The 576,716-nt window shown below is 41.9% G+C and overlaps 2 protein-coding genes across 2 annotated transcripts in view; one reads left to right on the top strand and one right to left on the bottom strand.

Annotated features, from left to right (window-relative positions):
* Positions 1-9,506, top strand: part of Med30 (mediator complex subunit 30) — a 21,033-nt gene extending 11,527 nt beyond the window's left edge. Inside the window, exon 4 of the mRNA XM_006982396.4 lies at positions 9,123-9,506. Coding sequence (XP_006982458.1) covers positions 9,123-9,218 — 96 coding nt within the window. The 3' untranslated portion in view covers positions 9,219-9,506. The remainder of the gene's footprint in view (positions 1-9,122) is intronic.
* Positions 9,507-289,661: 280,155 nt separating this feature from the next.
* Positions 289,662-576,328, bottom strand: Ext1 (exostosin glycosyltransferase 1). Its single transcript, XM_006982394.4, has 11 exons — positions 575,021-576,328; positions 328,957-329,050; positions 327,464-327,571; positions 323,352-323,471; positions 313,590-313,722; positions 311,216-311,334; positions 309,278-309,373; positions 304,838-304,927; positions 297,229-297,389; positions 294,992-295,163; positions 289,662-290,200 (listed from the first exon to the last, which is right to left on the bottom strand). Exons 1-11 carry the CDS (start codon positions 575,980-575,982, stop codon positions 290,015-290,017), a joined length of 2,241 nt encoding a protein of 746 aa, XP_006982456.1. The 5' UTR covers positions 575,983-576,328; the 3' UTR covers positions 289,662-290,014.
* Between the last annotated feature and the right edge of the window lie 388 nt (positions 576,329-576,716).

Here is a 576,716-nt window from a genome sequence, read left to right as displayed (position 1 = left end):
TAGGCTCTGTCACTCCACTGAAGAAAACTGATGTTCCCTCTCGCAGCTATCATTACAAAGAGAATCTTGGCCGGGGATGGGGATTTATGCCCACTTCCCATCCCTTGTGTTGTTGTTTGTTTCTGCTCTTTTGAGGGGCCCCACTCAGCTCCCAAAGTAAATCACACACGGAGGCTTACTTTTAATTATAAATGCCCAGCCTTAGCTTGGCTTGTTTCCTGTTAGCTTTTCTTAACCTAAATTAGTCTGTCTACCTTTTGCTTCTGTTTTTTGGGGGGTTTTTTTTGGTTTGTTTGTTTTGTTGTTGTTTTGTTTGTTTTTTTTTTTTTGCCTTTTCTGTTTCTGTATATCTTTCTTTCTTTCTCCATTGCTGGTTGTATGGCTGGCTGGGTGCCTGGCCCCTTGCATCCTCCTCTTCTCTCTCCTTGATTTCCTCCTCTCCCAGATTTCTCCTTCTATTAATTCTTTCTGTCTGCCAGCCCCACCCATCCTTTCTTCTGCCTCACTATGGGCCGTTCAGCTCTTTATTAGACAGTCGGGTGTTCTAGACAGGCTCAGTAACACAGCTTCACAGAATTAAACAAATTACATAAACAGAAGTAATACATCTTAAAATAATGTCCCACAACACCTTTGTGTTGGGATTTGTCTGGCTTGAGCTTGTATAGGTCTTGTACATGCTGTTATAGTCTCTGTGAGTTCATATGTGCATCTACCCTGGTGTCTGGGAAAAGTTGTTTCCTTATAATCATGCACTATTTCTGGCTCTTAGAATCTTTCTGCCCCTTTTTGCATAGATCTCTGACCCTTGAGGGGAAGGATATAATAGGGACACGGTCTGTTTAGGGCTAAGTACTCCAAAGACTTTCACTCTCTACACATTGTCCAATTGTGAGTCTCAGTGTTGATCACCATCCACTATAAGAAGAAGCTTCTCCAATGAGTGTTGAGTGAAGCACTGATCTCTGCCTATAGCAATATATCATTGGGAGTTTGATTGCTGTGTTCAGTTAGCAGGATAATAAGAGTAGGTTTTCTTCTGGGTTCGTGGATTATCTAGTCTCAGATTCTTGGCCTCATTAACAATAAATAGCAGGTATAGATTCTGTCTTGTGGAGCGGACCCTAAACCCCATCAGAGGTGGTTGGGCACTCCTGGCATTCACACCATTATTGCAGCAGTGACCGTATCCTGTAGGCGGGTCATTATTATAGCTGACAGCTATTTTTTTTAAATTGAATGATGAGTTTAAAAAGAACATTTCCAACAAAAGTAGAAGTAATTCATCACCATTATGACAAAAAGAAAAAAAACACCTCACAGTTGGAAATTGGTTGGAGGGGCCTGAGGAATGGAATTTAGATTTGAAACTGTGTTCATACATTTAAGAATTGTCAGGCTAGAGATGTAGCTAGATGGGAGAGCACTTGCCTGCCAAACACACACATACAAAAAGGAAAGAAGGAAGAAAGGGAGGGAGAGAAGCAAGCTCTTATGTTTTCTGATTACTTTTCTCCATGTGCTTTAATAAGTTTTGTTGCTGTGGAGAAAAAAGAGAAGAAGAAGAAAAGAAAAGATAATCATGCATATGTTTCCAACAATATTTTCTTAGAATAAGTTTTTGTTTGTTTGTTTGTTTTTTTGTTTTTGTTTTTTTACAATTCAGCAAATAGGTAGATATACAGATTATAGATTCTGGAAAGTTTGGCTATTTTGAAATAAGAGGTAGTGTTTCCATGTTACTCTTCTGGTTCATACTGAGTGACTTAACTCAGATTCTAGGTGCTGTAATTACATTCATGAATTGTAGGTTCTTACAAAGAGGAAACAATCAATTTAAATATTTTAAACTCTGCTATTTAAAGCCAAACTCTTTATTGTGTGGAAGTTCATGCTTTCAAAGGAATGTGGGATAGGGAGGGAGTACATGTCTTCTCTTGACAGGCCAGAGACAGCACCCATCTGATGACCTCCAACTTCTCTATATTTCCTAGGAGTTGTTAGTCCTGCATTGTTTTCCTTTGTGTACATGGGCAGGCCCCTACCACGCCCCACTTTGTTTTCTGGAGGAAGGGTCCCCTGACCCTGGAGCTTGGTGTTTTGACTAGACAGTTCGTGGGACCTGGGGTTATAGATGTGCATGGATGCACCTGACTTCTCTGTGGGTGCTAGGGATCCAAACGAAGATCTTCATCCTTCCACAGCACACACCTGTAAAATCTCCCCAGCCCCTGTTATATATTTTGAGCACCAGAGTGTGGTGGTGACCAGAGGCCAAAGATAGAAGGGGGCTAAGATTTGCTTCACTTCAATTTCAAACCAGAATGATAAGGAGAAGAAAATTCACTGCTAAAAAAAGAGGAAGTAGATTGGAAGGATATCAGGGTCAGAGGACAACTTGAGGGGATGGGTTCTTTGTACCGTGTGAGTCAAGGATCAGTTCAGGTCCTTGGATTTGGCGGTGCCGTTCCCCCCTGAGCCACCTTGCCAGCTTTGAAAATGTTTACATACTAACTTCTCTTGGTCTGTTGATATATATACATACGTGTGTGTGTGTGTGTGTATTTATATTTATGTATATTTATTTATATTTATGTATATATTTATATGTGTACATATTGGCCTGAATAGTTAGTTGCCCTTAGATGATAAATGTATAAATCTAATCACATGGTTGCTCTAATGAAACAAACATTTCATTGGTTTCATTTGTAAAGGATTTATAAGTATGTATATAGATAAATGTAGCTGAACGTTTTCCTGTGTCCCACCAGGTCCTGCAGCTGCTCAAACCCAATTAAACACACAGAGGCTTTAATAATTTACAAACTGTGTGGTCCATGGTAGGCTTCTTGCTAGCTAGCTCTTATATCTTAAATTAACCCATTTCTATAAATCTATACTTTGCCACATGGCTGTGGCTTACCAATGCCTTTACATCTTGCTTCTCCTGGTGGCAGCTCGCAGCATCTGCCTTGCCTCTCCTTTCTCTTCCTGTCTATCTGTTTGGATTTCCTGCCTGCCTCTAGGCTACCTTACCATAGGCCAAACGGCTTTATTTATCAACCAATCAGAGCAGCACACATTCACAGCATACAAAAAGAAATCCACAGCAGATAAATGTGAACTATTTGTCTGCCCCATATCTGTTATGTTAAAGCACACATTCTTAACACATTCTTCTTAATGCACATACATATTTTCTCCTTTTCCCATCAGTTCATGGAGTTCTTAAGTAGTGGGGACTGTCCCTTCATGTGTCAATCAGCTTTCTGTTACTGTAGCAAATACCTGAGGCAAATAAGCTTAAACAGAGGGAAAGTTGTTTGGCTTTAGAATGTGGAGGTTTTAGTTCATTGCTAATTGACCCTGTTCTTCTGGGCCTGTTGTGGCCTAGCACATTATAGCAGGAAGGTGTTTCTGTGGTGATAATATGTTCCCCAATATATCGTACACCCTAATAAACTTATCTGGGGTCAGAGAACAGAACAGCCACTAGACAGACATAGAGGTCAGAAAATGATGGCACACACACCTTTAATCCTAGCATTTGGGGGGCAGAGATCCATTCAGATCTCTGTGAGTTTAAAGCCACACTGGAAATAGCCAGGCATGGTGACTCATGCCTTTAATCCCAGGAAGTGGAGCTGGGTGGTGGTGGCGCACGCCTTTAATCCCAGCACTCGGGAGGCAGAGCCAGGCCGATCTCTGTGAGTTCGAGGCCAGTCTGGGCTACCAAGAGAGTCCCAGGAAAGGTGCAAAGCTACACAGAGAAACCCTGTCTCGGAAAAAAAAAAAAAAAAAAATCCTAGGAAGAGATGGCAGGAAGTAGAAAGGTATATAAGGCATGAGAACCAGAAACTAGGCTGATTAAGATTTTAGGCTTTTGAGCAGCAGTTCAGCTGAGATCCATTTGGATGAGGACACAGAAGCTTCCAGTCTGAGGAAACAGGATCAGCTGAGGAATTGGCGAGGTGAGGTTAGCTGTGGCTTGTTCTGCTTCTCTGATATTCCAGCATTCACCCCAATACCTGGCTCCAGGTTTGTTTTTATTAACTAGACCTTTTAAGATTCATGCTACATGTTTCAAATTGTGCAAGTAAAATCAGTGTACCTGTTGTTTTATTATAGCAAACATGTGATTACATTTATACATTTATAGGCAGCTATTCAGGGCATTATATACACATAAATATACACATATAAATGTACACATATATATATATATATGGCAACAGACCCTGAGAACTCAGCATATGAATACTTTCAAGGTGGTGAGGTGGCTCAGAAGGTAAAAGCACCAGCTGCCAAATCCAAGGACCTGAATTCATATCTTGTCCAGTTACAAAAGAGGGAGAGCCTTATAATCCTTCAGCTGCTAGTGACCTAGAACTTGCCACCAGGCTCCATTTCCAGGAGCTTCCCCCACCCTACAAGAGCAGCAGCGCCTGGAACCTGGCCTCTAGCACACGAGGCTCTGGCAGGTGCTTACCTGAACCGTAGCAGCCGAACATACAAAATATGCCTTACCTACTGTGGTAGATAATAAGGAATACTTTAATATGGGTAGATAATATGAATGCTTTAAAATAATAGCCAGGTCTGGCTTCAGTGCTGAAAGGCAACATTAAACAGTAACAATAGTAAAACAGAAAGGACAGTTTTGAAATGGTTGTGAGGGATTTTTAGTTTTCCGTCTCTGAGGGCTTCGTAAGTTTTCTGTTGGACTTATTCTTAACTTTTCCTTTTAATATCCAAGTACCTGAGCACCTGCTGTATGCCGAGTGTTGCCGAGTGCTAAAAGTCCTGCCACGTGGTAGTCACCCAGTGTTTGGTCCGCCTCCTGTGCCTGGTGGCCAGGTGGATGGGGTTTTAAGACACTAAGAGTCTCAGGAAGCAGCAGCATTTCCCATGCCCCAGACACAGTTAGAGGACTGTTTACTGAAAGCAGACTATTGTGCTGTATTTTAATACATTGGCATTTATATTAAATAAAGTGCTTCATAGATCTGTATAATCAGTAACAAAATTTTCTTAAAAACATATCCACAACTTTATTATAACACATGGTCTCCATTCTGAATGAACGAAACAGTAGGCTTAAACTTCCGGTTTTGCTCTGGCTGGTTATTGTCAGATGTTACATCATGTAGCTGAGATTGCAGAGGCGCAGGCTGACTCTGGGGGCATCTGTTACCTGCCCCATGGTCATGCTAGAAAACCCTGAGCCGTGCACTTGGTCCTCAGTATTTGTTGGAAATCACTAGGGGAAATGGCCTGGTTGCCATAGTCAGACATTGCTTTATTTTAATACTTTACTGTGTGCATCTTGTTTTTGACTCCTTAAACTCTCTTTTCCAAGTAAAGGAGGAACCTGCTTTGGGAACCTCAGAATTGAGTTTTACTTTGCCGAACAGTGTTCTGTTGATGGGAAAGGAGATTGAAAGAGGTACTGGGTAGTATCAAAAGATTGACATGTAATCGAGTCCAGGCATTTGGAAATTAAAGCATTTTTCTCAAGTGTCACAGCCTTTATATGAATATTAAATTACATGGTATGACTTAGCATAAATGTCCTTTGTAAGGACCTACTCTATTTACATGCTCACCTGTTAATGGAACAAATTATGCACAGCTGATGGATTTTGAAAATAGCAGCTGTCATCCCCTGTTAAAATCAATCAGTGGCAAGATTGTATACATTAAATCTTATATCGTGTCATGAAAATGTATTTACAATTTAACCACTAATAAGCATGACTGTCAGCTTCACTGTTGACAGTTGCTCGGCGTGCTTTGCCTCCAGATAGTTTACCTGTGTGGTACTTTTTCCTTAAAACTTTGTCTTTTTTTGAGTAAAACTACCCAAATACTTTGTTTTACACTTAAAAAGAAAGTATTTTTCAGATTTTGATGTAAGCTTAGAAATACCCTCCATTCTTTGGTACACTTTAATTTTTAGGAGTTGCCTCCAGATAGTTTACCTGTGTGGTACTTTTTCCTTAAAACTTTGTCTTTTTTTGAGTAAAACTACCCAAATACTTTGTTTTACACTTAAAAAGAAAGTATTTTTCAGATTTTGATGTAAGCTTAGAAATACCCTCCATTCTTTGGTACACTTTAATTTTTAGGAGCTTATGAGACCAGCATATTAGAACTCCTGAAAGCAGTCTTCCTGGGAGGCTTCACATTTACCCAGTGATGGCGCCATCAAGGAGCCCTCTACAAATGCATTTGGATACTGTTTATAACATAGTCTGTTTGTAACTACCCAAGAACATGATTTTCTTTCTTCTAGCTGCCCCCAAGCTTTATAGACAGTGTGAAGACTGGACTAGTTCGTCAGGTCTACTTCGTTTTGGGTAGTTGTCAGCTGTCTCTAAAACTGAAGTCCCACTCCTGTCCCTTTGTCATCCCACATGCAGTTAGCCTTTGCATTCCATCTTAATTGTGTTTTGGCCCTCCAGGACTTTTAATGGTCTTCATTATCCATCATCTCAGCCAAGTCCTTTCACGTCTTCCTCACCACTAACTTGTTGAGATCCCAGGCCCGGATCCCAGGCAGGGTACTTTCATCAGCTGACCTTTTCTGTCCAAGGCAGGATCTGCCTTGTGAATCTCCGTATCCTCTACCATCCACCTTACAGGATATAGTCTGGCTGTGCCTTCCTCCTACTTGGTGCTGAGGTTCTAAAACGTCTCAAAGTAATTCTATTCAAGATATGTTAAAACTTATTTGTTCTAATTATTAATTTATTTTTTGAGAAAGGGTCCCAGAGTGTAGCTCTAGCTGGTGTTGAACTCATTGTGTAACTCAAGTTCAGCCCAGACTTACAGCAGTTATCCTGCTTCAGCAGCATCTCAGATGTTGGGAATGCAGGTGTGAACAACTGTGCCCCACTATTGAAATTTGATTTTTAAAAAAATATCAATTCCTATTCCTCTTCATCCTTTTATTCTTTCTTGATGGCTCCCTTTTATAGAGCTGGAATGAAAACGAAAACCATGGTAGCCGAAGTATTTCACAGCTAGAAGTGATGATTCATTGATGTGCCATAGACTTGCGCATCCATAAAGAGTGGCCACCTTGGAACCACAGTGAAGCCGTGCGTCCTTTCACTAACTCAGACTCAATCCTTTTTGGTCACAGGTCCGTGTGGCCGGTCATCACCTTCTGGGTGGGTGCACAGAAAGCATGGCTGACAGGACCTTAAGCTCTAGCCCATGTCTACGTGAGAAACTGAGGGGGGATTTAGTCTGAATCAAATAACAGGTTACAGAGGTGAAGGATGTGACTGAGACTGCCAGCCTACCAGTGTGATGCCACCACCGGTGTATGTCATGGTGAAGTGTCCCTGTCTTGGTCTCTGTGGTAAGAAAGTACATCCTCCTCTGCCCCTGAATTAGACAATGTGCACACCACTTTACTGACTGACTACCACGTAATCACGTGGGATGGGTCATCTGAAAACCTAACCAAAGAGACTCAATGTCAGTCCTCTTTGCCAAAGACCTTTTCAAGCCCTGAGAGAGTCAAGGCCTGTGTGCTGTGCAGTTGGACGGTTCATCTGCATCTTGTGCTATCCTATTTTCAAACATGAATTTAATTTAATCAGTATTATTAGTACCATTAAAGTATCTGTAATTGCCTCTATGCTTCCTAGTGAAAGTGTTTAATGTCCCTTTTAGTGACCTTTTTCCTGTTTGTGACTTCTGAGTTTAGATACAAGTAATAAAAGCAGTTTGCTTAATCTCAGCTTGCTTTTTAATGAAGTAATAATACTTTAGACCTCTTCCTAGTGTACATATAATAGTTTACCTGGAGGCAATTAAATGGAGTATTTTTAAAATAATCTAATTAAAATATTATATCTTTGAATTTAATGTTTTCCAAGTGTTAGTGAATAATAATTATTATTATAACTTGTAAGGATGTTAACCAGAATCTCGGTTTGTGTCACATGTTGTCTAAGCTGATATTTATCACATAGAACTTGAAGAAAGGATTCTAGTGGAGCCCAGGAGTAGAGATGCAGGGGCATGCGCAAGGCCTGCATAACCCTTACTGTGGGGAGTCTTCGTCGTCACCAGGCCATTTTCTTTTCATTTCTAGAATTAGAAGTAGGCTGTGCTTCATCTAAGGGCAGTAATTTCTGCTGCATTTCTGGAAGACTGATTTTGCCTGGGCCATTGTATTATAGTTTTTTGTATTGACAGCTTCCATTCTGTGCCTATCATCAAATGCCAATTGCTTACTTCTCTGTCATACAACTGCAATATTTTAAGCAAGTCAAACCATTTGATTCTCCCATGAACTCTTACGAGGTATAAAGTCAGTGATTGCCTTCATCCTTCTGGTGTGAGGTTAAACAATTTGGCCAGAGCTGAGCATTTGATCAACCATAACATCTGAATGGAAAGTGTAGTGTTATCCATTATATTCCACTGCCCTTACAGCATCTAAATACTAGATTTGTCACAATTAAATGTGTCACATAGTTTATGATAGGATGGGGACAGGGGCCAGAGGCCTCTGTGCACCTAAGTTAGAAATCAGAGCAACTGTCAGGGACTGTGAGATCTGAAAAGGGTAGAAACTGTGATGCTTTCAATGAGAATGGCCCCCATAGACTCATGTTTGAATATTTAGCCCCTGGTTGGTAAAAACTGTTTGAGGAGAACGGCCTTGTTGGAGGATGTGTCCACTAAGGATGGGCTTTGAGGTTTCACAAGACTCAAGTTATTCCTAGTCTCTCTCTCTCTCTCTCTCTTTCTACCTACCTACCTGGTAGTGGTTGTCTCAAGATGTGAACTGCCAACGACTGCTCCAGCTCCATGTCTACCTCCCTGCTACCATGCTCGTCATGGGTTCTGATAGTCATGGATTCTAACCCTCTGGAATGGTTAGCCCCAGGTAAACTCTTCTCTGAGTTGCCTTGGTCATGGAGTCTTATCACAGCAATAGGAAAGTAACTGAGACAGAGAGCTTTTGTTATGCAGGAATGTTCGGGTTAACTTCTGTGTGGATCACTAGGGGCCTAACTTACTACTACAGTTTTCAGTCTTTTTACATCATTGTGTATTTCACTTCACAGTATTGCTAAATCCTTTTGTTTTCACAGAAACTCAAACAGAAGAATCAACAGCTGAAGCAGATTATGGATCAATTACGGAATCTCATCTGGGACATAAATGCCATGTTGGCAATGAGGAACTAAACTGATACTTAAATCTCTTGCACTACTCATGTGATACAGTTGGATTTCCCCCTCAAGTATAATCCTTTGAGGAGGATTATTTATCACTTTACTGGCTAGCACTAAAGTTCCTGTTTCCACTTTAAAGTTTTCACTGGCTTTTTTGGTTTGTTTGTTTAATGCTCTTCGTTCTATAGAAGATTATTGTAATAGCCTTTGATAGGGTGTGAGTTTTGGTTAGTCTTCATGAATTGAATAATTGCTTTTTAAAGGCAAAGTGAAGTTTAATAAATAAATTTTTAAACATAACCAGTGTTGTTGCTTGTTTTAGTTACCCTTTCAAAGAGGTAAAGGATAAATATTTTAGCGTATTAAAATACCAACCGAAGTTTATCTGTGAAAGAAATTAATTAAAATTAAAAACATATTACCGCCTAAGCTCTTTTCTTAATTCAGTTTTTTTTTCCTTTATTTTCTTTTATTTAAAGACCATTTTTTTTTTTTTTTTTTTTTTTTTTTTTTTTTTTTTGGTTTTTCGAGACAGGGTTTCTCTGCGTAGCTTTGCGCCTTTCCTGGAGCTCACTTGGTAGCCCAGGCTGGCCTCGAACTCACGGAGATCCGCCTGGCTCTGCCTCCCGAGTGCTGGGATTAAAGGCGTGCGCCACCACCGCCCGGCAAGACCATTTATTTTACATATCATTTTTTTTTTTCAAACCAGTTAGAATAAGAAAATACTTTGTTGCTCAATCACTTTTATCAGGTTCTTGGGGTGTTTTTCTGAATTAGAATGAGAGAGGCGATTTGAAGAAGATACAATCTGGTCATGCTCTTAGCTGCGACCACCTTGGACCTAGTAGCAGGGACCTGCCTGCCTGTCAGTGACATTCTAGTCCCAAGTATGTTTCAATACATTGCACTTTAAAGAGTTCTAATCTAGACTATTGTTAGGATGGTGGTTCTCAACCTTCCTAATGCTGCAACCCTTCGATACAGTTCATGTTGTGGTGACCCTCAACCATAAAACTATTTTTGTTGCTATTTCATAACTGTAATTTTGCTACTGTTGTGAATCGTAATGTAAATATTTGATATGCAGATGGTCTTAGGTGACCCCTGTGAAAGGGTTGTTCAGCACCCCCACAGGGGGTCCTAACCCACAGGTTCAGAATAACTGCTTTAGGACAAGTACATTGTAGTCTACAGGTCTGGCTGAGACGGGTGTTCCAGCCTGAGTCACAAGCTCCTACCTGGCTTGACTTGACTATGGCAATTCTGCATTTGACTCTTGCTTGTGGGTTCAGTTTCTCCAAAGGGTTACATAAGAAACTAGTAACCAGCTTCCTCTGGGAAAGGGAATGGGTGGTTGGGATTCAGAGTTCAGAATGTGCTGACCATTCATTGTCTACACTTTTGCACCTTCTGAATGTTATAGCTTGTGCAATAATACAATAATAGTACTTGATCAAAACTGTACCTTCCATCCTGAGTCAGACAGATTGCCTCCAGTAGTGGGGGACAGGCTACAAGAAGAGTTAAGTTTACTTTTGCTGATGCCATTCTGGGCAAGCCCACTGTTGGTGAGAACCACGGGGGAAGCTCTGTATAGTTGCAGGGCAAAAGCAACTGTATGAAACTATGACACAGAGAAGAATGTAGACCCAAAGTCTCGCTTGGTGTGCTACTCCACCGTACCTAAGGATACCACGGTTTGTTTAGACACTCAAGATTTCTGTAGGTTTTCATATGCAGCATAGTCTGTATGCCATTACCATTGTGACATTGTGACGTTAGTATATTATTTACTGACAATACAATGAGGCATGTATGCACAGAGAATCATATTAACCTGAGCTCCACTTGGCTTAGACCTGTCTTTGAACAATACTTGGCAGTCTGAGAGCATACCTGTACATGTGGTGTATGCATGTCCCTCTGAATAATTTACCTAGCAAGCTGTTAGCAACATAGGATCCCTGCTTGCATCCAAGCTGCATGTACACCCTCTCTGAATAATGGAATAAGTTTCTCTTCCTTTTCATGACCATCAAACTTAGACTATGCAGTTACACCAAGAAGGTAGAAGGGGGCCAGATCTGGCTTAGACTAAGAAGGCTTAAACAGTCAAATTATCAGGGCCCTTGGGTGTCTTCACTCAGTGTATTCTGGCATAGTCTGTCACTTCTCTTTGAATAAACTGTCCTTGCTACTTTCCAGTCTGTGTGGAATTTTTATTTCATTCTTGAATAAGATGCTAAGAACCAGGAAATGCGTGGCCCATGCTGGCCACTGGTAATAATGACACTTGTTAATTTAGTGTTTCTTTCCTGATAACTGTTATGGTAGTAAAAGGTTTTGACCTAGTGTTTGGGTGCTTTGAATATCCTACTAAGCCACTTAGACCATTAACAGTGCCACAAACCTAGCTCTTGGAAGGAAGGTAGAAATTGCATGCTTTAGGCTTTGAATATATAGAGAATATCTCTGGTGGAGCAAAAATGAGTATGGTTACATTGCTGTAGATCTATAGCCCCAAGTTATGGGCAGCTGTGCATGCTCTCTCAGAACTGGGGCTACTCTACTCATTTACAAGTGACCATGTGATCATTTGTGAGTGTGGTGGGGACTATTAAATGCAGACCTTGCTAGCTCTCCAGTTCTGTCTTTTTCTAGAGAGAACACACCAATAGATTAAAGTGCAAAGAAAGGGACTTTATTGTAATATATGTCCCTAGGCAAGATTACTTGTTCTCTCACCTGTGAAATGATGTATGAGATTAGTTGATATTATGCTCTAGGTTAGAATTTTGCTTGGAAATCTTAGAAACTCAGTTCAAAACAGGTTAATCCTACAAAAGGGATTTACTAGTCCTTACAGCAGCAAAAAATGAAAAAATCTGCCATTACTAAAGTATCAAGAATTACAGCCCAGATCTGATGCCCACAACATTACTTGCTCCACCCTAATTCCTCTTTGTGTCTGCTCCATTTTCTTTCAGTAGAGACAGGGACCTCCAAATGGTGGGAACAATGCTCCTCTATGGTCTGGATATCTTTTCTCTATCCTGACATCATAAGTTGAGAGGCTTATTCACTCCTAAATTAAAAATCCTCACAATAGACTCAAAACCCTTGAGTAATAAAACCAACAAATGGATCTGTTGTGTACATGGGTACTGCAGTTGAACTAACCCATGTTATAAATCTGTCTGTAGCCAGGACTTGGGTATGGGTGTCATAGAAAAGCACACTCCCCAGGGAATAAGGATTACAGGAGAAAAGAAGACCAAACAGGAATATTTTGAAGAAAAAGAGACCTTGGTAACCACTGGTAGTAATGATCTTCATTCATTGTTCTACCATTTCAGACACAATAAAGGAAGCTGTGTAACCTTCACAACCCCCAAAACACTTACAGAAAGCCAAATGCATCGTTTATCGCCATGGAAAATGTCTTCTCATTTTTCTAAGTTTGTAGACTTCTGTATTAGAGTTTTCCTCTGCAGCTGTTTTCTTGCAGCTGTTTGGGTTCATTACAGTGTTAACTTGTCAGGTCTTCCTTAGATAGGACACTGAGAGTTCCAGCATACTGGTAAGGACATTATCTTTAAATGACTTGGCACCCCCCAGCCTTGATCATTCAGACATTACATCCCATGGCGCCGTTACAAGCCAAAATGTGTTAATTTGACATTTTGATGTAGTTCCAACTTGAGTGATTCATTTTCTTTCCCTAAATTCCCCTTGCAGCATATGCTAGACAGAGGGGATTTTTAGCCTTACACTAAAATGTGTGCTTATCCTGAAGCCTCAAGGTGTAAGTTACCCTAGGCATCCCTTAGTTGTTTTCACATACTGGATACTTCAAATTTTTCTCTAATCCTCTAAAACACAGAAGTGTCAAGGGTTATTTTTTTTAAAAAAAACATTCTCAATGGAAGAATTTCTTTTTTAACACAAGAATGGTGAATTCTTTTGTCACTTTTTAAAAACTAGTTATTAGGTTCATTGAGTACTTTGTTATCTATATTTTTATACAAATTGACACTGCTAAATGTTGTAAACGATTCATTCTCATTCTTTTCCCCCAAAGTCTTACTTCCACCAAAATGTATTATGCATCCAAATAATTACTAGAAAACTATCAAAGATCAAATAAGCGTATATTTTCTCTGTGGTCTAAAGTGTGTATTAATCGTATAACGATTGGAACACAAAACCATGGAGTAGTGTGCCCTTTAGGCCTACTTGTACCTGTTTTCATGTTCTCATTAGGTGTGTTTTTGAAGCAGCATCCAAGCACACACAAGAATCACTGGCGTTGGACTTTTTCATATGCGTATTTTTGGATTTGTCACAAATGCACTGAATCGCAAGCTGAAGGGGACTTCTAAAAATCTGCACCTTTGACAAGTTTTCCAGGTGATCTGCCACTGAGAGTGGACAACAGTCTAAGCAGTTGACTGAAAACTGATGCAAGGATTTTAAGAGGAGGTGCTGCAAAAATAGTTGTAGTGGCATAAAATAAAACATATGAGAGCATGTTTAGAGTCCTGGCTTTGAGGATTTAGTGTTCTCTCAGCACTTCTCAACCTCAACTGCACATTAGAACCCACTGGGGAAATGTTCAAAGTCCCTATGCCAAAGCCACGTCTCAGACCAATTAAATCAGAAATCTGGGTGGGATCCAGATTTCAATGGGCTTTCCAGTTCCTGTGGCGATCTCCAAAGGAATCCAGAGTTAAGAGCCATTGCCATATCTAGGTTTGTAGGCATGGAAAGAATCTTGAGGGCCAGCTAGTGTCTAGAGCAAAGAACTCTGAGAAGATAGAAATCTGAAACTCACCTATGCATACCAGTGTTTTGGGGCTGGAGGTTTGGTTTTTGTTTTTAATTATTTTTATTTTTATGTGTGGGAGTTTCACCTGCATGTATATCTATGCACCATGTGTGTGCCTGGTGTCCCACTGAGGCCAGAAGAGGGCATCGGATCCCCTGGGGCTGGAGTTTAAAAGCAGTTATTAGCTAGCATATGGGTTCCGGGGATCAAACCCGGGTACCCTAGAAGAGCAGCCAGTGCTCTTAACTACTGAACGTATGTCCAGCTGGACAGTTTGTTAATGATACTCTTTCTTTCCACCCACACTTCCACCACCAATAGAAACAAGAGATGACACCATTCAACAAGCAACATTTTTAGACAAAAGCATGATTGTTGCAGGGTCCTTCCCCTCTAAGCAGCTGCAGCACTTCAGAAACATTGTACAGGTCAAATGGAATCCAAGGAAAAACTACATTTCTCTTTGTTCCCAGTTCCAAGCTGAACATGGCCACAGCTTGTTTTACACTGAGAAGGTAATTAACCTGGATTCTTAATTTACTTTCTAACTACCATTCATCACAGACTCTAGGCAGCAGGCAAGAAATGTGTGTACCTAGATGAGAATTCCAAAATTCTGGATCGCAAGTTAGAAGAGAGTCACTCATTCATACTGTCTCTAGAACAGCCCTTGGATTTCACTTTCATAAGTTAGATATATGCTTCCCCCACACCACCCCCCAAAAAAACAGTTAGTGGACTGACTTTAGTCTCCTGAAATTTAAAATCTTCATGGTACTTATAACAAACTTCAAATTCAGGGTCTTCTGCTCATATTGTACAAAACTTCTCTATAATTAAAAAATTATGGCTGTATATGCCCAAACCTGTAACAATATAACCAGACAAAGACACAGGAAGATAATGCTATAAAGATGTTCATCTCTGGAAGATGAGGAAGTAGTGCAGCTTTAATTGTAATAAGGTAGGGGAATAGTTTTCCAAACAGCTTTATGAATCAGGGGGAAAGTCATTTGTGAAAGTGCGGTATCTAAAATCTGCAGATGGTACAGCTAACAAATAAATCAATTAAAGAATGCAAAGTGTGAACAGAAACATAAATGTGAATTAAAACCATACAAACTTCAAGTTATGTATGAAGTAAGTATTTTAACCACTGGCACTAAAATCTTAAATTGAATTCTCTGATGAAACAGAAAGCTGATATAATTGCCTACATAAAGGGTAGTTTGAGAATTACAGCTGGTGAGATGAAAAAAATAAATGTCTCTGTGTTTTGAATAGACAGTAAAGGCATGACAGATGAATAGAGCGCCTGCCAAGACACCAACAATAGTCCAGGTGAGGAATAACTAAACTAACGCATAATGCAGATTCCGTAGCAGACCGTGAATTAAGTAGCTGCAAGCTTGTTCTCTTGCAGTGCTTATGGTGAAGGATTCCTAAATGAGATTTGTCCTCACCCACCCATGTAAGGGTGGTCTGTGATCTGTTGACCTAGTTCAAAGAACTCAGGGTGTTTCCTGGAGCAACTGGCTTCTGATTTTATTGATTTTTCACTGGGCTGTCAAAATATTCCATATTGAGTACCTTGTTCAAGTATTGGGTTATTTTTGTTAATTAGTAGTAGTAGTATGTGGCATTATGGTGTGTGTGTGTGTGTGTGTGTGTGTGTGTGTGTGTGTGTGTGTGTGTGTGTGTGTGTGTGTAGAGATCAGAGGACAGCTTTTGGGAGTTGGTTCTTTCCTACCTTGGGATCTGGAAATCAGCCCAGGTGGTCAAGTTTGCACAGCAGAGTCCTTTACCTTCCAGAGCATCTTCTTTCTTTCCTTCTCACTAATACTTGCTGCATTAGGGACAGTAGCAGGTAGATGAGGAAAGGTCTTCTCCTTAAGCTCATGGACGCAATGCCACCTTAGTATAGAGGTCTCACCCTCTCCCATAGCAGAGCTCCGGAAGAGTCAGTGTGCGGCTCTTGGGGACCTGAATCCCCATTCCGCTTAGTACCTGGTCTCTGGAGAAAAAAATGTCAACCTGTCACTCTTCAATGTTTTTCTTCTGTAAAAATAGAATCTTCTCAATCAAGTTTTTCTTTCAAATTTCAGAAAACTTTTGTTTACAACAGCTCAATAAGCAAGGCCCTGCCACCGACTTAACCATCAACTCCGTCACTTGTTACTTGCAAGAGCACACTTTGATAAGGTGTGGTGGAACTCTTTCCCCAGATTTACATTTCCCCTCCCGAGAGCCCCTGTAGAGTTGGGGAGGAGTTGTTCTAGGCTCATGAGACAAGGAACTAGAAGGTACAGAAGCCTAGGAGATGTAGAATGCTCACCAGACACCTGCTCGAGGACTTATAGATAGTCAAGTGCTGTGGGACGGAAGACTCCGATGATGCAGCCACCTGCAGGCTATGCCGGAGGCGCTAGTGATGGACGTTTCATGAGTCCTCACCCACACTGAGATGGGCTCTTGGTGATGAGTTACTATTGTCATCCATTCTCGTGTAAATAACTCCAATAAATCCCTCAGTTCACCAAGCTGGACTTCTATAGAACTGATTATTTGGTCTGTTGTTGGCCTCAGTATCTGGAGGGAAGATACCCGCCAGGAAATGCCAAGCAACACAAGAGTTTGGCACCGTGTGCTCCACAGAGGGGAGAAACCAATACATGTCAAACATCATTGTCACTACCTGGATAAAGAACAACTAGTCTTTAAAATAAGTAGGTCCATTTTCATTTGGTTTCCTCTTATCACAATCCAGTCCCCGGTAGTTCCCTTCAGCAGGTAGCACCTGTGGCTTCACACTCACTGACATTTCCAGCGTTGGCTGGACCTTTCCCTTAGCCTGATGCCCCATCTCCTTCTCTTTCTGTCTAGAACAGTGGTTCTCATTCTTCCTAATGCTGCAACCCTTTAATACAGTTCCTCATGTTGTGGTGATCCCCCAACCATGAAGTTATTTTGTAGCTGCTTCCTAACTGTAATTTTGTTACTGCTATGAGCCATAATGTAAACATTTATGTTTTCCAATTGTCTTAAGTGGTCTCTGTGAAAGGGTCATTTAACCCCCAAAGGGGTCGGCAACCCACAGCTTGAGAAGCACTGATCTAATATCTAAAGGTATGAATCCATCTGCTTTCCTTGAGATCATTCCCTTATGATTTCCTCGATCTCTGAGCTCACTTGTGTGTGCCTTTTATCTCCAGATAGATAGGAAGCCCTGTCAAATCAGGCTTCATACCCCCTTTACTCACCTAGCATGATATTTTACTCACCTTCACCAATATTCAGTTAATAATGGCTTCCAGATCCCTGTTTAAAGAATCACTTTTTAATTTTGTTCATTGCCTCAAGCAGTTTCTTTTTTTAAAGTCACACTTGGTATAATATTTGGGGGGCCAAACAGATGGCTCAGAGGTTAAGGGCTCTGGCCATTTTCCCAAAGGCCTAGGTTCCATTACCATCACCCACATAATGGCTCTAAACCATCTGTAACTCCAGTCCCAGGGATCTGACTCCCTAGTCTGGTCTCCACAGGAATCAAGCATGCATGTGGTACACATGTCTGTATGTAGGCAACATACTTAAACACATAAAGTAAATGAATAATTTTGTAAAAATAAATATTGTGAAGTAAAAAATAATTTTTACATTAAGAAATTTAAACATTTTCTTGGTTTTATACATTTTAATTAAAATATAACGACATTATAATCCCCCTTCCCTTTCCTTCTTCTATAACAGAGATTATGAGGGGTCTAGCCCCTCGATAGTCCCCTCCCAGGGTCCAGGAAGAATTTAAAACCAGCTGATAATTTAATGCTTGATGATATGAAATGAATCTGCATACACGAAACTCTTTAGTCCATACACTTTATTATTCTGAGTCAGTTCTCTCTCTACACAGCTTCTATTCTGCTCTCATGCCCAGCTCCTTTCTTGCCTGATTTCTCTCCACATTTATCTGCTGTCCCCTCTCAGTTCTATCTTAATTCTCTCATCTTAGTTCTGCTCCATCTAGGTTCTCATCCATCTAGTTCCTTCCCATCTTAGCTCCTCTCCCATCTCCTTCTTTCTCATCTTGTTCTTCCCCATCTGACTCTTCCTCATCTTCCATCTTGTTCCTCTAGTACTCTCTTCTAAAGCCCTTCGATCTAGTTCTTCCCATCTAGTTCATTCCTCTCCAGTTCTTACCCATCTAGTTCTGTTCTCTTTTCTCTGTCTTGTCCTCAAGTTCTCTAGTCAAAATCCTCCTCTATGTCTCCTTACACTTCTCTGCTCCCTCATCTCTCAGGTATTCAGTTATAAACCCAAGCAATAGCAATCCTCTGGCTGAGCAAGGTCACCAGGCTTGAATTCTTACAGGGTCATAAAGGCAGACAAGTTTCCCTCAGGGAGTGACCATCAGGTTTTCTTTTACAACCCAAAAAGGGAGTGGTAAAGGAGGAGGTCAACTGAGAGCTAATGATTGGTTAGTATATCAAGAAAAAGGGGATTTATGTGCTCAGTCTACATTCCTAGAAGTGGTTAGGTAAGAAGTTAGGAGTCTATAATGTTAGTAAGGCTGTATAAGAAAGGAGGGTCTCAGCTTAAATTGCATTAGAAATAAAGCTATCACCCTGACCTAGAGACAGGCATTGTTTCCATAAGGGTGTTAACTTAGTTCAGGAGATTGTTTGGCCTTGGATGCTTGATAGGTATTTTAGATAAATACACTGTTAGGAGTTCTTGGGAGCACACATAGCATATAAGAAAATCATTGTAGAAACTAGCTAATATATACACAAAAGCTAAAGTATCACCAAGACTTCTTAAGCCATGACTTGACCTTCAGAAAAGTCCTTGACCTTTCCAAGTAGTAGCTTCTATGATAGTATCTGGATTCCATTACATTTTCCTGTGGCTTGCAGCATTTCTAGTCCCTCCCAAGTACTCTCTCTCCAACTCCTTTCATGTCCTTCCCTCACTCTCAAATCGATAACTTCTTCTTCCCCAATTATTAAGATATACATATGTGTGTGTATTTGTGTACATACATATATGTGTGTGTGTGTGTGTGTGTGCACAAATACATAAGTCGGCTGAATCCATTTTTGTTTGTGTGTGTACTTTTTCAGAACTGACCACTTTGTATTGGATAATCAATTAAAGAGCTCATCCCTGGGAGACTCCCCTTCTCTGCTGCCTGTAGTTATCAGCTGCCTGTAGTTCATTGTCCAAGGCTGTGGCCCCATAAGATGTCCCCTGTTCACTTCAGCACGTCTGCTGATCTCACCATTGTTCAGATCATGTTGATGCAGCCATTTCCGGGAGAGACTGTTTCTCAGCAGACTTCCTGATAGTCAGACTTTTACAGTCTTTCTGTCCCTTCTCCTCTAAGACCCATGATCTCACCAGCCCCAGGAAGCTGGCTAGGTTTCTAGTACTAGACACGGTCTCCTTTCTGTTGAGCAGGCCTGAGTCCAATTAAATGGCTGATTGTTATCATTAACATGAGTGCCACTTACTGCACTTTTATGGATATCCTGCCATGCTGGTCATTGTGGTGGTTTATGGGTGTCACAGCCAGGGTAGGACTGTGTCCCTTCCTCGGCAGCTAGTTTAGTATTTTCTGGCACCTAGACCACAGGAAAGAGGTTTTCAGGATAGGTCTAGCTCAAATAATCCATCCTGTGTCCTAAGTGTGTGGTGTCTTCATCAATGGGGGCTTACCATCAATGTCTGGGGCAGCCAAGGGCAACAGATGGTGTCTCTACTGTTTGGGGAATCGCTTGGACTACCTTGTATTGGTGAAATTATTAAGGCCATTCCACATAGTTAAAAGGATATTTATTTAATGGCGTAACTTACAAATTAAAGGATAGGTAGGTCGTGGGGTCTGGGGAAGGTGTATCACAATCCAGCAGTGTTCTTTAGAGCTCTGCTCAGTCCACCTCCACCGTTCAGGGTCCCAGAACAGAGAAAGCAGCTGGCCCATCCAGATCTCGGGTCTCCAGGCACCTCCTCCCTTGGCCCTGTCATGTAGGGGTGACAGTTGCCGAAGTCTTGATGGGGTTTGGAACTTCCAGATCAAAGCTGGAATGGCTACCCACTACAACCTTGGCCAACCATTCTACAGGAGATTTCTCCTGCTTGATACCAGGGGTTTTGTTAGTTTGTAGTTCCTGTGGGAAGCATCATCAGCCCTAGTGGCATAACTTCCTTTAAGATATGTGTGTGTGTGTGTGTGTGTGTGTGTGTGTGTGTGTGTGTGTATACATATATGTGTATGTATGTATGTATGTATGTATCTGTGACCCTCCCACTTGAACTTCACAAGTTGGGAATACAACTCCTAGCTCAATGCACCTTTCTTTTCAGCCCTTCTGTCAGTTATTTACTGAAGTATTTGGTCACTTGATGTCTATTAACTGGTCACAAGTAGAAAGGCCATTTACATGTCTATGAATTCATCTATCTATATACAGCAGTAACTAATTGCAAGTCTGAGACTAGATACTAATCAGATGGGAAGGAGCAAAGATGCATTCACATACATACATACACACACACACACACACATACACACACACACACACACACACACACACACACCTGCTTTGAGATCATTTTTCTGCATCATTCATCTCTGCTCTGAGTCAAGGCTTGCCAGGGACCTTCGGTTTCTACCTGTGGTCAACACTAAGAACTGCCCTGTTCCCACTTCAGATCTGAGGCTCTCCTTTCCTCTACTGCTGGACTGGTTCCCTCCAGTGTCCAGTGGGTCAACCTCTCCTTTCTACCCTACTCACCCCTCCTTTCCCATGAGGGATGATCTTCTCCACATTATTCCTGGCTGAACTCTCTTTGTACAACCTCTGTCTCAGAAGCTCCCTTCTGGGAAGCCTCAGCTAAAGCAGTGCCTGATTGCACTGGGTGGAGGAGGTACTGGAGGTGTTCACAGTGGGGTGTTGAGGCTTTTGATCCAAACTTAGGTCCTTGGGCTGACACAGCAGGCCCTTTGCCCGGTCTGCCATCTCCCCAGCCCTAAACTCCAGTCTTAGAATAAGTCTCTGTGCTGTGATATGAGAGAAATTCAAACTCAGACGAGATGCTATGACAGAGGGCAAACATTTCATCTGTACAGGTCCCTGTAACAGAACCACATCATTCTTCTCACTGTATGGAAATGGAAGCCCACAGAAGTTACACCACCTGTCCTAGGCTACTCAACGAGAAAGTAACCAAACAAGGATAACATCTTCAAAGCCCTGTCTTCAAAACCCCATTTTTAACCAGTACAGCAGTACACTAACTGTGGGATTAAAAACATGAATAAAGACATTACAAAATAGTTCAATGTATGTGGCTGAAAAAAAAATCTCAACAACTAAATTAAACTTTTCAGACCCTGAACCTTTCCAAGCATCCACTAAATATGTCCCCTACAACAATGCCTGAATCAAGTCAACATTGCATTTTATATAGTTAGCACAGGCCTGGCTCATGATAAATGTGTGGTGAGCGTACCTTCATCACATCACATCACATCACATCACATCACATCACATCACATCACATCACATCACATCACATCACATCACATCACATCACATCATCACATCATCACATCACCCTGTTTGCTTTCTGGAATTCTTGTCTTGCAACATTCTCCTTCTGAAACATTGGAAAGGCTTTGAGAGAGAGAGAAGGGAGAAGGGGGCAACTTTTATGGCATCAATTTATCATAGAGATGTGTTTTCATCTGAGAAATGTGTTTTCTCATCAGTTGGCTTAATGAACAAATATTACCTGAAATCATTTGGTAGAAGAGCTGACCTCCTTTTGAAAAGGACTTTTTTGACCAGATCCCAGAGAGTGGAGCATCATCAACTGAAAAGACAGCTAACATCATCTTCCTTCATATTTCCCACAGAGAGCCTTTGTGCTTTCTTCCTTTCTATCTATTTTTCTTTTTCTGTAACCACAGCTTTGCTCAAAATCCACCAGATTCCAGACTTTTCACCATGAGGACATTGAAATATAGCTACCAGATCAGAGCAGCCCTTGCAGAGTGGAACACTTTACCATGTGGGCCTTGATAGGTAGAAGTATGAGGCCAGCAGCATGGTTTGCAATGTTCTCACAAACCAAGTTCAGTGACTCTGGTAGCAGGGGTTGTTCTTGCTGAAAAAAGCAGTTGCCTTAGGAAGGGTTGCTCTTTCAGTGAACTCACTGTCATCACAGCTGTGTGGGTAGCTTGTGTTAGTGTGTAAGCTATGCATCTTCCAAGGTGTATGAAGCAGTATGAGGGTCAGCAAAACAGGAACATTTTCTACACATCACAGGCATTGAATAAGGATTTATTGAATTAATGAGTGACTCAGAGAAGGCTGCCTAGGATTTGCCAAATCACAGTGGGTCATATATAGACTTCTGTATCATGAATGTTTATATTATAGCCTTTACCTCACCTCATCCTTATAAGACATTTTTATGAAGTAAGTTGTATCAAAACTCTCATTTTATAAATGAGGAAACTGGGTCAAATAACCTACCCTTGGAACTTGTTAGTGGTAAGGGATAAAAGAGAGATTCAAATTCAGGCCACTATTACTGTAAAACTTTTGTTCACAAGTACTGTATACTCCACTCTTGAAGGAGTGCCCCTACTTGACAAGGTATATCACAGAATTATCTGGAAAGGAAACATGGAGTTTCTGCCTGCTAGAGTTAGCACTATACTCATGAAAACTAGTTTTCAAGCAATATTTTGTTTCTCAACTTAGTGACATGTCACAATCACAGGGCGTCATTCTCTGGAGACAATGTTTTTACTAAAGAAAGAGCTCTCAAATCCAAGTGTAATGTGCTGTAAGGAGAAAGTTGGTCAGAAGAATTCATAAGTTGTCAATTCCGTCCCCTTGAGAATTTCCCAAGAAGGAAGGGCCAGTTATGTATCTTTTGGAGAAGGAGGAAAGGAAGAAAGACAGGGGGTACTCTACCCAGCACTTCAGAGGCAGAGTCTCACCCGCTTTCTTCCCCTCCAGAATTGGAAGGGACTGGTGCCTTTTGAATTCTACTTGAAGACAGCGAGGAGGTTGCAAGGGCTATTGTTGCCTTGACAATGGAGGATGATTTTCATAGACAAGTTGATTGCTTTCGAAGCGGCAGAAAAATAAAGCCGATTTCAACAACTACCTGGGACTGAGAGTGGCCACTTCTGAAGGGACAAAGCTAAGGGAAATGAAGTGGTGGCAGCTTTACCAGTCAGCTGTTCCCCACCTGGCGGGGCGGGGGGGGGGGGGGGGATGAGGCTCATGATGTTTCCATATTAGATCATTGCACATCTTCCAAGGTTTTGGCAAAGTTTGTGCCTACTGAAGCTTATGAACGTTTGTAGACTATAGCCAGGAAAAAATGGGATAATGAAGCCCAAACCCATGTTTGTGCTCTCTATCAGCACTAAATGGATATAGTTAGTATATATCAGAAGCCTCTTTTCTGAGCCATTGAACTCTGCTCTGAAAAATCTGTCTCCCCAGATAAGAAGTCAGGAAAGTATGATAGGAACAAAGAGATATGAATGAAAGTACACATACTGGCACATACATGAAATGTGTCTGTAAAGTGATAATATACAGCAGTCTTAATGAAACCAGGCACCAAGCTATATATTCATCTCCTCTAATAGAGGGTTTACCAGACAGCTGTAGCAATCATCACATGACCCAGAAGCAGATTTGTGCATCTGTAACTGATGAACCAAAATGGTGGACAGCATCATACCCAGTGGCCTGTGTAGATCATATAGATCAAATCATTAACCACCCATCACTTTCCTGGGTGGTATTATCTTACTATTTAGATGATTCACAGAGATTTAGTGACTTGTGTGTTAATGAGATATAATAACAAGGGTACTCTATTAATCAGGGTTCTCTAGAGTCACAGAATTTATGGAATGAATATATATATATATATATATATATATATATACATATACATATATATATATGGAATTTATTGGAACCACTTACAGACTGCTGTCCAACTAATGGCCAGTTGTGAATGGAAAGTCCAAGAATCTAGTAGTTACTCAGTCCCATGAGGCTGCCTGGGTGTCTCAGCCAGTCTTCTGTATACGCTGGAATCCTGAAGAAGTAGGTTCCAATGCCAGTGAAGGAATGGATGTGCTGACAAGGTGAGGGCAAGCAGGTGAAAAAGAATGAACCCTTCCTTCTTCCATTGCACTGATAAAGGCTTGCAGCTGAAGGTGTGGCCCAGATTAAAGGTATACCTTTCTGCCTCCAGATCTAGATTAAAGGTGTGTCATCCCACCTCAAGATCCAGATCAAAAGCCTGTGTCTTCCAGCTTAAAGATCCAGATCAAAAGCCTGTCATCCCACCTCAAGATCCGAATCAAAAGCCTATATCTTCCAGCCTCAAGATCCAGATCACAAGTGTGCCCTCCATTTCTGGATTGTAGTTCATTCCAGAGATAATCAAGTTGACAACCAAGAATATCCATCACAGGTACCTAACAGTGGCTAAAACAGAATCACTTCTGTTACTTCCCTGATGAGGATTCTGGAAGTCTAGGTCCCAGCGTTAGGTCAGCAGCTAAGAAATAATATTTATTTTCAGTCCCATGCCCAATGCAACACAAAACATCTTTGACTTCATTCTTCTCTCTGGTTCCTTAGTTTCTCTTTGAGTGACCAAGATTTATTCTTACTTCATACCACACACACTTTCCTGTCTGTGTACTGTTTTAATGGATTCTATCAGTTATTTATAGAAAAATTATATCTCACAATTACTTGATAGTGTCAGAATTATTTGAAACATATTGATTTGTGGGTTTTGTTTTGTTTTTTTGTTTTTTTTTATTTTTTATTTTTTTGAGACAGGGTTTCTCCATGTAGCTTTGGTACCTGTCCTGGATCTCACTCTCTAGACCAGGCTGGCCTTGAACTCACAGAGATCCGCCTGGCTCTGCCTCCCAAGTGCTGGGATTAAAGGTGTGCCCCACCACCACCTGGCTGGAAACATATTAATTTGTATACTTACAATCTGGGTTTAAAACTTTTCTATTCTTCTATCCAATTATCAGTTCCCATTGCATACATACACAAATACACACATATGCACACACACACACACATACACACATGCACACGCTCACGCCCCTACCTACCTATCTACCCAGGCATCCAATAGTAAAATGAAGGAGAGAGGGGTCCAAACTTCTCAATTTATAGATAGAAAAAGCAAAAGAACTCAGACATTTTCATTCTCCAGTTTACCTGCACCTTGGCCTTGAGCACGTTATATCATCTCACTGAGACTTGGGGTTTTTTTGTTTGAGAATGAAAACAAGAAAACCCAGTGTGCACAGGACTTAGAAAACAAAAGTTGAGATATTTATCACAATCTTTAACCAAACACAAAAATACTTTTAAAAGCATGTACCTATGAGCAAGATGGTTCAGTGGCTTCAGGCCCCTACCAGCAAGTCTGACAACCTGCATTTGATCCCTAGACCCCCAAGGCAGAAAGGGATAACCATTTACAACACAAACTTTCCTCTTATCTTCATACTCATGGATACCCACCCACTCCATACCATCCCCACATACAAAACAAATAAATGTAAAAATTTGAATAATAAAAAAATCTTTTTATCCATGTGTGGAAAAACAGTAGCTCTTCCACTAGTCGGCACAGACCACAACTTTTTTTTTAATTGTTTTTCTTTCTTTTATTTATTAAGGAAATTTTTATTCATTTTACATACCAACCACAAATGCCCATCTCTTCCCTTCACATACGCCTCCAGCCTTTTCCTACCAACCCATTCCCTCATTCCCTCCTCCACCAAGGTGGGGCCTCCCATAGGGAATCATCAGAGCCTGGTCCATTCAGTACAGGCAGGTCCAAGCCCCTCCCCCTGCATTAAAGCTGTGCAAGGGGGCCCACCATAGGCACTGGACTCCAAAAAGCCAGCTCATGCGCCAGGGATAGATCCTGATCCCACTGCCGGGGGACCCTTTAGTGGATAAAACTACACAACTGTCTTGCTTATGCAGAGGGCTTACTTCAGTCCCATGGAGGCTCCACAGTTTTGCAGACCACAACTTTTAATATCAGTGCTATCTATCACTTTGTAAACAAGGGGAGATTTTTCATAATTACCAAGGTTGACTTTCATAATTCCCAGGAGCCAGACCTAACCTTTCAAGGATGTTTCCTAAGTCCTTACTTGGTACTTCTAAAACAGCAGCAGCATACAGAAGCCTTGATTTCTTTCAGTGGCTATCTCTGTTCCTCCAGCCGGTATAGCTTTTAGATATGATAGATTGATGATGTCCATGCTGGACAATTGACTTATGATGTGTATAATCATCTGTAAGAAAGCAGGTTTCACAGTGAGATTTTTATGAAAGTCTGGTCCACAGACCAACATCCTTAGCCCTGCAGGAAGCATGTTAGCAGCATTGACTCTCAGGCCATACCCTAGAGTGTGCTGAACTAGAAGGTCCATTTTAACAAGAATTCCGTCTGTAAAGTAACATTTAGATAAAACAGTTTTCTATCTAGTCCAACCTGACTATCTGGACCACTATCCTTAGATTTGGTATAAACTTGCAGTTGGTATATATTTAGTATTTAGTCCTTTATATAGAATCTCTTCATATACTGTGCTGTCATTGCCCCGTGTTTACATTTCCCTCTGGGCCTGCTTTGTGGGGGACTTCCCTGTGATGAGCTCCACCAGCTGGCACAGGCTCTCGGGAACCCATTCTTTATGGTCTTCCCATATCTGCTTTCACTGATTCTCTGTTAGCAGCATGCATTGGCCACTGTGGAAAAACTGACGACGACGCTGAGATAGGAAAAGGCTATAGATCAGAGTGTTGTGTTCCCAGAGAACTAGCTTATGCAGCAAACCTGGTTTTAAGTTAGGCATGCTGAGTCCTGGCATGGTAACTTCACAAAAGTACCCTAGTCTGCTGTCATTTCCAACATACTGATTCTTTATGCAATGGACTAAGCCTTGGTCTAATCGAGCAAATGATACCACCTGATAATCTCAATGGCATACTACAGCTCTACAATTAATACCACAGAGTACCTAAGCTATCCATTAAAATATTCATTTAGGGCTGGGCTTTACATCAGTGGTAAAGCATTTGTCTAGCCTGACTAAAGGCCTGGGTTCAATCTACACACACACACACACACACACACACACACACACACGTTCCCTTATAATTGGACACCTAGAATTTTTATTTAATAGGTTTACAATTGGACTTAGGATTTCTCATTTTAAAACTATTCCCTGATTATTATGCAGTTGGTTTTTAGAATATCATCAAAGAGAGATGCTGAAGTGTCTCAGCAGGTAAAGGTACACCCTGGAAACCTCATGACCTGAGTTCAATCCCTTAGACCCATGCAGTGGAAGAATACAATCTAATCAACCCCTGCAAGCTTCTCTCTCTCCCTCTCATGCACACACACACACACACAAACACACACACACACACACACACACACACACACACACACACACACACACACACGGGAGTGGGGGGACACGGGACATAAAACTCTATGCTCTGAGAACACAGTATCCCGGCCCTCATCTCACTTGGATAGGTTGAGTTGAGCAGTCTACCGTAGCCACCTATTCAAGCAGCAGAACATGGTTATGTGGCCTGATTTCTACACTCTTGGTTTCTCCATCAGATGCCACGCGACGGCTGCAGGTTGTCAGCTTCCCCAGGATAGCATCTCCAGCTGAAATCTGCAAGGTGCTCTCAGTGCCTGTGGCTCAGGTCTCCTAAGTACATCATTATTATTCAAATGGATTTGGGAAATTACATGTTTCCTATTAATAACACGCAAAAGCAACACTCAAATAGAAATGCAGAGAGAATTGACTTGTCAGGGGCCTTTTGGAGGAGATGGTGAATAAGTTAGCTCAGCTGTTCTTAACTGATGGGAGTAGATTCAGTCAGGTCAACTGGTCCTTGCTGAGGAAAACTATGGAATTTTCCATTCTAATGTGTATCCTGGGCTTATGAATAAAAGTGAGAAGTTCTAACATCACTGGGCCGACAATCTGTGGGGCACTACTTTGGAGCAGTGCAATGGCAAGTGTTTGTAAAAAGGCAGGAATTTCCACAATGCAATAATTCGGATCATTTCTACTTTGCGTTTCTAACTTGCCTTCTCTCTGTAGGTTCCAAGTTGAATCACTGCTAAGTTTCCTTTCCTTCCCTTCCTTCTGAAAGCCTTACATGATGGTGAATGTTAATTATAGCTTTTACAGAATTGCTAGGAGGCAGGACTCTGGGTGTGCCTATAGAGGACTGTCTTGCTCATGATGATTGAGGTGGGAAGACCTGTCCACAGTGGGTGGCACCATTTCCTGGCTGTGATCATGAACTGTAAAAAATGAAGACCAGGAAGCAAACAGCAACATGCTTTCATCTCTCTGTTCTTGATTGTGCCTGACATGTGACCTGTTGCTTACAGCTGCTGCTGCCTTGATTTCCCCACCATGCTAGACTGGACCTTGGAATTTAAGCTAAAATAAACTCTTTCTTCCTTAGGGCCTTGTGCCAAAGAACTCTATTGTTATCACATAAACAAGAAACTAATACATCTTATGAACTTCCTAGCATATAAAGACCCTAGAAATTCTTGTTTGCTGTTACAATCTGACACAAGCCAATTTCCCACTTTGTAACTATTATGATATCAAGACCAAGTCCATACCAGAACTCATCAAACTTTGACTTCTCCACGAATCTACTGAGATCCTGCACAAGCTATGTCAGTAGGTCCTGGGTGGCCTGGTTCTGTGTGCTAACACACCCCCAGCTAGTGCCCAGCTCTATGCCATGGGTAGCAAAGGTATAAATTTCTGTCCCCGAAATTCTGTACCTAGTGCCATGAGAAAGATATTTGTAAGCCATGCATAGTGTTCACAAAGGAACCAAGCAGGCATGAAACCTACTGTATGAAGTGTATGGAATCTAAGTGTTTGCCCTTTTCGTAATTGTGCCCACACCTCTGCATAAGCCCGAAGTGAGTGAAAGGAGGGGAGTCTGGAAGACTTGGGCAACCTTGGAGTTGGTTGCTAGACAAAACAAGTACCACTACAACAAGCATTGTAATCAAGTGTCGGGCACCACCGTAAAGACTTTGGACTTCTGGCTTTGCTGGATGGTATACTCTATGTAAGAGCAGGAGTGTCTCCATAATATTAAAAATAAGCATAGCTAATCTACATATTTATAATACTCATAGCTAATCTGCATATTTGGAATACCAGCAGTTTCACCAGCATAAGCCTGTTTATGAAAACATGCTAATATCTGAACCTCTGGTGTCACTGGAGATAAAGATAGCTGCGTGTTTGTAGTAACCATTGCTGTACTTTGTCCTTTGATTAAATGCCAGTGAACCACCCCTTAGAAAGTGTAAACAAATTAGGGCAACTAACAGCACTTATTTTTATCATAGTCTTTGGAGAGATATTTTAAACTGAATTACAGACCACATAACAGACTCTTAATAAAAACAGGAGGTTCAAATTGGACTCTGAGGCAGGAGAGATCAATTTAACATGTGAGAGCTGTCAGTGTGAAGTCAACAGGCGGAAATAGCCTCTTTCCCTGAGACAGAAATGTTCCACTAACATTTCCTAATCAAGACCTGAGGGTCACCCCTGAAACTTGGTGTCTGCGACATACATTTTTTTTCCAATGTATTTCTGCCTGGACACCTTTGTGGTCATGTCTTCAGCACAACACAGTCTCCTGTCACCCCATGAGAAACAGAACCAAATAATTAGAGTCAGAGTTGACAATCCTAGAGCTGGTCCAGCCTGCGCTTTCCAGGCTTCACTTTCAAACCTTTGTCCAGACCTCTTATCACCGAGAAGTGCGAGAACATGGTGCATGGAAGCAGCAGAAAAATCCTAGACGAAGCTCTTTTCCGCCCTCACTGAACCTTTGTCTTTGTCCTTGGGGGGAAGTTAACCTGATCCAGCCTTCTTCTGTCGTTCACTTCATCAACTAGGAAATCGAGCCTCAAGAGAGAAGCAATTTACTCAGGTTCACACAGATGGGGCAAAACTTGAACTCCTTCTGTCGTAGACACAGGCCCTGAGGCAGAGAGTTGGAGTTGTGCTCGCCTCCCCTGAGATGGCGGAAGCTCTGTAGAGTTCGGGGCATGACAGGAGCTGGATTCCTGCCTTGACTAGCCATCCCAACACCCACAGTGCGTTAGCTCAATCCTTCAGCTCCAGGAATAGTGGGCTTGCTTTTTCTTGTATCTGATAGAAATTTGTCTCTCCATGGTGCCTGTTTTTATCCCCAAATCCACAATTAGGATTTTCACTTTCCTCAGTGCCTTCTGGCACTTGAAAACAAGCTGTTAGCTAGACCCATGGGCAACTCCCAGCAAGGACAATATGGCTACTCCCCCACCTGAGAACGTTTTTCTTGGGCTTCTCAAGTGTGTGAGGCTCATAATAAAACTTGCTTTACATACAGCTCATTCACTGGCGTGTATCACATCGTCTCATTTCCGATTTTCCCTTTTCAGTCTTCACTTCTCAATCCATTCTTATACTTAGTCTTTTTGTGGCCTGAGAGATCCCAAATCAGACAAAGCAGGCTTCCGTGAAGCCCTCTTTGGCTCTTCAGTGTGACCAGTTAGAGCAGCGGCAATAGCCAAAGATGGACTCTCCCCATAACAACGTGGCAACGTGCTCGGAGAAGTGACCTGTTCGTGTTCCTTACACTGTGTGTGTTACCCTCGGATTCTCCATGGCTCTCCTTTGCCTTCTTCTCTTATCATCTTCCCTTCCCACTATGGTTTGCCTATGAAATGTCTATCAGAGGCTCATGTGTTAAGAGCATGGCCCACAACTGGTGCTGTAACTTGGGCAGGTTCTGGAAACATTAGAAGGTAGAACCTACTTGGACAGTCTAGATTACTGAGGATGGGCCCTTGAGGTTATCTCCCCATCCTGTCTTCCATGAGATAAAAGCCCATCATGCCACGTGCTCCCACTGTCATTGATGCTTTGTCCAATTCTCTAGGACCAGAAAACTAGGGACTAGGCCCTCTGAAATTATGAATCAAAATACACCCCCCTACACACACACACCATGCTTAAGTTGTTTGTCAATAACATGCAGTGGAAGAAAAATCCAACTAATACAACTTCCTTCCTGCTGTTCTCAGCACTCTCCTGCCTCTTTCTGGGTGTGTCTGCCTTCTAAGGGGTTGGCAGGAAGCGTTTGGCCCTATAGAGCTCAGCTTCATAATGTGCCCACCCTGATCTGACTGCATCCCATTCACCACCCAACTGTATAACCTCTCCAAATAGAGTAGGGCTTCAGCCTAATTCTGGAATCCAATGCTGCAACGATAACAATGGCACAATGATAAGAATGACAATGAGGAGAAGAAGCCACAAGAAGAAGTCAAGAGGAAGAGAAGGAACAGAGCAGAGACAGAAGAGAGGTACAATGTGTCCAGATAACTAACAGCAATGGCACTGATGAGGAACTCGACAGTGTGTGCCATTGCACGGGTGATTACACTAAGTCTTCCCAAGTAACCTAACACTCACCTTTATTTCATGAGTAAGGCTGGCTAGCTCCATCCAAGCCAACAAGCAAACAGATATCTGGGATTCATTGTCAAGGTCCCAGTATTAAATGGCCATTTCCAGATCCTGTGTCCTATAGATGAATGCCCAACACTGTGTGGGTTTCTACTTTGAGGCTGATGACAAGGAAAATACCTATGTATTGAGATTGAACTCTCAAGGGTCAGAGTCCGAAAGGGCCAAGGCTGTGGCTGTTGTTTTAGCCTGCTTCTGATTCTTAAGCTCTCAGCAAAAGAATCCAGATGTTCTGGGGGATGTGGATGCACGTCACGTGTCACTGCAACCACAGAACCAAGTTCAGAATTCCCTTTGCTCTCTGAGGCTCAGAACCTGGTAAGCAGATCCGCAAACATGGCTGCAGCCTTTCCCCATCTTTCCTCCTCACAGTCCCCCTTATCTCATGCTTGTGACCAGAAGGCTTTGCAGCCTGGGAGTCCTAGCTTCTGACTCTGGCTCTTACTGTGTTCCTCAGAAAGGATGTGCATCTGTCTCAGGAAATAACATTGATTGAGAAGTTTCCTTCATTGGGGATCACACAGCCTTCTCTACATCCTCACAGCTTCATGAGCAGGTGTTGTATTAATACAAGCAAACCGAGATCGAGAGAGAGTTTGGGAAACTGGCCTGCGAATCCATGCCAAAGCAGAAATTGGAACTGGTACCCTAGATGGTCAACAGCCTGATGTATGAGTGCATTATCGTGATAGGAAGATTATGTGAAACTACACAACTTCAAGGCTGTGCAGTGATGCTCTCTGGATCTCTAGTCTCCAAAACTTTGCCTTATTTGCTTGGGTGCCAAGGCTTAAAACTGACTACAGCCAGGCGGTGGTGGCACAGACCTTTAATCCCAGCACTCGGGAGGCAGAGCCACGTGGATCTCGGTTAGTTCGAGGCCAGCCTGGTCTACAGAGTGAGATCCAGGACAGGTTCCAAAACTACACAGAGAAACCCTGTCTCAGAAAAAAAAAAAATAAAAAAAAAAAAAACTGACTACAACTTAACAAAAGCGGGCCTTCTTTTTTGTTTGCTGTTTTTTATGTTGTTTTGTCCCAGGGTCTCATGAACCTCAGGTTGGCCTTGAACTTGCTATGTAGTTGAGACTGACTTTGTTTTGGTTTGGTTTTTTGAGACAGGGTTTCTCTATGTGGCCTTGGCTGTGTAGACCAGCCTGGCCTCCGACTGACAGAGATCCACCTGCCTCTGCCTCCTGTTTGCTAGGATTAAAGGCGTGCACCCCCACCCCCACCAGCCGGCTGGGGCTGACTTTGAACTCCTGATTCTCTTTTTTGTTTGTTTGTTTGTTTTTGTTTTTGAGACAGGGTTTCTCTGTGTAGCTTTGCACCTTTCCTGAAACTCACTCTTTAGCCCAGGCTGGCCTCAAACTCACAGAGATACATGAACATTGGAGTTTCCGGTGTGCACCACTGATTTTAGCTTTTTTGCTTGCTTGTTCTTGTTTTGTTTTGTTTTTCAGTCTTTTTCCCTCCTAGCATGACACGCAGTGGAATAATTGACAGAAGCATTCTTAGGGACCTCCTTCTAGCAGTTCCTCTGTTGACAAGTTGATATAACCTCTTGACCTCTCCATTTTCTCAACTGTAAAAGGAGGCCTCGACCCAAAGGCTCAAAAGTGCTCATGAATAAATCAATGCACGGCATTTATTCTCTCATACCCTATGATTCTTCAGTTGGTAACTAACCCATATAGGTTCAGTGCCTGGGGCCTCTCTGGACATACTTCATCGGCAGGCGCATGCGCATCGACCCTCTTTCTCCAGCACCAGCTGATAGCTCGTCAGAGCCTCACCTATGCTTTAAGCATGCAATAAGAAGCAATTCTGTCACCCAGCTGCCTCTTCGGAAAACCTCTAAATTTATCTCTTGCACCTTTGTTGCACTTTTAAATATTACCATGACTACAGCACAGAGTGATAACGGACACCCATTGTACCATAGTTCTTCTAATTATCTTACATTTAATTAACACTCATTTTACCGTTCATAACAATCTCATGACGTAGTTATTAATAGCTGTAGGAGGAGAGGGAAGCGGCCTCTCAAATCACCTGAGCGGCTGGGCTAGTCATCTGTCGGGGTCTCTATGGAAGGAGCCAGTGGAGGTAGGGGACCAGCCGAGTTCCCAAGGAGAGAGAGAGGCAGAGAAGCCTGTTCAGTCTCCTGCAAGAAGAGCCGGCCCAGCTGCTGCTCCTGGCTCATGTGTCATCTCAGCTCTGACAGGGCCAGCAGCTGGTTCTCGCCAGCCCTGCATAAATCTGCAAACTAGGGACTACTGCCGACCTCCATCCTGCTGTACCGGCATTTCTTCTCCCTAGTGACATGCCGCAGAGATGGAAGGGCCCTTGCGTTTTGAAATGTCAGCAAAAGGCTGCTGCTTGATTTCCTTCTCCTTTTCCCTAGGGTGCTAGGTGCCTTACCTTGGGGTGGAGGGAGCGCTAAGTACCCGATAGGAAAGGAAGCAGGTACTGAGAGCGGGAGGAGGTGACTTTCTAGAAACCAGCAAAAAATGGTAACCAGCTCTGTCATTTTATAATGGGGTTGGGGGACAAATTTCAGGCTTGAGAGGCTGTAAAGAGGCCACATGTCACCATCCATTCAAAAAAGTAAGGAGGTTTTTGTAGCCCTAAGTTTTGCCTCGTGAGACCTCGGGGTGACCTGCCCTTTATGTTTACTCTACCTGTGCATGCTGCTGCTTTCCCATCAATGAAGGCAGGTCACTGAGTAACAGTGCTTTTTCAACAGGAGTCAGAAAAATTTAAAAAGTACCATAAATTCCCCTTAACTCTATTCAGAGGATGTGATTTTTTCCCTTCCTTCCTTTACAAAGTGGCTTTGCCTTCTTTTCAAGTTTCTTAGTCTCAGAAGTTGCCAAGTCAGGCTGAGGGAGTTTTTGTTTTAACATGCCATTTAACAGTGGTAAATATGCATCCTGCTCAACACAGGAGTGCCCATGCTCCTCAGAGGCAGTGTGAATGTCAACATGGGTGGAGGCAGTCTCTTTCCCTTAACTCATGACAGCCCGATACCCAGACTGTGTTTGCTTATCTTCCTAGAAACCAAGGAACCGAAGTAGCTCCCAGCTCTTCAAATTTCAGTGTCTCTTTCCTCGATCTTTTCTTCACTCTTCACTGAAGTTGATAAAAGTAAAGATTTAAATGGTCCAAAGGAAGTATCCGAAGGAATCCTAGAGACAATCTCAGTGAAGTAAGAAGTTCTTACTGATGCCAGGAATCTCCTACAATGCATCTGCTTTCTTCATTTGTACTTACGTCAACAAATCTGAGGAGTTGACAGAGATACAGTCAAAGAACGTCAAGAACTTCCAGTGTGAAAAGAGCATTATAACATCTTTCTCCTGTGATGAAATCTTGACAGGCTCAAACTTATGGAAATAATTCCAGATGCAGTGAGTGAGTTCGAGAAGGCGATGGCAATGTCATATCCAGAAAACATCCATATCGCTCCATCCTCCGGTTCTTACATTCTTGCTGCTCCTCTTCCTCAGTGTTTGCTGAGCCTTGGAGGGAGTGATAGAGCTGTTCCAGTTGGGGCCAATCACTCCACCATGACATTTTGACCAGCTCTGGCTTTCTCTGTTAGCTCCAGTCCACAGCAGTGAGAAGTATTTCTCATGAAGGTTGGTTACAATGCTAATCTCAAATGATAAGCTGGAGCTGGTCTTGTTATTTTTAAATAAAATTTGACTTTTATCTAAACAATTTATGAACACCATCAAAAATCCAAACAGTAGTAAAAAAAAAAAAAGTATACTCTATAAAGTATCATTCATGCCTCAGAACCAATCTCTTTTGGTTTTCAATTGTTTTTCCTAGAGTACACACATAATTCTGTAGTATACGCTTTTATTTCTCCATGTGTCAATTTGAAAGTTTATATATTGCTGAATGAACTCAGCTCCCTTCTTCAAAAAAACACTGACACACACGCCTGTCCTTCAAATACATTTTTGTCCATATGTTTAGAGTAAATCATGTTTCACGTTTACATTTCATGACTATATGTAACATTTCATATAAAGCCTTTTTCTTGGAATTCACATTGTTTTGTTGTTTATCTGGTTAACTTTCTTGTGTCTGGTCACTGAGTCACCCCTTCAACTCTGACAGATCTACACTCTTCAGTTTGACCATTCCTGCTACCCACATAAGTAACTTAATTTTAACAATCAGCTCTAGCTCGTTCCTAGAGCAGTGGTTCTCAACCTGTGGGTCACCACTCCAGGGAAGTCAAGTGGCCCTTTCACAGGGGTCACATATCAGATATCTTGCATATCAGATATATATATCACACTTCATAACAGTAGCAAAATTACAGTTGTGAAGTAGCAATGAAATAATTTTATAGTTGGGGGTCACCACAACGTGAAGAACTGTATTAAAGGGTCGCAGCATTAGGAAGGTTGACAACCACTGTCCTGGGGCCTGAAGTCTGCCTAGCTGTGTTCTGGCTCAGCTCTCTCCATGTCCTGAGGCTTGCCTTCAATTCACCTTGGTGCTTCACAGCATAATTTCCATTTCTTGGAATTATGTCTTGGTCTCTTTTGTTTTATTACCTTTATTTATTTATTTATTTATTTATTTATTTATTTATTTATTTACTTGGTTTTTCGAGACAGGGTTTCTCTGTGTAGCTTTGGTGCCTTTCCTGGATCTCACGCTGTAGACCAGGCTGGCCTTGAACTCACAGAGATCTGCCTGGCTCTGCCTCCCAAGTGCTGGGATTAAAGGCGTGCGCCACCACCGCTGCTGCCACCGCCACCGCCACCGCCACCCAACTCGTTTTACTACTTTCTTAACAAGCCACTATCTTTTATTGCTTTACTAAGTAATAGGACCCAGAATGCATGCTTTTGGACTCCTTGAATCTCTGAAAATCAAGTTGGGCTGCGTTTGGAATTCATAGTTGACAATCTGTTTCTCATCATGGATGTGCTATCTTCTTCCCTTTATCCTTTTGGCTGGATAGAGTGTTTCTCTCGAGAAGCTGAATTTCATTCTTATTTTAGGATCTTCTTCTGTGCTGCCAGCCTGTGAAACTTCATCATGTCTTAGTGTGGGTTTTCCTTCCTCCATCCTGTGGAGTGCTCCAGGAGCCATTTTAATATGGGAATGAGTACAATTCCCTTGTTGGCAATTGTCTTGGACCATTTCTTTGATAATATGACCCCTCTCTTGATAGTTTTTTTCTTCAGTGGAAGATTGAGAAAAGACAGTTAATTTGGATTTCTGCTTTTCTTATGTTTTCCCCTTGAATTTTGGTATAATTTTCATTGTCTTTTTTCTTCCAGAATGTTCCCTCAAATTTACTTTCAAGACTCTGAATGGAATTTTAAGTTTGACCACATGTTCTCTTAATTCTAAAAATGTGTGTGTATTCCTGCTTCTATATTTTCATTTTTCTGATGCAAGAATACGATATGTATTTATAATGCTGCACGTGTGTGTGTGTGTGTGTGTGTGTGTGTGTGTGTGTGTGTGTGTGTGTCCCTGATGGCTAAGGAGAGCAGGAGAGGAGTTGAGATGATGGAAGGGGAGGGGAAGGGAGCGGAGAGGAGGGGAGGGGGAGGGGAGGGGAGGAAAGAATAGCTTCACATTTTTGCTTTTCTTCGTAGGTTCATCCCAGATCTTTTTTTCATGTTTATTATTTTAGGATCAGGCATTTGTGCAGAAAAATTTCTCCAAATGTCAGGAGATACTTGCATGAGAAATTAAGCATTTAATTTGTGTGTTGATGGGTCTTGTGGACTGGCAATTACTACCACGGGGCAATTGAGCTTTGTGTTAGTTTTTTTGTTGTGGGATTTCTGTATCACTATCTCTAGGTCTTTTTGATAAAGCCATTCAGTCCCTCCATTAATGAGCACTCATCCCTTATGCGTGTACACGTGGCTCTGGAGAAGAAGGGGACAGAAGGCACTGTGCTGGAGCTCTCCTGGCACCCTCCTCTTCAGCCAACTCTTGAGCCACTTCGGTCCACTTCTGCGGTTCAGTTTTGTAATATCTGATACTTCTGTGATTAAATTTCTATAAAGAATAGTCTCTCATGTGCATTAATGTGTGTGGTGTGTGAATATGTTTGTGGTATACATCTCTCTGTCTCTCTCTTTCTCTCTGACTCTCTGTCTCTCTGTCTCTCTGTCTCTCTGTCTCTCTGTCTCTCTCTCTCTCTCTCTCTCTCTCTCTCTCTCTCTCTCTCTCGTGTGTGTGTGTGTGTGTGTGTGTGTGTGTGTGTGTGTGTGTGTGTGACATAGGTGGGGAACAACACCAAAATCCTTATGAATGGGTGAATGGATTTAAAAAATATGGAAATATGGTACATATACACAGCAGAATACTATTCAGCCATAGAAAGGATTAGTTGCTGTTGTTGAATAACTTGGATGGAACTAGAAGTCATTTTGTTAAGTTAAGTGACCCAGGCACAAAAAGATAAATATCATATGACCTCATGTATGAAATTTAAAAGTATCGATCACATAGAAGTTAAGAGCATGATTGTGTTTACAAGAGAATGCCGTCAGCAGAAGTAAAAATGGGGAGAAGACTGACTAATAGGTAGTATACATTTACAGTTAGATAACAGATCTCCAGGCCTACTGTGCAGTAAGGTCACCGTAGGAAACAATTACATGTTGTGTCTTTCATAAAAGCCACAGAGGAAAGTATTTTGAATATTCCATCACAAAGAAGTACGTGTTTGAGGAGATACATGTTTAACCTGATTTGAAATTACGTGGTGTATACATGCAGTGAAACATCACAAATCAGTTCTTTCTTCTTAATGCATCAGTTAAGAAAAGAACTTTTAAAAACGTGACTGCCAGGATGAAGACGACGACCCGGGGATCTAAATGCACCAGACACACTTTCCACCCATCGCCCGTCTTTACCCCTGTCCCTCTCCTGCATCCCAGAGAGCTAGTGTCTGACCCGGGGCTCCTGAATCTCAGGCACTTATTTAACTCCCTCTGCTTGTTGATCACCTTGCAGACACCCATCTCTGTTGTTTGGGTGCTGCTGCCAGTCTGTGGCTTGTGTTGTCTCTTCTGTGGTGCTTGTAGGAGTTCCTCTACCCAAATTCTCTTCCTACACTCTAGTGGCATTTCAGGAGGGAAACACACACCTCTGCAATGGCCTGTGTTAATCTGAAGTCCTCTTGGCCTTCTTCATGCTCATTCAGAGTCCAGCAAACAGCCTTCATCCCAGGACACTTCGTTTTGTAAAAAGTTTTTTTTTAATTTATTTTATATACCAACCACAGTTCCCCCTCCCTCCTCTCCTCCCGTTTCCTCTCCCCACCTCCCCTCTACCTCCACCCCCATTTAATCCTCAGAAAGGGTAAGGCCTCCCATGGGAGTCAACAAAGCATGGCAAATCAAGTTGAGGCAGTACCAAGCTCCTCCCCTGCATCAAGGCTGAGTGAGGCATCCCACCACAGGGAATAGGTTCCAAAAAGCCAGCTCATGCATGCACCAGGGACAGATCCTGGTCCCACTGCTAGGGGCCGCACAAACAGACCAAGCTACAAAACTGCCACCCACATGCAGAAGGCCTAGGTCAGTCCATCAGCTGTCTCTGTATGTTTCCCCATCACGATCTTGACCCCCCACCCCCTTGCTCATCTAATCCCTCCTCCTTCTCTTCAACTGGACTCCCAGAGCTCAGCCCAGTGCTTGGCTGTGGATCTCTGCATCTGCTTCCATCAGTTACTGGATGAAGGCTCCATGATGACAATTAGGGTAGTCACCAATCTGATTACAGAAGGCCAGCTCAAGCATTCTCTCCATTATTGTTAGGAGTACTTGTGGATTCCTGGGAGTTTTCCTGGCACCAGGTTTCTCCCTAACCTCATAATGGCCCCCTCTATTAAGATATCTCTTTCGTTGTTCTCCCTCTCCATCCCTCCCCCAACTCAAACATCCTGATCCCTCATATTCCCATTCCCCATCCCCTCCTCTCTAGCCCCTGACCCACAGTTTAATCAGGAGATCTCATCTATTTCCCCTTCCCAGGGTAATCCAGGCATCCCTCTTAGTGTCCTCCTTGTTACCTAGCTTCTCAGGGCTGTGAATTGTAGCCTGGTTATCCTTTGTTTTATATCTAATATCCACTTATGAGTTAGTATATACCCTGTTTGTCTTTCTGAGTCTGGACTACCCTACTTAGGATGATTTTTTTTTTCTAATTCCATCCATTTGCTTGCAAATTTCATGCTGTCATTGTTTTTTGTTTTTGTTTTTCTAACACTGAGTAATACTCGGTTGTGTAAATGTACCACACTTTCTTTATCCATTCTTCAGTTGAGGGGCATCTAGGTTGTTTCCAGGTTCTAGCTATTATGAATAATGATGTTATGAACATAGTTGAGCAAGGGGACACTTCATTTTTAATGAAGAAATAAAATTACCATTTACCTCAAGAGCGGCTGTTTTCTTGCAATAAACTCCACTGTATTGTGCTTGATGAATTAGCAGCTAACCTTTATGGGATGGATAAACATCTCAACCACCCAACACACACACAACTTGGTCTCAACAAAAAGACAGGCCATCATATTAGGAGACTTTTTTAGGGAATCTGTAAGTGGTTAATACATCCAAATTTAATTTCCAGATATCATTGTGTAGTCCCAGTTGAGAGATACAGAAATCCACTGGAAGCTTGTTAAAGGCTCGCAATATGTGCACACATATATACCAACACATGGAATTCACATACCCTAGCAATCAGTGTCCCCAGGTAAACAAAGGAGATGTGTTTAGTCTCCATCTTCTCTGAGGAATCCTCTTTTAAGAGACAAGGCACTTATCTATCCCAGGACTGCAGGTTCTGTCTCCATGGCTTATAACTCTGCCTCCAGGCATCTTTCCTGATTGCTGTTCACCTGGAATGTGCCTTTGCCAAATGGAACTATGTTTACTTTCTATACTCGTCTTTCTCTGCCAAACAAGGATGCAGCTGCAATCCATAACACAGTGCCCGCAACTTCTGATGCAGCTCAGCCTTCCAGATGATAAGGGCCTTCAAATTCCAAGTCCCATAAAGAAAATTTAGAGCCCTTAGTCAAAGATAAAGCCCTTATGTTGCCCATATATCAGAAACTTCCCCACTCTTTCCAAATCCCTTTCTGGCTATGTTCCTGGAGTGCAAATATCCCTGGAGTGAAGGGCAACTGGGCGGCAGAGATAGAGAAAAGCATAGAGGAGCCCATGACCAGCAATATAGCTATAGGGTATTTAGAAAACTCACCATGAGTTCTGCTTAGGTGTACCACATCCCTCCTGTAATGAATCATGTCTGTTTCTTCTAGTGCATAAACTCTCTTCTTGTAAAAAGATATTGAAACAGGGGCTGGAGAGATGGCTCAGTGGTGAAGAGCCCTGGCTGCTCTTCCAGAGGTCCTGAGTTCCATTCCCACCAACCACATGGTGGCTCACAACCATCCATAATGGGATCTGATACCCTCTTCTCTCTGATGCCCTCTTCTGTCATGCAGGCATACATGCAGATAGAGTACTCGTATACATAAAATACATAAATAAATAAATAAATAAATAAATAAATAAATAAATAAATAAATAAACCTTTAAAAAAGTTGTTGGGGTAGTTCTCTTTACCTGTAGTTATCAAAGTAAGAGATGATATGTATGTCTCATTAACGGCATTGAGAGGTGAATTTTTTTTTGTAACTATCAAGGGGAACTAACTAAGTAGGGACATCTTTACCTACTAAAGCAGCCAAAACACAGTTGTATATTTAGAACACCTATTAGGCACAGCTTGCACTGTTAAGGATGCCTTTCGTGGATGCGGTTGTCTTGTGTGCACATATCTAATACCACTTCATAGTGAAAGGTATGTTTCTTTGCTACAGTTTCCATTGCAAACACCCTAAATGGAGATCGTACCTTATCCACCATCACATTAACTATTCTGCCTGAGTCAACAACAGCTTGATGAGGTGCCTGATTCTGCAGAAAGAACACACCACTCTGGACTCTCTGCTCCTTACACGAGCAGGGGAATGTGTTCTTTTGTGTATCAACATCAGGTCTCTCTGAGGTTTAGTAGCAAGGGCTCCATTTTAAACCATGTGTAGTAGCTCCCTAGATAGCCTAGGAATTAACTGGTCAATTAGACATCTAGCCTGGGTATATGTCTAATTGATAATGAATACATTTTGATACTATATCTGCTTAGGAGATTATCTACAAATTGCTTTATGCTTTGGATGGCTCCAAATTGTTATACGGACATCTGTTTTTGTTGGCCACAAATGTGCTATTTGCAATGACAATCTTGTCATTAACTGAAATTATGGCTTTACCTACCGTATTATTTTCTCTAACTTTCTTATAAATAACTGAAGTTTTTATTTTGCAGGAGCATATTTCTAAGATGAAGAATTTCTTAGGAAATGTCTCCTATTCAGTCATCCAAAAGACTTCTGCATATACGTTTACTTTCCCTAAGTGGCTCCCTGAATACTGGCCCTGGAGTAGCAAAGAGTTCCTTTCCTCATCTGTACATAGAAGGCAGGGCAGTGCAAAGCTTACACACAACATTTTTTGGTTAAACTTAACATGTACTTTTGCACGAGCCCAAGGACGCTTGTGTGTGTGTGTGTGTGTGTGTGTGTGTGTGTGTGTGTGTGTGTGTGTACATGAGTCCAGATGCTGGTGCCACCAGAGGTATTAAATCTCATTGGAGCTTGAGTTCCAGGTGTTTTTAACCTGCCTGCAATGGATGCTGGGAACTGAACCTGGGTCTTTTGAAAGGTCAGTATGAGCTCTTCACTGCCAAGTCATTTCTCCAGTCCCGTATGCATTTGCTTAGGAGTCAAAACAGATGCTTGAGAAAACCATCAGGCAAGCCTAGATCAACAGACATCTGATCAGTCCTCAAAACTATTAAGGAGGTCATTAAAACCAAGGAAAGTGGCCTGGTGGTGGTAGCGCACACCTTTAATCCCAGCACTCAGAAGGCAGAGGCATGTGGATCTCTATGAGTTTGAGCCCAGCCTGGTCTACAGAGCAAGTTCCAGGAAAGGCGCAAAGCTACACAGAGAAACCCTGTCTCCAAAAAAATAAAAATAAAAATAAAAATAAATAAATAAATAAATAAATAAATAAATAAATAAATAAATAAATAAATAAAGGAAACTGAAAAACTGTCACTGTCAAGAGAAGTCTTAAAAAAAATGGAATACCTCAATAAAAGGTGCTGTTCTAATTGGATCCTAGACACACAATGGCAAAAAGTGAAATAAATATAATTGGAGTTGGGGAGATAATTTAGTTGGTAAAAGGTTTGCTGTGTAAGCATAGGTACTTAGGCTACATCTCCAGATCCCACATTAAAAATAAAAGTTGGATATGGTGGCACCCACTTGTAAGTCCCTTTTTAGGGGAAAGGGACAGAGATATGAGGATTCCTGATGCTCAGTGGCCAGATAGCCTAGAGCACTCAGTTAGTCCCACATCCCAGTGAGAGACTCAAAACTCAAGTGTCTAAGACTATATCTGAGGAATGAAACCCAAGGTCAATCTTCCACAATCATGAACCATCCCACAAACACACAGACATCGACCACAACAACAAACACAAATTCATTGTGAAAATTTAGTGGAAAAAAGAATGTGGTAACTAATCCATCGGCTATGAAAAGTTGTCAAGCTAACATAAAAGGTTAAGAATCAATACAGGCACATATTTGTGACTTCTTTAAAGTGATAAATATTTGAGTGACTTGAAAATAACTTTAAAAAACAAACAGAGAAGGAGATTGCCTGGAAGGTATTTTAAAACTTGTTCTGCAAGGGACATTGAATTCTGGGTGAAAATTCTCAGTTGCTAATTTGGTTTTCAGGCTGTGTGGTCAATAGAAACCTGAGGGCTGGAGAGACGGCACAGCAATGGTTAAGAGCACTTGCTTCTCTTGAATAGGACACAGGCTTAGCAACACATGTGGGCTAGCAGCTGCCCCAGAGCTCCAGTTCTCAAGGTCTAACTCAGTCTCCTTACCTCCCCATGCACCAGCCATGCATATGGTACGCAGGCATACATGCCGACAGAGCATGGATACACATACACTTTTTCAACTAAACCTTTTTAAAAATGCGTAGCTGGTTTTAAATCATTTGGGTGAGTTATTTTCTGTGAATCTCTGCTTCCTTACCTGCAAAATGGGAGTAAGTTTGTCTTCTTTACAGCTACCTCCAAAGACTCCTCGGGATAAGGTTAAAAATGCTCCATAGTGTATGCTAATAGGGGGTGTTTGTATAAACAGTGGATGAGACAATTGAGAATAGCTCATCTCTCCCTGGAGCTCCAGGCAGGTGTTATGTAGTGTTAATTCACTCATAAAAATCAGTTAAAAAAAAAACCATTATTACTCACTCTAAAAAATTAGTATTACTCTTAGGGATGGGTTCTTTCGGCAATCATTCCTTCTAATCTGAATTTTCCCGTAAATAAATTTGCTAGGACAGAGACAGAACTCACTCCATAACTGACAGCTGTTCATCTCTCCCTTGCCAGCCTGACTGCCTGGAGCAACGGGCTGGTATTTAAGCCGAACCATCCTTGCACCAGTGATGGTTCTTCTGCATGCTCACGGAGATGTTGGGGAACCTCCAGAAAAAACGACTGCAGCCACTTGGTTTTCCTGTTGAGGGCGAAGAAGCTTTGGTCAGGACCATTCCCAACAATGGGCACCAGAGGTTTCGTGTAACTATTGTCACTCAGACCAGAGGTGGAGAAGTCCCCTTGGTGACCCGGCAGAGGGATTACTGTGTCTGCTAGAGGGACAGACCGTGCCATGACTCATAGCCTACAGTCCTTCTTGAAGGTCTGCTGTGAGGCTCAAACACTCTTTTCTGACAGTCCAATGAGGCTGTTGGACTCACATGGTGAGCCAGCTGGAGATGCCCTCAGGTGCTGCCCCCTCATTTTACAACATTAGGCTTGGCTAGGGCCACGGCGACATCCAGGCCTGGGCCGCTGCCAAGGACTATGTCCGTGGTCCTTCCATAGCCTGAGTATGTGTTGATGTCTGTGGCCCATGTTGCCACCAAGGGCCACATAGATGTCAGGGGTCTAGGCCACCACCTAGGGCCACGTTAGTGTCTGAGGGATGTGCCTCTGCTGGGTCCATACTTATCGGAGTGGCCTGCGCTGTCACCCAGAGCCATGGAGTCCTCTGGGCTTGGGCTGCTACCAAGGGCCATGTCTGGGTTCATGACCTTGATGCAGCACCATCTGTGTTGAAATCTGTGGCTTCTGTTACCACCAAAGGATGCGAGGATAGAACTGCACAGAGTAGGTCCCGCTCCTCACTGGCTGCAGCACTAGGGAGAACTCCCCCACCCCACCAATTTCAGCACTTAGGAGAGCGGGCCCTGCTGTAGTCAGATTTTTCTTTGGACTACCAGCTCACAAATAATGACACAGAGACTTATTATTAATTATGAAAGCTTGACCTCTAGCTTTGGTTTGTTCCCGACTAGCACTTATAACTCAAACCTGTTTCTACTAATCTATGTTTCGCCATGTAGCTTTTACCTTCTCTCCTTCTGTACATCCAACTTGTCCTGCATCTCGCTGGTGTCTCTCTCATGGGTAGATTCATCCTGAGTTCCTCTCTTTGACTGGAAGTCCCGCCTAGTCTCTCCTGCCTAGCTATGGGTCATTCAGCTCTCTCTCTCTCTCTTTTTTTTCCCTTCAGCTCTTTATTAAACTAATCAGAAGGCGCCTTGGCAAAGACACATCTTCACAGTGTACGCAAATGTCTCCTTATACCCTGCACCTCACCTCAGCAGCAAGCAGAGCGACCCCCATTGTTGGCATACTGGTGAGCTGGCCTGAAGGTGAGAGAGTGGGAGAGCTAGTCTCACTGTCTGTCAGGCAGCAGCATGGGTGTGAGAGAGATAGTACCCTCGCCCCCTACCACCTACTGTAGGCTGCAAAATCTGGGCCCGGGGTCATGAGACCGGGAGAGCTGATCCTGCCCCTCACAGACTGCAGCATCCAGGAGAGCCGGCCATGCACCTCACCCGGGTAGCACATTAGAACTGACCTTGTTGATGGGGACATGGTGATCTGGCCTATGGAAGCTCGTGTGTGTGTGTGTGTGTGTGTGTGTGTGTGTGTGTGTGTGTGTGTGTGTCAGAGAGAGAGAGAGAGAGAGAGAGAGAGAGAGAGAGAGAGAGAGAGAGAGAGAGAGAGATCTGGCCCTACCTCTCATCTGCTATACAGTAGAGTAGGATATTTCCCTCGCCCATGCCACCACATGGCAGGTGAGTGTAAGGATGTCAGCACTCCTGCGACCTCACACATTGCTCATAGCAATGACCACTGACAAGTAAACACGGATGAACTAAAGAGTGAGCCGTGTGACTCAATGGGCCACACTACAGCTTCCACACCAAGAATTTTGTTGTTGTTGTTTTGTTTGTTTGGTTGGTTTTCAGTTCAGGTTGTTCTTTTAAATTTTGTTTTGTTTGGAGGGGAGGCTGCAAGGGTAGAGGGCAGATGCGAGGGGACAATGGGAAAATGAGTGGGATTAAGATGCATAATGTGAAATCCACAAAGAATCAAGAAAAGGGTTTAAAAAAAAAACTCTCGCAGTTTCTGCCTTCTTTCTCGGCTTGCCGTTAGGGCAGGGTGACTTGGTAACGTGAGGAACGAAGAAGTGGTAGAGGAGACAGCCGTGCTTGTGGAGTGACCGGAAGGCCAAGCTACAGAAGCAGCGGAGCTAGGGAGCATTGGGTGCGGCTGAAAGCCACAGAAGTCTCAGAGCCAGCAGCTTAGCATCTTCGACGGAGCAGGAAGAGGCAGCAACATCGGTGGAGAGCAAAAGCAGCTGGAACAGAAGCCGTGGCGGCTGCCACCCCGGCGGCAGCAGCCTTGGCAGTGGCTGTTGCTACAAAAGCCAGCTGAGTAGTTCAAATGAGTGCACGAGACAGGAACAAGAGGAACGGTTCGAAATAAAAGAAAGCAAGAAAAGGCCGCGCGAGCCGAGAATAGAAGGCTCTAAAGAGGCAGAGAACAGGAGCGTCTGGCCTGCGTCAATGGAAACATGGCAGAGAGCTGCCAAATCTTCACTGCCAAAGGTCTCAGGCACCCGAGTCCCAGAAGTTATAACACGGCCATTCTCAAGGCCTAGGGTATGCTAACTTCCTAGGCTGGCCAAAGACTTCTGTCCCTGATGAAGTATAGAGCTAACAGTTCGCGTCACAGTTGTGACACTAGAGGGCTCCACCGGCTGCTGCTCATGGCTGTCTGCTGACACCACTCTCTGGTGTCACTCAAACAATGAAGGAAACAAATGCTGCCCAAGTCCAATGGTGGAAGAGACGCCTTTTCTACTGGGATTTGCATCATAGAGAGCAAAAGGCCCCCAGCTGATCTGTGATGTAGATGCGCCAAATAATAACAGAAGTGTGAATTCACCCGCTCGACAGCTTCTAGCATCCAGAGGAATATCTTAAAGAACTATGCTCAGTTTTCTTGTCAATGGAGTTGCTGGGTTTCAGGAGCTTGCATCAAGGATGCTCTGTATAAACAGGGATAGCCAGAGAAGGGAATGATGTTTGTGAACTCAGAAGTCTTTCCTAAATTGAAGGAGATCTATGGCTTAAAAGCCTAACATAGATTAGTCACAGATTATTACGTGACTTAAGTTCCCTGACACATTTCAGTGGCAGCTCAGGTGGTGGGCAGGAGGCAGAGAGAAGTGAATAAATAAAGCTGCCCTTGTAAAGCATATCCTTCCCTGAAGTGGTCTGTGCACCATGGCGTAGCCATCTACATACTTGTAGCTATGATGGGTCATTGATTTTCACATTCAGTTTGATGCTTGCCTTGTGGTTTGTGATCTTAAAATCTATTCTGCACAGAAGGATGCTACAAATGACCATCAGTGATAACAAATCTTGGACTCTAACTACCCAGAAAACAACAGCCTCTGAAATTGATGACCTGGTAGTCAAGGGCATTTTGTCTTCTGTTTCTAGAACTCTGAGAAACACCCACTCTGTTGAGGGAAAAGGAAACATACCTTCCACTTTCCTATCCAGATGATAAATCCAAGTCCTTCCCAAACCCTTTAGGCTGTTTCCTCTGGAAGTCTTTCGAAGGTCGAGCTTACTTTAATGTACCTGTTGTGAGGGCCATTTGGGCTAACATTTACATTGCACATCTGAACAGCCTGCTGTGTCAACAGCCATATGAAAATTAGTTGCTGGAAGCATTATTTCCAAGAGTAGGTCACCACCAATGGCTATCTAATAACCTTCTTCTCAAGTTCCCATTGCCAACTGGGAGACAGAGTATGTAATTGGCTACCTTAAAGATAATGTTGTCACCTGTATTTACAAAACCTAGTTGGGAACAGCATTACACTTATCATCTTAAGTTCAAGTTCATCATAGTTAAAACACCCAGGAATAGGCTAGGAAACAGTTGGTATGTTTTCTAGCTAAGGAAAATTATTTTTTAAAAATGTACACACACACACACACTGCAAAGCAATATTGGTTTATTTTTGGTTTTTTGGTAAATTAGAGGGCAGCCAATTCTCCATGAACACAAGCACAGTTGTAACAAAAGATGAGGTCAGTTTCCCTGTTCCGATGCACTAGAGAGCTCACAGGTAATGACCACTTTCAGGAAACACCTATCAGAACAAACCTGCCATCTCCTGGAAAAGAATCCCTAGTCTCAACCCTTGTCCCATTATTCTAAATCATCATCCGCTCAACAAAATTCCAACACAATAAAAGAGTATGTGTCCTTCACTGAGTGTGTTATCAAAAACTGAACAATGAAAAGAGAAACTAGTTTATACAATGGAGATTTTCAAACACATTTCAAAATCATAGCTATCGATTCAGTAAAATACATTTTGCTGCTTGGAAGGGATGATGATTTCTGTCCCTTGAACTCTCTATCTTTTATGATCCTTCTGCAAATAGTAATATAATAAATAATCTATTATCCCTCTGCTTGGAGAAAGAGGAAACAATCCCAAGTTTTGTCAGTTAGTGCCATTCCCATTTCCATAGAGCCTGAGCACTATGACCATATTTTCCAACTATCTTTATCTCGGCTCTTTCTCTTTAAAATAGGTATAGGGAACAATCTATAATCTCTGACCTGTAGGAAAGATTACAGGAGAGGATGCATGCAAAGCCTTTTGATGAGCACTTACTATCATTATTGCCCAAGCTGGAGAAGGTGCTTCACTTGGGACGTGCAGTTCTAGCCTCATCATGGGGATACAAAGAAAAAGCACTATTTGTAAGCAAGTTACAGAAGGTGAGGGGGCACTACCTTCTGAAATATCTGTTTTATTGGAGAGCAGAAAGAGACACCCCAGGTTTGGGTGTCCTGGAGTTATCGGGACCCAGCAACCAACACAACCATCTCCAGTGAAGTGGCACCTGAAGAAGGCAGAGACCTCACTTACCTTACATACTGTTGTGATTCCCTTCCATTTGTCTGAAGAATGGGAAGTTAACTTAGGGATTTCATTGGAAAGAAACACAGCTTTTCCACTAGGAGCGCTGAATGATGGCATAAAGAATTTGGATTCCAGATGGCCAGTCAGCTTGTTCCCATAAAAGGAGAGGGATCTGGGTGTAGATGTAACCAACCGTCTTATTAAATAAGAAACACAGAAACAATGTAAAAGAGAAAGCCGAGAAGTCAGAGCTCAGAGCTAAAATCTCACCCTTCCTCCTGCTGTCCCAGCTTCGCGAAAAGAGACCTACTTCCTGTCGGTTCGTTTTTTTAAAGTATGTTGTTCTGCCTTCTCATTGGTTGTAAACCCAAACACATGACTGCCTCGTCACTGTCTGAATGTACAGCCCCCTAGGTCTTAAAGGCATATGTCTCCAATGCTGGCTGTATCCCTGAACACACAGAGATCTTATGGGATTAAAGGCGTGTGCCACCACCGCCACACTCTTGCTATGGCTCTAATAGCTCTGACTCCCAGACAACTTTATTTATTAACATACAATCAAAATAATAATTCAGTACAATTAGATTATCACCACATCTGGGTACTGTTACATTGAAGTGACCAAAACAAGTACAAAATCAAAGGGAGGATTTTATTTTACCCTCAGGTTTCAATGGCTCAGCCCGTGTTAACTAGCTCCACTGCGATGCAGAATACCATGGTGATAGGGACATGTGGGAAAAGCAGGTCACTTCATGGCAGACCAGAATCGTATAGTGAGGAAGAGCCCGGGAACAAAGTACTAACCCTCCAAGGCATGCCTCTGCTTCCCTGCTTCCTCCAACAACGTCCCATGTCCTAAAATTTCCAGGACCTCCACAAATATTGTCATTCAGTGCAGGAGCTTATGTGGACACTCTTCATATCTAAATCATAAAAGAGGCTGCTCCAGGGTAAAAATAATGCAGAGACAAAGAAGTCCAGTGGAAGAAGATTGGGTGCTGAAGACTCCTTGGAGCCTGGATACAGTAGTGTCCTCAGAAAGCTCACACATTTTAGCTTGAGGTGACAGCAAGTCCTGTCTCTTTCCATGCTCTCCTTATTATAGTTCTTTTGAAGTCAATTTAAGTAAGGCTTCTGAAACTTGCAACGTCCCCACCAATCATCACGACTTAGTGTCCCTGTACTTGGAAATACTTAAACATGGATTACATTGCACTGAGAAGCCGAATAGAGAGCATGATATCAGGAGAATAGAGAACATAATCTCAGGAGAGATGTGATTGGAAGTACTTCGGAGCCTTGCTTTAGATAGAAGCATACTCCACTCCCTTTCTCTGTCCAGATAGGACCTCAAAAATGAAGGGAAACTTATTCCAACCGGGGTTCACCATGGTTCTTGTGACCATTTTTTCTCCAATCCGATACAACATTCAGAAAAATGAAACATATCCCTATAGGCGAGTTTGCCTAGGCAAAAAGTCTCCATACCACCCTATCTTCATTCCATGCACTACAAAGTTGGCACACTGGAAACAACTAAATATGTTTTAAAACTATTCCTTTTTGAAAGGTTTGTTTATGTTTATCCAGCATGTTAGACTGAGGTTCTCTGTGTGTATTACCTTAACCACTTCCCTGTTAACAGGAAAACAAAAAACAAACAAACAAACAACAACAACAACAACAAATATAAAACTCACCCCAGTTCCACTTGAAGGTAAGAGCGATATCTTACTTGCATTTTAATTCTTATTCTATTAGGCAGAAGACCAGGAAGTAAGCAAGTGCCTCCTGTAATCAATTCCTGCCAAAGCCAAGACAGACATATTTCATCTTCCAATTGGACCCTCAGGGCTGAATTTGCAAAGAGTGCATCCTAAGCCATTAAGCCAATAAATGAACCTATTTTCAAAAGACCCATTTAAGCAGTTAGCTCAGTTACTTAGAAGGGATTTAAAAGTATGACGCTTCAGGTTGAGGCCTGGAGGGGATGCAGCCTCAATCTTGTCTCCTATTCCTACTGAGTAGTCACAAGAGAAGCTGCCAGTGACTATAAATGCACAGTTGCCCCATCCGTTTACTTCTGACCTTGGCATCTGGATGCACAAAGAGATACCCACACACTACCCCCTCCAGTGCAACTTTTGATCCCATACCAGTGTTGAATGTCTATCCGCTGCCATCTAGTCAAATTGCAACCAAAAATGAGTGTTAAACATTGTTTGACAGAGAGGTAGGAATTAAAGGATTTAATTCTGTCTTGATCTTGTGAAAATGGTGCAAAAGCGTCTTTCTCTTTACTATGTTCTAATCTTCCATGTTTTATTATAATGAATTCTACAGTAACTGTGATTCAGTTAAAAACAGAACCTAATCACTGTCTTTTTTTCTCGGGGCTTATAAGCAAAGGCAAGATGTTTGCCAGCTTTCTCTTGGCTCACACTTCAGATCTGTCTCCTAAGGACTAAAGATGACTCTGGGGTTTTATTATTTATGCACTCGCCACACAAAGGTCACATCTAATGCTCATGGTTCTCAACAGGAATCATCCACATTCATCTCTGCTTCTCATCAGCTTTGCCACAAGTTCTGCTGAAAGCAGCTCTGACAAAGAGGCTCTCAAAAGACAATGGAGAGGCTCTCAGTTAAGTCAGTTTAGGAGCATTGCGTGCTATGTCCTCCCACCCAAGATTCATTATGTGTGACATCAGTTTAAAGGCTTATTAAGATTTGGATCTGGAATGTCACGCAAACATTCATGTGACTCCAATGGACTTGCTTCTCAGTTTGGTGGCACTGTTGGGTGGAAACTTTCATGAATGAGGCCTGCTTGGAGAAAGTAGGTCATGGAAGGCATGGTTTGAAAAGTGTATGTTGTCTCCAGACCCTTTTACTGCCTCCTTTTCCAGCTGCTTCAAGATAAGCAACTCTGCTCTCCATGACTCATTCCTTGCCATGATTTCCTGTTTTGCCTCAATGCATGGCTAAGAATAATAAAACCAGTGGATCATCAGCTTACATCTGTAAAACCATGAGCCGCAATAAACCTTTCTCTCTTTAAGTTGATTTTTATCAAGTATTTTAACACCCATAGAAAAGCGAGTAACACAAAGATCTTCAAAGTCCTGCAGGAAACTAAACCTACAGACTGTGTGTCATCAGTTCTTTGAGATGGCATCATTAGAAGGGGCTGGAGAGATGGTTCAGTGGTTAAGAGCTCTGGATGCTCTTCTAGAAGACCTAAGCTCAATTCTTAATACCAACATGGTGATCACAAGTGCTTATAACTCCAGTTTCAGGATATCCAACACCTTCTCCTGGCTTCTACTGGCCATATAGACACATGCTGAACAGACACACATGCAGGTGAAGTCCCTATTCATATAAAATAAAAATAAGTAAATCTATTTTTTAATATCATTAAAGTTACAAAGGCAGCTACCAAAAGGGTAGGTTATCCAATTCTTTCTTCTCTTCTGTCTTCAATTTTTATTTATTGAAAATTTTGCACATATATATATACTGTATTTTTGTCATATTCATCATCATTGCCTCCCTGCAATTCCTCTTGGACCCATCCCAATACATTTATCCCGCCCCCCCCCAACAATTTTATGTCCTCTTTTTTTTTAAGCCACTGAATCCAATAATGTTGCCCATATATGCATGGGTGGGCTCACTGAGTCTTGGGCAACTTGGAATTCCAAGAAAAGTGACTCTCTCTCCCTCAGAAACCACCAACTCCCCTGAGCTCCTCAGGTAGGTTGGACAACAGGATCCCCTCCCCTCTCCATGCTGGAGTTTCCAACAGGCTCACACTGCTCTGAGTTCATGTATGTAACAAGCACGTTATGTCCAAAGACAAGCCTTTCACATCCCTCCTTCCCATCCTCTGGCTCTTATATTCTTTCTGTTCTCTTTCCCGAAATGTCCCCAAAGCTTTGGAATGGAGGTGTTCATCTTGATGATGTCAGAGGACATCACCAGCATTAAGCAATGCAAGACTGTACTAAATTATGTCACAACTTTAAAATTGCAGCTGCACACCGGACTTAAACACTCACTCTTACCCACCAGTATGTGACGTATCATAAGATGTAAGATGTAAAAAGATCTCTTTTAACTATGTCCTCCTTTTCTTGTTCTCATTCTTTTTTATCAAACTGTGAAAGGATTGTATGTTTCTAAAAGAATTAACATCTTGAAAGTGTACTTAGATGACTAGGGGCCTTTTACATAACAACACAAACCACCATATGAAGCAGAGAAGATTCAGTCTTCATGCTGCTTGTCTACAAATGTCAAACAACCAAATACTTGTTGTGATTGATTTTTTTTAAATTGTGCTGAATGAGCAGATTGGCAGTTCTTATGTAACAAACATACTACTTAATCTTTCTCTTTCCTAAATGGAACTTTGTGTTCAGCATCAAACTGTGTTGTCGCTAATTATGACAATACCCACACTATGAATATTCCCCACTCTGAAATGTGCTACTTCCCTGTATTACAAGGCATCTGTGTTTATTAGATTTTTTTTCTTTTTTTTAGTGGGGAGACTGTACTGCAGAAAAGAAAAAACTCAGACATGGCCTCTGCCTTTAAAATGTTTGAAACAGAACAACCTTTATTTGTAGCTGTTGTGACGTCAGAAGTAAGGATGGAGCAAGAGGGCTTCATGGAGATGATATTTTTGACCTGAGCCTAGACTTAGAGGAAAGAAAGGCACCAGAAGGAAGGGGCACATGTAAGAACACCACAGAGTGTCAGCATCATGGTCTCATCTGCCTTGGTCAAGGTGTGGCGGCTGTGGCCAGCCCCTTGGTCTGGTCAATAAGGTTGGAGGCAACTTGCAGCAGCTGTGGGCATTTAGATTCAGTCCCTGAACCTCACTAAGTGTGTGTGCAGGTTTTCGATGTCTCACAGATATTCTGGGAAGCTGTAATAGAGTAGCTGGGAGCAGAAGCTCAAACCCCAGAGCTGCTGCTTGCTGGCACATTCTTTAACGCCTCTAAACTTCAGTTGCTTTGTCTATGTGTTCATGTCTGTGTGGTCCCTTAAATGTCCAAGGGCATTTTCTTTAGCAGAAGAAACTACCATGTGATGCAGAGGAAATTCAATTTGCTTATTGTTTTGTCTACAAATGTCAAGCAACCAAACACCTGGTTTGATTAATGCAGAATACAATAGCTCCTTTCTGCCAGGGCTGACGTGAGAATTAGGGGAGTTATTCATTCAAATACAAATATTTATCAAGCATGTTCTACTTCCTAGGCTTTCTCCTGAGTGCCAGCGACAGTTCTGACAGCAAAAGGATGAACTCCTGAGGAGGGCTACATTCTAATGGGGGAGACAGACAGGACATCAGATAAATGAGGCTTATAAATTATGACAAGTGCTGCAAAGAAAAGTAAATATGGAAGGGTAGTGTGAAACAAAGAGAAAATAAATATAGAAGGGTAGTGTGAAACAAAGGAAAAGTAAATATGAGGAGGCGAGTTAAACAACAGACTACAGATTGGCTAAGGAAGAACTCACTGAAAGTGACTTTCAAGTAAAGACTAGGAATGCATGTCAGTATATAAAAATGATAATCTCAGTCCTGAAAACACTCTGTGCAGATGAGAAACGTGCAGAAACTTGAGAAGAGGGGCCAAGGTCTTAAGTAGAGGGAGAAAAATCCAGTGCAGCTGGGCAACATGAAAGGTAGGTTCATACACATTATTCAAATCTTAGATGGTCTTTTAATAATAAAAAAAAAACTCAGAGCCAGATATCATGGTAAAAGCTGAAAAATCAGAGAAGCAGAACAGCCAGTCACTAGTTCTTACCTCTACAAAATCCTCAGCCTAAAGAGAGCGAGTTACTGTTTCCTGACAACTTACATATCTTTCTCTGCCTGTCATACAACTTCCTAGGATTAAAGGCATGTGTGCGTCCCAAGCAAAGGCATGGGATCTCAGGTGCTGGGATTAAAGCTGTGAGCCACCACTGCCTGGTTCTGTTTCTCTCCTCTACTGGATCAATCTCATGTAGCCCAGTGTGGCCTTGATCTCACAGAGATCCAGATGAATCTCTGCTTCCCGAGTGATAGGATTAAAGGTGTGTGCCACCACTGCCTGACCTCCATGTCTAATCTAGTGGCTGGCTCTGTCCTCTGAACCTCAGTCAAGTTTATTAGGGTACACAATATATCACCACACATGTAGGTCATAGTGGATTTGTGATAGGGAGTCTGTGACCAGTGAGGGCCATGTAGGACCCCTGAAGTTTATAACTAAGATTCATTATGTTAGAAGCTATTAAAGAATTTCAGAAGGATATGTTTAAAATAGTATAATTTGTGCTACAAAATCATAGATTTAGATGATGTAGATATAAGGGATGTAGACTGCACACACACACACACACACACACACACACACACACACACACACACACACACATATATGTATCCAAGACTAGATATGGTATGACCTCAAAAATATTAGCTATTATTATTTTCTTTGCTGTTAACACTACAAGGTCTAGGGAAAAGCAAAAGCTCTGGTACTAATCAGGATCCACAGGATAACAGAGAAGAAAGCTTTTTCCCAGAACTGTTTTCATAATATGGTGTCTGGGTGACTGTGACAATGGGCCCCTCAACTGGAAGACAGTATCAGACAGATGAGCAATCAGCTGTGCCTTCCTCGGTGATTGTGTCCCCTGACTTTGTTGGGGATCTGATTATCTGTGCAAATTTCAAGCTATTGTCAAGCTGTAGCATAGAGATCTAGTAAAAGTACATAGGCAAGAGTTGGCCCAAAAGCATGTTATGGAAGTTCTAGGGTGCCAACTGGGTCCTTATCAGGGTACTTGATGATATCCTGTCACTAAGACCCCCTCACTCAAAATTCCTCCTGGAAGATGGGTGGTAGTGGCTTCTAGTGTATGTCAGGAGTCTATTTTTCCTCCTCTGTTCTCAGAAACTAATGAACATATAACAACTTAAAAACAATACTAACTACAATACAGGAGAAGACATATTCCATTCACTCATCTTCTCACACAGTCTGTGTAAACATACATTATTAAACATTTCCTGAAGATAACTTGTGTAATAGTTATAAAAAAAAACAAACTCCACCCTTTTACCTAGTAGTTTCATCTTTCCATCTATTAACAGTATGCAATTGCGTATTTTATTTTATTTTTTTTATTTTACAACACCATTCAGTTCAACATAATAGCCACAGATTCCCCTGTTCTCCCCCTCTCGCCCCCCCTCCCCCTCCCCCCAGCCCACCCCCCATTCCTACCTCCTCCAGATTGCGTATTTTAAAAAGTAACTTGAAACATCTCCTTTGCTCTTCAACAACTTGAAACACAGGGGTATGGCTCTATGACTTTCAAGATTGCCTCAAAGATGTACTCATTATGGATACAACATCCATTAAGTATTGCTGTGGGATGTCTTTCTGTATGCTGTGAATATGTATTGCTCCCATTGGCTATAAATAAAAGCTGTTTTGGCCTATGGCAAGGCAACTTAGAGGCAGGTAGGAAATCCAAGACAGAGAGAGAAGAAAGGAGAGGCAAAGGAGATGCCAGCCCATCGCACAAGAAGCAAGATGCCAGCAGATTGGTAATGCCACAGCCATGTGGCAATACATAGATTAATAGAAATGGGTTAATTTAAGATGATAGAGCTAGCTAGCAAGATACTTAAGCCATTGGCCATGCAGTTTGTAATTAATAAAAGCCTCTGTGTGTTTACTTGGGACCAAGTTGCTGTCAGTCTCAGGAGGGAGACATTTGTCCTGACCATGGAGTCGGGCAGGACCTGAGAAACTTCCAGCTACAGAGTACAGTCAATTAGTGGGCAAGTGGTACCATGAGGAAACAAAAGTCACTCAAGAGTGAATGTTACCCAAAGTGACAAAAGATGGCAGGAAGAGTCTGAGCTGAACTTTGCAAAATAAATGCAAAGCTTTTGATTGTAGTTTTCCAGTCAAGCCCCACATCTCTCTTATCTCTTTCCACAATTACAGTTCCTGGGTCATAGTGGGAAAGCATGTTTCAGGCAATGGGATCCTTTTTTCCTATGCCAAGTTTTCCCCAAACATGTTTTGTACCCTGTTAATTGATATGAACAGGTATTACTGGAAAAAGTTTCACAGTTGATGACGTGGGGTGATGTGGTGGAATTTATCTAAGTATCTTAGGTGCAAAGTTTCTCAGAATGATGATTTCATAATTAATATATATTTTAGATTACATATAAAATTATATATCAGAAAACAGAGAAAATAAACATAGTCAGAAGAATGTCCCAGATTAATTACACTATAAAGATTGGGTGGGTATCTTTTTAACCTATTAAGTTTCTATAAACTAAGAATAATGAACATAACTCTGGAAATTTCTAGACTGGCAACACAGATTTCTAGATTGGGACTTGTCAAGACAGGAAAGTCCCCTTTCAGACCTGTCTTTTGCTAGAATTACTTCAGAAGGGTGACTTGAAATTGAGGTATTGGCCATTTAGATTAATTCATGGTAGGAGAAAGAACCAACAGCTATAAAGAGCTTTGCACTCAAAATCTTAAGTCCCTTCTAAAAACAACACATGTGCCAGTTGCTGGAAGATTTACATCTTTAGACAGCTAAACCGTGCAAGCTGTCATTCAAGAGAAGCCTGGAGAATTCTCAAGAGTGTTTTCAAACAATTGCCCAGGCAGATGTGTATCTGGAACATAACTCCACATTCCATTCTTACCCTAAACACTATCTTGAGAGAAAGGGCCCCATATTTGAGAGGACTGCAACATTCACCTTGTGTTGTCAATGGTAAATATGTCAATCACACCCAGAAAATGCCTGACAGCTTCTGATTCACATTTGCATTCAATCCAAAATAGCTGCCCACAGCTGCCTTTGGGTGGATGACAGGCTCGGGACTCAAAAGAGGAGCCTGTGCCAATGACATAGTCACTTGCTCTTCATTTGTCACCCTGAGGGTGGTATGTCTAGCATTTACTACATGGAGACCTTGAACCTCGGGGGTCTGTGATACTGCAACCTGGTGGAAGATACATCAGCTCAGCCCAAGACAGCAACAGAAGAGTTCTCCCTGGCTCTGCCAGTCCTATTGCCAACCCTTTGCAAGAGAAGCCACTCAGAGAGTTCTTACTAGATGATGCACCATTAGATGTCTGCAGAATTAAGTTCTGCACATAGCTAACAGAGAGGGTTTGAGTTTACAGCTAGAGTTGACAAGCTAATTTATATAAGAAACTGTATCACATGGAGGTAAGGTTGGTAGCATAGAAAGTGCTGGAGTTAGATTGCTCAGATTTGAACTTTTGCCACACCACCTGTGATCTCTCTCCTCCTTAGGTGTGTTTACTTAACCTATCAGAGTTTCAGATGCTTCTCCTGAAAGAAAAAAAATTCTATTATTTTATATTCAATTTGCTCTCCTTCGTGAAGCCTAGGTCAATATATTGTATATTTTGAACACGAATAAAGTCAGAGTATGGTGCTTCCTCTAAAGCTGGGAAATTCTATTTCTGAGCCAAGAGATAGATGGAAGATACTCCATTTTTCCTTTTGGATATTTTATCTAATTTTCTATTTCTCCTGCTTTTCTCAAGTACACTCTTCAACAAAATGCATGATTATCTAAGGAGAAAACTGCATTTACATATCCTTCTGTGTCTAAAATATATTTGCAAACCACACAGAATGGATAGGAAAGTATATTGTAGGCAAAGTACCAAACCATTGCTGTATTTGGTCTGCCTGGATCCTGTTATCTTTTTGCAGAGAGCTTTGTTAAGAGTTGATTGAGTATCACAACTAAGGTATGTGTTTTAGTTTAGAAGGTGTCCTGGGGATCCATTTCAAAAAACCTAATTCATTCCATCCTAAGGAACAATTCTATCCTACGAAAACAAATGGTTATAAAAAGAATCCATCCATGACCAGAGGTCCTGATTTATAGACCAGGATTAGCTGTGAAGCCAGGGATGGATCCCACCTACTCAAGGGTTGTGTAACACCTCCCACAGGAGTCCCTGCACCTATGCCTATCTAGTAGGATGACATAGAGACCAGGAGGGACTCTAAAACAAATGGATATACTTCTTGTTTAGTGTTCTTTGGATCTCACAAGAAAGTCAGCTAGTTAATCTCCACTGTAAGGAGAAAGTAAGGCCTGGTAGCGGTTAAGCCAAGAACCCAAACATGCCAAAGATGCCGGGAAAACTAGAATCAAGAGCTCTTGATGTTTTTTGTAAAGATCCAGTCTTCAAATGAGTACAAATCATAGCCCATTTCATAGACTTTGGGTCTGATAAAGGAAAAGGATCCCAGTGAATGCCCAGACTGAATATGATTCTAAAGTGCCTTTGGCATTCACATCTTCTCTGCTCCAGGGGAGTGACTTCCAGTAATAAGACACTTTACACAAGGACAATATGGTGCTAATAATAATGGTTACCATTTATTCAGAATCTCTAGGCATTGTTTCAAGCCCTTGAAATAAATGAATTCTGTTAACTCTCACAATTCTATGAAGTAGATTTCTATTATCTGGGAACCAAACCCATGTCCTTTAGAAGATAAGTATGAGCCTGAGACTTCAATGGCTGAGCTATATTTCCAGCTCAGATTCTTATCATCTTTACTGACCAAAAAAACAAAGCATAATGAGGCTATATACCTTAAGTCACAGAAGTAAAGGGCAGATTCCAGGCCTGGAACCCAAAGAGCCTGTTGACAGAGCCTATGGTTTTAGCCATTACGTGTGGCTGTATGTTAGATAAATACCATTGCAACCTTGTCCAGAATCTGAAAGCTCTCTTATTAAGTTATATTTATAACTAAACCTATAGATTACAACTTTTAAAATGTAGTACATTGATTGATTGACTGACAGATTTGTGTGTGTGTGTGTGTGTGTGTGTGTGTGTGTGTGTACATTTGCGGATGTATGCATGTATGTTTGTGTTTGCCACAATGTGTGTACATGTGGAGGTAAAAAGACAATGTGGAAGAGTTGGTTCTCTTCTGCCATGTAGGGACCAGGGATTGAACTCAGGTCATCAGGTTTGGCAGCAAGCATTTTCACATGCTAGGTCATCCTGCTATCACTAGATTAAAACTTTGGTCATTCATAGATTTGAGTGCCAGTCATGCCATGTGACAAAGACTTACCAAGCTTCCAAAGAGACCCTATGCTTCTAAAAAAAAAAAAGAGGCTCTTCATATACACATGTCTATATGTGCTATGGACTGACCAAATGCCTGGCATGGAACAATTGTCTGCTATCCATTTGGCAAATGGATGAAGCAGCTACAGCGAGGAACTAATGCACGCCATGAGCATCCACCCAAATAAGAAGACTCCAGTTTTCCACCCAGCCCGTGAATTGAATTAATGGTCTACAGTGTCTGTCTCTTTCAGTAGACCTACAGATTGTATGAGTACAGGGACTGCATATTTTTTGTGTGTTTGTTTGTTTCAGCCCAAGGAGAAAATCAAATACCTGGAACTTGGCCGAATGCAATAACTTTTTGGTAAGTAGGTGAATTAGGTTTTTAGAATCTCGTAACTCCCTGTGGAGAGAGCTGAATTTAATGCCAGGAGTTACCTGATGAGTGTTGCTTGGGTCATCAGGTTGTGGCTGTGATCTCATTCTAACTGTGGGGAGGGATTTGTTATGTTAAGTCAACCAGTGTTCACTGAAATGACAAAAGGTATGGTTTTCCTTAAGTACAAAACAACATTGTAGGTGGTAGAGGAGAGCTGACATCACCAAGTATTCTTCATTGAGAAATCTCTGCCTTGAGCAGAGGTGTGCAGCTCAGAATGCTGGCTGGGTGCTCTGAGAAGTGGTGAGAGGGAAAGTTGGGAAGAAGCAGTAGGATTCATCCATGGAAGCTCTTTAACCCAGGGAAAGAAGTAACTGGCCCCGAGTCTCTGTAAAATGGGAAGGATGAAGGAAAACAACAGAATTTCAGGAAGAACACACAGACCATTACTCATTACTAGCAGATGGGAGATTAAGGAGGGGACCTTTGTGTGGAATGTTCTGAAGTAAGGTGGGATTTTTTAACTAATGGCTCTCAAAGAGCTTGACCTCGTAAGACAAAGATAAGCTTGTTTGTTTTGTTTTGTTGGGGGTGTTGGTTTTAGTTTTGAGATGAGGGGTTTCATCTATCCCATGCTGACCTGGGACTGCTAGACTGATGAAACTGAATCCCTGATCCTCCTGCTTCATCCTCCCAAGTGCTGGAATTACAGGTGTATACCACCACACCTTGTTGGGAAGGTAACTTTTATCCAAAGACGGCCTCTTGGGGCCAGGAATCATACCTTTCCAGTAACAATGGCAACTCTAATAGACATCTGAGATCTGAGAATTAGATCTGACAGTTTTTCATAGAGACAGAGTGTGGTCTCAAATAGTCAGTGATTCTCGGTGTTCATTTCACAAGTCCCACAGCTGTGGTATAGGATACAGATTGTCTTAAATGTGCTCTGAGAGGCATTCACTGGCATTCTGAGAAAAGTGCCTGGGTAGTCCAACATATCTGGAAATCACAGCTGTAGAGGAGAGTTCTGGATCAGAAATCAGGATACTCAAGTTCACATCCCAGATTTGCCCCTTGGAGGTCATGTGGTCTTGATAAGTCATTGTATCTCTAAATTGTCAGAGTCTGGCATCTAAAATACATAAACACCAATTCCGAACCAAATGCAATAGCATGTGAATCCATTTGAAATGTATACAGAGTAAAGCCACATTAACAGTGTAATGAAGATTTGTCATAAACTTTATCCAATCATCGGGCCCCAACACATTTTGATTGTACCTTGCAAAAAGAAGCTTTTGATTAAGGTTAAATGAGGTATAAGAATGAAGCCCTAATCTAATAGAGTTGGTGACTTCATGAAAAGAGGGAAAGAGAGATCATTCCTTCTCTATCCACACTGAAGAAAAGCCATGCAAGACATAGCAATGAGGGAACTTCCAGGAACAAGGAACCTGGCCATGTGGTTCTTCAACTTTGGACTTCCTAGAACTATGAGAAAATAAATTTCTGTTGACTCAGATCTGTAGTGTATGGTATTTTGCTGTGGCAATCTGAGCAGACTAAGACATCTATATATGCTCATTCATTTTGCACTGTACTCCGCACAAACAGGGGTTGTGTTCTTTTTTAAACATATATTAATTATATCAGATAATAGGCTTCGTTGTGGCATTTTCATACATGCTTGTAATATACTATTTTCCCCGGTTCCTTTTGTATTTTTACAGATGATGTAAGGCATTCAGAAACAAACGCTGCCATACATACCAGAAGGAATCCACTCTTGTCTCTTGTCAGAAGTCTCTGTGGGAGCAAAACTGAATTTTTGAGACATGGAGAGGAAGATGAAATGTTTAGAACTAAAAAGCAGGAAAGGGGGGTAGGGAGGTGGCTCATCAGGGAAATGGCTTGCTGCACAAACACAGGAAACAGAATCTGGATCCCTAGAACCCACTTAGAAGCTTGGTGGATGTGGAAGCTTTCCAACAGTGCCAGTCCAAGGGAGGTGGAGATGAGGAATTGTTGGGACAACTGACTGGATGACTAACTGGAATAACCAAAACCACAAGCTCTGGGTTCAGAAAGAGATCTTACCACTTGAAGAGTGATTGAGAAAGACACTTCCTATCAACCCCCGCCTCCACATGCACTCAAATATATGTGCACACACATGGGTGCCCACACATATCAAAAGACAAACACACAAGCCTACCACATATACAAACATTTCAAACAGCAGAAAAGATCCTCAGTAACACAGTGAGACTTTTTTGTTTTGTTTTGTTTTGTTTTTTTTGAGACAGAGTTTCTCTGTGTAGCTTTGCGCCTTTCCAGGAACTCACTTGCTAGCATCTTTAAGACTTTATTTTATTTTTAATTGTGTGTGTGTGTGTGTGTGTGTGTGTGTGTGTGTGTGTGTGTGTGTGTGTTTTCATGCATGTGCTAGTGTCACAGAGGCCAGAATAAAGTGTCTGGTCACCTGGAGAGACTTACAGGCAGTTGTAAGCCACCAGACATAGGAACTGGAAACTGAGTGGGTCTTCTCGAAAAGCAACAAGCTCTCTTAACTGCACAGCCATCTTTGCAGCCTCCAGGTGAGGACTTCTAAATGGCAGTGTGAGGCTGGAAGAGGTCACAGGATATCAAGTAGTCATTTGAATGTGGGGTCTGCATTAATTCTTTGGTCTACTCATTGTACCAGATTATTGGTTCATTCCTTGTATGTTTTCAACAGATACTTATCATTTATAATAGAAACAGAGGTGTTCATAGAGCTTAAAATATTATGGAAAAGGCAAACTGTAAACAGTTAATTTCACAATTCTTTGTGTTTAAAGATAATTAACATAGTAGCTATGAAAAAGATAATAGTCTGACACTGTCACATAAAAGGTCCTTATCTAACCCAGCATAAGACAGGAAAGTCTTGCCTAAAAACTCATTTTGGCAGCTGAAAATCTGGAAAGGTGAAGAAAATATAAGGAAAAGGAGAACATTTATCCTCAGGAAGGGGTCCAGGTGTGGGACAGGACAGGAAGACCACATAGTGGGGTAGCAAGAGGGACACATGCAATCAGATATGAGGAGCAACAGGGAGTCTATTGCTGGAGAGAAAGGGGCAAGGGTCAGGTAACTGATGAGCTCATGAGCGCTTGTGAGACACGTGCTTTAAGAGTCAAGGGCCTGATCCAGTTGGTGATCTGGAGGAGGTGGGAATGGGAATGGGGCGTGGGCTGGGGGGAAGGGGAGGGGGACAGGAAGGGAGAGAACAAGGGAATCTGTGGCTATTATGTAGAACTGAATAGTATTGTAAAATAAATTTAAAAAAATATGATAAAAAAAGAAAAGAAAGCCGGGCGGTGGTGGCACACACCTTTAATCCCAGCACTTGGGAGGCAGAGCCAGGCGGATCTCTGTGAGTTCGAGGCCAGCCGCAAAGCTACACAGAGAAACCCTGTCTCGAAAAACCAAAAAAAAAAAAAAAAAAAAAAGAGTCAAGGGCAACTTCTACGGCCTCATCTAAGAGGCTGTAAGTTGGGAGCAGGAATACTTTCTCTGCTTCCTTTAGCATCCCTGCCCTGTCAGGGCTTCACTTTCCCAAGCAACTGAGTCCTGGTTGGAGGAGAACAGGAGGTTCTACCATCTACCTTGAGTGATGTCATGGGTTTGTCCAACCAATTTTAGTTGAGGAATTGTAGTTCTTTTTGGAACACAAGTATTTGAAGGCAGAACACTGAGCAGCTATGGACATGGGCCACAGATGAGCAATTAGTTAATGGCTACAAAGTGTTTTATGAATGGAAAGTAAGTGGGAACCAGAATTAAAGTGATCTGCATAAACAGTGGCAGTTGATGGAGGTTCTGGGCAAATTTTTCCTCTGTACTGTGTTGTGGAATAATCTTTTTGTACCCTATGACAATTTGGTTTAATAAAAAGCAAATAGCTAGGCAGGATTTTGGGGGCAGAGAGGAAGCTGGGAAGAAAAAGGGCAGAGACACAGAGAGTCACCAGCCAGATGGAGAGGAAGCAGCAGGGGCAGTACAGAGTAAAAACAATAAAGCCACAAGGCAGAAAGTAAATGAATAAAAATGGGTTCATTTAAGTTGTACAAGCCAGTTAGTAACAAGCCCAAGCTATTGGCCAAGCTTTCATAATTAATAAGAAGTCTCTGTGTGGTTATTTGGGAGCTAGCAGGTGGGACAGAAAAATTGGCCTACAGTCCTGGTCTCCCAAATCAGATTGACTGGTCTTGCTTTCATAGATAAGCACAGACCTTTCTGGGAGGAAAATCTTCACAGAACTTGTTTCCTGTGTTTCACTGTATTTTCATAAAAATGTTGTACAATGGAACTATCAGAGTGGACCTCCACTCCATTTGCACACAGTCATTAGAAATTATGTAACTTGCCTGTCTTCTCACTGTCTTTTCCTAAACAGTGGAAGGTAGCGAGTCGACACCACCATCAAACAACCACATGAACCGAGGTAACTGGCCTTTGGGCATTTCAGTTAATTGCTGTTAATTAATTAAGCCAAACTTTCAGTTGTTCAAAAGCTTATCCATTCAAAGGCTCATTAAATAAATAATTTGAAAGTCATTTACTGAATGGCACCCTAGACCTGGAGACATAACAGTAAACAGGATTGAGTTCTTGTCCTCAAGACAGAACTGCAAACCATAGGGTAAGAGCGATGTAGTTAATAGAAAGGGCTATAGGAATGCAGAATTAACCCTAGTGTATCTTCTGCTTTTAAATTTTCATTCTTGCCCAGTGTTGGTGGCGCATGCCTTTAATCCTAGCACTTGGGAGGCAGAGCCAGGCGGATCTCTGTGAGTTCGAGGCCAGCCTGGGCTACCAAGTGAGCTCCAGGAAAGGCACAAAGCTACACAGAGAAATCCTGTCTCGGGAAAAAAAATTTTCTTTCTTAAATAATTTCATATTCATGGGAAGTTTCAAAAATAATGCCAAAGCATCTAGTATCCTCCCTATCCCCCCTCAAAGAAATGTCTTATATAACAATGGTACAGTGTCATAGCCAGGACATTGATAATACAAACTACAGAACTTATTTATGCTATACCATTTTATATGCTTCTGTAGGTATTACTACAGTCAGCATTATTTTATTGCATATATAGGTTTGTATATCTAGCATCACTTGAAATATCTAATTATTTTTCTCTCTCTCTCTCTCTCTCTGTCGTGTGTGTGTGTGTGTGTGTGTGTGTAACAGACATTAAAGACACTTCAGTTGAGACTGAAGATGGTATTTGTCTTAGTTAGGGTTTCTTTTGCTGTGAAGAGACACCATGACTACAGCAACTCTTATAAAGGAAAAACATTTAGTTGGAGTGGCTTACTTAGAGTTCAGAGGTTTAGTCCATTATCATCAATCATGACAGGAAGCAAAGCAGCATGCAGGCAGACATGGCGCTGGAGCTGAGAGTCCTTACATTTTGACCCAAAGACAGTAGGAAGTGAACTGAAACATTGAATGTGGCTTGAGCATATATGAGACCTCAGAGCCTGCCTTCACAGTGACATATGTCCTCCAACAAGGTCACAACCACTTCAACGAAGCCACACCTAATAGTGCCACTCCTTTTGACAGCCATTTTCTTTCAAATCACCACATTCCACTGCCTGACCCCCAAAGACTTGTAGCCATATCATAATTTAAAAATGCATTCAGTCCAACTTCAAAAGTCGCCATAGTTTATCACAGTCTAGCACTGTTTAAAAGTCCAAAGTTCAAAGTCTCTTTTGAGATTCATGCAATCTCTTAACTGTAATCCCCTATAAAATCAAAATCAAAAACAGATCACATACTTTCAGCATATAATGGCACGGCATGTGCATTACAAAGCATAGGAAATGGAGCATACTGAGGAAACACTGGACCAAAGTAAGATGGAAAACCACCTGGACAAACTCTAAACTCGGCATCTCCATGTCTGATGTTAAAGCACTCTTCAGATCTTCAACTCCTTCAGCTTTTTTGACTGCAACATACTTCTTTCTCTGGGCTTGTTCCACTCCCTGTTAACAGCTTTGCTCGTCAGGTACCCCATGGCTCTGGACCTCCAATATTCTGGGGTCTCCAAGGCAACCCAGGCTTCAACTTCACAGCTTCACACAATGGCCTCTCTAGTCCTCCATTCAGGGACACCCCTGACACACACCTGGCCTCAGCAGCTTTCCTTAATAATGGCGGCAAATTCCACAGCCCCTTTCTTCTATCCTTAACTCTAAAGCCAGAACCACATGGCTGAAGCTGCCAAGTTCTGCTATTTGCTGGGACTGGAACATGGCTCCCTTGTTTAATTACCTCTCCAAACACTTTCTGTTTTCAATGGTTAACTTTATTGCCTAAGCTTTGCTATCCTGAAACTGTATCTGTAGTCCAGCTGACCTCAAACTCAGAGATCTTTCAGTCTCTGCCTCCCAAGTGATGGAATTAAAGATGTGTGCCACCACACCCTGATCTAAGCTTTTCTTTAATTCCTTTCACAAAACTTAGCTGGGTAGGATCTTGTCCTAAGGTCACCACTCCCTTTATTCCATTTCTTAATCTGTTTATCTCCTTGAACACAGGACTTAGCTCCACCACACTTTCTAGGGCTCCTTTCTTCCCTCACATATTTTCCCTTACTCAGTTTGCTCCTTTTCACTACAAATCTGTACAAAAGTGGCCAGTAATAACCACACAACAGAGTCAATACTAGGCTGTTTCAAGATTTCCTCTACCAATGGAATTAATCCAAATCTCTTCACATCAGCTGCAGGCAGACGCTTTGGACAGGACAAAAAGCAGCCACATTCTTCACCAAAATATCACAAGAATGATCTCTAGGCAACATACTAAAATTCTTCTCCCCGGAAACCTCTTGAGTGATCCCCCACAGTTCATAAAAATCACACTCAGCACGACTGTCTTCCTTGCTTCCACCAGTATGGCCCATAAAACAGTACTTAAAGCGTTCTACTGTTTTCCTAACCCAAAGTGCCAAAGTCCAAATTCCTCCAAACAAAAATATGGTCAGGCCTATCACAGGAATACCCTACTACCGGTGTCAACTTCTGTCTTAGTTAGGATTTCTCTTTCTGTGAAGAAACACCATGACCATGACAATTCTTACAGTTCAGAGGTTTATTCCATCATGGTCCATCATGGTGGGAAGCAAGGCAGCATGCAGGCAGACATTGTATGGGAGCTAAGAGTCCTTACATCCTGATCCAAATTCAACAGGAAGTGAACTGAGACACTGAGTGTGGCTTGAGCACATATGAGACCTCAAGGCCCACCTCCTAGTAGTGCCACTCCTTTTGGGGGTCATTTTTTTCAAACCACCACAATATTCTTGTCTCAGCTGAGCCATTCTAGAAAAGAGAAAGGAAGCTGGGCTTTTGAGACCCTGTTAGTAGTGTTACCTTACCAACTTGTGTTTATGCAACATGTCTTTAATTTCATGTATGCCACAAAGCCTGTTCCTGGGTGGTTGACTAGGCTCTGCCAGTTCTTAGTGTGGGGTGTTTTGTTTTCTAGATAATCAGGTTCTCAGTAAAGGTTATGGAAAACCAATGAGTGGGATTGGAGCATTCAACTCTGAGGAACGGAAGTTTGTTTTTTGTTGTTGTTTTGTCACTTTTAAGGAATACTTCAATGTGAGCTCCTTGCTGATAACCAATTATTCCATGGGTATACTTATATTTCCAGTAAACACTGTGCCTACATACTGCAAGATTCCCAATATACATTGACTGATGTCTCTGACCTTGTCAGTGATTCTTGACTAAAACAAGAGTCAGTTTTTCACACTAAGCTTAAGACAGAAGGCTAAATGAGATGAATAATGGGGTAATGACTTTTGCTGTGAATGAATTTTTAAAATCAAAGCAGAGGAGGGACCATCATATTACCATATTGAATTCTATACTGAGCCTTAAATATACATTATCATTCAGTTTTTCTCTCCCCACCGTATTTTGTGTTTGGGAAATGTATGAGGAGGTGTCTTTGCATGTGCATATGCATATGTGGAGTCCTGAGGTTGAGGTCAGGAATCATTCCCCTATCACTCTTCTCCATGACTGATTGAGGCAGGGTCTCCCAGGCAAACTCAGAGCTCACCAATATGATCAGTTTCCCTATCCAGTTTGCCTGTCTCTGCGTTCCCAGGCTGGAATTGCACGCATGCTACCCTGCCAACCTGGCATTTAAAGGGGTTCTGGGGAATCTACATTCTGGTCCTTATGTTTGCATGGCAAGATCTTAACCACTGAGCCATCTCCCCAGACCCCATTATTCCAGTGACAGCACTCACCCCCCTAATGTTGCACAGGGAGGAAATTCTAGGTGAAAGACACTTCTTTGCTAACATTAACCTGCAGGGCTTGGCACTCTGTTCCTTTTGCTTCCTTTCATGAAAAGGCACAATGAGATTTGATGCATTTTTTTTGCCTTTATCTGTCATTTACACCCCAGTTGGAAATAACGTAAACTCCATTCCTAAACACAGAAATCAGGTTGACAAAGTGGAAAATAACTGAATAATGGATGGAAAATGGATGAGCAGATGACTAAACTCTGCCTGTGTAAGACAAGAACCACTCTATGAAACTCTATAAATTGTTCTAGATTGTCAAAAAAACTAACTCTTCATGCGAAGGCTTGATCTTGACTAATTTCTCATAACTACCCATCAGTAAGTTAAAACCAGAGACATCTATGTAAAGTAGAATATGATGAAATTATTGCATAAACATCCGTAGTCCTTCACCCATACCAGAGCCTATGCCCTTTGCATGTATATTTTGTTTTTTTTTATTTTTTTGAGATAACTTCACTATATGACCCAAACATGCCTTGAACTCACTATCGTCTTCCTCTGCTCCCAATGTGCTGAAATTACAGGTATGCACCATTATGATTGGGTTACATGTGGTTTTGAAGCTTTTTCTATGTCCTTGAATCTGAATTGCCTAATGTTTTTCTTTGGCCAGGAAAGTGTGAGAAAAGTGAAAGTCTATCAGTTCTGCACTCTAGCCTCTATGAGTGAGTGCTTCCCCTTGCTCTCTTAGACCCTGTCTTCCCATGAGAATAATCCTGGATTAGTCTATCAGAAAATGAGAAGTCATGTAGAGCAAAGCCAAGACATCTGAGCCATGGCTACCATCAAAGCCAGCCCCCAGAAGACCTGCCAACTGACCACAAATACATTTTGAACCCAGCTAAAGAAACCACACCTGACCCAGATTACCAACATCACCTCACTCACCCATAGAAACATGAGCAAAATGAAACTCTTATTAATACATAGAGGTCTGTGGCTGCTTTTCTGTAACACTACAGTGACAGGAGATAGCCAACAGAGCAAGATTCTTAATCTCCTTCCTATCAGTATTTCATTTTCTCTGCCTAGATACAGTGACTCTGGAGCGTTATCTGAGTTAGGCTGGATTTCTGCCTGGTGAGAGTAAGCAAACCCCTTCTGGTAGAAAGACAGTGATGTGTTTTGCTCCTGTGTACAAAACAGCCCACAAATCTCTTGCAGGCTGCTCTGTGGCAAAGCTGGAGGCCAGATGCTGGCATCATCTTTCAACCTGAAAGAAGCTAAATTGAACACTAGCTCCCGGGCTCAGCCATTTCCCAACTAGTCCCTAGCAAGAGTAAGAGCTGAGTAGAGAACTTCAGCCTCTGAGTTTCTAGTTTCATAGGCCAGTACCACAATATTTCCACATGCAGATAGCTGCTACAAATATTTGTAGGTAAGGGGGAATCATCTCTCAGTGCAGCCTGAATTGTGATATTCTCTACCGTCAGTAGATGTCATGTAACTCCATAGTTTCTCTGACCCTGATGGATTTTTTTCTTAAAAATTGCTTCAAACAGAATATCGATCTTCCTGTATTTCTTTTCAAAGGCTGGAATTTTCTCCAATAGAATAGGAAAGAATGCATCATGAGGATCTATTAACAAGCATCTCACCAACTAATTCTCACTTGTACTTTACGGCTAGACCTAGCAAATCAGCTAGCCTTGGGTATTCTAGTTTGTGATTCAAAATGCAAAGTCATCAATAACTTTGACAACTGCTTATGTCCATTACCCATCCTCACTATAATGCAATACAAGGCTTTCATTTCTAAGCAAGCTACAAATACAACTCAATACTGCCATTGCTATGCATCAGCTGACTCAAGGCCACCTTTTACCAATCAATATAAACACTGAATTCTCTCCCTCCTATGAAAAGAGAGGCCAAGGACCCAGAATTAGATAACCAGTAAATCTGGAAAGGCTTATTTGTATAAAGAAACTAAAATGTGTTATGTTTAAGTCTATCTACTTGAAGGCTCATGTTTGTTGTTCTATGTAGACTACAGTTCACACACACACACACACACACACACACACACACACACACCACAGCATTTAACTTTACACTCAGCAATATATATTGGACCTACCCAGAAGCTTCTAGAAGTGGGTACCCTTCCACTCACAGCCTATATTTTAATTTTTCAGAAATAGTACTTGGAATGAGAAATAAGAATAAAAGAGCTAGTTGTTGCCAGCACTTGGGAGGAAGATACAGTGAGAGAGAGTTTAAAGCTACTCTGGGCTTTGTAGCAATGCCCTATTAAATCAAAATACGATGATGATGATGATGATGATGATGATGATAAGTGAAATTTTCAAAATTAATTTTTGTAGAGTCATATTCAATATAGCAATTAAAATATGGTTAGATTAGACACCAACTAAGAAGACAGTATATCTTTCATGTCCTTATTCAGTGTGGAGACTGTATTCACTGAATTGGTATTTATTGAGCGTGGGAGCTCACACCATTTAGTTATTAAGTCTTTTTTTCACTCTGAGTACACATCATCTGAGTGGTGACTGTTAATGCATCACATTGTAGCTCTGCTACAACAGTGTAGCAATTACTTTATCATTAGGCTTTAAGTCCCTTAAGGTCAAAGACCATATTTTTCTGTTTCATTGCTAATGACTTAGTGCCTGGAGAGACAGTATCCTCTACAGTGAACACACAACACCTATTTGTTGAAAGAACGCATATGCAGATGAAATAATTAATGCATCAACAATCTAGCAATTTCAGGATTATGGTCATAACAGTCACTCTGCTCAAATAAGGAGTTTAAAGCTCTCATATGTACAGGAGATTCCTTGGCCATTCATCTTGCAGAAACCTCTCTCTATATATAATAGGACTGTTGGCACCTTCCCCAGATCCCTTTACAAGGCCGATCACCCATCCTCCACCTTTTATGAGTGTTAAACTCTAAAGGCACATGGCTGTGCCATTTTTTTTCCTGGAAAACTGACCTCAACTGACAAGAGATGCTTTGCCTGTTGATGTCTAGAAGGCTGAATAGCCCTTTCCTAAGAATGTCAAGCTTCAATGTCAGGATAAATCAAGAACACACAAATCTGTTCCCCTGCCTTGAGATAGAGTGATTCTGTGGTGTTCTTTGGTTACTAGATCTCCTCTTGAGAAGAGGAGTAGACTGGGTTTTAGCTAGGCTCTAGTCTGGACTCAGCTTCATTCCCTGCCATACACTACATCCTTATTTCTGAATGGGTTTCCCTAAGAACACTAGCTTAGTAAATACTTTACACAAGAATCATGATTTCAAATTTTGCTATTAATTAAAACCTCCTTTGCAAAGATAGATGAGTTATTAAGAATAGGCACACATCTTTTTTCTAGGATGAACTGGCCTTGGTACAGGGAGAATGGTATCACCCTGCTTCTGTGTAATGGGATCTGTGCCTGGGATCTGAGAGGTCCTGAAAAGTGGTAATTCTCCAAAGCCTGCAGAATGGAACAGGTAGCTGCTTCTTGAGGAGAAAATATGTAGATTTAGGTAAAGTAATCCATAGTCTTTATGGTGTGACTATCTATGATCGTCTGAATGTAATTGGTCTCCATAATCTCATAGGGAGTGGCACTATTAGAAAGTGTGGCTTTGTTGGAGTAAGTCTGGCCTTGTTGGAGGAGGAATGTCACTGTGGATGTGGGATTTGAGATCTTATATATGCTCAAGCCATTCCCAGTATCTTAGACCACTTCCTGTTGCCTGCAAGCCAAGATGTAGGACACTTGGCTACTTCTCTAGCAACAACCATGTCTGCTTGCAACTCAGCACGTCAGACCATGATGCTAATGGACTAAACCTCTGAAAGTGTAAGCCACCTCAATTAAAGGTTTTTCCTTTACAAGAGTTGCCCTGGTCATGGTGTCTCTTCACTGCAATAGAAACCCTAACTAAGACACTGTCAAAACACTTATTTAAAGGAATTCAGAAAGAATTCCCTATTTGCGATAATTGGAGAGAATTGTTCTGAAGCCTGAGACCAGGACCTAATTTTATTTAATTTTTTTAATTAAGAAATTTTTATTCATTTTACATAATGAATACCCATCCCTTCCTTCTTCCCATCCAGCCTCATATTCCTCCCCAACCTACCCCTATTCCCTCCTCTGAAAAGGTAAGGCCTCCTATGGGGAGTCAGCAGAGCCTGGTACATTCAGTTGAGGCAGGTCTAAGCCTTTCCCCCTGCATCAAGGCTGTGTAAGGTGTCCCACGATAGGTAATAGCTCCAAAAAGCCAGCTCATGCACCAGGGATGGATCCTGATCCTACTGCCAGCGGGCTTCTTAAGCAGATCAAGCTACATAACTGTCTCACTATGCAGAGGGCCTAGTCCAGTCCCATAGACTTGGTCTAAAGTTCATGAGTTCCCACTAGCTTGGTTTGGTTGTCTCTGTAGGTTTCCCCATCATAATCTTGATGCCCATTTCTCATAGAATCCCTCTTCCCTCTCTTCAACTGGACTCCTGGAGCTCTGTCTGGTGCTTGGTTATGGATCTCTGCATCTGCTTCCATTGGTTACTGGATGAAGGCTCTATGGTGACAGTTAGGGCATTCACCAATCTGATTATTGGAATAGGTCAGTTCAGGCACCCTCTCCACTATTTCTAGTAATCTAAGCTGGGATCATCCTTGTGGATTCCTGGAATGTGGAACTTCTCTAGCACCAGGTTTCTCTCTATCCCCATGATGTCTCCCTCTATCAAGTTATCTCTTTCATTGCTCTCCCACTTCGTCCCTATTCCAGCTTGACCATCCCATTCACTTATGTTCTCATGCCACATCCCATACTCTCTATTGCCCCACCCACCTCCAGTTTACTCAGGGAGATGTCATCTATTTCCCCTTCCCAGGGCAATCCATGCATCTCTCTTAGGGTCCTCCTTGTTAGCTAGCTTCTCAGGAGCTGTGAGTTGTAGTCTGGTTATCCTTTGCTTTACATCTAGTATCTACTTATGAATGAGTACATATCATGTTTATCCTTCTGAGTCTGGGTTACCTCACTCAAGATGATATTTTCTAGTTCCATCCATTTGCCTGCAAATTTCATGATGCCATTGCTTTTTACTGGTAAGTAGTACTCCATTGTGTATATGTACCATATTTTCTTAATCCATTCTTTGGTTGAGGGGCATCTAGGCTGTTTTCAGGTTCTGGCTATTACAAATAATGCTGTTATAAACATAGTTGAGCAAGTGTACTTGTGGTATGATTGAGCATTCCTTGGGTATATGCCCAAGAGTTGTATAGATGGGTCTTGAGGTAGATTGATTACCAATTTTCTGAGAAACTACCATACTGATTTCCAAAGTGGCTGTACAAGTTTGCACTCCCACCAACAGTGGAGGAGTGTTCCCCTTGCTCCATATCCTCTCCAACATAAGCTGTTATCAGTGTTTTTGATCATAGCCATTCTGACAGGTGTAAGATGGTATCTCAGAGTAATTTTGATTTGCATTTTCCCGATGACTAAGGATGGTGAACAATTACTTAAATGTCTTTCAGCTATTTGAGATTCTTCTGCTGAGAATTCTCTGTTTACAGTTGTAGCCCATTTTTTAATTGGATTGTTTGGTATTTTTATGTCTAGTTTCTTGAGTTCTTCATATATTTGGAGATCAGCCCTCTGTCAGATATGGGGTTGGTGAAGATATTTTCCCATTCTGTAGGCTGTTGTTTTGTATTATTTTTCATGTCCTTTGCCTTGCAGAAGCTTCTCAGTTTCAGGAGGTCCATTTATTAATTGTTGCTCTCAGTGTTTATGCTACTAGTGTTGTATTTAGGAAGTGGTCTCCTGTGCCAATGATTTCAAAGCTACTTCCTATTTTGTCTTCTATCAGGTTCAGTGTAACTGGATTTGTGTTCTGGTCTTTGATCTACTTGGACTTTAGTTTTGTGCATGGTGATAGATATAAACCTATTTGCAATCTTCTACATGTTGACATTCAGTTATGCCAGCATCATTTTTTGAAGATGCTTTCTTTTTTCTATTGTATAGTTTTGGCTTCTTTGCCAAAAATCAGGTGTTCATAGGTGTATGGATTAATGTCAGGGTCTTCAATTTGATTCCATTGGCCAGGACCTAATTTTAAAAAAATAGAAAACTTTTCCCAGGGTTTCTAATTCTCAATTTGACAAGGCTTCTAGCCAAAACTCAGGTACTGATAGTGACTGAATTTGACCTTGATAGTGAGAACATCCTGGGAAAAGACCTTCAAGGTGCTGTCAACAAAGGTAAGCTATGAGGCCAGAAGAGGGATAATTTACTGATATGAAACACCTCCCGTGACACAAAAGTTAATATCCTGAGATGAGTCAAGGCACTACTCCTGCTGCACTCCTGGGATGCCTCTAGTAGATTGAAAAAAGTAATAGCTGCATTAAGTACAATAGAGATGTCAGAATTTTAGTTGCAGAGTAAAGAGGGAAAGATTAAAATCTCCAAGAAATGAAGATGCAAGAATGATTTCACCTATCTGGTCAGGAGCCCGGGATATGACACCATTACTTTGGAGGGCCAAGGGAGCTATTTGTTCTTCCAAGGTGTGGGTGATGGAGTGAGCAGCATTATGAGAAATCCATAGTAGACCCTTGGTGGATCTGGACTGACAGCAGGCAATATTGTTATAGAACTGGGCTCCCTGGTAGCCATGTGGAGAATTAAGAAAAAGCAGTACATGCCAGGTGGCAGCACCTAACCATCTAAAGGATAGAGGGTGCTGGAACCATTCTTAACCCCAGCTCCGTGGATCTGAGACCTCCGGCCTCATAGACACCTGTTTTCAAGTGTACATATGTACAATCAGACACATGCACAGGCATATGTAACTCAATACACCATAGCGTGTGTCTCTGTCTAAATGAAAAGGTCCTAAGAATGTCATTTAGTGCAGTATGGCTAGAAAGGAAGGAGAAACAGATCCCGGGGAACGCCAGCTCTCTTTCCTTCAGTGGGAAATTTCCATTTAAGTGCTGTGTTCTTTAGCACCCCCTGGGAGATTCAAATAGATCCTTATGGGAAGGGACTCCAAGAAAGCAGATCTCTGCTCTTCTGAGAGGAACACATTGTGAGCTCTTTGCCAGTGGCTATGCTAAATGACAAGCCTGCCACCTCTTTTTGAGACAAACATCTCAGCAGTTGGTATTCCTCATTAGCTCAGTCTGGAAAAGAGAACACTTATCTTTCAGCTCCTTAGGCACCAAAGCTTCTGCGGTACATCACGTTTTTGTGTGTGTGTCACTGATCATAATGGTTGTTAATGGGATGATGGGTAGATTTCATGACTGGCAATGTTGAAAAATGTGTCTGCAGTACTCCACAGCCACTTGCAATGCCGTTTATTATGAAATACTTTGCTACTGTTGGGGGAAAGCCCAATTTAACTAGACCATCCTCGGCTTTCCTCTACTTTGACTTACTTGCCCCTGTTACAATCACCCCTGCCTCCTGATGTTTGTGCCCTTTGCAAGCCCTCCTTCTCGAGTGTTGGCTCAGTGTTTGGACTTACTTGTGAAGAGTCTGGCAAGAATAACAGGATGTAACCCCAAGTGTACATTCTAAAAAGTGTTGTGACTGTCATTTTGGCTATCACATTCTAACATTAAGAAGAATCAGCTGCTTCATGGGGAGTTGAATTATGATGAAGCCTAGGTGGTCAATGGTGAGAACTCTAGGCAATGAAGTAAGGAGTTGAGGTCGTGAATAAGTTGGGTGTCTTAGGGTTTTCATTGCTGGGAAGAGACACCACGACCATAGCAACTCTTATAAAGGAAACATTTAATTGGGGTGGCTCGCTTACAGTTTCAGAGGTTCAGTCCATTATCACCATGGCGGGGAGCATGGCCACATGCAGGCAAACATAGTGCTGGAGGAATGACTGAGAGCCCTACATCTTGCAGGCAACCGGAGGTTGACTGTGTTACTGAGTGGTATCCTGAGCATAGGAAACCTCAAAGCCCATCTCTCACAGTGACACACTTCCCCAACAAGGCCACATTCACTCCAACAAAGCCACATCTCCTAAGACTGCCACTCCTTATGAGATTATGGGGGCCAATTACATTCAAACTACCACATCCCACTGCCTGGTCCTCATAAGCTTGTAATCATATCATAATGCAAAATGTATTTAGTTCAAATTCAAAAGTCCCCATAGTCTATCACAGTCTCAACAATGTTTAAAAGTCCAAAGTTCAAAGTCTCTTCTGAGATTCATGCAACCTCTTAACCGTAATCACCTGTAAAAATAAAAATAAAAAATAAAAACAGATCATATACTTCCAACATATAATGGCATACGATACACATTCTCATTCCAAAATACAGGGAAGGAAGCATAGCAAGGCAATACTAGATCAAAGCAAGACTGAAAACCAACTGGGCAAACTCCAAACTGCATCTCCATGTCCAATGTCAAAATGCTTTCCACATCTCCAACTCCATTCAGCTTTGTTGACTGCAACACACTTCTTTCTCTTGGGCTGGTTCCATTCCCTCTTAGCAGCTCTCATCAGCAGGTATCCCATGACTGTGGGTGGCATTTCTAACCCATATCTTGGCTTCTCTAAGACAATCCAGGTTTCCAGTTCACAGTGTCATGCAATGCCCTCCATTCAGGGACACCCCTGACACATGCCTGGCTTCAGTGGCCTTACTCTGTAACTCCTTTCTTCTATCCTTAACTCTAAAATCAGATCCACACAACCAAAGCTGCCAAGTTCTGTTGTTTGCTGGAGCTGAACATGACCCTCTCATTCAATTACATCTTCACTAGTTTTTTGTCTTTCACTGCCTAAACTTCGCTGTCCTGAAACTTGCTCTGTAAACCAGGCTGGTCTCAAACTCAGAGATCTTCCAGCCTCTGCCTCCTGAGTGCTAGAATTAAACGTATGCACCACACCACACCCTGCTCTAAACTTTTCTTTAATTCCTTTTCATGAGCTGGAAAAATAGCTGAGTGTCCTGAGGTCACCACTCCCTTTATTCTATTTCTTAATCTGTTTGTCTCCTTGAACACAGGAAAGATTGCCTTCCATTCCACTTTCTGGTGCATTTTTTTTTCTCTTCAAAATTTACTTTTTGTGGTTTACTCTTCTCAGCTTGCTCCTGTTCATTATAAATCTTCATTAGAGTTACCACTACTAACCATACGACAGAGTCTATACTGGGCTCTTTTGAGATTTCTTCTGCCAATGGAATAATCCAAAACTCTTCACTTTAGCCTCAGGCAGACTCTTTGGACAAGGGCAAAAAGCCGCCACTTACTTCACCAAAATATCACAAGAACCATCTCTAGGCAACATACTAGAATTCTTCTCCTCTGAAACCTCTTGAGTGATCCCCTGACCATTCAAATAACTCTTAGTACCTCTGTCTTCCATGTTCTTACTACTAGTATGGCCCATTAAGCAGTGCTTAAAGTATTCCACTGTTTTCCTAACCCCAAGTACCAAAGTCCATATTACTCCAAACCAGTGCATGGTCAAGCCTATCACAGTTATACCCCAGTCACTGGTACCAACTTCTGTCTCAGTTAGGGTTTTTATTGTTGTGAAGAGACACCATGACCACGGAAACTCTTACTGTGAGAGCCAAATTTACATTTCAAGTTTTAGTTACTATGCCTAAGAGATTCATGAAACAAAAATGTCTCTGATCTGCAAGTCTCTTGCCCAAGGACAGACAGTTCCTGAAATGCTGGAGGCTATTGTCTATGGCAGATAGCAAGTCACATGTTTTTTATTCCCCTAAACAAGTTTGTTTGACCAGTCTTCACCAAATGTACTTGATTACATTGTGGGCAGGAGGTTCACAGGCAGGAAATACATCACAATGGACACTTGCTCTGGATTGGATGTATGCAGGAGGTACATCAGGATGTATGCTTGCCCTGATTGGACCTGATGAGAAATAATTAAGCAGCTGCAAAACTTTATTTTGGGTCATCTTCTAGAAACCCAGAGATAGACCTGGCTAGAGCCCATTCATGTGGTCAGTATTTAATTAAAGCTTTAATTAAATTAATTGGGGTGGCTCGCTTACAGTTTCAGAGGTTCAGTCAATTATCATCATGGCGGGGAGCATGGCTGAATGCAGGCAGACATAGTGCTGGAGGAATGGCTGAGAGTCCTACATCTTGCAGGCAACAGGAAGTCAACTGTGTTCCTGGGCAGTATCCTGAGCATAGGAATGAGTCCATTGCCACAGTGGCAGTCTTCCTCCCACGAGACTGTACCCACTCCAACAAAGCCACACTTCCTGATACTGCCACTCCCTATGAGATTATGGAGACCAATTACACTCAAACTACCACATTGAGTCCTGTCAGGAATGAGATAAAAAGCAGATTTTGTTCCAGTGAAGACTTTAGAGGAGTCCAATCCAGAGCTTCCCAGCAAAGAGCTTGAGTGACCCTAAAAGAGAGGTACCATTGCTGTGCTTCTGATAGTAACTGGTTTTGTTCTGTTGTCTGCCTTTTTCCTAAAGTAATCTTAGAGTCATAGGAGACATAAAGCATAGGAAGTCTCAGGGTTGGTAGAGAGCCTCTTGTACATTTTCCCTAGTTTCTTTCTGACGATTATGTCTTATAAAACTACAATGCAATGTCAAAACCAAGAACAAAACCAGCTACCCTATGTGTATAGAGTTCTCTGTCATTTTAACTATCAGGTAAATTTCTCTTACATAAAAATTGTGGTCTTACTCAAGATACACAATTGTTCTACCACAAGCTCTTCACCATACTCCCCATTTGTGGTCCTCGCCATCCTTAACACCAGTTATCCTCCCTGGAAATTACTAGACATTTCTTCAGCTCTACTTTTATTAATTCAAGAACATTACTTGAACTGAATTATAACATGCATTATCTTTTAAAGTTACACAGAGCCTTTTGTATCCATCTGTCTTTTATTTGAAGGCACACACACAAAAAGAATTCCAGTGATGTGTTATGCAGCAACAGTTGACATATCATCACTCTTATGGGGAAAAGTACTTTCTGATTTGAGTATGAGATGGAAACAGCTTAACTACTCACATGGACTGAGCACCTTGGTTACATGTTCAAGAGATCATTAAACCACAGAAAAGAAATTGCCAGTAATGTCAAAATCATGGTCTTAGAACCCCTATACTCACAAAACAGATGAATTAAAGGGGGTCACAGTTGCATAAACATAAACCAGCATTTCCCAAAATTTCTATCAAGCAAGAGTTCAATGAGAGGTAGCTCTTTGAAGATGACAGGTCAAAGTGAATCAGTTCACTGGGCTATGTCTGGTGGATATTTGGCTCACAAATATACTTAAGAATTGCTTAGATCCTCAAGCTTCTCATCTAAACATTTGGATTCTATAGTTTGGAGTACACAGACAGGATTATTTCCCTTTGGACAAACTTTAGGGCGTGATTCTGGGGCATTTAACTCAGCATCATATCTGAAGAAATTCTGTTCTATAGCATTTCTCCTTTTCCTGGATGTGCCAGGCTTAAAATGCTTTCCTATTTCTTTCTAACCTTGATAGCACAACTCACTAAGTTAACACTAGTCATTGAATAGTATCTAGAAAATGGGCTTGAAAGTGACACCGGTATGAGATGTACTATTAACCCTCCTCCTGTCTGTCTCACGAACGTTGAGCTGCTTCTGCATGCTGAACCTGTCATGCTCATCTCATGGTTTGTGTACAGCTTTTCAAACATCTTTTGATTGATGCCGGAACATAGTAGGAGTGCCATGCACCCTAGCTAGTTTTTGTATCACCCTTCTCCTTCCTCAGACATTATTTGGAAGCCAGGATCTACATATAGCTCTCTAACCAACTTATCCCTTCCTTTCCTGCCATTGGTAGTCTCCTGCTCTGCTGCTGTGTCTGGGACACTGATAACCACAATGCAATCTGTTATTGCTTTCACTACTGCTGTTCAGGTGGAAGTTCTATGGCATGACATCCCTGCCCCCACACAAATAATTTTTGTGGGCCAACTGCCAATAAAAATAACCACAGGAAGGACCTAAAGGCTGATTGTGTTTTTTAGTACATTTTTTTCCCTTTGTAAAAGACACCATTATTAAAACATTCTTAACAATTTCTGGAACCAGTTACCTCTTTACAAGAGTCTCTGGTTGGTAATGAAAGAATGAACATTAAATGCTTTTACATAAGTGGCTGGGGGGGAAATAGGAATGGTTATGTTAAGAATAGTTATTTAATTATGAGCATTTTACGGTGCTGTTAAGGTATCAGAACCCCATGGCTTGCCTTTGCTAACACTACATTTCTAAATCTAGCTTATACTGGTTGCCTTCCATTTTCAACACTTTGTTTCCTGGGCAATTTGAAAACAGCAGGCCAGTTCAGGGATAAACATCGAAACACAAATACTTCAGCTCTACTGACTTTGCAAAGCAGCCACACAAAGCACTTGTGGTTTTACGAATATTTTTTTAAAAATGTACATTTCTTGGGGACTGCTGTGCCATAATATCTCACCTTCAATAGGTTGTTGATTCGTGGTGACACATTTAATGTCAGTACTTTATTACTTAGCATAAAATTTGGCAACAGGCCTGGTCCAGATTCGGAGGGAGAGAATGCTAAGAAATCTGTTTTATTAGTCTCTTTAGTGGAGAACCTGAATTTGTAAAAATATATTGACTGGACATGTCTAGGATTCCTTTTTATAATGCGCCATTGTAAATGAGGTTCTTATCATGATCATTAGGTTTGTTAATAGAATGATCACCAAGGGTACTAATAAGCATATCTCAAGTAATATTTGCCATTTACCAAGGTATGTTTCTCCCATGTACTGCTTCAACTGAAACAATAGCTCAGAGAGTGGCTGTTACTTCCACCCTACAGATGTGGAAGCTGAGGCTTAGGTGAGTGAAGCAATTTCTATGAGCCCTAATTGGGAAAAGTAGGAGTTGAATTCAGATGCCTGGGCATTTATAAATCTCAGCTTATCTTGTTTTGTATGCATGCTTTTTATCACCCTGACAAATGCCTGAAGAAAATAACTCTAGACAGGCAAGATTTATATTGGTTCATGGTCTTAGTCCTTGGTCTTCTAGCTCCTTTACTTCCAGGTCCATGCTTGGTGATGCAGAGTGTCATGGGAACGTGTAACGAAGCAAAGTGATAGAAGGGCAGAGAGAAGGAAGAGATTGGGAACATGGTATAGCTTTTTAGGACAATTATTCAGTGGCCTACTTACCTATCCAGGCCCCACTCACTTTCCACAACCTCCCTAACATGCCATCATAGCATACCATCAATCCATTAAGAAATTAACTGTTTAATTAGGTCAGAGTTCTCTAGTTCTAATCACTCCCCAAAAGCCCATCAGCTGATAATCAAGCCTTTAATGGAAGAGCCTTTGTGGAGGTATTTCCTATCCAAAGCATAAAATCTAATAATTTCTCCCAGATGCCGAAATTATGACATCTATCAGGTAAACAGTAGATCCATGTGGTAGAGATGAATCCAATGTCCAAGCTATTTAGGAGTGGCCTAATGGTTTGAAACATTCATATGTTTATTTCCCACATTCAATCCTATTCTGCCACACAGAACCCTCCACTTTCTTACCTTGTATAACAGTTATATAAAATATTTTCTGTATTTGCAATTATGCTAATCATTAGGGATTTATCAGGACACGTTCTTGGGCTTTAGGATATTGCTGTCAAATGAAGTGGGAAAGATAGTAAGCTCAAAATTGCAAAGGGAACTTCATAAAAAGAGCCTAGGTTTTTTTTTTCTTTAGGATATACAATGAGAACATGTGACCTAGATGGAGATGGAGTAAGGAGGACAGAGATGCCAACATGGCTCTTCCTGTCTAGATAATAGCTGGTAGCTTATGCATTCTCCGATTAGTCTATATCTTTTAGTGACAGAGAACACATTTCTCTTGTATTTCATTCATCTCTATGCTTAAGGTAGGAATTCGATGAGAGTCACAGTTGCTTTTTTGTACCCACAGCAAAGATGAGTCAACTCCTTTCTCAGCCACAGGAAAAGGGATAGACTATATGAAGTTTAGAGTTGATTATTCTGAGCTTGTTAAACAACATATAAGATGCAAAGAACTGTTTGCTGATACCTCTTCAGTCATGGTGCTATTTTCCTTGGTAATCCTGTGTTATAATGCATATAGTTATGCATGCCTTTAAAAGTATCAACCATGTCCATCCATCATTCCCCAATGTTAGCAAGACTCCATGTATTTAATATTAGCTATGATTTATTATATTATGTTAACAATATAACTTTTATAGAACACTTATTTTTGTCCTGTAGTGTTTTCTAGAGCCTTCATATTTTCTCAAGGAGAGGTGCTGTGGGATGTTCTGTATGTCCTGTAGGAGCCCGTTCTCGGGTTTCTTGTGGCTTTACCTAGCAGGTCTGCATAGAGGATGATTAGGACCACAAGCCTGAGTGCAGGTGTCTGAGATGGTCTGCACTTGGCTGTGCTGGGGGATGGTCTGTATGGAAAATGTGTTGCTCTGATTGGTCAATAAAGAAAACCTAATTGGCTGTGGCTAGGCAGGAAGTATAGGCGGGACTAACAGAGCAGAGAAATAAAAGAACAGGAAGGCAGGAGTCACGCAAGGCCTGCAGCAGCCACCAGGACAAGGAAGATGTAAAGTACCGGTAAGTCACGAGCTTCGTGGGAGGGTATAGATTTATGGAAATGGATTAATTTAAGCTATAAGAACAGTTAGCAAGAAGCCTGCCACGGCCATACAGTTTGTAAGCAAAATAAGTCTCTGTGTTTACTTAGTTGGGTCTGAGTGGCTGTGGGACTGGCGGGTGACAGAGATTTGTCCTGACTGTGGGCAAGGCAGGAAAACTCTAGCTACAGAGAGGAGTTAGTGTTTTACAGATGGGGAAACAGATGTAAAAGCTCAGGGGCACTGATTTTAGGACCAATTAAAGGGTGACCATACAATCTGAGCTAGTCGGTCTGCATTTGGAGCCTGCAATCTCGGGCACTGTACAAAGAGATGACTCTCCATATTTTAGCTCACATGGTATCCGCTTGGCCCAGTTTTCTTTCTTATGCTGCCAAATTTACTGTTTCATTTGAGAAATAATTGTTCTGTGGATGGTCCATGAATCAGTGCCTCCAAACAAGAAAACTTATAGTGATAGTCATTCACTAGGAGAAGATGGCACTTTTCCTGAACCTATAGATAAAGGGATGGGATTGTTTTATTTATCATTATCCCATCTGATGGACCTGACCCATTATGAGAAGGTTTGAACTGTTGTTTGTTTAATTAATAGACTTCACAGACAACGGAAAGGTTTCAATCAAAAAATTCAGAACTATTCCCAGATTAAATCTGCAGATCTTCAGCAATTTTGTTTAGTTTTGTTTTTGTTTTAAGAGACATGGTTTTACTGTGTAACAGCCTTACACAGTGTTCTGTTCTGGAACTAGCTCTGCAGACCAGGCTGGCCTTGAACTCACAAAAATTTGCTTGCCTCTGCTTCCTGAGTGCTACGATTAAAGGCATTTCAGCAAATCTTGATAAGCACAAACTACAATGACATTTCCATTTCTGTTCTGTAGGATCTTTTCCTTTTTCTTCTCACATTTGAAGAGCTCTTTCAAACAGACCAGAATATTTGGACCCAGCTTAAATATTCTCTGCACTGGTGCATGTGTCTTTAATGAATCCAAGCCATGGACCCTGGAAGATCAAACAGACTTCCACTGCCTCTCCTACCTCCTTCCTGTCCCCCTTCCTAGTTAGTGCTAGATTCTCCAGGAGAGGAAATACCAGGACAAAGAAATATTTGATTGACACATCCATTCATCTCCTAGAAGGGCCATCAACATCACTCCTTTTAATCCCATAGAAACATTCACAGTTCCTCCGCGTTTTCCCTTTTTGATACATGTAATCCACTCCATTTGCTGTCTTAGGGTAATCCTCTCTGTGTACAAATAGTTCCTGACCAGACTTTCTCCTCGTGGACTTCCCTTAGTTTTCTTCTTTTCTACTGCTTGGCCACCAGTCTCTTCAAATCCTCCTGCTTCTCCAGCTATGGATGCTGCCAAATAAATGCTTTGTAAGGCTTAAGGTGTACAGTCTAAACATTCTTCTCCTAAAGCCAGATGATTTATTTCTCTCCTAAGGTCATCTTCTTCATAGGTTAAATAATATGTGAATCGGTAGTTGGATCATGGCGTAGGACCTTACCGCTTCCTTTATTTCTGATTCTTGTAAAATTTTGATGTTATTTAGAGTATAATGGGTAGAGAGTGGACCCAGTGAGATGGCTTCCAAGGATAGAAAATTGTCCTTTGATCTGCACATGCATGCTGTGGCCTTTACATGCCTACACTCACAAACACGTACGATAATAGTGAGAAATCGTGATTAAGTGGTCAGGTGTTCGCTTGTGTGACTTGGTCTAACTTGCATTCACAAAGAGGAGAACAAATGGTCATTCTTGATTCATAGGCAGGCAGTACCTTGGAAAGCAAATCACCTTGTGATCCTGGATCCCATTAGTGACAGAGCACACAAGGGGCAAGGATAATCTGAAACTCGATTTTTGCCATGACCACACTTGACCCTGTTGGCATGCTTTATCCAAGTAACTGTGTCTTAGCCAAATGGCTATCTACCAAAACAGGCAGAGGGAAACTTATGTGTCTGTGGATTTGGGTGTTTCTCCCTGATATTAATCTCCCGTCAGTGGATTTGTCCCTGAGCCCAGAGCTGGCACCATGCATAGTAGGAAAAACTAAAAGAATTGCTTTCGGTTATTTGATATTTCTAAAACTTCATATTATCTCCCTGCACAGTTATACAACCCTGCAAATTTGGAAGCCACCCTCTGTATACCCCCCCAGAGACTGGCATGCTTCTCTGCTCCATCCATGTCTGGTTCTCCAAAAGACCCCTTCTGAAGTTCAGACAAGGGCTGTACATCACAAAGAGGCACTCATATCTCTGTTTCTTGCTGCAACCACAGGTGTCTATTGTAGTAGTTGGATCCCCCCTTTTTAAAATCATCCCACTAATGTGCACTAGGAAACAGCATTTGCCCTTGTAGTTGACAAATAAGTGGTTAGTGTATCTCTTTAATTAATATTCATGGCATGTCTTGAGTTTTATACTACTGAAGTTTTTAATTAAATATTGAAAACTTTTGTGGCCTGACATGACAGCCTGCTGCCAGATTACTTTCACTATCATGTTACATTATTTTTGCAAGCACTTTCCCTGGTATGCAGAATCTTTAAGACATGTCACCTACCAAAAACACTCAGGTTTTTCTAAAAACTAAAGTGTGTGTGTGTGTGTGTGTGTGTGTGTGTGTGTGTGTGTGTGTGTGTGTGATGATTGTAAGTTTGGTTAGCATTTCTCCTTCTACAAGACTCCAGGAAAAAAAGTCCTTCTTTTGCATACTTCTTAATATTGAACAGTTGAACTTCTTAATTTCTACTTTATATGAAAATATGTTGATGTATTAAATATGTTTCTTTGTAAGGAATCTGGAGTTTCAGATTGTATCTATACCATACCTCCTGCCCTAAGGCTCAGAGGACATTGCAGAAGAGGGGCCAGAAAAATTTTAAGAGCCAGCAGTTGGGAAAGACTGCTATGTAACAGTGTCTTCTGGATATGACAGGCTGTTATACTCATGAGCTCATAGAAACTCAAGGTTCTGTTGTGTCCAGAAGATCCTGTTTCACAGAAGGCATCCCCACTCACCCCTAGCAAAAGAGTTGAGATGTAGGCAGCTGATGGCTGCTGGGGGAGGGAGAGTCGGTTGCCTTTGAGGGTGTTGTCCTCTAGTAAGGTGCCTATGGTCTAGTGATGGCCATACATCCGTGTGCATGCAGACAGCACTAACTGGACTTGGGTTATTTTAAGAGAGAGAGAGAGAGAGAGAGAGAGAGAGAGAGAGAGAGAGAGAGAGAAGAGAGAGAGAGAGAGAGAGAGAGAGAGAGAGAGAGAGAGAGAGAGAGAGAGAGAACTTGAAGTAGAAAGAGAAGTGTAGTGTTGAGGGTAAGATGATTTGGAGATTGGGAGTGGGAGTAGACATGATCAAAACATATTGTATACATGAATAAATTTTTAAGTAATAAATTAAAGTGTTTTAATGTGGAGCATAATAATTCTTATTCCTCTTAAGGAGATAAGAAAACTGAGATCCAACTAGAAGTATAGTGTGTATAAATTCATAGGAGAATTGACTGATGAAGCTATGATTTCAATTACTTCAATTCAGAATATTTTCTCACATTCTGGCCCTAGGCATCTTTCTATTTAGCTTATTAGCACATTTTCCCCTGAGATTTGAGAGAATGATTGGTGATCTTACCAATTTCCTTCCAACCCTGTGATCTTGTGATATTAGCTAATTCATTTATTCCTTCTTCTACATTTCTGAGTATCTCTCAAGTTGCTACTTGTCAAACACACACCAAAAAAGGAAATGTAAGCCATAAGTCTCAGGACACATGTTTTCCCATCCTAAGACAGTCTCTGATACTCATCTGTGCAACCACATACTCCTTTCCTGAGCACTTGTTTATGGAGCATCTACTGTTGTAATAAGCCTTTGGGACTGGGCAAACCATTTCAAGCTACCTTCCCGAACTCATACATGCTTTGTGTGTCCACCTGGTTCCCTCTTCAGTTTCTCTTTTCTTTCTACATGCTATTTTATGGGGTACTTCATTAAGGTCATCAGTGCTGGCAACTGGAAAGTTTAGGGGCACATCTACAAGTTGAAGTTGATATTATGAGATGTTCCATCAACCACTTATTTCTCTGCTTTTCTTAGCCCTTTGTGGTACTGGATAATATTTTTATTTTATTTTTACTTGTCTCTACTTCATTTTTACTTAACCTTTTATGAGTATTGTTCACACCTCCCCCAACTTGTCTGTAAGCTCTTTGAGTCACTCCATGATGGCTCTACACAGAGACTTGGCTGTAAAGCATCCACTGAATAGATCCAAGTACATTTCTCTGTCTCCTGTTGCTGCTGTGTGTCTATAAACATGAGGTGGCAACTCTAAAGCCATGTAATAACAAGTTGCTGTAAATATGAATAACACATACACCCTAAGAAAATTAACCATCTTGGACAGCAGACACTGCCCATGAATGATACGACCAGTGACTACAACTCTTGATGAAGACAATAAATGCTCTCCTAAAAGCCATTCTCTCCTAAAAGTATGTTTTGGACTTTTTCCCCTTCTCAATAAAAAAATTAGAGCTAGGTAGGAGAAGAAAGGGCTGGAAGAACCAAAGTTGTCACATTGGTCTTCACCTAAACATTGTTGGCCTCATCTTGGATGTACTGAAGATAGAAGACACCCTACCTACACCTCTAAGGTATGAGAGTCTCTTTATAAATAATACAGTATTTTTAGTGTAAACAAAGTTTAAATGTGTATTTTACTTACTATAGGCAAATTTTTAATTCTTCACTTCCTATTTCCTGCTTTCATCATGCCAGTTTAGTGCCTCATTTCTTTAGGGATATACTTTCAGTTCTGACTACTTATAGCTGGATGTTAGTACTGGATAATGCTTCATTGTCAGCTGACTCTAGTCTACACTAATAGCATAAAAAGCAGTGGATTTTGTGAGTTCTCCAGGAAGCAAACTAAGGTAAAATTAAGAAAAATTGACACTGTTCCTCCTGCAGTATACAAAGGTCTGTGATCTACTTCTTTCTTCCAAGACTAACAAACCTTGTTGGAAGATCTCTCTTTGGAATGCTGTAGAACACTCGGTTATAAATGTTTGAAAAAAATTATCAGGAGGTGAGTGTCCTGGCTCAGCCCGGACCCCATCCCTGGGCACCAGCCACTCCAGGGAAGACCTGCCCAACTTGCCCCCAGGTTCTGGCCACCGGGCAGGTTCCCTTCTAGCCCCACTGGGAAGGATCCCCTTCTCCAAGATCCCCAGAAGACCCTGCAATCTCCATGCCCTGCCCCCATGCCCATCTGCCCGAGACCCCAGCCATTTCCTGATACTTAGAGACCAGCCCTGCTGTGGATATTGCTCTATATAAATAAAACACTGATGGCCAGTGACCAGGCAGGAAGTAGGTGGCCAGGCAGGAAGTAGGTGGGACAAGGAGAGAGGAGATTTCTGGGAAGCGGAAGGCTGAGGAGGGAGACACTGCAGCCACCGCCAGGACAAGCAGCATGTGAAGACGCCGGTAAGCCACCAGCCACGTGGCAAGGTATAGATTTATAGAAATGGGTTAATTTAAGATAAAAGAACAGTTAGCAAGAAGCCTGCCATGGCCATACAGTTTATAAGTGATATAAGTGTCTGAGTGATTATTTTATAAGTGGATTGTGGGACTGCGGGGCTTGGGGAACCTGGAGAGAAGCCCTCCAGCAACAAATGGTGCCCAACGGCTCGAGTTTCCACCTTAAACCTGACAATATTTAATAACCAATTCTAAACAGAGCCAAAAACAGGTTCCTGCTTTTTGTCTCATACCCTCATGCCCTCCAGCAACACAGCCCCCAGCTCCCATCCTGTCCCAGACTTCCCTTCAGGACCAGAGAGAGAGCTCCCATCCTGTCCTGGACTTCCCTTCTGGACAAGAGAGAGCACCCACCCTGCCCCGGACTTCCTGTCTGGACAAGAGCGCCCATCCTGCCCCGGACTTCCTGTCTGGACAAGAGCTTCCATTCTGCCCTGGAGTTCCCATTTGGACAAGAGAGCTCCCATCTGGACAAGAGAGAGAGATTTCCTGAATCTGTCAGCTCTGTCTGAACCAAGTGCGCTGATAAGACCAAGAACGAACCACAAGGAGATGGGCAGACGTCAAGGCAGAAGTACATACAACAAAATGAAGAGCAATACAGCATCACCAGAACCTAGCCCTCCTCCAACATCTAGACCTGAACATCAAAAATTGGAAGAAGCAGAAGAAAACAGACTTATGAATAACATCATGAAGAAGGTAGAGGCTTGTGTAGAGGAAAAGACAAAAAAAATGGGAAGAACGCTATAAACAACTAGAGGAAAGGGCAAACAAATTAGAAGAAAACAATAAAGTACTGAAAGAAAATCATGAAAAAGCAATGAAACAAATGAAGGAAACAGTCCAAGACCTGAAAAGGGAAGTAGAAAAAAATGAAGAAGACACAAACAGAGGGAATGCTGGAAATAGAAAATCTGAGTAAACAATCGGGAATTTCAGATGCAAGTATAACCAACAGAATGCAAGAGATGGAAGAGAGGATCTCTGGCATTGAAGATACAGTAGAAGAAATAGATTCATCAGTCAAAGAAAACACTAAAGCCAACAAAGTCAGGAACCAAAATGTCCAAGAAATTTGGGACACCATGAAAAGACCAAACCTATGAATAATAGGGATAGAGGAAGGAAAAGAATACCAACACAAAGGCACAGAAAATATATTCAACAAGAACATAGAAGAAAACTTTCCCAACTTAAAGAAGGAAATGCCTATGAAGATACAAGAAGCCTATAGAATACCAAACAGACTAGACCCCCCAAAAAAGCCCCCTCACCACATAATAATTAAACAACTAAACGTACAGAATAAAGAAAGAATATTAAGAGCAGCAAAGGAAAAAGGCCAAGTGACCTATAAAGGCAAACCCATCAGAATAACACCCGATTTCTCAATGGAGACTTTGAAAGCCAGAAGGACCTGAACAGCTGTAATGCAGACACTAAGAGACCATGGATGTCAGCCTAGACTAATATACCCAGCAAAACTTTCAATCATCATAGACGGAATGAACAAGACATTCCAAGACAAAGCCAGACTTAAACAATACTTATCCACAAAGCCAGCCCTACAGAAATCACTAGAAAGAAAATTCCAACCTAAGGAAGTCAGACACACCCTCGAAAACACAGGCAATAGATAAAGTCACAGCAGTAAACCCCAAAGAAGAGAAGTACACACACACTACCACCAAAAAATAACAGGGATGAACAATCACTGGTCATTAATATCCCTTAATATCAATGGACTTAATTCACCTCTAAAAAGACATAGGCTTACAGAATGGATATAAAAGCAGTACCCATCTTTCTGGTGCATACAAGAAACACATCTCAAATTCAACGACAGACATTACCTAAGAATAAAAGGCTGGGAAAAGACTTTCCAATCAAACGGTCTTAAGAAACATGCGGGTGGAGCCATCCTGATATCCAGCAAAATAGACTTCAAACTAAAATCAATCAAAAGAGATCAAGAAGGGCATTACATACTCATCACAGGAAAGATCCACCAAGATGAAGTTTCAATTCTGAACATTTATGCCCCAAACACAAGGACACCCACATATGTAAAAGAAACATTACTAAAGTTTAAACCACATATAAAACCCCACACATTAATAGTTGGAGACTTCAACACCCCACTTTCACCACTGGACAGATCTCCCAAATCGAAACTTAACAGAGAAATAAAGGACTTAACTGATGTCATGACTCAAATAGACCTAATAGATATCTACAGAATATTCCATCCTAACAAAAAAGAATATATCTTCTTCTCAGCACCCCATGGAACTTTCTCTAAAATCGACCACATACTTGGCCACAAAGCAAATCTCAACAGATACAAAACAATTGGAATAACCTCCTGTGTCCTATCAGACCACCATGGTTTAAAGTTAGATTTCAACAACAACAAAAACTACAAAAAACTTACAATCTCATGGAAACTGAATAATGCTCAACTGAATCACCAATGGGTTAAGGAAGAAATAAAGAAAGAAATCAAAGACTTCCTAGAGATCAACGAAAATGAAGACACCACATACCCAAACTTATGGGACACTATGAAAGCAGTGCTAAGAGGGAAATTCATAGCACTAAATGGCCACATAAAGAAGTTGAAGAAATCTCACACTAGTGACTTAACAGCACACTTGAAAGCTCTAGAACAAGAAGAAGCAAAGTCTCCCAGGAAGAATAGACGCCAGGAAATTATCAAAGTGAGAGGTGAAATCAATAAAATAGAAACAAAGAGAACAATACAAAAAAAATTAATGAAACAAAGAGTTGGGTCTTTGAGAAAATCAACAAGATAGACAAGCCCTTATCCAAACTAACCAAAAGACAGAGAGAGAGAATCCAAATCAACAAAATCAGAAATGAAAAGGGGGAAATAACAACAGACATTGAGGAAATCTAGAGAATCATCAGGTCATATTTCAAAAACCTCTACTCCACAAAACTGGAAAACCTAAAAGAAATGGATAATTTTCTGGATAGGTACCACATACCTAAGTTAAATCAAGACCAGATAAACTATTTAAATAGTCCAATAACCCCTAAGGAAATAGAAACCGTCATTAAAAGTCTCCCAACCAAAAAAAGCCCAGGACCAGATGGTTTCAGCATAGAATTCTACCAGATCTTCAAAGAAGAGTTAATACCAATACTCTCTAAATTGTTCCACACAATAGAAACAGAAGGAACATTACCAAACTCCTTCTATGAGGCTACAATTACCCTGATTCCTAAACCAAACAAGGATACAACAAAGAAAGAGAACTACAGACTGATCTCTATCATGAACATTGATGCAAAAATACTCAATAACATACTGGCAAACAGACTCCAAGAACACATCAAAACAATTATCCACCATGATCAAGTAGGCTTCATCCCAGGGATACAAGGGTGGTTCAACATACGAAAGTCCGTCAATATAATACACCATATAAACAAACTCAAAGAAAAAAACTACATAATCATCTCACTAGGTATAGAAAAGGCATTTGACAAAATCCAACACCCCTTCATGATAAAAGTCTTGGAGCCATCAGGAATACAGGGAACATACCTAAACATAATAAAGGCAATTTACAGCAAGCCAACAGCCAACATCAAATTAAATGGAGAGAAACTCAAAGCAATTCCACTAAAATCAGGAACGAGGCAAGGTTGTCTGCTCTCCCCATACTTATTCAATATAGTATTTGAAGTTCTAGCCAGAGCAATAAGACAGCATAAGGAGATTAAGGTGATACAAATTTGAAAGGAAGAAGTCAAGCTTTCCCTATTTGCAGATGACATGATAGTATATTTGAGTGACCCCAAAGATTCCACCAAGGAACTGATACAGCTTATAAACACCTTCAGCAACATAGCAGGATACAAGATCAACTCAAAAAAATCAGTAGCCCTCCTATGTACAGTGGACAAAGAAGCTAAGAAGGAAATCAGAGATACATCACCCTTTACAATAGCCTCTTTCTCGCTAATTAGACTCCCGGCGCTCCACCCGGGGCCTAGCCGTAGATGTCTGCATCCAGATTCCTCAGTCCTTGGATGGGGTTTCTGGCACAACTATTAGGGTGTTTGGCCATCCATCACCAGTGAGGCTACCTGTAAAATAGGACCCCAAGAAAGACACAGGGATCACACAATGATGGAGAAATGGCTGAGATCTACATGAACAGCCTGGACATGAGTGGGAGCAATGAACAGCGAGGGTCGAGGGAAAGAGAGCAGGAGATCCCACCTGGATCAAGAACAGAGAGGGAGATCAAGGAATAGAAGACCATGGTAAATGAAGACCACATGAGAATAGGAAGAAGAAAAGTGCTAGAGAGGTCCACAGAAATCCACAAAGATACCCCCACAAAAGACTGCTGGCAATGGTCGAGAGACAGCCGGGACTGACCTACTCTGGTGATGGGATGGACAAACACTCTAATAGTCATGCTAGAAACCCCATCCAACAACTGAGGGATCTGGATGCAGAGATCCACGGCTAGGCCCTGGGTGGAGCTCTGGGAGTCTAATTATCGAGAAAGAGGAGGGTTAATATGAGCGAGAATTGTTGAAACCAAGGTTGGATAAAGCACAGGGACAAATAGCCAAACGAATGGAAACACATGAACTATGAACCAAAGGCTGAGGGGCCCCCAACTGGATCAGGCCCTCTGAATAGGTGAGACAGTTGATTGGCTTGATCTGTTTGGGAGGCATCCAGGCAGTGGGACCGGGTCCTGTGCTAGTGCATGAGCTGGCTCTCTGAAACCTGGGGCTAAGCAGGGACACTTGGCTCAGTCTGGGAGGAGGGGACTGGACCTGCCTGGACTAAGTCTACCAGGTTGATCTCAGTCCTCAGGGGAGGCTTTGCCCTGGAGGAGGTGGGAATCAGGGGTGGGCTGGGGGGAAAGGGAGGAGAGCAGGAGTGGGGAGAACAAGGGAATCCATGGCTGATATGTAGAAATGAATGGTATTGTAAAATAAAATAAAAGGAAAAAAATTATCATAGTTCATTTGTGTCAACTTGATACACTAAACGTCTCTGGGAAGAGGGAATCTCAACTGAGGGGATCACCTCCATCGAAGCAGCCTGTGTGCATGTCTTTGGGAATTTCCTTAATTGCTGATAGATGGAAGACCCATTCCACTGTGAGTGATGGCATCACTGGGCAGGTAGACCAGGGCTGTATAAGAAATGTAGCTGAGCAAGCTATGGGGAGCAAGCCATTAAGCTGGATTCCTCCCTGGTCTCTGCTTCAGCTCCTGCCTCCAGGCTACTACCTCCAGTTCCTTCTTGGGTTTTGCTCAATAATATAATATAAAGTAAAAGCTGGAAAACAATATTTTCTTTTCTCCCTTAGTTTTAGTCAACATTTTATCACAGAAAACAAAGAAGCAAACTAGAACAGATGTAGAAATAAGAATTAATATTTTTTCACCCTTAACACCTATACCAGATATAATGCTGCCTTATACAGATTAATGAACTCTTCACTGCAATCCCGAGAAAAGCAATGTTACCTTTCACTAGCAAGAAGAGAAAGGCCCGGGTCTGTAGTCTGACCTCTAAGCCCGTCTAGTCAGTTACCCAGTCATGATGAGTGCCCCTGAAAGGTAGCTATGAGCATTCCAAGTTTCCCAAGAACTATGAGGCAAACAACGATGATTGGATTTGAAGATTCACAGTACCTGGTCAGCAATATATGGCATCATCTTTTCCTGCCTATTCTTCTTTTCGTATGTTCTTAAAGTCTCTCATAACTTCATTTTGGTGCATTATTGTCGTTGACTGAAACTCCTTCATTTCCCAGGTTAGCTTCCAGTTCACCTCCAGTAGACGAATATAGATGTGTCCGGTTGAGTTCCCATTACCCACCATGTACATGTGCATTGGTAAATGAAGGCATCACATACTGTAAGCATCTGTTTACCTACCCATCCAGCAGAATGCCTGGAAAGTGAGATGAGCCTTTTCTTCTCCATTTAACAAGCCCCTTGCATGCTATTTGGCACAGGAGGCATGATTTGCAGCCCATCATCTTTGAGTAGAACTGGAATAAAACTGATTTTATATTAATGAAAACTGCATTGAGAATCAGAGTTCTGGAAAGCATTAGGCATTTCCATTTTCTTTTGTGGTTTTCCAACTCAGGGAACTACCTGGGAGGCATATTAAATGGTTTAAAAATTGAGTAATGAAATGAATCACTCATTTCTTGTAATCAGTACTATGCCATATTTAAGCGGATTTAGGAGTGTGTGTTTTCCTATATCCTTACTTTCTGTCCTTCTCCTACGCCTTCAATGAATTTTTGTCCCTCTCAGTCATTAGAATATTGGGTGTAGAATTTGTAAAATGAATACAAAGTGTCAGCTGCTGGAATTTAAGACAAGAGGAAGATTAAGGTAATGAACTCAACTGACTCCCATAATTAAGAACAAGCTGCAGAGATGAGGCCAGAGGAAAAAAGACAGCCTAGACTGAGCCAGAGAATACAGAGGGTGGGTGAATAAAGACTCTGCAACAGCTGCCAGGTAAGGGAATCAGGGTGATTAGTGGGAGTTATGACAAATAAGGAAAGACATGGCTGTCCTCTCACTTCCTGTTTGGGTATATGTGTTTACGTGCAGGTGAGCATAAACTTGTGTGCATATGGATGTGGAGGTCAGAGGTCTACGTCAAGTGTCTTCTTCAATAGCTCCCCACTATATATATATATATATATATATATATATATATATATATATATATATATTGAGATAGAAGAGTCTTACTGAATCTTGAGCTTGTATATTTGGCTTGACTGACTGACCACAAGTTCCAGGGATCCTCTTGACTCCGCTAGCTAGCAAGGGGATTCTATGCTTATGTCCATACTCAGGCCTGGCATTTTTACATGTATGCTGGGGATTGAACTCAGATCCTCATGATTGTATGGCGAGCACTTTGCCGAGTGAGCATCTCTCTGGTCCCCATTCTTCCATGTGATGTTAGTGAACTACTTTTCATTAATATTTTTATTGTTTGACAATCCCCTACATTTGTATAATGAATTGTGGTCATTTTCACAGTCACCCTCTTCTCTCAGCTCCCTCTCTCTGATGTTAGAAAGCTACTTCTCAACAAGCCCCTGTCCTACATTGATGGCTTCTTTCTGTATACGACTCACTGTGGTTAATTAGAGTTTCTTTCCTGAGAGTGGGTAGGGAGGGAGTTACCTCCTGGAGCAAGGGCAACTCATTAGTGGCTGGACCACTGAAGAAAGTGAAACATTATGTTGATTACCAAGAGTCCCTCAGGGAGGGATGGAGCCTCACGAGCCCCTCCTCCATCCAGATGAAACACTGATTGGTTCAATCTTGAGTAGGTCTGGGGCAGATAACCTCTGCGGCAGTGAGTCCATGAGTTCAAAGGCTGTCATGTCCAAAAGACATCTCTCCAGCCTCTACTTCTTACATAGTTTCTTTCTCTTCGTCTGTGACAGTCTTTGAGTTTTGCAGGGACAAGTTGTCCCACTTATTGTCAAGCACTTCATCCTCACTTATGGTCAGCACTTTGGCTGGTTATGGAGTCTGCATTAACCACCTTTCACAACAATAAGAACCTTCTGTTATCAAGGCTGGATGCAGCAATAATCTTTGAGTATAATTATAAATACTTTAAAGGAAGCTTTGCTACATGACAATTTGGCAAAATAGAGGTAGTGTGTGTCCCCCTGCCCCACTCCCAGAGTCTATGATCTTCCCAGCTATAAGCTCTTAGCCAAGGTTACAAAACTAGGCAAGAGTTCCCTCCTGGAAGGCAAGATTCAAAACCAATAAAAGATAGTTTCATTCCACTCAGAGTAATTATGTAGTCAACTCTAGTGCTATGCATACACACACACACACACACACACACACACACACACACACACACATACACCGTCCACACACATACATAATTTCAATATATTATGCCACTATAGTCAACTCTAGTGTTTTCAATATACATATATTGTTTATATATATAAAATATAATATACATATTATATTTTAGTATAACTGCTTTAAGGAGCAAAACCAACCAGGTCTACCACATACTTAAGGCAACAAAGATTATTTTATAACAGAACTTTGGATTACAACTTCATAAACACATTACAAATGTTCAAAAAACTACAACAATTTTCAACCTTTGATTTCATTTCAAGACAATGACAATGTTCAGTGAGATAAATTAACATTTTATCAACTCATTCTAGAAATATTTTGGTTCTCCTATAGAAAACATTACATGAAGCAGACTCTGCTCTCTCCTTATCCTGCCTTTGGATAAAAACAAAGACACCCTTGATTCAGAGACATTTGTGTTATGCAAGGTCAAGCAGTATCCCCCATTTTTTTTCTGGTCCCTTAGTCTTTGGAGACCAATGTGAATTACAGGAATTCCTTAGAAAATCAAAGTGTACCACTGGTGAGATGGTGGGCAAAGGTGCTTGCTGCCAAACCTGATGAGTTGAGTTTGTTTCCTGGGATGCACATAGTAGAAGGAGAGAGTCAATCCTCTCAGTTGTCCTCTGACCGCTTCATGTGAACTCTGGCATGTGCACACAGGCATAGAGGTGCGTACACACACACACACACACACACACTGCTAGAGAGAGACGGAGACTGAGAGAGAAGAGATATACACACATGATAAATAAATTTAATAAAAAACACAATAAATGTGTGTGCACGCACACACACACACACACACACACACACACACACACACAAATTGTTATACTTTGATTAGACTCAGAACTCTCCTGAAACCCTTCTATGGAACTCATAAGACAACTCCAGACCTGAATGATCCATCCTCCCTCTCCTGAAGTAGTTTCACTGACTCCCAAGTTCCAACATGTTAGACTGTTCCCTCTTTCTGGTTCAAATGAACTGGTATCATTCTGGGAAACCTGGAGTTTTATTTAACCCAAATTAATTTGTGCACTTAGAAATTCCAGGTTTGATCCTTTCACGTATAACTGGTGATCGTAGAATCATTCAATGAATTAACAAAAGCAACTACTGCTTTGACTGCCCCATCATGGGCATTGCTTTCTACTGATTCCTGATTATGAGGGGCAGGTTTGTTTAAAACAGCTAAGGTTCTAGGTAAAAAGGATATCCAATAAATGAAGTGGGCTAGAAGAAATCAGGGATAACAGCGCTCTTCACATTTCCCAAAGGAAATCCTTTGAGGGCACTGGATTGTCTATAATCGATGAGCAGGTTTCAAAGCCATCTGCAGCTAACATGTTGCAATAAACCACTCAGACCGTATTTACTTATGGGCTATAAGTCTCATAATTCTGATTGTCCACCGGAATCAGCCTTGGAGAATATGAATAGAATGTGAGTAGAGATTAGAGATTTTTCTCCTTGTGCTCTCTACATCCCCCCACCTCTCTCTCCCCCAACCGCTTTTGCTAGAAAACACCACTTAAACTTGTTACCAATCTTATTACCAAATGAAATCTTCAAATTCCCTTTACTGATCCAAATAAATTTTCTACAATCAAAGGAGGTAACAATTCCAATCAGATGTCAAATGCTTTTAAGGTACAGTTTTTAATAATAGCTTCTTTCCTTTAATCATTTTTATGAGGAACATTTATATAAATATTATGCTCTAAAGAAATATATAGCACTGCTGTTTTTTCCTTTGCTGAAGCATAAGGTTTTCTTTTCCAGTAGGATATCAAGATCACAAAGAGGTTTCTTTTTCTGAGACAAAATTAGAGTTTCTAAGAAAAGGATTAATACAGATTCAAGTATGAAAATTAAAAGACAAAGACACACACCCAAGAAAAGAACAATAGTTCATGTTCAAGAGGACATACCATAGCTCAAGAGCAAGATGCCAGCACAAACGACAGTCTTATTACTGAACTACAAACAGCATTTACACTATCAGGCTGGAGTAAAAATGCAATAGCATAGTCATAACGGTATTTATATTATATAATAAGGCTGAGCTGTGGACTGGATTCTACTCTTGAGAGACAGGAAATAAGCACTCTCGGAAACAAAATGTCAACCTCATGTGAAGTAATCCAGTGTCCATACAGAAGTGGAGGAGACAGAGAGGGATGAGAAAATATTAAAAAGTGAGTCAAAGAGAACAAAGGACATTATCAATGTTCAGAAAAAGGAATTCTATTCATAATTAAACCAATACAATGGAAAGCAAAGGATTCACTTTTCCACCATGTAATGCCAGAAGGTAGTTAAGCCTCATCAAGTGTAATTTCTTCCATATTAGCCATACTTGCAGTATTTATGACTTGGATCCCAACATCTGTATGTTGTTTACTTCTTTCAAGACGAGAGAACACACATCTTCCTTCAATCTTGCCTTCAGTGGAACAACTTCAAGTTTCTGTGTTGACACCCTCAAGGAGAAATTGCAAGTCTGTCCTGTGATGGACATTTGTCATTCTCATAGAGGATGACTTACATTACTCTGGGAAAGTCTGGAGTTTGTTTCACACTAATGTGTGGTGATACTTTGCACACGCTCTAGCAAATAAAGCTTGCCTGAAGATCAGAGGGCAGAGTCAGCCACAGAGTTAGCCATAGAGACCAGGGAATGGTGGCACACACCTTTAATCCCAGCACTTTGGAGGCAGAGGCAAACAGATCTCTGTGAGTTCAAGGCCACCCCAGACTCCATGAGATTAATCCAGTCTAAAAGAGAAACAGACACAGACAGTGGTGGAATACACCTTTAATCCCAGTATTTGGGATGCACACACACCTTTAATCCCAGCACTAGGAAGGTTGAGACAGGAAGTGATATGGCTGGGCAGACAAAGGAATATAAGGCAGGATGAGTCAAGAGTTGAGGACCTTTAGGCTGAGGAGTTGGTGAGATGAGAGCTGACTATGGCTTATTCCTTTGTCTCTCTGATCTTTCTTCATTAACCTCAATATCTGGCTAGACTAGTTAGGATTCACGCAATGCTGCTGGAATTCTGGTGTCTAGGGATGCTAATTTGATCCTTTAACTTGTAAATGGAGGTCACTAACCTTCTGGGAGAAGCCTTGTGGACAAAGCAGAACTTGAATATCCTTCCAGAGGCTTAAACTCTTGGTGCTCATTCATAAGCTGACCTTCCACCCAGTTCCAGCCCTGTGATTTGCCTTCCACCAAACTGAGTCTATGCTCAGGACTTCAAGTTTAATAGGATGTAGCTGAAAGCAGAGGTCCCAGCCTCAGTCGGTAATCATAGAAAGATTAACCATCATGAGCAAGGACTGTCACTCTGTAGATGGTATTGTCGTAAGTCAGTTTCCCCCAGGCAGCACTGTACATACTCACAGAGGTGGCAGCAAGGCTCACCATGGCCTACCTCCAACTTGTGGCTTACACTGTCGTTGGCTATCTAGTAATCCATCTGTTCTTAAAGTGGCATACCTCATGGCATATCTTCCTCATCATCTCTGTGGAGTAAAACCGTGCTTCACTGCAATTAAGCCTTCCATATATGCCTCACTCACCACCTTAAAAGTTCTTAGTTAATCAACCTAGGCAAAAGTGGTCTGTAGTTTAGAGGGTGGCTAGATGTCTCTTCATCCAGATTTCTGATGCTAATGTTATTTTCTTTAGGCATATTTTCTCTGTGTCTCTCTGTGTGTCTGTCTGTCCCTCCACATCCCGTAGTCAGTCATATAATCCATGCTGTCTTTCTCCTGAAACATCATTGTGTGTTTACTGAAAAGGACCTCTCACATAATCACAGCACAATTTTCAAAAATCACAACATTAACGTGGATATAATTGCATTATCTGTTCTACACGTCTTATTCAGAATTTACTAGTTGTCCCAACAATTTTCATTATATGAAATGAAAATTCAAAATCACACTGAAATCATTTAGTACTTTTCAGATAAATTCCTCCCTGGTATAATTCAGCCAGAGTTATTTACTGCTGCTTATGACAGATAACTCAAACTGATTTTTTTAATTTGCAAAAGGAATAATGAAATTTAAATGTATAATTGCCTATGTGCAAAGGAGTCCAAAGGAGAAAGGATCCTTGTGCTGGGCCAGCAAGGTGTGGAACTATTTCATGTTGCATCTTTGAGACTGTCACCTTACCTAAAGAAGTCAATAGACAAATGAAGAGCATAAGAATTGCTCAAAAGATTGGCAAATGCTTGATATTGTTTTTTTTTTTATAAATACCAATTGAATCCTGTAAGAAAGTGACATAAGGAAAAATGTCCTTCTTCCTTCCCTGAACATGCTCATGCATATCTGTAGCTGATACCTGGCATCCTAAAAGCCATTTTGCAACCAGAAAAAAATCCCATGAAAGGCAGGCTACAGATGGGTTGACACTGGACCCTTCAAAGCGTGCCTAGCATCCAACCCCTAGACTGTAGTTGTGTTTACTTATTACTTAGGGTGGTGTCTGCCATGGTTTTCTGTTACTCACAGCTGAAAACACCCTAAAGATAGACATACTCAGTTAAATGACTCCAGCAGTGTGCTGACATTTTGTTTGATGGGTTAGACATTTTGGTAAATATAAAACTAAAGACAGGGTCATTATCCCCAACTATATTACACAGCTTGTTTCCTAGATCCTCGTAACATACTGCTTCTCCTTATAAAGCATCAGAATATGGAATAAAAATGTTAACATACTAACAATATATAATAAAATAATATGAAAGGGCCTCTTAAAATTAGCTTCATGTGCAGATGGGGAGGGAGTTGCTATTCTGTGGCCTATCTGGTGAATATAATTAGTAATAGTATATTATAAATCTCAAAATAACTAGATGAGATGATTGAGAGCCTGGGGGTATAAGGCAATGGTAGAGCACTTATTTGCATTAGCAAGTCCCTGGGTCAATCCGCTGCAAGGAGAGGAGGGATTTAGAACATATGCACCATAAAGAAATAAATGCTATGCAAATTACTCTGAACCAATCAGCATCCAATATATACAAGAGTCGAAACAAAACACTGGACCTTGTACATATGCAAAGTATTACTATCAGTTGATAAAGTAAGGTAGTGATTTTTTTTAATGCCCCATACACTAAAGGAAACCAACAAGATGCCCCATTAGCATGTTTTAAGTTCAAGTCACCCCTTTATATGGATTCATTTATTAATAGCACACTGTGCTGTGGAGCAGTGGTTTCCATTTTATAGATGACGAAAATGAGTGTTGGAGAGATTACTCACTTTCATCAATCTCACAGGTATCCTCAGTGATGGAATTAGGATTTTGACTGAAACAATCCAGTTCCAGGGTGATGTACTACCTTTTCATAATGAGGCCAAAGTAATGTCTCCCCTCAAGGCAAAATTAATTTAAAGGTTCATTTGAACTGAGGGAGGGATATATGTGCTGAGTGAGGGATGTGGGAAAAATGTCATTCCCAAACCTCAATGGGTGCCTTCAAGGAGCCTAGGACTGTGAGCTAGTGGGAAGGGGCTCCTAAGCACCAATCAACAAAGACTCCTGCTCTCTCTAGAGTGGTCAGTGCTACTACCCAGCTGCCTCTATGGTGGAAAGTGGTTGGCACAGAGGAACCATAGGGCAACTGTAACATTTTCGAAGGAATTGTTATGTTTAACAAAACCTTTTCAGGGAGCAGCTAAGGCTAACGGCCTCATTTTCTGCAAAATGAATCTGACACACTTGCTCAATTATATCCCTGACCTGTTCTCTCGTGCTTCAGAGGATAAGACAGGCTTGTGAGCTGCCCCAAGGTGGGGAAATGCCTACTCATTTTAACAGAGTTCACGACCCTTTCTCAGCTCTGGGCAGGCTCCTATTCCCACCCTATCTGCCCCCTCACAGCCTACCACTCCAGTCTCAAAGATAATTCTCTGCTGGGGAAACACTACAGCTTGTATCTCCTAAGCCATAACTCTTAAAACAACACTTACCTCAGGTTTATAAATACAAATTCGGAGAGAGACACGATGTATGTAGTAGACTGTGTAGAGGCAATATTAGAGTTATTTGCTCATCCTGTTGAGTCTTTGGTTTGCCTCTTTCAGCACTACTATCCAAATGTCCTTTCTCCAACATACTTCCAAGTCATTAACCAACTTTTCTGTGCAGTTACCTTTATATTACTATGACTAAATATTTAAGAAAGCATCTTAATGGGGGAAGGAACTGATGTGGCTCCCGGTTTCAGCCTTGTATTTCTTGGCTTCATAGATTCCAGGCCTGTGGTGAGGTAGAATAACACGGCAGTGTGAGCACATGGCAGAGGCTATTCACTTCAGAGTAGTCAAGAAGCACAAAGAGCAAGAAATACCTAACAAAGCATGAGACATGACAAGACACAGTCCCTAAAGACACACCCACAGTGACCCACTTCATTCAGCTAGGCTCCACTTCCTAAGGTCTTTAGAACTTTCCAAAATTTAACCACTAGCTGAGGACATAAGCCTTTGGAGAGAGGCTTCGTATTCAACCCATGGCATCATCTTCTGAGAATTACTTGATGGTAATACAACTTCAGAGTCAGCCAATCAGAGTGTGGGAAAGGGATAATAAAAGCTACCACTTGTGATCTACTTGCCTTCTGCCAGACTCTGAGCACAGTGCTTTCTACACATCAGTTAATATCCAGAATAAACCTGTGCTTAAGAATTGGCATCCCAAGATAGCAATGAGGAAAAGAAGACTCTGGGAGAGTGCCTGAATTCCCCACACTGGTGAAGCCCATGATCATGTTGCTTTTCTTGTCAATAAGGTCACTACTGAAGCATAGACAGGTGACCCTCCTGAATAATCACATGCCTTGCATTCAGCTAATATTACCAAGTAAGGGGGAAACACAACAATAGAAGCCATTTTCTGTATCTAACTTCCTTTCCAGTGGGATCAAGTGCTAAGGAGCCAGGCATAGTGTTGTGAGTGTTTGTGAGAAATACAATGCAGAAAATGGACTAGGACATTAATTGATTTTATACATGGAACTTTCTCCCTGAGAAATGCCTCCACTTGATTTTCAGGACACTTCTCACCCCTATTTCTCCTCCTCGGATTCCATTTCAGACTCCTTCTCCTCTGCTAGCCCTTAGCTATGTCCTCCGCCCTCTTTTCTCGCTAAATTCCTTTCTTAGGTGATCTCATTCTCTTGTGTAGCTTAAAATAATATTTTTGTACCAATGACTCATAAATCTCTATCCCCAGCTCTTAACACTCCCTTGGGCTCTAGATTTATTTATCCAACTGCCTAGTTGACATCACCTCTTAGCTATCTAATAGACATCTTAAATTTAGTATGTTCAAAATAAAATTCTTGATTTACCCACATCCATCTTCTTTATCTCAGCTAATGATGTCACCAACTGCCAAGCTTCTTAAGGCAAAAAAGTAGAGGTGATCTTCATTTAGTTTTTTTTTTATTCCTTACATTTCTCATCCAATCTATGCACAAATGTAATTAACACTTACGTCCAAAATATATCCAAGGTCTTACCACTTATTACCATACCATCACTCCATTCATAACTGAAGTCACCAATAGACCTGGACTTCTTCTACTTCTTCCCTACAAGAGTTCATTCTTTGTTCAGTAACCAGCTGAGGTGACTATTCTAAAGAACAATCCAGGTTCATTATTTTTAAAGTTTGCAATGGCTCAAACAGATTTAGAGTGAAACACAAATTCCTGGACATAGCCAGCAAAGCTGGACATCACACACCCCTTGCCAAACTCTCAGACACTACTATTTTCCTCTCTCCCCACCATTCTTCTGCTACCCTGACTTTTCTCTGTTCCTCTGACACACTGAGTTAAAAGTCATTCATGTCATGGACCTTTGAAATCTGCTCTTTCTCCAGCACTGTAAGCTCATTCTTTAAATCTTCATTTAAAGATTTCCTCCATTTCCTCCCTCATTTGAGTCTCAACTAAAATGTCACAACCTTGGTGCCACTTTCAATGGCCATTCTAGCTAAAATAACTTCTTCCGTTCCCCTATCCAAATTCACCATATGCCATGACCCAGTGTTACTGTTTTAAGAACACTCACATTGCTTTGTGAACATTGCGTATTCCCTGTCTCTGCTCCCTAGAAAGCAAAAGACAAGACAGACCTGACTAAAAGAAGGTGTCTCAGTTGATGAAAGGTTTGGTTTTGTGGTGTCAGAAGGGCGGTTAATATTCTAGAGGGTGGGTAAATTAATCTCAATGACATCTACTTGAAGGGGAGCAATCCACTAGAAATTGGTTATCCAGAAAACTTCAGATTAAAATAGTGGTTTCTGGAATCCCTTGACTTGTATTTCAAAACACCAGCAGTCCGGTCTCTTAGGTGTACTTTCCATTTTAAAATCTGAAACCATCACCTTTAGCTATAATCTCTAAGGAGTTTGAATATGCAGTCCAGTTGCCTGGGAACAAATCACTTGATGATAATCAAATTTCAAGACCCTATAAAATTGAAGATTACATTTCTCTTTTTCAATACAGTAATACATGCCTGTATCAAAGCCACAAAATACACGGTGCTGGCTCAGTGGTCAGGTGGCAGGTAGCAAGGAATTGTTAGTGATGCTAGAAGTGCAGCCATCTGCATTGAGCATAAATTTTACACTATGCATATAAGAGTGTCACCTGTGGAAACTTAAAATAAAAGTCATTTACCTTGCATGTTTATAGTTCTTGGGGAAATGATACTACAATAAAACAATACACTAAAAATAAAAGTGATGATTTACAAGCAAGTGTAGGTCACAGGGGAGCTCTAAAAAGTTTGGGGACTTGAAGGATTGGAAGAAGCCATTGTTCTTATCACCAGCTGGTAAAAATATTGATTATATAAAAGGTAGAAGAGTCATAGGGGGATATCTGTGAGGCTATGTCTCCCAGGAATGTCAGAAGCTATGCTCATAATGTCTCATTACTATGACTTCCTAAACATGAGATGAACAAGGACAAAAACAAAAGAAACACCAAATTGGACAAGGAAAAACCACAAAGCTTCAACCCTACACAAAGAAGTCCCGGCAACTAAGAAATGCTGAAAGTGGGAGAAATGGTCGTCCTCAGGGAAGAGCACACCAACTGGTCATCCAATACCAAATGGTCAGGCCCGGAAACACGCATACAGGTAACATTACACAAACTGAGCAGGTTATATTTAAGAATATGTATGTATGTGTATATAACTATGCATAGATGTATGTAACAAATATTAATAAAAATAAGCCAATACTTAGAAATAGAGCAAGGAGGGGTGCATGAGAAGACTTGGGGGAAGGAAAGGAAAAGAAGAAATTAAATTACTGTATTCAAATGAAAAATAATTTATTCTAACACAACTTCCTTACAAAAGGAGTGAAAGTTTCATACCAGTATTATAACAGTTTATTAAATTGAAAATGGGTTAATATTTATCAGTTTAATAAAAAAGACTGAAGTTGTGATTCTTTATCTGAATTTCAGTTGGCTTAAGATACCTACAGTTATGTGAAATAGAGGGGCATGTGTCTAATGAAAAACTCTGTGTGTGTGTGTGTGTGTGTGTGTGTGTGTGTGTGTGTGTGTGTGTGTCGGCATAAGATGTTGATCAGAATCAGCTATCAAATGAAGTTGATTAAATTTTTGAAAAGGTATTCAGGCAAATAAATAATAAACCTAAAAGCTCTGAGACAGTTTTATATGGCGAAAAGTTTAAAGCACCAATAGTTGTGTGAACTCTATAAGAAAGTTGTTGGCTCAAGGAGCTTCTCCTTCCAGAAGGAGGAAATATTTTAAAACCCACTCTGTAGACCAAAAGGCATAGCCAAAGGCAAGAGAGGACCATTGGCTGGAGAATCCATGGGAGAAAGACATGCAATACAATTTTAGAGTAGATAGGACTCACCTGCTTCTCTCCACATAGGAAACACGAGTTACCATTCTGTACTAGGTGAAAGAATAGGGGGGAAGCTGGTTCTTTTCTGTTTCTTTGATGCTTAAAAAGAACCATATCCAAATGTGAAAAAAGAGACTAGCTGGTTACCATTCGGAAATCATGAACTTGGACTTCTATGCCTTGACCAGACAGGACTTTGGGGTTGTTTCCATAGTGTTCCTAATGCTACAAACAAAATAATTTTAAATCTCTCCTTTCCAGTTGCATAGGACGATTATAATCCCTATGAGACATATGACTGATTTCACCACTGAGCTGGGATGGAAAGCGACATATCTTTTTTTTTCTAGGTTAGAGTACTTAAGTCCCAGTGGGAAGGCACACCGAAGTCTTCTCTGTAGAGCCTGGTGGCCAGCCATAGTTTGATAGGCTTCTCTTTCTGGACTCCAGAGCACTATAATGAGCTGAGCAACCTCACCCATCACAAGATTTATATGCACAAATCACTGTTGTTTCTGAATTTTAACTGAGTTGACTTGTGTCTCAGCCTCTGGGACACTCTTTTGAAATTCTTTTTTTATTCTTATTTTATCATCTTCTAACAATCTATACACTCTTTATGACCAACTCATAAAACAGGCTCGTGTATCTAACATTTTATGTATTTTTCTGCTACATCAGTATTCATGAATGCCTAATAATCCACGTAGGAATGGTATAAAAGTTTTTACACAATCCTATATTTGTAAACCTAAATGAGCTATTTTCAGTTTTTAGTACTATAAGTAATAATGTAATGTATATTCTTACAGCTAAATCCTAACATTAAGTTCATAATGGTTACCAATTCTTATAATTTGTACATCAAAGCATATGCAAAATTTTAAAGATTTGGGAATTTAGACATTTATTCAGGTTGCATCCCAGGCATTGAAAATAGAGTAATGAATATGACATATAAAGGCTCTGTGGCGCTTAGTACCAAATTACTTGCAAAGCATTTACAGATACCCTCAATGCTTGTTCAGGTAGTAGTGTATGAGTAGCCCCCCTTCCCATACCCTTGAATTCTCACTCATAGACCCATAAATATCTTCATGCCATCCATAGCATTATTTATCTGGAATACCCTATGCATTTTTTTGAAGATGATGAGATTATAGTAATTTCTCAAGCACGGTGTGATCCAAATACATGTTTTTACTTTCAGAAGAATGCACACCACAAACTAAAACTGAGTAAATCTCAAATGTCCACCAACCTGCTCTAGTCCACAACAGAGCACTTTTCTCTATTTTTTATGTCTTTTTTCCTCTATAGACCAGGAGGTCCTTGAAAAAAAAAAAAACAGGAAAGAATCTGCAAAGAAGTATAAGGGTAGCCAATTGCTAGAGCCAAGCTGAGCAAGATGAAGGATGGATGGATCACATCCTTCCTTCCGCTTCAGGAGGAAGACAGTGAGTGCCTGCAATCTCCTTCCATTCTTAACATCCCCCTCCATTACACAAGTTAGCTGTGCAGATAAAGGTACTGATAGTTTCGTGCTTGAAAAAGTCTGATCACAACAGCTCGTAGGGGATATTGTAGACTAGTTTCTTTTTGTTTATTTGTTTGTCTTTGAGGAGCCGAAGAAAATAGCTAAAGGTCAGCCTCATGAAACCAGACCCAAATATTTGGCACGTGATTATGTAAATAAATTAATATAATTGTATGAATAAATATAATATAATAATATATTATAGTATAATAGAATTTTATAGCAAATATATAATATAATAAATACTGCAAATGGTATAAATAAATATAACATAATAAGGAGAAATGTATAATAAATATTAAATATTGTAATATAATAAAGAGAAATCATAAATGAATGTAAAAGATCATTCTCTTCATCCATATCCATGTCAAATTCCATGTACACATGCTATGAAGATACAAAGTCATGGTGAGTAGCAGAATTTGGCACACCAAATCTGTGGTGTTACTCTCAGTCAAATGAAGCTTTAGACATGAATATTCTTTAAACCTCTCCAGAGGAGATTTTGAAAAGAGCTTAAAAGGAATATGATTTTTTGTACTTTATATGGAAAATATTGTTTTTAAGAATAAATTATATAGTACTTTCCAGTGATGGTGTTCTGGGTGATTTGTAGCCATTTCTGTGATCTGGTCATATTTAAGGATGCATTGCATTCCACATAAGCAGTAAGTTGACCTTTTTAAAAATCCAAGCCTCAGTGAATTGAGAATTAACTATTTCTTAAAGTAAACGTGTGAATAGTAATATTATTAATTCTTGGGAGTGAGTTCAAATATTCACATTTATACTTTTCACCAAACTGTTAAATGTTGATCAAACATCATCAGGAGGGAGTGTGCAATGGAAAGCTATAAAAAAAGGAAACATCTGCTTCCTGCTGCATTTATTGAACTTCCCAGAATATCCTTTATTGCTGGATTCTTGAAGGATATCTGTCTGTCTCTAGAGTGGCGAATACGGCATATACATCTCCCCTAAGTCTGCTTCATGCCTAGTTTCTTTGTATCAGGGATAATGTCTTCAGCACATTCTTGACCTGGCCACAGAGAACCTCTGCTGCCACAGGGTCCCCCCCACCTTCATCCCCTTTTCCTAACAATTCCACCCTCTTTTGTGGGATTTTCTTCTTTGTGTTCACTTCGTGTTTGTCGAAACTGGAATGTCTTCTTTCTACCATTTTTGGTACCAGACTTTTATTTTCTGTAATTCTTGCTCCAGATACACCTTAGCCCCAAATCTCTCTTGAATTCTTTTGTTCAGTGATGAGAGTCTTAGGTGTCCCGTGCATCATCCAGATCTCATAGTTTTATACTTACCTCCTTGTATTTATTTGTTTTTTTTTTCTCGAAATTTCAAGCAAATAGATTTGTTTAATTTACTCAGTAAGTATTAATAAGTTTTGTTTTTACGCCAAGTTTTTTTCCTATGAGTTCTCTCATTTTACTGTAATATTTTTATTAATCATTAAGAATTCCATGCATGCATGCATGCAATGAATTTTGATCATATTTACTCCTTCCCACTTCTTCTCCTAACTGTTCACAGATCTCCTCGCCCCTTTTCAGTTTCATGTCCTACCTTTTTCTTATAACCAATCAAGTGCAATTTGTGCTCCCCATATACAAATAAATGAGGAACCACCCACTGGAGCATGATGGGCCACCTTGTTTGAATCTTACTTTAAGCAAGCCACCTAACAACTATCTTGAAGGAGTTTAGAGTTGCAATAGCATCAGCTCTCAAAAGTGCCTTCAAATACACTAGTCAAATAGTCTAGTCAAATACACTATTAACTGTCTTTTGATTCTCTCAATCATTTTATGATGTCTTGTACAGTGAGACAAATGGATGTGAAATTAGCATGCTACATTTGGACACAGGTGGGTGAGTGGATATGGTGCTGATGGACAGATACAGGTTTGCTATGCTACTGATCTTATAACCCTTTATTTCATTGAATCGTTTTAAAATAAAAATCCTCAAACAGTGAATTATCCTCTTTCTATGTTGATCACACATGTTACTAATGAATATAATTCTAGTCCCTCTCATATTTGCTTCTCAAATCTGTTCCAATAAAGTAAAATCTCTAGCTCCCTCCAGAAAAGCCCTTTGGAATCTTCCTGTTCAAATAAGTATATCTAGTTGCTTTTGCACTCTTAATTAGGAAAGAAAAGAAACAATTCAAGACTGAGAAATGTTAGATTTTTTTTGCATGATTAGTCCTTATGAGATGAGATAATGTTGTATAACTGAGACCTGAAATGTGACTCTCGTTTATGGTGACTGTTTTAACTTTATGAAATCATTTTCATTAGCAGTTTGACAGGGAGAAGCAAAAGCAAACGATCCTGTGTCTTCTAACAGCTGCAGATTTTGAGCAGAGAGTAAATGGCAGAAGTATATTTGGATCAAAGTGTGAACTTCATTTTCTTCCAACACTCATTCTCAGATCCATTTTTAAAAACTAAGAATTCATTCTCATGTGCATCCTCCAACTCTAGTTTTACATGGGAGTTACTGATGAAACTCATGGCCTGTAACCCACCTAGAGTCTGGAGGGAAGCTCATCTTGGGACCCCTTCCAGAAGTGGAACATCTTACTGATCCTCAGTCCCCCACAAGCTCTAATTCTCAGATTCTGTTCTCCAGTAACAGTATAACAGACAGCCAGTCAGGGTCACTACCACATGGAACTGAGAAGGGCATTATGATTATGATGTAAATCCTTACTGCAAATATCCAATTCCTCAGACAGTTCTCCTCTCAGATGAAACACTTCATCTTGCTTCTGGCATAATGAAAATATCATGTCTACTCCAAATCATGGCAGTGGTAATGAGGAACACATAGTCTATGTTCTAAAAGACAAGATTAATACTTTTTGTTATATATGTTAACCATTTATTTTATTAAGGTTTATAGTGAGCATGCAAAAAATGGTTTCATTGACAACCATACACATGTGTGCAAATATATTATTGTACCTTGTTCCTATTAGCTCCTCATTGGTTCCCTTCCTCCTCCCAAACATTTTCACTTCTTATGTCTTATGCAATACATGAATATTGTATGCATGTATCTTAAGTCCAGATTCTACATTTGAGAAAGCATGCAATATGTTGGGTTCCCCTCCTCATTTCTATTATTCTCTCTTGTTCCTCCTCATTTCCTTTTAGGCCTCTGCACCCCCTCTCATAGTCACCCCTCTATATTCATATTGTGTATGTGCCTGTGTGTGCATTTAGATTCTATATACGAAGAAAAACATGATATTTGCCCCTTTGAACCTGGCTTATTTCAAGTCACATGATTATCTCAAGTTCTTTCAACTTTCCTGCAAATGGCATAATTTCATTCTTTGCAGCACAATACAATTCATATATATATATATATATATATATATATATATATATATATATATAATGTTTCTTTATCCATTCATCCATTCATGTGATTGTCATGTGTGACTCACCCAACTACACACTACTTACAGATTACATTTCATTCCTTAATTCCTGGTCACCACAGCCATGCTCATAAATTAATTTTAATAAAATTTCTAGCAAGGTTTTATTCATTCATAAAATTCAATTGGATGCCAACTAGAAGTCAAGTACTATGCCATAATTTTGAGATACCATGATAAATTAAATACGAAATTAATCTGGATATCATTCAACCTCTCTTTACAGGTCCAAGTATTTAGACTTGTGGACTGTATAGTTTTTATTTTCTAATCATAGCTACTTAACTCTGCTATTGTTGTAGGAAAACATCCATAGATAGACTCATAAGCCAATGAGCTAGGCTCTGTTACTATAACACTTTATTTATAGAATATACAACAGCGTAGATTTAGTCCCCTGTTGTGGTTTGTTGACCTTCTATTCTAGTCTTTTAGGATATGAGTCAATACTGTCCAATAAGAATATAGTGGACACAGATATATATATATATATATATATATTCAGCTTAGAACACTGAAAAAAATAAAACCTTATCTTGCTTTCATTTTTTAGTTCTATGTTTTTTACTCACACAGCTCATTTCAATGCACCCCTGTCATGTTGCAAGTGCTCAGTGACCACCACAATAGTTAGTGGACAACACTAGATACTTGCCTAGGTCTATATGGAGACATAAATAGATTGTTGTATGAATTTTCTTGGGGAGATAATTTCTAATCACCCCAAGTAGAGAGGAATTTAAAAAGCCAATTAAATGATTCTATTCAAGTCCAGCTTGGTACCTATGAGTTTATTTAGGCTAAATGGGTGATCAGTGACTTATAGGAACATGGGCATTCTCGGGCCAAAATGCCCATCCCCACATTGGTAGTGAAAGTTGCATCCTTGGAGCCACCCTGCACAGCCTGTAGGCAGTTATACCACCAAAGCCTCTTCTCTACCAGCAATTATTTACTGCTTGTATTACCTCGGAGAGGGTCCTTTTGAGTCTCATGTGTGTTGTATGAGTTTCATAAACCCCAGGAGTCTTGTGAGTTGCAGGAATCTCCTGATCTCTGCCTTTATTGTTTAGTCAGTACCTTCCAGCAAGAATAAAATATGACGCACAAATACACACACACATATATAAACATACACATATAAGTCTGCATATAGTTTGAATATTTCAATATAGAGGAAACAACTACACACATGATTTGGAACAAACACAGAAAAGAGAAAGACAATTTCATGACTACTGTAGATGTAGCTAACTGTCAGGAAGAGTCTTTCCAGACAAGAACAATCCTGGGGATGAGCAGTTGAGAGCAGGGAGAGATGGGATTCTAGTTGGAGGAAAGGATGCATATGACAACCCGGAGAGAGGAAAGGTGGCAGCATCTTCAGAGAATACAAAGCATGTCAGTGCACACAGTCAGATGGAAGTACTGACCCTGAGCACAGGCAACACCATGGGAACAGTGTGCAGTGAAATGGATGTGAGACATACTAACAAAAGAATTGATGAGACCAAGAGAACTGGCACAGGACATGGAAGAAACAAGGGGATAGGATGATGTTGAGGATCCGGGCCCGTATCACATGCGGAGATGGAACTGACATCTGTCAAGACAAGGCATTCAGGAACAGGGGAAGATCTGGATAAAGATGAAGGCTTTGGTCTTGACCGTCTTTGAGCCCTTGGGGAGACATGTAAAAGGACAGCAGGAAACAGAAGCAGGGTACACACAGAGCGGACTTTTGCCCTGGGAAACCTCCTTATGTCAGTAGCTGCCTTTTCTGATGTAATCACAAGCTCTCTCAGGGCTAGGGAGATGGCTCAGGAGATACAGCACTTGTCAGCCAAGCACTGGGACAATTCAGATCCTCAGAACTCACATAAATGGCTGTGGAAGCCTGCCTGAAATTCTATGGTTAAAAAGACAGAGCAAGGAGATCCCCTAGAGAATGCTGACGACCTGGACTAGCTGTATCAGTGAATTCTGGGTTCAAATGAGAGGCCCTGCCTCAGAAACAAGATGAGAAGCAGTTGGGAAAGACACCCTACATTGACCTCAGGCCTCCATACTCACACACTTACTTGTGCATGTTCATGCAAGCACACTCATGCATGCATGCACACACACAGGCACCTCCACAAACACAAACACACACACATGCATACTGTACATGCACATACATGTAAATAGGGGAAAAAAGCTCTCTTTTCCCTTCCAACACAAACTATTAACTCTCTTCCACCTCGAGGAGAATGAGATTGTTCAGTCTTCCTAGCACACAGGATTTTTCTGCTCTTTCCCTAGCTAGCCCCTGCTCATTTTCATATGTCAATTCTAATATCACTGCTCAAGAAGAATTCCCAGGCTGCCAGATGAGGTCAGAATCCCGAGCTGTCTAGATTCTCTTACATATTTCCTTAGTGGCAATTTTCACACTTGTAATTTCACATCTACCCACACAACTATTTGCTTAATGACTTTCTGTCTCAAAAATAATGATTGGTAAGCAACAACTATTCTATTCTTGCCTGGCATGGTAATCTTAGCCTCCACCACTGACTTGGTTAAGGGTAGATGTTAAATAAATATTTATCAAATGAATGAACATAATACTAAAAGTTCCTTTTGAAACCCAAAGTTATCTGAGAAGAAACATAAACCTTAGCATGGATCCCACTGTTCAGCCACAACTGCAATCAAAGGTTTCTTTATTTTCTACAATTTGACTTTGATTTTTAGTTCTTCAATCCCAACTGAGGCGGAGGAAATCAGTCCCAGTTCTGTTTCCCAACACTAGTAGAGGCATTCCCTGCCCAGGAATCCACCTACTGGCCTGGGGAAATAGAGAAGAACCCTCACCTCTCCCAAGTTTCCTCTGTGTTTGGGATTGTGCTAAGGGGCTTTTGCCCTCCTTTGATGACACATTCAGAAAGACTGAGTGGACCCCTTATAATTGTCTGCCTTGTAACATCCGTTTCCATAGGCAACAAATGGACTATTCTTTAACTATATGAATGGAGATGGGGGAGAGAGAAAAATGAAAGAGAAGTTCTAGGTTGAAAATGGTAGGTAATTTTTCAAAACATGGTGCTAATTAGCTTATGTGAAAAAATTGAAGATGACAGGTGACTTTGAATGAATGGATTTTAAAACTTCAGTAAGAAACATATACAGAGGCAAGCAATGCACAGAAGAAAATAGAAATGTTTTCTAGATTGGTCTCTTCTGTGCCATGGTCAGTAACGCAGTCTGGGAGGGAGCAAGTCCTTTAATGCATAGCCCTTGCATTAAACATCATTTCTCCTTTGTAATTGTTCATTTGTGATTACTGGTTACTGTCCCACCTCTGGGTTGTAAGGTCCCCAAAGGCAGAGACACTCAATCAGAGAGTACCCACCTCATTCATTGCTGTATTGTCAGCCCTGCCTCAAATCTGGCACAACATAATGGTCAACAAATTATATTGAATAAGTCAATATGTTGAACAGTGTTCTAACCTTGTTTATATGGCTATGTTAGAACACTCTAACCAACAGGAACTTAAGGAGGGAAAGGTTTACTTGGCTTACATGTCCATTAATGAGGGATGCCAGGGAAGGAATTTAAATAGGAACTTGAAGCAGAAACCCTGGTGGAGTTGCTGCTTTCTGGCTCACTCTCATGCGAAGCAAACTTTTATATATCACCCAGTGCTACCTGCCCAATGAATGGTACCACCCACAGGAGGCTGGGCCTTCCTACATCAATTGGCAATCTAGACACTCCCACATAGACATGCCCAGAAGCCAACCTGATCTGACCCCTCAATTATGATTCCTTTCTCAGGTGACTGTAAGCTGTGTCAAGTTGATAGTTAAGGACACACATGAAAAGCATGAATGAGAATATATAGGTTCAATCCCCCTCTTCTTCAAGTCCTAGCTCACATCTTAACCTTTTGGAAGAAACTTTTCACTTATGCCTCTCATCTCCCTACAAAACACTCCTTATTCCTTTCAGAGCATTTATTAAGAGTGGTCACAGTAGTTAAGGGTATAAGCCCCTGAGGCCATAATGATTTGTTTAAATAGCAGCAAAGGTTTCCAACAAGAGAAAATTATTTAAAGAGCCTGAGCGTTGCTCCCCACAAAATGGAGAGACAAATGTAGCATCAATGTCATTAGAATGATTATGAAGAGTAAAGGGTGTAATCACTCATAACTTTTAGTTCATTAACACATTTAAGCACTCAAAAGTCATCTTTTATATTTATGACTCCCCACTTTGAGAATTTCAATACTGCTACTTTTGCTGAATGTGAACTATTTTTGAGCAGTAAGGAAAGTATTATACATGGGCTTTCACATTGAAGTCATAGTTAATTCTATGGGTTATTATTTTACCTCTCTACCATTATGAAACTGCAGCTCAAGGGGTTACATAAATTGTCCAAGGTCTCATAACTAGTAATTAGATTTATTGTCATCGGACCTCAACTGATAATACAGCAGCTTCTATACTGTCTCCAGAGATGGACACATCTTACATCTTGTACTAAGTTATAAATTTCATGCCAGGCAAGGATTTGATCTGATTTATCTTTGTATCCCCCAAAGCATCTAGCTTAATGCCTTATATGCCAACAATGAGTAAATATTTATTAAATGGTTGAACACAGAGTGAAGGACCCCAAAGTAAGACTCCATCAATGTCATAATATTGTCCTGGCATTGAGTCTGCAGAAGGTACTCCTGTGCATTATGAACAGAAGCAATCTTTTCATTGTTGGAGCGGCACCTTCAGGAACACTCATGTTATAACAGGAAGTGTTCTCTAGAAGAATTGCTGCGTACTCAGGTGCATTGTGCCACCACATCTGTTTCAATGTTGTCTGCATTCATCTTGAAATGTTTACATTTGCACATGATACCACAATTCATTAGTGATTTTAAAAATCCTTTTTCCCAAGACTCCTTCATTGCAAGCGTGAGAAACTGAGTTAGGTTTTCTAGCATCCATGTAAAAGAAGCTGTCTTGTAATCCCACACTAGAGAGGTGTGGTGATATATTGTGTACCCTAATAAAATTTGCCTGAAGATCAGAGAGACAAAGGAACAAGCCACAGACACCCCTAACCTCTAGGACTACTTAGCCTGAGAAAAAGCCTCTAACTGAAAGGGAAGCTTCTGCCGAAAGGCCTTTAGTTCCTGTCTCCTCTCGCCTTATATACCTTTCTCCGCCCAGCCATCATTTCCTGGGATTAAAGGCATGTGTGCTTCCCAGTACTGGAATTAAAGGTGTATGACACCACTGCCTGCCTCTGTTTTCTCTCCTAGACTGAGTCAATCCCATACAGTCCAGGGTGACTTTGAACTCACAGAGATCCAGGCGAATCTCTGCTTCCTGAGTGCTAGGATTAAAGGTGTGTGCCACCACTGCCTATCCTCCATGTTTAATCTAGTGGCTTGTTCTGTTCTCTAATCTTCAGGCAAATATTATTAGGGTACACAATATATCACCACAGGGAGGCACAAACAGGTAGAGCTCACTGGCCAGCAGCCCGACTTACTTTGGCAAACTTCAAGTCAATGAGAGAAAAGTAGATAGTACCTGAGAAAAAAGAACCTAAGGCTGTCCCCTGGCCTACACACACACACACACACACACACATACCTAGAGAAATATGATCTGAAGAGTAAGAAGGGACACATTGAAATTATTTGTATGGCATTTGGTGTATCATTCTTGCAAGAGCTGAAGAAAATTTTGGTCAGATTAAGTTTATTAATGTGTCTATAATAATTTTGCTTTGGGGCTGTGATTTACACATCATCCAGTTTCAATTTTCCAGTCATTTTGTGGCCTGTCAGGGGATAGATGATCATGTCAACATTTCTTGAAGAACTGGCCATGAAGGAATTTCAAACTGCATCTACTATACAATAGTGTCAATGATAAATCTTCGCATTTGTATAAAATTTCTAATTTTCAAGGCTTTTATATTATATACAAAACTTAGATAGTGGATTTGATTAGTTCCAGAAAGTTTGAATTACTTCTCAATAAACTACTTTGTAATAAAATAAAATTGCATAAATAAATAATGCATAAAAATGCATAAATTAAAAATAAAAAGTCACTTGTGATGGATACAGTTAGTTTGCTCAGAAAATGCCATGGTGCAGAAAAATGTGTTTGGAACTTACAGAACTAGCAGACAAAATCCAAGAGCAGCTAAGCAGTGCATGATTGTCTCATGGGCAGAAAGGTGGAAAAGTTTGTCTTAAACTTTAAGAACTCACACAGATCACACAATGCTAGAATGGCAGCTCTTAACATCTGGTCCATGGACTAGCAGCATCAGGACCCCAGTCCTCATTCTGAACTTCAGAATTAAGACATCTGTGGGGACCCCAGTAATCAGTGTTTTAGCAAGATCTCAGGATGATTCATTTAACATTCATTTGTGAATACCACTGAGCTTCAGCATTGATCTTTTCTAATGGAGATGAATAAGACAGCCATACACTTTTCTTATGGGGATGAATGCCCAGATAACTAATTTTTCACCACCACAACTCAAATTCATAAAGAATATCTAATTTTCAACTTAGATTAAAAGAATAGAGTGGTTGGCAAGGGCTCAGGTGAGCCAGCCCTGAGGGAATGAGAGTGGAATAGCTGGCCATGACCCCTCATAGGCCATATGGTGGCTTGGGTTGGGGAGAGATGCCCCCTTTGCCTCCTGTTTGGGGTAGGAGAGCAGACTGTGAGGTCAAAAGAGAGAGAGAGAGCTGTCCCTGCCCTCACCAGCTGCATTACTCACGAGAGTGGTCCCTTAACCTCGCCTGGGCAACACAGTAGAGCTGGCCCTGAAGGTGTAGGTGTGGGTGAGCCAACCCTGTGTGAAAGCAGAACTGGCCCTGCCCCTTGTTCATTGCTGCAAAAGGTGGGCTAGTGGGGGCAATGCTGGAGAGCTCATCCTGGTGGTGAGGACAGGGGAGAGCTGGCAGACTAACCAACTCTGCAACTACCCACGCCCAGATCCAAGGGTATGAGGTGGCCCACCCCAACATCTACCCCATCTATGATCTGCTGGAGCATGGGAAGGGGCATGTCTTTCAGATCCAAAGCAGCAGGATCTCCTTGACACAGGACAACAGGATATTCAAGAGGAACCAGAGGCCTCAAACCAGACCAATGACTTCAGTGAACACTTGTAGAAAAAGATATATAGATGGAAGGATATATTGTGTGTGACTCACTGTGTCATACTACAGCTTCCATGAGGAGGTTTTTCTTTTCTTTTTTTTTCTCTAAATTTTAGTTTATTTTATTTGGGGGGTGTTGCAAGGGCAGATACGAAGGGACTGGGAGATGAATGGGATTGAGACGCACAATGTGAAATACACAAAGAATAAATAAAACAAAGTTTTAAAAAAGAGTAGAGTAGGGTTTTGATGGATAGAAAGTGAATTTGTATTCTCTGCTCCTAGGTCTCATTGGTACCTCAAGATTCTGATGCTGCAGCTCCTCAAGGCAGACTGTGTGTGTGTGTGTGTGTGTGTGTGTGTGTGCGCGCGCGTGCATAGGGATGCATGTGCCATGGTGGGCATGTGAAGGTCATAGGAAGCTTTTGGGAGTTGCTTATCTCCTTTTCGTATGGATTCTAGGGTTCTCATGTTGTCAAGCTTGCATACCAAATGCTCTTTCTTACTGAGCCCAATTTCACTGGCCCAATTTCTAGATTTCTTAACCTCAAACTTTATACTAGGAAATAGGATTTTAAAAGTAGAAATTCCCAGGAACCACAACATTTGCCTGTGACCACCATATAGTTCTACTTTTGTTTTTTAATACCAGATGTTAGCTCTGAGCTAATGTACAGAGGAGAAAAAGCAGTAGGAAATTCTGGTCTACACTGCGCCAAAACAGCAAGCAATTTTTGTTTTAAGTGGTTGATTTATTTAAAATAAAAAAAAATCAAATCAGCCAGAATCCAAACTGCTTAACTTATTATAGTCTATAGGTTGCTAAAGACTCTAGGTCCCCAGGGATTGATTCCCCCTGGAATCATAAGCAGCATTTTGTATGTACAAAGTTGATATTTTTCCAAGACATTTTTATAGATTTTTTTTGTTATTTTTCTGTCGAACCTATAACTTATGTAATTGCTGGATAATTTCAACTTCATGTGGATGTAGACAAGAAAATCTTGGCTTTGCCTTTAGTTTCAATTCTCATGATTTCTCTTTTTTCCCCATTTTCTCCCCCCTCTCTTTTATTCTCTTTATTAGCATATATTCATTGTACCAAATAATGAGTTTCACTATTATATTTTCATGCATGATTATAATGTACTTTGAGCATACTAATACCCCATTACCCTCTCTTATTCCAGTGATTATTAATTATGCTCCTATAAAATATTCCTGTGGCTCATTCTCCTGCTATTCTACTCTCATTTCAGTCCATATTCTACTTTTCTTCAACTCCAAACCTATTACATGCATGCTTTGAAAACCTCCGACAGCTCTGCCATTGCCCTAGAATTCATGCACAGTGTTTCTGACCTCTCAAAAGAAGATGCTGCCCACACCGTCTTGTCATTCCATTCCTCTTTTGTGCACTGCCAATCATTGGACAGCTTGTTTCTCTGAAAGATCACTCGACTTCTGACTTATCTGTTTGGAGCTACCCATCCATCTCTCAGTCAGTCCTTCCTCAACATTCTTTATGCTCTCGACAAAAGTTGCCTCTTTTGTGAAATCTCCAATTGTGTCCCTGAAGTACCGATGTCTCAATGTCTTTTTTAAACTGTTCCCACTAGAATCTACACAAGTATTAATGACACACTGGCTAGCCGCCTAGGCTTATATACAGGAACTGATAGAACTAATATTTCCAATTTGTCTCTGGACATTTTTTATGGATCACCCAATTTGGGGATGCCACTAAAAAACAGAATGTTGGCCTATTGTGTATTTTTCAGAAATGTTTGAATTTTTTCTTTCTGTTTGGAAACCAAACTGTAGATATCAACTGTGAAATCTGACTTATTTCTCAGATGAAAGAATACAATTAAGGCAGACCGATAAGATAACAAAGAGCCTTTCCCCATCTCTTTGCTCTCTGAAGCTTGTGTTTAGGAGCCATCATACATTTTCAGAAAGAAGAGTCAAAAATAATAACTTTTTTGTTTTTAAGTACAATTATCTACCTCCAGTGTTATCATTTCCTTTTCTCACCCTCCTTTCTTCTTTGGTAGAAATGCATTTATTAGGACGAAAGGGGGAATAAAAACAAAAATAAGGCATTGGAGATAGGATATAGAAAACCAAGATTTTTTTACATGGATGGAGAATTCTAGAATATAAAATTCCAGCCAAAGCTGGAACACCCAAGAAATATGGGGAGTAAGAATCCTGTGTGTAGCATAAAACTTCTAGAATCACACTCTTCACAGGGACTGGCAGACCCAGCCTCAAGAAAGGAAGATATGTCCCCCACTTCCGCCCAGGGTTCTCTGGATTCTGCTTTGATGAAATTGTGGTAGAAAAGGGTAGTAGGTGCCTGTTTAATTACTTTTATGTTGTGATAAAATACATGGCCAGAGGCAAGTTAAAAAAGAAAAGGTTTATTTTGGTTTACAGTTCTGAGAGCAGGAAGCTGGCTCATGACATTTTATTCACACACAGGAAGGAGAGAGAGAGAGAGAGAGAGAGAGAGAGAGAGAGAGAGAGAGAGAGAGAGAGAGAGAGAGAGAGAGAATATGAAGTGGGGTGAGACTATAAACCCTCTCGGTAGTGGACTTCTTCCATCCAGTGATAACTATTGCTCCTAAGGGTTCCATTAACTCCCAAAATATCACCAACAACTGGTGACCAAGTGTACAAATACATGAGCATGAGGAGGATGTGTCTCATTTAAACACCACCGTGCCCATGACTGTGGAAACAGCAGAGTGGAAGGTCAGCTCTTCCTGTGTAGAAGGAACTGAGAGGTTCAGCTGTCACAATGGCCTACAGTCCTTTCTCCTTCATTCCGTTCAGAAAGGAAGGCTTTAAACAATCCCATTAGCTCTGGCTCCATTAACTAAGATGCCCTTTGTAATAAAATATAGGAACAGACTTTTAAATTTTGTCAGAAAAATCATATCCATCAATTTACACAGTTACAACCAGTGACCATTTTTCCTGTCCCTCCTCCTTCTCGCTGGTGGGAGACTGAAACCAGTTACCAAGGACTGATTGGTAAATTCAAATTGGGATGCTGGCTCTGTCAACACAGGGGTTAAACCACCACCCTCTCCAGCTGTTGGTGTTTCAGCACTCTAAATTCCCTTGCACAGCCCCAAACTCTACGGTTTCTTTTCACCAATATTTGATTATTCCTGGGACTCTCTTTTCTAACAAATTCAGCTTTGGTAGCAGTAATAAAGAGCAGTCTTCCTAGGATAGGCTAATTGGGTCCCGGTCTCTCAAATTTTTCTGTCTGACTCCAGGCAGCTCTTTACTCTACCTGCCTGATTTGGTTAATCTCTTCATAAAATGGAAATAACGTATTGTCTTTCTCATTAAATCTGTGTCTGCTCTGAGTTACGTGATGCTCTAGTTCAATACATGTTAAATGATGCTAACAGTTGGCATCGTATCCTTCACAAGCAACTTGAGTGCCTAAGATGAATCCAATAAATAATCCAAAATAATTTGGATCCCTAGGGTAACTGCTTAATGGAAGAGTAACCAAGGTGCTCCTGAGTTAATTATCACCATCTAGAATGGGATAGAGGATTTGTTTTTTTTCAACTTCAATTTGTGGGATTGATTTTATGACTTTTAGGGAACCAGTGAAGTTCACCAGTGAACTCCTTTTCTTTTTTTTTTAAAAAAGATAATCAATAAAAGAAAAACATTCCATTACTTTCACCTGTGTTCTGGTTATTTCCATCTTCCAATTTTTCCCCCAAATCAGTGCTGTTTTCAAGGTAAACACCTTCCAAATTTGGTTAGGATTAAAATGTACATGTATAACTTTCCTTTTATAATACAAATGCTTATGAGTAATGATATTCATTATCATGGCCTTTTATATGTGCAGTACACTTTCCCAAAGTATTGCAGAATTCCATGTTCAAATATTACAACAGAAAACCTGCATGAAACATGCAGTTATTTTCACTTGAGCTTTTCTATTTAATAAGCCATTTGATCTAGAATCTTCTGGTTGCTATGCCTGAAATTTGACTCATTTGCTGCCTTAGGAACTGCTATAAAGATTGTGATACTGCAAAATCATATTTTATTACAATTTTATTTTGTAATAATATAGAAAATGTGGTCTGTTCCACACAATGACTGAGTTGGTGATATGGAGTAATGCCTCATTTATCCAAGATGGCTGTGTAATGAGGTGGCCATTGCTGTGATCTGTCCTGATAACCGAGGCTTATTCCCTACACATACAAAAAGCTTTATCCCTTCTTTTTTTCTTGTGTGTGTGATGTATGTGTGCATATGTGTGGAGGTGTATGCATACCCATGTGTGCAAGTGTGAATGTCAGAGGTTAATGCTGGGTTTCTTCCTCATTCATCCTTCACCTTATATATTGAGGCAGGGTCTCTCGCTTGAATGCAGAGCTATCCAGCTTGTGCCAGGGATCCCCTGTGTCTGCCTCCTAAATGCAGAGATTTCAAAGGGCAGGCAGCCATACCTGCCAGGCATTTCTGTGGATACTGGGCATCTGAAATCCAGTGCTCATACTTATGCAGCCAACTCTTCACTCGCTGGACCACTTGTCCATCCCATCCCTATCCCACATACAAATCTTGCTCTTGAGAGACAGGGTCACTCACGGTGGCATGTGGGAGAATCCAGGGGTCCCAGGCTAGCAGTAAAATTCTCAGTCACTTGGTTATTTACCAAAACCCAGCAAGGTGGTGGAGTCTCCCGTCAAGCGTTGGGTGTTCTTATCCTGTTCCCTGTTTTTAGTCTCAGAGTGTCACTCTGACAGTGCACCCACAGCTGGTTTGTGTAGTCCTTGAGGCCAGGACACTCATTTTACTGTTAATTGGATTCATTAGACTGTGGAATGCAGAATGCTGAGTGTGTAAAAATTTTTGTATGGTTTGTCTATATTGTAATCTTCCAACCTCAGGAAAAAAATCTGCACTGAAATGTTAATGTAATATGATACTTAAAATTTCTGACATTTTGGCATTATGTCCACTGAACTTTCCCTCCAATAGAATGGATTGCCTTGCCTGAGGCTTCCCAGTACACAAGTAGGACGTTTTCTTCTTAGATTTGGGACACAGTGACTGGGAACCCGCCTGTGCCTCAGCTGTCCTTTTTTTTTTTTTTTTTTTTTCCTGAGTCATGGTTCTTATGGTTCTTTCACAGAGATATTCTTCTAGACTGTGTAATTTGTGAGCAGCATCTCCAGTCTTATCCTAAAGCCTGATTGTAGCCTTTATTCTTTTACTTGGCTTGTCCAGTAACTTATTAATATTTCTTAAGCTATATATAGGTCAAATTTTTCTCAGACGCATCAAATAATCTCTTTCCTTTGACAGGCGAAGGAGTTTTCAGCAGAGAATAGTTCTCAGAAAAGAAATGCAAAGGTACTTTATATTTAATAATTAAATGACTCTGACTCATCCTGATATTTATTCTAATTTATTTTTCTCTTGCAATGTCAGGTAATCTCAATTTTCCTGATCCTGTGAAACTCACATCAGAAAATCATCTTTCCTCACGACATTAATTTTTTCAGTGTCATAGTCTTGATTTGCTCAGGACATTGCAAACACTTCTTTCCTTTATCTATGATACTCTGCTGCTTCCCAAAAGCATCTCCAGACCTGTAATATGCCCATGACACTTGGACACACTTGGAAAGTGGGGTCAGCAATCCTAGTACAATGTGCTAATACCAACTCTTACTTAGCACATTGCGCCTGGAGAGAGGATTGTACAGGGCACAGCCTTGTATATTGTACCTGGACCCCAATTCTCCCAGGAATGATAAGATCTGCTCTGTGTCTGGTGATTCACCAAGGATCTTGTTCAGTGTGACTTTATTTTCTCAGAACTAACTTTTAGAAGCACTGCTTCTTTTGCTGTAAGAAAGCAGGGGCAAAAGTCACTCTGCACTCAATGCAAGCATTTATTTTTCTTTGTGGCACTCCTGAAAATCCAGAATGAATAGCAATCTATCCCTAAGCTGCATTACCTATAAACAGAAGATGGAAATGAAAAAATATAGTTCAATACCAGTACTTTATGGTAAAACATATGCACTAAAGAGTGGATAATATGTATCCATATGAATCTTAGAGAGAAATAATAAAGTACTTATGCTTGCCAATGATTAGCACATTCAGAGTTATGGTGCCTTAGCAACCCCCACATCCTTTCAAACATGCTTCCCTTTCTCCTTTCTAAAGGGACCCACCACACTGAAGTCTGGTTTTTCTCTCTGTGTATCTGCCTTGCTACCATTTCACGACTTACCATAAATACATGATTTCTTAAACAGTGTTTTGTATGGTAGTTGACGTTTTAATGTAGGCAAGTAAAATTTTGGTGTAACTTTTCTGATGGGTTTGTTATTCTCCATATTATATCTATAAGATTCAACCATGTTGAAACCAAGGTTGTATGTCATACTTCGGTATTTGTTTATTAATATGTAACCACATAAGAATCCAGTCAAGCAGTGGTGGATAACTCAAGTTGTTTCCTACTTTCTGTTGTATTCACTGTGTGTGCATGTCTTGTGTTTTCTGCTATGCAGGCATTAGGATTCCTCACTAGTGTATATCTAGGAGCAAAATGGTGGTTGTGGAAAACAGGTCTCCCATCCCCCACTTTACTATACCTTACCCACAAGATATGCAAGTTTCTGCTCCTGATAGACTTACTACACTTGGCATTAGTCACATTTTATCTGACCCACTGGTGGGCAGAGAATGATGTCTCGTTGAGCTTTTGATTAGCATCTTCCTGATTGATAATGAAACTGAGCATCTTAACTCATATTCCCATTATTTGTATTTCCTCTTCTGTAAGATATGTTTGGTTTTTTGTTCTTATTTTCAGTGTATTGTTCATTGTTTAGTATGGTATCTTCATCTGCATTCTATCACTGTAACTGCATACCTGAGACTAGGTAACTTATTAAAAAGTTCATTTAGTTTGTAGTTCTAACAGCTGGGGAATCTGAGCTCATGGCGACAGCATTGGCTCGGCCTCTGGTGCACTATCATACACAGAGTACCATGAGGCAAGTGTGCTAACTTGGGCCTCTTTTTCTATCTTCTAAAGCCATTGATCCCCACATGGTGGCACCACTCATGACCTCATTAATCCAAATTACCTCCCAAAGGCCCCATCTCATAGTAGCATTAACATATGAATTTGGAGATTAAGTTTCAAGCACATGACCTTTCTGAGTGGGGGATGCATTTAAACTATAGCAGACACAAATTATTAATCATTTCTATGAATTGCAAATACCTTCTTTCAGTATAAGGCTTTCTTTTCACTGTCTATATAATCTTTTTATTCTATGGTCATCTTAAATTTAAAGGTACAAAACTATTACCAGCAATTTGGAGATCTTGTTTCCTGATGAGAGAATTCATCAGTTCATAAGATTATCCTTCCAGAAATTTCTCTAGTCTGGAAATACTGCCGTTCATACTTACACCTTTTATTTCCTTAGAACTAATTGTGATTTATGGTGTGAGATGCAGAACCAATATTTAATATGTTTCCATATGAATAACCAATTGCCTAAATCATATGGTATCATTAGTATGCCTTTCCCTTGATTTACAGGTCATGTGGTTAAACTGAGGTTCTATATGTATTGGAGACTTGTTTCTTACCTTTGGTTTGATGCAATTTGTATATTTCTGCAGCAAATAACCCTTTTGCAACCACAGTAGTCTTGAATGAGGTCACACATCATGAAGTAAGGCTCTTTCCTTACATGAAAGCATTGGTCTTTGATAATATGTGCATTAACTTCATGTTAGGCTGCTGCTTCAAAATCATGTCTCTTAGTATGGAGTATTTATAGCCAAAAATTACCCTTTTAGAATGTTTTTAATAAGAGAAACATTTTAAATTAATTGACAATAAATTGAAAGTGAAATAGAAGAAAAGAGGCATAAAGAGATGGCATTTGCTATACAAGCCTGATGACCTAAGTCCAATCCCAGGATCTTACAGTAGAAGGAGAGGACAGGACACCTAAAAGTTGTTCTTTGACCTGTACTTGCACACCATGGAACTTGCCCTTCTGTACACACACACACACACACACACACACACACACACACACACACGTGCATGCATACTCACAATAATAAATAAAATAAGGAATTTAAAATAAAAAAGATATATCATTAAACAGTAACCAAAAGAATATATCTATATTAATATCAAACAAAACAGATTTTGTAGTTAAAACTTGCTACTTCCGGTAAACAAAGACATTTTGTAGTGATTAAAAAGTATCAAATGATCAAGAAAATACAGGCATTATAATCGTATAGGTGTTTTTTAGAAGATCCCAAGAAAACATGTGGTAAAATTTGACAGAAATACAGAGAAAAAAGGAAAATTGAATTCACAACCTTCAATACTAGAAAGAACATCAAGAGAGAAGACCAATAGAGAAATGGAATGCATATCTGATTACAAGCATTGCTACTGTTATATCTTGAGACTATTGGTAAGTAAACATGGGTGAGTAGAATAATCAGCATGGATACTTTGAAGAAAGGCATTGATTTGCTTCCTGGGTAGTGCAGAAGCTGATGGTGCAGAATTTAATTGGATTCCTTGGATTCACATGTAATTTAAAACTTTTACTTGTTTATTTCTGGAATTTCCCATTTAATATTTTCAAACACCAGTTAGGTATGGGTAATTGAAATTACAGATAATGAAACCACAAATACGGAGACACTACTACATATAAATCTGACTTCATTACAGTTAAAAACTTTTATTTGGTAATTTGTACCATTAATAAATTTAAGAGAAATGTATAGTATCTAATAAATTGTTTGTAAATTATGTGTACCTTATAGGTCTAAGTCCAGAATATATGAAGAACTTTTGAAATTCAACAATGGAAATGCAAACAGTGGAATCTTAAAATGAGCAAAAATTTTAAACAGCCATGTCTACAAAAAGGATGTAAAAATGAGCCAGTAAACAAATAATGATAACAATCTTCACATTAGAAAACTCAGAACTATAGTGTAACACTACTTCATACTCAAGAATGGCTGAAATAAAAAAAATCAAATGTTGAGAAAATTAAGAAAAATAAACTTCCTGAGGTACTGTGGGTGTGAAAAATGGTGCAGCTGTTTTGAAAATAATGATTTGATGAGTTCTCAAAAAGTCAAACGTAAAACTATAAGACCTGCCAATACTACCTCTACTTATATACTCAAGACTGTTGGACAAATGAATAAATATAATACAAACATATGCATTCTTTATACTGTGTATCCTGTATACCCTTATATAGAGAGCCACAAATATGCCCACATAAAACTTATATACTACTTTTCATAAAAATATTATTCTTAGTAGCACAAAAATTTTAATAACCTGAATAGCTATCGACCATTAATTGAATTGATTAAATCCAGCATAGCTTCATTGAGAATATTTTTTGACCATATTATTTGAAAGATGGACTGACATAGGTCAAGTTTGACAATGTTGTGCCAAGGTAAGACACCAGATTCAAAGGCCATATGTTGTAGGATTCCATTTGCATGAAGTTTCCCAGAAAAGCACATCCACACAGAGAGGGGAACCAGTGCTTGCCAGGAATGAAAGTAATTGGATGGAGGCTAAGACAGTACTGCTCATAGCTCCAGGGTTTCTTTTGAAGGTAATGAAAATGTTATGGAATTAAATAGTGACAATAATTGTTTATGGATGTGGTAACGAACATTAAATTGTCAGTGATGAACCTTATATTATGGGAATTATATATTTTCAGTTAAGAATCAACTTTTGACACCCAGGAGGCAGAAACAGAGGATCAACAATTCGAGACCAGCATGGGCTACATATCAATTTCCAAGCCTGGCGTGTGTATGATCACATCTCAGAAAGCTTGATGATCCTCTGGGACATGTTTGGTGTCTTTCACAACTTTCTACTCTGATTTACCTTCTGCCTGTGTTTTTCTAATTCCTTAAATTATAGATGTAGTTCACCACTAAACAAGCCCTCCTTGTTTTTTGATATTAACATGTAAGGCTATGTATTTTCCCACAAATACTGCTTTCAGCTATTATCTACACATTTTAGTAGTTAACATTTTAATTGTCCATGGTTTTAAACGCATTCCAATTTTCCTCATTATTTATTATTTTATCCATGAGTTGCTTAAAATGGGTTATAAATTTGCAAGCATATGACTTTCCCTATTATTAAGACTGTTCGATTTTTAACAAATGCAGTTGCGGAATATTGTCTCATTCAACCATTTGTTATACGCAGTTCTAAACCATCAGGGATGTGAACTCCCCCCGCCCCCCACACACACATGTCTTTGTCACATAAAGCAATACTCAGCACATTTGGGGGGTAGCTGTTCTCCAAGTCACAACCTAGGGATCTAAGCAATATCTACCTGGTAACTCAGTTCTGCCAGGTATCATACAGTTAGCTACACAGAGCTAGCTGAGAGAGAGAGAAAGAGAGAGAGAGAGAGAGAGAGAGAGAGAGAGAGAGAGAGACAGAGACAGAGACAGAGACAGAGAGAGACAGAGAGAGACCCATCCTCCCAGCTCCACACTGGAGACGAGAAAACAGCGCAGCTGCAGATGTGCAAGAGGCTGAAGGACCAGGGCTAGTCGTCGCCAGTCCAGCCTTCGAAATACATTGAGGACAATTTTGAAGGTTAGCCATTAGAGATTTTATACGTTTCCTTTAAAAAAAAACATGTTTATATGTGCTGGAAAGATAGATGGTTGGTTAAGATCACTGACTGCTCTTCCAGATGACCAGGGTTTGAGTCCCAGTGCCCACATAACAGCTTACGACCGTCTGTAACTCTAGTTCCACAGGATCTGATGGTCTCCTCCTTGGTCACTGTAGTCACATGTTGTGCAGACACACTTGCAGACAAAACACTCATACACATAAAATAAAAATTTAACTATGTATAATTAGTGTGTGTGTGTATACACACACACACACACACACACACAAGGGAAGGAGTGGAGATCAAGATAACTTGTTCTGCTCTTCAACATCAGCATTGATGAGAGAGAGAGAGAGAGAGAGAGAGATGCTACAACTGTTGGTTACAGTACACCATAAATACCCATCAAGTTCCATTAAAATAGTCTATACTCACACTGAATTTCTCATGCACTTTATTAATCATTTGAGAAAAATATCTCCACCTCCTGCTTTGAAAGCAAAGTTGTCTTTTTCTTTTAGTCTTCTTAATATTTGTTGTATTTACTTGATTCTATTGGGTGCTTGTAGCTTTAGAGTTATTAAATCTCCTTGGTAAGTTGACTATTTTATCATCACTGTATGGATAAATGTATTAATAATAATACTTCCTTCATTACCAAATATATGCCAAATATTGGCACAATTAATCATATCACCTATTCTAACCAAACACTATAATCATATTGAGGAATGATATTATGTTTGTGGTAGCATTAATTGATTACATTAATAATATAACTTTGGTGGTTCTAAATTGTATTTAGACATGTGGCCATACACTTCTGGCACTAACATATTACATTCAAGAGCAGTTGATATCACTATCAGTTTCTCCATATACCTGATGGCTACAAATTACTATAAGCCATGTCTGTGTCATGATTTCTGCCAGATAATAGAAAAATATGTTCATTTAACACCACACAAAGAATCTGCCTAATTAGCCAGCTGATCTGATAAACAATTAAACTGCTTTTGAAGTCAGCATTCCATATTATAAAAGCAGGTCCAAATATTTTCTTTGCTCTGTGTCATATAAAATATGCTTTGACACAGACATCAAAGTAAGTAAGCCCTGCTCTTTCACCACTACTTTTAGACTTAGAATGTAAGCTACAAATATCAGCCTACTATGTCAGTAACTTCAATCTCTCCACTTTGTCTCATGGCTCTTCATTGCTTGCACCCATTGACCTGAGTTTCTTTTGTAATTTTGAATACACTGCTGGACCTCAATACCTTTCATCTCATATGGTCCTTTGAAGTAGGAAAATTACTTGTAGGCATATTAGTAGATCCTCAATAGCAATTTCTTGAACTGAATTTTCCTCATTGATAGGAGTTGAACAGTGATGCAATCATAAGTTTTCTAAGTATAGCATTGATAACTTGAAAAGCTGAATCTCTCTGGGATTTTCAACACACATGTTTGGATATCTGCTACAATTTTCATCATCATCATGTGCCAAGACTGCAGCCAATAGAGTCTTTTCCCCGTTCTAGGTGTAAAGCAGGTAAGGATGCATATAGATATCTATGTATGAAGAGACCAATCTACTTTTAAAAGCTGAATAGATGTTAGGTCAATTTGAGTCATAATATCTATTAGTTCCATTATTTTTCTCTTTAGTCTCTCTCTGGATGATCCATTCGTTGGTGAGAATAGGGTGTTAAGTCTCCCACCAGTACTGTGGAATAATCCTCTTGTACACTGTAAAGATTTGTCACTTCAATTGTATTAATAAAAAACTGACAGGCTGGTATCTGGGCAGGAAGTTCAGCAGGAAAGCCAGACTAGGAGAATTTTGAGAAGAGGAAGGGCAATCAGGAGTTTCTAGCCAGTCACCAAGCAAGCAGGACGTGTAGAAAATGAGGTGACAAGCCATGAGCCATGTGGCTAAACATAGATATTAGAATTATGCTTTAAGTGTAAGAGTTAGTAACAAGCCTTAGCTAATGGCCAAACATTTATAATTAATATTAAGCTTCTGAGTGATTATTTAAAAGCAGCTGAAGGAAGGAGCAGGACAGAGAAGCCTCTGTTTACATTCAGCACTCCAATGTGACACACGTACATCCATATAAAGTATAAAAAAGCTTAAAAGAAAGGGTTCTAGATACACAAAAATGGAGCCAAGAGCAGCTTCATAGTTCATGTCTCTTTCCCTGGCCATGAGATGCATGCTTTAGCTACAGCATGGCAGATTACTGCCACAGTACACAGAAGCATCTCCAAGCTGTGCAATGCACTGTGTGGTAGATTTAGCTTTTGCTCATACAGACAAAAAGGGTTAAAGATACACAGTAAAAACACATTCAGACAGAAAGGCCTCTCAACAGGTCATGATGTCTTTAAGAGATATGCATAAGCTTAAGAGTGAAAAGAAATAAAATATATATACAGCCTTAAATTAAAAATATAGATCTAAAATTAAAATAAAGTCCTTAGAAAGGGAAGTAAGGTACTACAAAGAAAATGAGCCATGTGAGGATAGAAAATACACAGAGGGTCTGGATTATATATATTGTTGTGTTTTCTTTGGATTTTTTTGACTGTTAGTGAGCTAACTGTTGAGAGGCATTTGATTGATTATAAAAGCTGCTAAATTAGATATGTTACTTTGGGAAAGAGGTACTGCTTTTATTTCCACAGAAAATGAGAGGCTACGGGTTCATCCTGGGTTAAGAAAAATCAGGTTTGATTGAGGAAGACCCCCTGAAATCCTAACCACAGACTTGGAAAAATAAACTTAAAGTAACTACAATGTGACTACATGTGACATTTATTTTACCTGCTTAAACATAAAACAAAAAATTATCTTTATCTAGCTTATGTATAATACACAGTTTATATTTGTATTAATGCAGATATGTATATGTTATCTTTAAAATTTTATATATTTTCATAACAAGGGGAGCAGACACCAATAAAAATGGATGGCCCAGGTGATCCAATGTTTCAGTATACCTCTGTTACAGTTTTCTCTCAGTTCTGCATCCAAAACAGCTTCAAGGATACTTGTTGAGATGAACCAGCCACACAAAATACCCCAATCAGGACTTGACCATAATTCTAAATTTTCTCAGGAGCCCCATAAAATTACCAGCATCCCCAATCAACAGGAAGTACTCTAGAGAACTACACCCAAATTCCCAAAATATTGTTTATAAATGTTTATTTTCATTTAAGAGGAGTTGGTTATAAATTGTTGATGGTCATAGTCAATCTCTTTCTAAAGAAGAAAGGGGGATATAACATAGAAATGATGGAAAAAAGAGTAGATTATTATGATGAAAATAAGGGTATATTATTGAATCTACTTTAATCCAAAAAAGAACTGTAAATCTCAAAATATTTTACACTGTCATGAATTTTAGATTACTGATACAAATTTAAAGTCAATTTTGTTATACTGTATATATATTTCTACTCTTAAATAAGGTATTATGTTTATTCAGCTCATTAAAAATGTAATGTATAATTAAAAATACAGATTAATAGTCATTTATAATAGTCAAATTTATAGCCATATTAGTTAAGTTTTCTAGGAATACAAAGATATATTTCAATTAGATATGTAATCTTTGAACACTTCAAAGACCTACAGAGTATGGCATTTTTTTCTTTTATTTTACAATACTATTCAGTTCTACCTAACAGCCACAGATTCCCTTGTTCTCCCACTTCCTGCCCCCCTCTCCTTCCCCCAAGTCCACTCCCCCATTCCCACCACCTCCAGATCAAGGCCACCCCCGAGGACTGAGATCAAACTGATAGACTCAGTCCGGGCAGGTCCAGTCCCCTCCTCCCAGATTGAGCCAAGCGTCCCTGTATAAGTCCCAGGTTTCAAACAGCTATCTCATGCAGCAAGCCCAGGACCTGGTACCACTGCCTAGATGCCTCCCAAACAGATCAAGCCAATCAACTGTCTCACCTATTCAGAGGGCCTGATCCAGTTGGGGGCCCCTCAGCCTTTGGTTCATAGTTCATGTGTTTCCATTCGTTTGGCTATTTGTCCCTGTGCTTTATCCAACCTTGGTTTCAACAATTCTCACTCATATAAACCCTCCTCTTTCTCGCTAATTAGACTCCCGGCGCTCCACCCGGGGCCTAGCCGTAGATGTCTGCATCCAGATTCCTCAGTCCTTGGATGGGGTTTCTGGCACAACTATTAGGGTGTTTGGCCATCCATCACCAGTGAGGCTACCTGTAAAACAGGACCCCAAGAAAGACACGGGGATCACCCAATGACGGAGAAATGGCTGAGATCTACATGAACAGCCTGGACATGAGTGGGAGCAATGAACGGCAAGGGTCGAGGGAAAGAGAGCAGGAGATCCCACCTGGATCAAGAACAGAGAGGGAGAACAAGGAATAGGAGACCATGGTAAATGAAGACCACATGAGAAAAGGAAGAAACAAAGTGCTGAAGAGGCCCACAGAAATCCACAAAGATAACCCAAAAAAGACTGCTGGCAATGGCCGAGAGACAGCCGAGAATATGGCATTTAAAACTGTTTAAGAATTTAAACTTTTCTTGATAGTGTAGTCAAAAGATTTCCTATGTCCTCCCTGGCCCATGGTTATGATAAATCTCTTGCAACCACTTATAAAATAATCACTCAGAGGCTTAATATTAATTATAAACTGTATAGCCTGTGGCTTAGAATTCTTGCTAGCTATCTCTTTCATCTTAAAGTAACACATTTCTATTAACCTATGTATTGCCACATGGCCATGGCATTACTGATCTGCTGGCAAGTTGCTCCTTGGGTAGCAGGCTGGCTTCTCCTTCACTTCTCCTTTCTTCTTCCTGTCTCTCTCTTGGATTTCCTGCCTGGCTATAACCTGACTTGCCATAGGCCAGAGCATCTTCTTTCTTAGCCAATCATAGCAACATGTATTCACAGTATAAAGAAAGACATCCCACAGCATGACAGTGAGACACATCTGCTCCTGGCAGCACCAGTTTCTTCAAGGAGGATGATGGGCATTGGAGAAACTTGTTACAGAGTTTGTTTTCAATGTAGCAAGGCTTGCCAACTGGGTAAGAAACTGCCCTTGCCTCAGCTGCTGACAGCATGCTGTCCAAATTGGATAAGCAGGACAAAAAAAGTGACTACAGAACTTTGCTAAGACAAGGTGAGACAGTCTTTCAAAATTTCTGCTTCATAGCAAAGTCTAACAGACATGCTAGGCCTGTAGGCCAGGATTGGATGCCACAACATTACAGAGGAACTTGGGGTGGCTGTCCAGGCAGCTTGAGGTTCCTGTTGTTAGGTAACATTTCACCCTTCTGGGGTCTTTAATGGAGTTGAAGACTAAAGAGTTATAATTATAGTTTTCCTTAGGTATAATAGAAACTAAATTAGATACAAAACTTTAGACTCACCAAGATAAGATAGATAAGTATTTTCTCTAATTTTGCCAAATGCAAATGGATTAGATAGTGTTACTGTAATTCTTACTTAATAACTGTTTTTGTTGTATATAATCTTACTCTGCTAAAGTTAAGACCTTCCTTTTTAATTAGACAAAAGGGGGAAATGCTGTGGAATAATCCTTTTATACACTGTAAATATTTGTCACTTGAATTGGTTTAGTAAAAAGCAGACAGGCTGGTAGCTGTGCAGGAAGTTAGGCAGGAAAGCCAGACTAGGAGAATTCTTGGAAGAGGAAGGGCAGAATCAGGAGATAACAGCCAAACATTTATAATTAATATTAACCCTTTGAGTGATTGTTTAAAAATAACAACAGGACAGAAAAGCCTCCATTTACACACTATTAATACATAGGGTTCAATATGTGATTTAAGCTTTAGTAATGCTTCTTTTACAAATGTGGGTGCCCTTGTGTTTGGAGTAGAGATGTTCATAATTGAGCCATAATCATGGTGGATTTGTCCTTTGATGAACAGGAAATGTCCTTCTCCATCTCTTTTGATTAATTTTGGTCTGAAGTCTATTTTGTTAGATATTAAGATAGCTACAACAGTTTGCTTCTTAAGTATGTTTGATTGGAAAATCTTTTTCCAATACTTTACTCTGAGGTAATGTCTGTCTTTGATGTTGAAATGCATTTCTTGCATCCAGCAGAAGGATGGATCCTGTTTTCATATCCATTCTGTAAGTTTGCATCTTTTTATTGTCAAATTTGATCCATTGATATTGAGAGATATTAATGACCAGTGATTGTTAGTTCCTGTTATTTTGTTGCTGCTGCTGTTGTTGTTGGTGGTGGTGGTGGTAGTGGTGGTGTGTGTGTGTGTGTTTCCCTTCTTTGGGTTTTGCTGGTGTGGGATTATTTATTGCCTGTGTTGTTGTGGGTGTGTTGGACGAAATCCCTCTAAAAATTCCAACACAATTCTTTACAGACCTTGAAATAACAATACTCAACTTCATATAGAAAAAAAATTAGGATATCTAAAACAATCCTGTACAATAAAAAATTGCCTGAGGTAGAAACATCCCTGACTCAAGCTCTACTACAGAGCTAAAGTAATAAAAAACAGCATGGTATGGGCATAAAAACAGACAAGTGAATGAATGGAATTAAATCGTAGACACAGACATAAATCCACAAACCTACAGACACTTGATTTTTCACAAAGAAGCCAAAATTATACAATGGGGAAAAAAGCATTTTCTTTTTTTGTTTTTCAAGACAGGGTTTCTCTATGTAGCTTTGGAGCCTCTCCTGGAACTCACTGTGTAGTACAGGCTGGCCTTGAACTCACAGAGATCTGCCTGCTTCCCGAGTGCTGGGATTAAAGGCATGTGCCACCACCGGCGAGCTAAGAAAGCATCTTTAACAAATAGTGCTGAAATGACTGGATGTCGACATATAGAAGAATGCAAATAGATTCATATTTATCACCCTGCATGCAATTTAAGTCCAAGTGAACCAAACACTTCAGCATAAATCTAGTTACACTGAACCTGATAGAAGAGAAAGTGCAAAATACACATTGGCATTGGAAATAACTTCCTGAATAGAATACCAGTAGCACATGCACTAAGATTGACAATTAATAAATGGGACCTCATGAAACTGAAAAGCTTATGTAAGGCGAAGGACATCATCAATAAGACAAAAATGGCAGCCTACAGAATATGAAAAAATCTTTAGCAACTCCACATCTGACAGAGGGCTGATCTCCGAAATATATAAAAAACTCAAGAAATTAGACACCAAGAAAAAAAACCAAATAATTTAATTTAAAAATGGGGTACATATCTAAAAAGAGAATTATCAACAGAAGAATCTCAAATGGCCAAGATACACTTAAAGAACTGTTCAACATCCCTACCCATCAGGGAAATGCAAATCAAAATGACTTTGAGATTCCATCTTACACCTGTCAGAATGTCTATGATCAAAAACACAAATGACAGCCTATGCTGGAAAGGATGTGGAACAAGAGGAACACTTCTTCTTTGCTGGTGGGAGTGCAAACTTGTGCAGCCACTTTGTAAATCAATGTCATGGTTTCTCAGAAAATTGAGAATCAATCTATCTCAAGACCTAGCTATACTACTCTTGGGCATATACCCAAACGATGCTCAAACATACCACAGGGACACTTGCTCAACTATGTTCATAGCAGCCTTATTTGTCATAGCCAGAACCTGGAAATAGCCAGATGCCCCTCAACTGAAGAATGGATAAAGAAAATGTGGTACATGTACACAATGGAGTATAACTCAGCTGTCACAAACAATGACACCATCAAATCTGCAGGCAAATGGATGGAACTAGAAAATATCATCCTGAGTGAGATAATCTAGACCCAGAAAGACAAACATGGTATATACTCACTCATATGTGGATATTAGCTGTAAAGTAAAAGATAATCATGCTATAATCCACAGCCCCAGAGAAGTTAGGTAACAAGGAGGACTCAAGTGGGGGATGCATGGATCTCCCTGGGAGGAGGAAATAGAAGAGATATCTCCTGGGTGGACTCAGGGCCAGGTGGGGATAGGAATTTGAGGGATTAGGTTAGGGGGTGAGTGGAGGGGGAGAGTACTGAAAGAGATGACTGCAAAAGGGGGGCATTCTCAGGATCAGGTAGAAACCTGATACAAGGGACACTCTCACAAATCTACAATCATGACCACAGCTAAGACTCCTAATAACAATGGATATGTAGAATCTTTGTCCAGTAACTGATGGAAACAGATGCAGAGACCCACAGCCAAACATTAGCCAAAGCTCAGGGAATCCTGCTGAAGAACGGGAGGAAGGCTTATAGGAGACAGAGAAGTCAAGGACATTACAAAAACCCCACAGAAACAACTAACCTGGCTCATAGGAACTCATAGTCTGAACCAACAAACAAGGAGCCTGCATGGGACCGACCTAGGCCCTCTACAAATATGTGACAGTTGTGTAGCTTGGTCTACTTGCGGGACTCCTAACAATGGGAGCAGGGGCTGTCCCTAATGTTTTGGCTGGCTCTTGAGACCCTATTCTTCCTACTGGATTGCCTTGCCCAGCTCTAATACAAGGGGAGCTGCTTAGTCTTACTGCAACTTGATACACCATCTTTGTTGATGTCCATGAGAGGCCTGCCTCTTTCTGAACAGAAGCAGAGAAGTGGATTGAGGGTGGGGAAGAGTGGAGAAATGGGAGGAGAGGAGGGAGGGGAAAATTCAGTTGGGATACAAAATACATGAATAAATTTAATTTTTAAAAAGCTCAATAGATGACTCCAAAGTAAGTTATAGCTGATTAATATTTAGGGGCATCCTCCCAAAACTGCCTCCATGAGAGATCACCCAGACTGATTGAGCTTTTTGAGGATTGAGATTTGATGGAATGTTCATTTTTTATTCGCTTGCTTCTCACCTTTTTGATTCTGAGCTGGTCTGGGGAAGGTCCCCAGCCGTGTGGAGTTCTGTGGCTCTGCTGCTCCTGTTGAAATGATCTATTTCTATGGCAAGACTGCCAGCCTGAGATCGTCTCCTGCCTGCTGAGCCATTTGCAGTGATGGATGGTACGGGGAAAGTAACACTTTCCAATTTGGCATCTTTTAGGCCTTAACTGGGTCTTTTATTCCACATCCTTTTCATTCCTGCCCTTATTTTTCTGTGAACTCATTGACTTCTAGACAAGAAAATGACATATTTCCTTAAAGAATCCCCCCTAGCTAGGAGTTGGTGTCATTTTTAAAAGAACCTTTTAGAAAAGTCAGAAATGACTCTTAAAACCTGAGGTTCTTCCATTAGAAATGAAGAACTTTTGTTAAAAGATGTGAACAAGGGTTTGTCTATCTAGTAATAGAGTATATTATTCCAGGAAACCACCTGAAGCTTGAAATGGGGCATTTAATAAAAATTGGAGAAAACAAATAAGAATTTGAAGCATTTATAGTAACACGTATACACAATGATTATTCCTGTTTGGCAAATATTTTGTTTTTCTACTTTGTACGTGGGCAGAAGTGTACTGCTTGTCCCTTGTAGATAGATAAGATGAAGCAATTTGTTTTGCCCAAAGACTTGTCTGGGGATATAAATCGGTCCCCTATTGGGCTGCATGGTACAATGTGGGTCACTAAAGGCTCTTTGAACTCCCTGAGGGGTGATGGACAAAGTGTCAGCAATGACTAGCTGTAAAGACCTTCAAAGGCCCGCATGTTAGCCATCCTCATGGTGGTGATATGGATGTTCAGAGATGGGACAACATGAGATGCTCATCAGTCACAGGGTGATACCAGAGCTAGGACATTAGGGAGGTTGTGTTGGAACCCAGCCTCTTACCACTTCCTATTGCTGCTTGTTAGCAGTATACTCTACCACATGCTTCTGTCAGTCTGCATTCATGCCAGAGGCAGAAAGCAATGGGCCTGCCCACCTGCGAATTACAACCTTTAGAACCAAAATTAAATTGTATCTTTAATTGTTGGCTTGTTGGCTTGTTCTTTTCACAGGGAAAGGGGTGGAATCTAGGATATTTTACATGAAATGAAACATTTTATCTTTATAACTTGATTGCCTCAGGCATTTCATTATAGTAACACGGAGCTGACTAAATTAACTATCTTGTAAATCTGAGTCCCCAAGTCCCTATTCTGGAAAATCAGGCCCTGCTGATCAACAATACGTGGATAGCATGACCAAGAAACTACCTAGATTTGGGGGTTGGTTCTGCAGCACAAGCCAGTTTATTTGGACATGACAAAACTTATTATTGCCAATGGGTAAAATTTACACCTTCTCTCAGGATACCATTTAAACAAATTTAGAGATTAACAATCCCTCATAGGAGTCTATGGATTTCTAATTCTCTGAAATTGTTACTAAGTTGTTTGAATTGCCATTTTTAATAAGGACACTACATTTTCTTATGAAATTCTACCTAGTATTGAACAGGACCAACATTGGATATTCCAGATTTGGGTAAACAATTGACATTGCTAACTTCTGAGAAATAATGTAGCCAGGAATTGGCATTTAAAGAACACAGAGTTTTGTTTGTTTGTGTGTTTGGTTGGTTGGTTGGTTGGTTGGTTGGTTTGGTTTGGTTTTTCAAGACAGGGTTTCTCTGTATATAGTTTTGGTGCCTGTCTTGGATCTCACTCTGTAGACCCGGCTGGCCTTGAACTCACAGAGATCCACCTGGCTCTGCCTCCCAAGTGCTGGGATTAAAGGCGTGTGCCACCACTGCCCAGCTTGGTTCTTTTTACTGAGTGCATCCCTTTGTTAGTTCTTGCTCTCTAACCTTGTGAAGCCTCAACTTCTTCACCCAGAAAATGGAGATGACAATAATGTTGTCCATGTGGTGGTTATGGGTGAAAGTAACAATGAAAACAGAACAATCATGGTCCAAAAATAAGGGAATGTCTGTTCCAGGGATGGAGATGGAGGCAGAACTCAATCAGCTTTGGGTCTTTTGTAGTAGAGTAATATAATTTGAGAGCCGTTACCAGCAGGCAGAAATGGTATTTCACATCACCATCCACTTTCCTCTCTTTTCTGTCCCAGTCAATTCCTTCTGACTTTGCCTCATCTCTTTTATGAGTAAAATCAGCCCGAGCAGCAATCACCCCACAGCATTTGCATCATGTCAGTTCTTAGAGGAGTATGGTGATGATGCTACCTCACATAGTAGGTGTTTTCTTTGTGTCTATAGCTTTTGCTCTTGGTGATCTGCCCATAGTTTCTCTTGAAACATCAAGTAAGGCAGACACTTAACTTTTTCTGTATTCATTTAAAAATTACAAATTAAAAATAGTGTGGTGGTGTAAAGAGAAATGTTCCCCATAGGCTTAAATATTTGAACACTTGGCTCCCAGCTGGTGGCACTGTTTGGGACAGATTTAGGAGGTGAAGTCTTGTGTGAAGGAAATATGTTACCTGGGGCAGGCTTTGAGAGTTTTATACCCTCACTCCACTTCTAGTCTCTCTCTCTCTCTCTCTCTCTCTCTCTCTCTCTCTCTCTCTCTCTCTCTCTCTCTCTCTCTCTGTTAAAGAGATGATTTCTCAGTTTCCTGTCACCAGCTTTCTTACTGTTCCTGTGACTTCCTGTCATGATGTACTCTTGTCCCAATGGAGGCATCGTTGCCTCTGGTTGCCTCTGGTCACAGAATTTTACCACAGCCATGGAAAAGTAACTAATATAGGTAGATCTGTACCTAAAATAAGGTATCTGTTCATCAACAATGGCAGAATTAGATCCAGGGTAGTCTGAATATTGATCTGAAGAGAGGAATCATATATCCAGGATTGCCTTGGACAGTCTCTCTGTCTGGTACCCTGGCATCCCATATGGTCTAGTATCTGTTCAGATTTCTTCAGGTTTTTTTTTTTTGTGAAAGTATTGTCATTAATGTTAAATTGAAACCTGCTAGGTTAATTAGGCTCCCACTTACTTCCAGCCTCTGCTACAATTTCATTAAGACTGTGGGAAACACAACTATCAGACCTGTCAGTTTAACACATGGTTACATCTGAAAAAGAATCAAAGATGAGCTTTCCTTCTCCTTCTGACCCACTGGAGAAGCAATGAAGCTATGAGCTCCCTTTGGAGGAAGCTAAATGATATTTATTAGAGGCTGGAGCAAGCTCACACTTTGTAGTCTCTGGTGTTGGTGATTGTGGGAGACTTGTCCCAACATGCCACCCACCCTGTTAGGGTTTACATGTAATTTGTGCCCCCACGCTCCAAAATTTGTTGGTATAAGATATTTTCACGGTCTATTAAGATAGCACAGTGTATAAAGCGCTTCCAAGTCTGATAATCTGAGTTCAATCCCTGGGCCCCCACCTAGTGAAAAGAAAGAATCCATTCTCTAAGGATCCACTCTCACACTCAACCTATGCATGCACATAAAATAAATTTAAAATGTGATTTTAAAAATATTTCCAAGGTATTCTAGATAGTGGTCATGTTAGTACATGGGAAATGGTGAGATGTTTGCACATCGAATTTTAAACATGGTCATCAAGGCTTCCTGTCTGCGGCAGATGTCTGCGGATGTACAGGTTACATTAGTACCTGGAGAGAGAAGTTTTATTCAATTACAAATATATGCAGGTAAGTCACTTAAATACATTAATAATTTTAAATTTATTAGCAACAAACCATACTTAGAATAAGAATTGAGGCATTTTAACGAAAAGAAAATTCAATATGATCATGTTGAAAAATAATTTTCAAGAAAATACCAGACAGATAGCATTAGAAATAGATGCCAATGCACATATACACAATGGAATACTACTCAGCAGAGAAAAACAATGACATCATGAGGTTTGCAGGCAAATGGATGGATCTAGAAAAAATCATCCCGAGTGAGGTAACCCAGACTCAGAAAGACAAATATGGTATGTACTCACTCACAGGAGGATACTAGATGTGGAACAAGGATGACTGGACTTCTATTCACATCACCAGTGAGGCTACCTGTAAAACAGGATCCCAAGAAAGACACGGGGATCACCCAATGACGGAGAAATGGCTGAGATCTACATGAACAGCCTGGACATGAGTGGAAGCAATGAACAGCGAGGGTCAAGGGAAAGAGAGCAGGAGATCCCACCTGGATCAAGAACAGAGAGGGAGAACAAGGAATAGGAGACCATGGTGAATGAAGACCACATGAGAAAAGGAAGAAACAAAGTGCTAAAGAGGCCCACAGAAATCCACAAAGATACCCCCACAAAAGATTGCTGGCAATGGCCGAGAGACAGCCGGGACTGACCTACTCTGGTGATGGGATGGCCAAACACCCTAATAGTTGGGCCAGAAACCCCATCCAAGGACTGAGGAATTTGGATGCAGACATCTACAGCTAGGCCCCGAATGGAGTGCTGGGAGTCTAATTAGCGAGAAAGAGGAGGGTTTATATGAGCGAGAATTGTTGAAACCAAGGTTGGATAAAGCACAGGGACAAATAGCCAAACGAATGGAAACACATGAACTATGAACCAAAGGCTGAGGGGCCCCCAACTGGATCAGGCCCTCTGAATAGGTGAGACAGTTGATTGGCTTGATCTGTTTGGGAGGCATCTAGGCAGTGGTACCAGGTCCTGGGCTCACTGCATGAGCTAGCTGTTTGAAACCTGGGACTTATACAGGGACGCTTGGCTCAATCTGGGAGGAGGGGACTGGACCTGCCCAGACTGAGTCTATCAGGTTGATCTCAGTCCTCGGGGGTGGCCTTGATCTGGAGGTGGTGGGAATGGGGAGTGGGCTGGGGGAAAGGGGAGGGGGGCAGGAAGTAGGAGAACAAGGGAATCTGTGGCTGTTATGTAGAACTGAATAGTACTGTAAAATAAAAGAAAGAAAAAAAAAGAAATAGATGCCAATGGCAAATGGAAAAATGTATGCACAGTGCACTAAACAGAGCTGTTCTGTTTATGTTGTTTTAAATATTTTGATAGAAAGGTTTTCATTTTGCTTAATGTGAACAGATGTCTTTTTATGGATGAAAGTTCTAATATTGAAAATAAATTTTTTAATGGGAATGTTTAATAAATATAAACATGCTTATGTTTATAAATATATTAACTAATAAATATTCCAGAAAGTAGTTTTAATTTTTACACATCTCCTCTGATCTAATAATTAATGCCCAGACAGAATTCACATACCACCTAGAGAAACCAAGCTGTGGGATGTGATGAGTATCCTCCATTTCTTCTCCCACTCCCAGGATATGGCTGTCAGTGTAGCCCACAGCATCACAGATCATTCTTTAGAGTTATTTTAAGCAAAGGATTGAACATAGTGTCCTGCTTCCTCTCCTCATTTTAAAAGGAAGTGTCTTTCTTCTGGGTTCTTTTTGATTCCATGGCATCAAGGATTCCAGACACAGCAGTCACCTGAGCATCATGGCTGATAAATGTCTTCTTTGCCTCAAAGGAATGTCCCAGAGCCTTGATGCTCTCCAGCATTGCCTAAATTCCAAACAGACCTACATGGCTTTGTGACTTTGAAGATTAATCTCCGTCACTCACAGCTCATTGGCTTCTCTTGCTCATTTCTGCAATCTCTGCAGATGGTGTGGCATTCTGTGCCAGCATTATTTATCCACAAGTTCACTTCTCACACAGCTCCCTCTTTGAGCAGTTGTGGAGAACGCTAAATACTGAACAATTATCCAACTCTTTCATCAGTTTATAGGTTTTCACAGTTCTGATCCAAAAGAACATCCCTGTATTAACACACCATTGCACAAAGCTGTTGCTGACACAGCCTCTCAGCAGCGTGCAACGGGAACATCAAAAGAAGTCTCCCGAGCCACCAAAAGAAACACACATGGACAGCAAACTTTCATTTCAATATATTCAACAACACGCCGCCCTCTTCTTCGCTGCATCTTTCTCTCAGAGTTTGAGCTGCGATTTGCCACCCTTTGGATTTTTTTTTTATTAATCTATGAGTGACATTTTGACCTTGAAGATGATAGCTTTGAAAGAATAGAAGGTAAAGGAGGAAATTATATAAAGGAATAAAAAATAATAACTGTGATAGAAAAAATTCTTTTGATCCATTGCTAATTTTCCTGTCCATGTTATAGGGAACTCTTATCATATCATTTTATGTATGAGGAGACGCAATATGTTACAGTTAGTTACATCCCTAATAATTGTAGCATAGGGATTTGAATGCAGGAGTTTATATTTGAAGTCCGTACTCATAGAGTATAAACTGTGTTCCTTCAACACTTGAGAAAGTAGAAAAAGTAAAGAGAAAAAAATGGGAGGAAGCAACAGGAAAGAGGGTGGAGAGCAGGAAGACAAAGAGGTGAAGAGAAAAGCGGGGCATACTGGAAAGAAGATGAACACAGAGGAAAACAGTGCAAAGACAGAAAAAACCACTGCAAAGAGGCCTGGAAGACCTCCCATGGTTCACAGCACAGGTAACATCTGCCCCCGTGAAGCTTGGCCAAAGTTCACAGTCTGGGAATTGAAAAAGAAAATCAACAGATAATCCCAAGACCTTTTCTTTTCAGAAATATTGTAATTAATTTAATTAATTTTTCAAGAATTTCCTACATCATATTTTGAACATTGTCATCCTCCTCCCCACCTTCTCCAAAACCCACCCTCCCCATTCTATACCCAGCCTACTTTGTGTCCTCACTTTAAAATAAATGCATTGAGTACCACTCGTGCTGCCTATAGACTCTACAATTTATAGACACCCACTGGAGTGTGTTAGACCTACCAGGGGCCACACACTTAAAGGAAATTGAGACCTTTGTTCATAGTTCAGATATCATGTTCCTTAACAAATCTTGGATAAATTTCACAATTGTTAAGATATATTCCATATTTCACTCAACATTTTCATCAGCATCTTCTCATACTACATGTATTACCACTGGTGTATGGTAGGATCTAGAGAATGCTGATTCTAATATCATTAGGTCCATTTTGTACTGGATATTGAAAACATTTACATATCCACCTTCGTGTGCCATTATGGATGAGTTCTGTAAGTAAGGCATTGGGAATGGTTGGAAATTGCACATCACAACTTCTTTTGCACTGGATACAATAACTTTGGTCACCGAGCTAGGACACAGAAAGTGAGAAAAAGATACAGGAAGGACACATCAGGAGGATGGCACTTACCAAGAGCTCTGATGTATCAAAGGCTCTGTTTCTGTCATGGTGTGCTCTAGAAGCTGAAATTCTCTTTAGTGCTCTCAAAAGAAAGCAGTGGTTCTTATCTTGAGCCAGACCTCCAAAGTCCCACACGAGGGGTAGAATCATTTACATAGTTGTGAGAACAGGCTCAGAGCCACACTAGGTTCAATTGCTGAGTTACCATACTCTTTTAGTCTCTGAAATATATTTGTTTTTGTGTGCTGAGCTCTGAGGAAGGAGGGTATCTGTTGGCTGCTTTACTTCTCATATGGCCCAGCCACTGAAAGACACAGGTTCTCTTCTATCCTCCTCCCGGGTATCCAAGGCATGGTCAGTTTGGACAGTAAAGGACTGCATGTCTCTAAAGCCACAAGTGTCATTAAGGTTCTCTTACTCAATAGGTTTTGCCTGTGTGTGTGTGTGTGTGTGTGTGTGTGTGTGTGTGTGTGTATGTGTGTGTGAAGACTGAATGAAAGTTGCATGTACATTGGGGCTAAACGTCTTCTCAGGCATGTAAAATGTAGCTGTTATTATTCACAGCCTACTTTGGAAATATAGAAGCCTATCAGGTTAAATGAATTCAAACTCCGACACATACCACTGCTTCAGAAAGTTCTTGGTTGTTTCCATAATCTTAGTGATTATCTCTATTACCGGGTCTCTGGTAGTTTGTGATTCATTCTATTTCAAATGGATCTAGAATGCTCAGATTCTCATTGAAATTATGAAACTCAGATACAAAAGCAGAAAGGATGGAGGTACAGGGAAGCCAGTCTGTCTTCCTGAGAAACAGAAGGTTGATTAATTGCATAAGTGGAGACTTACTCATGTTCTCCTTCATTCTTCAGACCTAAGGAGCCCCCAGGTCATCCCCACAAGGAATAAATCCCATCAGTACACAAAATGGCCTAGGACAGATGAGGATCTCATGTCTTAGACAAGCCAGATATAAGAACCACCACCCCCCTCCTTGACTCACCGTTATTCCACGTCTTGAGTTAAAACTAGGTTTCTTTTAAAGTTCCAAATAGAATCAACTGGCCCTGGAGTTCTGGGTGGAGAAAAATCTCCAGGCCAAGCATAGGTTCAGCGGGATGAAAACGAGCTGTGATTGATTAATAATGCCTTCAGAGAACATGAGGTGAGGATAACACTTTCACTCTTGCTGCTTGTTTGCTGACTACATATTAAAGTATGAAGGGGTTTTTTGTAAGACAGTAGAGAAGATGGTGACTCAACTGCTTGTGCCTCATGATACCCTTCTTTGCACCCTTCTCCTGTAGAGCCTATTTCAAATAAAAGGTAATGGCGGAGATTACAGACACATTTTCTCATTTACACCTCTCATTTTTATGTGCATTTTCATTCAGCAGTGAAATTATAACACATACTTGTATCTGTTGTAAGCATCTGGGGATGGTTTATATTACAGCGATTCAAGAAATAGAGCTCTCTACTGGACAGTGATTCTGCAAAAGATGTTCAGCATAGCTCACTGAGCTCATCTCATCAATGATATGTTCATGCAGCTAAAGGCAAATGTTTAAACATTTAGTTAATGCACCATATGTCTTAAATGTTTTAGTTCCATCTGACATTTTCAAACTCCATTTTAATGGAAACTCGCCAAGTAAATTTACTTCCATGGAAGATGATGAATCCATTTATCTTAAACCCAATTCTGGACCTCTCAGACACAATAAACTCTTACTTTGTAGTCTTCCAACTCCAGGACCAGTACTGTCTTCACTCTCATCCTTCTGAGCATGAGAATATGCCAGGCTAGGTGCCTCAAGAGGATGCAACTTGTATCCTAAAGACCACGCAGCTAGTTATTGACAAGAAGTAATCATCAGCCTTGGGGCTCAGGAGAGGGGTAAAGGAAGAGAAGCATGGAGGATCAATAAAATAAAATGACCAATATCAAAGAAATTACAGAATCAGAACAGGGAAAAAAAGAATATTTACAATAGGATATAGTTACAACTCTCATTGTTTAAGCCACATTTCCTATGACTTAAAAACAAAACAGAGGAAAACTACTAATAATATAAACATGACACTTAAGTGCTGGGAAGACTGCTCGGTAAATAAAGCACTTGCACCTAAATATGAGGACTGGAGTTTGGATCAGCAGAACTCATGTAAATTCTGGGTGGATGGGGCAGCTGGAATTCCAATGTGAAGAAGATGGAGAGGGAGTATCCCTGGAGCAAGTTGGCAAACACGCTCTGGGTTCAGTTGAGAAAGCTAGACTGCATGAACAAGCCAAAGAGTAATTTAGGAAGATTCCCAATGTCAACTTTCACCTTCACCATGCAGGCACACACCTGTTCCTGTATAGCTCCACACCCCACAAACATGCATAATACACACATAAACATATGCACAAAGCAAAAAAATAACACTTAGACATAGTAGTTAGAATCCTACTTTTATGTCAAATACATTAATATCTCAAATCCTAGTTCTACTTATTAACTGTAACCTTGGGCAAATTATTTCAACCTTCTGAACCTAGGTTCTTCATAGCATTGATTAAAATATTAAACACATATAAAAGTAAGATTTATTTTTAAATAGTAAGTTAAACTTTTTGTAAATGAATTCATCTTCATGTGTAAGCTTCTAATCTGCCTATAGCAGGAGGTAATTTTATCACATTGCAGTACATTCAATTTGTTCAGTGATTCTTATAAAAAAAAAAGTATTATTCTCTCAGTGTTTCTCGAATTTCCTCTGTAGATGCTTTTGACACAGGATTCTTTATCTCTAAGGTTTCTGCTGCTAAGCCTTACCATCTACCAGGGGTAAGCAAGTTTTATGTGCTGTCCTAACTTCAAACCATTGTTGGTTGCAGCTGAGGCACCTGAATCTGCTTGGCCTTTGGTCTATGGGCTGTATCATCTCATCTGCTAAAGCTGCTCTCAGTAAATACAAGTAGCCTTGTCCCTCTTTTTGATACCCTGCTGGTATCCAATGTCTCTTATCAAAAGATCCTAGATTTCTGTGACTTCTTTGCCCCAACTAAGACTCTTTCTCACCATCAGTCTTTCCTACGATTCCATTGGCTTCCTTGAAAGTCTGGAGAATGTTCTATTTTTTTTTCTTATGGCACTAGAAGGAAAAGACACTGGGGGAATGTGGCAGGGTCCTATGTTGTTGTTCCCTTTGGGGGAGGGGGGTAAGTAGGCACAGAGTCAAACCACACAGACTCCAGAAGAATGTCGAAACAACAAGCTCAGTTTATTAAGGAAGAGGCAAGCCTCATATACCCTCTATCCCACCCTGGGGGGAGGTCTGATGAATATGCATCTGCTGGTGAGACATGGCTGCCTCACATTGGTCCAGGTCATCTCCAGATCGTGTTTCAGCTGCTGTTGCTAAGGCTCTTAGGCAGACCCGGGTTGGCTCTCAGAAAGTATCTTTTTTACTTGTTTGGGATGGCTGGCCCTCAAGCCTGTTAGGGATGAGTCATCCCACATATCCACCCCTTTTATTATTTTATAGGACATGCTCAGTGGGAGGTAGGGTACATTGCCCTAACCTTGTTGACCCCACCTCAGGAGAGCTCAGCATAATGGACTGTGCCTGTCTTAGATTGGCTTGCCAAACAAGCTCATATCTGTCATTGACTACCAGCCCTGGAAGAGCATCAATCCTGGAGAGCTGTCTGGGTGGTAGACTCTAGGCCTTCTGTATCTCAGTGAGCCATGTGTGCATTATCTCTCTAGGGGGACTTTGTCCTAGGTGTCTGAAAGCCAATAAAACCCGTAAGGTCGCCTTTGTGGCCCCTTCTGTTGGTGAACCTGTTGCAGAAGATATTTGAACAAGAAAAGGATTAGTCAAAGTTTCAGTCTCAAGGACATGGATGGGACCCTAATCATATTTATATGAAATGTGCCAGTCAAAGTCTTTTTGGTGATGCATTAGTGACCTTGTAGGGGGTAAGGCAATTGCTTCATCTCTAGGGTTGAATACCAGTAATGACATGACCTTTACTAATGCCACAGTAGCAGGGCAAATCATACATTACCCCTCTGAAGCCTCTTCTTTGTCCAAAGTCTCTTGGTCTGTTGCCAGACGCACATCTCTGGAGGGTATCCATATTGGTGTGGGGTATTCTGGGGGAAAATGCAAGTATATCCTCACCCCTAGGTTAATAGGGGAGCAAGGGGCTGCCATTAAAGGGTGATGGGATCCCTCCAATGCACCAAGGGCAATGGTGTCTCCCAAGGCAGGTAAATAAGCACGTTGTCCAATTTTGGCTTGTGTGACAGGATTAACATATGGTCCTTGGCCTGTGAGTATCTCAAGAGAAACAGCAATGTTGTACTATATATTAAAACAAGCCTGAGTCTCGGCCTAGTCATCATAGGCAGCTTGCCAGTTAAGGAAGACCATAGGCTCCAACACAGCCTTTATCAAATGGTGCCAGTCATAATAAGTCTGTAAATGTATTGCCCATTGTCGTAGGACTTGCTCAAAACACGTGAGACAGGACCTGATTCATTAGCAGCCTTACGGAACGAAGACTGGTCTATAAGAGGGGCAGGTATGCATGGCTGGTTAGCCGCATCGGGGCCCACATTAACTGGAAATGCCATGGTGGGCATGTGTGGCACCATAGGTGGAATAGGATGGGAGGTATGTGGAGCAGCTGGCTCGGCAGGCAGACATCCAGGCAAGTCACTCTGTGGATACTGCAGTGGGGCCAGGGGTGGGGGGTAGCCATTCGAGGCAGGGGGGAACAGAGAGAGGCGCAGCCAGTAGAGGCTTGGGTGCTGTGACAAGCATTCCTCTCTCTTTCCACCCCTTTCCTTCACTTTACGCCTATTCTCATCTGTCTCCTTGTCGGCAGAAGCAGAAGAAATATCAGTCATGGATGGCATGAAGGGGATAGATAAGTTGGTGTTACATTGTTTCTGGCAGTGCTTATTGTGGGCCTTAATGACCTCCTCAGTAGAGGATACTTTAGGCCAGCAATTACAGTAACAAAATGGGTATAACAAACAATTGGAGGGTATCTCCTGAGGCCACTTCCTTTTTTCTGGCCAGGAACAGAACTCTCATCCAAAGATCAGGTTTCCACATGTTCTCTGGAGGAGCAGCAAGCACTCTTAACTGCTGAGTCATCTCTCCAGGAATCATAATCCACAAGCACATGCATGCATTCACAAAGACACACACACACATACATACACATATACACATACACAACTAAAAATAGTCAGACTGTGGCTCTGTTTCCTGAGGGTCCAGCCCTTATATGGAAATGCTAGGCGAGTCTGAACAAAACTATGTGCCACCCTACCTTACAGACAGACTCACAACAAGACAAACAAAAAGAAGAAAGTGGGGGTCACAACATTTACTTGCTGAAAGGACTGAAATTACACAACATAGAGGGGCCTACCCACCGAAATATACCGCTCAAGGGGGCTTCTCAACCAGTGCTACGCATGAGTAAAGGGAGACAGACAGACCCTGTTCAAGCACCAGATGTCCTGGGTTTTGGCACCAGATGTGGCAGGGTCCTGTGCTGTTGTTCCCTTTGGGGGAGGGGGCCAAGTAGGCTCAGAGTCAAACCACACACACTCAGGAAGAACAACAAGCTCAGTTTATTCAGGAAAAGGCAAGCCTCATATACCCTCCATCCCACTTAGCTGGGAGGTCTGATGAATATGCATCTGCTAATATGACATGGCTGCCTCTCATTGGTCCAGGTCATCTTCAGATCATGTTTCAGCTGCTGTTGCTAAGGTCCTTAGGCAGACCCAGATTGACTCTCAGAAAGTATCTTTTTTTACTTGTTTGGGCTGGCTGGCCCTCAAGATTGTTAGGGATGAATCATCCCACAGGGGAGACCTACCACTCACATGCATAGCTCCCCTTTGATCACTGACACCCCCTACTTCTTCTGCAGCATTGAGCATGGGCTTGAGCCAGTAGTGTGATTTCTCTGCACAATCCTTCCAATGATCCCTGCTCAGTGAAGTCGAGATTCTAGGCTGATCACAACTGGAGACCTGCAGGTTCAATATCTTTGTCTGTCAAAAAAAATGATGTGCGTAAATTACCAGGTGAGGAAGAAAATGAAGACCAAAAGCAACTAAGTCATTTCTTGGCATTTAAATCTATCAAGGACTAAATCCATCCTTGGAAAGGGGAGGGTGATGCTCAGAGTGGCAGGCAGTTAAACCATCCATGGGGAGGCAAGAGAGTTGGGGAAAGTAGTGAACCGTAAGAAGTTGGGACACACCATACAACATGGCTTTTGCACATAAGAACTCACATCGCTGTGGATACCTGCACAAGATCTAAACAAGATCAAACTACCATTAAAGTTCTAAATGAATGGGGAAGGAATGCCTAAGATCCCAACTCTAGCTGAGAAATTAATGGCTATGAAGTTGCTCACTCGTGAGGGGAGGGAGTCACTTTTCTTTGAAGTTATGGCCAGTGGTAGGTTCCATGTACACCAGCAGATAATCCCACATTCATATGTATATGGGCATCTCTAAACTGGATTCAGTGAGTTAAATACAAGATAAAATAAAATTGGAGGACATGAAGTTGGAAGCAAGATGTGATGGAGGAATCCCAGGGGAAGTTGGAGGGAAAAATGAGGATAGATAATATAAAGACAACTTGTACACATGTATAAAATGATGAGAGAATAATTTTTTGAGAAATTAGGACAGTGCTTACTCAGAAGTCAGGTGGAAAAGACAATCAACAAGTAGAGATACAACCCACAAAGCTTGAGTTATGGCAAGTGTGTTCTCTCTCTCCCTCTCACTGCCCCCTCATCAGTCTGCCTGTCTGTCTCTCCCTCGCTTCCACCCCCCTCCGTGTGTGTGTGTGTGTGTGTGTGTGTGTGTGTGTGTGTGTGTGTGTGTGTGTTTCTCCTCAGCCAAGTCTGAAGCAGCTTTTTGGCTTCCAGAGCCACTAGAAAAACAGTCACACAAGCTGGAAGTGTAGTAGGTAATGGGGTAGTGTCAACATCCACTTCTAGCCCTTAGCCAAATCGACTTAATGCTGCCTTGTCAATCTAAGTGCTCTTGACGTTTCTTTCTGCTCCCCCAGCCAAAGGCTCTACCTGCACTTGTAGCTCAGCTTCCATGGACAAAGAAAGGGAGAGCAGAGGTCTTGCTCCCTCTCTAGGACGTATAAATAAATACCAAGACAGACAGAGATGCGTAGGATAGGAGTAAGTAGGAGGAAAGATTTACTAAGGACAAGTATAACTGAGAGTGAGATAGTTAACCCATGGGCTGTCTTTTCAACCCTTAATTACTGCTTGTTTTCCTGTCACCCCTGAGGTATCCAATACTTCCTGGGAAAGTTAGAACATCCTAGATCAAATAAATCATTGCTGGGCTTTGAGCTGTAAAATGTAGGCTAAAAGCAAGTGCCTTTCATTTTCAGAAGCCACCATTTTGATGAGTGTTTTCATTTGAATTCGGAAATTTCAGCTTTACAGTGAGAAATGGCGAGGTCTGAACTGAAAGACTGCTCTTGTCATTAGAGTTTGCGTGGACACAGCCTGGAAAAGATGAAGTGCAGACAAGTAAAGCCAATTCTCTGACCCCTTAAGAAAAACACTGGAGGAAGAAGACATGTCTACATAGGACCAGTGGACAAAAAAGCATGCGGCTCAAAACTTGCAGTGATGATCTCGTTTAATATGATGTCAAGGACAGCCTGACATTAGGGCAGAAAGGCAAGTCCTGGATTGGGGGACAAGAGATAGTATTCTCCCTCAGCACCCTTCTTTGCCCGATTTTCCATGACCCATGGGAGATTTAACACAACCATCAGTAATAAAATTGGAAAAGAGACAAAACCATCCTCAAAGGGAGGGCCACAGCAAGACTCAAATCCACCACAGAGACATTACCAGGTCCCAATATAACATGCAAATAAAATCCCAGGCTGCAGACAGGACACAGCAGTGGCCATAGTGTGTGATCGATCAGGAGAAGACCAGATGGAGTCCCCACCCCAGTATCCAATGAACTATGAGTTCTTCTTCACCCAGCTACCATCTTGGGCAAGCAGACTGTACAAGTGAATACATACCTCCACAGTGCATTTTACACCAGAAATTCGAAAGCTTTTATCTGACAAAAGTAAGTGTTCTCTCTACCAGCAGGGTAGAAAGTTAGAGACAAAATTATGAAGTAAATTAATTAGTGAAAATGTGAAGATTAAGTGAGACACTGGTTATTTGTTTGTACATATGGATTGCTCTACGTCAGCTGCCATCACAGAACACCACAGCCTCAGAGGGTCAGACAACAGAATTTTATATACTCTGAGCTCTGGGTTTTCCAATTTTAATACCAATGTTCTATAAGGGTTTGTTTCTGCCTGAACATTTTTACCGTGGCCTTACCTGGCCTTTCTCTGTGTGTTCAGGTCCTGGTATGTAGTTCTCATCTCATAACGTCATGCTTCCTATTGTATTAAAGCCCAGCCCCTCGTCCTCATTTAACCTTAATTGCCTCAGGAGAGGACCTGTCTTAAAAAGGTAAGTCACCCTGGACATTAGCACTTCAGAATATGAACTTAGGGGACACAGTCCATTCCATAAGCATAAGAAATAACGTTTTTGCAAGAAAGGTAATGTCTACAGCTAGAGAAATGGATCAGCTGTTAAAGGCGAGGCTTACAACCAAATGTTATCTGTTTTATCCAACCAATGACATTAGTCTCGTACTTAAAAAAGAGAACTATTGCAATGTACATCATATTAACAAGATCAGATAATTTTTAATATACTGAAGTACTATTTTAACTGTGTTTCCTGTGTTAACTTCATTTAACAAAAAATGTATACATACTATCACTTCTACCAGCTCTCCAAGGAAAATAACCTCTCACCCCATACCCAAAGCCCCATCAGTAGACTCTTCCTTACCATCCTGATTTAATTTGGAGGGCCATGGTGCTTTGGCTCTCTTCCTCTACACTTTTTCTGGCTTACTGGGGTGATATCTTCAATGACCCTCAACATCAAGCACGTCAGTCTTGTCATTGATGCCCACTGAGGGCACCATGATGAGAGCTTTAGTCTGATGAAGGCTCTTCTGCTGATGCTACCACCACTGAGAATATGGACCATTCACATTCACTAAGAATGTCATATAAGTTGTCAGCCATGTTTCTCTCCTAACCAAGGCCACCTTGCTGTCTCCCAAGATAGTGATCTGAGTCCTATTGTGCTATACCCAGTATCACCTCTCTAAATACCTGCACATTTTCTACTCTTGGATTTACTCACCCTCAATACTGGCATTGCATTTCTGAATTTTATGACGAAGGCATTGTGAACTCAACAGAGTTAAGAAAGAAAATGGAGACAGAGAAAATAGAATAAGAAGTATATTCTAAATGAGTTATCCATCAGTAGCAAGGCAAAAGGGACAAAACCTAAAATAAAAACTAATTTTGAATTAAATGATCTGTTATAAAATCAATCACTGGGCACCGTGAATGCTTTTTTTCTGAAATGTAATCCAATGTGCATCATTCCTTTTGTGTCCAGTAATTGGTCAGTAAGTGGTTAATATCTCTAGAGATGCTTCCTGTGATTCTCACTAAGAAATTCAAGAAAAACGCGTGTTAAATAGTAAGTAGAAAGAATTCTATCAGCAGATTTCACTACCTTTCTTTTTATTTTTGCTTATTTGATAGGAAGCTACCATTTTTCTCTGAATAAGCCAGAGCCTAGAGCTTAGATAGAGAAATAAATCTACAGTTCATCTTCTCACAGATGTCGTTTTAGAGCAGCTCCATTCGATGGCTCCCAGATAAAGCAATCAACCTGGAGAGGAATGAGGAGCCCATATACTAAAAAGTGACATATAATTATTACCATACCTATTAACTGAATAAACCAGCCAGAGCCCAATTACATCGTTGCAACATACAATGAAATATCTCTTAAACTATTCTTCAACAAAGAAATAAACCTGTCATGGAAGAAAAATTTGCTGTACATCAAGGCTGTGTATTGAGGAAGTAATGTTGGTGTCAGGGTCGTGCTGGCTGTAACTCAATGTGCAATTAAGGGAAATTAGAGGCAGTCCTCATTACATACATTTGCACTTTGTTTATTGTGCTACAAATTCTGTAGTGGAGCCACTGACTTGTGGCAACAATAGCTCATTTAATGGAAAATGAGAATGTTAACAAAGGATGTTTGATGGTAGAGGAGCACAGTACAGCAATTTACATTTTTTGTTGTGCATCCCTGCTCTTAAACCACATCGCTGATTGAGCATGAAGTAGCCGCAGTCGGAGCCAATGTGACACCGCTGAAATTCTACATGCAAATCAAAGGACTGGAAAAGTAAAACAAAATAGGAAGTAAAAGTGTGTCAGTCATTTTCATCTCAGCGAATAAACTTCCAATCAATCATTTCTCAAAGAATTAAGAAGAAAGGGAACAAAAATGGCTGAGACAAGCATATCTGCCCAGGACTCATGAAAAGACAGTGCTGGTCTATAAGAATCACATTTGAAGGCTATCTGTCCTCTCCAAGAACACTCATTAAATTTTTCCTGAATCTAAATGCTGGCATACTTGGTCTGAAGGCTCTATGGTTATCTAAAAAGGATTTCTCTGCAGACAGAATTCCACCATTCACTTGTAGAAATAACTGAAAGGACCCATCTCAGGCTGCATGATGTTGAGATGGTTATTGTACTGAGATCCATGGGCTAGCAGGAAGAAGTAGAAATTAGTCCCATGGAGCCATACAACCAGTACGCCTTTTGACACGGCTCTCCGATACTGGGTGACTTTGGAAACATCTTACTGCATGAGTGTTGGGTTCTCCAAGATTTGAAGTGAGTTTCATGTCTTCTGCTCTTCTTGTGACTTGGGAATGGGAGTTCAAGGTGTGTGATAGTCACACACACACACACACACACACACACACACACACACACACACACACACACACACACAAAACAGCAGAGAAATGAGACAACATGGTTTTTGGAAAGTGCCCTGGTTGGTTTATGTTTGTTTGTTTCCCAACTTGACACAAGATAGAGTTATCTGAGAAGAGAGAACCACAATTGAGAAAATACCTCTGTCAGATTGGCCTGCAGGTCCTTCTGCATACCAATTCCTTGACTAAGGAGTGGTGTGGAAGGCCACAGCCCACTGGCAGTGGTGACATCCCTTAAGCAGAATGAACAAGCCACGGAGAACAAACCTTTAAGCAGTGCTCCTCCATACCTTCTGCTTCAGTTCCTGCCTTCAGGTTTCTGTCTTGAGTTCCTGCCCTGACGTCTCTTGGTAATGGAGTGTGAGCTGAGAGTTGAAGCTAAAATAAACCCTTCTATCACAGCATAGAAGCCCTAACTAAGACAGAAATACTCTAACAAAAAATAAAACCCAGGGCTAATTTCAGATGTTTCTGAGGTACCTGAGAGTAAACATTTGAGTTCTTCCAGCCCTGGGGTTTTGATCATTCCTGACATCTTGACCATTGTTTGAATCTTCCCAAATGAAACCGGTTTATACTTTGTGTGTGACTTTGTGTGTGTGTGTGTGTGTGTGTGTGTGTGTGTGTGACTCTGTGTGTGTGTATGTGTTTGTGTATCTGTGCATGAATATTGAGGGTGACATGTATGTATATGAGTACGATGTTGAGTGTTCTCATCAATCACTCTCTACCTTAATTTTTTGTTTTTTAGTTCAACTTATAATCAGTTTAAAGATTAACACAGTATATATTGCTTCCTTTATACCAAGTCTTCCAAGTCCCATTGTGCATTGAATACTCTAGACAAACTCAATCAGGGGGAAACACAGCTCAAATGACCAGCAGCCCCACAGGGTCTTTGGGGACACTGTGGAGGGTGACCAGTGCTGACTGAGACCGGTACTGCCTGCTGAGGGCATGAGGTCAGAGTTAAGGAAGATTTATTGTGTAGCATGTAGTGTGTGAATTTATTCATTTGCTCATTTAATGTTCAATAAATGTATATTGAAAAACTACTGAGCTGGTGGGAAGGGCCTTATTGGAGGGAGAAAAGGTACAAAGTCTCACAGGGGACATTACTGAGGGGCTTCTTCACCATGCCCTCCCAACTTAAGGTTTGAGAAAGTGCCAGAAGATTTATATTTCAAGCACATTGTTCAGTCTCTGTTGCTGGTGGTGGTGGCTGTGGTGGGTGGTGGTGGTGGTGGTGGTGGTGGTGGGTGGTGATGGTGGTGATGGTGGAGGTGGTGGAGGTGGTGGAGGTGCTGCTGCTGCTGGTGGTGGTGGTGGAGGTGGTGGTGGTGGTTGTGATGATGGTTGTGGTAGTCCACCTGCTTTATTCTTTGAGGCAGGGCCATTCACTGAACTGGGAGTTTTCAGGTTTGGCTAGACGGGCTGGCCAACAAGTCCCAGGGAATCCTCCTGTCTCTACTCCTGCAGTTGAGATCACGGGCACACCCAGGCTTTTTAAAATGTGAGTCTAGGGGTTTGAGCTCAGGTCTCCATGATTGTGTGGCAAGTACTGTACCAACTAAGCCATCTCCCCGGCCTCACATATACATCTTTAACTGTCTGTCTCTCCTGTCATCAGCTACTGATAATATTGTTCTACTGCAAGAACAAATAAGAATGGCCTAAAGACTTTGTACAATCCCTTGTGCAATCCCTTTAAAATATCTTCAATTTAAAAAGTGAAAACACTTGCGGTGTCTGAGGTGAGACAGATGTGGTTGTTGGGGAGTGGGAGGGAGGACACAGATGGCTGCAAAGGAAAACTAAAACACTAATTCACTTGCCAGGATTCTCAAGGAGGGCAGGTTATGCTTCTGAGCAATTAGAGACATCTTCCAAAGTCAGAGCTTTGCCAAGCTGGGAGAGAAGAGCTATTTAAAATGCAACTTCTCTTCCACAGGGAAAAAAGAGACTGAGTCACAGGTTTAACCCTTCCTAGACTTCCCAGCCATATTTATTCCATAACCATTCTTAAATTTTATGTCCTCAGACTCCTTTATGCTCCTTTAAAAGAACAGTTCTGCATTTCTGGTAAGTATTTCCTATTAGTATGTCAGTGTCAGATTGTAATTAAGTTTTTGATTCATTAGATTCTCTGAAGGATGTAGATACCCAAGGTTGCTCAAAGGACAATGTCAAAGAATTTGCTACAGATCTTACCTACACTGTGGATAGGTGATTCAGTAAAGAGTGTCTATGACTAGTCCCCCACAGTTCTGACACTAGGTGTGACATATGTCTAAGCCCTGTGAGGTAAATGGACCAATCAGATACCCAATCACTTCATGCATTCAGTATATTACTTAGCCAGTGACTATAAGCACCTGCTATGCTGACAGACCTTTTGCAGCTGGAAGTGAAGGTTCCCAAGCCTAGTGGAAGCCTTTCCCCCATTTTTTTCAGTGTGTGTGTGTGTGTGTGTGTGTGTGTGTGTGTGTGTGTGTGTGTGTTATGCATTTTTAGATGTGTGGGAATATGTGGCGGGGTACCTGTGCACATGAGTGCATGTTCATGTGAAGGGCCTAGATTGATGTCAAGAATTATCCTCAAATCCTTTCCACTGTATTCAGTGAGAGAGACTCTCTCAGCCACACCCACAATAGATAGGGCTAGTCTTGCTAACCAGTATGCTCTGGGATCCCATCTCCACCTGCCAAGCTGAAAGTGCAAATGGGCTGCCACCCCTACATTTGCCCCATGTAAATGCAAACATTTACATGGATTCTGGTCATCACCTTGCAAGACAAGCACTTCAACCACTAAGCCATCTCCCCAGCCTAGGTTCTTAACTGTATTGTCACATTGCTCCTGGAGAGACATTGCATGTATTCATGGGAACTATCCTAAAGTGAGATAACAAAGGCCAAAGTTTTCTGTAGCCCACATTGTCAAATAAATCACAAAAGAGCTGGTCAAATAAAAAAACAAAAAACCCACTAATTTTTATCCCTATACTAGGTGTAATTTAGTAAAAGGGCCAGTGAAACTAATGGAGTTAAAAGCAAATTTTGAAGAAAATTTTATTTAAAAAGGAAATTTTCTGGTAGATAAAGTGATCCTCAAATGTACTATTTCTTTGGTTAAGGGGTGGTGGTGATGAATCTTTTTTTAGAGGTGTATGAAAACTCAAGATTGTGCTGGAGAGATGAATCAGTGCTTGAGTACATTTGCTCTTCTTCCAGAGGACTTTAGTTCAGCTCTCAGAACCACATGGAGAAGTACCACTGTCTGGAACTCCATACTGAGGAATCTGATGCCCTCTTCTGGCTTCTGTTGGCACTGCACACATGCAGGCAAAATACCCACACACATAAAAAACAAATAAATTAAAAAGAAAAACTCAGGCATTGTTCACAAACAGGCTAGGGATAAGTTCATGAAGCTTGGATGTATTTAAGTTCCCAGATCAGGAGAATTTATGAGCATTTGGTTATGGAGTTTGGTTAGAATGACAGGTGAATTTATAAGCACAGAACTGAAGTTTGGTGAGAATAATATTTTTATCCTATGCGTATCTCACCTCCACCAAACTGAAGCTTCAGGGTAGCCTCTGCATAATTGTGTTCTTGAATACACGCACTGTGTGTACACAGAGGTGGATATTGTGTTCAAAGTCTTGTCTACTCATTATGTGAATTATACACATATGCATTCACATACTATGAACCAGAAACAGATTCTCACCAGACACAAGTCTGCTGGGACCTTGACTGGGAACTTTTCAGCCTCCAGAACTGTGAGAAATTTCTGTGGTTTATAAAATAGCCACTTTGTGGTGTTTCATTATAGCAGCCTGAAGGAGTAAAACTCCAGTTTCTCTCCCAGAACAGGACTCGTCCTCCTGTCTTTTATGAAAATGCTATTCCTTTCCACAATCCTGGTTTGATTTCCACTTCTGCTGTAGATTCGCTCCCTTGCAGGAACTGCTATCATTTCCCTCCACAGACATGACAAGTAGAACACTCTGTGCTGGACTCTATGTCATGGGTTTTATATGCATTTAATTCTTATGAAAGCAAAACACTATAGGTCATATTAGCACCCCTTTTCTATGAAATTGATAACTAGCATTTCCTGGTCTTGCTTTATACCATGTATTTCATGGGCTGAATTAAACCTTGTTTTCACCTGTATATAAATTTATCAAGTAAGGAGCATTGGACAAATTTTCTACATTTATAACTCTCTGACCTCCTATCCTTCAGTAACATGTGGATCCTCACTCCTTTGGGAATAAGCTTTTAGAAAAGACTGGTTTACATTAATTGTAACTGGTAACTCAGAGGCCATCGAACACTGTTTGATACTCCCAGCTAACACAAATATCCTCAGCTTATATTTCCTCCTTAGTTCACATATGTGTAAAGTGAAACAAATTCCACTATTACACTCGGACGACTTTTGCTATTACTTCTCTTTATATGTTTCTCATTGCCTATATCCTCTAAGCCAGCGGTTCTCAGCCTGTGGGTTTCAACTCCTTTGCGAGTCAAATTACCCTTTCACAGGGGTCACATATCAGATACCATATATGCTGCATATCAGACATTTACATTATGATTCATAGTAGTAGCAAAATTATAGTTACGAAGTAGCAACAAAGGTAATTTTATGGTTGGGGGTCACCAGAACATGAGGAACTGTATTAAAGGGTCGCAGCATTAGGAAGGTTGAGAATCACTGCTCTAAGCTACCTATCGTTCCATCCTTACTTGACCACAATGTTTCTCTACCTCTCCTTTACTTCTAATTTGCTAAGAACACAACCATAAACATGACAGTTTCCCAAGGGAAATATGTTAAATGTATAGCTATACATGGTATATAAATTAAATACCAACAGTATTAAATATTCTTCAAAGGGAATACGTCTAATTTAAATTCTTTCTGCTTAGACAAGGCTATATTGTCTCAAATCTCTTAGGAATTACTGAATCATTTAACAAATAAATATTGAGTGAACAAAGAAGAAAAAGAATTCAAATTTGAAGATACAAGCAGGTAAAGTAATATGGTTCAATATGGCAAGAGTTATAATTGAATGAACTCAAACCCTTTGGGAAAGTCATATAGTACAATGACTAAGGAAGCTGAACCCCCCCCCATTCTGCCTTAAATCTTGGCTTGATCTTAAATCCTCAACCCTTTTAACTCAACCAAAGTTAGAGAAAATTGTTTGATTACCATTATTAAGGTTTGACAAAGGTTTTGGGTTTGTTTTTTTTGTTTTGTTGCCTTTTTTTTTTTTGCAGTAAACAATGACCAGACCATGGAGTCAAAGTATACTGGACAGAGAGGATGGAAAAGCAGTTTCACAACAGAGTCTAACTCAGAGTAGGGAGGCTTAATTGGCAAAAGGTATTTGAACATTTATAAACCTTTCCAAATAATAACAAATTAAGATTTATACTTTCCCAATCTTGCTTAAATGCCTCCTCTTCTCTCTGTGTGTATGCATGTTCTTATGTGTGTACATAGAAGCATGTGAACTCCAGAGGTTCACATCAGACATATCCCTCTATTCCTCTCCACTTACTTATTTTTTTTCTGCTACAGACTCTCCTATCAAACCAGAATCTCACTGATGAGACTCCTCTAGCTGACTAGTACATGCCAAAAGATCTTCTTGAATGCCACCACACATAGCTCTTACTTACATTCTGGGAGAACCAAACTCAGATGCTCATGTTCATACAGCAAGGAATTTACCAACTGAGCCATCTTTTATCTTCACCTTCCCTACATTTTAACAATTCTTCTTAAACTTTTAACATAGAAAGATGTGGTCGATAGTGTTCTCCAGTAGGGGCTACAGTCGTATCTACCATTTTTTGTGTTCAGCTTGTCAAGATGGATGATACTTTACTATTCCTTCTGTCAGGTAATGGAGTCCCTCTTTCCTCTGCTGTGAACTTAGTACTTAGCTCTTTCTTCAACCATAAGCATGGGAGAGAAGGAGCCTTTAAAGATACATCATAAAGATGCCTGCACTCCACTTGCAGCCCTGTAGTGCTTGCTCTTGAGAACCAGCCACCAAGCTGTAAGGAGGTCTAAATTAGCCCATGCAGAAAGACCACAAAGTGAGGCTCCATACTGGTGTTTAGTCAGCTCTCTAGCTGACGTTCTGGTCAATAGCTAGCATCAGTTACTAAGACTTCAGCTGCTATGACAAAATACCTTCAACTGAATGTTTTATAAGCAACAGACATTCGTTTCTTATAGCTCTGGAGAGTATGAAATCTAAGGTTAAGGTATTAGGTGGTTCAGTGTCAGGTGAGGATCTATTTCTCATGCCCAGTGTCTTATACCTCCTTCCTCATATGGTGTTTGGTGCTGGCTAGTTTCTTAGGTCACTTTTACACTTCCCTAATCTCAACCATGAAGGTAAGTCCTCCTCAAACCCCCATACCCTAACACCATCACTATGGAAATACCATCAGGACTATGTGGAGACAGTCAAATAATAAAAATGAACCCCCAAAGTGAAAACACCTCTAGATGATTCCAGTAGCCACCTGACATGTCACTTCTAGACTTCAGACCTTCCCGGAAGCTGAGGACCCAGACATTATGGATGAGATATCAAGCACCTTTTTCTAGTTCCCAATCCACAATTTTTAATAACAAAGTCAAATGGCTGTCTTTCCCACTAAGCTTTGAGACAGTTTGCTACTCAGAAGCAGCAGCTAGGATAGGCGCTGCATTTTTATTCTCTATGGAAACAGCTGTTGATTGCATACCACCACCTGTGGTCGCCTTTCCCATTCTAAGTGGCTAACTCTACCCAAAGATCCTGGAGAAACCAACATAGGCGAGCATCACACAATAATAAGAGGCTTATCCAGGTGATGGGGACAGGGAAGTGAGCCTGAGCAGAAGGTAAGGAAAGAAGGGGATGGACTCACAGTTAACTGGTGATGTCACCTGCTGCCTCATCCCCTCCTGCCCTGTTCTATACTCATGCGCTTCTTTTAACATCCAGTTGTCAGAGTTTTCATAATCACCTTTTCAAAACACTTTTTTTGTGCAAACAAGTGTTTCAAACATATTTTATTATTTATTGATGTGTAAATATCAGTGCATGCACATGTTTGTGGGTACCTGCAGAGGCCAGAAGAGGGCATCAGATCATCTAGAACTGGAGTTACAGGCAGTTGTGAGCAACTTGATGTGGATGCTGGGAACTGAACTTCAGTCCTCTGAAAGAGAATCAAATAAGTACTCTTAATTGCTGAACCATCTCTCTAGCAGCTCCCCCCCCCAAAGAAGTTTTTAAAATGTATCTCTTTATGTAGAGCGTTTTTGTGTAGTGTGCGTCAACCTAGAAACATATCTTGGTGCTCTTCCCAAAGATGCCTCATAGGCCTCACCAGAAGATAAAGGTGAGGGATGTTACAGACATGAGTTCGTGCTATGGGTCCACTCCTCCCAAAAACATTCAATGGAGAGTCAGTAAATACTTTCTGATTGAATGAACAGTCAGAACAGTGCTAATTTAAATTCTTATTCACTTTCTGCCTCTGCTCATCTGGGCCTCTACGTGGCCCAGAGTACAAGGTCCAGAGGAAAGAATAGAAAGGAGGGGGCTCTGAAGAGTTTTTCCAAACCACAGGTTAGAGAATAACCCTCTTTTGTGAAGTCTGATGTTTCCAGAAAAGCCTTGGTGCTTGGGATCTTGATGCTTGGGACTGGGTTCTGGTTGAGCCTCAGATTATCTTGGGAATCTCATGATGGATCACAGCTACTCCCAAGAGAGATGATTTCCCGACGGAGCTGAGACAGAGATGGCTATATTTTGCAGCTCTGCCCACCCAGTGACTTAACTGGCCCCTCCCTTCCTAAGGGAAAGCAGTTTGCCTTGGGTGGAAGCATGCAGACTTAACAAAGACAGGAGCTTGTCCATCTGGCACTACCATATAAACACCCCTCGGAAAACCCTGAGGACTATTTACAGAGGGCAACCTTTAGCTGGAATGAATAACTTGTGGAAACTCAGAGTATACCTAACAATCTTGAAATCTATCCCTCTCTCATAACCACTTTTAGCATGAAAAAGCTTAGTAGGAAAGGAGCATTTGTTCAGGACTATTCCCATCTTTATGAAAACATCTTACTCCATGCCCCCTATGTATTTATGTAAAGCTCTATAAAAGTTACTCATTGTATTAGTCACTGTTCCATTGCTGTGAAGAGATCATGACCACGGCAACTCTTACAAGAGAAAGCATTTCCTTGGGTGTTTGCTTACAGTTTCAGAGGCTTAGCCCATTATCATCATGGTGGGGAACACGGCAGCGTGCCTCTATTTGGTAGAACCTCTATTCTGCTTCTTTTTTTCTTTAGTAAGTGGCTTAGGCTCTTAGAGATACTCATACCTTACCATTAGAATATTATTTCAATAACTCATTTCCTGGTGATGTTTGAAAGATGGTTAATTATTGTGGGAATTTAAATACAATGTCAAAGTAAATGATAACAGGATTCTCTGGTCAAGCTCAAGGTTAAAGGCAACCGCATTACCCAGCTACAGAGAAACATAATCATTCCTTTTCCCACAGATAACGAAGGTCTTCCTGTCAGCCTACAGGAATCCCATTCCTTTCTCCTCCAGTGTAACCAGACACTTGCCACAGAGAAATAACACTCTTCTCTTTGGCTTGGCCTCAGGGTAATCAGCCAAGGCTAGGAAGGGCCAGCCTCCAATGCTACAGTAACCGCAGAAACCACACAGAGCTTAGGCGGAGCACATGGTCTGAACAGTCATCATTTTCAACTCAGGGAGGTGAAGTCACACAGCCTTTGCTCTGATGAAAAAATAAAATGCTGAAATACAACATTGGAAACAAATGTTCTCCCAAAGGAGAAACATTACATTGAAAAGACAAGACTCCATTCTCGATCCCCGAGTAAGGAAGGGCAACCCCAATGGGACAGATTGCTGAGACCCATTACAAACTAGACTGTTCCAGTCTCTCAGAAGGTAAAGACAATGTGACGCTATAGGGGAAAGATATTGTCATCTGAAGAGAGAAATTTCCCAAAAGAAATATTGAATCACCCCAGTCCTTAAAGAGTGGGAACCTCCAGAGGGAGGAAGAGAAATAACAAACTCAAAAGCATTGAGAAATAACTCAGCAAAGAAAATTTGGGCTTTAAAGTGGTAATTTTTTTTCTGGTGATTGAACAGTAATCTTCTAAGGAGAATAGCAAGAGCCTCTTCCCAATAGACTTTAGAGCTTCATCGGTGGAAAGGGCTCTTCGTGGCTCACCAGCTTTACTCATTTTTTTTCTCACCTTGAGGCAACTCTGTAACCTTGCACGTTTGCCTCAGCTTCCCAGTAAGCCAAGTGGGACATCCGACTTGCAGTCTGCTTCATTTGCTAGGATGTCACAAAGATTAATTAACAACATTAATACACTCAATGTTCTTTGGGATGGTCAGAGAGAAAGTGTGATTACGATCATCATTGCTATCGATTACTAGGTAGAATATTGCCAGAACTGTTCAAAAGGAGGTGGTAGCAGGGGACCAGACCTGGAGACAGAAAAGCCGGCCAAAGGGTGATTTTTGCGGGGTGTCCCACAGCCCCAGCTCAAGAACACATCTTCAGTATTCTTGCCCAGGGACTTAAAATTTCCACAGTCATGAAAAGTTGATTGAAAGTGGGTTGCTGTTGGAGTCTAAAATGGTTGGACTCCACTGTCTCTCCACTACTTATTGACTCTGAGGTCCGATGCAGATCTATGAAGTTCCCCACTCTCGGCTTCTTCATCTATAAATTAAACAAATGTATCCCTCCTCATCTCTGTGCCCCAGTGTTCAAGTTCATGCTCCTAAGATTGTGATGATTTCTGAAAACTAAGCTGGCTGTACAAAGGCAGCATATTATCCATGAGAAAATATGCCATCAAATTGGAGAGTTGGCTCAGCTGGTAAAGTCACACAAGCATGAAGCCATGTGTTCAAATCTCCAGTACCCATGTCCAGCTTCGCACAGTAGTGCATGTCTATAATCCCAGACTTACTACAGTGAGATGAGAGGCAAAGACAGGAGAATCCCTCAGAAACTTGCTGGCCAGCCAGCCCAGCATATGCACCACAGCACAAACAGCAAAGAGGCCCCGCCTCCAACAAGGTGGGATGCAAGGACAAAGACCTAAGGTTATCCCTCTGACCTCTACAGGTATGGCATGCACATGCATGCATGCATACACACACATCATACACACACAAAAAAACAAAGAAATAAATAACTTTAATGAAAAAAATATGCATTAGGACAGTCCACATTACAACTTACTTCATGAGACAACCTGCCAACATAAGTGCAACTAAGACAGATGTCTTTGACTCTGAACAGTGATTAGAAAAAGATGATGTGGCTGTAAAACCTAGAGCCTTGGTACCCAAGCATCTACCTGGAGTACTTAGGCATTCTATGAGAAGTTGGGAAAATGACAAATAAAACTATCACTCCTTCCTGACATGAGGCTTCTCTACCAAGAATGGAGGGAAATTTTGTTATACTTTTAAAATCATTGTATCTTATCATAATGGAAATTTAAAAAAGTAGAAATTATTCTAGTTCCATTTCTCATTTTATAAAATAGAAAACTAAGGCTCACTGTGATCCTGGAGACCCTTCCTTCCTAATGCCTAGATTCCAGTTATTTTGACAGTACACCATCACCAATGTGCAAAACTAGTTGCTAAATGCTCTGGGTACCAGACTCCTGAATTGTTCCTCATACCCATATCTGTTCCATACTTTTGCTGACCTGAATCTAAACCACAGCATTATAGGTTTGGACTAGCATGCTAATCTCATAATCTACCTTCCTTGAACTTCTTTTCTGACCCCAATCTCTAACTGCTGCTCTCAGAATAACCTTCTCTGAACATCACTGGCTAATGCCTCCTCTGCTCACATGTCTACTGATGGCCGTTGTGGACAGAATGTGGACAGAGTTATAGCAGTACCTGCTTACTACTAGGTTAATATAAAAACACTCTTACCCAAGGGGGTGACACTGCATGCCTTCTTCCCTGGTGTTCAAGTTCTCGAAAAGGATTGACAAAAATGATAAATGCACAACTTCCCTGGGTTTGCTGTTCATCTTAAAAAGAAATCCAATTACAGTTTGCAATTGCATTTTGGTGAAACATAATGAGCTCTCTTTGGAGTTGCCTTATTCAGATCAAATTACTTCTTGGTAATTTAAAGTACATTACATTTCCCAGATACCTCTCAATACACCCACAGTGTTTGAGCCACTGTGTAAGTATTACACAAACTTTGGACTGCCAAGTCTACATGAGTTCACAACCAAAAAAACCATTCCATGGTTACCCACAGACAAGTCACCCTTCATGTCTCTCATGCTGAGGTGTCAATGGTCATGGAACTTCTTGGAAGCAAGTCATTTCTCAGGAAAATGATAGTGAAGGAAAATTTCCTCCTGAGGACAGCACTACAGAGAAGTCTGAGCACTTCGGTATGAATGATCGATATTATCAGTCAATAAAATTTCCTAGTCAATCACTCTTGTGTATTGACATAAATGACACAGGACCATATGTGACTAGCACAACTGACAAAGTCTGAAACATCGACCAGAACTCTCAAGGATGAAATTTTCATTTGAAAAAAAAAATTAGCAGAGAAGAAATAAAATGTTCTCAGAAACTGTAAGTTTACTGACAGTAAGAGAGGAACAGAACTAAGATTTTGGGGTGTCATAATATGCCCCAATTTCTCCAAGAAAGTTCAGCACAAAACATCAATAGAACAGAAAATCTTTAAAATGCTCTTCCCTAATGTCAACAAGCCAGAAAGGTCACCTAGGAGTTTTTAAAGTGCAGCATGACCTGCTTTTTCTGTTTTACTGAGCCAAAAGTCTCATAAAGATAGGCTTTTCCTCTCCCATGCAATGAGATCAGTGGCCTTCAAGATCTATGTTCTTGATATTTTTACCTTCAGAGATGACAGTGTATGTCACCGGACTTTATCAACACTTGTGTTTGTGGTTGATGATTCACCTGCTAGTTGTAAGCAATGGTCTAGATTTGAAAGTGTTTTGGACGATAGCGTTAACTTCTGCTCAGCTGCTTGAATCACCTATCTATCATGCCGGATACGTGATTATCACACAATGCTTTAACATGTTCAGTTACACGGAGAATCATTGTTGGATGGTGAGTGACCTGTCAGGCAGAAGGTCAATTTGATTGCACATTAAATGTGTACTGTATTCTGTCTGTGGTAAAGAAAGCAAACAAGAAGTTAACAGTACAAAACTTGGGCAGCCACAATTAGCCTTTTCCTAGAAACAAAGAAGTAGATTGCCTTTGAGAATCAGAATGCAAAATAAGAACTGTGGGTCAGAACACATGTACATAAAAAGCCTTGGTGGAAATAGGATGGTTTCCAAGACAGCAACAGGACTCTGAAGGAACTTATTTTACTATTATCATCGTTTAACGTTGTATCAATCTTAGAATTGGGGAGGAAGAAAGAGGGAAAGTTAGTGAATTACAAAAGCAAACAAAAATGGAAGTCATGAAAGCTAACATTAGCAGTGCCCAGACAACCACTGGAAAAAGATATTGGACTTAATATGTTCTAGTATAATTATATAATTATAATATAATTCTCATATATTATAATATAATTCCAATATAGTGATGAATAAAGATAGACTTTACACTGACTTAGGTTTCTGTTTTTTTATGGAGACATAGGCACATGTCATGGGTTGAATGTTATTGGTGAAATTATTTTGGCCACTCCACGTAGTTAAAAGGATATTTATTTAATGGCATAACTCACAAATTAACTGATAGGTAGGTCGCAGGGTCTGGGAAAGGTGTATCGCAGTCCAGCGGTGTTGTCTGGAGCTCTGCACAGTCCACCTCCACCGTTCAGCGTCCCGGCACAGAGAGAGCACACAGAGAGAGCACTTGCCCATCCAGCTCTCGGGTCTCCAGGCACCTCCCCTGGCCTGCCTCGTAGGCGTGACAGTTGCCAGAGTCTCAATGGGGGTTGGAACTTCCAGATCCAAGCTGGAATGGCTACCCACTACAGAATGTAAAGTGCCCTTTGCAGGTTTGTGTGTTTGAAACATCTATTATTGCTGTTTTGAGAGGCTATAGTGACTTTGGGAGGTGAGGCCTAGCTGGTGGATGGAGATCATTGAGCGATGGCTCTGACAATGATAGCTTGGTTCTGCTTCCTTTCCATTCTTTGTTTCTTGATTCTCCCATATCTGAACAAGTCATGCTACAAGTTCCTGCCTCCATTGGCCAAGCAGCTCTGGCTGCTGTTCCTTGGTTCCCCTTGGTACCCTCTGAAACTGAGTCCAAACAAGCCTCTCCTTGAACTGCTTCTGGAGGGTGTTTCATCAGAGCAACGTGAAGAGCAACTAATAAGGTATGTAATATCTTTGTTCCTTTGTACCTACAGTCAAGATTATCTCCACCTCACCACTGAAAAGCTAAGGCTTTGTTATTCCCACTGTCGGTTTTCTGGTTAGAATTTGTTCTCTCCTGAGAGGACTTATCCAACACATCTGATCCACATTTCATATCCCTCCTATTCATTTGCAAAGCACCATGTACTTACTTTCACTGAAACATTGCTTATCTGTATTTGTTACTATAAGCTCCTTGGTATTTCAAGTCTCCTTAAGATTCCAGGTGTCAGGAGTTGGACCTTTCCATTGTCTCCTCTAGCTTCATAAAACATCATGGTGTCCAGAAACCCATGGGTGTTCAATTATTCAAAAAAAAAAAAACCCAAAACATTGCTTTGAATGATATATGTTGACTCCAGAAAGAGAATGTTCTGGTTGGGCCAATGTTATTTTTTAACATAATTTCTTTATCGATTCTTTGGGAATTTCACATCATGCATCCCAATTCCACTTACCTCCTAATCACCCCATAAGCTCCCCTCAATCCTGTAGGAACCCTCTAAAGGAAAATTTTAAAACAAAACAAAACAAAGCAAACAAGCAAACAAAAACAAAATAAAAAAACAACAAAACAAAATAAAAAACAACAACAACCAAAAAAGGCCTCTTCACTTCTCCATCTTTCCCATCTCTCCAATACCTCTTCATTTGTCCTGGTGGCATTGGGAGCAGTGTGCTACATAGCACACCCTTTTGTCCCATCAGCTTTCCTAGCAAATGTGTGCTGCAATGAGTCATTGGTCTGGTTCAAGGCCTCTGGTTTCTGGTACACCATCATCACCCAGATCTTCATTGAAACTGCTCTCTGATATCCTCCAGCCAACCTGAGTCATGGCGATCCGGCAGCCATCGTTCCACAGACCAGTCCCTTCACAACCTTCAGCTGGTCCTAGATGGGGTAGATGCTAGGGTGGGCCAACCAAAGGCCCATCTGTGGGCCTGGGCGGTAGTTGAGCTGATTGGTCTGGGCCACTGGGGCTGCCTGCCTTGGGCAAGGGGGTGGAGTCAGCTCCCCTACCCACAAGCCATCAGATTCAGTTCTCCCTCACCTGTGGTGAGGCGTGGGGCCATAGCTCCTGAGTGCAGGGGCCAGCTCTCTTGCTGCAATGTCCAGTGAGAGAAAGGGCCAGCTTTCCCAGGGCCAGCGAAGGGCAGAGCCAGCTAGGTATGGCCCTCTGATTTCATCAAGCATGGCTCCTGTGGCCCACTGATGTGACACAGGCCACAGACATCAACACAGATCCCAGGTGCAGCTGGACCACGTACCCAGACATGGCCCTTGGTATCAGCTTGGGCCTGGATGTCACCATTGACCCAGGTGGCAGTGCAGGACACTCAGATCAGCACAGTCTGAGTGGTAGTGTGGCCCCCAGACACTAACATGGCCCCAGACATTGAGTGTCTGCATGGACTTCGATGGTAACAGGATCCTCAAACATCAACACAGACCCTGGCTCCAGTAACGTCACAGACTCAGACATGGCCCTCAGCTTCAGCTCTGGCCCGGATGTCATCATGGCATTGAGTAGCAGCACAGGCCACTCATATCTGTATGGCCCCATGTGCAACATGACCCTTGGACACCAACATGGACTCAGGTAGCTGACCTGATCCTGGATATCCTCACGGCCCTCAGTGACAACAGGAGCCATGGACATCAACCCAGACCCTAGCTGCTAAAGGGCCACAGACCCAGACATGGCCCTTGGCAGCATCCCAGGCCCAGATGACACCACGGCCAATGTTATTCATTTTAGCTGTGCAAAATCTCAGTTTCTAGAGTGATTTAATAGGTGTAACTCATTTTCTTAGCCTGGCCATTCCCTTGGCTTTGACTAAAGTAAGGATCTTCTTGGTCCTTTACACAAGTCTTATTCAACTGGCCTCTTCCCAGGTGGTATCATTTTTATACGTCTTCTATTTTCTTCTAAATTTATCTGTTTGCCTTTACCTTTACCAGAAGTCTGTTCTATGTTTGTATCTCTCAACTGTGTAACTTCCATTATAAACAACTTGATTCATCTGGATTCTATTTGAAGCCTTCCCAGAGTTTCCTGAAGTCAGGAGGTGGGTGTGGAATAAGTATTTGAAGTCTGAAACTTCATCTCAGCATTTAAATTATGAAGCTCAAAGGACCGTCTGGTGGCCCTTACAAGTCCGTGCTTTGCCTGTTTATGTGACTGTTGAAGAAGAGAGCAAGTGAAGGCTGAGACACACTCCTCCACTCTACCCTATAGGAAAGGATGTTGAGTTTGAAAACGGGACATGAAGGATGTAGTCAGCCCTAGAGCTGTGTCCACTGGCAAAGAACAGAGAACGGAAGTAGAAGAGACGGGCGAGGAGAAGCACGTGACAGTGGAGGGGAGATGGGGCTGGCACAAGTCCTTCCTCCTGCAGAGAGCCGTCAAAGTTGTTGATGAAGAGAAAAAAACCCTAAATGGCTAGGAAACCAGTATGTCAGAAAATAAGAGAGTTACCAAGGGGGTCGCCAAGGTCCTTTTAAGGGCCAAGTAAATTTACAGGTTTATAACACTGAAAAACATGTCTAAGATGTGGGTGAGCCTGGTGAGGTTCACTGAGTTTACAAATTGCTACTCACTTTTGATGACTAATTGTATGAAAATGACATATTTGGGGAGAAACTAAAATGTCTCTAAAAATCCTACAATGTCATTCTGGCTAGAAAGCTAAAGGCTAAAACACCCCAATGCTTTTGTCCATTACCATTCACATCCACTAGTCCAGGTGTTTGTGAAGTAGAAGAAAGAAAAGGAGATCACAAAGCTCAGTCCACACCAGGATAGGGACAATATCCATCTTGGTCCTTACTAGAACCTCAGTGCCCAACACACAACCTGGAAAATGGGTGCATATTTGATTGAGATAATGTAGAAGGTGAAAGGGTGACTCTGAGGGTTACAGAAAAGAGTGAGGTAGCTTGCAGATTTAACTGTGGGCTAACCTTTACTGTAGATAGATAAAACATGCACAGGGTAAAAATGGCAGGTCATTTAGTGAAGACAACTGGATATGGTGCCCCAAACATGTAATCCCAGCACCCAGGAGGCTGAGGTGGGATGATCTAGAGTGTGAGGCCATTGTCAGATGCACAACAAAACCCTAACAAAAACACAAAAGAGAAACAATGCTGTCAATGAAGATGCTGTAGCTGGAAAAGTACTTGACTCAGTTTAACCAGCAGGACAAAGGAATTGCATTCCTCACACTGAGGCCTTTTTCTGGTACAATGGCGGAGCTACAGCTAATGTTGAGTGAAATGTGAACAATGGAAGAGACTCCAAAAACTTGAAGATGAGAAAACATTCAGAGTTCTCTAAGGCAGGAAAGGAAGTTGTGGGAAATGACAAACAGAAAACTCTGCCGTCCATCCATAACTGAATTAATCATTATCTTTTTATGTATATTAAAATAAGATGGTAGCAATCATGAAGAGCCATCAAGAGAGACTCATAAATGATTCTGAAAGCAACCTGAAAGAATATGAGCATGTTTATTAATAAAATTCTTGGAAGAAGAGCTAGGAGGGGAAATGAAACGTATGGCATATTAAACTTATCAGTAATAATGAAACCCATATGATAATATTTCAAAGTTAGGAAAGTCAATCCATGAAACATGATGATTTAATATATGATTAAAATGTCATTTTACAAGGGAAAAGGAAGTATATAACATATAGAGTAAAGATAATAACATGAAGGAAACATTAGAGATATGTACTCGTTAAAGAACTTTACATATTTTAACTTAATCAAGCTAACGTGTATAAGACACTAATTAAACAATTACACTATTAAGAGCGGATGGTCATTTTGGAAGATATAAAGCAAATCAAATAGGTGTTATATAATAAGCATTACTAAGTTTCTACCATATGGCAGACACTTTCTAGGGACTAGGGAGGAAGTGAAAATTAGGGCCACCAGGTCTCCTGCTGGCAGCCCTACATTCTGGAACAGGAGAACTTACCCTGCAAGTAAACAGATTAAGAAAGAAAAGAATTCTGAGGGGTGATAATGTGATTTAAATTTCACTATAAAATATACACAAAATGAAAAGAGCATGCATTATAACTGAACGAGAAAATATTTGCATCAAAAATGAAAGAAAAGAACAATTCCTTAATGATCTCAGAATGCATACATATATTTTTAGAAACTACCCCTAGGACTCTACAAGCTAAGTGATCAAGTCTCAAACCAACAAGATTTACACGGGAGAAAAACACAAATAGGAAACACATGTCTGGAAGATGTTCAAGCTAACTTGTAATCAAGAAATGCAAATTTAAGCAACTTTTTAACATCTGCTAAGTTAAGAAAAAAAGTTGAAAAAATAAAAACCAGACTCACAGGAAGGATGACAACATAAACATAGTCCCCACTCTCCTCAAGGATAATAACTGAAATTACCGAAGAGGAGGGAGATGGGGTGTCGGGTACAAACGCCAGCAGTGGCCTGGGGAATGGTGCCAATCATACATGAACTACACAGTGAGTAATTTCTGCCAGTTTCAGCATCTACTGAGAAGAAATAACTGCCTTCCCTCAAAAGCAATTGCAGGAAGTAAGGGAAACGATGGCAGAGGCCACAAGCAGGCGCTGAGCAGACAGAAGACTGTCAGATGGTTATATTTGGAGTCCAGTTCCCTATGGCCAGGGACAGTGCACAGGCTTGTTGACAAAGAGAGGCTGGGAAAGCATCAGGCCACTCTTGACCATTTTCCACACATGATGGGGAAAGTGATGGGGGCGACACTCATCTTAGAATGGACGTCAGAATGATGGGGGTGTGGGCTTTCTTTCCATAGGGTCTAGAAGCAAAGACAACATGTGGGAGAAACGGGAATGAACAGAATATCAAGAACAGAAAGAAAGTTGGGGGTTCTGGAGAGTACACATCAAGTACAAACCCCACAGGCCAAAGTATTTTCTCTTCACTGAATTGTTTCTAACAATCTCATTGCCCTGAGCCTGAGGCTGAATATGGATCTAGAGAGATCCTGCCCAGAGGACTGAGGCAAAGCCACCATTTCTGCAGAAAATTCAGCAAACCACACTAAATGCCCAGGTCCTTAATACCATGGTTCAAGGAAACTTTCTTTTTTTCTTTTTTTTTTTTTCAGTTGAGAAAGGTGTAAGTCCACACACACTACTACCTCATCCATTTCCGTTGTTCTGGGTGGATCCCTGTGGCTCCCAAATCACCACAAAGGCAATGAAAACCTATGTTCACTACTTACAGACTGTAGCTGGAGTTTTCCTGCCTTGCCCACAGTCAGGACAAATCTTTGTCACCCGCCAGTCCCACAGCCGCTCAGACCCAACCAAGTAAACACAGACTTATATTGCTTATAAACTGTATGGCTGTGGCAGGCTTCTTGCTAACTGTTCTTATAGCTTAAATTAATCCATTTCTATAAATCTATACCTTGCCACGTGGCTAGTGGCTTACCGGCGTCTTCACATGCTGCTGGTCATGGCGGCGGCTGCAGTGTCTCTCTGCCTCAGTCTTCCACTTCCCAGAATTCTCCTCTCTCCTTGTCCCACCTACTTCCTGCCTGGCCACTGGCCAATCAGTGTTTTATTTGACATACAGACCATCCCACAGCAACAGACAAGCAGTATGTCTGGACAGAACTGTCCTCATTTGAAGAATAATAAGGGACTGGGGTCACCAGCTTGCCTCTAAGAGCTAACAAAATAGTGAGAGAGCATTGAGTTGTTCAGACTATAGCATCATAATCCCAGTTCTAACATTTACTGCTCTGCCACCTTAGGTAAAATCATTAACCTTTCCATGCCTCATTTATAAAAGGAAGGTAATCAGGATGCTTAAATAAGTATGCAAAATACCACCAAAATATTCAACACATGGTAAATATTAGATATCACTGTCATCATCTTTATTTTATTATGCCTAAGCAAAAATTTTGCCACTAATAAAAGATAAATAAACTTCAGATACACTGTTTGTGCTTCATAGCAACTATTTCTGGCTGCTCTCCCAGGAGCATGTCCTTCCACCTCCTTCAGACTTCAGCAAAAGTGTGTAACTTGCTTTGATCACTGAAACAGATGAAAGACTTGTGTATTGCCTACTAGGGGCATCTTTAAGAGTTGGTGCATGAATTGTGGAGCTATTTCTCCTTCAATGGCAGCAACTTTCCAGATGGCAGTTACTCAATCAGCTGGGATCCTGGAGTGAGGATAAAATGAAGCAACTGCTTTAGCATGACTAGAAAGGAAACCTGGTTGAATTGACACTAAGAAACTGAGGTTATTTGTTGCTGTGCCATAATATTCCCTATTGCTGACTAATACAGAAGAAGGAAAAATAGAATGTTTCAGAAATGTGATTTCCAGAAAAAGAGTACAGAGGTTCAGACACTAATTGTTTTATATACCTAGAGATAAGGAAGATAAAACAGGCCTGAGAAGTAGTTTAAGGCGTGAGATGCTAAGGTCCCCAGATAAGATTAACAGGGAGGGAGCAAAGTCTGAGGGAAAAAAAAAATCAGAGAGTAATCATGGCAAGAGCTGAACCCAAACTGAAACAATTCCGTGCCATTGTGTTGGAGTTGAGACCCCTCCCCTGCGGAGTGTGCAATGTAATCACAAACCTACCCAAAGAATGCTACGAAACCACAGCCTTCAGCATTACTTAGAAAGTAACAACCGAGAAGAACCTAATTACTCAGAACAGATGATTTGCTCAAGCAACCTGTGGAGACCTTTGAACTTTATAACAGGGCCATGCAGCGCACTCTCAGCACTAATGGAACTAGTCTCTAAATGTGCTGCACAATACAACTGGCTACAGTCACAGGGTGCCACTGGGCATGAGAATGCACCTAGTGTGACTGAGGAATGACTATTTTAATACTGCTTTATTTTATGCAGTTTTAATAAACGATGAAAATATTCACGTTGGCTTTTGAACCTGACAGTTTATATTTAAAATATTGCCATAATTGGGGCTTTACTGCATTAAAAATATCCATAGCTCATCGCCAAAGTAGTATATGCAGGACATCGTTAATAAACTTCTTTGAGTATGCACACTGTCTGTGTACATGCATGTAACCAAATGCTACACCAAGATGCCATTGTTGGGTCCTAGAAATGACAATAAAGGTTGTTGAAAATTTTCTGTATTGTCTAAGGTTTTTAAAATGAAATTATATCTTTATACAGAAATCTAAAATTGTTTTCTCATAACATAAAAAGTTATTAAAACTAGTGATAATCCTATTGCAGGAAAATGCTGGTGGTATTGCAATTCAATAAATTAATTTTAAAATATTAAATGGGTTCCTTTTATACCCCAAGAAATTTTCAGAAGAAGGAAATGAAACTATTCCCACAATTCCAACTCTAGGGAATACTTACTCCAAATTATTTTGAATTGGTTGGTTAAAGTTGGTTCAAACCCTTTTAAAATATGTCTATGGATTACAATGGGAAAAAAATTAAATTTGATTTAGGATAATAGAATATTATATTTTTTATTCTCCTTTAATATTTTAATACTACTCAAAAAGAACTCATTGTAGAGCTAGTAGAAAATGGATATAAATCACTAAATATGAAAAAGACAGTTATCCCCTAGTTATCAGTGACTCAACACAAGGAAGTCTGTTTCAGTGGCACAGACCAGTGTGGCATAATGGGTCAGCTGCCTTTGACGGCTCCCTTCTGAATGGTCACCCTCTCTCAGCCTTCTGTCTGTAGCCATCATAGAAAGCAGCAGAAAGTCAAGGGTCATGCAGAGAGTTTGAAGGCTAAAGTTAGAAATGGATGGTTACCTCCATCTAGAAAAGAACAAAGTCACATAACCCAGACACAACTTCAAGGGGTGTTGAAAAATGCATGCCTAAGAGTAGCTTCCAGGAGGATCTAGCCAGGTTCTGCTGAATTTTCAATGTTAAACCAAATGTGTTTACTTCTCTGATAGGTTTATTAAGCAGAGGCATCAAGTAGGTTAGTACTGCTAGTGACGTGTCAAATATATATATTTTAAATAACAAAACTATACATACAGGACCAACATGAATATGAAAACATTGACAATATCACAAGAAAATGAGTATCAAATCCACAACGAGATCTCATCTCACAAAATAACTAGGATAACCATTAATTTTTTAAGGTAACAAATGATAATGATGTAGAACACATGTACAGTCATTGGTAGCAATGTTAGATGGTGCATCTTTTGAAAAATGATATGTCTTTCTCAGAAAGTAAAAAATATAGCTCCCCTTTAATTCAACAATACCTCATCTACTGATCTGAAATTAATTGAAGTCAAAATGGCCAAAGGATATTAACACTCCTATGTTTATTACAGCATTACCCACAGTACAGAAGATGTGACAGCAACCTGCTTGTCCATCAATGGATGAGTGAATAAATAAAATGTAAGAATGCACAATAAAATGCTAGTCAACTTTTACAAAGAAGAAGATTGCACCATTTGTGAAGACATGGGTGAGTTTCAAAGACACTAGATAATCACAAGACAAATACTAAATGATTCCACCTATAAGAGGTACCAAAAATAGTAAGAGTCATAGAAGCAGAAAGTATAGCCATGGTTTCCAGGGTCTTGTGGAAAGAAGGAATAGAAGGCACATTACAATGTGTATAAACTTTCTGTTATACAGACGAATAAGTGCTTGGAATCCACTGCATTTGAAGCATTGTGCATACAGTTAACAACGTTGCATTATGCACTTGAAATATTGAAGACAGCTCTCATGTAGTTTTTAGCATAATAAAATAAATTTATATTTTTAAAATTCCCCTCAGATATCTCCTATTTCACATAAAACTAGAAGCCCTAGATTTTATAATGAGACACTCTTTAAAAATGCGGAAATCCACAAGTGGAGTATAAGGACTGTCCATACTCCTACCCCCGAGAATTGATCATTTTTGAATGTCAACAACATTTTGTTACAATACCACATAGCAGTTTACCCATTGCTTTTTTTTCCAGCAAAATGTTTAGAAATCAGTGCTCACACTTAGCATTCTGGTTCATTTCCTTCAACTGCAATAACTGAATTCACAGCATGACTATATAAATGTCTTATTTATCTACTATCCTGCTCTCGTTGCCAGTACTCTTATTTCTCACTAAAAGTTTCTTCAAAGGACATACTTCATCAAGTATTCTTATCAAGGTGTGAGAGGATATGTGCCTAAAAGAAAAAATTCATTTTGAAGTTGCATAATTTATATGCATGTGAAAATATACAAAACGCAATATGTCAAATGTTCAGATGAAGTAAATTATGAAGGGAGAAATTATATATGTGTGGTGAAAGTCAATGTCCATAAGTCACAAGAGTGAAAATCTAGACCATAACCAAGAAGACAGAATTGAAGAAAAATAAAGATGAAATTTTGCATGTGGTTGAATGAATTAAATGTCCATTGTCTACAGATAAATAGAACTTCACAGCAGTTCATTTGGAAAAAAATGAGTCTGGGCCATTAATTAATCCTTACTTTTCTGTGAGTCAAATATGACATTATCCAAACCCCCAAGCTTTATATTTATACAGCTAAACTAATAGAAGAAATAAATGTTAGTTCTAAAATTTAGGTCAAAAAGCCAGAGCATTCACATAATTATATTACCATAAGCAGAAGAGGAAGCAGCCATTTTCAGACTGCATACAGAGAGAAATAGATTGGAGAAAACCTGGGAGAATTAAAACAGGGCTTCAAATGTTGCTCAGCCCTCATTCTACCAGCCCCTATCACTTTATCTCTGCTTGATGATTTATTCTCCAAACCAACTGCACAGTCTGGCCCTGGTGTCAAGCAGACAGAGCTCCCAAGGAAGGTGTCAACTTAGCCTAGCATGGGTCTTATGCTCACATCTTTTGCCCCCGTGATGAGACTCCCCTCTGGAATCAATGTTTCTTTCACCTTACTGACTTTCTTGGAACCCTGCCTTGATCCCAATCATCTTGCTTAGGTTGTGATTAATATCTGCAGACAATGAGTTTCAGATACATAAGACATATAAACTAAAACACACATGTAAACTATCACCTACATAAAGTGATATTTTTCTCATCGCACCTCTATTTTTAAGATTCATAAATGTAAACTCACTATTCACTTCTCCTAGCAGGAATTAAGGAAATCACTCACATCAGCTGAAAGGAGCCCTTGTCAACATCTCCACCAGGCAATGCCTGCCTGAAACCATGTATCAGATCACTGAAACCCTCACATATATTGAGCTCTGACTGTGTGCAACTACATAGGTGTGGGTCTACACTAAATGATTTATCATCTCACAGGACCAACACACCAGTAGTAGCCAGAGGTGATGGATGACATGCACCCAAAAGATGTAATTGGCTGATAGTTTCTGAGCCAGTGTCTTGGTTACCATTACATCTTGAGAGACCTCAGTGCAACCCAGGCAAGAAAAGGTGTTTGGAAGAAATAAGGTTTCCTGGAGAATATAAAGGGATAAAAGCACTAGAGAAAGGGAGAGGAAATCAGGAAAATGAAGATGCGAGGAAGGGAAGGAGGAAGGAAGGAGAAGGGAGAGGAGGGAATGGGGAGAAAGAGGAAGAGAGAAAAGAAAGACCTAAGACAGAGGCTTCCATTTGGAAGATTTTACCAGACACTAAACAAGAGAGGTTTGAAGACAGACCCAAGAGCAGAATCACCCAAAAATCCTAAAGTCCCTGATAAACTCAGATTCTCCATGCCACAGATTCTCACCCAGTTCATTTGAGTGGTATTTTGTAAATTATAGCTTTAGTAATTTTTGAGCTAATGTAACAAAGCCTTCCTCCCCTCATTTTATGTACATTATCCATCTAAATCCTCATTTTTAACTCAAGGGCTAGGAATTGTTATTGCACCCTTAATGATGAAACCCGGAGATGTCAAACAGCCTGATAAACACCATCCAGTGCCAAGATTTGAACCTGAGAAGTCAGGCTTTGGAGGCAGCTAATCATTTTGTTCTACTAATTCTCAAGAAAAGAAGAACTGTGAAGTTCACTGGGTGACTCTGATTAATTCATCCTTGGAGGAGCACAGAGAAGCCCTGTAAGGCATTATGTTTGGCAGCACGTAACGGTAAAGGCTGCATTACTCAGTGTTCAGGGCATAGCAGGAGATAATGCTGCTTGGTCCATAGCAGCCAGGACTTCTGAGATGAGTTTGCACAGGCCTTCTGCAGCAGGACAAAAGGAGGGCAAGGTAAGTGACCCATCCACGTTTCCGAAAGCAAGAGTCAGAAAGCAAAAGGTATCTCATTCTGACACTGGCCCTAGTTCCCTGCCCAGCCCCTGAAATCCATGGCTTAGAATCATATACTCAAACATACCGCCTTATTAAGAAAAATGAGACTTCTCAACTCCCTTCCTTTCAGTTCATCCTTTTCTCTGGTGCCATCTTTTTTCTGTAGACATGCTATGGAAGATCGAGAGAATGTGAAATCCAAATAGCTTTTAAATTATAGGTAATTTTTTTTTCTTTGCGAAAGATATTCAGATGGAGCAAGTGACAAAAGAGAGCAGCAGGGACTGGCGAGATGGCTCATCAGGAAAATGAGCATGTCATCAAGCCCAGTGACCCGAGTTCCATTCCCAGGGCCCACATAGTGGAAGAAGAGAACTAACTATGGCAAGTTGTCCTCTGACTTTCACATGTACACTATGGCATGCCTCTGCTCACATACGAGCACACACACACACACACACACACACACACAAAAAAAAAAAAAAAAAAAAAACCCAAATAAATGAACATAATTGTCCTAGGTAGGATTATTATTGATGTAATGAAACACCATCACCAAAGCAATTTGGGTAGGAAAGGGCTTATTTGGCTTATGCTTTGACATCATTGTTCATTATTAAGAGTAGTCAAGCCAGGACCACAAACAAGGCAGGAACCTGGAGGCAGAAACTGATGCAGAGGCCATGGAGGGGTGCTGCTTACAGGCTTGCCCCCTCTGGCTTGCTCAGCCTGCTTTCTTATACAACCCAGGACCACCAGTGCAAGGATGGCACCACCTCCAATGGACTGGACCCTCCCACATCAATCTCGAATTAAGAAAGTGCCCTACAGGCTTGCCTATAACCCTATCTTATAGAAGCATTTTCTCACTTGAGACTCCCTCCTCTTCAATGACCCTAGCATGTGTCAAGTTAACATAAAACTACCCAGCGAGATAATAAACAAATTTTTAAGAGAATAATAGATGCTTAGTCATAATCTGTTGTCCCTGATCTTTGTGGGTTAGGAAGGTTTGGCTCCCCCCCCTTGTTGACATGTAATGTGGAATTATGATTAAGTACAAGGTCTTTGGGTCAAGAAACGACTATTTTATCTTACCTGCTTTTTCTAGCTGGGTGACACTGAGCAATGAATTTGCCCTTGCCTTTTCTGCTGATTTCTTTAAATTAGAAAAAAATAATAGCACTTAATTTGAGGTAACGCTGATTCCAAAAGTGTTGTACAGTGATGTGCAATTGGGATGGGGATGTAACTCAGCGATAGAACAGTTGCCTACCATTTTCATGGTCCTAGGTTTGATCCCCAACATTAGGAAAAAAATGTCCATGATAAGCATAATGTTCAACATATTAACACATCCAGTCAGTGGTGAGCCAAGAAGCTAGGGAGATGACTCTGTCAGTAAAGTGCCTGCCACATAAACATGATGGGTGCAGATCCCCAGCATCCACATGAAAACCCAGGATCTATAGAGATGGCACCACAGGTAGGAGCACTTGTTATTGCAGAAGTTCCAGGTTTGGTTCCCGTTCCCACAAGGAAGCTTACAACTATCTGTAACTTGTGTTTCAGGGGTCCAATGCCCCCTTTTGGCTTCTGAAAACAATGCATACATATACATTCTGGCAAACGCTCATATAAAAACACATAAAATTAGCCGGGTGGTGGTGGCGCCGGCGGCGCCGGCGCACGCCTTTAATCCAAGCACTCGGGAGGCAGAGCCAGGCGGATCTTTGTGAGTTCGAGGCCAGCCTGGTCTACAAAGTGAGCTCCAGAAAGGCACGAAGCTACACAGAGAAACCCTGTCCCAGAAAACCAAAAAACAAACAAACAAACAACAAAAAAAAACATAAAATTAAATTTTTTGTTTTTATTATAGGGGTCAGCAAAGTAGCCTTAGTAGATAGAGGTGCTTACCACCAGGCCTCATGACCTGAGTTCGATACCTGGGACCCATGTGTTAAAAGGAGAGAACTGACTCCTGCAAGTTGTCCTCTGATTTTTGCATGCATACTATCAAGATCCTGTCCCAAAATAAGATGGAGAACAATAGAGGAAGATGCCCTATGCTAATCTCTGGCCTTCTCATTCATGCTTACACCAGTGCACACACATATCAACCCATATAAAATACACACTCACACACAGACACACACAATATTTTTATATGATGAGGCAAGATCACTCCAACTAAAGAGCTTGGTTAATTATTATACATCTGAAGATCTTAGGCATGTATTTTGTTTGTCTAGTTATTTATTGTTTCTTATTTTAGTGTATCGAGTTGATGGAATGTTTTGGAATTAGATAAATCTTTTGTAAGATTTATTTTTTATTTTATGTGTATGCTTATTTGACTGCATATATGTATGTATTTATATGTATATATATATATATATATATGTATGTATGTATATGCACAATACATGTGCATGATATGTGCAGAGGCCAGAAGAAGTAATCAGATCCCCTGTCACTGGAGTTATAGATGATTGTGAGCCACTATGTTGGTGCTGGGAATCAAACCCCGGTCCTCTGCAAGATAACAAGTGCTTTTAACATCTGAGCCTTCTCCTAGGTCCTGGAATTAGGCAAATATTAATTTGAATCCTATTTTTAGGCTTTAATGGCTGCATAGACTTAGGAAAAGTGCTATTAATAATGGACACCACAGTTTCCTCACTGTAAAGACAATGTTACTGTTTGCATCCACAAGTTGAGATAATGAAAGAAGGCCATCCCTTCATTATGAAGCACTAAGTCTCAGTTGAGGCATGCAGATATATATATATATATATATATATATATATATGTGTGTGTGTGTGTGTGTGTGTGTGTGTGTATCATATATATGTGTGTATATATATATATATCACAGATATTATTTCCATAGTATTTAGTGTGCAAGTCCTTACAGAGCACATAGTTGCCTTGGTTCCAACATAAACTCAACCTTGCCTGAGTGTAGAGGGCATTTGCAATTTCAGAGCTCAGAGCTTACCTAGAATCCATTCAGCTAAACAGTGAAAGCACCACTTTTTTCTTCTTCTCTCATCTTAATTTGTCTTTTCTTTCATTCTCTGTGACTAGAAGGCTCTCTTGCCCTTCTTAGCCAAAATGTCATTTGGCTTCCTCCACTCCTTCACACCTAAATCCTTAGGAAAAAAAATCTCTGTTTTCCCAGCAACCTTTGCCTTCCGCTAACTGGAAGTGAAGAACGAGTCCCCTCCCTTCCTCCAACAGTGATTTTTGACTCGTAATTCCATTTCCACAAAACCACTGGCACTAATGCTGATATACAATGTAAATAATTCATTAGAAATATATATTTGTTTGATGCTTATACACTCGCAGTGTGTCTGCAGAGTCTATTATATCAATCAAGGAAATAACAGGACTCTTATTCACCAAGAGTGAATAGAAAATCCTCCTCTCTAAATAGGTAAAAATTTAAGGGCCATGCAGATCAACTTGGAAATGTCAAACACTAATGTAACAGGGGACTTTAAGGTATATATATTTTAACACTCTAAGTTTATAAATGTGGAAAATAAGTCCCAGAGCACTGTAACATAGCCACAGCAGACCTTACGGTACTCCAGAATTTAGAGGCCTGAGGCTGAGAGGGGAAGAAAACAAGAACAGCAAAGTCAAATAAATGGTGGCTAACATTCAGGATGTCATGTAGCAATCAGCACCCTCAGCATCTCAACAACAAATGGTAATATTACTATGTCAACAGTGATCTTGGCATTGAGGACCGTGTTACACATCAATGTAGAAAGGGAGTCAGACTGCACATGACCCAATAACCAATACTTGGAGAATTATGTCAGTGTTGGATGACTATACAATGTATTTTTTTTTTTTTTGAGATTCTGGAACTTGGTGGTGTATTCTCTGCTGAGTTTCACCAGCAAGCAGGTAACCCTAGATATCCCAGCCCCAGAATTTAAATTCAAGCAGCTGAGACAATGGTCAAAATGCATAAAGATTAGATGATTCAATGTAGAGAACAAGGGCAGAACTGGTACTCTGTTACCCTCTCTAAGCTAAGCTATATAGAAAGCCCCTGGGCAGCAACCATGACAGCGGTTAGGAATGCAGAGAAGAAGATTCTGTGTGCATAGTAGCACTTGCTCTACAATGCATGTGGAAGCACACATGGACTTGGTTGTAGACAATGTGAGAGAGCCCTCAAGAGTGGAAGATGGCAAGTCGTTATCATTCTTGAAGAGCAAACACCATGCCCTGGAATCCAGAGTCTAGGAACATTTTGTCCAAGGTCTACACTAGATGGAGTGAAGAGTGAGCAGGACTTAGCTATACACCAAGAGGGAGAGGAAGGAAAAACAAAAGGGAAATAGAAAAGGAAGATAAAAGTGGCATTACTGATTGATTCAACTAAATAAGGAAGAATTTAGACTAATTCTACATTGTTTACCAATGATTCTATGAGACTGGCATTATTCTGATACCAAAGCCACACAAAAACATTTTAAGAAAAACAAATTACAGAGCAATAAGACCCTGGAAAGTACAAGGGTTCTTACAAAATTCAACAACAGAAGCTTATGCTATTGTACATAATAGGACTATTGATCTAAAATGCTAGCGAAAAGGAGGAAAGTTAAGAACCAGGTAGCAAGATGGATATACAAGAAATGAAACCCCAAACAACAATGGAAACAAGTGATGGAAGAAGCTACTAACCACGTAATCCTATTGGTCAGCGTTCTCTCAAAGGCTCTCAGCAGCCTGCTTGATGAATGAATATTCTTAACTTGGGCTCTCTAGAAGCAGAAGCTCAGCCCGGGATTCCAGAACAGAGGGCTTACAGAAGAGAGCTGCTCTTTTGGAAAAATAGATGAGTGAGAGAGGAAATAAGGAAAGAGAAAAGACAGAAGCATAACTAGATGTACTCCCAAATAAAGACTGCCTGTGCCCTGCTCCACAGGATGTGAAAGACCCTAACCCTTCAGGCTTACACCCCCCAAGCTCCAGGAAAATAAGGAACTAAAAAGAAAACTAGTTCCAAGGGCAACCTGACTCAGCCATTATTCAACAACCTCTGCCACAATGTAACAATGTGGCAGATCTCTGTAATGTAAAGAGATCTCTGTTAAGAGATTCACTCAACTGTGACTGGGATAATTGCAAGTGTTACAGGAAGGACCACTGTGACCTCTGTGTAAACTCCACTCCCGCCCTGATACCCCCCTTGAGGTTTCAGGAAGAATGTGCATGCAGACTTGACTGTACCCACTCTGTGATCACCCTGTGATCAGGCCATGAAATTGTATGGGAATTGTAATCTTACGGCTTTTGTGGGTTTTTCCTTTACAAGTACCCATGTGATTGCAATAGGCATGACTCTTGCTCTCTGGAGCTGAGTTTGCCCGACTGTACAGCTGCAACAATAAACCTCATGCTGTTGCATCAACTGGACTGGAGTCTGGGTTCTTGGGGCACCCACCCTAGATTTTGGGGTCTATCAAGTGCTGTGGGGGTAGAAATGGCAGCTGTTCCATCTGGAGGCAAGAGAGTGGGTATCATTTGTCTTTTGCATCTGTCAGATATTAGATGCTCCTGGAGGATATGAGACATCATCTCCAAGTATGCCCTGGTGAGACGGATCTCACAGACTAAGGATAACTGTCTGCAAAGGCCAGCAGGTGCCACTCTCCTGCATTCAAGTCTCACAGCATGTGTAAAGATGTATGTGATAACTAAAGTGGCTTTGCAACTTACCACAGAGGGCTTCAGAGAGTCACCCTATCCAGGAAAGCTGGGTCCACAGTGAGTGTGATAATATGTAAGTAGTAAGAAGGGACCAGAAACAATTGCAATGGTAGAACTGGGGGTCTATTCGGTTCATTGCATACGGAAGTCAGGGATAGCAAAGGTGAGCTTAGCTGATAGACATAAGAAGTGTAGGATCAGAATCAAGCCTGGAGACTGGGAGGAATGTTGGAGGCCACTGTCAAAGATAAGGAAAGTGAGGAAAAGGTGGGGGTTGTGGGAGCTGAGTTCAGCCTGGGCATTTTCAGTTTGAAGAAGAAGTGAGGAGCTCCTCCTACATACCATACCTGGAGACCCAGGGAGTCTGGGGTCCAGCTGAACCAGGAGGAATGGAGGCAGGGTCAGAAGGAAGGAGGAAATGAAGTAATCTGGCCCTACTTCTTGCCTTTCCTACATTATAGCACATCTGCTGTCTTGGTTTGAGTCCCCAATACCTTCCGAGGGAAGAACTAAAGCACAGGTCCTATGTCAAAAGATGGAGCTGGGAGTGATATCAGAGATAATGAAATGGTAAGAGAGAAAAGGTTACAAGGAGGGCATTCAACAATGGCTCATCTAGGTGACAAGCCCTGAGGGTCTGGAGTCACTCCTGGAGTTTGTGAAGCACCCATTTCAAATGTCTCAGGCTAAGAATGAAACACCAAAATGATTTTTTCTTGCAAGTGTGAAACTCCTTTAGTCATGTATCAGAGCTCCTCAATTGCTTCTAATCCTGAAAACCAGCAGAAGTGAGTTTGTGGGTAGAGAACCATGCCCACCTTACTGGGGCACTCCAACCCACTCAGGTGGCATGAAGCATTATCAGCAGCTACCATTCCATGGTCTCCACTGTTTTATAGGTTGAATTCTCATGCAGGCATTTTGAGAGAAAGGCTATTTGTTGACTCCTCTGGTCTCACCTCCAATCCTCCATGTAAAATTAATAGTGTACTCTAGGGACATCCCTCCCATTATCTAGTCTTGGCAAAAAGGGACAATGGTAGAAGCAGGCTAAACTCTGCCACATCGATTTCCTGTGTGAGCCTCTCTGTGCCTCCAGGGAGCCATGGCTGCTCTCAGTGACTATTAACAGTCACATCTCTTAACCCCTCGGTCATCCTGCCGGTGTGATTCCAACAGAAGCTCCAGCTCCAATTATTTCTGAGCACCTAGCTGGGTTGAACTGGAGCTTATGTTCAAAACTGCACTTTCCACCAGGGCAGGGAGAAGCAAAGAAAGAGGTGTTCAATAAAGCCCAGGCAACAGTCTAGCATGGCAGGGAGGCAGGAAGGTCCCATATCCAAATTAGCTGGGCTGCTGTGGCCATCAATCAAGTATGACCTAAGTTCTCAGCATGTACATCAAACCTGGACCCTGCTATCAACATCACACTGAAAACCTGTCCCCAGACGATGCTTAGGACAACTAACCCTGCAAGTGGCCAAAGCTATCATTCTATCAGAGTACTATAATCCCACAACCTCGAGTGGAAAGGCCAAACAGCCAGCACCGTATTAAAAACACACAGTACTTACAAGACACAAGTCTCTGTTTAATTGAATTCTTGAAAGTTTTGGCCAAGTCTCTTACCTGCCAAGTCAAATTAGATGTAGAAACGACAACAAAATATATCAACATACATCATTTTCTTTGCAGATCTTTAACTCTTACATCGTGGACAAAACAGGGATATTGTTTAATATTTTAACATTTTCTTTATATTGGCCCAATGCCCAGGGAAGCAGTGATAATCTTCTACTTACTTGTGTTTGTTCTAAAAAGAAAATCCAATAGCAAACTCAGTTCAGTGTTTACTCTGTTCTCAGTATAGCATGAAGCATCCCTGTTAGTTTGTGAACTGCTATAAACTTGCATCTCTCCTGTTATTTTCAGTGTTCCCTGGTAGACCTCAGAAGCACAATCAAATGTACATTCTCTTAGGCTTATCTTTGGGCCCCCTTACAATGCCTATTCATTATGAGTGGTGCGTCCTGGGGCTTCAGAGCAGGACTCTGCAGGCAGGCTGCCTGAGTTTGATTCCCATCCTGCCTTTTATTGACGATACAACATGGAGTAACTTAACCTAGCAGAGCCTCGGGTTGATCATGGATTAGATGAGGATAAGAGTGCCTGCCTTGTAGATTAGAGGCCTGGCAGAAGTATAAAACGTTATCTCTTCTACTGAGGCCCTCTACTCAGCGTTTTATCCCCTCCTGTGGTCCAGGGGGCACCGACTGCAGTGCCTTGAACTTTGTTTAGATCTTAGAAGCTTTTCTTTGAGTGGATGATTGGGAATGATATGACAAGTTCTTCCGGGAGGCCAGTGGGGAGGGCTAGTATGTACTTCATAGTCAACTGCTCTTCTCAGCATAGATGGCCTGAAGTTTCAACTATTACACATGGAGAAAATGAGCTGTCACTCTTTGAGGGAAAAAATTCATTTTCTACAATGAAGACGGACGGAGCGCATGCGCCTGGACCACACAGTTTGAGGTGCGACACAGTCCAGCTCAGGATGTGTCTTGGTACCCAGTATGGGGACTGACAGTCACCTCAGTACCAAAGCCCTCCACTGTTGTCTTTTTGCCCTTTGCAGGTAGCAAGAGTCCCACTGGTAGCAAGAGCCCCACTAGCCAAGCTGCTCCCAGGCTCTGGTCTTTGGGGAGGACTTAGTGGATCCAGCGAGTCCACAACCTGGAAAAGCAAGTCAGTCCTTGCAGCCCTGAATACTTCCTGTTTCCCTCCACACTTCTAGCCACAAGCCCACGATTGCCTTGCAAACAGCTGACCGTGAGAGAGAAATGACCATGATGCTTATTCTAAGAAAGGACAAGTCCTACTACTAGGAGGCTAAAGGGTTATTAAAATGTTCTGTCCTTGAGTTTTGCAAATGAAACCTCACAGGGTGTGTGGGGGGGGCAAGGATAAAATCACAAAATGTGGGATGACTATGTGAGAGGCTGTTGGACAGTTCGTCACCTGGCCTCCCCTAAACTCTGAGGCAACTTCAAGAGCCTCCATACACAGGGCACAGATTTTGGAGAAAGCGGGTGAGTGTTCAATGGCTGTACAAAGGGATCAGGGCCTCGTACTCAGGAGCTTTCTCTGGGGACTTTTTCCCTGCGTGTCCTGAAGTCCTTGGACACTCTCCTCCTATTCCACTTCTACTGGGGTCAAGAAAAAGCATTGCAGAGCTACTGGTACAATCTAGGCCAGAGGATGACGACCTTGAAAACTGAGACTGGTATCTAGTGTGGATTGAGGGACAGAAGGAGAGAAGTGCAGTGAGGAGGTGAAATAATATTCTTGGAGGAAAAGCTACAAACTAAGTCAATCAAGGCACCCTAAGCCTTATGAAGTTCCCCAAGAAGAAAGAGAGACCTGCTTTTTGAAGTAGAAATTAGGGTCTTGATAGAACTGAGGTAACCCAATGACTGACCTGCTGCAGGCTCTAAGTGTCAGAACCCCCATGGCATGTGCCTCCAGGTTTACTTTTCAAACTAGCCACTGTATTCCCCAAAGAGGCTTCTAACAGGCCACTGTATTTCCCGAATGGGCTTCCCCTTCCACCTGGCTTTGAGGCTTTGCTGTTTTAGCCAAGAAAATAGCAAGCACTGAGCTGACAGGGTGTCTGATCCATATCATAGAGAAGTCTGATACCATGGAGTGTCTGCAGGCATGAAGCCTGAGGAACGAGGAACACAGAAAATGATTCTAAGACTCCTTAGGAATAAAAAAAGCCTCTAGTTGCTTCACAGAAAAGATTTCCTTAATCAAAGAGATCAAGATTATTATTAGGACTGGCTTTAACCAACTTTGATATCAGATTGTATTGCAAACCACTTAAAGCTGGGGCAGCATCCAGAAACCAACACCTATGATCTAACAAGCTGCTTAATGCTTTAGAAGTTGTTAGAGGAGTAGGCTCTATCTATTCATGTATGTACATGCACACACGGACACATATTTTGATTATTTTATCTCTACATATTTCTATAGATAGATATGTAAACACATATAGATACATGTTTCTCTCCCTATACATTCTCCCCTACCCCACCTCCTCTCTGTTTCTCTCTCTGAACCAAAGAAAAGATCCCCATGTCATTTTCAGTGTCCCACATCAGCAATATCATGACCCAGACTCACTCAAATAGTATTTCATTACTTAGGGAAATACACCTCTGTTTGACCTATACATGGTCTTGATAAGAACTCAAACTGTTCCAAGTTAACCTCTACCTTTTTATCTGGTATACATGATTACTCCCCAGCAATAAAGAGATCCCCTAAAGTAATGGTTTTATTGCTGAACATTACACACCTTTACATTGTATCTAATACTCTAACACACTAATGTTAGTTTCACATTCTTTTCGTCATTGTCTGTAAATACTCAGTTCTCCCATTTTCTCTTGAGCTATCTTTGCCATATTTTTGGTTTCTTTACTAATGAACAGAATATGTTTTGACACAAATTCATTATATTGTCTATGAAAGCCTTTTCTCTAACTTAATTTGGAAATTATACTTTGAAAGTAGGCAGCTACTCACATACTCTCTGATGATCCCCTTTACTTGCTTCGAAGGCCCGAGCCCTCTACAAATCTTCTACAAACACTTCTCTTGATGCTGGAAAGTTCCGTATTAGAAACTCACTGCTGAGTTAGGTCTAGCATGGCATAACACCTTAGGTGACTGATAAAATAGATCATGCAGGCAGTTCCTCATCTGGGCTCTGTGGGAACAGAGTCACAGAAGAGCACGTCTTGAAGAAGCAGTAGGGTCAAGAGACGCTGTACTAGGAAAGGAGGAGGGAAGACATGGATACCTGGCAGGAGCAGGAGTGAATGTAACAGCCCTTTTACTCAAGGATGGCAGGAGATGGAACGCCTAAACTAACAAGAGGAACAACACAAGAAACATCAAGTACGCACTTCACAGTCTTGACCCAAAGTTAGTATGGTATGACCCTGTCATGCAGATGAAGGAGTGAGTGAGTAAAACATATCTAAACAGTTGGAGACTTGACCTAATACATGGTGCTGATCTTATCTTACAAACATATCTAACCTGTAGAACTGCATGCCAGGTGACTTCAGGAAGAATGCCTGCTGCCTACTATGTACACCACTGATACTCAAGGGCCAGAGACTGTCATTCCTTTATTTTTCCTTTGATTGTGACTCTGTCAAAGTCACGTGCAATCTGTTTCAAGGAAGACATCTCTATTTGGAAATTCATAAGCTCTCTGACCATTGTCCTACTGAGAGTGTTATAACTTACCATGGAAAATCACCCTAGTTCTTTCTTTACTAGAGTCAGGGGGCCTTACTTCCTGTTACATTAGCTACAGTGCAACTAACTGAGCAAGCAAATTACAGGTCTAAAGTCAGGGATATGTCCCTCTCCCATCCGCAGCTTGTGGCACACACTAAACTAAAGTCAGCATTTTTCAAATGGTTCATCAGCAATAGTAGGAGACCTTTCCAGTAAGGTCACTGAGCCACTAATGCAAGCATGTGTGTGAGTGCCCCCAGTCAGGCTGAGCTAATTTAACATGAAGTAATCAGAGATAAGAAAAACCCGCTGGAGTCATAAAAGCGTACACATCAGGGACTCTGCCCTGGAGGAAGGTGAAGTTTACTGGGAAGTGAAGGGAGCGGACCTAAAAACCGGTAAGAAAAGTGAGCCAGAGAACGAAATGAAGATTTCATGAGAAGTTAAGATAAATAATAGAACAACTCTTTTTCTTGTGTAAAAGGAAGAAGAAGTCAACTAAGGACTCAGCAGGATTTTGCCAAGAAACGAAGGAAAGTCACTTGCCAAAGGAGCTCAGCATTACAGGCAAACAAACGGGTGGATGAATGCATCTTTTCCATGTTCACCAGGGAGGAAAGTGTGCTTAGCCAAGGCAGAGTGCTTTCCTGAAGGAAGAAAATGAAGTCACTGGGCCCAGACATTTCCAGAATAAAAGGAATCTGAAAGTCAGCATAGAAATATTAAAGTCAGGGAGTTCCAGGGCTACAGAGATGGGTCAGCAGTTAAGAACATTTTCTGCCTTTCCAGAGGACCCAAGTTCAGTTTCCAACACCCATGTCAAGCGGCTTACAACAATCTGTGACTCTAGATCCAGGGGATCTGACACTTCTGGCCTTCACAAGTACCTGAATTTGTATGCAAATACCTACATGTAGACATATAAATCCACACACAATTAAAAATAAATAAATAAATAAATAAATAAATAAATAAAAATAAACTTTGAAAAGTTAGGGATTTCTGATACTCCCAAGAGCCACAATGAGAAAAGCAGTACCTTGTCGAAGTCTCAGTTCCAGAAGACCAGAGACCAGGCACCGCCACCTAGAGCAAACCTTTTCATACCATACAAGACCCTACTGATACATCTAAATGTCAAAACCAAATACAAACTCACTCACCTATTTCATTACTTCTCTTTTAATAATTTGCTAATTCTAAAACTAGGGTTGGGTTAAATACTTGCTTTAGGACCAAAAAGAGCAAATGAGAAAATTTGGAAAAATTTAGCACTCAAGATCCACATATTAACTCTTATACTCAAGTAAGCATCAACCAGTCATTTTCTGTTTGTTTTGGCCCCATAAAGACCACAAGTTCTGGTTAATTGATAGGTGTTGAGAGAACTCATTAAGTATTGGGCGATATTAATCTCATATAATACAGAAATTTAAATTTCAAATATTCTTTAAAAATGACAAAAGAGGAGATTACTGGAGAGATGACTCATGGTTAAGAGCACTGGCTGCTCTTATAGAGGACCAGGATTTGGTTCTCAGCACTTATACAATGGCTTCCAGCTATTAATAATGCCAATTCCAAGCAAATCCTTCACCTCTTCTGGCCTCTGGGAGCACCAAGCACCCACACAGTGCACATGCATACATGCAGACAAAATACTCAAATACAGAAAATAAAAATAAAGAAGTCTGAATTTGAAAAGAGACAAAAGTACTAGAAGAAAATACTAATTCCCTCCAACCATGGGTAGTTTCTCTTAAAAACATTTCCCTGACAGGTCACTTGTATTAAAATCTTCTCATAGCCTCTGTTAGCATGAAACTCAACTACCATACCGGGTCTAACTAAATTAAAATGTGAGTAATTATCTTGTGGAACTGTACACTAAGCAAGTGCTTTAAAGTTATTTTTTATGTAGATGCATGCATATGTAAATCTATAGCTCTTTCCAATGGTAGCCACTGAATTATGTCCTGGCTGATATTCATATGGTGAAGTTCTGAACTCATTTCTCAGAATGTAACCATACTTGTAGATAATAATTTTTTTTACAGAGATAAATCTTAAACTAAGTACACTGGGGCAGATCTTATTCCCATCTGAGGAGCTGGTAATCTCCTAAGAAGAAGTTGGATCATAGTGTGAGGCAAAGAACAAATATACACAGCGGGACAACTAAGTAAGGACATGGTAACGAAGTGATATTGACAAAGCAGCAAGGCCTCACTGCTGACGTCTTGATCTTGCACTCATAACCTCCAGAAGAACAGAAAAATAATAATTTTCTCAAAATACCAGCCTGTGGTATTTTGTTACCGCTGCCCTAGGAATTGTACCATACATATGCAATCTACATGTGGGGAATAGACATATTTCTCTAGCTTACACAACCATGTGACACAACATTTCAGAATATAATACAAACATATGCAAATGTTCAAACATCTTTAAAACAATGTATTGCTTTTGCACACTGGTTTAATAAAACACTGATTGGCCAGTAGCCAGGCAGGAAGTATAGGCGGAATAATCAGACAAGGAGAATTCTGGGAAGAGGAAGGCTGAGTCAGGAGACGCCAGCCCCCCATCCAGGGAGCAGCATGTAATGGCATATAGGTAAAGCCATGGAAAATGTGGCAACATATAAATTAACAGAAATGGGCTGAGTTTAAGTGTAAGAGCTAGTCAGTAGTAACCCTGAGCTAATGGCCAAGCAGTTTTAATTAATATAAGATTCTGTGTGTTTACTTGGGTCTGAGCAGCTGCAGACAAGGGTGGGACACAGAAAAACTTCCCACTACAGTGTATAACAATGTAGTGATTTGAATAGATTTGGCCCCCATAGACTCATGTGTTTGAAAGCTTGGCACATAGGAAGTGACACTATTAGCAGGTATGGTTTTGTTGGAGTAGGTGTGGCCTTGTTAGAGGAAGTGTGTCATTGAGGGGGGTGGGCTTTGAGGTCTCATATGCTCAAGTTACACCCAGAGCAGTACACAGTGTCCTTCTGCTGCCCGTGGATCAGATGTAGAACTCTCGGCTCCTCCAGCACCATGTCTGCCTGCACTACATGCTGTCATGTCCTGCCATGATGAAAATGGACTAAACCTCTGAAACTATAAGCCAGCCCCAATTAAATGTTTTCCTTTATAAAAGTTATTGTGGTTTTGGTATCTCTTCATAGCCATGGAAACCCTGACTAAGACAAGCAGCAAAGACAAATGATGTACATAGGCAGTGAGTTCCATAGGATAAGGCTGGGGTGGCAGTGATAACCATAGGCTCTTCCTGAGTTCTTGGTTTGCACCCAGTATTGTCATCAACACTCATAGAAATGTCCCATTTAGTCCTTCATCAAGCCAGTGAGGTGGATGTGATTATCTCCCCGGGTAAGAACACGAGACACAGTGTGAAATAAGCTCACAAGTGCATGTAGTCAGCAAAGAGCTGGCCTCCAAAGCTTCCTCTTCGAAAACACAGGATTGTCACCAGGAAGTAACCACTGAGGGTGTTTCCCATTGCTGCTTCCCCCCCCCCATCCTCCCACTTTGTATCCATCTTACTAGGAACCTGCACAACTTACAGGCTATCTTCAGCAGAGCAAACATCAACTTCCAGAGGAGAATCCCGTCTGTAAATTAAATAGCAGTCTGAAACTAGGTGAGAAATTCAATTCCTTTTTTTGTTAAATGGTGTCAAAAGAAGACAATTCTATTATTCACCAATTCCACTGCCAACCTGTAAGAAATGTTGCTTCCCAGCATTAAAGAAAGTGCCAGGAAATGGACAACTTCCCATCTTTCTGGTAAAAGGAGGCCAATGCCATCTTTCTATGGGATAATTTATTGACATATATCAAGAGTTTAAAACTTTATAATTCAGTAAATCATTTGATCTGAAGATTTTTAAAAATCTTCTTAAAAAAAGAATAAAGGATGTGGATTAAGGTACACAGTAAGATAAGTCAATATGTACTAAAAATATCTATTGTATCTACACTACATATGTATACACACACACATATATACATATATATATGTATATATATATCACATATCACATATATGATGGCAACTAGCAGAAGTCAAATATTTAGTTAAGGAGAACTGGGAAAAATTGTATTCTATCTACACCTAAGTTACTATGCAGTTATTTTAAATTATGCTGCAAGAGAATATTTAGCACCATGGAATGATCATGATACATTATACAGTGTGATTTCACTCTCATTGTGTTTTAAAAAACACATCTATATCAGGCATGGATTTGCTCTTTCCATGCAGGTGCAAGAACTATCACATTTCTTCTTTCTTCTAATTTAGATAAAAGCTGGCTTAGAACCCCATCCTCCTTGCTGAGAGGAAGTGCCATGTAAGGAACAGTTGGGGCTCCCACACATATACACATCTTTATTTAGATTATCCTAGTACCTGGAGTTTGTACGGTACTGAAAAGAGAAAGAGCTGCCTGCTTTGGGGTCATGGTCAGTGATTCTACTGCCATGGATGCCTCAAAATAGAGTTTGATAACAGTGAAGGTTGCAGTTGCGTAGATGCCCTGATAGCAATGGCCTCCTCCTAGGCATGGCCTTTACTATTGTCCTCACAACAGTGGTGGCTGGAGTTCTCTTCCTGGAGATTTCCCACTGCTGGGATGCTCAGTGTGAGTGACAAGCACAAATGTCTGACCCTGGTGCAGCAAACTGATCCCCTCTCAACCTTTCAGACACTCTTCCTACTATTCTACTCTTTCTATTCAACTGGCAGATAATCTCTCCACTTCTCTTGCAGGGCAATTCGGCTCTTGTTCCATGAGAAGTCTAATGTTCTGAATAAAGACCTTGGTTGGCTATTTCTTCCATGACCTCATCAAATCAATTATCAGTTTCCATTCATCAAATCCAATTTATATGTGCCTACATAGAGAGAATGCACCCCACACAGAGATGAGCTTAACCCCAAGAATTCTAACACAAATGGCTTTTTTTATTTTTTTGTTTTGTTTTGACAAAAGTATGCATGCATGTGTTGAAACAGAGTGAAATGAGAGGAAGTTAACATACTAAATAAATAAATGTTAAAAATAATAAAAAATAAATGGGAGTCAATGAGATGTCTCAACAGGTAAAGGCACCTGCTACCAAGTCTGATGACCTGAGTTCCATCCACAAAACCCAAATGGTGGAAGAAGCAAACTGACTCCCTCAAGTTGCCCTCTGACCTACACACGTCCACTGCATTTTCCTTTACAAAATCTTCAACACAAAGTCATGGTTACCTGTGGCTCCAGCATAGATCAGCCTTGGATGTGGATTCAGAATTCCCTGGAGAGAGTGGGGAGGCAAAGTGGACCAGAGCAGAAATAAACATTTTCTCACACAGGGTTCATCTGACTCTGGAATGCCTTGAGTTCAGTACTAAACACAACCATCACTCAACCTAGATGTATTGAAGTGGTCCTTGCTCTTGTTCTCGTGTTGCCCTGAAATGGTGAATGGTATTTTTAATAGAAAAGGGCAATCCTGATGCAGCAAACTGACCAAGAAAATGAGCTGCTAGGCTAGCTATTGGACCCATGTGTAGTTCCTGCTTTCTGCCCGGGCTCTGCCTGTCCTTGGTTTGAGAGTATGCATAGAGGAGAATGTCTATGCTTGGAAGACATGGACAGTTGTGCCCAATAGTCCATCCACATTAAGATGATACAGAGACAGTCTTCTAGTTTAAAATCACAGTCACAATGGCAAACGATTCCACCCTTCCTCCCCAAACTCACACTGTTCCAGATATGAATTCATTATTGTGGTGTCACTCAGGGCTAAGTCTTTAATTCAATATGTATTGAGTACTATAAATGACAACCATTGTACTTCTTTTTCTTTGTAATTAAAAATTCTAAATCAAAATAACCATATAATGAGCCTCCTTGTTTCACTGAGTGACTATTTCTCTACCCAGAGTGCGAGCCCTGAGATGTCAGGAACATAGACTAGCACCTTTTGGCACTTAAAATTCACTGTTGAAATTAAGTAATTAATTGTTGAGTCAATAAAGTAATCAATTCCCAAGAAAAATATGTTAGCTGACTGTAACGAGAACTAAAATTGTGCAATGGAAATATCTTGGCTTTAACAGAATCAAATTTGGTTTTGTCTCCCAAATTTTAGTATCCTGATACATGATAAAATATTTATCTGATAGAATCATGAAGACTCCTTTCATAATCATGAAGTGTTTGACATATTTAATAAACAGAAGGTACCTGGACCTTTGTAATGTGTCAAAATGTTAATTTATCACTTCCATTTGCTGTCTTCAAACCTTAGTTCATAGTTTCTACCATTTTGAGGTGTTCAGTGTGTTTAAGGATTGGTCCTGAAGGTAGTCATGTGGAAAGCGTTCCCTCCACTCTCTCACTCACTCACTGTGTGTGTGTATCCTCCTCTCTCTCTCCTTCCATCCCTCTCTTGCCCCACCATCACTCTGAAATGTGATCCTTCAATCCATTCTCCTCTGTTGCTTGTCACCCTTTATCACCCTCACCAGAGACCAGTCCAACTGGAATTCCTGTCTGCTATTAGATATTGAACCTTTCAAACCATGAGCTAAATTGAGCCACCTTTAACTCACCAGAAAGTTGGTTCAGGTGGTTCACTCTGGTGACCTAATGCTGACTAAAAGGACTATCTTTAAATCACAATGACATTGCCTGCTTCTCCATGGTGGTGTAAAGATGAAGTTAATGTGGAAAGTTGCTAAAAGAGTACTTGGCACATCTCTTTTGTGTCTCCCAGTTTCATTATTAAACTCATGGATGAAGCAGGAAGAGAAAAAAAAAAAAACGTAGATTAACCACAGCTACCAACAACCTCCGTGCAAGTGTATCTGACTCATTAGGCCCTAGGAAATGAATTGTCACAAAGACAGAGACTACCTGTGCCCTAAAGTTTAATATATTTCAAAACTGAAATTCTCTTAGTCTTGTGTAGAACTCCTACATGTGTATCAATGCACATAGCAAGGGCTCATTTCCTAGCCCTTCTTGTAAGTAGCCTTGCTCATGTGATGGTGTGTCAACCACAAGACTAACTAGCAGTGATCAGTGCACATCTAGACCTTGCCTTCCCAGGGTGTGTGTGTGTGTGTGTGTGTGTGTGTGTGAGTGTGTGTGTGTGTGTGTGTGTCCCTTTTCTCTGTCCTGTCCCCTGTGTAGGAGACTTAATTTTAGCAGTGAGCCATTTTGGTCAATGTGAGCAGTGACACTAACCTGTGGAAAGCAGACCATAATATAACAATAGCTGTCTCAATCTATTCTCATTGCTATAACAAAATTTGTTAGACTGGAAAATCTCTAAACAGTAGAACTTCATTGCCCAGAGTTAAAACCAACCTGCCAACAGACCTTGGGTCTGGTGTTGTTTTTGTTTCATAATGGTGACCTCTTATTGCCACCTCACATGTTTGATTAAATAAGGATGCTTACTCAGATATGTTTTCTAAGGTAGAAATCTAATTCCACCTTCATGACTTAACCTTTTCATAGACTTGGTACCAGTTCATAACTGTGCACATAGGAATTATATTTCCAACATGAATTGGAAGGCATACCAGCATTGACACCATAACAGTAACCTAAGCATCTGAACCAAAGAAGAAACCATGCTAGTCCCAGAATGATTATATTTACTCATCCAAAAGAGAAAAATTACCTCTCTTGTCTAAAGTGCAGACAGTTTGGGGTCTTTACTATTGCAGACAATTCTAAATCTGATTGAGTGTAGAGACATTTGGAGATCTGTGGTTATCCAGACTCTATTAAGTCCATCTTAGTTCTTTTTCAGCCTCCCCTAAAATGTTCCCAACCACCAGGATAAGACTGATAAGACTGACCTGCTTCATAAGCATTGCTTGTTTCATACTGGCCTGCCCTTCCATACATTTTAAGACTACTCTTGCATCATGGACAGCCAATCAGAATCCAGTTCACCCCTCACAGTGAAAGTTTCCTTCAAGAGCAGTATTGTCTATGAATACATGCTATTGAATGACAATTCTTGGGGATTTTCCCTTTGTATGAGCTCTATAATAACTGACCATATACCATCTGTCTGTCATTTGGTTACAGTACCACTCTCTTTTCCAACCCATGGATTTTAATTAAAACAATTGTATCCCTCTACCCCCCTATAGCCAACAGCAAACTTACTAGTAGCAAGAAACATAATTTAGATATATTTATCAGATTTTTATATTATTATCAAATTTTAGAGGTAATTTCTGAGCATGAAATATCATGTTCTTTACTCTCAAAAACACTTCTGGTCTTTAATGGTTTGTTTATAATCTTTCATATATATATATGAAGACACACACACACACACACATATATATGTATATATGTTTACCTCAAAAGTAAACAAGTGTATTATAATAATCTCTGCATCCACAGCATCTGACTCATGAATGAAATTCAGAAAATGATTTCTGATAGATAGGTAAATGAATCTTAGCAGCAACCTCGAATCTATAATAACAGTAGTACTTTATGCCTAATGGCTTACTGTGGGTTGCCAAAGAGGAAAGATGCTTATCTTTGTCCCTTCACTGTAAAGAGAATAAGCTTGACAAACTGACTTATGCAATAAGATATTTCACCATCTTATAATAGGGAATTATAATGAGTTGTTTAGATATGGCTTGTCAACACATCCAAAAGAAGTCATAAGAGCTGTGTGGGTCACTCTCCACGTCTTAGATATTTATCTTCATGGCAGCTTTTAGTTGCCTAAGACTTGGATGAGCAAATCCAGCAGCCAAACAAAGAACATATTCTAAGATATCTATATCAAAAGGACAGGGAGTGTTTTGATCAGTTAAGACTGGGACAATTACCCATACTTCAACTGTTAGAGCCAATAGGTTGATGCATTTGACTGGAAGTGCCTGGGTCATATGTGTACCTCTGAAGGAAGGGGACAGAACTAGCTCAGAAAGCTTGACACAAGTCCCAGAAAAAAAAGGGTGATATTCCAGAAGAAATATATATACATATTTAAACCACAATGTACATCTATCACCATTCTATAGCTCATAACTGCTCATAGGTTCATCCTACCCAAAGTTTTTCCAAGAACTTATTCTGATTTTGTTTTATTCATATACTTGCCTCTGTTCTTATCTTCCAATTACCTAAAAGCCTTTATTCAGTGTCTCTCCTTGAATTAAATCCTCTCTGAAATGGTCCAAATTTACCAAACAGAGTAAAAGGGCATTCAGAGTTTTGAGGAACTGCTTTACTTCCTATTTCAAGCCCATAATGCAGGGTACCTAGAATAAATCCCTGGAGAAGTCACATAAAAGATTTTAAGCATGCCTTAGTGACAGGAAAAAAATTCAGGTTGACCTTATTGACTGGTCCACATCAACTTGTCAAGAAAGCACTTGGTAATTAATCAAGTGATTTATCTTTTAATTGAGATCAGGGTTGTTCTGCAACTTCAGAAGACACTAGACTACTCTAGCTAGCCATGGAAAAAAATGGGCTCATTGAACAATTTAAGAGCCATAGATCTCTGACTTCCTGGTTCACCCAATTTTCCCGTATTTGTTGGACAAGTACTCTCTAGTGAGACAGAAGTTGTCAGAGGTTGTATGTTTAGAGGTTCAAAATATGGATTCTGGATAGATGGCTAGAACCGTGCTAGTCTTTCCTTGCCCTTGCTGCCTTCTACCAAACTACACTCAAAGCCCTTTAAAATCTTAACCCTGATTTTATGCAACATTTCCAGACTCACTTTGTCCTGCATAAACACTCCCAGCAGACAGGGCCTTCGTCTGCTTTTCTCTCCAGCCCTTTTTTAGTATCTTTACCCTTCTAGAAATCTTACTAATATGGCTACAGAGCTTTGCAGTTTGCAGTCAGTTTTCCCAAATGTTATCTTGTATCACCACAGCCCTGAGAGATAAGTAGCATCACATTTGCTTTGCGTGATGAGGAAACTTGAATTCAGAGATTATGTAAGAGTTTACAGTCCCATGGCTAATAGGAGACACAGCATGTCTCAAATCCAAACCCTCTCATTAAAAAGCTCTTACTTAGAGTGCTCAGGAGATGGCTCGCTCGGTCAAGTCCCTTCTGTGTGAGCATGAGCATCTAAATTGGGTCCCCAGCCCTCAGGAAACTGCTGGGCATGGTAGGTAGTACGGGCAGAACTGTAGTGCAGGGGAGTCAGGCTGGAAGCCTGTTGGCCAGTCAGTGCAGCCAACTGGTGAACCCTGGATTCAGTAATAGACCCAGTCTCAAAGGACAAGGTGAAGAAGGAGAGAGGAAGACACTCTCGGTCAACCTCTGACCTCTACACACACACATGCAAGCTTGTGCATGTGCATCCACAGGCACAAACATGCATATACATACATACATACATACATATATATGTGTGTATATATATATATATATATATATATATATATATATAACACATACACGTGTGCACACACACACACACACACATCTTTTCTTTCCCCTTTGACACTGGCTCTAATTATAACCTGTTTGATGATCTTGACTCACCATAAGTCTGTCAACTTGAGGGTTTGAGACAGGCCTATTTGCTTCTGGGTTCTGTTTTCAGAAAGCCTGGCATAGCCCTGTGTGATATTGGTGTTTGTGTTCGTCTGCTTTTTATGACTGTCACAAAATACCTCAAAAAACACATTGGAAGAGACAAGATGGATTTTGGTTCACAGTTTCAGATGTCTTGGCCTATGCTCACATGGCCCCCATCACTAGGGAAATAGGCATTCACATCCTGTACTTCTAGTGAGCCAAGCAGTCTTGGAAATTCTGCCTCACAGATAGGATGTTTTAGTCAATTTTAGAACAGGAGACTACTCTCATTAACACTAAGAAGGAGTGCAAATGAGCAAATCTTCCCCATTCTTGTTTAGAGTTGTGCTTTTATAACGTATAAGGAAAACAAACAACTAAAAATTCACATTGATAATCTCTAGTTATGTAAATCTCAGAGTCTAAACCCAGCTCACTACTAGTCTTCCTGTAAACTGTGTAAATGGCATTGGAAATGCCACTGCCCCTTCAGCCTCCATAGTAACTTGATAGGTCCTGTGTACCCTGTGTTGGAATTCACAGACCAAGGATCGTAAAGCTGAGACTGTGATGGGTGATGACATTATTCTTGTTTCATAACCTTCAGAGGAGAAAATGTAATATGTCTGTGACCAGGTTTTTCTGAAAGATACCAGGTGTGCAATTTGCAAGCAAATGACAATCGACATGACTATCGATTGCTCTGACCAGCTAATTATGAGCTTGCAATTCCCTGGAGCCCTGAGATTTTCCCCCTAGTTCCCATACTGGACATCTCCCACCAGATCTCCTTGGTTTGCCCTCAACTCATCCCCAGAGAGAAACATCTTCTCCCACCAGCTTCCCCTGTGTCCTTCTCCAGCTTCTTGGCCTCTTAATAGCTGTCACCAGATTTCAAAGGGGCTTTCAGCTTGTTGCATAATCAGCTTTCCTCTGAGACTGCCCCCGCTCCCATCATTACCTCAGGGTGTTGGAACTTTGCTGTGAGCTGCTGACAGATCATTAAAGATCCCAGCTGTTTCTGAGCCCTAACAACCTCTTTCAACTGGTCTCCTTCCAAGAACAGCTGCAAAAGCTCTCGCAAGGAAGGGTGGAGACACAGTTTAGCATGATAACAAATCAGTAGGGAGTGGCCATTTTCCCAAGAAACGCTGTGAGACATTAGTTACTACCCAGAAACACCGCACCCCCTACCCCCTCAGCTCCCACCCCCCAGAAGAGAGGCAAATTTATGCTAACTCTGTGTGAAAACTCCTCTTAGCTGAAAGAAGGAAATGGAGAGTCCTAACCCTACCCTTGCTGCCAGAAGGGCTGGAAACGCTTCTTGCTGTCTCCATGATTCACAAAAGGAGCTGTCAGTAAATACAACAAGATTATTATCCTACACACATATTGTGTAATACACACTCGTTTGCACCAAATTAACCATGTAGAAGAAACAGTGTTAGCCAACACCTAGTCAGACTCTGGGTGTTGAGCAAAATACTCAACACATGTTTTCCTCTGTATTTTCATAGCAAGCCATGCGTGGTGGAGGGAGCCAAGGCCCCAAGAGATTGAATAATTTGTTTGATATTTCATAATTCAAAGGAAGTGGAGCTAGGATTTGAGCTAGAATCTGGTTAAAGAGTACAGTCTAATAATGTAGTCAACATGTGTGGTTTTTTTTAATGTGTTTTCATAGCAACCCATGCCCCCCCTTCAAAAGAAGTGCGGTGAATGGATTCCTTTTATTGAAGCTCTATTCATATCATTTTTTAAAAAAAATTCTTTAATTTATTTATTTTTATTTTATGTGCATTGGGTGTTTTTCCATGAGTGTTGGGTCCCCTAGAACTGGAGTTACAGACAGTTGTGAGCTGCCGTGTGGGTGCTGGGAATTGAACCCAAGTCCTCTGAAAGAGCAATCAATGCTCTTAACCACTGAGCCATCTCTCCAGCCCTATTCATATCATTTTAAAATAATAATTTTATTAATTGTTTGAGAATTTCAGAAACATATTTTTATCATATTCACCCTCTACTCCTAAATTCACCCCAGCTCCTCACCTATCCAAGTTTGCATTCACTCTTTTTTAACCCACTACATTCAATTTGCCCTGCCCAATTACTCTCAGATGTAAGCCCATTTCCTGGTGTGTCATCTTCTGGCCAGGGCCCATCCCCTTAAAGCAACCCAGCTCTCTCTATCCTGAAAGCTATCAACTGCTAATAGCTCCTCAACATTTGTACCCACTTTCCCCTTCCATGCTGAGACTTCTTTGGCTTGAGCATGCGCAGGTCACCAGTATGCTGTCACAGCTGCTGTGAGGTCATACATATGACTGCCCCATTGAGTCGGGAGAAGACAGTTTCCTTGCTTTTCGTTCTTACAGTTTTTCTTACTCCTCTTTCAGGATGGCCCCTGAGCCTTTGGGGAAGAGGTATGATACAGATGTCCCATTCGGGGCTGAGCATTCTGTAGTCTTTTATTCTCTGCTCATTGGCCAATAGAATGGATCTCTGTGTTTATTGTTATCTACTATTAGGAGAAGCTTGTCTGATGAGGGTTGAGAGATGCGCTAACCTATGGATACAGTGATAAATCAGTATGAGTTGGTTTAATATTATGTTCATTTAGCGCAATAACAGTCATAGGTTCTCCTCTAGAGTTTCTGATCTATCTAACCACAGGTTCTTTTTTATTGTTATTATTTTTATTTATTAAGAAATTTCCTACTTACTCCACATACTACCCACAGATTCCCCCCTCCTCCCTCCTCCCACCCTCAGCCCTCTCTCCCAAGCCACCCCACATCCCCACATCCCCCAAATCAAGGTCTCCCATGGGTAGTCAGCAGAGCCCAGCACACTGAGCCTAGGCAGGTCCAAGCCCCTTCCCACTGCACCAAGGTTGTGCAAGGCATCACAGCACAGGCACCAGATTCCCAGAAGCCTGCCCATGCCCCAGGGATAGATCCCGATCCCCCTGCCTGGGTGCCCCTCAAACAGTTCGAGCCAAACAACCATCTTCCATATTCAGGGGGCCTAGTCCAGTCCCATGGGGGCTCCACAGCCACTGGTCCACAGTTCATGGGGTTCCACTAGTGAAGCCACAGGTTCTTGATCTTGATAACAGTGTCAGATATGGGTTTCATCTTGTGCCTTTGCTGTGTGTCTAAATACTCACCACCACCGTCCCCACCACCCTGGACAAAGAAGTTGGTTACTTTTATAACATTAATGTCATTATTGTACCAGTAGGCAAATCTAATCAGGACAGTCATTATGGTAGTTCACAGGGTTCACAGCCGAGTAAGACTAAAAATGACTTTTCTACTCCACTTTTCTATTAAAGGTTGTAGCATTTTCCCGAACTATCAAAGTGAGCCAGTATAGATGAATCTTCCAGGTTAATTCTAGCTTGATTTCTCCATGTGCTATGACTCAAGTATGTTGTATCTTCAACAATAGGGTAACATAAAGTTCTGGACTGTGACCAAGAGTGTGATGGCAATACCCTGCAGTGTTTGGGAGAGTCTATGGGAACTCATTAGCTAACAACTCCAAAAGAGGTAACCCACTCCTGGTACTGGACTTTTTAGCTGTTAGCCAGTGGTGTATTGTAGGGGCAGTGTCTACCCATTAGAGGATAACTCCATTCAAATCCTTAACTACTGTGCTTTCTTTTCCTAAAATGTCCTTTACCTCCTAATCTTTTTATTAAGATAACGTCTAATAATTTTTCAAGAGTTACCTTTATCCTCATGTATAATAAGAAAAAATGCAAGAAATACCTCTTCCCTTGTCCAACAAAAAATCTCAATTATTTCTTGTACATTCTATATTTTATTTTATTTTATTTTATTTTATTTTATTTTTTGAGACATGTCTCTGGTTGTTCTGAAACTCACTATGTAGACCAGGTTGGCCTTGAACTAACATACATCTGCCTGCCTCTGTCTTTTGAGTGCTGGGATTAAAGACGTGTGCTACAATGCCAAGCTACTCTTCTTCTACATTCTTAAATGTCTCTATTGCTGGTTTTGTGGCATAATTTGTTATATATGAAAGCTTTTAATGTCTCTCTGCACCATGAGAGCTAAGAAAAGCATGGAGAGGAACCTGGAGAGATGGCCCAGCAGTTAAGAGCACTGGCTGTTCTTACAGAGGTCCTAAGTTCTATTCCCATCACCCACATCCATGCTCACAACTGTTTATAACTGCAGTCCTCTGAGATCCAATGCCCTCTTTTCCTATGCAGATATACATGAAGACAAAATACCCATACATAAAATAACTAAATACATAAAGTAACTAAATCTTTTTTAAAAAAGGAAGTATGTTGAACTTCTCATTTTCAAGACGTCAGAGAACATTGCCTCAATATTTCAGCCAGTTCCCAAGAGTTTTATACCACCAACTCTGCTTCATCCCCTATCTTATTTCCTCTCTTATTGCTTTTGTCTATCACTACACCACTTTGAAATGAAACTCAATACCTTCTCTGCTTTCCACAATCAATATCAGTTTTTCATGTCTGTCATAGTTTTGAGGGGAAGGCATCAAATAAAATCAAATAACACAGCACTCTGCCTTTTACCTTCTTATTTATTCCTTGCCAATTCCCCCTTCCTCTTATGAGCAATAGAATTCCCAAATTCTTCACATCTTCCATACAGAATAATGTCCTCCAGAGTTTCGGTACCAAGTACCATCAAGATCTTGTAATAAAGATACTTATGAGGGATTGGGAGTTGAATGTGAAGGGTGGGTAGCTAACATCTCTCTCAAACCATCCTATATTCAGCATGCATTTAGTTTAAATGTTCAGTGCTGTCTAATTAGGATGCAGAGATAAAAAGCATAAAGGAACATTTTCTCCATTAGAATGGCAATCTGCCTACTGGGGATTTTTGGACTATAGATCAGATAGATCGATCAAATTTTCAGCAAATAGATACCAAATGTTTAAAGGGACAACAATAATAACATCTTACAATATCTGTAATGCATGATGTAATTATAAATAAATATGTTGACTCATATAAACAAGACAAGAACAGATACATAAAAATAAAAATAATCTGGGTATTAATTTAAATAGAAAACATGAAGTTGGTGTCAGTAACTACATTAAATGTAAGTGGCTATTTAAAATCAAGTTAAAGGCTAAATATGATCAGACTTGATTGTAAAAAAAAAAAAAAAAAGCTGCATCTTTATACAAGAGATAGAACCTGTGGGGGGAAAAAGTTTTTTAAAAAGCAGTCTGCATAACCCCATTCAAAAGAAAGATGATATTGCAACATTCATACCAGTTACAGTAGACTTTTAAAATTCCTTTTTAAAATAGCATGCAAAATAATGGGTTCCCTGATGGTATTTTCATGTATTATTTTCTTCCTTTTCATCCTCTACCACTGCCCTGTCCCATCCCTCTCTCACCTTCTGCTGATGTCCTTTCTTTCCCCGAACATCCCCTTCAGCTTTCATGACAATGAAATTTAAAAACAGAAATAATAAATATCAAATAAAGGGAAAAAATTTCAAAACAGTAACAAAACTGATAAACTCAAAACTGATTGGGAAGAGGGGAGAATTACAGAATCAAGGAAAAGTCAGCTGTCATTACAGTTCTTAAGGAATTAAAGGAGCATAATGTAACACATTATTCTATGAAATGCTCTTAGCTAGAATATATCAAGACTTCCTGCAAACCAACAAGAAAAAGAAGCAAGTAGCACAATGTTTACAGAAAAAAAAAATCCTTAAAAGGTAAGTCATGTAAGAAAGATTGCAAATGTCAATAAATAAATGTGTATACTAGGCATCAAGAATATGCAATTCAAAACATAATCAGATACTACGAGATCTATAGAAGGAAACCTGAAATTAAAAGAACTAATTAATTAAACTATATTTGGATTGGGACAGAAAACAGAATTCTTGAGCACATCTGGATGGAGTAAAAACTGATACTCTTTGGAAAACTACTCATCTGTGCACATTAAAGCAAATATGCATGTTTCTGTGACCTGCTCATTCCAATCCTGCATATGAGGCCCTCCAAATGCACACTTAGGTCATTAGATACCTGTACAAGGATGTCCTTATTACAAAATAATGTGAACAAGAATTTCCATATAGGCTCTATTGCAAACGCCTGAAACTAGACATAACCATGTATCTAAGAATGTAAAAGGTGTGTCCATAACCACAACCAATAATGAGTCTTACAGAGAGTGCTGGGCCAAGAAAGACAGATCAGATTCATACTATATAAGTCCATTTTTATAAAATTTAAAGCTACAAAGTTAATCTATAGTGTCACATGTGGCATGTGTTGAATAGGAGGAGGCATAAAATGCCCTTCTAGGGTACTAAAAAAATGCATTGTTTTGATCTGAGCAATAATCTCACAAATCATCTGTATAAAAGCTTATTGTGTACTGTGTAACGAAACAGCACAAAGGAGGCCTTGGCTAGTTGGGCAAAGGTGCCCCATGAGTGAGGGAAACACACCATGCAAATGTGGTAGTGGATGGCACGGCATGGTGGAAAGTCATTCACATCCCAGGCACAGCATCCACACAGAGAGTTTATAATAAAGAGATAGAGAGAGCGGGGGAAGAAAGAGAGAGGAAGAAAGAGAGAGGGATAAAAAGATGGAAAGTGGAGGCATCTATACCTCATGGCAAGAAAGGGAGGATGGAGAAGAGGAAGATGGGAGGTTTTTTCCTTAAAAGAGAATTTATGTCCGGATGCAGGGCAGGTCCCCAAGGGGAGGGCCAGAATGCCAACATACTATACCCAGGATATGTGCACTTTACTGTTTGTGAAATACTAGTCCATTAAAAATCTACAAATACTATATATTGCTAACATTTCTTAAATAAAATTATTTAGCCATAGAAAACAATAGCCACATAGTAATTATAAATAATAATAATACACCTGTTTCTTTTCCATTAGTCTATAGGCTCCCTCAGTACAAAACTGCAACTGAGTCACAATTATGCTATAATTTCCTGGCACTTAGTAGGTGTCCCATATGTAATTATTGTGTCTACAGAACTAGAGTAATGGGAAGATATAAAATTCCATTTTTGTAGAGTGCTCTTTCTGGCTCCTCTGAAAGAACAGTCTGGATGATCTATCGCTAGGAATCCACTGGTCCAACTGAGTTGAGTGAACGGCAAATCATGCCAGCTACCATATGGAGATAATCACAATCCTGAAAAATACCACCCAGCCCAGGAATGTTCTGATACCCAGGGATGCTGTGATATAAAATAGCATCTTATCATGTCAAGTAGCCTCTGTGAAGACTTGGAAAACACTAAACAGAATTCAAGAAAGCAGGACAACAGTATAGGCAGAAGAGAAGTGATTTAAGAAATGAGAGCATTCCATAAAGATAAAAATATTAAAATTCTATCTACAAAAGTATATCTCAAGCTATCTACCAATGCTGACTAATACTTTCTTGAAGAGTTTGGGGAAATGCTCAAAATTCTAATCAACGTCATTAGGGAATAGTCTCAAGGAAAGATGGGCTATGCCACTGTCTTAATCATTTTCCTGCTGCTGTAATAGAATTCCATGACCAAAAGCAACTTAGAAAAGAAAGGGATTGTCATGGCCTACAGTCTCAGAAGAAATACAGTCCCTTGTGGCAGGCATTGTGGTATGGTAACAGGAGCAGGAAGCTGGCTGATCACATTTACCCACACACAGGAAGCCGAGAAAGAGAACAGGAAATGAGTCAAGGCTATAAAACCCCAACACCCACCCTCAGTGATTCACTTCCTTCAGCATAATTCTACCTCCTAACGCTTCCATAACCTTCCTAACCAGTGACACCAGCTGGGGACCACATGTTCAAACTCATGAACATATCAGGGTCATTCTTATTCAAACCATAACATTCTGCCTCTGGCTCCCATAAGCTCATGGCCATCTCATAATGCAAAATTCATTTAGTCCAACTTCAAATGCCAGCCCTCATGAGAATGACTATAAAAAATATGACGCAATGGTTGAAAAGATCATCAATTGACATTTACTGATGACTTTGAGATAATAGTCAATATACTGTGCAATATACAAATACCTTAGGATAGACTAATCATGCTGTTCAGAAACCCTAATTCTCAGTGGCTTAGCTCAATAAACATTTTTAAAACTTCACTCATGGTTTGGAGGACAATTTTGGAAGGAATGGCAGAAAGATTCCAATACACACTTTGAATCAGGAACCTGGCCCTCTCCTAACAACAACACCAGTCTCTTCCGTGTCTGTAAAGAGTTCTTAATTTAGTTGGTGGGGAGAAAAAAAAGCAAAGGTTTCACATGGAGCATTATTGGGCCAGTCTGAAAGTGACACATACTAAGCTTGTTTTCATATTCCATTGACCAGAATGAGAAATTCTTTCTGAGTATCAGACATGAAAGCCTATAGATTACATTCTACCAATACTAAATGTTTTGTCTTATGTCAGGAAATGCTTACCCCATTTCTTAGAGTGTCCTAACCCTAAAGAAGGGGAAAGTGAAGGCCAGCTGGATAAGTATCTTACCTAAAAACACATAGCTATGCACATATAAAAATATTATAGAGAAATTCATTCATTAATTTTTACAATTAATATTTATTAATAATTATAAGTGCCATGTTAGGAGATACCTATAATAAAAATGTATTTATTGTAGTGAATTAATAACTTGGTCTTCAGCTGTATGAGTCTCAGAGCATTGAGAATGAGTTTGAACTTGCAAATGGGAAACTAGATTCTAAGACATAGTGACTCACCCAAGTCATTTCTTCCCAAGAGTCCATAATGAATAGCACCAGGTACTGCTGTTCTAGTGCCTCTCAATACATGCTGTCAAGACAAACTGAACCAAGTAAAGACACGTATATACAGCAAATGAGCACTTGCTACCAAGGAAACTCCACCAATTGAAAGGTGTTAATCCTTACAACTCTATGAAATAGGTATAACTATGAAGCTACTGAGGTATCGGTTTTTCCAAGGCTATACAGCCAGAATTGTACAGGCTGTATTTTTTTGTATTTACAGAGGCAAAATTTCATTCAAAATTTCTTTAATTCTAGAAATTGTTCATTGATCAATTACATTGAAGACAAATTGAACAAAGGCAATACTAACAATGAGGTTGGTATATAGCTTTCATCCCTCATCCTCTTTGAAGCCACTCACACAGGCAGAAAAATCAGTATAATTCAGTTGTCACTTCATCTTCCTGGAGGACAGGACACTTCTTCATAGAAAATAGCTACACAGGAAATGATTATGAAACTAAAATTATTTAAATTATATTTAAATGAAGGACCTACCATGGTATAGTTTTCCTTTTGTGTAGGTTCACATAATAAAACAGAGCTAAGCATTTTATCTCAATTATCTCAATTCTCATAAAGTCTTACAAATGACAAAATTCTACTTGAATCTAACAGGTCATAATACCAAGTTTTAACACAAAGTCAAAAAGTGTGATATCTCCTCAACTATAAATAAATCCTCTGGGAAACGCTTCCGCAGTGCTTTCTGAACATCTCTCTGTATGACAGGAAAGGTCTGCTCAAGGCTTTCAAGAATACAGACTTCTGGAAACCCAGGGCTTTGCTTTCACAATTCTACCTTTTTACTTCCAAGAAAGTCCACTTCTGTGAAGCATCAGTGTGAACAACAGTCCCAAGTGGGAAGCAATAGGGGTGAGGAGGAGGAATGAAATGGCCCTGTAATTTTAGAAAGAGTGGGGAAAAGCATTAGATTTCCAGGTTCTATTTCTGGCTCTGCTTCCATTTTTAAGCCAGCAGCTCTCTCTACCCTTAGCTCCCTTAATTATAGAAAGTTAAAAAAAAAACACATCCTTGGTGTATAGCACAATGTCACACTTGGGGCAAAGTTCCTGTGTTGTGGCCAGGGCAGGTCCAAAACCCATCACATTTTAAAACTCACATTGCATTATAAAATATTGGTTTCACATTCTCTGAAAATACTTTCAGTCTCAGTTCCTAAGGTCTGAGAAGGTAAAATTGCATGTGTATGTGGACACACCCAAGATCAATGTAGGATATTGAAAATGGGTATTGATTTTGAGGAAAGATGATCCCATGCCTCGTTACAATTGTGAAAATTGTGGCTCATCCCGTCCATTCTCTCCCTACCCTCCTCCTCCCTCATTAAATGTCTCACTTCATCAGGTAAAGGTTTTATGCATTGCTGGTATCCTCAGTATAAACTACAACATATGTTACCCTTCTCAGAAGTGTCTCTTATTAAAGGGGAAAAAAAAGAAAAGAATACCAAGAAAGAAATGTCTGTGTTACCAGTACCATCGCTCAATAGCTCTCTCTCCATTCTGATGTTCACATGAATGTTTTTCTGTTTGGGGAATACAGTAAAGGAGGAATAGACCTGAATGTGCCGAGAACCTCCTTACTACTGTGAAATGCTATTGGCCAGGATGCAACAGTTGTTGAACTGAAATGATTAGTGCTTCAACACTGGTATTCCTAGCAACAGACATCCCCAATTGCGTTGATATTAGTAGTTTTAGTTTCAGCACTGGAATTCCATAAAACATCTGGAGGCTTTCCAAAGGGATGGAATTTTGACTATAGACCATTTGTTTGACAAATAATTCTGAGAACATCAGCTCTCACTTCTCCAGCTTGAAAAAGTGGGTGAAGGCCATGTCGATACTGTATAATTCTTGGTTAATTCCTTTTGATCCATAAGGCTTAATGATGCTTGCATAGTAGATGTCATCAGAAGTAGAAAGGTATCTTTTAATCATGGTCTCTGTCATACAACATCCTATATTTCCCTCAAACACAACTTTTGCTTTTCTTCTTGGGTTCCCAAACTTCTACCATATTCTTACCCATCCCTCCTTCATGGAACCTGTATGCATCTATGAGCTTGTGTTCAGATACACTGATAGTCTCATATCCCCCAGCCTGTTTCTCACTTGTGGACCAAAGCAGAAATCTCTTTTTAAGACTGTCCCTTTTGATCTAAAGTAAGTCACCCAGAAAAGTTGATGACTAAAGACTCTTGCCTCTACTACTCCGCAGGTATACCTAGACATGCAGAATTTTGTTTAGCCTCACTAAAGGCTTTCCTATTTCATTATACACAAAAGTATTGGTGCCAGATCATATAACTCAATGTTACAGTGCCTTCCCAATGCTATTTCATTTAATTTGTAAGGAGTTATGATAAAATTAAAAAAAAAAAACTTCAAAGAGGGCCTAAGGCTGAAATCCACCACCTTTTTAATATGTTTTCTCATTCTCTTTCCTTTACCTGCTACAGTTCCTCACTTTTCAAACTCATGTATGTGACTCTCATAACAACCAAATTCCTGTTAGGAATATGTTCTAGTTAGTTTCATTCTGTTGTTGTGATAAAAATACTTTCTTCAAAAGCAAATTAAGGGGAGACATGGATTTGTTTCAGCTTACATGTGACCTCTGACACTGAGGGAAGTCAGGGCAGGAACTCAAGCAGGAACTTGAAGAAGCCATGGAGGAATGCTGCTTCCTGGCTCATGTTTAGCTTGCTTCCTTAGACATCTCAAGACCATCTGCCCAGGGAATGGTGCCTCCCATAGTAGGACATGTCCTCCTACATCAATTAGCAATCAAGCAAATCCCCTACAGACATGCCTACAGGCCAATCTTATCTAGGCAGTTCCTTAATTGAGACTACCCTGTAGAGACCCACAGAAGTTTCCTAGTGAGAATTTACTCAGGGTCTGAGAATCTGAGTTTGCTTTATCCAGTGGGGCTGCATATAAAGATTTGGCCATGGACATGTTTACCAGGTGTTTGGAAGGGTCTCCACTTGGCTGTATGGTGTGCTTTGATCTTGCAAAGGGGAGGTTTTTTGCCCCTCCCCTTGACATTGTTATAAAAAGTCCTTTTGAATAAATGGAAAGGGCCGTTGGGTATTGAACAGGTCCTCCCAAAGCTATCCTGTGTTTCTGTCTTTCTCCTCTTTGCTACCTTTCTATCTGATATTTTCTTATTCCTCTCTACTCCTCATAGGAACCTTTGCAGGGTGAAAGCTGGCCTCCCACACTATCCATCATATTGATGGGTAAAATTAAGTCAGACTGAATCTTATCAAATCAGTGCTTCATCTCAATCTCCTAATCATCTACTGGTAATTTTAGTATTATACACCTACAATTTTCCCCTGGTCCTGGCCCTGTTATGTTCTGCTAGAACCAACCCAGTCACTGATCATACAGCAAAGAGAGAAACACTGTTTTTTGTTTAAACACAAGAAACTAGTTGGGAGTGTTGAGGCCTGAGGTTCTTGTGATGTCTGTGGTCTGTGCTGCTACCCAAGGCCATGTCAATGTCTGTGGCCAGTGCTGCCATCAGAGGTCAGGTGAATTCCTACACTCTGTGCTACTGCTGGAAGCATGTTTCTTATTTTTGTTGATCAACCATGTTGATGTCTGTGGCCTATGTTACCACCAAGGGCCATGTGGATTTCAGTGATCTGTGCTGCCACATGTCTGTAGGCTATTTTGCCAACAGAGGCCATGTTGATATTTGTGATGGTCCTGCTGAGGCCCAAGAAGGTGTCTTGGATCTGTGTTACCACCAGAGGCCATATTGAGGTCCATAGTCTGTATGCACATAGGAGGCCATTTTGATGTCTGTGGTCCATGTTGCCACCTAAGGCCATGTGGATTCCCTTAATCTTTGCTGCTGCCTGAATCTATGTTGATGACTGTGGGCCATGCCGCTAGGGGGTGGGGGTAATGATGTCCATGGTCTGTGCTGCAGGCACAGTTGCCAGGAGCTCTGGATTGGGTGGATGATGGGCATTTACTCAGCAATATCAGGTTTGCTGTTTGCTGCTACTGGAAGGTGATTCTTGGATTGTTGCATTTCCTTTTAGGAACCACAGAACAAAAGGTAAGGGTCTTGACTTCTTCATCTCCAACTTCCCAGACTTCTTGACCAAGTCTGTCTTCTCGCTTGACCCTTCTGGTACATTGTCACATCACTTCCTTGTCACTTTCACACTAGAACTTAACTGGGGTGGAGATCATTCATGCATCCACTTACTTGTTTATTCAATAAATATTTGAGTACTCAATTCCTGGCCAGTTTTATAAAATGTCATTAGGAATTCAGTAGTCTACGAAGTAGAACTAGTCTCTGTCATTGTAAACCCATAACATAGTCTGAGCTACAGATAATAAATAAATAAAATGACAACTTACAACTACGCTTTTGACATATTTTTTGAAAAGCAATTTAGATGAGCAGCTGATCATGAGATGGACAATCTGAAATATAGGATTGGGGAAGGCTTGCTTTGGAAAAGCCATGTTTACTGTGAGATGTAATTTACCCAGATTGAACCTAAGAAGAAGAAAAAACATTTAAACTTGAATATAATTTAAGCAAAAGAGAAGCAAGCATTGGGGTGGAAAGTCGTGTCCAAGAAGAACTTAATCTTAAAAACAACAGGAAATTACTGAAGAACTAAGTTTTAGAGAAACATGATTGGTTCTATTTGCAGAAGTTCACCCTAACTGCCAAGATTGGAGACAGGCTACTGGAAGGACCATTCTAGACATTTCTCATTTGTCTATTGGAAGATGTATAATGCCTGAAATTAGATGGAGTCAAAGCAGGATTCCAATGTAAATCAACAGCCCTAAGTAACTGAAGAGATACAGAGAACAAAGGCCTGGCAGAGACACTTCCCACATTTCTGGCTTGAGCAGCTGCAGATGGAGCAATTTGGGGCCCTGGAGGTGGATCAGGAACTCCTTCTAGACAAGTTGACTTTTAAGATATGCACAGAAGCAGCACTTGGTTGGATAGCCAAGTCTGTAGCACAGGATAGAAGAATGACTGCAATGAAGATACACATTTGGAATCTGTCAAGTTATGGGTGATATTTAAAGATCAGCGAGGGGGGACATCCCCTAGGGAGAATGAAAAGTGAGAAGAGAGAAGGCTGAGGGAATGACTTCTCCATACTGCTAGAATAAACTACTGTTAACTGTCACTGAGGAGGGTTTGTCTTTGAGCCCACAAAGAAAAATGGGCAGATTTACTTTCAACTAAAATGATAATATTAGGATGTCAGGGAGGTTTGCTCTGACTTTTCTAGGCCACTCTAGTATTTGGCTTCTCTCTCTCTCTCTCTCTCTCTCTCTCTCTCTCTCTCTCTCTCTCTCTCTCTCTCTCTCTCTCCCTCCCTCCCTCAGGCTTGAGACTCTCTTACACCCACCTTGTTAAGTAAGAATAGAGGGATTGTTTGGATGTGTGTTATTTACTATGAGGTATTAGAATTTCTCCCCAAGAGTGCTATTTGCAAATCTGTAGTCTTAATGTACTCACTAGCCCTGTCAATTGGGCGAATGTCCATATCATGAGCAAAAAAGAATCTCTCAAAGCTGGCCATTCAAACAATCTATGGAAATTCAATGTCTACATTATAAGAAAGGACCTATCAGATTCTTCCTCAGCTTCTAGTCAGCCAGCAGCTTGCATCTTGATTTCAGACCTCTACATCTACAGCATTTTTCTAAAATCCTCCAGAACATCGCTGAAGGTTATTTAAAACTTCCTGCAAGAGTCAATGAGCCCGCCATTCAGCTTGTATTTCAAATATGCCAACTTTGCCATGTACCTCTCCTATTCATTTTTAAAATTTTATTTTTTTTAGAGTAGACTATAATGACATCATTTCCTCCTTCCAAACTCTGCCATATACCCTCCTAACTGTCTTTTAAACCCATGGCCTCTTTTTCATTGATCATTATTACACACACACACACACACACACACACACACACACACACACACACACACCTAAATACATAAGTATGATTTGTTCAGTCTGTATAATGCTACTATTAACTTTTTTCAATGTACATCATCATATAAATGATGTACTTATAGATCCACCTAGGTCTAGCACAAGAGAAGAGATCACAGATATGAGAAGAAATATGGAGAAGGTTGAAGTGTAAGGCCTCATCAGAGGGGGAAAACGTAGACCAGAACTAATTTCAAATTTTCCTACAGTGGTCTGAAAATATACCTTTTCAACCAAGTTTATATATAGTCGAAAAAAGCACTCCATGGTACACCATTGTTCAGTACTGAAAGAACATCACATTAGTCGATTCAAGGTTATGATAGAACCATACATTTCCGTAATACATTATTTTAAGGCCCTAAAGAACAGGGGACTAGGGACACATATTCTCAACTTTTTGTCCCTGTGGTGATTGTTAAGGTGTGCTTTAAATCACTGCTTACAATCCTTGTATTATAAGAACCATGTTTTGGGTGTTCGTTAAGATAGATTCCGAGGCTCCGTCCTCAAAAGTTCTGATTTAGAGGTCAGAGTGCAGCCCATAACTATACAACTATAACATGTCCGAAGATAACGTAGATGCTTCCAAGCCCAGTACTGTACTTTTGTCCTACCCAGTCACTCCGAGGTCCCCATGGGAAGTGAGTCTCAACTGCTGCTGATGGTGACTTGCTCAGCAACTCACTCACTATTCATTTCTTTCCCTCCCCAATTTGATGTTCAAGGCTCATCTACCAGTGTTTTGGGGGAGCATCTACCTAATAAGCTACAAAACCCAGGCCCAGGATCTTTATTCTTAGATTAATCCAAAACAAAACAAAGGTAGAGTATGCAGTGAGGATGGGGATGAATGGGGAGAGAGGAACAAAGAAAAGAGAGGAATACAGCTAGAAAAGGTTCTCCAGGATGCAGTTCCTGCTGTTGTAGAGAGTCCTAGCTGCTGACACGGAGGTCCTGACACACCCAGCTGTGTCTTTGCAGTTCAGACTGGAACTCAGGGCAGAGCATCCCATGGACCAAGCCTTGGGTTTATGCACTAATTTTGGTTGTCCAAATGCCCAAGTTCAAAGCTAAAATAATCTTGTGTTCCTTGCTCTCTACTCACCTTTCTTGTCTACTTGGTCATCACATCTTGCCACTTCAGCAAACTCTTTCCAAAGGTATTTCCTCATCCACAGTATCTCTTCCCAGATCAGAACTTCATCCTTTTTCTCTTGACAGATGAGAGTGAAGTGAATGATTTCTCTGTCTTAGTCTAGTTCCTTTGTTTAAAACAAAACAAATTTAAGAAAAGATCAACAAAAAGAAATGTTATGGTTTGCTTTATAGCATGAAAATGTGACCAGTCCTATAAAACCTACTAGTTCCTCAGATAAATATCAAGGTCAAAGAAGGCTTTCTGTAGTGAGGTCTCTGGTTGCTTCTTCTACCTCTCCTTTCTTCAGAGCATATCTTCTATGCTTAGATCATACTGGATTGCTTCCTCAAAGAGATAGTCTTCCACCTCCATGTTTCTACCCACATGATTAGAATTCATTTACTTAATAACATTTATTGAACTGCAAGGTTTTGCTCAACATTATTCTCAAATTTAAAAGAGACTTAAACAGCTGTAAACAAGGGTGAGAAAATGTTTGCCTCTGTGCCTCTTACCTTCTAGAGTGAGAAAGGCAGCAGGCAATTTAGTAGGTAGCTCACCAGACACTGGCATTGCCAAGGAAAAGCAGAAAGCAAGAAAGATAGTATATGAGAGAGCAAGAAGTTCAAGTTTATATGTATTGGATAGAAAATGGGACATTTGGCCAAAGTCCTGCTAGAGGGAACATCATCTCTGCAGAGGGAAAATACAGCCAAATGTTTGTCCTTGTCTCCCAGCTTCTGCCCAGCTTCTGCATTTACCTAATTCAGTCTTCAGGATTCCTACTGGATCTCTCCCATTCCCTGGAGCCTTTTCTGACTCCTTCTGTCCACTCTCTATTAAGAATCCAATCTTGGTGCTCTCGGAGAATATAGTCATACTCTCATGACAGACTGAAAATATTGGTGATACTAAAGTGCAGTTAACATGTATAAAGCACTGCTGAATGACAAGTACTGTGCTAATGATTTATACGAATAACTTCATAGTTGTCAGCACTCTTGGAAGGTGTATGTTTTATATTATATCATTTTCTTAAAGAAGAAATTGACATTCAGAGAAGTTAGGGAATTTATTCAAGATCTTCATGGATTCACATTTCCTTCAAGAACTGAGGTCTTTCAGGGCATCATTCAGCGATGCCTATATCAAAATTCAATGCAAAGTCTATTTGATCACCACTTGAGAAACTCCATAGGTAGGGCAAAACAACAGTGATTTCAATTAGAGGGTCTAAATGGAACATCATTTGGACAGATGTTCTGATTCACATGTCTGGTATAATCATGCTGCTTCCCATATGATCAACTCTGTGTTGTTCCCCAGGTGAGAATCAGGTCTCCATGGGGTAACTCGAGGGAGTTGTTTATATACTATTAGTTAGCATTGCTCACAAGCTAGTCGATGAAGGCCCCCAAGTCTCTAATATTTTAAAAATTCTTTTAAATATCCTTACATCACTCAATCCCCAAGTTTTAATGCATACCATATTTGCTTGGAGTTTTAACAATGATGATCTTTTTCATTGGCATTTTGAGTTGTTGTTTATTTGATTGTTGTACATGTGTATCTGTTTGTTTTGAGACAAGGTCATTTATGTGGCTCAGGATGGGCTCAAACTCACAGTTCTCCTGCCTCATCCTCATGGGTACTAATATTACAGGCATGAGTCACATCCCTAGGTCCAACTAAGGACAATTTTGTCCCTCAAGGGGACATCAGCAGTATCTAGTGACATGTTTGGGTAAAGGTAAGGTGTGAAGTCCTACAGGAATGTTGTCGGCAGAAGCCACCAATGTTATTAGTTATCCCAACAATGTACAAAATACTGCTCGACAACAGAATTATCCAGGCTCGACTTCCTGATCCCAGTGTTTCTGTGATTACCATCCAATACCATGCCAAGAGCATTAGTACTATTCTTAGTGTTGTTTACTGGGGAAAATCCTCATTGAATCACGTTTTTCCATCTTATTAGAAGGAATCATGGAGCTAAAATCTTGCTGAGGTTGCTATGTCGTCCTGTCATGCCTGTTACACCCTATCCAGAGGGTGAACATCTATTCCTCTTTAAGGCTGTAGAGTGTTACTTCCTGTATGAAATCATGACTCTTTTGATGCCCAACTGGAAGAAATGGCCACTTTCTCTCTTCCAACTATATCCCACATATACCTCTCACATAGGAACCATATCCCCTCATGGTCATTCCTGGTCCCTTTGTGTTTCTTTATGACTTTCTCATTGGAGTTCAGAAAACAAGTCTTCTTCTTCTTCTTCTTCTTCTTCTTCTTCTTCTTCTTCTTCTTCTTCTTCTTCTTCTTCTTCTCCTCCTCCTCCTCCTCCTCCTCCTCCTCCTCCTCCTCCTTCCTCTTCTTCCTCTTCTTCTCCTCCTCCTTCTTTTTCTTCTAATTCTTCTTCTTCTCCTCCTCTTCCTCCTCCTTCCCCTTCTTCTTTTACTTTTCCATCCTAGTACAGCACCTCATCCTTGGATATTCAATGCCCATGTTGAAAGTGAATGCATTTTCAAATGGTAATTTGTTTCCAGCAACTGTTCTATATTCAGCTACTTTAATTTTTACTGTAAAAGTGACTTTTTCTTCTCTGGTTTCCACATTGGCTAGGAGCCATGAAAACTACAGTGTCCATCCGTTTGCCCACATTACTGACATTCCAGATCATTCCTATGCTACCCTCAAAACAACAACATGAATTCTAGCCATGGTGGGAAAGGATGACAAAAATAGGCTGCTTAAAAATCAAGCACTTTTGCACAGAAAAACAGCCGCTGGCACCTTCCTGTGAGTAACAGAAGTTTCTATTTTAAAAGAAAGGCAGTCAAATAAGAGGCAACTTTATCACAATGCCGCTTTCCCAGATTTCTTGGCCACCACCACATATCAGCCTGTATCAGACTGCTGGTGTTTCATGACAGGCCTCTGTTTCAGTGATGATTCCCAGTAGCCTTTAGAGAAACAAAGACTTCTACAAGAACTCACCCTTTTAAAGAGAAAATACAGCCAGTGAAAGGCCCAGCTCTGTCAATCATGCCCACAGCACCTCACTTCTCTCCCTGGCAAATAGCAAGGTGAGTGGTGAGTCTTGCCAAAGACCTAGTCATTCAATCTTTCTTCATCTTTCTCCTCCTGAGTAGCCAACAAAGCACATTGTTCTCTTGGCTTTTGACGTCCTTGCCTCCCAAAACTTTCCTGAACATAGTACAGAAACTAGGATCCTAGATCTAATCATCTTTTTCCTTCATCCTTATCTTTTCTTTGGTTTTTGAGTGATCCATGTGGGTTTTGGATGACTTTCAATTTGAAAAACATTGCTACTTACATCACTTTGACTTCCAGGTATTAAGCAGTTGAGATTTCTAAGTTTGTTTGTAATTTTGTGGAACTGAAGGTTCTGTCACCCTCTGTGCCAAAGAGTCTTTAAGAAACAATGCTAAACGATTAGGAATACATCAGCTCAGTACATGAAGGAAGTGGAAGGGATGATGGAATTTTGTGGCCTGAACTGAAAGCATGATCATTATTCTTGAGCAAGATGTAGGCTTTAGATTTCCAAGAAGCCAAGCAAGAATGAAGGACAAGGTGCAAGTACAAGTCCACACATACTGAAAAGCAGGAGGCAACTTTTAGCATCTTTCTCCAGAGCGGCAGAGTACCTGCCTGTCCCAATACAAAGAGTAACCCCTCACTGCCTGCGCAGAGCCCCAGTGTGCCTCTGAATGTCAGTTCAGGTGACATAGTGAGGAACACAGAGCCAGGACAGAAGACCTTGATCCTCTAATGAGAACTTCTCAGCCTAGTGAGCAGTGTGCTCTCTAGATCTATTATCCATGGCTTCAAAAAGTGGTCCCAGCACAGAATTACAAACTTCAGTTGACACACTTAGGCAACAAAGGCTCAACATGGCTGAATGGTGGCTGTTTTCATTAGCAGCATTTATTTTTATTTATGTGTTTGTGTGCCTGTGACTGTGAGTATATGCTTCCTGTGTGCAGGTGCCCATGGAGGCCAGAAAGGGGCATTGGATCCCCTGGAGCTGAAGTTATGAATGGTTGTGTGCTGCCAGACACCAGTGTTGGGAACTGAACTCTGATCCCCCAAAGAGCATCACACACTCTTAACTGCAGAGCCTCTCACTGGCCCTGTTGCTGCATTTATTAATCAACTTTCACATATGAGAGGCTACACAATAGGAAGAATAAACACATTTACAAAGAACTTGTGAGTGTCAAGCTCTGTTCCATGCTCGTCATATATCTCAGTGCATACCTCAATCATCCCAGAGAAGAAGTCCATCATTTAGTAAGGAAATCAAGGGACAGAATTTCTCAATGGTGTTACCATCTCATGACTTCTCTCTCTCTCTCTCTCTCTCTCTCTCTCTCTCTCTCTCTCTCTCTCTCTCTCTCTCTCTCCCTCCCTCCCTCCCTCCCTCCCTCCCTCTCTCTTTCTCTTCTCTCTCTCTCTCTCTCTCTCTCTCTCTCTCTCTCTCTCTCTCTCTCTCTCTCTCTCTCTCTGAAAGACATCATCATCTCCTTTTAAATCCCAGGCTGGTCTCAAAGATTTGATTCTCCTCCCTTGATTGCCTGAATTCTGGGGTTACAGGGCTTCATGTACCATACTCAGCTTAATAATAGCTTTGTGATTGAAAATATAATTCATGTACTATAAAATCCATTCTTTAAAAGTATACAATTATAGGATTTTTAGTATATTCAGAGTGGGGTGCCCAACATCACAATCAATTTTAGAAAAACTGCATCACACCTAAGAGAAAGCCTGTGTTAATTAGAGTCTATATATCCAGGTCTATGCAGTCACTGCTTGGCTTTCTCTTGACTTGCCTTTTTGCAACATTCTATATAAGCAAATTCATGTCATATGTTGTCTTTTGTGATTGGCTTCTTTCACATAGTGTTTTAAAGGGTCACTCATAGCTCATATTAGAACTTAATTTCTTTTTATTGCCAAACAGGTCACAATCCTGACCACTCCACTTGCTCTGTGAGGCTTATATCATCATCATCATCAACAACAACAACAACAACATCATCATCTTGTACATGAGAAACGTGAAAACAAAAATCATTCAAAATGAAACAATGCATTTCCCCAAGGTCATACAGTTAGCCAAAGGTAGATATAGAATCCGCTGTCCCCAAATCTACACTCAAGTCCTATTGAATTGCCTCCAACATGTCTTTTCTTAGAGAAGTGACCCACACAAGGTAAATTAGCCCACAAGGGTGCTAACATATTTCTTTTTATTTCCATGTAAAGGAGTATAGTACTCAGTGAGAAAAATGTACCTTGGGGTTGAGCTTGGAAGCAATTTGTATGACTTTATATAAAGAATCTCATCATCTACACTTTAGTTTCTTCTCTTGTAAAGGAAGAATAGAATAATGACATCCACATCATAGAGTCGGGAGACACTAAATATGACATGCAATGGCAACCTAGCTACTCTATTGTCAATAACACTATTCTGTAGAAATCAGGTAATATGTGGTCTTTTGTGATTGGCTTCTTTCATGTAGTGTTTTCAAAGATCACTCATAGCTCATATTAGAACTTCATTTCTTTTTATTGCCTAACAGGTCACAAATCCTGACCACTCCACTTGCTTCTTTGTGAGGCTTATATCATCATCAACAACAGCATAATCATCATTATCATCGTCATCATCATCATCTTATACCTGAGAAAACAAAGATCAGGGCTGGAGGTAGATCCAGAACAACAAAAGAGATTTAACTGAAGGGAAAAAGGAGAAAATGACAAAATTATGGTTACAACAGAATGTTGTGAGTATTCTCATGCCCCTGTCTCTAGGAGAATCAGCAACATGGCACATTTGAAAGCACAATTTAATCTGCATACACATCTGCAGAAAACACTAAGGGAATATGACAGTCTTTCCTTCCTTCCGTCCACTCATGAGTGCCCCATGGGTGATCTGTTTATTTCTTTCTGTAAATCACTTGATGTAAAAGAAATGAGAAACTTTTGGTAGGTGTGGAGACTGCAGTGCATTTCCTGGGAAGCCTAAATAGGCTAAAACACTAACCTCAATACAAGCATGCCAATTACATATTCCAGCAGATTTATTTCTGCATTCCTGTTCATGCAATTAGAGAAGATAAGTATTAGGTTCAGGATTCACAGTAGGTTTCTGAGTTCATTTTGAAATGAGATCATTTATAATTAATTGAAAATTGTCATTTTTAAAAGTATTGCAAGTCTATTTTTAAGATCTTACTAGAATTTCTTGAATTAATTTGGAAACTGCAGATATAAAATAGGGGATAGGAAAAGACAACAATTAAAGCACACTATTTTAAAGGGGGAGCAGAAGGGGAGGATGATTCATATTACATATAAACGGTCAAGTAGTTTCAACCATTAAGTGGACTTTCCCTTTTCAAATAAAGCATTTGATTCACTTATTCAAGTGATGTACACCTATAGGTAAAATGCAATGTCTCTCCTGTTGCTTTCAGAAGGTCCATTTATTGTCTGTATAAACTAAAAACAAACAAAGGTATTTGTATAGAAGGAACCGAGGGAGGTGAGCCAATCTAAGTACATTTTTAGATTGTGTAGACCACTTGTAAAAACTATACATATTGAACCTAAATCATCGATGCACCAAGGCCTGGACTCTTTATATATTCAAATGTTTATATTTTGGAAAGTGAGAGAAACAACACTTTAGAAAAGGCTGCTTGGCACCATCAAGGGCTATTTAAAGATCATGCCAGCATTGATTCAAGGAATAATTCATAAGCATCTTTTACAATGAACGCAAGAAACAAGTGGCTTGAGAACTTGTTCTGAGTAGTAAACCTCACTTTGGTGGCCACAGACAAAGAATGTGTGGCTAGATCCAAAATTACTGTCACTCCCTCTCTCCTCCATTATCTGAGATAGGGCCATAGGACTGACTCAGGCCCAGAGGACAGCAACGAGTATAGTGTAAAGTGGGGCTAATCTTCTTTGAATGTTTGTTTTAGGGACACAGACTTCTTGTATCCCAAACACTATGTTGGAAGAACCCCAAATCCATCAAGTACAGGAGAATGAGGACTCTCACTGAAGGTTCTAGCTGACTGCACAGGCAATAATAATCTGTCAGCCATCTTGGCAAAGTAAGGCAACTTAGCAGAAGATTTTGCTGGTCCTTTGGAAATCCCCTTGACAATCAACACTGGCCAAATACTACACCGAGTAGAGAGTGTTGATCATGGTTAAATCCTCTATACAACAGAAGAAAATGAAACTTGGAGAAAAGACATTTGCCCAAGCCAGCATTCCAGTCACAGAATCACTGTTCTATTCTCTTTACCACTAAAGCATGATGCCCTGCTTTGCTTCAGAAAGACTCTGGAGACCCACTTCCACAGCTCAGGACTTGGGTGTCTACTAGTAAAATAGAGATTCTACTCATCTTACCATGTTTTCCAACCATTATCCTTCCATGAGTGTCTCTGTTTATCCATGTATGTATGTGTGCATGTCTCTGTGTATAAGTGACAAGTGTTAAAAAACTTCTCTCTTGGTTTTGGCCCATCATATACAAAGCTAGTTTGTCTTCACTTGGGGTACCATGAGGATAAGTGGACCAGTCACACCAATTCCTTTGGATTTTTAGTACACCGAACAAGTTTTTGAAAGTAAAGGAGATTTCTTTCTTCTTATGGGGGGGGGGGAGGGGAAAAGAAAATCAGTGTCTTCAGCACCACTGCCTCCCAAAGATTCTCAGCCCGGTTCATATTCCATTTCTAGCCCCCACAGGGCAGCTTAAACCACAAACAAAACAATCCTCACCTTTACTGCTCTTGTCACAAACATGTTCCTTGGTACACAGGCATTTGGCACAGATAGGAAAGATGGTATAGGGTTGGTTCTCATATGCCAGCACTGGCTTTTGGCAATGGAGGACAGATTACTTGCCACTTTGAAAATGTGCCCTGTGCGGGAACCAGAGCCTTTATAAATTAATCCTTTTCTCTTCCCCTTCTGGACCAACATCCACCCACTTTTAGGCACATTTGGGATGTTTGTGCCTTAAAAGAAGGGAATGTAAGGTGTTCTAGAAGAATAGAATCCATTAAGAGAAACTGAGGCTATCTACTGCCTACTGTTCTATGTGGCTTTTCAAGTCAGGAAAATTTTGGTTAATAGAATCTCTATTTATTGTAATATACCCTATGTTTTCTTACATGTTAAGAATAATCATTACAAAGGATGAAAGATAGACATAGGAGGTGAATGGGGGACTAGATTTCATGAGGGAGAAAGAGTCTGTCTGAGTGGTCCCCGCTTCTTCTAACCCTCCCCCGTGGCTCTCCTCTAGTGGTAATAACCATTCATGTTGAAGTCTGTCAGCCCTGCTAAATCATGAGCTCTTTGACAAAAGCAATTCTGTGTTAAGTGCATTTGTAACTCTATTTTGGACAGTGCTGAGTTTAAGTGATTGAGGATGAATTAACAAATTTCTTGATTTCTGTGGTTCTCTTAGTTACTGGCCTCCTGACTCTGGGTCCAGATTCCTTGTTCTACCTCTTCATTTTCTATGGGTCACAAATCATGATATGACAAGAAGGCATGGAAAAAGTTGCCTTTGACCAAGGTACAGAATCCCAAATCCATGAATACTGCCCTCCCACAAACTCCCTCTTTAATAACCCCAAGATATATGCAGAGAAAAAAACCATAGATGATATATTACTATTGCATAAGAATCCAACTCCAGTATCAGTCTTCATCCCTAGCCATGAAAATGACATGAAGGGTTCTAGGCTAAACAGTCACTTAGCAAAGCCTCTTGTCTTCTCCCCCTCTGGATCCAGTGAAGTAAAGGGAGTCTGTGGAAAATCACTCTAAAGCCCCACAATCTGAAAAGAAGACATTTGCTATTTCAGCTGGCCACTTATCAATTGTGGGGTATTCTTAGAACAGAGCTTGGAGAAGAAAGAATGTTCAAAACTTGACAATGGACTCTCAGGAAACTGCTACCTCATAGAACCCAGGTTTATTAGGTTTTTCTATTAGCAAAAACGCTTGAATCTCTTGGACCATGGCACAATAAATGACATTGACCTTAATCCTTCATTAGCATTTATCCTTCAAGGTGAAATATGGGGCTGGGAATAAGCTAAGTGCTTCCTCCAGTGGCAAGATTGGCTTTGAAGTCACAGATACCAAAGAAGATTTGGTCATGCTGAGACTTGTTGACTTGGTTTCGCCTGTGACGCCATTACTCTACTGATCCCTGTTTTTCTGCCACATCTTTGCCCCATCTGTTTTTACCTTGACACATGTCATCTCTCTCAGCCTTGAGCTTTCGGTGGACTCTGTTTTTAAAGCAGAGAACAGCCCTTCTATGCTGGCCAATCTTGAGAACTTCCTGTGTGTCCTTCTGCTCTCCTGTTTTCTCTGCTGGAAGGTGCATATCTACCAATCCATCCATCACCCCATGTGCACACATATAAATCAAAATTCCATACACCTTCTTTACTTCATTAATGCATGTGATGTTTAGACTCAAAACACAACCATCTTCAGGGTTCTATTTTTTCATACTTTTAAGATCAATTTAAAGTATCTTTGATATAATATGAAAGTTTTGAGCCTTTAAAAGAAGACAAGGAAGGGCCTATCCTTACACTTTGCACACCCCTCCCCCATTTCAATCACTGTGGCTCAGATAGTCATCTGAAATGCTGAGATTCAGTTTTCCCTCCAAGGCTCTCCCTCCAAAGCTGCTTTAGTCTCCTGCCTCTGGACCATCCACTGACAGTTCACAAGACTGAACATCAGTTAATACCTAGTGTTGAGCAAAGTCAGAATCAAATATATCAATCACTTAACTAAAAGCACACTTCAAAGGAGGACACAGTCAACCAGATAGCAACTGTGAGCAGATCGCTCTGGCAGGTATCTGATGAAGACACTGCTTTGTCATGCTTCTAAAGAGTACCTAAGCAGACAGCTTCACAGTCTAAAGTCTCATGGGGAGAAACAATTTCAATTCAAGGAGCCAGGGTGGAGGAAAGAAAAGGTAGACTACCCACAGAAAGGATATGACTTGACGCTTCCCTCGTCTACCACCAATGTTGATCACGCCTACAGCCTTCTTGGAGCTGGATCAGGTGCTCCCTGATACCACATTTCTATTCACACACACACACACACACACACACACACACACACACACACACACACACACAGTGGTTCAGCTTTGCCTGTGAACTCCTGAGACTGAGAATTCCTTGTCCTTCACCTCTCAGTCACCAGTTCACCCAACTTCTCCAAATGATGGTGCTAATGACAAAAGCCAGCCAAGAGAGTCGGGGGAATCGGGAATGGAAGACAATGGTACTATGGGGCTTCTGTCCTTACCTCTCACCATCATTTCCTGTGCCAGGTCTTCTGAAGGGTGTTTTGATCTTGAGTTAGGTTAACAAGGAGGTCTTGAAGCAGGAGATGAGCAAATACTTTACTCAAGGACACAAAGAAAGCTTGTGGTGGTCTTGATTTGCTCCATCAACCCCACTTCCCACAGTTATGTTTAAAGTGCCCTAGCCTGGGTTCACAAGAAGGAAGAGGATACTGGAGTGTGAAAGAACAAAATCGACCTCCTCCCTCCCAAAGCAAAGCAGTCTACCTCAGCTCCACAAAGCTGGTTGTGATGCTAAAACATAGTGGCAGGGACAAAAGCCAACATAAATCCCACATGAGATTAAAAAGGGCTCCCCCAAGGAAGTGCTCTCACCTAAGGACAGTCAGGAGAATATCTACCTGTCATTGAAGGGCAGGCAAGCCCCCCTTTACGCCACTTGTCACATGTGAGCCTGTCGTAACCAGGGAGGGTCACAGAGATTCAATTCCATAAAAAGCAGCTTGTAAAAATAAAACTCAATTCTTGGCTTGTGTTGCAACACTTCCTCTGTTCCAAACTTAATATTGAAGCCACCCACAGGACCGCTGTCATAGCCAAATACAGTAAGGAATCAAGTCTCCTCACAGGAGGTCCAGAAGAACAGCATCCCACAGCCAGCATCAGGTAACAGTACAAACAGGCTGTGGAGGCCCCCAGAGCAGGATTGCCGTGTTTGCTTCATCTTGGCAAACCAGAGATGCTCTCCAGGTCTTCTCAAAGTAAGACTCATAAATATAACTCTAGACCGCAGAGTCAGCTATCCCTTGGCACTCAGAACTTCTGATTCTAGAGAAAGCAATTCTCAGTTTGCCAGATTCTGTAAAACACAGGATGATGACACAGAGAAAAAGACCTGTCCTGTGATCTCTGTCTAACCCACAGTGCTCTCTCAGCTTTCCTGGTCTATCTGCTTCCCTATATAATTTACTAACCTTTCCCACATATAAATCTTCTCCTCTCAGCTAGACCATAAGTTAGATGAAGTCAGACACCGTCCAGCCCTAGATGGCAACTTTAAGCCATTAGAACCAACCTCCTCAAACAACCCTCCCATCATTTACTTTCAAAGAAAGAGAACTCTCTTCCAGTATGTTGCATCATTCATGCTTCAGTCCTGATTCATCTGCTCTAATTTATTTCATTTCTTGCTCCCTGAACTATTTTTCTGATATTTTGGCCTCTCAGTCTGCCTGCTTGCAGATGGTCTGGCCTTGATTCTTGTCTTTAGCCTTGAACATGGGACCATCTTGAGCACCCAGCAAGAAAGCTGACTCCAAAAACAGTCTTTTGGGGTCTAAGTCCTGATATCACCATTTATTAGCAGAGGGGTCCTGGGAAAGTTATTATAGTTCACCCAGTCTTCATTTTCTCAACAATAAAATAGTATCAATAACAGCACATATTTCCTTGAACTGAGAATACAAAATGGATTTTTAATAAGACAATCTTAATGATGTCCAATACCATGGAATTCTTCAATAATTATTACCAGTTAAACACTTTTTTTGCTCCTTCAATGGTCATGTAGATGCTTTAGTGTTTAATGGCTGTGAAAAAAAATCCAGTATCACTCATCTTTCAGGTAGTTTACATGTGATAACCCACTCCAGGTTTACTCCAAAAGATGGAAGAGAAGGCATCTATATGTGCTACACAGATACACTGTGCCTGATACAGAGAGAGGAATTTAGCAAGTGTTAAGATTGTCTTATCTGGTGATTGATTTCATGTAGGCTCCAGCTTATTTAAATGGAGCTCCACAGAGCTTTAGTTAAACACAAAAGGTTTTCTTTCCCCTTTAAAATGGATTTTCTATCAAAGAAACACCTATCTTGTGCTTTACTAGATAGTAAAACTCACAAATAACCCATAACATTTCCTATCCATCCATTCCTGGTCTCCACACGTGAGTGGACACCAAAAAGGACCATGTGTTTAATCAATTAATAGTTATTTGCCCAAGATCCTGCCTTAGGTAGCTAATATCTGATTGTTAAAACAAGACCAAGACAGAAGAATTATCAAATAGTAATAGAAAGTACATAATTAAATGGTGAGTCAAGTAAACAGCAATAACTATATATACAATCATTCTGAAGAGATGTATTGGCTAGTGGAGTGGACCATAATGCTCACTCAACCTTTTTTTTTAGATGCTGTTTGTATGCTAGTTTCCACACTGACCTCTGGAATTAAGGGGAAGATGCTGTAGTCTTCCTTCCCTACAGTCCTCCATGATATTACAGATGTATACGCAGGGAACTGATTGATCTGATCCAAGCACAGTGACCTCATTCACCTTGTCGTTTTTTTGCTTCTTAAATAGCTGTTGAAGTTGAGAAGGTTGGTTTCTGAGACAGTTTCAGGCTAAAGAAAGCATTAGAGAAAAACGCTTCTCTTTTCTTCTGGAAATTGCTATCTATGTTTCTGAAGTCCATTACTTCTCTTGCAGCATAGCTCTTGCCACCAGCTCGAAAATGGGAAAAAGGAACGGGCCAAGTAGGGAACCCAAGACAGGATGACCACAGCACATCAGTTTTTATAGTATTCTACTCCGGGGCTTGCCATTAAGTAACCCCAGATATTTCTTTATTGTTTATATAAGCTTTTGTTCTTGTTCCATGAAGCTAGACACATTCTAACTCAGAACATATGCAGACAAATGAGACATGAACAGTGTTTACGGAACTAATCAGCTAGTGTTAACAGACATGGAATTCCACAGCATCTCAGTGTATTCACTAAGTACAATAAAACGATGTTCTGGGAATGAGCGTGGATCAGGGGAGTCGGCAAAGATTTAAGAACAGTAGCTTCGACAGCTTCAATTAGTCCTTGAAGGTGAGTCAGTTAATGAAGGAAAGAGTGAATAATTAACACTGCCCTGGAAAATCTCTGCAGAATTTGGCTTAATTGTTATTTCTTCATCATTTTAGTTGTTGGCTTCAAATTTACAATCCTCCTGAATGCTGGGATTACAAGTGTACACTGCTGTATCCTGCCCTTCTCACATCCTAAAAGAGGGAGGAGGAAGTATCTTCCTAAGATTAAAGTAATAAATATTTTCCCTTTGAGGGATTCCTGTGTCTGGATTCTATCTGAAAGCTTCTCTTTTAAAGGCTATTGCTTTTTATCTCTGGAGGTTGTGACTGGCTGCAAAGTGATAGAAAACCAGAGAACATCACCTGTCTTGGTGGTTATGTGTATGTAAGAAAACAAAATAACTTTCTCTCTGGGATGGCATTAGGTGGTGGAAACTACCCTATGTTAGGTTAGACAGGGTCCCTTGGAAGAAAAAAAAGCCAATTAAAAACTAAATATGTATATGTATATACATATATATGTATATGTACATATATACATAGATATATAATTTATTATATTAAAGGGGAATATATAGCACAAATTCTAACTGGTTAATAATAAAAACCCTGATTCAGATATCAGGGTGAAAGCTGAAAGATCAGAGAAGCAGAGCAGCCATCCACTAGGAAGACTTCTTACCTCTGTGGAATCCTCAGCCTGAAAGGGATGAGCCCCTGTCTCCTCCTGCCTTATATTCATCTCTCTGCCCAGCCATATCCCTTTCTGTCTCCACCTTCCTAGTGCTAGGATTAATGGCATGTGACCCCCAAGTACTGGGATTAAAGGTGTGAGCCATCACTGCCTAGCTCTGTTTCTCTTTTAGACTGAATTGATCTTGTGTAGATCAGGGTGGCCTTGAACTCACAGAGATCTGTCTGCTTCTGCCTTCCGAGTGCTGGAATTAAAGGTGTGTGCTACCACTACCTGGCCTCTAGTGGCTAGCTAGTGGCTTAGTTCCACACTCTGATCTTCAGGCAAGCTTTATTAGATCGCAAGTAAAATATCATCACATGAATTTATTAAATTGTCTTACACAATAAGGACTGGATAGTCAACAGTGTTTGTCTACATAGTGGAATGATTAAGAACAAGGCTGGAGGCCTCAGAGGTCCCCATCTGGTGCTGAAGACATGGAGGATTCCTGGAATGCTGCTGTCAGTGGATGATGTCAACAGCAGAGACACATGCACGCGCTCAAGAAGTGAAGGAATGGGTAGTGTTGAGTTTTCCTGGGACCTTTTCACATCTGCACTGCCTACTAGAAATTTTCCTATGGCTGTGCTTGGGAAAGTTGTGGCATAGAAACTTTGTTTGGCTGTGGTTTAGTTCTTCAAATAAATTTTCATGGCTTTTTAATCATTTTAAGACTTTCATATATGCCTACAATGAAATATATATATATCAGTTTCCCTCTCTAACTTCTCTTACATCCCCCTCAACATGCCTCCTTCCCAAGTTCAAGTTCTTTTTTATAGCTCCCTAAATCCAACTAGTGTTGCCCAAAAGTTCACAATGTGGGGCCATCCACTAGAACATGCAGACCCTAGCAGTGTCCACATCTGCAAAAGTGAGTAACTCCCTCCCCTAGCATCCATCCACTGCCAATAACCCTCACTAATGAATGGTAAGTCCTAAAGATCATCAACCCATCTATGCTGGAGTTTTAGCTGGCTTGATCTTGTGCATATCTTGTGCAGGTAACCACAACTGCTGTGAGTTCAAAAGTAAAATAGCCACATCATGTATGGAAGATAGCATTGCACAGCTCTTCTCTCATACATCAACTCTTATAATCTTTCAATTTCCACAATGTTTTCAGGAACCTGGCAGAGATATGGAGTGGGAGGCTATAATATAGGTGTCCTATTCATGATTAAGCACTCAGTCTCTTGATATTTTAATCAGTTATACATCTCTCCGTTGATTGCTTCCCATTGAAAAACAAACAAACAAAAAAAAATGCCTATTTGATCAAAGTTGAGAACAACATAAATATTTTGAATAATGATTCTCAACCTGTGAGTTGTGACCCCTTTGGGGTGGAACTACCCTTTCATGGGGGTTGCATATCAGACAGACAACCTGCATATCAGATATTTACATTACAATTCATAACAGTAGCAAAATTACAGTCGTGAAGTAGCAACAAAAATAATTTTGTGGTCAGGGGTCATCACAACATGAGAAACTATATTAAAGGGTCACAGCACTGGGAACATTGAGAACCACTGATTTAGAAGATACTTTGACCTAGTAAGCATCTAGTAAAATAACAAAGGCAGGTTCTACCTTAGGGTCTAAGACTTCTCCTGCCATGGGCTTTTATCAGGATTACAGTACCAGGAATAAAATTCCCTCTTGTGAGCAGGCCTCAAATCCAATCAGAAAGTACTTATCTGCCTTTTAACAGTTGTCCTGCCAATGTACCAGTGGGCACATCCTGCCTGGTAGATGGGATATTACAAAACTCAGGGTCCAACACTGGGTAAGATCCTTATGTTTTGCACCCCCCCCCGGCCCCCAACTGCCTAAATAGCAACTCCAAGTACTATGAAAGCAATCCAACATGGAAGAAACTTCCTGGGAAGATTGAGGTTGGTTTCTCAATGTCCTACAGCCAAAGTGTGTGATGTTCTCAGCAATAAAAAAGGCCTTGACGTGTAGTATAATGGGTAGCCCAAAGCAATGGTAGTAGCCTATGCTGTTAGGGAGATCTTTAGGGAATACCAGATCAATAATTTGTAGGGAAGTATTCTGTGCTTTGCACTGTGGTTTTCATTTAAGAACTCATATAGTCTGATGGCAATATTGTCTACTCATGCAGAGTAATTCCATTATCATTCCTAGTAGGAATAAATCTACTGTGGTACTTTTTTTTAGTAGGCTGCTAGGAAGACCAGTAAGGTCTCCCAAACTGTTTAACAGCTTAATTTATCATGTCTGATCTCCTAGGGAAAAAGTTTACAGATATTAAAAAGTTACACTTTTGAATCAGACTGCACTGGGTTTGAATCCTGGTTCTATATATTACCAATTGTAGTACACTAGGAAAATTATTAAACTGCCTGAATCATTTTGTAACATATAATTGACCTAAGAATGTTTTTGAGAATTAAATTAGATAGTAGCTAAGATAAAACAGTGTTTTGACTCTGTCTTTCCACAAACTTCCTGAACTGAAGGCATAAAGAAGTCCACATCACTCTCATAAAGCTTGTGTGATAAACACTGTTATGGCTCGGATTTGAATGTCCTCCACAGGCGTGTGTATCAGAATGCTTGGTCCTCAACAGGTGGCTATCTTGAGAGGCTGTGAAATCTTAGGGAGATGGCAAGTAGCTGGATGAAGGAGGTTGCTAGGAGGTGGCCCTTCAAGTTTCCAGACTAATCCCATTCCCTCCCTTCTGCTTCCTGATCTTCAGCAATGAGCAGTGAGCCGGCAGCCTCGGTGTCTCGCATCCATAGCACTTCCTCACCTGCTGTGATACATTCCCCGCCATGCAGAACTGCACCATCAAACCAAGAGTTAGACTAAATCCTCCTTTCACTAAGCTGTATCTTGTCAGAGAGTTGGTCACACTGGTGGGAAAGGCAATAATACAAATGTCCAGTAAGGAACAACCCCTTTTATTTCTCATAATACCTCTCCACTATTTTCCTCATGCTTTCCACTCTACATCCTAAGTTCTGTTAACTCTGGAGCTAAACCTTTGAGAAGCATCCCCCTACTTCTCTCCTCCTGCCACAGACTAGGCCACTATCATGCCAAGCACAGCCGTTTAGCTAAATTTCTTATGATCTAGGACTTTCTTGTTGGTCTCTCCCTCTCCACATGATTCAATATATTGACTATCCTTGTAAAATAGGGCTTCAGATATGGGGAAGCATTTCAGAAGGCAGAATATCCCTTGATCTGGAGATTATATTTATACGATGAAACTAAAGTTCCTAGTCTATATGAATGCTCAGAGCCACACCTCCACCTCCCCCAGTCAATTAAAAATACCCCTGCCTTGACTGCTCAGCTCCCACTCTGTCCCAGTCTTGCTCTTAAAGAATGTCTACTTGCTGGGAGAGCAGCTAAGTTGACCTATATAATAAAGTGATAGAAGCAGGGGTAGGGGAGGAGAGAGATCATAAGACTTTGTAGCCTGGCTACCGGAGAGAAGTATTTTTGAAGACATTGCAGCAGCAGAGGGTGGAAACAAATCAAAGAGAGAAAAGACAGGTGACATTGTAAAGGGTCAAGCTGGCTTAGTAATAGATTTCCCTTTGATATTCTCCAAGAACAGCAAATAAGAGGCTTCAATTACCTCCAGTTGGTTTTAATTATTAGGTTAGGTTCTCTTAGATATGACATCCCACTCTATGACTGGACCATAGGGGTCATTGAATTTATAAGGTTACACATATGAAAAATTAATCTTTCTTAATAATGGCAATGGTTGATACTCACAGGAACTTCACTGTGCAGCCTGAACCACACAGAGGTATCTATATTTGCTATCTCATCTAATATCAGCAGCCCTTTGTGGTCCATGCCTCATTCTCCTCACTTTTCAGATGACACAATAAAAGAGAAGAAAAAGAAGTGTCACGGCTACACCAGCAAACGATGACACAGTTAGTGGTAAGACTCATGTCTATCCGAATCAAACTCCCACAGCCCTCTCCTGTGGGAACAGCAGCCACGATTGTCCAGAAAGAAAAGCAGAAAGAGTCAGAGCTGTGAATCCATAATCCCGAGGGATTCCGATACTTCAGGGAGTTCACAATGCTTAAAGCTTGTCTCTGGGCTGACAGTGAAGCGCTAGTGTGATACAGAGATTGGAACCAAAATCAAAGTGATAATTGAGGTATTCTTTAGAAAAAGACCCAAACTTTCAGACATTTCAATCTCATTTCCCACATTGTCAATTGCACAGTTTTAGTAAATGAGTATTTCCTACCCCCTGGAGCACATCAATTTAGAAAACTTAAAACACAAAACTAGGTTCATGAAAATGTAATTGATAAAGCTAACTCTTTCCTAGCTGACTTTTTATGGTTTCAGTTAAAACGCAAGCTAAACTGGATTCCGTAATGGACTATACTTCATAATAATTGTACTCTATTTGTATGCAAATAGCTGAACTGGCATCTCTCAATTTTAGACTCTGGCTGTAAACTCACATCAGTTTGGGGTAGATTCTAATTATGCATCTGATATAATAGGTATTGAATCAATGAGAAATTTCAGCACCAGTTTTGAGAGTTAACACTCATTATTCACTGTTTGAAACTTGGGTTCGAATGATGTGTCGTTATGATAAAATGTTGGGTGGTACCATTACTTAGTCACTGCTGGTACTGACAGTTGCTTAATTTCTCTTAGCTACAGTGTGGGGAAAAATGGGGAAAGTGATGAATCCCTGATAGGCTTATAGGATACTTAGTACTCAGGAAAACATTATTTGTAGATCAATGGGTTGTGATTCTTTCTGTTATCTGTTGCCAGATCATTCGGAGGTATCACAACTGGTACCTCTGAGTAGCATATTCTTAATGAATTGCCTGTAGCCATGCCTCCAAAAAGGGATTCTATGGGATGGAAGCCCATCTGCAATCAAAAAATAAACAAATCATTTAACAGAAACCAAGCCACAGAACAGGGTAGTAGAGCAGATACTTCCATGAGGTCCACTTTCTGTCTACAACTTGTCCATTTAGTGTCACATGACACCCTCTGCTGCATATGACACCTACCCCACCCTGCATTTCTGAGGACAAGGGCTATGGAAGGGAAACAGCATTCTTTATGGAGCTGTTTATTTCCCCATTAATAAAAGGAAATTACTCTGTTGGTTAGGAGCCCAGATTTTAAAAATTATTCCCATGGCTGTATCTAAAACCAATTCAATATTTTAAAACTGAAATTTGTTTGTCATAATAGACTTGAGGTTGTCAGATCTTGTGACATGGCCAGCTACAAAATGGTCCCTGGGAACAGAATGGAGCATACTGGGAGGAGTGAAAGGAGGAAAGTGTCACCACCTATGTGCAGAGGGGCGTAGTTAAGTGCTTAGGACAAACTCAGCTCCAGAAAACTGGAAAGCTTCATGCAAATGGGTGGAGGGTATTTACACTGTGTGTTGATTGTATAATGTGATTAAAGGCACCAGGTTTTGGACTTGGACAAACAGACCTTGACTGATCCAGAGTGTCTACCCTTTGTTTTCTGAATTACATTTGGTGACACATTGAACTGTGTTAAGCCTCAGTTTCTTCATCTGAAAGAGAAGATTTTAACATTAATTTCATTATGGGAAGGAAGGAGATATAAGTAAAGCCCCTGGCTTGGTGCCTAATACATTGTAAGTAGTTCTCAATAAATGATAACTGTTTGGGCTATTTTGTCATTCACACTCAGCAGCTACTGTTAGTTCAACTACTTCTTTTCCCTCTTATAGTTCTTTGCCTTGTTGTTATTGTTTCTATTTTATAAACCCTTGTACAGTGCTTCACAATTAAGAGAAATTTGAATGTAGGTCTGTTGATTCCAAAGCCCGTGATGTCTCCATTGCTAATACTAAGTAGAAATGAAAAGCTTCCTCAAAAAGATGTGGGATATAATCTTAGAAAATATTTGACATATGGGAGTAAAAAACTGTAGGGCATCCAGATAAGTGGATATGTAGAATCCAGGAGAACATAAAAATTATCTTAGAGAGATGGACATATGGGGCTCTTCAAAAGCATCAGTGAGATAGAGTCCAAGGGTAGGCTTAAGAGTTCAATGCAACCAGGAAAGACCCAGGTGGCTTCAGGTTACCCAGAAGCCCACCAAGTCAGTTAAAAGCATCAATAACAGCAGGGAGGGTTGTGCTCAGAATATAATGTAGCATCCACTAACCTACAGATGGAGTTGGAGTAAATCCAGATGTGGCGGAAACAGGACAACAGCCAAGCCAAAGCATCAGCAACTAGTTGACTGGTACTTTTTACTTTTTAACTTTGCAAACAGTTCCCCTGAAATTGTGCAGATACAGCAGTAAACCTGTCAATTCAAAAAGCTCTAGATTTATACATATACTCTGCACTGTTCTTCTCCAAGAACAGGACTACAAAATGTGTTGTTTCTTTCTCTTTATAGTTATCCACTCTTCTATGACCTTGAGTTTAATGACAATTGCTTCTCTAACTCTTCCAACAGACAAACACCTTTTCAAGACATTGGCAACTCCAAAGGTAAGTCTTACCAATGAGCTTATGACTTACTTCTGTGACCCATGACCTCAGAGTCTACTGTAATCATCACATCCAGTAAACATGTGAAGTCATGGCTATAATGAAGTCCATGACAGAAACCAGTAATCAGTCTCAGGTAGAAATCCTAGAAAACCCTCATGATCATCTTTCAAGGGACTGCCACTGAGTTATATTTAGTACATGGCAAAGCTTACTGGCCAATGAAACCCAATGTTTTACCTTCCAAGTTATTCAATTAAAAATGAAGTTAATAAGGGCAGTTTTAAATTAATCTTCTTGTATAATTACATAACTAGATGCCCAAAGTGCATTGCAGTCTTGTGACAAGGATACAAAAAAGGAAGGAAGGAGGGAGGGAGGAAGGGAGGGAGGGAGGGAGGGAGGGAGGGAAGGAAGGAAGAAAGAGAAAGAAAGAAGGAAAAAGGCTTTTAAAACTACAATTCTGGGGGGAAGGGGAGAGGGGCAGGAAGGGGGAGAACAAGGGAATCTGTGGCTGTTATGTAGAACTGAATAGTATTGTAAAATAAAATAAATAAATAAATAAATAAAAGAAGTTTTATCTCCATAAAAAAAACTACAATTCATCTTATAAGAAGGAAGGTATTTTGACTTCTTTTATTAGCCATCTAATTGAATCCAGCTACAGAGGCATGTCCTATATGCCATATTATGTTTGAAGAAATTTTTATATGCTATCTCACTAAGAAACTGATTGGATACTTTCATCATTTTTTTTACAGAAGACAAATGGAATATTAAAGAGATAAAATAATTTCATAGAAGTCATTCAAAGTTATCAAGCAGCAAGATTTAAATTCAGATCCATGTTTACAAATAAGTCCTCTGAATCCCTACTGTTTCTGCCATCTCAAGTAGACATATGAAGGCCAAAAGAGAAACAAATAATGCTAACTTGGGTAACTAAGGGTGTCCTACAATACAGATAGTCCCTAACCTAAGATAGTTCAACTTACAATGTTGTAATTTTATGACAATATAAACGCAATATATATATATATATATATATATATATATATATATATATATATATATAGTTTAAAAAAATCTTATTTTGATCTTTTCCAGAGCCAGCAAAATGTGGTGTCGTTTGTTGTCATGAGGCTGGGTGGCAACCATGAGTTACAGTCTCCATGAGGGTAAACAACTCACTCCTCAGCACACTGTGTTGCCAAGTTACAATGTTGGATATTTTCAGTGCATTACAACTTAGGATATTTTCAAATTGAGGTGGATTTGTTGGGAGGGAACTCCAACATCAGTGGAGAAATATTCACATTCTTAAGGAAGGTGAGAGATGTTAAGATTGTGGATCTTTAAACCCCTCACTTCGGTCTGCTCTCTTGGGGACCAGAGAATAATAAAGAGCCAATTGACAATGCAGATCAATCACTCTCCACAAACCCAATGGGACTGGGACATCAGAACATTCGCCCCTTTGGGAAATTCCACTACAGCAGTTACCTAAGAGATGGGAGAAAAAGAATTCCATAGGTGCACAGTCCCTTGGCTCTCCTTACTTGACCATGTGCACTCTTCACAGAACCCGATTTCTGTGCATGGTCACACACATATCCTTAACATTCTCGTGACAAATGAGGAGACTGAAACATGGCTGTCAACACCAAGCCACCAACTACAACACAGATGTCCATTCTCCACACTGGTCCTTCCCAACATGGGTTGTGACTGCAGCATCTCCCTTCCTTCCTGTGTGGTTCTAGTGGGAGATGCCCATTGGAATTGCCTCTGTCCAAACAGCAGACTAGCCTTTTGAATCTTCTGTAATAAGTTATGGGCCCTCTAGCAAGAGCTTGTTCTACTCTTCATCTCTGGCTTTCTTTATCACTTCCTCCCTTTGTCAAGCTGTGAGAGAAGAGCACCTCCTCATTTACTAGTGCGACTGGGGCTCTTGTCTTCACGTCTAGAATACTAGTCTATTGGTTGCCACTTCTTTGTCTTGAAGAGCACAGAGAGGACCCAGACGTTTACCATTCTTCTCTAGCCTGAAAGCATCCCTACCCTTGAGCTGTTTCTCTGTTTATGCATGATTGCTTTCTTTTCCTGCCTCACCATCATTCTTGGAAGAGCACCATCTCTCCTTCTAATCCCTCTCTGTAATTCCTCTGTCACCTTAACTCCAAGAGAAAGGACTCCCTGCTTATCAACAACATGCATGTCTCCATCAAATGCTGTCATGAAGACAGAGATGAATTCAAACTGACCAACAATAAAGGGAACCAGGGGTGTTAATTTACTTAGCTCATACATGCGGTCCTTGGAAAGAGGAAGAATAGATGCAAAAAGAGCACCATCATGGTGTTCGTTATGACTGTCCATCTGTCTCTCATTTCTATAGGTGGACGCCAATAGAGAAAATGGACCACAAGCCATTCAGACCTCATATTTTTCATCATGTCCACCCACTTTATGGGAAAATAGAGAGAAATGACAAAATGGGCTTGCCTTGAATCATATGGCTACCTCTTTACTCGTTCACCGTGACCAGGGGAAACAACTGTGATTGGGTTCATCTGCATCCTGGGTAACTTAGCTGGCTGCACTGCTGTAACATCTGGTCAGCTGGGAAACATCATGCATGACTGCTGAGAAAATCATGAGCTGGCTCGCCAGCATGACAGATTGTGTACAGCTGAGAATCATGTAGAATAAAATTATAGATGGTGAAAGAATAAGGGTCATGGTCAAAAATCACACTATCATTGATGCCGAACAGAGCGATTAAGGCAGTACTGAGAGTTCTAGCAAATAATGTATTGAAGAGCTTGCATGAAGTGGGCCTAATGAACCTGTGCTGCCTAGCTGTGTGATTTGAAGGTAGAACCAATTACGACAGAAGTCCTGAAATATTAAGTCCACCCACCTGTTGCTCTCTTGACTCTACAGAGCACATTTAGTTTCAAAATTTCACAGTTCAAGCTAGGGCTTCTGCCCCAGATACATCTCTGAGAAGTTGTCTCTAGAAAGAACTGAACAAAAACACAAATAAAATAAAATAAAATAAAATACCCCCCTAAGAGAACCAGAAAATGAGAAAAATTGGGTGCTGGTGGGCAGAGGAGGGGAGAGTAAATCCTCCTGGAATTAAATTTAGCACACAGTCATTCAACACTGAAGGAAAAATGTGTTAGTGTCTTTTCAGCATACTACTCCTCACTGACAGAAGGAAATAGCATGTCAAACAGATGCATTGAAAAGAGAAAAGTCCTATGTTGTTAATACGCTGGATACTACATATTTCATGGGATTTACCTGAACTCCATCTTAAGGTTCCAGAAGTTAAAGGACCAGTTCATACAAACAAATATCGACTAATGTGGGCTTCTGACTCTATCCTAGATCAACCACTCCAGATCTGAAGCATTGCAAAAGGAGAATTTAGGGTTAGAAGATGAATCAACTGTTAAAGGTTCACAACTGAAATGTCAAACAGACAGTTCACAGGTAGGACAGCTAAGGCTCTTTCTACCAAGTCACTACTTTTCCTGTTTATGTCACAATGTCGGCAAAGCCTTTCTCTCTTCACCTCTGCAAGGCAGGAGGGAGGCAGGTGATTTCTCCCACTTGGCAACTGAAGGGCCCCAAACCCTGATGATAAGCATCCCCTCAGGAGGCCATTCACCCCAATGGTGGCAGAACCCCTCCAGACACCTGGCTTTTGCTCTTCATATTCCCAATCCCCAATTCAGCTGATTCTGCAGCCAGCGCCAGAAGGACCATCTCCCACTCTGCCCATTTCTCCAAGTTCTTAGCTTCATCTCTCCTACTTTATATTCTGAACCTTGCCTTTATTTTCAGTCTCTCATAAAGAGAAGTTGTTACTGTAGAATTGAGTGACTGTCTGCCTTGTTACTCATCTCAGACTATATTTTTACATTATCAAGTAAATTAAAAGCCATACATTATAGATACGTGCGTTATGGAAACTCATTTAAAATTCTGTTTAGCACACATTTGCAGAACTTTTGCTGATTCAGTGAACACTGCACTTACTGATCAGGTGTAAATCAGCATTTTGGTTTGAGGAATACTTTAGGGATGAGGACCCTGACACAGTCCAATTTGTAAGTTCTCAAGTTGCAGATTGTCTTCAGGCCTCTCCATCTGAGCAAGTGACTAATGGGGTAGCCATAGCCAGGAAAGTACTGTGATGTGCAGTATGGGCAATAGCATCACATCTCCAAGGCAAGAGGGAGATCTGGATGACAGTAATACTACCAAGTGTGAGCAGCCTTTCTGAGTCCCATGCTTAGTTTAATTCTCTACTGTTAAAATCTTAAAAATGTGTTTTGTTTTGGCTTGGCTTTTTGAGACAGGGTTTTGTTCTGTAGCTCTTGCTCGCCTATAACTACATAGATCAAGTTGTCCTGGAGCTTGCAGTGATCCACCAATCTCTACTTCCTAAACACAGGGATTATAGGTATACACCCTCACTCCTGCCTTTCAAATTCTTGATGCTTTTAAAAAAGATTTGTATTATTATTTTTTTCTTTATTTTATGTGTATGAGTATTTTTCTAGCAAGTATGCCTATGTACCATATGTGTGCCTGTTGCTTGCAGAGTTCAGAAAAGGGTATTGAATTCCCTGGAGTTGGAGTTATAGACAGTTGGGAGCTGCCAGGTGGATGCTGGGAATCAAACTTGGGTCCTCTACAAGAGCAACCAATACTCTTAACCAGTGAGCCATCACTCTCCAGCCCCCTGTTGATACTTTTAAACAATGGTTATTAGTTTTTATTAGATTAATCTATTGCTCAGACTATAAATGTAAAATATAATATACAAATAAGTATAAAATACATATATATATTACAGTCATATTCATCTCCCTACCCTCCCTTATGTCCCCCCCCCATGAAACTCCACCCATCCAACCAAGTCCCCACTTTACTTTCCTATCTTTTTGTTTTGCTTTGGTTTTTGCTTTGTATCCTGTTAGGTTTAACCAGGCCACCCCTGTGGTCACAGGTGGAAAGCTACGCACGGCAACATGGGTAATTTACAAGTGGTTACATCACTAAAAACAATGGGTTCCTCTCCCCAAAAAGGCCCTCAACTGCTAATAGCTCCCTCCGAGGGGAGAGCAATACTGGGCTCCATACACCCCTCCCTGACCCATGACTAAATGTTTATGGTCTTTGACTTATGCAGACCCTGTACATGCATCCACAACGACTGTGAATTCGTTAGTGCCATAGTCAGCCTCACATCCCTCTACCCCATTATCAGACCTAATGTTCTTTCCACCCTTCTTCTATGATAGGGAGATGGGTGATGTGGGTGTCCCATCTAAGGCTACCCTCTATCCCATTATCAGATCTAATGTTCTTCCCACCCCTCTTCTAGGACAGAGAGATGGGTGATGTGGGTGTCCCATCTAAGGCTACGCACTTAGCAGTAACTTGTCCTTATTTCTAGATTAACCACCGCCTGCTGCAAAGAGAAGCTTCTTGGAGCAAGGCTGATGGCATCATTAGTTTATCAGCATAAATAAAAGTATTTAGGATGAAGTTTTGTAACAAGTTTATAGCAGAAGAAAAGTAGTAGGTTTACTCTTAACGACTATGTCCTCCTCCGTCACAAGTCTGTGACCAGGCCCACAGTCCCGGACATGTACTCCCTCCCATGGAGTGCGCTTCAAATCCAATTTTTTAAAAAGTTGGTTACCCCCATAACAATCATGCCACTCTTGTACATCTACCAGCAGCTACATCTTGCCTGGTAGGGTGGTATTTGTAGCATACAAGGTCCGAAGTTGGTAATACCGTGGGTAGCCTTCCCCCGCCCCCAGCTATCTGCATAGCAATTTCCAACATTATGCAAACTAGCTACCATGGAGGAAGCTTCCAGTTTCGGCATCGTTTCTCTGTGTTCTGTAACAAAGTATGTGGTATCTTCAGCCATAGGGTCTTCTTATCTAGTTCTGGTAAGCAACTAATGTCCTTTCTGGTCAGCAACTCCTATGGAGATATCCCATAGCTGACACTGGAATTTTCGTTGAATAACCAATAGCTTCTGAGTTTGGTATTACCCACCCATGCCTGGTACTCCATTATTTATTACAATTTTTAATTAGTGTACAAGTAGTAGGTGTCAGTGTGGCTTCTTCATAAATCTTTACTTGGGGTTAACTCTCCAACTATATCCTCTTTTCTCCCCAATTCTTGACCCTCTCTTTTGCTTTATACTCTATCCTGCACATAACAAGACCAGCGTTCTCAACAGTATCAACTCAGTGAGCATTTTCTCCAGTTTAAACATTGTGCTTCTCTTGCATCATCTATTTCAATCCTTGTATTATTTGGTTATTCAACAAATGTTAAGCCACCCATTATTTCAGTTTCCAGGATACTAAAATAAAGTAGTATTTTTATGAGACAGGCATAGTTTCCATACCTGTGGACCTTACATTCAAACAGTACAGACACAAATAATTCCAAGATGTAATAAATACACTCAAGGAAAACATAATCCATTTGAAGTAAAGTAGCCAAGAAGGGTCTTTCTAAACACCAAAGCAATAAATTCTTGGGCACATTATACACATTTTATAGATAAAGAAACCGGTTTCTACACAGGATAGGTAACTTAGCCTAAATCACACAGCCAGAATATGGCAGAGGCAGACTTTAAAGTCAATTGTGATGGGTGTGACTTGGTGATCCTTGTTCTAAAAGACACTGTGGAAACTCTGATATGTGTAGGAATCACTGAGGGTTGTAATTGACTATATTCTTACCCAGTAGGTTTAAGATAGTGTTGATCCTACTGGGAATAGAATGGCCTTTTTTTGTACAAAACTTTACCACAACCTTGTACTAGAGAATATGGTTAGAGATGCCCACAGCTCATGAGATCTGAGCACTGACGGGCTAGCTGTTGCTCTTTCAAGTGTGTGCCAGTGGGCAAGCTCAAAGGGACAAAGCAGAAACTCAGGGCTGCATGTCCTCGGGATTTCATGAATCTGTACTAACCTTAGGGGGAAAATAAAAAAAAAAAATCAACAGTTCCAACCGGGATCTTTAAGAGAGAGAGAGATGACCTATGGAGAAAAACTCCCTCCTCTACAGACTCACCTCCATCCCAGAGTCTAGGTCGATGTCCTTGAGGATTGAAAAATAGCTCCTGGTCATGTTCTCTCATATTATTCCTTAAGTTTACAGATTGATTCTTGTTTGTTTTTGTAGTTGTTGCTTGCTTGCAAAGTCCTTTGTGAAGATGGAAAAGAGTCAACGCCCCCTATACTCAAGCTAGTTTCAGGACCTTTTCGATTTCTGGCTTCAAACCTGAAGATCTTCCTCCATTTTATTTTTGTCCTTATAAGAAAACGGCAGCCATTTTTAAAACTCCTTTTATTCTGATTCTTCTGCAGTTTTTTTTATGAGCCAAATATAACATTATAAGATCTGACTAATTCATAGCAAAAATAACCACTTCCCAGCCTGTAGAACATACTCCTTTTCCATCCACAGTGTATTAAACTTATGGTCAGCTATGAGTGCCAGGACTCTTCCTACTGCATGTTTGTCTTGAGTCTCCATCCCCTGAATCTATCTTTCTGGCTCATTACTGAAACCATGGTGGTTAACACTCTGCCAGGCACACAGTAGATGATGGCTAAGTATCTGTGGGAAGCCTATATAACAACTGAAAACCAGCTTCTGCTGGACTATAATCTGTTTTTAAAGGACATGCCTGTTTTTCAGATCACTATGAACTTACTAATGGGGATGTGACCTCACTTGGAGTGAAAATGAGGTAGCTAATAAGTATCTTTTGTAAGTGGTTAACCAAAGCAATGACAGACTCTGTGAGCCATTGTGGAAAAGCCCAGGAAATGGACTAGACTCGATAGTAGGACCAAGTTTCTAGCCTTGATCCCATTCCTGCTTCGCTCTGTAACCCTGGAGAATTGATGAGATCTCTCTGGGCTTCAGAAGTGACAAGGGAGATGAAATGGTCCCTAAGGGTCTCTTGAGCACCAGCAATCTGAGGGTCTCTATGAACACCTGGATTGGACTGAAAATACAAGCCAGTGGGAAAAGAAAAGGATTCTCATAGAGCTAAAGAACCAAAGAAACTTTGATATGTTTCCCTGGGCATCACATTCTCTACCTGTGTGGCTATTGCAATGATTATGGATGAGCATATGTCCTGTAGGATTCCTTCCTAGTCTTCAGAACAGGCTGGATATACATGGCACACTGTCACTTCATTTGAGTCAGCATTTCCTGTGAGCGGCTACAACTGAAGGTTCATTGCTCTAGAGTTACACCTGATCAGCCCTCAGGACTGCCGCTGACTTCATGCACTGGCTCCTTACCTCCTCAGGCCAACTGAACCAGCACAATTATTCAGTGTGAAGGTGGGAAATTAAGCGATCGATGGACTTCAACCGTGCTCTCTAAGATGTAAAGGATTTCCCCACAGCAGCAGCTCCCTGGATTCTTTGTGGCCCCCAGGGTTCTCCTTGCAGTGCCTACAGATAAATCATTCTCCTTCCTCAGAAGCACCATGCTTCTCTTTTCCCAGGGGCTAGCCCCTCTTTCTAAAGGCATCTGCTTTACTTGTGCCGAGACTATTGTTGAGTATTTCAGATGACGTCAGCTCTGGGAGGACAGTAGTGTGACATGAATCGGCCTCACCTCACCTCCGTTCCTTCCTGCATGTCTTCTGCCAAGGGCCCATTTTCACTAAGAGACCTTTATTATGATTATTATTGTATCAGATCCAGTACATCACCAGTTTCCCACAGCTACATAGTGTGCCTTCCGCATTTTAGCAAACACTATCTACACAATCAGCTTGAATCAAAGGTTTTCCCCTCAGCATCTGGAATTTGTAGGTAGCTGTGTGCATTGGCAAAGCCAACCACAAAGAGAAACAAAGCAACGTGAAATGGAAAAAGCACAAGGACAGAAGCCAAGGAGCTGGGGGCAAGCAAAGAGAAAACCTCAGCTCTGTTTAAGGGGGGGGGAGTGATATAGGATGTTGTATGCTTGTTCTATGCTTTTATTAATGTCAGTTAGCCATTTTGATAAGTCTGTGTCATTTTAATTTTGGTTTGCAAATGGAAGAAGTAAAGTGGGGAAGAATAAGTAACTTCCAAAAAGAAAAGCAGCCCATAAGTAGACTCAAATGCAGGCCCATTTAACTTCAAAAGTCATTTCCTTTTCTGTTTTGTCCAGCTGCTGTGGGTGGGTAAGAGTGAAAGAAAAGGCAAATAGAGAAGTAGAGAAGAAAGTACAGAAAAGGAATGAAATAGAACACTTGTGCTTGTCTTAAGCAGCACTCAGTGTGTGCCATCAAAGCCAGAGACTGTCCCCCTCACTTGGTGACTCAGTTCCAAGACAGCAATAGTCAACATGGGTAATTATAACGAGAATCTTTTTTCATCACACTTCTCCATAGAACATTTGATAAGTCCACACAAGGCAGTCATTTCCCCATGGCCTACTTCATGGCCCAGGTTTGTCTGCATGTCTCCCATTTTTACAGCCTCCACCTTGGCCTTCCTAACTGTAGGCACTGTTATCTATCACTGTGGAGACAAGCCTCCAATGCAGGAGCTTACAAGAACCAGGACAGCACCGTGATCTTATTATCTCTTATTACTTGGATCAATGACTTATGCTCTAGGTTTCTCATATAACTACAGTAAGATAGGAAACAGGACTGAAGGAATCTCCAAGGTTCCCTTATTCATGTCTGGGGCTTGGCTATTATCTGAATCTGTCTTGTACCACATGTGCATCCTCACTAGACAGATGAAGCGTCCTCACAACCCAGGACTGGGCTCAGACAGAAGCATCTGAAATAACTAGGGCAAGCTGCACCAACCTTTATGAGCTGGCTTAGAAGGTCTTTTTGCATCATTTCTGCTACATGAACAATTTGTCTGTATTAAAAGGAAAGCCATAGAGACTCACCTTTCAATGAAAATCCTATTCTGTGACATCATAAAAAAATATATAAGTAAAGCATGTAGGATGGAAGAACTCGCATGGCCATATTGGAAACTATCTGCCAGTCTTTCCCCAGGCCACATTTTATCTCCTTCCCCCATGTACTCATTCTTTTCTCTTAATACTACCAGTTCTGCACCATTATAGCACCACCTGGAATAGCAGGGTCTCATCAACTAAGTAGGGTTTGGTTGAGGATGAAGTTATTTGGATGTGTACTCTTTTTTTCTCAGAAGATGTGTAAACTAGAGAGATAAGTTGTGTGCTCACACAGACATCATTCGTTAGACTGTTATTCCATATTAGGCCCTGCACCTAGCATGTAAGTGGGCTATCTCACTTAATATTCAGGTGTTCCTAGAGTGATAATACCCCAAAGTCCTCATGATCATAGCAACTGAGCAGGGGGTCTTTAGGGCCTGAGTAGAGTTAGTTGAACACACATTCTAAAAGATACATCACAGATTCCTTACCACACAGTTAGCTAAAGCATAGTTTATACATAGCAGTTGTTCTCAAAGTGTTCATGAAGCCTTGAGGAGTCACCCTGAGACATTTTCAGGAACTCCAAGAGGTTAACACTAGCATGTGACAATAACATCAAGATGGTACCTGTCGTTTTCACTTGAAATTTATACTGGTAGCCCAAAAGAAATGGAGACCAAAAGAAAGCAACACTCTTTGAAGAAATAACTGAGTTAGGAAATTGGCTTACTCACTGTTCTAGTGCTGTTAAGAGATACCATGACCATGGCAACTCTTATAGGAGAAAGCATTTAATTTGAGGCTTGCTTACCGTGTCAGAGACTTAGTCCATTATCATCATGGTGGGGAACATGGCAGCAGGCATGATAGGCATGGTGCTGGAGTAGTTGAGAGCTACATCCTAATCTATAAGCAGAGAGGGGGGAGAGGGAGAGGGAAACAGAGAGAGGGAGAGGGAGGGAGGGAGAGAGGGAAGGAGGGAGGGAGGTGGAGGGAGGGAGAGAGAGAGACTCAGCTTGGCATGGGCTTTTAAAACCTTAAAGCTCATCCTCTGTGATGTCACTTCCTCTAACAGGGCCTCACCTCTTAATCTTTCTAATCCTTTCAAATAGAATCACTTCCTGGTGACTAAGCATTCAAATATATGTATAGATGAGCCTTTGAGAGCCATTCTTATTCAAACCACCATGGGAATGAAGCAAGTTAAACACAAGATGAGCTGGAAACTACTTATACCAGAAATAGAGGAAAGTACTCAAGGAAAAAAAGATAATTGGGAAATACTACAAAGCAGGTAAGGTGACATAGAGACCTGTCTTACTGGCCAGATCTAGGGCAATTTTAGCACCAAATTTATTAGTATGGATATATCATAACCAGTGGACAACAATGAATGTTTATACTGATAAAAGATAAACGTTTTCCAAACATAAATAATGGATCATTTGTGATGGATAGGTAGATTACAAGTATAGATAGATTGCAATTAAGTGATAGACCAATTGATAATGGATAAATTATAGACAGCTCAGAAAAGGAGAAGGGAGATGGCTCTTGTTCTCCTATTCAGAGGAGAATTTGGAGGCTAATTGTTCTGTGATGAAGTATGCAGAGTAAACACAGTATTGCTTCATAGCCACCACAGAAAAGATTGAATCCAGCAAGTCATCAGTATATGCTTGTAATAGAAGGAGACGTTTGACTAAGAAATGGCCTTCTTCATGATCTTCCCACCAAACAATTATTGTGTTAAAAAGAGAAAAATAAAACACAATAATACAGTGGAGAACTCAGACAATGCTTCAATTGGTGATCATTATTACTACAGTTAATAATAAACACATTGTCTCATGTGCCTCCAAATGTGGTCCCTGCAAAGTGCTCCTAGGTAAGGTTCCAGCCTAGGACACATAATCTGAATGTAATGCAGAAATCATTAGAGAAGCATAAAATGAAGGATGTTCTTTATTTTATAACTGAAGGAAGGTAGTGTTTAAACTTTAAAATGACAGTGTCTTTTTAAAAACAGAAAGATTATGTCCATATTCTGACTTAAGAAAGGCTTAAGACACAAGAGAATTAAATGGTATGCTTGACCGGACACTGGATCTTGTACCGAAAACAACCTCATTGGGCCAACCTATCGAAACAATAAAAATATCCATGTAACTTGATGGAGGTGACTGCCACATTGTGAGTGTTGAACAGAATGAAAACTCTCTTCTTAAGCAGTAATCACTGAAATATTTATGGGGAAATTACCATGATGCATGTGACTTAACCTGAAATGATTCAGGAACACAGCAAATGAGAGATGTGGAGAGGGTGTAACAAAGCAAGTGGAGCAACATGTTAACAGCAGTGTAGAATGGGGATGCTCTGGGTATCTTTGTGTTACTTTACTGCTGAAAACATGTTGAATTTGCATTTATTTCCAAATAACAGGTTAAAAACTTTCAAAGCAGTGGTGAGCACTTCACCCATTGGCTCCTGTGTACTAATTAAGGCAATGCCACTAGACAGTGGTTCTCAACCTGTGAGTTGTGACCCCTTGGGGGAGTCAAACGACCCTTTTATTGGGGTCACATATCAGGTATCCTTCATATCAGATATTTACATTATGATTCATAAGAATAGCAAAAATGCAGTTATGAAGTAGCAGTGAAATAGTTCTATGGTTGGGGGTCAGCACAACATGAGGAACTGTATTCAAGGGTCACAGCCTCAGAAAGGTTGAGAACCACCACAGTACATGATACTTGCAGGCATTTTAGTCACTACCATGAATAATTTCTTTAAAAAAAGAAAAAGATCTACTTTAATTCCAACATATCACTGATAAAAACACTAAACATTATTGGTTCTATTATATTCCACTCTGAGTAGACAGAATTTTAATGACAGGACTATTCTCTTATAGAAAATGGGATGTACCCAGAAAGCTCTACTTCTGAGGGCTGAGTGTGATGGCTGCCATGAGGAAGAAAATATATGTCAGTGCTTGTGGAGTGAGCTACAACAGACCCTCTTTTGCACAGAGTCCTTCTTCAGGTGAAAGAAGGTCTGACAGTATGACTATGGTTATTAAGATCTGAATATTGTAGAAAAGGGTTTATTCGGCTTGTCATCATTGTTCATCATCAAGAGAAGTCAAGTCCAGACCAAAAACAAGGCAGGCACCTGGTGGCAGGAATGATGTAGAGGCCATGGAGGGGTGCTGCTTACTGACTTGTTCCTCGTGGCTTTCTCAGCCTGCTTTCTTATAGAACCCAGGACCACCAGCCCAGGGATGGCCCCTCCCACAACAGGCTGAACCCTCTCCTATCAATCACTTCTTAATACAATGTCTTACAGTGTAATCTTATGTGTGTGGGCCCAAATTACTCAAGGTCAAAGAATCTGAGGTTGGTTTACCTTTCATAATGGGATGATTTGGCCATGGGCATGGTTACCAGATTTTGAAGGGTCTACACTTGTCTGTGTGTTGTGCTTTGATCTTGATAGGGGGAGGTCTTTTGCCTAGCCCCTTGGCATTGCATAAAAAGCCCTTTGGAATAAACTTTGAGATGATTGGGTAATGACCCAGCACCCTCCTGAAAGTATCCTGTGTCTCTGTCTTTCTTATTGTCTCTTTCTATCTTTCTATCTATCATTTCCTCATTCCTCTCTCTTCCCCACAAGAACCCTTCAACAGGTCGGAGCTGGACTCCGACAGACTCCCACCCTTATGGAAACATTTTCTCAACTGAATTTCCCTTTTTTCAGATAACTCTAGCTTGTGTCAAGTTGACATAAAACCAGTCAGCATAATGTCTTATTCTCTTTTTCTACTACACATCTGTATGAAGCACTATTTTTTCACATATTTCAATCAAAATAAAACATCACAACAGAATATGTGCATTTAGTAATTTTCTGTTAAACCAGACATTAAACATACTAATTGGTCTCTGTTGCTTGTTATCAATAAATGTTTTGCATAACTGTTCTGTTCTTTATGTTGGGTGCTTGGTGTCCTGGTCCCAAAAGCTTTGTCCTGTGTCCTAGGTGTTGAATGGGATCACTCCCTTTTGTCAGTATTTCTTTTTAATTATTATTAGTTCTTTGAGAATTTTGATCATATTCATCCAATTCCCCAATGTCTCCTCAGATCTACCCCTCTTCCTTATTCACCCAAATCTGTGTTCTCTCTCTCTCTCTCTCTCTCTCTCTCTCTCTCTCTCTCTCTCTCTCTCTCTCTCTCTCTCCTGCAGAACAATCCTTTTCTACACTATGAATATGTATTACTCCCATTGGTTAATAAAAAGCTGACAGGCCGATAGCTGGGCAGAAATTTAGGTGAGGAAGCCCCAACCTGAGAATGCTGGGAAGGAGAAGTGCAGAGTCAGAAGTCACTAGCCAGACTCAGAAGAAGCAAGATGAGAATGTCATACTGAAAAAAGGTATCAAGCCATGTGGCTAAACATAGATAAGAATTATGGGTTAATTTAAGTGTAAGAGCTAGTTGGTGATAAGCCTGAGCTACCAGCTGAGCGTTTATAAGTAATTTAAGTCTCTGAGCAGTTATTTAGGAACTGGAAGGTGAGAGAGAACTCTCTCTGTGTGTCTCTCTGTCTCTCTGTCTCTCTGTCTCTCTGTCTCTGTCTCTCTCTGTCTCTCTGTCTCTGTCTCTCTCTCTCTCTCTCTCTCTCTCTCTCTCTCTCTCTCTCCTATCAAGACCAGTTTGTAATACCCATATAGTCTTCAATGTGTGTCCTTCCACCAGACCATGGTCAACTTAGAGAAAAGGACTACTCTCTTAGAAAACAATCATCTCTTTCTGTCCCATCAGCTAACAGCTGTCAAACAGTCCTTCAGCTAGGAGTGAATCTTCACCCCAAACTCCTTTCCCATGTTGGTCTGGCTTGAGCTTGCATGGGTCTTGTGAATGAATATTGCAATAGCTGTGAGTTAATCTGCTCAGTTGCCCTCCTGTGTCCAGAAGGCACTGTTTCCTGTAGCCATCCACCACCTCTGGCTCCTACACTTTTACATTCCTCTCTTCCACACTAGACCCTGAGTTGTGGGAGGCAGGGCTGAGCTATATATTTTCTACTTAGGGATGAGCATTTTGCAGTATCTCATTCTATTTACCTTGGCCAGTTTGGTTCTCCATGCTAATCACCATCTATTGCAAACAGAAGCAGATGAGGGTTGAGAGATGCATTGACCTATGGGTATAATGATAAGCCATTAGGAGTCAGTTTAATACTATGTCCATTTAGCAGAATAGTTGGCTTTCCTCTAGTGCCTACCTGTGTAGCTATAGGTTCTTAGACCAATAATGGTGCTACATATTGGTTTCATCTTACAGAGTGGGACTTAAATCCAACTATAAACTATTAGACTATGGATACTTTAATAATGTTTGTGTTACTGTTGCACTGGTGGGCATGTCTTGCCAGGCCAGCTATTATTGTAGTTCACGGGGTTCATAGCCAAGTAGGACTACTGATTAGTTTTAATCAGTAATGTGCACCGCACCTTCCAGCACTATGAAAGTTAGTCAGTAGGGATGAAACTTCCAGGTCAGTAACCAGTTTGATTTCAACATGTTATATTACTCAAGTATATCATCAGCATTAGGATTTTTACCATCAGTTACTGGAGGGTAACCAAGAACAATGGCAGTAGCCTATGATACTTGGGAGTCTATGGGACTTTACTGATCAACAATTCCAAAAGAAGTAACCTGTTTTTGGCATTTGGCTTTTTATTTGTTACCCTCTGATTCCTAGTAGAGGCATTGTTGTCTCATTATATGGTAACTCCAATACACACATATATTCGGGCTAAAATTAGCCCATATTGGTGAGAAACACAGCTTCCAAACACTACTTGTTTTTCATGCTTATATTTTTCTTTGCCTAAAAGAGCTGAGGATATTTCTTCTTTAGCTATCAAAGCCTTTTATTTTAGTTCTGTTTGTTTTTTCTATATAGGTAAAATATTTTGAGAAATAAATGCAATCTAAAAATAATTCACTATAGTTTTTTTGACATAATCATTTGTAGATGTAACCAACCGTCTTATTAAATAAGAAACACAGAACCAATGTAAAAGAGAAAGCCAAGAGGTCAGAGCTCAGAGCTAAAATCTCACCCTTCCTCCTGCGGTGGTCCTAGCTTCCCGAAAGAGACCTATTTCCTGTGTGTATGTCTTTTCATAGTCTTTTGTTCTGCCTTCTCATTGGTTATAAACCCAAACATGTGACTGCCTCGTCACTGTCTGTATGTACAGCCCCCAGGTCTTAAAGGCGTATGTCTCCAACGCTGGCTGTATCCCTGAACACACAGAGATCTACCTAGCTCTTCTACCCAGTGCTGGGATTAAAGGCGTGTGCCACCACCGCCACACTTTTGCTATGGCTCTAATAGCTCTGACCCCCGGGCAACTTTATTTATTAACATACAATCAAAATCACATTTCAGTACAATTAGAATACCACCACAATCATTGTTATACACTAAATGAAAAATCAAAAGGCATTTGTCAGAATAGACTAAAAAAGATATTTGGATCAAGAAAATTAAAATTATAGTTTTAACTTTTAGCTCACCTAGCACATTCCTTGATCAAGGATTCATGATCTCATTAGTCTCTTTCAGATTTAGCATTACATATTATAGAGTTTTTGTTTGTTTTTGATTTTTCAAAACAGTGTTTCTCTGTATAGCCCTGGCTCTCCTGGAACTCACTCTGTAGACTAGGCTTGAACTCAGAGATCTGTCTGCCTCTGCCTCCCAAGTGCTGGAATTAAAAGTATGCACCACCACCAACAGGCATATAATATAGAGTTTAACAAAGCTTCAGCAACTCCAAGTCCAATTCCTTGCCTCCTGGAGAAGAATGGATGCCTTCTTTCCTGAGCAGGGCTGACTAGTACTTGATGGTGCAGGTACTAGACCCAAGAACACAGAGGCCCAAAGGAGGTGAACCAAAATATATCACATGTCTGTCAATTTTCTCATTTAGAAAATGCAAATGATCAGATGAAGGTATTATTTTATAGATTAATGAGGCAATGCATAACTAACACATTTTATACAGAACTGCAATAGAAAAAAATACTTAATGAACAAATGTTAGCACAGTGCAGCTGAGCACAATCTCCACAGATCATATTCATCCCACCACTGAATATATTTTTGCAGACAGTTTGCTATTTCTTCTTCTGTAATTTTAGATGTGTTTTACCTACAACTTGGAGAGAGCCTAAATTTATCACTTTACATAGAATCAGCAAAAACAGTAATAAAGAGTATTCCCATGAGTAATGGAATATATTCTTACAAAAGACAAGGAGGGCTCAGAACCTCTGTAAAAAAGCCCTTCACATTTTTTTAATTCATTTAAATTTTTTTCATTTTTCATACCAACCCTAGTTGTCCCTCTCTTCCCTTCTTTTGCCTTACCCACCTCCTGCCCCAATGTGACCCCCTATCCACTCCAAAGAGGGAGTAAAGCCTCCCTAAGGTAGTTAACCAAGTCTGGCATACCAAGTTGAAGTAGGGACTAGTCCCTCCCCCCTGCGTCAAGGCTGAACAAGGTATCCCACCATAGGAAATGAAGCCCCTCCATTTCTAACAACTCACAGCTACTGAGATAAAGGACAGGTAACAAACCATGTGAACAAAAATGGCAACTAATGCACATTCAGAGAATGTCACTGTTCTGGACTGTAGGCAGACTTTTCTGTCCTGCCAGCCCACTTTCAAGTAAGCACACAGAGATTTGTTATTAATTATAAATGCTCAGCCAGTGGCTTGGGCTTGTTACTAACTAGTTCTTTCAACTTAAATTAATCTATATTTCTTATCTATGCTCTATGATATGGTGGTACCTTTTTTCAACACTGCATGTTTGTCTCCTGCTTCCTCTGCATATGGCTGGCAACTCTGCCCTCCTTTTTCCCACTGTTCTCTCAGTCTGGCTCTCCCACCTAAACTCTTCCTGCCTAGCTATTATCCAGTCAGCTCTTTATTAACAATGAGAGCAACACATCTTCACATTGTACAAAAGGATTATTCTACAGCACTGGACTTGCATTCCTCCATTCATGATGTGTCTGTTATGGGTTGAATTGCATTCACTCAAAACCCATATGCCAATAGTCAGTCTTTGTAGTACATCCTTGTAATCTAAACTCTTGAGATATTGTGGCATGAAGATGAGTTCAAGGACAGTTTGGGCTATAATGGGAACCTGTCTCAAAGGAAGAAAAATATAAGTAAACAAACAAAGAATAACAACAACAATAAAAACAGCCCCAAACAAACAAAAAAAACCCACATTTAAAGCCTTAATGTCCAGTACTTCAGAATGTAACAGTATTTAGAAAGTCTTGGAGATGTAATTAAATTAAAATGAGATCTTTTGGATGGTTCATAACCCAATATGATTGGCATCTTTTAAGATGAGGAAACCGGAGCCTGATGGTGGTAGCACACGCCTTTAATCCCAGCACTTGGGAGGCAGAGCCAGGTGGATCTCTGTGAGTTCGAGGCCAGCCTGGGCTACCAAGTGAGTTCCAGGAAAGGCACAAAGCTATACAGAGAAACTCTGTCTTGAAAAACCGAAAAAAAAAAATAAAAAAATTTAAAGATAAGGAAATCTGGACACAGACATGCACAGTGATACGATCCTATAAAAATTCAGGGAACAACCAAGGAGAGACATCAGCATGAAACAGTCTGCCAATTTGATCACAGACTTTCTAGACTTCTGGAACAATGAGGAAATTCATTTTTGTTGGTTAAGCTCACCCAATACTTTATTATGGAATCCTGGGCAAACTCATATAGTAGCCCTTAAAAAAGCATAGAAAATTATCTTGTACACAGTAGGCATTCACTAAATATTGGTTGAATGAACACAACAATAACAGACGTTGACAGCTGATACAAAGGTCTTGATAAAATCAAATTTCTGGCCACATTCAGAACCAAACTGGATTTATATAACTGCTAAAGTATGTCTGGAAACTCAGCAGATGCCCAGTGCTTTCTACTCTTTGAGATTCATAAGGCTCTCTGTAGAAAAGGTCACTGAAGCAAAGACAACAATATACCAGCAATAGAGGATGTCTACTATCCATTGGCATCAGAACCATGGCTGTCTAGGTCTTTAGACAAAATAGAAGCAACTGCTTCTGGTCTATGTTGCAAAAAGGTGCCACCTCACAGAATCTTGACCACAGTAGAATTATTTCAACCTATTTACAAAAAAAGTGTGGCCATTAGCGGACATGAAACATGGGAGTTGTCATTGGTAAAGTCAATGTTGTTGATACCCCACATACTATGATGCAGCTTGAGTTCTCTAAAACTTTCAATTCATTTTCATTTTCCCCTTTCACGAAATATGCACAGTAAAGTGATCACAGTGAGGCAGGCTGCGTTAAGGTCCTAATTTGGTTAGTACTCATATTATTTTAGCTGTTTTCAGCTAGCATGACTCAAATATCTAGAAATAAGTAGAGAATGTAGTGGCTCCTGTAACTAGCAGGCCTCAATCCAGGGTGTCTTTTTCTGGAAACCCCACAATGTGCTCCAAGACTTAGAGTCTTTCTGATGGAGATTCAGTTTCATAATTTCCCTAATGATAGCTCCCTTCATGGTCACAGGATGATGGTTTCTTCTCTAACATCTTGTAGACAGAATCCCTTTTTTTTTTAAGGTTTATTTATTTATTATGTATACAGCATGTATGTCTACAGGCCAGAAGAGGGCACCAGATCTCATTACAGATGGTTGTGAGCCACCATGTGGTTGCTGGGAATTTAACTCAGGACCTCTGGAAGAGTAGTCAGTGCTCTTAACCTCTGAGCCATCTCTCCAGCCCCAACAGAATCCTTTTGATGTATTCTTTTTTTTCTTAAAGTGTGAGCAAGAACTTCCTAAAAATCTACCAGAGATCTTAATTTCTAACTGGCCCAATTTAGGGATCATATGCCCATTCGTGAAACAAACATTGGCAAAGGGAAAGGTGATTTTCTTGAGCTAATGTGGTTTATTCCTGGATTACAAAAATGCTACTCTCTTAAGAAAGAAAAGGCAGAATTTATGCATCCTGGGCAATCAGAAATATCTAATGTCCCAAATGGAATGTGAATCCGGTCTTTCCTAGTCACCCTGCCATATCTCATCTGAAGAAATTTTAAAATCTACAAAATAAGAGAATGAAAAAATGACTGGCTGTACTATTAAACAGTATTTTTTTCTTACAAAAATAAATCTTTTATTTAAAAAAGTCTTTAAATTTCTTTTAAATGGTAAATCCTCACTGGTAACTAAAAGAGGCGGCAATATAAAAAATTCAGGTCCTCCCATGACTTTGAAGAATTGGCAATTAACATCAATTGAGATGTCCCTATATGAAAATCATCTCTTTCTTATCCCATCTTTTAGTATATTAAATATAATTGGGACTACTCCAGGAACACTAAAGCCACTGCTTTATTACAAACAGTATTTTACTGCTCATTAAAGTAGATACATTACAGTTAATGAAAGCTCAATAAGTCAGCAAGCATTCTCAGGAGAAAACCATCAAGATTGCCAACTTGTGCTTTCAACTACAAAGCATCCCCAGGGGCCATGTAGGGCAATGCTTGGAGGCTTCAGTTTGTACCTATTGAAACCTTGGCACTGAAGGCTGCTTTCCTTGAATAGAGCCCTACAAACAACTGATGCTGATCCCTTGGCTCAGAGAATCACTCTGTTTTTCAGGTTTTGTAGCAAGAGGCCAATACATCCAAATGAAGAAATTAGAACCATACTTGGGTTTTCATGATGTTTTTGAATCTCAATCCTGAAGGACCCACAGGGAAGATTCCATATACACCCCATACTAATCCATCAGCTAATACATCAGGACACACTAGGAAATGTCAGCTTCTACAAGACAGAAAAAAGGGGAAAGGGGAAATCTCTCTTCATTAGTTACTTTTTTGTTGCTATAACCAAAATATATGACATGATGACTAAAGAGAGGAAAAGTTTATTTGGGTTCAGTTTCAGAAGTTTCAGCCATCATGGTAGGGAGGATGTGGCAGACCACAGATGTTCATATTATGTTGAAAGAGATGCAGAGAGAAATAGGAAGCAGCCAAGTATAATATGCCAGTGACCTACGAATCTGCTCCCAGTAACCTACTTCTTCCAGTTTGATGCCACCACATAGAGTTTCCAGACCCTCCCAAAGAGATACCAGACAAGCACTGAGCATTCAACACATGAGTCTATTGCAGACATTTTAGAATCAAAACAAAGCTTTTCCCCTAATGATAAACTGTTCCATGAACAATACCAAATCCAATTCGGGACTTAAATTCTAACTTAACCTTCAGAGCAGAAAGTTCTCATCTGGACTTTGATTGTGATGATGTCTTCACTCAAGTCTGAAGCTTCATTGTTACAACTTCTCCCTTTTCTTCATCTTCAACTCCAGTCCAAGCCTGTCAGCTCTGTCTCTTTCATATCTCTCCTTTGTGTTTCTGCATTTCCGTTCTATTTTCTGCCATCCAAATTCATACCTGCTTACTCTTTCTTAGAATACTAAAGATATACTAAAGAATACTAAATGCCTGTTCATTTCCTGCCTCTCTGGTGTACAACTAGTCAACTGACTGCTGGATTTCCAAACACACAGCTCCAGTTTTATGACTTACTGCTGAGAAATATCAATAGTCTTTTTTCCTTATTAAAAAAATTGATCTCAATCTCTGTCCTCTATTTGATTATCTGATATCCTAAGTTTCCACTTCTAACTTCCCCTGTGTGTACAAGTCGTATAAGATTTCTCAGACCTTCCCAACATATCCCACATTTTTCTTTCCAGATCCAACCTAAGAATCATGTCACACTTGAAATTCCTCAAATACCATTTTCATTTGTTATCTATTTTCTTAGAGGCCACATTCACCAATTGTAATCTCTGTAGCTTATGAAAATCCAGAAAATACCACTTTTCTGCTATTTTATTGATATCTCAATATTTCAAATATAATCTATAATATATAGAGTTCAAATATAATCTATAGAGTCCAGATAGTGGACTGTGTCTACATCACTGATTAATTAATTGAATAATATTTATTAAGCAAAATCTGAAACTGCTTTAGTACCTGGGGATATAATGCCAGATTGACAAAACAAAGCCAAAATCCTGCTGTCTTACCTTAGAGTTTATTTTTTCAACAAGAAAAATAATAAGATTAAGTTGGGCATTGTGGTGGATGCCAGTAATGTCAGCATTCAGGAGACAGATGGGAGGATTGTGAGTAGAAAGCCTGTCTGAGCTCAGCAGCAAGTTTCAGGCCAAAATGAGCTATGTAGCAAGACTGCATCCAAAGAAGAAGAAAGGCGATGGGAGGGATGGGGGAAGGTTAAGAATAGGAATCTGTAGTACATTAGTCTATAGTGAGGGCTAAAGAGAAAAGATCAAGCAGAGAGAGCATTGTTACTGTGAGGCATTTGACACAGAGCACTCACTTCAGAGACTACTTCAGGGAACTCTTTACTGAAGTGAGGAAGTAACTCTACAGAAATCTCATAGAAAGGGCACTGAAAGCAGGAGGACCAGAAAATGCAAAATCCTTGTAGTAGGAACTTGTCTGGAAAACTCAAAGAACAAGGAGAACTGATTGAAAGGAACAGAATTTGAGTAATACAGCATTCTAATGCAAAAATTTTGTCTAATGAAGACAGAGCGGTGGTATACACCTTTAACACTGGTACTCAAGAGACAGAGACAGGTAGATTTCTATGAGTTTGATGACAGCCCAGTCTACAAAGCAAATTCCAGGAGCTAGGGCTGTTACATAGAGAGATACTGTCTCTAAAAAAAAGAAAAAGAAAAAAAGAAAAAGAAAGAAAGAAAAAAAAGTTTATTTTTTACATTTTCATTACTTCTTTTCACACAAGCCTATTGTAAATGAATTTGTATAGTTTCTGTTTGTTTAGAACTATTTTTAATTTGTATTTGCCTGTAAAAGATAATTTCTTCATGGTAAAGCATTATATATTGACATGATTTACTTTCATAAACTTAATATCACTTCCAGTATCTTTTCACTTCCATATTTCTGATTAAGAAATCAGGTGACTGTCTAATAAAAACAAAGTTCAGAATTTAATCTTTCTCACTTTGGTCATTTTTATTTTCAAATTTTCTTTCATTTGGTTTCACAGCAAACATTTTAAGTATCTTATTTTTGGTTGTATTTGGGATTCACATAGATTTTTTTTTTTAATCTGTGGTTTGTTATCATTAGTTGGTTTTAGGAAATTCTCAACAATTTTTACTTCAGATAGAGCTCTGTCCATTTCTCCTCTGCTTTTCTTTTAGAGTGTAGTTATATATGTGATTTGTGCATTTACTATCTCCCATATATTTGTTTTTATTTTTTCTTTTTTATTATGCTTTTATTCTCTTTTGTATTTTATTTTCCATTCTCAAACCAGCTTAGACTTTTCTAAGCTTAGTAATAGTGTCTTCATTTGTGGTCAATCTATTACAGTTTCCATCTAAAAAAGATGTTATATCTAAAAAAAGATTGTTATACTATGAAAGTTTCCATATTGCTGTCTACTTTCTTGTATACATTAATGATAAATGTTTTAAAGTTCATAACAGACTAACTCCAATTGAGGATCACCTATAGTTTTGTCCCTATTGTCCATCTTTATCTTTGTTTGACTTTTGATGTAGCTAATCAAACTGGGCATCATATGTGGCAAACTGTTAGCATCTAAGATGTTATTTCACTTCAGAGGTGATTCACTTAATTATGTAGTGGATAGACAAAGAAGACATGTCTTTCTTAATTTGTTGACTAACAAAACCATTCTATAAAATAGTTAATATTAAAAAAAAGTCACATAAGGACACTTTTCTGTCAGAATGGTAGGTGGGACCCAGCAGGGATCCATTGTCTCTACGCAGTGCTATCTAGAGTCATGGTTGGGGTGAGTCAATGGAAGATGATTAGAATATTTTAAATACTCCAGTAAATCTGGAGCCTTTGGTTAATAGAGCATTAAAAATGGCCTCAGTAGAAACTGCAAGGTTTATTTGTATGTTGGCCTCAGAAATTCCCTAAAGAAAGGTCATTTGCAGGGGACATTTATGGCTTGCCAAGGAAAATGGGCATCAGAAGAGTAAGAAAACTGATGATGGAGATTATGTCATCTCGATCAATAGATTCAAGCTTGGATTTCAGATTTTGGAAACTTCGTCTGTTTCTCCCTGATTTCAGTTCTTCACGAGGCACAACTGAGAGTCCAGGGCTCCTATCTTTCTTGGTTCATGGATTACCATTAGTGTCCTCTTAGTATGTGAAACTAAAACAGTTCCCCTTGGTTTTATTCTCATGAGTTTGATTCAGTTTCTTGCCTACTTTCCTTTGTCCTCAGAATCTTTGTAGTTGGAGTTTTCTCTGGTCCCACTCAGACCCGCAGCCACTCAGACCCAAATAAACACACAGACACTTATATTATTTAAACTATTTGGCCTAATGGCTCAGGCTTCTTGCTATCTAGTTCTTATATCTTAAATTAACCCATTTCTATTAATCTATATATTGCCATGTGGCTTGTGGCTTACTGGCACCTTACATCTTGCTTTTCATTGTGATAGCAGCTAGCAGCATCTCCTGACTCAGCCTTCCACCTCCCAGAATTCTCCTCTCTCCTTATCTTGCCTACACTATACTTCCTGCCTGGCTACTGGCCAATCAGCATTTTATTTATCAATCAATCAGAGCAACACCTTCACAGCATCCCCAGCAAACCTTTACCTGCTTGACAGTGTTATTGTTTCTTCAAACATATTTTATGCATTTTAGTTGTTATTAATAGTAGGTTTGAGCCACTACCATGTTCAGAAGTAGAAATCCAGAACTATAATTTCCCAGATTCACATCTCACAGCATCATATATTCTACATCTGATTATCATGTTTTCTTATTTTGTGACATGTTCTCATTATATAGAATCATCCTGTTCTTTTACCCACTCTTCATCTTCTGATTTCCTTATCTGTAAGAACCATGACATTTATTATGAATTCATTATTCTTGGTATGTACATTGTCTATGCTTCTTTTGGCTTATCACATATAAATACCCTTTCAGAATACTTCTGATTATAAGCTTAGTTTAAGCAGGGTGTGACTATAAAACTGATCCCAGCCTAGGGATTCAGCATAAGAGTATAATATACCATAAGCATTTGTCACATTTCACCAAAGACAGAAGACTGTAATGAAGCATGTCCAAACTTATTCAAAAGGAAGATTTGGATCTCATACTCTGAATCATAATTTATTGTATAGATTTAAGATATCTGATTTACATATCAACATACTAACTATCAAAGTAGAAAAACCTCTCCAGTAATAATAAAAAAATATGTATTCCTTCCTCTCTTCAGAGTACAGTAATTTTTGTTACAGTTTGCTAAATATATCAATGGATGAACCACCACCCATCTGGCAGTATAGAAGAAATTAAATGTCAAAAACAAAAGAGGTAAATGGGCCTCAGCTTCCTGCATCACCTGTTACTGTTCCTTCCTAATCTGGGCTTGCCAAAATTTATGTCAAATGGAGCGTCAGAACTCTTCTGCATTAGCATAAAACATTAGGGTCTCTGTGAGAAAGTATTTACTCTTATAGACAGATCCAATTCTTGTGCATGTGCTATGTATATGCATGTGTGTGAGTGTGAATATGTTTGTGTGTAAATGTATAATCATGCTTTGATAGATGGTAAAAAGACTTTGCAGTCATTGTCAGTGATTTTTGTAATGTAGATGTTTTTTCTTGAATGGAATAATCACTCAGTTAGGTAGCAATTTTTTGACCTTGCTGACATTCACTTCACAGTAACTTTTAAATGGGTAAGTATAAATAATTGAATGACTAGTGAAATTATGAAGCTCTACTATAATGGAACCCATCTTCTAAAAAAACCCAACAAAATAAAACAAACCCAACATCACATTTTTAAACATGAGCATGTAGAAGGGAATTGCTAGTCAGGGAATATGAGAAGGCAGTTCCATTTTAACCTTCTACCCTAGACTACAGCCCCAGACAGACAGCATACACAAAGGGAAAATTGCTAAAAATATCTTTTACTACAGCTGGGGGATAACTAATGAAAACAAAAGAAGCATAGATTAACTATTCTGATTGGCAAGACACATTGTGCTCCCTCTAGGCTCAAAAGGTCAGTTTCATTAACACATATCTCTCAGATACATAACTACTTTCTGTTTCTCTATTGTAGAGGACATATTTAACCAGTTCTACCTGGATAGAACATTATAATTCCCCTAAGTTTGTCAGTTAACAAACATCCATTCAGTGCTAGAATAAACACTGTCTAATTCACTGAAATGAAAAAATAACCAATGTATCTTTAGCCTCAAACATCTCATCTTGTACAGGAAAGGTACCTAAACCAAATATTCTAGCATAATGTTAAAGGAGCTGAAAGCAATATCCACAAATAACTGGTAGAGCAGATAAAGGCAAGCTAACAGGAGCTAGGGAGAAAGGCACAAGAATTCTTGAGAAAGTATGGCTGGGTTCCCTTTGAAAGAGTAAATGTGGGAAAATAAGTGATGAGATTTCAAGCAATAGAAAGAGCAGAAGCAAAGGTATCAATACCCAAACCCATTAAAATACATGCAGGTAAGAAGGAACAGCTTTCCATGGCTGAAAAAAAAGTGGAGGGAAATTTGAAAGCACACACAGAGGCATCAATGTAAAATTATGAGAGCTGTAGCAGGTATGTATAGGAGCTGGGACTTCATCTCCTAAGGAAATTATTGAGTGTTTCTAAGTAGCATCATGAGGTGGTCAAGCTTGCTTATTTAGAAAAGCAATGTCCCATATAATTTTTCTATATGTGTTTGCTACAGTATGCATATTTATATCCCCCAAAATTCTGTACGTTGAAACTGAATTCTCAAGGAGATAGTGTTAAGAGGTAGGGCCTTGGGAAATGGGTAGGTTGGAGAGCTGCACTCTGAATATTGGGAGCGGTACTCTTTTTTTTTTTTTTAAGATTTATTTATTTATTATGTATACAATGTTTGCCTGCATGTATGCCTGCAGGCCAGAAGAGGGCACCAGATCTCATTATAGATGGTTGTGAGCCACCATGTGGTTACTGGGAATTGAACTCAGGACCTTTGGAAGAGCAGCCAGTGCTCTTAACCACTGAACCATCTCTCCAGCCTGGGAGCAGTACTCTTAAAAACAGACTTGAGGATAGATATTCAGAATGTAGTTAGGAAATATGCCGGTCTAGTAAAGTGGTTGTCATAGGTCCTCCCCCAAGATATACGACTCTATTAGCCCTGAGTAGTTGGCTGGCTTTCCAGAACCACACATGGTTTTCCTCCTGTTGAATGAGCTATAATTACAGTTGTTGGTTACTACCATAGAATACACACCACTACTGCACCCTTAGGGTTGTCATGAAATGTTGGCCATTGTTGAGAGTAGTTCTATTTGTTGCTTCCTTCTCTGTTCTCTTTGCAACAGATGGAGACCATTAAGGAAAAACACAACTATCAACATGCAGGGAACAAGAGCTAATGTGGTGACCAGTTCCAACTGATATATCTACAACACAATTGCTACACTTAGGACTCAGAAATAATTTGGGAAGAAGAGGTGGAAAGAGTGTAAGAGCCAGAGGAAAAAGAAGTTTGCCATGAAATCATCTAGAAATATGATGATGAAGGGAAGGGAAGGGAAGGGAAGGGAAGGGAAGGGAAGGGAAGGGAAGGGAAGGGAAGGGAAGGGAAGGGAAGGGAAGGGAAGGGAAGGGAAGGGAAGGGAAGGGAAGGGAAGAAGAGGTGGAAAGAGTGTAAGAGCCAGAGGATAAAGAAGTTTGCCATGAAATCATCTAGAAATATGATGATGAAGGGAAGGGAAGGGAAGGGAAGGGAAGGGAAGGGAAGGGAAGGGAAGGGAAGGGAAGGGAAGGGAAGGGAAGGGAAGGGAAGGGAAGGGAAGACTACATTCCTGAAGTCTCATCAACATGGCTGCCTCAACAAGACTGAACAATAAAGACACCAATGGACATGCTACCATGGAATGAGGAAAGCTCTCAGGGCCACGAGCTTAGACATAGAACTACAGATAATTTGGGAATTCTGAGAGTCAGAGAAATAGCCTTCCCCAGGGAAGAGTCCCCGAATTTGGCTATCTGAAGATCAGCTCTAAGATCACATACATACAGATAACATTATACAGACTGAGCATGTAGCATTTATGTATTCAGGAAAAAAAGTAAAAGAAAAAATTTATATTTATGAAACAACAATTAAAGAACAAGAAACCATGAATTAGAGAAGGAGCAAATGAGTACATGGGAGAGTTTGAAGGAAGGAAAGGGAAGGGGTAAATGATATAATTATAATTGCAAAAAACTAAAAAGTATTGTAAAAACAAACAACAACAAAAACAGGTTTGAGGGACCTTACTTGCCAGTTTTATCATGTTAGGGTACATGGAAGGCACAATCCAGGGGGCACAGGTTCCCCTCTACACACTGAATCAAATAACATCTTTTTCTTATACTTCTTAGGCTTTAGATATGTGAGCAATAAATCTATGTTGTTTGTAAGTCACCAAGTCTAAGGCGTTTTATTAAGAAGCCTGAATGGACCAGGGTGGCATTCCTTTAAAAAGTAACCCTATCAAATTCTGAGAGGCATCAGTGATTCCATAATTCTAAATATGGCTGTGTATCAGAAATGTCTGGCCATATTTAAACATATTCAAACGATAGAATATAATTTCATGCTTATTGAATCATACTCTCCATGTGGACTTAAAAAATCTATATGAATTATGGAGGAGGTATAGCTTGGATTTTTGTGTTTTCTTGTTTCTACTCTGGGACTTGTACATCTGGAGTTAGCTAATAGAGTGGAAGGATGGGCAGGGGATGAGAGTTTAGATTGCTTACCTGAGAGCAGTGGGAGCTTGGGAGAAAGAGAGGTGTGGGCCAGGAGCTGAAGTTCTGGGGAATGATTGCCTGTCAGTGAGAGGACCCAGAACTGGAAATGCTGGCCAGGAGTTCAGGGTCGGGCTCATTACCTGTCCATGCCTGGAGAGATAGAGAAAGTTTGGGCCAAGAGCTCAGGGTGTGCGGAATGGGGACAAACTTAGGGAAGGGGGATAATAAGATATAGGTGAAATGAAAGTAAAAAGGAGGGTTAGCAGAGGAAGAAAGGTAGAGTGATGAGGACGGAGAAGCACAGGGGTGAAGGAGACTTAACTAAATGGAGCGTTTGTGAAGAAACTACATGGGAACCTATGATCTTGCAACCCAAGTAAAACACATAATCAAAAAGGATAGCAGAACATGTGCAATATGAAAAAAAATGGGGATGGGGTAGGATACTGTGAGATAAAGATTTAGGAAGAGATGTGGCAGGGGTTGGGAAAGAAGAGATTAAGGGGGAGGTTTACCAAAAACTAAGGATATGTAAAAAGATTTATGAAGGGCCACTAGTTCTTAAGTTAAAAATATAACCTTTTAAAAAAGGAGTTTGAGCAGAGGTATCCTGTCCGGATGAATACTGTTGTTCCTAGAAAAAGAAATAGATTATTAAATGGAAGTCTCTGTGCCATAACCAGGTCAGCTCCCCATGAGTTATTGATCAGACAGCCGCCAGAGGCACTGCATACAATCCCGGTTGTTACCACTGCTCTGCGGTCTAACTTCCCTACCTATCTAGTAAGATGCTACTGCTGAAGATACCATCCACTTAGGTTACAGGGCATAGAGAAGCCAATCTTGAACTGACCAGGAAGCTCTCCACTTGTTAGCTAGCTTTCATGGTGATGGGAGGTGCTACCAAGGCTGCTGAGGGAGAAAAGGCATTAATGGTCCCACCCAGTACTGGACCCTGAATGCTACAGTGTTGATCTGTTAGGCAAGATGTGCCTATTGTGGAAATGCTCGCAAGACTGTTTTCGGGGCGGGGGCGGGGTAACCCACTGCTCTTTTGATTATATTTGTTACCTACTCCACAGAAGGGGTTTCATGCTGGCTAACATGATCAAAACCCATGGCTTGAGAAGTCATAGGCCCTAAAAGGGAACCTGTTGCTGCTGTTTTGCTAAATGGTCATGTTGTCAAACTGTCTTCTACATATGCGTGTTTTATTCATACATTTGTGCTGCTCTCAACCTGGGCCAGAGAAGCTTCTTATTGCAGAGGGTATTAGTTAACACAGAGACACATAACTGTTCAAATACCGAGAATACGTGACTATGAGTGGTCAGCCATAGGTGGAATGTCTATACAGCCCCTCTACCAAAGACTCAGGGAACTTCTTGAAAGAGTAGATGGATAAATATAAGCATTGGAAGATAGGGAGGAATGTTGGGAAATGCTGGCCTCTGTAGGCATTTCACATAGGAACTCATAGCAGCTCTGGTTACTTGTTCACGAGCCCATCAGCTAAAAATTCCAGCACAGAGTGGATAAGGGCTTCTGATGTCCCTCCCTTAACTGGGGAGCTATTGGCAGTTAATGGCTGCGAAATGAAGAAGAGTCACTTCTCTGGAGCTAGACATGGCCATTGGTAGGTTTCCCAAGCTTCAGGGGATGATCTCAGGAAGTACACAAAGAAGCAGTACTAATTGGACTTAGTAGTTTATAAAAGGGAGGGGCCATGAATTTGGGAGGGAGGTAAATTGTTGAAAGCCTGACGGGAGCAGGAAGTAGGGAGTGGGAGATGGAGATGTCCAAGATGCATTGGGTACATTTATGAAATATTCCAAGGATAAAATTATTAAATAAAAGTGTTAAAAATCCAATGGATTAATCCTGGTGGCAGAGGTGTGGGTGAGGCAGCCCCAACATTGTGATTACTCATCTGTCATGTGGCAGCATAGGTGGGGACAGATGCCCTAGAGGCAGGTGGGACAGCTGGTCATAAGAGAGGGAGAGCTGTCCCTGCCCCTCATCCGCTGCAGCACTTGGGAGAATGACCCCTACACCACACCTGGGGAACACAGTAGAGATGGTCCCTGAAGGTGTAGGTGTGGGGGAACCAACTCTGGGGACATAAAAGCAGGAGAACTGGTCCCCCCTTTGCTCATTGCTGTAAGGGGTAAACTAGCCAGGCAAATGCTGAAGAGCTCACCCTGGTGGTGAAGACAGGGGAAAGCTGGTGGGCTGACCAGCCCTGAAACTACCCAGGCCCAGAACCAGGGTTATGAGTTCACCCACCTCAACATCTACCCCATCTGTGACCACTGGGAGCATGTGAAGGAACTTGTCCTACAGACCCAAAGCTGCAGGATCTCCATGACACAGGGCAACAGAAAGATAACCAAGAGGAGTTCCAGTGAGGGCCCAGCATGGATAGTGTAGCAGAAACCAGAGGCCTTGAACCAAACCAATGACTCTTTGCAATGAACACTTGCAAGTAAATATATATGGATAAAAGTGTTCACTGTGTGACTCGCTGTCACACTACAGCTTCCATGATGAGATTGATTTTTCCTTTGTCTTTTTTTCTTCTCTTAAATTTTATTTTATTTTATTTTGGGGGGAGAGGTTGCAAGGGCAGAGGGCAGATACTAAGGGACAGGGAAATGAATAGGATGGAGATGCATGATGTGAAAAACACAAAGAATAAATAAAAAGTTTAAAAATTCAGTGTATTTTAAGCTCCTTTATTGTTATTAATGTGCACTCATCTTTAAGAGCCATTTGCCAGAAAAGAGGGGTAGTTGTGACTCTTCCCTACCTGGGATTCATATGTACGTTTCCATTTTCTTTCTTTTTTGCCTTATTTACATCATGTATTCTCTCATCCCTCAAGTGAGGCCATAATAACTCATAGAAATACCATTGAAGAGTATGGCAGAATAATCATAACTAAATAAGGTAACCCTCATGCCCATGCAAGAGCCATGGGCTACCTTGAGAAATGCAGCAAGGTAATACTCTAAGTTGATCTGTGACCACACAAATTCAAAAAAGTTCTTGGCCGTTGGGTGGTCATTTTGAGAGCAGATAGAAACATTCATGCAGAAATGACTAAGGAATCCATCTAAATAGCACGAGAACAGTTGTTTCTATAATTAAAAATTCAGTAATATGCTGCAGATTCATTGCCTTTAAGGAGTTTCATGCTTTATTTTTATAGACGCTATGAGTTGATGGGTGAGGGAAAAGGGGGGTCCTCAAAATAAAGTATTTAGACAATGTTATGCAAAAAATAGCTGAAGGAATTTGTTCCTGCCAATATCTAGAAGCTATAATAAGGAGTTAGGGTGTGAAAAGGAAGAAACATGCCGTGCTCTGAGATATGCTGAGTTTAAAGAGAGTTCTTTCTTCAAAAGATTTGAAAACAGATTGGCCATATAGATGATATTCACTGAAAATCTGAATGTTCTCTTCCTCACCTAGGGAAATGAAGAATATCATAGTCATTAACAGGAAAAACTAGGTCATACTGTATACTTCATATATACTATAGCAGTGAGGGGCCAAGGGTTTGAGATCATAGAAAAATAAGACAAATTAATTAGTTACAGCATGAAGAGGATTTACCATACTTGTCAAAAATGCAAGCTATAGAGCTGGATATGGTGACATACTTATAATCCCAGCACTTGGGAGGCAAAGGCAAGAGAATTAGAAGTTCCAGGTCATCTTCAGGGGCATGGTGAGTTCAAGGACAACCAGAGCTACAAGAGACTCTATGTCAATATATATAACCATCCCATATTTGATTATATATATATTATATATATAAATATAAAATATATTATATATATTTAAATATAAAATCATCCCATAACCTTCACTTCCTCTTCCATATTAAGAAATATTTTGGATAAGTGAGACAGTTGATTAGCTTGAACTGTTTGGGAGGCCTCCAGGCAGTGGAGCCGGGACTTGTCCTTAGTGCATGGGCTGGCTTCTTGGAGCCTGGGGCCTATGCTGGGACACTTTGCTCAGCGTTGGTGTAGAGAGGAGGGGACAGGACCTGCCTCGGCTGAGTCTACCAGGCTGGACTGATGCCCCAGGGGAGACCTTGCCTTGGAGGAGGTGGGAATGGGAGGTAGATGGGGGGGAGGGCTGGGCGGGGAGAGGAGGGAGGATGGGGGAATCTGTGGCTGATATGTGAAATTAAGTTAATTATAAAACAAAAATATTTTTAAAAAAGAAATATTTTAAAATTATTTTAGACTTTTTTTATGTGCATGAGCTCTTTGCTTTCATGTATCTATGTGTACTATGTGTGCCTGGCATCCTCAGAGGTTAGAAGAGGGTGTTGGCTCCTCTGAAACTGAAGTTACAAATGGTTGTGAGACACCATGTGGGTGCTAGGAAACAAACCTGGATCCTCTGTAAGAGTAACACGTGCACTTAATCACTGATCCATGTCTCCAGGCTCAAAAGTAAGTTTTAAGTACCATGAGCAGTGAGACGATTGTTCCTACCAATGGGTTCACTGGCATGAAGTGTATTTTTGGTAACTTCAACATAATAGATACTTTAAGTAAAGGGCATTTGAATTTACAAGTGAGTACATTTTTCCAGTGAGAATCCTCAGGCTAACGAACTCAATCTTATTTAAGAATCACAAATAATTGATAATTTTTCATTTCCATTGAGCATTCCCATAAGATTGGATAGTAAAAAACTAAAGCTTGATTGCACAGGGAAAACGAAAGCTTGACTGGATTTGACATGCTATATTTAGTAGAAATTTCATATAAACTGGAGAATAACATTTTCTTACAAAATTGAAATCCAGTTTTTAGAGGGATTATATAAGAAACATGGCTGCCTTATGTGAGTTTCTAATTTTCTATACTTTTTATATTTTAGGAAAGCATTTCTTACCCTGCTATCAGTAGAATCCTAGTGGTACATGGATGACCTTCAGGGAATCCATTAAACACTTTCACCATATTTAAAATATTGTGTCCATGTGGTTTTGAGTACCTATGGCCAGAAGCCAAAACAGTGAGTGAAGCTAAAAGAAGTTTGAGGCTGCCCCAAAAATTATAAATCAATTGTTTTAGCATCCTATACATAGTATGAATCTGGAATTCCTAAATTGAAAATACCCTACTAGAGTGTACCCACTCTTTCTAAATTCTGCTGTTGGGGCTTCCCATTGGCTTGTATTTAGGAACTTCATTGTTACCCAGGGCTGAAATCATCATATCTTATGTTAACTTCTTTTAAAACTGTATTTGCTTTCTTGCTAGTGGATTTGCATGTTCTGAGTACATTTTAAGTTAAAGCATAGGACTGGGCAGACAGCTCATTCCATAAAGGGCTTGCCAAGCAAGCACGAGAACTTCCGTTTGATCCCCTGAAGCCACGTAAAACATCAGGCATGACGGCATGCACATACAACCCCAGCACTAGAGAGGTGGACACAGGCAGATCCACCAGAGTTCAAGGCCTGAAGCCACGTAAAACATCAGGCATGACGGCATGCACATACAATCCCAGCACTAGAGAGGGGGACACAGGCAGATCCACCAGAGTTCAAGGCCAGAAAGACACCCAGTTTCAAAAACCACAGTAGATAGCACTTGAGCATGACACCCAAGGTTGACCTCTGGCCTCCACATACATGTACACTCCCACAAACACAAATTCACAAACACATACACATGCTCAAAAATTTAGATCAAAGTAAAAGTAATATTGAAATGTCCACTTTTAAGTGGACAATTTCTCCAGTTTTGACCGTTACAGACCCGTATATATACTTTCCAGTCAAGACATAAGTTTCCAATGTCTCAGTCAATTCTATCCTTTTGCTACTCCAATATTTCTTACCTCCATCCCAACCTAGATATGACTACGATTCTTATTTTTATTGTGTAGTTTAATTTTTTCCTATTAAAAAACCTCATGGAAATGTTTTCTGAATGCAGTCTTTGGATGAGGAACACTTCATGTGAACACTAAAGTTTTTAATTTCCATTTTTATGCTGGATAGTATTATATCAAATTGACAGAAGCTGAAGTCATCTGAGCGGAGGGAACCTCAACTGAGAAAATGCTTCCATAAGATCTGGGCTGTATGCAAGTCTATAGGGCATTTTCTTAATTAGTTAACAGGGGAGCGTTCAGCCCATTGTGGGTAGTACTATCCCTTGGCTTGTGGTCCTGGGTTCTAGAAGAAAGCAGGCAGAACAAGCCGCAAAGAGTAAAAGCAGCACCCCTCCATGACCTCTACATCAGCTTCTGCCTCCATGTCCCTGTCTGCTTGAATTTCTGTCCTGACCCCCTCCAGTGATGAACAGTGATATGGAAGTGGAAGCCAAATCAATCTTTTCTTCCCCAACTCACTTTTGGTAATAGTGTTTTATCATGGCCATAGTAACCCCAACTAAGACAAGTTTCAAACATGTTCACTTTGTTGGTGGTGGTCATGGTGGCACACTGCTGTAATAGAATTTCAGGTTATATACTGAGACTCTTTCTCAAAAAAGAAAATTCTCATTTTAATTTTTATCCTATTGCTTACAGTGATTTTATATTATTTTGTTTCATTCTAAAAAATATTTGCTTCCTTCAAGTTCAGGGAGATAGACACCAGTCTTTTAAAGTGTGTAAATTATGATATGCTGACCTTATATACATACACATTTATTTATTGACTTATTTCTATTAGTTTTGGTAGATTACTTGGGTTTTATAAACACAGTTAAATAGTTTTACTTCTTCCTTTCTAATCTTTATAACTAATTTTTATTCTTACTGTGTTGTAGGGATCACAATGTAGTGATTAATTGAAGTTAATGAGAATAGAATTTGGTTGTTTTGATCTTAGAAAGTAGTCATGAATACCACCCAATATGATGTTAACTATAGAGGTTTTGTATATATCCTTTATCAGGCTAAGGGAAGGGCCCCTCTGCTTCTGTGTTCCTGATAATTTGTTTTATCACAATTTGCGTCCATGATAGTTAACTTTAGTTGTCAACTTGACACAATCTAACCTGGGAAGAATTTCAATGAGATCTTGTCTACCTTGGGTTAACTTTAATTGTCAATTTAACACAATTTAATATCATCCAGGAAGAGTGTCTCAATATCAGATTGTCTACAATGGCTTGGCTCATGAGCATGTTTATGGAGAATTGTCTTAATAAGTTAATTGACATGGGAAGGCCAGGGCCACTACTCTCTCTCTCTCTCTCTCTCTCTCTCTCTCTCTCTCTCTCTCTCTCTCTCTCTCTCTCTCTCTCTCTCTGTGTGTGTGTGTGTGTGTGTGTGTGTGTGTGTGTGTGTGTGTGTGTGTGTGTGTGTTCTAAGCAGTGTAAGAGTGGATAAAAGCTTAGTAAGAGAATAAGCAGCATGCATACATTAATATTTCTTGTGAGGGGCCCTTCACAGCAACAAAAGTGAAAGTAAAACAAATATTGCATTCTATTGATGATTTTCAGTGTTTATTGAGATGGATACATTCATGTTCACTTTGTTGAAAGTGTAGTATTAACTTCCAGTTTTCAATCAGGTCATGATGTCTTGAGATAGTCGGCTTCCAGCCATTATGGCAAAGTATAATCAAGTTATAAAGAGAAAGGCTTACCTTTACTTATATATGTAAAGATTCCAGTCTCTCATCAATTATCAGCTTTGAGGTTTTTGGCACATCATGATATAGGATAGATTATAAATGCTCACCTCATGTTCATTGAGCAATAGAGTAATTTCCCACGATCTAAGGTTACACTCCAGCTGGCAAAGATTCTACCACCCCTAGTAGTGCAACCCTGGGGATTTGGGTCATGTTTAAGATCAAACTTTAATAGTTATTCTCTTTATATATTGCTGTATAAAACTGTAATGTATTTCAAAGATTTTTGTGTCTATGTTATGAGGAGTATCAGTATGTAATTTTCCTGTCATATCTTTGCTAGGTTTTGTTTATTGTGCTCAGTTTGTAGATTATATTGGAACTTTCCCCTATTTTCTGGAAGAGTTTACATGCACTAATAGTTCATTCTTGAGTATTTGATGTAATTCATTATTGATGATATTTATGTCTGTTTTTCTTAAGCAAAGATCTTTGATGGAAGTCCAAATTTTAAATAGAAATATAGGGTCATTAAAATTTTCTGTTTCTCTTTATAGAAAGGTTTGCACTTTAACCTATTAAATTTATTGGCATAAAATTTAGTAATCTACCCTTAGTCTTTTAATATCTGAGAATTTGGGCTCCTGAGATGGTCTAGTACATAATGGTGTTTACCACAAGATCCTAGTGCCCTAAGTTTGATATCTAAAAACCTATGTAAAGGTGGAAGGACAGAGAGGACTCTACAACGTTGTCCTCTGGCCTCCACATTCGTGCTGTGGCCCATATGACTTGACCCACACACATTTTGCACACTGACATTTAAAAAAAAATCTGAGAATTTGTAGTCATGGCCTCTCTTTTGTGTTGGTAAATGGCTTAGTTCAGTTCTGCTGGAGATGAAGTTTCCCAGAAAAATTTGTCTGAAATTATTTTACTATCACTTTAAGAAATATTTTTATAGTTTGCATCTTTATCTTTTGCCTTTCCTTGCCTGAACATTTTGCATCTTGGTATAGTTTTCTCTATTTTTATCCTATTTGGAGATCATTGAATTTCTTAAGTTTGTGGCTCAGTGTCTTTCATCAGTGTTTGAAAGGTTCTTGGGAATTCTCCTCAAATAAATTCTTTTCCTCTTTCACTTTATTCTTTGCTTCTAGGGTTCCAATCACTCATAAGTTACAATGTCAGATATTATCCCACTCTTGAGATAGCACTGTTTATTTTTTAAAAATTTTTTAGTCACTAACCTTTTTGATATATGTCTGTATTTGCATTACAAATGTTTTATTAAGGATTTTTATATCCATGTTCATCAAGGTTATTGGTAGTGTCCTTTCTAATGTTGTATCTTTACCTATTTTGGGTATTAGCATGATACTGGCTTTGTAGAAGCATTTACAAGTGCTCTTTATGATTCATTCTTTTCTTCACCTTCTTTTTTCTTCTTGTAATTTCAGAAGTATTGGCTGTAGATCTTCTTTGAAGGGTCTGGTAGAATTCTATTGTGAATCCACTTGGGCCTTGGCTTTTAGTTGAAAGATTTTTTAACTACTGATTTGATCTTCTTATTTGTTATGAGTCAGCTGAAGTTGTTGATCTCTTCTTGGTTTAATTTTGGTGGTTTCAATGAGTCAGGAATTCATTTATTTCCTTAAGGTTTTCTAATTTAAAGTAGCGTAGTTCTTTAAAGTGTTCCTTTACAACATTCTGGATTTCTTTGGTGTCTGTTTTATACTTCCCCATTCATCCCTGATGCTGTTCATTTGGGTCCTCTCTTTCTTTGTTGTGTTTAACTGGGTCAAAAGTCTGCTGGTCTTCTTTACTTTTCTGAAGAACAAGCTTTTAGATTTGTTGGTTCTTTGTATTGTATTGTTTTTCTTGAGTTGGTTTCATTAATTTTTGCTATGATTTTTGTTATTTCTTCCTCTCTACTCAGTTTACATTTGGTTTTCCAAATTCTTGAGTTGCATTATTGAGTCAGTTGTTTCTGCTGTTTCTGAATTTTTAAAAGTGTATTTGTCTAGAGCTATAACTTTCCCTCTTGGGACTACTTTTAATGTATTGCAGAGGTTTTGTTCTGTTGTGACTTAATTCCAGGAGTTTTATTTCTTTCTTGATTCATTTTTTGACCCATTTCCCCATTTATGAATAAGTTGTTTAATCTCTATGAGTTTGTGTAATTACTAAAGATTTGCTTGCTATTGATTTTTAAGCTCTATTACATTGTAGTCAGAAAGGATACATGGAATTATTTCAGTTTTTCTAAATTTGTTTTATGTCCCAAGATGTGATCTGCTTTAGAAGATCCATGAGCTGCTAAGTACAATGTATATTCTTTTGTGTTGGTGTGCAACATATACATATATATACACATACATACATATGTGTGTATATACTATTACATGTATACTAGGTCTATTGGATATATCATGACATTCACTTCTGATATTTCTTCTACATATTTTCTTAGTTATGTCTTTGGATCTTATTTTAATATACATTTCTTGAAAAGTCTTCCCTAAAATATATTAACTTCTGCCTGTGCTTCTTATAGTCTGGATAAAGTATTACTGTGTACAGAATATTAAAGCAAGGACTTCCTTCTTCACAGTGCTATCAGATAACCTAGGACAGATTTCACTGGATTGACAGGACATTTTTATCATATTTATTTCCTTCCCCAACTCCTTCCAGATCTCATTCAATCCACTCCCACCCACCCCCCATTGCCCTCAGAGTCAAGTTTGTGTTTGCTAACTACTCCTGGAGAGGGGGCCTACCTTAAAGTGGGATCAATATGACAGGTATCACACTTCTAAAGAAAACTGACTTTCTCTATCAGCAATCAAACGCCAATAGCTTTTCATCTAAGAGCGGGACTTTGTGCCAACCTTGTTTCCACCGTGCTCAGATTTTTGTCTAGTTTTAGCTTGTACAGGTTTTGTGTATACTTTCACAATCATCTTGAGTTCATAAGTACACTTTTCTGTGGTGTGTGTAAAATTCTGTTTCTATGAAGTCATCCACCACCTCTGGCTTTTACAATATTCCTTCTCTCTCTTCAGCAAGAATCCCTGAGCCTTTAGGGAGCGGTGTGATATACACATCATATTTAGGGCTGAGCATTCTGAAATTTCTTATTCTCTACACATTGACCAGTTGGAATTTTCTGTGTTAACTACAATCTACTGAAAAAAAGAAGCTTCTCTGATGAGGGTGTAACTATGCATTGATCTATGAGTATAATAAATCACTATTCATTTTATTACCATTTCTACTTAGCAGAATAGTAATAGCAGGTTTCCACATAGACACCGTAAGATCTTGGCTTCATTGACAGGGTCAAATTTTGGTTCTATCTCATGAAGTGGTCCTTAAATACAGTCTTTAAAAAGTTGTTACTTATTCCCATAACATTCATGCCACTATTTCACAAGTGGGCTTATCTAACTGGGCAGGTTGTTTTTATAGCAGGGTTCACAGCTGGGTGATATCAGTGATTTCCTTTCTCTTCTGATATTGTGCAGCTCACCTTTCAACATTATGAAAGTGGCCAGTAGGGATAAAGCTTGCAGGTGAGCACCAGCTATTTATTCATTTTTCTATGACTCGAATATGAGGTTGGACAGCCATAGTTTTTTTATTTTTTATTTTTTTATTTTTTGTAATCTTTTTTTCTCTCTTTTTTCCTCTCCCTCCCTCCCTCTCTCCCTCTCTCCCTCTCTCCCTCTCTTTAATGTACATGAGTGCTCTATCTGTATGTACACCTATAGGCCAGAAGGGGGCATCAGATCTTATGAGATGGTTGTGAGCCACCATGTGGGTGCTGGGAATTGAACCCAGGTCCTCTGGAAGAGCAGCCATGTTCTTAACCACTGAGCCATCTCTCCAGCCCCATAGTTTTTTTTTATTTAATCACTTTATTTATTTTGCATCTTGACCACAGACAGCCTCCCCTCCTTTCTTTCCTTTCACTCCCTCCCCTTCACCTACCTTCTGTCCCTCTATCAATCCACCCCTCCTCTGTATTCGCTCAGAAAGAGGCAGGCCTCCCATGGGCATCAGCAAAGCATAGCAAATCAAGCTACTATAAGACCAAGCACCACTCCCTGTATTCAGGTTGGAAAAGGCAACCCAGCATGAGGAACAGGTTCCCAAGAGCCAACCAAAGCACCAGGGAACAGCTCCTGCTCCCATTGCCAGGAGTCCCACAAATAGACCAAGCTACACAACTGTCTCATATATGTAGAGGGTCTAGGCCTGTACCATGAAGGCTCCCTGGTTGTTGGTTCAGACTCTAAGTTCCCATGAGCCAGGTTAGCCTTTCTGTGGGTTTTCCTTCGATGTCCCTAACCCCGCTGGCTCCTACAATCCCTTCTCCCTCTCCTCAGCATGTTTCCCCAAGCTTGGACCAATGTTTGGCTATGGGTCTCTGAATCTGTCTCCATTAATCAATGGATGAAGGCTTTCCAATGACAACTGGGGTAGTCACCAATCCAATCACAGGGGTTGGCCAGTTCAGGCCATCCACTGCTGCCAGGAGTCTTAGCAGGGGCTATCCTTGTAGACTAGTGGGAGTTTCCCTTTGTCAGGCTTCTGCCAGACTCCGTAAAGACCCCATTTCCAGTCATCTCCCTCAGCACTCTCCACCCCCCACCCCTCCTCCAACCCAGTCCCTCAAGTTCCCATGCCCACCAGCCCCTCCATCCAACCAGGCACTCTCCTCTATTTCTCCTTCCCAGATAGATCCATGTGTCCCCCTTTGGGCCCTCCTTGTTACCTAGCCTCTCTGGGTCTGTGGATTATAGCATGTTTATTCTTTACAGTCAATGTCTACTTATGAGTGAGTACATACCATGTTTGTCTTTTTGGGTTACCTCACTCAGGATGATTTTTTTCTAGTTCTATTCATTTGCCTTCAAATTTCCTTCAGAATGGCTAAGATCAAAAACACAAATGACAGCTTATACTGGAAAGGATGTGGAGCAAGAGGAACACTCCTCCATTGCTGGTTAGAGTGCAAACTTGTACAGCCACTTTAGAAATCAATGACAGTTTCTCATGAAATTGGGAATCAGTTTACCTCAAGATTCAGCAATACCCCTCTTGGGCATATTCCCAAAGGATGCTCAATCATACCACAAGTACACTTGCTCAAGTATGTTCATAGTAGCTTAATTTGTAATAGCCAGAACCTGGAAACAACCTAGATGCCTCTCAACCAAAGAATGGATACAGAAAATATGGTATATTTACATAATGGAGTATTTACTTAGCTGTTAAAAAACAAGTATCTCTATATTTTTAATAGTCAACATTATTATTATATAATATTTTCTATGCAAATTTTTAACAAAGTTCAAACCATAGACATTTAGCAGTTATGGCTCAGCATCAGTATTGGCTCTTCAACCTCACAGTCAACAACTTAGTGGCCAACCAAAAATAAATATGCTAATTTCATATATATATATGAAATATATGATATATATATCCTCCTTCAATCCTATCTTTCTCTCATGTAAGTTTACCTTTTCTTCCAATATGCTGTAACTATGCTGCAAAAACTTTTAAAACATTGTAACATTTATATGCCAACATCATATCCATGAATTACCCTAAAAGTACAGACATAGATGTGAACTTAGATTTATCTCTAGGAATATTTACCACCGCATTGATTTTACTGATTAAACACCTAAGAAATATATACTATAAATGGTCAGAGATTATAAAACACTTGCATTTCTCATTGTTAGAGGTTGGGTTAAAAATATGACATATTATGGAATAACTTTATAATGGAGTATTAGGCAGGCATTCAAATTTGCACTGTATTTATAAAAGTGTGTTGTAAAATAACATGTATGTATGGACCTATGGGGAATAGTTAAAGTATCTCAAAGTTTCATTATCCCCAGCTTAACAGTTTTCTACTCTAACATAGGACAGTCAGTTCCTGTCTGTTTAAGACACATTTTGGCCCATTTTACAAGTAGATCTGGCCAAGGAAATCAGGTTATTTATGTTCAGTTTGGAATAGAAATTGAAACTTGGCAAATAATTTACAGATTGGCAAGAATTATATCTTCTTTCTTCACACAATTTAAGCCACCAGGAAAGGAAAAACAGTAAGGGCTAATACCCAAGCTTCGTTTAAGTTCTGAGCTACCTAAAACAAATTCCACTGACAATGAAAAACAGAGCCCCTCCACAAAGTTCAGCCAGAAAATACAAACGCAGCTTAGCATAATTTCTGCTAGTGGATGGCTCATTCCTTAATGCTATGATGATTTCGTGTGGGTAGGCACTAAAACAGGATGCTAATGGAAAAAAAGAGGAGCCTGTGATATGAGAAAGGCTAGGGTTTATTTGGGGTTATGAAATCCTAAACATTAAGATAAATTGTTTTTTTCCTTATCAGGTCAAGGGAAAGATATTGAATTTATATTTAACTTTCTTAAATTAAATTTATATTCTTTTGGTAAAATACTGATTAATAATAGGTGAGAATTACATACTGCTTCTACTAGGTGCTATATTTAAATAACTTTATACCCATTAACTCATGTAGTGTTTGTGAGAACTTTATGAGGTGTACAATAACACTAAAATGAGGAAACCAAGACACAGAAAGTTCAGGTGAGTTTAATGAAGTTACAGATCTACAGAGAAAGCATCAAGATTCTAATTTAGGTAGGTGTGTACCAAAGGATGCCTGTAACCAGAGTAATTTGACAGTTGATACATATGAGGTTAAAAACTGGTAATTCTTGAATCTGCTGAGCCTGGTGAGGATTGCCGGATCTCTTCTGTATCCAGCGGAGCACAGCTGCATCTGGAAGAGCAGGTACATGGTACATGCTTCACTCTTTCTTGCAATGTCTTGAGACCTGCAAACTAGAGATGGTTCCAAATCGGGGGAGGCCCATGTAGGATGACTCAGTATCCACAAATAACCGCCAGTCCTTTCACCAGTGGACTTGCTGGAGCTGTCTGGACCACAAAGCAGCTCCATCTGTAATCTGTAATTTGTTCAAGGTATTTCTGCAAGCAGTGGCTCTCACTGAAACATCTGTGAGGTGGGCTGGGACCAAATTTAAAAGTAACTCATCCAACTAGCCTTCTCATTTGTCCTACAACTGGGGGATGATTCTATCATTAGTCATATTCTGGGGCCAGATTTTTCAAGTTTCAAACTCAAGAATGGGCACAGTCATTTATAAACCAACTCTGATGTGTCTTACACTTGCCTTCTCCAACCACATCCTAACTTCGCACAGTGCTTGTTATGTGGTAGTTGTACACACACACACACACACACACACACACACACACACACACAACTATTCTGTGACACTTTTACAGACAGAAAAATTGAAATACATAACACAAACTTCGTACTCCCAAATGTAATTAGCCTCTTTTTCCTCTATTGCAAATATGTAAAGTCAGTGACATATCTTTCTGTAAAAGTATGTAAATACAGAGGGTAGAAGGGTAGCAGAGATGGGTAGGATGTACCACTAAGGTGAAAAGGAGGATGAGAGGAAAAGAGAAAGAAGTATGAGAAAGAGGTTCATTCCCACCACCAAGGTCCCCTGTAGTGGCCCTGAATGGTAGCTGCAACACACCTGGAACCATTTATAAAACCTTTGGAGAAATAACAGTGTAATAAATAATTTGCCAGCCAGTAATTCATGAGCTCCAGGCAGTAGCTGAAACCAAGGGGGGTAATGGCCACAGCTGTCAGGCTCCAGATGCTCTTGGGGCCCAGTCCTGCCACTTTGTCCCAGCATCCATGTGGAGGAACGCTGTGAACTGGGCACATCACCACCATTCCCTCTGGCCCACTTCCAACAGTACCAGCTGCATCTGGCCTGGAAGAGGTTGTTATTGGGTGCTGGGCTGCAGCCAGGCTCTGAGAGTTGGGCCTCCACCCAGCATCCTCAATCGAACCTCATCTGCCTGACTTCCCCAGAACCCTCGTGGAAGCTTTAGGGTTCCCCAAAATATTACTTCTTTCCGGAACCAGAATCCTTCTGTACCCAAGGGAAAAGATGGAATGAGAAGCACACAGATGAAAAGTCATGTCATTTATTAATAATTTCTTTTTTTTTCTTCTATAAATCTGAAGGAAAAAGTCTTTGGTGACACTCTATAAAACAATCTATCTTGAATGGCGAAACCCAGACAGAAAGTTACACAGGTCAGTGAAGTAAATCAAGATCTATGGCTTTGAAATTTCTTGCACTCTCTCACACACATTAGGACTCAGTTGCACTAAATCATTAGTACTCTTTAACAAATGGGGAAAGCACTCTGGAAAAGACCTGTGTTGACACTACAAAAACATTGGCAACATATTAGAAAACTGTTCCAAATGTACATTGTATACAAAATAAGGTTTACTTTTTTTTGTTACAATTTGTCACCTAAAATATTTCCAGTTTTCCATGTCTTTTTTTCCCCAAACCCTCAACATATCCTATACATTTTTTTTCTCAGCATAAATATACAAGTTCAATCAGGTCATTTGCATGGCCCCAATTTTAGTAATAATTACAACTAAAATGAGAGAAATGTACTCCTGTAGAACAGAATGCAATTGCAGAAATCAAATGACCTTTGAGGCCTGAAAGGCAAATCATTACAAAAATAGTGTGACTGAAAGGCTAGCTTGACTCGATTTTAAACAAGGGTGAGACTGCCTTCTCAAGGGTTCAGCTTGCTCCTGAATGCTTTCCCACCTATTTTTGGGGGGGGCTTAGGGAGCAGAAAGGCCCATTTGGGGTATTTCATCCATGTTCTTGGTATAGAAAATATTGATACTTTAGGATACCGACAACTATAGTTACAGCTAAGTAAAAAGAAACAGCATCCTTTGCTTTTGGGAAAGAGGGAAGAGGAGAGATGGCTTCTAGCCAGAAATGACCTTCACTATCAAAAGCAACAGATTTTCCATTCAGAGCTTCTGGATATTGTTACTAAATTGATGGGGTAAAAAAACCTTCTTAGGATGCTCTGTCCCACCTCACCCCTTTTAAAACTAGAAACTTGGGAGTCTAGGAATAACTTCATCTCCACATGATGAGTTTCACATACTAAGTGAGATGAGTTGAATGCAATTCAATAGTCATGTTTATTCACTGAGAATTTAACCCAAACTAACTTTGTTCCCATCAAGCTTGGGGAAAAATGGAGGTGGCAACATAAGAACTTTCTTGGTCACATCTTGTCATCAATGGCAGAAGTTTAAAATTTTAAAGAAATTTTAAAGGCCCTTGTTCATAGTTGTCATAAATGGAAAGCAGGTAAATGAAGTAACCTGTCAACTGTAGCCCTGATGTACTGGCTATATGAGATGGCAGTAACTATGAGAAGACAGGAACATTTCTATCTGAGAGTTCCTGGCAAGAGCTGATAGCCTTAAAATTGGAGCTTTCGGAGACCCCTAGGAAAATACGACATTTCCAGGTGGAGGAAGCTTGTTCCAGCCCTTGCATTCACAACTTATCTTGTCCAGCATGAGTCTCATTCAGCTTCTACCCTGATTAGGCTTTCTGCCTTCTCTCCATCTTTCAATGAGTTTGACTAAACTTTCATTAGTTGTTAAATCAAGCACCTTTTTTTGTATAGCCCATAGGTTTACTCACATCAATCATCTCACCCCTGATTAAAAATTAAAGTTCAGTAACCTTTATGAAAGGCCACCAGCATAATATTCCTTCAAGTCACCAGGAATTTGAGAACCACCAAAATAAAGGCTAACATAGCCTACTGTAATGAAAAGCAAAAATCATTTTCAAAAAGGGAAATTGAAGGACTCCACTGGGATTGATCCTTCTTTGAGCACCATTTAGAACAAGAAGTTAAACTGTAATGCACATTAGATTCCAGGTATGAGATTTTCCTTTCTTTTGAGGCATCATCTCTGAAACATGTGCTGATATGCCTTGGTATACCCACTTTGCTATGCTATATTTTGTGACAAGACTACAAGGATTATTGCATGGATTTTTCTCTATAGTCTCAACTTTGGGTCATTTTTGTCACTGTCAACAAAAGTGATTGTGTTTAACATATAATGTACATGTAAACCTTGATGGCTACATAAACCTTTTCATATAAATACATATTCAGCTTTTAAAACACTTTGAAGAACACATGTGATAATGCAGGGCTGGAAAAAATGTGTGAAAATCATAAGTGGCTGAGTCCTCACTGGAATTTCTTCATGCAATTCATTAGATGGTTTGTATTATACTCTCTGCCCCTGGCATCTTACCAACTCCACACATGTTGGCCCACTGAGGGACCCCTGGTTATCATTCAAACCAGCTGAGAGATAACGTCTGACATTCTACAGCAATGGCTGTGATTTGTCAACTTGCTGCAATGCAATCTACAACTCTTCCCTAAGAGAATTAAAATTACATCTTGCTGTTGGGCCTCACTGATTTGCTTAGCATTGTTCAATTCCCAGCTGTATATTCCAAATGAGAAAAGAACATGCTAGCTGGCATCCCAGAGAGAATTACTCAAGAGAATGACATCAAATGCAACTGTGGAGATTTAAAGGAGATGAAAGTGTGTCAGTTCCCGTTCTCATTTGTAATTACTGCACATGTTGCTTGTGGGGACTATGTGCCCTGTGAGCTCCATGACAGGTAAACCCAGAAAGGCAGTCCCCCAAATCCACTCGTGGAAGTGACTGGTACAATCAGGGACACTGCTTGGCAAGTTTTAAGTTAGCTTGTGGTGGTTTAAAAAAAAGTTACATTCATGTTTGGAAAGGAGCAAGATATGAGTAATGCCATTCTAAAAAATTCCACTCTTTAAATACAAATAAGCAAATAGATTCATTGTTCACCCTTTAACATACTGAGAGTTGCAGTTCATATGGAACCCTTTGGGAGCATTTTACTGACAGACCCAAATGTAAGCACTGTGAACCTCAGAATCATATTTGGAGAAAGACTTAAAGATATGTCACATCTATTTAAGAAATGTCCCCTGTTTGAAAGCAGGCTAAGGATGGGTTACACCAGATGAGAGAGAAATGTAGAGTGGTATTTGTGGGTCACAAAGCTGCAGACAAAACCCCTCTTTGAGTGGACTTCATAGCCCATGCACCCCTTCACAACACAGCACGTGTGGGCTCTGATTCCTACTTTGCTGTTGGGCAGGCAATGGAGTCATTTCTCAGGATTTCAGCAAACACCTACACTCATTCTTGATTATAGCACCCCCTCCAAGATATTAGGATGGTTCCTTTCTCTTCCAGATGTCTACAAAGAAAGGATGGATTGGAGGCCGCTGGAGTTATTTGGTTTGTACTGACCTTGGCCAGTGCATAGTTCTGATGAAATTTTCTCAGACAAAATCGGAAATGAATATATGAAAAGTAGGAGAGTTCATGGAGGAAAAAGACACTAAAGTGGCTGTAGATTATTCTGCAGTCCCTAATAATCTTTAACTCATCCTCTCTTGGCTCTTTCAAGGAGAAGTAGATATTTAATACCACAAGCCGCCATGGTTCACGGGATATGCTTCGTGGAGTTATATGTGCCTGTATTCTTAATGCTTCACAGTCATAAACTTAAGACAGTATTTGTGGGAATAAAAATATTGTTTTTAACAAGAAGCACAGCTAAATTTCTTTCCATGTTTCAAAACTGAAAGAAGTCTACACATTTGTTTTTGGTTAATTTGATTGCCAAGTATTTGCTTAAAACAATGCTTAACCGAAATTGGGGTAAGAGTTCCATGGCAAGGCACACCCTCAGTAATTTCCCAGGCATTCTCTTGTTAAACAGTGTGGATTTACACAGAATCACTTTTTTTCTCAACAGAGCTTTTGCAACTTGAATTTTTTTCACAAACATTAAATCGCTTGTCTTATAAATAATCTGAACTCGTTTTTCCTTGGCCTCTAAAGCATAGGGTTTTCCCAGATCATAGATAGATGGGTCAGTGGTTGAGCATACAGGCCAACCACTAGAAGGATTGGGTTTCAGCTGTGGGATCACTATTTCCATAACACACATGCTGGTGGGCTGGTGGTGCCTTGTGCAACATTCCTTAAATCTACTAGTGTTTGCTTGGTACTAATCCCCCCCACCCACTCCCATGTAAAAAGATTATCATACTTATAGTATCTCAGACATAAAGTGTTTAGTTAGAACTGCCTACCTGGAGTCAATACTTTCTCTCATGCAGTAACATTTTAGAGACCGAGGGGATCTGAACACCTAAACTGGAAAACAATCTGCACTGGTAAAATTTGAATATGAACCTGTCTTAGTGTATGCCCAGGTCTTTGTTGACACTATGTCAAATAACTGATTGTGCTTCCCATGTGATCTGTGTCTGTCACCGCAGGAAATGCTGGGTGACCCATAGCCATGATGTCTGTAGCGAAGGGAGCAGCAGCTTGGAAATATTCACACCCAACACAATTTTGATTAAAGAAAGAACTCTGGTTTTTAATAGTTTTGATCATTAAAAAAGTTTAAACCTGCATAGCAATCATTTCAAAAATAATTATTTAATGTTCCATAATTAAACTGTACACAACCTAGTCGTGGGACACAGAAGCCAGTGAGGTGAATGGAGCTGTCTGGTGCAGTCCCAGGAGCCAGGATTCCAGCTGAGTTCTCATTGGCCTTTGTAACTTGGTGTCATTGTGTTCAGCTAAGTTTGTTTTTGTTTTTGTTTTTGTTTTTGATACTTGGCACAGTCTGGCTCCATCGACGAGCGGATCTGCACTGGGAAGAGAGAGCAGCTGGACTCCCCTACTCGGTGGGCTTCCTCAAAGCCGTTCAATGTCTCTGTATTTCTTCCTCAGAATTGAGACCTGGTCTTTAAAGAGGACCGGGTCTAGCCTCATCTGAGAGTGGATCAGCGGCATGTAGCCAAACCAGCTGGCAAACGTGTTCATGCAGCTCTGGCGCTGGGCAAAGTGGTCAGGGTCAGCCCAGCGGGAAGCTCGGGATGTCTGCGGAGAAGGAGACAAACAAGGGAGCCAGTGAGAGAAGGCAGAGTGTGGGGCAAGCACCGTCCGCTGGACCCGGGAACGGCCAGCAGCAGAGTGTGGGGCCTGGCTGCTGAGCCTATCCATCCACAGAGCTGGCAGAAGGCAGGTTCAGGCACAGTGACTGACCTACCTTTGCCTGCAGTGTTCTTGAGATGTGGTGACTTCATCAGTGTCCAAACATACCCAATCCTGTGAAGCTTTCTGAGCTCCAGAATGAAGTGAAGTGAATTAAGGCTTCAGCTTCCGAGGAATGAATGAGGGAGGGACCTTTACCAATGCACTCTCAACTACTACGGTCACTCACTAGCACATTCCTTTTTGTATCTGGGACCAAACGCTATGACTCACAGTGAACTCATTCCTTCAGAGACAGTTTTCTAAATCCTTAAATGAAATTTCTTTAAACACAGATTTATTGTTATGTATGTATGTGAGACTATGTGTATATGCACACGCATGTATATGGGTGCCCTTGGAAGCCAGAAGACAGTATGAGATGCCTTGGTGCTGGAGTGACAGGAGGTTCTAAGTCATCTGACATGTACTCTGGGAACTGACCTCCAGTCCTCTGCAAGAGAAGCTAGCACTTTTAACTGCTGAGACATCTCTCCAGCCCTCTAAATACCACTTGTTAACATGGTTGATGTGGAGACATGCATTGTCAGAAGTCCTACTATGGGTTCACTCTTTTAGCATCAAACTTTCCACCTCGATTAAGTTCCTATCGAATGGCTTGTTAAAAAGACATACGTATAACTGAAGAACAAAATGAAGCCTTGCCATGTGACTCATGGCTAGTGCTATTCAGCACATAAGAACTGACATTCCGCCGGGCGGTGGTGGCGCACGCCTTTAATCCCAGCACTCGGGAGGCAGAGCCAGGCGGATCTCTGTGAGTTCGAGGCCAGCCTGGGCTACCAAGTGAGCTCCAGGAAAGGCGCAAAGCTACACAGAGAAACCCTGTCTCGAAAAACCAAAAAAAAAAAAAAAAAAAAAGAACTGACATTCCCTTATAGACTGCTCTACTGAGATGACTCCACGAAGCACGAGAGGGATTCAGACACAGTGACACACAGTGTCTATGCCCATTAAGACTGACCCTACACTAAAATATTATCATTCTGCTCTTAACCTAACAATTGTCTTTTCAATGCCACTAAATTCCTAAAGATTATTGTTCTAAACATCAGATAGCCTCAGGTGGTATTGCTCACTCAGGAAAAAAAAAGTTAGCAAAGTTAAAAAAAAAAAAAAAGGCTACCTTTTTTTTAGTTATACTGTCCCTAAAGCTGGTTAAATATATTTAGACCACATAAATGATTGGTACTGACTTAAAAGAAAGCCCCAACAAGTGTGCTTTGTGAACAAAGAAAAGATGAGTTGTTCAATTATGGGATAAAACACACACACACACACACACACACACCATAAACATAGATAAATAAGCAAACTGTTTAGTACATTTGTGTATGTGTTGGAAACACATTTCCATGAAAAGTGCATTTTAGAGGAAGAATCACTCAGAGTCACTTAAAACCACAAGTATCAACATGCTTGAAAATCACATGATAAACACAAATGTCAAGTTAGCTCTGAGCAGTGGAATCAGAAAACACTACTTGTGAAGTGTTTTCACGAAGTACGTTTGAGCCTCACAGCAACCAGGTGGAGGAGCTCCCCAGTCACAGCAGGTTCAAGGAAGTGACAGTTATTTGCTGAAGGCCAGAAAGAGGCAGAAGGAAGGCTCTATTTTTCTAGCATCTATACAGGGAGAAATCACTTTCACCAGTCACAGAAAAGCAAAGAATTAAAGATAACCGACTGTGTTCCCATTAGAAGAGACAGCCTCTAAGGCAGCGGTTATCCACATGTGGCTCACAACCAACCCCCTTGGGGGGTGTCAAATGACCCTTTCACAGGGGCCGTCTAAGATCCTTGGAAAACACAGATATTTACATTATGATTCATAATAGTGGCAAAATTACAGTAATGAAGTAGCAACAAAATAACATTATGGATGGGGGTTGGCACAACATGAGGCACTGTATTAGAGGGTCAGAGTATTAGGAAGGTTGAGAACCACTACTCTAAGGTTAATATTTGTGATTGCTCCACTCACACCAAAGGGCCAGTCCCAAGCCCAGGCCAAAGTGCACATATGCAAATGGAAAACCTGTCCAGAACTTTAGCTCATTCTTGATTGATTCCGACCCAATCTGACCCAATCAACAAATACTAAAATGAAACAAACAAAAAACCTTTCCAATCTAATAAAAGTGTAAGCTTAAAGATAATACCTATTTGTTCCATGGACACAAACATTTAATAACATAATGAGTGTGATGGGAAGACGGGCTCAAATGTACTATACCACCTGGGTACGTGGAGATCAATCTAACATTCAGTTTCGATCTGTCTCTAAAATACGTGGACTACCGAGATGCTCATATAGTACGACTAGGCAAATGTATGAAATGGTCACAAAGCCAACCCCGAAGATGTGACGTGCTACTAGCAGTCCACCTTGGATGAGTGCACCACTTCAGCGGAGTCTGAAAACTTCGCTAGCAGTTTGAATAGAATGTTATGCTCCTGTGACCTCGTATGTCCTGTGACAAAACATCTGGGCACGCAGTCGGCAAGACACAGAGCTTGGCTTTGAAGTGTTCCGGTCATAATGACTGGAAAATTCTTGCACATGCCCCTGCCTGTTATTTCAATTGGTACAGGAGGGCAGACCTTTCTTTGTTCAGAAAGAGCAGGTGTTTCTTCATAGCCAGCACTTCCAATATCATCTGAAGCTGTGTGTGCTCAGTAAACACTGAAGGACACTGTATAACTGAAAACCCTGCTAATGTTGTTTTTCTCTTGCTACATGTATTGAATTAGAAAGAAAACCAGACAAGAAGGTTGCCATAAGAGGTTGCTAAAGTTCCCTTTGCAAAACAGATTTAAAGCCGGCTCCCATTACAAATCCTGAACGACCGAACTGACGCGATCACGGTCTCTTTGGATTTTGGTGGTGGCGCTGTTTTGCTTTGCTTATTTTTTTTTAAAGATATACTGCCCTGAGCTTTGAGTACTGTGTACCCTCCCACTGGGGTTTATAGGCAGTAGTCACTATGCCCGGCTACATTTATATTAAGAGTTGATTTTAATCATGCTTGGTGCTCCATGACTCAACCTGGGTAAAACTAACAGCTGTATTTATGTTGTCTCATTTCTTTTTAAAAATCACACTTATTTATTTATTTATTTATTTGTGTGTATGTGTGCGCATGTGTAGCAGGGGGTGGAGCATTGGAGCATGTGCTTGCCAAAGCACACACATTAAGATCAGAAGATACGCTGTAGGAGTTGGTATTTTCTTCTACCATGTAGGTCTGGGGATGGAACTCAGGTCTTCAGCCTTGGTGGGAATTACCTTCACCTGCTTAGTCATCTCACTGTACACCCACCTCCTTTTTCTTTTCATTTATTTGTTTGTTTGCTTGTTTATTTTGAGGCAGGGTCTCGATTAGTAGCTCATACTCACTATGTAGTTAGGAATGACTTCTGATCTTGTCCCCACCTCCCAAGTGCTGGGATTCTAAGCATGTATGACCATATCCAGTTTATATGGCGCTGGGCATGGAACTCAGCATGGAAATAAACAGGCACTCTCCCACTTGAGCTGCATCCCCAGCCCTCATTTCTTACATGTAGTATTGGCTCTGCCGGAAGAGAATAAAAGGGAACTTCAACTTTTAGATGGACCTGACACTTGCAATTGGGGTGCCGGAGAACGGCAATAGAGCTGAGGATTCCATGCTCACTTCTATATCCAACTTACTGGGGTACTTGTGGCAATACGTTAAAATTTTGAGACCCAGTTTTCCTGCCTGTAAATGGGGGAGTTGGGTGATTTTTTTCCATGAAGGTATCTCTATCATGAAAGTTTATGACCCCAAAAGACTTTTGGCTTTACGTTAACACTTGCATCAATTTCATGAAAAAGATTTCACCATTTCCTTTTAAAGATGAGCCAAGGGAATTTCAGAAGGTGACTTGCCCATGGCTTGCTTATATACGCTGGTTCTAGAACTGAAAATTGACAATATGACTTCTAATATTTCACTCTGATACTTGCTCAACTAAAGAACAACTGCCAGAAGACCATTAAGCGGGTTGCTTGCTCCTGCAGAATCTACAGTAGACTGACATAAATTCTTTGTAGACCTTTAACTCAGCTGTGGACCGAATGCCATGTCTTCCCAGAAAACAGTGCTGTGTGATCCTGAGTATGATGACCAGTAAGTGGGGCATCTGGGGAAGTCCGGTTTATGGAGGCAGAATCCTCAAGAACTGGGTGACACCAGAGAGCTTTCTACTACACGGAGACATGGCAAGCAGATGACCATCTATAAATTCGGAAGCGGTTCCTCAATGGGTATTATGACTGCTGACACCTTGATTTGGAACTCCAGGGTTTTCAAAGTAGGAGAAAGAAATGTTTGTAACTTAAGCCTCAAATCCATGTTGTTTTTGTGATACTCACCCAAAGGGAATAAGACAAACTCTAAGAACATGTCACTGTCATGTCACATTATGGGCTATCTAAGAGCTTTATAGTCTTAATTATCCAAGTGCCAATCATTCCTTCCTTCGAGGCCTTCAGACAGGGCTTATTTTTGTGTTCCCTTATGACACTCCTAGATAAAGTGGAGAAATCCTTACTGGTGCAGCCTGGGGAAGGAAGTTCTTTATTCTTACCTGTCCCATCATTGTCTCCTTATACTGCTTCTTCTGGGTCACTTTGATTGGAGGAAATTTTGTCACAGCGGACACCAGGAAATTCATGAGAATGTCCTCACAATTGGCCAATTGGTCGACCATGTTCTTCAGGCTGGCTGGCAGGTAATGGGTGTACAGGTAGTGATAATATCTGCAAGTGATAGAGGAACGTCTCTCAGTGGGGCTGCATCACATGAGGACAGGTAGACTTTCAACACGGTCATTCTCTGAATCCCTAAAGATGCCACTGAATGCATTAATGATGACAGCTATCCCTTCCACGGTACTCACTAGAGGCCCAATAACATTCGCAGGCCTTTAACAAGAAATGCCTCATCTAACCCACATAAGAAATCTATGAGGCAGATGGTATTATATTATTATCCTTATTTTACAGATGAGGAACCAAGGCGCAGAGATCCACTGGGACACAGAGATTGCTTGCCCATCACAACTTAGTATTAGGCTTGGTCAGTTGGAAAGAGACACTGAAAGCTAAGAGGTTGTTGTGACAATGGAGATGACGATCTTCAGTGCCAGTCTGATGCGATGCAGGAACACCATGGAAACACACCTCCAAGGGCGCGCCTACAAGAATATTTCCTGAGAGGTTGACCACTGCAGGGAAGATGTGCCCTGAATGCTTCCATCTCTCTCTGCCTCCTAACTAGAGATGCCTCCCACGCCGGCTGCCATGACTTCCCCATCGTGATGGACTGCATTCTCACAGTCTGAGAAGCTGAGCCAACACACACGTGCTTGGCTCAGTCGCTTCTTTCTGCTGGGTATTTTGTCACTGCCCTGAGCCAAGTGACTGAAGCTGGTGGCCAAGGAATTTACTTACAAATAAGACAGAGCACGTGGGGGAATCAGATTCAGTCCTGTGGAGGCAGCAGGAGAGGGGGAAGCCCCGGGATCAAGATTTACTCAGCCAAATGTGTATACTTGGGCATTTCCAGACTTATCCCCAAGATGAGAAGACTCTCGAGTCTCTATTTTGAAATCTAAGGTAAGACTGGTGTATTTTCATTAACGATCCAGTAGGAATATGGAAATGCTAACTATCTACTTCACTCATCTGGCAATTTAACCTCAGTCTACTGGCTTTTAGGCCCAAATTTAAAGACTGCCCATTTTATATCTCTGTCTATGACTTTTTTTCATAGCCTTTTAGGTGTCTTAACATGCCCAGGGCAAGATTTCCATTTAAAAACAGTTATTTCATCTGTACTATTACTTCTGTTGATGACACTCTAGCCTTTTGGACTTCAAGTTAGAAAATTGGGTAGGCGTTAAATTCTGATTAGGTCACGATGCTGAATCAGTGTCAAAATATCCCTACAGTGTGGTCCTTATTTATAGCATTGTTCACTCCCGGGTCCCAGGCAAACCACCCTTCCTCTATATTTCGTTGACTACTTCCCCAAGTTCTTCCTCCTCCTTTCACATACTCACTGCCTATTCTAATTACAGCATCCAGAGTGGATCCTGGGAACACAGCCTGAAGTCGGCTCTGTTCAAGGCCATGCATTGACCTACTCACTAGAGGGAACATTAACAACTTCTGTCTCTGAGCTCTCTGACCTCTTAGACCTGCTCCCCCACTGCACCATGGTCACCAATCACACACCTCTTTTCCATGTTTCTTCATCGTCTGCTCCGGGTGCTTATTCCTGCTATTCCCAATGCCGCAACAGCCTTGGCTAACCTTCTCTTGATTCTGCTTGTCTCTGCTTCTCATCTCTACAATGTAGACCATCCTGACCACTCTCCAACCTGCCCCTTCTCTGTCACTCCTGCTACTTGACTCTTCATCAGTGTCGTCCTACTGTCCCTGATTTCTCCCACAGCATCTATGTTTCTCTGCTCTTCAGAATATGAGTCCTGCACTGTCAGGGAACTTTTCTGTTTCACTCAATGGTGAACCAAAATCACCTAGAACAGTGACGTGGATGCTTAGGTATCCACTCCTTATTATTCAGATATCCAACCTAGCTCTGAGTGTACCTTTATCCCTTGGCTTAACTGAAAATGCTACTCTGCCTTAACATCTAGAAATGCAATAAGCCAAGAAAATTCATAGCATACATTTGCTACCTCAACAAAAATCAGGCAAGGATACTGACTAGTTTTCATTAATGTCATTGACTAGATTTGGCCTAAGTTCTGTCAGAAATGAATATAATGCATTTCAATGAGAATGCCCAGCTCCTCACTTGTGGTAGATAGCAGCTCCTGTCAACACCATGGAGTAGTCGTTTGTCCATTTGGATGTGTATCCCCACCGCTCCTTAGAGTTATCCCAGAAGTGGCTGCGTGCAGGGTACCCAACAATCCTGTCGGGGAAGCTCTGCCATACGGTAAAGGCAAAATCCACCTGCAAGGCCAAGTACAAGCCAAACAAGCAATCAACACTGTGAACAAATGTCAACAAAACATTACCTCCCCCTGCTAACTCACAATGCAGAATCCCACGACTGTTTCAAAACATTAATTCTCCACATTCATCAGCAAATTAAACTGACTGCTTGACATTTTGTCCTCTAATTATGCACATTTTTAATGTTTCCTATGGAAGAAACTTAAGATTAGTACAGGAGAGAGGGAGAGAGAGAGAGAGAGAGAGAGAGAGAGAGAGAGAGAGAGAGAGAGAGAGAGAAAGAGAGAAACACTGACTTGTCCTTTAGAAATCCCACTTTGTTCAAGTTAAAAAAAAACAAAAAGCAGTTGTTTCCCTCTCCCCAACGCCAAAGGCACACGTGACCACTGATTCACAGGAAGCGCGGCAGCATCTGCTCTGTCAATAAGAACAGATTCCCCGTGTGCATCCAGGGACTGCAACACGGCACGGCACACACCGTAACCAGCACATATCAAAGCCCCAGTGACTAAAATGAAAGCATCTTCTTCAGGGAGAAGTTTCTGTGAAGAGCACAACTTTCAACAGGGACACAGAGAGGACATCACAAAGAATACACACCAGGTTTGTCAGGCCTGAAGAAGACACAGGATGCTAGTGGCACCAGAATGACAGCCACCGTGCAGTCACTGAGAAAAGGTGGGGACAAGGCCAAGTGAAAACAAAAACCCCACCAGATTCTTTTAAAGAAAAGGCAGGAGAGTGCCTCCCTACTGTTTACAGGAAACCAAAGCTGGGACTTCAGAACCCAGTATAAGCTAAACCCATAGAGCTACCAAGTTATCTCTTTTCAAATCTGCAGGCTCCCTTAAGATCCTCTGGTGAATCGTGAATAAAAATAAAACAAGAGAAAAGTCAAAGTAAATGATACATTTGTGATCATATAATGCTTCTGATAGGAAAGTTTATAAGGCCTTATGCACTGTAACTCAGATTGTCCGTCTAAGAACCCTGTGAGGTAGATACTTATATTCTTCAAAGGGAAAACTAAGACATATGAAGGACCAGATAATTTGCCTACACTAATCTCTTCTTGACAAGCAGTGCAAATGGAAATCTACAACTATTTCAAGTCCTTTACTGTGGTAATGGCTGAGGGACTAAATGCTAATGGTAAGTCCTGGTCCTATCGTCCAAGATGGTCAAAAAGACCCACTAAATTCTCAGAGCAGCCAAAGGACGAAAACAATGGAATTTTTATGAACTAATGAAGGTGATTATACAATGTAACCACACAAGGGAGGGCCACTCAGTTACTGAAAAGACTATCCAGGTTAGGTTCTTGAGGTCCCTGGTTAGATATTGGCAAGTTTAAAGGCTACTGGGATGGGCCCCTCCTTCACATGCAATGGTTTGAAAAAACCGGAATTGAAGCTTAGGGACTTAGATTACTGGTCAAAAGAATGGGATCTGAATCCTATCTCCTGGCCCTGGGGAAAGACAGGACATTCTGTGCTCCAGGGATCAGCAGGTGCCTCTCTATTCAGAGGCTTTCTGGAAAAGAACATGGACATACCACTACCCCTTCTTTAAGATCAAATCCAGATGGATCTGTTAATCACCTGGACAGGAAAACATCCTCTAGGCAGTTGTCTCTTTTAGAAACCCTAAGTAGGATATGGCCTACGTACGCATGTAGGTCAGCACAAGGGTCCGTCTTGGTACTGTCCACTCTTACTGTAAGAATGTTTTCCTCTACAGTGGTGCCCCTGGGCCTTTTCCACTCCCAGCCTTGAGAATGACTTATGCTATTCTATAATAATCTCTGCTTCTCTTTACACTATACTCTGTGTCTCATCTAATTCTTTCCTTGGAGATGAAGGACCAGGGAGCAGAGAAGCAGCCAGAGCGAGGTCCTGGCAACATTAATACGATGTGGCTGGAACTCAATTACATTGCACTATGTAAGAGAAATCGGGCTAGAAGGTCTATGCAAGATACATTTCCACAAATATGAGATGTCCTGGATGGGGCAAATCACCGACACAGAAGACAGTGCTTGTCCAAGATGGGGAAGCACAACTTAAAACATGTACAAAGATTCCTTTGTGGTTAATAAAAATATTATTGTATAATATTTTTATACACAATTATATAGTATTATATAATAAAAATACTGGAAAAAGTCAGAAGTGACAATAACTGTACATACTGTAAATTAATTAAACCACTAAATTTCAAAGTTTAAACTGGTTAACTTTATAATATATGAATTAGTATTCACTTTAGTAAAATAAGTTTTAAAATGGAGTAAAAAAGCCTAGGTCTCTATTTCCCAAGCCTTTTCCCCCCGATTCTCATACCACCCATTCAACTAGGTAGGTAACATTTCTCTTAAACTGATTACTCTATTTTCTTCTTTTTAAATTAGTCTCATCTCAGGTAAAAATGTCAGGGAAATCATAGGTTTGATTAGTGACTATGTTATTTTCAAGGAAACATTAAAGCAAAAAGGTAATTGTTAAAATGAATATTCTACATAACACACCTTTTTGGAAACACTGGCCCAGAACATTAACTTTATTTTATTTATTACACTTATTTATTTGAGTCGAGTGGGGAGATACACACGTGCCCCAGTGTGTTTTATTTGATTGGGTGGGGTGAGGGGACATGGGACACAGTGTACATGTGTGAAGGTCAGAAGAAACCTTCACAGTCAGTTCTCTCCTTCAGTCACGTGAGGTTTAACTGAGGTTGTGAGGCACCTTACCCACTGAGCCATTCTATTTGCCTCAGGAAGTTTTTAAAATAAAATTTTTATCTCCAAATTCGTCAGTCAGCCTGAATGAGAAGTCACTCTCATTGTAAGCAGCCATACATTCAAGTTTACAGGAAACTTCAGTTTGATGCCCGACATTCTGATCTATGCCAAAGACTGCATCATCCCTATGTACTCAGAAGTTTTCTAACATAAAGAACAATGGATAACGTGTGCCAATGTGACCCCCCCAAAAAAGTTAGGAAGGCATAGGAAGATCAGGTCTGTGTGGGCCAGTGAGGACATTTCAACATGAGACTACCATTTGAGTGCCCTCTTCTGTGGGTGGCCACTGTTCAATCCACTGAGCTCCTGAACAGACAGCAACTATGGGGGAAGAATGTGCCATGCCTTTTCTTAACCATTTTTAAACTTAAATGTGTGTGTGGTGGTGGGATGTATATGTCACAGCACATGTGTGGAGGTCAGAGAACAATTTTTCAGGAGCTGGGTTTCCCGCTACCTCTCTGAGGCTGGGTCTCTCTTGTTTCTTCCACACTATGAACTCCAAGTGCTAGTCTACACACTTCATGTTGGCTCTCCTGGGTCTGCCTCTCATCTTGCTGTAGAAGTGCTGGCATTACAGATGTGTACCGCCACATATGGCTTTTTAAGGTGGGTTCTAGGTATTAAGCACAGGTCACTAGGCTTGCATGGCAAGAGCTCTGACCTAATTAGCCATCTTACCTACCCTGTAGTCCTTTTGTCCCCTTGACTCTGCACAAGGGACTTCTATTGTCTTTGGGCTGTGACTTAACCATTGGCTATTCTGGTTCTCAGGCCATCATTTTCCTACTGGGGCCACAATACTAGCTTTCCTGAGTTCCCGGCTTGCACACAGAAAGTGTAGACTTTGTAGCCCCTATGACCACACAAACTAATTCTTCATAAAAAAAAATCCTCACTGGCTGGGTGGTGGTGGCACACACCTTTGATCCCAGCACTCGGGAGGCAGAGGCAGGTAAATCTCATTGATTGTGAGGCCAGGCTGGTCTACACAGAATAGTTTCAGGACAGCCAGCACTACACAGAGAAACCCTGTCTGGAAAAACCAAATAGATGATTGATTGATGGATAGATAGATAGATAGATAGATAGATAGATAGATAGATAGATAGATAGATAGACAGATAGAGAGATAGATAGATAGATAGATAGATAGATAGATAGATAGATAGATAGATAGATAGATAGATAGACAGAGACTTAGCATGGACATGCATAACAAAACCTTATTGCGAAAGTTAAGACATTAGGGGATAGGAAGCACTTGTCAGAAACCTGAGATCAGGTCATGATAACCTACAGCATCCTCAGTGCTCCAAACTAATGGTGCCAACTGATGGGACAGAGCATTATGCAGCCTCTTGTCAAAGAATCTGCCTGACTGTCAGCACTCTTTGGGGCTTCCCATTATTCTCTGATAAAGAGACACATGGGTTGGCAATTGGCATAGAACCCAATGGGGTGTTTTTGTTGCATGAATTTCTTACTATCTCAGGGCTGTTTCAAGTCAATTCAAAGGAACTCGAAAGTAAATTCAGATAAAACTGTGGTTCTTCTGATAACATTGCTTTCATTCAGATCATTAACACATCAAAGAAGGCAAAGGTCAACACAAGACCCCTTCTCTTAAAAAATCAACATCTGTTTTCTTTTGAGGTTTTGCAGCAACTCATATAAATGTAAATAACCATAAACCAACTATATCTAATGCCCTTTAAAGGATGCAATTTAGAAATCTACCCTTAATGCTTCAGTGAGACATTTATACAAACTAAGAACACTTGAGCAGGGTGAGTGTGTGAGTGTGTGGGTGTAAGAGTGTGTGTGTGTGTGTGTGTGTGTGTGTGTGTGTGTGTGTGTGTGTGTGTGTGTCTAAGTGAATCCAATAGAATCAACATCTGTTCACCTAAAAAAAGAGAATAGGGAAACTCTGCCCACAACCATTTAAGGCAATACAACCACTTCACTGATCAGCAGGCAAAAGCAAACCAGACTGCCAACCCCTTAAATTTACATATATTTTCAGCCCACGTTGACTTCTAATTACTTCACATACAACACATGTTCCTCCCAGCATGCACTGAGTGGCTGGAACTGCTATCCTTTGAAAGGAAATTCCCCAGCACAATGATGCATTGCAGTGGTGGAAAGTTATTTCAGCCTGGATCATGGAAAAATCATGCCTGGAGTGAGACCAATTGCCTTGTGCCCAGGCAACATGATGCAACATGAATCATACTCCAGGTCATAGGAAGATGTCCTAGGTGTGTGCTGTGGATGTTTCAACTACTCATTCCACTATGGGGATGTGCTACCTGTCCTCAGTTTGCCCTCTGAAAGGCACTGCTAGTTCTTCTTGCCCTGGGATGATGGAATACTAGTGTGATGGCTAACCTTGATTATCAACTTGATTGGACTCAAAGGTGCCCAGGAAATTGGTCGAGCACATTGCTAGATGTGTCTATGAGGCTGTTCTCAGAAAGGATGAACTAGGAAGTCGAAGGCTGGCTGTGCATGTGGGATGTGAGATTCGATAAAGTGGGATTCAGGTGTGGAAGCAAAGGAAGGAGGGGAAGGCAGCTAGTTCCGACAGCCTCTGGCTCTCCCAGCTCCATGGCTGCCACATGGTTTCTGATCGGCCACATCTTCCCTGCCATGATGGAGTGGAAGCTCTGAAGCTCTGAGCCAAATAAATGTTCCTTTAAGTTGTATGGCCCCGGTACGTCGTCATAGCAACAACATTGCCAACTAGCACACCCAGGAAAGGTACAACCTGCTCTTCTTTGCTGGCTAGAGTATGGCTAGGTCAAACCAATGGTAGTCACCAGCAAAATTACAAAAACAAACAAACAAACAAACAAAAGAGGAAGAAAGAGAAGGCAAGGTCTCTTGGGAAGACGTGACAATAGCCACAAGATGTGACAAATAGCCACAGCTCCACGAACACAGCTCTGGGATGAGAGCCTTCACTGCATGGCTCCACCTCTCAGAGGCTGGGCATTCCCACCCTTTCCTTGTTCTTCCAGGAACGAAGTAGGAAAGCTTTTGGCTCTCACCAGACATTTTACCGTCCTTTGTGAGGTCCCTCCATCCCACCCACACCTCCTGAAGTAATTGAAAGTACTTTCATTAGAGTCCTCTGACTTGAATTCTGTTTGCTGCCAGGACTTTGATAGATATAAGCAGGGATAGTATAACCCCAGTGCCTGGCATAGAGACCAGAACAAAGAAATCTCTCAGCAAATACTTGTTGAATGAATGTGCTCTTGGGATGTCGGCTTCCTTTTGCAGCGAGCTGCAGAAAAAAAATGCATGCTGGAGTGTCTCAAAGCTCCTAACTTCATTGCCATCCCTTTGATTGTTCATCCTATCTTCAGTCTAACAGCCTATCCTCTTGCCAAAAGACATGTGACACCGAGGCTGTCTGTTCACCCCGCAACAGGCACAATGCTCATCCCCAGCACCCGCTCATTGAGCCAGTATTTATAGAACTCAGACGACTTAGAAGTGTCGGGAACAAGTGAGGCCCACCCAGGACATTTCGTCCTGGGGTTAGTTGGGTGGCTTTGGAAGCAATCTCTGTTCAACTACATCTGGTAACAACTCGAAACAGCTATGGAATCTCAAGGAAGACACTGAGGTAGCCAGCCTGTTATCAATAGTAAGTGTGCCTACTAGAACCAGACTGGGGTCCAGGAGACTGCATGCTGGTAAGTGCCAATTTCTAAAATAAAGGAAAATGATTATAAGTTTTAAAAAAATGAAAGAAAAGGCTAATCAGCTAAGTCTCTGTGACTTTAAGTAGCTACCATTAATAATGTGATCCTGATATTCTACATTTTCATATCACTGGCTTTGATCTCATCTATGGCTTAAAGCTTCAGAGATCAATACTCATTCTAGTCACGAAGTTTTCTACATTCTTCTCTCTTCTTTCTCTTTCCCCATATACCTTCTTGGTGCAATCTTATTTTTTTTTTTTTGGCACAAATATATGAACATTCAAAATAGACGAGGTCTCCATCTCAGCATCCAAATGAAACTGCTTGCTCCTCTCTCTCTCTCTCTCTCTCTCTCTCTCTCTCTCTCTCTCTCTCTCTCTCTGTGTGTGTGTGTGTGTGTGTGTGTGTGTGTGTGTGTGTGTGTGTGTGTGTGCATGGTGGGGCCAGGGAGCACGCTAGATAAGATGGAAGAATGACTTTTAGACCCCAGAAGTGTGCCTTAACAGAGACTGCATACTGGGTACAGAAATCACTGTAACTGGGGAAGGGTGGGACAGTTAGTTGGCTGTGGACCACAGTTTCCCGACAATGCTAAGTCTCCCATCCCTGTGTTCTACACCTGCCCACAGATACGCTGCTTAACAACAAAGGGAGATGGAAGACAGGAGGGGAGAAGAACAGCCATGCAAAGAGGACCTAATTAGAAGAGGAAACAAAGGAGAAGGTGCCCACATCAGGGGGCCGGGTGGTGGCAAGGTGCTAACAGGAATCGGGTTAATTAAAACCAATTCTTCAGGAAGTTCTGGAAAATGTTTTCTACTTCCACCAAGGCATGGGCGAAAGCAGCGCTGGTACCTTGAGACTGAAGAGGTCCCTACCTGGAGAGACCCTTCCCGCCCCTGAGACATCACTCTTACCTCGGTCGTTGAAAGCACAGTGTCCTCATCAAGGCTGAGCACAGCGTCAGTGATGATGTTGTCATAGGGCAGAAACCGGCTGCTCATAACCTGGGGAGAAAGGGAGGTGGGGCGAGAGATTAGGAACAAGGAGAAGTACCCGTTGGAGTCTTACTGTCAAGAATATTCCGCCAGCCATGTCATCCCGAAGACTGCTCCACGACCACGCCATCTGCCACAGTGCAAGTCTTCCATCTCCCACCAGCAAAGATTAATCGGGGCAGCAATTATTGAACACCTACAGGTACCACACCAATCACAGCAAGGATCAAAACAAGTGTGATTCATGGCCTGCCCTTAGGAACCCACAGTCTGTAGAAATGGAAGGCTAGATGACTGGCTTTCACTCAGAATGAAAAGCGCCAGACAAGAGGGCTGCCTTGAAGAGCAGGTGAAGGCTTCACGGGAGAAATGATTTAAGCAGGATGGACTGGGAAGGAATCTGCCAGGCAGAGACAGAATTGGGGCAGTATAGACAGGGGTTCAGCAAGTACAAGGGCTCCCCCAAAGATAACCAGTATCCCAAGAGCAGCAAAGAGCAGAGGACAAGACATGGTTCCATCCAGGTACACATCCCTGGGAGGTCAGACCACTGTAGATGGGCAAACATTGACAGTATTGACTTTATATCTATTTTAGCGCAAGTCAGAGAGAATGCATGTACATATATATTGTTATCTATGGACATGGGGGTAAGAAGGCAGGGAGGACAAATGAAGTATGGAAGCTCATCTGTCATAGGCATGGCTTCCTTTTGTGAGGCTCGGACCACACCGTGACTAATAATACTTTATTAGTACACGTCAGGGAATGTTCCGGGCCCTCCCTTCATGTCTTGTTGCAGCTTTGTAACAACCCCACCCCCTAATGGGAAAACAGAAAGGTCGTGAACTTTGCCTAAGCTGGACTTTGGATTTGTTCCCAGATGGTGGAATACAGCCTCAGGTTTGGGAAGAACCTAAGGTGCATGTAGAAATAAATGTGACAAGCACATCCCCAGGTTCCTTTGAAAGTTATGCTCCACATTCACACATAGAGACCGGAGAGGCATTGGCCCACTTAATTGCACTCTGAAGGCACAATGGATGGGTAGCAAAGCTTCACTGGAGACCAAGGTGACAGAAGGTCCTGGCTCCTGGAGGTCCAACAGCCACAGAGAATCCCATGCTTGGAGAAGCTGGGCTTGTCTACTCATCTCAAATCCAAGATGCATGCCAGTGAGCGACAGAGGGGTCTCCCAGCCTTAAGAGTGGGCAGCACCAGGCTAGCCCATCTGAGAGTTGAAGCAATGGAGCTGCAGGGTCTGTGGCTGTGGAGACCACTCCCCATATCTGTCAACTGGGTCAGGGTTTCTTTTTTTTAAAAAAAGAAATCTTTCTCAGTCTTTCAAAATAAAATAAAACACAAAGCGATCAGCAACCCCATATACACAGAGCTCAGAAATCTCCGCCTGAAGCAATTCTCCTGCTGCTGTTTACATGTCCACTGAGTAACGCAGAAACCATTAGCTGGCAGCTTAGCAATGCCCTGACCTTTCCCGTGTTCAGCCTACAGGGGAAAACTGCAAAGACAAGCCCTATAAATTCACAACGGAACTTTGCAGCCAATGTAGCACACGCCAGTTCTGAAGTCCTGGCTAGATAGGGAGAGTGTGGGATGGAGGAGGGAGAGCCAGTGCGGCTCTGCCCATGGGCTCAATCACTGGCTTTACAGGGTTGTGTTCCTTCCTTCAGTCCATCCCTCCGTCCCTCTGACCCACCCTCCCTCCCTCTCTTCCTCCCTCCCTCCCTCCCTCCTTTTCTGGAAAATATAGTTTATGAGCCCATTAGTGTCTAGGTCAGAAATCAGGGGCTTTCAAGTCATTGACTCAGTTACCCTTTTGACTGAACTAAAACAAGGGGAAGGAATATATCCACAGGGTCAATACTGCATGAACTGAGTTTGTACTGTTTGTTCATAGAACTAGATAACCATGTGAGAAGCCAATTCTTTTAGAACTTATAAACATGACAATAAAATGGCTAAGATTCCTGAAGTTTATCATCTAGTACATAGAAAAGAATTCTATAAAAATAATTACGTACATACTACACAAAAATTTTGGGGATTCTATGATGTATGTGCCTACAATTCCTAGCACACAGGGTGTCATTTGATTCTTTTAGCTCTCATAAACTTGGTATTATGATTATTTCTACTTACTGGAGGATGTATTAAGGCATAGAGATTGAGACACTCCTCTATGGTCATATAAAAAAATAAGTCAGACTCTAGAGCCTGTAATACAAATCACAACATGGCAATGCATCTCAGAATGATAGCTGACATTTGTTGAAATATTTGTGTATATAAAATAGGCACTCGGTTAAGTACTCGATACACAGTATTTCACTGAATCCTCTAGGTGGGCCTATGTTTTAAGCCACAGAGCCTGGAGCAAGGCTAAAATGCCAACACTTCCACAGAAGGTAGTGGCCACGGCACTGAGAGTCAAGATAAGGCACGCGAACCACACGGCCCACTGGAAATCAGTGGTCAAAGTAGAGGTGAAAACTGAACAGATTGCCAGGAGCACAGTGACAGGAATGGATGGGGAAGTGTTGGCATCTCTTCATGGTACTATCCCAAGAAAGGGACTGTTGCCGTCATCACTGCTTTATTGGAAATTCCTTCTCACTGGAGGAAAGGTACACAATTAGTGAACCAGAGGGTGAACATGTGGTGCGATCTGAAGACACCAGGAAGGCCCAGTCAGGTACATGAGACCAGTTAGGCACATGAGACCCTGTCTACACAGCCTGAGAAATAGAGAAGGTATGGTCATTCTCGGAGGCAAAACACCAAAGAATTCCAAAGCTCAAAGTTGCGGGCGTACATTTGAACACAGGGCAGGGCTCCAGGTGTTCAGACTGGAACACAGCCATCCCTCTAACACACTATTCTCTGGGGGAAGTGGCCATAAGATGTTGCAGGCAGGTGACTTTTTTGTGTTAGCCCCTTTTGTGAAGTCATGCATACAATGACATGTGTTCCTAAAAGACACCCAGAGGCCTGTTAATAGTTGTCACAGTCACCTTTTCTTATCAAAGGCTAATCAACCAGGTCCAATACCCATGTTGATTGACCCCAGACCTTTGGATGCCCTAAGTAGAATGGTCATATTCTCCTGTGTGTTTACATCTATTAGACAGCAAACATACAGTGGGCAGTCTAAGTGAGAAACGAATATGTACTGTAATGCATTCTTGATCTGTTCTCCATGGGGTCATTGCAGTTCTCAATGTTTTATGTTGAACCACATGGAATCGCCACTTTTGGAGGGTCCAAAGATGGTTTTAAATGGTTTGCCCCCAACGAATTGATATTGTGCTATTCTGACTTGGGGTGGGCTACCTAGTGTAAGGTAGTCCCTTTGGGATTGGCAAAAGACGTCCCTTAGAGGGCACTGCTGCTCCAACCTGAATTTTACTTAGTAGTTACTGGTTTTTTCACAAGTGGGGAAGAACACGCCCTTCGACACCTGGTGGGAACCCAGCTCTGGCTGTTGACAGTGGGTGAGATTTCAAGAAGGCAGCAGAATGAAGGGGTTGGGAAGATAAGCAGGAGTGTTGAGAGGGCTGGAAAGTTGAGATCGCTGATCAAGACCTGTGTCAAATAACCATCCAGATCACTGTAACCAGTGGCCACAGACGAAAGCAGGGAGAGGGAAACCGTTGAAAGGCTGTCAAAGGCTGGACACATGGCTTCAGATGCCAACTTAAGGCATTGACAAACACAGTCTCTGCAAGGCCACAGGATGACCAGAAGGGTATGGAGTTCTAAGCAGGGTGGACTGGGTAAGGGAAGTAATGGGCCAGGGAGGCCAAGCTGGGGAAGGTCTTTGGATGGAGGTATCAAGACAAAATAAAGAGAAACATCCTTTTTAAGATAAGGGTAAGGAAGAACCACTTTTCTGAAAGACCCAATGCATTAGTGTTAGCAAGTTAAACAGACTTTGTACATGCAGCAGCAGCAGCAGCAGCAGCAGCCTTATTGTGTCCTTGTCATTTATGGAAACACTGCTGAATTCATTCCACTGCCTTGAATTCATTTAGTCCTCACAGAAACCCTAGGTGGTATGCAGTGTGATTCTCATTTTGTGAGTGAGAAAAAAGCCTCCAAGAACTTAAGGTTTGGAAGCTACCAGAGAGTTTGCATTGAAACGCAGGTTTTACTGACTCCAAAGCCCATGGCTGTCAGAGCTGAAGACATTTGGAGACAGGAACGGCACAGTGTCAGACACATAATCCAGACCGGACAGCTCCTAAGGGGAGGGAGAGACTTCCGGAACCGACACCCACGGTGATCTGTGGAGACGTAAGTTTCCATGGTGGCCTCCCATTAGCTCCCTCCAAGGCCTACCTTACTTTCTCCTTCAATGACGATGACAGGCACAGCAGTGGCGGGCCAGCGGTGTTTGGCTGGTAGGGGCTTGTCACAATTCCACAGAACTATGATCTGAAAGGGACAGGGATCATTAGACGCCTGGCTCGGGTACTCCTATAGGCTCCCTTCTAAACGGCTCTACTTGTAGAAATGAGCTGGTAAGAGTAAATTTCAAAGTGAGTCCACGCCCATACAAACTTCAGAACTGTAATCTTCAACAACCAGGGAGGGGAGAGAAGAAATCTACAAAGTTATTCCCCAGGACCAGGAGAAAGCTGAAGGAGAAAGAAGTCATCTCAAGGGCTGAGGAGATGGCTCAGGGGAGAAAGAGCCCGCTGTGCAAGTGTTCGATGCCCAGGAACCATGTAAATGCCAGGTGGGTATGAATATTCACCTACAACCCTCGTCCCTAGCAGACCGAGGATCCTTGTGGCAAGCTTGCTTGTTAGACTAGCTGAATCAGTAAGCTCTGGGTTGAAGAGACTCTGCCTTAACATACATGAAGGAGAACAATTGAGGAAGACACCCTATGTCATCCTCCGGCCTCCACATATAAATGTACATGTGTGCATGTGTACTTGCACACATGTGTGAACCCTGATACACATGCAAACATATAGACACACACACACACACACACACACACACACACACACACACACACACACACACACACAGAATAGCTTGAAGTTTGCCGGAACTTAATCAAGTGTTTTCTAACTTCTGATATCTTATGGTGATGAGTGCAATAGCAACTGTGATCAAGTTAAATAAAAATGTATACTAAACATCTGAACATCTGCTGTGAACTTGCTCTACACCAGGCAATGTGGGCGACATAAAAGAATCTGAGACAGAGGCACGATGAGCTCCTGCTTCGGATTCCTCTCAACAGTTGCTGGTTTTATGTGACTTTATAATTTCCAACAAAGGCAGTGAGTTCAAAAATGAACACTCCACAATGATGTGATTCTTTTCTTCTTTGTAAGCCATCTTATCTATACCAATCACAAGTTTAAAAAATTAAGCAGTGTTAAGACTGCGGGAGCGATACTGATTTGGGAAACACTGTTACCGTGATGTCATCTTCTGCTCTCTCCTGGCTGCTGTGAACGGAAGAGTTGACACCTCCCGACACCAGCAAGTCTGTTTCCGTTCTTGGAATGCAGTGTTCTGGGTCCTGCCCATGACCATTTTTTGGTATGACTTTTATCACTTTGATGTTTATAAATGAAATAAGGGCTAGGGAGGTAGCTCATCAGTAAAGTGCTTGCCATACAAGTACATAAGATCAATCCCCGCCAACCATGTGAAAAGCCAGTATGGTAGTGTATTCTTGTAATCCTAGTGTGGGGTGGGGCAGCGGAGACAGGCAGATCTCAGGAGCTTGCTGGCCAGGCGGCCTGGCCTAATCAATGAGCTCTACGGGAGACCCCGTCTCAAGAAATAGGTAGACAGTACCTAAGGAACAACATCCTAGGTTCACGTTGGGTCTAAACACACATCTACACACATCTGCATGTGATTTTATCATTTCCAATAAAGGCAGTGAGTTCAAAAATGAACACTTCACTATGATTTGATTCATATATAGCTCCCCCAACCCCAAACATATACACGTATCCATGCACAACAAGAAAAAAACAAGTAATGTGGCTTACACATTCTTTAGAGAATTTGTGTGCGCATGGGACGGTACACTTTACACAAGGCAAAGGTCATTCTGGAATCTGTACTTGTGCCAGGGTTTACTTTTTGAGAGTCCAAGGTGATGGAAAGAGAGTACCAAGGCCTGGCCAGTCACTAGAGTGAGTAACTTGGGCACATTGCCTGAAGGGTCCTGGAAAGTCAAGTGTGGGGCAGGTACGAAACAAGACTCTGGCCCATCAAGCTGCAGAGGACAAGTGTACTCACCTGGGCACAGTACTGGGACTTGGCTGCAGCCACGAGAAGCTTTAACACTGGCTGGGACTGAGAGACCAGGGGGGTCACAGCATGGATGACTGCAGTGAATTTGGAGGGGGGCTTTAAACCTGAAAGGGAATGAAGAGAAGAGCCTAAGGAAGTACCGAGAAGCAAGACTGAGGAAAAACTCCGTGCTCCAGTGACTCACCCAGGAGCCAATGTCCGTCCCCTCCACTACATCTGTCGTCCATTTCTTACGTACTGACAGAACCGAAACAAAGTGAGAGCTGCTATGTAACGACTAACCAGTCTAGAGACCTCTAGAAACTACGGCCCAGTGCTCATCTCCAGCTTCTTTGGACATCCTTCTCTTCCCTTGGTGATGCTTGTCATCTTCCTTTTTTTAAGGTACCCAATGTCTACCTGCCTATCTATGCACCTTGCTCTAGTCACTTAGGTATTTACATAAGCACACATTTTCCACCAGGGCATCTGCATGTATCTGAATCTTAACTGAAGGGCTCTGTGTGATGAACAGTATTTCATTTAATAATGAGCATGTAGGAAAAGTTCTGAGAACAGTGCCTAGCATCCCTCCAGGCTTGGCTCTCAGTTCTACCATCTTGGTGGCATTTAGAAACACTGCTTGACCCTCTGGGTTCCTTCAGCTATGAAATGCAGCTACTCTACGAGTTTAGCCCGTTGATGCACACTAAGCACTTAGAACAGGACTTAGCAAAGGGTAAGTGCTCAGTGCTAGCCGTTATCACCATCAGCATCCTCAACAATGTCTCAGCATCATCAGAATCGCACTAAGGGAGCCTCCATATTCCAGGAATGGCTGCTTTGTGTAACACCACTGAGAGAAAAAGTATGGGAGATTGACTTCTGCCCAATGGGAGCTCAGTGTAGGAAAGGACAATGAATATGCAAATCATCCATTACCACCAAAGAGAAGCAAGAGGGCATCCCCCCAGGAGCCCTTCTACAAGAACTCAGAAATTACAAGCAGGTTAAGAGCCTTTCAGAACTTCATTAGTTTAGACCCACTAATCTGGTACATTAGTAGCTTAGGTATAAACCAGCCATTGTGGCAACGCCCCAGTTAGACTTTGATATAGGTGGGACGTAAGTTGGAATCTGAGTGTATATGTGAAACGATTATGCAAATGTGGTACATGGAAAATTGTGCCATCCAATTAGCACTTTAATTGAACTTTAGAAAGAAAGTGAGTTTCTCATTCTCCTGATGAACACTCAGGTAAGAACGATACACTCCACGGAGGAAGCACTTTTTAACAATGGGAACCAGTCATTGCTTTCAGGTTTTCCAGTAATAGTTTAAGAAGCACCATGTGAATACTTCTAAGGGGCTAACTCTAAGTTGCACAGATCAGAGCTCTACAAGAAACAGAAGGCTTCTTAACTACTGCCTGTGTTGGACAATGAGTTCTCACTGACCCATTGTGGACCATCCACTGAATTTCATATGGTCCTCCCAGTGTGTCCAGTTTACATTAAGGGGTTATTCATTGCTGATGGATACTTTAGGCCCCGAACTTCAGTTCCACCTCACAGCTTTCAAGCTAAATACGTACAATTTTAAAAAGGTGAATGTTGTTTTGGACAAAATTAGTATAGAGTAGACAATCTTGAGACCTCATATCTGTTTGAAAGATGCTTACTGTCCCAGGTTTTCTAACGTCTGCAACCCTGAGATAACGTGTCTGTGATGCCACTAACGTGAGGACAACAAGGGCACCAACTATGGAAATGTCTGTGGTAGTAACACCAGCCTCTGCAGAGCGGTGGCCCTGTGCTCACATCCCTCACCCCCCTGAGATTCAATTAAAAGCTGCTTGAGAGTACAGACTCTATCTAACATGATCTTTATGTCAACCATCTAGCCTGGCATTAGCTTGGTGTATGAGAGGAACATAATAAACAATGAAAGAATGAATAAATTTGTCTTTTTCACAAATTTTTGGTGACTTCTTTTTTCTCTTTCTTAATTCAGATCTTTCTAAATATACAGTAAGAGAAGTGCAATTGTGAAAAAAAATTAAGGAGAAATACACACACATGAATACCTATATACACATATGCACATACACATTATACTTAATCTGATGTCATGCTCAAAATGATCTATAATTTAAGAACATTTCACAACAAAGTAACTCTACCGAATGTACAGGTTAGCTGCTGAGATGAGAAAGAAGGCTTCCGTTCTTTCTGTTTTCAATACTCTGCTGTATTCCCCAATCCTGAATGTGAGTCTCTGCTGTAAAAGTGCTCAGCCAGCAGTGTCCACCCCAGGATGTTGGGAAGAAGGACCCCCTTCAGGGTCCTCACAGGCAGCCTCCTCCAAGGATCCACTTACCTAAATTAGCATAGTAGTAAGGGAAATCTCCCAAGTAAGAGGAATACTGTGGTAGGACGAACAATCCTCCAGGATGTTTGTTCCATATTAAACTGTTTCGTGATATGTGCTTGAATATTCTGTCCTGAATAATCTAGAAAACAAACCAGCATGTGGTGAGGGTGAGTCTGGGTGATATCTGGTAAAGGTCTTGCTCAATCCAAGTTTGGAGATGATAATGGTTAAAAAGACACAACGCACTCTACCTGTTCCCCCTCCAATTTTCTATTGGTAAAAAATGTGTTCAGGATAAAGCATTGAGGAGCTCTGGAGGACCATACCAGGAAGAGATGAACTGTGACTGACAATGTTTCTCAAGTTCCATTTTAATCATAAAATTCTACTTTCTTAAAATTTTATTTTTATAATAATGGTCCTTACTAGTTTCAAAGTACAGTGTATAGAAGAATTCACATATTCCTGGTGGTGGGACATCAATATATGGATCCAGATGTTACCAGCAAGATCTGTTCTGGGTGCACAGCAACATCAGTATGGACCATGTGGAGGCGGATGTGAAGACAAAAGAAGGCAGGTACATTCTCCACTCAGCTCTATTCCTTTAATTTGGGCCGGAGTTTTAAATTGTCTGTCATCAACATTCAGTGCCTTTTCAAAGTCAGTTGCATGACTTTTCAATATTGGCCAGCTCAAGTTTTTGTGTATTTCGACTTCAAAAAGTTGTGAGTTAACAATTTAACAATTGCTCAAAACATCCTACGGAATAGGACAAGAACCATGGCATGTGAAGACTAATAATTGTCAAGCTAGTTCATTAGCTTCCTTGGACTTTGGGACCTTGCAGATCATTAAATTCTACATTTAGAGACAAACCGTCTCCCAACCTGAATCATTTGTCAGTTGAATGTGATTAGTCTACTTTAGGGCGTTCTCTCTGACTTTCAAACTCTTGTAATAAAACTATCGACTCATTAAGATATGATGTGGCAAATAATTAACATGATACAGAATATCATGTTTCCAGCACAAAATGTTTTTTAAAAAATCCTAGGGGCTTAGTTGAGGGATATGTGTTAACATTTATAAGGCCCTGAGTTTGACTCCCAATAATCAATCAATCAATCAACCAATCAATCCTTACATAACTTTTAGGGGTCTGAGGACCTAAATCACCATCTTGCCGGTCTCTATTTAAGAAAACGTGAAGTTAAGTATGGAATTCCAAGATTTGCTAAGTTATTAATGCCTCCATCCATCTCATTCCATGACAGAGAATGGGAGGGTAATCAAGTGAGCTCTACATATCTTTCAAACCTTCTCACTGAAAGGAAGCAGGGAAGAAATTGAGAAGAATATGCAATCTCAACGCACCAATATCTGCGTTTTATCTTTCACTCGGATCAAAATTGCTCATTTTATATGGTTGGGTAACTTCCTGAGTTGATGGAGATTTTAGGAATCCAGCTATAATGCTGATATTTACTGTCTATGGTACAAAGGCATGGCCTGCCACGCTGTCATCCAGACAGCTATTGTGAGCACAGTGGCAGAGCTGGAAAGAGTTTTCACACGGCAAGCAATTCTCTGTATAACATTTATTCCATTTTTTTCAACTCTTATACTTTCCAAATCCAGGCTATTAATTTCCTCTTATGGTGTTCCATTTAGAGCTCCTTTTGTTTTCTTTCTAAATTTATGTGCCTTTCAGCATGTGGTCACAGAAATGATCTTGGCTATCAAGACACAGAATAAATTGGCAATAGACAGCATTAGAAATCCAAGCTACAAACAAATGACACAAAACCCAGAGATGTTACAAGTAGGTCGTCATTTGCTCGGGTCTCGGAAAGGCATGCTTCCTACAGTAGTAGACTATCTTTTTGATTTAAAGTCACAGCACTGTTTTCTTTGAAAATTTCCAAATGTGACCATCAGTTACGAAACACTCTTGAAATACACATTTCACACTATATTCAAATGGATCTTGACAAAAAGATACCAGCATGAATGTGAATGCATAGCAAATGTTGAACTTGACTTTGACCAAGTGATGTGCCAAGATTCATCCTCTCCTTGGTACTGAAATGATAAAGCATCACTAATACTTATGGCAATCTCTCAGAATGTAAGGTAATCTGACTAAATTCTTATATTTATGATTTGATTTTGACTTTGAAAAGAAAATTCTGCTGGGCCTCTATGAGTTCAAGGCCAGTGTGGTCTACAGAGCTAGTTCCAGGACAGCCAGGACTATAGAGAGAGACCTGTCTTGAAAAAAAAATCATGTTTATGTTCATTTTCTAGATACAGGCAATGTAGTGTTTTTTTTTTTAACATATTTCCTCATGGTACTCATGGCTTATTTCTCTGAACTGACCAAAAATAGAGTAATTTTTCTATGCAAAGAAATGAAAATACCTCTAAATGAAATGCTTCCAACTTCTGTATTGATTCTTTAGGACTTTGTTTTGGGTATGAGCACCATTAACGCTGTTTGAATGAGTGGCCAAATGTACTTCTAAAAAGCTTATATGTATATATCAACTTGCATTGTCAAAAGTTTGGAAGAATTTGGATCTCATTCCACCAAGTAGAAATGTTATTTGTCAACCTCCTAACGTCTTAGTTCTCCCTGTCACTTCACTGGACAGCTCTCAGGATTCCTGCAAGGCACTTAGTGTTTATACTTTAATGCTGTGGAAGAAGACATCACTGTTAGAGGCTGGACATTCCTTTGCTATTTATCAGTGCGCGACACACACACACACACACACACACACTTTCTGCTAAGGTCCTCAATAAAGATAATACTTGCCAAGTGAATTTAAAGGGTAGAATGACAGGCTCTTTACTATTCTATGCCACTTTTTTTTTTCCCTTCAAAATAACAGGTAGTGGGCTGAAGGCTCCAGCTATTCTATTTGCTCTTTGCTTCTTCTTTGTTCAAATGCTGCTGCTGCCTAGGGCTGGAGAGATGGCTCAGTGGTTAAGAGCACTAACTGGCCTTCCAGAGGTCCTGAGTTCAAATCCCAGTAACCACATGGTGGCTCACAACCACCCATAATGAAATCTGGTGCCCTCTTCTGGCCTACAAGGACACATGTAGGCAGAACACTGTATACATAATAAATAAGTAAATTAAAAAAAAAAGAATTAAATATTAAAAGAAAAATGCTGCTGCCTAACACACAAAGTGCCATCACATGCCATGTGCTCCATGGCTGAAGCCATCTTTGATTGACGTTAGTTCACTGGTTTTACAGTAAAATGATGAGCATGACAGCACTGTAGTTCCAACGCAGGGGGATAACCGAGGAACAAGCGAGGGAAGCGTCCCCTCTGAAACAGCGCTTCATAAGCAGCATCAGGCTGTTGTGTCAGATGTCATTACAATCCCAATCCCATGCACACCCTTGCTTTGCTTGTCATGATTCCGCGTTCCTGTGGTCCCATCCACGAAGGAACGCTATCTCTGCAGCAGCTTGCCATTTCTCCCGTTGCCATTTTTCAATCTGTATACAGAACGGAAACACCCGGCTCCAAAGAGCTTGGTCTCACAATGCAGTGCTCAGGCTTGAAAGCTAACAGAATCCCAAGTATGACAGAGGGGACCTGTGAAATGCACGGCCTGTTCAGTCCTGGCTTTGGGGAGAGGGTGAGGAGTCCCATCTTCAATTGTGTCTACGCACAACCTACAGCTACAGGGCTGGTGTGGTGGTTTGGACATGAAAGGTCCACCATAGGCTTGTGTATTTGAATCCCTGGGCCCACATGGGGATGCCGTTTCAGAAGGATGGAGAACCTTTGAGAAGTAAAGCATTGCCAGACAAAGAAAGTAAGGGTGGGTCCTGAGGTCTGATAACCAAGTCCCACTTCCCATCCACTTTCTACTTCCTACCTACAGATAAAAACAGGACCAGTTTTCTCATACTCCTGCTCCCATGTTGCCCTTGCCATAATGGACGAGAGCCTACCTGAAACTGTGAGCCCGAATCATCCTGGCCTCCCTAAGCTCCTGTCAGGTCTTTGTTCATAGCAATGAGCAAAGTTACTCCTGGGAATTCTCCAAAGACTGGTAATTCCATTCTCAGGGCCCAAACTACAGTCGGTAAGGAAGAAGTGCCACAGAGTCTAAGTGTGGACAAACTAAGCAAATGAGCCTCGAGTCTATGCCGCCTAGAGTTCACTTGAATTCTCATCCTTATCAGGGCCAAGACTACTCAAGAGGTTTACTGTGTCTGAGTGCTAGGCCAGACACATGCTCTGACTTGCGACCCTTGAGTTCACCTCATGAGGACATATGCTTTGCCGCTTTGTGTATAAGGATGGCATTTCCTTTACCTCCTCTGCTTTTCTGTTAGTGCTGACTCCTAGGATAATGCAAGCTCTGAATTAAGCTAGGAAAACAAGTGTTATCTCCCTTGCAATTTGGCTGAGAGGTCAGATTGTTACAATCCAATCTTAGAATGATATAGAGAGATTTGACAGCTGCTATAAATTTGAATGAAATATATGGTTTTAGTGTTTTAAAAAAAAAAAACAAAAAATAAAACACAGCCGTGTTGCTAAAGAATTGTGTGGCTTAGATCCAAGGGGAAGAAAGCCTTTCCAGGCTCAAAGATGAAATCAGCTCAATGTAAAATTCTATTGTGATGAATGTAACACATCCAAGCTGTTATTGCAGGAGAATGGAGCTCTGTTAACTTAATAGACAAGAAACTGGATCCACACAGTAACTCACCACAAAAGAAGTATAATTAATGAGATAGGATCTTTCGCCTGGCAAATTAGCAATGTTGCATGTGTGTTATATTTTAATTATAATCCTGAAGGCACAAGAACACAGCAAAGGAGGGTCTCTCCAAGACAGCTTGCGAGAGTCTAGGTTGGAAGCAACCATTTACCACACTGGCTCCGCTGTCATAGGCAATGAGAGGTATCATTTAACACAGTTTTCTTTCTTATATAGACTGCGTTATTCTGAAATATCAAGAGAACATATTAGTCACCCAAATAAGATTCTTTGTGGCAAATTAACAAAGACAAAAGAGAAAAATAAATTCAGTTTCAAATAATCCCCTGCTTAGAGAGGGGACAGCTAGGGAATGAAAGGGTGACTCAGTGGTCAGGAGGGCTTACAGAGGACCCAGGTTCAGTTCCCAGAACCCACGGAACAGCTCACAGTCATCTGAACGCAGTTCCAGGGGATGTGACACCCTGTACTGGCCTCTGAAAGCACTGAGTGCATGTGCTCCACGTATACACATACAGGTAAAACATTCCTACACACAAAAAGTAAAACACATAAGTCTTTAAAGGACGACACAGCTAGTGTTTTCTATTTCCTCTTAGGACTGTTTTTCCCTAAATGTGAATGAGTTTGTATTATTTTGACCAAAATGAAGGATGGCCCACACTATTTGAATTACTTCCCAATCTGTTTTTAAAAAACAGCATGAACATTTTCTTATACCAATAAATATATGTCCTTACTACAGTTGGTGTCCATATAAGATTTCTCAGTGCAGACGCATCACAATTGGTCAACCTGTTTCCAACTACCTGACTGAGCATGAGCAATGCTGTAACTAAAATAAACACTACTGTCTATGCCGCTTACAGCTTTCTTCATTAGGTCATTATCTGTTTAGGAAAATTGCAACAGGGAGAAGCACAGGGTGAAAACTATGCTTTATTCTAAAGGTTTTTGCCTCTCTAGAAGGGCTCCAACTGGGTAGCCATTCTCCATTCTAACGTGAGAGTCTTTCTCCTAAAAACTCATTAAGTCAAACCACTGTGTGTGGAGATTTCTATACACGTCTGCCCTCATGTATGTATATGTATTTATATGATGTTTATGTACATATGTACATATACACACATTACTGAAAAATGGGGAGTTTTTCTATAATGAGTCCTCTTCTGACCCACCAGCCAGCTCCCAAATAATGACATGGAGACTTATTATTATGAAAGCTCAGCCTATAGCTTAGGCTTGTTCCTAATTAGCTCTTCTAATTTAAATCAACCCATTTCTATTAATCTACATTTTGCCATGTGGTTTTTTTTTACCTTTCTTTTATTCTGTATGTCCGACTCTCTCCACGTCTCACTAGCATTTCTCACACACCTCGATTAATGCCTCCTACTTCCTCTCTCTGCCCGGAAGTCCAACCTATACCTTTGCTTAGCTATTGGTTCTTTTGCTCTTTATTAAACTAATCACAGCAATATATCTTCACACAGTGTACAAATACCCCCACAACATTTTTCCTTTAATAATATTGAAAGTTCTTCATTTCATTTCACACTGTAATCCAGAATGTTTGTGAAAGGATGTACTTCATCAGGTTTTGGAAAAAAAATGTACCTAAATCATTCTAATCTGAAAATACAAGTATTTCTGTTTTTTTTTGATAAGGTCTCACTCTATTCCAGGCTAGTTGGGAACTTTGGTATTTTTCTCATTTATTTGTCAGAGTTTACATGTCAAAGTGATTAACATTTTCTTAGCCTCACATTAACTGTGAACCTTTGCCCTGAGTTTTGCATTTTCTTTATGGTGTCTCCTTCTATATAGAAGTTTTAATGATTTTTATACTCACATTTAATAGTGTTTTATGCCCAGGATCATGCTCAGAATAGCTTCTTTCACTTAAAATTAAGCAGCTATACTCAACTCTATTATATCTCATCCATTTTATTATCTTTTTTTCTTCGCATGCCTACGTGAGTGGGGAGTGCTGACCTGTGTGGAGGCCTGTGTACAGGTCAGAGGTTTACAGGTCAGGTTGTCTTCCTTGGTCTCTCTCCACCTTAGTTTCTGAGACAAGGTCTCTCACTAAAGCTTGCAGCTTTGGCTAGACTGGCTGGACATCAAGCCCCTGGGATCTGCCTGCCATTGCCCCCACCAGCATTGGGGTCATAGGCCCATGTCACTCGAGCTGGCTTTTTTTTTTTTTTTTTTTTTTTTTTGGTTTTTCGAGACAGGGTTTCTCTGTGTAGCTTTGCGCCTTTCCTGGACTCACTTGGTAGCCCAGGCTGGCCTCGAACTCACAGAGATCCGCCTGGCTCTGCCTCCCGAGTGCTGGGATTAAAGGCGTGCGCCACCACCGCCTGGCTTCGAGCTGGCTTTTATAGCCAACACTTTTATATTATCTATGCACTATTATATTAACAAATTTAACTTATTCAGAATCAAATAACATAACTCATATCTTCTCTCATTTGAAAAGTTGGATCAAAGCTGTCTTAATTATGATGGCTTTATAATGTGTGCTAATTAAACCATGCAAATAAATGATCTCTACTGCTTTTCAATAATGCTAGGCTGTGTTAAGGCATTTATTCTTCACACTAAAGCTCAGAGTAATTTTTGTCATCTTCTTTTAAGACTTTGATGTGCAGATCGAGGAAAATTGCTATCTTGACAATCGAGTCCCCCATTTACTCAACTTTTTTTTCATATCCCCCAATTTCTTCTGTCATTTTCATCAAATAAAAATAAAAAAAATATTTTTTCAAGTTTATAAACACATAGTAATTTAGCAAAATATATTATGACCTTAGTAATGCCTGAACTCTTTGGTTCAGTAATCTCATTTCATGGATACTATCCTAAAAGAATAGGCAGGGATGAGGCCCCAAATGCATGCAGAAAACTGGCTAAGGCACTGCATACATTCCTAGTCATCTACACAGACAGCAGTAATTACAGACAGTATTCACAGCGACCTGCACCAGATGGGGAGATAAGCAGAGGCTTACCACAGGATGGTATTAGGATGAAGACAGATTAAAAACACAGTCTGAGTGTACAGAAGGACAGCAGCAAGAGAGGATAAAAAGGCTAGTATATACCCTAAGATGTACCAAGTAGCACAACAGAACACTCTGGAAAGAGTAACTAAAAGCATGAGAAAACAACTCACAAGAAAGAAAAAAGGAGAAAACGGCTACTCTTTCAATACAGATCATGATTAAAAGCCAGCTGACTAAAGAGTAAAACGGTTTGATGTAAAACAATAACCATGAATGCACTAAAAATATTTCTGTGTATGTATATATACATAAGAAATTAAAAGACTCAAACAAACAAACAAAAAAAAAACCAAAAAAACAAAATACAGACAAAAATGCTCTTTCTAAATGCAGCCAGCAGAGAAGCCACTGCTCTTTCAAATGCAGACCCTGAGACTGTGGAACACAAAGAGAACAGAATGAACATGACAAGCTAAGGGGGAATGTTTAGGAGGAAAGTCAAAGGGTTAATATTTTAAATATTATAAACTTCTAAAATATAGAAGAGTCAACTACATTGTGGCAATTTCTCTGGTTTATCTATGGGCTTCCTGAGCAAGAGACAGATGAAATTCAGTTAGTTTAGCTAACACTCTAAGGAGTAGGAGGTTAGAAAATGATTTATTATTTTTAAAGAAAAAAAAAAAACAAACAACCCTCTAGTCTGACCAAAAAACAAAAGCAAACAGGAATTCAAAATAATCAGAACAGGCTTCCTGTTTGCCTAGCTTCAGGATGTGCACCAGGCATGTGCATGGCGACATCCTGGTGATGGGTTGCCTAGGGCTGGAATCTAGAGGTGAGGTGAGGCCAGCATGGAAAAATCCCCACTGTGCTTTGACCAGCACTGACTCCAGTCCCCACCACAGCAAGAACACTATCATGGGGACCAAACAGGTGACTTCAGTTTCCAACGCATTACTTGGATGGCTTGTGTTCACTCAAGATTATATTCGCTTTCAGAGTGATCATTAACTGCCAAAGGAAATCCTCCCCAAGTGTGTAATAAATTGCCCCGCCCCATTCTGTCAGCACCTGGGTCACCTCAGGGGACTGTCTGATCACTCCCCTTCCCACAGGCCTAGGACTCATGAGTGTGCAACTTTCTGTCCTCTCTTAGCTCTTTGCGAGGCTCCGTGTAGCCTTGGGCCATTGCTATCTGCTCTGCTTCCTGTGGTTTTAATCATTTCCATGATTTTCTATTTTTCTCCTGCTTTAAAGAAGGTGATTTAAGGGAATGAGAATATGGCTCAGTGGCAGAGTACTTTCTCAACAAGAACAGGCTCTATGTTCAATTCCTAATCTCGCACGCACGCAGCACGCACGCATGCATGCATGCAGAGTAAAGCAGCTTTAGGATAACTATCCACTTACCAGTCCGAGTTTCTATTTTTATAAAGGTTAACACTTCCTACACCAGCTGGATACAGTAATAGCAATGGTTTTCTCCTTACTGTAACCTTACAACATGGGATGCTGATTGGTTAGGTTGTATGTGTCTACGGAATCCATTTTTCTGTCTCTTCAAATGCTAGGTACTACGGTGGTGGCCAAACTGTTCGTATTTTTAGAATGGTAGAGGATACTTCCCTTACTTGGTCATTATCTTTTTTTGCTAAACGTACACCAGAAATATGCCTTTAAAGGATGCCATTGAGCTTGAGTGACAGGAAGACTGTCATTACCCACATAGCTCTAAAATTATGTCAGACAAAGCCAATCCCTTTGCCCAGAGCACAATTTCTCTCCATGTCCCTTCTGCTCCGAGAATCTGTCAGGAATGAAGGCATTTGCTTGGGAATGGCCAAGCAGACGGGGGGAGGGAAGGGGCAGTCACCAACATGTTCAAGGGCAGAAAATTCGGTCTTGTCCCATTTGACCAACTGCACAACCCAATAGCCAAAGAGAGGTTGAGGAAAAAGGATTATTACTCCAGATCCCAAGCCACGTGGTCTCACTTACCTCTAGTGTAGTTAATACAATCTTCTCAACTGAAGAAAAATAAGCCTCCCACAAGAACTGTGTCTGCTGTCTAAGTGCTAGGATTTTATCCTGATGAATAGACCTGATTGTAGAAGGAATCTGGAACAGAAGGGGAACACACAGTAATTATAACTGTACAAGAGAGATGTGCTCCATCAAAACAACTGAGTGGGTTACACTTTAATTCTTCAGAGCCTCCATTTTCCAGCAAAAGGCTTATTAAAAATCACCAACCACTAGGTAGAAATGCCCCGCCCCCCCAAGAAACAGGAGAACAAACAAGGGGTCTAGAGAAGCAGCCTGAAAGGCATTCAAAGGCGTGGACATTATGCACTGGCTTAGTCCATAGTAGCCGGTCAGTTGCAAAGGGGACTCCCAGAGTCACAAGTTCTGCCTCCTCCTCAAGTCCAGAAAATCTTTGGCCCTGAAACAGACAGTCAAATTTTTCTAAGAAGCAGATATAGGCCTGGGGGAAAGAAAAGAAAAAATTTTCTAAGAAGTGTCGCTCCAGGAACTGTAAAGTATCTATAAATGTGTATTTCTAGAGCTGGTTCATGAGCCTCCCCATTCAATACAAACAGATTTAGCCATGTCTACACAGCCATCCTCTAGCCTCTTTTTGAACTTTTATACAGCCGAGAGTGCTCTCCTCTTGGCTCCAGCTCTTACCCCAATCTCACCAGATCTCCCAGACACAGTGTGTGTTTCTTCACAGGGTGTTCAATACTAAGTTAGGTAATTCTGAAGGAAGGCCTTTCTTGCTGTTCATATTGCTACATATGTTGTGGCTAAGAGAATAGTCCTTATGCTAGCTATTCAAGAAGTAAGAGCCTAATTGAACATGGCCACCTGACGCTATCATCAGGATATTGTTATTTTTAATAGCAGCATGGCTTGATATTACAGTACAGGTGTTAATGGAACCAGTGTGGCATTCTGGTTCTACCACTTACTAGATATGCTTCCTTGGATGAGTTAGTTGCTCACTTCAATTATTCATTTATAATATGATGTGGTGGTTAGAATAAAGATTATGTATGACGATGGTTTATTATTACTATTACTCTTGTTGGCACAGGGGAGTTGCTGTTTCAAGCTGGACCAACTGATACTATGCAAAGCTGGGCCAGTTGTTTACTGTCTGCCTGTTAATCTGCCCTGATAGTTCCTTTACTTTTTCCCCTGGTAGTTCTAAGATGCACTCCTTGGATTTCCGGTTAAGTTTCCTAGGCTTGCTCCCCCATTTCAACTACAGTTCAAGGTCTATTCCATTTATGTAATCTGTACTCTTAGGAGATTCTTTGTGACTATCAGCTGCCCTGTTGTGCTCACCTTTCTGCATGCTTGCCTCCCTACTGTATGATGAATCAGGCAGATATGGGAACCTGGGCTAGATGAGGAATGCTCCGCCAACCACATTAATAGGAATGTTACCCCAAGTATAGGACTATACTGTATCTGAGTTTGCCTTAGAGAAGGAGATGATAGTACACTGTTAAGACTCAAGACTGCCCCTAGAAGAAGCAATGAAAGTTCCCCACAGTAAGACGGAAGGAAAAGCTGACTTGCTCTGTCAATAGACCAAACTAGGTTCTAAATCTATGCTTTGAAGGGACCATAATACTGCAAGAAATATGATGGCAGCAGGTAAAGTTGAAACACTGGCAGGCTCAAGGTCAAGTGGAAATAAAATATCCTTAGAGGAGATAAACCATTCATGACATAGATCCTTTATAAGTCAAGAAAATTTATTTTTATTTACTCACTGAGAAAATGACCTAGATTGCCAAGGGAGAAATTGGAAAAAACTTATCCTCAATTTTCATAAGCATGCCCTTTTAAATGTCAATGGCATTTTCCAAGTCATACAGGTTGGCATGGCTGTTTTTGTCATGGCCATGAGAACTAATCCATTAGGAAAATGCCAAAAGCTATCACTGCTACATTTCCTCCAGAAACGTCCAGTCCAGGGTGCTTCTGCGGGGAGCAAGGACGTGTCACAGACTCAGCCGCCACTAGCACGGCCCCTTCTCTTCCATGGCTGCTTCATGTCTTCAGTACCTGTAGAGCTGTGTGTTCCACCACCTCTTGTGTGGGACTGAAGTGTCTCCCAGCGCTCTGCCAAGTGCTCTGGAGGACAATTCCAAGTGATTGGCAGGATGGGGTTCCAAGTTCTAATGGCATTTGGCTATCCGTTATTAATCTGCTTGTCCTCAGAGACAGGTATGGGAAAGTGATAAATTAATTCCAATTTGGACGGAATGGTCTGGAAGTTGTAGAGCTCAATGAAGTCCTAATAAAAGGTTATGTATGGTAACAAAACTAATAGGGTCTACGAAAACAGATAGAGGAAAGCCACGGCATGCTTCTCAGTGACAGGATGACAAGGACATATGCAAACAAAAACACCAGAGCTGTTCTAAAACAGGAAATGAAAAATTGTAACATAACAAAACCCATTTCCCAGAGCACACATTTGGGCTCTGTGCCAACTCTTTAAAACCATTGTTAACATCAGCACAGCCACTGTTCAATATGGAGGCAGCTGTGTAAAAACAGACTGCAGATGAGGAGGAAAAATACTAGAAAATGTGGGCACAGGGGTGTGAAAAATACAATCTTTAGAGTCAAGTAAAAAGTGACTTCAAAAAGTAAATATCCATCAACTTTGGTGAGGAGATAGACACTGGACAACCACACTTAAGTGTCGTGCGAAGCTTTCCACCCCTCAAGACAAGCTCCAACTTGTTCACAGCAAGGGTGCCTTGGTACATGAATGGAGAACACGACTGATGTGTGTCATATCCAAATACATGCTTTAAAATGAGCATGTATTATTAAAACAGCATAAAAGGAAGGACAAAGGCAGTGTTGGAAAATACCACATACCCCACTTTGAGTGAGTGACTCAGACATCTACTATCCCTACATGGTGAGGGCCTTTTCTCACTCTGTCTTGGAGGATGTCCCTATTGAATTATACCAGGAATAGTTACTACAAATATTAGCTTTTCATAAGATGCCCAAACCCCTTTTTCAGTGAGCACCTATGAAATTATGTTTTGTTTAGAACAGAATGGCCTAACTCCAGTGAACAGGTTCATCATTTTCAGAGTATACATTCCTCCAGGTTTGTGCTGAGGTTCCAAAAGCGCCAAGATCACAGACCTGAGAACCACATGAAAGGAATGTTCTAGAGCTGTCATGGCCTAGGCTTGAATGGGCCCACAGTGCTCTCCATTAGAGGATGCATTATCTGTGACTTTCAGAAGATGACTGTATTCTCTCACCAGTCCATTAGCAGACCAGCCAGGAGCACAGAAGAAAAATCAAAAGCACAGTTAGAAACTCTATTTTATGGCTATCAATTAGTTTTGTTTTTAAAGCAGGAACATTAGAGATAATATTTCTACAAAAACGTGTGGAGGTTTGAAGATAAAGTGTCTAATGCCATGAAAGACAAACATTAACTGAGCTACGAGAGTGTGCAGAAGCTTACTGGGAACCTCAAACAGGACTGCAGGGGGCTTGGAAATCCTCACAGAATCTTGTTGCCCTTGCATTTCTCTGTACAGGTTGAGTTCCCTTCCCTGGAGCAACTGTACCTTTTATGAGGGACCCTTCTTTTAAATATTCACCCGAGTGCCAGCCCTCCTGGAGGAACTCAGGGCGGGGCACTGCAGTAGTGGTAACCCTGGACATTGTAACCAACTGTAGACCTTGTGTGTGTCCTGGAGTTAACCAGAAATGGATACAGGAATGGAGGCACGGGATCTGAGCGGGTGCCAAGTCTAACACTGTTGGTGCTGAAGCTGAAGGGACTCCTCCGCCTCTCCTCACTCAGCGAAGCTCATGCATTTTATCAGCAACAGCTACTTCCCAGAATATATTCTGTGGACCTGGACAGATTTTTGTGTTGGAAAGTGAACAATATCATATTAAACGACTTCATATTCACCATGACACAGGCAATTTTCTCCTGATAAAATTTCTTTTTATGGAGCTGACCTTTTGGATTCATCTTCTTTGAAAGTTTGGATGGGGGCAGCAATAATCGGCCGCTCTGCCGAAGGCCACAGCCCCTTCTTTACCTGTAATAACAATCTCTCATCGCCGATGATGGCAGCTTGGTTCCAATTAATCACTTCGGAGAATGGCAACTCCCATCCATTGCTGAGCATTACAGGGACACAGGCAGCCTGAGCGAAGGAAGGATTTCGTGAGTGTGAGGACAGCGACAGCACGAACCGTTCCAATCAGGAAAAGAATCAGTACAAATTCAATTACTGGCATTGCTTATGTGACATGGGTCCTGGGCTGCTCAGGCCAGAAAGGAAGTAAGTGGTTCGGAATTACCAAATCACACGGGATTGTAAGCATCCAGACCAGACTTGAAGGTTTTCAAATCTTGCCTTAGCATGATAATATACCTCTTCTATTCTAGCACATAAGGTTTGGCTGACCTTACCTCCATGGAGATGACTGGCCTTGCTGCAGGAGCTTTATTGATGGAATCTGAGCATAAAACCAGCCTTGAATATAACAGTTTTTGTCAATGTAAGTGCTACACATTCACTTCCGCCATGGTTCACCCCAGTGTCATCTAACTCAAAACTCTGTTCCCTCCAGCGTGGAGCATTGCAAACTACAGCCATACCAGACTCTAGTCTGCACTGAGACCGAAGAGCCAGGGCACATCAATAAGCTAAAGACAAAATGGAGCTTCCAAGGAAGTCTTTATCCAAACCAGAGAGCCATTTGCTTCCTGAAACACCTATGAAGCTGCAAGAATGCTAGCATGCTTCTCAAAGCACACAAAGCACCGTAGAATGCCCTGCCGTGGAAGGGCGCTCTTCAGCCTGAGGATCCGGCAGGACTCACAGTTAGCATGGCAGGGTGAAGACGCTATGCAACCCTCAGATACACAGATTCAGACAAAATGCAAATTACTGGGAGGACAGGAAGGAAGGATGAGAGAAGTAGTGAGCATCTGTCGCCCTGCCATCCAAGAAGGCTGGCTGCAGCAGCAGCAGAAGGCATTTCTGCAGGAGGACTGAACGACAGAGAGACTCCCTCCCACACAGACTTCTGAGATTCCTCCTGAGAGCTTTGGAACATCAGGGCAAGGAGGTCCCATTACTCTCAAGAGTTTAAAAGAATTCATTGAGGACCAAGATGAGGACCTAACCCACAATTTCATTTTGGGGGGGGGGGGGAAATAACAATACCCCACTGTCAGTGCTCCTGAGATTGGCTTGCAGGAAAAGAGGGGAGTCTCCTCCCCTAACTGAGGAGCTGATTGGCAATCAGATCTGTCCATCTACCCTCTGTCTGCAAATGTGTCCCTGATGAATCCAGTTCCCGGGTGGTGAGACCATTTGATTGTCTCATGTGGGAATGCAGGGAGTCAATCTTCTTCCCAAGTCTGATTCTTCAAACTGGTTCAGATTTTCTTGGGAATTTTTTTTTAAGGTCCTCAGCAAAAGCCATAGCTCCTTTTTGACTACTCTAGGAGAGTGAGAAAGCTGAAACCAGCTTGGCTTCACTCCTCAACCCAATGCTGGGAAGTTTCATGGTCTCTTACCTGCAAAGCCTCCAGGAATCTGAAGGACCCAAGCCTGCGACCACGAGGAACCAGACAGAAAGTGGCATTGTGCAGCATTTCCCGATAATCATATCTGAAACAACAAGAGGCGTGGTCAGCAAGTGGAAATCCAAGAGGGAAACTGGATGGCTGAGGGTCATGGGATGCATCCATTTTTCCTGCATATCTGACCCTAGGGAAGGGCTACTCTCACTTTTCCATTTGGGGATGGAGAGCTTGTTGCATGGAAAGTACAAATAGGATAATCGTATTGTATAAAGCAAACAGGATCTCTTTTGCAAACAGTTTACAAAAGGACAGGTCTAATGGTCCTCATAACGACTTGTCTTGCCTAGCCTCTGTCCCCCAAGATGAGATGGGGAGGGGCAAGGTCTCATTATGTAGCCCTGGCTGGCCTAGAACTTGCTCTGCAGAGCAGGATGGCCTCAAACTTACAGAGATTCACCCACTTCTGCCTCTGGGATTAAAGGTGTGCACCATGCAGCTCCCCGCTCCCCTGTGAACCGGTTTGTTCCCATAGGCAGGAGAAGCATCCCTGATGCATCTGCTTCTCCCTTAATGCCATGCTACTCAGCAACACTAAATGTTCTTGTTCTCTATTCCCCACACCATGCTATTAAAAGATACTTTGGAAACCTCCATCCTAAGCGCAAGCCAACATTTGTTTTCTCTTCAAACTGGAGTTTCTACATTTAACCAAGAACATTCGGTGACTCCTGACAAATAGTGCTATGGTGTAAGAATGGTTGCTTTGACTTTTGACAGAAAGAAGGGGCGTGGGGGAGGGGGTAGAAGAAAGCTAATATGCAGAGTGAGAAAGATTGATAACAAAGAAAGAAAAACAGTAGGGAGGCATTGGAAACTAGGATAGAGAATGGATGGCTATTCTTTTTAATCAAATGCCATTTAATAGTATTATACTGTTTTGTTTTTATTTGTTTGCTTGTGTTTTTGGAGGAGGGAGCACTCCAGACAAATTATAATACCATGAGTGTCACCCATCTCTTATTGTTAGTGAAATTTAGAACCACCAAAAAGCATTTAATTGTTTGAGGCTCCCACTTTATAGGTGTTTAACACCAAACATGTTCCTAAACCTGCAGCTTCAACTTCATGAGGACTTTAAGAAAACTTGGGGAGCTAGAGTTGCCTCGTGCCCTGTAAAGGCTCTGAGTCCTCCAGCCAAGATGAAAACGTTCTCATTTTTCAAGCACTTCCAATGCTGAGCAGACAGGTGTGACTCTGACAGTAGCATATGTCACCAGCATTTTCTAACTCTAATAGTCTAATTTAACCATAGCCTGAAGGCGCTGGATTCTTCCCTCTTCTTTTTTTGGGATATTGATATATACATTCATATTTTTAAAGTCCACATCTATTTTTATATTCTCATATAAACTAGGCATATGGGAGTAAGCCAATTTTCAATTATAAACCCGTCATTAAGAAGAGACATCATGCAAAGGACCATTTGCTTAAACAAGCATGTACAACTAATTTGCACAAGAAAAGGTCACTGTGAATAGATTAAGATTATCTCCATTGAGAGCAAAATAAAAAGCCCTTGCTGCATTAATTAAGCTGCAAAATAGACTTCAAAGTGGAAAGGATTTTTAAGAAGGATCAAATTTAGCTAAATAAAAATATTAAATTTTGATGGTAATGACGTCTCTCTTTCCACCAAACACAGAAAAATAATTGACAAGTATCTTCAAATTCAAATGTTGATAATGTCTGAATTCTACCTAATAGGTAGAGAAGGGGGAAAGAATATACAGACTCAAATTTATGTGTGAAACTTAAACCAATTTTTTTTTTAATATAGAAAGGTCGAATACACTTCAGACTACTGCAAGGTTTAACAGATACCCAGAATAGAAACCCCCGAGGGACCAGCACACAGTCCTACATCCTCATCATTAAACTGCTAAAAATGTAAAATCTTATTAGTGTCCCGGATTGTAACAAGTTTCAAAGTTTCCGCTTGCAAAATTTACTTTAGAGAAGGTGTGGAAGGAAAAGAAGGGCAGAAAACTCCTGGGGAAAAGTCAAGTGACAGTTACAGTGACTTTTAAGTGGCTGCACGGAAGCATTAGTTGCTGATGTAGCAAAGGAAGCCACATGACTGAAGCTGGAAGCCATTCATATATTGAGATGTGCAAAACACCCTTGAGCCAGTTAGCACCTGCTATGAGACCATGAACTTAGCACGGGAGCTTTCGGGGTCTCAGTTTTGTCATCGGAATTAGGAGGTGTGGCCTTGTTGGAGGATGTGTGTCACAGGGGGTGGGCTTTGAGGTTTCAAAAGTCTCACACCAGGCCCAGTCCTCTCCCTTCCCCATGCCCGATGGCTCCAATGCTTTGCTTGCCTTCTGCTGTGTTCATCAGCAGGACGGTGATGGGCTCACCCTATGAAACTGTAGGCAAGCCCCCAGTTAAATGCTTACTTTTATAAGTTGCCTTGGTTATGGTGTCTCTCCATGGCAACAGAAAAGTAACTGAGATGAATCTTTTCCATTCCAACTTTTAAGCATGCTCAGCCCTTTTGGATTTTATGGTTAATGAGTTCATGAAATACTGAGGAGCTTCAGTTGAAGAGATAACAATACCCTTTAACTGGTGTAAACCAGCTACTGGTTTCAATTGGGGTGCTTCCTATTTCGGTATCCTTTCCTCCATCTCCTGTGATACTCTTTTACTTAACTCAACCATTCATTTACTTGTCTGTCCTTCTAAGAAACACGTCCACCATATTGTCGCTTTCAGACAGACACTATTCAGAAGTGGTTTATCTACCCAAGAATGATCTAACAACAGATAAGATGTAAAATCTCCTAAAGGCATTCATGTTGCCAAAGAAAACTATAGCCATCACTCCAGCATGACACATAGGAACCCTCTGGAATCCGCCCCCTCCCCGCTACCCCAAACAAACATTTTACTAGTAAAACTTAAAAAAAAAAAAAAGTTTGATTTAGCTTTCTTGAAATAGTGCCAAAGGCATAAACAAAAGAGAGAAATATCTGCCCAGCCTTAGATAACCGGCATCTATTCCATGACCTGCTCCATTATACCTGTTTCCACCTCTGCCTACGAGAACTGAGAACTAAACCCGAGGAGACACACCCACACCCAACTCCTGCCAGGAAGGGAAAAGACAACCCATCGAAGCAGAGTAAACATTTTCAAATCATACATCCTATAAGGAACTTTTGTCTAGAATATGTAAAGAACCCTTCTGACTCAACCAAAAGAGAATCCAACGTAAACATGGGCTAAGAATTTGAACTGATATTTCCCCCAAAGAAAATGGATAAGGTGCCAAGAAGAGCACAGGAGGATACCAAACATCATTAGTCATTGGAGAAGTGGAAATCAAAACACAACGAGGCACCACTTGCTACCTGCTAGGTATTATTGAAGAAGACCGATGAGAACAAGCACTGATGAGGTGTGGGAAACAGGAACTCTTCCATGGCACTGGTAAGAAAGTGAAATGGTGAGGCTGCTTTGGGGACAATTTGGCAGTTCCTTCTCAAACTAAAAATGGACTTTCATATAACCCAGCACTTGTACTTGGGCATTTATCCCAGAGAAATGAAGGCTTACTTTTACATGGAAAAACCGACCACAAATGTGGACAGCAGTTTTAACTGTAATAGCCCTACAGTGGAAAGCGCAGAGATGCCCTTCAAAGCATGAAAGAGACAACAGACTGTGGTATAGACATAGCCTAGCACATTTCTCGAAAAATGAATCAAATAAAATGAAATGGGACAAACGAATCACATATACAAGAACCCCAAGGACGTTAATGCTGATCCCAAAGCCATTCTCTAAAAGGTACACTCATTGCTCCGTTTTCATAACACTTGGGACAGCACGTAGTTACAGGGCTGGAGAACTGGGTAGTGTTATCGTTAGTTAGAGGTGGGGGAGACAGGCAGGTAGGCTTGAGAGGCCAAGTGGGGGGACACTCTTCTAAGGCAGACCAGTTCTCCTGCTTAAGTCGGGAAATGCACAGCATGCTATCATCGCACATACCATAAAGACAAACACACTAACCTAAATGAGTTGAGAAGGAGATGCGATAACTGCTCTCTAAGAATTTCCACCTTTAATTGATACACCAGTTTGCCAACAGGCATTCCAGTCCCCACTTCAGAGGAAATGACGTGGTAACAAAGGAATGTGCGATTAAAAGGACATGACCTTGGATTTAACCTGGAAGCCAGTACCACTCAATAGCTATGATAATTTTCTTCCTAAAGTTGTCCTAAACAATATACGGGATATACCCCATTTAAGATGAGCTACGGAATAACGCACATTTGAAGTTTTTTGTCACCACACAGAATGCATTGTTTCTAGTAGTGAGTCAGTGTCACTGGCAAGAAGAGGGGCAGAGTGGTGCCTACCATGCCACCAACTGTTCTTCTAGTCACTGGTATCACCTGCCTTATCTGGGAACTGCAGAGATCTCAAGATCACCCAGGCCCACTCAATCAAGAACTCTGGGAAAAGAGCCCTGGATTCTACGTGAATTTGTTGGAATGCACAGTACATTTTGAGCAGCACAGGCCCGGTAGTTAAGAACTTAGTAATCAAGAGCTCACGGGTCAACTGCCAAACCTGGGTTCACATTCCAAGCTTGCTATATGCAAACAGGGTGATCTTAGGAAATGGTAATTTGGTTAGGCTCAGTTTCCTTGTTCATCCAAAGGGGATGACACTTCTAACCATGCTGACCAAACGATACATTTTAACTAAGGCACAGCACCTTATAAACAGTTCTGGAAATGATACCTATAATCACCACAGCTGAAGGGAGACGGTAGATAATAGGAAACACAGGCAGTTGTAAACGAGGAAATCTAGGTTGAAGAATTTGGAGTTTGGATCTCCTGTGTGACCCCCATGCAAATCTCTTAGCTTCTGCGAGTCTCAAAGCTGTGAAGCGCAAATGAAATTATGTACATGCAGTCTAATCAGGAAAGCAGTATGCAATTGCAAGTTATTATGGCAAATTATATCAGAAGGGATGGAATAAACATTTTTTTAAAAACTACCAACAATAAAAAAAAATAAAAATAAAAACAGATTTGCAGAGACAGCCAAGAGACAAATGTGAAGCAGATCCTTAAAGAAAAAAAGAACAAGAAACCAGAAGCAGTACGTCTCAACACAGCAGCAGCGTGTAGTTTAAAGGCATTTTTCTCATCAGAAGCTGTACAAGGAAGGATGCTACTGCTGCAGCTTGCAGTGTGCCTGGGGTTTCCACAGATCCACTGTCACAAGCGCATTAACCAAACGATCCGGCTATTTTGCTAGCCACAGAGGACAGGGAAGAAGCCAGCCATGGGTCTCTAACCTCCAGACTCACATAGTTCCAGTCTGCCCGAGGTGGTAGCTGGTTTCCACTGTTTATTTATGAACTGGGCGAACATCTCCAGCTGGTCTGCTCCCGCCAGCCCCCATCCTTATATGTAATTACTCTTCTTCTGTTTACACCCAGGTTTGACTCACATCTCTTATGAAAAGAATCAGAAGCAAAATGCTTGGGATGGTTGAAGTTCCACAGAGGGCCCCAGGGATGAGGAAAATGAAATGCAGATCCATGCAGCAACATGTGTGTGTGTGTGTGTGTGTGTGTGTGTGTGTGTGTGTGTGTGTGTGTGTGTTCTCTTCCATCTACTCAGCAAAAGTCAGGAGGATGCCTCTCACAGGTTAGGCACCACTTAAGAAGCTCCTGGTCCAGTGAAGAGACCGAAATTATCAGATAATTATAAGTCACTGGGGGTGGGGAGATGTTCAGATGGAGGCATGGGCTGGTTTATGAAGAGAAGACAAGGCATGGCCACAGGTGGCGTTAGTGAGGAAAGGGAGCACAGAGATCATGCCGATTTCTAGAACTTCTAGCTAAGTACTGATGGGGGAGCAAGAACTAGCAGGTACAGGGAGGGGATGGGCATTTTGAGGCTAGAGGTAGTCCACCAGGAAGATGGAGTCCAAGGTGAGGGAGAACATACAATTTGGAGTAGGTCAGAAAGGGTTAAAGAGGCTGCTAGCTCAGGACGGGCCTGATAGGATGCCCTTGCTTGCTCCCTCCTGGAACTCAGACATTATTCCATGAGGGTGAGACTGAGTCACTGAGGAGCTCAAGAATGACATGATCCCCAAAGTACCCCGAGGACCACACCGCTTAGTCTCACAGGCAGAGCTGAAAAAACTGTAAATGGAGGGTCAGTGCTGGGACGACGGCACCAGTCTCCCGACTCTAGGGCCCTGATTCTAAAGCCAGTTTCTCTTCATTACACAATGCTGCTTCTGGTCAGCCCGCATGACACGTGGTGTCTGATGACATACGATTTTTATGAAGACAATTAGTAAGCTGTTCAGCTCACCTCTGGACCACTTGACAAGCAGCTGCCACTTACTGGGCCTTCTCCCCAAAACTTTACCCCAGCTTACTATTAGGGGTGCCATACATGACAGGCCTCTGTTTTCTAAGCTTGTTGCTTCTTCCTCTTCCAAAGTCCAGATTTAATGCTTAAAATTTCAATTACTCTTGAGGGGGAAAAAAATTAAAGGTCAGGACATGGGACAATATGAAATTGATCCCTGGCACACATGAGAAACATTTAGTAGGAGTAAGGAAATGAGTCCAGCTGGCCACTGTGCTAAGTTCTCTTAAAAACACATGCCATGGAAAAGTACATATGGTAGAGGAAAGTATGGGTTCCAGTGGTTCTACAGCATTCATTGGGTTTGTGGAATCTTTGTCTGACATGTCCTTACAGGTCTTGTGCACATAACTGAGCTGCTTTACATACATGTCAATCAGTTACCCAAAGACCGAGAACTGCACACTGAGTGTGACTGATCAGCGTAGCGATAGCCTTGGGGGGGATCAGCAACACAACACCCTTGCAGTAGCAGCTGCTACTTAAAGGTGGTGCCGTTCCCTGCCCTGAACATTCAACAGGCAACCAAGCAGTCATGGCAAGAACTAGGTATTCCTCCCTTTGCCGTCTCTGGTGTGAGACCGCCAACTCTAGGCTGTCCATTGCAGACAGGGATGCTTGTATAAAACCAAGGACAGGCACTTACATTCATCTTTTCATACTTCCTGGCTTCTAGACAAGGCGGTTTTCTTTCTATGCCAATTTAAAATCTATTCAATACAGGAACGGGGAGGGGGGAGCATTCTATGGGCCAAGGCCCCTGTGAGAGGCACTAACTCTCATAAGTATCATCATACGATCGCCATGGACATAGGTTTGATACACAGGCAGATACGGTGACACCTGCCTTTTACCACAGAAGAAAGAGAGGACAGGGATGGTTGGCATCAAATACGCTCTTGAACACACTGGGTCATCATCCCTATGGTTTCTACTCTTGCCCACAGCATCACCACTGACAGTTCAGAACTGTAAAGTGGTAATCATTATTCACATACATTAACGGACACAGCATACATTGAGCATATCGTGTACTTCCAAAAGGGGTAGAATACCATCCTGATGGTACAAGCCTTTAACCCTAGCACTCGGGAAGCAGAGGCAGGCAGATCTACTATGGCTAGCTCCACAACAGTGAGGACTACAGAGAGACCTTGTCTTAAAAAACCATCCTGGTTCCTGCTAGTCAAACAGCAGTTCAATGGCTAATATATAAACCCATGAATAAATACAATGACTGTTAGCGACAACAACTAGACTACTACTAATCCCACTGATTAAACCTTTCCTGTGAGCAGGGAATCACACAGTCTATACGCTCCCTTGTATTTTATCGTTATAACCGCCATGAGGAGTAGGTGCAAATACTGTCCCCCTTTTATAGGTGATGATGCAGAAAGACTTTGTGGAGTTTGTGTAAGGAAAGCAGTGTTTGCAGTGTGTCCTACAGTCTCTCAGAGCTTTTCCTAGAAGGAGGGAGAAACACAGAGGTAGCAAAGGTGAAGACAGGGATTTGTAACACACCTGTGACATTAATTCATGGGGAGCTCTCGGGAGGACACAGGTCTTGCTGTGCCCGCTTTTATACCCTCCGAGCCAGATTTCAAAACTATTTTGAGAGGAATTCAGTCCTAAGGCATGTGAATCAAAATTCAGAATTCTCTGGCTAGAAATGAAGTGTTTCAGACAGGGCTAAATAAAGGGTTACCTGGGTACAGAGGGAAGAGGAGACACTGGCAATAAAAACACCCGCTGTAACAATGCCCTTGATGGATAAATGGTCCAGAAGAGATATATAGCAGGCCACTCAGCAAAGGAGAGGGCCAAGGTCATTATCTTACCATTAGCTTTTCCCTAGGTGTCGTGCTACAGGAGATGGCCAAGGGGAACAGGGCCAGAAACATGGAATGAAGGCTAGGAAGATCTGGACAAGACAGGCATCACAGAGCGTATATTCTAAGGACAGCTTCACCCTGGTTGACAGGAGTGAGGATGACGGGGATCTGGAAGTGAACACTTCAGGCTTCCCTGTCTTTCTGCCTAACTTCCACTCGTGATGTCCAGAGTCAGTCTCTGAGACCACCCATGTCCTGGAGCCTGTCTTGACTCTATTGCTCACTCTACTAAGTTGATCATTTTAAGCCCTTCCTTCCCTCAGGCTTCAAGAGTCAGGGCTTAGCTCTTACTATTTCTTCGTCCATAACCTACCTACCTATGGCTAGCATTCACCAGCTTACACTGTGTTGTATAGGGGACTATGAAAGAAAGGTGAACATGAAGTGATGTAAGTCTTCATTATGACAAGCTCAACTTTAGTCAATAAGCACATATCCAACTCTTGATCACACCAAGCCTGCCCAAGGTGATGTTGCAATTTCAATGGGACTCAGAACAAAACAAAACAGAAATCAATCTTTTATTCTTGGTTTCCCTTTTGTACATTTAAAACCCCATTTTCTCTGTCTTTATTTCTAAAGGTCTGGCAACTTGTTAAAAAGTTATCTTCTCCTTGAACAGTGATGAGAATTGGAAATTTGTGCTTCACCAGGCCTGATAAATAGCATTATGTGAAGATCACGTCAAATGTATGCACAGCGGTGCTCTCGCTGAACACTCTCCTGCCCTTCCTCCATGCCTGAGCTGAGGAGAACAATTGCAGACCCTCCTGATGGCTTCTCCAATGACAAACACGGACTCGGTCCAAAAGCAAAGGCTTCCCACCCACAAAAGGATCGGACTCACTCTAATGTTCTAAGTACTTCTCTTTTTGATTTAAGAAAAAGACCTCTTTTCCTCCCTGGCTATCCCTGTCTGCCCTTAGATGAGGCAAATGGTTGGAATTCCTGATAGGCTTTTCTCATAGCCAGGGAAGGCAAGGATGGAGACAGAGACTGTCTGAGACACCACACTCTCGGTCAGTGCTTAAACCTCTGTCTGATCCCTGCACTTAAGTGATTACAAAACCTTGAGACAAGGCCATGGTTTTGATAACCGCACCTTCCCATCTTCTCTTCCACTATCACCAAAATTGGGTTTTAATTTTTGACTTAGACAGGAACAACTCAGTCCCGGGCCTTTGACACTGACTGTGCAAACAAGACCTTGGAATGGCATCTATTAATATGTTAAGTGCTACAGAAATCTAGGGCACTCAAATGTAAGATGTAAGTTTCATCAAAGAAGATGTCAACAGAAAGTGTGCCTTTCCCCCTTTGGTATGAGGATGTATAGACATGCAAATGCAGGGGTGTGACCAAGTGACATAAAACATTTATGCCATGGTAAAAAAAAAAAATGAATGTTATATATTGATGACATACTGGACCACCGTTGTATGATAGCTGACTTCTCAGGGATTGGGAAGGTCGTGAAGTCTAGATTCTACCATTTCTTTAGGCAGAAACACAATATTACTTTGGGGGAGACAGTCTATGGAAATGAGTCACCTCTCCTTCCTCCAGCTGGCTATACTTTCCACAGTCCTCTGGAGAAGCTGCTAAAGAGATGTCTCATTCTGAAACAGGGCTGTGGAATAAAGAAAATAGATGCATCTGACTGGAGAGAGGTAGAGCGATGATCCCGAGGATGCCTTTGTGCCCTGACATTGTTGGATGTTAAGGTTTGAACAGGCTCATGTGTTTAAAAAAACTGGTCACATGTTACCCTGACCTTGTCCTGCCTCTCACTACTTTCTGTTTACCACCATCTGAGCAGATTCCCATGCCCCAAATGCTCCCACTTCCCCATAAACCCAGATCAATAGGGCAAAGGATTGTAGACTGGAATCTCTGATACTGCTAAATATCAGAATTAAGCTAAAATAAAGAATTCCTTCTTGGGGTCCTAGAGAGATGGCTCAGTGGCTGAAAGCAATCCACATGAGGGCTTACAACTGCCTGTAAATTCAGTTCCAGGGGATCAGACACCCTATTCAGACCCCCATATGCTCCTGCACACATGGTCCACGTACCTACAGCCACACACACACACACACACACACACACACACACACACACACACACACACACAGCAAATAGTATTTAAATAGAGCATATTCTTTTAAAAGCTCCTTCTTTGAAATTCTCTTCTTGGGTATTTTTGTGGCAGCTATGAGAAAGTAACCAATGTATTACAAATGAGTACTGAGCAGCTCCTGCACGCCAGGCAGGCTTCCGAGCCCCAGGGAAGCGAAGATGCACAGCGGTCTAGGACTGCCTACGAGCAGAATCTGTCCTTCTGCAGAAAGCAGAGTGTGCTCCCATCCTTCGCTCCCGTGCTTCTCCGGTGCTATTCCTCCTCCTTCCCAGGGAGAAGGCGCTCAGCAACAGAAGCACATTCAAGTTCCCATTGGCTTTAAAACAGACCAAGCCCAATGTTTAGCCCCTTAAAATCTGCTTTCTATCAAATGACTGAAGAACCCTGTTAAATGTCATGCTCTGGGTAAAATGATCCCAATGGCTCCTCCAGCTGCTTAGAACAATATTCACACCCCTGGGATATGGGGATGCATTAAAATAGCCTCTACCCACAGCTTCAACATCCCCCTTTCTCGCTTCCCATGGATAGCCACAGAGTTCTCAGTTTCTCACTACAGCACACTTGCTCTCATTCTTAAACTTGCTGTGCCTTAGACCTGAATATTCTTCTTCCAGATGTTTTCTAGGATGCCCATCAATGTGCATACTCCTCAGAGAGGTGCTCCTAGACTGGCCTGTGGGCAGGCCTTCCCACTACCTTGGTGTGGCTCTGTCCTGACACTGAAGGCTGCCTGAATTCAAGCATATTCTTTGGAGGGCTCACTGTTCTTTCCCGCCCAAACATAGCACATACTGTGTAACAGCAGGAACACACCTTTTCTTGTTCACTACTATTACCCCAGTCCTGAGTATATGTCTGGCCTAGAGTAATCTTTTATGATGTCTTTGTTGATCAAATGTCAGAGCATTGCACCCTCATCTCATTCTTCAGGGTCTGTAATGCTTATGAGGTTGCAAAGCATCCAATTGCTACTGTTGGTGTTCACAAGAAAAAGTCACGTATGTTTCCAAACAGACCTTGAAAAGTCCCCTTTCATCTTTGTTCTATGAAATGCTAGTCTTACTTCTCCAGTTAATGTTAAGATTTGTCAATGTCTCTAAATGCCATCTGCTTTAAAAGCAAGAGCCATTACAAATGTCTTCAGGAACAACCTAAAAAAACTTTAGAAGCATACTTTAACATCTATGTGTAAAGTGATGTTGTAAAGCCTGCAGGGACGAATATTCACAATAAAATTTCTCCTTTGGAATTGGCCCCATACTCAGCTTAAGAAAGCCACATTGACTCAAGTCTATTCTTGTTTAGAAAACTGAGAGTCATTTTGACTTTGCCTATCTAACAAGGTATCCTGGGGACCTCGCAAGACAGAGAATCAGAAAACACTGAGCAAACTGAAGTACCTGCGAGGATCAGAAAGGATGAGGTGAAACCTTCTTGGAGCAGCTATTGTTCTGAGTCACAAGCAGAAGATGTCAAATGCATTATGCGCCCCTGTGCTTTGGAAGTATCGATCATCTTTTAAAAGCATCCAGAACAGTGAATTTGTTACCAAGGCCAAGGTGATGAAGTGCAGGCACTGTAAAGCTAAACTGCTGGCTGTGGTCCCTGGTTTTCCATTGTATTCAATTTCAGCCATTAGCCAATTGGTTTGTTTTCAGGGTGTGAATCTGCACTGGAGATGGTTCGGAGCTCTTAGCTATGGGACCCTCCAAGAGGGAGCACTTCTGTCACATGGAACATCCTTTTGCTCCGTTCCATTAAAGCGTCAAGGCTTTTAAATAAACCGCCAAGTAGAACTTGGCATCAAAACACAAAGTGAGTAACTTCCTTCGTAGAGAAGATGATGCCTCAGCTGTGTGTCCGATACATAGCTGTGGAGAGTTGATTGCAAAAGTGATTTCGTCCTCTTCCTATGTACACACCTACACAAACTGTTTCAGGATTAATTCTAAGCAAAATTTCGGTATGATCTTTTTGGAAAGTTATTAGCCCAGCAGCCGCCAATCAACCATACCCCTCTCCACAAGTGTTGGGTTTGGAATTATAAAAGTTTTGGAGGTGTGAAAACATAATTGGAAAACTTTTTTTCCCCCTGCTTAAAGGGCTAATTGATTTCACAGGTGTTTAATTATCATTTGCTGTGAGATAATACCTTGTAGTGCCATAAAAAATGGATTTAATTTTCGAGTGCTTGCAAAACCATTGCCAAAGCCAAGTTAGAGCTGAAGCTAGATAATTATTCTATAAATCAAACACACTGCCTCCTTTCTTTGAAAATTTTAATACTTGGGGATAATGATATCTGACAACCTTGAAACTAACATGAAAAAGATTTGCCTGCCAAGTGCCAAAAAGGCAACCACTGGAGCATTTCAGGCAGTCTGGTTCATTACCAGTGACTCAGATGGCCTTAGGACCCTGGCCGCAGGCTTCCAAAACCTGCCAACAGCAAGAATGTTGGTGTATGTCCAAGCATAGGTAGTTTCCACTGAGATCAAATGACCATGCATCCAGCAAGGCCTATGGAACTGTAGAAATAAAACCTAAATAACTCTTACTCCCACCCTCCCTCAAAATAAAAAAAGAAAGAAAGAAATGTGGGAAGGAGGGAAGAAAGGAAAAGAAGAAAAGGAGGGAAAGAGAGAGGGAGGAAAGGAGAGAAGAAACAGAAAGAAGGAAGGGAGGAGAAGGGGAAAGGGAATGTAAAGTATGGAAACAGCTGAGCTCACACTAAAATTCAGACTATGGAAAGAGTAAGTTTTCAACGTAATCAATGAAGACTTTCCTATCTGATGTTTGGGGCATGGTATTTATGTTTCCTGTAACAACAAAGCAGGGAAATAATGAAATCACAAGTTGAACCAGCTGGAAGGCACCACAAAGAAGTTATTTAGTCTAAACACCCCAGATGAAAACCAGGGAAGCCAGAAGAGGCAGAACCACCTGCCCAAGATACCACAAGAGCAGAACTGAGAGGAAAAGACTGACTCCAAGTGAGCAGAGAAAGACGCCCGACAATAGATCTGGACTCACATTCTCACCTCCAATCTAAAAATAAAAGAAGGACATCCCCCTGGGGTGGGGGAGGGGTTGGCATTCTAAAAGAACAGTGGCTGTTCTTTAAGGAAGCCCAATTTCCCCAGAAGTGCCCAAGCTGCCTTAAATAACTCCCTGGGGAAGCCTGGCTGGTGCCATGTTTCAGTTTTTTTTCCCCCTCCTCCAACTTTTATTCAGAAGCTGCTGAAGTCATAACACATTCCATTACATGAAATGTGCTTAAATGATCTAAGAAATCTGGGCGGCTGGCTGGGCACACACACATACTGTCAGCACTATTTAATTTATTTCATGCCTGTGTACACAGCATGCCCACACCCTAGCTACTGCACAGTATGGATTACCAGACAGTTTAAGACTGTTTCAATACCCCTTGTTAAAGTGATATTTAAAGGTAAAATGCAGGATGATCAGTGCCATTCTCTGGACACTATGTGTGGGTCTTTGTAGAAACAGTAGGGGCCAAAGGCATGTAGGCAGACAAGACAGATGGAAATGTCGTATCTGTCATAGCCTGAAAGGGAAGCAGCCATAAAGGCTGGCATGGAATTCCCACAGAAACTCCTGCAACTAATCAAAATGTTGCTACTAATGACAATGAGCATCTATTGACAATCTATGACACACTCTGCCCTCTGCAAAGCACTTTATGTCTACTTGGCCAACTGCCGTAGCAAACCACCAGAAGGTGAGCAGTAGTATGTACCGTACCACCTTTCCTCGATACAGGAAGGTATGCATGTATCACATTATGTATACTAGCCTGAACTTGAACTTCAGCCTCAGTCCTTTGAGTGTTGGGATTGCAGGCTTTACAAAGCCCAGCCTTTCCTCCAGTTTATGGAAAAAGAAACAAAGGCATACAACTAATTTGTCTAAATTCACTTTAAAAACTGACAGGAAATACAAACTGAGACAGTTTCTTCCTGGGGTCCAAGGAGCAAATTCCAATGCCACTGCGTTCCTGCCCTGCTGCATCTAGAGGGTGTCTTGGGCCAGCTAAGTGAGCTGTAGTTTGAAGGATCCCACAAGGACTACAATGGAATCTATTGGACTCAAGTATGTTTTTCCAACCAGAGATATGCCTGGCATTGGTCAGAGCTTTTATGTGGGTGCTGAATCAGACATGAGACCCTTCCTGGGGCCAACCTCTGCCTAGGGTATTCTTCCCAATTCCTGAGAACACAGAACAGGGGCAAACCAAAAGCATGTTCAGTTCTACCTCTGGAAGGCAGAAACTTTAATGTCTTTTCCTAAGACTTTACGTGATTTTTACTTTCCCAACTTGCCATGGGGCCTTGACACCAAGACCTACAATCTGCCTTTAGTTCTTCCACAGGCTGTCTTCTACTAGGTCCCCCTGTGTGTGTGGGTCCTCTAGGTCATGAGGACAGGCTAGGTAAGAGACACCAAATAAAATGTAAGACACAAAGACATTTCAAACATTCATTTGTGCATCCATCCATTCATCCACCTACCCACCCATCAGTAATTCTTACTGGAATCCTAAAGTACCAGGCATTCTATCATCAGGAGCACCACAACAAACCCATTTAGAGAATTCACTGTCTTGTTTGGGAAGCACACAATAAAATCAACAGCTACAGTGAATCATAAATGGCTCTGTGTGGACACATGGAAAAGAAGTCTGATCCTCTTGGAAGGTAGGGATTAAGTGGAGACCTACAGGACAGTGCTGAGCAAAACTGGAGCTGGAGATTCCGTGCTGACAGTGGCCAAGAAGGCCATTAAAAGCTTTAAAATACATTGTGGGAAGCAAAATGCACAGGCTGCAGCTATTCGCCTTAAGAAACCAAAGACATCTTGCTGTGAGCTAGAGTTAAATCTGTGGGATGTTATGCAAAACAAAGGCCGGGCTTCCTTCTGCTGGGAAATGAGTGTGATTAAGGCCTGGAGGTCTTAGGCAGGTAAGCACTTTCCCTTAACTAGTTGATTTTGTTAGACACTTGCAGGTGCCCCCGGAGCCCTAGCTGAGGGGCAGCTGGCACGAACCCATGTTACAGACAGGAAAGCCAGGCAGAGGCAGGAACGCACCTTCACAATCTGATTGGAGTCAATGAAGAATGCTGAGGACTGTTAGCGTTCACTCCCCTTGCTCTTCCCCCCCAGGACCTGCCAACTCACCCATTTCAGCCCTTATTCATGAACCCTGATTCCTGTTGCTGCAAAATCCTGCAGGCTCTGCAGAGATGGTGCCTCGTCCCTAAATAATCATATTTTCACAGTAATTAAAAGGCAAATTCCCCAACTCCCTAAATGCACGAGCAGCATGAATGCCTGCATTTTGCCCTAACACTTTACATCTCTAGGGTGAGGAAAAACCATGCTATGAAATAATGGTAATGACTTAATTGCAGGAAGAATCAGCTGTGGTCGTGGTCTGGGAAAAAAAAGGGAAGCCAGTCTCAGCCAGGATGTCCCACTGGGGAACAGAGCTGTTGGTCGGAAGAGCCCAGGGATCTCCCTTCTGCCCTTCCATAAGTAATAACTACAAGTACTGATGGCTGCAAGGCCTGGGCTGGGAGAAGCCATTGAAGATACTTTCTGCTACAAGGATGAGGCTACCCTGCTGGTTCTAATCCCTAAGGGAGAGAGGTGAGCAAGGGAATTCTAGTTATTAAGGAATTAGTTTGAACTAGAGCCAAAACAAAAAAGTCACAACTGGTTTTTTGCCGAACCATGACAGCTTTCATCCATCTTTCTCTTAGACTAATTTGGGAATCCCAGCACCTACTCAAGAATGTCCCGTGCTACGACTGAGATGGTGGTGTGGGGTCAGACCCGGCCAAACCATCAGCTGCTGATCCCTTAGAAACACACTGGAAGAAAAGGTCGAAACAAACACGGATGCACAGATTCTGTTTCTGTATGGTACACATCGAAGTCCTACGGAAATTAAGAACATAGCTAGTAAGAGTCTACAGAAGAGATCAGAAACCACATGCATCTCGTAAAATGATACCTTAACATTGTGGAAATGACGCTGATGTAACGGCCATCTGACCACACACATATGCGCTCAGGTTCACACACAGTACCACAGTCTGTGTGTCCGTGTCCGTGTGTGTGTGTGTCCGTGTGTGTGTGTGTGTGTGTGTGTGTGTGTGTGTGTGTGTGTGTGTGTGTGTGTGGTGGGGCGGGGGTGGGGGGAGTCAGGAGGAGAGTCAAAATCATGCAACAAACCCATTCCACTGAAGACTGAGGCTGGCAGAGAGAGGTTTGATCATCTGTCCAGATGTGGTTATTTTGTTTGTTTGTTTAGTTTTGTCTTGTTTTCTGAGACAGGGTTTCTCTGTGTAGCCCTGGCTGCCCTGGAAACTCACTATATAGACCAGGCTGGCTTCTAAATTGGAGATCCACCTATCTCTGCTTCCCAAATGCTGGGATTAAAGGTGTGCACCACCACTGCCCAGCTTCTGTCCAGAAGTCCACAGCTAGGATTACAACATGAGGACGCCCTGTGAACTCACAGTGTGAGATGCTGTTAACTTCAGTGGTGTTTCATACTGGCAGCTTTGATGTCATACAAAAATAGGTATAAATGAGCTCTTTCTTTTTTTTTTTTTTTTTAAAGATTTATTTATTATGTATACAGTGTTCTGCCTGCATGTATGCCTGTAGGCCAGAAGAGGGCATCAGACCTCATTACAGATGGTTGTGAGCCACCATGTGGTTGCTGGGAATTGAACTCAGGACCTCTGGAAGAGCAGTCAGTGTTCTTAACCTCTGAGCCATCTCTCCAGCCCAAATGAGCTCTTTCAAAGCAGCGTTCACACAAAAGATAATGGAGCTCATGGGTAATTCAAATAAAGTACCATGGAATCTTAAAACACAGAACTCAGGCATGCTGATTTCCAGGCTGTGTGGATGCTGCATCCTACATAAATTAAACAATTCATATTCTGACTCCCTTCCTCTCTCCCATAGGATGTTAGTCATATATATGTTCAGTTGTCTGAAATTATCTTGAGCAAGCAATCATTAAACACCACAGGAATGGTCAGCTTACCCACCCTGTGAAATCCTCTCAGGGACTGGACAGGCAGGCACCAAGCCTGTTCATCTTGATTGCCCCTGGAAACTCTAGGTTAAGGATGAGGGAGATTAAGTCAGTAACTGCTTATTTAAAATATTTTAAAGGAAATAACAAAATAATTGAGAATGCTGGCCATGGTAGCATATGCATGTCACCCTGTATTGAGGCTGAGGAAGGAGGATCCCAAATTTAGGGTCAGTATAGGCTACTGGCAACTCTCCCCTCAAACAGGAACAAGCAGAAGCTCAGAATATTTGCCAAATTAAGAAGATTTCAAACACCATTCTTACTAATCCTGATGTAGAAATCTGAAGAATATGATAGCAGAGAGATTACTCCAGATGGGTGTTATATGAATCCACAAAATATCTGACATTAAAGACAGAAAATACCTAACTGACTTCAAGCCCAGGGCTTCTATGCATGCATTACTTCTGGGGTGTTTCAATCCTATCATAAACAAGATACAGGAAGGAAAATGTCCACCAAAGAAGTGTGCTCAGTAACTTTATTCTTGTGGGGCACTAGTGTATATTTCTTTACTACTGAGCTATTTTAATTTTATTGAGTATATAGTTTGGTTGCACACAGATACATATATATTTTAACATGTTTTCAGTCATACACTAGGGATTCAGTAGCATCCTTTGTAAACCTAAGATGTGCATATACAGCAGAGATGAATTTCTGACTGGGGCTCTAACTTTGGCCACCAATTAGAAAGTATCACGGGCACTGCCCTGCTCACCGATACATTTGCTTTACTCTAGATGGGGCCTAACAATGCCAACATTTTCAAATTAGCAGATTTCATATCAAGATTTAGATCTTAACTTCTCATGACAAATGAGAAGTTCCAGGAACTCTGGGATGCACCTTTTCAGAGAAAACTGGCAGGCCCTGAGCTATTTTTGCTTCCTTTGTGATGGCCCCTATGTGGTTACAGGAGCCATACCGTGCTAGTAACTCTGTGTATACACATGGAGTGGCTGGAGGTCACAAATGGTTCCTTCCTAGGAGAAGACATGCCAGAAGGAGCCATCTCCTCTGATGATGGCTAACTACTTGGCTTTAACAGGAAAACACTTTATGTGGTCTATAGAACTAGCCATACTAGACACAAACACTTTGAGCTGCTTTTTCAAGGACCTGGCTTTCCTCTACCCACCCAAACAATTTTCCTCAATATAACACCATGGGAATCTACAGCCCACTCTGCAGTGGAGAAGCAGCTCCTGAATATCACAGGGTACACTGCAGACCCTCGGCAGGCAGACCTGGCTGGGCTACTCCACCAAGTCTAATTGATAATTTATACAAGATATTCCGGCATGGAGGCTATGGCATAAAATATCTATTGACAAAGGGAATGGCCTACCACTTTAATATATTTATGCAAAACAACAAACTCTATTTATTGAGCCTTGTAGGAAATTTAAGTCCTTATTTGGGGGTTGTGATGGAAGGCCAGAAAATTCCATACACTCCTTGAAATTTTTATCTTAGAACTCATGGTTTATAAAGGTAGTTCCCTCATACCTCCAAAGTGAGGGTGGGGGGCAGGGGTACACATCTCTCCATCTATTGTCTGTCTTATAGGGAAAGTATCTGCTACATGCTGTAACTTTGGTCCACATAATACACAGAGGAAAACTAAACAATGAATGATAACATTTCACTACATATTTTAACCCTTGGGTCCTAGTATGAAACTTTGTAAAGCGTACTGAAAAGAACTACTCACCACTGTGGATATGGAAATGTGTGCTCTGAAAGCAAACCCTGATTCATGGTCATTCTGGCTGTCGGCAGGGCCACAAATTGGGATCCAAAGCCCTGCAGAGCCTCAACCACTTTCCAAGATGACATGGCCAGCATTAGCTACAGAGCCCTTCACAATCGACTGTGAGTGTAGCCACCAGATTCAGCCAGTAGATGGGGCACGTCCATATGGCAAGTGTCCTCACCGAACTGGCCTAGGGAGGAAGGCTGTAAGACCCTGCTTCCTCCTCCACAGGAGAACCAAACAGGAATGCAGGAATACAGCCCTTCTCTGAAAGAGGTGTTGGATCATTTCTGTGGCTTCTTTTTCATTCCTATTACGTGGCAAATAACAGGGGGCTGGGGTTAGTGTGGCAGGGGTGAGAAAGGCATCACTCATACTGCTTGAATGGGTCCATCACTCATTCAGTCAACTTAAGCTTGCTCTGAGCCTCTATGTACTGAGCATTAACCCCTGGAGGAGTGGCTGGATCTCCCGTGGGTCCCAAGGGGAAACAGGACATGTTCTGCAGGACACACACTGGCAATGGGCCCATTGGGGGTTACAAGCTGCAGGGTGGGGTGGCAGCTACATGCCACCCAAGTGACTAGAGAGGCTGGGGGCTGGTATCCTAACAAAGACAGGAGGTCAGGGAAGCCCTCGGTGCAGAAGCTAGGGTCCGCGGACTGCAGAGAAACACAGCTCGGGAGCAAGGGAAGAAGGACCCAGAAAGCCAGCACAGGAATGCCGGGCAGCAAGTTGGAGCATTCTCCACACTTGCAAGAACAATGGAAACAAAGTCAGGCCCCGTGGGGGTGGTGGAGGGACTGCTGGAGAAAGGAATGTAAGTGTTAGGGCCAAACACATTCGTCTGGCAGGGCACTGGGTGTCTCTGATTCCCATCTATTAACACACACCCCTAGGGAAGCCAAGGCAGATGAACACACACACACACACACACACACACACACACACACACACACACACACACACACCACTAATGAGGGCTTAATTTTCCAGGAGTTCTTTCAAATTTCTTATATATGGAAACTTCTTTTACATTGCAAAACAACCACAAAAGCTAGTACCAATACATTAATCTCCTTTTTGCACACGAGGAAACGAAAGCACAGAAAGTGACTTGCCCTTTTTCCCACAGCTTCCATGTGGTACAGCCCAGAAGAGGACCTCAGCAGTCTGTTTTCAATGCCATTCTCTTAACTTCTGCATATTCCGATGCATCATTTGATTTCCATATGACTTTTTATGTTTTTCTGTAAGGGTGTTAAAGTCTAGGATTTTGGGGAGGTCTGAGTATAGTTCTGGTGACAGTGGGTACCAATGCGATCTAAAAAGACAATCTATGACTTGGCAGTGAGTGTAAGAATAAACAGACCTTGCCGGGCAGTGGTGGCACATGCCTTTGATCCCAGAGGCAAGTGGATCTCTGTGAGTTCGAGGGTAGCCTGGTCTACAGAGTGAGATCCAGGACAGGCACCAAAACTACTCAGAGAAACCCTGTCTCGAAAAAATTTTAAAAAATAAATTAATTAAACACACACACACACACACACACACACACAGAGGAAGGAAGGAAGGAAGGAAGGAAGGAAGGAAGGAAGGAAGGAAGGAAGGAAGGAAGGAAGGAAGGAAGGAAGGAAGGAAGGAAGGAAGGAAGGAAGGAAGGAGAAGGAAAAGAAAGAATAAACAGACCTTAAGTGATCCCAACAGGGCAGCGCCTCTTGCTGGACACTATCTTCCTCTGGAGTTTGGGTTTTATACATGGACACCCGCAAGGACAGTCAATAAGGGTAATAGACTTATTTCGAACAGATACAGCATGTGACGGGACTCTCCCCTGCTCCAGAGGCTCCACAGCCTGTCTCCTTCCTCCTGTCAGCTCTACATACCTTCAAGGAAGGCAGGCTGAGGAGGCTCACAGAAACAGTGCTGCTGTGGTCTTGTAAGGAGCCAGAGAGTTGGGCGGGGGCGTCTCACACATGCACCCCAGGAACCCTGAGCTTGGTCGGAGTGAATCGCTGCTGCCTTTACTACCTGCTTCGCATCTTTCGGAGGATACAGTTGTTTTACACACACGGAGGTTAGGATTCCTGCCGCCAGTTCACCTGGCGCCTGCCACAGAGCAATCCAAACTCTGCCACAGGTAATACATCGCACGGGATTTAACCAAACTGACATGCATTGCGATCGTCCTCTGTGTCCAGGGGGAAGGGAGTCATCGGGAGAAATGTGTTACAGCAAGATGTTAAAACAACACGTCTTGGGCTGGGGACATGGCTCCGTTGGGATGAGTGTTTGCCAAAGATGCCTAGAGCCCCTGGTTGGATCCTCAGAACTTCCCGATGAGAGCAATGGGTGCACCTTTACAGTTCCGGCACTTGGGATATAGAGGCAGAAGAATCAGGCATTTGAAACCATCATGGGCTATATAGCCAGTTTCAGGCCAGCCAGGGCTGCAGAAGATAATGTCACAAAAAAAAAAAAAAAAAAAAAAAAAAAAAAAAAAAACCCAAACCACAAAGATCAGAACTTTTTCTAGGCCAAGGCACAGGTTTGCATGTTTGTTTCCACCTAAACAGAGTCCCCTTGACCTTCTCCATTGACTGCTGTTTGGGCAGAAGCCTCGGGGGACAGCCAAGGTCACCTGCCCATGGTGCTCCTCTTCTCTGGCCTTATTCCGCAACTCCCCGCACCCCCAAATAATAATAAGTCACAGCTTCGAGGCTCGCAAGCAGGTTCAGCGGACAAACACCGTTTGCTGCCAAGTCTGATGACTACCCTTCCCTGGTGACTCCCCAGAACACACATGGAAAAAGAAGAGAACCGATTCCCCTGAAAGCTGTTCTCTGATTTCCACATGCATGTCATGTCATGCTCATGCACACATGTACACGTGTACACACACACACACACACACACACACACACACACACACACACACACACACACAAACCAAAACATACATACATACACCCCAAATAAAATGTAATAAAAATATTTAAAAAGTAGAAGCTGTGGTTTCTTTTATGGAGTTCATACTTCCAGCATTTGTTCTTAATAAAAGATGAATTATCTTGACAGAGACCCAAAGCTCTCAGGGCCAGAATGAATATTTGAGATGAGCCTGCCAAGCTATGCAAACAGTTGTTGATTTTGTTGGAATCCCTTGTAAATTTCACTTTCTATTTGTTGGGTTTTTTCCATAGAGGCGAGGAGGCTCAAATAAACCCCCTTTACCATAACCAGTGGTAGAAAGGGACCTCTAGGATTATCTTCTAGGCAACATCCCCCTCGATTTCTAACTAGCGGGAAAACAACACCCATTGAGATTACTTAGCTGCGACTCCCTCTTGCCTTTCCCTTTATGAAAACGCAGTTTTTATCTCTCTTGGACCCTGGGTGGCTAGAGGATTTCACACCCATTGTTTCCTATCTCGTTGTACAGACAGGACAGTAAGGTAAGCATATTTATTTCTAACTGTCATAGCTCACAGCAAGGCTAGCTGGCTTAGCCATTCTATCTGGAGATGATGGTGCGGAGAGTATAAATCCTTGTAAATAACCAGGTGTCTGTGCACACTGAGCGTTTAGAAATACATTCAAGTTGACAATGCTTACACGGAGGTATCCTGCTTTAATCTCCCTGCAGTGGCAGGGAGGAGAAACAGACAAATTGGGCACTGTGTTTTATCCTTAGATGGAGTTTCCCTCTCCTTATGTAAATTCAAAATGTAGGAAAAACAGACCCCTAAAATCTAAACAGTATCAAAATATTTGTATCACTATCACATATAATTTTGAATGAAGCAGACCCTTTACCTCAAGGATAACTGATATAAATAGGTTCAGAAAGGGTGAATGTGTGTCCACAGTAGCACAGCTAGCGAGGGAGGAACCAAGCCAGAATGGAGGCCAGGTCCCTTGGGTACCGCTTCTCTAAGGCGTTGCTGCATGCCTGTCCAGCTAACTAATGGAAACAGCCACCAACCATCCCACCTGTCCCTCAGGGTCACCCGGAGCATCACTGGACTTTGGGCATAGTAGGGCTGCTCCAGAACCACCTGTGCAGGTAAAAGGGATACTTAATCATTAGGAAGCAGCCAGTAATCATTTCTAGCAACTCAGGCTCTCGACTATTTGGGGTATGTGATTATCCATTCTTGGAGATGATTCTGGAAGCTGCGAGGCTGGATGTTTTTCTGGGTCAGTAGCTCTTTCTGAATTTACTACCAGGCAGCACGAGTGTTTGTCTAGGAATTTGTTTCCCTAGCCTTTCACACAAAGGCAGAGAAAGAAGTGTGATTTGCTTCGTTCACAGACAGTTTCTACCCTTGGCAATGAAACCAACTCCCAAAATATAAATGACCCCAATGACAACACTTGAGTTTCCTTTCCTTACCTTAAATCTACTCGTTCCCTTCAAAAAGGAAAACTCCTGGAAATGCGTAGCCCAAGAGGATGCGTGCTAGTTAATACAAAAATTGCAGCAGCAGGCAAGGGTAGAGTTTGGGCTGGGGGTAGCCAGCAGTGGGAAAGGACAGAGAGGGGAAGACAGGGGTAGAAAGTTGGAAATGTTCATCTCCGTGGGCAATTCAATTCCTAGCTGCTCCTTGGAGACAAAGCAATTAGTGTGGATTGTCAAGGTGGTTTGTGTGAATTGGCTACCTGCCCATTATGAATTGGACTGGGATTAACAAGCTCGTTCCAGACACTCCACCAAACAGCAAATGGCCATAGGAAAGTGATTTGCAGCCACCAGCAATGGAGCTGGATTAAAGCCTCGGGGGTAAAACTTGATAACCTCCCAGCAGCCTTCAGGAAGTCTTAAGACTCCTTAAGATCTACCCACTGTCCCTAAGCATCATTTTCCCTTTCCTACCTCATGCTCTTGCTTTAGGAAAGAGCCCTCTTGCCCACTGGGAGGCTCAGGGCTATTCTGTAAGTAAGCATACGTACCACCCCACCCAACAACCCATGGCCAATTTTTATTAGCAACACCATAGCTTGCTGGCTCTGGTACTTGCAATTTTCGAAACCCCAGGGGAAAGACAGGAGCAATTAATTTGCAAGTTGCCTTCAACACACACACCCAGAACTGACCTACCTTTAAAAAAGAATAAACTTGGGAACTCCAGTATAGGGCCATCATCACTAGACTCTATGTCTCAATTTTAACTAGACTTTCCAGTGGTTCCAAGCACCAAGCCTTTCCATTCTAAGCTTAGAATCTGGAACTCGGGGACCAGCACTAGCCAAGAAGAGCATACTCTCTCAAGAATGAACATCTTCAAAAAAGAGCCCCAGTGGACCTCCCCAGCAGCCATCTGCGGTATCTTGGTCTATATGGTTAATTGTTGTCTTCTTCCCTTTACCCTAGGGTGAGACTGGGCACCTCCATCAGCCTGTGACCTATGTTTTTGCCACCAGTAACTATCCCTGCCCCAGGACATGACATTTCATGTGGAGCTAGGAATCCTTTGAATCAATATTGCTGTTTATCTGGCAAAATTCTTTTTCTTCAATGTTGCTTCTCTGCATCAGAACTAGGTAGAAACTAAACCTGTTTCCACGCATCCTTACTACCATAGAAAATATTACATGAATACATGTTTCAGAATGAATGTTGAAGTTTGGTCCAAATCCCAGCCTGTTACCTCTGTCAGACCACAAGTCTCCCAACCTCCTGTAGAGGCCACTTTCTGGATTCTTCTTGCCTCCCTGCCCTGGGGCCTTTAGGACCTCCCCAGAGCCAGGTGGCTGCCAACAGCCTCATTTTTCATAACCAAATCTGTGTTCCCTGCTGTGTGTGTTCTGTCTGGAGGGCTGGACTTTGCACCAGCACCCATGGGCCCACATCATTTCCCTGAGTCACTGCAGTGGACAAAACTCGCCTCCAGACCCAGAACTTCCCTCCCAGTTGCTCTGTGGACCTGGAGTCACCTGCCGAGATCAGTTTCCATGCCCCAAAGCTAAGGGAATTAATGAAAGGATGCCAACTTGCAAATCACTGGAAAAGAAACTCCCATAGACAATGACACTCGATTTTGCCATAAACAGCAGCTTGTTTCTTCTTCCCATAGGATTAGAAACTCAACCTGCAGGCCCAGATGTGGGTTGAGTCAGCTACGGGACTCGGAGAAGTTCAAGTTGATGAGAACAAGATGCTTGGCAATGTCCTGGGCTCAAATGCAGAACACAGTCAACTACCAGAAACTTTGAAATCACCCCCCAAACATCTGTCTTCTCATCGTAAATCATGGCTGAAAATTCAAATGAAGCAAATTTGGTAAGCGTCCCTTTCTTCTGGCTGTACTGCCTCTCAATGAAGAATGTTGTAGCAGAAATGGAGCCCATTTTCAATGTAACACTGCATTTTACAGTATCCCATCTTAATATCAAACATAAAAACCACTGGCATATGAATTCCTGACTTAAAAATAATCCCATTTGATTATGCTACATTTTAGTGGTTTCTATCTGAAACAAGAAACTAGGGTTTAAATACTATAGTCATAAGTGTTCATTTTTTGGTCATATTAATAGAAATGTCTATCATCCATATCTATCTATCTATCTATCTATCTATCTATCCATCCATCCATCCATCCCATCTTCTATCCTGGAAGTAAGCTTTGGCTATTAACTCATACTTTCAGAATGTAGGTAAAACCTACATCAAACACAATTGTCCTTTGGATAATCAATTACTTTTTAAGATTTAGGGGGGAAAAAACACCCTGTATTTTAACATGAACAATAAAGCAAGAGGTAATGTGAAGTGAGGTTACAATGTCTGTTAGCAAGAATGGCCCCAGGCTTTAGCACCCCTGATTTCAAAGGAAAATGCCCTTTCTATACTTTTAAGGCTTCGTTCATTACTCAACTACAATCAGATTTAGAAAACTTCAAAAGCACTTCATCTTGAAGATGACCGAATCCTTCCCAACTATTTCTACATTGGCTAATTTTTCTTCACATACATATGAGGCCAATGCTAAAATAATTCAATATCATAACATAATTTCAAAGGGGCTCCTAGAGCACACTGATGATTTCACAGTACTTAATGATGGAGGCACCTTTGCACCATATTTTTCTTACAAGGGACTCCAGAGCAGAAGCACAGTTCTGCTGGGTTCTGCAGGAATGTATTTACTGGGACACTGACACCAATGACAGGATCAAGTGACAGCCTCTTCCTTCAGAAAGCTCAGTCAGAGGCACACATCCCTCACCCAGCAAAGGGGCTTTTTGCATACATCTGTTTCAGCTCAGCCCCCCAGAGATGTCTAAAATCTAATTAAACAACTAATTTGCAAATATATTCTAATTTATTCCAGGCAGATTTTTATTGGATGTTAAAATTATCTGACAATGAACCACACGCAGTACACAAGAGCAGGAACTCACTGAAGGGCCACAGGTTACTCAGGTACAAGAGTGGCTCATTATACTCTGGTCCACATAGAATTTTGTATCCCGAAGAGAAAACAAGTTGGCATTTTCTCCATCATCATTAAGTCGCATATTGCTAAAAAATCTTTTAGAGAGCACAGAGGTGATGGAGCATGTCCAGGTGTGTTTCCTAATGTGTTACCATGGCATCTCCTTGAGGGCAGCAATAAGTATCACTGCTTGGAAGCAAAGAGTTGCAGGAAAGGATAAAAGAAAGGACCATACATTTTGTCTTGATCTGTTTTCCTGTGGTGGGAGAAGAGGAATTTAAGTTATGGGGAAAGTATAGTGTGCCATACTGGGAATTACAAACTGCTGTTCATTTGCATGCGGAACCTCTGCTCTACAACATGGCAGCCACAGCAGGTAACACTGTTTACTCAGACAATCAAGTTGTAATTTACTGAACGTGTGTATTTAAATTAAAAAAAAAAGAAAGACGTTCTCAATTGCTACATTGCAGCATTTTATCCAGCTCAGAGGCTTCATAGCTCTAGGTAAGAACTGAGACTAACACTATGAAATGCGATGGGACTCTCTTGTTTATTAGAATGAAGAGAATCACCATGCACACCATGACACCTAACTTAATGGATCACCGATCTTGATATTTTTATGTCAGCCTGGATAACCACTAACTATGATATCATAAAGAAAAAGTGGCTTTTGGGTGATTCTATTTTATTTAAAAAAAACTTTAATTGTATTATTTGTAAAATGGAAGAGAAAGACATGGTGATATTGTACTGTGATCGTAGTTTTTAATACTTACATTCTTCTACTACTACTAACTTCTAAGATTACCAAGCATACAAAGATAAAATTCTGAATCAGAGAAAACAGCTAACAGGAAATGTATGTCCAGTTCGGGGCTCAGAAAAACCAAATGGAATTCTACATATTCAAGGATTAGAAAGAAATTAAAAGTTAGTTGGTTAGTTAGCACTCAGGATAGAATTCAGGGTCTTGAACACCTTAGTCAAGTACTCTACAACCCAGCAATACCTCCAAGCTTTGGTTTTCTAGATGGTCTTTCTCTGTAGCCCAGACTGGCTTTCAACACTTGATAGTCTTGCTTCTGCCTCCTAAGTGTTGGGCTGTCCCTTCAAACCCAGCAACTTACAGTACTAGAGTTGGCTATGGTATGACTATGTCCTCACAAATTTCCCATGCATGAGAATTCTATCCCCGATGACACTGTGAGGTGAAGTCTTTGGGAGATGACTAGGACAAGAGGGCAGAGCAGTCATGAATGGGGAGCATGTATTTGCCTGGCCTTTCTTCTCAAGCAAGTAGTAGACAAGGGCAACAGTAGCTGCTGAAAGCGGTGGAACCTAGCAGTGCTTCCAACCTTCCAGGCAGCCTACAGGGCAACCAGCTACAGCAAGGACAGATGCTCCTGGCTAACTGAATCTGTCCTGAGAACATAAAGAACAGAAGTGAATTCAAGCAGGAAATATTCGAAGTACCTATTGGTGCCAAGAAACTCCACGAGATGCCCACCATGCAGAGATGAGTAATATTCAAGCCTTGGCCTAGAGGCGCAAAGAGTTTAATCATCTAACCATTGATCAAACAGCCACAATAAAGGGTGATAAATAGGATGCGCTGAAAGTGTACTCAGAGAGCATCAGGGTGCGCCGAGATAGAGAAGCATCTAATTCGTGAGGGGTGTATCCAGGGGAAATGACACTTGAAATGAATTTTAAAGAATGATAGGATTCAGAGGCAGGGAAGGAGGGGCACATGCATGGAAGGAGAGATTGCAATGGAGCACAGGAAAATTGAGGACTCTGTATCACAAATACCAAGCAGCACAGAACTGTTTATTGCAGAAACATTCAAATATATTTTAGAGCAGATTTCCTTTCAGACCGGAGACTCATGGAAAGGTACTTTTTTAAAAATATGCCAACCTTTCATTCTTTGTTGATAAGTAGGGTTTAGTAATTTGGTGTTTTTTTTTTTTTAAAGATTTATTTTTATTTTATGTGTAGGAGTGTTGAGTGCCTAGTGCCTGAGACCAGAAGAGGACGCTGACATCAGAGCACTGATCTTAAGCTACCTTTGGTTGTAAACTGCTGTATGGGTGCTGGGAATGGAATTATGGTTCAAATGCTCTTGACTATCAAGTACTTTTCCATCCCCAATTTGCTATTTCTTAAAAACAGACTTTTCCCCCTGACAACGAAAGTCATGATATAGGAAGCTAGGCACAGTGGCTCTGGGCTGTAATTCTGTAATCCCAGCATTAAGGAAGTAGGCAGATCGGGAGTCCAAGGCGAACTTTACCTACATACTAAATTCAAGGTCAGCCTGGGCTATATAGAGAATGGCCGGCTGAACACTATCCCCCACCCCACCCCAACAACAACAAAAAATGTAAATAGCAATAATAATAGTACGAGATATAGGGCATGATGTAGCATCTCATTTTAAAATACCTTGGGCTTTCTCTCAGTCTTTTTCCTAACAAGATACAAAGCTAACAGTAAACTATAAAAAGGCTGATGCAAAATTAATCAGTTCTTTTTTTTTTCTGTTTGCCATTCATTCTTCATTCCACAAACACTTGCTGGGCAATGTTAAAGGCATCCTTCTCAGGTATTAAAACTAGAACACTACGAAGTAACAACCAAACTTATAAACAGATGTCATAAGCACTCCTAGACATTTGATCTCCCTGACTGTGGGAAAGGGGATGACAATAAAACAAGAAGACTATATGGCCAGCTGGAGCCGATGTTTCTAAAAATAGTTCCTGGTTGGGACACGGAACTAACCATGACACGGTCGATGTCACAGAGACGTGGGTATTCCAGCCCTACAGGCCTAGTATCTTGGAGACCTTAGATCTTAATTGCAGCTTTTATTATTGTTGCATTGTTTTTGCTCAAGCTTTCCCTCCGTGGGCTCACCTCTGTCCCACATGACGTCAATAGACAGAGGCCAGTGTTGCTGGATTTGCTAGGGTTTTGCTGGCCTCCCCAGGGAAGGTCACAGGGTGAATGAGGAACCAGATGTAGGGAGGGCCATAGAGTTGGAGGCACCACCCAGGAAAAGCCCCAGAGAGGGGAGGGGAGGGGAGGGGAGGGGAGGGGAGGGGAGGGGAGGGGAGGGGAGGGGAGGGGAGGGGAGGGGAGGGGAGGGGAGGGGAGGGGAGGGGAGGGGAGGGGAGGGAAGGGAAGGGAAGGGAAGGGAAGGGAAGGGAAGGGAAGGGAAGGGAAGGGAAGGGAAGGGAAGGGAAGGGAGCAATGGTCATGAGCCCTGGGGGCACTGGTGGGTGTGACCCATAAACTGACACTTGTTTCCCCTAAAACACAACTAGGGTAGAGCGGACATAGGAAAAAAAATGGTTCCCAAATCCAAATGCAAACATTTGCACAGGAGTTTGGGCTTGAAGAAGAAAGCTGTTCCCACGGGACCTGTGTTTAACCTTTTCATTTTAAAGAGATCAGAAACCCTCTCTGTGCTGAAATTTCTCATTGGGAAATTTTATAGCAAAGTTTCTTTTTTTTCTTTTCCTTCAAAATTTTATTATTTATTTATTCTTAATTTTTACGTTCCTTGGTGTCCTGCCTGCATGTATGTCTGTGTGAGGGTGTCAGAAGCCCTGGAACTGACATTACAGGCAGGTGTGAGCTGCCATGTGGGTGCTGGGGATTGAGCCCGGGTCAGCTTTTAACAGCTGAGCTGCCTCTCCAGCCTCTCCAGCAAAGTTTCTTAAAACTAGCCTAGTGGTAACAATGCAGAAGTGAGTGAATGAATGGGTGGTTTTTGTGGGATTACACCAAGGGCAAGGTTCCGGCCACAGATTATAACAATGTTGGTTTCCTACAGAATCCAGTACATTTATCAGGATACAGAAGTCCAGGAAAAAATCTCAATCTTCGGGAAAGTAGAACACGATTAACCTCTTTCTGGAAAACTGTTTCAACCCCACCTCCCACAGCAATTTCTGACACTCTGGTTGCAACACATTAAGTCTACTTGGTGACTGAGCCTGTGGAACAAAGAACTTAGTGAGAGAAATATCAAATTACCCAAAGTCAGATTTTCTATTAGAAATCTAGACACTTGGTGACTAGTAAAGAATGTAATTATTCTAGCATTCATGGAGAATTTGCTCTAGCCTCTCACTAAATATACAAATGGTTTTCTAGGAAATAAGCATGCAAGTACAAAGATGGCAAGGTACTTGTGATGTAAAGTTCCTAAAACACTAAGCTGAGGACAATCACGGCGGGGTTTGGAAGCAAAGACAATGTTCACCGAATTTTAATGACTTCAGTGCATAACTTGAGAACTATGAGTATGGCAGTGTGACGCAAGTGGTATGCTAGTCAGTTTAGGCTAACTTAAGCTGTAGAAACAAATGAGCCAGTATCTTACAGCCAAAGAACTTACATAGTAGGCTACAATCCTCATGCTTCCTATGGGACCCAGGTAACATAGTACCTTGGTCTAGGACATAACTGAGTTCACAGCAGTGGGAAACAAGTACAATGGAGCTCCATGCTTCGGCACACTTTCCTGCTCATTGGGGCAAGTTGGCTTTATCTCACAAAGCATACATCAGCCAGAGCAGGAAAACAGCCAGAAGCCAACAGAGTAAGAACATATTCTGTCCTGGGACAGGGGTGGGAAATTATAAACACTGGAGGATGGATAACTTGTAGCATTTTTCCAAGATTAGACAGCTGCTAAAAGAAGGCACAGGAAGTATTTCCAACCCTGTCATTTCTCTAGATGTGTGATCACTATTAAATTGTGACCAAATCTTCTGAAGAGAAATAACTCCCTTTCATGTTGTCATTCCTCACCAGAAGTATATGGATGGAGAATGAAACAAAAACAGAGAAAGTCCAGGAGACTAATTTTTCCTTCGTGGTTAGATGTCCAAGGGTTTCTTCCGACCCTCAATCACTCTTTTCCACGAGTAAGAGAGCTCAAGAGGCTGATAGTGAAAGAATCTTGGGCTGGAACTAGTAAATTCTTCCTGAGGTCTACAGATACTTGGTGTTGGTTAGTGGAAGGAAGGAGATCTGGGGAACAGAACGTGCTGGGAGCTTTGCTATGCAGCAATTAAGCAGAATTAGACCACTACAGAGACAGACCTCCGCAGTTCTGAAGGGCATCTGAGGGCTCTGTTTCTTAGCAACATGTGGGAAATACCAGCTCAGCCCAAACCCCCCTGTGGCAATTACTGATGCTGATTTCACTTACTGTAAAGTGAAGCCAGGATGAGTGGCACCATAAGGAAAACTAGTTGACAGAAGATTGTCTCTTTAAAAAAAAAAGAAGAAGAAGAAGGTGAAAGCCAGACATGGTGGTGGATACCCGTAATCTTAACAATAGGAGTTAGAGGCCATAGAATGAGGAATTCAAGGTCAGTCTCGGCTACACAGTAAGTCTGGGGCCAGCTTCGGCCTTCTGAACCCCCCCTTTATTATATTTATTTATTTTTGTGTGTGTTTTGGGGGTGCACATACGTGTGTGGGGGTGTGTGTGGGTGTGTTAGAGGACAAAGGACAACCTGAGTGAGCTGGTTCTCTCCTACCATGTGGATGCTATGGATAGAACTCTGGTCATTGGGCTTGGTAACATTCACTAAGCCATTCTCCACAGACTCCCTAAAACAGTTCTCTCTCCTGTGCCTTCGTCCCCCGCCCCCATCCTTCCCTTCTCCTCTTCTTCCTCCACTTCCGGGAAGTGAGAATGAGCAGGGCCAATGGCACTGTGCAATGTTTATGGGTTTTTCCCAAACATGGAAGAGCCTAGTGTAGTGGTACATACCTATAATCCCAGATACTCAAGAGACTGAGGCAGCAGGGGCAGATCAATGGCGCCCAGGAGTGGAAGACTATTGGGTCAGCTTGGGCAATAGACTGAAACCCTGTCTCGAGGAAAATGGGAAGACAATGAGGAGAAGGAGGGACACGGAGGGACATAGAAGGGCACAGAGGGAAAAAGAAGGGAAGGGAAGGAGACCCAACAGACAACTAGAAATGATCTAGTTTGGTTTCTAGTCACTCCTACAGAACGACAGTCCTCAAAAAGACCAGAATTGATATTCTCTTATGTCTACGAAAACAGCTACCTACCTGCTTAGGATTCAAAATCCATAAGCCCTAATAGATGTCCATCAGACAATTCTTTCAAGTTTTCTACATAGTTGGAAACTCATATTAATTTACAAATAAAATGTTAGGAGAACATTGTAGGTGCAGAATTGGTTTCTGAGGTGGTGATATTTAACACACAATCAGGAAATGAATCCCCTCACCATGCAGGAATTTCTAATAACCACTATAACCCACAACAAGCAACACTGTACTTCCAAGTGTGGCTGTATGGAGGCATTCAGCCATTCACCTAAAGAGCCTTTTAAGTCACAACCTGTACCTAGAGCTGTGCCTACCACATCAGGTTCATTTGCCCCAAATCAACATGCCAAGCTATCAAAGCAATGAATGGCCACCAAAGGCAGATCTGTGACTAATATGCTGAACTGACAGAATTCATGAATAAGTTGTTCCTTTAAATTATTGATGGAGCTTGTAGGTGAAGGGACAGAGTGTTCTAGTTAGTGACAGGTTTTCATATTGCCTTCATGGCTTTAAAGGAATGGTCAATTCATCAGAAGCTAAAGCTACTTGAGCTTTCTTATGAATGGTGAAAATCTAGAAAATGCAACCCACAATTAGTAAACAATGAATCAGTTGCCAAGTTTCAAAATATAACAGAATATGCATTTTTTATGCTTTTGATGAAACTAACTTTCTGTTGATTTTACTAAGATCTTAACTTTTTTAGGACTCCATGCGGTGCGTGAGTGTTTGTATGCAGATATGGAAGAACATCTGTGTTTGTGTGTATGCATGCATGTGAGCCCAGAAGTCAACTTTGGGTGACAGGACTCGGGAGCCCATCTACCTCATTTTTCAACTTTGGACTTGAAACTCACCAAATGAGCCAGGCTTGCTACCCAGCAAGCCCCGGAGATCTGTCTGTCTTTACGTTGGCTCTGGTATTGCAGGAGTGAATATCACTACAGCCAGTTTTATTATATGGGGTTCTGCAGATCAAACTCAGGCCTTCCTGCTCGCAAGGCCAGCACTCCACTAGTGAGCTATCTTCCCAGACCCCTTTGAGGATTCTTTTATTCCAGGAACCTAAGCTTTCAACAGCACGGAATGATTCTTGCTTCGAATGAGGTGTCATGTGTGGGAGCACGTATTCTCATAATAAACATAACTACCTGGTGAAAATTCAGGGTAGATGATGAGGATGGCCACTCAGCCAGAGCAGGCTGTGATCTGATGCAGAGGTGGCAACCTATGGTCCATGTGTTACCTGCTTTTATAAATCAACGTTCCCTGGAATTCAGCAACCTTCGCTTTATTGCTATTCCGCTTTTGTGCAAACCCCAGCTGAGTGCAATAGCTGCAGTAGGTACAGTAAAACCTACAGGGTGAAAAACGTTATCTGGCACTTGAAAGAAAACGCCTGTGACTCAGGATCCAGTTCACTGCTCTATCTACCAGTCTGGAGCATTGCCTGGTTCTTACTGTGGCTCCCTATGAAGTGGGCGAATGAATGAATTCATGAATGACTCTTGGTTTTGAAAGCAGGGCCGGCTGGTATTTACCACTCACTTAAAAGCTATTACCTCACAGCCTTGCAGAAATGATCATGGGTGTTGATTTTGTCATACTGACACAGAAGTTAGGCAACTTAAGCCTCAGAGTTCAAAACATCCCTGCGGTTTCAGAACTGAAGGCAGTTGTAAAACAATGATTGGTAGCGATCACCAACAACCAACCCACATTGCTACAAAGACTCTACTAGGGAACTTGAAACACACCCAAGCCTGCCAGTCTCTAAAAGCCCAGGTCACTGTTTATCTTGAAACAGAAAAAGAAAATGTCAGTTGGCCAATATGTCTTCCGCCATTCAAAAGCTGGCAGTGATTTCGTGGTTGAGGCTACTCTGAAAAGCTGAACGGAAACACCAAAACCCACACCCACAGCTCCTCCCAAATTGTACACAGCAAAAACATGCATGTTCTCCTCCCACAGATCTCAGGACAACAGAAGTTAAGTGTTCACAAACCTTATTCCGATGAAAAACACTACTAAAAAGCCAAGCAGTGATAAGCCTTGTGAAAATATCATGTAACAGTATGTTCAAGGTTGATGGCTTAGTAAGAAAATGGTAATCAGAGAAATCTCAGTGAGATAAATTTGCTGTTGTTTAGTTTAGTTTAAAAGGCAAGTAGGTAGGTAGGCTGACTGGGTACCAGGGGGAGAATAGGGACCAATCCTGACAATGAACCTGAGATGTGCTCCAAGAAGTCAATTAATTTTCTCCAAACAGGCCATTCAATCAGTCCATTAGTGCCAATCATGGGTATAGGTTCTCTATGTCTAACACATCTGATGCATTACATTTTGGGCAGACAGTTTGCTGCCTAAGAACAAAGGAAGGCCTACGCCCGTAGAATGCCAAGGATAAAGAAAAGCACAAAAGAGCAGAATTAAGACAGAGAACCATAGGATATTGGTATTAGCTAGTTTTATGTCAACATGACCCAGACTGGAGTCATCTGGAAGATGGAAATTGCAACTGAGAAAGTGCCTCCACCAGACTTCCTTCTGGGCAAGCCTGTGATGCATTTTTTTTTTTTTTTTGGACTGGTGATTGATGAGGAAAGTTCTACCTCACTGTGCATTGTGCAAGCCCTGGGCCCTATATGTGGTCCTGGATGGTTTAAGAAAGCAGGGTAAGCAAGCAATGAGGAACCATGGGAGCAAGTAGCACTCCTCTATGGCCTCTGCATCAGCTCCTACCTCCAGGTGCACTCCCTGATTGAGTTCCTGCCCTGATGACCTTCAGAACTGGAGCATGTACTGAGACCTGTAAGCTGAACTAAACTCTATCCTCCCCAAATTGTTTATGGTTACCATGTTGTAGGATGGCAACAGAAACACTAAGACAATAGTCACTCTACACAGAAATGAGCTAATCTGCTTAACCTACTCAGAGGTAGTGTTCTCCTCTGTCACTAGTAAGCAAAGGTCCAGAAGGGGTGACGTGAAGTCTTCTAAATATTGGAAGCTTGTGAAGTAGTCCTAGGTATGCAGCATTAAGGGGGAGTGGGGCAGGGGAATCAACATCTAAGATCCATGTGTTCAGAACTGTCTCCGGGCCGATTTCTGCTTCCTCTGTGAACCTTCCTTCGACCTCTGTGTTGTCACTCCTAAGATTACAACCATTTCCAAGTGATTTCAGAAATCACTCTTCAGCAGACAGTGCTCAGCCATCTTCTCCTAAAGGCACAGCCAGAGAAAACAGCAGTAAAAACCCATCAGGTGATCACAGCGACATAACATTCATCCGTCATGCACACAGCTCGGACTAAACCCCAGACCCACTCAGGCTCTGTGCCAGAGATAATGTCTACTGATACTCATTTCTTGCTATTGGAGACCCTTCACTATTATCACAACCAGCAAATGGTAATCAGAGCAGTTGACCTGCTAGCAAAGGCCACGTGGAAAGAGTTTATGAAGATAGGGAGCCATGCAAGCAGCTGGGATGGGAAGAGTCTTTTCAGGGACCTCAGACCAGCTGGAGTGTAGGCTACTCCAACAGCATCAGCAGGTGAACTGCAGACTTGTATGTACACTGAAAAATCTGAATTATATGAAGTTTGCAGTTCATTTTTAAATGTAATGTAAAGTTTTAGTCCTTAAAGGCTACTATTACAAACTGTTTAGGATAATTAAGAAATGTAGGTTAGCAGTTAGTCATCTATAGCAATTAAACTTGTGTCATAATTAGGTATGTTTTAAAGGATAAACATATATTTTAGATAGATGGTCTTCAAAACACTTCATAGACCTTCAGAATATGGCATTTAAGTTGTTTTAATAACATAAGGCTTTTCATGACAGTGAGACACATCTGCTCTTGGCAGCACCAATTCACTTCAAAAAAGGATGATGGGCATTGAAGAACCTACACGTGGAGTTTGCTTTCAATGTGACAAAGCTAACCATTTGGGCAAGAAACTGCCCTTGTCTCGATTGCTGACAGTATGCTGTCCAAACTGGACAAACTTTGCCAAGACAAGGTAGAACAGTTCTTCAAAATTCCTGCTTCACAAAAAAGTCTGTCAGACATTCTAGGCGTGTAGGCTGAAGATGGATGCCTCAATGTTACAGAGGATCCTTGGGTGACTATCCAGGCAGCCAGCTGTTTCTGTCATTCCCATAGTTTTAAAAGTTGCTTGCTCTGCATTTCCTGTTTAATAAGGTAATAATAGATCCTTCTCAGATCTTTGATGGAGTTGAAGACGAGATAGTTATAGTTACAATTATAGTTACAACAATCCTTGTTATCAATTCAAAAAAGAAACTTACATAAGATATGTAAAATTTATAAGGTTGAGAAACATAAAAGCTTAAATTGTTTAATCTAAGAAAATGTTGTGAGGTCTAAAAAGATAGTTTTATGATGGTAATACAAGTTATGATAAAAAATAGTTTAGGTATAAAACTTTAAATTCATCAAGATTAAATCAATAATAGAGTATTTTCTATAAATATGAATATGCCAAATACGAATGGACTGGACTTTGTGAATATAATTCTTAGAGTTTTACTACATTAGAGTTAAAACTTTTCCTTTTTATTTAGACAAAAAAGGGAAAATGTTGTGGAATATTTGTAAACTGTGTTAAGATGTATTTGCTGTGATTGGTATAATAAAAAACTGAGCAGTCAATAGGTAGGCAGGAAGTATAGGTGGGATTTTCTGGGAGAGAAAGGAAGAGGAGGAGGAATCAAGGCCCACAGGAAAAGCCAGGAGATACAGAGAGGAAAGAGAACATGCAAGATGGAAGAGAGGTAATGTCATGTGATAGGACATAGATTAATAAAATTATGGGTTAATTTAACTTATAAGAGCTAGTTAGGAACAAGCCTAAGTTATAGGCTGAACTTAATTAATAAGAAGTCTCCTTATTGGGAGCTGGCTAGTGTGACAGAGAAAGACTCATTACAAAGTCATCATCTCTAGGGAAACTTCAAAGATTTCATAGCAGAAAGGTACAAACTGCTTCTACCTTCACACCTGGGAGCTTCTGTCCCTCTCAGCTGACTTATAAGAGGCATTTGGAGACGTGGAGAGGGTCAAAGCAAGGAAAACCCTCTTTCCCTGTATATCTTCAAAGAGTCTCGGGAGAGTCTGCTTATGCAAGTAAAGGTTAGTAAGTGACTCCAGTTGAAAAATGGACATAGCCCTGAAACAACACAATTCTGCAATGAAAATTCCTCAACTCTGCTTAAGCATGAAAAGAACAAAACTAAATATTATTATACCCCCCACCATTTCCATTCCCACCTCATTCTCTGGTATCAGCTGCTCCATACCAGACAGCCTGAAAACAAGAAGAATGTCTCATTCCTAATCACAGCCAAGGATAAATGGAATTGTGTGGGGGCTGGCAATGGCGGTGGGGGGCCCTGCCTCTGTGATATCAATGCTTAGTAAAGAATGGAATCACACAGAAGGCGAGGTTGCACAGTTGATACAGTCTGCATCTACTTGGAAGAGGGCAAAGGTATGCACTAAGGCTTTTCTTGAATGAAATCATCAGTGGTGCATGTGTGAAGTGGGCATTGAGTTCAATCCACCACCGATGAATAGCCACTGATTATTCAATACACAGAGTGGTGTAAACCAAACAATTTTGCTTTCTAGTTGTGTGCTAGTTGTATCATGTGTGTGCAACAGGATGCACATGTTTCTTAACAGCATGCTTGAAACACCCCCCCAAACCTAAAACAGTCATCCATTCATCTAGTGCATGAAATGAACTTCCTTGAGTCCCACTTACATTCCAATATTCACCCGCTGTGCAGTTTTATTAAACAAGCACTGAGGAGAGTGCTTTGTTGAGGAAGGAGGTGGGCACTGAACCCAGCTAGGCTGTGCGATTAATAAAAAAATAAAATAAAGAAGGAGCTTGCTGCTTCTCTCTGGCTCCGTAACAACACGGAGTAACAGCATGGCTCAATTTCCTTTGATTAGCACAAGGATTTAGATTTGCTTTTCAAAAAGTGCTAATCAGTTTAGCTTAAATGGATCAAAATGCAACACAAAAGTGGTTTCTCGGTTAATACAGGTCTGCTGATTTTTCCCCTGAGTGCTACATTAGAGACTTACCAAGAAAAAAATAAATAAATAAATAATAAAAAATAAAAGCATCTACATACAGTTGTTTGTTTGGAAAACATCCAGTTAGACAATGCAGAAGCCCACAGAATAGTTATCAAGGCACAGCCCAACCATCATTGATTCTTCAGAATAAGGAATAGGTGATATAATGACCCCCTTCTAATACACTTCAGTATAGCCAACATTATCTACCAAAGAACTCAGCAAATAAATCAACACTCATCTTTAATGCACTCCTACAAATGGCCAGGTATACATGCAAAAGCAAATATTTTAAGTAAATATTAAAAGATGGAGCTTGCCTAGAGATCCACATGCAAATTTAACAGCAACATTGAATTGTTATATTAACTCAATGTTTCTTAATATCTAAAGTCTGAAGTTGTTCTGGCAATATTGACATTAGTAGTAGCAAGGGAGGAGAAAGAAACCCTAAAGGAGATTTTTATTTCCCTTAAAATGAAAAGTAACAGAGAAAGAAGTAAGACCTAGAATTGTCAGTTCTGATGTATAGTGAAGAAGACATGCATGCCCCAGTGCCTCCTACAGGTCCATGTGGTCTACAGGTCCATGTGGTAGCGCATCAGGAGGAGAGGAATGTATGCACCCTGGCCCCGGGAACAGTGGAGGAATGCTTGCCAAACCTGCTTCTTGGGCCCATTGCACTTTCTTTGCTGCCTTGCCTCTATTTCTTCTGATACCACAAACGTGGGATATCCGAGTTTCTCTTTAGATTCTAAAGTTTAGAGGCTCCCCTATGACAAAATTTATTAATTTTCCTGTTGCCTCATATTTTGATTTGGGGGGCATAGATGGAGTCTTCCTGACTCCTGAATTCCTAGGAAAGCCAGAACTCCTGTGGTCTTCTGCACCAGACAATGACCCTTTGATCATTAACCAAGGGCGAAAGGAGGTAGAAAGGAAAAATAGAATGTGCTTAACAGTCTGAGTCCAGTGGACCTGATTTCAAAACCAGGGAAAAGGTTGAATAACTATGTAAAAGTTCAATTCAACGATATATCCCAGGATAGTTGAGATTTCTGTGCTCATGTGGTGGATCTGACCATATATCCCTCACAGCATTGTGATAAACCATGAGTGATATAGTGCATTTGTTAAATACCTGGAATGTGGTTTAGAAGACAAAAAAAAAAAAAAAAAAAAAAAAAAAAGGACATTATTTGGGCATCACAGGAATTAAACCTTCCTGAGTCCAGTATAGGATGAATTATGGGGAATGGTATTCACCAGGGCTCCAGTGTTTGCTTGTTTCTCTTCCCCTGTAGAGGTTCTAGTAGAAGTACTATACAATTGACCTGTCACTCAACTCCATTCCAAAAATGCTTGGTGGCTACTGACTAAGACCAATATCAAAATGAGTGTGGCTGTTCCACCCCTCAAAGAAAATGTAGCTAGGTCCTTGACCTAGTAAATATTGAGTCAGTGAGATTCCAAAAAGTGTGTCAATCCCATTTCAAACTGGCTGAGCGCGCGCACGCGCGCGCGCACACACACACACACACACACACACACACACACAAATTCCAAAGGCAAGTTCAACTTGTGAGATAGAAACCAGATATTGAACCAATCAGCAGCCACTGGTGGGCAAAACCTTGTAGGAAGGCCTAGCCCATGGCCATTTCTCTCAATCTAACCAAGCCAATTAATTATGTCCATTCCAGTTATCAATTTCAGAAGGCAGGCATCCTAGATGCTATGAAGTAGTGTGGAAATGGTCAAAATTAGTTAAAGGCTTCAATCTTCCTGGTTAGAAAACTCATATAATACAAGACAGAGGTTAAAAGCTTTAGACTAAAACATGAAAGAACAGGAACAGAATTTGAACATCAACTTTGTACTTACTATCAATGTGACTCTGTAAAATTACCTTGTCTGTCCATGCCTCAATCATGTATGCATAAAATAAGAACACAAGTCACAGGAAATATACGCCACTGGTAATGCAACCGTGCATAATAGTTCTACCAAGAACACCTTCTTTTCATGAAAAGGCACTATCTTTGTCTTTGTTCATAACGGATAACAAATGCCACTGATTTTATGCTCCAGGGCATGGAACCTAATTGCTGTAGGTCTCAGTTTTCTAAAACATCCACTGCTAATCCTGTAGGTAGGCTTGTCTGCTCATTCAGAATATTTATAAACTGATATTTCTTTATCCTGCCTCCACAAAGAAAGAATGTACTATGTTCAAGCTTTCAAAAAATAGCTTAAGACTTAATACCAAGCAAAGCATAGTTCTAGGAACACCTCCAATCACCTGCTTAGTCTTCCCATCCAAAGTTTCCCACTCTGCTTAGCTGATTTCACTTTTTGATCAAATACCCACAAGTTAGAATATGATTATAAAAATATCAGTTGACTCTATTTAACTCTAATGCAAATTTTTGGAATAAATATTTAAAGCAACATTAAAACATTAAAAGCAAAAAGTCAGAAAATCTATAGCACCAGGACAAACAACGAAAGTGTGCATAGATACCTGTTAAGTCATTTTCATGGAGGCTACCATTGTATGGTATATGGTCTTACATACAGCATACAGCTCTTAGCTAACAGCCCTTGTACCTTGGACACAAAGGATGCCAGAAGCCAGTATTTCTTTGTATTGTTGTCCTTACCTGAGTTCTCTGCTTATCTACACAGATTTGTGACAGGTGTGGGGGTGTTGATACAAGTTCTCATGCAGTGCAGGGTAGCCTCAAACTCCTCTGTAGCATAGGCTAGCTTCAAAAAACCCATCTTCCTGTCTGCCTCCCAAGTACTAGGACTACAGGTGTAGAGCACCATGCCCAACCAAACTCGACCTTCTTGCCAAGGCCTGAGAAAATTCTCCCTCTTCTCCTCTGCCTTCCTTGACTGCCCCTGGGCCCTGATATGACTGCTGCTGTCACCTGGCACTTCCTTCCCACTGCCTTAACTAGGAAGCAGGACAACCGGGGTACAAACCTCAGCCTACCCACACCTATGCTCCTAAACGGAGGTAAAGCCCACCTTTGATGATATTCATATGGTTGATCCAAACCTATATGTGTAGCTCCAGTGCTGGCTTACAGAAGAAGTTCCTGTAGTTCTAGCCGGAGTGGTAGAAGGTAAAAGTTCCAAGAACCATCTAGAAAGGGAAGGGTCCTTCTCTATTCTTTATCCATGGTATGAAATAGAATTGTGGTAGCTGGAGCTAGGGCAGTGATCTTTAATTTAAAAATGGAAGTCATATGTTTAATATGGTGGGGTAATAAAACAGAAGGAGCTGGGTCCCTGGGGTTCATGGAGTCTACTTCCCAGTCTTCAGATACCTCTATTCTGGCAAGTGAGAGAGGAAATCCTATTTTCCTTGAACGACAGTTTCTTTGAGATTTCTGACTCTCTCATCATCTTCATCACTACTGTAACTAATTCAACATATTTTTTGGTGTGTATGAGTGTGTGTGTGTGTGTGTGTGTGTGTGTGTGTGTGTGTGTGTGTGTGTGTCTCTGTAACTGTCCCAAATTTGACCTTTCTGTATTGCTTTATGTGGACTAGCCTCACATCCTCTTGACAATAGGTTGCCTCTCCTAATTGGAATCAGTTTTGCTAATCACGACTACAACCCACTCTACATGCAGTGCTGAGGAAGGCAGTATCTATTCAGGTCACCAGGGTTTATTCTAAACATTTTGATGGCATGTTAAATGCTCTCAAATACATGTAAAAGTCCTATCATTAAATTTAACCAGCCCGATGATGTGCTGAACGAGGCTATGAGAACGGCAGATAAATTGCTGTAATCTGCCATACTGTCACGTACCCTCCTCTTGAGCAGCTGTAATTGACTAATAGGATAATAAGGTGGCAGTTGACAAATCTCAAAGCCAGACTCCTTTGTTAGAAATGCCCTTGAGGAGAAAAGTGAAGAAGACAGAGAAGGTGTGATCAAAATCTGTATCTGATGCAACCAATGTAAACATGCGTTTCAAATGAACTCGAAAAGAAGTCACCCAGCGTCAGAAGTAGTGATGGGACTAAATTCCACTAGATTTATTTAGTATTTTACATTTCTGACATAGGTAATCTTCATTTCAGAAGAGCTTCCCCTCCTGGACTGCATCTAGGCTGGAGAGGACTCAAGCTGAAGTAGTATCCTGAGTGAGGCAGAAAAAAAAACTTTTTTGCATCAGTCTGACCAAAAGCCAAGGTGACCAATGACACTGTCTCTCGATGTGAGCCATTCATTCCCTGTGTATCTCTCAATCACCTCACACTCCTGAAGCCTTTTCTATGCCCACAGTCTGGAAAAGGAATGTACAGATTCCTGGTACTTTTTATAGACAACTTATTCCCTGCACAGGCCAATCCAGGTAAGATACTGCAATTGGCCCCATCTTTACTAAGCCTTTGAAATAAATTTTGCCCAAAGGAAGATCACACTTATTCCTAACTATAGAGGTCACCAGTAGGCATTGCCCTAGCGTCTGTCAACAAGGTCTGAAGTGCATACACCAAGCATACCATGAAAAATTAAGTATTTCATAGGGTATATTTGATGGGAGAATCATTACCAGGAAAACCACTTTAAATATCAGAAGAAAGCAACTTCTGATGCTTCAGGCTGGGCATCCCAAATCCTCATATCTAAAATACTTCAATGTCAGATTTTGGGGTGAGGGATACTCAAGTGGAAAAATCTATGCAAATATTCTAAATCACTTTTACTCCCAAGTATTTCCAATCAGGAGACACTCACTTGATTACTACTACTTAGAGAACACCTGTTGGCTGAGAGCATGGAGAGGAAGAGGAGTATTAGGAAATGGCATAAAACTTTAGGACCCTGAGGTCACAATAAAGAATGTGGCTATCAGTGGAGATGGGGGGCATCATTGATGATTCTGTGAAGAAGAGAGGAGATGATTTATGCAAGAATTCCTCTGCTGGCAGCCGAGTAATATAGAATTTGTGGGATGTGGAAACAGAGAAGGCAGAGAGGTTACTGCCATGGTCATTCAGGAAGTGACCACAGCTGGGTTAGGGGAGGTACCAACAGTGATGTTTAGCTGTCTAACTTCCGGACACATCTATAACGTCCAGCAACCAGACATGCAGACTAAGTGGATGTGGAAAAGAAACAACTTGGTTTCCCTGAGATGAGAAGGCTGTAGAAGAGAACATTTGGGTAGCTGCAGGGTGTGTGTGTGTGTGTGTGTGTGTGTGTGTGTGTGTGTGTGTGTGTGTGTGTGTAAAGAGATAAAGGAATCAACAGCTTCATTTTGGATGTTATTACAAAATACCACCACAATTTCCTACATCTAAAATTGTGTCCTCTGCCTCATTTCTGGACATTCTGGACACTTTGTAGGTATATTTATATGTCTATAACATCTGTGCATATACACATATGTGCACACACATATAAAACTGTACTTCTACATGAGTGCTGGAGTATACTGAAAGTGAGAGTGGGCTGATGGGTGGGTGAATGACATTCCCTTCTTCTATCTTTCTTTCAGAACCAAAAATAGCCCTGACTTACCATCATGCTGATTTCTAAGTGAACTTTCTAGTGAACAACCACCTACCAGCATATCAGCACAATGACGTAAAAAGGAAAAACATTAGCATTTTCCAATCCAGTCAACGGATGAAGCACAGAAAAGCCATTTGGACAGAAGCAAAGGTCTCCAAGAACAAGTCAGCCATGCTGTTAATATCCCAAAGCTAGAGAAATCTGTTCCATGCCAGGGCCATATTGGAAGTTTAGAGGGAGAATGGCATGGAAAAACAAAAGATCCCTGGGATCCACTGAGGATTGCTGGGCGAAAATGGAATTTGGGCTGTGAGGTGAGAAGTATTCAGGCTGACCTCTGCAGGATACAGCAGTAGCCATTTGAAGTGCTTGCACTCCAGCAGGATGCTAAGCTCCCCCATAGAGCTCCGCACATGAGCTCACCCCTAATCCCTGGTGCCTTCCATCTCTCTGGTCTGCTTGGAACAAGTCCTTCTTCCAAGCAGGGCACTACTTGCCACAGTTGCTGTACCTCTGGCTCAGAAAGCAACCCCTGACCAAATCCTCCCTTGAGTCAACTTCACCCGGGCTCCTGAAAGCCCTGGCTGTCCATCTTTGTCACATCTGTACTGTATGTACCACTTTAGCAAGAAACAGACTGAGTAAGTTTAGAAAGAACCTCTCTCTACTCCGGGGGGCTGGCCCAGTCTCCCCAAGGCAGGTCCAATAGCATCCACTTTGTAATCAGAACCCCTGATAGCTTCATGTTGAAAGAAGAAGAAAAAAAAATCAAACAGCAAACAACTTCATGCAAGAATGAAGGGAAGTCATTAAGACCCATCCAGGTCTGAGTGTTAGATGAAAATGTTACTGTCGTTAATTACCTTTCAATGATAATGCAAATGACAGAGAAAATAATGAGAATGTTTACCCAGAAAACTAATGGGGATTGGCATTTCAAAGATACCAGAATAACAGGTAACAAGCAGAGCTCTGATTCTTCCCTGCCTGCTGACCCACTTCATGGGTTTCAGGCTGGAAACCCTCATCACGTTCTCCTTTGCTCGAGTCAATGAAACAAGCCCCCTCTGCTTCCTGCCTAGCACCTCCACTCAACATCCAAAGCAACTTTCAGTAGTGACCACTGAGACCTGCAGGAACCTATACGAATACCCCAACACACAACTGTGGACATTGGTCCACTGTGGTCCACAGGACATGGCTTCTTGAGAGTCATAAATGGGCATGTGGGAAAAACAATGCTGTAAAATGTAAAGAGGGCTATGGACTTGCGTTGTATTGGGAACACCTTTGAGTATTGAGAATACGTTGGATTTTAGCTCTGCTTACAAAGAAAATACTATATTGCAGCATCACAGGGGATTAAATCTGAAAAAGCATACACATACACATCTATGCATGTACATATGTACACATATACATGTGTATACACACACACACACACACACACACACACACACACACAGTTTCAATTTAAGGAAAAGTGCCACTTAAAAAAATTCCCAATTTACCATGCAGTAAATCATCTCTTTACTACAAAGTCTTCCTGTTCATATGTGAATTTCTAGGCATCTTTTATAAATAGTCATATAAAACACTTTCTCTCCCTCTCTTTTCTCTCCCAGAGAGACAGACAGACAGACAGACAGACAGACAGACAGACAGACACACACACACACACACACACACACACACACACACACACACGAGATATGCATGTTCTCTCTCTTTCCTTTCCATTCTCCCTCCCTCCCTCCCTCCCTCCCTCCTCTCCTTGATACTAAAATTCAGAATCAGAAAAGAAATTTAAAATCAGCCAAAAAGAAAACAAGGAAACTCAGGATTTGAGCAGGAGTACATTTGGAGCAGGAGGAGCCAGCTGGTTAGCTGGCCTTTTAAAGGGTATCAGGGAACCAGGCGCAAGGCCATTAATCCTGCAGTTTTCGCTCCTTTGCCAACTCTCAGGGCTTACATTACTGAGCCATCATGGAGATTAAAAATGGGTCTCCATAAAGGTTTCTACTTCCCCAGGAACCCTCCTCTCTCTCCTCCCCACCTGCTGCCCCTTCACACAAGCAGCAGAGTCAAATCCAAAAGAAAAATATTAAAATCAAACTCGGCTTTAGGGATTTGGGGAGGTAGATGAGTGCAGGCTCTTATCTAGGCTTTAGCACAAGATTCCCTCTCTAAAGTCTCTTTAATGACATCCAGAGAAAGAGCAGGGACAAACACAATAGCTGCCTTCTAAACCCACTGCCCTTCAGGGAAGGGTGCATGCTCACAGGTTGCATCCCCACAGGGAAATGATGGCGCTCCATGCTCACCTCCCTGGGGGGCAACCTGCCTACATCAGACTTCTGGCCTTGTTTCCCATCACCCCAGTTCCTTCAGCATCCTCCGTGCTCCAAACGCACCCCCTGCCTGTCATTCTTTCCACAGAGATTCCCTGCTAGGCAAGTACATCATATTTGTCAACTGGAAAGAATGCGTGAGCGTGGCCACATTTCCACAAGGCCAAAGCAGCAGACAGTTTAAAGGGAATAATTGCAGATTTGTTCAGTCCATTTTAGCTAAACACAAGTATTTCCTCTGTCATCTATCTACAGCCTTGTCCAAATGCTGAGGGTTAAAGAAGAATATTAAACTACACCCAGCAGAACACAGAGAATACATATTGCCCTGCCCAAGGGAAGTGATTTCAAACATGGCTGGTGATCACCTAACCATACCCTAACCAGAGTCTCTGTCTGTTGTCCTTCCTCTTCGAACTCAGAGCAGGGCAAGGTGGCACACAAGCTCTAATCCCATCTACCCAGAAGCCTGAGGCAGGCTGGAGGCCAGTTGTGATTCATAGAAAGAATCCATGTTGGGGTGGGGGTGGTGAAAGAATATGGGTGCCTCTTGGAGAGATCCCAGGCACACTGTCCCAAATATTGTCCTATGAGTGTGTTTCGAAAACTCACCGTTTTGCCAGGCGGTGGTGGCACACGCCTTTTATCCCAGCACTCGGGAGGCAGAGGCAGGCAGATCTCTGAGTTGGTGGCCAGCCTGGGCTACAGCACTCCAGGACAGTAAGGACTATACAGAGAAACCCTATCTCAAAAACTCAGAGCGCACGGGAGGGAGGGGGGAAGGGGGGGGTCCTCCTCCTTTTTCTTGTTTCAATCTTGCAAACCGAGTGGCTAGGTAGGGTTGGGGACGGGTGTTCTCAGAAATCCTGCCCACTGAACAGAATTGTGGTTCCTTCCTTACCACGTCTGTCTGTCACTTTCAGATGCCACTATTACATAATTATACCTAGATGACAAAGAGAAGCCCAACTCCTCTCCCTGCTGTCTTTTTTCTGTTTTGTCAAATGTGTGAGACACAGGAAGTGGGCCACCAGACACTTCCTATGGTAGCCTGTGAAGCCACCTGAAAACCCCGACTGTCCTTGTCAAGCAGAGATGGACGTGAAGGGAAAATCCCCAGTACAAGACAAGGCAGTCAGGTTCCGAGTTACCTTACAGCAGTTGAATCTACGGCAGAGGGTTTTTACATTGTCCACTAACCCCAGTCTGCAGAAGAAAACGAAAGATGAATGAATGAACACAGCCTTCCCTCGCTGGGAAAGTGACACCAATCAGATCCGCAAAGAGCTAGGAAACCACCATTTGCCGGTTCTTGATTTGTTTTGATTCCAAACAACTGGCCCCCAAATGTTTTCTTGTTCTGCCCTCCAAATCTAAAACTGGAGGAAAATGAAGTGATTGATAATAAAGCTTTCACTGTTATCCTGGGGGTGGGGGGTGGCCCGCAAGAGCAATCTGAATAAAAGGCCATTTACTCTCCTGTTTCTGAATACATTTATTCCGTTTTGATAAGTACACATTTACACTGGAGAGAAGATGGTCTCTGGAACAGGCACATACTAGGATTAAATTTACATTCTCTGTCCAAACACAGGCACACACATTTTATACTGACAGAGCTAAGTGTTGGATTCACATTTGCAAACAAACGTAAGTTGTTTCAAAGAAAAAAAAATGTGCAACTTTCATCGCTTATAAAAATAGAAATTTCTATTACTTACTTTTGGTTTGAGAAAACCCAGGAGAGAAGTGACCTGTTTTGATGGCAAAGTGTTCCTGACATATCTCGCCATACTTAGTAGCCAGCCCAGGCTTGACCAATCCCAGGAAAGGAGAGAAGTTTGCGTGTATAAATAATTAGGCAAAATGAGCCTGCAGACGCTGTGAGATGAGCGCGATGACAAAGTCACAGTGACAGCTCGCTAACGTGTTCAGGGGACATCAGATGCTCCTACGAGTCACTTTGGAAAGATCAAGTGGGTTCCTACTGCGTGAAACATGAGCATTTGGAGGAAACCTGTGTTCAACTGCTACGCTCAACTCTGTGAATCCCGTGCAGAGAATGGAGGACGCTGGAGATTGTATCCCCCACGGCACTCCCAGTCTGTGTCTGGAAGAAGAGGTGAGATAAGTGAAACCCATGTGACACCAAGATACCAAAGCTTATCGGCTGTCAGAGTTTTTTAAAGGATGCCATCTTTGGAGGCGAGGAGTCAGGAAAGTATACATCTAAGGTTAAAAAAATGTTACTTTCTATGTGGCGATTTGAAGATGGAAAACTCCATGTCCGGACATACTTTTTGTTTGTTTAGAAGTGTTGACCTGAATCCAACCTGCAGTTAAATGAGCACACAGTGAGCAAAATGGACCCAGGTAGGCCTAATGGAAGGTTCTCACCAGATGGCTGCAGGAAGGGCCATGGCTTCAAAGAAGCAAGAATCCTAGTAGGGCAAGCCAAGGTGTTCATATTTTAATTGTACACTGTGCTCCATGGGGACAAGGAGGAGAAGGAAAGCCCTGACTGGAAGCCAAGAGATGGCTAGATATGACATGTGGCCTGAGCAAAAGTTTCAAGGTCCCCAGGCTGAGCAAGACAGGAGATGCTTCTCCTTGGAAGGCCTGTGATTTTTATTCATGCTATGTGCCTTTCACATAGATACCTCAAACAAGGAAGCTCTTCATATTGTTTTATAAAAGCAAGTTCAAACATTTTAGTTGTATTAGTACTGTCTGGAAGAAATCACCTGGGCATTGTTGCTCAAGAAATTCTTTCCAATTCATGACTAAGAATGGACAAAAACACAGCACCCCAAATTACCTCTTACATGAAGAAACAAAACATTCACTGTTAGAGGATGTTGGTGACCTCAAGATGAATTTTGGGGTTGAAATCTACTCTGCCTTTCAATCCCTCCCAACATTGACACATGGAGAAAATCAGCACAATTTGCCAACACACAGCTACCATGCTGAGTGAACTCAGGCCCTGGAGCAGCAGAGACCCAAAGTCCATCTCATCATCTGCTGTCTAACGAGGGCCCTGGTTTCACAAGCCTTGTGTGTATGCATTCCTGCCGGCAATTACTCTCGTAGTGGCCAACAGAACAAGAGTAAGAAAAGGCAGAAAGTAAAAGGAAAGTTGGTATCAACAAACCACTGACTACCTTTTGGTTGGTGGTCACTGTTTCTTAAGCATTTGACATTCTTTTCTTTAATTTTTTTTTTCTTTTCCTTTTCTCCACCAAATTACCAGCATACGGAGGGAAGGGTCAAGCTTAGGTCTAGCCAAACTCGAAAGGCCATTCTCCCATAAGCAGCATTCTCCAGCTCCTCCTGAGAAGTGCGTTTGTGTGAACCCAGTGCACAGACTCTGCCCTAGAGAAAGCAGCTAAGGCTGGTCAAATGTACAGGTGAAACTTGAATTCTGGGCTACAAGAAACACGCTCTACAGTACAAGAGCCAGCACTTACTGACCAAGGAGCTCCTTAGCCAGACCAGAGCGCTGATGCATAGAACACTTGGATGCTGTGTTGGTGTGATCACTCGCTCACCAACCCAGCTCTGTCATGCCGGGCAAACAAAGCAAAAGCTCCCAGGAAAACAAGAGAAAGACCCAGCCTAGCCTTCAGTCACCCTGTGCAAAGAGGACAGAAGACACCGAACAGGGCAGTGAGGATCTTGTTCGACCCCCATCCCCTTTCCTCTTTGCTATTGCCCAGGAGCAGCCCAGGCTCTTGATTTAGCACACTTATCCTTAAATAGAAGGTGTGCTGTTGTCGGTCAGGCTAAGAGACATTGCAAATGCACTCAACCATCTGGACACAAAGAATTTCTTTTTTTAGCCCCTTAGGTGGTTCTTGGTTTTTCCTGTCAACTTTCTAACTTTCAAAGGGGAGTTCATTTATTTATTTTTATTACACACCACACACACACACAAAAGAAAAAAAAAACCCTAGGATTTGTGTGTATTATCACCAAGCTAAACAGGCATCGCTGTCATAAATCATTCATTCATCCCATCTGTATTTATTAAGCTCTTAATATGCACGCAGCAGCGAGTTCGTTTAGATTTGTGCCCAGCAGCACAGAGGAGGCAAGGGACCATGTGAGGCTGTCCTTTGGGAACTCACCTACTTGAGAGTATTTATTTATTTATTTATTTCTATTTATTTATGTTCAGCTGTATTTGAGTACTCAAACCAAGGGGGCTTGGGGGGGGGGGGAGATAAGAAACTGTCAACAGAAAACTCCAGCACTATTTAAGATACTAAGGCAAGCAAAAGAGGAGACAGTGTAACTTGATTCTTTTGTTTGTTGCTCTGGTTTGTTTTTTTTTTTTTTTTTTTTTTGAGAAAAGGTCTCACTCTATATCCCAGGCTGGCCTGGAACTCAGAAGCCTGCCCCTGCTTCCCAAGTGCTGGGATTAAAGACATGTGCCACCATGTTTGGCTGACTTGATTTTAACAGCAATTTAACTCCATGGATTATAGATACATTTTCAGTATATCTTTCCCTGGTGAACCACAACTTCCCAGTGAATGAGTGATTGGAGGAAAGAAACTACTCTATTTTGAAACTCTGTGCTTATTATATTAATACGTTAGAACATTTTATATGTTTGCAATGTGTAAGATGACCACTGAGTTAGAACCAACTCAAAAAAATGTACATTTAATGACTTATCATTGATTCAACTAAACATGGATCAAAACAGCATTCCCGAGGACAGAAAGACAGTCTTAAAAACTATTTTTCATTTCCAATGACCTAAAGTTAAACCCCAGTTCCTCTATTTTGGGTCAGACTTTTGCTTGCCCAGAGATAGTCTTATACCAAGTTGACAGACAGGCTTTATCAAAATATCAAATTCTACCTAGGAATCCAAGAACAGGCTGGATCCCAGTGTGACAGTGTTTTCTGGGTTGTCAAAGGTGTAAAAAGAAACTGAAAATAACAATGTAGGTCCACATTCCAAAAAAATTCACACTGTAAATGCTATTCTAATGACAGATGTCGGAAACAGTCAATTTCTGAGACACGGTTGGTTCTCTTTGAGTTCATTTATACCAATTCCAAGAGTATGGAAAATAACATCTGCCACTCAAGGGCCAGTACCTGACCAGAAGTCCTTAAAAATCTGTTCATGAACTAGAAGACAGGGGAAGCTGAGTTGCGTGCCTCATGTTCCTCCAGGATCTTCTGCTCTCGCTAACACACTGGAGTAATTAAGTGGCAACAAAGAGCTCAGAAGGGGAACCCAAGACTTTTCAAGTACTAGATTCTGTCCTGTTTCCAGGACCGTCATTACCTGGAATCAGAGTTCTCCCAAAAGCAGAAGGAGAGCCAGTGTGGTGGCCCACGTCTTTAATTTCGGCACTTGGGAGGCAGAGGCAGGTGGATTTCTGTGAGTTCAAGGCCAGCCTAGTCTACATAGTGAGTTCCAGGACAGCCAAAGCTACATACAGAGACCCTGTTAAAAATCAAAACAAAACAAGCAAACGAATGAATGAATAAATAAAGGAAAGGGAAGGAAAAGAAAGAGCAGCTCCAGCAACATACTCGGTGCCTACGGTCTTGTTCAGTTTAGTTCTATTTTTAAGCAGGCAGGATCTCCTGCTCTCACTAACACACTGAAATTAAGGGGCCTGAGAAGAACAGCTTGGAAGGGGAACCCAAGCCTTTCCAAGTACTAGATTCGGGTCTATTTCCAGGACTGCAATTATCTGGAATCAGAGTCCTTCTTTTAAAAAAGAAAAGGAGGAAAAAAAACAACTCTGGCGACAAACCTGGTGCCTACGCTCTTCTTGTTCAATTTCATTTTATTTTTAAGCTGACAAACATGTAGCAGAGGACGGTGGTAAAAGCAGGTGGCTACGTTATATTTGAGGGAAAATGGATGAAGGTAAGAAAGTCACGTAAAGCTCTTTGACTTCCGTTTCACTGTGTGTGAAATGAGCACATCTGACAAGAAAACTAAAATAGGCACCGTTTCTAAACTATTACAGAGATCAGGCGAGTCTAAGTGCATGATACATAATACGTGCTACGAGGCACAGCTTGAAGTAGAACTAAATCACCCTCACATTCGCGCGGGGCAGCTCACCCCTGCTACCAAGTAACTTTAGGATGTCCTTGGGATCAAGTCCTGTACTCAGGAAGTGTAAGCAAACATTTTCAGACCAGACTAACCGAGGAAAGAGATAGGGGTAGGGAAAGAGGGGAAAATAGGAAAGAGGAGAGAATGAAAGGAAGAGAGGGATGAAAGAATGACTTTATAGTCACCCTTCGTTCACTCCAATGAGTGAAATGAAGTTGAACTGCACCATGAAGAACTTAAAAAACATGTGGTCAGACTCCAGAGCCCAGTCCCACCATCTTGCTATGGTGCTGGCACATGGCAAACAGCTTAATAAATTACTGAATAAAAGAAGGTGATTGGTAACCAGTTTCTCACCTCCTAAGGGAACTATAATCTAGAACACTGAAGCAAAAAGAAGACAACTGTGGGGTCATCATTTCCAAGCCTGGTGGCTGTCATTTATCTTATAATTACAATCAACCTCTCCCAATAGGCCAAGTGCCTCCCATTCTCTGGAAAAGAACAGACTTTTTAGAAGCTCCATTTGCTACACAAAAACAACTCCCTGGTGCCATCTTCTAGTGTGTCTTTCTTGACAGTTCCACATATCACGGCATATTTGTTTCCCTCAGAGATTGTAGCACACAGTAAGTATTTAACAAATATTTAATTTTAATCAATTTACTTTTTTCCATTGGTGTCTAGCCTAGAGTGACCTTGAACTCCTGTTCTTGCTACTACTACCTCCCCAGTGCCAGGATTATGGGTGTCTGGTGCCAGGCCTGGCTATTAACTTGCTTCTTGAAACTTGATTTAATTCTTGGAACACTTTCAGAAGCTGTCTAAATGACACTCTATGTTATCTCTCTGCTCAACTAGTTTCATGTCAGTGGAGTGAGTATACAAGGACTAGCAATGAAACAAGAAAAGAACAGGACTGTTATCCATGGCAGACATAAGTAATAGATTTCATATCCACTAAGTCAGGAGCACTCAGAATCCTTCTAATATTGAACACCAGGAAGCCATAACCAATCAATCTGACTTGCCACTAGTTTAAATCTATTCATCATTCCTGGGAATAAACACCCTCCAATATGACAGCTCTGTTAAGACCTCATGACCCCAGAGCATGTGTTTAGAAACTCTCCTAATATGTGCAGTGAAAAATTCCTTAGAGCATAAAATATTCATATTTTTTGTGTTAAACTTCATACACAACTGGTATGTGTCAAAACCAAATAATGATATAGACCCTGGGCATCTGAAAAATTTATGGGTGAAAAAGAGCTTACAAGGAAAACACTCATCTCATTAGGAAAGAACAGCATATGGCTTACATCTAGTTTCCAGGTAAACAATGGTGACACCAGCCATCTGAGACAGCAGAAGAGAGAAGAAGGTATGTCATACAGGTCTTCTCCACAAACCCCATCTTACATAGCTTTACTAATTCAAAATATGTAGACTCACAATTCCATACATAAAAGGTAAACAAAAAGAGAAGGGAGCTTGTATGTACACATCCATCTCTTTCACCCCAGATACAAAGACAGTCGAGATCAGGACTGACCACATACGTCAATCTGGAAACAGACCTAGTTCTCTGTAGAAGAGGCAGCATTTTCCAAGAATTCCTTCTTCCTCCTCTCCTTGCCCCAAGCTAATTTCAGACCTGACAGCAACCTTGCTTCAGCAAGGTAAATATTCCTATAGTTACCCAACAGGTGGCAATGAGTTCATTGTCAACATTTTACTAAGTAATAAAATTTGCCCATCTAAGAGTACAGCAATTTTCCTTATCATTATCTTTCCACCCTCACTCCTATTTTTCCTGAGCTTTTGGCTACTGCAGAAGGTTTGCTCTAGGCACCCAGCACCAGGGCCCTGTTCACGTGGCTGCAGGACACAATCCGCAGAGCCCTCCTGCATCAGGATGATGGCCTTTTGTAGTATGTGTTTCTTTCTTTCTTTCTTTCTTTTTCTTTCTTTCTTTTTCTTTCTTTCTTTTTCTTTCTTTCTTTTTTTTTCTTTCTTTCTTTCTTTCTTTCTTTCTTTCTTTCTTTCTTTCTTTCTTTCTTTCTTTCTTTCTTTCTTTCTTTCTTTCTTTTTTTAGATTTTATTTATCATGTATACAGTGAGTGTTCAGCCTGCAGGCCAGAAGAGGGCAATATATCTCATTGTAGATGGTTGTGAGCCACCATGTGGTTGCTGGAAATTGAACTCAGGACCTCTGGAAGAACAGTCAGTGCTCTTAACCTCTGAGCCATCTCTCCAGCCCCTGTAGTATGTGTTTCTTTAATCAGGACTTTTGATATTGGCGGTGGAAAGTAAGTTCCGGTAAGAATGAGACCAAACCTTCTGCAAGGCAGATGACTGTGAGTTTGGAACACTCCGTGTCCACAGCCTAACTAAAATTTATCTTGGGCTATCTTTAGTCCCCTTAAAAGCCAGTCCTTGGTTACCTCTGTGTCTGACCTACCTTCTTTGTAGTTATCAGGTCAAACCTTTGGGAGTATATTAGCAGAACACTATCTCCCACCACACAAAAGTCCAGGAATGCTATCAGACAGCATCTGAGGCCTACAGCAGAGACTTCCCGCCTGGGCTCTCACCCACCTACCTGTTACCTTCGTGGATGTATTTTAAAGGTGTCTTGAGTTATGGCTTTCTTTGTTTGGTGGCCGTAAAACCTTCACAAAACTGCTATCACACTGAACACGGAATTTCAGGTAGACTGAATCTGTGTTTCTGCGTTATGGCCACTGAAGGCTGGCTCCAGCATAAACCATCTCTGACTTCCTTTGAGGGCAGAGCTGTGTTTTCGCAGTGACAGTGGGAGCATCATTACTTTAGAGTAACATTATGCACTCCTAGGCTTACTGCTGAGCGAGCGCACCAGCACTTTCGGCTGTGACTCTCGAAGAATGAAAAGCTCAATTAATTATTAACACTGGAAAATGAGATGTGCTGAATGAAAAATAAGCTCTCCGTTTGCCGTTTTTAGTAGCCACAAGTGATGCCACGTTGAGTGGCCATCTATGAAATACAGTGTGAAATCCATTGTCACAAAACACTCAGAATTTGGGAAAAATCCATTCTAGGTCTTCCTGATTAAATGCACATTTTAAAAAACAAATTACCTTAGAAGTATTTATCGGTGATTAGGAGGCACTCATTTTTGAGACTACCTCAAAGTTTGGTGATCGGCTTTTTAAAAAGTTCAGGTTTTATACGCCTATGAAACCCACCTGTCTCCTGTGGAGTGGTTCATTTGTTTTGATTTTTCTTTCTCTTTTCTCTTTTCTTTTTCTTTTCTTTCTTTTTTTTTTTTTTTTTTTTTTTTTTTTTGTTTTGTTTTTCAAGACAGGGTTTCTCTGTGTAGCTTTGCGCCTTTCCTGGAACTCACTTGGTAGTCCAGGCTGGCCTTGAACTCACAGAGATTCGCCTGGCTCTGCCTCCCGAGTGCTGGGATTAAAGGCGTGCGCCACCACCGCCCGGCTCTCTTTTCTCTTTTACATACAAACTTTTCAATTTACTAAGTAAAGGTGGCTCTGAGACATTTTGGAAGAAGGTAAGCACTTACCTCCTTATTCGTAACACCAAAGGGCAATCTATTAACTCAAATAGGATCTAAACTTTAAAGAAATAATTTCTTGATTCATTTAAGCCAAACATTAAAGTTCCGGTAACTTGGGCAATAGTTACTAATTATAATGAGCCTAATCATGTGCTGGTGTGTGTGTGGGAGGGTGGCATTTCAATAAAGAAATGCTACTATGCTACTAATAACGTAGAATTTGGGAGAATTCAAGAACTATTTTCCCAAACTGGATTTACAAGAAATAAATGAAAGATAAGACTATTTCATATCTATTACAAATTAGTCTCTTAAGAATTCATAGGATCAGACAATAAAACCTTAGAATCAGTGGGACATGGGAACTGTAGCACTAGCCACTGTCTCACAGTCTATAAAAGGAAGGCTGTGAGGAAGCTGGGCAGCCTTAGGAATCCACACCAGGCCCTCCAACACGAGAATATGATAGAGTCTGATTGCTGTGCAAACTTTTAACAAACATGAAACAAAATTAAATTAAAAACCCAAACAAGTCTTTATAGAAGTTACTTGTCTGTCCTAGGAGTCATTAAATCAAGTGAGGATAAACCCCTGGCAGCCCACCCAAGGACGGACAGACACACACACACACACAGGCACGCATGTGAGCAACCTGATACCTTTGAATTTTGGTGTTGCACTCTCATCTGTAAAATGGACTAACATGATTATACAGATAACCATGCCAGGAGTAATCAAGTGATATTTAATTAGCTATAAATGAAACATCTAGCTTGCTAATTCCTGTTGCAGCTAAATGGCCTGCCTTGGCATAGTTCTCAGTGACTTCCTCTATTGTAGGAGGTGGCCACGTTTGAATATTTTTTCTTTCCTAGGCATGGCTGTGGGTTTATCTACCTCAGTCTCTGTAAATCATGCTAAATGGGTAGTGCTAAGTAAACCACATTTTAAAAAAATGACTTAAACAAAACAAGGCCATCCAGTCCTACATCAGTGTCTCCAGGGCCTGAAGCCCCTGTCCTTGCTCCGGCTGGGCAGCCATATCCTCCAGAGTCTTTTAACACTTCCGGCTTTTGATCTACTGGTGAAGGCCTTTTCAACAGCCCCTCAATTGCCACTCCTTTGACAATGGACTAATGACAGAGCTGTCAAAGGTAACAGAACTGTTTAAACCATGACATTTTATTATCCTTAAGGAATCTAATTCAACTCCAACAGTTTGGGAAAGAGGTGTCCTATTGTAACATCCTTAAGAGAAGAGGGAACAGATTTCTCCATGAAGCAGACATACCACAGGTCTAATGACAGGGCTGACATGACTTAAATGGCTTTCAAACACTCATCTTTTTTCCTCCTGCTATCTGTCCCTTACACTATTCAAGTCCAACAGAATAAAAAAGAACAGGCAGTGTTCACAAAAAATCCATTATGATGGCAACCACCATGAAGACCTCCAATAAATTTTTGTTGAATAGGTGACTCAGGACAGGCTGCTTCTCAAATGCCCCAGAAAGTGTGAGGACAGCTCTCTTTTCCCAAGGACTATCTTGTCTGGGAAAAGGTAGGTAGTCAACAAATTGTGTGTGTATGTGGGGTGGGGATGGTGTCACTACACAACAGCATCACTCAACAAAGCTGCACCTATTTCTGCTTCTGTCCATCTACTTTGCAATTTCTCTGGACCAAGGGCCTTCCCACGCAAGATCATAGACATCCTGATCCTGGACTTCATCTCCTGGCTTCAGTGTCTGGTGCCTGGCACCATTCTGGGGGACCTTAGTGGTGATATATAATATGAGCAGGATGAGGTCTAGATTCTGATGAGTCACATTCTAGTGGGGAAAGACACCAACAAGGGAGAGAGAGATCAACAAACAAGCAGCCAAGAGAATCAGTCATGGTGGGGAATGACATGGCAGTGTGCCATATCAGAAGACATGGTCAAAGAAGGCCGATCTCACAGAGCCTCCAGAAAACGCTGGATGAGGCCAACATAAGCGGAAACACAGAAGGAGCCTAGTACACTTAGGCAGAGGGTAAAATAGGTAGAGAGAAAGACAAGAGCAACATCCCTGAGACAGCAGTTAGGAAAAAGCCTGGACCGGAAGGAGGAGAAAGGCCATCTTGGCCAACAGAAACAAGAAAATGACACCATGGCCGGAGGTAAGGTGGTGGGGGCAGACTGAGGCCATGTCACCGTGGGAGCTTGCTAAGATGAATGGGTTTAATTTCCAGGGTGATGGCAAAACTGAAAGTTTTACGGAAGAGTGTTAAGACACTCTCTGACTCCTCTTAAATTTACTAGAGAGAAACTCTAGCTATGGCATGTGTTGAAATTTTCATGTAATGGGATGTTAAGTGAAAAAAATAGCTACGATATGATAACAATGGCTACAACACAAAGATAAGGACTAACCGGGGTACCGAGTAATTAGTGCCAGTGTAACTAGATTTAAGGCAAGACTAAGAGCCCCTTTGGATAGAAGACTGAGAAGACAAAAGGGATTGTTGAATCCCAGATTAGGACTCAGGACAGAGAGGTGTGGGGTGGGCAGAACCCAAGTCAGTGGTTTACCTAAGGGTACTGCAACAATGTAAATTCTTAGTTTGAAAACACTGTGGTTTTTCTTTAGGGGACTTTCAGGGATGCTGGGTGGAGGGTAGAAGAGAACTCTCTAGACAGTCTCTGTCATGTTTTATAAGTATAAAATTATTTCTAAAAGCTAAAACGATGAGAGGCTGTCTTAGAGTCACATAACTGATGGTAAACTGTACTTAAAACAAAAACCTGTTTCCAAGTCTTCTTTTTTGTCGTTGTTGTTGTTTTTTGTTTTTTTTTTGTTTTTGTTTTTGTTTTTTTTTCGAGACAGGGTTTCTCTGTATAGCTTTGCGCCTTTTCCTAGAACTCACTTGGTAGCCCAGGCTGGCCTCGAACTCACAGAGATCGGCCTGCCTCTGCCTCCCGAGTACTGGGATTAAAGGCATGTGCCACCACCGCCCGGCCACTGTTGTTTTTTTATTTGTTTTCCGAGACAGGGTTTCTGTGTAGCCCTGGCTGTCCTGGAACTCGCCCTGTAGGCTGGGCTGGCCTTGAACTCAGAGATCCACCTGACTCTGCCTCCTAAGTGCTGGGTTTAAAGGCATGTGCCACCCTTGCCCATCATTTGTTTTGTTTTTAAGTTTAGGTTAATTAAAACTGCAAAAAGCCTGGCAGGGGTGGCACACACCTTTAATCCCGGCATTCAGGAGGCAGAGCTAGGTAGATCTCTTGAGTTCACGGCCAGCTAGGCTACCCAGAGCAATCCTGCCTTGAAAAACATCATCATCATCATCATCATCATCATCAACAACAATAATAATATAATTTGGAAAAAAAATCACAGTTGAATGCAATATATATATGCCATCTATCTGTCACCATTCACTGTCACCAGCTGTCACGTCACTTCTCTAGCAATTCTGCAGGAGAGAGAAGTTTACAGACTGATCTGTAACGATGGCCAGGATGTGGGCCTAGCATACTTTGAACATTTCTGTCCCGGAAAAGGGCTTGCCTGTGCCTTAGGTAAAAATGTCTCAAGCGGATGTCGAACAGTAGTCATCAGCTCACAGCTCCAGTTAGATCATGGAAGGGAAGGCAGGGGGGGTCAAAATGGCCTGCTAAGGAAGACACACTCAGCCAGAAGAGAGGTAAATCAGATCAAGAGTACCCTTCCCTGGTCAGCGCACTCACCGATAAGGTGACACATTTGTCTACGGGCCAGGACACTCCTTCCTCGGCAGAACTCCAGGGAAGATGGTCACCCTGATACGGCACACAACCACAGCACCAAAAACTCCAGGAACGCCCCGTGCAGGCTTAGGGTCGAGGAAGGCACATCTGCTCTGCTTCCCTACCCCCAGGAACTATGCAGCTTAGCGAGGGGTGGACGGCGACAAGGGTGAGAATCAGAAGCACAGAGAGGGAAGAAGTGTCAATGGGCAAAGGCAGAAGAAATCAATCTGAGAACCAATCATGTGTGGGCCTGCCTCCGTTTCCTAGGCTCTCCAGTTAAATGCCACAACCACCTGACCTAAGAGTCACTGTCCCCACTGTTCAGATAAATTCACCAAAGCTTAAAAAATAAAAATGGGCCAGAGTTTTAGAACTAACTTCAGGAATCTTTCTGGATAATCATGGCAGTATCCATGAGACCCTGAACCAGAAAAGTCAATATGGCTCACTAGTGTTCTTTCTGTGGCTGAGAAATAGCTCTGCTGTTGGGTAGTGCTAGGACATGGAATGGAACATGTAAGCCTGCAAGGCCTAAGTCTACAGACAGTGAGAACAGACGCCAGATGGACCAAGGCCAAGACCTTAGACACCAGAAACAAACCACCCAAGGCTGGTGTCTGGTGCCAAGACTCTCTCTGGCTGAGGGACCCTGGTCATCACCCCACTCTGCAAAACTTTGGCCACCTTTGCTCTCCATGGGTATGACTATGGTACTGGCTTACTGAGAAGTACATGCTTAGCCCAGGGCCTGGCTCACAGTAATTCTTTGGAATTATTACTCAGTAACTTCATTATTAAACTTCCCCATCTGTATAATTAATGACACAAAAGAATCATAGATTAGAGGACTACAAATCACCCTTCAGCACAGGAAGTTGCCTCTTGGTGTCCTCTGGATAGCTAGAGAGCATGCTCACTCCACTGACCATCTCAAGACAACAGCGACTCTAAACAGTGATGACTCGCACCAAGAGAACCTAAGCAGGAAAATCTATCAGTCCAAATGGCCTGTACAGAGTCCAAAACCAAGGAGTAATTAAGTCTAGCTGTCACAAAGTCCTAAAAGTGGAAAAAAAAAAATCTGTACCAGCCATCACAGCCACTGAAACTCAGAGAGCTACGCTATCTAACAAACTGCAAATCAAGAACCAAGAGCCAGGACAGGTCTGTGACTCGAGTCTGGAATCCACTCTGGTGGCTCAGGCAGGAGAAGTGGTACAAGTTCAAGGCCAACTAGTCTATGGAGTGAGTTCCACATCAGCTAAGCTACACAGTGAGACTGCATCATAAACAACAGCAGTATATAAATAATAAACAAAAAATAAATAGGCAATCGGGAACCTTCTTTGGACCTTAGGTGGAATACTAAATTTTGGTGGCCTAAATTTTTAATTTCCTTTTTTTGTTTGTTTATTTGTTTGTCTATATTTTTCAGAAATTGTGCAACGGACATTTCTTCTGGTGTTCTAGATAACGCAAAAAGTGCCAAGTTTCAGGACACCCAGAGCTCTTTCTTCTCATTCACTTCAAAAAGGGCTGGTCGTAGCAAATTTTGTTCTAATGTCACACTATCAAACCCTCCTCTAGTAGTCAAGGCCACTTCATGTTTTCCAAAGAGTGAGGATGCGTTGATCTTGGTAATAGTTCTTGTTTGCTTTGGTTTGAGACAGGTTCTTATTTTGTATACCTGGCTAGCCCAGAACTCACTATATAGCCAGGGCTAGCCTCAAACCCACAAAAATCCACCTGCCTCTACCTACAGAGTACTGGAATTAAAGCTGTGTGCTACCTCACCGAGCCTCTGCTAATACTATTACTTTAGTTTTTTAAAACCATTCACACTTGGGCTTGATGTATAACTATGCGGGAGATACTTGCCTGACATGTATGGGGGCGTTAGATGTGAACAACAAGATGGTTACCAGGAATTGCTAAAGGAAGGGCTGTACCACAAAGACAAGGAGGACTGAAAGGATTGAGTCATCTAAGGTATCATTTTTAGGATATCTTACAAGAAATTCAAAATAAGAAAAAAAGGAGAGGGCAGAAAAACAAGATAAAGAAAGAGAATAAAAGAAGAAGAAAGGGAATGGGGCTCAGTATAAATTCACGAAGAAACAAAGACCACTGAAGACAAGATATGAAAAGAGTGCAGTCCACTTGATGGTCAACAGTGGAACCACACCGCAAGGGAAGAGAAGGACACAGACCAAAACTGTTATCCCTTGCCTACAAATGCCTTGCCCTCCAGCTCAGCCGAGTACACTACTATGACACTCAAAAACCTAAGGGGGCCATATTGTGGCCACCATTAAGTATGGCTTCACCAAGTTTTTACTTCTGAAATTTCTTCTTCAAAACTTATATTTGAGGACCCAGAGAAGGAACATATGAACACTCACTTTTCCCTTTATCCTTTTCTTCCCTGGTTTATTCATTACAAATGCACAAGTTCTCATTTTATTTAAGACAGTATCTTCATAGCTGAATCAGATTCAGAAGGAATAAACTTCAGGGGTCTGCTTTATAGGAGAGACAACTAAGAGCTAGGGAAGACCTATCGGGGGCCAGGATGCATGCTTTGTAATTTAGGGACAGAATGTTCCTGCTTTATGTTTTACACAATACTCTAGGGGTGCCAGTATGCAAATGCCAGCGGGGAACAGCAAGGGAGAATGGGTTTTGCTTTGCTAGACTGGCTCCTGACCCTTACATGAGTCATCCCTGATTATACAACATGAGCACCAGAAGGCTTAGAAATTTACGGTTCCCAAGTCAAGAGCAATCTGAAGAAAAGATGCTCTCCCAGAATTTAGGAAAATACCAGGAAAACAATGTCTGTCTTAACAGTCCTGGGCATCATGTAGAAGTTATGAGATGGATTCTGGATAATTACACACTCTAGCACAGAACTGAGACCAACTATAGGTAGGAAAGTTGGTGACATAACACTAGGCACTTACTAAAAGACACCAAAAGCACCCCGGCCTGTCTACGGTTCCTAGGTCCCACCTCACTTGTCTGACCCATCCCCAGATGTTAACATCAAAACTAACAAAACACAGAGAATGTTCTAGAAACTGAAGCCTGAGCTTACCTCTAGTCCTGGGCCCTGACGCATGATGATAATTAAGGGATCTATTTCATTCTCATACTCTGTCTTCCAGCCCTTCTTCTACACCCACCCCCGCTACTTATCTCCCTCCCCTTCTCCCAGGTCTCTCACATGTACCTCTGTCATTATTTCAGAGACTGTAGGGCAAACTCTCCTCCACACTATGAAGAATTCCTTTGTTGTGGCCATTTGTCACATAGAAAATCAAAGTCAAAGATTTCTTTCACCTAACACCTTTTCCAGGGACTGTCAGGAAGCTTCTAGCCTCTTCCCTGGTTAACTGCTCCATGATTCATACCACTCATGTCACCTTCAGCAAAGACAGACTCTGGTGGCCTGCTGCTCTCAGCTGCACTCCCTGGGAGGGAAGCACTCAGTGGGAAGGACAACTTCTTGGATTGACTCCAACAACATTCCATAATAATAGAGGCTGAGTACATTACATTTCACCAAATAATTCCATAACCATTATCTCATTTGCTCATTACAACAATATTGGAAGAATGTATAACTCACTTCATTTTTGTCCAGTGAGAAATCCGGGGCTCCGGGGTTAAACAAAACCAACGACAGGCAAGATGAGGCAATTTGCCTGTGTCATGACTTGAACCTTAGCCAGCAACTTTTAATGCTGGTGCTCTTCCGTATCAACAGAATGCCCATACCAAAGCTGGGTGGGGGGAGAGGGGACATGCTATTCAAGGACCCACAAAACAGTTAACACATTGTATTTCTTTTCCAGATGTGGGGTCTGTCGCATACTGTGTAAATGACTGCTTGATCTTGGAACTATATATTATTTTTCTTAGAAGTTAGCAGACACGCAAAAGGATCTTCCACTGAGAAATTCAGACTACTTCAACACGGTTTCCTTATGTTGCTTGGCCATTCATCAATCCTTCACCGCGGAAGTGTCCCTCAGTTAGAGAACACATACTTGGCACCTGCAGTACCTTGGGTTTGATTCCCCAGTACCTCAAAGCCAAAAGTTTGGAAAGGACTTTAGCTGTCTTTTTTGGCTGACATTTGACCTGAATCATTTTACAGATAATTTTTGAGGGTTACTTCCTCCCATATATGAGAGGTTCTTCTACAACCTAAACAGACAGGCAGGCATTTAAATATATCCCCACTCTTTTCAACTTACACCTAGTATTCTACCTTTAAGGTGTACTTAACATATTTTCAATTTCCCAGTGCTAAAAATTTAGAATATTTCAATCTTTTAATTTTTATAAAAATATGAAAGTCTCAAAAATCTTTGTAAAATTAAATAAAGAATTGATATATGAAGCCACTGCTTGAGAGAGCCTAACGCTTTCTGCTGGGGCTGAATGTTCAAACTGTAAAATGAAGATGCTGCTGATGGGCAAAAGCCAGTTCCCTATAGTTTTTGGAGCAGGAAATCATTGTATTTTGTAGATTTCTTTGATTTAAAAAAGAAATGCTAAGTTTTGACAATTCACATTTTTTCCCTTTGAGAAGATGCTGTTTTTGTAGGGACTGCATGATGCTGCATCTCCATACATACGTTATTTGTACACAAATTACAATAGTGTTGCCCATGTTAACAAGGCTGTTATCCTCCTGTGTGAACGACTGGGATCGGGTAACAGGGAAGCTTCATTTCACTGGTACCTGGGTGCTGAGGAGATTGATAATTCCCTGCTGCAAATGCTTCCTCGCTCTTTTGCTGGAGGAATATTAAAATCCAGAGTGCACTTTTAGGTCAGTATAATTCTAATGCCAGTCTCATGGACACTGGTGTACATGTCTGCGGTAACACACACACACACACGCACGCACGCACGCACGCACGCACGCACGCACGCACGCACGCACGCACGCACGCACGCACGCACGCACACACATACATGGAGAGAAGGGAGGGAGAGAGAGAGAGTTGTACTCACTACTCAAGAAGCCTATAGAAGCCTAGTCCTTCTTCAAGCAAGGTACACTTCTCAGTATGGAGACCTGTCCTCGCTCTGCCACTGAATTTGGGGAATGACAATATATGCATAATCCAAACATCGGGGCAAAAAAGCTTAAATGACAGCAAACTCAAGCTGGATGTGAACACTTAAACAAAGTACTCATCCTTCCGTTTAAAATTTAATGCTACTACTGAAGAAAAGCTACTTGAAAATATAATGGATAAGAAGGAACACAAAGGATTCAGGAAAGCCTATCAAAATCCATCCTCCCTCCGTGAACATCACCGAAACAGCAATACTGGTGTGGCCTCCGTCAGCTACAGCCTTTCCTCATCTTTACCCCCGTGCTCGGAGAAGAATCTAAAATCCTCTGGTGCTTCTTGAATATTTCATTGTTCATATGCTTTTCCAAAATTTTCTTGTCTAGTACTCATCTGACTGAGCTAATGGGGAAGCTATTGACGTAGAACGGACGTACGCTATGGCCAGCCCTGGGATAATTAGCATGTTTCCACCTTGTGGTGTGCACATAACCCTGACGTTTCTTCCCTCTTTGGTTGGATGGACTCTGACATAAAGAGGCCGGGGGATGAAGGTAAATATGGACAAGTGGTAAGGCATTCTACCCCAGAGGCATTTGCTATGGTCTGAATGTGCTTCCACCCAAAAGGAAACAAAAACAAAAACGCATGTGCCAGAAAGTCAGTGCCTGATACAACCGTGTTGAGAGTTCAGGCCTGATGGGAAGGAGTCAGGTTGCTAGGATTCCACCTTCATAAATGGACTAACGCTGATTACATGAGAATTTGAGACTCTGAGTTCCAATCTGTGCTCCTTCTCCCATATGTGGCCCTGACAAAAATGTAGTTTGTTGATCTTGAACTCTTTGGCTTCTAAAACCATGAGCCAAATAAAATTCTATTACTGAAAGATGCCTAGGCTATGGCACACAGGTGGCCACAAAGGCTTGGCCCAGATTGCTGGGGGTTAGGCATTAGTAACAGGATCCAGCCGTAGTAAACGGCAATGTGTTGAGCCCTATGCCTTTCTGATGGATGCTATGTAAGACCCCCCCAGCCAGCACTACTGTCTGCTAAATAGCTTCTTTCCGAACTTCAAAGCTATAACACTACTAAAGAGAACAAGATGCTCTAACAAAGGCACCATCGCACAGACTGTGAAATGGGTATCTTGTACTTCCCAGCAATGCCACTTTGTAGGACTCTAATAAGACTTAACTTCATAAAATTTCACAGCGGAGCCTTTGAACAAAAAGCTTTTGTCCTAAACACAAAATGGTGCCAGGAGTCCCATGGGTCCTCCCTAAAGGCATTCCATGGACCATATTCACTTGTCAACACAGGCCAGTGTCATAGGATGCCCACACTAAATAGGTGAAATGGATATCTCCAAAGATGGTCTCCAGCAATATAGCTTCCTTCCCAGGACATATTTGCCATGCTGCTTGTTTCCAAAGTGAAGGCTAGCCCTTCTCCTCCACCTCAGCCAGCTGCAGGACTTGCTCTGACCAGCAGAAAACACTCTGTCTGGGTGGAGTGGAGTCCCTAAGAGGCCTGGCGTGTCCTTAGGACTCTGACCTAGCAGCCATATTGGAAGGAAACCACGTTCTCCACTTGAGTGGATGCTAAAAGGGAGCCAGCCAAGACACCCAGCTGAGCTGCCAGCTAGATGTAGTCACCACAACAACCAGACTCACAGTATCTGGAGTGGAGGAACCACGGGTCAATGTGCAGCATCCTCCCAAAGCACAAATGGTTGGTAACTCACACACAAATAATCACACATAAATAATCACACATGAATACACATGATGGGGTAGGCACAAGGTCCGAGAAGAGTATGAAAACAATGTCCATGGACCTGTTTCCCTAAGTGAGGTATCTAAAATTCCTAAGGATTAAAAAGAAGGGCAGGGACGGGCTACATTTCTTATTTCCACTGTGGAGAACCAAGAATGTAACTTCACAGAAATAAATAAAAAGCATAACCTCTCTTCACTTTCAAGTTCCTCAGAGTAAAAATTAACAAGATGCATGAGCTTTTAAGAGCTAATTACTTAATACTTCTCCCAAATTCAAGTTTCAAATAATATTAAGCAATTCAATTACACATTACTTTGTGGGTTGGATAATACAGCATTTTACACAGAATTAATATGTACCTGTGAAGAGTTAAATTCTCACCTTTTTGGGTTTTTTTTTTTTATTTCTTTTGTAAGATTAAATTTATTACGTGGAGGGGGGGGCAGGGATGCATCCACACAGAATTGGGGAAGGCCAGAGGACAGCATTGTGGAGTTCTTGCCTTTCTCCTTTTAAGTGCTTTTAAGTGCGTTCTGGAGATTAAACTTGGGCATCCAGAAGTTCATTCTCTTTTTCCACCTTTAACTGTCTTCTAGGGATTGAAGTCAAGCTGTGGGCACAGCTAGCCATGCACAGCTAGTGTCTTTATCCCTGAGCTTTCTTTCGGGCAATGTTTGTTTGTTGACAGCATCTCACATTATAGCCCAGGCTGCCCTAGAACTTACATCACTCCCCTCACCTTGGCCTCTCAAGTGCTAAGATTATAGGTGTAAACCACCAGCCCTGGCGGTGACTGGTTTTAGATTAGTATGACACAAGATCACTCATAATCTTGACAGTTGATGCCATGTGGGTGGAAAGGAAAACAGGAACCAATGAATGGGAAGGAGGAGATTCTATTTCTGAGTTTTATCAGCATCAGCAATGAAATTATAACAGCAGACCATTTGCCAATAACACACTCCTCATTTCTGGTCTCCCGTGCATTCTTGCCCATGTATTATGTCCTAAGCATGGGCAAAATTGTCTTTTAACACAGAAAGCACCACTGAAAATAACTGTTATGCAAAATCACCTGTGAAGGGAGAAGGGCCGCTGCATTTATTATTCACTGCTGGTAAGTTGATAGCACACCTTCACACAATCAATATGCTGTCTAGTCTCTTGGTGGATTCTCTTTCCAAGTGCCTAGGGAAGTGGTGGGTATGCCATCGCAAGGGTGACCAAAGTGAGAAGAAAACAGACCAACTGCTATGAAAACAGCATCTTTCCAAAGAAAGCAGGGCTTCCTTCAGAGCACAGCCCTGGGCCTTGCCAGCTGTCTCTTGCACTAATACCTCCTCCTCTATATTGATGGACAAGTGCCCCCCACTACACACACTCCACTGTTCCAACATGCACTAGGGAAACTTTGAAACAAGTCTGCATTTCAAATCTGTGAAGCAGACCATCTCAGGCCATCCTCCAGCATTTCCCATCAAAAAATGGATTCTTGCTGTTTTTTCTCTGCTTTAAAAATGCAATTACAGCTCACGAAGGAACAGCCTGGTGGGCATGGATTTCCTCGGAGTGATGACTAAGAAAGACTTGGGGCAACGCCACACCTGCAACTCCACTGCCCAGCTTCATTAACAACAAGGACACAGGTAATAAACACCAGCAGGCGCTCCTTTTATCTGAGGATTCTCGCGCCCCTTACAGAGCTCCTCATTAAGTCTTACAGGGCTTCTCTGGAGACAGACCTGAAGAGACACATAAAGGGGAACCCTGTTGTTGACCAAAGGGAGGAAACAGCAACCAGTTCACATACTTGACAGAGCGGCAACAATTTTACTGGAGGACATCATTATGAGCATTACTCAGAAACCTCTAATCTGGAGGCTTTCTTGTAAGCAATGGCCAAATGAGAATAATAGCATCTGTTCCTCCAACTTGATGGGATTAGAGTGGAGATCAAATGAAGGAAGAGCTCTAAAGGTGCTGAACGACTCTGATGTCCACAGGAATAAAGGGCCATGTTTATCTTATCTGGACCAAATGTGGACTTCAGGTAGAAAATGCCATTTCCAAACCCCAGACACAATGCGAGAAGCCTTTGCTCCAAACAGCTTGGGTATTATTTATACAAATGCAAAGTGTATTTCAATGCCTGTGATCACATTCCTATAGGGTGCAAGAGAAGATGAAAGCAGAGAAAGCAAAATTGAGAGCATACAGACACAACAATTATCCTTGATTTTAATGTTTGCACATCTTCAAGAGGCAAAAAAAAAAAAAAAAAATCTCATCTGCCTAGAAAACATTCATGACAGAAGGATCCAAACTTCTCAAAGGATACATTATCTAGTGTCTCTCTCTCTCTCTCTCTCTCTCTCTCTCTCACACACACACACACACACACACACACACACACACACACACACACACCTCTGTCCCTACCCCCACCCCTTTCCTTTTCCTTACTCCAGTTACAAAATATCCTAGCTTTGTGGTTTCACTTAAATGCTTGAAAAGGAGTGCAAATGTTCACTTGCCAATTGGTCTTACCCAAAAAGAGGACACAGTTCCTTTTGGATCCGATTAGTTTGGGAAAGACCAATATCTTCCTGAAGTGTTCACAGGCTACTTGAACCAAACATTTCCTAGGTACTCCTGTTTCCAACTCCCCAAAGTCCCTGGAATCTCCTTACCAAAGTAAAAAAGATGGCCACTCCAGTCACCTGAAGAAGACAATTACTTCTATCTCCCAAGGACAAATGTAAAAAACACTCTAGCAATTTATTTGGTAAAATATCAATTCTCAAGTACTTAATCCTATAGTAAGAAGCAATCAGAAGTTAGAAGTGACAAGAACCCAGAGGAAAATCATTGTGTTTCCAGAATAAGTTCCATAAGCATGACTATGGTGGGATATCTGTCATTCACGAGACTGCCTAATAACCATTCCCCTTTCCTATTGTAGGAGAATTCGGTTCAGTGAGAGTCTCTAGGGGCAGAATGGCCTGTATTTCTCTATGAAATGAGAGCAGACCAGCTTCTCATCCTCTTGCTCAGTTAGACATAAATCAGAAATAGAACCTCCATTTGCCAAGTAGTTACGGCCTTTCCAGGGCCAGCTGTAGACAAGTCAGCATCCACTGTATGACCGGGTCCCTAAGCAAGACTCCGGGAGCAGGTCCAGCCTTAACTGTCCTGGTCTTTGTGGTAGACAACGCAGTGTTCTTCAAAAGTGTCCTGTTCTGGTTAATTTAGCCAGTGTCAAGTTTCTACCCTTTTCCTACAATGTCCTCACTGGACTTATCAGACAAAAAGAGGCCTCCATAAGTCTGAGCGGGCAGTTCATCTCAGAGATGCAACAGGGAGTGTGGGGGACAGACTAAACCAACCCTCGTCACTTGGCACAATTCTGACTCAAGACTGGTAAGGAGGAGACAACACGGGGCTGGGGGGAGGAGGAGAAGGAAGATGGTGAAAGTAAGAAGCACTTGATTCCCAAGACCATTTTTTAAAAGTGTGTGTGTGTGTGTGTGTGTGTGTGTGTGTGTGTGTGTGTCTATGTTGTGTACGCATCTATTCCCGTCCTGCCTGTGTTCCTGTATGTGAGTGTGGGCATGGATGTGGCTCTCAGAGGACAACCTCACATGTTGGTCCTCACCTTCTGTTTGGTTTTCCCCTGTTTACTCCAGGCTACAGGTTTCTAGGGACTCTCCTGTCTCATTTTGCCATAGGAACACTGAGGTTATAGTCACACACATGTAGCTGTGTGTGTGTGTGACTTCATGTGAGTGCTGGAGAGTGGAATTTAAATCTTCATACTTGCACAGCATGGAGCCACCTCCTCAGGGCCCAAAGTGATGTAAGCAACAACGGGGGTTATAGGGAAGACCTCTCGTGGTCTAGAGTAAAGGTCAACCCAGTCCACAGTAACTGCATGAAACAAGGCATTTAAAATCATTCCCAAGCTGTATCATGACTCAGGGACCTGAGTCCATCAGTCAACCACTGTCACTATCATGTAAGGACAGGAAATCCAGTGGCATATATGTGTCATCTATTTGTACCAAAGAGGGCTCCAGGACTAAGACTTAAAAGAGGTGGGTCCTGGCTCCAGCTCTGCCTGTCTAGAAAGAACTGCATCATCTTGGAACATGGCAGGAAGAGAAGTTCCAGGGAGACTATACCGAATCACAGTCTGTATTTCTAGAGAATAACTAAGTAGGACTGGGGGTGCAGTTCAGGTTGGATCCCCAGCAATGTACAAACCAGGTATGGTGGCACAGGCCTCTAATTCCAGCTTGTGGGAGGCAGAGGGGGGAAGCATCAGGAAGGTGCTTAAGGTCAGCTGTGGCTACTTACTGCACTCAAGGCCAGCCAGGGATATGGAACCTCTTCTAAAGAGGAGGGAAGTGGGGGGGTGAGGGGAGGGGAAACAAGATCAGAGCAGAACAGAATTACGTGATTTATATAACATCAACTGAATCTTTCCTGACTTGGGAATAAACATCTCTTTCTCTGACTCTGTCTTCCTAGTGAACCATTTATTAAATGCTCACTCACTCTGCATAGTGCTCTGGTCTAGTGTTATTAGAATGCATCCGGAAGTGACCGATCAGATCTTGAGTTCACATGCAGTTAGGAGATTTGCATCTCATGTCATCAGCTGCCCTCCAGAGTGGTGTTCTCTGGGGGTTTTAGGTTTGGCTGCTATAGAAGCCAACAGGAACAATGCTAAATGAGCGGGAATCCCTTTGGAGCACTCTACAGAACAGAACCTAGAAGGAAATGATCTGTTTACACCTTTCTGCTACATCTTTGCAAAAGCATAAAGGCAATCAGTGGCTGCCAGTAACTACTGTGCCTTGTGGATCCTACTGACCTCACAAAGGCCTCCTTGGTTACATGGAGTGCTGCAGAGAAAAAAGAGTTACCACTAGAGGCCAAAGAAGAAATCAAGAAGGGTAGTATTTTCTACACCAGAACCACCTGTCATGGGACCAAGGGACCGAGGTCCCGTTACCATCTGGGAAGACATAACCTAACCAAATTTTATTAAGTATTGGTAAAATAAGAACCTCTTTGTTCTACATCCTGGGGTATACGAGTTTAAAATCCATTTTGTGTTATATATGAGTCAAAAGAGTATATTTCAAGTGGCTCCTGATACATACACACACACACATACATACATACATTTCATATATATTTAAATATTCCATTTTATTGTCACTAAAGACTACATCAAACCCCCAACTCAATTTTTTCTAGTATCTCGATTTCTTCATTTGGAACATTTCTTTTAATTTTATAATTAATTTAATTTTACATATCAGCCACGGATTCCCCTGTCCTCCCTTCTCCCGCCCTTCCCCAAATCCACCCCCCATTCCCACCTTCTTCAGGGCAAGGGGAGTCCAACTCATTTTCTTGACACACTAAAATCTCTAAGTACTTACTCTTTCCATTTTAACTCTAAAATGGTTTTAATTATTAACTTGCAGACATGTTTTCCATGGTCAGAGAAAACAATAACCATCTCCCAATAGAGAAATGTAATCTCCTAGTCTTTCTGATTAGGTTAAGGGCATAACAATGCCACCGTGGGCATCTCTAAGCTGGAAACAGGAATGCTGTTTAAGCCCTTTCGTGAATACAATGCCATTTCCCTTCACCCATGGTATGTTCCGTGACTTTCCTCACATGACAGCTGGCTTGGTGGGTCAGAGAGAATAGGAAAAGTGCCTGACATATACATCAATATTTCCACAGCACTTAGTATGGTCCTCAGTATATAACTGTTGAAAGTACTAATGTATAACAAGTGGGGTGCATAAGAACAACAAAATACATCAGAGTCAGTAGAACGAGTTGGCACCACCCTCCAGTGCTGAAGCAGAAGTATGTGAAGAAAATTCTCTTGTTCTCACAGGGCCTGCAGGGAAAGGGTGTGCTAATCTCTCAGAATCTATAGTACTTTTCCAGTTCTGGAATCTACACATATGATCCCATGGTTATGAGCATACAATTGAAACAGCTGTGACTGACATGAACTATTTTCATCCCTCATATGTTGAGAGAGCTATTTCACATGTTTTCCATTTTAGCTTTTTATTCGAAGTCAGAAAAGACCCAATGGGCCGGGCGGTGGTGGCGCACGCCTTTAATCCCAGCACTCGGGAGGCAGAGGCAGGCGGATCTCCGTGAGTTCGAGGCCAGCCTGGTCTCCAAAGTGAGTTCCAGGAAAGGCGCAAAGCTACACAGAGAAACCCTGTCTCGAAAAACTAAAAAAAAAAAAAAAAAAAAAAAAAAAAAGAAAAGACCCAATGGTCTGAATTAATCCCAAGGAAAAGACTGAAACATCAGTAGGGCTGCCAGCTCATCCAGCTCCATGCAGCTTTTATTTATTCAGTCTGGGTAACCCTGTACTCGGAGGAGGAACTGTGATCTTCAATATCAAGTCCTTATTGGAGTAAAATCCCAAACACAATGGCCATGGCAACTTTCACCTTATTCTCTACGTCATCAAGAAGTGGGTCTTACTATTTCTCTTCTTTCTTTTCCTTCTCTTTCTTTGTATTCCAACTTTTAGAAAGTTTTACTGGCTCCTGAAGTAGATTTACACTAACCACTGCTTTCTACCCTGTGAGCTAGGGATCGGATCTCAGAGGACTTCCTATCAAGACATGCCAGGTATAACACAAGGCGGGGCGGGCTCCTCCATGTTCACCCAGTTGTCTGCTTCTCATACACGTTCTTCCTACTTCCATTCTAAACTAATTCATCATTTAGGCTGCATCATTAAGGAGGGAGTGTCAACTGGATGCAGAAATGTGATGGTGGTACATGCATCAAGAAATAAAAACAATAAATTGCTCCTAGACAACTGACTATAGAAAAGGATTGATGAATCCAGAATACAGCATAAGAACGAAAGCACCCAGTAAGGCAAGGCAGTGGATGATTCAACTCTGTGGATTTGGAAGACATATACACAGAAAAACAGCTATAGAAAATGCTTTGCCTATAAACATCTTTATTTACCTTCTACTTAAGTGGATTTCTAAATTTTCCTGGAGAGTCCATGTTATTGAAAATAACTGCACCACTGCTGTCTCTGGGTTAACAGAGCTGCCAAAATTTCTAGAAGAAATCTAGCAACTAAAGACTCAAATGTCAGAACATATTCCATCAATCTTTCCTCAGAGGCTTCACTAATGCTCAAAAGTCCAGCCACTGCATGTGCGATTTATAACTCCTTCAACGTGCCCTCTCCAGGTTCTCTGCCATGTGGGATGTGCAAAATAATAACCCAGCCCTATATAGGAAAACAATTTATTTAAAATATCACTCGGAATAACAAACACCCCATACCTCTGCTCACTGAGCTGCTTAGTTCTGCCCCAGCTCGTTATCTTTCCTGAACTTCCAACCAGGAACAAAAAATGATTACTTATGTCATACTCAAGTGGATTTTTGAAAATCCATTTCCTTAAGAGCTTCCTTCTTATACTGTATGGCCCAGTTCTATTTAGAGACCCCCTCCACCACCATTGGCCCATCCTGGATTCCATGAATATCTTATTAAATGTTACTTAGGTTTCACTAAGATATATTTTAAAAAATCAGATGAGGCAGGTCCAAGCCCCTCCTCCCTGCACTGAGGCTGAGCAAAGTATCCCACCATAGGCACTGGGCTCCAAAAAGCCAGCTCATGCACCAGGGATGGTGCCAATCCCACTGCCTGCCTGGTGGGTCCCTAAACAGTTCAAGTTAAACAACTGTCTCACCTATCCAGAGGGCCCAATCCAGTACCATGGGGGCTCCTCAGCTATTGGTCCATGGTTCATGCAGACTCTGCTGACTCCCCATGGAAGAAGACTTTGCCTTGGAGTAGGTGGGTATGGGAGGCAGGAGGAGGGAGGAGAGGGGAATCTGTGGTTGGTATGTAAAATGAATAGAAAAATCTCTTAATAATAATAAAAAAAGAAAAAAATTAATCCTTTTTCCCAGGGGAGGGGAGGAGAAGACTAATGGGAAAAAAAATTCAAAAGTCTCCTTATGACAAAGTTATGTCATGTCCACTGCATTCAGGAAATACCCCACACCTGTTATCTGACTGAAAGTGAGCAAGACTACAAAAATATGAGTCTCAGGGCTTTTTACTCTCAGTAAAAACTGGGCAGATGAATATGTTAGTAATGACAATAGCAAAAACCAACAAACAAACAAACAAACAAACAAACAAACAAACAAACAAACACTAACATTGTGGGAGAGCCACCTGCTAGTGGATCTACTCACAAAAATGAAAGATCTTCACATTTTACATCAGATTTATTGACAAGTAGGGCTGGCTGCATGGCCATGTGACCCTTTAGACTCTTAGAAAGCCCTATACTTCATCTACTATTTCTTGAAATGCTTAAAAATTTTGTGTAGACCTGGTAAATCATGCAGTCAGTCCTGCAATTAGGCTGACGCCTGCAAATCTTAGGTTTCTCTAGCTTGTGAAAGCTTCCCTTTCATGTTACAGACTGTGGGTCAATGAGAAGTTTAGAGTGAAAGTTGCCGGTCCAGAATAGCCTGGAGGTGAGAGGCAGCTTCCTCCCAGCAAAATGGGCCTATTGTGAATGCTGTGTCGATCTCTGAATGACAGGCTCATCCCTTATCAGAATATCTTAGAACTTTGGAGTCCTTAGAGAACATCTAGGCCAATGGCCTCAATTTGAAGGTGAAGAACCTGGACACTGGGGTGACTCATCCCTGAATGAACAGGTAGTTCTTGGCAGAGAGGGCATAGCCAAAGGCGGCTCTTTCCAGGACTTTCAGTTCTGTTTGATAAGCCTGAGGAAGCAGGGCAGGAGTCATCCATCAGCTCACTGCTGTAAGTCAGCACTTACCAGAATGTCTGCTGTGTTATAACTATTTGGTTGAATGCTTGCATGCAAGCAAACAAAATAAAAGGCCAATAAAACAATAAATTATATCTCATAGGCAGAAAGCTTACAACTTTCTCAGCTTTTGTTTACTTAACCTCAGACTTTCTCAAATTCTTCTGGTTCTGCTTTTTCAAGTCTTTTTGGTTAGATTGAGGAAGGGAAAACATTTCTCCGGAAAAACATGAAGTGGGAATTACAAATGGAGATGATAACATTTACATTTATTTGGGACACACAATCAAGGGAAGCTGAGAATCTGGACCACAAAGGGCGCAGCTCTCCCACCTACCAGAAACCAGCAAGAGCACACCTCTGCCCTTCCTAACTAATAACCCTGAAACAAGTGAGAACCACAGGCTGGGGGTCTGGCTGTCATTAAAAAATGAGTGAAGACATGTATTCAGAGCCCACAGAGTTTCTTGACATATCAATCAATAGTTTAATAAAAAAAAAATCAACACAGTGAATTATAGAGTGGAGCATTCTTATTTTCAAGTAAGAAAATAAGAAAGGTAAGACTGTCTCCTTATACAGCTACCATTTATAACAAAGATAAAAATGGGGAAGGGCAGCCCAATGACCTTGAGCTTCACACCTATTAAATGAACATTAAAAAAGCCAAGGTCAAGAGAATATGCAAAGACTTGAATTCCTGGTTGGTCAAATAGCACTCCAAATGGTGGAGTATACTTGAAAGTATATCTCAATCTTTTTGATCCTTCCTTTCTTTAGTGAGGGGGATCAGAGAGACATACATCACGTAGGCTGCTGGACAGAAGTGAGTTCCCACACAACAGCGCATAGCAGGGTTGAGGATGCACGAAGTAATCAATCGGTCAGTGGGAACAGCCTGACCAAGTTGTGACTCTGATACAGAAGAGAGGAAAGAACTATGAAGCAGGTCGAGAAACAGAGGCATAGTAGAGATACAAGACACTAGCTCAAAGAGACCATCCACAGGTAGTTAGCTAAATAACCGAAGCAAAGTGTCACATCACAGGAGTGATTCTCCCAGCCACTCTATGCACAGGCTCTAACAGGGACTCCATAATGTGACAGGCATAGAGACACCATAATCAACAACAAATATCATTCAATTCTTGCCTTCCTCCCAGACTAACTGAAAGAGTTTGAGTTCAATATCTTTTTTTTTTTTAAGATTTGTTTCCTTGCAGGGCGGTGGTGACGCACGCCTTTAATCCCAGCACTTGGGAGGCAGAGCCAGGCAGATCTCTGTGAGTTCGAGGCCAGCCTGGGCTACCAAGTGAGCTCCATGAAAGGCGCAAAGCTACGCAGAGAAACCCTGTCTCGAAAAACCAAAAAAAAAAAAAAAAAAAAAAAAGATTTGTTTACTTACTATGTATACAGTATTCTGCCTGCATGTATCCCTGCAGGCCAGCAGAGGGCACCATATCTCATTACAGATCGTTGTGAGCCACCATGTAGTTGCTGGGAATTGAACTCAGGACCTCTGGGAGAGCGGCCAGTACTTTTAACTACTGAGCCATCTCTCCAGCCCATGAATTAAACATCTTGTGAATGAGTGAACTGACGATAGATAAATAATGCCACCTTTCAAAGGCTCACAGTGTTACAAGCAGCTCTTTCTAGTAAGTCATCATACCAATTTAGACATTTCTGTTCCCACTAAGGTCAGAGGGAATAAGATAGAAGCAATGTGTCAAAAATGAAGATCATCCCAGGAATGATCAACTGTAGATTATACAGCCATATTAACACTCTGCCCAAGATGGGTATCTGTCTCTATATGGGTGTTTGTCTCAATATGGGTTTCTATCTATCTATGTGTTGGTAGCTGAGTGGGAGAGGAGGCCACATGGATGAGCTTGTCACTGATCAAGAAGTGCAAGACTATCTGTCATTCACTGTCACTCCCAGAAGTGGAGCCAGTTAACATCTTTCTTGAGATGCTCACACTGGGGAGAAAGGAGGAGGTATGAAGGGAAATGGTGGCGGTGGTGGGGATAATGACTGACAGTCATCCTTTCTTCCCCAGGCTATGAAATCTGGGTAACTGAATGCAAATTCATTCTTTCATCCTTGTATAAAAAAAAATAGGATAATTACACATACAACCAAGATGTCAAAGATCATATAGCATTCTTCATTCTCTAGACATCTCTAAATATTTGTGTATGGTCAACCCTCAAAAATACTTCTAAATATGGATTGGGGCTACAGGGATTTGGGAGGGGGAGAGCGAATGTGATTGCAGAGTGTCTATCAAGTTTTAAATATATAGTTCTATATTTATATATGCAACATGACAAGTTAACAGAGTCCTCTTCGACAGGCAGAGGGACTGATAATTGGATACATTTCCTGCATATTCCCCTGCACTCCCAACTCTCCATAAGACAGGATTAGATACAACAAGGTAGGCCGAGCCATCAGGAATTCATAAATCTCTATAAATTATAAGTTATCCTGATGAATATATGTATTGTGTATGTGATATATGTACATATATATGAGAGACAGAGACAGAGACAGAGAGAGAGAACATACATGGCAAGAATGGAACGGTAAAGAACAAAGGGCAGAGAGGTGGTCATTAACTAAATACTGATATGCTTGTTTTCTCAAGGTTATCAGTCTTGCAGAGACCCAAAGAAAGCAGGCTGAACACCCATTTCCAACAATACATTTCCCAGGCTGCCCTAGGTCAGATACACCCAGGTGATGTTGTTGTAAGCTACAACATCTCATTCTTGATCACTCCATATCTCCATACAATATGCCCTTCAGGGCTTATCCTTGCTAGGGATGCCATTGCACTGACCAAATTCACTCCTTTGGCTCCTATTACAGTTAAGGGCAGAATTCCAAAGCTTCTTGCATCCCACTCTCTGGGACCTAGATTTTTGATCACTTCAAAGACTTAGTCAACCAAGCTGTGACTCTCAAACTTAAAATAATTAAAGACCATCTGAAAGAAGCAACAGCCCTTATGGACAATAAGTGAACACATTTATTGTTACCACATTGCCATTCACTACACACTCATACAAAAAAGTGTTTTTAAAAAGAAACTGAAACTGCCGGGTGGAGGTGGTGGTGGTGGCGGTGGCGGCGGCGGCGGTGGCGGCGGCGGCGGCGGCGGCGGCGGCACGCCTTTAATCCCAGCACTTGGGAGGCAGAGGCAGGCGGATCTCTGTGAGTTCGAGGCCAGTCTGGGCTACCAAGTGAGTCCCAGGAAAGGCGCAAAGCTACACAGAGAAACCCTGTCTCGAAAAACCAAAAAGAAAAAAAGAAAAAAGAAACTGAAATTACTGTGATTTGGGATCATGAGTTTTACTAAAACTCAGAGATCTGTATTGTGTTTTAGAACAGGAAAATGGAGTCTTTGGTCAAAGTGCTATATAGAAGGTGTTTTGGTGCATCAACACCCAGAATGCCTGTCTCTAGAAGAAGCATGCTGGACAGGAAAGTTAGTAGTTTCAGAGCCTTGTCGGCAGGTTCAGGATAATCAGCCCTCCACTTAACCAGGCACTGGCCAGGGAACAATCCCTATTGGCAGATTTCACTGACGTACTTGGAAAATCAGAGAAGGTGTTTTGTTTGCCTCATGATAAGACTAGATTGAAGACACTGAAAGCTGCTTGAATGGCATCCACTCTAGTTACTGAGGCTGAGGGCAAAAGCAGCGAGGCCTGCAACCTACCAATGCTAAAATTACCTTCACCAAATGTGTCAAGCCTGGTGGGGAACCCTGGGCGTCTACTCCCAGCATCAATGTAATCCTGGGTACCTAGCTTGGGTTCTTGAGGGCAGTGCAGATGACTCACTTCCTGTTCCCTTTTCCTATTCAACCATGACAATCATCCCAACTCCCTAAACCTTCATTTGGGCACAGACCAATTGTAATGCCACATACAAGGTCAAGACATCCACAGCTTTGCTCAGGCTTTACAATATCAAGGTGCCTCAGAAAGCACATTGTGACTGTTGTTAACATCACCATCAAAATGAAAAGTGAAGGATGATTTGGACTAGCATTCATGAACAACCAGAGTCTAGTGTGAAGCCCTGAGTGCCAACAAAGGCACAGAGAGGTAGAGTCACGTGCTCAGAGACACCCAGTTAGAATGCAATCTGAACCTTTTCAATGCTCTTCCGTTTCCCTACCAACTCCCTTCAGGCTGGCCTGTTTGCTGCTCCCTGCATACGCCAAGGGTCTTGTCCACTTCAGGGTCTTTATAGTGATGATAACAAGGGATGTTTTTTTCCTCAGCCTTCATAAGGTGTCTACTCTATAATTTCATTCTACCTCAAAGGTCCCCTCTATAGGGATCTATCTCCTGGTCTGCGTAAATCTAGTTGATCCCTGGCATAACATAAACCAGTTTTAATTCTCTGCTGTACATTGTTACTCTCCCATATTTTAATCTATATGTTGGCTAACTTGTTTATTCTCTGCTAGAATGTCAGCCCAGGATTAACAGGACTCTCCTGGTCTTGCTACCTGCTCTGGCCAGTGTGCCTCAGGTCTGACACACTGACAACCAAAAACACTTGTTACATGGAATAATGAGAGGAGAAACAAGATCTAGGGAATAGGGAAATCGCCACAACTTTGCCCTCTACCCTACTCCTCCTACCTCTGCATTCTTAGTGTGTTCCATCACACTCCTCTTGGTTGGCAGGGATCTGGTGGGGATATGTCTCCGGGCCCTGCTCAGCATGAAGCTTCACTATTCACAGAGAGGGAATTGGTCCCTCCCTTCTAGGTCCATGCTCTGGGAATCCTTTCTACATCTCCACTAGCCAAACCTCTGTCTCCATCTCTCAGTCAACATGAATTCCTACTTTCATCTGCAAGAGCCCATGCCTGCTTCAGCTTGTAAAGGCAGTTACAGTATCTGGCAAACTGTTCAGCCTGGGGCACACATACAAGTTTTCAGAATTCTTCCCGGCTGCCCTTTCCCACATACACAGGAGAAATACTATCAGTGGGTGCTTACTGAGCACTGGGCTTCTCTCTTTCACAATAGTGTTTAGAATTGGAGGTCTTCAAGGAAAGAAGACACTGTGGGATTGTCTCCATGAGTACACTGAGTTGAGACCCAGAGAAATTGAGTGACGGAGTGGGAAGGAATTGGAGAGTCTGTAAGAGGAGAGTACAGAGGCAGACAGTACGTGGTGAGCTTCCTGGGTGTTACAAAAGGCCCCCAGGGTTCATTGGACTATGAGATGATTTCGAATGAAGTTCTAGGTGAATGGGGGCAGTGCCCACTGGCAAAAGGCTCTCTAATGACCTGCCATGCCCCGTGCCCCTTGTCTCTTATCTGGATGACCTTATTTGCTTCCTTGTATAATTAAAGGGGTCCTATCTTTCAGTTCTGGATGTAGAGCACATCAAGTTCCCAGGCAGCCAGTCAGTTGCTCAAAGAACCAGGGGAAGCTCTATTCCTCTGATTTTTTCCACAATATACCTGGTGACCCACCCTAGCACTGTGGTGTCTTTTGTCCTTTTGTTTATTTTAAAGTACAGAATCCCCTTTCCTCACCCCAAGAATATGGTGTGCAGGATATAGATAAGTTGAAGACTTGGCTGGGAGTCTCAGCCCATTCCAGTCCTTTCTGCACTGCTAATTCCACCCAGCTTCTGTCTCAGAGCATCACTGGGAGTGAGCAGAGTACAGCAGAAGAGGACAAGCAAGGTGAGGGAGTTTGGTACTGATGTACATTGGGGCCTGAAAATCACCCGGTTGCTTAGTAAACTTTCCTGGCTCTCTCTGTCCCAATTGCATTATCTCCAAGTAAGGCCTTGCATATTTCCTTGGGTAAGGTTAGGACTGCATGAAGAGGGTTAAAGAGGCCTTCCACCCATGGTGAGATCCCAAAAACAACACAGCAGGTTAAGAGGCAACACTGTCATGTCTATGACTATGCACAATCACACACACACACACACACACACACACACACACACACACACACACACACACACACACCCCTCCCACAAATACATCCACATGTTCTTCTATCCCTCACACCCAACCCTACTTTCTTCAGAAAATATTTCCTTCAGAAAGTACTCTTGTGGCATCCAATCTCAACTTTAATGTGCTAACACAAATAAGTATATCTCTAAATCATAGCTTTATTATTTTTGGAGGGGATCAGCACCTCTTCAATGTCTCTTAATGAAGACGAAGGGTCCACAGACAAGCCAAGATGTCAGTGTACTGTACCACACATATTAGAAGCATGGACCCTATTAATGATAGCTAAACTGTACAGTGTGGTGCTATGCTCAATACTTCCCAGCCTGGTTCCCACAGGAGGAACTCATGGCCAAGGGGGCTGAATGAAGAAAGCTGCCTTAGTGAAAAGCACTGTGGATGTTTTTCCTTTCAATTGAGTCTGTCACACCAAAGGGCCTCTCTCTACCTTTTGAAAACTGCACAAATTCTGTATTTTTTTTCAAATCAAACAGTGGTCTGACTTGGTAACATATCTCCACTGAAAACTCTGTACAGGAAACAAAAGGGGCCATGAGTAGGAGGAAGTTACCTATACACTCACTTTCTTCCCATAAATAAAACCTTGGGCAGCAGAAAGAAGTTCACTCCCTACCTCTGGATTGTTAGGCCTGAGTCTGTTCTTAGTATGTCAGACAGTGTATGGCTCCAAACCCTCCAGATGCCACTATCTAACACATTCATAAATCTATGTGGGATCTTTCTCATGGACGGCATCTCACGAGTCACAAAAATTGACACTGGTCACAAAGTCTGGGTGTAGCTGCCATTTTTACAAATCAGACATCACTTCAAAATCATCAGAGAAAACCCGAAGAGGACAAAGCCCTGGTACCCTAACACCACCAGGCTGCTGATTATCAACAAGAGGTAACTCAGCACAAGTCACATTGGACCATCCACGTCCTCATTCCCCTATAGTTGAAGCCACTGTGAGTTGGCCATGGTCTATGTATAGTCAGGAGCAGCACACACTCTCCAACTACTAGGTTATCATTAATGCCATCCTTGTAGTTCCTTTGACTACTTCCTCACATACTCCCTCCCTCCAATCCAATCCCATCTGTCTAGCACCCAACCACAACCAAGCACCCCGCTTAGCTCACTCAAAAACCTTTTGTAGATTTTTTTGCTTGGTTGGCATTTTTTCCCCAGGGAGGCTGCATGTATTTAACATGATTAACAGCTTTAGTCATTAAACAGTGTTTCTTTAAGAGGATTGCCTGAGATTACCCACAGGGTCTTGGGCTGTAATCTCAGCGCAAGTACTCAGCAGAGGTAAGTAAGGGGAGTTCATCATAATGTAACAACTTCACTTAATACTTCATGTAATTGATGACATAACCCATAAAAATATTCTTCCTAAACTAATCAAATCATTAAACTGTCAGCTTCCACGCAGACACTCCACAGCATGCCCTACCCCTGGCCCTGATTCAGTTCAAATGGAATCTTCCTGAATCAGACTGCTTGATGAAGTCTGTGTTTCTTTATGCTGTCCTCTCCCTGGTGGATGATCATCTCTGCCAGCTTGAAGACAACCATTCCACAAGGCAAATGTGCTGACTGCAAGCCAGAAAACAAGACACAGAGTGGGGCTCTTGTCATTAGCCCTCCCCACACAATAAAGACTAGAAGGCTTGTTTTCTTACCCACGGTTTAAAATGTGAGACTAGGAAGAAAACTAACTCTTGTGCATTACATAGCAAGTGAACCCTAGATTCAAAGAAAGAGCAAGAGAACATGAACACACATTGGCTTGGGGTCTCTGGTTTATTAATAGAGCCTGGTAATGACAAATGTTTCCTGAGGCTCTGTCTTAGTTAGGGTTACTATCGCTGAGGTGAAATACCATGACCTAAAACTACAAGGGTTTAGTTGGCTTATGATTCCACACTGTTCATCACGGAGGAAAGTCAGGACAGGAACTCAATCTGGGCAGGAGCCTGGAAGCAGAAGCTGATGCAGAGGCCATAGAGGGGTGCAGTTCACTGGCTTGCTCCTCATGGCTTGCTCAGCCTACTTTCTTATAGAACACAGGACCACCAGCCCATGGGTAACATGGTGCCACCACAATGGGCTGGGCCCTCCAACATCAATCTCTAATTAAGAAGACATCCTACAGGCTTGCCTATAGCCTCATCTTACGAAGGCATTTTTCCAAATGAGGTTTCTTCTTCTCTTATGACTCTAGCTTTTGTCTACTTGACATAAAAATAGGCAGTACGGACTCTAACGTCAACATATAATTTGCAGAGCACTCCACTGGGGCACAGCTTTCTTTTGTCTTAGTTGATGTGAACACCCACTAAAACAATATTGAGCAAAATAAACAGATAGTTTTACAGGTCTCCACTTTCAGAACCAACCAGAGGCTTCCTTAGAAAACCCCTCCTTCAATCACTGAATGCAAGGATCTGAGTTCAATATTTCACCTCTGCACATTTTTATGTGAAGATTTTTGTTATACTATACAATATGGTGTCCCTGGGTGACCTGGACTACTTTAATTTAAAATAATTAAGATTTTTTAAAAATAGAAAATTTAGCTTTATAGTCCTCTGTATGTTTCAGAGAATGTTCCCAGCATCACAGATATTTTCAATTGGGCAAATCTACAACCTAAAACATAATACCATCTTCATGTGGAACCATCTCAAAAGAAATGCCTTAGAGGTAAAGATCATGTACCACGTAGAATACCCAAATTTAGTTTTTAGCATCCATGCTGGGCAGCTCCCAACCAACTCCAAAGGATCCAACTTCCTCTCTGAGCCTCCACAGGCACCTGTACTCACAGGCACAAATGTGCATGCATGCACTTGCACACACACACACACACACACACACACACACACGCACGCACGCACGCATGCATGCACACATAAACGTACACCCACCACATAATTTAAAAAGTATAATACAGCTTTTAAAAAGAGGCTATAGAAGCAATATTTTTTCTTTAGGGTGGTGATCTCTAAACCTGTTCAAGGATGAATTCACTATACTTGTAATTGTTTTGATACAAGCACACTTGAACCCAATGTCCACTGGAATTCCTTAAGATGAATGACTATTAACACACAAATAAGTACATGTGTATTCCAAGTTCTATGAACCAAAAAATGTCAGGAATTCTTTTTTAACACTCAACATTTTTAGCATTCACCTTGCCATATGTTTCTGTTTTTTAATACTTTATTTTTATTTATGTATACATATGTGTTTGCATGAGCATATGCTATGTGTGTTCAAGTGCCTTCAAAGGTCAGAAGAGGACACCGGATCTCCTGGAGCTGGAGTGCAATAGGTAGTTATGAGCTGTGCTGCCTGCAATGGGTGCTGGATCTTCCGTAAGAGAAGCATGCACTCTCGACTGCTGAGCCATCTCTCCAACCCCAACTCCATCAGAACATGGGAACTGAAACTTAACAAGCATTGATCAGTACATTCCAGCTACATCACACCATTTTCTGTTTCCTCCATAAAGCATGCCATTTTTTTGTCTGTTTCCATGCACTAGATGTGAAAATTCAAAGCCCCACTCACATGCCACTACACCAGGAATTGCTCCTTCTCTGTGTAAGAACTGGCTTGTTCACTGTCAGTCACATTCATCACAACTGTTAACATTCATCAAGTTGTATTTTATGAAGAGTCTCTTATGGAATGCTCATAACACTGTTAGGTATGTACTACTTCCATCTACTAGATTAAAAAGTTAAAACTGAGATAATTACTTGTCCAAAATTTCACAACTGATAAATAACGTAATGGCAATTTGGCTCATGCCTCTCTAACTTGAGGTGTCTGACTGCTGATGTTGTCGACGTTGCTGTTGTGGGTGCTGAGACTGAACTTGGGCCTCACGTATACAGAGTACACACTCTACCACTGACTTCCTACCCCTAGAAATTAGATTCTAAAGTGCTACCCACTTCCCTTCTTGTGGTATAGATCCCATTATTTCTTTGGTGAGCATGAGTTGGGTACATATCTGTCAAGTCCATTTCCTCCCCTTAATTATAAATTCCTTTTATAATTATGCAAAGAGTCAAATCTTATTCATGTTGCCTTGATCAAGCACCTGATACATTTAACAGAAGAAATGAGGTTGTATTGAGTACATAAATAAGTGCATGAAAATTTCCATTTGGTTAGTGGATTGTAACTGCAACATTCAGAGTCGAGTTCCAGTCTAAACTAGGAAGTGCTCACCCTTTTCAGTCCCTAAAATGATTCTAAGTCTACTGATCATTTTCAAGTTTTCCCAAAAACAATTTTCATAGTCACTCTAGTAGGTCAAGGCATTCACTAATATAGCCAAAAATTGTCAGATTCTGAGAGGAGTCAGACCATCATAAAAAATGTGATACTTGCTCAGATACCAGGGCCCAGATCATGGACGTGGCATACTACAGCAGGCCATCTGCCCAAGCTGACTAGGGAGATGATGTAGGGTAGCTCCATGCTATGGGATGGGTGGAAGTCAGTGATAGAACCTCAGAGAGTACCTAGAGAGTCCACTGTAAAATCTCAGTGCTTGTGGGATTCTGGGGAGGAAAGAGAAACAGGCTGAGCAGCATTCTAGAAGAGGCCCGAGGGGCCTCTAGGAGCAAAGCATCAGGGGGCCTACAAGGATGTTGTAGCTCATTTCAATTCTAAGGACCTTTCCTGACCAGCTACGCAGGGACAGCCTGGGGTCTGGGGAGTAGGTATTTAAAGGTGAATTAAAACTTGCTGTACTCTCAAGAAATTCATTAGTCTAACAGGGAACCAGATATTAAGCCAATCTGTGGTGATGGAAAGTAGGTCTTCATCAACCCTATAATGAGACACCAAGAAACAGAGATTGATAACATCATTAATTCAGAAAGAAGCTTCCTAATCTGGGGGAAATGTCTCCAAGGTGGGATCTGTTTGAGTCTTGAAGGGTCAGTAGGAGTTTAATCAGTGGGTATAATGGAAGTATACACTGCCTGGATCCCTTTTGCTGGGTAGTGCAATAGACCCAAGCTGCTGGCTGATAAGGTCTCCAGTTGAGTACTGTCCTTGGTAACTAAGCTGTTGTAGTGCTACCAAGAGAGAAATGCCTGGGTGATTTTTTTCCTCTACCAAGGGTCAGCCTACAGCCAATGACTGACAAGTTTTGGAGTCTGAAGAGAAGTCTCCCAATCTTAAGGTAAGACCACGATGTCAAGCCATCCATGCTACATATGTCCCGTGTGATAAGCCTGAGGTTGGATTTCAACTAAACCCAATGACCAGCTTCTGGCCCTGCCCTATCTTGTTTTCCTATACCTTTACTGGATTATATATATTACAAAACATTCGGTAAATCACTTGCATACAAATCCTCTTTTCAGGTTGATTTCCAGGGAAACCATCCTAGACAGTGGGTATAAAGGGTGCCACAACCAACGCAGAGATTCTGTTGCATACATACAAGACACACATATAAAACGAAGGCAGGCAACCCACCAAGGATCGGGCTCAGCACTTGGAGTCGTGGTGCAGGCAACAAGGCCCTTGGACAGTCTTGGGGAAGAGGAAAACCCTCATGGTGGGTTGGGCACATCCTCTCGGAAGCTAGTATTATGAATGAAGTCTAGAAGGACTGAATCTAGGTAGAGAAAATATCCTGTGGAAAGTGGGGCAGAAACAGTAACACGCAGGGCAACCTCCGTCACTAAGCAACAAACAGAGGCTTGCACCACACATGGTCTAGAAAAGGTTGCTTGTGAATGAGCCTTTCTTTCTCAGCTTCAACCCCATGTAGACCTCCTAAGAGGCCTGGCATAAAGAAAAGGCCTGGTCAGAGGCACTCTACACCCTCATCCTAACCACACAGTTAGTCTAAAATGAGTCTTCCCATAAATTTTAAACACAGAATACAGTGTCATTTTAAGTGCCCCCCACCCGCCCCACCCTGAAATGAAACCACGGAGTAGAAGCCACAGCCTCGCAACCATCCACGTACTAGGTATAGGTGAAAAGTGATATTAGTGTTTCCTGACTCATGTCAGTCCTCGCTGCTTGTGCCTCCATTTAGTGACATGTAACTTCTGGTTAAGTCTTATCTACTGAGCGCTGAGTTCACGTTCTGGTACTATAGGCTAGTACACATTATCATCCTATTTTCACATAACAGCTGAACTCGAAGAGAGCAAACTCTAGAAGGAACAGCCGAGAGACCCATGACAATTCCCCAACCTCAGGCTACCTTCTTAGCCTCATTAATGCTCAGTGTTGTTTGTTTGCCTGGAGGACACACGGGTGTAGAAACCTGACTTCTCACCTCTTTAAACTTAGCTCAAGGTTTCTCCTATGAAGTCTGTGCCTAGAAAGAATCACACTTTCCCTGCATCCTCTATGGCCTACAGATTGTAATCACATCACCTGTAGAGGAGGCATGTATTTACCAAAACCCTTTCAGGTCTTGTCCCAAGGCTGGGGATACCTAATATAGCAGGCCAAGGGCAGAATAACCTGTGTCTTTTATATCCCTAGAGACTTTCACAGTGGCTGGTGTGAAGAACTGATAAGAAAATGCTTAACTTTAATCCACTAAGCACTGGAAAACATTCTGATATAATAAAAATCACACTTGATAAAACGTCAAATGGTGGGTCTCCACACCAAGCCCTGAGACATAGCAGCCGGTGACCCTAAGCTCTCCTGACACCATGGATTACTGGAGTATTAGGCCACTCCTAGTCTTGACTCTTTAAAAAAAAAGCATGCGCAATATAAATGGAATATGCCTTATCCATAATGCTTTCGGCCAGACATGTTTTATATTATGGATTATTTCCCCCAGATTCTGGAACATCTGACTATACATAATGATGCTATGGGGGACAAAGCCAATATCTAGCCACATGATTCACAAAGGATTTCATAAACATTTGTACATATAGCCTGAAGGTAATTTTATGAAATATTTTTGGTGCATCCACATTTTGACTACAACCTGTCACATGAGGTCTAGAGTAGAATTTTTCTCCTATGGTCATATGGCACTTCTCAAAATGCTTTTGATTGGAACACTTCAGATTCTGGATTTTGAATCTGAAAATCCTGTACAAAGAATCTAGCCAGTGTCTATATGTATTTGCACTATAGAACAAATAGTCTGTGTCCAATTTTCTAGCAACTCCTTTAAATGTGTGTCAACAACAGCATTCACATAGAAGCCCCAAGCAGTCCAACGAGAATGTCTGAGCACTCTCCTGCTTAGAAAGTGTTTCCTAAGGAAGAATTTACTTAGGCAACTTCAAAAGATGGTTTTACTTACATCTCTAATGCCTGATTTTTCCAATGGGGGCTAAGCAGATATTCAGTGAATTGAAGCCGGGTGATGGATGCACATGCCTCTAATCCTGCCACTCAAGAGGTAGAGGCAGGAAGATCTCTGTAAGTTTAAGGCCAGATTGGTCTACATAATGAGTTCCAAGACACCAGAGATGCATAGTGAGACCTTGTCTCAAACTAACAGACAAACAGAAAGAAAATGGAAGATCTTCTGTGGGGGAAAATTTGACACTTTAAGCAATAAAAATACTCATGTGATATCCCCATCTTCTCTGATAATGAGCTGGTTATCTAAGTCTCACATACAAGGTACCCTATGCTGGGGTCCCAGCAGGTACCCCTGAAGTCTCACCATGATATATGTCTTCATTCCCACGGTCTGCCCCTTGGCAATTCTTCCACTGCCTATGGACGAGTCAGTTCCAAGAGCAGTTCTCAGAAACTCTCCACATCTTTTTTTAATGGATAGAGAGGACACCAAAATAGAGCAGGGCTTCATCTGCGTTTGTACCTAAGATCTATGCTTGACTTTATAGAGCAGCAGGGCACCTAGCACTGTAGAGGCAGGGAGGACATTACATTGTTCTAGAACGCAATTTCAATTCTTTTTTTTTTTGCTATTCCTGAGCACTCTTGATTTGGTATTTCATTCTCACTTGAACAAGAAAAAGTGAAAAATCACCAGATAACAGCTTTGCCCACTACTACCACGCTGTACAAATGAGAGTGCTGAGAAATGACATACAGAGTGTATTTTAAGACAAAAAACCATTCCATGTCTTTTAAATTGGAAACACGCCGACCATGGCTGAAGTGCTTACTAAGGAAGAACGCACACATTAAAAGAACAGGCAGTTTTTTATGACTGGCACTACTTCTATTTGCAAGCTTATTCCCTAAATTCAAAGTACAAAAAAATTACTATTGACTCTCTGTACCAACAATGAAAATAACAGTAATATTGCCGTGACTTACTGGAAACCTCTGTGGGCCGAGCTCATGCGCCATACTGTAAAAGAGATGATCTCATTCATCATCTTCACCTAACAGGGAAACTGAATCTGAGGGAGGTTGAGAAGTAGAGACACACAGAAAGCTGCAGGGCCAGGCACTGATGTCAGAATTCTTACCTGTAGTCTACATTCCCTCCATCAGGTTATCATGCCGCACAGTCCAGCAGCTCAATTTCAGCATGTGAAGGGAGACCCCAGTGACTTCCAGCTCATTCTGCTTACACTGGACTTCATGTGAATCAAAGGCTCTTCCTTTTCCTCCCCCTCCCCAGACAGATGGGTCTTTCTTCATAGTCCTGACTATCCTGGAACTCATTACACTAGTCAACTAGTAGGCTAGGCCAGGCTGGCTTTGAACTCAGAGATCTGGCTGCCTCTGCCTCCCAAATGCTGGGAGAAAGGCGTGCACCACCACACCTGGCTAAGAAGGTCCTTCCTTCCTCTAATAAGTGCTCTGTGCTTGCTTTATATGCTAGATTTTAATTCTACATCTGTAGAATATTTGAAAGGTGTAGGTGTACAAGATTTCCACGTTAAAGATGAGGAAATAACCTACCAAATATGTTGGGGGGTCTAGAAAGTACTTTCTAATTTAGACTCTCTAGTGAAAAGAGCTGACTGTATAACTCAGTTTTCTACTTGGCATTAAAACCCATGTAATGATTTTTTTTTCTTTTTCCTTTCTTTTCGCTTTATGTCACTGTTCCAAGGAGAATCTATAAAAGGCAGGAAAGTGCTTAGGCACGGTAAAGTCCCACTTGATGCTTTGAGGTGCTTAATCCCAGGTCCCCTAGGGCCTGTTCCTGAAGCCTGTGGCAGAAAAGGAAGGGAGAGACAGGTCTGGGCCCGCAGAGACGCAACCTGCAGCCGAAAAGCCTACTGGAGTCAGCACGTAGCTTAGGACTGCAAGAAAGCCACAAAAGAGTCAGCAACAAAGCGAGCCAGTTCTTGGCATTGAGATCAGGTGCTGGCTGGGGGACTGCTTCAGCAAAGGACAGACTTTGCCTCAGGAGTGGGAGGGCCACCAGCTTCTTAATTATTAACCTCTCCTGTGTAGTCTCCACCGTCAATGCTGACCGCCACCTGGCACAGTGCTGCGGGATTTCCCACCATCCTCTTTGGGGAAAACAAAACTTATATTAGAGAATGAAAAAGAACTGCCTTCTGGATCTGAAAGTAGACTTCCTGTTCCCCACTTGCTTCATCGGCATTTCATGGAGGAAAAACATGGATGACTTTTGAGCTGGTCAAAGACATTTACGGGGTATATTTTTGAATTATGTGTGAGGCACCGAAGCCAAGAATCATTACAAAGCTCCTTCTCTGCCTGAGATACAGACCTACTGTGTCTTGTTAAATGGGACCATAGTGTGCTATTAGTTCTACCAAAGAATGGAGGGCAGGAAAGGGGGATTCATGATGATATGGATATGTAGAATCCACGTACATGAGAAGAATCAGAATGCTTGCACCCCAATTACAATGGAACAGACACCCTCTGGTTCCAACCATGTTAAAGATGGAACAGTCAGCTCAGGGCTCACATACTGACCTTTGTCACCTTGCTTTCTTTTCACTAATTTGGGTTGGTATGGCATATATATGAAGGAGGAGGAGGAGGAGGAGGAGGAGGAGGAGGAGGAGGAGGAGGAGGAGGAGGAGGAAGAAGAAGAGGAGGAGGAGGAAGAGGAGGAGGAGGAGAAAGAAGAAGAAGAAGAAGAAGAAGAAGAAGAAGAAGAAGAAGAAGAAGAAGAAGAAGAAGAAGAAGAAGAAGAAGAAGAAGAAGAAGAAGTTGTTGTTGTTGTTTTTAGGGATCAGCTACTACAAACTAATTGGATCACTTCTATTTAAGGCAAGTTGTTTACCTCTTAAGAGCTAGGGCAGCAAACTGTGCTGGAAAAATATCAATCATCACTAAGCTTTGGAGCTTTCCCAAAGCTAATGGCACTTTCACCGCAAACAATCCCATGACATTCATGACAGTCTTACTATTGAGAACAACCTTATGGTGATCCACGTGAAAGCCAAAAGTCTCCTACCCGTGTCTTGATCATTAACCTGATTCTCATTTCTGCCTGCTCTGGGGAAAACATTATCTCCAAAACAAATGATAAACACACAGGGGTGATGGCCTTCCTTCCCAAAGAGCTCAAAGTCTAATGGGGGACACAAGATAAGCAACCCCATAGCAGACTATAAATAATTGTACCTGAAAAGGCTTAAAGTAGGACTAGGAAGGCACAGATTATCTTAGTTTTGCCTTAAAGGTCCTCTTACCCAGCTCCTGGGCTTCCGTTTTAAGAGGTCCTTCCCTAGCTTCCATCAACAGAACCAAACTCAAAGGCTACATCCCTGCCCCCAATTACAGTTGCATGAATACCGGCACCCTTTCCCTGTAATCAGTCTTCCAGCTACTACAACATGGAGATGCATGTGTTTTATTTATGTCTAAATTTCTTCCCAAAAGGATTAAAGTAGCAAGGTAAGCACTCATAGGTCCAGGGAAATGTTTGAAAGATATCTAAATACATATATGGATAGAAAGAGATAAAATGATTTAGTAAAAAGTTGAACATGTCAGAAAGCACTATATTTTTATTGCATTTATTTATGCATCTATTATGGGATGTGTATTATGTATGTGGTAGGCAGAGAGATAGAGAGATAGGTAGGTAGACAGACAGACAGGTGTATGGTATAAATGTTTGTGGCATAGCTATCTATGTGCACACAAACATACATGTGCTTGCTAAATGTGCCATTTTGCACATGTGAAGATCATAGGACAATTTGTGGGAATTGGTTCTCTCCTTCCACCATGGGGGTTCCATAGATCAAATTCAGGTCATCAAGCTTAGTGGCATTTGCCTTTATCCTCAGAGCCATCTAGCTAGTCCAGATGACACCAAATTTGAATGAACACCTACTGTCCTCCAGAGTGAAGTCTGAGATTTTGTTTTTTTAAGTCTGAATTTTCTTGCCTTAAAACAAAAAAGCAACAGCAGTTTTTTGGGGGGAGGGTATCTCTGGTTATTTCTAAATGACAGAGAACATAGACAACAAATGTCCACGATACTCAAGTAGCAGCTTTGAATTCCTCCATTTAGGAGAATGGATGCTTTAAAGCATAAGGAACATTCTGGAGTCTTTCCTCACCAAAATTTTACTACATACAAACACTGCACAGATGATAAAATTTATAGACCCAGCAGGAACCCATGCTATAGGAGTTTCTGAAGTCTGAGTTCACACAGGAAATCCTTACTCTGCACTCTCCACTGAAGACTTGGAGAGCTGCTGGCTGCAGCCAGGCATGTTGGAATAGTCCTGTGAGTGTGGCTTCTTCCCCCTGCCACATACAACCAGCAAGGCTTGCAGCCATAAATCAGAGTCATTCTGCTTGAAAAGATGTTTAGCAGAACCCCAGTCACTTGTCTTTGCCTTGCTTTTCCCCCTTCTTTATCTTGAAGCCTTCTTCTATTTTTCCTCTGAGATATTTTCCCTGTTTATCTGTTTATATTTTTGAGTTGTTGGTTTTGAATTCTTGGCTTTTACGTATTCTTGCATCTTAAATTCTCCTAATTTACTGTGTAATTAAAACACGCATGCACATTTGTTCTCAATTAATAGAGACAAATTATTCCCCAATGGAAGACTGCTCTATTCCGACTTGGAACCAGAAGAGGGGCAGATAGGCCTGGATTTTAAATGTTGCCTAGTGATTCTCATACTTTTTTGTTTAAGACATAGGTTAGCCAGGGGCCCAGTGAGATGGCTCACTTGGTCAAGGGGCTTGCTGCACACGCCTGACAACTCAGGTTCAGTCCCCAGAACCTATGTACACATGGAAAGAGGGGACTGACTCCTGAAAGTGGCCTTATGACTTCCAGGGTGTCTCTTTGTCCCTCTCACCCTCTCCTTTTCTCCAGGTCTCATAATAAAACTCATTGGTTCAAAGAAAAAGATTCATGTTTTTTTTAAAGAAAGAGGGAGGTTAGTTTGTCCTTGAGAGAAAAATATTCCATGGTCTCTTTCTCATCTGCAGAACCAGATGATTCGACAAGTTCCCCCTTTCCTATTCTTTATTATCTTAAGAACAGTAGTAGCTGGTTCCAAGATCATCTTCAGAGGAAAGCGAAAGAATGTAGTGGAAAGACCAGTTGAAGCTGGCAAAAAATGGCATTTAGGTTGATTACCAAATGTCTACATGCAGGCAATAACTCCAACACAAGCCTATACAATAAAGGCTTTTAAAATATCTAGAAACATGAGAAAATCACAGTGGCCCAAAGAGATAGCTGACATTATTTATAATATTTAAGTAATTCTATATCAGCTCTGCGTGTGTGTGTGTCTATGTGTCTGTGTGTGTGTGTGTAAAATCAAGACAAAAATATACAAACATTTCATTTAGGTTTGATTATGAGTTATTTGTGGAAAGCACAAAGTGAATTGAGATTAGAACGCAGCAATTTTATACCTAAGCAAGACTATGACAGTGAACACCCATGATCAAGAGATTTTTCAATTAGCATAACTTTTTAAATGAATATTGGGACAAGAAAAGTGCAAAAGAACCACTCATTCTTGTAGATCAGTAATCTGAGAAACTGTCCTCAGAATTTGTAATGCCTCTTTTAAAAAGTCCAACATTAGCTAAGTGGGAAAGGAAGTTATGCCCATGTGCAGACAAGATAACTGGGCTCAGAGAAAGGAGATTAAATACCCTCTAAGTATCTTTTGAAAATTATTGACAAGGAACTTCCTAGTAGGCTTGCTATAAAATTTACAACATGTCCTTCCAAAGGCCATAGACCTTCCAACTAGCAGGTAATTCATAGAACGGATTCTAAGCTGCCTCATTGTAAAGGACCAACAGAGATTTACACTGAGTACTTTGTTCAGGGTTCAACAGACTTTAATTACATCAGATAACACCTGCTGTTCTAATTTTTCCTGGAAATGGGCTATGAGTCCAACTCCTATTTATTTAAGCTCCTGTCACAATGAGCCTCTACTGTGTCAAAATATGAGGACACAACTACAGGAATTGAGTAATAACGGGAAGAAAAGTGTCTTGGGCCAGTATTTTGATGGGTCCTGAATTGTCCCTTTGAGGCTTACAACAGCTTAACCTGATAGAATCAGGTAGGAACACACTGGAGAAGAAATGAGTTGAAAAGAAAGCAAGGTGTGGAAAGAGGCTGAACACTGGTGTGCTAGAATCTTGCAGTGATGGGACCATGAATTGTGCACAAGAGTGCAGATCAGTTAACCTGATTGCTCCAGGCACTATCTGTAATTAGGTTGGGCATGTTCCTTTTCCATAAGCTTAAGACAATGATTTCTGTGGCTCTTTACACTGTATCCACAAGAACAAAACACTTTAAAAGAAAAATATGTGGAGTTTTGGTTATGTTGTATCGATCCCGGGTCCTCATGCATGACAAATAAATACTCTACCATTGAGCTACATCACCAACACCCAAAATGTGCATATACATATAATTTTAAACAATCAGACAGTCTGTATTTATAGGAGGCCACAATGAGTCTTGGCCAATTTATGTAGGACTAAAAGTGCATGAATGTCAGAGATAATAGTAACAAAACATGAAGGTCAGGCTCTTGAATGAAAAACCTAATCCTATTTGGGAATTATGTCCCTCAGTAAAAACAAAAAGTGGAAGCACCTTTAAGAAGATCCACTCTCAAGAGTCAAAATTCTTAGGTATCAGGGAGCCAATGAAAATGGAAGTCTTTATTTCAATGATGTGTGCATCCCCTGTTTTACTGATCTCTCTGCCAAACTTGACACAAAAACTACCAAAGAAGGTGAGGAAATGGGTTCTGGTCTCACAGTAAACTAAAGCAGCATATGGAATTGAATTTAAGTATTTTCCTCAAAGGATACCTCATCATTTAGAAACCTGAAAACCCAGACACCAATTGTGACATCCAAATCTGACACACATCTTTGGTCATTGCCTCCTTCCCTGGTATAAACAAACCTTTGGAAATACCAGGAAAATGGGCCATGCCTTGGCTCTCTAGGAAGGTACCTGCTACCCAGTGAACAAGACAGATAACAAGAGCTGATGGAATGACCACTGCTAGAAGAGAAATAGGCAAATAGCAACATGCAAGCTCCTTCCCTACTCTTGATTTTTCTTAACACTCTTCATACAACCATTTGCTTGATGGGTAAAATACTTCTAAGGTGACTTGCTCTACCTCGAGTCTACAAAGCAGTCCAACGCCAAATTAGTCTACTACTACATAGTCCACAAGCTAACAGTCATTTCTTCATTTTGTAATCGATGGGGTGGAGAGAAACAAACAAAAATAATAACACAAAATTCCAATTTCAGTGTCATAAGCAGTTTTGTTGCAATACAGCCACTATCATTCATTTATGTGATACTGCTAGCTATTTTTTGTGGGGGAGGGGTTTCGAAGCAAGGTTTCTCTGTGTAGCCATGGCTGTTCTGGAACTCATTCTGTAGACCAGGCTGGCCTTGAACTCGAGATCTACCTGCCTCTGCCTCCAGAGTCTAGGACTACAGGTGTGCACCACTACTGCTTTAGGCTTTGGCTATTTTCAAGCTACCATGGCAAAGATTAGAATGGTATCAGAGATTATTAATGTTGGAACACATGAAAGCATGGCACTGATGGCTTCTCATGGCACCTAGTGATTCCCACTGGACAGTAACCCACCACACAAGTCATAAAGATCTTTCTTTCAATGTACACTAACATTCTGTCTTTCCTAAGTGTCATATACACTCATTGTGTACGTAATAGATCACAAAATGCTAAAGTGATATTTAAATCCACAATTAGTGTCATGTTACTTTGAGATACACTGGTTTGACACATAAGGGGTAGAAGGGAAAAGATGAGGATGCTATATGTTTAAAGACCCTATAAATTAGAAGGAATATCCAGCCCTGGACATACAGACATCTCGTTCAAAGCCTTCCTGGGCAACCTGGTAAGATCCTATCTTAAAACAAATAATAAAAACAAATGAAAAGCCGGGCGGTGGTGGCGCACGCCTTTAATCCTAGCACTCGGGAGGCAGAGCCAGGCGGATCTCTGTGAGTTCGAGGCCAGCCTGGGCTACCAAGTGAGCTCCAGGAAAGGCGCAAAGCTACGCAGAGAAACCCTGTCTCGAAAAACCAAAAAAAAAAAAAAAAAAAAATGAAAAATTAAAAGATAAAAAAAAACCAGAAATATAGCTCAGTTGGCAGAGTGCTTGACTAACCAGTATGCACAAATCCTAGGGTTCATGTTCCAGCAGTACAAAAAACCAAACATGGCAGTGTACATATACAATCCCAGCATTCCAGACACTCAGTGTCATCTCCAGCAATACTGCGAGTTCAGAATATGCCTTGAATACAGGATACCTTGTTCTCGAAAAGGTAACAATATTTAAACAACAAAATCAAAAGGGCTAAGGCTTTAGCTCATGGAAGAATACTTGTTCAGTTTGCCTGGGCCTCAGAATTCCATCCCCTGTGGTTGCCCCCCACCCAATAACTCCTAATAAACCCTCTATATTCTCCTCTTCCCTGCAGTTTTTCATTGTCTTAAATGGTATAAGAACAGAAGACAGACATGCGTACTAAAGCAGGTTATCAATTTTGCAAACAGTTATTCATCGACTGACATATTATAAGCCATATTTAGTAAAGGCTGAATAATATCATTTTTAAAAAATCAAATCCTTAATAGCTTTCAATACTGGCAAGGATATGTGTGCTAATTATCTTAATTACGTTGCCTTTCTTCTCTTCACCAACTTTCCCCCACTGTGCCCCAATAACAATCCACTTTTGGTTTCTCAAGGTTTCCAGGGATTTGTAGACTATTATCTTATTTGAACCCTCACCAATTAGGCGAGGGTTCAACTGATGGCTGGCTGTTGGCCATCAACTGCCAGCTATACCAAAAGTAAAATATCCACACAAATGGACGCACACAGACACATACTTGAGACAGTACTTCAGTCTTTCCTCATAAAACTCTCTAGTGCCCAGAGCCATGCTAAACTGCTTTCGCACACTAAGAACTGGGAATACACCCTGGAAGGCTGGCCCCCAGGTGGCAGAATGAAAAGGTTACCTGTCGGCACAAATGGGAGTGGTCTTTCCCAGGACTCTGAGCCTCACAGAGCACATACAGCCTTGCTGGAGCCCCCAGTGAGCTCTCAATTACTCAGCTCCCTCCACTCTGCCTATCTTTTATCTCCCTGACCACACTCCTGGTGACTGAGCCATTCTGAAAGTGTCAAATGCATATGGCCCAGGGTGCCCAATGACAAGGCCCACGTTGTCAGAACCGAATGCCACCTTGGCCCCAGCTTTGATTACAATGTATTATGAATCATTCTTGCAGCTGTTTACTGCAACATTTCTTAAAATAAAATTAATGGAACATAAGGCTTTCAGTGTTATAACAGGAGCTGCCATTTACTGAATGTTTATTATGGACTTAATAAATACCATTATTATGGGCCCTCTAATAAATACCAATGTTTATTATGGGCCCTGTCTTTATACCACTAATTCATTAGATTTTCACAATAATCCTATTAAGCACTGTTAGTATTCTCATTTTACAACTGAAGAAACAGGTGCTGCGAGTATCTTGACTGTCCCTTAACTAGCCATTGCAGGCTTCCTCCTTTCCAGAACAATCTACTCTCCAACTGGGGACTGTTGGCTGGCAGAAAGTCTGGGCCCCCCCAGCTCTGACACGAAGAATGGTTCCGATAGTTCAGTCATTCATGGAACTCGCCTCCTCTCCAATGAGCAATTTGGGTGAGATGTCAAGAGGATCTGGGTTCCAGAAAGGTCCCTTCATTGTTTTGTAGGGCTTCTCGAGATTTACAGATTCTTTTCTTATTTTGAACCCTAAACCAGTTGTCTCCAAGGCCAACCACTTGTGTATATGTATATATTCATACTGTTGGACTCAAGGAGGCCTCTCTAGGAGTCCCATACCTTGATTGGATAGTTACACCCAGGCTGTCTTGTCCCCAAGAGAAGAATACATTTGTCACCAAAACTGGTGTGCTGAGGTGGCAAGTGGAGATCATAAAGTCTCTGGAATCCCATGGATATGACTAAGCCACAGAATAAACCAACCCTCAGGCTCCCCTAGGAATCTGCTCCTTGCTCTGTGGATGAATGCATGTCCTTGCTAAAACATGCAATAAATAAAGCTAAGGTTCGAGCCACGACTATATCTGGAGCCTTATTTTTAACCCCAGCAATGCTCAGTGGGGTTATAATTCAAAACTCTATTACTATTCCACACATTCTCTGCAAATGTGAATTATTTAAAACCAATGTCCTACCAACAGCATGCCACATCAACCTATGAGGGAAAATGGCTGTTTCTGTACTCACAAGATTCGGACACCAGATGGACTTTTCCCCACACTACAATTCCCCAAATCACTGGATACTAACAAGTCGCTAAATGGTTCCATTTATGTCTGATGCTATGCATTCAATGAGTGCAGGGCCACAGATGCAGGAGGCTCAGTCCCAAAGGCTGCCCCCAAATGCCAGTCCGAATGCTGAACTTACACACTCTGGGCATTCTGACACAGTGAGTTGTCAATCAGAGCTTTCTACACACACACCCCACTCCCCGCATCAGTTCGAGGCTTTGGTAGAGCCAGTTATAGAATTCAGGAAAATAATTTCATTTCTACTGCTATACTAGGGAAGACAGAAATAAAAAGCCAAGTGAGGAGAAAGACGCTCTGAGATACAGAAGGGCCCCAAGTAGAAAAGCATGGGTCCCCACATGGATGGTGTCCCCTACACACACATACTCTAGAGTCAGAGTGAAGTTCATTCCTTTCCTTTTCTCAGTCTGGTTCCCTCTGGGAGGTTGTCTGCTGGACCAGAAAAATCTCTGAACCTCTGTGCCTCATCATACAGACAAGCTCAATTTTTAACACCTCTCCCTTCCATCCAGGATGGGAGGATGGGATGGAAATTTTGGGGCTCCTAATCTTCACCTGGTCTTTCTAGCAACTGGCCCCTATACTGAAGCTGTCTGGGAGTCCTATCTTTAGGACAATAGAGGTCCCTTCACCCAGGAAGTTTTAAGAGATTTGAGAGTTATGTAGGATACTCTTACCAGCCCAGTACTCAGGAAATGTTTGCCTAGCTTTGTGTCAGAAACTGAAATCAACATCCAGATAGTTTAGAATAAAAGATGCCCCCAACATCCCTGTCACTCAGACCATCACAAGGCCATCAACAGCTCTGTTTCAGGAGTGGGGGACAGAACTGGATAATATATTTCTTTATGCTGTCACATCTGCCCAAGGCACAGAATCCTCCATGCCTGGTATCACCCTATAGCAAAGAAGCACCCAGGGTGTGCTCCAGGAAAGACTAGTTCCCACATAACAGCAAACTACTTCAAACAGTGGGTCTTAAGATACCAAGCAAAGAACTGAATTCAAAAGATAAAGCAAGGACTGGGGACACAGCTCAGGGGTAGAGCACTTCCTCAGCACCATGGTCAATCAATAATAAATCAAAACGACTTTTAGCCCATCTATTTCAAAGTGTGTTAATAAATGATGATGCGAGAAAAAATAACGAAAGTGAGCACCCCAAAGTGATCATTATGAAATTGGCAGGCAGAGTGAAATAGAAAGTATATGTGGAGTTTCCTCACTACCTTTGGAAGATATCAGTCATGATCCTACGAGGAGGAAAAACGATCCCAAGAAAGTATTTTAAAACAGGAATTTAAAAAAAAAAAATGTATCCTTTGTTTTGCCATTTTAAAATTTTAAAGGTGAGGCACCGTGTGCCCTTGGCAACAAGAGCATAGTCCTGGGGGAGGAAGAAGAGGTTCGGGTGTGAAAAACAGCCACTGTGGGCACAGGATTCCTGCCTCCAGAAGGAAGGTGCCCAGCTGGGTAGGAGGAGGTGTGCTGGGACCTCAGTGCCCGGCTTTGTCTGGGCACTGTCTCCCCGGATAAATGAACAGGCTGGTCTGAAACACAGTGTTCTACTTTTTCCCAGGCTGTAGCCATACAGACTCATAATTTTCTCCTTAACTTAAACCATCTGACAGTTTTGGAGAATCGGCTCATGGCACATTCTCTGTCTTTGTGTCTCAATGACAACACTGTGTTAATAGTCACTGAGAGTTATATGGGCACCAAGGGGAAGAGCCTTGAAAGACAGAAAACCACAGAAATATTAGAAGCAGAAAATCCTGCGTGTGTATTTTAAGACATTCGACATCACCTCATAATTGCTGTTTCCCGAAAGCGCTAGCTTACAGCATGGGGCTAAAAGAAAGAAAAGTGGTTAAATGCATTGCTTTTGACAAAGCTGCAAACTAGTCAACAAGTAAAACATTGCTGCTGAATCAAATCATCTCCAGAGAAGCCAGGGTCTGGAATACACAGCCAGTAACTCCTCAAATGGCTGTGAGTTTATGATGCTGGGAACACAAGGGCTTGTCCTTCCTCAGGGGCAGATCCGATTTCACTGGGATCTAGCAGAGGTGCTTGGAGAACAGGAAATGAAAACAAGTTCCTGGTTTTCTTTGAAAAAGACTGGGAACCAATAAGATGGGCATGTGTGAGAGGGTGCACACAGGTGCTCATGAGGAAGGTTTATGAACATGCCACCTTCTCAAAGTCCTCCGGTATGCTTCTTGTACAATAAAACTCCATTCTGTTTATGTAGCCAGCGCAAATGTTGGAGACATTGGAATGGTATGTAAAGGGTTTCAGAGAATGTAAGGATGCTTGTATTTCTTAAAATTAACGATGGATCTGGGCAAGAAGAGACAAGGGTTCATTCTTTTGCTTCCCTCTTTGCTCAGTCCCCAAAGAGGATAAAAATGTTGATTTCCTTTCTCCGTTGAAAGCCTCTGTGGGGAGTTCAAGACACTTAACTCCATCTCTGTTGATGTGGTCATCCTTAGACATACACCGGACAGTCAGATAATGGGATGTCAGGGGACTGTCAGGACCTTATCATGAGCAACTGCATGGCTCACTCCAAAAATGGCATTCATGAGACCACTCAGGCTGGGACTCCATGGTTATCCTCGAAAGGAATGAAGGGGACAGTCTTTGATGAGTTGGACAAACTGAACCCTGGCTTGAGTTCCTGTTGTCTTTAAATAATAATAATAAGTACATGTATTTAATTTTGAAAGCTTGGAGACTGATTTAAATGGAAACCAAGGAGGGAAACTTTCAGAACTTTCCTCAGGCACAAAGGACTTTGTAAGCAATGTTTCAATTGCATAAGGAAGATGTAGTTGAATGTACATAGGGAAACAGGAGGTGAGAAAAAGAGAGAGAGGAATGGTTTATATGAACAGAAGATGAAGTCCAGGGACACATCATTACAGTTCTACACAAGACCCTAAACCTCCAAACCTGAGCCTCATCCACACGTGGATTAAACAGGAGTCACCTCGTCCAAGCATACCACAAATGCTGTAGAAACAGGAAGCACTGACTCTGGTTATCCAGAAGCTGAAACAAAACTAAGTCATCAAAAGGCTTTCTGGATGTAGACCTAAGATGACCATGCCTCCTATTAACTGTGTTATGTAATGGTTAGCTTGTTAACTTTTTTTCCAAATTAAGGTAGCAGTAACAAAGAACCAGACTCCTAAAATGTCATATTAGAGAAGCACAATTTTTCTGTTATTAGTTAACAAATATTTACTGAGCCAGATGTGGTGGCACATGTCTTTAACTTCAGCAGTAAGAAAGCAGAGGTGGGGGGATCTCTGAGTTCAAGGCCAGTCTGATCTACAGCGTGAGTTCCAGAACAGCTAGGACTAAACAGACAAACTCTAAAATAAATGAATGAATGAATGAATGAATGAATGAATGAATGAATATTTACTGAGCATTTCCTGTGTCCCTATAATTATTCTTTTCAGTCCTTCCAAAGGAAACTGGGACCTTTACTCAGCTGTCCCAAATAAAAGCAAATAATTTACTGGCTTAAATTATTCATTTTAAAATCAATTCCTCTTCTGTTCAAATACAGTGTGTTCCTCCACAAGTCTTTTACTCCCTCTGTCTGCTAAATGACATTCCCATTTGACTCCACAAGCACAGAGAAGCAACAGGGTGGAGATATCTCACTGATTCCCAGTTACTGCTCCTTATTTTACTAGGTAGTCTAGTTCCATCACCAGCTAAGACACATCCTCTAGATCTGTGGTTCTCAATCTTCCTAATGCTGCAACCCACGGATACAATTCCTCATGTTGTGGTGACACCTCAACCATAAGGTTATTCCATTGGTACTTCATAGCTACTGCTGTGAAGTGTAGTGTAAACAGCTGATATGCTGAATATCTCACAACTCACAGGTTGAGAACCACTTAACTAGAGATTCCCGCTTGAACTATGAGAAGGGCTAACAACACCTCCTCCAATTAGCATCCTTGGCAGCTGGAAACTGTGATACTTTATGAATGGAGTCTGGGAAGGGGAAATGCTTAGGAAAGGGGGCTACCTTCTGTGCAGGTTGCAGTCATTAGGAAGAGCTGGCAAGGGACAAGTGCAATTCCTGTAGAAGACACAGAGTTCCACGCCTGCCACAAAGGTTGCTACTGACCAAGGCTGCTGTGGGTATCACTCTGTATAAATAAAATGCTGATTGGCCAGTAGCCAGGCAGGAAGTATAGGTGGACAAGCAGAGAAGAGAATTCTGGGAAGTGAAAGGCTGAGGAGAAAGACACTGCCAGCTGCTGCCATGACAAGAGAGATGTTAAGATACCGTTAAGCCACGAGCCACGTGGCAAAGTATAGACTAATAGAAATGGGAATTTAAGATAGAAGAACTAGATAACAAGAAGCCTGCCACAGCCATACAGTTTGTAAGCAATACAAGTCTCTGAGTGTTTACTTGGTTGGGTCTGAGCGGCTGCGGGACTGGCAGGAGAGAGAGATTTGTCCTGACTGTGGGTCAGACAGGACCAGAAAAACTCTAGCTACACAAGGCTAGCTGCCTTCTTCCCCAGCCTCCCCTCTGTCTCTCACTCCACTTCATTCATAAACAAAACTGTTTATTTCACCAAGATGCAAAGCACCTAGGCAGAGGAAAAGCAACCCTAGGCAGTTCTCAGTACCATCCTGCTACCCTCCGGTCTCGGTCTCCTCTCTTAATTAAGCAGTTGCTGGCTAGCACCTTCCACTATTTATTTAACCTTCCTATCTGCTTATTTTTTTAACCTCCATATCTCACGGATGAGGACAACAGAGGTCATAGAGAATGGAGGAAAGAATGGAATAGACTCAGTCTGGTTTGTTTCCAGAGCTCAGGTTTATAACACATGACTTGACATTTCTTCATAATACAGATATGTAAACCACACTGAATCAGGCATGTAAGCCTAGTGGTAGAGTCTAGGAATCAATAGCAAAGAAAGCTAGATACCAAAATCCATGTCCCAATTCCACCCTAGGAACACAATAGAACCTGCCACTATCTTTCTCTTGGAAAGCCTCTCAAAGTTTGAATGTTAAGCACAATTTTGTTGTGAGCTAACATAAAGGTTACCACTCAATAAATGAAATGTTTATGTTCAAATTGAATAAAATTTACTCCTTTTGTGTAAATAAAAGAAATCTAAATGCATGCTTCCCAAATATTTTTTATTATCATTGGCTTAATTTCTTCAAAACTTCGGGAAAGGTCCAAAAAAATGGAGTCAGGGTTTTTATTCCCTAAACTAAACCCAAATTCTCCTATTGCCACCACAGGCACTGAAATTAGACATAGATAATGGACGATGCTTAGAAAATCCCTTCCTTGGTTCCCTGTACAGAGAGAACTGTCCATCGTGCACATAAGTGGGGAATCAAAGTGACAGCAGGTGTGGAACCTAAACCTGTTTAATCACAGCATGGTTGGTGAAGGATTCAACTGCCTAAGGCGGCCATCTTGGACACAAGATAAGAACAACCCAGATACTAAGACAACAAAGATGTTGAAGAAATAAAATTAGATACTTGACTTGAGACTGCTACTTATGAGAAGCCTAGGGCAGATTTTGTGTGTACTGGTACAGGAAAGAGCTACAAGGAATCCTTTGTTTCCCAAATAAAGGAGAGGAATTCCACAGCAGTGAACTGAGATCCTCTAAGCTACACCCCTACTCTGGTGATTCTATCAGCTACAAAGAGACTGGAGGAGGGGCAAGAGCCTCTTCAGCATTCTTGCTTTGGGAGGAGGGCCGTGAGGAGCAATTAAGGAGAGTTTACCTTTGGCCAAATTTCAAGGCATTTACTTACCCAAAAGATTTCCTGTTTTTGAAGCAAAGTCTAAAAACAGAGCATATGGAATTCAAGGGAAAGAAAGGAGAATCTAACTATACAGGCCTGGGGATAAATAGTTATCTTTAACATTAATCACTGACTTGAATATGCTTTGCAATTAAAATTTATAATGAAATTAAGTACAACTAGCTGACAGAAATCTGCATATACCAAAAGAAATATTAGTGAGTAACTTGACATTATGAGTCTCTACCTATGAGTTCACCATAGGAAATTTTTACATAATCTTTTCAAGTCAATCTCTATATTAGGAACATGTAACTTGCATGCACTTATTTCAGGAGTTGGCACAGAAAGTGAGATTTGGGCTGTTTTCTGATGATTTAAAGCAATTATTTGCTCGTATATAGCTCTTATACCTTAAAGATAGAGCTTTATTAAAACTACATCCAAGACAACCTGAAGGTAATGACATGTAAGTTACCTGACTGCCCTGCTGCTACCTTGAACTGTGTGTGGTATCTCTACAACTCCTCTCAGGGATACGATGCACCTGGCCTCAGATGTCACAGCTAAAGGAGCCATAGCCATCCCCAAGCTTGGCCAGAACTGGGAATACCTCATTCAATACCACCTACAAGTTAGTGAGGTAAGTTTTTTTCTTTTTAAAACAACTTTTGGGAGAAAGGATATGACACATGCATCCCATTCATGGCTGAGCATTTGATGTTCCTTATTCTTTTCAAGTTGACCAACTGTGAATTTGTCACTGAAGGATGGAGCTTCTCTAATGCAAGTTGAGCAAGGCACTGACTGATACAAAGAGAGAGGATAAAGTTGGGTGGGTAGAGAGGTCAGATCTGGGAGGAGTTGAAGGAGAACGATGGATATGTTCAAAACACAATGTATGAAATAGTCAAAGAACAAAAAGTGTCCTTAGAAATAAAAATATATATTATATAATATGATATATAAGAATATTATATACATATCCACTATCTAGTTGAAATACTCTTCTTTCTAGGCATCTATACTATGGAAAGCAGATATTCTTTAAGCTGCTTCTGTAAAGTATAGAAAATCAAATTCAGCCAATGATTCTCACTGTCAAGAATATGATGTTTGTGTGTCTGTTGACCCCAAACACAGTTGAGTTTATCACATTCAACTCTTTGAAGTCAGGTCCATGTAATGAAAGTCAGTAATTTTGACTAAATTGTTATGCTATTGCAAACTATAAAATGTGGAATGCTAATTTTAAATACAAACCATTGTGTATATTCTCAAAGAACCTGCTTTGGGGAATTATAGTGTTTCTTATCATTTGTTTACTTATATACTTTAGATATTTCCCCTCAGTCCTTTGAATTTGCATTATCTTTGAAGATAAGCTTCAGTCTAGACAACCCTCCCAGCAGATCCAAAATCCAAAATTAGTAGAATTCCAGGGAAGTGCTTTTAATTCTTGTCTGTTAAGTTTTTTTTATAAGACTTCCCTGAGGCCAACTACCACCCTGGCTTCGAGAATACCACCCACCGTAAGTACTGAATTGTCTATCCATTCACCTCCCTCCGAAGTGTGTGAGCAAACATGGTATTTATTAGTGGAGGTGATGGAGAGGTGAGAGCAAAGATAAAGAGAAGAGCTTCTGCCAAACTACCAAAATGGAATGTGCAAAGGACTTCACCTTCTGATGCATTTTTCTTACCTAACAAAACTCACACAAGGCAAAAACTTCCAGCCACCTCCACTGACACAAACAAGCAATTTTGCCTCCAGTCACTTCCAGTCTAGACTCCTCATGTCTCCAAGCACATATTTAACATTCAATTAACAACAGCTGAGTAAATGAACAAAAGGAAATAGTCATAAGTAAGAGACTTCATAATTATTTGCCCTCAATAGCTCCCATGATAGACTTGAAATACTGACCATTTTGTTTTTTTGTGTGAACTTGACCATAAGAATAGACAGCCAGCAAAGACTCTGAAACTTGGGGATAAAGATGAAATGTGGCCCAAAGTATGTGTTGTTTTTCTTCAGTCTTACCAAATGTCTGTCTGGGCATTAGTCAGCAGCATCAGAATAGTAAAGATCACACAGGTTGATTGTTCCTGACAATTAACAACTTGGAATGGGATCTGGGCTGTCAGCCTGGGACCTCCCTCAGTGCAGAGCCCAGAAGACCTCTAATCAGCTTTTCAATGGGTATAGGAAAAACAAGGGCAAATTAGCTGCAAAGAGCACCAGAAAGGATTGGTGCTCTTTGCACCAGAATGGGGCATTCTGAGGTCAGGGGCATCCGGTTAAAATGCTGAGATGGATATTGTAGCACTCAGGGACAGGCTTTGGAACTTCTGCCCCTCTTCCAGTCTGCTAAATGTAAAAAGAGTAAGAACTTTTACTGCCCTCTCCCAGCTATTCCTTTTTAAATGAAGTTAGAAAAAAAAGCTGTGAACATACCAGCACACTGCCTGCTGAGGAACCAGACCAGTACACAGGAATCAGTAGATCTCTCGGGCTTTTCTTCAAATACCCCAAACTAATGCTTTTTCTGTAACTAGCTAACCCTTAACCCTAGGTGTGTGCTAACTATCCACACGTATGTAGTTCAGACCCTTGTAGTGACTAAAAAGCCCCCTTGCCACCAACAAAAGACAACGCCCAAATTTCACAGGGAAGGAGAACCAAGAGAGAGTTTCTTTGGAGGCCACAGCAGAACAATCTTTGCAGAACTCAGTAATTTTGTTTTTACGCAGACCAACTTATCATGAGCAAAACTATTTCATAAATCACAATATTTTTTTTTTCCAAAAAGTTAATGTAATGACCCAAGGAGCAACACAAAGCATAGTTCTCCACACAGGATCCTAGCATAGCATCCTCCTCACTGGAGTACCCCATGTGGCATCCAGTTCCCAAAGCAGAGAATGAGAGCGCTCTCTCTTCTCTCTCTCTCTCTCTCTCTCTCTCTCTCTCTCTCTCTCTCTCTCTCTCTCTCTCTCTCCCTCCCTCCCTCCCTCCCTCCCTCCCCTCCCTCTCTCCTTCTTTATATCTTTTAAAACTGTTCAGAACTCTTAACATTTTCCTCCTGCGACTCTATTGTTAATCAGCTATATCCTCATTGACAGGATAATAGCAACATCTAATATTAATTTAACAATGTTGTGTTTTCCTAAGTATTTTTGCAAGCACTGTTTCATTTAACCTCCATAACAAGGATGTTAGGTCAACATCCCATTTCGCTGATAAAAGGAACTGAGTGTCAAAGGGGTTAAGTGATGGATGATCACACAGCCAGGAAGCCTGGGGAGTGTGTTTTAACTCTGGGGTTTCTTTGACTTCAGAAGCCAGGCCCTTGACACTAACATACTAAGGTGGCATGTTATTACAGATGTCTTTCCCTTCTTTCATGAAGGATTTATTCTTCCTCTTCTTATTCTTTTCTTCTTTTTCTTTTCTTTTTTGTTTTTGTTTTTTGAGACAGGATTCCACTGTGTATCCCTGGCTGCCCTGGAACTCACTCTATAGACCAGGCTGGCCTTGAGCTCACAGAGATCCCCCTGCCTCTGCCTCCTAAGTGCTGGCTTTAAAGGTGTGCTTCACCATCACCCAGCAGATTTATTCTTTTCTATACCTCATCATATCTGAAATATCAATTCCACTGCTAGCTCAATGAACACAAAGTACTCTTGATGTGGTCAAATAAAGATCAGATCGATATTTTTATTTAAGACTGTGGATAATCTGCTGGTAATTTTAATGATAAAAATCTACTTTTCTTTTTCATTTTGTAACCTAGTGTAGTTCACTATGTCCCTTAAATAAGGTACTCTACCACTATTGAGAAACCAATTTTCTCTCAGGACCTCACTGCAATATGATCAGGAAACTGGCTACTTAAACAGCAGGTAATCTTTTATTTCATGCATAATTACCATGCACCATATTTTGATTTGATCCTAAATGGCCCTAAGTACATTTTAAACAAACCCTCAACCTGCCCAAATGAAAAACATTTTGCTTCCTCGGCCGCACTTGCATGGCAATGATAATTAACACATCTTGGGAAATTTGAGCTACATCTGATTAAATCATAACACACCATAAAGGTCTTTACAAATAATCCTTTGAAGAATCCAGCTGAGAAAATCATGAAAGGAAGAATTATGAGAAGGAAAGCTCATTATGGTTTTGTGCCTGGCACTTAGAGGTGACCCTACCAAGGTGAGTGTTTTGAATTCGGCTAACTTTCCCAGAATGTACCTGAACCCTCGAGGAAGGAGAGCTGCAGACAGGACCCAGCTGTCACTCACAAAGTCAGTGTTTCTCTTCACTTCTGGCACTAGTCTTCATTTTGGACAGTGGCCAAGGAAACAAATTCCCTTTCCTCTGACAAAGAATCATAGAAGGAGTCATTAAATTAAAAATAAAAAATCCTTTAAGAACAGGGGGCCTCCTCAAACAGCATGCTTATAATTTTACCTCAGTCAATGTAGGAGAATATCTTTAAGATGAAAACCACAAAGTATGGCTAAGAATTGGGGAAAAAATACTCTTAATAGAAATATCAAACTTAAGATTAAACCTAGCTTGTTGCTTCCAAAGGCCAAAAGTCAACCACTAGGAGACTGTGGATAACTCCACAGGTCCAAAGGGATGAGCATGTAGATAACTACCCACCCCCAATCCAAAATGAGCTGCTATTATAATTACTGTTGTTGCTAACGGGGGCCATTGCACTTGACACTTTCTGAGTGTTTACTCCTGAATGCTGCTACTCCTTAAGACAGAGAAGAGAGTTTCTACTAACTTAGGAAGAAAGAACAAAGGTATTAAGTCACTTGCCCGATAAGCAGGACAAAGAAGTCTACAGAGCCATATATAAGAACTGCACTTAATAATGTATCTTAGTCTGGCCACTTTACTAAATATGATTTTATCTCCTCTTAACAGAGATCCATATGAGCTGCCAGATATGTTAACTTGCTTCATTTTAATAATCATTTCACTATCTGTACGTATTGTGTGAAACTGTCATATATCTTACTATATACCATCAAATATGTTTTTGATGGAGCAGGAAAAATCCCATCTGAAGTTCAAACTTGGGCCTGTGTTACCCCAAATCTCCTACTTCTAACCAGAGTCTGCCTTATTTCTGAGTCCCACAGTATTTATTAAGCAAAATTAAATTCACCCCTCAGTAGGATGCAAAAGAAGGACAATGTGAAAAGCCAACCTGGTTCAAAGGAGTTCATCACACTTTGTGGGCAAGATAAGATTTTTAGGAATGAAACAGAGATGGAAGAAAACAAATGAGTTGCATTTATTACCAAAGGTCTGAGGCAGTGTCCAAGGCTTTCACGAGAAGCCCAGCTACTTGGAATCCAAATAAAGTGAAATGTATACATTAAGCAAACAGACCTACAGACTAGAAATGTTCACCTAGTGTGAGTCCCCCTTTAACCTAACGTGTTAAAGAAGGGAGTGTCTTCCCTTCAAAATACATAATAATAGATTCTTATTATTCTAAGGCCTACTTATTAGCTCTTCTTATTCTAGGGTCCACTCTGAGACTCAACGTTTACAGAGCTATTTCAATGTGTAGTTGAAGAAATTGCTTCCAAATACTGAAAATTCTGCATACATTTTAGGTGTTTACCAGTAACCCCCTCAGGTTTTGACAGACTTGGACTCTGTGTGTGTGTGTGTGTGTGTGTGTGTGTGTGTGTGTGTGTGTGTGTGTGTGTGTGTGTGTGTGTTATGAGACAGAAACCCTTCTATACAGCTTAATGAATCGTTCCACCCCCTACAGAGAACTCTGAAGAAATGTACTGTTTTGTTTCTTTTCAGCATTCAAATGAGGGTGAATCAGAATAGCTGATCTCCCAGGATTCCTCTTTTATGTTGAGTGCAGGGTCACTGACAGGATTGAAATGGATCCAAGTTGCTGTGATTAGCTGACTTTTAAAAGGCTGGAGGCAATGAGCTATGGTGTAGAAGAAAGAAAACCAGTTCTGGTCTCATTCCATCATAAATACACCAGGAGAATTTTAACACCATTTTATCTTCTGTATAAATCAAGAAAACCAGATGTTCTTAGAGCGCATTCACACTCAGGCAGCCTGTGAGGACAGCATCCCTACCCACAAGAACAGCATTCCTATCCCCCAAAACATTTCTGTATTGGAGAACTGTAAAGGGGTTTCATTCCAGGGCCCTCAACCTTTAGTGAACAATAGAAGCTTCCATCTGATCACCCAAGTCCAGTGCTTATGACCTCATTGAACAGAGACAGCATTCTGCCCTTTCAACAAGGGCTCTCATGCAATCCCAAGCTACCTGCTCCATTTGAGAAATGTCGAATTCTTCCTTACAGAAATATCAATTCCACTGAAATTTTGGTAATCTGGGTGCATATATCATGAATTAGGGAAGTTGGGCCTAGTACAAATGAATCCAAAAACCTCACTCAAAGAAACTGAAAATATGCATATGAACAAGTACCTCTTATGCATCATACATAAAGGGTAAGAGAATAATTCCGGCACCTTCAACTTTTAAAAAATGTAAGTAATTCTGAGCATTTTCAGTTTTTCCATCTGGAAAAAACAGAGGCAGGAAATATTATCTCCCAGCATTCTCTGTGGTTCTTAGGACAGAGCAGGTGACAATAGCCTTTCCTGGCTCTATTCACCACACAAACACTGCACTGCCCAAAGCTAGCCTGCTGAGCAGGAACAGGCCCCCAGGTGTCTGCCCACAGCCTGCCTTTCAGGTGCTCACCTGTGCAGGCCTGCCCTCCACTTTTCAGAAAAATCTAACGATCTTCATCTCTCCTGTTTGGGAAAGGAGTAACCTGCAGCCACCTGCACTCACGTCAAAGCGGACCACTTTACTCACCGCACAAACAGGAAAGAAAATGAATCTATTATTCCCCATTCACAACCCGATCCATCTAACCCCGATTCCGGAGGGACACAGGCGAATTCCTGAAGTGCATATTACATGAGAAACTTTGGCCAAGGCATAAACACAGCAGGGACTAATGACAGACATAATTCCCCGTGATCAAAATCACTCCAAGGCACCCATGTCTACACGTCAAGGGACCTCTGCAGAACTAAAGGAAGGACAAGGTGAGTTCTGAGGAGAAACTTAAAGGCAGCCTATTCACAGTCAAGTGACATGATTCTTTGAGTTGTATATATTAATGAAGATTAAATCCAAAGTTTATAAAGCCCTCATGATAATTAATAATTCAACTAAAAAAGAAAAAAGAAACTAACCAAAATGGCCTCACGAATAGAAGACCAGAAAAGGAGAACGTTCACCATGCTTCTCCTTTGCACACCTACACACGTCCGTGAAAAACTTATAGAATGAATTTATTAAAAATTATAGGTACTTCACAATCAGGAGGGTCAGACTCACCCTGCAAATGTATCCCTTTCTCCATTTCCCCCAGACATGTCTACATATCAGTGTATGCAGGACAATGGAGAGGACCCTTTATCGTGGAACAGCACCTTGAAGATCAGACAAAGGAAACCAAAGTGGACCTGAGGAAGGGCTGCTGGATTTCAAGAGAGCAGCGAGGAAGATGTTATACAACAGGAAATATTTTACAAGCTCTGCCCGCGTGCTTTCCAGTGCAAGAAAACATTCTGAGAAATGTTTGCTCCTCTCTATGTGAAAGCAAACGTGTGGCAAGAGTGTTAGGTACACATGAAATTAGCAAGTGGTAGACCCAGGGGAGGTCAACTGCCAGATGATGGTAAATGACAACGCTCTCAATCCGATGGCACAAGGAGGTAATGGGTCAAGCCAGCAACTTCGTCATGCTCCAGCTGCCTTCTTACATTCCAGGGAAACAAATGAACACACTCGTGGGAGACACACACACACACACACACACACACACACACACACACAAACACACACACACACACACACTCATGCAGCGCACACACACTCATGCTATGGTGGCAGAAGGTACAGCTTTGCCTTAATAGTCTCAGTACATTCTTACCAGCCTCTGAGGAAACCAAGAAACAGATCTGTGTTAGCCTTACCTTGACTGATAGGTTTCATACACACATATGAGAGAATAATTTTTGAACAGGACACAACACGGACTTTATCCATGCTTCACACATATCGTATGTACATAGCCTAGATGGTAATTACATAAAATATTCCTAGTGGTTGAACTGTTTCATGGTATGGAATTTGCCACTCCTGGTGTCATGGTGAAACTTTAAATGTTTCAAATACTTAAGCACTTTAGATTTTCAGATAAGGGGTGCTGTATATGGGCATTCTTGAAACACGGTAAAATATTCGACGTTAGGAGAAATTAAGTGCTGGTACTTGTATGTAGAAGTGTGAAATCTCCTCTCCAGATCTCATTCCTTGATTCAATGTTGACATCATCATGAAAAGTAAATTGGTGGTAACACATAATAAAGATAAAAGGGTGAGACTGGAAATGACCCGAAATCCACGCTGTTGCTGTTAGAAGCCCAGCTGCTTGGGTGGGCGAGAGGAGGGGCACTGGTCGATCCCAAGTGTGCCACTCTGTAGTAAAATGTGTGCAAACAAGTGAATGAAACCTCTGGCAAACTGCAGGATCGCCATCCACAGAGGTGTTGGTGACAATTTGCAAATTAACACTTAGTAAGTTAATTAACACGGGGACTTAACACCTTTTAAAAATCCCAAATACGTTGAGAAGAAAGGTAAGAGCAAAAACTGATTTTAGGACTCAAGTTTTTGGTACAGGAATTTTTTTCTCAAGCCAAACGAAGAAAACACACGTGAACTGCTGGAAACGTGAAACCAAGGGATAATTCAACAAAACAGTGTAAACCAGCCTCAACTGTTCAGGCCCTCAACCAGTCAGGAGAGCTTATCACTGCTTCTACCCACTCCCAACCACTGGGTCTTAAAGGATTCCTATCTTCAAAATAACTAGGCTTGGCCAGTTAAGATGGCTAGCAGATAAAGGTCCTGGATCTGAAGCCTGACAACCTTAGCTTGATCCCAGGAAACGACGTGGTAGAAGGGAAGGAGATAACCAACTTTCACAAGTTATTTGTTCTCTGACCTACGAGTGCATGCCTACTGTGGCACCCATTCATGCATGTGTGAACACACACACAATAAAGACATTAAAAATATAACTAAGTTTGATTCAATGGAATCAAATGGGAAATAACAACCAGGATTCACAATGACAGTACAAGAGGCCTTCTCTTTACTTTTGTTTACATGCTACACTAGTGGACAGGCTAAGAACACATAGTTTGAGGAAAAACACTGAGCTGACATTCTTTACTCCCTGTATCTCCCTGGCATCCTTGTATCACCTGCCTTCACCAGCCCCATACTCATCCCAGTATCCTCCGCCACCCAGCCCCGTTTTCCATGGCTTTGTGGATCTGCCTTTCCATGAGCTCCAATCAGCTGACATCATAAATGATCAATGCCTAGCTTCTACTTCTCACTGCTGTCCCTACCTGGCCCTTGTTCCCACATCTATAAGCTAGTTGAGCCCAAATCAGAGTTAGTTTCATATGTCCTTCCTCACAGGGCACTTGGGCTTCATCTAAAGTACATCTGTGCTCCCATACTAGCTCTTCTCCCTGCCTCATGCCATCCCAGATGATCCCATTTTAACATCAAATCACTATGACAGAAACTTGATCGAAAGATGAGTCTTTGAGAAGCTTACTCTAGTGATAGGTAATTCTTGCACACAACTGGCATTTTGCAATCGGCTTTTGAGTTTTGAGGCATGCACATACTCTGAACTGTCTCATAGTGGTAAGTTTTAAACCTTCTCAAGACAGACTTGTTTTCTTTGGAATGAGCCAAAGTGCTCAGAAGACAAATCTAGGGAATCTCCAGCTGGGAATTACCACTTGGGTCAACGCTTTAAAGTCTCAAGAGTGATTTTTCTGGTGTGGCTTGAAAATTAGCTGTGAGAGACATTTCAAAAATGTATATAGCAGTAACACCATCAATGGAATAAAAGATGTTTTAGCCTTTAAACTGACAGCTGATGGCTATGGCTATTTCATGGCCTCCATTCCATTAACTATGCTATTCAGAACCTTTGCCTAGAATACAGGCACACTCCATCTCCCTAAATACTTAAATGTTCTCTTCCTTCAAATGCACTAGCTCAGGATGTCTTCTCTGAGTTTCCTAGGATCCCTACCTCCAGGCTGCCACACTGCTCCCACCTCCATAGCCTGACTTCTAACACGAAGCTAAATGACATGAAAAACAATGGTTCCTTCTGTCCTAATTGGCTGCTTCAAAGTACAAATATGTTTTATGGTATCAGACAGAATAAGAGCTGCACAAACATTTGACAGCCAAATAAGCCCATTTGAAAAGTCAGCCCCCACCTCTTTAATTGTAGTTCATATGATTTGATAAACTTGTCTGTAGTCCTGTGTCAAACCAGGAGTAGTTTTTAAAGAAAGACAATAGTGATTCTAAACACACATTAGTATTTTCATCAGAAATGATCTAGATACTAGAAGAGAAAGACAGCTAATAGAGAAAACAGAAACATGATGTAAGGAAGAAGCCTGAAACCTGAAAGAAAAACATGGAAAATAGTGATCAAAAAGACAAATAAAATACCTAGACTATTTTGTAGTAAAATAAAGTAAAGTAAAATGCATCCAAGTCCATATCAGAGCTATCTCCCAATCCATGAAAAACATACTCCCAAAAGCCTGTTGGGAATCATAATTTTTAATATCAAATTCTCTTGTGCCTCTTAAAAATCTCATGCAACTAGCCTATCACCCACAATTCCACTTGTGGCTGCACAACCAACAGAAATAAATGTTTGGCTTCATCAAGATATGTATCAGAATATGCACAGAAACTTCATTCACAAACGGACCCGAACTGGAGCCAAGTGGAATGTTCAGTGAGAGAAGAAAGGGTGAACCCAGTACAGCACAGCCACACAACAGGACTGTCACTCAGCAATGGTAGAGGACGGATACGAATACACACAACTTCCTGGATGAACCTCGGAGAGAGAATGCTGAATTATAGAAGTGGGAGCCAAAAGCGTACATATACATACCCCTAGGCTCCCCTGTAGGAACTCTAACAAAATGCAAAAGAAATGCCTGAGACACAAGGGGCATTACCAGGTGCTGGAAAGAGTATTTATCTTGAATCCACTGGCACAGGCATGCATCAGGTTCACAGGGCTGTATACTGAGGAGGTGGCACTTCATATAACTTTGTGCATCAAGGAAATGTGAAATAGAGATTTGTCTAAAGATTTCAATCTTAAATGAGAAATTTAACTATGAAATAGTGGGAGCAAGAAGGTTGGAGATGCACAGGGTGTTTGTGGGAATGAGAGTCCTGGTAAGGTTCAAGAAAGGGATTCCATCTTAGTATCAAAAATGGGGAATGGGCAGCAAAAGTGATGATTTGGGGGCACTGGCATCCTAGGTCTGACTCCAGGAGGGCACATAACCCTGACACTGGAGCTCTGGTATTTGTATTGCCATACACAGAGCCATGAATTTAAATGAGATTTTTCATCTACCTAGTATGCCTCTTAGTGTCTCTTCCTATCGGTATCATGTAGGCATGGTTCTTTGTTTTGTTTGTTGTGGTGGTATTGTTAGTAGAAAAAAAGGAATTACCAGATTCTGGGATGAAGTCAGAGGGAGTATGAATAATATGAGTTGAGGTGATGTGGAGATCTTGGCGCAACAGTTAAAGTCAGTAACCGAATGCATACATACATAAAAGGGAAGGAACACAGGAGCAGAAAGGGCAGATTAAGAGCTGGAGAGATGGCTCAGAGGTTAAGAGCACTAGCTGCTCTTCCAAAGGTCCTGAGTTCAATTCCCAGCACCTACACGGTGAGCCACAACCATCTATAATGAGATCTGGTGCCCTCTTCTGGCCTGCAGACATACATGCAGGCAGAACACTGTATACATAATAAATAAATCTTAAAAAAAAAAAAAAGGGACAGATTAATATTTCCATCAAGACGCACTGGCCGATGCCAGAGTTCGGTTCAAGCTTCCCTGGATCACTGTCTGGCGCGGCATTTGACCCACAGAAGAAGAAGCTAGAGGAGACAATGTGGAATTCATGTAAGGAGCACCAGATCCACCACCCACCACCAATGGTCTGGTGTGTACACAGTAAATATGTATAACCTGAAGGCTCAGGGTGAAGCCAGTCAGTAGATTTTTCTCCTCCAGTGAAATTGCAGAGCTTCCTCAGGAGAGCTAATGCATAATCCCGGTATTCAGCCAAGGTGTAAGTGAAGAAAGACACCATGCTGCCACCACAGTCATTGCCTAGGGTCTTGAAATGCAGATCTGTCTGGAGACAGCCCAAGAATGCAGGCCTATGCCTTCCACTTCCTGTGACATGAAGGGATCTCTTTACTGATGAAGGTACAAGTGCACAGAGTGAAAATATTACCATAGACTTCATTCATACCTAGGGTCATCATGTTTACTAAACAGCAATACAGGATGCCTAGGGTCACATTAAGTGTCTTCCAGCTGTGTGCTTATGATGTCTAAGTAACCACATGCCAGCTCTCACGTCATAGCATCACACTCACACTTCACACATATCCTTCTTCTGAGTGGTTACAACATAAAAACTGAGTAATAACACCAACACCCGCCCACATCCTCTGTTATCCAGTACATCACCCCTGTGGAATTTTAATTCAAATGCTAGAACACATAAAGGAGTCCAATGGGTCACATTCAACTTTGCAAAAGTACTTCTCCGAAATTTCCTCACTAACATACAGCTCCAGAAAGGAGGGAAAAGAAGAAAAGAAAAAAAGAAAACATTGGGGTTGGTGGGATGGCTCTGTAGGTAAAGGCACTGGCCATCAAGGTTGACAACCTGAGTTTGATCCTCAGGTTCCATGAGGTGGAAGGATAGAACTCCAGAAAATTGTCCCCGACCTCCACAAATCTGCATGGTGATGAGAGTGTGTTCATATATACATATTAAATCAATAAATGCAATTTTTAAATTCTATAGGAGAAAGGAAGAAAGAGGGATGGGAAGGGAAGAAGGTTATGTTTGTTTCTGAGGCTGTGGTGGGACAATGTGGGGAAACTCAGCAGTGTTTATCCACAAATGTGTCCTAACTACATGAGTCACACTCCTAGTGCTGACCTCCTGAGACTTGTTTCTAGTGATTATCACCAGAAAAAGAGACACTGGGAAGGCTGGGCCTGGTTTGTGGTAAACCCAAGCACTTCCATGACTAATCCACATGTAACAGTAAGTATGAGAGGGGAAACTGCACTTTTGATAAAGCACTTTATGCTTGATTTTTCCCTGCAATCTTGTGACAGAGGTGAGGCCGGATAGAGCACACCAGGAAACAGAGTATGAGAGCTGAAGAGCTCCCCCAGATTCGACACTTGGACAAGTAGAAGGGATTCAAAGTGACAGGCCCAGACTTTGGCCCATGACCTCAAGACATTACTGTGTTTGGTTAAAATCCAAAAGGATCCCTTGATCTCCACAAACCCTTGCCCACAATTCATTTCGGCTATATTTCAATGGCAAGTAGGGGTGGCGGGAGAGGACTGGGGGGGAGTTAGCAACCATTCTGTCAGTCATTAAAACATCCCCCAGACCGTGGAAACTTCTGGAGTATCGAGCTAGACTGTTACCAAAGAAGAGAGGGGGCAGCTTCCTACCTCAATAACGAGACCAGGAAACACACTTGCTTCCAGCGGATACTAGATTCCCTACAATAGAACCTTCGCCAAGGTGGCCCTTCATCCCCACCCCCTCAAGAGGTACAAGGCTCTTCTGACCTTCCCACAACTCGGTCACACAACAGTGCACGAGGCACACCCATCCCAGACAGCACCACAGAGAGTGGCCCGCAGAAGTTAGAAGATGAATGCCTTCTTCACCAAATCATTTCGTTATGTGTCCGCTTCCCAGCACGCCCCCTCGCCGAGCCCCTGACAGGTGTCACCAAGAAAGAACTTGAACTGGAGACCCTGGGAAGAAGCTTGTAGACAGACAGCCGGGGGGGGGGGGGGGGGGGGTGCCGCTAGGAGCAGTGAGGAGCCCCCCACAGTATAATTCACTATGGCTTCCTTTCTAGGGTCACTGCTCAACATCAGCATCCTATGGCATCCAGAATACTGGGTCCTGACCCAGTTCAGAAGCTGTGACACCTTTTCCTTGAGATGCTAATTTGACAGAAAGGGTGCAGCACAATAGGAAGGAAGGACCTGGAGCCATCTTCCCTCTTCTTGTTTTCCTCCAGGTACTGCTCTGGAAGAAGCACCCTATCCACTCTGCTGCACACTCCCCCGAGCATCTCTACAGCCTAGCCTCCCTGGCCTCTTTTACTGCCGCCTTTCAAGTTATCATTTTTCTTTACGAAAAAATAATAATTTATATGTTTTTATTTTATGTGCATTGGTGTTTTGCCTGCAGGTATGTGTGTGGGGGTGCCAGATCTTGGAGTGACAGACAGCTGTGAGCTGCTGTGTGGGTACTGGGACTTGAACCCAGGTCCTCTGGAAGAGCAGCACCCTGAGCCATCTCTCCAGCTCCTATCATTTTTCCTTTAAGCTATAAAAATGCCACTCCCTTACCTCTCCACCTAGCTCAGGTCTCTCTTAAGACAAATCTACAGAAAAACAGGCAGATAGTCTAAAGAAAAGGAGGAAGGGAGGGAGGGAGGGTGAGAAGGAGGGAAGAAGGAAGGAGAGGAAAGAAGGGGAGGGAAGAGGAGGGGGGAAAAAGCAGGTCTTTGAAATGCAACAGAGTACTGCACCTCCCCTATGCTTCTATAATACTCAATGCTCCCTTGTACTTGGACTCTAATGTAACCTTCGAGAAGATCATGGGGATCCGGGTTGCAGAGTTGTTTCAATGGTTATGGACATTTATTGTTGCAAAAAGAGGTAAGTTCAGTTCCCCGCACCCACATGGAGGGCTACCACCTCCTCAGGTAACAAGCACACATGTGGTGCACAGACACACATGCAGGCAAAATGCCCACATAAAATAATAAAAAGTAAATCTAAAAAACAAATTTTAAGAAAGGCTGGGCAGTGGTGGCGCACGCCTTTAATCCCTATGCTCCGGAGGCAGAGGTAGGTGGATCTTCATAAGCTCGAGGCCAGCCTGGTCTACAGAGTGAGTTCCAGGACAGCCAGAGTTGTTTGTTACACAGAGAAACCCTGTCTCGAAAAAAATAAAATAAAATAAGGTAGAGGAAGGAAGAGGAAGAGAAGAAGACGAAGACGAAGGAGGAGGAGGAGGAGGAGGAGGAGGAGGAGGAGGAGGAGGAGGAGGAGGAGGAGGGGAGGAAGAAGAAGAAGAAGAAGAAGAAGAAGAAGAAGAAGAAGAAGAAGAAGAAGAAGAAGAAGAAGAAGAAGAAGAAGAAGAAGAAGAAGAAGAAGAAATGGATCATGTGCAAGGAAGGAGTCCCTGTTTACCTCTCGGTCTACATCTGCTTCACCTGCCCAGGAACATCTTCAATGTGCTTCCACCCCATGTGGAACAACCCTACCCCAGCTCCTTAAAGAGCTGGTTCATTCTGATTTTCTGTCTCTGTGCTAAGGCCACCACCTCAGAGACCTTCTTCAACTGTCCTAACTTAAAGCCACTGTGTCTCCGAGTCTAACCCAGGTATTTTTGAGTCACTGCACCATCTGTGTCATCTGTAACATAGCAAATTTCTAATGATAAGGTTACAGCATACAATTATGCATTTAACTCCCAATTGAAAATAATTGGTGTTTGCAAGCTCCGGGAATGCAGAGATCAGGATGTCTTTTGGGCAAGTTTCCACTGAGAACACAGCTCCCTTCCTGGCAGGAGGTGGAGACACAGGAGGGATCCACATCCCCTAACCCCGAGATGAGCTCCTCCTTGACTCATACCACCAAGAACAAGTTGAGAAGCAAGCATGCAGCAGCTCTGAATGACCTCCAGATTTCAAGGCATACTAAGCTAATGAGCAGCTGTTTCACTTCGGGAGAGGCCTTCAGAGAGGAGGATCCCTTCCTTCCCCAGCATGAACAATTAGCGCTACTGTTAAAGAAGTCATTACAAACTGTGTATATGTCTTCTGGATGGCGTTCTGTTTCTCATCATGGGCCCTCTTCCAAGCTTAATATATGGAAATCCCACCCAGAAAGTTTGCTAAAAGAAATGAGTAGTCTCTATTTTCCCATCATCTGGGTTCAAACCCAAAGGTCTGCATTTGATCCCAGATGATCTTTCACTAAGGAAGGTTTATCCGGGATACCCCCCCTTACCCCCCCCACCTACCCCCCACCCCACACATACAACCCCAGTGAGTTGTAATGTGGAAATCTTACTCTGGTTTTCCAGCACTGTTTTCACAGCAGCTGGAAGAGAGGTCACTGTCCTCTCTCTTGTAAACAAAAAGGCCGAGCTGCAGTCCTCAGGCCGGGACAAACACACACTCCTGCTGGGAGGGCAGCCCCATGCAGGGAATGCACAGCAGGGTGCTGTTGGCCAGGAAGCAGTTGTCTACTGTCCATGACTGTGCTGTCAGTCACTCAGAAGCTGGGTCCGTCAGTAGCTTCCTTTCAAGGGGGCCATTTTCATGTTTCCTCACTGCCCATATGTGGTGGCTTCAATCAAGAGACAGGCATCTGCCTCAAGAAGGAAGCCTTGAGTATGTAAACACACTTAAAGGCAGTGTCTTGTCAGGAAATGTCTATAGACATTACAATGCTCCTAAATGATCTTGTTACTCTTGTCGTTTCTAAGGTTATCAAGTTCGACTTTGCTAATAAGGAAACTACAGGATTCAAGGGAGAGGAGGGCTGTAACTAATCTCTGTGCTGTCTATGAAGAAAGAATTGCTAAGCAAATTATAATGCATGAATAAGGCTGTTCCAAGAATAGATAAAAACACTTGGCAGAAACTATTTTGGGTCCCCTGTAGTACTTTGGAGCTACCCATTAATTTATAAACAGTTGATCTACTAATTACAAAACCTTTTTATCTGTTCATTTCACCAGGTCCCTAAGGAGCAAGGCAAGCAAACTGATAGATCCTACTGGCTTGCACTGACGAGCACTCTGCACTTTCGGGAAGGAAACAGAATTTTTTTTTAAGAAGAACTTTACAATATCTTGAATTTTTAACTTTTTTAAATGGCATGCAAAGCAACAGGTTTGCTAATGGCATTTTCAGAGGTGCTTAGTTTTGGTTGATTCTTCCTCTTCCCATGGGCCTGGGCCCTGACCCGTAGTGTTCCTCCACCCTCAGCACTGTCCCATGGACTTTCATATGTCTTCCCTAAAAGTCTCTTTTTTCCCCATCTCCTGGGCCCCTTTCTGGCTTGCTGACTGCTACCCACACACACTCCACATAAATACACACATCCAACAAATAGAAGCTAGGATCCAAGGGTGAGAATGTGTATTTGTCCTTCTGAGGCTGTGTGTTACCTCATTCAATCATATGGTGTGTCAATGAAAGTACTTTCCTTTATACATGTTTTTCTTTATCACCGGGGTAATCAATCCCATAAACAGAGCAACCAGAAAGACCACCCACCGACGGTTTGCCTCCTAGGACAGAAGCCTAGGCAGAGATACAGTTTGGCTGGCATGACCACTCGGGATCTCACAAGTGATAAACAAAAATCCTCCAGTAGTGAGTATCCTCCGCCGTGCAATAAGTCCGATCAGGCCAGATTACTATGTCTAGGTTTAATAAACAGAGCAAAGCAATCCCCAGGTGACTCTTGGGAAGGCAGGAGAGAGAACACATGGCAGATCTGTGGACTAGGTCTTAACTACTCTGTAGGTGTGGTCTTGAGCAGTCCTGGGGCTGACCCTTGGCGTGCTTTCTCGGGGTGGGGTCTGGGGAGAAAGAGAGGTGGGGTGGATGTAGGGCTTCCACCTAAACATCCCAGACTCCTTGGGCACATGGCACTGGTAGGGGGGCTTTCTCGGGGTGGGGTCTAGGGAGAAAGAGAGGTGGGGCGGATGTAGGGCTTCCACCTAAACATCCCAGACTCCTTGGGCACATGGCGCCTGTAGGGCTTCCACCTAAACAACAAGGTACAGTCTGAATTTTGTTGTTATCACTTGGAGTCTTAGGTCTCCTCAATACACACACAGTGCGGCAGAATTCATCTCCTTGTGGTTCTAGGACTGAGGTCTCTGCTTGTTGCCCACCAGTCAAAAGCTAATCTCTGCTGTCAGAGGACTCCTAATTTTCTTGCCCACTCTCACTTTTTAAAAGCAAGGAGATGGTCTAGCCCATATGACCCTTATCTGGAGGAAGTATCTGGAACCTTTGTAAGGCTCCAGCTCACCAGATTAGGACAGGTCCGTTCAAGATAACCTTGTTATCTTAAGGTCAGCTATTTAGGACCTTAACTGTATCTGCAAAACAATGTTTTCAGAGCAGCCCTTATGTCTCTGTTCAACAAGACAATTGGAGGATCTCTGAGTCTGCTGGAGTGCGGAAGTCTTGGTCACCATGTTAAAATTCCACCTACCAGGCTGGAGAGGTGATGTACAGGTTAAGGGGTTAAGGTACAAGCTGCCAAGCCTGACAAGCTGAATTCAATCCTTTGCCATACGGTGAAAAGAAAAAGACCAGACTCCTAGAAGTTGTCCTCTGATCTCCAGGAGCATGCACATGCCTGTGTGTGTAAGTGAGTGTGACACACACACACACACACACCAAAAAATAAGTAAGTGTAAAACTGTTTAAAGAATTCTGCTACTTCTTTCCCATTGTCCCAAATTAAGAACACTTTCACAACATGAAAACCAGACTTTAACTTTCTCCCTTGTACCCTTATCTTGCTCTTAAATTAAATGTTCTAGATACTTCAATACTTCAACCTAAGACTTATGATCTTATTGAAGGCAGCTAACAGGATTTATCTTTTTCTATTCCCCACCAATGTTACCATCAGCTAGGGTACATTAGAAGGAATCTCCAATATCAGTCTTGGTGGAGAGAGAGAGAGAGAGACAGAGACAGAGACAGAGAGACAGACAGAGAGAGAGAGAAAGAGAGAGAGAAAGAATATGAATATCCGAATGTGTATTTGCTAACTCAGACACAATAGCTTTAATGTCACATGTAAGCACTTAAATTCCTCCTTTCCCCTCCAAAGACAGAGGTGGTCCTGGCAGAAGCAAGGTCAATATTGCAGGCATCAAAAAGTCCCATACCATTGTAATGGAAACATTTAGAGTCATGTAATGAACAAACACATGTGTGTTTGCTTCAAAGGGTCATAGAAGCAGCAAGGAATTGTTTCCAAAGCTAACAGTAAGATGGAAGCTAAAACATTGCTTCTCATCAGGGCTGCATCTGTCTTCTCTGATTTTCCTTCCTGGAGCTAACAAAAATAAGAAATAAGAATACGAAAATACATTGTTCACTTTGGCCACAAATGTATACCAAACCCTACTGCATGCCTGAACAAAACAGTGCCCACTCTGTTTTTGTAGTGTTTTTGTCCCTGAGTGTTTTAGTCAATGTTCTAGAGCTGTGAGGAAACACCACGATCAAGGTAATGCTGTGTGGATGATTGATTGATAAAGCTGATTGGCCAGTAGCCAGCCAGGAAGCATAGGCAGGACAAGGAGAGAGGAGAATTCTGGGAAGTGGAAGGCTGAGGCAGAAGACACTGCCTGCCGCCATGATGAGAAGCAGATGTTAAGATACCGGTAAGCCACAAGCTACGTAGCAACTTATAGATTAATAGAAATGGGTTAATTTAAGATATAAGAACTAGATAGCAAGAAGCCTGAGCCACATGGCCAAAGAGTTTATAAGTAATATAAGTCTCTGTATGTTTACTTGGGTGGGTCTGAGCCGCTGTGGGACTGGCAGGTAAGAGAGATTTGTCCTTACCGTGGGCCAGGCAGGACTGGAAAAAACTCCAGCTACAAGGTAACTCTTATTTAAAAAACATTTAGTTGAGCTGGAGTTACAGTTTGTTGGGGGTGTTTGTTTGTTTGTTTGTTTGTTTGTTTTGGAGACAGGGTTTCTCTGTGTTGCAGTTCTGGCTGTCCTGGATCTCACTCTGTAGACCAGGCTGGCCTTGAACTCACAGAGATCCACCTGGCTCTGCCTCCCAAGTGCTGGGATTAAAGGCGTGCACCACCTCTGCCCAGTTTGAGTTACAGTTTTAGAGGTTAGTCCATTAGCATCACGGCAAGGAGCATGGCAACATGCAGGCAACATGGTGCTGTAGAAGTAGCCGAGAGTTCTACATCCTGATCTGTAGGCAGCAGAAAGACTGGACCTGGCACGGGCTTTGGAAAGCTCAAAGCCCATTCCCTAGTGACACACTTTCTCCAACAAGGCCACACCCGCTCTAACAAGGCAGTAAGGCCTGAAAAGTGGCTGGAGCCATATGCAGAAGGGAAGGTACAAAGACGGGTTCTGAAGAGAGGAGACCATGACTGGACTTAACTGTGGAAGAGCATCCTGGGGGGGGTCTAACGTTAAAGAGAGTAGGGGAGGGCTGGAGGCTGCATAAGCTGGGAGCCCAACTGTCAAGGGTGTGTTTGAGAGACTGTGTTGACGAAAACTGCTGGTCAATCTCCTGCAACCAAAACGAGAGGAAGAGACCTACCCAAGTGGTTTTAACTACCTCCACCACTTCAAAATGACTCATGAAGAAGAAAAGCCAGGATCCAGGAAGAAAAGGTCCCAGACAAATCATGGCAAAGCTGAGAACCTCAGGGGCCTGAAGGAAAGGTCTTCTGGGTGGGGAAGTAAGAGAAAGCATTGCCTACTTTTCTGGTGCCCCAAGAATTATAAATCAGGTGAGCAACTGCTCTCCGGTACTTTAAATATTAAAGCTTCGGAACAAAGACATAATAAGAGGAGCCCATGCCTGAGAAATCGAACTTCTGAGCACTCAGGGAGCTGCTTGAACCTTGGACTACTAAGCAAGCCTATGCTTCCTCCCATTTCCAGCTCTCCTACGAGGAAGGCAGTTCTCTCTCCACAACTTCTCTTCAGCTCCGCACACAGCTGACGTGTGTGTGTGTGTGTGTGTGTGTGTGTGTGTGTGTGTGTGTGTGTGTGTGTGTGTGTGTGATGCTTTCCCCCTGATGATATCTGAGAGAAAGCCTGCAGCTAGGACTGATCTTGCCTGTTATCACCTTGTAGCTCAGTCCCTAAAGGAGGCCTTCAAAGCACTTAGCACAGACAGGACCCGACATTGTCAGGGCATCCTCAAAGGGTCCACTGGGGATCTAGAGCATTCCTGGAATGGCCAAAAGAGGGGTACTTTACACTCTCATCCACAAGTCCAATCCTCTGTACGTGTATAAAGATCTGTGTCCCTGAGACAATGAGACTTGTGGAAGAGCTATGACCAGAAAGACTATAAAGACAAAGTTCTGACGGGACTAGAGATGGCTCCGCAGTGAAGAACACTTACTGCAGGAGGTCAGGGTTTGGTTTCTGGATCCCACATGGCAGCTGACAATCGTCCTTAACTCCAGTTTATGGGGAGCTAAAGCCTCTTCGGACTCCTGTGGGCTTCTACACACATGTGAACCACATATACACTTAGGTACAAACATACACACGTACAATATCAAAATAAAGAACTCTGGCTGAGAACCTAACAATAGAAATTCTGTTCATTTGCACTGCTTTTTCTAACTGCACAAAGACAGAGTGATGAGGGTGAGCAGCTGCTTTGATTTAATTTGTTGGGTTTAATTCAAAATTTTGCTAAGTCAAAATAATATAATTACTGATTCTTTGGTTAGTTTATCATTCTATGACTTAAGCAAATCTGAAATGTTTAAATGGATTCACAAATAATTTTTTTTCAATAGTGAACTACAGTAGAGTTTCATATGTGTTTTCCTCTGCCTACTGTTATTCCTCCTGCCCCCGTGGTCTCCATCTTGAGCAACAGAATTTGATTCTGTGTCATTATTTCTTCAATTTCTAATGGTGGGTTCCTTCTCGGACATGAAAACCGAATTAGAAAAAGTTTGAAGCCATTCCTTAAACAGACCCACTGAGAGGTTCAATGCTATATGTTACCGTAAGAATTGAGTGAAAACAAAAAGAATCAATGAATGGTCATAATTCAATGTCTCAGGTCCAGCTCAGGAATAAAAAGCTATAAGACTATTTCCACCTGCCATATCCAAATGAATCCTAAGACCACACATGAGCGCGAGGGCTTGTGAGCATGCATATATGAGGGTCTATGTGCACATGTACACAGATACATTGCACAATACTTCCTATCTCTACTGGATACAAAACCTGGTATCTAGGCTTTCTTTCACTCTTTTCTGTACTGTCTCAACCCTCCCTTCTTTTCTTCATCTCCTGAATCTTCCCTATGCCATGCAATCCACTTCAATGTAGGGTCCCTTTCCCAGCGTGTTAACAGGGCCTCTGGCCACTTTAGACACATACAAGTGTTTACATTGTGCTATCTGTTCCTTTACTGAGACCTATAACAAAGAAACTACATTTGTTTCTATTTCACAAAACCCAGCCCTTAGTATGAGACACTCTGATTTCCTTAAAGCATGGAACTGAGAGGCCTGGGCATGAGGTTTAAGGAAGGTCCCTCCGCATCACAGGGTAACTGGTTTAGTCACCTGAAACTCATCATGGCTGCAACTTTTTACCCTGCTCCCTTTATTACCCAGTGTGTGGGGGATGAAGAATAACAAGGGGTCTGAGGTAACAGGAAGTGACACTACAGTCTGACTTTTCTTCCTGTCTGGATACTTAGATATGCTGCATACCAACTGCAGGATGCCCTACATGTATACAGACGGTGCTCAGACAAAAGAGCACCGAAAACCAGTCAGCCCACACCCAGCCTGACTGACTGCTAAGACCCAGATTACACAATAAATTCAGAACTGGCATCAAGACTCTAAAATGTGGCTTGAATGAATGAACTGGAGCAAATTACAAAATTTAAAATCAACCTACTTATAAACATGCAACTAGCAGTTATTTCCTGTGGTCCATTTCCAAAAGAAGTCATACACACACACACACACACACACACACACACACACACACACAGATACATATGTATGTATATGTTTTTCTTTAGAGTTTATGTATCAAATAAACTATTCATAGTGTTTGATATTGGGACAGTTACAGCCATGGACACTAAGACTTCCTTCTCCCTTTTTACCATCTCCTCCTCTTCCTCCTCCTTCCTAAGCTGCTGCTAATAAAACAGGAAACATCTCCAAGAAGGAGATGTGTGACAAGAAACGCTAAGCTGCCTTCTGAGAAGTTGGAGCTTTTGGGTATCTCTGCCTCTGCTTCCACAGCCTTACTTTACCCTTCCCTCATACAGAGGAACTTTGAGGCCAAACACAGCCCCAAAGCTCATTAACCCAGCGCAAGATCCGCACGGTCACGTCTCCCAAGTAGTTATGTTCAACAGCAGCCTTTCCATAAAGAGAGGAAACTCAAATTAACGATGAGATATAAATAAATTCCAGACAAAATTGTACTGGATCACAGGGTCTGAAAACTTGCCTGACAACCTCATGGGTTCTCATTATAAACAGCTTGTAAACTGTATACCAAAGACATGGAAACATTTGGCCAGTGCATGAATGGGACAATTAGTCATAAATCTTGAGGTTGCCACAACCAAACCAAAATTGCCATTGTCGAATTCGAAAGACTTTTACGTTTTAAAATGATCTTTTAGTAAGAATTAGGCCTTGTGTTTTCAGTGTGCTCACAACGGAAATGTAAATTACAACAAACAAAACTACTTTTAGAAGGCAAATACGACTCACTCCGAGGATAAGAAAGGCTTGTTGGAAAGATCAGAACCTGAGAGGTTTAAGAATATGAACAGAAACCTACCCACTTCATCATATTGCTGTGTAAGGCACTCTGGTCTATCCACATGAAAACTGTCTCTACCTGAAGTGATGAGTGAGGACTCGTTAGCAGATTCCTCCTGGGAGTGTAAAGCACCAGGAACCCAAAGTACGAGAGGACTATGAACGGAAGAGTTGACTGTTATCTTCCAACCTGCTTGGGCTGCTCCTATTTCAATAGCTAACTTTTCTCAGACACTCTGCGGGAGTTGCTAAGAAGGAAAAAACTCTTCCAGCAACCAGCAGACATTGGGGACAACCCCAAATCTCACTCCTTCCATGGCCTCTCGCGATGCGGATTTTCAGCGAGTGTCGGTGTGAGTTGCAGATGCCGGCCAACTACAAGGATGAAATCCCGAATGCAGGTACAGAACTACACAGGCACCTGGCCACTCACAGAGGTACACAGCAGCTCGAGGATGCAAGAAAGCCTGGCTACATCCTGGAGTTTCACTGAGCCAAGTCTGAGAACACTGCGTAGAGTCATTCACTTGGGGGCCACAGCCAAATTCTGAGTTGGATCCTAGACTTCGATGTAATCTAAAGCTCAGCCGAAATATGCTGTCCTATACGTTACCTGTTACCCAACAGCGAGTCACTGCACTCAGTTTAACAAAGACTCATTCATGGAATACCATCGTGCACGGGAGGTGGGGGAGGCCAGAAGGGTAGGACTGTCGACAGGAACTCAGAGGCTGGCTCCTCCATGCATAGGTGAGCCAGCCAATTACAGTCTCCCGTGGCAAAACAAGATTAATTGGCGTGCGTATCACGTGGATGGTTTTGAGAATTAACTCGTCCTCTATATGTTAAACACCGAGCATCATCACATAATTAACTTTCAATAAAGATCAGCTGTTACTACTATTTCAAAAGTAAAAAAATCACTTTTTGTAAACAAAAGAGTCTCAAAACTTAGAGGGCACAAGGCTTATAAAATTAAGACTTCCTAGAATGGACAGACAGACAGAGAAGGGTTTCCAGTAAAAAAAAAAAAAAAAAAAAAAAGGTTGCTAGGTCCAGTCCTAGTAATTCCAGTCCCGTAGGTCTAGCGCAGTGGTTCTCAACCTTCGGAGTGCTGAGACATTTAATACAATTCCTCATGCTATGGCGACCCCCACCCGTAAGATTATTCCAGTGATAATTCACTACTTCATAACTGTAATTTAGCTACTGTTGTGAATTGTAATGTAAATGTCTGATATGCAGGATATCGGACATGTGACTCCAAGAGGGTCACAACCCTCAGGCTGAGAACCACTTGTCTAGAGCGACAGCAGCAGAGCCATTTACGGAACTCTCTCAGGTGATACTGATGCAGAAGATGCCTGTGTGTCCCGACTTGGAGCGCCACTCCGCTGACTGGAAACCAGCGCGTTCGGGAAGACAGCGGGAGCTGCTAAGAATAGACAAACAGCAGAACCTACCAGGCACAAGGAAGGCAGAAGCCCAGACCTGCACTTTCAACCCTCAACCCTCGGCTGCTCCACGTGCAGCATTCTCCAGCTGAAGACACAGGAGCAGACCCTGCAGGGGTGGCCATAACAGCCTCTTTCCACGTGGCTCCAGGATATGTGCAGTCTAACGGAAAGACAGGAGAAGAGGAGGGAGGTAGGGCACATAGTCTGATAAAGCCAACAGCCCCTGGGTTCTGGTGGACAGGTAAGCATGGGTCCCTGCTGGCCCACATTAAAGCCAGACAAGTCGCTTCCTAAAAAAGACAAGGACTCTCCTCTGCAAACAGGGTGAGGTGCTCATTCCCATAGATGTACTTAGGTAGGAGGCGAAAACCAAAAAAATTATTTTGTTTTAGCCATGACAACTATGGAATTTACAAGTATCTCCCTTTTAGAAAAAGAAAACAAATGGAGGTTTTGAACAGGTATAAAATAGCACACCAAGCCACAGCAGGAACAAGACCTAGCAGGTTTGGGCTCAGCCTCCAAAACACAGAATGAATTCTTTCCCTGGCTCCCCGCGCCTTCCCGAGAGTCTAAGCCACATTACTGTGTTCTTAAGCACATAAAAGAGCCTGCTCCACAGTCGCTGGGCTTCCACACACTGCCTCCCAGTCTTACTTACTCAGGTTTATGTAGGCTTCTGTTTTTACTGTCTGCCTGTCCCTGCTAGTTCATACTCTCCTTGTGAGGCAGCTCACTCCTGGAGCCCTAGACCTCATGAAGGTGTGCTTGAGACTCACTCAATCCTGCTTTTTAAGAAAAGAAGGAACAGAGCCAAAAGACCACCACTAGTATGGCCCTGTGACACCCTTGTCACACACCACACACACACACACACACACACACACACACACACAGGGGGGGGGGGATGATGCAACCTCGAATGCCTATTTGCCCGGTCACATGTTATCAGTATGCAGAAAGGAGAGTCGTGACAGGCACAAACTTCTGGCGAAAACAAGCATCTACCCATAAAACACGAAGCAGCTGCTCACAGGGATGCCTCCCATCTCTGAAGTTGTCTTCCCTCTTAGGTCATCTTGAATTCAAACACTGGCTAAGGTAAATATGGCTCCCGTCTCTTAGGAAGAAAGCCGTCTTACATACATACTTGCAAAGAAGAATTACTGCCTCAACTCGGAAGCCTCCCCCAACACATTATAAACTCTGCCTTATGCTATTGTAAATATTAAGGTTTGCATTAAACATTCAGGAAAGCTGCTCTGGGTGAATAATTAGACAGAGCAAATATTTGTTCAAATAATCCTCCATTGGACCTCCTCTTTTCAACAAGCCAGAGAAAGACAGATAGATATAGGATGCAAAGGCTTTGGGCCCAAATCTTCCCCTAACCCCATTACTGCACTCTATCAAGACCCATGAATCTTCTTAAGAAACAAGAAGCTTCGTGCTTCATTCACTAGCCTAGAACTTTCTCCCAAGACTTCTGAACTTCTAGCTCCCTGCTGAGGCAGAGTCAGACTGACACCAGGCCCAGGCACCTAAACTTCACAGACCCTTTGTCTCTAGACAACACAATCAGTCCGTGCCAGCCAGATTAACCCCCACGCCACCCACCCCCACACCAGCACACATAGTAACATATACACACACATACATATCAATACACACACACTCCTTATCTGTCCCTTCTCAGAATCTGTTCTTATTCCACAATGGAGGCACTGTAGAGCAGAAAAATCACTTTTTGCTACTATTTTACTGTCATTTGGGAAAGGCCAACATTTCTGGTTCACCAACAGCATCTTGCTGGCTTCACTTCTGTTGTGTGGCCAAAAAAAAAAACCCCAAAAACCCAACAACAACAACAAAACCGCTTCCTTCCAGCCAGAGGGGGACATGCAGAGTTTAGAAATTACATTGGTTTCTTGAGAGATGGATGCTTCCTGCAGGTAACTTGTTGAACAATTTATAGAGGGAGAACGGGAAAGAAAGAGGGGGAGGGAGGGAAGGGAGAGGAGAGATTGGGTCTCCATTTTTACAATTCTCTTTTCTTCCCTTGACTTGTGGGATAAATGAACAGAGAGCTATAAACTACTCACTCATACCCTACTAGCTGATGAAGTTATTTTTTTAAAAGAGGAGAAATAAATAAGCATACACTCATGCTCACTCACATTTCTATGAGAAGCAACAAATAAACAGTTTGTGATGGAAACAATTGTATTGGCCCAACTCAAGGCACCGAACTCCAGCCCTCAGAAAGTCAATGACTTTCTATACAAAGGACACACCTGTGCCTCTGTCTTTGCGGAATGTGCAGTACAGCCCAGGAAACCTGGATATGTACACATTTGAAGAGCTAGCTAACAATATATGTAAGGCTCAGCCACGTTTCACAGAGGGAACTTTCAGAACTGCATTGAATTGGAAGCTCCCTGGGGCTGGGGGTTATGGTACCCACTGCCGAAGATTGCATGTGTGTCTGAGAGTGCTTTAGGAAAAGGAATGACGAGTTATAATGACAGCTTTTTAGGGCACTTTCTCAGCCCTTCACCTGCCGGTGGCAGCAGCAGCCACTGCTTCTTTCTGGAGTGTGAATGGCGGAAGGAACCGAATCCCAAATGAAGATACTGTGAAAAAGTCTTCGGAGCACTAGCCAAGCGCTCTTCACACCTCAGCAAACACCATCACGAAAAGCAGACCCAGGCTCTGGGCTGCAGGATGGTATTGCTGGCCACACAAGGCTACTTAAACTTTTTAAAAATTCAAGCCTCGTTTGCACTGTCTACATTTCAATATTTAATGTCCACACAAGGCTAATGGTTGCCCTGTATCTTGAGAACATTTCACCATCACAGAAACAAAATCATAGGTTTAAACACAAAGGTCCATTTTGAGATTTTTTTTTTTTTTCATTGAAAGGACTCTAGATTAGGCTTCTGAAGCTCTACATTTCAAAAACAACGAGTGAACTAAACCCAGCCTCATCCACTGAGAAACACGCTGTTTCAGTCGCTCTAGATCTGTGGCGCTGGAAAGACTAATTCACTGGAGAAAATGCTCCTTTTACAGTATCTCGTACATCTGGCAGAGCCCAAAGTATTTCTAACCCAGTTGACGGTTAGATGCAATCAGATAGATGCAACCAGCGCATTTTTCTACCAGCGTAATAAGAACACCAAGTCGATGGTCTGAATCCCAAATCGGAACACTCCCGAGCATCAGCTGTTTGGACATATTCTTTCAATTAAGTGGATCTTGCACAGCACTTTTAAAGGGGGGCAGGGAGGGGAGCAAGCCAGAAAATGCTATGGAGAATAGGCAGAAGGAGGATGGGCCCAGAGGGAGGAAGGCCCACAGGAGAGAGACCATCTCTACCCAGTCTCCATTCTTGCCGTCTCGCTTCTGCCCGTCTACCACTTAAATATTCCACTCCCATTTTTGAGGTCTTACAAATAAATGGAGCTAGCATTCTGACCCATCAGCACAGTAATGGTTTTCCACACCCCAGCACTTTTTGACATCAGCCTCTAACCCACTCTAGCTCTGCTCCTCAGAGGGGGGCCAATCAATATTTGTTTTCAGTGCTGACCATGTGTTCAGGCATCTTTGTTTTGGAGCCGGATCTTCTTTAGAAAAACCAGCATGGTAGAAGAAGTCTCTAATCCAATCCATGTTTCCTGCTGACAGGCAACTTGTCTGTAATTCGTCAATGATATCCCCTCGGGCTATGGATTTTTCTGGATTGGCGACCTGCTGGGTATGTTCCTGGTTCTCAATATGCACGGTGTGCGTGGGGAAGCATGCTCCAAGGGAAAGATGTGGCTGGCAGGAAAGTTGCACAGCAGTCTTTCACAAAAAGGGCATTGTCTGGTGGAGGAGTCCCCAGAAAAAGCTTAGCCTGTGGCCTTCCTTCCTTTGTGTGTGCTTGCTCCTTGCTAACCGACCCACCTCTCTCTGGAAAACTCCTGAAAATTCTGGCCTAGTGCTAACATGCAGCTTCACCTTGCTTTTTCAAAGAGGCTGACACTGTGACCCAATTGCCCCTCGTGCACTTTCCCCACATTACCATGCCAGATACATTGTAGACTGCTGGAGCAATCTCGGCACAGCTTTGCACCAACTTTATTACAGGCATCAATGCTGTCACCTGCCATCTCTTAAGTCATGATGTCTGGTACAGAGTATGCATTGTATGTCTACAGAATTAACAAGTGAATGACTCCACTGAGTTACCTGGAACAACTGTGCCGGACTGTTTTCAGACATGAACATTTCTAAAGTCCATATAGAAACTTGCCATTCCTTAAGACATAATCTTTTGCCACTGACTCTGAACCTCGATAGATGCGATGTAATATGGTAGAGCCATGACTGCCTCCTTCAAGACTGTCTTTTGGCTCCACGTACATGGCTTACCCTTAGAATGCAGCCACCAGAGAATGAGGAAGATGTTGTATAGAGATGCTGCCACACAACACAACCAGCCTCAACCAAATGCTAAGCTGCTGGCAAGCAGACTGAGAATGAGCAGTAAGCAGTATTCAGACGTATGTTATCTGATAGACAGGCCTCCACTGGTAACTGAAAAACCAAACTAGAATTTAAAATCCAGTTCTGTGATTAACTGCACCGCTCAGAGTCCAGTTGCTCAAGAGTCATGTGTACCTAGTGGCTGCCCTGTTGGAAAGTGCAAATATACAGCTAACCCCCATCATCCAAAGGTTCAGGTGTCCAGAGTCAACAGCCCAAATATACTAAATGGAAAGCTCCAGAAACAAACATCTCTAAATGCTCGATTCCGTGCTGTTCTTAGTAGCAACATGAAACCTCATGGACAGTAGTGAGTCAGTCCTCCTTCCAGCACATTTACACTATATATGCTATCCACCCATTAATCACTCAGAATCATATCAACGACTGAGCTATCCTAGCACTTGTGATGAAGGAGCCCTTATATATGGTGTATATATTATATATTTATGGTAATAAAGATCACAATGCTTATGTCGCTCCATTTCATTTCACAGGTATAGTAGTATAATCTCACATTATCACAAGAAGCAAGACAGGAAACATAATACATTGAGAATTTAAAGCTGAGCGTGGTGGCACATCCCTTTAATCCTAGTACTCAGGTGGCAGAGGTGGGCAGATCTCTGTAAGCTCAAGGCCAGCATATTCTGGATAATAAGTTCCAGGATAGCCAGAGTTACGTGGCAAGAGCCAGTCTTTAAAACAAAACAAGAGATTTTGAGGTGGGGAAGAAGAGGTCACAGTCGCATGATAAATTTTTTTGTTGTTTTGTTTTGTTTTGGTCTTGTTGTCGTTTTCAAGACAGGGTTTCTCATTGTAGCCCTGGCTGTCCTGGAATTTGTTCCACAGACTAGGCTGGACTCAAACTCAGAGATCCACCTGCCTCTGCCTCTCAAGTGCTGGGATAAAAGGCATAGATTTTTATTGTAGCATGCTACAATTATTCTAGTGTATGGTATTATTGCTAATCTGTTATCATGCCTAATTTATAAATTACATATATGGTTTATGCATAACACAATTTTCAAACTCCTACTAGGAGTCTTGGGGCACATCCCTGTAAACAGTGAGAGCTTATATAGGATTCTACACATTCTGGGAATACCTAGTAATACTACTTCAGATGAACTGAGCGCCATTCTTTAAGTTCTTTAGCCAAGGCCCTGAACAGCACAGAGCAAAGGTATCTATGTTCTGCCCTATCTTAATGCTTAATCCTGAATCCATCATCTTAATAAACAACTGCTCATGCTGGCAAATTGTATAATAATTTATGATGCATCCTCTGTAACTGGGAAAACAAATCTTCATATTGGAACTTCTGAGACTCTTTGCAAAACTACATTACTCTTACATTTCTTCAAGCAAATTGGAAAGGGGAAGAGAAGAGCCACAAGCAAATGGGAAACAGTCTTTTGTTGTTTTTTTAATGGCTTATTGTAATGCAACTGAATATTCCTCTCTCACTGACCCTCTCCCCATCCTAAGCCAAGTAACTAATGTTTTTATTTTCTTTTGTGCAGAAAAAGGGCAAAATTTTTCCATGAGTGCTCTTCTCTAAGACCCAGGCTGCTGAGCACTGACTTTATTCTCATGATCTTACCCAGCTCTGGAAGATCAAGAAATAAGATGCCAAGATGGCCACCATCCGGTTCTCCATGGTTCAGCCACACTTCTACAAACCCTCCACTGCAGTGAACGTCACTGGCTATGGGAAAGAAAAATCCCCTTCTGCTTGTCTCCCCCTACAGTGAAGGGGTGATAAAAATGAGGCGCTGGTTGCTCCATCCTTTTTGGGAGAGTCTCACTGTGTAGCCTTTGGCTGGCCTGGAACTCATCGTCCTTGACTGCACAGAGATCCACCTGTGGGGATTAAAGGTGTGCACCCCCAGCCCTGCCCTGCATGTCTGCTTTTTATTGTACACTAGAAGAGTCTCCGCTCTCAAGAGCAGCAAGTAGGCTACATTACACTCAGATTTCTATCCCTATTTACTCTAAGAAAGGACTTGTAATTGTTTACTAGAAGCAAAAGGGGCAGATACAAAAAAAAATCTCAAAATCATCAGTCATCAGTATAGAGCAGAGTCCATCATTTTTTCAGTAATGGGTCAGACCTGGGCAATGGGTTGTATTTTGCCAATTGTTGATCTTGTCAAAAGGACAAGTGACTAATGCTATTAACTCAGAAGGAAATTGGTTAGAGAAAGAGATCAAGAAAGATAAAAACTTAACCCAGCTAAGCTGACACATACACTTTGCATCATTTAGTAGGAACACAGACTAGGAGACAACCTATTTCATCCTTTGTCTAAAAGCATTAGCTCAGATTAGCTCATCTCTTTTTTTCATAAGTTATTAAGTATAGCTTACTGTGCCATTAAAATCTCAGTGCACAAGAAGCCACAGAATTATAAAGCCCTCTCCCCTTGTGTGTCGAGCATTTTAAAAGACCAAGTCTGCTTGGATGGCATCGTCGTCCATCCATTCAGGCTGCTCTGACAAAGTAGCGGACTCGGTAGATTATAAACAATGACATTTATGGCTCAGTCCTAGAGGCTGAGTAGTCCAAGATGAAGACACCCTATTTGGTGCCCGGTGAGGGCTTGTTCTGCGCCATCCATGGTGCTTCCTTACTGTGTCCTCACATACTGGACTATACCAACACTATATCTTGGGGCTCTTCCAGAAGATAACTAATGCCACTGATAAAGACAGAGCCCTCAGGACAGAATCACCTTCTGAAGGCTCTACCTTTTCTATGAATACTACTACGCTGAAGAGTAGGTTTCAATGTGTGTTTGAGAGGGCCGCTAACATCAGACTATATCAGATATTTAGACTGGTCCTCTTTTATTACTGAAAACAAAAGACATGAACTCATATCACAAAGGACCCAAATCAGAGGCTAACTTGATTATTACCCTTTATAAAACCAGGAGCGCCTGGCTTTACCCCCAAAGACAGACACTGGTCCATCTAGAATAAGGAGAGCACCTGTCTGATGTCACCCCCATGATATCGTCACAGTCCATATGATCACTGTTATGTTTTAGACTTGAATATATCACCCAAAATGTTCAGGGATTGAAATTTGATTCTTGTACTGGTAGAGCACATCACTGAGAGGCAAGTGAATCACAGGGACTCAGATCCATCAGTGCATCATCTCTCAGACAGATGCATAGGATGTCATCATTAGGAAATGGGAAGAAGGAGGTAGGGTGTGCCCTGGAAAGAGGCACCTTGTCTTCAGTCACTTGCTGTGTCTATCTGCTTCCCAGCTGCCATAATGCAAAGCAGCTCTGGTCCTCACCACTCTTCTGCTATAATCTACTACTGCACTGCCATGGTCCACCAAAAGCCAGCCCAAGTAGGTTGACCCTCTGAAGTCATGAACCAAAGTAAGTCTTCCTTACGTTGCTCTCATGCACAACGGTGAAAAGGTATTCAGGACCCAAAGTCACAGGATGTCCGTTCAGTTCATGGTGCTCAACTTTTCAAGCATCATGCTCTTTTCCCAGAGGAAACACCATATCCCCCATAAACAACTGTGCATGTTCTTAGGACCACATTTAAAACTCATTCTAAAATCAGTAACAGTATTAACTGTCTTGGCCTTAAGAAGATATACAAAAGGTAAGTGCTCACCAATGTCCCTGTCTAAATTGTACCAAACCTCATCTCCCACCATGTTCTCTTCCTTACTGAAACTTTCACAGTAACATTGCCAATGACACTCATTCAAAATGCTGGTCAGATGACATGTGTGCCACCATACTGGCATGCACAGCTGTCATCGCAAAGTTAGACCTCTTCAATGACCTGAGATGATAAGCTAGTCCCTTACAAGCTAATGAGAATATACAGGACAAGATAGGTGCCTTTGCTACATCTCCACCTCTCATTCCCCACTCTGAACCCCAATAACTGAATACAAAGCTATTGTTCATTTGTGCCCACCTCCACTCCCCAAGGCCTCTTGGGGCCTTCTTCTCTCCAGTGAACCAAGTTTGTGGAGTCATCCCTATAGTATGCTTGGTGACTGGCACTTTTATGTTGTTTTCAAAGGTCTTCTTGGAGAAAAGGACCCTGGTGCCCTTCATGATTAGGGATAAATTCTACATTTTCAGGAGAGATGATTTCTGTCTAGGGATTCATAAGAATCATCAATATGAAAGTGCCCTAGACCCAGCACACAAATGCAGAAGAGCTGAGTATGGGTGAGGAATCCTAGGTATATGTCCCCCAAGGCAAACTCATCATGACTACTGAAGGAGTTTGTATCATCCATTTCAGGGAAACAGAGGCAGGAAGGCTGGGAATATAGAAGTCAGTAGCATGTGACAACTCCAGATCCATTGCATCCTAGGGTTCCAGGCTCCAAGGAAAGAAAAGAATGAAAGCCATGAATTACACAATGCCAGGAACACACTTTTCCTCTTTCTTGAGTCTGCCATACAAATAGACAGATAGGTTATAAAGAATGAGAAAACCAGCAGCTACTTAATGGTGCATCACATAGAGACTTGGTTGTTTTAGCATTTCATAGACTGTTTGAAATCCTTACTTTAGGGCTAAAGCAACCCAATTCTGCATAAAATATCTCCCACTGATTAAACCAATGAAAACGCAATCATATAATGTCAAAACAACAAACAAGCCAATATTTATTCCAATTTTAAAGGGGAGTGATTCTAGAATAGAGAACTAAGGTCTACACAAAGACTACATCCCCCACCATGCCTTCTTAATGCAGACACATGCTATTCATTATCTTTGCAGATGCACCCAATAAGATTAAGCAATAGAAACCAAAAGACATCTGTGCTTCAGTTTTAGATGCTCTTTTGAATTTCTGGTACAATTCTGATCAATGCCCCATGAAATACATCCTCTAATATGCTTTTGAAAGAAATTATAAGGCAGCAAGCAGTTGGAAAACACAAGGTTTCTAAATTGTGTGAGGCTCACATATTTTTAATCCTCAATGATATTTCAACTCCAGGAACCACACTGAAAGGAATCTAGTATGGTGCCCGACAGCGGGCCATTGGCTTTTAATCTGCAGAGCCCTTCAGTCTAGATTCCTATTGTTTTCCTTCCTCCTGCCTCTGCTTCTGCATTCAAAGGCTTATACATGGCACCTTTACACCTAGGAAGAAAAGAGAGTAGAAATGTTGTTTTAAAAACTCTAGAAAAACATTTTATTTTTCATGGCCAGAACATAATCTCATAGGTAAGCTTCAAAATACAACACAAAGCTAAAGCTTTAATATTTTTTCAGTATGTGCTGAGAGGGAGAAAGACTTGAGGTGTGTGTGTGTGTGTGTGTGTGTGTGTGTGTGTGTGTGTGTGTGTGTGTGTGTGTGTGTGCAATGTACCTTTGGATTCCTTATTCCTCTAAAACCATGCAAAATGTGCTTATATTTCACCAAATGTTACCAAAGTTTCTCATTCATCCCCATTCAATGATAAGTTATGTTTTTGAAGGAATAAAATTGCAAAAAGATTTGTGTATAGAACAAGAAAAGCAGGAAGGCAGAAGGGAGAGGATTTGGTTAGCATTAGGAAACACAGGCCAGTGCCCCTCACTTAGACAAAAGCACTGCCGTGAACTATAAAAGCTTTCTAAACACAATCCTTATCTACCCTTAAAGAGGCTGAGTCAGGAAAGTCATAGAGCAGTGGGTATGAAACTCAGCAGGAGCGCACTTGTCCAAAGGCCTTGGCTTCTATTTATTCCAAGTACCAAAGCGGGTGGGGTGGGGTGAATCCCAGTATCATGGTCCTATCTCAAAGCTGCAGATCATCTGAAATTCGTGCAGGCACACAGGAGTCTCAGAACCATGCAACTCGCTTCCACTTCACATACTTGCCTGTAAAGGGAAGTTGCCTGAGGTGATCTCTTCCCGCCTCAAAGACAATGCCTTGGCTGTGGAGCTAGGCACTATTTAACTTCTTATTGGTCAATAACATGCCCTAGCAAGCAATAAATACGGCCTGACCCTGCCACTGCCCTTTAGCACGGCATGCATCATTGATCTTATGGGTCCCTGGAAAAAAGCCAATCGGAAGAAAGCTAAGCGGAGGCCGAGTGCTGTTTCCCAGGGTCCCTCTGCAAGTCCTTAGTAATAGGCGAGGAATGCGGTACGTTTTCAATCGCCCCAGTACATCCTGGATGTGTCTGTGATGGGGAAGATGAGAGACGCTTAAGACTGTGTGTACAAAGAAAGTAGTCTGACCCAGAACAGAGCAAAGTCTCCCAGTCTACACAAGTCTAGTGCGGCATAGAAAAGGAAGCCCAAAACTGTAAAGGAAGAACTCATTCCCATGATCCTCTTTGTTTTCACCATTTGATAAACATGTGTTTCCTTCCAAAAACAACTATAATAAAACATACATTGAGCCAATTCTGGGGAGGCCCCTGCCAGGTGAGGGAGGCACCAGAGAGCTAAGTAGTATTAACCCCTGTGCATCAATAGGATGTCACCTCAAACAGAAAGTTTCTACATTTTCTATTATATATCTATCCTCATCATTTAAAAATATTTCTGAGAGACAAGTGGGTCTCTATGGTGATATTTTATTTGTACTGAAATGTGATTTCATTTGTACGTTAATAAATAAATTCGCCTGGGGATCAGAGGTAATAGCAAGCCATAGCAGAAGTCCGGCAGTGGTTGCACACGCCCCTAATCCCGATCACATGACAGGCAGATCTCTGTGTGTTCAAGGACACCACCAGCATGGATCTCAATATCAACCATAGAAGATCTGGAGGTCTGTATAGATGGGCAGTGACAAGGAGGTCATGTGGTTGGGTTTACAACCAATGAGAAGGCAGAACAGAAAGTCTATAAGAAGACAGACACACAGGAAGTAGTTCTCTGGCTGAGGAGGACAGCAGCAGCAGTGAAGGGTAAGGATTTTAGCTCTTAGCTACTGCTCTGACCTCTTGGGCTTTTTAACTCTACAATTGGCTCTGTGTTTCTTATTTAAAAAGACAGTTACATCTACAGGTCTCTGTGAGTTTGAGGCCAGTCTGGGCTATACAGGGAGACCCTGCTTCAAAAACAAAAGAAATATCTCCATGCATACAGCCCCTACACACTGGTTTATTTTTAGGTAATAAACACGGTCTACAGTAGTGATATAAAACACACATTGTGAAGTACACAAAATAAGATTGAGGTGTAATGTTGAAGCAATTCTCTATTATTAAATAGCAAAAATATTAATGAAAGCAAAGTGAGAGGACATGCCTCTTTCTTTTAGAACTCAGTTTACACTTTCTAAGCCAGTGATTCCCAGATTGAGTGTGAAATTGGAGGGCTTCTCCTTCTCCACAACTTGGAACTCATGAGGGTTGCAGCTGCATGGGAAAATAAACACAGATAAGAAACTGCAAACAATAACTGCTCATGCATCAATACTGAGGGACCAGGCTGTGGCTGGAATCCTACCCACCAGATTCAGAAGAAAATGTTCCCTGAACTCTAACAAGACACTGCAGCTTTCCCACTGGTGAAGCAGTTTTTATTCAAATTCTATCAAAAAAAAAAAAACTATAAGCTTATATTTTAAAAAATTAATTTCTTATTTTTGTTGTTGTTGTTCTATGTGTGTGGGTATTTTGCCTGCTTGTAGGTCTCTGTGTGCATGCAGGGCCCACTGAGGTCAGAAGAGGGCATTGAAGCTCCTGGAATGACAGACAGTTTGTGAGCCACCATGTGGTGCTGGGAATGAACCTGGGTCCTCTGGAAGGGCAGCAGGAGCTCTTAACCCCTAAACCATCTCTCCAGGTCCCAACAAATTAATTTTTGGAAAAAAATTTTTTTTTAATTTTTAAAAGACTGCAAACCATGTTGAAAGATACTTACAAAAGTGGTTTTTCGCCGGGCGGTGGTGGCGCACGCCTTTAATCCCGGCACTTGGGAGGCAGAGCCAGGCGGATCTCTGTGAGTTCGAGGCCAGCCTGGGCTACCAAGTAAGTTCCAGGAAAGGCGCAAAGCTACACAGAGAAACCCTGTCTTGAAAAACCTTAAAAAAAAAAAAAAAAAAAAAAAAAAAAAAGTGGTTTTTCTAGGGGGTCGGGGAAAGAGGGGGTAGGAGATTGAGATAGAATTTATCTGTGTGGCCCTGGCTGTCCTGGAACTAACTCCCTCTGTAAATCAGGCTGGCTCTGAACTCAGAGATCTACCTACCCCTGCCTCCCAACTGCTGAGATTTAAACCATGACCACCACTGCCCAGTAAAATAGTAACCTTTGCTTGCTTTGGTTTTTTGTTTGTTTGTTTGTTTGTTTTTATTTTCCAAGACAGGGTTTCTCTATGTAGCCCTGGCTGTCTTAGAACGCCTGCCTCTTTCCTCCTGAGTGCTAGGATTAAAGGCCTGTGCCATCATGCCCAGCTTTTTTCCCCCCTTCCTTTTCCAAGGTTGTTTTAATGTGAGAAAGAGGGGAAGTCCCTCTGAGAAGAATACATGTGACTTCTTATGTTGTCTTTTCAACAAAAGGTCTCACATTGTAGCCTAGGCTACCCAGGAACTCACTATGTACACAGCATTGGCCTCATATCCAAAATGATCCTCCTACTTCAGACTTTCAAAGTGCTGAGATTATCAGTGCACACCTCCTTGCCCAGCAACATACAAGATCTCTAACAAGGGAAACATCCCAAATAAAGTATGTTTGAAATCAGATCTCAACATAAAGGTCTTGCAAAAGAGGGAACTTTTGGTGCATTAACTGTCAACTTTATACTAGATAGAATTAAATCAAAACATGTATTTGCACATTTCCTGGTAGGTAGTTTAGCTCTAAATGGCTACTAAGAAAATGGATTTCAACATCTCCCAGGTACCACTAGAACCTTTTGTATGATATTCATGGGGAACGGGACCTCTTTATGTTGAGATCCCAACTAAAACAGGGAAGGAGAAAAGCACCAATTTTTTTAAAAGCCAGGTAGTAATACAAGCAAGCTCAGAGATCTTGCAAATTTTTATTTACAAGCTTAAAAAAAAAAACCTTCACAGACATTTTAAATTCCAAAGGCAACAAATTCTACTTGCCCATAATCAGACATACACTTTCAAGTCAAAATATACATTTCCTACACTTTGGTTTTCAATTTAAATATTTCTCAATATAAAGTATACTGACCCACTATTCATGACATCCTTAGAGACAAACCCCACAGGAAAACAGAACTCACTGGAAATTGACCTCCAGCACAGGTAAATGATAGCCTTCATTCTCTTATTTACTTACTTCAAGCACGGTGGCCTGTTTTCCTGATCGGGCACTTATCTTCGCCTTTGCTTTCAGCGCGAAGAACAAAAAGGCATCAATACCATCACATTCTAACACAGTGACAAAAATTCTTAACAAACAGCAGATCAAAGGTTTTCCCTAAAATTTCACTGTCCTGAAAACATACAGCCTCTTAAGAGACAGTCTGAAGTCAGTCTGAAAAAGATTTGTACAGTTAAAACAATTAGGTTGGTAAGTGAAGTACACCCTCCCAAATCTTAGAGGCAGGAACCAAAATGTGGATAAGCCCGTAACAATCCTAAAAAGAACACGCTGTATTTTGTTTCCAGCTAGAACAAAAACTTCACAGAACAGGGATTTACATACATGTGCGTGTGCGTGAGTGTGTGTGTTCATGTGCATGTATGTACATATGTGGCTTACTGGTACCTCTCCAAGGCCTGAGTTGTGATCTCCTAAGCAAATATTCAAAAACTAAATAAACTTTTATCAGAAGGAAGAGCAAATACAGGAGGAAAAAAGAAGGGTGAGCAGAACACTGAAATATTAAAAATGTCTGTCTTAGGAAGAGGAAACGCGGATGCTGTAAGCTTAGAGCCACGAAGGGACAAGGCGAACAGGAAGCACAATGCGGACATCCACCAAGCGTCCAAGTGCCGTCTGCTGATCATGCCCCCAGCACTTCGCAACCAACCGCCTGTACCCCCTGCTCTCAGTCCTTGCAGCTGGAGCCCAGCATCCTCAGAATTCTAATTGAGCTTCGCTCAGCCTCAACCCAGGAACTTCCTTCTGATACAATCTCAAGCACATCGCCCGCTGCCTGCAAGCAATCAGATTGCCCAAATTCTCCAGGGGTGCACAATCTGTACATCTTCAGATATCCTAGTGAGTTTAGGTTAACTGTGCTGCTGAGGATTAGGGTGAAATATTTCGGTGTATGGGATCTGGGGCCTGAAATTTTCCCCATCATAATCCTTAGAGCTACAAAGACTAATGGAACATCTGGGCACCTAACCAGCATGATCTACATGTTCCCAACATGTGAAAGATAGAATTTTTATCCCAACTTATTGGAGATAAAAGGAATGCAGTCTTGAATCAAAAATGACTTCCAGGATACCACAGAGCAACTGAATGGCACTTCCAAAATTTATGTTTCTTTGTGTGACTTTTGACACCTGGCAACTTCTGAACAAAAAGGTGACTCAGGTCACAGGCTTTACAATGCCCCTTGTCCTTGAAGGCTATCCCAGGTTTCTCTACAGCTACAAAGACAATCAGAGCTAAGGAGCGTGCACCTCAAAAGACACTCATTTCCAGCTTCTCTGCCTGGGTTCTCACCAGTTTCTAAACTCTAGGTGAGCTTTTGTTACCTAGAACTCAGAATGAACCAGCTGAACAATACTATTCAACAATATTCAATAATAACAACAATATTCAACAGAGGCAGCAGCAGGTAATAGTTATATACTGTTTAGTGTGTGGTAGGTTTAAACACACTTGTAATCCAGTGACCTGTACTCCAGCCTCTCAAGGTTACTGCACTCAACATTTTACACTGGAGAAAACCGAGGAAACAAGCAATAAATAAGGTCACAAGAACTGGTAAGTGGCCAACCAGTGGTGGCGCACGCCTTTAATCCCAGCACTCAAGAGGCAGAGGCAGGTGCATCTCTGAGTTCTGGGCCAGCCTGGTCTACAAAGCAAGTTCCAGGACAGTCAGGGCTACATAGAGAAAGCCTGCCTCGATGAAACAAAAACAAACAAACAAACAAAAAAAGAACTGGTAAATAATGCAACCAGATAAACATCTGGCAAGAGGTGTCCTTGCCAAGCATACTGTCTTCTGAGATAATGGGCTACTATGTCTTAAGTTCATCAAGATTGTAGAATGACTGGAAACTCTTCACCAGGAAGCAGATAATCTACGAAAATAGCACATCTATGATTCTTCCTTCTTCCTCTTTTTTTTTTTTTTTTTTTTTGGTTTTTCGAGACAGGGTTTCTCTGTGTAGCTTTGCGCCTTTCCTGGAGCTCACTTGGTAGCCCAGGCTGGCCTCGAACTCACAGAGATCCGTCTGGCTCTGCCTCCCGAGTGCCGGGATTAAAGGCGTGCGCCACCACCGCCCGGCTCTCTTCCTCTTATACATGTGTTCCTTATTGTATACAGCATTAACTACCATGCTCAACACACTCTCAGGCTAAGAACTGCCACAGGTCTCCATCAAGTTGCTATTACTAACACTGAACAACAGAACATCCCCTCTGCCCTACAGTATGAACACAGTTAAGACAACATTCATATGGCTTGTTGATGTATAGTCTTTTTAAAAGCAGTAAGTCCTTTCAGGTATATGAGGGTGGGGTGCACTACCTAAATTTATAGGGCCTGGAAGGCAATTTGTTATACCACGATTACAACGCCTCCTCTTTGCAGACCAGGCCTTAAAACTCCCAGAGCCAGTTAGCATTTTGCCAAGATTGGTCTCCCCCCATCAGTCTGATTGACTTCAGGAACTTTCCATGTCTTGAGAGAACATCAACAATAGCGGCACACCACCTTTCCTGCTTCTGTGTATCTCAGGTGTGTTAGGATCATTAATGCCTTGGCTGCAGAGAACATCAGAATTCTTGCATGTCTAAAGTTTCTGTGAGCAACCAAAAGGATACAGTGCCTGGAGGGAGACCATGGGGCCAGCTACCTTCCTTTCAAGCACATCACTTTCCTTAGAGAGAACTGGACCAGGTTTTGGGCTGTTGATCTGTCAAATGGAGATGGTACTTTACCTACTTCTAGCAATACTGGGAGGGTCAAATGACGCCATGGAGTACAACTGAAGCCCAGTGGAAGCAATGCTAGAGCTAAGTCAAACAGTCCTGAGTCCAAATTTCCTGCTGTCCTTACTCCCTCCAATGAACATCTTAGGCTCACGTCTAATTTCTGGGTCTCTGCATTATCTGTCAAACACTATACACACGCAGTACTTGCTTTTGAAAGAAAACCAACTGGAACTCACTTCCTATCTGGCCAAGCTAGTGAATGTCATTTAGACTACGGCATTCTAGAACGTGTATTAGAAGGGCCTCGGGGAAATTAGGGGACACAGGCCTCATGAGAGGGTACCTAGCTCTCTCTAAGAGTATCTCCAGGTAGAAATGCAAGTATGGGCTGCCTAACCTTCCAATGTTTCTTCCAAAACACAGAATCCAGATTTTTATTTACAACTGTTAGAGATGCAGTGGATTCATTTTTTTTAAAGCAGCTGACAATTATTGCATTAATGTTATTATGACATAAGGCTTGATTAAAAACAACATAAGAAAGGGTGTACTTTGGATTGCAGCTTGAGGGTACAGTTCACCATGACTGCAAAGGCAAGAGAGGAAATTCGGCACATTGCACCCAGTCAGGAAGCAGAGAGACGTGAACAATCGGCTTTCTCCTTTTTGTTCAGTCTGGCCCCCGGCCCGCCAGATGGGGCCACTCACACTCAGGATGGGTTTTTCCTTTCTCAGTTAAACTTCTCTGGAAATTCCCTTACTGATAGCCCCACATGCGTCTCTTAGGGTAACTCAAAATACAGCCAACTGACAATCAAGACTAAATGGCACAATTATAAAGAACATGTATAGGTAACAGGCAGGTTATATAAGACCCTTTGCATTCTTGTCAAGGTGACAACGAACAGTTTTAATAATCTGAAGTAATCTCAGCAGCTCCTGAATGCCTTTGAAACCTTAATACAATCTAGAGGCTTCCAACCAAGGAAAGTAGCCCTGAGAAATGAGTATATACTTATACCAAAGTCAGCCTACAGTTTCATGGAGTCAAAATTTTTTAACTTAATTTGCCTAAGTTCTCTTTTGAATAGATGCAAAAAGCCAAAAAGGTAGGCCAGTAGTATAGTGGACTTCAGAATCAGCCAGACTACACATATCGATGCTAGAGCCTTCGTTTATCAGCCTTCCTCAAGAGCCCCAGCTTTCTATCTGTGAAATAATGCTAACATACTTCTGCCCACAATGGCTACAAGTCAAAGGCTGTCGGGATTAGATCTCATGTAGAAAGCACTGGACTAACATTGGGGGCAGCTGCCATTCTAATGTCTAAACTACAAAGAAGAGCTTATTCATTCATGTTCCACCATGGCAGTGCTGCAGAAATTTTATCTTTGGAATTGTGAATAGTTAGGACATCCATGTGGTTCAGAACAAACATCAACACACCGTGGGGAAAGTCTCCTCTATATGTCCCTGTGTCTACCTTTACTATCCTTTCACTATAGATAAGCACATCACTGTTTCCTCAGGACTGTTCTAGAAATCACAGTAATCTCCAACCCCTTGTACAACTACGGACACTATATTCTGCATATACACTCATCTGTTTTCCCTTCATATATATGGAGCTCTTTCCAAGTTAACAACATGTGAAGATATTCAATGCCACTTTCCTGAGGCTGCACAACACCCTACAGTGTCAATAAGGAAGCCTGTAATCAGACACACATATTGACTAGGTTGTTGCAATCTTTTCTTAATAAAAACAAATTCTGGGAAATAGAAAACAGCTCTGGTTTTACTTATTCCTGCTTAAAGTTTCTTACCTGTACATAAAGACACTAACAATCCCACCAAGTTCACTTAAGAATGAACATGGTGAGCAGGGCACAGCCTGATATTCCACGCACTAGAGGGGCTGAGGCAGAAAGAACACAACAACACGCCTGTGTGGGCTGTGTAGGGAGACAGAAAGACTACATCTCAAGTCACCAAACCAAACCCAAACAAAAAGAACAGAAGGTGGTGCTGATGTGTAAAACCCTGAGTTCCTGAAATCAAGCAAACACTCGGCAAGTGCGTAGTTGTTATTTATTACCTATATGTCAGGGGGAAACATTCCAAATGATAACCCTGTTAGAGCATTTCAAAGGAAATGGTAAACAGGCATTAATGTGGAGGGGACCCAAGAGGTGAGGAACCCAGCAAGTGAATGGAAGTGACATCATTTTAGGGAAGACTGAAGCTGAATGAAGCCACAAGCAATCTTGACTTCAGAAATGCCTATGTCCTCCTGGTGAAAGACACCCACACCCACATCTCACACACACACAACCACACACGCACCCACGAACCTGGCTTTGGAAAGCAACCTCACCAACTAGATTCTAACATACTTCTCTGCTGTCCCAATAAATCACCAATATGTTCCAGGAATACAAAATTCTTGGTAGCCAGATCACATTTCCCAGATTCCTGGAATCTTGGAAGAAACAACAAAAACCGTGCTGGGCCCCATCCCACACCACCCCCCATTTGAAAATCAGGCTCCAAGACAGAACTTGCCATGGTCCTGACAGAACAGTCAAGAGAAGAGTGTGAAGAGTCATTAGGTGACCCTGCTATCGGCATTGCTAACGATGCTCCATTGGGAAGCGGTATTTGTGTGTACACCAACATTCCAACTACTGGGCTGCAAGTGTTGTGATTGTCAAGGAAGAGGCGGAAAAGAAACTGGGCTCTAGTAAGTGGCCCATTACAAGGTCATTGGTTTGTTCACACCGTGTAACAGAACAATTTTTGTTCACCCGTGTCTTTGTTAGCTTATGAAAAGACAGGACTCAGCACTTAGATCTGGCAGGACATGTCCAAGTATAGTCTCCGATATTTTGGCTTATTCCACGCCTCCCACCTCCACTTCAACTTTCCCGAAATCTCATCAAAACAAATGAGGAACAACACTTTGGCCGCCAGCTGGGAAGATTTCCAACTGTGACTGCCTACCAAGAAAACCAACATAAATAGCACCTGGAAGTGTCACACTGACCTCCTGAAATCCAACTCGCCTATTTCAAAGCAGAGACTTCAGAGCAGCGGACTCCTGATACTAGCATCCAGATCCTCATGGATGTGTTTGCCCGGGATATCACACCTGCTGAGCAGCTCCTGTTACCACGGACAGAAGGCACCAACATTCTCACGGGCAACATGACAAAGGGTTAGTGCGAGCTCCCTCGAGCCTCATGAAATGTTTAAGGATGCTCTTGGCTCACATCTCACGCCTTCTCACTCTGCCCCGTCTCAGGCTTCAGTTTCTTCTTTTGCTAGAAGCTCCTTCCAGGGCAGCCTCTCCCAGTGCCAAGGTTTACAGTGATACCCCAGTGCGGAGCAAGACTAATGTCACTGTTCTGTGTCAACTCCTTTTTGAACAGGATGCTGAGAGGACAAACGGAGAGTGGATAAAAGAAGAAGGGTAAGGAAAGCCAAGAACCAAGAAAAGAGATAGGCATGCACTCATGAAAACACACACACACACACATACACACACACCTCACACACAATGTATGCAGCACTGCAAGCACTTATTGGCTCAGCTTCATCACAAAAAGGATTATGTTCAGAAAGGTTCTCACAAGGCTCTTAAGTCGGTGTTCCTTGCCTAAGTATTCTTCAGCATTACACATGCCATCTACAGTGTGTTCCCTCTGCAGACTTACCTAATAACTACCTCCCCATCCACAATGGAAACTGAGCTGGGCAAGAGCCTTGCCCACCTTGCTAATACTGTACCACAGTGAAATACATTGGGATGTCTAGAGATGAAGAAGCATCCAGTAAATCCTGACTCTAAAACCACCATCTCTAACTTCTTTGGGAGGCGCTGGCGCTGAGGATTGAACCCAGAGCCTTACACATGCTGGGCAAGCACTCTACCACTGAGCTATACCTTGCACCATGCCTAGCATCTTACATGTACTTCACTCTCAGGACCCTCTGGGATCAGCATTATTAACTGGATTTCACATTAGGAGAGAGAAAGCGGTTCGGAGAAGTGAAGGCAACTTATCTACTCGCATATGTAGAAAGGACCGTTTCCAGTGTGTTTAAATCCAAAATCACCCATATCTTTGACTTTCCCCTCCTGTGCCTCCACCCTTCGAGCTACTTACAGCTCTCATTTGGGTTTGCTCAGATCAGGTCCCCCCTGACATGCCTTTCCAACATGCAGTTAATATTCACTTTGAGACAAACTTGAAGTGTGTCTTTGATCGCACTGTTTCAAGGAACCCCTTTAATCACTCAGAAATGGGAACAGTCTGTTTTCATAAGCGGTTCTGGAAGGGAGGCTGCTTGTGACAGGCAGGGTCCCAGAGGAAGAGAGGCTCTGTGACACACAGGCTCACAGACTCACTATCACCCCATGCTTCCTCCTCACACAGCAGCCACCGGCCTCGTGACCTGTCTTCTGTCTTTCTTTAAAGTGTTTCATGATGGTTTACTGATAAACAGAAACTCACAGGCCCTCGTAGAAGTTAGGAGCATGCATATAAGCTTATGTCAGGCGGGCAAGTTTAAGTCCAAAGCAATTCTGTGACCATCATGAGTTAAGAGGGCATCAAGGCCAACCTGGGCTCCATAGTAAGACTTTATACCTCCTGTCCCCTGTGCCTCCCCGCCCCAAAAAAATGTTAAGAGAGCAATTAAAAATTATTCAAGCACCCTTAGCATACAGAAAGCAGGTCTTCAGTTCTGATCCCTGAAGGTGTTACTATGGCTGTCAGTTTGTCACAGATGTCAAAAGCCACCTCTGAAGTGACCCTTTTTGTGGGAAACTACTAATCTGAAGACAAAATGAAGTAGCTGGTATCTGCTAATTAGAGCTGATTGTCAATGGCACTGCTATGGACCTCACAAAGTCCTTCAGGCCTCCAGACAGAAAGCCATAGAGCAGACTCCCACAATGCTATTGGGCTGGATTTTTTTTTTTAAATGTTTCTAATGTTTTTATTATGTGTATGGAAGTTTTGTCTTTATGCACTTCTATATCCCTTCTGCCTAAAGGGGCCAGAAAAGGGTGTTAGATCCCCTGGAGTTACAGACTGTTGTGAGCCACCATGGCATTACTGGTAAGTGAATCCAGGTTCTCCAGAAGAGCAGCCAGTGAATGCTCTTAATCACCAAGGCATCTTTACAACAACACCACCTCCCAACACACAGTGCTGTCTTACATAACCAGGCTGTCAATCATAACCAGGAGGAAGTCTTCAGTATAAGTGACGGTGCAGGGACTAGAACAGGACTGTAGAGACACCTGGTTGAAACTGCATCTCTGCCTATCACTCCTGTTGATCTGGGACTGTGGACCTTATTCATCTAATAATTTCCATATCTTCCCCATGCAGATGATAATGATGACTACCACCCAGGGCCTGCAAGAGCTACAGATGTAAATGTCTGGATGTGCCAGACATCGGTTTCATTTCAAAGCAATTCCGTGACTATGAAGAGTTAAGAGGAGCTGAGGCAAGAGGATTTCCATGAGTCTGAGGCAGGTGTGGGCAACACAGTGAGATCCTGTTATTCTACACACACACACACACACACACACACACACACACACAGTTGATATCGCCTGACTTGTAAACTCACCTTCATGCTCTGATGTTAAAACACTCAAACAAAGCCCTTTCCTTCCATTTGCCACGGGGCGGGGGCTGATTTCTGGATCACTAAGACACCGCCTAACAAGCCTCTCATTCCTGCTGCTAAACTCCAGCAAGGAAAAGCCTTCCAGGCTGTGGAGGAAGGAACTGTGAGCTACTCATGTGTTTGCTGATGGCCTTTGATTACCTGAGCTCCTCTCTATCTACTTTACCAGAGAGGGCTGATAAAAATAAGCCATTGATTCAGTCCCCAATCAGGACAGAGGGACAGGACAGGACAGAGCACAGCATGCCGTTTAGAAAGTAGGGATGGACTTGGAGTCAGAAGTGAGACGCATACAATGAAAGACCTAAAGACCTAAAGCCACATAAGGCTGCTAGGGTCAGCAAATGAAAATACAGGACACGGTGCCTACTGAGACTTAGAGGCTTTCATAGAAATACTCTTCAGCATAATATGCTGAAATATGTCATGGGATAGACTTGTACTAAAACTATATTACTTAAAGTTCATATTTAACTGGCCATTCTGTATTTTACCAGAAATCTTCCTGACATAGAGCAGGGACTTAGGAGTTAAATAAACCTGTGTTTGAATCTGGGCCATACCACAATCTACATGGCTAAGCCCTCAGTAATTACCTCGTCCACCTAATTCTCCTTCCCCTACCTGCAAATGGCATCTCCACAGGGCCATTCCTTGTGGAAAATGAAACAAAGGTTAGGAAGCACAGAGCAGCTGCTAAGGACCAGCTTCATGTTAAGTGACCAATACATTTTACTTTTCCTCACTCACTGCACCTCAAATACTTTCCACCAGTAAAACAGGGTTAAATGCACTGGTGATAAAATTCAGACACTTCTTCTGGTAAGCATAAGGACACTTCCGCCTTCTCATAGATTTTCAAGAATTCTATTTTTTCTCCAGTTAACAAAATGGCCCGTCCTTCCTACTCAGAAAACAAGAAAAACAAAAACAACAAACAAACAAACAAAAACATTCTCTTTGATTATTCTAGTGGTGGTAAGTGCATTTGATGGGACGTTCCTCTTAGGAGTGTATACTCTGTCCCTCTCACACCCCTGCACAGCCAACACAGTGTTCCTCTAAAGCTAGAGCTGAGCATACCAGCACTGGCGACAGCTGGAGTTCCTAAAGGTTTCCAGGGACTACAGAAGGGCCACATCAGAGTCTTTCCCTTAAGGGCACCTTACTGCCAGCCCTGGAGCCACACGCTCACCTTCCCCAACGTGAACACTCCTCCACAGAGATGAACAAGCTCTGAGAATTCTGCTAGGAAGGGGAAGGGCAGACTCTAGGGTAATCCTATGATGGGAGGCTTCAAAACTTTGATATGAGGAACCGACCAGCTCATCCAACACTCTGTTTTGGAGCATTTGCGTCAAATTGACATTCCAATTTCAAGACCGTACATAAAACCCCATTCAATTATTTAGCACTATACAGATTTTACATAACTCTTGAAGTTACTGACTCAATTCATTTTGCTTCGAACTACAAGACAGATTAATCTAAAATGAATTAAGACAGGCAACCAGAAGTAATGTTAGCACAGCCAGTAAACAGTCTTTCAGCGGCTGGAGCAGGAAGCTGCTTGCCCCCCTTGCAAGTACTGCCACATCTGCTCACAACTGGAGCTCCAGAGCGAAGCATTCACAAACCTCATTTGCCCAGGATCTCAGAAACACGAAGGGAGGGGTAATGCTTCACTTCAGCTTTTTCCTTTTTAACTAATAGGTATTATTTACTACCCCTAAAAGAAAATGATGACAGATTTAGACACAAATATCTCCAGGTGCATTACAATACAGAAATATTTCCATATTTCAATAACAGAAACCTTCCAATGATTTGAATATAAATGCTTACGTACATATGTATGCTTACAATGTTGTGTGTATACACACACATGTGTATTACTAAGGCTGGAGGGCATAGGTTCAGTGGTTGGGTGATTGCCTAACAGAGTCATGGGTTCCGTTCCCAGCGCATCAATAAATAATCAGTTAATTAATTAATCTGTCTAAACTGCCCTAAAGTGTTACAACTATGGGAGATACTAATTAGTACTTAATGGGAAGAGTAAAAGCAAGAGTTAGGATTAAGTTGCCTAAAACCAGGAATGTCTGATACCACCAGAAGGGGCAGGAAAGGAGTCTAGAACCTTCCAAGCAAGCGCTGTCCTGCCAACCTCATGATTCTGGACTTCACCCCTGCTGCTTAAAGCTGCAGTACTTTCCTTCAGCAGCCCAAGGAAACTGCCGCAGTGGTAAGCCAAAGGGGGCAGACCCCACCCAGGCACACGAAGGGTACAGGGCCTGCAGGTCTACAAAATAGAGTTGGTTTCAAGGAAACACAGGGGCTTCAGTGTGGTGGGAAGATGGGAAGGCAGGCAGGCAGTGGCTGAAGGACTTGCTCCACTAAGGTCACCTTCTGCTCTGTGTCTTGCCAAGCAGAAGGCTCAGCAGCTCTCTCAGGAGCTAAGCCAACCTGCAGCAGAGTGAACAAGAAGCAAAAGTCATCCCCCGGAAAAACTGACCTGTAACTTCAAGAGCGTCTGTATTCTCAAAGCCATCAGTACTTAGTGCTTGCACAAAACAAGCCGAGCTCTCAACACCATCACAGAACACTGAGTTAGTGACTAGGACAGGCGACAGCAGCCCTCCGGGTCACAGTCGGGCTTAGTGTGAAAAGAGATGTGATCACTGTGTGGCAAGCATAAAGATGAATTCTTGGGATGTGTGGGATACTGATAAACTGTCTAGTAACTTCCAAAGAGGAATATGTGGCTCTTAGCATTTTGTGCCCTCAAGAACTGGTGAGTTCATTGATAAAGATAAGGTAGTCATCACTGAGAACACACAATACTGCCCTCCGTCTGAGCAGATCCAAATCTGCTCAGTGGAAGATGGTTTTTAAGCCTCCGAGACATTCCTGAGGAAAACCTACCTCCTTCTCCTTAGACTGTTTCCTCTCTTTTGTAGGCTAATTAAAAAGCTTGTCTCAGCTGGTCTGGTTTAATAATAGAACACTAGTTCATATTTAAACAGAGCTCAGTTTTGAGAGGTCTTTGTCTCCTGTAAAACCTTGGGTTTTATATGAAACAAACGAACAAAAAAACCTATATGATGCGTTCAGAAGAGAGTTATTAAAATAAATAGTAACAAAACTGCATCAGATCCTTAGGAAAGTCACTGTTAGGGCCAAAGACGCAGGATTCCCCTCCCCTCCTCTGGCTGGCTTACTCATGCCTCTGATTTATAAAGCAGGCAAAAAAATATTTAAAACAGGCCTACAGTCTAATGAACAAAACAGGTATCAGACAGAAAAACCTCCTAATTGGAAGATTACATTTTTAGTTATAACCTCAAAATGGATTTTGGGAAATTATCAAAGCAACTCCAATCTGCAGAATCTCAATTTAAAGCAACGTGATTCGAGATGGTGAGGAAGCTAATTGCTGGCTAAGCAACTGTTTCCAACTGTAATTGGCTTCACACAACCCTGCACACAATCGTGCACACACATGCTTAAACCACCTGACGTGGAAAGGCATCTGGACCGGGCCCCCGTGCTGCCAAAAGAATCTTTGGAAAAAATGCGACAAAAAGAACAAGCTCTCGCACAGGAGTCTCTGTGCGTTGGCTCAGCGCTGCCTCGCCTTCCAGAACCCTTCCCTGAAATGTCAAGGAGGAGGGCTGCTCATTGCATAATGCTTTTTCCCCTTCCAACCAATTTCAACATTGCTGAAAATTACTCATCAACCTATCACAGAACGCTGTTAACACCCCCCCCCCCCCGACACACACACACACACACACCAAGAAAGGCAAATTGACGAGTATGTTTGAGGTTGAACTGCGTCCTCTTCCCAAGTCCATATGTCGAAGCTGGTAACCCTCACTACCTCCTGACTGTGATTTTGTTTGGAAGTAAAAGTACTGTCGGTGTAACCACTTACGTGAAAAGTGGGTTATGATGGAGCGGAATGGGCCCTGAAACACATATGACAGATGTCCTTAAAAGAGGAGAAAATCTGGACATGGATGAGCCTCTATATGCAAATGAGCAGAGAGCAGGACAGAGACGTGGAGAGAGAGTCTGGCAGCCGGACGAAGAAAGTACCCTGCCAACACCCTGGCCTTTCTTGGACCTCGTGTTCTTTAACTATAAGGCTGGTGTGGTCTAAGTCACAGATTTCATGGACTCTGCCATGGCAGTCGTAGTAAACTAACGAAGTGTGCAGACCCAGACATTCTGCCTGCAAAGCTCTGTGGGCCACTGTCCTAGTTGTGTTCACAGGTCCATATGGAGAGAGAGCCCCACCCATGAATAACCTCGGGTATTTCCAACTCCGCGGTTGTTTGATTTGTAATGGCTGTGGGTATACGGGGTTAATCACAGGACTTCGGAAACTCTTACTCACAGTCCCAAGAGACCGGAGCTGCAGATTTTGTCATCCAGCCCTGAATTCATTCCAGCTCTGGGAAACTCCAAATCCCAAAGAGAACACAATCTGCTTTGCTCTCTCTTCCTTCTAATACAGATGCAGGTATAATTTAATAATACTACCCTGCTTCCCAAGTGCAATTAAAAATGGCCTTCATGCCTCCTCCGAATGAGTGTGCTTTACAGTGCTGCAGTCTATGGTTCAATAAAAAAGCAACTATTGCCCCTATCACGGCAAAGTTGTAAAAAGTGATCAATGGGCCTTCGGTAGCTCCAGGAGCAGAGGAGGAAAAATAAATAAATAAAAACAAAAAGTAAAACACCTAAAAGATACAGAAACAAAACAACATTATATTCGTATATAATATGAATGCTTTAGGAATCCAGCCTTTCTTTCCTGAAACCTTGGGTTTCCTGACTTTGACTCCAGTCCACGCTCCTTTTTACTTAGTAAGCGGTACAATGGGACAAGGAAGGAAGAGAGGGTAACAGGAGAGAAAGAATGACAGCTTATGGAAAGGGAGACTGAAGTCATGAGCGTTTATCTCTAGGCCGTGCTGTGAACCACTGTAGACAGTGTGCATCTGTACAAAAGAACAGAATATGACACAGAGGCATGCTTGTGAGTAGAATAATCATTAAAATGTAGAACCCAGCATTAACTGTTATTAAGATCCCCAGGGTAAATAATGGGTACAAATTCTACTGCAGGAAAGATTCATGTCCCGCGATTTTGTATTCCTCATCATCTGGACCCAGAAAAGAAATGCTTAAGGCTCATCAGAATGACCTTCAACCACGCCTTCAAGGCTGTAGGGTGGTGGAATGTTTCTTTTCCTATCATTATGTCTCATTCTAATAGGGTAATAAGAAAACCTTCTGTGTGCCTGACACTATTTTAAGTACTTGATGTACTGTTAAAAATTGTCTGCATCCTGCTTTTATAGTTGGATTGAGGCAAAGGTTAAACAATTCTTCCCAAAGGTAACGATGGAAAGTGGCAGAAAGAGGGGCTCCCGCTCAGCTCTCAGAACCACCACCCAGAGAGCCTTCAAGCCAATGGTGGCTAGTAACCAAAAGCACTAAGTTCCACACATGAGGAATGGTTCTTTTATGCTCTCATGCTGCGGACCTCTCACTAGCCCACTGTTGAAAAGACACCCAGAAATGTCAGGCTTCCCAGTTTCAAAGGCCCCTTCCGGTACTCTCTGAAGCAAGATGCTTGGTGTTTTTAAGAAGGAAGAGAATATAAATTCCATGGCTGGGGCTTTATTCATAATCCTTAGAAAAATGTCTGCCCAAAGAGCATTTAAGTAGAATTTCATTCAGAAATTATCAGCCTATGTAGCAGGCCCATCTCTGCCTCTGCAGTTAAATAAAAGGTAACTAGTTAACCCAACAGTCCTTGAGATTTTCACATTTTCAGCCTCGCTAGAATTGGAAAGAGCATCTCAGAGTCCTTTCTCTACGTACCTCTGATTTCAACTTTTATGATACATTTCAGTCGACTCCTTGCTAGGTACTGGTATATGTGTCCAAAGTAGAGGTGGCTTTTAAACCATCAAGTAAAAGCAGAACTATTTTAATTACATTATCTAAAATACATTCTAGATGTGATGATAACAACTCTTTACAACTGTGCTTTAGGTCATTATCTGATCAAACACAGAAATCATTTCTCTAAACAATCAGCTGTCCCGAATTAGAGAAGGGGAGCAGTGCAGTTAGTCACAGCAGCCACGTAGTCTTCCTTCGTTAGAATTCAGCATGTGCCCTTGGCAACCAAGCATTAACTGACATTGTCTCGGTACCTGATCAAATAGCATTACATGATGGGCTAGTGTGACTGAAGGGAAGAAAAGCAGGATGTGTAAGGTGTAAGTCCATGGGTTCCTCAGCCCTCATCTTGCTATTTCGATGGCCTTCCAAGAAATCTTTCTTCTCTCCTGACCCCTGCTTCTTTGGCTATAAAGTCAGATGCTAACTCACCCTGCTTCTGACTTCATGCTTAGTTACACAGACGAAATAAAAGGCTACATGTAAAAAGCATTCTGAAAACTGTTAGGTTTTCAATATTCAATATTACTGAGCCACGTGGAGAAGGCAGAGTTAAAGCAAATCTTTTAATGCACATTCATTTTTTTTTCAAAAATAAGGCACAGTGCATTTTACAGTTTCCAGTATACTTCGTATTTCAGAGCAATATTTATGGGTTTATTTCAAAGCTTTCTCATTTCAATTAGAGCTGGTAGAAAACATACATATTTTGGTATGGTGGTGGTAGTGCACACCATTAATTGCAGCACTTGGGAGGCAGAGGCAGGTGGATCTTTGAGTTCAAAGGTAGCCTGGTCTACAGAGTGAGCTCCAGGACAGCCAGGGATATACAGAGAAACCCTGCCAGCAAGGGAGGGAGGGAGGGAGGGAGGGAGGGAGGGAGGGAGGGAGGGAGGGAGGGAGGGAGGGAGGGAGGGAGGGAGGGAGGGAGGGAGGGGAGGGAGGAAGGGCATACACATTAAAATTTCTTTATAAATCACTTATGTAAATAACTTTTGTTTTGTTAAAGGCTTTCATTAATAAGACCCCCCCAACTGCATACTTTAGACTGATTCTATGAAATTTCTTCATGTCACCAACAGTAATCACCTATTACAAGCATTCTTACTCTGATTACTAATATTGGATCTTCAAGTGTATATCTCCCCTAAAGTGCTGGGAAACGATTTCAGACGTGAAAATCCTCTCTATGCTAAGTCATTCGGTCACTAAGTTCTAAGATATATGTATTTAATCTCTCTTTTGAGCTAAACATTTAGCTAGTAATTGTCAGGAAGGTTTTGACATTAAAAATTTATGACTCAAATAAAACTTCTCTGCAGAAGTTCAGGTACTGAGACATAAGCACTATAAAAATGGCCACTTCTGGAAGATAACCAATTTTAAAAACATAAAAAAATGTCATTCGGGGTCAAACCGAAGGTCCAGTTCCCACCAGACTTTATGTCCGGCAGTGGCATCCAACAGACTCTATGCAACAGAATCACTTCTGTGGGTGATGATGCACCTGAGGTTTAGAGAAAGTGCCTGGGTATTTCTAAATTATCCTGGAGACTCTATCACCAGGCTCTCTCTCAGTCATTCCAGAGCACATAACCTTGTGCACTACAAACACACTCTGGAAGATGACTCCTATTTGCTTGTTATCATCTGAACACACACATCCTTTTTCCTTTTATTTACACTACTTCCTTCTACTTACTGTAGGGAGGTACCCTTTTATTACAGCCTTCTGAGATTTTGGGAATGAATCTGAGTTACCCATGACTCTACTCTGCACATCTCTGATCATCCTCCAACTCTCAAGTCATACTATTTTTTCTCTTTTACTTCAACCTTAGTCATTTAGTTCCTTGGACCAACCTATTTTAGTGAATACAGGGAGAGAGAGAGGAAGGGAGGGAGGGAGGGAGGGAGGGAGGGAGGGAGGGAGGGAGGGAGGGAGGGAGGGAGGGAGGGAGGGAGCTAGCCCATACATAAAAGTTTCTCTACCTGAAATCAAATAGAAACTTACCTGAATTCCATGGTTTTCAAGCAAGTCTTCAGAGTCATAAAGTCCCAGGCAAACCAACCATCATTGAAACTGTAATCATAGGCTTTACATTTGGTACAAATTATGTTACCTTTGAGCAATAACCTTTTGGATATCTATGAAGCCAATATATATAAATGTATCAGAAAGAAAGAAAAAGGAAAGAATAATGATGTTAGGAGAGGAGAGAGAATACACACACACACACACACACACACACACACACACACACACACACACATTTTTAAAAGATACATTCTTCATTCCACTGAGGATTCACTATGGACTACCAAAGTTAGTCCCAAAATGGTTACAATTATTTCTTGTTATTTCCATAATTTCATTGGTTTATTATTTTCTAGAATGCAACCAGGCAGATTAAAAGGAAAAAAAAACAATATTCTTTTGTGATAAAAAGAAAGCCTGTAGTATAACTGTTATGGAGGTTAATACCTATGAAAGGTAAGGACAAGGCAAAGATTTTCCATGCTGGAATGTTTCACAGCATAAGGCTTAACATCCACGCATTTCCTTCTTTCTGATTTTGCATAGTGTATTACAGTTATTATACACACAAAATCACATAAACGTCACAAAATAAATGGTTTATTCTCCACTATAACCAACAGAGAGTTTGCCATGGCCTTTCAGCACCCTATTTTAACATAGATATATTTCACAGAAAATGGCAATCACAATCACATCGAAAGGGTTATAATACAATTTTTAAGGAAAGGAATTTTTTGATCCATATTTTCTATTAACAAACAAGATACATCCTTTCTCAGCCATGTATATGTTAATGTGATAATTTTAATCAAAAGTCAAAGGAATGAAGGGCAAAAAGGGGGTGTGAGAGCAGTGTATTTAGGCCTAGAGCTTTAATCAATGTCCGAGTGGGCTTTTTGTTGTAGTGTTAAAACTGACCACAAACCAATTTGGGGAGAAAAGGGTTTATTCAACTTACACTTCTAAGTCCATCACTGAGAGGAGTCAGGCCAGAAACTCCTTAAGGAACCTGAAGGCAGGAACTGAAGCAGAGGCCATGGAGGAATGTTGCTCACTGGCTTGCTCTCCATGGCTTACTCAGCCTGCTTTCTTACACAACCCAGGACCACCTGTCCAGAAACAGCACTGCCCTCAATGGGCTTTGCCCACCCACTTCAAGCAAGTCAACTCGATAGAGGCAACTCCTCAGTTGAGGTTCCCTCTAACCAGGTGACCCTAGTTTGCCAAACTGACAAAAAACTAACCAGCACAATCAGTATGGTAAATGACATGTAATTTCAAAGCAAGGTTCCAATATTTCCTAGAAAATAACTGATTATTATTATGTAAGGTTTCACAAATGACTAAAAGAGTTGCATTGCTTATAACAAATGAGGGTAAAGTTTACGTGCCCATTAACTATAGAAAAAGGAAGCTTTCTCTGAATAGGGAAAACAGGAAGACATATTAAACTATTTTCAGGCACTTCAAATAGCATGACTGGTATACAGACAATGTACTAATTATCAACAACTCAGTAATTCTTATTAATCAGTAATGTTCCTGACTAGTGGCAATTAAATATGGTGTTGCCAGATTCACAACAATGGGATAACAATAGGGATACCTTCCCTAGCTATTACTCAGAAGAAAGCTTAGTCGGCCAAATGGCAACTTCAAGGTAGAAACAGTGCACATTCCTGGGCAGCCCGGAAGAAGTACAGACTGACTCACAGGCTACAAAGAAAATGAGGGGTTCAGAAACCAAGTCCTCTGCCTTCCAAAGGGAATTAGGATCACATCCCAATGCAAAGCCATGCCTACCAATTAATCTTCTGTGTCAGTTCCAGCTCTAGGGCAGAGAAGATAGCCCAGTTGGGAAAGTGAACACCTTTCAAGCATAAGTCACTGAGTCCCATCCCCAAGACCCACGTAAAACAGCCAGCCATGGGGGCATGGAAGTGCACACGTATAATCCCAGTGCAGGAGAAATGGATACAGGTGGCTCCCTGAGATTGCCTGCCAATCACCCTGGCCTAAGTAGGGTGTTCTGGGTAAAGTAGGAGTCACCGTCTGAAAAACAATGCTGACTTCTGGCTCCACATGTGCACATCCATAGGAGCATCTATGCCAGAAGGTACACACAGGTGACCACACACACCAAAGATTAACACTGAAGCTGGGCATGACGGTAGATACCTCAACTTCATCACCCAGAGGCTGGTCCACGAAGAGAAGCCAGTCTAAGCCACAGAGTTAGACCCTGCTTTAAATCATCATCATCATCATCATCATCATCATCATCATCATCATCATACATTTTTCAAAAGAAACTTCCTACTGCAGAGAGTAGATAGGAAAACTACAGAGGAATGGCACGACAAAGTGGGTACGGTCCTGAGGAACACACAGCTCTAGCAGTTCCCCATTCCTGAAGTCTGTTCCTAGCAACAAGCTGTTCCTTAACGCCAGTGCCAGTGCCAGGACCAGCAGGCACACTTCTTCCTGTCTTCCCCACTGATCGGGAACTCATCCTCGTGTTCCAGGGCCATGATGCATATGAAGCACGTCTCTGATGCTGGAAGCCAGGAACACAAAGATGCTGAGCACCAAACTCGCCCTGGGCTGACAGTGAGTCTACGGTGCACGCTGCTGTCACCTACTGTCCCCTTCCTTGATGATGGGGAAGAGATCATATACACATACGACACTGTCCAGAAAACAACACATTGGTTCATTAATAAGATACTAGGGAGTCCTTATGCTTCAAAGTTAAGACAAAATAGAGGAGAAAAGAGTGGGAAAGTATAAGCCAGGAGCTATTCTTAGGAACTGTCAAGGCATCTCAGAGCTTTGCTGCTAGGCTTCTTAGGAGGACTGTCCTCTTAGGAACTGCTAGGAACAGCAGAGAGAAAATGCCAGGCGTCTACGGCTAGAATTGTATTAGGGAGGCTGGGGATGCTGTTTGCTGAGTGTTTAACTAGCATGCATAAAACAAAGGAAGAGAAAGACAAAAATGGAATAAAGAAAGGGAGGGGAGGGGAGAGCAAGGAGTCTAGGAACCGAAGCACGACTCTTTTTCCAGGATGTGTGGCGGTCAGAGGACAACTCAGGAGTCAGGCTTTTCCTTCCACTGAAGGTTGCGGGTATGGAACTCAGGTTTCGAGCGGCCTGAAAGAGCTTTCAGATCCATCGCTCCACCCCGACACCATTTAAATGACCACAAAGCCAAGAGACGCTACTAACTGGCGGATGCTATCAAGAGCTAGTCCAGGCCATTGCAGGCCAGGGCAAGGGGCTGGAGAAAGACATTTCCCTGAGCAATAGCTGAGGAATGGTGGAGCTGGAGGGTTGAGGCACAGGGGAGACCAGGGCTAGAGGAAGCTGGAGAGCTGAAAGGAGGCCCGGCCCTGGGAGGAGGCCTAAGGAGACATCTTTCCTCTAAGCACAGGAGGGAGATACTAGATCCTGATGTGTTTAAAGAACAGAATAAAAGTCCAGGTTTATGAGTTCATAGCATATCTTGTTGTCAGTGTGTTTGTGTGTTTGCCCAGATGGGTGTGAATGGGTACTTACACATGAACGGACCTGCCCCTCTACAGTCACAAAAAGTACTTCTAACTGAGAAAAGAAACTGAGAACTAGAAGCTGTGTATACAAGCAGGAAGAGAATCCTCTTGTTACTGTCCCTGGAAGACTGAGGAAGGGAGATGAGCAAGCTCCAGGAAGAAAATCTCTCTAAACAGGGTGTGGGATCTCAGTGTTTGAGAGGCTGAAACAGGGTGAGCTGGAGGCTAGCCCGGGCTACATGGTGAGTTCTGGGCCAGCCTAGACTACAGAATAAGACCCTGTCTCAAACACAAACAGAAAAGGGGGGGGGGGGTAAGGGAAAGAAAGAGGGAGAGAAGAAAGTGAAGGAGAGAGGATGGATGGTGGCATATGCCTATAATCCCAACGAGAGGTAGAGACAGGGGGATCAGGAATTCAGACTCATCCTGGTCTACCTACATAGCTAGTTTGGAGGCCAGCCTGCACTACATGAGACTCTATCAGAAAGAGGGAGGGAGAGAAAGATACTCTGGAGTGAGGCGGAGGGGCATACCCATCTGGTGCGAAGGGACCAGAAGCATTCCCGGCTCCTGGCTGATTTCTGTGGCTTTCCCAGGAGGAGAGTTTCAAAGTACAGCAGCAGATTTCTAGGTTAAAAAGGCAGCCAGAGACCTGGAGAACTGGCATTCCAGCCAAAGAATGTTGGCTGGTGGGGTGAAAAACAGAAGCAGAACAAACCACACCAGGTTTAAGATAAGAGCAGAGCCTGATAGCATCTAGTCACACCCGGCTCACATCTACCTTGAAAAGCTGCTCAAGGGACAGCTGAGGAACGGTCTCTGAAGTGCTACCCTCTTTTCCCTAGTGTTGTTTTGTTTGGTTTGGTTTTTGAGTTGTTGATGTTGTTTTTATGACAATGTATCACACAGCCCAGGCTAGCCTCAAACTCGGGGATGATGGATGACCTTGGACTCGTGACCTACCTCCCAAGTACTGGGATTACAGGAGTGCATCACTGTACCAGGCCTCAAAGTGCTGCTTTCAAAAGCTTTTATCCCATGGGCTAGAAAAGGCCCAAACAAGCACAATACAAGGCCCAGCCAACACAGGCCCGGGACTATAAAAGAAGAATGAGAAGACCAGTCTGCCAGGTCAGCAAGTCGGAGAGAGGCTAAATGATGGGGCTATGAACCTCGGTCTAAAGGCAGTTTGGGGCACTAGGGGGTGGGGGTGGAGGGATGCAGTGAAGGGGCCTTTTCCCCCCTTTTACTCTCTGATAATTTTTTTTCAGAAATACCACTTCAATCAAAGTTCTGACAATTATGAAACATGCCAGCTGATAGCAAGAATCCATCAAACACGACATAAGTGACAAGAAATGAGAACCTGGATCCCAAAATTGGATGGGCTTCAAAAGTCCCTGACAATCACTGCCATAAATCATCAAGGCGCATCAATGTCAGCATGGAGGAGAAGGCTGTGCAGAGCACACACACACACACACACAGAGAGAGAGAGAGAGAGAGAGAGAGAGAGAGAGAGAGAGAGAGAGAGAGAGAGAGAGAGAGAGAGAGAGAAATGGGAGACACTCTATTTTCGCCAGTCACAGAGGCTAAGGCCACAGATGCTGCACTGAGAATAAGCAACGGCACCCACCACTGTCACTGCGGGGTCAGTGCAGATGTCCCCAGTTCTAAGGCAAGAGGCACTGAGACCACCGCCAAGATCTTCGAGCTTAGGAACCTCATAGGTACTGCTAAGACACGTCTAGTGACCTGGCTCACAAAGAATGCATCCTGGTCCACAGCCTCCATGCTGGCAGTGTGCAAAAAACGTAAGAGGAAAGAGTATACCCAGAGCATTGGCTTAATTACCTCCCCAAGATAAAAGGCCTGAGTTAATATTTTTTTTATTTACACATTTAATAGTATTTATTTCTGAAGGTAAAACCAGGCAACAACCTCTAGCCTTTTTTTCCCCTTTCAACCTATCTATTTTTTTCTTTGAATTCAAGCAAATATAACAAACTTGCCTCAGTTACAGATAGTTAGCAGACAAAATAAACTTCTGACACATCCCCTTGAGACAGCAATCAATATAATTATCATCACCACCTTATTCAGACATAGGACCCATGTTAAGCCACGAGGGGAAAGACTGCTTGAGGAACAGCAGTAAGTTGACACTGGATGTCCTGGAAGCTGTCATTTGATTTCTAGCTCTGTCATGGACACTGTTACAGTTGGAATGTGCCATTTAATTCTTCTTCCACTTCTTTCATCTTTCCAAAGACTAACAGGTGGAGGTGGAGATTAGCTTCTACAGGCAACCGTCCGTCACTGACTCTTGGTATTGTTTGGACCCTGCCCAGTACCTACATCCACCCATTAGCACACTTCTGAATAGGGCCTTTCCCAATGAACCCTACATGGCTCATTTTTTAAACACAGAAAACATACTTCTCAGGCATCAGATTGCTTGAGGAAACAACCTAGAGTCACAAGGACCTGGATTTCCAGAAAGGTACATAAATTCAATGGGTCACAAACTGACTTCCTCTTGATAGTTTTTACAGAGAGAAACCATAAGCAGTACTCAGAACTAATGTTCTAAGAGAACCTGGGGTGTAAAAGCATGAGTCTCATAGGAACTTACGAAAGGACAGGAATCCAGATCCCCAGGGCTAGAAAGGGCTTTTGTGTGTACAAAGCCATGCTAGGGTTACATCTCATTTAATGGGGGGCACTACTTCCCGGGAGCAGCTACCTGTACCAATGTGGGCGAAACTGAGGATCCATGAATGCAAGAGTCAGGTTCAAAGTCTTTTTCATGGAGGCAGAGCCAGACTCGACTCCAGTGTTGTAAATGCTACTTGGTCTGTCTGTCTGTCTGTCTGTCTGTCTGTCTGCCACTCTGTGTCTGCCTGTCTCCCTCCAGCTCTGCCTCTGCCCTCAGTATCCACTTACGTAAGTGGTTCAGAAAAGATTTCTTGACACCACGCAGGTTCTTAGCCCGTGGCTGGAAAGCAGCTGCCCGGTGTCCTCCATCGACACAAAATGTCCACTCCTCTCCAACCACTCCTATTTAGTTTACAAGTCGGTATTCCCAGTGCATGGTCAGCACTCACATGGTAAACGTCACCAGACAAAGGACAAAATGGCCAAAGCTAGATCTTGCGGCTGTTCCTCACTTCCCCTCCAGGTTGTCATGAGAATTCTTACCTCTTATGAGTGTCATCTCATAGTTCACAGTTATCAACAGGATGCAATTATCAATATGAGCCAGGCTGTTGGATGCTCACACTCCCTTTTCCATTAATAGAAACAGTGCCGATTCTAAATAAATTACAGTGGGAATTAATGGTTGCCAAGATGAGTTGTCTCCTCCAAGTGAATGTTTTACAACTAATTATGTGGCTGCAATGGACAAGCAGGAAAGAGAGCTGTGGCCCCATTCCTAAAGGCCCTTGTAGTAAGGAACGCATTGAAAATGAGGAAGACCTATACCACTGGCCAGATGGCAAGGAGACCAATGCTTGGGTCCCTACAGCAACCATTCTCCTCCCAGAGCTACCAACTCCTCTACTGGTGGCCCAGGGCCAGGTGAAAGAAAGGGCAGAGTTACATCTGGCCTCGAGGCAAACATATATCCTCCACAAACATACACGTCCAGGTTAATCAGGGAGCACCAGGTAACTCCAGAAAACGAAGGCATGAGAAAACTCCCAATGGAAATGCTAACATGCTACAGTCACCAAACGCTATGCCGTTCGCTTTATATGCTCGCTTTAGGTGGCTGCATGAAAGCTAGTATTGTCCAATTTTTCAGAATAATAATAAATTTACATGTATGGGAACAATTACATATATACACATAAATATATATATATATATATATATATATTTATATGGCTGCTTGGTGGATAAATCAGCTGTAAGAAAAAGGAAAGGGAAATTGAGCAATAATATGATAACAAAGTAAACATACTGGTGTACATTAAAAGTATACCATTGTCTAGCAGAGTAGACAGTATATGCTAGAGACATTACTAGATTCAACAACTATTTTTTTCTATTCTTTCTTTTCTTTTTTTTATGGTTTCACCCTCCCCCAACTCCTCCCAGATTCTCCCCACCTCCCCACCCACCCAAGTCCAAGCCCTTTCTTTCTCTCTGTTTAGAAAACAAAGAACAAAAAAAAGAAAAAGGAAAAAAAAACCACAAGAAACATATACATGTACACACACACATACACACACAAACACACATACACACACACCATAAAAACACCAAATTGTAAATATAAATATAAAGCAAAAGACCAGTAAGACACCCCCTCCCCAAAAAAAAAAAAGGCCAAACTAAGCAATATGAGACAAAATGTCTACAAAATTCGAACTGAGTTCACTTTGTGTTGGCCACCTCCTGCTGGGCATGGAGCCGACCCTTAAGTGTGGATAATATACCTAGGGAGACTCCACTGGAGAAAACTAATTTTTCCTTTCCAAGCAGTTGTCAACTGGGGATGGCTTCTTGATTAGGGATGGGAGCTCCTGCCCACTTCCTCCTCTCAGCATTGGCAGTCCTGTGGCTTGAACTTGTGCAGGCCCTGTGTGTGCAGTCACACACACACACACACACACCACCACCACCACCACCACCACCACCACCACCACCACCACCACCACCAAGTAAAGAGAACACTGAAGGAAGACGCCAAATGGGCAGCCTTCTCACCTTGTTGGCTTGTCAAGGGTCAGTCAAGGAGATCGAATGCCTAGGTCCACCATCACCCTCACCCCCACCTGTACCCGCAGGAAGTCGGGCTTCAAGGCTCCTGGTATGTGTGCCTCTAGTGAAACAGACAAGCCTGCAGCCAGAGGGAGGCAGTCTTGAGTGTAACTGAAGAAGCTGGAAGGTGATAAGCTAGACCTGGCCTGCCCCAGCCACAGGGGGCACAGGTGTGGGCGCAGACATCCGCTCCTTAGCTCAAACTAATAGTGTTGAGTGAGAATCTGGGCTGGAACTGCCTCCACTTTTAAGCTGCCATTCAGGGGAAGATACAAGGTTTTGTTTGTTAGTTTTTCCCTGTGTGAAAAATCTCTAGTTAAAGTCAGCAACTACTTCAAAACTAAAAAGCATTTGGAGCAAATAAAACCTCTTGGTGGGCAATTAGCATGTCTGCATAGCTCTACCCTTTCCCTGGAAGTTAAACAATGATTTATTTTCCATCCTTTCCACACCTGACCCTTGAAGGGATGATAAGGGTCTATCTCAGCTAAGGGTCATGTTCAACAAGTGCTTTGAAATCCACATACATGTGTGATAGCAGAGTATACTAGAGAGGCCTGCCTGCTTGACATGAGAGAAATGTATAAGCTGCTTGAGGCCCTAGGAGAACCTCTGAACAGCTGATGCCACGGAACTAGCAGTGCTACACATCATGGCTGCCCTGCAACCTGAAGTCAACTGGCCAGCATTTACCAGCAAGCCACCAACCATGATGCCTGGACTAGATGCCTTCAAGTGGCTGGCAGAGCAGAACATTGAAATAAAGCACCAACTTAAATATTATTATTCATTTTATTAATTAAATACCTGTATTAAATTGAAGACACAATCAGGCTCTCTCTAATATAAGGCCCCTCAACACAAGTCCTGAAGCACTCACTAGCTGTAGGAACACTCCCCCCCCCCATGAATGAACTTACTAGACCTTCAAATTTTCAGGATCCCCTGGACCTACTGAATGCAAGTTTTAGAATAAAGCTCAAGAGTCTGTGTCCACACAGATACATACCACTCTTTGAGAAGCCCTGCTTCAGAATAATAAAAATTAGTTTCAGGGTCTATGCTAATTTTCATGACTCTCTAATAACTTGGTTTCAAATTCCATCAAAGGCTTCACAGAGCCTTTCAGAGAACAAGAACTTAACTTTTAACTAAACTGAAATTTTATCCTGAGGTATATAATTTAATTAATAGGTAACCAGGCAGCAGGTGTCAAAATTGCTCTCAAGCGGAAATTCTATGAACACTTCTTCCCACTTCAACCACTTTAATTATGAAGTGTATCACTTAGGAAAACGTCGCACAATTTCAGTTTACAGGTTATTACAATAAAGTCTAAGAGAAGAGGTTGCTACCAGCTGCCTGTCAAGAGTCCTTCCAGAGTTAAGTAACTTTAGGTATGTATGCCAGCTGCAATTCACTGAATGCCTCTCCATGCCAATCTTGGCTACACTAGACCTGTCTACATATTTCTAAGACCTGTCTACATATTTTCTAAGTCGTGGATGCTCATATCCACGACTGCCCTGATCTTTTATTATTTATGAACCTGAGATTTCTTTCTCTCCTGCTGCCAAGTGCTCAGAAGCCCTCTGCAACATAAAGAGATGCTGTGATGTGCTGGCAATGGTGGACCTCTGTACCAACATTCTGGGCCTTGTGCTCATGTGTGTAGAGTCAGATTCACACACAGCTTCTGCCTCTAACTATTGGTAGTGGCGTGGTTTCTCACTGCTTGATTGACATGCATGGAGGGAGTGGCTGGGTGGGAGAACATGTGCTTAGCAGGTGTGAGTACTGGGTTCCATTTAGATACAATGTGAAAACAGAAAAAAGTTGGAGCAAGATCATCTTCTAAGTCCAGTTTCTACATTGGTGTACACCAAAAATCTGTTAGCGAAAATCTATACTCAAAGGACTGGTAGCTGTTGAGTAAAATTTCACTATATGATTTTAATGACTATTATAAAAGCGGTAGAGAAAAGCTCAAGACTGAGAAGAGGAGGCAAACAAAAAAAATGAAAATAAGGCAAATAATCAAGCAAGAGTACAGGAAAGTTAAATCTAGGTGGGATTCATTACACATCTGTCCAAGTAAGACACCGACTATTGAGGGGTGGCATACTGTGTCCACAATGCACTGGGTACCCCTTCTAAATGATGCATGTTTTAAAAGGTGATGCTCCTGTGATCTGCTAACTCTTGATTCAGTTTCTGAAGATGACCTAGTTTAACTTCAAATCCCTTTGGAATCTTGCTGAGGGTGATTCTGAGACAATCCCAGAACAGTACCATCATTTTTTTTTTAAAAAAGGAGGCTTTGTATCTAGGAACACGTTTCCTTGGTTACCAGAACCACAAACATGTATGCCAGTTCAAACACTTCCTTCCAGCTCTCTTAAGATGATACACCTTAAACCGTGTGGAGTCTACATCTTCTCAAAGAGAAAACTGATCAATGTGACAACGCCTTCTAGAGTTCTGCAGGGTGGGCAGCTCACTGGAGTCTACAGTTTTAGGAAAAACAGAAACAATAGCATCCTGACACTGACAGAAACGTTTACACAATGGAACTACGATCATAAAGGCATGGATGGGATGATGGCTCAGCTTTCTTCCCCCACCTCAAGTCACAGAGCTCCTGATACCCACAGCATCTCGGAATGGAGTGTGGCCTATGACGAGAGTCCCCATTTGCTACTTCCATAAACTGTTCCGTGATTTGAGACAGCTACAACAATCCTGGTGGCTGAATTCAAAAGTGGGGACTGTGGCTTGGCTCCTCTTTTGTTCAGCCCTCAATCCAGGCTTCAGGGGTAAAAGGGGTAAGCAAACCAATGGGCAAAGAGCCATAGCAACTGGGTTTCCATCTGCATACAGGAGACCTCACTCATCACTGGAGAACAATTCAGTGGCCACTGGAAAAGCAGAAATAGAAACGACCACCTATAGGTGCTCTTCTCAAAAGATGAGATTTTAATTGAAGAGCAAAATTAGAAACTAGGCTGGAGAGACGGCTCTTAAGAGCACTGGCTGCTCCCCACCCCACTCCCCACCCCCCACCCCGGCAGACCTGGGTTCAATTCCCAGCCCCGACATGGAAGCTCACCACTGTAAATACAACTCTAGGAGTTCTGATACCTCCACACAGACACACATGCAGGCAAAAACACCGATACATATTTTTTTAAAAAAGATAAAATAAAATAATCTAAAAAGATAAAGCAAAAAGAAATCTGTTTATAAAAGATACTGTACTATATATATTGAGTAATATGGTTTCTGACAATACATTAATGGGAAGAGGAGGCAGTAAAGAGTAGAGGGGGAAAGACATGTTTTTACACAACCCTAGTCAGGTTTGTCTATCCTGGGCTTTCCACTTTGGTATTAATTCTAACTTCCTTACAGTTGTAGGTCAGTGTCCTCAGATGCAAATGGGAAACCTGATACTCAGAGACAAAGACCCATTCTCCAAACCCAGGGGTGACAGCTGAGACTCAAAAGCAAGTCTAGCTACGCAGGGATAACTCACATCTGGTCCCTACTATTGGGAAGGCTGAGTAGGGGAATCAGTCAAGCATAGGAGTCCAAGGATAGCCTGGGCAACATATCAAGACCCCGTCTCAAAACAACAGCACTTAAGAGTGAATTCCCCAGAAGCCAGTGCACTGTCTCAACCACTACTGAAATCCACCACAAATCCACTTCTAAATGCATCCCGAGTTACTTTAAGGCTTAATAAACGCCCGTCCTTCTAGTTCAGCATTTTAAAACTAGGAGTCCAAGCTTGGTGCTTCTTTCCAACATAGAATGCTGGAAAAGAGGAGAACCTAGGAGGGAGAACTATTTTCCTTCAGAAACCAAGTAAGTGATTTTAGGTGTAATTTCAAGAAATTCAATCCAAGCATGTATCAATCTCTAAAACTCACAAGTCATTGTTTCCCAGCAGCACATTATATCCTTTTTGTTGTTGCCCTTTGAGACCATATCAGTCTTCCTATCCCTGGCAGGCCTGGTACTCACTATGTAGTCTTGAACTCAAAGCAATCCTCCAGACTCCAGTCTCACAAGTGCTAGGATTACAAGCATACACCACCCAAACCAACCGACTGATTTTGGAGACAAGAGTCTTGCTACGCAGCCCTGGTTGGCCTGGAACTCGGAACACAGCCCAGGTGAGCCTTGAACTTGAACTTAGGGAGGTACTCCTGCCTCTGCCTCCCAGGTGTCCCCATGCTTAGAAGCGGCAGTTCATTTTAAAAGGTAGCTTCCTCAGAAACACATTTTCTTCCACCGTACAACCAGGGGGGAGATCATACTTTAAACTGAACATTTCTTTAATCCATAAACATTCTGTGTTCTGGATTCCTTCCAAGTGGAAAAGAGAGAGAGAGAAACGGGCTGCTATGATGGCTCCTTTAGGAATATCCACCTTTTCATTATGAGAAGTCAGATTTGATGAATTCATAAGAGAACACATTGTGTCACCTCTCTGACCGGTGAACATATTTTTCTCATCTCTCCTCCACTGTAGCAATCTGTCTGGACCCTTATCTCATTAAGCCTTACAAACAAAAACACTCCAGGGCTGGAGGCACAGCTCAGCAGTAGAGCACTTGCTTGGCATATGATACATCCACGAGGCCTTGGCTTTAGTCCCCAGGGCGGCCACACAATTAAATGTAAGTAAATAAACAAATAAAAAAGCAAAAGCATCTCAGGAATAACGACCCACTTTAAGATGGAGTCTCTTTCCTCACTCTCACACAGATTTATGTTAGGATATTAAATTATTCATACATGTTCTCACACACATGAACAGGAAGAATGCAGACATCTTCTGGGCCATGGTTTCAAAATCTGAAGTGCTGGCCACTGAATCCCACTATCCTGAACACCCAGATCAATAAACACCTGAAAGACCAAGAGATAGCAATGGGGAAAAAATCCTCTTAAAACCCAGATCTTCTTGTTTCATATGAGTTTTGGTACACAGAAGGTAAATTTTTGAAAATAAATAAAATTTGTGAAGCTGAACAATGATGGAGGCACATTTCTTAAAAAAGTTATTTAGACCAGCCAGGCAGTGGTGGCACACTCCTTTAATCCCCGTACTTGGGAAGCAGAGGCAAGCAGATCTCCAAGTTCAAGGCCAGCCTGTTCTAGTGAGCAAGTTCCAGGATGGCCAGGGATACACAAGAGAAACTCTGTCTCAAAAAAAAAAAAAAAAAAAACCAAGCAATAAAAATAATAAAAATATGTAGACCCAACATAGATTGGCCCTGACGATGTATTCATCTCCAAAGTTAAAGCGATGCTTTGTGTCAACACAAGAAGCCAGAATGGACAATGGAAAGCCTACTAACTGGTAATGTCAAGTCAAAATACCATAAAAATGAGAACTTGTGAAGAAAATGCAGATGGGTGATTTTCACTGAACACACAGCAAGACCCTGACAATTCACAGGAATAATGAGCGGATGTGAAGAAGGGTTTGGAACTCCCTGGGACTTCATCTGGAAGGATGGACTACCGACTGGGCAGGCCTGATGGTTTCCTCCAAAAGAGGCACACCAATGAAACAAAACCACGAAAGTAGAAGAGCAGGTGACAGACAGCACTTCACTAAGGCCACGTAGGCATTTTCACCTGGGATTGTCATTCCGAGGTGTGGCACATTTGAAACATTCTTTAAAAAAAAGCACAGCTCAGGAAAACATTCAGACCTGCGCAAATAACACTGCAGTTTAATGAAGAAACTTCCTGGCTAATAAAAATCACAAATGTTTGGCCTCTAAACTTTCCTTCTCATTATGGGTAGAAACCTGATTTTGATTTTTTTTTTAACAGAATTTTAACAAATTACTATGTAGCTTAATAAACGGCTGCTGGCCTAAAGTGCCAATCCTCAAAGCAGATTCACACCAACCAGCCCTTTTCACCCATCTTCCTGTACAGGAGTCTCTGGTACCCCAGAAATAGAAATCCCAAGTGCATTTAAGGTGACAGAAAACTATCCATGCAGAACTACTTTTGTTGCCTTGAGAAATGAGGGTGTAAAGAGAGTCCAGACTTATCTGTTTGGGTTCTCATTTTAGGGAGGATGCTGGGATCAAAGGCAGGACCTTGTGCATGTTAAGAGCATCCTCTACCACTGACCTGCACGCACCCCAATCCATGTCTAGCTTATTGATTACTCCAAACATATCCCTTCACTGCCTTTTCTCTGCTGTGTTTCTGCCTCGTTTCAAGACATTAGATTGCAAACCTGCAGGACAGGGCCCCTGTCCATCAGCTTAACCCTCACTCCCTCAGGAGCATCATGACTCATGAACAAAGGGGAGGTAGCACTGCGGTCTTTCAGATTCCGAGGCCACAGATAAATCTGCACGGCATCCATTGCATTTCCCTCCTCTGAGCAACTGTACTTCCCACATTCTGCCTTGTCTCTTACAGTTTATCCCCTCCATCAGGAAATAAGCTCCCTGGCTGAAGCAACTGTCTTGTTTTTTGTTTCTCATGGCACGGGCTCAAGGTCTAAGAAAATGCCTGAGAATGGACAGACCTGTCCCTGGTTACTAAGGAGCAGTAGCAATTGTTCACAGGAGCTCTGTAAGTCGAGCCACTAAATTTCCAGTAAGTTTGGACTTAGGCTCATGCTCATTACCACACACACACCCCAATCTAATAGTTTTAGAGTCACATTATTGCATGGGTACCCAATACTCCTATAAACCATTCATGGCCAAGAGAAGGAATTGGGAAAGGTACATATACATATTGCTGCAAATGTCTGAAACATAAAGCTGGTTTCTAACACATTATTTAATTCATTGTAAATGCTTATCTAAAACAAATTGGAGGGTGGTCTGAAGTATCAGTGTGGATAATTTTGCAACCTGAATAAAAAGGAGTCCAACAGGATGGCGCGTGTAAAAGTCTGAGACTGCCCCCTCCACCCTGGCATCAGGAAACTGTCGGGCTCGGGACTTAGCGCTCTAGAGCCCTGGTCTCCAGCTCCCACAATAATCATCATTAGGCGGTCAAACTGGGCCTGGATTTGACACTTGAATTCATCTACTAAAAATCCAGTACTTAATGTTATACCTTTCTAGGCAAAGAAGACTGAAAGGTAAACAAAATAGTCGAGGAGGTTCCTGCACTAGGGAAAGACTTAACAGCAACACACTTATCCCATACTGATGCTTAGAAGGATTCACTAAATAGCCACGCTCAGCACTTTGGAAGCAGAGACAGGTGGTTCTCTGAGTTCCAGGTCAGCCTGGTCTACACAGGCCAACCAAAGCTGCACATCCACAGCTACACAGACACAACCTTGTCTCAAAAAAACCAAGGCTGGGGGTGGGGGGAAGAGGGGGAATTCACCAAACATTACACGTGAACTCTCCTTATATAATCCGGCACGTGAATTGTGTCTGTCTATAAATAATAACTATTATCTAAAGAGGAAAACAGGAATTCATGCAAACTAGAGAAAATACGTTGGGTTTCTTTAAAAGAAGGGAAACAAGGAAGACATGAAGGCAGGCTAGGTAAACATATCTGTGATCTCACTAAAGCTGGAGTTAGCCCAAGGGGATGGGCCAGCTATGTAGATGAGATCCCTTCTTTCCACTCTTTCTCCAGTGTTTACCCTGGTGATCATGTTACTCTCCCCATTAGGGATGGAGAGTGCCATACAATTAGTCTTTGATATTTGGAGCTGAAGCAAAGTTCTGAGATCTAACGGTGGTTCTTGTCTAACATTAAGTCTATAGCTGGGCGGTGGTGGCGCACGCCTTTAATCCCAGTACTCGGGAGGCAGAGCCAGGCAGATCTCTGTGAGTTCGAGGCCAGCATAGACTACAGAGTGAGTTCCAGAAAAGGCGCAAAGCTACACAGAGAAACCCTGTCTCGAAAAAAACCAAAAAAATAAAAGAAGAAGAAGAAGTCTATAGCAAAGGAGTTAAATTATGGGGGCACTAACTACTCTTTAATTCTAGTGTACCTCTGTCCTGCTCGTCCTTTTGCTGGACAGCCCTTCCCTGATATATTCTGAGATAATATAATTCTACTCATCCAAGCAGAATGGCCAATTGTGTCTCGATTCACATAACACATCCAACACCATCATGAGCAGCAAGAGAAGAGTTGGTCATGCTCACTTGTGCCCCTTGATACTCAAAGTAGCATTAAATTTAGGGCACAGGTCAACCTCAGTCATTATCTCAGTCATTAATCAGAAGCAAATGGGCACTCACTCTTGGCGTGTTCTGTTCGAATGCTCTGGATACATGAGAACTAATCTAGGAGTTCCAATGTGCTCTGCTGAACGTCCACCCTAGTGGGGAATTGTCCCCATCTCTTTCCCTGACTGTTCATAGCAGGTTAGCCTAGCAAGCACTCCAGGGGCAAGAAGCAGAGACATGAGGCATCCGGTGTATTTTGATGAATAGTCACCATCACTTTTTAGTTCTTTGAAGTGTGATGCAAAGCCAAATGCCTTAAAACCTTCAAGGGTAATCACAAAGTTCTACTTCTAGGCCACCGTCTTGGCAATTCGTTATCCTGCCTTTTAAACCAAAGATAAATTCGCCTGCCAAAGATCGAGCTCCATGCTTGTGCTGAAGAGAACAGAGCTACTTCCTAGGGTAGAGGTCAACCAAAACTGAGATCAACCAAGTCCTGCTCCAGATTTTTCTCCGTGATGTTTCCGTGGTCTGATGCCACCTGATGTGACTCTCTGCTCACGTTCATGTCCTTCAGCAGCTTTACCTCAATGTATGTATGTGATGCACGAGCCCTCGTTTATTTAGACACTGCCTTGGCATGTGCGCCTGGCTGTTGCAGGCACGTGTGGTGTTTCTCTCCAAGTCTGTGACAGGCCCTGTGATTACTGCTGCCGCACCTCCCACAATGTGAGCACAGAGCAGGCGCTCGAAAAATGCTCCCTACGTTTTGTTTGTTCTAAAAGCTCTTCTTACACTTCAACTATTGGGGTGGGGGAGCAAGGCGAGCGCAAGCCTATGCCAAAAACTGAGTCAAAGTTTAAAACTCATATCCAGAAAAGGAATGAAACACAATTTCTAAGAAGGAACCAAAAAAAAAAAAAAACCATCCAGAGAATAAACAACATTGGCCATGTGGAGTTTTCCATGATCTGAGCTTTTCCTAGAAAGTTTGCTAAAAGTCAGTATCTACCTATTTCCATCCATCCATTGTGCAGAACTGTTATCCTAAATGGCTTCCTAAAGTGTGTTTTGCTTGTCTCTTCTTTCCTTTAAATGGTTGCCATTACACACCAGAGTTACAGTGGAATCCATACTAAAACAGGTTCTATTCCTTCTATTTAACCTCTTCTGTAACCTTTCCAGACGCTTCACCAAATTACCTGGAAGATCCCATTTATTATCAAGATAGCCCTTTGGAATTAGTTTTCCTAGGAATATCGTTTTAACAGGTGATAAAATAAAAACTGGGGACGCAAGGCGCAGGGCCCATACACTAAGCCTGGGATCAGGAAAACTGTGGCCTGAGGCTCAAACCCAGCCCACTTTGTGGAAGCAACATTGGACTGTAACGAACTGAGCGTGTTTGTTTACACATTGCCTGCGGCTGCTTTGCTGTTAGGGTAGCAGAACTGAATAGCTGGGACAGAAATCCTACTGCAAAGCCTAAAATGTTTACTGTGTGGCCCTTCTGGAAATCCTGCCAACCCCTAATCCACGCTGTACCAGCAAAATTAAATGAAGTTGTTAGCAACCTTCAGAAAGGCTCAATCACTCCATATGGAAAGCGCAGGGCTCGCGACGGCACATAATCATGTAAATGACCTTAAAAACCTAGGCTGGGAATGGTCCTTGCAAGTCATCTACCTTCTGTTTCTGAATTATAAGTCAAGCCTGGCGTTAGTAAATGCCTCATTAGTCTAACTCCCACTTAGAAATAAATAAAGCTCACAATATTAGAAGTACTTATTGCTTACAGAACTATCTGGTAAGAAAGAGACTGCTCCATTGGTCAAACAACACTAAAGATTTATCGACTTCCTATGCAAAGAAGTATACAATGAGGAGAGGGAAGCCCAAGTCTGACATAAAGGACAGATGGGGTGGCAGGAGCCATGGGAAGCTTTCTTCCGGCCCATCCTTAAATCACTGGAAGTTTGATATTGTGAAATTCCACATTATCCCCAAGTGTACAATCACAGCATGTGTGTAATAAGATGGGATGTGACACTGCATTGCTCACACTAAAGGTTGCAATAAGAACCTTACCCAGAACCCAGTTTCCATCCCCTTCCCTCTCAGCAATCAGTCTCTTCCACATTGTCCATCTACAGATGTCTCTAAGACTGACAGCGTCAGTCCCCCATGCCCGACCCACCACCACATGTGTTCCAAACATGCTCCAAATGCCTTTACATTCTGTTGCTGCTGCCTTCAAGCAAAGACAACCCCCTTCTCTCTGGCCTAGATGTTTTTGTTTTTGCCTAATTAGAGTCTCTGTGTGGCTTCCAATTCTAATCCATGCTCAGCCACAGGTCATCTTTTCCAAGCCTATATCTAGTTTTCAATTCAGATACCTCCAAAGCTCCTCACTGATTATCAAATTAAGAGAAAACCCATGAATTCAAGGACCAATAAAAAACACTTAGTAACCTGCTATTGATACTTTCAGCCCATCAGCATAAGCCTTTAAGGTCAGATGGAGAGCCTCCCAGACACACGGAACATGGTGATGGCAGTTGCTGACCATCAAGTCCTAGTCCCAAGCCTGGTCACTGGTATGCTCTGAACGAGCACTAATTCACTACGACCCCACTGAGGGGCAGGTGGGCTCAGTCAGGATCAGGCCGGGGTACTCTAGGGAGTGTGTGCTGGACAGAAACCAAGTCAAGGCAAGACTAGGGCCACATGCTTCCCCATTTCCTTTCTGCCTCTGGTGACTCGGAAGTCCCTAATCCTCTGTCCTTCTGAAGTGACTCTTAGAAAATTAAACCTGGAATTACATTTATATACTTCCCTTCCAAAATTGAAAACTCCTGGAGGGCAGTGGTCTAGCTTTATTAATCTGTAAACCTCCTCAAACTCTGAGCCTGGTACCCAGCTGGAGCTAAATGAAGAACAAAGGGGCATTCCCCTCTCCAGGAAGTATAATGGGGGAATGAAAAAGAAAAGATCGCTCAGGAAATCCATCAACAGAATACCCCCAAGAGGTCTTTCTTTGTGGTTTGTTTATACCCCAACATATATTCCACCAGGACTTCCTGAAAATAATTCTGAAGAAACAAAGACCATGAAAAATTAGCTGCCAGATTTGGAATGGTGAGTTTCTGTGGAGGAGGGGTAAGGAACTAAAGGAATGGCCACATAGAGCGACCAGATTTCCTAAGGAGAGTAATTCATTGGACTCCAAAAACAGGGGGAAGCAGCAGGCTTGAACCCCAGCACTATATTAGCAGGCCCTGGGGAAATTTCAAATCCCAGCCTGACCTCATGCCAAGGACAATATCCGACCCACTAAGGGCACCTCTCTGGGATGTATCCAGACGCATGTGTTTTTAAGGCTGTCCAGTGGGTTCCATATATGTAGCCAGGATAAGAACAAGAACCATCTTAGAACCCTGGGTCCATCAAAGACTCAGAGAACCTTGGACTAAATCCCCACCCTCCCCATGCTGCATTGTTTCCTTTAAGCTCAATCAGTCCCTGGCTGCGTGGTCTCACTCAGTTTCCCCTCCTGTGAAATGGGAATCACAATAGCCCCTCACCTTCATTTAAAAAAAAAAACACTGGGTGCATACATATATATTTCTACAAACAGTAGGATTCAGTAAATACCAACTCTACATAGCAAATGGACAATGACTGATAGCAATTATTTCATAAAGTGAGGACTGAAAAGTAATCAATATAGAAAGTTCTTAATAATTGCCAGGCTCTTTCTCCTGGTGGTACAATTATTTTCCCATTCACAATAGTTTCAGAATCCTCAACTAACCCAAGAGCCCTCAAGGAGAGAGCATCAAGCTTCTTTATACTTATCCTTGACTGTCAAGAGAAAAGCAGGAGCTGCTAATGGAACACTATCTGCTATTTATCACAAATTCAAATTTCCTTGGGTGGCCTGGATTTTGCTTTGCATGATGACATCTATATCTAGATGACTCACCTGTCATCTAGATATAGGCTACAACTGACAAAGGCTGAGTCTAGTCCATGAAGGTACCAAACACACTTAAAAAAAAAAATCAAAGACAGTACCAGGGAACTTGACTATTCTATTCCTTGGAAGTCAAAGACAACTAATTCCCAAGCACCCGGCCAACAAGCAGACACGGGGCAAGTCAATGCACTGTTCACAAGACCAGAACTCGGAACTGGAAGAAACTATTCAAGGCAGTGAGCAAGAGGGGAGAAAGCTTTCCTAAACTGACCCCTCTGCTTCACAGTTACTTGGTGCATAAATCAAATTAGTGAACATCTGAGCAGAAACTCTTGCCCCCTGTGCTGAACAAGTTCCCACCATCCTACCAGGCAAAAGCTCAGCTGTAAATTATTTAACCTAGAATAAGGGCAATGCCCAAACCCAAAGCCATGGCCCAGGCTCTGAGGATCCTCTACAAGTCTCCAAGATGGATCCTGATTCTCTAGGGTTTTGGTTTTTGATTTCCCTTTGGTGTTTTATTTTGATTGTGCTTTAACTCTCCATTTCCAGAAGAGTTAAAGTGAGATCAACCTTTCAGTGTTTTTTTCCCCGTACCAGAAGAAAGCCAGAATAAGATGTCTATCAGAAAAGCCACCTTCTTGAAACCCACTGCACAGGATATTTACTCTCAACATCCGGAGCCAGATCTGAGGAATTGTTAAATTCTGAACTATATCTACCACACACAAGATTGAAAACACTGTTGAAGACGTTTAGAAGCATTAAGAGCCAATGAGTCAGATAGTTCTGTAAGAGTTGAATTCAATCAGCCACTAGATTGTGCATTGATTATCACAAACAGCCCAAGCCCTCCTACAAAGGCATGTTTTCCAGTTCACTTGGCTAATCCCTTCTGAACAAGGATCCAAGCAATGAAAATTATTTATCCAATGGCAAGCTGCACAAATTAATCACACCCAAGCACCACGCTGGCAGGCAAACACAATCTATAAAATAAGTCCAGACTACCATCAGAAGCAATAACAAGAACTGAAGCTCAGTTCTCTGCTCTTCCTCCCTCCACAGACATCCCAAGGTATAAAAGTGTGGAAGCAACACATTCATTTATAACCAACTATCTCAGGCCTACTAGGTCACATGACAATATGACTTTTAAAACAGAAGAGTAGGAGATAACTGTTGAACAACAACAAAAGGCCAGAGGACACACCATTCATCAATTTATACAAAATTCCCACATAGGAGCACATGACACCTGTATTGTGATCCTTAGCTACATACATACTAGTAACCTGAGTGAGCCTGACACAATCAGACTTTTTTTTTCTATGAACAGGGGAAAGTAACTCATTGGACTTCCTAAGCAGTAGACTCAAACAACCACCCCAGGACCTAAAACAGACCTTGGCAAAGTTCCCACTTTGCAAGGTGGCTAATAATACATGGAAAGCCGACAGCATGACGGGGGAGGAGGAGGCCAAGAAATGCCCATTCATGTCACCCTGCATGCCTGCAGCAGGCTGCTTAAACAGTGTTCCCACAAGGCTGCCAGAGCTGAGGGGAAAAACACATGGACAATTTAAATTGGAAAGAAGGGCAGTTTCCAATTGGTGCTTCGGTAGAGACAGAAGTCCTGTCAGTGAGCCTTCAGCTTCATGTGGGGAAGCTTCTGCTTTCCGGTCAGAGGCGAGGCATGCAGTTTAGCAAGCACCTCGGCTTAGCAAGAAGCATAGAAAGGAGAAACAACCACGGAGACTGAGGCAGCCAAGAGCTGCAGAGACTGGAGTCGAGGCCCTTGCTTGACGTAGCCTCCCCTTATTCTAACCCAACCATTGCTCTGCTCCACCAGCTATTGCCTGGGAGGTTTTTTTGTTCACAGAAGGTCAAGATTCGCCTCAACAAAAAATCCTTTGAATGCTGAATGCTACCAACTGGGTGGAGGAAAGTGTGTGTGTGTGTGTGTGTGTGTGTGTGTGTGTGTGTGTGTGTGTGTGTGCGCGCGCGCACCAGGAGAGAGTTTCTATTTCATAAGCTGTGAGGCTTGAGAGGGGGTTTATTTTGTTTTGCTTATTTGTTGGTTTTGGTTTGGTTTCTGTTTGTTTGTTGGCTGACTTCTATTTAAACAGGTGACCTAAAGCCACAAAATATGCTTGAAGTACTAGCCACAGTTGCAAAGATAAAGTTGCAAACAAACACCACCCTTGGTCTCGGAGGTACTGGGTACCTCACAGCATGCTGTTGGCACGCTTGCATTCACTATCTCAGTTCACTCTCACCTAAACGCTCAGGGTGGAAAAAGTTGAACCTGTTTTACCTTTCAGGAAACTGAGGCACGACACCCTACTACCTAACTTAAGTGGCTGTGCACTCTTCCTGTCACTCATGGGTCTCAGGATGTGCCTCCATATCCAAGGCCAGCAAACATTCCCGTGAAGAGGCAGAGAGGAAACAGCGTAGACTTTATGAGGGGCCAACACAATGACTAACTCTGGCACTGCAACTGCCAGACATGGTGAGTGTATGACTGAATTCCCATGGACACGGACATTTGAATTTCTTATTAATTTTCACAAACCACAGAATGTTGTATTTTTTTTAACCATTAAAAATTGTGAGCACTATTCTCAGTCCTCAGATCTTAAAATGTGGGAGCCAAGAAGCCACGGTTTCCCTCTCACTACTCATCAATGCTATTTAGGTGAATCTGGGGGTAAAGAAATTAAACAGAGATGATAATGCCCTAGGAATTAAGTTGGAGAATGAAAAGGGGGGGTAAATTCTATGTCATGTAGAGCCACTTGAAACTTCAGCACTCAAAGCACACAATAGACTTGAAGGAAACGGTCTATGTTGTAAAACACAATAGTGTGTCCAACCAGTTCATGCCAACAAGAAACCTACAAGGGACTTCACCTTACTCCATTATGATGATTCTTCCTAGAGCACCACACAGGTTACAAACAGCAGAACCCTGGCTATCCGGCTATTAGCATCTTAGCAATGACAGAGAACGTAACCCATATACAAAAAGTGATGGTTTAATTCAAATAAACTCAATTTACATATGAGCCTCCAATCTCAGACTTGCTCTTTTTAAAACATTCCATATACTGTGTGCATGTGCGTGTATACACACACACTTGTGAACATGCTACAGCATGTGTGGAGGTCAGAGGACAGCTTTCTCAAGTTAGCTCTCTGAAGCTCAGGGGCTCAGACTCAAGTCATCAAGCTTAGCAACAAGGGCTTTCATCCACTGAATTACTTGCCAGCCCCCCAAATTCCCCTTTTGAATCATCACAGATTCAGTTCCTGTCCTGTGAGAAGCTGCTACCCCAATGAGAAACAAGAGCTGAATAATGACAGTTTAAAAAAAAAAAATCACGCCGGGCGGTGGTGGCGCACGCCTTTAATCCCAGCACTCGGGAGGCAGAGCCAGGCGGATCTCTGTGAGTTCGAGGCCAGCCTGGGCTACCAAGTGAGTTCCAGGAAAGGCGCAAAGCTACACAGAGAAACCCTGTCTCGAAAAACCAAAAAAAAAAAAAAAAAAAAAATCACTAAAGAACATGTGATTGGACAGAGAAATCACAGGGATGGGTGATAAATACGGATATTACGATGGTGTTCCTGTGTTGGCAAATGACAAGCTGATTTCCTAATTTTTAGAGTGTAAAGCTAACTTACTAACTAATCGATGCAGTCTCTCCCACAATTCTTCCTAAGCACAGCATTGCCCAGTAGCTTCAGATAAACCCAGTCAGCTAGAAACGCTACACTAACCGGCATCAGGAAGATCAATCACGCTCTAAACTGCTCCTGAAAATATACTGTCTCTTTCTGGCTTCATTCTCCACGTGGCTGCTCTATGATTCTAGCATATATCCCTGCATAAAATGCAACCATGTCTCAAATCAAAAACCACCTTGCCATTGGCCCTGGAAAAAGGGATTATGGTGCTGTATACTTCCAGAAGACCAGAAGTACACATGGGTATAAGGGTCTTCCCAAGAATTAGCGGCATGCTTTGAGGATAACCCATGAATTAGACTTTAAAGTGTGGCTCTTTGCCTTTTCAATGTCACCGTACATTAAGGTTATAATCCTATCACCTTATACCATTTTCCAACTTTTCATCACGGGCAGGGACATCGTCAGCCACTGGGATTAAGATGACTCCCTAAGGTGGGGGTGGGGATGCTCAGTGGGTAGAGCACAGGCCTTACAAGGATGAAGATCTGAGTCTGATCTCCAGCACAGGCATATAAAGCTGAGCATGGTGACCTGCCAATCTAACCTAATTAGCAAGCTCCAAGCCAATGCGAATCCCTTGTTTCAAAGGAGATACATGGTGTCCCTGAGGATGACATCAGAGGCTGTCCACTCTCCTCCAGAAGAATGCACTTAAGTACACAGCACACACAGACACATACCTGTACACTTGTGGCCATTTAAAAAAAAAAAAAGCGCCATATTGATTTCCAAGATCCAGCTATACCACTCCTGGGCATATACCCAAGAAATGCTCAATCATACCACAAGAGCACTTGCTCAGCTATGTTCATATCAGCATTGTTTGTAATAGCCAAAACCTGGAAACAACCTAGATGCCCTTCAACTGAAGAATGGATAAATAAATTGTGGCACATATACACAATGGAATACTACTCAGCAGAGAAAAACAACGACATCACACGGTTTGCAGGCAAATGGATGGATCTAGAAAAAATCATCCTGAGTGAGGTAACCCAGACTCAGAAAGACAAATATGGTATGTACTCACTCATAAGAAGATGCTAGATATGGAACAAGGATGACTAGACTGCTACTCACATCACCAGTGAGGCTACCTGGAAAATGGGACCCCAAAAAAAGACACGGAGAAATGGACGAGATCTACATGAATAGCCTGGTCATGAGTGGGAACAATGAAGGGCGACAGTCGAGGGAAAGAGTGGGAGATCCTAGCTGGATCAAGAAAAGAGAGGGAGAACAAGGAATAGGAGACCATGGTAAATGAAGACCACATGAGAAGGTGAGAAGGGGAGGAAGCAGAGAGCTAGGGAGGCACACGGAGATCCACAAAGATACCCCCCTCAAAAGACTGCTGGCAATGGTCGCCATAAACCCCATCCAAGGACTGAGGAATCTCCACGGCTGGGCCCCTGGTGGAGCACTGGGAGTCTAATTAGTGAGTAAGAAGAGGGTTTATATGAGCGAGAATTGTTGAAGCCAAGGTTGGATAAAGCACCGGGACAAATAACCAAATGAATGGAAGCACAGGATCTATGAACCAAAGGCTGAGGGGCCCCCAACTGGATCAGGCCACCTGAACGGGTGAGACAATCATTTGGCTTGATCTGTTTGGGAGGCAGCTGTTTATTGGTGCCAGGTCCTGGGCTCGTTGCATGAGTTGGCTGTTTGAATCCTGGGACTTATGCAGGGACACTTGGCTCGGTCTGGGAGGGGGGAATGGACCTGCCTGGACTGAGTCTACCAGGTCAACCCCGGTCCTTGGGGGAGACCTTGATCTGGAGGAGGTGGGAATGGGGGGTGGGCTGGGGGGAGGGGTGGGCGAGAGGGGTTGAACAGGGGATTCTGTGGCTATTATGTTGAACTGAATGGTGTTGTAAAATAATAATAATAATAATAATAAAAAAACCAAAAAAAAAATACCAAAAAATAAAAAAAAATAAAAAAAAAAAAAAAGACGAAAACCAAAATCACTACCAGTAGGGCATAGAGGCACTTGCCTGCAATCCCAGTATTGGGAGGCAGAGACAGGAGGATGGCTACAAGTATGAGAGCAAGCATGAGTCCAGCCTGGCCTACAAGTTCCAGGTTAACCAGGGTTACCTAGCAAGACACTATCTGAAAAGGAAAAAATAAAACAACAAGAAGAGAATACTTCCTAGAGCTCAAGGGTTAAGGTTGTCAATGAGATTTCCTAGAAAGAAGCTATGTGTGTGTGTACCAAGAATGACTGATTAGAATGAGGGTGATGTGGAGAAGCTGGGATGCTACGAGTCCAGAGGCACAATAAATACTTTTATCAGAATTAACATCCTGTGATGAATATATTAACTTAACAGACCCTTGTTTCCACCAGCGCCAAAGCTGCCTCCACCAACCCAACAGCCAAAATGTCCTAAGACAGCATCTGAGGCCTACAGAGAAGTTTCCTCAATCTTGAGGTGACTGCCTCTCCAATACACTCACCAATGTGTTTTAAACTTGCCTTAGTTTGTAACTTTCTTTGCTCTGTAAAACTATGAAACTACTTCCATCTTGGACCACGAAATGTGGAGTAGCCCAAATCTGCACTCTTGGGCCACAGTCACTCAGATTTGGATCCAGAGTAAACTATCTCTTCTTCCCTTTAGGTGACAGATGTGTTCTTTGAGATATAAGGCAACCTGAGAAGGTAAGCAATGTGATGCCAGAAATCAGCTTAAAATATTTAAGAAAATATATTTAAGAAAAAATATTCAAAAAAAAATCTGTATGATTTCCTCAAAACATACACTTGTCCTAAAATAAAAGAAACAAAACCTCCTAGCATAGTATCTTATTTAGGGTAGGATTAATATTGCTATGATGAATCACCGTAACAAAATACAATTTGGGGAGGAAAGGAGTTATTTCACTTACAATTACATTTACACACTCCAGGTGATAATCCATCTCTGAGGGAAGTCAGGACAGGAACTCAAGGACAGCAGGAACCGGAGGCAGGAGCTGATGCAGAGGCCATGCAGAGGTGTTGCTTACTGGCTTCCTTCTCATGGCTTGCTCAGCCTGCTTTCTTATAGAACCCAGGACCACCAGTCAGGGGTGTCACTACCCACAATAGGCTGGCCCCTGCCCCATCAATTACTAATTAAGAAGATACCTTACAGCCAGATCTTATGGAGACATTTTCTCAACTGAGGCTTCCTCCTCTCTCATGACTCTAGCTTGTGTCGCACTGACATAAAACTAGCCAGCACATAGAGTTAACAGGTCAAGCCAACAAAATAGGGATAAACATTTTGCTTTTATCTGTTATACTATTTTTTTACATAGTATTTTGAGACAGTATGTCACTATGTTGCCTTGGCTGACCTGGAACTCACTATGAAGACCAACTGTTCTTGCACTCATACAGATCCCTCTACATCTGCCTCCAGAGTACTGGGATTAAGGGTGTGTTCCACCATGCCTGGCTGCTAGTTTACTGTTTTCCACTTGTTTGCATTTCTATGATTTTTCTTCCTCCATCCCTAACCCTGGTAATTTAGCAAGAATGTAAAATGAGCCTAAATTGTTGGGAGGATTTTACATTGTTTTTAAGACAACCAAAGTTAACGTTGGTATCATATTTACAGAAGGATGGCTGTGCAAGGTCATAGAATAGGCTCCAGGTCTCAGAGGTAAAATTAATTTAAAAAAAAAAAAAAAAAAAAACTTTAAACCTTGTTTAATACTCATTTTCCAAAAGAAGGGAGTAACATGGTTCTTGCTTCGTATTGGAACATTTCAGTCCCGAGTCATTACATGAGGTGGGTAACGCACATTAATGACAAGGGACAAAAGTTACTAAATACCCTCTGCTTAGGACATAGAGGCCCATCTGTCTATAGTGAAGGCAGGAGGGCCTTAAAGTGACCTGCCTTATGAAGGCTCCAAGAGGGCAGACTTCTTTGTGCATTGGGGACCTGAGAAATTTGGGAGACATTGGGGGAATCCTTCTCTGAACTGGAGACACAATGGGACCAGCTGCTACTCTTGACCTTGATCAGCCAATGCATCCATCACTTTGCCAGGGTAGACTGTCTTAGCCACTGTCAGGGTAGTAGGGAAGAAATTCTAAGTTGTTGAAGCCTGAGACATCTGTAATGACATTTTCAGGCAGCTTCTAAAACAAGTATGTGTAAAAAGCAGCAGGAGGTTGAGGCTGAAAAATGTTCACAATCTGGCTACAAGAGGTCCTGAGTCACTGGGAGGCCTTGTGGGAACAGAAGCCAGCCAGCACTGTGCTGTTCCCTGGTCAGCTCCAGGGTCTGAGGCAGCCTCCTGTCTTTGTTGAGTGCAGGGAAAGACATTTCCCGGGGCCAACCTCACTCCCAGAAGTTCCTTCTCCAAACCCTGCCATTGACATCAATAACAGCCACTTCATGCCCTCGATATCATTTTCAGCTCTGCTCAAGGAGACTTGGCTCTTATATAACAACTCAAGGATCTTTCAGTGGGCCCAGGGAAGAAGAATCAGCTCAGGGACAAAGTACCATTTCCTACATTTATCTTTCAATACCATCATTGCAGAATAATTTTTTAACAGATCTCTTCAAGTGATGACCACTTTAAAAATCAACTCGAGAGAACTGCAGGCCAGAAGACTCTCTCTTTTTTCCCTTAGGCTGCTTGCAAAGTCTCTCGGATAAAGAGAAAAGAACACCACTGTTTTCTTCAAGCAAACACACAATGCTTTCAACTTATTTATTCTCCACAGCAACCAAGGTAAGTACTATTATTGCCCCGTGGTACAAACAGGGGAGCTAGCAGACGCACTATTGGTCTATAGTCTTGGAGGTTAATGCTCTGAACCAGCTATTTCCTCTAAACCAACACAACGAAAGCAGTTAATTCTATCACTGTCAATGAGTTTTGCTCACTTCCGACACTGAAATGAATATCTTAACTTCAACGTTGCTGCCTCTGGACACCACAGCAGGAGTCCCCTGTACTCGACCACAGAGGGTATTTGACAGGCATGAGATTTTTAACTGTCATATAGACGAGAGGGGGAGTTCCTACTGGCATCTGCTAGGTAGAGGGTGGGGATGCTACCAAGGAACCTACAATATACAGGGTGGGTCTACAAGCACAAGCCATACAGACCAAAATATCAGTAATAAGAATAGTCAACAAAAAGCTTTTTCTTATCCTTATACTACACCCAAAACTATCAACAAAACAGTGATTGTCTCTATTCAGGCTTTCCTCCTTAATCCTTCTCTCCCACTTCCCAAAAGATCTAACTAATTTGTGTGGACTCACTTCTGCACTTTCATTTACTCCTAAATATACTTCAAAACTTCCTTTAAGGGCAAGTCTATTGGAGAAGGCCAGCCCGTCCACAGCAGCCCCTGGAGTGTACATGGCCTCAGAGTCAATGGCTCCCCCTGGACTAGGTACTTCAGGGTCACAGTTAAAAGTCACCTCCTCACATCACTGACAGCATAATCACTACCTCCACATTCCTACCAGTTGTCCACATTTAAGTCAAAACAGCTAATATTTATTATTGCTAACGCTTACAATGGCCTGAAATAGATGATGCTGCTATCTGTGTTTTCCCAATGATCAACATGAAATAAAGGGAAGTGAAAAATTACAAATTGGCTGTCTGTAATTGTCAATTCATTAGCATCTTCTAGAAATTCATATGAACCACAGCATATAACTGAGTTCCTCTTTTCTCCTCTGTGCTCTTTCATTCAACAAAGTATTTTGACTTTCATCCATACTACTATATATGAAAAAAAATGAAATATTTTTATATTGCTGGATATTATCCATAGTATAGACATGCATAGTTCGACAATCCACTTCTTGATGGCAGTTTGCATTGCTTGAAGCTTTGACAACTATTAATAAAACTACTGTGAATATTCATGGGTGTGTGGCCATTCTCTTTTAAATTCATTTCTATCTCAAGAAAGGTTTTGCCAGATCACAAATTATGATCCATTTTGAACATGTTTTCTATCATTAAAAAAATAAAAAGTGAGCTGGCTGGAGAGCTGGCTCCGCACTCAAGTGGGCTGCTGCTCTTGCAGGGGACCCAAGTTCGGCTGCCAGCACTCACATCAGGGGGCTCACAACTGCCAGGGGATCTGACACCCTCATCTGGCCTCCACACATACCTGCATCCAAGTGCACATACATACATAATTTAAAAGTACGTTTTTGGCCAAAAAAAAGGAAAAAAAAATTTAGCTTCTTGCTCTTTGCACACTAAAGCACGGACATTGAGGACAGCTGATCTGCTGTCACCTGGATGTATCCCTTCATAATTTCATTTATCTTATATATAAAGTCAATAGGATAGAACTTCCTCCTATTCACCAGGCTACTGTGAAGATCAGCTGGTGATGCTTATGCCATCTCAACGTGTGGTCAGTATCCATAAATATGAGATATGATCACATTAATATTAATACTAGTATAAAAAGTGACTAAGCGTCATTATACCTTCCAACAGAAATGTCTATTCTTTCTATCAATTCCCCAGCACTGATTTTAATGGTGAGATTACTCTGCCACTTTGAGATAACATAGAAAACAAACAAACAAAATCTTACATGGTACTTCTAAACCGTTTTAAAACCATAGTTACTTTGGGGCAAATAAATAAACAAATCCCAGAAGAGTCATGTCTAAAAATGCATCAGATGTAGATTTTCCCCTTGGGTATAGTAGGACAGACTAAGAACATGTTGCAACCTTCTAACTGGGGGTTCACCATGAGTCAGTCACTTGCTTATTCATTCAGAGAGAAGGAAATGAGAGTCGGACTTGTGAAACTCAACCAGTTTTCAGGAAGAGCCAAACAAATATCCCCTGCATACCCTTGGGCTGACCCTAACTCCCCAAATTTTAAGTCCCCTGAGCTCTGTTCCTCGTCCTTTCACATGTGTGGGCAAGTATGAAAAGGGAGCCATCAGAAGAAAGTCATTTCCCGGAGTGAGGAAGAAGCAGGCTCTGTCACGGAGCCCAGGTGACCATCTGTGAGGAAGTCGGTAAACAACGTGCTGGGCGGTCTGGCCCAGGCAGACAGCAAGCTTGCCCTGGTGGGAGCAGGTGCTCTAAGGAGACAGTGATATAATCACAGACACCATTTGTCAAGGAATGTTCCTAAGGATGAGAGCCTGGAGGAGAACTCTGCAGGCTTCCAGCCTTGGCTGAGAATGCGGGACCTGGTGGGTTTGGCAGGCAGAATTCAGGAGCACAGGAGAGCACTGCAGTCTAGAGGAGAGCAATTCCCCAGAGGGACAGCCAACTATGTCCTGTTCATAAAGGGCCATGGTGATGTGACTTTGTTTCCTGAGAACAGGGCCTGGAACTCACGGAGATCCACTTGCCTCTGCCCCCCGAGTGCTAAGATTAAAGGCATGCCCTGCCACCGCCCGGTGCCACCCATTCTTAATTTAGGACTGAAATAGGAGATTACTGAATCCTGGACAGTAGACACTTTTATGTGTAGGAGCCACCTAAGGTTTCCGCCTAGCATTTCATCAGCTGATTATATGCACATTAAAATGAGTAATAATTTTTTTTTGTGATATATATTTTTTATTTTACAATACCATTCAGTTCTACATATCAGCCATGGGTTCCCCTATTCTCCCCCCTCCCACGCCCTCCCCTTACCCCCAGCCCACCCTCCATTCCCACCTCCTCCAGGACAAGTCCTCCCCCGAGGACTGTCTGTCTTTCTTCCTTGAAAATTCTGGTCTGGTGGACTGAAGAAATAAAGAAGCAAAATGGGTCAGGCGGTGGTGGCACATGCCTTTAATCCCAGCACTTGGGAGGCAGAGGCAGGTGGATCTCTGAGTTCGAGGCCAGTCTGCTCTACAAAGTGAGTTCTAGGACAGCCAGGGCTACACAGAGAAACCCTGTCTTTAAAAAAGAAAAAAGAAAGAAAGAAAGAAAAGAGAAAAAAATGAGGAAGAAGAAGCAAAGTGGGAGAGAAGAACTTTGGAGGGTGGGTGGAGGGAAGTTGAGTTAAACTTTGCCTTGGGTGAAGCCCAAGAAAACACACACTCATGTATCCATTTATCTGTGGTTATATCCAGTCATACATTTATTTATCTGAGTGTATATACTGGACTTTTCCAATCTACTTACACACACACACACACACACACACACACACACACACACACACACACACCCCAAAACATTACAATGGAAAAATTTTATGGGTATTGGACTATCCAGAATTAAAAGTATTCTGTATCAGATAGTGATCATTTGAAAGATGATCTAGTTGGAGGGATTGCCAGACTTGAAAGTATGTCTTTCTAGCATACGAGAAACTCAGAGCGGCCTTAACATTGCTTTGCCTCTTTCCTGCCAGTTGGTGTGAAAATTGGCTTTTCACTGTATGAGGAGAAGCTAGGATAAATCTGAGCTCCCGCTACCTAATTTGCCACCCCATTACCCGACCACAGTGTTGCCAGAGAGGTTGAATCTATGCAGGAAAAGGAAGCATATTTCTAAGTCTGTGGTTGGAGTTGGCAGGGTTTGCCAAAGCAGAAGCTGCTTGTAGGTGATACTTCAACTTTTTATTGAAATATTGGCTACATCTCCTTCTTGACTGGTAGCTACTGTGGCTGCTGAACAAGATAAGGTAAATGGCTTTCGAATCTGGAAGTGTGAGAGTAAGTGCAGAGGCAGGTATTTCCTCCTCATTTCCTACAGTTGGAGCTGAACACTTTATCACTGACTCCCAATTTGGTCGATACTTTTTTAGTAAGCGTTCCTTGTCATAAAAATGACCCAGTCAGCCGGGTCAAAAAAAAAAAAAAGAATGGGTAAGTGTCTCTTAGTGGGTCAGGAGACTGAGTGAACAGTTCTCAGGAATAGTTTTAGGGTGTGGTTCTTCTCAGCCATAGAGTATGTGGTGTTGAACTTTGCCCACTTGCTTAGCTGGGAACTCCCACTCACCAGAACTTTCCCCTCGTCTGATTTCCAAAGTGAAAGTAAGGCCCATGGCCGCCTCTCCCAGAAGATGCAGTGAGCAGGTGGAAGGTGACCGGTGGCTCCCAGTCTGCCCTTGCTTTCCTCCGCTCTCACCTTTCTGTCCCATGGCCCAGCTGACATGCAGAGACGCAGCCCGTCAGCTACTGGCTGTGGGCCACAGAGAACTACAGACACAGAGGCAACAGATTTCAGACGCTTCGCTGTACCCTCCCTTGTGGTCCCCTCAGCAGCCCCCACTTCTGACCTGCCCACCCCTGCTCCAGGGCTTCACATGAAACTTTCTCTAATCCTCTCACTCCCCTGCAGGACCTTCACTTCCCCTAGCATCTCTCATATTTGAGAGAGGGCCAATTTCTATAATAGATCCTTTAATCCCATAATACTCAGCATGTTTCTGTTTCTTTGACTGGCACCTGGTTGAAAAGTAGGATAATAGAGAGGAAAGACCTCAGTCCAAAGCCCCTGTGTAGCCTACTGATGGATCTATGTATTAAATAACTTACACTCTTGTACAAAAAGATGCTGGTTCTGAAAAATGCTTCCATAAAGAACATACTTCTACAGCCCCGCACTTACATCCAGAGCACGCAGGCTCGATGAACCCCTGCAGATACCCCAACAAGTATCAGGTGCATCATAAATGGCTCTCTACCACACACAGACATCACCAAGGACTGCAAAGCTTCCAATATTTTGCAAGATCTACAAACAACTCCTGATAAATAAACGGCTTTTTTCTTGTAAGTTATACACTCCTGGGTATCAAGGAGGGGGTCCTAGGACAGTTTCCTGAAGGCTAGGTCCAGCCCATGGACTTCTTCAAACACACTTTTAGAAGTTAGGAGACTGTCCCTAACATTCCACGTCCCCAGCTTTTGATAAACCGTTCTAGCTCTCCCTCCCTATATATAGGCAACCATCTCCATCCACTGCCACTCTGTACTGGCAAAACCTACTTGGACCTTGAGAAGGTTTAAGATTGAAGCTACTGGGGGCTAGAGCAGTGGCTCGGCAGTCAATAGCACTGGCTGCTCTTCCAAGAAGATCTGGGTTCAATCCCCAGCAACCACATAGTGGCTCACAACCAACCACCTATATATGTCCAGTCCCAGGGGATCCTCTTATGGCTCTCAGGGGCACTACAGGCCCGTTAGTGCACAGATACATATGCAAGCAAAATATCCATACATACAAAATAATTTGAAAAAAAAAAAAAAAAAAAGACTGAAGCTACCAAAGTTCACTCCAGATGCTGATTCCCCGAGGCCTTGGAAGGTGGACATTAACTTTCTTATAGTATTTAAGTTTCCCCAGCCGGAGGCATGGACTTGAGTGGTCTCTGCGGGTGAAGGCCATTTACATTCCATGTTGCTTTAAAAGCCTCCATTTTCCAGGTCATAGTGCAGCACGGCCCTTCCCTTAAAGGAGAGTCTGTTAAAAAGAGGTCTGTACTTTTAGCAATTAAGGGCTGCATGAACACGCCCAGGAACAAGCTGGAACACCACCTAGCACAGCTGTGCCTTGTCAGAACCACGTGACAGAGCCTCTGGAGCATGACTGTTATTCTTCAGCAAGGGCAGCAGTCTGTGGGAGATGGCTCTGCTTTCTATTATTTCCAAGTTTCTGCCTAGTGTCATTCTGTTTCTTTATATCATGAGAAAGTAAAAGCAAAAAACGGAAATGGCTGCTCTCAAGTGAAGGTGACTGCACAGCGGGTGCCTGAGTTTGAAATGAGAAAGCATCACGTGGACACAAAACCCCACTCACTGTACACTGTGGCTGAGTAGTGGCTTAGGGGAAGGTATTTCCCTTCAGCCTGCCCCGGGTTTCTCACCTCACGAGTCATTCTAAAAACACTGTGTGCAACTGGACTGCATACTGTCAACAAAGCACATTCAGTAAACGTTTAAGGTACTGTAACTAGCTTTGTTATTATCAGTCAAGAAAGCCCATGCCAAAATGAAAGTCACATTCAATCAAAAGAGGAAGATTCCTTTGGCGGACATTCCACCAAAGAGAGATCTGAAAATGAAGGATTTCCCACGTGGAGGTGGTGTCTATGTTTCTTGAGTTAAAGGGAACCAATAAATACACCCCATAGAAAATGTGCTAATAAAATTGTCCATCTGTGAAGAATCATGGCGTCCCTCGATATACTCCTAAAAACACTTCATAACCTATAAGGTCCAACAGCCCAAGCTTTTTACCCAAATGTTCAAACATATAAAGGTTAATTCTTAACATAAAAACATAAATTCCCCATGGCTGCCTCAGGACATCCTGATGTCAGGAGAAGAATGTTCTGGTCCTGGGATAATTTGAAAAGTACTTCAGTCAACTTGAACCTCAAGATGAAGCTGCCAATCATTTATAATGAGGTGTGCTAAGCAGAACACTTTCATGTTAAGTTGGCCAGTCAAAGAACATTCCATGATTTTAAATGCAGCATCATCAGAGCTGTGTGTCTTCACAAAGGATTTGTAGATCATTTAACACTTCCTTTCTATTCCCCTTGAGATAAATTGACAGAAAGGACATCACTTTACCCATTTAAAAACTAAGTGGGTTGAATGAGAAAACACTTTGAATGGAATTTTTTGAAATTCAAAACTCAAAGTATAGTCTAGAGAGATGGTTAAGCGTACTTGGTGCTCTTGCATAAGAACTGGGTTGAGTTCCCAGCACTGACGTGGTGGTTTACACTGTCTGTAACTCCAGTTCCAGGACACAGGAAGCTCTCTTCCAGCCTCCAAGGGCAGAGCATGCAAGTGGTATACTTGGTAAGTACAGGCAAATTTATAGATAAGAAAAGAAATTCTACCAAAACTATCAGAGAGGAAATGGATTGCCATGCTAAAGCTTAAAAACCAAAATGGGGGCTGGAGGGAAGGCTTGGCAGTTAAGAGGGCCAGGTTCAATTCCAAGCACCCACCTGGTAGCTCACAACAATCTGTAATTCCAGTTCCAGGGGACCCAGTTCCCTCTTTTGCCTTCCACAGGCATCAGGAATGCAATTGGTACACAGACATACATGCAGAGACACCCATACACATTTTAAAAAAAAATAATTAAGTGTGTTAAGGTTTAAAAAAAATAGCGGAATTAAAAAAGAAAAAGAAAAAAAAGAAGGAAGGAAGGAAGGACGGGCAACAGGACGGACCACCAGACACCAGGTAGTAGGTAGCAATTACTGATTTCTAGAAACTGCATGAAAAGATATCCCTAAAAAGACACCTGTTGGGCAACTTTATCTTGTTTCCTAGACAAAGTGTCTCTGTCTCTGGACAATCTTTCCCCGGGGACACAAATGCCATGAGATGAAAAGGTCATTTGCTGCTTGCTCAACAACGTGGACACCGACTTGCTCAATACCTAATTAAACAGGTCTACTAGACATCAGACTCTGGTTAGTCTAGATAGACATCCAAGAGAGACTAAGCTGTAACCTAGGGAGGGAGACAGGTAGACAACACAGACTTTCCAACACTGGTGCTGTATGCCCAACAAAAAGGACCATGGAATGGGGTCAGAAAGCTGAGGAAAAGCTACCCTCACCCACGTTAGTATCCCAGGACTTCACAAAGACTTGATCTAAGTCTACGTAAATAAACAGCAGGTCACCAGCTAGTGAAAAAAGGGCCTTACCAATGCATCCAAAGCAGAAGCAATAGCATGTTAACAACCCAAGATGTGAGACATCCGTGAGTAATAGTGGAGGTAAATAAAGGTGACCAGGAAGACTGCTGAGGATGGGTTTCAAAAGAGCGCTTCCTTAAACTGGGATTTTGCCCACAGGAAAAGGGCAGGTAGGTACAGCAAGCTTTTAAACAGGAAACAGGCCTAATTGGATCCTTGTTTGAGAAAAAAAAAAAAAAGTTCTACATTTAGGCTGCAGGAAGCACACTAGCCTGCTTGCCAAAAAAGAAGGCTACACAATTTATTCTGGTTAATGCGCTTCTGTCACTCACTCCTCTCCTTCCCACCCAGCACCTCCTAACCAGGACTAGGTTACTTTAAATTCTGAGACTTCAAATAATGCAGATGCCTAGGTGTATGGAGTTTGAACAGTACAAACCTGAAAAGCAGAAATACGGGGTAGCTAATCTCTACGTGCAAGGAAAAACAAAAAAATGAAATGCAACCTTCTTGGCAAGTGATGATTTCTGTACAATTCATTTAATTTCTTAATTTGAGTTACTTTTTAAAACTTGCCAGCGGCAACAGGGACAAAGCAAGTTGAAATTCTTGGGGGTGGGGGCTGGGAAACAACGGACTAAAAGCAACCGAGATTAAACAACTGGCAGTTGTGGTTTTTAAAAAAAAAAAAAAAAAAAAAATCAAGTTCCTTTTTAAAACAAAGATGTGTGTATCTGCTGAGGAACTATAGCGCTAATCACTGGCAATCACACATCATTCACCGTTATCAAGAACTGGCATTTTCCACGGCAGTTCATTTGGCAGGTTTTGTATGAAAGGTGTACACTGTAACAAGGTTTGAAGTGCTCACTAAAAGGCAGCTGCTTAGTACTTTTCTACCTCCCACCAAAGTTCAGGAGGCATTTTCCCAAGCTTCACTACAGTGCCTACTGAAATCACACAAAGAGCAGTTTGAACGATGGCCCGGGATGGGACCACCAGCCTCACACACTGGTTGATGTTCTTGCCACAGATGTCTTGTTCATTGGGGTCCTTACCAGGAGTGGCTTTACTTCTCTGTAGGCATTCTATGCTTTTGATTTGTGAGAAACTAGAAGGCTTTTAATTTAAAAAAAAAAAAAAAAAAACACAATCAAAACAAACAAATAAAACAAAACACGGCACCATGAGTTACAAATGTTAGCCTTCAGTTTACAACTGGACTTGCCTATGGGACCAGCAAAATTGAGGAGAGCCTTCCTATATATTTGTGCTTCAAGGATTAATTGGTTGGATCCTGCATTATTATTATTACAGAGCTAACACTGTGCACTCATTAAGCCTAGAGCTCTGTGTGGTAAAATGCTGTAAGACGTGCTTTTAAATATGCCTCCAGATGGAGCCTTTGAAAACAGCTCTTAATCCTCTGGAGGCAACAGCTATCATTCTAGAGGCTCTAACGTGGGCACGGGGACAAATCAAATTTAAAATAATGATAAGTTGTAGCAACGATATGAAAAAAACTAATTTCACCAAGTTATGGCCCAAAAGAAGTGAATCAATTCTCTTCCTTCTCCTCTGGCTTTAAATGAGAAAATCATTCAAGGTTTTAATTCAGAGGCTTCAAATGAATCTAAGAATTTTCGATGTGCTGTAAAAATTGCAACACTGTACTGAAGCATGCAGGAAAAGAACATGTCCTCTGCATCTGAACCTATACCTGAGAACTCCTCTAGTGAGGGCAGGTTGTCACTCAGACTGCAAACCAAACACACAAACCAGGGTTGTTTGTCTGTCTGTTTACAAATTCAAGGATGGTTGTGGATGAGAAGAATTAGGAAGATGAAATTCAGCCGGAAGACATTTTCCAACATTTTGTCTATCCCAAACCTGCTAACTAGACAGTGGAGAGCTGCAGAAGTCGGGGAGAGTCTTGGGTGTTCTACTTAGTCTCTGCTGTCTTTAGACAAGGGACTCAAACCTGTGGCTGTCACACTTGGAAGGAGAAGAGACTAGTCCAAAATGAACCTTTCCTTCTTTAACTTGCTGGGGTTGCGTGTTTTATCACAGCAACAGGAAAAGTAACTCTATCATCTGTACATTTCGACTGACTGTTTGCAGCATGGCCACAAGGACTCTCCCCATATATACGCTTTGCTGGATAGTCCCCTCCACCACTAACTCTAGGTTCATCCGGTGACGTGTTTGGACCAAAAGACTTTCATGGAAATGATCCTCCAAGACTCATGAGCCTGAAGTTGATGAAACCTTGCAGTTTCTACTATTGCCTTCTCAGGATACCACCATGATCTGAACAAGGCCAAGCTAACCCGCTGGGGAGGCCCGCTTTACCAGACTGTACCTTCTCTACGTGCAGTGGTGCCTGGCTTACTACAACTCTTCATTGCACAGCAGTTCCCACCTAGAGAGACACGCCACTAGAAACAAACAGGAGGGGGCATCCATGGAACTCAGAGATGGCGGACGGTTCTGACAGGAAAACCCACTGCAGGCCGAGTGAACGCTCCAAGGAAAGAGAAATCAACAGAGCCTGCCTTCAGACTGGACTGTACACAGCACAGCCTAGGAAGGCACACCAAAGCAAAGACATCTGTCCTCAACCAAAAACGGTGGTGGGTTCGATACTAATTGACATAATGGCAATTACACTTCTTCAATTACTAAAATTGCAAAGCAACTATGCAGAGATCCTATCTCAGCAGGAATAAAGCCAGTTAAACACTGGTTAGTTTTTAGAAAGTGCAGCTTAAATCAGAGACATTATCATAGTCCTGGCTGCTTGTGCTGTTTTGCTTCGCAACGTTTGTGCTGAGGTAGATTTAAGTGACAAGACTTAAGCATGGTGGCATGTTTGGGAAGCATTTGCTATGACAATAAGCACAACCATCTCTTTCTGAGTACCCAAGATGCCCCTGCCACACACTTTACACCTGGAACCATAAAAATACACTCTCATTTCATCTCCACAGCATCTTTCAGTGGAGATGCCAGTGTCTTTTTGCACTGGGCAAATTAGTTCAGCAAAACTATGGGGCCATGGCACTTAAAAGGCCAGAGCTGAGCCCAGAATCCAAGTATTTTAGAGTTAAGTTCCCAACAGTTCTTCAAACCATGTGGCCGGCCTTTTTGTGGCACGTTGAAAGAAACTCCAAAGTGTAAATACCCATCTACGTCAAGGAAAAAAGTCACATCTACTTCTAAAGCCACATGTTAAACAGTTAGGCTCATTGAAGTAATCTCCTGGGCACATGGAAACCAGAATTCCTAAACTTTTAAAACCTATGAATGTAGATAAATACTGCCTCTTTTTGTGTATTGGAACATCACACACACACACACACACACACACACACACACACACACACACACACACACTTCCAAGGTCATGTGCCTGAAAAAATAGCAAGCATTCAAAACAACAATTGAAAAAAAGAATCTTTAGTGGGAAAATACTTATTTTTGATATTCAACAGAAAAATTCATCACGTTTTCTCAGGACTTCTTTTCCACGTTACACTACACTGTTCTGGGTCTCTCGGGTGTTTGCTCCAAGCATGAGTTATACTAGCATGCTCCCACTCATTCTTTGGGAAGCAGGTCTGAGCAATGAATGGGGTTCAAGTCCTCTCCTCCCCTGAGGTAGCTATGTTCCCTCTAGTTCAGCATCTGGTTCAGACTGGCTTCTGATTTGGACAGACATGAGCTGGAAGAAGCAAGTGACGTGAACTAACAAGAGACTGAGCAAGAGCATGCCAGGGTATGTCGCGAAGCCAGGGTATGTCCCGAAGCAAGCCACCTACCTCTCTGAACTCAGCCGCAGCTTCCTTCGACTAGTATTACGTCATAGAAGGCAATACACCTGTCATTTTCAGCTTAATTTTCTTCCAATACAATCCAGGAGTCTTACATGTTAATCACAAAATGTGGGCTCCTTGGTTTTCACTCCTTCCTCCTTACACGAGTGATATCAGAAATCCTGCTGGAGAACAGTCTTGCAAAACTAACATGCACTCTCAACGCTTTCCCACTGGGCAGCGACGGGAACATAGCCAGCACTGAAGCAGAAGGGTGCATGTTTGGAAGAGGCGGACGCCAAGAATTAAGACGGCCAGAGACATACAGAGGGCTGCAGAAACCACAGGGACACCAAGAAGGACATCAGGACAGCCAGCCTCACCTCCAGAGTGAAGTCCACACCCAAGCTGCCTGGAACACTGGTTCAGGATTCACTTTTTACCCACTACTCTGGAGCATGCCAAATACAAAGGGGTGATCCATCGAAGACAGTATGAAAGCCTGCTCTAGGAATAATGCAATAGAATGACCATCATTCTGAAAAGTGTAGCTATAACCCCAGAACACTTCAGAAGATTTCAACCCTACGCCTGCAAAGCAGGGAATCTGTTCACATACCCCTTCACCCATGAAAATGTGCTCATGGGTAAAGTGACATGGTTGTCAATCGCAGATGTAACTAGTTATGTCCAAGTTTAAAGTGCTCATAAAAATCTTGGATTGTGGGTAAATTTTAGTCCCAAGTATCCTGAAGAACATCATAAATTCGTGTGTGTGTGTGTGTGTGTGTGTGTGTGTGTGTGTGTGTGTGTGTGTGCATGCATGAAAAACATACAGAGGACTATGTCTACATTTTAAAGTATTTACCAAAATATTGGAAATTCTTTCTATCTTACCATGTATGTTACAATATCTTCAGAATAACTAATTTCTGGTCTAAGAGTATTTTAAGGGGCTGGAGAGATGGCTCAGTAATTAAGAGCACTGCCTACTCCTCCAAAGGACCCAACATGTACCTGCAGTTAGTTCTAGGGCATCAGACCTTCTCTTCGGGCTTCCTCGGACATTTGCATGCATGTGTGTGCACAGACATATATGCAAAACAAAATATCCATTCAGATAAAAAACAAAAAATATATTTTTAAAAAGAATTTTTTGGGCTCTGTGTGTGGGTTTTGTTGTTGTTGTTGTTGTTTTGGTATTTGTTTTGGAGACAGGGGTTCTTCTGTGTAACAGCCCTGGCTATCCTGGAACTCACTCTGTAGACCAGGCTAGCCTCAAACTAATAGATATCTGTCTGCCTCTGCCTCTCGGGTGCTGGAATTAAAAGGGTGCATCACCACTGCCCAGCTTTAAAAAAAAATATTTTAACGATTAAATCAAGAATACTTTTCTTTCAAAAATATCAGAAGGTAAGAGTAATTGAGCCCGAACCAAGAATTTGGAAAATCATTAAGAAAACTAAAATTGATTTCCAAAGAAAGACTTCACACCTAGAAAAAGGCCCCCTTTTTGGACTTTAGTATCAATAAACATCAGGAATAAATCTTAAGAGCTAAAGCCAAATTAATTACTTCAACATCACTAAGTGAAAGTTAAAAAAAAAAAAAAACATTGTATTTTACAGTGTACAAAAGCCATTCTGGACTCAAATGAATAACCTGAATATAATTAAGTAGAAGGAAAAACAAGAGCAAGGTTTTTTCTGGAAATTTCCCTTAGCGTAAACTAAATTGAAATTACCCACTGTTGCTGGTGGGGTGATATTGCATAGCTTTAATCCCAGCCCTCGGGAGGCATCAGCAGGCAGATCTTTGTGAGTCTGAGGCCAGCCTAGTCTACAGAGTTAGTTCTAGGACAGCCAAGGCTACACAAAGAAACCCTGTCTCAAAAAACAAAACAAAAATAAAAACAAAGATATTACCCACTGTCAAGGGAATCCATGCAATGGTTCTCTCCAACCCTACTAGAAAAGGAATTTGAGGGGTGTATGCACCAGTAAGGGGAAAGAGACTTTACATAAAATGTCCAACCTAAATAAAAAGACATATAAAATATTAAATATAAAATGCTGCATGCTCCTGGGGCCGTTATGAAACCTCCATTTGTGATCCTGACCCTTTCAGAATAAACACTAATTTATTTGTATCAAAGTAGCTTTTATGAACAAAACAGCCTCTCATTTCAATCGTGTAAGTGGGTGTAGTAAACATAGCTAAGCTATAAAAAGTGAGAATTTAAATAAATAAAAATAGTGTCACTAAAAAGCCACTTTAGTTGGCAAATGACTCCATCACTCAATGTTGGTAAATTGGTAGGTAGACATTTCCCACCGTCGGTATCCGTATCCTTTAAAACGAATAATTGTAGAAATAATTTTGCCAGTGTTCGGTCTGGGGGGCTACTTTTATAGATTGCCATCTAATGACAGCACCTTCTGTGCTACACTGTATTAATTCATGGCAAAATTACATAGCTCGTTGTTTATTCTGACACTACGTTAGAGTCCTTTAACGTTTTGTCTGGAATACAAGGCAGGATCATGATGCAGTGAGTTTTTACTGTTAACATCTCCATCACAGGAAGAGATACCTTTGTTTATGTTCTCCCAAGAAAACAAGCTGAGTGCTGACCATTAGATGTCATAAAAACAGTGAAAGGAAAACCTATTAAAAGAAATGTTTCAATTAACAAAGGACAGGTGGCAAAGAATAGCTAAACTGGAAAATCATACCTTTCAGTTTCAGATCCCTCCTCTCGCCTATCATCCATAAAAGACTCAGAATACACACCATACTGTGCTTTAGACCCTACCAAGGCAGAAATGAATCCTTCCTGTACAGTTCATGTAGGTCCCTTTGGGTGAAAAAATGTGGCAATATCCTAGGCATTTTGAACACACAACAGTTCCACTTACTGAACATCTATTACATAGAAAGTGTCTCGATCCTTACAATCTACTCTTTTCTGCCTAGAAACTCGGAAGGATTAATCAACTTGCCTAACAACCTACAGAGTAGAAAAAAACAAAACCAAACCAAAGAACCATCCAGGTGAGAACCCAAGTCCTTTTCCCAGAATGCAACATGCCTACACTTTGTTCACATTCACCAAAGTGCCAAAAATCAAAAAGGGGAAGACATGAAGCAGAGCTCATTTGGGGCTGGAATCAGCCTCCCTACCTTGCTTGGTTTCCTTATCTGCAAAGAATAAAAAGGAGACTAGCCTTCTGAAAGGTACATGGCAGGGACTTAGTAACTGTCGATCGAGTTCCGAGACCACCAGTGCCCTGGCATACATGGACTTGGTCATCACAAAATGTAAGTAGAATCACTGCTTCAAGAAAGCGGGAGTGAGTGGGGTGGGGCTGGAGAGATGGCTTGGTGATTAAGAGCACTGGCTGTTCAGTCAGTGGACCGGGGTTCAATTCCCAACATCCACATGGTAGCTAACAGCTATCTGTAACTCCAGTTCCAGGGTCCCCAACACCCATGGCAAAACACAAATGCACATAAATAAAGGAAAGAAAGAAAACAGGAAGGATGCCATGATTGTGAATAGAATGGATTATCTTGGAGTGAAAAAAAGAATCACAGAAAACAGCCCAAAACTTCCTAAAGCCACTGGAATTGTGAAGCCATGTCTCCATTTCCATATCACAACCACTCTACATCATTTAGCACTTAATTATGTACTTACATTGTTACCTAATTATCTGACCCAACAAGATTCTCCCTCACTGTAAAGGAAAGGCTCTCCCTCCTTCCTAGACCCCTGTGACTAGACTCTCAGTACTTGTTGACTTAATGTCAATTAACATTTACAGTGCAGACCTTATTTTTAACAAAAACCTCACAGGAAAAAATCAAAAGCAATGTGGAAACTGATTTGTTCTATAGATGGAGTTGGCTGAGTATTTTTTTTTTTTTCTGTGCATCCAGCCTAATCATTTCAACATCTGTTTACAGGTGTGTTAGGGTGTTAGCAAGGCACTGAGCAAAATCTTTCCAGACAGCCTGCTGGCCTAACAAAGAGACAGGAAGACACTGCTGCTGGAAACTCTTACTCAAAGGGACCTGCTAATGAGTCAATCCCGGCTCAGGCAGGTAGGTCTAAAAGGATGAAATCCAAGGGCTCTGACCTACTATTTACTGCTCTGTCAACATAGCATCAGAAGGGCTAATGCCAAGCTTATCAGATCAGAGGCAAGCTTGGAGGCATCTGAGACTGACCCGGTACAACAACTCAAGGGCAGAATCCAACAGTTATCCCATCCAGCTAGAACCTGGGGCAGTATCTATTAAGAATTTTTAAATATAAATACATAAATGTTCCACCCAACAGGAGAGAGGATGCAGTCAATTAATAATCATGTAGAAGTTATTCAAGAGATTACAGTTGATTGTAGCTATGCCAGGAATTGGGATGTAAATTTACACATCAGCTAACTAATTCAATTTTAGGTCATTTGGAGAGAAGTAAATTTTACCTCCATTAGTTAAGTACAATGAGGGAGGTGGGCATCACAGAGGAGTGAGCACTTAGGACAGACCTAGTCAAGGGTTAGAGGGCTAGCTCAGTCTGCACCCCAAGCATACAACATTCACACCCATGAAAGGGCTGGGTATGGCACCCTCTGCCTATAATCCCAGCACTGAAGAGACAGAGGCGGGGAGACCCCTGGGGATCACTAGGTTCTAGTGATACAGTCTCAAAAAGCAAGGTGAGCAGTCTTGTTGGCACACTCCTTTAATCCCAGCAGAGGCAGAGGCAGAGGTAGGTGGATCTCTCAGGCCATCCTGGTCTTCAGAGTGAGTTCCAGGACAACCAGGGCTGCACAGAGACCCTTTCTCAAACAAACAAACAATGGAAAAGAAAGAAAGGGAAGAAAAAAAGGCGGATGGCTCCTTAGCAAAAACACCAGAGGTTGACTTTCAACAACCTCCTTACACACGTTGATATACATATACATTTAACTGCACACATATGCACATTTAACTGAACACACACACACTCAGGCATGGGGGAGGAATTCAGTGAAAGGTAACCTGACATGCCTTTTCCACTGTGCACAGGTGAATAATATCTCAGAGAATGAACCTTACCTGTGCTCCCATTCTGTTCTCTTAATGGCCCTTCCTGGACCTATGGTCAGCACTTTACTTAGACGGGCAGTGTTTTTCTACTGTATCCTTCAAAGAAGGCAAAGAGAGAACCTACAAGAACCTATGGTCAGATTAACACAGGCAACTACAGAGTCTGCTTCTCTAAACTTGGAGAAGGCCTGTAACACTTCTCTGCAAAAATGTACACACGCACACTCGGTCTTTCAAAAGAACTGTGACTTCTACAGATGTCTGGGTCTGCTACCTGATTTAAAAAGGTGAGTTTCACCAAGAGGATGGACACGTGTCGTGCTAGATGAGGAACTACAAGGACAAGGCAGGAAAGAGGTTAAGTTTCCAGCATTCAGGGCAGGGAAGAGAGAGAATCGGGTACCACTGTCAAAGGAAACAGACTCAAACAGGACTTGGTGCCGGTCTGAGCACCTCGGGTTGGATCCCAGCACCCACTTACAAGCCCCTGTAAGCACAACGCTGGAGAGGAGGGCATGGGTAGATGGCCTGCAACCGACTGGGCAGTCGGGGCAGCAGAATCCATGAACTCCGGGTTCAGTGAAAGGCTGACTAGTAAGGAGGACAGACAGCCATTAGGGAAAACACCCAACTCAGACCTCTGCTTTCCACATGCAGGTGCACACAGGAACATGTGCGCCCATATGCAACACACAAACACAATACATGAAATTGGAGCATATTGAGGAATTTCAGAAAAAAAAAAAGACAAAAAAAGGTGTCACCTGTGACTAATGTTTATTAAGCAATTACTACAGCGAACTACTGTATCAAGCATGAGGATTTCCTTGTTTAATCTTTGAGAAGACTTCTCTGAGGTGTGCAAACCCAGGCAGGTGTGACTTCTTTAGGAGCAGAAGGGGTTCTAAGCTGGAAACGTCCTTCTCAGTTAACCCTTGAGCTCTCCGGGGACCCCCACTCTCAGCCTCACCTTTTCCCACAACCAGGGTAGACAAAGCACACAGGAATAAAAGGAATCTCAGAATGGGGGTTGGACGGAGGGAGGGGCTGAGACAGAGAGGGGGAGAAATTCCTTAAAGAAAAGCTAGGCTGAGAGACGGGAGGGGAGAAGGTAGGAGGCCGTTCTACCAAGAGGGAAACTGCCTTTCTCTAAGATAATCACAAAAGTTCAGGGGTTGCTCCAGACACGGTAAATCTTTGAGCGTCTTCAAAAGTCATTTTCTGTCGCAGACATTCGCCCTTTTCCCTGTTACGGAGAGAAAGGAGGCAGCGACCCATGAAGTGTCAGGAATGCATCCGAGGGAGCCCCGGCTAAGTCTCGGGGAGGCCTTTGTGCGGCTGTGAAGTTCAAAGGAACTGACCGGCTGATGAGCTGGAGGCAGCGCACAGCAGGAGGAGCGCACAGGGACCCCGGGAGGACCAGCCTGGCCAGCACAGGACTGCACCACATGCACGGCACCCTGCACCCAGCACCCACCCACCCACCGGCCAGCTGCCAGGGAGTCCGGGAGAGCAGGAGGAGGGGACACGAGCTGGGGATGAAGGGGGATGGGGGAGGGGTCCCTCCACACTCGGTCAGAACTTTGAGAACTGAGTAAGCCCCGCGTTGTTTAGGGGATGCCGCCAGAGGGTGAGGGGCCAAGATATTTACATTGCACCAGAAAGGAAGGGGGAGGTGGGGCACGGCTGGGAAAGAAAGCAAAAGAAAACAAACTGTTCTGGCCATTAAATATTCATGACAGCAGCCTTACTAAGTTCTAATGGAAAGCACATAAATCCCTTTACAACTGTGTTAAATGGAAGGAAAAAAAAAAAATGGCCGAGGGTCACAGCACCCGGCCAACTGGAAAAGGATGAAACTGTAGCTCAGAAGGACCTCAAGCTCGGGGAGGCTGGCTGCTGGGGTTCTAATAAGTATTTAGTAGGTGTGGACGCTGGTGCCATTCATTCCTCCCTACCACAATAAAGCAGGACTCAAAGGGTGGGTTTTCAATTACCCTATCCTCCTGAGGGGCACTGGGTCTCTTGAAAGCTCAGAGAGAGTGCCCTGGTTCCGAGTGACGCAGGCTGCCGTTCGAATCCTGGTTTAAGTCTTCACACAGAGGATCCTGATGAAGAAACGGCAGATGCGATAACCGAATCCGAGAACTCATTTCCTGGTGATGTGCAGACGGAAGCTGCAGAGACCAGGCTAGGCAGAGAGAAGGACAAAGAAAAGGGCTGCCAAGCCAGGGCCTGACTGGTCCCGGGTCTCCTGCCTTCAGCGCAAGAGAGGGTGTAGACCCCACTGCTCACACGTCAGCCTTCCAATAGGCTGGCGGGAGGAAGGAAGCAAAAAATAGGAGGGACGGAGAATGTTTTTAATGGCAGATACCCTGTGCACTAAGGAGTGCTACTAAAACCTCAAATTGCCCATTATTTAAAGGGAACAATTAAGCTTTGGGGGAAAAAAGGATTGGCATTTGTACAGCGGGTGGTAAACGTTCTACCTTTCTTGGTGGTTTGGGTTTTATTAATGCATTTTTACACTGTGTGTGGGAAAGAGAAAACAAGAACCCAAGGTTATGCTTCAAACTGAGGGGTTAGATTTATATATCCCCACGAGCATAGCTCAGGGCAGACACGCATAACCCTGAAATAAACATGACACCATTCCAAAAGGTCCTTGAAGTCAGGAGTCCTTAACACAGAGCTCTATGACCTCAAAGGCCACAAACCCCAAGCTGGGCCACTTTAAAAAGTCAACACAGGGCCTGAAGGGTAGAGCGCTTGCTGTGCAAACATGAGCACCAGACCTCTAGCACCCATGGAAAAGCAGGGTGTGGTGGCACCCCCCGATGCTGGGGTTTGAGAGGGCCCATGAGAGTAGCCGCTTCCAGGACTCACAAGCAAGCTGGTTCTTGCCCCAATGGAGGGCTTCCGGTTCAGTGGAGACCTTGTCTCAAAAAGTAAGGTGCAGAGGACTGGAGAGATGGCTCAGTGGTTAAGAGCATTGGCTGTTCTTCCAGAGGACCTGGGTTCAATTCCCAGCACCCACATGGCAGCTCACAACTGTCTGTAACTCCAGTTTCAGGGGATCAGACACCTTCACACCAATGCACATAAAATGAAGTTAAATAAATTATTTTTTAAAAATGAGGTGACAAATGACAGAGGAAGTACTCAAAGTCAGTCCCTGGCCTCTATATGCAGTGTGAGTACACTCTGCTGCACACTGGAGTACACCCTGCTGCACACACACACACACACACACACACACACACACACACACACCACATCCACTACCTACACAGTAAATGAATAACAAAAAGGAAATACGAAATTTCATCTTCGATGTCTCAAGAACTAATTCCACACTGTCCACTGGATTTGTCACGCAGGAGGAATGTGGTGTGTGACCATCATCCACTGTAACCAAGCTGTATTTCCATTCTAGGGCATAGGTATTACAGGCTGCTTTGGTTTGTTTATATGCTTTTCTTTTTTCCCCTTAATTTTTATTTTCTTAATTTATTCGGGTGGGGTGGGGTGAGTGACCCATGTCGTGGGTGGGCTCATGGCAGTCAGAGGACAACTTGTAGTTAGTTCTCTCCTTCTACTACGTAACTCAAGGGGATCAAACTCAGCCACCAGGCTGACATGGAAAGAGCGTTTTCCCACCCAGCTGTCTTGTAGGCCATGTGTTTCACGGCCCTGGGGATAGAATAAACTCAGGGCCTTAAGCATGCTTGGCAAGTGATCTATGCTACAAGCACAGATCCTTTTGGATAAACTGTTTCAAAATGAACGTGAGTAAGTCTTCAGTGGCCCACCACCTGTGCCTCTGCCTAAATCTTCCATGATTACTCACCAAAACCTGGTTCACAGACGGTGCTCACTGGCAGAGTAAGCTATCAGTCCAAGATACATTTGCTGAATGAATGAATGTCTGGTAGAATTATCAAGTGAAAACCTTTCTTTTTGCATTCTTAAATTATTTATGATTTGATTTTAGATGAGCTGGCTGGCTGGCTGGCTGGCTGGGTGATGGGCTAGTTGGTTGGATTTTTCTGAGACAGGGTCTTGCAATGGGCTATGTAGCCCACCATGGTCTTAAACTCTTGGCCATCATCTTCCTAGGTCTCCTGAGTGCTAAAGTTTCACCGTGAGCCACACCCAACTTATCTCTTTTGGATTTTAGAACTGACTGTGTGCCCAAACTGAAATTAAAAAGTAATTTTTGCTTGATTTCATATAAACAGAAAAATCAAGAATTATTAATGGAAAATAAGTACAGAGCAATAATATTAATAAGAGGTCTCAAACTTTTTAGTTTTTCTTTTTAAGTACTTAGAAAGCAATGTTCCAATTTCCTCGTTTTAAAAGGAGAGATCAGTCTCCAGACACAATTTTCAATTAAAGAAATAACACACAGAAATGTACAAGCTGTTGTAGTTAAATAAATAGGTTCGTTTTTCTTCCCACAAAGTGTATTTTAGACCATATATAAACAAACAACTCCTACAAAGTCCAGAGTCCCTAGGAAGCCATAAACTATCTTTTCAAGGTAATATGCAAGGAATGCCAGGGGCTCTGCAGTGCGTGGTAAAGGTCACCAGAAGTCAGGAGCTTCCTCCAGCCTCTGGGATTCTCAAGCCTGTGAGGCCTCAACTAGGTTTCCCACATACCTACCCTGTGCCCATTCCATCTGGTGAGGCATCCACAGAGGAGAAATTTACTGTGACTACCACGCCTAATTCTCATCAAAGAGGAAGTAAATGGATTTGTGAACCAAAGGAGAAGAAAAACTGCACCCCTCAATAATTGCACCATTGATAGCCCTCCATAAACCTCACAGCAAAAGTAAGGAGCCCTTACTTCTGTGCCAGACCCCATCTGGGGGCCCCTTTAAAGCAGAGCGACCTTGTTGTGTTCTTCATCATAATCACAGGCAAAGGACTCGAACAGGAATAAAAAACCACCAGTGAAGTCAGGAACTGTTCTGGAGGACCGAGGTGCTAACTATTCTGAAAAGCAATAAAGCCAGAACTATTCACAGGATGGCTCTGGTAATACATATCAAGCAAGTGATAATAAACATACTTAATAATTTTAAAAAAATTTTTGAGACAGGTTCTCTCTCCATAACACTGGCTATCCTGGAACTCAGTATGTAGAACAGGTTGGGCCTGAAATCACAGAAATCCATTGCCTCTGCCTCCTGAGTGCTGGAAATAAAGGCATGAGCCACCACACCCAGCTTCATAATTTAAAATGTAAGGAGTCAACTTTCTACCTAATATTTCTAGCTAGATCTATCTTTCCAAGAGGGGAAAGAGACTAAAAATATTGTTATTGATAACAGCATTTTCACATTAACTATCAAAATTGGTGCTTATCGCATATGTTGATTTCAACTGTAAGTTTCTTAAGACAGAGACAATGTCATAATTTGGGTGTTCAGTCCATGTAGCACCAGCAAGTATTTGTAAGCTATTTTAATACTAATCATATTTTACATCTGTTTACTATTTCATTCCTCAAGTACGAACTATGATTTAGTCATATCTACTTATTATATAAAAATTACACCCATTGAATCATTTTTAATATACAAGTTCCTTTCCCAGCTCACTGGTTATACGTTGAGCAACAAAAGGATATCTAACTTGGTTTCTCATTTTTTAATTTTATTCATGATCCTTCCTACGTTAAGACTATCTCGGGGAAAAAATTAATTTCCACCCAAAGAGTCATTATGGAAGATGTTTTACATTATAAATATAGAAGTTAACTTTGTAGAAATGAAGGGAAAATAAAGTTGGAATGAACAAGTAAGTATCTATCCACCTCTGGATCCTGACATCGATCATAAAATACCAGTCTGGAAACATGGGGAAATGCTGAACAGTGGCCTTGTTTAGTTTAAAAACAATAAAGAGTTAGAAAAGCAATCACAATGCATATGGAATTGAACCTAAACAACCCTCAAGTGAGAAACGAAATAAGATACTCTGAGAACACAAAGGATAGTCAAGTTGCCCTACTTTCATATTGGGAAGCTACCATCAACAAAGTACGCACGAGGCAAGTTCATTAAGAGTTAGCTGAAAATACATTCATACTGGTTTATATTTTTGCTATGAAAATTGTCATATGCTATAAAAAAAAAAACACCCCTCATAGTCATGCTTTTTCAGGGGTAAAATTAAATCCATTAGATCGATGTATTAACATGTTAGGGAAATTAAAAAACAAAATAACCTTAAGATCATTTTTTCATATGAAAGAGTAATTGTAAAGGTCTTAAAAACAAAAGACAAAAATATCAGGAAAACTTGGCTCCTCATCTTCAGGATAAAATTATCATACAACTCAGGCAAGCAAGGCTGAAGATGCTTAGGTTTTCACCATGACCACACATTTGAGCTGCTTTCCCTCTGCGCCTTAACAGTATTAATTACTTGGACTTTTTTTCCCCTAAAGCACAGAATTCCTTTTGAAGTCAAAAACACAGAAAGTTCAAAGGTTAGGCTGCCACTCAACATTACGGCATGTCCAAAACCCAGCCAGGAAACCCATTTCTAAACTCACTTATCCGAGGTATTGCAATCTGAAAGCCAGAGTCCCCCGGACAATGCAGGGCCGCTGGTGTTTTTGTACTTTGTTAGGGATTTATTCATAAGGGTGACAATGCCTACCTCATCACCAAGGAGAAACATTCTTCTGGATACAAAGAATCCCGGCCATTCCTTCCAACGACACCCGCCCCCTTCACCCACTAATTACTTTCTCAACATTCTAGAAGGCTAAAAGAGTCTAGAGGAGTTGAATAGCCTGGGATTTAGCCCACATTATAGCCTGTCTTGTACTTCACACCCCTCCAAAAAAGAAAAAGAAAAACCCTAGCCACACTACATGTAGAGAGGAAGGGCGAAATACAAGATTTCCATAGAAATACAAAAATAACTTCAGTAGAGACCAACAGGAATGGCCATGAGATAAAAAATGGCTTCACTTACAGCAGGCTTCACTTACTCAAGGGAGCCAGGTTTGCATGGAACATGATTCATTCCTTTTTGTCAATGAGCATTCACTAATGCACACAGGCACCCCGCTAGGCACTGGGTGAAATGACAAACGAGGTCCCCGTCCCCAAAGAGACCACGGTGTGACATGAGTGAGGCCACCAAGCCCCAGTTACGATACAATTATAACGCCATATCACACTACTTAGAAAATGCAAAAGGAGACAATATGGAACCCAGAGATAGGGACCTCAGATCAGATGGGTGGATGTGGCAAAGAAAGACTGTTGGGAGGTGATGCTATCTGTGTAGGCTATAGTTGGACCTTAAATGAGATAAAGGGCAACAATTAGGTAGACATTAGCTTGTGATAGATAGATAGACAGACAGACAGACAGATAGATAGATAGATAGATAGATAGATAGATAGCCTATTGAGGCGATGAAAACAGCAAATGCTATGATTTTAAATAAAAATGAGTGTCAGATCTGTCTGCCACAGAACTCAAGAAAGTCACAAAAACAATATAGAAAGGAGTACACAGAATACCACCAGCTCTAATCATCAGCACTTGATGAGTTGCTGAGTTACTTAGATGATACTAAGAAATTCTTACTGATAACAGGCAAGCCTCCAAGGCACCCCGCTAGGCACCAAGTGGAGGCTTGCCTGTTATCAGTAAGAATTTCTTAGTATCATCTTGAAATCTGATCTTCCCTCAGTTTCCCTGAAGCGCAAGAGAGGTCATACATCTTTAAACACTGTGCTCCTCATCTCTGTCACCCGTCTGTGGATTTCATGATCATATTTGGAGGCAGAGAGATGAATTAAGTTGTTTGCTGGCCTTCCCTTCTGCCTTTCCATGCTCTAGTCCAGCTATGAGCACAGCATGAAAGTCCCAATGATGACATCCAGAAGGAGACCAAGCACTAGTCTTTAACGAAGGCTGACTTGTTTTTGCCCATTTATGTCACCTGGAGTTTTAATGGTATTCTGAAGGCCCCCCGAGCATAATCAAAATGCATGCCTTTTCCTCTGAGGGTAGGTCCTTTAAAATTCAGCCAATGTTAATGACTTCAAAACTGCAAAGATTCTTGCCACCAAAGGAACTTAAGTGATAGAGAATAGGAAAACGTGTTCTTAAATAGTTTTCAAAAATCATAAATCAGGCCAGGTATGGTGGCATATGCCTTTAATCCTAGTACTCAAGAGGCAGAGGCACTCAGATCTCTGTGGTTCAAGGCCAGCCTGGAATACATAGAAAGTTCGTGGTCACAAAAGACTATATAGGCAGACCGCCTCACGTATTCACGCATATAGAATAGGAAGATAAAGGAGAAGTTGATTCCTCTTTGCGAAATGCAGACAAGAGACAAACTAGGAGAGGACTGCCTGCCCTCCCATGAATTAGCAGGAAATCATTAAGATGTGGATTGTAGGCAGCATGGTGGCATATGTCTCTAATTCTAATACTAAGGGCAGGGGGCAAGGGTTTCCTTAGGGCATTCATACCAAACAGAATGCAAATGCATTTCATCCAGCAACTACAATAAGACAGCCTAGAAGCCCATCATAATGACGAAGAAATGGTGCCTTAGGCTGCTAGGTGATATAAAATAAGGTGACATTCAGCATTCTTAACCATTAAACTCAAATGCTTCTCCATGCCAGGCTCTCACCAGGTCATGCAAACCATAAGATGTCAATTGATTTTTCTTTAAAATTTTTATTTAACTATTCAGTGTGTGCACGCGCTAGCAGGCACTGGTGTGTATGGAAAGGTCAAAGGACGGCTGTGAGGAGCAGGTTCTCTGCTTCTACTGTGGCCTCAAGGTACCAAACTCCGGTTGTTGATCTTGTATAGCAAGTGTTTTTTTTTTTTACCCACTGAGCAGTCTGTAACCTCCCTGATTTCTCTTAATTGTATTTGTTTTCAGGACACACACACACAACACACACACACACACACAGAGGGGAGGGGGGAGGAGAGAATTTTTGCAATTTTTACTTAAGATTAGCAAATATGAATAAATTTGGATAAGAAAATCCCAGTCTATTTTCTTTTTTTCACAAAACTCTGAAATCTCCAGGCAGCCTTAAACTGCTTAGACTGAGTCAGGGGATGCTTGTAGAAGCAAAGGAGGCTTGCGGATGGGGTCTCGATCATCCTCAGGACACTTGATTTTCTGCTCCCCGTGTCTACAGGTATGATGGGTTCCTTTCCTTCCGTACACCTCGTCATCAGAGGCACAGCCTCAACGGTAAGGAAGCAGACAGACGCACAGCTGCGCCTCCCCTTGGCAGTCTCCCTGGACTCGGCACATCTGTTTTCCATCCCTACACATACCACGTCCCAGAAGGAGAAAGAGGAAAGAGACTTAAAAAGGAATCACCACTGTCATTTAATGAATTAATGCTGGTGTGCTTTTAATATCCCATTTAATTACAGGGTCATATTTTTCCACAGAAGCCCTCCTACCACTAATGTATTCCCAATCTCTTCCTACGTCCCTGAGGAATTATAACTGCTCCATTTTCTCCTCTTCAACCAGCCCTACATTACTTGCCTACCCCTTAACACTGTTAGGAGAGCTGAGAGGAAAGCAAACCTAGAAAAGTTATAAGATTTCTACCCAGTATTACTTGGGTCTATTAAATTATGACATTTAACTTCTGAGGGAGGAGGGCCAGGAAAACAGATAAAAGAAGAGCATGATTAACAATATAAAAATAATAAAGTGCCACAGTCACAAGCACGGGCAGGAGAAATGTTCATTTTCAGTTATTTTAAAACCATAACATCATCAAGTCCATTATAGAGAAGGACAGCTCCAATGACCTCACATTCAGGCAAGAGGGTGGCTTTTCTCACCCTCAGATAACGTGCCAACCAAAAATAGTAAAATGCATTAAAAATAGTAGATGTCTTAACTGAGGCCTGTTGTACCCAGGGACGTGTTTATTTCCAAAGCTTTGCCTGGGGTACAGCAATACAATGCAATTCTTACGTGGTGTCCTAGGAAAATGTTCTAGGAAAAATGGTTTGTCACACCTGGATGATATACCTGGCAATATTCTGAAACCAGACACCATGAAAGGACGTCCTAAGATGGCAGATGCAAACCTTCTGACACTATAACTTGGAAAATTTTAACTTTGTTTTTCCAGTAAGATCTGCCCATGCTTTTCCAATCACACCAATGTGAATAACACTCCTCAAGAATAAAAAACATGACGTCACAGCTGAGTCCTTAGAAACAAAAATATTCTAGCAGATGCTCACAGTTTCTCTTATCAGAAAATGCACAGGCAATTTAAGAATGTGTAAGGTATCAATATTCTATTAATGAATGAATGAATGAGTGGGTGAGTGAGTGTCCCAAACTTATGAAAAAAGCAACCCAAAGCAAGCCAGCTATAATTATACATACTAGGCTGGCCTCAGTTTTTAAAGGTCCAACCAGTGAAGTCTTTGCTGATGTCCTCAACATTATTCGAACTATCCTCTCCCCTTCTCAAGTTCTGAAACCGAAAACAAAGATATAAGAATTAAGTTTGTGCTGAAGGAACAGTGAAAGTGGAAGCTAGTGATTACACCTCCAGTCAGGTTCTCAATCTCTGCCATCAGAAGAGCAGAGTCTTATGACCCAAGGCATTTCCATGGCTAGCAGCTGATTGACAAGGCCAGTATACAGCAGAACTGGTATGGTTTGGAGATGGAGAGACTGACTTTTCCTTTATTTTAAACATGGAATTCAGATAAAATTCCTTCTCCAGATATAATGGTGCTCTTAACTAAACTCTGAACTTGAATCTAAGAACCAACTTTGAAATTCATATACAAAACCGCCTTTAATCCAGCACTTGGGAGGCAGAGGCAGGTGGATCTCTAGGTTGAAGACCAGCCTGGTCTACAAAGTAAGTTCCTGGACAGCCAGGGCTACATAGAGAAAGCCTGCCTCAAAAAATTACAAGAAAAAAGAAGAGGAAGAGAGAGGGAGGGAGGAGGGGAGGGAGGGAGGGAAGGAGGGAGGAAGGAAGGAAGGCAGACAAAGACAGACAGACGAAGACAGACACAAACACCAGGTGTGGTGGTATATACATCTTTAATCCCAGCCCTCAAGAAGCAGAGCAGAGAGGATCTCTGGAAGTCTGAGGCTACCCTGGTCTACATAAGCAGTTCCAGGAGAGCCAGGGCTACATAATGAGACTCTGCCTCAAAACAAAAGCAAATCAAACACACAAACCAGAAATTCAGACATACGAATGTGCCTACAAGACAAAAGGTGTCTAATAAATGCATATTCAATTCACGAATGACTAAATCCACAGAACAGTACTTTCCACAATTAAAGAACAGTTAGAGAACACTGTGACACTTAATACTCTCCATCCAGTCCCCACTGCAACAATTACCTGCTATGAATGTATCTTCTTATTATGTGGGCAATCACCCACCAGTCACCATAAGTGTTTAAATGTTCCACTTGTCAAGGCCAACCTGGCCCTGATCCAGTCTGAACGAAAAGAATTCCACAACTAACCCTGTATCATGAAGTCTGTGTCCTCCTCTGAAGCTATTAATTGGCTCCTTCAAGGCCATTCTCACATTGGTATCCTCACCACCAGCACACAGGAAGGAGCCCTCAGTCAAAACTGTTCAAAACTCAGGAAACAAGCATTAGCTTTTGGTCAAGAGACCTCAGTCAGAATAAATGATAGCATCACCAAATTGCCTGCCCAATTCTCTCTCATGCCTTATGATTTGCCTAATAATTCCACTAGTATAGAAGACAATCAACAATGTTGGGGATATATCTCATCAAGCATGTGCAAGGCGCTAGATTCAACACCCAGTACCACAAAGACCACTGGCACACCACTATGCCTCCCCCTGAAGACGGGAAGAGTCAAGATCCCCTCATAAGAACCTAAACTTCTGCCTAGTACTTGCACAGCTTACAGAATAAAGACGCAGAGAATTCTTCCAAACTTAAATAAATAAGACTCATCAAAGTGACTCCATATATCGCAGCCACTCTCCACGCTGCCCCGTGAGTACCAGGGTCACTGCTGAAGCCTTTAGAACTGAACATGGATGCCCAGAGCCCCACTGCTGGAGGTGTTAGCTCCATGCATAGCAGGGTTTTGAAAAGTCCCTGGAGGAACCTGAAAGCAGCTCCTGGCAACACCCACAGCATAGCACCAGGTAAGTGTTCAGGTTCCAGAACCCACTGTAAGCTGGGTTCCCATTCGAACTCTGCCTTCTTTTCTTTGAGTGGTTCTGGGGAAGCCGTGGAACAAGTCTAAGTTTCACTCTACTTATCTCTCTAGCAGAAATCAGCATAATGTACACCCTGTGGACCTTTTGCAAGGACCAGGGGAAAAAGAACACAGCATGTAGGGTTCCTCCCCGACTTATAGCAAGTACCTAATTTCTAACAGACATCTAAGCTGGGGGCCCAAAGCACTTCATCCATTACATCATGACGGTTCATTGAAAAGAGCTGGCGGGAGCCTTTCTGCTAGGAAGGCACGGAAGCTTCCATTGCTAGCCACTGTGCACCACCAGCAAGCACTCTTCCTCCAAAGATTTTTTGTCACAAATTAGTAAAGGGTTAGGAGAAAATATTTGGAAGGTACTAAATATACCTTTTATGCTCATATTAATTTTTAAAAGTTTGTATATCAATTTCATAAGATATGGAGACAAGGATGTTGGAGTAACTGAAAACAGCCCATTTTGGGGACTGTGGATGCAGCTCAATAGTAGAGTGGCTTTGCCCAGCACCTGCGATACCCATGGCAGAATCCCAGGCACCTCAAATAAATAAACAAACCTATTTGCTGTACCCTTCATGAGTTTTATCTCCCACGGGAAGAATGGGATAAAGAGTGAGAGGGAAAAAAGCAGTGACCTTCAGAGTGGTAAAGGGATTGTAATTTACCGACTGATTATTAAAGTCACATACACCATAGCAAGAGTAAGGGGGACAATATTTTGAGCACCATCAAAAGCTTCATCAGAAAGTGTTTCCTTTAGATTTACCATATTTAAAGATCATGGTTGTTGTTTTTTAGGGTTGGACTTTGGGGGTGTATTGTTAAGTGGGGACATATCACAGTCATAGTTGAAGACAATGCATTTTTATGGAAATCACTAGGGGGAAATAATTCACACACTAGACATTCTCTTTCCTGGGAACTTTAATGGAATGATCTCTTATACAACTGGGAAACAAGACTCACGTGTTCACATACACCTGTCTATCACAGTCACACATGCACATGTGTGTGTATGTGTGTGTTTATGTGTGCATGCACACATGTACCTATGTGCATATGAGCTGTGTGTTGCTGTGTGTTTACTGGAATAAAACTGACCTGTTTGGTTGGAGTGCATTCTAAAAGGAAAGCTTTTTCCATTCTGCATTTTTATGAGCAACAAATTCTATGTCCCTGATTATTCTGATAATCTATTTTAAAGGAACATTTTGAACACATACACAAAATAAAAGAATAATATCCCTTAGGTGAATCTGACTTGTAAATAAGAAAAGCTATTAAGCGCTTAGTGTTTTTGGTTTCTCTATCATAAGCACTATAAATAATCTCAGAATATACAGCTCATCTGGCTTTCCTCAACAAGGATTCATTTTTCAGTAAAGGCAAGCATGGCAGCCAGGGCAAACTCTGGTACCCAACCATCCTCGCTTGATAAAAAATAAATAAAAAGTTGGAGTAAAGAGATTGCCAACTAGATAAATAGAGACCCTGAGCCTTAAGTGACTCTTATATAAGGTTATGTATATTTATTACTACCACTTATACAGCTAGTCATGGTTACCAATTGCCTGAAATTTTATGGTGGAAAAGAAAATCTTCAGAATTTCTTCACACCACTAATATTTTTCTGGAGCCGGGAATGGAACTTCTTTAGGTGAACCATTTTACGAGTAATAAATAATCCATCATGCAAAGGCCTCGTATTCTAACCACCTGGCACCAAGCTATTGTGTCCAGTGATTTCATGTTACGGCCTTCCACACATAAAGGAGCTGCTCTAAAGCTGAAGGACTAATTGCACATCCACAGACTTCCTCTTTCCACAGAGCGTTTTAATTGGGCACTCTGAGTTGCCAAGTATGTTCAGAAATGGTATTTCCAATAACCACGCAAAGCGGCGGCTGCTCTGAGCTGGAATACGCAGCTTCCCCTTGGATGAGGAACCAATGCACCTATTTTGAGCTGTTCATTCTCCAGGAGATGAAAAGGAGAAGGGGGAGCACCAGGGGCTTCCACGCACTTCATTCAGCTCACATTCACAACAAAAAAGAATGGCACTTACGACTTGTGTGCAAAAAGTTAATGCAGAAACAATGGTTTGAAATCTAAATATAGAAACTCCCACTCAAGCAGGACATGGCTACTAGATGGACTTTTCCTTCCTAGAAGCAATTAGATTTGTAGTGGACAGAACAACGTAGAGTCTCAATTTTGCAGAAAACGGTTATTTCTGAAGCTTCCCTTCTCCAGTCCAACCCTGTGGTTTGATTGAAAGGAAGAGGGTCGATATCACATACAAGACGCTGCACCCTCACACAACCGCATAAAGCTGTCACCATGAAATACACCGCTGTACAATTCTGCTGCCGGGTCCTTTTTTTTCTTGCAGCAATGGGCACACAACCTCAGAGGATGAATTCACCACTTCAAGGCTCACGGAAAGAAACAACAAAAATAGTTCTGGCAATAAAAGCCCCCAGGGACATAGGCCCTGCCATCAACTTGACAGCCCATCCACCTTTGAGGTAGGAATTCTGAGACTTCCCACATTCTGCATCCTTCCCCCAGATAACAATATTCCTCCATTTTTAGAAAGGAGCCCAACCCTGAAATTAAATTCAATGCCACAAAAACATTGAATGAATTTCTGTCAGCTGATACTCATTTGCTAAAGATAAAAACTTAGCTTCAGATTATAAATACAGTCTTCAAAATAATTACCAGATCCTGGCATAGGTCACTAACCAATGGTCAGAAGGTCTATGAACCTCATAAAAAAATGTATGTGAGGGGCAAGGCAGATGGCTCAGTCAGTAAAGTATTTGCATGAGGACCTGAATTCCATCCCCAGAACCCACAGAAAAGCCATCGTGGTAGTATACATATGCTCTCCTAGTGCTTGGGAGGCAGAGACGGAGAGGGTAGCTGTGGCTTGCTGGCCCACCAGCCTAGCAGCATCAGCAAGCTCCAGACCAATAAGAGAACCCTCAGCTCCTGAGGGCATCCTATGGCCTACACATGCATGCACACGTGTGTGTGCACGCGTGCATACACACAACACATATGAAAGTTTAATGTGCACTTTCCTACAAGGAGGAATCTACAGAGCGCTCTGTGACCTAAAAATCTCAACAATAAAACATAAAGCTGCTTTTTTACTTGTACTGTGGAAAATAAATCACAAATAGTACCCTGCCAGTTAGACAGAATCTAGAACAGGAAATGGAATTTTCTTCCAACTTAATGTGCTTATATAGACAGAACGTAATGACAACCTCTTAGCATGTACACTATCACCAAAAGAAACCCCATTTGTTTAATAAAGGCAGGTTCATGAATATAATTGTGAAGCATTTGTTGCTATTGTTATTATGTATTAATGTACAAAGAGAGTCCTTATCCCATGAGTAGAATTGAAAACCCTGATAGAAACAAGCCCATTCTCAGGCTTATAAAACAAGCCTTTACAGATAATTATGTTTTATTACTCTTCATTTTATGGGGATTGTGTTATACAAAACAAATACCAGATGCCTATTTGTTTTATTCATTTCAGAAGAAAAAAAAAAACTACAAGTGCCTCTGCGAATAGGCCTGCTTTTAATTAAACACAATCCACAAAGAGCACATAAAAATTAATACTGTTGAAAAACAGCAGGTAGAAAGTAAATGTATCAACCAGCAACTGCTCAATGCCTCTTCTTCTCTGGACTGGCAAGGCAAGAACACACTCCCTAGCTTATTACTTAGGAACTGAAATCAGCAAGAGCTACTTGAACAAGGTCATTCACTGAACTGTATAGGGAAAATTAAGACCAACATTCATGGAAACAAAAAAACCTAGAGGTGAGAAGAAAATACAAAGTCAACATGTTTTAATGGCAGCGGTACTGAACCAGAGCACATATGAGACCTTCTTTACAAAATCAAACAGGTCCCTTCTGAGCCATGTAGGGAAGCTGTTGAGAAAGAGAATGGACAGGATGAGATCAAGCATGCCCACTGCCCAGCACTTGGAAGGCTGAGGCAGGAGGATCATGAGAAGTTGGAGGACACCTTCAAATAAGCAGCTGGTACCAGCCCATCAGGACTACACAACAAGACCCTGTGCCATAGACAGACAGACAGGCAGGCAGGCAGAGGGGGTGGTGGTGGATAGATATAGATGATGGATAGGTAGATAGCTAGAGAATAGATAGATAGATAGATAGATAGATAGATAGATAGATAGATAGATAGATAGATAGATAAGTAGATAGGCAGATGATGATGATAGTGAATTCTGGTGTGGTTCTGACTTTATCTACAAACAGCACAGAGGAATGTTGATGAACAGTGGCTGTCATCTAAAGCAGCCATGCTGGAGGGGGGGAGGGAAGGAAGGAAGGAACAAAGGAAGGAGAGAAATAGGATGGGGGAGCAGAAAGAGACCTAGAAAAAGAGAACAGTCAAACTAAAATCTGACAGCTTCTTCCTGACCCCACAAAGTAAATCCTATCTGTCCAACTGTCAAGTTGTTGTTGTTCTTCTTCTTCCTCTTCTTCTTCTCCTTCTTCTGTCAAGTTCTCCTTCTTCTTCTTCTTCTTCTTCTTCTTCTTCTTCTTCTTCTTCTTCTTCTTCTTCTTCTTCTTCTTCTTCTTCTTTTCTCCTCCTTCTCCTCTTCCTTTTCCTTCTCCTCCTCCTCCTCCTCCTCCTCCTCCTCCTGAGACAGGGTTTCTCTGTGTGACAGTCCTGGCTGTGCTAAAACACACTCTGTAGCCCAGGCTGGCCTCGAACTCACAGAGATCCACCTGCCTCTGCCTCCGAGTGCTGGGATTAAAGGCGTGCGCCACCACCATCCCGCCCAACTGTCAGTTCTAATCAGAAAGTCAAAACAACATGAAGCTTGTGAGCCTCGCCACGGAAGAGCGTGGACCTTCCCCTTACTGTTCCCCTCTCTCTGTTTTTGTTTCTGGTGTAAACCTTTTGATCCAGTCATGGTACCACCTACTCATGGCAGGTCCTAGGTTTGAGATCACCTGCCCAGTTACAATTTGTACTTGCTAGTGCCGAGACAGAAAATGAGCACGCTTTAAGAGCACTGCCGGAAGGAACTAGAAACAGCAAGGAACTGGGCCTGGCAACCTGCTCTCCACCAAGGCTATGCGTCCTTACAGGCCAGGTGCTTAAGGGCTCGTAACTCCAGTGCCACTCTCTACAGGTCAGAACCTCAACTCAATGAAAGCTCTTCTTTACTTCTCCCATGAGACCAACAGTCTTTGACTAGTAGACCTTGGCTTTTGGCTCAATGGAAAAAAAATTTTCTTTGTTTTTGTATTTTAAATAAGTCACATCCCTGCTGGGCGGTGGTGACACACACCTTTAATCCCAGCACTCAGGAGGCAGAGCCAGGCGGATCTCTGTGAGTTCGAGGCCAGCCTGGGCTACCAAGTGAGTCCCAGGAAAGGCGCAAAGCTACACAGAGAAACCCTGTCTCGAAAAACCAAAAAAAAAAAAAAAAAAAAAAGTCACATCCCACAGCCTTTAAAAGGTATCTTTAATAGATATGGGTAACTGAAAAGGGCGGTACTTAAACAACAACAAAAAAAAATCCACACTTCAGAATTCATTTTGATAAAACAAGCAAATAAAATCAAAGTACTGATTATTCTCCAAAAAAAATCAGAGGTGAATAAAAGATATTCTTCAATTGTACTCAATTATAATGTAATCAAAGCAATGTTTTCACAACAAAACACCTTCCAGCTATGAAAAGAAAACAAGAGAGAGCCAGACATGCCAATGCAGAACATGGCTTGATACACAGTCACATGGTCTGTTCTAACTACCTTCAATGACCACGTGCATAATGACTCCGCTTTCATGACCATCAATAGCGTGTGCTCAGTCAAGAGCATACACTGACCTGCTAAAGTGGTCCTGGAAAACCAGGAACTTTCACTCCTGTAAGCTGAAACCTTTCACATGTAAGTTCCACCATTTCAGCTCCCGTTCTTCCCAATAACCACCACATTGTGGCTTATGCTGTAATCTTTGCATGGCTCTCTCTCTCAAAAATTCAATAGAAAAATCAAAGTTCAGAAATTCTTTTCCCCTTTGAGACAGGAATCTCACTCTGTAGCCCAGGATGGCTTCAAACTCACAGTGATCCTCCTGCTTCAGGTCTCCCCAATACTGAGATCAGATGTGAGCTGACAGGCTCAGCTCTGAGATGGGAGCTCTGATTTGCTAGAAGAGCGTGACTGACTGGCAGTAAGAGAGCTAACGCTAGATAAGTGTGTGTGTGTGTGTGTGTGTGTGTGTGTGTGTGTGTGTGTGTGTGTGTGCGTGCGTGCTTGAAAGAAGAGAGGGGGAATTACAAAGAAAAAAGAAAGCAAAAGAAGAAAAGAGTACTAGGAGCAAGGCACACTGACTTGACAGGAAGACAGGTTTTTGAGAACAGCCTTGATACTGGACAGCAGCTAGAAAGAAAAGGTACCCAAATGCCCTTCAGGGATGGGCAGAAAGAAGGGCCTGTGTGAAAAAGAAGGGAGTAGCCTAAGGATTCAACAGAAGCGGAGACTACCATGTAGAACCCAGGAGATGACTGCACAGAATTACATCTGTCAGCCTCCACGGACGGCTGATGCTATGAGGGGAGAGTCTACGAGAGCTTCCCAGTCCCCAGAGATCTCTGTGGATCCAGTATATGGTGTTCTTCAGCAGCAGAAGAATGAGAAGAGCCAAAGCACTAAAGGAATGGACGAAGGAAACCTTTCCTGCTGCGGTACTGCCGGAACCAAACCCCATGGATCTGCCATTGTCTTAGCTGGGTCTCTATTGCGGTAATAAACACCACGATCAAAAGCAACTTAGGGAGGAAAGGGTTTGTTTGGCTTACTTACATTTCTATACCACAGTCCATCATTCAAGGAAATCAAGGCAGGAGCCTTGAGGCAGGAACTGAAACAGAGCCCATGGAGGAGTGCTGCTTACTGGTTTGCTCCTCCTGGCTTCCTCAGTTCGCTTTCTTATGCATCCCAGGACCAACTACCCAAGGACAAAGGGCTGGACCCTTCTACGTCAATCTTAATCAAGAAAATGCCCCACAGTCTTGCATGAGAGTCTGCTTTAAGGGGGCATTTTTCTCAGTTCAATTTCCCTCTTCACAAATGATCCCAGCTTATGTCATGCTGAGAGAGAAGGAAGGAACGAAGGAAGGAAGGGAGGGAGGGAGGGAGGGAGGGAGGGAGGGAGGGAGGGAGGGAGGGAGGAAGGAAGGAAGGAAGGAAGGAAGGAAGGAAGGAAGGAAGGAAGGAAGGAAGGAAGGAAGGAAGGAAGGAAGGAAGGAAAAGACAAGCATCCCTCAGCATGCTCCTCAAAAGGAAATCAGCTCAATGCACTGTCTGTTACATCTGACCAAGGACGAACTGCCCATCTTAGACAACACAGTGCAGTTCACATTTTATAATACAGTATCCTGAGGACCAGACATAGTTCTACTTGTCACTAAAATAACAAAGACCGAAGTTATTTTAAACCTGCAGCTAGATCATCATCAGATCATCTTCTTATTTTGATAAATCTCTTAATTTTACTCCTATTATCTTGAACCTCAAGGGAGGAAAAATAATCTCTTCTAAACTTACTTTTTCTATTCAACATCGCTTTGATTGTTTATTCAAAAAAAAATATTGAGTTATACTTATCAGCTCCAAAATCTTTCTTTCTTCACTAAGAGGTCACCATGACCAAAGATACTCATTCAACAACTATTTCTTTGGGATTTTACATAGCTAAGTACCAGGGAAACAAACAAAAAACAAATAAACACCATTCCTGTTCTCATGGTGCTGACATTGGAAGCTATGATCCGCTTAAACAGCAGAGCAGAAAGTATCCAAATAACTTGGTGATAAAATCTATTTGGGGCAAAGGGTGGGGGAAAAGGTCTCTTTAGTACATTTTTTCACCAGGAGCCAGGGAGGTCTGGCCTCCTTGAAAACTGGAAAAGACATAGACCAAAAATATATTAAATATTTTTTTTAATTTTAAAAAATGTGTGTGCATGCTTGTTTTGCCTGAATGTACACTGTTTACTACATACATGCCTGGTGCCTGTGGAGACCAGAAAAGGATGTCAGATCCCCCAAGAAAGCAGTTACAGACAGCTATGAGTTGCCTATGGGAGCTGGCAATCAAGCCTAGGTTCTTTAGAAGAGCAGCCAGAGCTCTTAACCACTGAGCCTTCTCTTCAGCCAACCCATTCTCGCTCGCTCGCGCTCTCTCGCTCTCTCTCTCTCTCTCTCTCTCTCTCTCTCTCTCTCTCTCTCTCTCTCTCTCTCTCTCTCTCTCGCTCTCGCTCTCCCTCTCACTCTCGCTCTCTCTCAGTTTTACTCAGTGTGTGTGTGTGTGTGTGTGTGTGTGTGTGTGTGTTGCCTGTATGCATACATAGCACATGTGTGTCTGGTGCCAACAGAGTTAAAAAGAGGGTACTGCATTCTCTGGACCTGGAGTTAGAGATGCTTGTGAGCCACCATGTAAGTGCTGGGAATTGAACCCAGGTCCTCTGCAAGAGCAACAAGTGCTCTTAGCCACTAATCCATTTCTCTAACACCCTTTAGGTACATTTTTTTTTTTAAAGCCCAGAACTGGACATATTCTTGTCTTTTGTTTTGGTTCTGGAACTTTTACATTTTAAAGAAAAAATGAGGATAGGTAACATCTAGTTCAGCAGTAGAGCACTCATCTAGGAGGCCTCAGGTTCAATCCTCAGCACCACACACACACACACACACACAGTCCTAGTCAAATGTAATAACCACGGCCAAGCACTTATCAAGCACACTAACACACTGGGAGGGAACCTCTGGGATCCAGAGAAGAATGAGCCAACTTCCACCATGAAGGTGCATGAGTCTGGGGAGATAAAAACTTTAAAAAATTGTTATTCAGAGCAGAAAGATTCACGGTCCAAAAGGAAGAGTGAGCCCTTAACTGTCAGTCAAAACTCCAGAATTCACTAGGCCTTAATGACATAAGGAGAAACCGTAAAGCCTGCATCCCTGTTGCATCCCTAAAATTATGAAGGATAGGAGACTCTAAGAGGGGAACCTTAGAAGTCCCTACAAGCTGGAACCTTCATCTGAGATTACCATCTCCCCTGCTCCATGTGGACAGAGAAATACTTAATAGAAGCTTCGCAAGATGAAGGTGGTGATTAACAAGGAACGCCCTGGGCTGAAGTGCGAGCCAAATGGCCTGCCGACTTGTGTTCTGCTGTCTCCAAAATACTAGACCATTTTTACACCCTCAAGGGGGCCTGAAATGACAGGCTTCAAATGATAGCTCTTAAGCCATGTCCTGAATAGAGCACACTAATAAAGTGCCCAGGCCATCATGCCTAGGTGTTCCAAAAATAAGTGTTTTCTACCTTTAGAGACAAGTTCAACGATTCTAATTATTGTACCTCGTCTAATTAAATGAGTTCATGGGAAATACGATATGGTTTTTTTATCACACTGCTACTTGACTCTATAAGTCAGCTTACTAGAAGAAAGGCACTTTCTATTTTGAAAAGACAATAAGGGAACATAGGACAGGGCTTAGGAGATGGCTCAGTGGTTAATAATGCTTGCTATGTAAGCAAGAAGATGATTTGAGTTTCAAATCCGCAGCGCCCATATCAAAAAACGGGCATGCCGACCCATGCCTGTAACCCCAGCAATGAGAGGCAAAGACAAGTGGATCCCAGGAACTCACTGGCTAGCCAGACCAGCCAATCAGTGAGCCTGGAATTCAGACACACGCACGCACGCACGCACGCACGCACACTGTCTTTTTGGTTTGTTTTTGTTATTTTTCGAGACAGGGTTTCACTGTATAGCTCTAGCTATCCTGGCTCTCACTCTGTAGACGAGGCCGACCTTGGACTCACAGAGATCTGCCTGCTTTCTGAGTGCTGGAATTAAAGGCACGAGCCACCACCACCTGACTGAGACACCCTGTCTTAAAGGAATAAGGGAAAGACTGATAGAACACACCCTACAGCACTATTCTGACCAATGCACCAAGGGGTATCAGCATGCACACCCCACATAACCATACACTCACACATATACCCCAAATACACCAGACAAACATATAAACACACCAAAAGAGAGAGGAGAGGGGAGCAGGGAAGGAAGGAGGGGAGAGGGAGAAGGCAGGGGGAAGAGAAAGATATGAGAGACCACAGGACAAAAGGGGAGAACCCTCTCTCCACACAAGAAGTGCTTCTTAGAATATCGTTCTTGATTATTTTCCATGTAGAACAACACCCAGCCAGGCTTGGCAGTTAACATCTTTAATCTCAGCTCTTAAAAAACAGAGGCAGGTGGATCTCTACGAATTAAGAGGCCAGCCTAGTCTTTACAGAGTTCCAGGCCAGTCAGCGCTACATAGTGGGGGGGAAAAATCCAACATCAGCCTTGTGATTTTCTCAGAGATACAGGGGGAGAAAGATAGTGATTTGAGGTATATGCTCCTTATTACAAAAGGCTGGTCCCAAATTATCATTGTATATAAAACACACACCCTGCCATTCCCAAGCAGTGTCAAATGTGGGGTGACAGCAGGCAGATACTTCCTTCCTTACATTTAGGGAACCACTGCCAGTCACTCCTCACACAGCATATCCAACTACATAGCACAGGAGTGTCCAATTGATAACAAGAATATAATTCTATTCCCACTTAGCTTCCCCCCCCCCTTTGGAGATGGAAAGGTTTCAAAGCACACAGCTGCCCCAACGACAGCCAAGACTTCTATAATGTGGACTCCAGGAGGACTCAGATCACAACTCTTACTGTGTGTGTGTGTGTGTGTGTGTGTGTGTGTGTGTGTGTGTGTGTGTGTGTGTGTTAGTAACCGCAGCTGTGTCTCCAGGGAGAGAAAGAAAACTGCAGTTCCAGTCCGTCTGAAAGCACCCAGATCTTCAAAACACAGTCTAGAATTTCCTCCCTGACTTCACCTTGGCTGCAGTTATAAGTTTATCGCCAAGGACAGGTGCAGGCTGCTTAAATATAACATGCAGAAAACAGCACAGAGGTCTTGGTCCTGCAGCTGCAGACTGAAGCCATCCTAACGGAAGAGTCGCTGCTCACTAATAACCATGCAAATTGTTGGAAGTGCAAAGTTATTCCCCGCTATGGCTTTCTGCTCTGCTAATACCCCCGCATGATGGGATCTCTCGCTTGGCTACTTGAATTGCTGGAGAGAAAAAGAAAAAAAAAGAGTTTTACCTTCTCAGCCTCACGCAGGTTTCTCTCTGAGAGTCAACTCATGGGATCTAACAGTCATATCTGCCATCACATTTTGATGTTTTTGCAAGAATCAGGAAGGAGGCCTATGCATTGATCAGTATCACAGAAACAGTGAGAAACCAAACACTTTCATAAAAGAAAAAATATGTACTTTTTTTTAAAGACACAATATCATACTGATGATTGGAGTTCTTGGCTGAACCACTGCTGGAAAATGAAAATCTTCTGTATTTCGGCAACAGTTCCAACAGGTGGTTGGAATTCTGGGCACTTGCCAAACCACCAGGAGTTTCTCCACGACTGGCAAGCTACTGTATCACATTGCACACTACAACTGTAATGAGCTGTAAACAGATAGTTCAAATGAAAGAAATGAAATTAAAACAATGATGAACACGCACAAATGGTAAGTCTGAAATTATGAGACTAATGTGGTCTTAATGAGACAGATGAATAATGGCAGGAACTGTGGTTTCTTACTGAGTGTTTACTATACACCAAGGCCTGGTCTAAGCATGTGACATGTATCATTACCCATTCAACCCTCACACTAACAACCCTATGATGTGAAAATTGTTATCACACCCACTTTAAAAGTGAAGATGCATAGACAAGTTGCCCTAGGTCTCACCAACAGTGACAGAGACCCCACTGTAACTCAAATCACCAGTCTCTAGAACCTGCATATGTAACCTCCGTGTGCCTCTGAGATCCAAGTTGAGAAATGAGTGTACTGTTACTATCTACATGTTGAACAAGCTACCCAACCCCCCTGGTCCTCTATTTTCTCACCTACACCATGCAAGACTTTCACAAGGTATGAAGAGCTTTTTTTTTTGGGGGGGGGGGTTGAGGGGGTGGATTAGTAGTTGTGGCTTTTTAGCCTAAGTTGGCCATAAACTTCAGACCCTCTTTGCCTCTACCCCCTGAGTGCTGGGATTAGAGGCATGATTCAACCATGCCCAACAGCTTCCTTAATCTTACTGTTCGTCTCTCTAAAGGAGACTGCCTGACCCCAACTATTTAGAGTAAGCTGAACACCAGGTGTCACCTCCCCCCCCACCCCCACCACCCCACCCCCCGCACACCTCCAGCGTGCAGACAGACAGATAGTATGTGCAGACCTGACACCCCCCCACATCCCCCCACACCCCCAGTCACCAGAGAAGTCACAAGAACCCTCAAGGAAAAGAAACAGCCATCTGAAGACACACCGCCATCACAACGCTCCCTCCCTCCTCCTCCTCTTCGACTTCTGCTTCTTTATCTTACAGGTAATGATTTCTTCACTTATCTTTACTGAAACCTATCATTTATTTTGGCATTTAATCCTTTCTGCCCTCTATTATCCTTACTTGAGTTTCTCCTTAGACATGGCAACACATAAAATAAATTCACTAAAATACTACTGGAATCTTTTACCTGTACTAAACGCTGGGGTAGTTAAATTTTATCTTAACATAAACTACTGCTCATTTAAAAAAAATGTACTATAACTCTACAACCCAAATATAAAAAAATTTGCACATTTCTACTCTTTGAATCAATAAAAGACCACTGCTCAATATTTAAAGGTTTGCTACATTGCACCATACTTAAAAATGCAGTCATCATAAAACACCCTGTTTAAAGGTAACCTTTGTAAGGTGAATTTTAAAGGCGCCTGTAGCATATAAGAAATGGTATTTTCACACACACACATACAAACACGTATTCTCTGCCTCTCAGCAAAGCAAAATCAATTTTAGTGTCAGATTCCCCTCTGATTGGATTTTCCGATTACTTCAGATATACAGAGTTAGCCATAATTTTGGAAAATAGCATTAGCAACCTTCAGAAGAACATAAAATATAATTCATACTTAATCAAGTGTCATATGATCGTCACCAAATACAAGTCAATTTTTAAGACCTACTAAGAATTTGAGTAAATGCACTGCAGTGCATCATCCAAGCCAGACACCCTGAGAACTGCCATACAACACGCCTAGCCTGGATCCTCATGAGCCACGGCAGAGTCTAAACGCAGGAAATGGAAGCCGCCAACAGGAGAAATAACAGTACACCTTCCTGTCACCCCCCTTCCCTTGCTTTTTAATTGAATGAAAAATCTCCACATGAATTCATTAGAAGCCTGATAGCTTTATTAAGCACTTTGTTACTGTGTGCTCAGCAGCGATGCTTCAAGTGCCAGTTAACAGAGCTTAGATGAAAGGGGGGTAAAATCAACCACACTTTGGGAGATGGAGGAAATCTCAGAAAGAAATAAACTGCCTGTTCTCTCACATGCAGAATGTAGCCAGTAAAATAGGTTCATATGTAAACAAATGTACATATGGGTCCAGTATGACATGAAGGAGCAGGAGCAAGGAAGGCTGAACCAAGGAGATGAGAAGGCCTGAATGAGGTGCTGGACACAAGTCAGGCCAGAGGACAGACAGTTGCTTCTCTTTCTAGTTATAATTCTGTATGGACTGTTTAGCTTGTGGGATGGATAACTACATACAACATATCTGATACTGAAAGGGTCAAATTTAATGTGAAACCCCACAGCTTCCATTTCAAACGCCATTTCTAACTGTATGTAAGTTCATACATTGTACAGACTTTGGGTCTAGCTAATTTGGATGTATGATGTTTTTATCTATTTGTAAGTTTTCATAATAAAAGTTTATTTGAAAAAATTAAAGGTGGGGACTCCTAGTATCTGGAGACATTAAAATTAGATGATAAAGGGGACTCTGATAATTTTTTATTTAGTCCTTGGGTTTGTATGCAGCAAACCCTCTTGGTTCCTTTGAACTTGGTTTTACTAATTTTTACATCAACACAACAGCTGTTTTCAAAAAGGGAAAAGGATAAAGTACCTTGTGGTGGTATTGTATTCCCCAAAATATTGTGTACTCTAATAAATTTATCTGGGGTCAGAGAACAGACAGCCACTAGATACAAAGGCTAGAAAATGGTGGCACTCACACCTTTAATCCTAGCATTCCAGAGATAGAAATCCCTCTGGATCTCTGTGAGTTCAAGGCCACACTGGAAATAGCCAAGCATGGTGACACACACCTTTAATCCCAGAAAGCCAGCCTTTAATCCCAGGGAGTGGTGGTAGAAAGCAGAAAGATATATATATAAGGCGTGAGGACCAGAAACTAGAGGCATTTGGCTGGTTAAGATTTTGGCTGGTTAAGCATTCAGGCTTTTGAGCAGTAATTCAGCTGAGACCCATTCCGGATGAGGACTCAGAGGCCTCCAGTCTGAGGAAACAAGACCAGCTGAGGATCCGGCGAGGTGAGATAGCTGTGGCTTGTTCTGTCTCTCTGATCTACCAGCATTGACCCCAATAACTCGCCTCGGGTTTGATTTTATTAATAAGAACTTTTAAGAATTCCTGCTACAGTACCTCTCAAAAAATACTGGAAGAAATTTCCCATTTGAAAACAAAACCAGCAAAAGAACAAGATGAACTTGGGAGGAGAGATTGGAAAGCCTATTTTATACATCGAAGGGAGTGAGACCTAACAGACCTCATACTTTGAGTCTATGGTCAATAGTGGCAACATTCCAGGTGGTTCAACAAAAATAACCGATTTTAGTTGATACGACTCGGGCTGGGGAGATGGCTAGGCAGGTAAAGGGTCTGCCATACAAGCATGGGTCATATCTCCAGAACACAAATAAAAAAGACAGACACAGTGACAGATGTCTTTAATACCAGTTATCCTCTGGTGAGATGGGGGTGGAGACGGGAGAAACGCTGAAGCTCCAGAGCCAGCTAGCCTGAGGTCCACGGCAACAAGCAGTGATGAGACGAGACACTGTCTCGAACAAAGCCGACAGGACCTGAGGTTGTCCTCGAACCTCCACACGGGCTTCCCAAAGCTACAGTGAGAAAGTCTCCAGCCACGTTCCCAAGGAGCCTTCCTTCCCTCCACATTTAAAAACCGCAAAACCATCTCTTAGTCTTACCCTCTCTTTGGGGCTTCCAAAACACTGGCTGAACTTTTCAGAAACCTGGAACTTCATCCCTAGAGAGGCTGGCCCATTATGCAGCTGGAGCCAAGACCTATTCTCAGAAGTTCCAAGGAGATCCTACTACACAACCACACCGTGGGACCAGTGTACTTTGCAAGATCTTGCTTTTCTTCAAAGAACCTGGCATTTTCTAACATGTGATACCATTTTCATGACATCAGCGGGGCAGGCTGCATGTCCCTGCTGAATATCTAATATATGCATATGATAGGCAGGAAAGTGTGTTTTGTGTATATTGATTAAAATAAACTACATCAAATTAAAATTTTGATTTTTTTAATCATTAACAAATGAATCCATGACTCCTGCCTTCAGCATACATGTAATTTACTACAAAGAGAGAAACAAACAGTTAAATAAACAGAAATCCAAAACTACAGTACCTATGAAATGTTCTAAGAGAGCACAGACCAGGGGTCCAGAAAGTGACTCTAGAATTGAGAAAGAGCGGGGGTGGCAGCTTTCCAGAAAGCTGTTGGAAGAGGAAGTAGGAAGAGGAGGTGTGGCTTGTACTTGAAGATGGGACGAAGTTGAGGAAGCAGGCCCAGCTGGACCAGCAGCCATATCATGTCAGCTGCCAATGTGAAGCCCTGGGGCATGTTCAGGCAGGGTAGTGCTGTGATCATATTTTACAACAGCAACACTGAACAGATGATCTCATGGGCTTTCGGGGTGCTGGAATGTTCACTGGATACGTGATGGAATCCATTCTGCCCCTTCCGCCCATCAGTTCTCATCTCTAAGAGTGTGGGTGTCATGCACCTCGACATGCCTACCAAGGACAACTCTAGGAAACAAACTAGAGGTCTCCTCCTCTCCTCCTGGGTACCTCTTTTCTCTACATCTCAATCCTTCATGCCAACCTTGGGCAGACAAGGTGCTAAGGATAGCTTGATGGACAAGTTTTCAAAAGGACAGCATCTTCTTAAGAGCAGCCAAATATTTTTCTATCACCCATACGTTAAGTAGTAGAAGTGGACTGGTTTTTTTTTTTTCCAGTTTATTGAAGAAGAGCACACACAAATGATGCCTCAGAGTCAACACTGAACTACGCTGTAGCTTATCAAATATTTACCAAAGTTCTACTGGGTGAGAAGCAAGGTACTACCCAGGACCCAGAGGCACAGCCACCGCTGGGCAGTGCAGAGGGCACACTCTTGAGCCCTGGGCCAGCTGTTCACAAACTGCCAGGCCACTGCTTCCAAGCCTTCCAACCCCTGGGCCTACTTTCTTGTATTTGGCTTGTCCGCTGTCCCATCTTGCCAGATCTATTGCAAGAATCCAACTCTTGTCTTGAAATTCACTGCTTCAGATCTACCATAGCTGGGGAAATCAGACGGCCAAAATGGTTAGGATTCTCTCTCTAAACTTGATGAAATCAATCCTAGGTGAAAACCCCAGTGGTGTTCCACCCATCAGTCAAACCTGCGACACCTGGTAAGAGTGTGGTCCTGCTGCTGGCAGAGAGGACTGTTCAAAAGCACCAAGGTACTATAGTGGAGAGCACAGGCTTGAAGGTCGGAACACCTCCATTTTTACTGTCTGTGTGCTCTTATGTAGGTCAATTTAAAGAGTCTCTGCCCGTTTCTTCATTTGAGCAAATGGTACTTTCCTGCAAAGTGCTCAGAAAGATAAGAAGATGCAACCCAATTACCAGCACACAGAAGAATCTCCATAAATATCAGTGGCTGCTGCCATCAGCTGGGTTCAGGCAGAAAAGTGCCAACAGGATATGGCTTCAACAGTACCTGCCACAGCTAACTTCCCCTAACCACAATCCCCTGTTCCAGGAAACGACTTCAAGATGTGCTTTGCAAAAGGATGTCCACCTGTTCTAGAGCCCAAGGCCCTGAGAGCAACTGGTGCCCTGTGTCCCAGAAGCAGAATCTCCCCGGTGGGTCTTTCTATATTATTGGATCACACATCTACTATGTGTGGGGCAACTATCACTCCAGTCCTCATCCCAGGGGGTCCATTTATAATCACCTTTTGCAATCATTTATTCTTCAAATAATCTTTGCAAAAAAAAAAAAAAAAAGCAGTCCATCTGCAAAAAGTTAGAGACTGTTAAGTCAAGAGTGGCAATGTGACAGTTCGATCCCTCCCTGGATCAGGTCTCCACCACACCAACAATCACTGGAAAAGTCAACCAGACTTGGTTTCCTGCCAGACCTGGACAACAAACAGCTTTGAGCAAAGACTCACCACTGATGGTTGGCAGACACAGGGAAACAGAAAGGCCGGCCGGAGCAGAAACAAAGCACCCTGCCCACATATACCATTGTATCCCGAGAACTTAGCAGAGCAGTTTCGGTTCAGTTTCTGCCTCATGTCCCCTTACAACAAATCCTGTGACTTAAGGTGGCCTGAGAGATTGTGTTTGTCACCGCAGCCTAAGAACCTGCTGAGCCAGCTCAAGGAGACTGCTAAGTGGCTAGCCACATACATACAAGGTGGTGCTCCACATGTCACCCTCAGCTGGTAATGGCAGATGCCAAAGGGATATAACCCTCATTCTCAAGGAAGGGGCCACAAAGGACATGGGTCAAGGGAACACAGGACTCTACCTCAGAGGCCACCCTCTTCCCCTGCCATCTGCCACCTCCTCCAACCTGAAGACCCCACACAGGTCTTCTACATCCCACAGAGCAATGATTAAGCACCAGAGCACCTAAGCCCAACTCCTTGGGAATTCAGTTTCAGGGAAGAAATGAGCAGAGTTATTTCAGGGGCACAGTTAAAAAAGAGCCAACTTTTCTATGAAACTAACTGAGCCACTATATAGTTGCCTAGACCATGACGGGAAGATGGTTTTAATAACACCACCACCCTAGAGAGCATATTAGCATTTACAAGGTACATTCACATACACTCCACCTCTTTTGATCCTCTTCATGACCCTGTAAAGCTAGTAATCTAATCTCTGTTTCAAGATACAAAAACTAAGGCTGAGAGGTTAAAAACCTAGTCCCGGAATCCTTGTGAGTCAGCGGTTCCCTGGCTCAGAATCCCAGGCTCTGCTTTCTTCAGGTAAGACGAAAAGGTACAAAGGAAAACCGGAAATCTGTATTGCTTCAAACCTCTCAGTGCTATCCAAGAGAGCTACGTTACCAAACAATAAAGAAGGCTTGAAAATAAGGGCATAAACTGTTGACTCTTGGGGTGTGTGTGTGTGTGTGTGTGTGTGTGTGTGTGTGTGTGTGTGTGTATGTGCGCGCGCGCGCGCGCGCGCGCGCGCACATCCCTGGTTTTAAAGACGCTTAGACCAGGGAACTTAGGTTTAAGAATTCCTTACTTGGGGGTCCAGGGTTGAAGAACCTGTCCAAATTCACTTCCCATGGATCATGGGGTCTGCAATCAAAAGGAAAATAGAAGCAAAGGCCTCCACTGATACAAAATGTTAGAAGAAAGACATCTCTCCCAAGCAGGGTCAACAGACCCTGAGATTCCCCAGAAAGCAGGCATTGTTTTGGTGAGAGAAGTCCAGGGCTGCCAGCACTGTAAAGAGACCAGAGAGGTTTTTGGCTGGAGCCAAAACAAAACTTCAAAGGAAACAGAGCCTGGAGCTTCAAAGACCCCCTGCAGGACCAATTACCACCTACAATGTTTATCTAAGCTGTCATTTAATGATGGCTACTTCCCTAACTGGGTGCTCACCCTCACCTTAAAAACACCTACCGCCCTAGAGGGGTGAGGGGTGGGGGATGGGCACAGGAGTCCTCTGCTGTTTTGAAAAGGAGACCTTCCTTGGTCAAGAAGCTGGCACTCTACAGAAACTCATCCTCCAAACTAAGAAAATATAAATGGTTAAATTAGGACACAGCTATGAATTAAAGGGGGGGGGAGTGCTTTCAAAAATCTCACTTTCAAAATCACGGATGTAGGACAGTAAAATGCTCGTAAATAATGTGAAGGGGCAAAGTCCAACTTTCCAAAGCTGTGCTACTTACCAAGGCGGTAGCTCCAGCTTCAGCACGTGGGCAGCTTGGGCAAACAATGAAGTTAAGATTTATTTACCACTGACTAAATAATTCACATAACTGGACAAAGTGTCAGGATAGGCAGAGATAAAACAACACAAACGTAAAGTTGGGTGGCTGAGTCAAACTTGAACATGGCCTAGCTCTGCTAACGGGGTTAGAAATGAAACACAGTGTCGCTTCGCTCTGTTCTGTATCTTCCCCACTCCTCACACAAGCCGGCGTACAACTCTCATAACACGTGTGCTCATGTGTCTGTGCACGTGTGCGGCGGCAGTGCGGACAGGCCTTAGGACAGAAGTCAGGGTCATTATGGGGTGCCTTGTTCAATCACTCCACCATATTTTCTGATGCTAAAACTCATCAATTATACCAGACTGGGTGACCGGTGCACACGAAGAATCCTCTCGTCTCCAACTCCCCAGTGCTGAAATTATAACCATGCATATCTGGCCTTTTACATAGTCATCCAGACTCATCCCTCACGCTCACTGAGCCACAGCGCCACTTGTATTACTTTCAAAAAAAAAAATTGTTTTTTACCTGAACTATGTGTGCCTGAGATTGTTAAGCATAAGCTAAACCACCAAGCTCTACTCCTGGGCCGCACCCCAGCCAGCAGCACTGGTTCTTTCTAGAGCAGTGACTCTCAACCTTCCTGATGCTGCGACCCTTTAATACAGTACCTCATGGTGTGGTGATCCCCCCAACCATAAAATGATTTTTGTTGCTATCATTACGAATCGTAATGTAAATACCTGTGTTTTCTGATGGTCTTAGGTGACCCCTGTGAAAGGGTTGTTCAACCCCCAAAGGGGTCGAGCCCCACAGGCTGAGAATCACTGTTCTAGGCCCTGAGAGCAACTGGTGTCCCATGTCAAGAAGTAGAACCTCCTAGTGGGCCTTTCTGTATTATTGGATCACACATCTACCTAGGGCAACTATCATTCTAGTCCCCATCCCAGGGGGTCTATTTATAATTACCGAAAGCACACAGGCAGGGGACTTTTCAGTGAAAGCAAAGGTCACTTTGAAGAGTCCTAACACAGACTAAAAAGTGGAATCCATGCAGACCAGACTGCAATGCTCATGGATCTTCCCTTCAAGGAGTTCAAAGTTTAAATGTCAGAACTGAGGTCCTTTTCCCACACGCGCAAGCTAATCCACGCCTTGGGAAACATGCGCAAAGCAATAAGAGAAACATCTGATATATGCACGCCTGACTCACTTGCTAACTAATGGGTGGATATTTTACTCTCCAGGGTACTAACGTTTTGAAGGACTTGAAAGTATGTAGCTCCGGGATCTAAAGCCCCTGGTTACAAGATCATGAGTTCATCAGATGTAATTGCGAGCTTGCTTGCCTCCCCTATTCACCCACATTCTAATGTGAGAAATGAATACGCAATTCACTTGCCGAAAAGGTTTCCATGAGCTAAGGAAGGTAAAGTCAAGTAATAGGCATTCTCCCAGCTTGGAAGGAGGGCAGCAAAGTTTGAATCTGACGGACGTAGAGGAGATCTTAAGTGAAAACAGTGATTACACTCGATAGAAGAGGTGTTGCCGTGTTTACGTCTGAAGACGGCAGAATCCAATGACCATGTCGCCTGACCTCAGACACTGCCCTGACGAATGTCCGGAAGCAGCAGCAGGCCGTGGCGAGAAGACAGAGAACTGGGAGCCAGCAAGCCTGGGCTACAGCCCAAGTTCTGCCACTTACAAGCTGGGAAGCCTTGGACAAGATCCCTCAGCACCTCTGGCTTCAGCTTACACGCTGGTATGATGCACTAACAAGATATGCAGCGAGATGGCTGTGAGCAAGGCGGCCCCGGGCCTGACCCAACCAAAACATTTGGCATGGCATGGACACAAAGTCTCTGATAAGAGTTTTCTAGAACCCTGTTCTGTGACAGTAGACCCTCCGGGATATGACGTGACATCATATGATGGGTCATGATAAACCATGACCACCTGAGGGTATGGTGTGTCCTTCTGCCAATTCTATGCCACCAAACTGGTGTCAGGAGGATCAAAGGTAGTCTCCACTCAGACATGGCCGCATCTTAGCAGCCTGTCATGAATTATAGTAAAATCTTTAGGCCCATAACTCAGGTAACAGACACCACTCAACTCCAGACTCAAATAAAATGCAAATATCCCTCCAGGTAGCGATAACACTCCCCCAACCTTAATTCCTTGTGAAACAGGCTTTCAGCTGGTCTCTGCAGAAAGTGGGTTCAGAGAGGGAAGGGAACTTGGGGGGTGGGGGTATCACTTCACCATCAGCACATACTTGTCGACTTCCTAGCTTGGCACAGGACTATGATTTTATTCCTAATCTGTGGTTTATTTTAGAAACACTTTTGTACCGTCACACAACTGTGGGGAGAAAGGTACTCGAATTTTACATCTCAAGTCTGTAACTCACAGTTCCCGCCTTTCACTTGGGAGGAGGAAGACACGTGGCGAAAAGTTAGGCCTGGATCATCAGGACCTTGCTCTAAGCGTCTGTCAGTCAAGTCACTTGAGGACAATGGAGGAAAGAGAGAGAAGAGCCCTTCCGGGTTATGACTTGTCTTAAGCACATCTTCCTTCTTCTGCAGTGGTATGTGAAACCAGCTTGTTTGGTCAATTTGATCTGTTCCCTAAATTCTGCAGGCCAAACAGAAAGTCTCAATAAAATAAAATAAAACATTAAAAAGAAGAACTAGCTAAGCTAAGCACTTTCTGGGACACAAGCACCGTAATTAAGAATGAAAAGAAAATAGGAACTCCACAGCAAGACTCTGAGGATGTCCTTGTAAAGAATTCCATCAGCCCTTTAAGCTATAGGACAAACTGTATATGCATTGTTTTTTTTGTTTTTTGGCTTTTTTTTTTTCCGTCACCTTCCAGTGACCCTTGGAAAGTTTTCATCAAGTTACAGAAATACCAACCACCAGCACCAACTTGGATTTCCAAAGTGTTTGCAGTTAGAAATGGAAGAGTGCTGTGCTGACCAATGAAAACTCCCAAAGGCCCTTCTAGAACTACTCCTAATAGTCATCAGAGTTCTGACTGGTCCCCAAAATTTGCCATCCTTCTATGCCTAAGAAAGAAGAGTACTAGAAGCTAACTGATCACCTACCTTAAACAGGACCTAGCCGGGGCTGGTGAGGTGACTTGGTAGGGGAGGGCACTTGTCTCCAAGCCTAAGGATGTGCATTCAGATTCCCAGAGCTCACCGAAAGACGACTGACTCAAAGTTGCCTCTGACCTCCACATGTGTGTGTGCACAACATGCACTAAAGAAATATTTTTGTTTTTTAAATACCAGTAGCGTATTGAGTGAACACAGAAAAGGGTCCAAAGATCTGCACAGTCTTTTGACTGTTCTCAGCAAAACTGCTTGAAAACAATCATGGGGAGGGAGGGAGGGTCAAAGTAGATGCCACCTCTCATTACCGTCTCTTCCTTCTGGCAAACTTGAAGTTCCCCAATAATGACCTTCAAAGGGATCTGAACTGTGACCTTCATGCAAAGACATAGTAAGGATGCCTGAGAAGCCCAAAGGATTAGAATGGAGAGCATTTCTCCAAGGCCTCACTCCAGATCACCAAATTCCAGCAGAGACTCACTTCAGTTAGCGTCACTTACACCTGTTAGGATGCACAACTGAAAGCTGGGTGTGGTGATGCTTGTATTAATCCCATCACTTGGGAAGCAGAGACAGTGGATCCCTGAGTTCAAGGGGATCCAAGCCTGGTCTACAGAGCAAGTTCCAGGACAGCTGGGGCAACACAGAGAAACCTTGTCTTAAAAAACTAAAAAGAACTCTAACTGGTAAGATTAGGCCTTTAATCTAGCACTTGGGAGGCAGAGCCAGGTGGATCTCTGTGAGTTCCAGGCCAGCCTGGGCTACCAAGTGAATTCCATGAAAGGTGCAAAGCTACACAGAGAAACCCTACCTTGAAAAACCAAAAAAATAAAAAATAAAAATAAAATGGATGTTTAACATAATCTTGGAAGGCTAGATCAAAGTTTACAGGAACTAATTTTTTTTTTCTCTAGCACAAAAATATTCCCATTCACTCGATGGAGCTGGGTCTATGCTGGTGTGATGAATGTGTGATTTTTCACAAAATCACAAGTGGGACAGGAATCCTCAACCATCTGACTTTAAACCTACAGCATCACATACCATCACCAAAGGCAACTATTTTTGGAGTTGAAGCATCTGCTTATGTTCTACTAGCCTATCATGACCAAGGTGCCATAAATTTCCAATTTAATTATCAGATCCGGTGTCCAAAGCAGACTTATACCAGGTTTCGTGCAGAAGCAAATTAAGTTGAAACCTTTTCATAGGCACTTGCTAATGAAGAAGAGAAGTAGCTGAAAATTGATCCCGTCTTTATGACTTCTTACCAAGTGAATGTCTGGAGCATCCTGGAAACAGCTTAAACCCTGGGTAGAAATCAACTCAAGAGATTGATTGGGTCCATGTAAAAAGCCAAACCTTCAAGGACCACTTGCACAGACCTAACTTCAGTATCTCCTCCTCTTCAAAGGCCTGGTGTGGTTAGCCTCAGTGCGGCTGAGGGGTTTTGCATGCACCGCCCACCCCCACCCCCACCCCCGTAAGGAGCACATCAGTTACTCTTATTTCAGACTGTAGCATAGATATATCTACTGTGCCACACGTTGCTTCCAGATTTCTGCATTCTGGTTTTATCCCCGTGTATCCCAACGTCAAAAGCAAAACTGGATAATATCTGCAAGTAACAATTCTGATAATCCAAGATGGGTAAGGAGTTAAAATTTTAGGAATTTCGGGCTGGTGAGTTCAAGTGTTCTGCACTACTAACACATCCCATTAAGTGAAGTTAGGGCTAGAAGGAGTGTAAAAGGGAACATAAACCCAAGGAAAACCCTGTTCAGGAGAAAAAGCAAACCTGCTTTTTTTCTAAATACCTCCAAAGAGGTATGATCCCAAAGCCCTGACCCTGGTGGTCTTTAAACATAAATCAAGAATAGGTGGAAGACTCTGTCAGATTTTTTTGGCCCAGTCACAGAGAGGTGAAAAATTAATTACATTCAACTAGCAAAACAAAGTTGCAAGAAAGCCAGGTCAGCCACACCTTTCTTCATCCCTGCTCTCTAGAAAGCGAAAGCAAGCTTTCCACAGAAAATGTAAAGAATTGATATTTACTGTGGGGAAAAGACCACCACGAAGAAACGACTGGAGGTCAGGACTCAGGATATTTCCCAAATCCATGTCAAGTGGATTCCTAAGGTGCAAGCTCCTCTGTTCTGCTCTTCCAGAATGAAGAACATCGTGATCTTTCTATAAAATGTGGTGAGAGTCCTTCAGAAGACATCAAAAGATCAAGCCCATCTTACCATGTTACTGTACCACACACCAGCCAAAGAAATTCCTAGAAGGCACTGCTTTCTTATAAGCACCCCCCAGAGTATATCAAAGTAGATGTCCTTTAAACAAAGCAGTTTATTTCTGACCATAGTTTAAGAGTATTTTGTGGGGGGAGGGGGGGGAATTTTCACTCCGTTACAATACCACTCAATATTCACACATAACTTCCCTTCGTACGAGGAAAATATAGATTCATAATTGATCCTAGCCGCAGGCTTTTCCTACGCTTGAAATGGGAAGGGTCCTAGGGGTTCAGAAGCAGAATCCAAGTACTTGATACTTCCTCCCACCCTCATTCTCTATGATCAAGTCTGGGGGGGCTTTAATTTCCCTTGCCATCACTCCCACGAAGACCAGAGGGGGGGGGGGAATCCGTGGACAACAATCAAACCTCTCATTTCAGGGCCCCTTTCCCACCCTACCCCTGCCTGATCCAATCAGGTTTGGGAAGCATTTCCCCTATTCTGCATTTCATGAATCAACTGCACAATCGGCCAACCTCTGCCAGTTCCTCTTGTACACTCAGCTGAGAGGTTTCCCCTTCCTTCCCTGGGAAGCACAAGGCTGCTCTGGTTTTTTAACTGGCGTAAAGTGGAAATGCACCATAGGAGCTCACTAACTCTTTCCCAGCCAGACACAAGGAGGACTCTGGGGCACTGACCTCAGCTATCAGGAAACTGACCTGCTAGCCTCGGTTTAAAGCAGATTTGTGGATTCTAACTTTGACCTGAAATCCTATGTGTCAGCTACTGTTAAAGACAAGGAAAAAGGAAGACTGAAAGGGGCTACAAAGTAACCAACTCAGTTACTTAGCAACTAGACAAAACTCTTCCCCTCCGCAGAGGCTAAGGAGGCATCTCGAGCCCATTCAAAGAGTAACAGTCTACATTTATATGCAAATAGATAAAGACAAAGAAGAAAGGGAAATCTAAATTAGCCAGGGTAGTTTACCACAGTGGGCCTGAGGCCCAGATTTTAAAGTTTCTCCAAAGAAAGACAGGGCTTATACAAATGAATGAATGGATGGATGGATGGATGGATGGATGGATGGATGGATGAATGAATGAATGAATGAATGATGAGAATGATGAATACATTCAAACCCACAGGCCTTAACCAACTTACACTCTACCTTTAATAAATATCAATGCTGTGGAGGAAGTAAGAAGCAGTCACAAGTTGGGTAGCTAAAATTTAAATATTCCTCCAGTTAGCAAGAATCTAAAGCTTAGGGAAAAAGATGAAAATTTAAGCCTGGAAAACTCCACGAAGAACAGGTACCCATATTCATGAAAAAAAAAAAAAAAGAAAGAAAAAAAACAGCATAGAGGCGAGTGTCTGTGGACTTGGATAGCATCAGTGTCTCTCCGGGTCTCCAGACACCTCACAAAAACTCTATCGCACCCCATCAGTGAAGCGCAGTTTCCAAACTTGGATCAGAACCCCATAAAATGTACAGAAGACACACGCACGGGTCCTGGATGGTTTTCAAAGTATCACCTTCCTTGACTGGACTGCAGTCAGAGTCTGCCTGAGAAGCTGCTGGGTCCCAGGCTCAAAACAGGAAGCAAGAGAACAGAGAGCTTCTCCGTCTCCACCCGGCATCCCCCCAACCTCACACCTGGACTCAGGCATCCAGGGCCCAGGGCAGAGCCTCGCAGGGCGGGCGGCTGCCCGTACTTACTTCTCGTACTCGGTGTTGTCTCTGTCACAGCGAGAATCCTTGTGCTTCTGCCAGTCTTTGCCGTGCTTGCAAGTGGTGAGGAGCAAGACGTCCTCCCCGTTATGGACGTGATATAAGGCATTCCTGGTGTCTGACCCTATCCCTGTCAGGTACCTCTTCCCCTTGAAGACCAGCATGTACTTCCTGAGAGGAGGGATGGTGTTAAATTTCAAAAAACCCCTCTCCCCTCCTGTCCTGGGATGATCTTTAGAAAAGAGGGGAATAGAAACATCAAAGTTGGGTCGGAAGTTTTCAGTACTGATGCTGGCTTTGGCCAGCATCGCCTGGCCGATGTCAAACCCCACGTCCTCGGTGTAGTCAGGCCAAGTGCCAGAATATAAATTAAAAATTAAATGATTCCTACCATTGTTCCACAAGTGGAGACTCTGCACTTTGGATCTCAAATTGTGCACATACTGAGGTGATAACTGGTCTCTGTCTAAAGTATCCAGACTCAGGACAAAGAGGCACGCCTGGCTGGGGTCCGAGGTGTAGAACCTGGAGCCCTCGATGGCCGCTAGAATGTTTTGGTAACTTTCGCCGATTTTCTCCCCTTTCTGCTGCGGGTAGACGTAGACTTTGAAGCCGTTTTTCTTGCAAAGGGTGAAATCGAAGCAGGACTCCATGCGGCACTTCTTGCCTTTGTAGATGCTCGAGTTGGCGTCTCGCTTCTGCCGGGGGGAAATGTGCACGCTGGAATCCTCGTTTTCCAATTGATCCCAAGGAAAGAAGGGGCGCAGAGCGTCCGGGAAGCGGGGCCAGAAATGATCCGGACTGGGCTGGTGCAAGCCATTCCGACCACTGTGCTCTTCTCTCCGGCTGTGGCTCCTCGATGCCCTAAACTGCACGCCTCCAAAATAAAACAAAAGGGCGAGACAAGAGCCAGCTGAGAGCAGGATGAAATAGCGTTTTTTGGCCTGCATGTGTCCTGCCTGGGTCAAGAGGATTGTAAATAAACACAAGAATCACCCAAGTTTCCCAATCAACACTTTCAGCTCCAGTCCGCCATCTTCCCGCCTGTAAAGACTTCAAACTCTCCGCTCCCACCTTCTCTGGATGCCTTTCCCCAAGCCGTGGACTGATCCAGCGCATGTGGGCGATTTCTTTAACTTTCTCCCCTTCGGTCTTTCATCTTTGGGCTGCACAATGCACGGGAGAGAGCCGGGCAGAAGGTCTCGCACCCAGGGCGGGCGAGCAGCGGACTGTAATTTTCTTGCATGCAACAAGACGGAGGAAAAGAAAGAGAGCGGTGAAGAAAAAGCTCCCGATACCCAATCAATGGCAAGACGAAGTGCCTGCCTCGCCGCTCGGATTCCTCTCGGCGGCGTGGAGAACGAGCCCGGGGAAAGCAACTTCAACTCATCCACACTCCCGTGCAGAGCACTACGGTTCCAACAAGTCAACCCGCCCCGGCTTCAGCCGGCTAGTGCATCTTGCAGCTGGGGCGCCGTAACCTCACAAATCCCTGCATGTCTCTTTATTCCCTTCTGCAGCGGCTCCCACACTCCGCCGGTGTTTACTCCTGCGCTCACGGGGCCGGCTCCCCGGGCGCGCGGCGGCCCGGCCGGCTGCACGAGGCGACGCGGGGCGGCGGCGGCGGCGCGTCCTCCCCGCGGGCAGTGCCGGCCCCGAGCGGCGCTTCGCAGGCCCCGCGCTA

Source organism: Peromyscus maniculatus, chromosome 20, assembly GCF_049852395.1.
Source record: "Peromyscus maniculatus bairdii isolate BWxNUB_F1_BW_parent chromosome 20, HU_Pman_BW_mat_3.1, whole genome shotgun sequence".
Lineage (NCBI taxonomy): Eukaryota > Metazoa > Chordata > Mammalia > Rodentia > Cricetidae > Peromyscus > Peromyscus maniculatus.
The sequence above is the reverse complement of the archived record's forward strand: the minus strand, read 5'-3'. Positions and strand labels throughout refer to the sequence as shown.

Excerpts from the sequence above, each read along its gene's own strand:
- Ext1 (XM_006982394.4), bottom strand. The coding sequence starts at position 575,982 with ATGCAGGCCAAAAAACGCTATTTCATCCTGCTCTCAGCTGGCTCTTGT. Across the intron at positions 313,723-323,351 it reads TTGTATTAACTACACTAGAG|ATTATTCAGGACAGAATATT; the intron begins GTAAGTGAGACC and ends TTTGTTTTCTAG. Across the intron at positions 304,928-309,277 it reads TCATTGAAGGAGAAAGTAAG|GTTATGAGCAGCCGGTTTCT; the intron begins GTAGGCCTTGGA and ends CTTTCTCCCCAG.